At 45.1% G+C, this 576,716-nt stretch overlaps 1 protein-coding gene across 3 annotated transcripts; it reads left to right on the top strand.

The window, feature by feature from the left end:
- The first annotated feature begins 62,182 nt into the window (after nucleotides 1–62,182).
- Nucleotides 62,183–439,512, top strand: LOC146862804 (uncharacterized). Of its 3 annotated transcripts, none has more exons than XM_085643300.1 (13): nucleotides 62,183–62,318; nucleotides 94,055–94,157; nucleotides 143,896–144,055; nucleotides 155,564–155,678; nucleotides 163,358–163,434; nucleotides 185,830–185,929; nucleotides 217,446–217,545; nucleotides 240,981–241,069; nucleotides 248,982–249,060; nucleotides 357,245–357,343; nucleotides 424,037–424,146; nucleotides 424,352–424,432; nucleotides 438,649–439,512. In XM_085643300.1, exons 2-12 carry the CDS (start codon nucleotides 94,059–94,061, stop codon nucleotides 424,398–424,400), a joined length of 1,077 nt encoding a protein of 358 aa, XP_085499426.1. In that variant the 5' UTR covers nucleotides 62,183–62,318; nucleotides 94,055–94,058; the 3' UTR covers nucleotides 424,401–424,432; nucleotides 438,649–439,512. The 3 variants fall into 3 exon arrangements, with proteins under 3 accessions (XP_085499426.1, XP_085499428.1, XP_085499427.1); XM_085643302.1 differs by having other exon boundaries at nucleotides 62,237–62,318; nucleotides 424,352–424,428; nucleotides 438,649–438,970; XM_085643301.1 differs by lacking the exon at nucleotides 62,183–62,318 and adding an exon at nucleotides 75,643–75,694.
- The last annotated feature ends 137,204 nt before the right edge of the window (nucleotides 439,513–576,716 follow it).

Consider the following 576,716-nt stretch of genomic DNA (forward strand, 5'->3'; position numbering starts at 1 on the left):
CAAGATTCATCTATTGCTCCCTTGCCCCTAAAGGCAGTCATTCTGATTGATATTTATTACTGCAGATTCCTCACCTTTCCACTATTCCCAGGTGCAACACCGGACCTGAAAAACATAAAGAAGTCTGCCCCACTCCATTTTATGCTATGAGATTACTAAGGCTCAGCCAAGCAAGCAGACTAGAATGTAAACTCAAGCCTATCCCATAATGTCAATACCATGAGAGGCATGGGTTTTGCTTCACCAAAATGCTAGGGGTGGCGGAAGTGACCTCGCATACCCTTTGATCTTAATGACATCACTCAAAGTGGTGTTATATGGCATTTGATCCTGATTCTTTGCAGGAAGACGTAGCACATGTCCATAACATCACATCAACTGACTTTGCTGAAGTTCTATAACGACTGCATGATTAGTATAAAAGCATAACACAGACAAATGCATATTTTAATTTACATAGCACATATAGTATAGTGCTGACTTGATCTTTGAAACTTCTAGGACATAATACAAGCTTTGAATTTTAGTGAGCGAGCAAAAAAAATAAGCCTGACCTCTTCTAGTGGGTTTCTTCCCCTGAGAAAAAATTGAAAAGAATAGATTAAGATTGTGCATAGCAAAGCACGTTTTTCACATAAATGTGGGTAAATGCTATAGGCGCGGAAAGGGCACTTGTTAAATATTCAAATCCTTTCATTGTGTGCCAAGCCAATTAAACCTAACATTCCGCAGGAGTTGACCCTATGTTTTTGTGGTATGAGTACCACCATATGTCAATAATGCCTTTGTGCCAAGTCCAGCAATTTGTCGTGGTTGCACCCATGTACCATATAGTTCGGCTCCTTGTAGATTGCTCTCCAACTTCTTACCGTGTCCCAGCGCCAGGATGCCCGTAGAGTTAGTGTACTTTATAAATGTGAAATACGTACGCCCACTTTGTATCAAAATGAAACCAAAATCGTAATGGCAGGATTTTGCAATTTATCCCACTAATATACAATTAGTGACCCTTATGTCAAACATTACCTTAGTATGTCAGGGCCACGATTATGTCATGGTTGCCCCCTCCTACATGTCAGGTGTCCAACTTTATGCCAAGAATTACCTCCATTGTTCTAGTACCAACATTCTGCCACCAGTGTCTATATCAACGAAAAAGGTACACAGTTCCTTAACCCCTTCAGTGCCCGCCCCTTTCCCCGCCCTGTGCCGGCCGTTGAATTAGCGGGCGGGGTTTGTGACGAGCTGGACTCGTCATGGGCACAGCGCCACCGCGGCCCATGACGAGTCCAGCTCGTCACGGGCATTGAAGAGGTTAATTTGCAATGAAGAGATGAAGTGAATGTAGGGGATCAACCATCCACTAGCTACCAGAAGGTAACCAAGGGAAGACCAGGGGGGGGAATTCCCTTGGTGGAACTAGAGCTCTCACACACCCAGCAAGCTAGGTGTCATGCTTCATCATATGAGCAATGCCCCTCGTCAAGTCGGCACTGCAATTCTTGACGGGCTCCCGAAACCGGGGCTCTTTATCGGGGATCTTTTGTTCCTGCCGATAGGTGCATGGGGGTGAGGGGCCTAGTAGATGTAGCAAGGAGTGAATTAAAAAGGGTCAGTTAGTCCTAGTCGATATTTTATTCAGAAGGTAAACTACCCTGTTAAAAATGGTGTAGAGTGGCTAAGTGCTATTGATAATGTATCTAGACATGTAGCTCTACTCTAGGAGATCAACATGTCTATATGCCAAGATTTTCCTCAAGTATAGCAGTATTTTTCACAGGTGCCCTATATGCCAGGAAGTACCTCTAGTATGACCGTACCAGCTTCTAATCATTGGTGCCCTCTATGCCAAGAATTACCCCCAGTGTGCCAGTATTATGTCACAGGTATCTGTTATGCGAAGAAATGCTTCAAGTATGACGGTATTTAGTCCTGAGTATCTCTATAAGATAATCACCTTCAGTGTGCGAGGACCAAAGACAGACTTACAAGCATCACATCACAGGCTCGCACACATTCATTCTCTCACAGTCACTCACTCATTTGCCATATGGTTTCCACTAGGAACTGTGAGTTTGTTGAACAACATAAACGTTGGGATGGTGCCAGACTGATTCCATGCACCCCCTCAGGATATGTTGGCCTATAGACCTGCTAGCACACAGTGCCACCATAAGCACCCCTACAACCTGACAAGGCAATAAATGGTTTGGGCAACCTCCGAACATGACAACCCTGACTCCCCAGGGAACCGTGATAACAGATCTAGAATCTTTTCACTAAGTCACTCGTACGTACTTGGAGAGTTACACTCAAAATACACAAAGGGGCGTTTTCAATATTTATTGAAACATTGTGATTCTTGTATAAAGTATGTATGCTTCAATGTTTAATAGACAGAAGCAGACAAAAGTGATTAGCAATATAAGAACAGTGAAAAGAATGAACAGTTCCACCCTTGTGCTAAAACAGTGTATAAATGCTGGCATATAAGTACTGTGTATAGTGTACTACTATGCGTTCCCCAACCTAGTTGCCTAGGGCGGGTGCTCTGCCTAGAATCTCCTACTGAATGATCTAAATACCCATAACCTGAAGGCAAGGTACCTAGGTGCCAAGTTGAACATCCCTCCTCGCAGAGGGTAAACAAGAATCTGCTGTGCTGAGACGCTGACAATAATGATGTCCTTGCAATGACAGCAAATTGCGCCTCTAATTTGAGCACGAAAGAACGTGCGTATTTATAACAGCATCAATGCTTCTGTGTCGAGGCTTCAGCCAAGCTAACATTGTTTTGTCTCTGTAATAGCGCCGTCGTCATATGGACGAATAATAAGCAAGATTTGCACAGTGTGTGATTAGGGTATTGTGACACTGCAGCCCTCATTCTCCTGGACCTCTCCTGGGCTTTTGCCATGGTCTCAGAAGATATATAAAAAACCAAAGTTTGAGACCACAGTTAATTTGTTTCCGATGTGGATCGAGAAATCACATTGGAAACAATCCTTCTTGTCCAGCTATAGGGAAAAAGTGTGTAAAATGTCAGAAATGTGGGCATTTTCAAAATGTTTGTAACAAAAGATCAAACTCCACGCCTTACAACGCCAACAGCAACCCTGGTAAAATCAGAATTTCTAATGTTACTGTTGATTCTCCTGAACTCCAAGAGTGCACTTCTCAATTCTCCAATATTGTAGTCACTATTGATGTACCTGAGTATTCTGATAAGCCCATCAAAGGGCCATTTGTTGATATTTCTATTGATAACAAAATTATTTTAGTCATGGCAGATTCAGGTGCACCTGTCACCATCCTGGCGGATATTACATTCTATAAATTATGGCCTAATAACTTTTCCCTAATTCCTCCTGACATTAACCCAAAAGCATTTGGGGAACAAGATATTGACCTAGTGGGTTACTTCTGCGACACACTCGTATGTTTGGGTAGATCAATCAAAACAAAAATTTATGTAGCTGTCAAAGGCAGAGACATCATTGGTTGGAAGGACCTTGCACTATTAGGTATTATCTTACGTCCTGGCCAAGATCCTCCTATTGTATTAGGAGATTTACCATCTAACATACTATCCAACTGTAATCAAGTTCCGGTCATTGACCAGTTTGCACAACTGTTTCCTAATGTATTTAAAAATTCTGTTGGTACTGGCAAAGGAATTGAACACACAATTGTACTTAAAAAGAATGCTACTCCCATAGTCCATAAAGTAAGGCCCATTCCCATAAGTATCAGAGATGATTTGAAAACTCTCCTATCCACCTTACAAGCTGAAGGCATCATTGCTACACTAGATGCCTCTGAATGGATTTCTCCGGTAGTTTTACGGAAAAAAAGACCGGCGATCTTAGGCTATGTGTTGACCTTAGATCTCTTAACCAAAATATTCTTGTAGATTGCCACCCTTTACCACACATCCACGAAATGCTGGCCAACATTGGTAAATCCAAGTTTTTTCCACTATTGATTTGCATTTGGCATATCATCAGATTCAACTTTCACCAAATTCTCAACCACTCACTGCTTTTGTGACGCCATTTGGTGCATTCAAATACTTAAGATTACCGTTTGGCCTTGCATCAGATGCAAGTGTCTTCCAAAAACTTATGGACAATCTTTTTGGCGATCTTAATCAGGTGCAAGCATTTCAAGATGACATTTTAGTCCACACAGAAACTGAAGAAGAACACCTACTTATCCTAAAAAAAGTATTCACTATTTTACAAGACAAAGGTATGACCATCAAAGCTAATAAATGTAAACTATTAGTTCGCGAAGTTGAATACTTGGGCCACCTCATTTCTAACGAAGGCATCAGACCAAAATTTTGCAACACTGAAGCCATAGGCAATGCTCCCCCTCCTACTGACAAAGACGCTCTGCGTTCTTTCCTTGGCCTTTGCGAGTATTATGCTAGATTTGTGCCTGGCTAAGCACAAATAGTACAACCATTGAGTCTCTACTCAAGAAAGGTTGCAAATTCACATGGAATGACACACTTCAAGAATGCTTTAATGGAGTAAAGTTATTAGTCATAAATGCACCGGCACTACATCCTTTTGTCCCAAATACTAAGCCTTTCATGTGTGTGGATGCTAGCCAAAAAGGTCTCGGTGCAGTTTTTGGCCAGTGGGTTGATGGTAAAGAGAGTACTATTGCTTTTGCATCTCGTGCGTTCACGTCCACCGAATGTAACTATAGTACTATCGAACGGGAAGCACTTGCCATAGTATGGGCCGCCCAAAAATTTAAAACTTATATTTGGGGCATTCCTTGTGAAATCTTTACCAACCATAAACCATTAGTCTCCTTACTTTCTGGTAATGGGTTAGGAAAATCTTCTGCTAGATTAGTAAGACTCCTTTCCAAATTACAGGAGTACAATCTCACCATAAAATATATTCAGGGAGGAAAAAATGTACGAGCAGACTGTCTCTCTCGTATTCCCCTTCCTGATTCAAGCGAAGGCGAAAACAATTTTTCTGAGGATTGTGTTGTTGGTCTTATTGATGCCATTGCCACATGTTCTGACAAGATCTCACAAGATGAATGGACATCTGCTATGTCACTGGATGAATCACTGAAAAAAGTTGAAATTTACATTAAAACCAAATGGCCCAGTTCCAAAAACCTTGATAATGAACTTAAATCCTTTGCACAAATTAGCGAAGAACTCTCCTTTGATAATGGTGTCTGCCTCAGATATGGTCTTTTCATTCCTCCAACTGCTTTGCGAGACAAACTCATAAATTTTGCCCATGAAGGCCACCTAGGCATCTCTGCAACTTGCAAGAAACTTAGAAGCATCTATTGGTGGCCAAGTTTGGACAAACAAACTTATTCATAGAGAATTGCCCCACCTGTATTGTATCTGACAAACATTGGAGAATTAACAAAAAAACTTTATTTCCAGTACCATTTCCAGACCTTCCGTGGGATAAAATTGCCATAGATTTTTCAGGACCTTTCTCCTTACTTCCTTCACAAAAAAGATATTGCATTGTCGCTATTGATTACCACTCAAAGTGGATTTATTACTCTTTCGTAAATGCACAGAATTCTTCCACAGTCATATCGTTTTTACAAAACATTTTCAAAATCGAAGGCACTCCTAATTATGTTGTTACTGACAATGGCCAACATTTTTTGTCCAATCAAGTTACTGAGTTGTTAACAAGTAATGACATACAACATCTCAAGGTTGCCTTGTATTGCCCTTCTTCAAATGGATTGGTGGAAAGAGCGAACCGCTTCATAAAGGAAGGAGTTCAAACTGCTCGAGCTTCCAATATAGATGTAAGTGATTTTCTACAAAATAAGGTTTGGGCATATCTCAACACACCTCATTCCACCACTAACGTTACACCCTTTAAAGCCCTTAGAGGCAGAGAAGCTAAATCTGAATTGATATCGAAATGGTTCAATAATTTAGCAGCAGGTTCTGATTTGGAAAAGAGGAGGAATATGTTAACAGACCATCAAATGACAAAAGAAACTGTTATTAACAAACAGCTAGCACAAAAGAAATGTTATGATAGAAATTTTAAATCACATATTGAGTATAAACCCAATGGTTGGGTTCTTATCAAAAAACCGTTTAGAGTTTGTAAAGGTCAATCCAGATTTTCTTTACCTGTTCGAATAATTAAAGTTAGTAAACCATCAGTCCTATTAGAGAACAGAGGGTGGTGGAGCAAGAACAGTGTTGTCAAAATTTCTAAACCCCAGGTTCACAACTTCAACAAAGTGTATGCTAACAGAAATGAAGAAAATGATTCTGATTTCACTTTTGGTCCTGGTTTTGACATTTCCTCTTCTCATACAAATAACACCACTTCATGCACTGTTAATCCTTCTCCAAATTCCTCAGAAGTTGGTTCTCCAAACCATTTTCCTGTCAGTGATGGGAATGCACGTAATCATCGTGTTTGTAGACCACCCATCAAGTTGAGGGATTATATCTTATATTAATATTTTCCATTGATGCATATATTTAGATTTGTTTATTCAATTGTCTCATTTTATTCAAACGTTTGTTTTGTGATGGGGGGGGGTGTATGTAGTATACTTAGTGTATTTCATCATTCATAGTTAGTACTTGATTTACTTTTCACCTGTTCCTTTAATTGTGTACATTCTATTTGTAGAACTATAACGTCATGTTATTCTAAGTTCTGTATCCCATGACAGTTGTACTTTGACTCGACGCTTGTCAAGTCCTCTGCCGTGGGCTCCTTTCTTTTCTACCTAGAAATAAATCTCATCAAACTCATAACACCAGTTCGGACTCCGGATCATATTTATTGGTTCCTGCTTCCGGCCTACTACAGTGGCCTGTATGAGGAGCATTGCACAAGTGGTTTTCCAGGGTTACGCTGAGTAACCACAATAACCTCACACTGTAGGTGTGTCTCTACAAACAACTGTTCCAGAGGGGGTGCCAATACATTGCTGAACTAAATGTACATCTCCCTCCCCTGGCTTTGCATATTTTATTTAGTGCTATCAGTAGTATTGCAGGCTCTCTCCTTCAACTAATTTGTACGAGTATAAGTGCTGAGGCCTAAAGTTTTGCATAGAAGCACGTGCCGACAATTCTTAATGCCAGTGCTCTAATTGCCAAATGCTTCTCAGTCTTGATTCCACCTCATGCCTCTTTAATTCACCAGCTGACGCTCCCTGCCCTTTTCAGACTCTTGCAGGTTATTTTTTTCATCTCAGCTTTCTCTCTTTGTCAAGGGTTTTCCATATTTAGCTCCCTCCTACTCTACCTCTTGTGTGTTTTTCACCCTCTTGCTCTGAGTGAAAGTGTGATGAAGAAAAATAGGTGCCAGTCCCTAAAAATAATTGGCAGTGTGTCCAGCCTACAACCACCAGCTCAAATTAGGCACTGGCTCTCTCTCGTTCTGTTCAAACTTTGCAATAGAAGCTCTCTCTAAGTATTGAAGTAGGTCAGTTTGCATCACTGTAGTCCGGGATATGTGTATAGGTGGTGTAGTAACCAGTGAACATCTCTAGTTTTACAGCTTTTGTATGTACTACCGCCCCTGACTAATTTCTATCACCACTACTACGATATGTGTGTTCAACTTTGTTATTCTCAAATATGCCAGAGCTTTCCCATGCCTCTTGACTTCCCCATATTGTTGAGCTGCTAGGTATTTCCCCAGATATTGCACGTCTCTCTCCGCTGTCTTCAGGTATTTCACTTGCAGCTTTAGAAGCAGTTGCTGCTTCCCCGTATCTTTGATTCCTGCCATAATTGTGTTTTAAATACTGGGTCTAGCAGAACCTCTGCGGGAAGTCTCCACACCAAGTGACAAGGTTCAGCCAGGAGTGGGGCAAACTCTAACACCACAAGGAAAAGATCAGACCGCTCTCTGCTCGTGTGCAAGCATCGTTTGTGAGCAGCAAATCTATTCTAGAGGAAGCATTGTGCACAGTAGAATAGGAGGCATGTTTCCGGATCTCTCTGTTCCTCTGCCTCCATATAGTCACCAGCTCGTAGTGTTCTATAAAATTATTGTTTTTGGCACTGATGTGGGCGTTCTGCCATGTGAGATTGACTTGTCCAAGTGAGGCTCGAGGACAGTGGTAAATACTTCCTCTTTCAGTCCTACCCACACCACCTCCCCAAACTTGGGCAGGTATCTCCATTTTGAACAAAGTGTCCTGTTCAATTCTAAGAACATTTCAACTTTTATTTTGGAGACTACATTGGAATGCATGGTAGGTGCCAACAGCCCCCCTCCCCCCCCCCAGATACATTTTTCTATTTCGACGACCTCAAATTCTGATTCAATAATTATTAATCCCTCTGCAATAGTGCCTTACTTAAAGGTTCCATCACACCAGGGCAGCCAAAGGGGCCTACAACCATTGTGTGGGCACCTCACACACTGTTTTTCGGTGTCATACAGTTATGGCATGCGCTGCCTCTGGTAACAGTTGATCGTATTAGTCCAGGTCACTGCACGGCGATTCATCTCTACTTTGATTTCTTCCTCTGTCCAGTTGCTTGTTGCTGACTGCGTTTCTTCAGTTTATCTTTTGCGTATTTTAGTGCCATCTTCCAGGACATGTTGTTGAACATCATCTTTAACGTGTCCGAGGACATTTTTTTTTTACCAGCAAGATTTTATTGTTAGGGTTTTTAGTGATACAATGTACATGGTAGCAGTATTGATGTCAACATTTGCAATATCTGTACACAATAGTTTAGAATCTAAAAATGCCAAAACTTTGATGCCAACAATAAACAGCAGTGCAATAAATATATATATAAAGTCTAAAACATGCAGTTCTCAGCCACCCAAATCTAATGACTATGTAATTACATCCCAAGTTATCTCTCATCATCCTGTCATGCCACCAATTCCCTATTTGTTGGTACAGCCTGGACAGGTTCTAAATATAGTCCACAAAATTCCGCCCACCTCTTCCAAATCTTGGGGAGTTTCTGGGGGCACCCCCTCACCCTGAATATTGGAATCTCCAACCCCATACAGAAATTGAGTCCTCTCACTAGTGGCACGGGATGTGTCCTTCCACGCCCTGGCAATATCATGTTTCGCCAATGTAAGGCCAAGGAGATGGCGTTTGTATATGTTGCCCCTCATACCGTCAGTGATATGTAGCATAGCTAATCACGGTGAGCATGGAATGTCCCATCTTAACTGCTCCGAAAGGCATGTGACCACCTCCCGCCAGAACTTTGAGAGCGCCGTACATTGCCACACTGTATGTAGGAGAGTGCCCACCTCAATTTTGCAGCTTAAGCAATGAGGAGAATCAACCAGTGCAGCCTGCCAGAGCCTGTGTCTAGTGAAATAGACCATATGGAGGTATTTGAATTGTATGAGTCGTAAGCGTGCCACGACGGCCGCACCACGCGGGGACTCAAGCCCCTCGGTCCAGTCATCATCATCCAGTGGGCCTACATCTTTTTACCAGGCTTTGCGTGTTAAGTGTGGTGGGGCTATTGGTCACTAGTGTTCGGTAAATCTTGGTGATTTTGTGATCATCTAGTTCAGGTGGGCGGAATTGCATTGGGGGGATTTTGAAGTTGATATAGAAGGTGAGGCAAGGAGACCATCTTGAATGTGGCCGATCTGCTGAATAGGGAGAGTGGTAAGTGCGACCAAGAATGCGCCTGTTGCTTGATCTGTACCCATAGTGGAGCCAAATTCTTTTCCCATGAAATGGGTTGGGAGGCCGTCAGAAACACCCCAGGATATTTAAACACGTCTGGGTCCATCGCCACTTCACGTGTCCACTCACCAAATTGGCATCTACCGCGCAGTGGCCACAAATAGGACTTGCAAGAGTTCATATAGAGACCAGGAGTCTCGTCAAAGACCTGCATAATCCTAAGTAGTCTCTGACCTGTTCTGTTAGGGTGCATGAAAAACAACATGGCATCATCTGCATATAGTGCTATGTTGTCCGAGGCCTCACATGACCACTTAAAGCCATGGCCCTGTGCATCTACCCTCACCCAGGCAGCAAGCGACTCCATAGCCAGAGCGAAGAGGTAGGGAGAAAGGGGACAGCCCTGATGAGTACCTTGCCCGATAGTAAAGGCCTGTGAGGTCGAATCTGCTGCGCTGACGGACGCAGTAATGTCAGTGTAGAGAAGGTGGATATATATGAAAAGGCGGGGGCCAATGTTTAATCGACCCAGGAGTGCGAAGAGATGTGTCCAGCTAAGCGAGTCGAAGGGCCTGTCGATGTCTGCAAGGTAGAGCGCTGCTGGTCCCTCGAGACGGTCTACCATAGCAATGGTGTTATGGGCCCAACGGATATTACGTCTTGTAGCGCAGCCTGGCATAAAGCCAGCTTCATCAGAGTGTATCAAGTCTGTGATATGTGGTTCAATGCGGATGGGCATAGCCTTGGCCAGTAGTTTAGCCTCTAAATTAAGAAGAAATATGGAGTGATATGAGGTGTGGAGTTCAGGGGGTGGACCCGGCTTTAAAAATACAACTATTTCGGCATGTTGCCAACCCTGTGGAAAGCACCCTTTATCCACAGCAGCATTAAGTGCAGCTAAGTAGGAAGCAGACAGTAACGATTGGTACGTTTTGTGGAATTTGCACAGGAAGCCATGCGGACCTGGTGCTTTGCCCGATCGCAAGCCCGACAGAGCACTTTGAAGCTCTTCAATTGTTAGTGGAGCGTCTAGTTCCTCTTGCACCGAGTCAGTCAGGGCCTGTGAGGCAAATCATCCAAGAACTGGTGAATGGTAGCCTCCCGAACAACCTCCCTAGGAGCATAGAGGTCCGTGAAATAATTGGCGAAACTCACTGTGGTTTTTACTGGGTCCCTGAGTATCGCGCTGGTGGACCCCTGAATACAATGGGATGGCTATGGGACAAAGTGTCTGTTGGCAAAGGCGGTGAAGCAGGGCACTAGATTTTCTCCCCACTGATATATCCTACTACGAGTAGCTAGCCATGCCACCTTAGCCTCTTCCAACAATTCACCTGCATATAATTGTTGTGCAAGAAGCAATTGTCGGTGCATCGCACTTCCGTCATCCCCCTACTCCTGCGCTCAAGGTCTATAAGTTGGGCCTCTGTCTGTATCAGCTTTTTGCGGCGCTATCTACGCTGTGCTGTGCAGTACGCAATGTCTACTCCCCTGAGAGTTGGCTTCATAGCTTCCTAGAGAGTTTCGGGGGACTCTATCGTTCCTGTATTGCAAGAGAAGTTGTCTGAGATGGCTGTATAAATATGGAGTCCCGTATTGCTCATCCTGCTGGTGCCATGGCGAGAACCGTCATCGGAAAGGGGAGCGCTTAGAGTCTAATTGCAGCCTCAGCAACACGGGGAGTGGTTGGAGAGGCCTCTAGGCAGGATATCTGCTGTCTGAAGCCTGTGGAGATGGGTTGTGGATATGAAAATATAGTCCAGGCAGGAGAATGACTCATGGACATTGGAGAAATATGTGAATTCTGGATCCATTGGGTGGAGTCGCCTCCAAGTGTCCACCCATCCCATGAACCAGTGATTGTAGCTTCGACTCCCGCATTCCCACCAGCCACCCTGCACTGTGCCATCTATCACTATGGGGGACATATCACATTATTCCAGTCTCCCCCCTACGATCGTTAGACCCGAGGGGATTTCCATCAACAGTGTCGTCAGGCGCTCAACCAGGTTCCAAGCTAAAGGCGAGGGAGCATATACACTGCCCAGGATGACTTGCTCGCCGTATAGTGTGCCTGATACTATAATGTACCTGCCCAGGGGGTTTGACCACGTCTTGCCCTTTACAGAGGGGACTCCGCGGTGGACCAGGATTGCTACCCCGCGGGAACCCTGAGTACATCTGGAATGGAAAGTCTGGGTGTACCCAAACCGCACCAGGCAAGGCGTCTTATTGCCCAGCAAGTGGGTTTCTTGTAGAAGTAGGACATCTGCCTTATATCGTTTCGCCTGGTGCAGTATGGCCCCCCCATTTGATCCTATCTAGGAGGCCACGGACATTCCAGCTAACAACCTGAAGGTCCCTCCCTAGAGCATCTGTCATGACGGGTAGCGTGTTTGATGATGGGGTACCTGGATGTGAGATGCTGTATGGATGGCATAGTACAATAGGGATCTGCATTTATGATACAGGAAGATGGCACTGAAAAAAAAACATTAACTTGCCCTAAACCCTCCTCCTCTCCCTCCCACCCCAATACCTCATGAACATTGAAGCATCTGTTGTGGCATGGTGGGAGTCCCACCCCCAACGGGGGGTAGAATCTACTCCCTGCAAATGGGTCCCAGATGAACGTCCCTTGTACATAAAAACCTCACCTGAGTCAAGGCGGTATGAATACAGGAATAGCCCTACTTGTTATTGCCGTCAGGCATGTTATAGACAGTATGTGTCTCTGCAAGAGTTATTTAGGATGTTGTCTGCTCCGGCTGGCCTCCTGACGCCCGCATGTGGGACTTGCTACGGGGCTTGGAACGTCTCTTCGAGCTTGACCTACGGTGCTGCTTATCAGTGGCTTTGGAAAGATTGAGACTCGGGCCCCCAGATGAGGAGTCGGAGTCTATCCTTAGGGGAGTCGGAGGTTTGAGTTTTACAATTTCATCAGTCCAATTGAAAATCTCCTCTGGTATTTCTAAGAAGTGCATTTGCGATCGGTAGGTCACCATTAGACAGGCCGGGTAAAGCAGAGAGTATTGGATCTGCAGATCTCGCAGATGGGCCTTGGCATCCACAAAGGACTGTTGGCGCTGTTGGACCAGTCTAGTGTTGTCCGGGAAGATCATTTTGGGATGATAGGTGTACAAAGGGTCTCCTAGAGCCTGGCCTGCCGTAAGATAATATCTCTGTAGTTTAGAAGTCGAACAATAATTGGACTGGGACGGGCTCCTGGTGGTGGTTTCTGTAGAAGAGCTCAGTGGGGTCGTTCGATTATGAAACAGGTAGACAGTGAATTGCGTGAAATCCAGTCTGTCAACCATTTGGTAAGCAAGTCCTCCATATTACCCCCTTCGCATCCCTCAGGAAAGTCCATGAAGCGGAGGTTATTCCTGAGGGCCCGCCCCTCCGCATCCTCCACTCGTGTTGCCAGGCCCTCAGTGAGTGTCTCCAAGCTGGTTACTTTCTTTTGGAGAGTGTTCATTGTGTCCTCTACTGATGAAATACGAGTTTCCGATTCAGTGATGCGTTTCACAGCATTGCGGAGATCTTGCCTAAGTAACATAACGTCTGAACCAACTGCGCCAATCTTGGCCTCCAGCATCTCTGGATCGCGTGATAGCTGCTAATATGCTAATAATACGGAGCTGCTCCCTCAGCCGGATACCGGCAAACTCTGCAGGCTGCCACCCAGATGGTGCGGCACCCCGTGTGGGCGCGTGTGTACGAGTGCCAAGATTCATAAGCGCTAAGGGCCAGAAAACGCTACCACCATCGCCCCCCCCACCCAAGCCGTGTAGGGGAGAAAAGCACCCTGCTGGGCCTACAAGTGGCCTATTACCAGCGCATAGGGGGAAAAGCGAGAGAAGCAGAGCCTGCCACACAAGCATGCCTGGTGACAGTGAAAGTGAAGGGTCTGCATAACAAGCTTGGCTGGGGAGCTCACAGTGACTGCCTGGGAGAAAAAAAAACACAGCAAGGCAGGGGAGGGCCACAGTCCCCAGAGGACTCGTCAACCCTTGCCATCATCGTGTAAGGTACAGCCACACCCTTTGCCAGGCAGGGAGCTGTAAGTTGAGGCTGCCAGAGGGGCTGACAGACACTGGCACAGAATCACATCGCAGGACACAGCAGTGCTCGGGGGAACCAGGGAGTCACCAAGACAGACACCGAGTAAAGCACCGATCATGTCCACAATACCCCCCATAGAGCCCTTCACGGTGGAGGGGTCGCCCTCATCTCTTGCAGCCAAGTGGAAGGACTGGGTGGACCGGCTACTCATCTTTTTTGAGGCCACTAAAGTCCATAAGGACCAAAAACGGTCCATGCTACTACACCTCGGGGGCAAGGACATACACAACATTGCCAAGACACTGGTGGAGGCCACGCCCAAGAGTCACCACACACTGATAAATGCCCTCAATGGGCACTTCGAACCAATGGCCAACCAAGATTACGAAAGGTTCGTGTTCAGATAGGCGCGTCAACTCCCTGAGGAGTCGCTGGACACCTATCACGCCAGACTTAAAAATCTAGCGTCCACCTGCGTGTTCCTCGACGAAACGGAGGAGATTCGGGGGCAGGTAATCCAGGGTTGCGCGTCCGCCAAACTCCGCGAACGGATACTGGAGGAGTCCGGGAAGTCTCTCGCAGATATACTAATCCTGGGACGCACAAAGGAGCTGTCAAAGATACGGGCAGCACACATGGAAGCGGCCCTCCAGGTACCCAGGAAGTCCGAACCGGTGAACACGGTGACAACCAAACTCCCAACGAGGTGGGTCAAGAAAGGATCCGGCGCTTCGACCTCAGGACATCAGAAGACGTGCGGATACTGCGGTGGATCACCTCATCAGGCGGCCGAGTGCCCCTCCAGGGGCAAGAGATGCTCTGGTTATGGACGGTTCAACCACTTTGAGAAAGTCTGCAGGTCCAAGAGATACCGCAAGCCCCGACAACTGGTCAACACCCTGCCCGAAGGAGAGAGAGAGCCAAGCGATATGGACGATGATGAGGAGGAACAGCGAGTAGTACACAAGGTGCATATGATTGGTGCCGCGACCCGGAAAGCGCGACGCTTACCACAGTGCAGCATCAGTGTGGGCTCACAAGAAGTCATGGCAGTAGTTGACACTGGTGCCACCATCAATATCATGGCCTCTGCCCTTCATTGAACCATGAGTCCACTGCCAGCCCTACACTCCTCGACAATCACAGTATTTGCCTACGGTCAAGACACACCCTTGAAGATATGGGGACGATTTAGAACATCCATATCCCATGCTGCTCAGTCTATTACGACCAATGTCTATGTCACGGAAGACGGACAAGGCATGTTACTGGGGTGACGGGCCGCCGAAGATCTCGGTGTAGTAACATTCGCCTTCGGTGTACACCAGGAGTCCATCCAGCATCTCGTGACCGAGTTTGCAGAAGTCTTCAAAGGAATTGGTAGGATTAAGGGCAAAGGCGTCCATCTCCACATCAACCACACCGTTCAACCGGTGGCGCTGCGGCATCTGCGAATAGCCTTCCACCTTCGCCCCCTGGTAGAAGAAGAGCTCAAGAAATTGGAAGCGGAGGGCATAATCGAGAAGGTGACCGGTCCCACTCCATGGGTCTCCCCAATTGTCGTCACCTGCAAGCCCAAGCAGCCTGGCGCGGTGAGGATCTGCGTGGACATGAGGCTACCCAACGCCGCCATTAAGAGGGAGCGCCACATTACCCCTACAATAGACAACCTCATCGGGGAGATGGCCGGAGCCTGCTTTTTTTCCAAACAAGACTTGAGGTCCAGCTACCATCAACTGGTGCTAGATGAAGCATCCCGCAACATCACAACCTTTTCGACTCACCTCAGGCTCCGGAGGTACACCCGCATAAGCTTCGGTGTATCTAGTGCAGCTGAAGTATTCCAGACATTATACAGGAACTAATCGCAGACATCCCTGGCGTCATCAACGTCAGTGATGACATTATGATACATGCGAAGACCATCCCTGAACACAATGCTCGCCTCACTCAAGTACTTCGTCGACTGCGAGATGCGAGACTAACCCTTCACCGGGAAAGGTGTGAGTTCCTTAAGAGGAAACTACAATTCTTTGGCTATACTTTCTCCACCGAAGGAGTCAATCCAGACCCGGAAAAAGTCAGGGACATAAAAGAGGCTGTTGCTCCTACCAATGTCACCGAGGTTCACAGCTTCCTTGGTATGGTGAACTATTGCGGGAGGTTCATCCGAGATCTGGCAAACCTAACCCTACCCTTGAGGGAGCTCACCAAAGATGCTACCCCCTGGAAGTGGGGCCCCGACCAGGCCAAAGCCTTCAAAGAAATCAAAGAAGCACTTTCAGAGGCCACCGCGCTTGCTTTCCTTGATCCAAGAAAGCTAACCCTGGTCGCGGTGGATGCAAGCCTGATGGGACTAGGAGCAGTGCTGCTGCAAAGGCGACAGCCCAAAGAAGATTGGGCTGCGGTGGCGTTCGCCAGCCGGTCTCTCTCCGAAACGGATCAGCGGTACTCCCAAATAGAGAAAGAGGCCATCGCCATTCTTTGGGGGTGCCGTCACTTCCACCTCTACATCTATGGAAAACCCTTTGTGGTGGCGACAGACCACAAGCTGCTGGTAGCGCTGTTCTCTGGGACATCCACCAAACCACCGCCGCTAATCAAGAAGTGGATGTTGCAGCTCCAGAACTATAACTGCAAAGTGAAATATCAGCCAGGGTTGAAGAATCCTGCCGACTACTTGTCTCGACATCTCCGGGCAGCCATGGTCCAGGAGATGGAAGATGCAGCCGTCACGGAAGAGTATGTCCGGTGTGTTACAGCTCACTCCTGTCCCCTTTCTCTTTCCATGGAGAGCCTCAGGGATGCCACTAGCAAAGACGAGTGCCTACAGCGGGCCAAGGCGGCCATACAAAGTGGCAACTGGCACAAGGCCAAGGAAGAATGGAGAATACTGACAACTGAAGCACAGCGTGTGATGGACAGCCTATTCCATGTCAGGGACGAGCTCACCGAAGACGCCACGGAATGCTTGCTACGAGGTCACAGGCTGGTGATCCCGACGTCACTAATGGCGCAGGTTGTTCAGCTGGTACACATAGGACACCAAGGCATGATCAAGACCAAGTCGCCTCTCAGGACCAAAGTGTAGTTCCCACTGATGGACGAACTCGTGGAGGCTACTGTCCGGTCCTGTGGTCCTTGCCAAGTGATGGGGGAGCCACCAAGGCCCGCTCCGATCATCGTGGAGCCCAGACCAAAAGCCCCGTGGTCATGTGTTAGTCTGGACTTTGGTAGCCTCCCTAACGGCCGACACACCTTCGTGGCCATCGATGACCATTCTAAATACCCGGAGGTTGAAATCATATCCGCACCCAGTGCCACGGAGGTAATCCCAAAACTTGAAAAGATAATGGCTACCCACGGTCTCATACAAGAGTTGAGGACCGACAATGGACCTCCCTTCCAAGGGCAAGAACTTGCGGCGTATTTGAGCTCACTCGGCATCCATCACCGAAGAATCACGCCCCGGTGGCCGCAAGCGAATGGCGAAGTCGAGAGATTCATGCGGACCCTGAATAAAGTGATCAGAATCGCTCATGACAAGGGACAGTCCCTAGAGATAGCCATCTTCATGTTTTTGAGAAGCTATCGCCAAACGCCCCACACTACAATGGGTGTAGCCCCTGCACACCTTCTGATGGGCCGAGTGGTCACGGACTCCATTCCTCACCACCCCAAGTGGCAGCCGGAAACACCTGAAGATGACCTAATAGACATGAGACGCCGCAGAACCTACGTCCCCAAGTCTGTAACCGGCAGAGGGCAAAAGACCCCCAGTTCGCGAGAGGAGATGCGGTGTTGCTAAAAAATCGCATCACCAGTGGCAAGTTTCGGTTGCCATATGAAAAGGACCCATGGACAGTAGTCAGCGTTAAAGAAACCCGAATCACCGCAAATCGAGGAAGAGAGATGGTAACCCGCAGCACGTCCCATTTCAAGAAGTACCAGTCGGACAGGGCTATGCCTTCACCCCCTCGGTGTGAAGTTACTCCCAACATCGTCGCATCGGACGACGTCAACTCCAGTGGGGTGGCGGACACGCTTGCCCCCGAGAACGGTCGGGAGTCACTCGACTTTGGGATGTCCCAGTGTGGAAGCCCGGATGGTGCAGCGCTAGAGAGCAGAGGCAGTAGTCCGGAGGCCCGGCCTGCCGAAGCCACACCGGAAGCGAGAGTCCGGAACACCCCAGAGCCGAGGTTTGTCTCAGCATCAACTGCGGGAAAACCCTGCACCGTCCTGCCGACTGAAGGACTACCTCACGTAAGACTGTTCTTATTTTGTTAACTAGATCTCAAACTCACTGATTTGACAAGTTAAGAGTCCAGTAGGGGAAAACACCTACTAATGTTGTTTTGATGTTTGTTGGGGGGGAATGTTATGTTGAACCTGTGATGGAACAGGCGCAACACGTAAAGATCACGTGACGAAGGATTAATAAAAGGGTCGCATACGCACGTACGCCAGTATGGCGACGTCGAGGTGACCAGTAATACACCATTTGGCTCCCGTGTCGTAATTGCCCCCACAAGGCCCATTCCCGTGTAATACCCGAGTGTCCACCCCGGCCGTGTTCCCCCGGCCTGCGTGAGACACAACATCGTCCTCGGGAAGCTGTGACTGAGTGATCTCTGTTGCGAGCGGTCTCCGCTGCATTCCAGCGTTAGTCTGCCACTCTATAGCAACAAGGCGGCCCGCGGGATGCCACCACGACCATGATAATTAATGCTGTATAATGCTGTGTGGCATGTACCTCAGCTCTGCCCTACCGCTTCGAATGAGCCAGTCCTTGCGGTGTCGTCCGCTCCCGGATCCGACAACACCAGCCGACGCACTGTAGGTCAGAGGTCCCACACGTCTGGGACCACGCCACCGGCCAGCCCCCTGCTGAAGAGCTGCAGCCACCAGCAGGGACACAGGGCCCAAGTCGGTCGAACCACGGCCCAACACGGCTGCCGAAGCCCAGATGCAAGGCGCTGAATAGAGCAACCTTCGGTCCAATCGTCAGCACCCGCTCCAGGGCACAGATCTCCTCCGCCAGGGACCTCTCGACTGGCAAGTCTTCAATCGAAGATTATTAATCTGTACACTGCCCCGACAGCTCCCAGTGGTGCGGGTAAGAGACGGCCCCACCGCAGCCCGATACAGCTGCCGAGACTCAGATGAAGGGCTGCTCCGCACCCGACAGATGACCCAGGACTGAAAGAGCGCTAGATTAATGAATCGGAATACCGCAAGCAAACAACGAGCACAGTGTAGGGCTGATTGATGAGCTTATTACACTGCTTTTCTTTCCTTACGCGCGGAGCTCGGAGCACACTCTACTCTACAAGGGACAAAATGGCCAATGTCCCGAAGCGCTTCAGGCACGACACGGTTCATGTTAAAGCTGTGACCCACAAGTAAGACAATCTGCTTGCCTCCTCGAGCCCATGAGCGCTGGGCTAATATCAAAAATCCGGCTGGGCTTGTGTACAAGCGTAAACAGTGTCTCTGGGTTATTAATTCATGTAAATCCTCCCTACGCTCTGCCTAACTTTAAAATGGCACCCGCCCACGAAGCTGACCGAGGACTGAATGACCGTGAGCCGAGGAAACAGCCTGACTCAGCAGCTGGGAAAGTGGGTGTTTTGTGCGAGCAGATAAACCTCGCAGCAACGCAAACGGATTGTGTGCCGATGGCGAAGGGGCATACCGCCGAAATCCACTGGAACGGAGCCCGACTGTGTGAGCTCAAGATGGCAGCCGCCATAATCTTGCAGTGAGGCTGGTCGCAGGGCCGAGGGGCTGATGGGCAGACAGCCTCCAGCGCGAAAGGAGTAAGCGGGCGGAGCTGCACACATATCCCACGGACCGTTCCGTGGATCACCGGAACGTTTCCGGCTACATCGTCGCGAGATCGGCCTGGAGAGTGAGCAGGGGCCCTTGAAGACCGCGTTGGTGCTGCCGAGAAGCACGGAGGCTGACTAGAGCCGGCGTTACACTGCCGAAGCCCTCTGAGTGCTCCGTAGGGAGGCGGAGTGCAGTGAGTGGGGGCGCGGCCTGTCCTGAGCTTGCGGATGCGGAGGTGGGTGCAGGCCCAGGTGCAAGGCCACGGCCTACGAGCTGCTGATGGCGGGAGCGACGCACAAGGTCCTGCGGGCGTATATGGCAATACGACATATATAGTCAGAGGCAACCCAGAGCTCCTACTATCTTGGATTGCATGGTACACGGCGCTGTTGGGCGTCTTCCTGTGGCGCTTGGCTAGGAGCGTTGTTTTGCACGAAGGATGGCCTGAGGCTCGAAATTCAACGCTGATATTAAAGTCTGTAGTGGGCAATTGGATTGCGGCAGTGATGTTAGGAGGACTGGTGGTGATTTTTCTCCCTCAACACTGAAAACTCCGCTGGCTCTATAGCACACAACAGAGGTGGACTCTCTCCCAATAACTACCATTAGTCCTTTTCCAAACGCAGACAGAATCTGGGTATTGGTGACGGCACACGCTTAATAGTTTATAGATATTAAACTGTTTGTGACGACTGGACTCCCCTGCACTTGTTTTCTGCGTGGGGTGCTCTAGGACTGGTAACGAGCGTGTCCCCCTTCCACTGCTGATCTAAGTCTGCGCAGTTCGTTAAAATAAAACTGTGTTGGTATCAACCTCTCGACACCATCAAAATGGTTGAGTTCTAAGTAATCCTCTCAAATATCAACCACAGACTGGCATCCATTTTGTGCTTCCTCTTTCCACTATCAGAAATAGAAGAGGTATGCATGCATGACTTAGTGGGTTTGGAAACAGAAAGAGTCATGTTCTTTAAATCTATGGTGGCCATCCTGGATAGGGCAACCCGTTTTGTGCCTCCTCTTCCACTATAAGAAATAGAAGAGGTACACAAGCATATCAAAGTGGTCTTTGGAAATAGAAAGAGGAATTACCTATGGTCAATCTATAGCGGCCATCTTGGATAGGGCAACATTCCTCATTATTTCCTACTTGTGGAATGGTCTATGGAAACAGAATGAGGAATGGTCTATCCTCTTACTGTGGCGGCTAACTTGAATATGACAACTCGCCACATTCCACCTTACTGGAACAATCGAGATCTCCACTAATGACACTTGTGTATTGAGCACTGATTTCCCCTAAAATATTCAGATGCTGCTTCTCCCCTCTACCTTCCTGCCTGTTTTTAGCCTCGTTAGGTATCTCCTTTGGTCCTGATCTGACCTCACTCCTGTTGGTTTATTTTCACTCGATTTCCGGAATATGCGCCCCCCTCTTATTATACTTCTTTGCGCTATCGCTACCCTATTGGCCCCTTTTTCTACCCCCCACACCACACCATCACCTCATCTTCTTATCATGGCTTCCATTCGAATTAAGTCTGGAATTAACTGCTTCAAAGTAATTTATCCCCCTAATCTGTCCAATGCAGCAGCAAAAAAGTTCAAGCATAACACCATGGAACAATTTCCAGATTCCCTCTTTGTCGACCAATTCCATAATGGGCATCTAGGGAAGATCAAAAATGACTTCATTTTCTTCACTCACGACATCCCTTCCTGGTCCTCCAGCTTCTTCAATTCCTTCAACGTCTCCTCCTCCTCTTCTTTCACACATGGGAAGTGGTTAAAAATGTCTCCCTCCGCTTGCTTTAATGGCTCTCTCACCATTACACTTTATAATAATGGCACTGTCATGATCCAAGCTACAGACTCCTGTCTCTCTCTCTTTGACAACCTCTTCCACTCCCTTCGTCCCACCCCTGCGACTACAATCGCTCTCGATTCTTCTTCTTCTTCTTGCTTGTCTTCTTTCTCTCTTTCTCCCCCCATGACCCCCATACATTCCTTAAGACCGCTCTCCCGGGAGTCACAGGTCTACCCTTTATCTCTCCCTTCTCTTGCTCCCTCCCCTCCCATTCCGCCCCCTTCCCAACTTGATCCCCCCCTTACCTCGTCTGCCTTACCTCCCGCTTCCCCTCCACATCATGCATCTCCCCAATACTCCATTCCCATCTCCCGCCCCTTAACTCCCCTATTCCTACCCATTTCCCCCCTACTTAATCCACCTTTTTTACAACCTGATCTACCTATCAACTCGCCTTACCCTTCCCCTTTCTCCGCATCCCTTTCCGCTCTGCCCCTTCCCTCGTACCTTCATTTCTGATTTTTACGCCTCCCATCTCTCTACAACCTACACACCCTCCTATGCCTCACATCCCTGCCTCCCCTCTTTGTAATTCCACCCTCTTCCCTCCCTCTGACCTTACAGTCCTTCCTCCTCCTATGCTTCACAACCCTGTTTCCCCACTTGGTAATTCCGCCCTCTTCCCTCCCTTTGACCTCACAGTCCCTCACTCCTCCCACAACTACCATTTAGCTCAACCTCCCCAACTCTGCCTGGTGCCTGTGCCCCTACATTCACCTTTCATAGGCCATGGTACCTGCCCAGCACCCTCTCTCTTCTCCCCATTCCTCTGGCATCCAATTGACCTCCCTCCCTCCCCTCCCTGTACAGCCCCTTCTCCTCTCATCTTACTGTATCCCTGGCCTTCCATTAACCCCCCTCCTCTCCCCCTCCACCTCTCACGCTCCCTTTCTACTTCTCAATTTTCCCCTCCTACTTATGATCTCTATTCTTCACCTCTGCTCAACACCAGTAAATATATCACTGTAACTCCATCCACTCCTTTCTACCACCATCTCTCCCCACCTTCGACCCTTGCACCCCAACACTCTCCCCAGTCCCCCTCATCCCCCTGTCCTCCTTCGCCTACTTCATTCCCTCCCCCACCTTTTACCCTCGCACCCAAACACTCTCCCCAGTCCCCCATGTCCCCCTGTCCTTCTTCGCCTACTCCACTCCCTCCCTTAACCATTTAGCCACCCAACATTCTGTGCTCAGCCCACCTATCCCTGGAAACTAAACTTGATTCTCTCATCTCTTCCATTTCCCAGCTTGAAGCGTCCATCTCACTCTTAAGTGCTAAGATATCACCCTCCCCTAATAACCTCCCGAGGAGTTCCCTGCTCCCGCGCCCCAATAAAGCCAACCACAGTCTGTCCTCCACAGACATCACCAACTTACTGGCTAGCTGCAAGACTACCACCGTCAATCCCCCTCCACTCTCCTCTCCTAACAATTCTACTCAATTCTCCATTCAGACCATCTCTTCCGTCAGAACTTACCAGCCTCCCTCTCAAGGGACACCCTCATTCAAGAATTTAATCCCTATCCCCCTTATCAGCCCAAACACTCCCATCACCAAAACAGTTGCGTCAGAGCTACATTGTATGCTCCACAACTGCAGATCTGCAACCAAACACAAACTGGAAATCTCTGACACTATCACCCACCACAATCTCGACATGCTCTTTCTCACTGAGACCTGGTTTAATGACTCCTCTCACACTTTGTTTGATCTTCTGATACCTACCAACTACTCTATCCTCAGAAACGACAGAACAGACAAGATCGGGGGAGGTGTTGCAATTATCTTCAGAAACTCCCTTCAAATTAAAGCCTTTCCTACCATCTTCTTCTGCACATTCGAATGCCTATCCCTAGAACTTCAAGTTCATCACGGCTCACCCTTCAGGTTCCATGCCATCTATCACCCGCCCGGTAACTGCTCTTCCTTCATGGAGGAACTCACCGACTTCATTAGTGACCAATATTCACAAAGCGACAGGCAGATCTTCCTAGGTGACTTCAATCTCCACTGGGACTCCGTGGAAGACTCGGCTGCCAACAAGCTTGCAACCTTTCTCTGAGCTAACGATCTTGTCAAACACTGCTCAGAAATTACACATGCCAAAGGCTCAATTCTGGACCTTGTTATTTCTAAACCAGACCAGCTTACCATTGCTCCCCCTATCCTTGTAGACTGGTCAGACCATTTCCTAATTTCCTTCCGTTTTCACCTCTCGCACATTATAACTCTCGGCCAACCTAAAAGGGCATCTACCTGGTTCCGCAACACTAAAAACATTGATCTTGAGACGCTTGGTGCTTCTGCTATGCGTTCACTTCCTATTCTAGACCCTAACGCGGATGTCAATGATCTTACTCCCCATTGCCTCTCAATCCTTACAGTCGAAATCGACAATGTCGCTCCACTCCAAAGCAAAAGGAAAGACCCACCCCTTCAGCACCTTGGTTCAATAAAGCTCTCTATGACGAAAGGAAAAACCTTAGAACCTTGGAGAAACATTGGAGACAATATCCATCCACCTCCAATCTCTCTCTTTTACGCTCAGCAAGATCCAACTACCACAAGCACATCTTCCATGAAAAAGCATCACATTTCAGATCCCTCCTCGACTCAGCTAAAAACAGACCCAAAAAACTTTTCGACCTCATCAAAAACCCAAACTGTTCTCCCCAAACCATCAAACCTGAGGATGCTTCAAAGAAAGCAACTGATTTCGCTATATTCTTTGATGAAAAGGTCAAATCACTGGTGGATCAGGTCACCCACCCCACCCCCATTGAGGAGCGAAAATCCTTAGTCACTTGGCAGAACTTTGCCACCATCTCGGAAGATGACCTCCTCAAATGCATCCTCGAAACCAAACCCTCCAATCATTCTTCTGACCCCATACCTAGTGTCATCGCCATTGATTTCTATACCAATACTCTCTCTTATTGGACCAGGCTAGTTAATCTCTTCCTCAGTCAAGGATCCCTCCCAGCTGTCCTCAAAATAGGACAGGTTACCCCCTTCTAAAAAAAACCTCCGCAGATGCGAACAACCTCAATAACTTCCGCCCCATCACCAATCTCGCTTTTCTTTCAAAGATCACTGAAAAATGTGTTGCAAAACAACTTTCCCAACACATCATGGGCAATAATCTCCTTGACGTGTTCCAGTCTGGCTTTATTCAAAATTGCAGCACTGAAACAGCCCTGCTGTGAGTGATCGATGATGCGCTGCTTATACTCGATTCGGGGGAATCGTGCCTTCTGATTCTTCTTGACCTATCTGCAGCCTTTGACACTGTTAATCACAACACCCTCCTTAACACTCTTCAACAGAGAATGGGCGTGGAAGGCACCGTGCTTAAATGGTTTGCCTCATTCCTCTCGGACAGATCCCAAATGATCAAGATTGCGAACAGTCTCTCTGATTGGTCAAGGCGTTCCTCAAGGTCCATCCTTGCACCCACTCTGTTTAATCTCTATATGGAACCATTAGGGAACCTCCTAAGCAAATCTGGAATCCTTTACCATCTTTATGCAGATGACACCCAAATCTACCTCAAGGTGTCTTCCTCTCAAGATCTCTCACTACTCAACTCTCAACTCTATTCACAACTGGATGTTAGTTCACCAACTCATTCTCAATCCCTCCAAAACTGAATTCCTCCTCCTATCTACCTCTCTCTCCCCGCCTCCTGTTCAATCCTGGATGGATCAGCTGAATTTACTCAACAGTAAACCCATCATTGTCGACTGCGCTAAATCCCTAGGTGTCATACTTGACAAAAGACTCAACCTAATCTCATACATCAACTCCATTGCCAAGAACGCACGTTATCAGCTGCGTCTTCTGTGGGGGATTCGTCGGTTCTTCCCGGAGAAAGACCTAAAAACCTTGGTCCAATCACTAGTTCTCTCTAGACTGGATTATTGTAATTCTCTTCTGACTGGCCTTCCCAAATCTTACCTCTCCCCTCTTAAATCCGTCCTCCATTCAGCAGCTTGCTTCATTTCAGGATCCAAACGAAGTGACCACATCACTCCTATCCTGTCTTCTCTCCAATGGCTTCCCATCGAGGCTAGAGCTATTTACAAAATGGCTTGCCTCACCCACAAAGCCTTGCACTCTTCCTCCCCTCGCTATCTGGCGAATAAACTGAAATTGTCCGGAGGCTTGAGACCTTCTCGGAATGCGGAAAAGTTCTTGCTTGAGCCCCCCTCCTTCAAAAGGGAAAAATTGATGGCTCAATCGTTCTCAGGTAATGCGGTGAGAATCTGGAACTCGCTTCCTCCTTTGCTCCGTGCCACCACTTCCATCTGGATCTTCAAAGCCGACCTCAAATCTCTTCTTTTCCAAAGACACTTTCAGAACTAATTCCTTCATTCTCAGACCCCGCCAGGAAGTTCGTTAGTCATTGTAAATTTGTTATATTTATTTATTTTTTGTACATTCCTTGCTTGCTGTGGTTGATATTGTGTTCATCTTGCCTGCTGTGTTTGATTCTGTGTCCTGCTATTTTTGTACGTTCTATTTTGTAACATTTCTCTCATGTAAAGTAACTGGTTCTATTGTACAGCGCTCTGACACCTTCGGGTAAAGTCTGCGCTTTATAAAAATGCATGAATAAATAAATAAACGGCCGTCCACGGCCCGACCGGCCGCACCGCTCATCCACGGGCCGCACCTCTCTGCCGGCAGTACCCGACAGCACCTCGTCGTTCTAGGAGGCTTCAGAGATATTAACGTGGGACACCGCCATGGGCACTGCCAGTGGCGCGGGCCCAAGACCACCGCACCATGGCCTGATATGGCCATCGAGGGAGGCTCAGACGCGTGGGCTGGGCTGAGCAGCGGCAGCCTGTGCCTCCCGCCCAGTCAGTTGCACCACACGTTGGGTCGCACCTTTCCGCCAGCATTAGAAGGCCACACCACCTCTCTGCCGGGATGCGCCGCATCTCCTCCCAACGTCGCATTGCCCACACCGGCACGTCCTCCTCTCTAAGACCGGGGATCCCTAGGCATCAGCGTCGCCTTGCCGCAGGTCATTGCAAAAACCCCGCCGGCGATTTCAAGGGGATCCCATGTGACAGCAGAGCGATGCTAGGAGCTGTGTTGGGTCGGAAAAGCAAACTTAGCCGATGCAGCAGGATTATCAACAACTTTTTATGTGGCTATGGGAGCCTCCCTAAGTTGCATCCATCATGTTGGACCGCCAGGCCACCCATCACGTCCGAGTACAGTTTTGAATATTTCGCATCACTGTCCTGTAACATTTTCTTTACTGATGCAGGTATTTGCCTTGGTTTCTGCAGAAGAGCATGAAAGTCAGAATACGTTTCCATGCCTTGGTAGTATAGTTCTCCCTTCTCATGTGCCAAGCAGAATATGATGTCCCAGTCCGTGCAGTCTTGCACTATGGGCTTTGGGTGAGGGGCTCTGGGGGCGATCTATTTATAAGCAATTAATACACTCACTCAGCTATGATAACGTGTGAGAGATTGTTTTTGATATCATGGATGCCATAAATGATTTGAGTTTCCCCATGGCTGTGGATTCTACCACACCGATTATGCTGATGTTTTTGCACCAGGGCCTTGCGTCCAGGTCTTTGTTCTTTGAAATAATGATATCTAAAATGTTTCCCACTTTGTGTATTTTAACAGTGCGAGTTGCAGTGTTTCCTCGAGGTCTGCTGTGTCAGCTCTATTGGTATGTGCATCCATTCTCTTTTTTATCTGGTCCAGAGTTTTGGAGAGCATGTCTATATTTGTGTCAATAGTTGCTAATCTGCTGTTTATCTCCTTAAGCATGGTTTTCATGCCTGTAGCACTGTCATCGTGGTGGCTGGCAATGCCCTGCACCTCCGATATCCACCTGAGCCTTTTCTGATCATTTTTGGTAAAATGGTAGTTTAACCATTTTATTGTAACTGTGCTGGTATATTTGTTTCCTGAGGCATTACGATTCAAGCTCTACCTCTCCCCTCTTTTCACAATATAGTTTGCCTGTGTTAATACTGATATATTTCTCCAATTACTATTTATTGACTTCCTTTTCTAACTGGGAGTACATTCAATTGGACTCAAGCGAGCACGCAGTTGTATCCTCCGATTCTTTGCCTCTTTTTTCCCATTCATGTGATAATATAGAACTTGCTCATTACCCCGGACGGGTGTACATGTTGCTAATGCCGGGCTTCCAATTTGAAAAGTCTTTAGTAGCTATACATAGCTTACCTGTACTCTTTTATTGTCTCCTCTTGCCCAGAGTGTCAGTTTCTGTATTTGATGCCTGTGCTATGTTCCACCACATCTCCAATTTCCAGGGCTTTAGAAGATAGGTTCTCTGCCCACCTGTAATTTATGTTTTAATTCAAGGGGCTTCTCGGTCGAAGACTTCACGGCTTAGTTCAGCTGAGGGGCTGAGAAGACATCAGTGTCCAGGGTGACTCTGCGGTTTCTAACAACACTGCTGAGTATTGGTGTTTATTCCAGTTATGACCACTGTTGCAAGGAGAGCTCACACGAGGATCAGTTCCCATAGGTGTGTTTGAGGTGTTTATTTTGAGCTGGTTCCAGCACAACCAATTTTCATTTGTGAAGAGGCGAGGTCCAGCTATGCAATGACTGCTTTCCGATGATTTCTCCAACATTAGAATGATTTGAATGTCATTGGCATAGCTATGGCATATAAAGTATTTCATTTCATTCTGTGAAGGATTGGCAAAAGCGCTGAACAGAAAAGGTTATATTGGAAACCCCTTTGAGACACCTAATTGAACAGCATTGGTTGGAATGAGAAGCTGAACTCCAGCTGAAAGGAAGAAAGATCAACAAGAAAGATCAACACCAAGGCTTCACTGTTGATGGTCACATGGCCAATCGTGTGGCAAATCCTAGAGTGGTTTACAGTATCAAAATCTGAAACAACAGTATGATAAGAGTTTCAACTCCTTTTCCATCAACAATTTTTTAGGCCATCATTAACTGGATGAATGAAGATAGTTGCTAATAGAGTGTTATTGCAGTCCATTATCCCTATCCTTTTGAGATACGTCTGTGGTTCCTGAGTAAGGAGAATATAGACCTTGATTTCTGAGTAACGTTTTGGTGTAAGATTTATTAAACGTCATAGGGTAGATTCTGTGTTTGCAACAGCAATTGGTAGTTTTCCAAATTACAGATGTTCTAGTGATGGAATACAGGATCGCCATAAAGAGTCAAGGAAGGCAAGAGTCCTTGGAAGAGCCCTACTTGCTGTAAACTGTCTAGTGTTCAGTAAATTTAGCCACTGAGTATGGTGCGAAACATGATAAAATGGCAATAGTTGATCGTTGCTTTCCTGATTAAAGGCCTAAACTTCTTCACGTGTATAAAATAGTGCAGTTCGCCTGCAGTATTGAGTGTATTAACAGTTAGAGGTTTTAAGAGTAGTCTGATATTTCGTGACCTATTTAGCTGTTCTTAGTGTCCATCCTTAAGACTTGTAAGTGAGTTAAAAGCCCCTGTGGCCAATGGTTCTACAATAGACAATACTCTTACTGCCCCGGCAGTTCATTTGGACAGAAGAGTGGTAAATTATTCAGTTATTTGGTATATATCTTAACTACTGGCTTTGTAGAAAGATTGCTAGTGATATGAAGTTAAACGTTAAATGGAATTACATAATGGCCATACCAATGAAGTCATTATCTTTATTTCTGATCCACAAGGGTGGCCTCCCATCTTTGGATGGCCATATGTGGTGGTCTCGAGAGATACTGATCTAAGCGGAGAGCCGCATGGTCTTCCCTGCTGGTTCCAACCTGGTGCAGCATGTTGATGATTTGTTGGTTTCACCTGGTTCACCCAGACCTGTTCGAACATGATGCCATGTACTTGTCCGCCAAGTTAGCTACCCGGAGGCATAACGCCTCCAGAGAGAAATTGTAATTTTGAAACCTCATTTTAAATATTTGGGTCACAGCATCTCGGTGAGAGAGAAACATCTGTCTTCGGATCACATTAGGGTTGTTCATAAACTATCTGACATGTCACCGTTGGGGTAGCATAAGGGAGAGGGCTTTCCTTTGGGGTGTTGGTACAAGATTATGGTGATATAAAGAACCCGATTGCCTAATATTCCTCTATTTTTGAAGCTGTGGCAGCAGGTCTCCCTCGATGTTTGTGCTCGGCCGCTGTAGCTGGTCACCTTGTTGAAGTGTCTGAAAGCATTGTCTTGGATTAACACTCACTGTTGCTGCACTGTTAACCAGGAAAACACAACATCTTTCAATGCACAGGATTTCTCATTCTAAAAGGTTGTTGATCTCGGCCTCATGTTACTCTGGTTTAATGTCCTCCCTGTTTACCCCTTCCCTTAACGGTGAACTGTTCAGCTGCATGCTTCCCATGACCCTCCCCCCTTTACTAAACCCTGTGTTAGCTTCAATGATACTCCCCTACCTAATTGTAACAAGTGTGATATGTTGATGGTTCATGCTTCAGAAATAATGAGATAGCACTGGTTGCAGGTTATGCTGTCAGCAGCTAACTGGTAATTATTGCAAGCCAGTGTTTACTCAAGATATCTTCAGCCCAAGTAGCTGAATTAATTGCTTTTATATGTACATGTATCCTGGCTGTTCAGAAACTGTAAATTCCTTGACTTAATTCAGGTTCGTATTTGGGGTTGCCTGTTTATTTTGGACTTGTGGATGCAGTGAGGATTCCTCCTGCCTGCAGGAACCGTGGTCAAAAATGGTTCTTATGTCAACAGGTTGCTCAGTGTCCCTCAGGTGCCCCGTAAAGTAGCCGTAGTAAATTGTGCTGCCCACCAAAATCCTCAAGATCAAGTGTTGAAATGTAACACCTTTTCTGATAGTGCTGCTAAAATGCTGCTTTATTCCCTGACTCTGATGTGACTTTGTATGTATCTCAAAATGTTGAAACTCTCATGTCCACCAAACAAGCTCTCTCTGACCTTCAGAGCAGGCACCAGAATACAAGATGGTGATATTATCAAAGTACAGATGTCAAAAACATCTTATGATCAGCCTGAACAAACTCATTTCCCTCCTCCTCCAAGGAGGTACTGTGAGAAATTGGGTTGTTGATTGAGGGGGGTGAAACCCTACTCAAGCAACAGCCACAATCCTTGTCAGGGTGGACCACAAAAGTCACCAAATGTACCTGTGCCTAACCCTCTGGTAGCTTGGCACAAAACAGTTTGGCTTAATTTAGAGGAAATGTGTAAAATATGTATGCAGCACTTGAGCAGTAATAAATTAAAAACACTATACAAGAAAAATTACACACTAATATGGAAAAATAGAGTATAGTTTAATACATTATTTGACATAAACATGACAAAATCCATCCGTAATTGATTTTTAAAGTTTAATCGAAAATTAGCACCTAAACGATCAAATCGTCAACCGTGGACATCTAGCTGCACAAGACCAGGACAAAGTCGAAAGGTGATTGAACCTGGTCTCTATTTACCTTCAGACTTAGAAGAAATTTTGAAAGAAAATGTTTGAGAATATAAAGTTTAATTGGGCAAAATTTCTGGTGGTGTCCAAGGAGGAGGCATCCTCATCAGGGAGCCACTGGACAAGGTCACGGTGAAGATTTCTTTGTTCTGACTTTGTTTCTGTTTTGGAAGTCAAAGATCTCCAGCAGGACAAAGCTGCAGGCTGTACCCGAGGAGTGCTCCATGAGCCTGGCGACCCCTTCTGCGAGGAGCCACTGAACCGGATTTGCAGCTGCAGAGGTTCAGTGAAGTCCGACCTACCAGGGATACACCTTCAGCAGATAGGCAGGTAGGTCTAGGTATCCTTCTCAGAGCACTTTTGGACAGAAAAAAGTGCCAAGTTTTGGATTTGGGCTATCTGGACAACTTCCAATGGTCCAGGACTGCAGGGGAACCACTTGGAGGATCAGGATTGACTCAAGCCGGGTCCAGGTTTGAGTTCCAAATGGTTGGAGCCTTTTATGTCCTTAAGGCGCTGATGGAGTGGTCAGCCAACTACCCTTTGGAGTCACTCGGGAAGTCCTGGGTTGAAGCAGGAAAGCAGGTCTCAAACGGTGAGGCAGTCCTCTGAGGGCACAGAGTAGGCTTCATGCAGCAGGGCAGTCCTTTGAAGTACACAGTAGACGACAGACAGCAGGACAGTCCTCACAGAGTCCATCTGAAGATCCACAAGTGAACTGCAGAGTGGGCCTGAGGGTCCTATTTTTATGCCTAGTGCCAGCTTTGAAGTGGAAGAAACGTCTGGAGCCTTCCCCCTACAGAATGTCTGGAATTTCCTGCTTCCCTGCTTCGTCCCAGGATGTCTGAGGGCACATTAGGCTAGTGGAATTCTGTGCGAGTACACTGAGGCAGTAGCTTTGAAGTGCAAGTGGGTATGTGCACAGCTCCACCCACCCCCCCCCCCATTCTGCTTGGATGGCCCATCCTGCCAACACCCAATCCCTCTATTGTGTGGCTGTCTGGAAGGAATACATAAAGACCAACTGCCAACTACACAGAGCAACAGGCTGCAGGCACCAAATGCTTGGGACAAGAAAATGTCAACTTTCTAAAAGTGACATTTTCAGAACTGTGACTTAAAGTCCACCTTTACCATTAAATAGGATTTTAAATTGCAATTCCATAGACACCAAACATATTTCTACCTGCTCCCAAACAAAGTTTAGCACTTTCTAAATATAATAAAGTAACCTAATGTTATCCTATGAGAGCGGTAGGCCTCACAGTAGTGTAAAACTTAAATGTACATGCCCAATTTTTTAAATACAATGCACCCTGCCCCATAGGATGTTTAGGGTTTACTCTTGGAGTTACTTATATATTTTAAAAAGAAAGGTTTAGGATTGGCAAAAGGTTTATTTTGCCAAGTTGTATTGGCAGTTTAAAACTGCACACATGCTGCAATAGCAGACCTGAGGCATTGTAGGAAAGTAGGATCTGCCTTTATGGTTACCACCACTTTTTGCCTGGTGTTAAGCTGTTTTTGACTAGTCTGACTGGGATCCTGCTAATCAGGATCCCAGTCTCTCTGATTTCTCCCCTAAATTGTTATGTTCAGTACTTAGGTACATCCAAGATTCGATACTGGGGTACCCTTATCATATGTTACTATGGTACCCGGGCATAGGTACCCCTGAGGTCCCCCATTGGCTGAAGCATGTATTATGCCACCCATGGGAGACAATTCAAACTGCAACTACAGGCCTGCCATTGCATCCTGTGTAAGCTGGCGCTTGCACCACTTGCGAAAAATATAGGTTCCCTATATCTATGATCACTGCACTTAAAACCTGTAAGTCACACCTATAGCAGGCCCTTACAATCCTGAGGGTAGGGTGCTTGCTTCTAAGTGTGAGGGTGCCCCTACAGGAATAGGACACCCCTACAGCCTACTGAATCCATTCTACCGGGTTGTAAGTGAAGCAGCCATATACCATATAGAGGGGCACCGCCTAATTATGCGATGACCATCTCGAAAACGGCTGCAACGAATCCTATCATGTTTGCTATCAAACATGTTGGAATCATACCCCCACACCATAAACAGTGTGGGAGATATGATTCCCAGCACTGGAAGAGCCCTCCGTTAAGCTGTCCATGCTCCTGGTACCAGTCTTCTAGACCCGGACAGCACAACATGGCTGCTGCTGTCCAGAGATATGATTCTGCCCTCCTGCTGCTGAGCCAAGCTCGAGCTGGGGAAGGCAGATCAATCGGTATCCTGTCACAGGGACCACCTCTCACACAGGATTTAGTGTATTGGGGCCAGGTGGGTGCGCTTGCCAGCGCCACTCAGTCTGCATGAGGGGCACATTTGGTGCCTCCTTACATAGTCCAGTTCAAACCAGCTCTGGAAGTCATTGGCTCCCGCTCTGGCGTGGAACTATACAAAGGACATGGGAGTGACCTCCTCACTGTCCAGACTCTCCTCTGAGAGGGTCCCCTGAATTGTCCCAATCCTTTCCTAAGGGAACTTAATGGTCCCTAGATTTGTCGTGGAACATGATTCAATTCAGACACCACTTCAACTTCTACCGTCTGGGCACTCTGGACTTCGCTGGACTTTGTTTGGGCTCGACCTTAGCTCCCTTTCCGTCTGCTGCATTGTCTGTGACTGCGCACCATACAGGAACCTTCAAAGGCCTGTGGGCATCCAAGACACTTGAAGGAGTCACTTCCCTGCATCTGCAAGCACCGTAACTAAGCTGACCGGTCTGCTGATCCTGAGTTTCTACGGACTCCGAAAGGTTCGACAAGACAGGTGGTGGTTCTCCACAGCTCTCGATGCCTGCCCTGCCCTCTCACCAAGTTTGAGGCCAGTATCCCTCCTGGGAGCCGCATGACCGGACCCCTGTGCACCGCGTTGACTTGCTGTTGCAAAGGCTTGTTGGCTTCCTTCCACCAAGATCTTTGGATTCCAAGTAGCCCCAACCTCAAGCATCTTCAGTGACCAGAATCTTCATCCACACCACATTGCTTGCACCGTGGTCTGCATCTTTTGGTGACCTGCTCGAAGTCCTCCTGTGCCTCCAGCCGGTGGGTCCTGTTGAGGGTCACCTTTGTTTCTTTTGGGCTCCCCTGATTGCTCAGGGCCTGCCTTGACTCCCGTGCTTGTGGTTAGCCCCCTGGACCCTGCTGGTCCCGACCTTGCACCTTCTTCGATTTCCAAGTGATTTGCAGTTGCCAAGGCTTGTTGGTGCTTCCTACCTACACCGACCCTCAGCACTCGACATCCGATGTGGGACAGCTCGTGCATGACTCCTGGTCTTCCTCAGCATCGCCTTGTCCTCACAGCTGCAGAGTCATGGTCACCGTCAACTCTCCTGCAACACCTGACATCGGTGGGAATTCGTCTTCGAGGTCACCGGGTCACTCCTGTGTGACATAGACTCTGTCCCCTCTGCTTGCAGGTGGCTCTCAACTAGAATCCACCTTCGTATTCCACTGGACACTTTCTTCTTCTCCAGCAGTGGCACTTTCCTGAAGTCCCCCACTGGGTTCGACTGCGGTTTCCGACACCACTTCACAGCTATGCACCTGGCATCCCTGGTGTAGGTAACGTGGGTACTAGGGTATCCACAGGTGGGGTGGCTCTCCAACCTTCTATCATCCACAGGGTTTCTTCAGGGTCCACTGGGGAGGGTCCTTAATCTTTAAAATTGCAACCGCGACTTACACGTTGATTTGTACGGAGAACGCAGTCGTGTTCCTACACTGCACACGGTCTCCGTGGGGATCCTAGCCTCTCACCTTGGGTGGTTCCTTGGGTCCCCAACACTTCTACATTCTATAGACTATGTCTTGACCCTAGTTGTGGTTCTTATACCACTTCCTTAGTATATGGTTGGGTCCCCCCCTGGGGTCCACTGTGTATTTTGTGCTATTTACTTGATTTCTATGCAAAGTATTGTGTGCATTGTGTTAATCTCCGGATAGGAATTATCTAAACATGTTAGAGAGTATTATATAATAAATACATATTTTTATAAATACCTTGTGTGGTTCTTTACATTTAATCAATACATATAGGATTGCATTCTGGTAAAACAAGCTGCTTTACACTGCTTCTGGACTAAGCATAAAGGCTGCTCTCCACAGCTACCACCTAGAGAGTCTAAATCCTTTTAAATCACCGTAACGGTTGTCAGGACTGATTAAGGGTGCCCACAGGGTCAAGACTGATTTGCGTATGGCTGGGTCTAAACTGGGGTGGCATGGTGAGCTAAAGAACAATGGATTTAACCCAGATCTCTTGACTTGGGGTGAATGTATGATTTATTCAGCATTTCGTCCATCATTTGCTTGCGTAGCACTTTTAACCCTAAGTGGGATGAATAAGCCCAGACGTGGGTCCCTTGCCCACTGTGCCACTAGATTCAAGCTAGCCTGGCTGATGAAGGGTAATACCCAGAAACCGGTCCCAGGCTGCTTGTTTTCGGTCCAGGGAGGACTTGGCTTGGCAGTTCGGTCTGGACTGTTCCCATGAGGCACAGGGTCAAGACTGATTTGCAAATGGTTGGGTCTAAACTGGGGTGGCATGGTGAGCAAAAGAACAACGGATTAACCCAGATCTCTTTACTGGGAGTGATTGTACGATGTATTCAGCATTCTGTCCATCATTTGTTTGCGCAGCACTGTTCACCCTAAGTGGAATGGGTATGCCCAGACGTGGGTCCCCTGGTCACTGTGCCACTGGATTTAAGCTAGCCTGGCTGATGAAGGGTAATACCCAGAAACCGTTCCCAGGATGCTTGTGTTCGGTCCAGGGAGGACCTGGCTTGGCAGTTCGGTCTCGACTGTTCTCATGAGACACAGGGTCAAGACAGATTTGCATATGGCTGGGTCTAAACTGGGGTGGCATGGTGAGCAAAAGAATGATGGATTTAACCCAGATCTCTTGACTGGGGTTGAATGTATGATTTATTCAGCACTCCGTTATCATTTGTTTGACTAGCACTTTTCACCCTAAGTGGGATTGGTATGCCTAGATGTGATTCCCTTGCTCACTGTGCCACTGGATTCAAGCTAGCCTGGCTGGTGAAGAGTAATACCCAGAAACCGGTCCCAGGATGCTTGTTTCCGGTCCAGGGAGGACTTGGCTTGGCAGTTTGGTCTGGACTGTTCCCAGGAGGCACAGGGTCAAGACAGATTTGCATATGGCTGGGTCTAAACTGGGGTGGCATGGTAAGCAAAAGAATGATGGATTTAACCCAGATCTCTTGACTGAGGGGTTGAATATATGATTTATTCAGCATTCCGTTATCATTTGTTTGCCTAGCACTTTTCACCCTAAGTGGGATGGGTATGCCCAGACGTGGGTCCCCTGCTCACTGTGCCACTGGATTTAAGCTAGCCAGGCTGATGAAGGGTAATACCAAGAAACCAGTACAAGGATGATTGTTTCCGGTCCAGGGAGGACCTGGCTTGGCAGTTCGGTCTGGACTGTACCCATGAGGCACAGGGTCAAGACTGATTTGCATAAGACTGGGTCTAAACTGGGGTGGCATGGTGAGCAAAAGAATGATGGATTTAACCCAGATCTCTTGACTGGGAGTGATTGTACGATGTATTCAGCATTCTGTCTATCATTTGTTTGAGTAGCACTTTTCACCCTAAGTGGGATGGGTATGCCTAGACGTGATTCCCTTGCGTACTGTGCCACTGGATTCAAGCTAGCCTGGCTAATGAAGGGTAATACCCAGAAACCGGTCCCAGGATGCTTGTTCCCAGTCCAGGGAGGACCTGACTTGGCAGTTCGGTCTCGACTGTTCTCATGAGACACAGGGTCAAGACTGATTTGCATATGGCTGGGTCTAAACTGGGGTGGCATGGTGAGCAAAAGAACGATGGATTTAACCCACATCTCTTGACTGGGGTTGAATGTATGATTTATTCAGCATCCCGTCCATCATTTGTTTGCATAGCACTTTTCACCCTAAGTGGGATGGGTATTCCCAAACATGGATCCCTTATTCACTGTACCACTGGATTCAAGCTAGCCTGGCTGATGAAGGGTAATACCCAGAAACCGGTCCCAGGATGCTTGCTTCTGGTCCATGGAGGACCTGGCTTGGCAGTTCGGTCTGGACTGTTCCCATGAGGCACAGGGTCAAGACTGATTTGCATATGGCTGGGTCTAAACTGGGGTGGCATGGTGAGCAAAAGAACGATGGATTTAACTCAGATCTCTTGACTGGGTGTGAATGTATGATTTAGTCAGCATTCCGTCCATCATTTGTTTGCGCAGCACTTTTCACCCTAAGTGGGAAGGGTATGCCCATACGTGGGTCCCTTGCTCACTGTGCCACTGGATTCAAGCTAGCTTGGCTGATAAAGGGTAATACCCAGAAACCGTTCCAGGATGCTTGTTTTATGTCCAGGGAGGACCTGGCTTAGAAGTTCTGTCTGGACTGTTCCCATGAGGCACAGGGTCAAGACTGATTTGCATATGGCTGGGTCTAAACTGGGGTGGCACGGTGAGCAAAAGAACGATGGATTTAACCCAGATCTCTTGACTGGGAGTGATTGTATGATGCATTGCGTCTATCATTTGTTTGGGTAGCACTTTACACCCTAGGTGGGATGGGTATGCCCAGACGTGATTCCCTTGCTCACTGTGCCACTGGATTCAAGCTAGCCTGGCTGATGAAGGGTAATACCCAGAAACCGGTCCCAGGATGCTTGTTTTCGGTCCAGGGAGGACCTGGCTTGGCAGTTCGGTCTGGACTCTTCCCATGAGGCACAGGGTCAAGACTGATTTGCGTATGGCTGGGTCTAAACTGGGGTGACATGGTGAGCAAAAGAACGATGGATTTAACCCAGATCTCTTGACTGGTGTTTAATGTATGATTTATTCAGCATTCCGTCCATCATTTGTTAGCGTAGCACTTTTCACCCTAAGTGGGATGGGTATGACCAGATGTGGGTCCCTTGCTCACTGTGCCACTGGATTCAAGCTAGCCTGGCTGATGAAGGGTAATACCCAGAAACAGGTCCCAGGATGCTTGTTTTCGGTCCAGGGAGGACCTGGCATGGCAGTTCAGTCTGGACTGTTCCCATGAGGCACAGGGTCAAGACTGATTTGCATATGGCTGGGTCTAAACTGTGGTGGCATGGTGAGCAAAAGAACGATGGATTTAACCCAGATCTCTTGACTGTGGGTGAATGTATGATTTATTCAGCATTCCGTCCATCATTTGTTTGCATAGCACTTTTCACCCTAAGTGGGATGGGTATGCCCAGACGTGAGTTCCTTGCTCACTGTGCCTTTGGATTCAAGCTGGCCTCGATGATGAAAGGTAATACCCAGAAACCAGTCCCAGGATGCTTGGTTCCGGTCCAGGGAGGACCTGGCTTGGCAGTTTGGTCTGGACTGTTCCCATGAGGTACAGGCTCACAACTGATTTGCATATGGCTGGGTCTAAACTGGGGTGGCATGGTGAGCGAAAGAACGATGGATTTAACCCAGATCTCTTGACTGGGGGTGAATGTATGATTTATTCAGCATCCCGTCCAACATTTGTTTGCGTAGCACTTACATTAGCCTCTCTCAGTCATGTTTTAAGGGGCTGCATGAGTGGTTGGCGCAATAAGTGCTGCAAGCCAACTAGTAACATTCAATTTACTAGGTGTAAATATATGGTATCACACTTTACTAGGGACTTATAAGAAAATTAAATATGCCAATGAGGTGTAGCCCAATGTTACCATGTTTTAGGGAGTGAATACTTTGTGCACTTTACCACTGCGAACCTGTGCTAGAGTCTTAAAGCCAACAAAACCGAATTCAGCAAAACAGGAGGGAAGAAGGCAAAGCAAAGCCTACCCTAAGGCAGACAGGTCTTACAGGTACCCATCATTATAAGACAGCCTGCAGTGAGTCAACTACTCTGTACACACTTTGATATCCCTAGACTAAAAAGGACCTTACATGCGATATGCCATCAGCCAGATGGCTCCTAGTATTGTTTTGCATGTTTTCTGTTTGGGTGGAAACCTACCCTTGTGCCCAGGCTAATGCAATTACAGTGGCCAAATGACTACTAAGAAACGTTATCCCCCAGAAGAGCTCACTTGGTGCCACCTGCAATCCAGGGGTTATACAAACCTTTAGGTATCCTATAACTTATTCATTGTGCAGATCACCCTGAATCCTTAGGGAAGATTGAAAGATTTCTTGGGACTTGTAAAAAATAAAATGTCAAAAGTATGTGGTGTCTGAGCCCAAATAGCCCAATAGCCTGCCCTTGGTGCTGATGTTAGTCCGGGGCACCTCTAGCCAAATACTAAATTGAACGTATATAAGATCGCCACAGATAGACCCATGATTCTTTCCTCCACACCTCTGGTGTCTCTAGCTATACTTGATTTGCACCTGTCTGATGCGGATCTAGAATACTGCAAACAATTCATTTGCTGCCTCAATTAGTGCCAGCATTTTGGAAGTGGCAGAGCGCTTCACAAGTATCTTCCTTCCTTCCTTCCTTCCTTCCTTCCTTCCTTCCTTCCTTCCTTCCTTCCTTCCTTCCTTCCTTCCTTCCTTCCTTCCTTCCTTCCTTCCTTCCTTCCTTCCTTCCTTCCTTCCTTCCTTCCTTCCTTCCTTCCTTCCTTCCTTCCTTCCTTCCTTCCTTCCTTCCTTCCCCATCTACAACCAGGCAGCTGGGTACATATCATTATCTACCAGAGGAAGTTGTTGTTGCTCCAACAATTGTGGATAAGTCCATTCCAAGTCCTGCTCATCACCTATATTCCAGTTGAGTGTGACGGACTGCTCGCCTGGATCCATGTATCAAAACTGCAAGCAGACTACAGAGCTGAGAGACTCCAGGCTTGCTGACATGAGCACTTGCTGCTGCAAGCAGGCCCTACAAGGCTGCAGCTCCTGTTCACGGCTACAGCCTGCAAATAGTCCGAAGCCACCCAACTATGTCATCCTTTGGTGCGTCTTTATGGCCCTCTCCGCTGCAAGTTTGTTTATTCATTGTGCTGCAGCTCCAGGAGGGGAGGGCAGTGGACTGTAGGAAGTCAACTGCACAATGCCCATTTCCCCAAAAAACATTTGGTTGCAAAGACAATACTTTCCCTCTCGTCCTGGACCAGTACAGGCAGGCCCTCAACCTTTCTTCATGAGGGCTGTGTTACCTTGGGCACACTAACCCCGGCGCGGGCATGCTTCTAATGCTGATTCCTTTAGATTCAGAAGAACAATGCATTGATCAACACCTACATGGGTATGTTATCCCTCAATGTAATAGCTATACTACACGTTACCTTTAATGGCGCTCATGTACCCTTGCCCAGTCAACCAATACTGCCCCCTACTGTCTATTTGGGTCCACCTACTGATGGACTCATGTGCACAGTTTTGAATTGCAGTATTTCCACGGGGCTCGGTGTCTACAATGTGACTGCATCAATGTAAACTGCTCCCGTTCCTTTGCCAGTCTGTACTCAAGAGGAACTCCCGCAGACTCTCTGTCTGTCTGGTATACTGCTCACCGGAAGTGGTGTACTGATCAAACTGGGTAATACAGATACAATAATACCAGGGCAGCACGCAGGCATCATTACATTACTGTTCCTTTAAGAATCCTACTCTATATCCACGTCAGTCAGTGGAAAATGTTCCCCATAATTAGAATAATGATCTGCAATCGTCATTTACATAAAATTCAAAGTGAACTGAGTGTTCAAAAGAAGGCTCGTAGCACTGCTGAATTCAAGTAAGAACAATTAATTGAAAGAACTGAAAAAAAGTGGAATTAAAACATTAGCAGGATTTTTTACAGTATAATTTCTCTTGAACTCTATGATGTCTTCAGTTTGAGACACTCAATTCATCCTACTCTATTTTCCCATCATTAGCACACTCTGCATACATTATATGGAAATCTCTCCAAGTAAAGCAAAAAAAACGATTTTTTTCATGTCATTTGTTCCTTTGCTGGGAAACTTGAATTTCCAAGAAAATGTTAGTGACAGTACAAACACCAGCAGAAGTTAACAAGAACTCTCAAAGTTAAATTACGAAATTAGATCAGCTTGAGCGAGAAAGAAAGATTGAAAGGTGCATCGCAATTTACTGTTTGATACGCAGTAGATGAAGCAAACTAAAGTTTAATGAAGACAAGCACGAGGGGCCAGCAGTGGTTGCAGTCTCCGTGATTAAAGGGATGCTTGCCTTTATGCACCCCTGCACTAAGAGAGCTGCAGAGAATCTACGTTAAGGAGGGGTTCATGGATTTGTTTCTATGACCTGACATTCGATTTTCAGGGACCTTATTGACATTAACGAGGTATCAAAATAGAGATCAGGGATTTACAGACCGCCCTCTTTCTCATCTATTGCACACTCATTGGTGGTTGCTAGGCAGCCAGAATGCTTACAATTGCACTAAACACATTCCCATGGAATGAATGCATAACCAGCTAAGCAGACTAATCTACCCAGTATGCTTGTCAGGTGGAAGGTTGGCATTGGAAAATAGCCGATTTAAACTTCTCAAATCGCTCTCCTCTCCTGTTTTTAGCAATAATTAAAACAGACTTGGCTCAAAAGATCTTTGGTGTACATGATCAAAACATAGTTACAGGCTGAGCTAACACATACATTGTTCACTTGGGTCGTAGGACTAGAAAGGAAAGGAGAATATGAAAAGCGGACATTAATACATTAAAATAACTATCGCCAAACAGACATAAGCTATCATGATGACGGGATGGACAGAATAAATTGGTATCTAATTCATAACAGACTGGAGGCATGCGTGGCGGGGTGGCTAGCCAACAAAGGAGGGAGTCGTTTTTGTGCAGGCTCCTCGCTGACCGCCCTAATCCCCTGTATCTGCCCTGGCTGGGGTCCTTGCTTGACTCAAATTAACCCTGGGGACTTGAAGGGGGTTGAGGTGTTGGGGGGAGGGGGGAAGGAGTAGCTCTGCCTGTGATACTTAACACAGAATTTCTGCAGATCTACCTGCTAGCCTGGCCGTGACATAAAGAGCGGCGTTAGGACATGCTGGCGGCATGGCATTGAGGCCCAAGATGGCGGGAATTGTTGCCCAGGTGTGGGCTTCTGAACCATGAGAATCAAGCACAAAGCCTGAAGGGCTGGAAGGGTGGTGACTTACAAGATGGAAGGGGCTCCTGACTGCCAGACAGTAGTAACTGGAGCAGGCATGTGTGCCCAAGACGACTGGGAGAGGCTGCAGTGTCTCTAGGGGCGGCCCCGGGCGCCGTAGAGAGGCGATCAGAGCTCTCAGCAATGGCTTAAGCCAAGGTTCAGTCTCTCTGAAAGGAAGAAATATAATAAGGATGAGCCCCTGGGCAGCTGGGCCTGCAACCTGATTGACCGCATACAGTGTCTCGGTGTGGCCTTCGATTTGCCCGACAAAGAGGTCAGTGTTGCCAGGAGAACGATGTAGTCCTGCGATGTCCTAACAGGTGTGGCTCCAACCCTACTGAAGCGGCAGGCAGACGAGGACTGAAAGAGAGAGGTGAAGCAGAAACATACAAGTGGCCACCACCGAGGCAAAGATGACCTGCTTTTTCAGGGTTAGATGTGACCAACTGGTAGGTGCAGGATGCACTTGTGCCCCTTACTTTGCAGTGTTGCAGTTATGCACATTATCCCAGACTGTGGGATCTGATATGTGCAGCCTGTATCCCTGCAGAGTAAAGTATCTACCTGGCCTCAGAATGCCTGGAAATAGGTCCTTGGGCTGCTGCGAAATGGGCAATGTCATTGCAGAACGACTCCTCCATACCCACGGTAGATCTGATTCAGCTGAGGATAACTGCGATAGAATCTGGTGGGATCTGGGTAGGCTGCCGCTCACTACAAGAGAGGCGATTATAGTGCCGCTCCTGAAGAAGGGGGGGGACCCCCACCGCCCGGACGGCGTACCGGCCGCTTTCCATGCTCTCGGTTGACTATAAGATCCTTAGTAAGATTTTGGCCACGCGACTCCTAGGCTACATGCGCACCCTGGTCCACCCGGATCAATCGGGTTTCATTCCACCAGGAATACTGCATCGTGTATTCGGCGATTGGTGCGGATCATGGGGGAACGAGGGGAGGGCGCGTCGGAGGCCGTGGTGCTGTCGGTGGATATCGAGAAGGCTTTTGACAGTGTGGAGTGGCCGTACCTGTTCAGGGTGTTGAAGGGGTTTGGCTTGGGGGACGATTTTGTGCGCTGGACCAGCTTGTTATATGCCTCTGCCACAGCTAGGGTTCGTATGGGACGTACTATCTCGGCGGCTTGTCGGGTGGAGAGAGGCACTCGTCAGGGCTGCTCCCTATCCCCACTTTTGTTTGCGCTGGCGATCGAACCTCTTGCGGCGCATGCCCGACGGGGGCGGTTATTTGAGGGTGTTTCGCTGCGTGGGGAGGCCCATCACATATCCCTGTACGCGGATGATCTCCTGTTATATCTGGCTGATGCGGGGGATTCCCTGCAGGGCGCCAGAACTCTGCTCCGGGAATTTGGTACTTTGTCGGGGTTGCAGGTGAATTGGGCTAAGACCTGCCTGTTTCCTTTGTCCCTTGGGGTGCCGGCGCCCGTGACGTTGGGAGACCTGAGGTGGGAACCTGCCTGCCTGCCGTATCTGGGGGTCTGAATATTTCATGCTCCCGCCGATCTTTTCGAGGGAAATGTGGGAGGAGCGCTGAGGGGGCTCAAGGGTAGTATGGCTTTTTGGCGCACTCTCCCTCTCTCAGTAGCCGGGCGAGTAGCGCTGCTGAAGATGATTGCGCTGCCGCGATTGCTTTACTTTTTTCGTACTTTTCCGAAATGGATCCCGGCCTCCTTTTTTCAAGATGCTGCGGACTTTGATGACAGGGTTTATTTGGGGAACTGGCAGACGGCGGGTGGCTCTGGCCACGCTGACGAGACCACGAGGGGAGGGGGGCTGGCAGCCCCAGATTGTGAATGGTATTATTTGGCGGCGCAGCTCCAATGGCTTACACAGGCCGTGGCCCGTGAGTTTAGAGGTCCTGATGGCCCCCAGGGTAGGGTCATCCCTCGTCACGTGTTGTCCTTTATTGTGCTCCAGCAGCGGCTCGGGTTGGACCAGCTTACCCTCGAGGAGCGCACCCTCCGACTGTGCTGGATTCGCAGTCAGAGACGGGCAGGATTCGTGGTTCCATATGCCCCGGAAATTCCTCTGGGCATGTGCACGGCCCTCCCGCATGGTGGGGATTGGTCGGCGCTGGCTGGTTGGGAAGAATGTGGGGTTCATATGATCGGGGATTTATACAGGGAGGGCGTCTTGCTGCCTTTCCAGGATTTACAGGAGGCTTATGATTTACCGAGGGGGGATTACCTTTTGCACGCCGCCTTGGTGTCGGGGATTCAGAAGCACTGGAAGATGGGCCTATCGGACCCCATGACCTCTTTGGGGTGCCAATATGTCACTATGGCGGCGGGTACGTTCAGGGCCATCACTTGTCTCTATAGGCGTTTATCTACGGAGAAGCTTACGCCCCTAGATGCCTTGCGGGGTAAATGGGAGGGAGATCTTGGTAGGCCCATCCCTGAGACGACTTGGCCCCAGCTACTGCGACGGGCCTGGAAGGGTACACGTAACGCTAGATTTCAATTGGTTCAATTCTTCACTCTCCACAGGGCTTACTTAACTCCGGTAAAAATTTTGCGGTACTTTGGAGGTGCCGGGCGTCCATATGTTTTGGTCCTGTCGGGGATTGGGCTCTTACTGGACGGATGTGGTTGAGTGTCTGAATCGAGTGACTGAGCGCAAGCTGGACGTGGAGATGGGGACTTGCCTCCTGCTCTGGTTTCCGCATACTCCTCGTACTAAAATCACAAGCAAATTCTATGATCTGGGTTTGATAATGGCGAAGAGGGAGCTCACCATGCACTGGAAGGCACAGGCCGGGCCGAGCTTTTGGAGGCGGAAGGCGAGTTTCTTGTCTTGGGCGGGGAGCGAAGGGACGGTTCGGCTGCAGCTGGCCCGGCGGGCGGCTAATGATAAGGCGTTGGATGCGGCTAGGGCATGGGGAGCGTTAGTGGAGGGGCTCCGCGCTTTGGAGGAGCTGGATGGGGAGGACGGGGATCCTGCAGTCGTTGACCGGGGTTTGGGACCGGGGGCGGGGCCCTCTGGGACTGCGGGGCACACTGCATCGGATGAGGCCACTTAAGCGTATTTGGGAGGGGTCTGTGGCTGCACAAAGTATTGAGGTGCGCTTGGATGGTCAGGGCGGGAGCATGAAGTGTATATAGCAGGGGACATGGAGCCTCAGGTCCTTTGAGATCATTCCTGATGTCTTTTCCATAGGTTAGAGCTGGGCTGTGTCGGATCTCGGGGTGCTTAATGTCTCAATTTACAGGGGTTGGAGGCGGGCACACTGACAGAGGGGGGGAGGGGGTAGAGAGGGTGGTGGGGGGGGTTAGGGTAGCAAATGTTGACGATCTGGTTTCTCCTGACAAGTGCATTGTTGACTGGATCTTATATAGGATGCTATTGTATGCAACATTGGTTTATTGGTTCGATGATTGGAAAACCTCAATAAAATATTTTAACAAAAAAAAACTGCGATAGAATCTGGGGCTGCAACAGCCGAGTCCCCTGGAGCTCGTACGGAACACTGATGCACAATATTGTGATGACGATCCTCAACTTGCTGGAGGAGCTATAGTTGGAAGTACGACAACGTAGCACTGATGATTAAGGCAACTGTAGGCAAACTGTTAAAGAGCAGACTGACACCTGGAGGCTGCAGTAGCAAACAATGAAGTCCTCTGGGTACTGGTGATGTTGGTCAGGGAGATGAAACTGGCCAACATGTTTCTGCACCCAGAGGCAAACTGGGCAAGATCCTTGAATTCATCACTTCCACCTAGGAGGTGCTGGAGGCAAAAACTGGCACACTAGTGATTGACGTGGATCTAGTACATGATAACCAGTGAAATGTACTGGCCTGTGCCAAAAAAAGAAGTTCTGTGGGTGAAATAAGACTTGAGATGGCTGCTGTAGAGAAACAGGTACAAGACGGAGAGTGGTTCCTCGAATAGAGGGCGGAGGACTTTGAGGGCTGCTCTCATTGTGGTAGGCCTGGCTAAAGGGATTGAGGGCAATGACATGGTAACCTACCTGAAAAGATGTGGATGGCAGTGGTCCTTGCTCCTCAGGAACTCTAGGTTTTTTGCACTCAATGGGGGCTACAGAGCCCCACCTTGACGTCCACAGCGGGGCTTGCCTCCGCAGGTGATGGTAGCATACTTTCTACACTACTGAGACAGAGATATTGTCTTACAGAAAGCCAGATGGGATGGCTGAGAGTGGAGAACAATGCTGTCTTCTTTCTTCTGTGTTACACCGTGGCAGTACAGCAAAAGAGAGCATCTTTCTTAGAAGATAAAAAAGTGCCTACACGAGGCAAGATTATGCTACATGTTGCTGTTCCTTATGAAATTAAAAGTAGTGGCTGGAGACATATTTATTCACTGAATCTAAGGAGGCATGGGACAGGCAGGAAGTGTATGAACTGGGTAAAGAGTTTGACCAACGGATGACTTTCCAGGTTCTGAAGTGGCAGAGGAAAAGAAAATCTAGCTGTTACAATGTGAACTCCCTTTACATAGCCAAGCTACAGCCGAAACAGCAGTCATCAAGGCAGACAATGCTGTGTGCTCATTGTGACTCCCAGAATAGCAGATGATCTGTGACTGAGGTAAGGCTGGTGGTAGGTGGGGCCTCTCTACCTGGATGGGGAATCGGACATTTTTAGACTCCTGGAGAATTCCCGGCATGATTTACATATCCGGCTAGATTACATTTTATGTACTAGCTTACTCCATGCCTTTGTCTCCTTGTTGGTGTGAATCAGTAGTACAATGTCAGACCAAACCCAGCTGCTGTTGGGTTTAGTCCGGGGTAGGAAACGCAAGACTGTGCCCACCTGGAAGCTACAGAGCACCATACCCGAGAACCAGATTTTTAGGGAAAGGGGTGGTGCCATATGACACTACTTCTGGGAAAATGGGGACTTTCATTGGATCACTGGAATGGGAGGCTTTCAAGGCGGTTATCAAAGGGTGCTGTGTTAGGGAGACATCTGGAGTGAGGAAAGTCATGGAACATAATTTGACCACTTTCTATAAAATGCTGTATGATCTGGAGAGACTGGTGGTCCTTGAGCCACTCAATGAACTACTCTATTATCTGAAAGCGAAAAATATGCCACTCTAACCGAGAAGCCGAGATTCCTCGCCTGCACTCAATACACAAAAGAGAACACAGGCATAGGGTGATAGGGCTGGGCAGTTAGCTGAATAGCTGGCGATACCTAATGGCGTACTGATCACACAGGTGAGGACTGAGTGCTGTAATATACACATAGAAAGATATTGATTACGCTTTCTTAGGCTACTGTGTTAAATTGTACCAGGACATTGATATAGCAACACAGGATGAGATTGGCTTCTATTTAGATAGTGTGGTTCTGATAATAGGAGAATCTCAGGACAAACTTAACCACCAGTGATGTAATGTGAGGAGAAAGAGGCTCTGATTGACATTGCTAATGGGAACGCACCAGAATTAGATAGTTTGCTTGTGGATTGTTGTTTTATCTTTGTGGAGGTATTGGTGCTGGGCCTGATTAAAGTGTATACAGTTTCCCTGGATGTTGGTCACCTCTAAAACACAAACAGGGAAGATGTCATTGTTTTCTTACCTAAGCCACATCAAAATCCCTTGGACAATGTCTCCTACAGACCTCCATCCCTGTTAAATTACAAAACCCTTACTTAAATCCTAGCAAATAGACTATATCCTGTACTTCCTGCATTAGTACAGAGTTGGATTATCCCAGGGTGCAGTACTTCTTTGAATACATGACACCTCTTTATGGTGCTGGAGGAAGCTCCACAAAACCTTCCCAATCTAGGCTGGATTCCCATTCCCTCAACGTGGGTGTAGTGGGGCTGCCCAAAAGTTTAACTATGTCTCTTCTTGTGTCTGCAAGGACTATATTACAAAACAGTAATGCGTACCTCTCAAGCGTTTGCTCTTCCCAGATGCAGAGGGCGACTAATTGGGGTGTGAACTGTATTTGCACCTCTGTCACAATGGATAATCTGGCTCCTAGCCCTCTCCCAGTATCGCTGCACTGGCAAAAAGCCCCAGATGGTTAGCAGCAATGTGCCTCTCTGGCCACAACCTCTGAGGCAGAAGTCCAAGGCGCTACGCACCATTCTGCTCAGTTTCACCCGCATGTAGTATGCTCTGTGGAGTAGTTTAAGCTGGACCAATCAGAAACCCACCCTTATTGCAACTTCTCTCTGGTACCGAATGGCCTAGCTCCACGCATCATCTTCTAGGCTGCTCAAATCTTGTTCCCACTTATTTCGAAGTGTATCCAGTGGGGCGGGGGCTATGAATGAGCAGCGTTGTGTATATTGAGGATATATATTAAGTGTATGTGGGGGCTAAGATTACTCTAAATTCAAGGGGGTATTCCTCCTCTCAGTCCTCTAACAGGTTTTTATGTTTCATGAGAGTATGCTGCATCTGAAGGTATAGAAAGTATTGGCTTCCTGTCAGTTCGTATTACGTCTTCAGCTCGGAGAAAGGTATCATCTCTCCCTTCCTCCAGACATTCCCCACTGTCGTAATTCCTAATATGTCCCATTTTTTCTGTCCCTCAATCACCCTGAGGTTCTTTAGAGCTTCTGTCTCCCATAATGGTGTAGCCATTGTAATCTTCCCCCGCCAGCAAATGGCCCGTACAGCCCTCCAGGTCACCACCACCATGACCATCTGTGGTGGGAGTCCGCTTGTCCTCCACCCTCGGTACAAGCGTTACAGGGTCCAGTGCCCTTCTATCCGCCAGCAAGGAGGGTTCCCACTGGTACGAGAAGACCCATTCATTCACTACCACTAGTTGGGCTGCTCAGTAATATAACTTCAGGTTAGATAAGGCAATTCCCTCATCCCAGGGCTTTCTCGTCAGTGTAGCCAGGGCAATCCGTGTGGGCTCCGCCATCCCAAAGTAACTTTCTAGTGACTTCATCCATCTGGTGGAAAAGCTTGTCCATCACAGCATGGGGGATGTTCTGGAGGGCATAGACAAATTTGGGCATGTAAATAATTTTGTATAATGTTGCTGTGTCTAGTAGTGACAGTGGAAGGCTTCTCCAGTGACCTATATCATGCCTATAAGCAGCAAAGATTTTGCAAAGGTTTTCGCTGAAAAACAACTCCTGATTGGTTGTAATGTAGATCCCTAGGTAGAAAGATCCACGGGCGGGGCACCAGTCTGTCAGCAGGTATGACACCGATTTAGTCCAATTCATGCGCAATCCTGCATACATCCCAAAGATGTGCAAGATCTCCAGTATTTGCAGAAGGGATTGACAGAGGACCGCTAGTCAGGGCCCCACCACAGGGCACGGATCTGGGTATCCAACTAGCAAGCGGCTTCGGTGCCACCACAAATAATAGCGGGGATAGCGGGCATCCCTGCTTGGTGCCTCTCCCTATTATTATTTCCTTTGGCACCGTGCCATTCACTCTCACCCAGGCCACGGGATCTCGATAGAGCAATCTGACCCATCCTAGGAAAGAAGGTCCAAAGCCAATCTTCTTCAGGACCACCATAAAATAGGACCATTCCAAAGAATCAGATGCCTTTTTACGCATCTAACGATAAAAGCACTGCTAGTTTCCTGATCCCTTCCCTGCGGGACATGCATCCAAACAGATGTCTGATTATGTTGCGTTGCCCTATATGGCATGAATGCCGATTGATCAGCTGCCACCAATGATTCTACAACTTGCAGTTCACAAGGACCTGCACCAGCACTTTTGCTTCCACATTAAGCAAAGAGGTGGAAAGAAATGATGCGTAGTCTTCCTGTGACTTTCCCGACTTGCGCATAGGGATGATCAGCGCCTGTCGCAAATCTTGTGGCAATATCCCCTCTTGTCTTGCACTCCAGAAGATCTCCCCCTGATGGGGTAGCACCTGTGCCCAGAGACATTTGAAAACTCTGGGGGGAGGCCGTTAGGGCCCGGTGCCTTCCTACTTTTCAGGTGTAGCAGCGCATCAGGCGTTTCAGAGTCCGATATCTCAGTCTACAGACATTTTTCTTGAATTTCAGTCATCCGAGTACTATTTAACTTCTATACGTGTTTTTGCATTATTGTACACATAGTGCCTCAGAACTGCCAGCATGTCAGCCACATCAATGAGTCAACCTCCTCCCTTTTTATGTGAAAAAGGTGAACCGTTATTACCTCTTCCAGGGTGGTTGCCTCTGATTGAAGATGATGTTTTGGAGATGAGTAGCATGATTGAGTCTTATCAAAAGAAATACAAGGAGAGGTTTGACTTTAAGAAATCTGCTAAAGCCAAGACTTGGCGAGTGGGAGAGTGGGTACTCGTAAAGAAACCAAGGTGGGATAGGAAGGGTGTAACTGAGTTTATAGGTCCATTTGTCATTACCCCGGTAAGAAAGAACGTGGTGACTGTCCACAATGGTGGTATGTGGAGTATGTCCCGCCTAGTAAAATTTAGAGGTGACAAATCACTACATCCTGCTTGTTTTGATGTCATGTCTGGATCCGGTTTGTACAAGGGGGATTATTTTCTTGGCTCTCATGCACAGGGTTTTTCTTTGAGGCCCCGTCGCCCACCCAAATATTACAAAGATTATGTAATGTACTGACCTTTTGACAATGTTATTCTGTGCTTGTTCTTTTACTACCTCTTCCTTCTTGTTTTCTTCTTCTGTATTTTCAGTAAGGGGGGTGTGTTACAATGCTTTGTATGCTTTGTTATGGGACGTTCATTTGCTCGTGCCGGTGAGTTCTGTCTCAATGGCAGTGCCTCGTGTGAGGCAGTTGGAGACTGAAGAGCTGACAGGCCGGCAGCAGAAGTTGGTGGTAGATACAGACTGAGGATAAAGGCTTTTGAATCCAACCAGTGTCAGCCTCTTTAACAAATTCCCAGTGCCCAAAAGTGACCTAGGTGCCCCAGATTTTAAATATATTATTTGGAAACTCAGTTTCAATAGGCAGCCAGCTGGCTATATGGCGTAAATTTGCAGAAAACAGGAATGCCCTTGCAGAAGGTGCTCTCGCTAATCTGGTTATTGAAGACAAGCTTGTCACTGGAGTACCTACCTGTTGGACATGGCCCTTTTTGCAGCGTCTCCACCAGATTTTTGCCCTCTGTTGCTGAATTTGTTTTTGTTGTCATTAGGACTCTGTGCACTTTACCACTGCTAACCAGTGCTAAATTGCTTGTACGCTCTCCTTTAAACATGGTAAAATTGGCTTCCACCTAATTGGCACATTTCATCTAATTGTAAGCCCCTAGTAAATGGAACTACATGTAATCAGGGCCTGTAAATTAAATGATACTAGTGGGCCTACAGCACTCGTTGTGCCACCCACAGAAGTAACCTTTTAAAGCACATCTCAGCCCCTCCATTGCAGCCTGTAGTACCGTTTTACACTGCCATTTTGACCTGGCAAAATAAACCTTTTGCCAGGACCTAAATCAAATCATCCTTTTTTTATATACATATAAGACACAAAGTCACCCCTACAGGATCAGAGGGCAAGGTGCCTTGAATTTAAAAAGTAGGACATGTGGGATTAAATTTTACATGCCATAGCCAAGAAAAACTCCTAAAATCGTTTCTGTTGTAAGGCCTATCTCTCCCATTTATAAACACTGGGTTACCTTATCACATTCAATAAGTGCTAACATTTGATTGGGAGCAGATAGAGATATGGTGTTTACACTCATGTGAATTGTAATTTAAAATCCTCTTTAATGGTAAAGTTGGATTTTAAGTCACAATTCTGAAAACGTCACCTTTAGAAAGTGGGATTTGTTTTGTCCTAGCCAATTGTGCCTTCTGTCAGTCTTCTGGGTCACATGACTGTGAATGGGTCTGCTGTTGAGGGTTAGGTGTGGACAGGATAGTTGGGGTGGAGCTGTAAACAGCCCCACTTACATTTCAAAGGGCTTTGCCTCCAACAGACATAAAAGGAGCCTGACACTGGTTGTTTGTCACCCCAGACTACCTGGAGTCTTGAAAGGGGAAGGGACGTACTTTGCAGAAGCAGATGCGGGCGTAGTATAGAGAATCCCCCACATTAGAGGCTGCCACCAGGTATAAATATTGGACCTCCAGAGCCACTCATCATTACACTCCTGGACCTGTGGACATTGCAGAAGTAGGACTGCCTTGCTCCCCGGAGAACCGCCCTTCTGCTTGAGGCCTGCCCTGCTCCCCCAGAGGACTGCCTTTTTGCTACAGGTGGATGGCCCTGCTGCTTGAGGATTGCCTTGACCCCCCAGAAGGCTGCCTGCCGCTTGAGGTCTGCCCTGCTCTCTGAGAAAGAAGACTGGACCTACTCCCTTCATTCCTTGTGACTCCAAAGGTCAGTTGGCTCATCTCCTGTCTGAGCTACAGTGGCACAACAAGCTTTGGAGGCGTCCCTGCAATTGCCCAGCTGACTTGCTGCACTGGACGTGCCTGGCTGCGCACCTGGACCTACCTGAGAGATGCTGGTCTCTCCTGATCCACAAGAGGTGCCTCCCCAGGTACTGGACCCTTGGCTTGCAGAATTTGAGCTCCTCCTGTGAGGAAAGGTAAAATCCTGAGGTTTTGGACTGTTCTTGAGTGTGAATGGGCCATTCTCACTGAGACTCTGCCTCATGTGAAGACTGCCAACGTGAAACCCGGTGAACCCTACTCTTTGCGATACAGTGTCCACCAGTAAGAATCGGCACTGTGAGAGTTGCATATCGCGCTCCAGCAACCACTGTCTGCAACACTGACCGGCTCTTTGTGCTACATCGATGACAGCCTGCACTGTCCTGCCTGCTCTTTGTGCTACAGTGATAACCATCTGCAACACTCTCCCTGATTCTCACAGCATCCTCCACCACAATTGAAACTCTTGGAGCTGGACTTTGAGAAAGTAACTTTTTCTGTGGGAAGGATCAGGTTCCTGTATCCGGCATGCTCTCTATTGGGGTCAGCCTGAAGTTGTGACTTTCCACCCGTGTAGCACAACCAGATGACAGTGAGTGGCGCTTTGTGCTTTTAGGTGCTATATCTATGTAATTCTTTGAAATTGTGTATCTCTAGTTCTACCGATTGGATTTTTGTCGTCGTGAGAGGCTGGCCTGCTATATGATGTCCACTAATGTAAGTGGGCACCCTGCACCAGTCCAGATTGATTTAAGAGGTCTTAGACATCCTTAGAAAGCTCCCGAAGTGGTAGCTGTGGAGAGCAGCCTTCAGGCTTAGTCCAGAAGGAGTGTAAAGCAGCTTGTTTTACCAGAATGCAATCTTATAGTATAGATTAAGTGAAAAGAACCACACCAAGTATTTATAAGAATATGTATTTATTATATAATACTCTCTAGAATGTTCAAGTATCTCCAACTCGAAGATAAACACAATGCACACAATACTTTCACAAAGAAATATAGTAAATAGCACGAAATACACAGTGGCACCGGGGGGGGGGGGAGAGGGGGGAGGGGGAGTTGGACCAAACCGTATACTAAGAAAGTGGTATAAGAACCACGACTTGAGTCAGGTCAATATCGAGAGGACGTAGAATTTCTTTGGACCAACAGAACCACCCAAGGTAAGTAGACAGGGACTCTACGGAGAGCATGTGCAGTGTGGAAACATGACCGCGTGCTCTGTACAAGTCTATGTGTAAGTCGCAGTTGGATTTTTAAATATTAAGGAGCCTTCCCAGTGGACCCTGAAGAAACCCTGTGCAAATCAGAAGGTTGGAGAGCCACCCTACCCGTGGATACCTTAGAACCCACGTTACCTACACCAGGGAAGCTGGGTGCATACGTGTGAAGTGGTGTCGGAAACCGCAGCAGGGGCGTAACAAAGGCCCCTGCAGCCCCAGCGGTGCGGGGGGCCCCGATGTCCAGGGGGCCCCCTGAGCACATTGCAGACTGGCTCATAATATGACCTTCCACTAGGGACCCACCCACGTCCCACACATGACAAAATATCTTACAATTCCGCGCAAATGTCTCCGGGTCCGCGGCTGCGCCTGCGTGTTCTTCACCCTTAGGGTGGCACGCAATTGAAAGTGCGCGTCTGGTGAGGCGAGGCATCACTGAGGCCAGAGATGACCGAGAGGCAGGGGCGTAACAAAGGCCCCCGCGGTGCGGGAGCCCCCTGAGGACATTGCAGACTGGCTCAAAATATGAGCTTCCACTACGGACCCAACCACGTCCCACACATGACAAAATATCTTACAATTCCGTGCAGATGTCTCCGGGTCCGCGCCTGCGTGTTCTTCACCCTTAGGGTGGCGCGCAATTGAAAGTGCGCGTCTGGTGAGGCGAGGCATCACTGAGGCCAGAGATGGCCGAGAGGGACCACGTGGGCGCAGGCCATCATTTAATTATTTATAGCCTCTGGCTAGCCTTGCATTCTTGCCCTGTCTTGTGATGCCCGCAGGGATGCATCGTGGGGCGGGCGGGCGGGCGGCTGGGAATAAAAGTAAAAGTTCATATAGGCCCCAGTTCCGACCAGTCTGCTGAGTGGAGACGGAGACCGTGACGATTGCTCCAGTGCGAGGATGTGGCACCTATCCTGACTGCAACAGCGGTTTCTTTCAGCTCCTGCCTCCGGTAAAGCTTTATATTGTCCAGTCTAGGCTTTTTCCTCGGGCACTGTTCCCCTTTTCCGGTCTGTTAGCACGAGGAAGATTCCCTATGGTCGCCTTCAGAGCCATATCTAAATATCTATTTTATCCCTGAGACTCTTACTCTGATTGTTTACGCGGCTCAAGCTCTAGAAGTTAACTGTGGCTGGCAGCCCTTTGTCAATGAAACCTGATTAAAATCAATTAGGAGCCAATACGTTATTAATGACTACAAGTAGTGTTCACGTTGTTTGCAAGTATTTTAGTTTTACAAGCATCTTTTGCGGTCTTCCTTTCCTCCATAAATTTTCATACAACAATAAAAATGTCACCATATAGATCGGAATTTTGTCTAGTGGAAGTTTTGGCTGATTATTAAGTAGAGCAGAGAGTTAATATGCCAGCTGCAAAGTATGTGTTGAATGCAGATCAGGGAGAGCATATAAAGTAAATAGGTTAATGCTTTGTTCGAGACATCCTTTTGTTTACTTGCAGTGAGTGTTTAAGTTAAAATCCCAGTGAGCTATTAACTGTCATAGAAGAGCTGCATGCAAACTGCAAGGTATAGATTAGAGTGCTATGATTTCAACCCCCCCAGCCTTTCAGTATTAGAATATTGCAAAAAGGGTTCATTTTGGTAAAACGAAAAAATACGTTCTTATTATTAAAGAGAACCCCCTAACCACGGTGTTGCGTTTTAAATTCTGAGTCTGTGCTTCTCTAGACCAAGCACCCTTAAACTATACTGTCTATCAGTATGGATGACATGTGACTCTTACCCCTTGTAGTCCTCTATCCTATGTAACATTCCTATACACTGATTTGCACATTTTGGTTGATTGTCTCTGTGTAATATGTGTGTGATGTAGAGTGCTCTGGCACCCTACACTGGTATGAGTGGCGCTATAAACCTAATTAAATGCATCTCAGCAAAAGAGTGGTTATGGAGGCTTGAGGGGCACTGTTAAAGCGTGGTAGTGAGAGTGTCCGTGGCGGAGGTTGTCATTGTGGGTGTCAACAAACAAACAAACAAGCTGGCCCGGGATATAATAATATACGTACAGCTGACAGCAAGTGGAGTGCTATTCTGCAATGGCCAAAGATATACAACTAAATTGAATTATCTCCTATCTTGGTGACTCCACTGTTGATTAAGTGTTCGTACAATATTAGCAGGCTTGAGAGCAGCAATAAGCGCCCTGACTGGCTGTAACCTATGTGCTCCTCAGCCTCCTCAGCCTCACTCTCCTGAGCCTTGCCCGATGCCGAGTGTCCTTGCCCACTGACCGATCAGATTACACGGGCACTAGGTTAGTTCCCTTCCATTTCTGGTGCTTTTTTTTGCAGGTATGTTTTAAGATCTGAAACCTTGGCAGCTATGGGAGGTTGCATCTTGCGCACCGTCGCGTGGCTGCAATAAATCTAAATTTTTAATCATGATGATTGTCACAATCATCATGATTAAAAATTGTGATTTATTGCAGCCACGCGACGGTGCGCAAGCCGCAACCATAATCAAATTTGAGAGCATAATATAGGCCTCCAGTCTAGAAATAATGGGCGGCCGCGTAGTCACCAAAGAAACATACCTTACAGCATACATAAATCGAGGCCTGTGCATTGTGACAATTTCTGATGTTTCACCTGATTCACTGAAGCGATAGGATTACAAGAGGTAGCTCTACATCTTCCCTTACTTTTCTGAAAAAGGCCTTTCTCAATGATTTTTGCTTTTTCGCGCTCTGAAAAAACAGAACTTGTAAGGCTGGGATATGTTTAAAGCCTCGTACAACCTTGAAAGTTGGGAATGTTATGTGCACTTTCTTACACTTCCGACACCACTTGTGCCTAATGCATGCCTTTGGTGCCTAGGTGGGCTCTGCGATTGCAATCGCAATTGAAATGTCGCACATCAGCTATCTTAAAAACTTGACAGCAATGCCGCAGGTACGTGCGCACATTATTTCAAGCGCTTGTTGGCAAATGCAGCCAGCTTTCTGGCGGCCGTGCTTCTTTGTATTTTGGGGGTAATTTAAAACAGGTGGGTCTCTTCTGACAGTTTTGGTGTATTGTGGGGCAGTTTCTATGCCCTGCAGGTGTGCGTCTTCAAGGACGGCGTGGCTTGAAATTGGACCATTGGCCTCTGTGGAAGGGAAGAACACGCACAGTGCATGACCATCTACTATACATTGAGAGGCCATACCGTGCCATTCCATGACACTGTTCCCTTCCATTTCTGGTGCTTTGCACCATTTATGGTGTTTTAAGATCTTCAAGTTTCTTCTTGCTCAAATGAGTGTAATTTCTGATATTTATATGTTTTGATCGTCTTCATTGAATAATTTTGCTCTCAAGAAAATATCACTCATAGTAGTTGAAATATCACTCATAATTTCACTGAAATTATGAAAATGTCACATATGACAAGCTGAAACCTTGGCAGCTATGCCAGCAGCAGCCCCCGTGTTCCAGCCTCCAGGGGCCCCATCATCACTGTAGCACACCCAGGCAGCACTACACTCTCTCGCCGGCGTTGGTTGGACCAGTGAGTTGCTCATAACAGTCCTGCCTCATAAATTAAATGGTGCGTGCCACGTTCGGTGGGTGCAGGTGACCGGAGCTTCAAGGCCCAGCAGCAAGGGGGTTGAAGTCAACTGCCTTGAGGCCAGAGACTATTTGCATATTTACATACCTTTGTAAACTGGTTACCGAGGCTTAGTTTTTTCTGGATCCAGCACCCCCTGGGCCCCCACTCTGCCTATTCCTTACATTTGTATTTTACATTTACTGCCCTAGTGTGAGAATGCATTTCATGAAAAGGAATATAAAATAAGGTTGCCAAAAGAAAAATGCCAGCCATGTGTTGTTTAAAGAACCTGTAAAGACCTTGTCTTGACACTAAATAGGGTTATAAATAAAGTATGTATTGATTTGTAATGTGACTTTTCTGTCTTTGTTCACTTTAATTATCAGTCCTGGATCATTCAGGCAGCCCTGGAACACAATTAAAAGTGCTTTCCATTCATATTTGTTGTTCGAAGTATGAACAGATAAGTGCTGAAAATACGGTTTTAGGTGACTGCTTATTTTTGTCCCGTCTGGGACATCAAAATAATGAGCTGGCGACCCTAATCACAAGACCGGAAGTTTGTTGGAGGATCAGCACATGATTTATTTCCTCCACCCTCGAACCCTGATTAACGCCATAATAGCAATAATTTAACATTTATATCTGAAAACCCTACGCCACCCTAACTAACATGCTGAGTTACTTCAAGTGTCTTGGAATGCACCCTGCATTCAGACAACTCACTCCCCATTCTCGCCCCCTTCACTTTTACGCTCACCTGCACTCACAGCAATCACAATGCACTCACTGATCACCATGCACTCGCACCATTCACCCGCTCACCCTGCACTCATAGTGATCACTCTGCACTCTCAATGCACTTGCATTGTTCACCCTGTACCTCACCCTGCAGTCACACGAGCACACTACTCTCCCTGCACTCATGTCACACTTCACTCAGCTGTCCCCCTCACTGCTCAATCTGCAATCTCACTTAAACAAGCCCATCACTAACCATGATTCTTTAGTCCCACTTTGCACTTGCATCCTCACCCAAATTCATATGGTCACCTCACTCACCCTGCAGCCACTTCTCTTACCCTACTCTCACACTGTCGCATCACTAACGTGCACACATGGGCACTCCTACCACCCACAAAGCGCAAAGGGTTAATATGCCTGCTACAAAGAACGTGTACCATGCAGATCACAGAACTGAGTGTGAGTAAACTATGTGTAGCACTGTAAAAAAAATTAAATGTTTGTCAGAAAGGTGCTACAGAGAGATGAGGTGCATTGTTGGTGAGTAGTAGTGAGGGAATTCATTGAAAAGGAGGAGGGAGGGCGCGCCAAAAAGACTGTCAGATGCCCCTGTGGGAACTAACCAGTCAATGCACAGTGGACGACCATCCAAAGGAAATAAGGGTTCAAATTATACAAAGCTGTAGGAACAAAACATTAAGTGGCCTCATCCTACGGCAGCCCAACGTGACACTGGATGACATCATCATCTTAGCCTGGTCCCATGACCTTTCCACTGCCAGGGCCATAGAAATGGACATAGCCATCACGCAGCAGCCAGAAATGAGCTCATTGGTGAAGATAGAACATGCCGAAGCGGGTCGCTCAAAAAGCAGAGTGAACAAGTCCAGACAATTAGTCCCTCCTCTGTCTGAGTCCTGCTGTGGGTATTGCGGGTGAGAAGAACACCCCCTCAAGGAATGCCCAGCGCAAGGACAGACATGCTCGAAGTGTGGCACCCTAAATTACTTCGACACCGCATGCAGAGGTGGGCGCAGAGGCGCATGAGGGAGGTCAATACCATTGAAATCGGTAAGGCAACTGTCCCTGGAAGACCTAGAATCCCAGGGCGCCTCCAAGCAGCCGCGGCCATCACAGGTAAAAGCGCTGGGGTGGTGAGGCTGACTGGGGGCGGGGATTTTGAGAGATAACCACAAGGGAAAATTAAATAAATTATTAATTTTCCTTCATGGTCATCTCTCAACCCCCCCCACACCCCCAGCCAGCCCCACTGCTCTTACCTGCAGCAGCCACGGCTGCCTCCAAGATGTCACCTTGTCACCAATACCGATTAGAAGACTCGTCTCCAGACGAGGAGGAGTTAGCATTCCTGATCTTGTTTACAAACGATCTCAAACGGAACAGACAACCACAACCCACATGCAAAGTTGAGATCGCACGATCCAGCATCAAGGCCCTCATCAACACTGGGGCCTCTGTAAACGTAATGGGGACCCAGCAGTACCGGTGCCTCCAGTCACGACCACCTCTGTTCAGACAAATACCGAAATCTTTACATACGGAGGCCAGACACCTCTACCCCTAACAGGGCGGATGACCATGCAAATAAAAACAGAGGGCCAAGAGATCATGACCACATTCCATATCGTCGACAAGGATCAGACACCCTTGTTGAAAGCCAGACCGCAGAGTACCTAGGGTTGGTGGTTTTCGGACGCACCGTGAAAGCCTTCCATACGGAGGAGATCCTAAGCCAATTCCCGGATCTTTTCAAAGTACTTGGGTGTCTGAAAGCTCCTCCAATAAAACTATACATCAACAAGTCCATCAAGCTGATAGCCCTCCGGCACTGGGTTTTAGTACTGTTTCACTAAGACCACTTGTGGAGAAGGAACTCAACAAACTCGAAGAACAAGGAGTGATTGAAAATGTCTCTGGTCCGACACCCTGGGTGTTTACCATAGAGTTCGCCGAGAAGCTGAAACAACCAGCCAAGGTACAACTATGTACATACATGCATCTCCCCAATCAAACCATCAAGCGTGAGAGGCACATAACGCCAATGATGGGTGACTTCATTGCAGACCAAAATGGCTCAAGGTGGTTCTTCAAGTTGGACCTCAATGCCGGGTACCACCAACTGAAGCTGGTGGAGGAGAGTTGCTATATCACTACATTCTCAATGCACCTAGGGCTACACCGATATAAGAGGCTGAACTTTGGAATCTATTTAGCGGCGGAGATCTTCTAAGATGCGATCTGGAGCACCTTGTCCAGCTTTCAAGGTAGCATGAACATAAGCAACGAGATCCTGAGCCACTCAACGACTGCTGAAGAACATCACCAACACCTCCAAGCAGCTTTGAAAAGTTTAGCTAACCATGGAGTCACCCTCCATAGTGACAAGTAAGTGCTCCATCTTTCAGAACTCAATCAAGTTTTTTGGTTACGTCTTTAACCAAGAGGGGTTCCAGGTGGATCCCCGCAAGTCCCAATCCATCAAGCAAGCACCAGCTCCACCCACAGTGTCAGAAGTACGTAGCTTCCTGGGAATGGCCACATACTGTGGCCGGTTCATTCCGAACCTGCCGGCCGTTATCGAGCCTCTACGATCTCTCACCAAGAAAAATGCTCCCTGGAAGTTGGGCCACAGCGAAGAAGATGCTTCCCAGAACATAAAGGAAGCCCTGCCTAACAAAACAACAACGGCCTACTTCGACTCTAAGAGGCACACTGAACTGTTGGTTCACACCAGCCATGTGGGCCTGGGAACTGTGCTCACCCAAGATTTGGAACTGGGCTAGTGGGTACCACCCGCACTCATCAGCATAGCTCTCACACCAATGGAAGCTCGATACTCGCAAACAGAACGAGAGGCACTGGCCATCAAGTGGGTTTGTAGCCATTTCCATCTCTGCCTCAGTAGACGGCTGTTTCCCGTGGTTACCGATCACCAACCGCTTGTCCCCTTATTCTGCGGCACATCGCTACATCCTCCACTGCGGATTGAACATTGGCCCGTCCAGCTGCAACCTTGCCAGATGGAAGTAGTCTATCAACAAGGATCCAAGAACCCTGCCGATTTTCTCTCCCGTCCCCCACAGATGACAGAAATGACAGCACAGACACCACGAAGGAATATATGGAGAGTACGTGATGAATTGAGCGCCACAGCTGAAGGTCTAATATTACGAGGAGCACGCATCATAATCCCTGAAAGTCTCCAACTCCGAGTGACAACTCTTGCTCTTGGAGGCCACCAAGGGACCATTCGCATGAAGTCCTGGATGAGAGATAAAGACTGATTCCCCAGCCTGGAGCCAGCAGTAGATAATTTTGTAAAGCAGTGCCCATCATGCCTGCTCACAAGTCTCCCAGAAGCCCCAGCGAGGAAGCATTCAAAACCCCATGGTCCCAGATAAGCCTTGACTTTGGGAGCTTCCCAGATGGACGAATCACAGTCGTGACAGTTACTCTAAATACCCCATAGTCGAAGTGGTGGAGTCGATGGCCTTCACGAATATTGCTCCGGTTCTGGAAAAAACCTTTGCCCTGTTTGGCCGCACACAGGAAATAAAAACGGACAACGGACCACCATTCCAGGGGCCGAATTCAAGGATCTGCTCACAACCTTAGGCATATAGCACTGCTGCATCACTCCACAGTGGCCACAAGCCAAATGGGAGGTGGAGCGCTTTATGCGCACGCTGAACAAAGCATCAGTATCGCTGTTGCAGAAGGCTCCAACACGGAACTGAGCCTGCACCAATTTCTGCGAGAGTACTGAGGGACACCTCTCTGCACCACGCAGTGGTACCCCTGGTCCTTTAAGTTATATAGGGCTGCTCTACTCTTCCTTCATGGACGTTATTTAGGGGTCGCAGCTGTGACCCCTGGCTTGCCCCTTGCTACCACTGGCACTCCTTTTGCAAGCCCTGGCCGCAGAGGAGGCAAAATCAGTGCCTGGAACACAGAGGCAGCTCTTCCTAATTAATGGACGCTGGTTGAAGCTCCAATTGCCTGGTTTCTGTCAAATTTTGTATTTTACAAATAGTGAATAATATTATTCACTATTAGTGTAATAAAAAAAAGGATTTCATTAGCTGGAATATGACCCTATCTGGAAGCTAAAGTAAGTAAAAAATACTCTTAAATGCGTGTTGTATGCATGCTTGCGGGTGAGTGTGTTTATGTGTGACATCCGGAACCAAAAGAGTTACAAATGTTATGTCATTTCCTCTGCGCTTCGAGGGGCAGGCTCTAAAACTGCAGTCAACTCTCCTCTCACTTCCTGCAGCAGCTCCAGCGAGCAAACGAAAATGTCCTGGACAAGGTGGGGCTACCTGTGATTCAAGAGCCCCAGGGAGAAAGAAAACAAGGTCTGTGCCTCCTCCTGTTCAAATTATTTTCTGTGCACTTTGCTGCAGCAAGGTATTATTCCAGTTGCATGTTGGAAAAAAGCCTTCCCCCATAGTTCTGGGGTTCATATGGAAGTGGCTGCTGTGTACCTAATCAGGAAGGAAAAATATGTGTGGGTCTGTTTTCAAATTTCCAAAATTCTATTTATTGCTGATACTGCGAGCCCCTCCAAGATAACATTTCAGGTTGCTGTTTTATTTTAATTCGATGTATTGCTGCTTCTGTGCACCTACATTCCAGCGAGTAGCCTGCTTTAAATTAAGAATGCTTTGTTTATTCTTTGTCAAGTGCATGTTCATAGGGTCACATATACATTTTATGTGAGGCATTTTGCTTTTCTTCTATTATATGGGACGGGTGTTTTACTTCTGTTCCTGGTGGTTTTGTCTAAATTTCATTACCTCCCATTCATTTCAATGTTTTGTGATTTATTTGTCTCAAGCAAAACTGCAAGTCCCACAATACAAAGTTGCTAAACAACAAGACTTAGCGAACTACATACTTGTGAGATATTTCAACTTAGATGTTTAACAATTGTTTTCAATGCTCTTTATTATAGAAAGAGGAAATGAACAGATACAAAAGTTATTACAGTTCTATACCGGTCAGTTCAGCAGGTGCACAGTAGAGGATTGTACTGATATAGCTGATTGAGGACTGCAGCTGCACGTGAATATTTGTGTATTTGCATGATTTTAAATAGGACCAACGTTGAGCATTTTGGCTACTTCAGGCCACTTGGATACTCTGCACTTACACATAAATAATAGCAGAGTGTACAGAGTCGGCTGTTAATATAAACCTGGTCATGAAGATGCCTCTCAGCCAGGTCTGGCTACACTACCAACAGCACTTATCAGTCTGGAAATTATAGGCCCTTGGCACTGGCGTAACGAAAATTGAAGGGGCCTCCCTGCATGGTACAGAAAGGGGCCCCCTCCAGGCTCAATCAGGAGCTCTCTGGCCAGAGTGCAGTGCCGAGGGGGCCCCCTGGAGCTTGTGGACTACCTGCACCGCGGGGGCTGCGGGAGCCTGTGTTACGCCCCCGGCCCTTGGGGGTCCCCAGTGCTGTATCAAAGGAGCGACTATTACCTCAAACAAATGCAATTGTTTAATCTTCAAATTAAAAAAATGCTTAAAAGCCAGTGTTGGTTTTAATTGATGGAATACCTTGAACCTCCACATTTACAAAAATGTACTCTATTTGAGAGGTAATGTAATTGTACCAGCTCAGTTCTGCAACGCATGCTCTGCGTGACAGATAGACGATAATGTGCTATTCGGGACGGAAAAAATATATCTTGAAAAAGCATTTTCCGCCCTTTGAATTGGAAGCAGATCAGCAAATACCCAGACCCCTGCCCCATAAACCGCAGTGGAGACACACTTTGCTTTATACATTTTAATCAGTTCTACTGGTGGTCTCCTACCTAGTTTTTTAGCAAAGTTGGTCAGGGCATTTATTGATCTTAATAGCACTAGTTTTTTTGCTGAAACTGCTTGTGCCCAAGTATCGTTCTGGTCAAAGAGAATTCCGAGATACGAAAATCTCTAGTGACCCCGATCTTCGGACCTGCCAAAAACATGTCCTTAGGCTTCTTAATACCATGACCACACTGCATAATGAAAGTCTTCAAGGTATTCACTCTTAATCCAAGATCTTCCATGAAACTGGAAAAAGTATCTAAAATCCTCTGTAGGCCCACTAGTGTACGGGACATCAATACCGCATCATCTGCGTATAAAAGTGCTGGTATTGAACGTCCAGCTACTTGGGGAAAGTCTTGGTTATCTTTCAGGAGTGCCTCGCCCAGACCAATAATATAAAGATTAAAAAGAAAAGGGGCCAGGACACATCCTTGCCTGACCCCCCTCCTTATTGGAAACGGGGCAGAGCACTCGCCCTTTAAGCCATGACGTACACGAGCCTTCGCATCAGTATAAAAACACTTTAAAAAAATAATAATCTGAACATCAACCCCCATAGCTTCTAGTGTTGACCAGAGTTTACTGTGAATTACGCAGTCGAAGACTGCTGTGAGGTCCACAAACGCTAAGAACAGCTTTCCCTGCTTCGCCTGAGTGTATTTCCCTACTAAAATTGAGAGATTTAAGCTCTGCTCTACCGTCCCCATACCTACATGAAAAACATATTGTAAGTCGAACAAAACCGAATAGTCCTCAGCCTAGTCCTGGAGACGTTCTAGTAATATGCGCCCTACAATTTTTGTCATAGTATCCAATAAAGAGATAGGTCTATAACATCCTGGATCCTGCCGGTCCACCTTTTTAAAAATTGGAACTATAGTGGATTCCACCTAAGTAGATAAAAAAGGGGTATGGCAGCTAGCAGCAATTACCTGGACGATTATTGGGCCCCACAGGGAAATGTTTGACTTGTATAAATCTACAGGTACCCCGTCTGGGCCAGGAGCCTTACCACCCTGACTTGCAGAGAGTGCACGGTTCACCTCGTCCAAGGTAAACTGCAGATCTAAGTGGGGGAACGATGGAACCAAAATGTGTTCCTCTTCAACGTTACTACCCATCGTGTCAAAATTAATCTCGCCATTATATAATTTGGAAAAAGGTTTGATCCATTCTTCTTCAGTAATGGCAATTTCAATAGACGGTCCTCCTTCATTGGTCAAGAAAGGCGTTTTAACCGCCTTCCAGAACGCCGAGCCATCTTTATTTATAGATGCTTTATGTAGGGCCTCCCAGGCTGCATTCTTCAAAATAGTTTTCCTGTTTCTAATGGTTCGCTTATAGTCTATTCTAGCCCGCCTCACTATGTCCAGATTTCTCGGAATCTCGTGTAAAGCATTTTTTAGCTTATAATGTGCTAAGGTACACCCAGAGTTAAATCATCCTCGTGATTGACACTTATTGCATTTCCGTCTTAACAAAGATTCTCTTACTGCATTAGTTATCAACTTAAAAGAGGATAAAATAATGTCTGGGGCAACTGATTTACTCAGACATATCTTGAAGGCAGGATTGCATTTATCAACCACGGCCTTGGTAATTGCGTCTGGGTCTACCATTGACCAGCGCAAGGAGTATCCATTTGTTTTCCCAATGACTATATTTTTAAACAACTGGTTGTCTTTATCTGAACTTGTATGTTCACTTGGTGTCAGAAGAGTAGAGAGACAAAGAGGAAAGTGGTCACTCAGAGAGATGTCATCAATAGTGAATGAGTGAAGAGTATGCCCATAGCTATTCGATATTAGAATAAAATCTATTGTAGAGTATAATCTTCTGCCATTAAAAGTCCATGGCATAGTGTGAGAAGTTGGCCTGGCATATGCTGTCCACTAGTTATAGGGGACACCTTGCACCAGTCCAATTCGACTCTTAAGGTGATAGGTTAAAAGACAACCTTTAAAGAAAGCTATCCTAGTGGTAGCTGTGGAGAGCAGCCTTCAGGCTAAGTCTTGAAGGAGTGTTAAGCTTATTGTTTTACCATAGATAACCTCTTGAATAACCAAATGAAAGAGTATTCCACACAGGTATATATATAAAATATATGTATTTATTCTAAGAATAATCCCACTAGTCTCTTTATGAGGCTGGAGGCAAAGATACAATTCAAACAAGCATTGATAGTTACAATAAATAGCACTGGAATCATAGGGCCCCAGGGGGGGACCAAACCATATATTAAACAAGCATTGGCATAGCCAATAGGTCTCGCCTTTGGGACCTTCTAAGTGTTTAGCCATGCAACAGTTGCATAACTAAATACTTATAAGGTCCCAAAAGCGAGACCTATTGGCTATGCAAAGCGGCCGTGCGGCCGCGAAAGTAAAAGTGATCGCGATCACGATCAAACAACAAAGCGATAGTAATCGCGGTAAATCGCGGCGCGCGCGCCCGCGCACATTCACTGTAGCTCCAGGCTGGCCTGCTAGCACTTTTTGGAGCCCTCTCAATAAGTCTCGCCAGACCAGCGCATGCGCTGGGTCAGGCGAGACCTAAAAAGTGGTATAAGAACCACGACAATTCTACAGACAATGCCTAGGGCATTTAGGGCCGCTGGCCCCTTGTGAAACCACCCAAGGTAGTGAGGAAGGGGACCCACGGGCGACACGTGCAGTGTTATAAGCTACTGTCGGGATCTCTATTAAAGCCTATGGAGAATGTCGCGGTTGAAATTTACAAGTTTAAAAACATTTCGAGCAGGAGTTCAAGTTCAAGAGTTTAGAGTTAAACTTTTGAAGGGCCCACACCCAAGAGAGTACTGAGGTACCACTGTTATCTGCCCCAGGGAAGCCGGGTGCATACGTCGTTTTCGATGTCGGGTCGCGGGCTGATTTTCAATGGAAAAACATGAAGAACTGCTGCTAGCAAGAAGCGTCGTTGATGTCGTGAAGATTGAAGATGTAGATCTTGAAGAGAAGGACCTGAAAGCAGATGGGACAGAGTCTGGGTCACGGCACAGTGACCAGGGGGCTCAGCAGAAAGAGCCCTTCAATGTCGGGCGCTTCCAGGTGGAAGAGCTGTAGCTTGGATCGTCAGCCACGGGGTCCAGGAGGCGTCAAGAAAGGCCAGCTTCTGGAGGGCAACTGTCCCACGAAGGATGAGGGTCGCTGCAGTGTTAGTGTCCGGATTGGATCCACTAAGCCTTGAAAACCGCAACCCACGCAAGAATCACAAAACAGCTACTGGTGCAGACCCACAAGGTCTGAGCAAGGTCTCCAGCGAGGAGACTGAAGAGCAGGCCTGGAGCAACCGGGGGAACTCTTGGAAGTGAAGATTGACCTCCGCCAGGGCCCACCAGTCGAGAGACAAAGGACCGCAGGAGGCAGCAATTTGGCGTGCGTAAAGATGCGCCCACGGGTCGCCAGAGTGGGCTAGGGCATCGATCTTTGGCACAGATGATGCTGAAAGGTTGGCTCAATAATGGGCCAAAGCACAACTTCCCCACTCGTCGGGTTCGTGTGCTGTGCAAGAGGTGGACGGTGTCCTGGGGTATTGGGGATCTCGGCACCCACGGGGTCCACGGTGTTGAGCTTTGCTGTGCACACTCACTGGCCTCTGGGATGCTTGCAAACCCACCTCAAGGTAGGTAGGAGTCGTCGATGTCCGTAGGAGCAGCGAAGTTCCAACCGGGTCACTTGCAGTGTTTCAGGTGCCTGCCAAGCAGGGGGGTAACTCCTTTACCCCAAGGGAGATTTCTTCCTTTAGCTGTGCGGCAGCAAGTCGAAGTTCAAGCCTGTAAACTCCAAGAATAATCTGAGGCTCTGGGGACCCTGTATTCACCTTTATCCAAAGATTAGGGAGTGTCCAGATCAGAGCCCACCAATGAGAGTTCAGGCGGGAAAGGGTGGCTACACCCTCTCCCCTTTGTGTGGTTTCCCGCCTGGGCAGGGGACAGGATGCCCCTGAACTGGTTTGAGGCGGTGTATGCAGAAGTAGGCACTGGAGAAACCTACGTGCAAGTCTGAAAGACGTCCTATGGTGCACCCACCCAGTTCCAATCCACATAGTCTGTCTGGGGAGGTGGGAACACCTCCCTGCAACAGGATCCCTATTGTCCAGCTGCCGGGCTGGAGTTCTGCCCAGCAACAGGCAGCCAGAGTCGTGTGGGTGGCGGGTAGCATCCATTTTGTACTACGCGTGCACTTTTAAATTGGTGTCTAAATTCTGCCGCTTTTCCCATATCGCCCCTCTAGCAAGGGGGAATCATGCCCTCACTCCCATGGCTGGATTGGGGGTAGGATTCCTACATGTTTGACACCAAACACGATATAGTTCTGTGTAGCCATTCTCAAGTTATCACGCTATCGCGATTACTTATAATGCGGTTAAGAGTATATGGTATGGCTGCACTACAAACAACCCAGCAATAGTTTTACGAAGGTTGCAGAGGGGCCCTACTCAGGTAGGGGTTCCCCCTCACACATATCTCAGCACCCTGCCTTGTAGGATTAGCAAGGCCTGCCTTAGGGGTGACCTATGAGAATATATGTGTTGTATTAAGTGGGATACAGGATACCTATATCCCTGTAAGGGGTGCAAGCACCACCTTACCCAGACTACAGTAGTGGTCTGGTGGCATCAGTTTGTATGGCTGTCCCAGGGGTGGCACAATAAGTGCTGCAGCCCGTGGTAGGCCTCTGAGGGACCCATGCCCTGGGTACCTAGGGTACCATCTACAAGGGGCTGATAGGGTGTCCTCAGTATCCAATTGGGATGTACCTAGGGTATGCACATCAGTTTAGAGAAGAAGCAGATAGGCTGGGGTCCTGGATAGCAGGGCCACATCCTGGCTAGAGTCATAAAACAGTCAAAACATCAGCAAAAGGTTGGGGGCAACTATGCAGTCGATGCCACTCTCCTACACATAGGAATAGGCAATGGGCATAGGTCATTCACAAAACCCAGATCAAAGTTATAAATCAATTCATTAAACAACTCTCCCAACGCAGAGTGCCGAAAATTAGAATTACTTGTCCCTTCATCATTTAAGAGACCACATAAATGATCGCCTACATTGGGGCACAGTCAAAACCCCCTGCCAGCACTAACACAGTATCTTTGGACTAATTATTACTAGCAGACTTCAAATCCCTTGTACATTTTTTGACAGTGGCCGCAGCTTTATCTGGAGGAATGTTATTATAAAAATTAGCTAGAGCTATACAATGTTTCCCGCCGACATAAATAACAATCATTTGATAATAAGCTTCATTTACAGGCATTGTTATCTTTTTTACATTTAGACTACTTGATATGTACGTGCATAACCCACCCTTAGCCCTTCCGCTCACCCCATCTACAGCAGGCGTATCATAAGTCCTAAACCCGTTCAAATGATAAGCTTCCTTGGATCATGTTGCCTGGAAACATAGTATCTTAAATTGTAATATAAAATCCCACCACATTGAGTCATTCAACTTGGAATGTATGCCAGAGATATTCCATGAGACAATTTTACAAAATGCAGTGTTACTAGTAGGTACAGCATTAGTTATGGCTGCATTCCTAGGTGGCACCCCATCTATATTATTGCTTGCGTGTTCTATACTTAGAAGCGCTAGGGGTTCAGTTGGGGCATCTGAGTTCAAATTAGTAATGCTTGAACCTGCTTCCCTCAACTCCCTGAAAACAGGGGAGGGCAAGCAATTATCTCTCTCTATGTGAGTCAGGCCAGATTTACTGTACTGTAAACTAGCATGGTCACCCCTTTCGCCATGCAGGCCAAAATTAAGAGTGGGGTGGACAACAAACCTGTGGTCAGTCAGTCTATCTCTTCAAGTGGGTTCCGAATGTCGAACAGTTACTCACTGGGACCAAATATCTAGGCAGCCTACTCCCTGAATGATTCACCTCCACAGGTGAATACCAGCGAGGTCTAGGGGGTTGATAAAAAAAGCCTAGTGGTAATATATTTATGTCCTGAGCGTTGACAAACCGATGACTTCCCTTATCAAAGATTGTCTGCTCTAAAGGGTGAGCTAAAGGTTAATACTACACAGTCCCCCCCTAGAGTGTTTTCTGAGTTACCCACCCACCCTATTCTCCTGCCCATTTTGAATTCTGAAAAGAGAATATCGTTTATACCAGTCCTTGTGCTTAGAAAGTGCAACGACTTGCTCCTTAAAGCAGACCAGTGCTCAAAAGCATTATGTGGAAGAGATGGAACATTTGCCAGGACAACCGTGCAGGGGGTTGCTTCTGTTGGCAGGTGTAAATTAGCGAATTTACCATAAGTGGATTTCTGATGCTCTTGGATATTTGACCCTCTCCCTCCGTCCCCATATGTAGTGTTCTTTATAGTACCTAATGGGCCATCTGCTCCTTTGACACCTGGTTTGTTATAGTCAGCTCTACCTTGTGAGTGGCCTTGAGGATGTACTAGGGGAGGTGGATGCCCAGCCCGAGTGGGGGGATTAACAATACTCGGAGTAGTGCTAGTTAGAATAGTAGTTAAGTTTTGAACCTGCCCGTTGGTAAAGCTACTTCCAGCTTGATCGGCCCTATTATCCATCCCCCTGTTATGTATAGTATCTGATCCTATACTTTGACAAGAGGCCGAATGGGTTGTAAGTTTACTAGTAACAATTTCCTCCAGATTTGTTAATCTGTATTCCACCGAAATTATTTTGTGCAATATCGGGTCCAATAATACTGACACCAGAGTCTCTTGTCTGCCCCAATAGTCTTCCTCTTGTCCACAATCAGGTGTCCTCTCCATTATAGTGTGTGCAGCAGATGCGGGGGGCCCTTTATCAAGAGTCTATCGTTGTTAGAGGGTCTGGGCTTCCTCCCAGTTGGTTTCGGGCAAGATTTAGGCTGTTTCTGAGGTCCTCGACCCTTCCTTTTTAGGTCTCGCCTTTGCAGCGCGCATGCGCTGCATATGAGACCTTTAGCCGTCGTTCAGCTCTTTTTCGAAGAACATACTCGTGCTTGTGGTGGCATACACCTTGCGGGAGCGTGCAGGGGCGCGCCACAAGCACGAGTATGTGATTCGAAAAAGAGCAGACTGTGCGCGCGCACACACGCGAACGGCTGCTGCTTCTTAGCACGATCGCTTTTACTTTCGCGGCTGCGTCGCTTTCACGGCCGCGTGATCAATGCTTGTTCTTTATTGACATTGTTTAAACAGGCGCATGACTCCAATTAGTATTTGTTCTTCAGACTAAAATCTTTCCGAAGGGGCATACTTATTTGGAATTATTTCAGAATCATAAGGGGTAGTATTTTTACGGAACAGTATTTTTGGGACTTAAGCTCTCCTGAGGTTGTATTTCATAGTGATTTAATGACCATTACATTTCCAGTCACAACTCCACTTCATAAAGATGATCCTTTTATTACAAGATAGCAATCCATGGCAGACGCACAATGAGTTGACACTATCTTGCCATACATGATGCATATATTGGAAAGTCACAAATAAAGCTGAAGCGCCACATTTTATACTTATTTAAATTTAAACACTAATCTCAGAACCCGTGTTTTAAAATCTCAAAATCTCTTTGATTATCAATTAGAAGACAACATGTTAAACGTTGACTACTGCCAGATATAACGCACGGCGTCAACACATGAAAGGTTTAGAACATGTTGTAGTTAATAAGCTTTCGAAACTCAATCTCAGAGAGACGACGGAAGTGAACGCCTTCCAGTGCTGGCTATTCTGTCACTCGTAGGCATGCACAGAGGAGCATTCTGTTTACGACAGGCACGCGGTCGCTGTGTTTGCAGACAGAATCGGGAAGTCCATTTATAGCGCAGATATTTTTGGCGCTTGTACTGTCGAAACATGGAGTCATGGTGCATTCATGTGGGAATGGCCTGTGCTCCCCCACCAAGGTCAATTGCAATATAAAATTAGTTAATGGGCGACTTAAACGAACTTTTAATCATGCTATTCCAGGGGGTGTTTACCTACTCTCCAGAAGAGTATTTTAACTGGCTCGGTGCAGATTAGATTGTGGTAGCGTGTTAAAGCACACTGGAGGTTGAGACGCAGCAGACCCATGCTGCACTGATGTAAATAAAAATACAGGGACAATTCATATCCATATTCGACTGTTTTCATAAAGTTATTAAACACCATTGGTACATTGCTGAAGCAATGTTTTCTAAACGTTGTTTGACTTTATCAGCTTTTCTCCAGGCACTCTATGTTCTTGCTTTTATACAGAAATGCAAGCACGGCTGTCAATGGCACCATGTCTTTGAGGTCCTGGCTTTTAAGCAAACAGCTATGAGCATGCTGGGATTTGTAGGCTCAAACAAATAAAAGGAAAGTGAAACTAAAAGTTCCAACAAGGTTAGCGCTGGCGGCTAAAAACCTGGACTGTCTGATCAGAAGGCCGAACTTCGGAAATGGGTAAAAAGCTATGCTTAAGGGATAAATACATTTTTGGATAGTTGCCTTTTTCTGTAGAAATGTATAATTCTGTAGTTCACTGAAAACAACAAATGAGCAAAATATGTACTGCATGTTTGTTAATAAGCAAGATTGGGAAGTACATAAAAGAATTCTATACTTGCTTAATGTCATAACCTCTTTTTCAAACTCCGAGTTGTTACCAAGGAAGGGACCAAGGAATATGATTGTTGTTCAGTGGACTAATGCACCCAGTCCAGAAATCTGTATTTCCCCTCATGGTCACAGATTTGAGTCCCAGCAGGCCCACTCAGACTTTTATCCTTCTTGAGGTTGATTAATGAGTACCGTTGACTTGGGTAACAATAATCATCTGTTATTTCAATTCAGAGAGACCAAAGGGAGAATGTGTGCGTAATATTAACTATGGTCTTGTGGTCCCCCAGCTGGCATGGGCATACAAGAGCAGCTGTTTTTAGGTCTCGCCTGACCCAGCGCATGCGCTGGTCTGGCGAGACTTATTGAGAGGGCTCCAAAAAGTGCTACTAGGCCAGCCTAGAGCTACAGTGCATGTGCGCGGGCACGCGTGCCGCTTTTACCGCGATTACTTTCACTTTCGCGGCCGCTTTGATGTTTGATCGCAATCGCGATCACTTTCGCGGCAGCAAGGCCGCTTGGCATAGCCAATAGGTCTCGCTTTTGGGACCTTATAAGTATTTAGTTATGCAACTGTTGCATGGCTAAACACTTATAAGGTCCCAATGGCGAGACCTATTGGCTATGCCAATGTTTGTTACTTTTAAACTCAGCCCAAAATTACAAAAAGCAAGACCATTTTCTAACCGTTTCCTAGTCTCATTGCAATTTTGATCCTTTGTCCCATGATTGCCCAGTGAACAAACTAATATTTGCTTGCGAGTGTAGGTAAAGGGCAAGGAATGGAAACCACAGAAAGTAAACATGACAGCAAAAGGATTGTTTAATGCGTGTTCCTGCTGTTAGCTCGTCGTCACATAGCCAATAGGTCTCGCCTTTAGGACCTTATAAGTATTTAATTATGCAGCACAAGATCCTTGGTGCAACATCAACTGTTGCATGGCTAAACACTTAAAATGTCCCAAAGGCGAGACCTATTGGCTATGCCAATGTTTGTTTTTGCTTGGGGTTCATTGATAGTTCCAGGGCTCAATGTAGCTTTCCGGCCTCTAGTAATTACGTTAGAGCTAGCAGATCCACGTTCCAGGTCAAGGAATTTAGGGGAGACTATTTCTATCTCCGACTCTGAGTGATGTATCAGACTAATTCGAGGAGAGGACGTTTCATGTCATAAGCAGTTCAGCAGGGGCAGGTCTAGACTGTGAGGGCAAGGGCTCTAGGGATAGTCTGCATTCCATGAGTTTTATCTTGTGGATAAGTGCTGACTCTGCCCTCAGTAAAAAAGCATCATGTGTCCCTGCAACACCCTGTCCTACACCTAGTTTACGCTTACTCATGATAACAATACAAAAAAATACAAGAACGATAACAGGGAAAAACAAAACAAATAAGGAATAGTACTTCGCCACAAAGTTGTAGGTTGTCCCGGAAGCAACATTTTTAGGGGATTGGCCCAGCCCAGTCTCGTTCGGTCTAAGACGGGCACAGATGTGCCCGCCCTTGGCCCGGGCTTTGCACGGGTATTCCAGCGCGCGTCCGGTGCTGCGGGAACCCCGACGTTATTTTAAGCGCCTCCTGCCGCGTCTGGTGACCGGTGCAATGTGCGCGCCTCTAAGGCTGCCGGGAAATGGAGTCCGCTCCACTCGCGACTCCCAAGCAGCGGAGGAAACCGGATTCTGGCACTGGTGAGCACTGGTGGGTGGCAAGCAACAGCAGGTACGTCCAAAAAAGAGCTCCCTATGCTGCAGGCACCCTGACGTTGGCACCTCCTGGCACGTCTGGTGACCGGTGCAATGTGCGCGCCTCTAAGGCTGCTGGGAAATGGAGTCCACTCCACTCGCGACTCCCAAGCAGCGGAGGAAACCGGATTCTGGCACTGGTGAGCACTGGTGGGTGGCAAGCAACAGCAGGTACGTCCAAAAAAGAGCTTCCGTACTGCAGGAGCCCTGACGTTGGCCCCTCCTGGCACGTCTGGTGACCGGTGCAAAGTGCGCGCCTCTAAGGTTGCTGGGAAATGGAGTCCTCTCCACTCGCGACTCCCAATCAGCGGAGGAAACCGGATTCTGGCACTGGTGGGCATTGGTGGGCGGCAAGCAACAACAGGTACGTCCAAAAAAGAGCTCTTGCGCTGCAGGAGCCCTGACGTTGGCGCCTCCTGGCGCGTCGGTTGACCGGTACAATGTGCGCGCCTCTAAGGCTGCCGGGAAATGGAGTCCGCTCCACTCACGACTCCCAAGCAGCGGAGGAGTGTGGCACCGGTGGGCGGCAAGCAACAGCAGGTATGTCCAAAAGACAGCTCAGTATAATCAATGCCACATAATTACTATCCACATAATTCCCCAACACCCTTTGCCACATAATCCCATTACACAAATCCACTCCCCACTACACTATTCCACACCACACAATTCCACAACTAACAATTTCAATCCAACCCACCTATTTCAAGTGTGCAAGACATACATCGACTCTATAAATAGAAGTGAAATACATTGTCATTACCAACGCCAATAGCAAATGCTTATTTTTGGGGGGACGTGGGGTTCAAAAGTACCTCCTTGGTACTTCTTGGCACGAGGCCCCGCCCCCTTCAAGCCCCCGCCCCTCCTCACACTGTGAGATTGCTCTTCAAGTTGGCAGTTATGTTTGAGTGATAAAACATTTGTGATAGAAAATACATTGAAGTAAAGCTGTAAAGTTGTCCCTCCAAGTATTGTAATTTGTAAACGTGGCCTTTCACCTAGGAAAGAAAGTGTTGCCTTTATTGGTGAGGGGGCGGGGCTACGTCTGGCCTTTCACGCTATACTCTAGTATAAACTTTGCTCGGTATGTAATGCACTTAATTAACGCTTAAAGTGCAGAACATGTGGTTCTCAGTGTGTTTTTAGACAAGAAAACTACATCAGTCCAATATACTCCTTGCAATGAGTGCAGCAAGTCACATATTTCATAGAAATAAGCAGTTTTTCCAATGGCAAGGATATAATGGCCAAAACCACCGGTCATTGAAGTATGGTCATTATGAAAAACATTTTTATCAAATCGCTTAGCTAAAATCATTGTTGATACATGTTTCAATGTGCTAGGGTGTGCGAAAAAGAAACTAACTGAACTATGCGACGCAACAAAATAAAACCGAAAGAGATACAAAGCCGGTTTGATGCCTTTTGTGTGCGCTGATGATGCAGGCTGTGGATAGCTTCTTGAGTAACCCGGCGGCAGGTAGGACCTTGGAGACAAGCAGTGCAGGGCAGGTGTAGTGCGTGCTGTAGTTTACACCCTTAGCAACCAGCTAGCAGAACCGAAAACTGAAATAAATATTCCGGTTAGGTAATTCTGATTTTTTTTTTATTGCAAACATTAAATGTCATTCAGACTGAATTCCTGGATTTTAAGCAAGAAGCGCCTTTTCTGTGAAACATTAATTAGCACTTCTTCCCGTGAGAGATATCTTGCAGAGGGTGGGCCTCGTTATTTTACTGTGTACTATAGGTCTTCTCAGAACTATGATGGATAAGTGGGCGCGATATATTGAACGAAAACATTTGCATATTCGTATACACTATTTTAACATTAATTTCATGTGTTATTGCAGCAGCCATTATAATTGTCTTTGTTTTTACTATAAATTGGTTGTTTTTTTGTTGTTCCCAATGTTTTTACAGCGAGCATACGTGTAATCTAGCTTTCATAAATCAGGGTGATGCATAGTAAACACTGTGTGCCATGGCGTCGGTGACTGAATCCTTTCGAACAGAAACGCGGTGCCTGGCCGTACATTCGGGCATAGGTGGCCAAGTTGTAATATAGAAAACGGGCGCAGATCAGTAATGCAGTTATTAGGGGGGCAAGGAGAGCTCTGCCCCCCCCCCCTGGCTCTTTGTTGTTCCTTAGCCAGGTGCCCGGTTACATCAGGATGACTCACTGTGTTTTTAAAATGTTAATGCAGTCATTTCATTTGGCAAAGCAACTACACGTTCTGACACGTGGCATAGCGTGACTAATTTCGCAAATTAATTGCTAACATTTAAAACGTAAAATGCACACAATTCATGGTGCCAAAATTCCTTCGAAAGGCCCTTGTCAGGGTAAATATCCGGGGCACCAGAATGAAAGCGCGAGACTAGGTGTGCATGCATGGGACTGGGGCTCGGGCAGGTTTCTGTTCCAGCAGAAAGGAAGCTTTGGGACAGTCCATGCTATTCGTAGTGGGGGACATAAGTGATGGAAGACTCTTCAGGTGCAATCAATAGTGCAGCAGGAGCAGTGGCACCTGGACCTGGGATGCTAGAAGCCAAGTGCATCCAAAACCCGGATCTTTTACTATGGTGGGTGGAGGATATATTTTCCTTTTTTGCATCAGGGCCCATGACACCTTTGCTGTACCACGGAGCCTTTCCAAGGAGCAGTGCCAGGCAGACGTGCCCCCAGGAGGCACAGAGGAGCCATCACACTCACGCATGCAGACTTTTGATTCATTCTTTCAGTATTTATCTCCAGGGGCAGCTAACACTCAGCAGCAGGTTGTGGCCAGGGGGCCTGGCTCTATTCCACATGCTCTGTGGGTGGCCACCCATGCTGCACACCACTGGCAGCAGGGTGCACCATGGGTGGCCACAGGGCCTGGCCTCCAGATCCTGCTGTACTCCTTCAGGCAGCCACCTGGGCGGGCTTTAGGGCAGTGCGACTGGTGTGGCCCCAATGGGCGCTGACCTGGGGAGGGGGGCACTGCCCTGGGGGGGTGGGGAGGGGGCGGCGGGGAGGAGGCGCTGTGTTTAGCAATAACGTATGATTTAAAAACACCTGCGGCAGAGTTACTTGTACATCAAGTTTTCAGGCAGCATTAAAGATGTCAAGATAACTCATGTGATAATGTTCTTGCTTGAGAGAGACATCAGAGTTTTGTCTAGTGGCAGTCTTCACTTGCCATAAAGTCGCGCAGAGGGTTAATATGCCTGCTGCAGAGAGCTCTTTCCATGCAGATCACAGATCTGTGTTTTATGTGGATAGCTGAGTGGTAACAGATTTTGTCACAGAGATCCTTTTGTCAACGCAGTTCATAAGGTACAACCCTAATATAGAACAGTGACTGTAATCAAAGAGCTGCATGAAAATTCATTAAAGTAGGTTAGGACGTTATGTTTTTACCCCCAGTCTTTCATTATCTGTTCCTAATTTTGCTGAAAAGTGTTTGTTTGTGTAGATATACATTCTTATTAGTAAAGTCAGCCTTTACAAGTGCTTTAAAAGAAACGAAATGTATGTGAGATGTATGGAGAGATTAGGGGCACTTTCACTCGGTGGTCATGAGGGAATCCGAGGAGGAGGTCATGGGGGGCATCAAAAATGATTGTCACACCGGGCGCCAACAGCGCTAAAGCCGGCCCTGGTGGCCAACACAGCTGCACATGGCCTTTGCCTGTGTGCAATGCGATTGGCCACAGGGCCTGGCCTGTGGCTGGCCCTTGCACTCAACTCTTCACGGGCAGTCAAAACCTGCAGTTCACAGTCATCTGCACTGCGCTGCAGGTTGGTCATAGGGCCTGCCCTACAGCCATCCCCTGTGCTCAACTCTCCATGGGCTGTACACAGTGGGGGTTGGTCGCGGGACCTGGCCTCTGTAAAGTCAGTGAGCCCAACACTCCCTGGTTGGCCAGCCCCATGCTGCATATGGCTGTATGCAACAGGGTTGGCTGCAGGGCCTTGACTATGTAATGCATTGTGCCCAACTCTCATTGGCCAGCTAACACTCGCAGCACACAGCAATACATAATGAGGGATTGCTGCAGTGCCTAACCTCTAGCCAAGCCCAGCACCAAACCCTCTGCAGATGACCAATCCCTCTTGTGCATGGCCTTCTGCCGTCCCCTGCAGGTTTCACCATAGGGCCTTGACTCGGGCCAGCCCCTGCACCCAACTCTCTACAGTCAGCCAACTCCACTGTGCACGGTCTTCGGCTGTACGCAGGGGTGGTTGGCTGCAGGGTCTTGCCAAATCGCAGGTCCTGCACCCAACTCTCCTTGGGTGTCCTTCCCCTGCATGCGCAGAGTGATTGGTCACAGGACCTGGCCTCCGTGTCCTATCTCCTACGGTTCTCCCTCAGCTGAGCACAGCCTTCGAAGATGCACAGCTGGGCTAGGCCCTGCTGCCTCCCCACAGTGTGCTGCCAGTCCCCATGTATGGCTGTAAGAAAACAAAAAATGCCCTTTCTGTGAATCCCTGTACTATCCATAACGACACCAGTTATGCTAGATCTGTCAGCGGCCTTCGACATGGTCCATCATGATCTATTGATGGACCATCTGCCAACATGTGGGGTCCAGGGTAAGGCATGGAAGTTGTTGAAGTCCTTCCTAATGGACAGATCTCAAATTGTGGCACAGGAAGAATTCTGTTCCAAACCCTTCTCCCTGCCCTGCAGAGTACCATAGGGGTCCTTGCTCAGTCCGATACTTTTTAACGTATTTGTCTCTTCCTTAGCGTCCCTAATTTGTTCCTTTGCTTTCAACCTTACCTCCTACGAAGACGATACACAAATTGTGGTGGCTCTGCGTCCTGGACAGGAAGCAGGAATTGACATTCGGTTCCACGACTGAATGGAGGCCATTGGGAGGGGGATGTCTCAGAATTGCCTAAAACTCAACAAGACTGAGGTCATTCTATTTGGAAATGACCCTAATTTCTGGGACCCAAATTGGTGGCCAGACACTTTGGGCACTCTTCCCATACCTACCAGGAAGGTAAAGAACCTGGGAGTGATAGTTGACGATAGGCTCAACTGTGGTAACCAGATAAATGCTGTAGCGTCAATCACCTTCTATACACTCAAAATGATTAAGAAAATACTACACTTCTTGCCGGTAGACAGTAGGCGGACAGTTGTCACGACACTTATCATGTCTAGGTTAGATTACTGTAATGGTCTCTACCTAAACATTCAAGAACGCTTTATGAACAAGCTTCAACTGTTGTATAATGCAGCAGCTAGATTGCTCACCAACACATCAAATTTAAGCCTATTTCCAAGGAAATCAAAAAACTCCACTGGCTGCCTGTGAGGAAAAGGGTACGTTTTAAAGTTCTGTACACTGTGTACAAGGCACTGCAGGGCACTGGCCCAGACTACCTCAAGCAGCAGCTGCAGTGGTACCAGCCCAAAAGAATACTTCGCCCCTTGGGGGCAAAGTTGGTATCAGTACCGCCCCTAAAAAGAGTTTCATGGGGTGTGAGAAGCTTCATTGCTGGTGTCCCAAGGGCCTGGAATGATCTCCCCTTCCACTTGAGAAACTCCACCAATCTCCTAACATTCAGGAAATATCTGAAAACCTGGCTCTTTAACCTTTAATTGTGCCTCCACCTCAGTGCTCAGAGGAAAGCAGTTAGCGCCAGGACACCCTTGGGTAAACCTTCGCGCTTTAGAAATTCCCTTAACATTAACATTAACTGGTGCTGTTGCCACCAGTGAGAAATATATAATCACTGGAAAAAACGCAGTTAATAACTGAGTTGTATTTCTGGTTGAAACGCATACAACTGTTGAAATTAGTCAGTTATGGTTATGCACGCTCACAACACACGCCATAACTCACGGCTTCTGCCATGATGTTCTCACATTAACTCCTGTTGTGTTTCTGTGCCATTGGCAAATAGGTGTTTTATGCATCTTGAACACTATGAAGTATGACATAATGGCATACCATGGGTGCATTCATAACCTTAATTGGGGGGTAGTTTTTACATGTTTGAGCCAGAAACTTTACTCTGTTTTTAGCTGTTTTTTTCTCAGTGAATTTCATTTTATTTAGCAATGTACTTAATTTTCAACCCTGCTACGCACAGCCGTTAGACCTACATTTGTCCTAGATTGTCATGTCAGCGACAATTAAAAACCACATAGCTTTTAGCCTCGGGTTTCTGATTCCAACAGAATTTCTCTATGGCAATATCAGAACATATTAAGCAGTTGCATGTTAGGTATCCTCTCTCTCTCGCTCTGTGTCTATTTAGGCATAACTGGTAACTGTGTAATAATAATAATCCACATTTGTAAAGCGCGAACAATCACCCGTAAGGGTCTCTAGGCGCTGGGGGCCGTCGGGAAGATAAGCAAGCTATCGCCCAGAGTCACATGGTGCTGGGCTAATCTGCCGCCGGCGCCGGGGATCGAACCGTGATCCCCAGATTCCAGAGTCAGTCGCCCTGGCCGCCGCGCCACACCATATGGACCTGTCTTGCCATTAAGGGGTTCTGGTGACATATATGAACCAAAAGACCACAGGGCGAGTGTCAGGTTTGCTGATTAATACTCTGAAAGCAGTGCTAGCAGTTTCTCCATCACTGAAAGAAAGCAGGAATGCAGCGTTCACCATCCAGTTACCTGTCTTCAGGGAACCTGAATATTCAACTAATTGATGCTGTGCTATATATATCCCGGTTAAGCCTCATTATTGAATGTTTCCCAGTAGTTTCAAAGCTCGTATTTCACAGAAAAGGAGTCATAACTCTGATTTTTTCCTAGTAATTCACAGTTTTGAATTAATTTGCAAGATATTTAGCTTCCCTAATTAAATAAAACGTTAAATGGATGGTTAACATCATTTCATATCTCTTTCAATGCTGCTTAAAATTAGAAACAAATCACAATGACTGCGCTGCTCTCAGAGCTTTAATCCACACAGCCAATAATCTCCTCCTTGAGGCAAGAATGTACCTATGAATCCTGCCCTGTGTGAAAATAAACATAAGAGCAGAATCCCGTAAAAAGTTACATCCACTGACCTACACTACACTTTTTCTCATCTTCAGATGTGTAAATTCTATTCTATAGTGCCACACGTTTCTTAGAACAATGACAGACATATCTGCAGTCACAGGCAAGTAATGACTACTAAATAGATGACACTCAATGCTCCAAATCTTTCTAAAGAGTACGAAACTCAATTAATAGACCATGTAATTAAATAAGTATATAACAATTAACGTAATATAGTCCTATATTGCATTCTCTGAGTTCAGGTAAACGTTGTAAACAGCTCTGCCTTTTGCCTCGTGCGTTGTAAATGTCACCAGTACCTCTTGATGTCCCGTATTAAACAGTTACCTATTATGCATTCTATTTCTCCATATATAATTTTTACCTAATTTTATGGAGTAGTCACATGGTCAGGACTGGAGCTCCTGGGGACTCCTTTGTCCCTTCAGTCACCAAAACCTGCCTCCGCCACTCATGGAGATAATTTGTGAGGAATGAAACGTAAGCGTGACAGTGAAATACATGCATAACATTACAGATTGCATTGCAAAATGTACATTAAATGTGTATTTACATGTACTGTACAGTTGAAGCTTTCGTCACTGTTGTTTTTTTTTCCTGGTTTGAAAGCTGAATAAGATTGAACTCAGAGGATACCTTTTGATCCAAATGCATGCCGTCCGCATATGAGCAGTACGCTATGCCTAAATCATTCAATATTTTGCTGAGTGGCTTTGTGTATAGATTCAATAATGTGGGCACTATGAGGGAGTTTCCTTTGGGGGGGGGGGGGGGGGTCACAGTGAGACAGTACGAAAGAGGGAGCGTTTTATCCTTACTTTTTGAGAGTGGTCAGGTGACGAGGACTTGCAATTGAAAATTTGTCCTTCAATGTCTAAGCAATTCTGTGTCTAATAGACTTCGTGACATCCAAGAGTGCCAGTGAATGAAAACCCACGGACAAATCAAAGAAGCCAGAAGGCAGTATCCTTTACACGGGATTCAAAGGGCATTTTTAAAGATATCATGGAGGTCTCAGAACAGCTCCTTGGCCCAAAGCCAGGCTTGTAGTCTTCTAGAAGATCATCAATGAGTGATTTTTTTTAGTTGTGGTACCACAAATCTCTCAATGACGTTGCCCAATAAAGGTTGGTTTTGGGTTGATAATTCTTGTTGTTATCTGCCTGACTGGTGACTCTTATCAAGACGATCTTAACCTGACTAACTTTTATGCAATCATATAACTGAAACTGGCATAGAGAGGTGTCAAATATGTTGCTCTGGTAGTGACAGATGTGGCAGTTAAAATATTTATCATAAATGGCTGGAACTGAGTTGATGAAGCAGCTGCCTAGTTTACGGGCAGAGATATTCTGAATAATATCAGTTTGAGAAACAGAGTCGAAGCCCAACCTACAAGATAACGATTTTCTCCGGATGACTTATGAAGGGATGGGCTGATGGTGGTAGTTCTAGATCACTTTTTATTTTTCACATTTCTCCCTAAAGAACCTACAAGATAACGATTTTCTCCGGATGACTTATGAAGGGATGGGCTGATGGTGGTAGTTCTAGATCACTTTTTATTTTTCACATTTCTCCCTAAAGAACTTAACACATTCCTATATTGTGCGGGTAGATCAGAAAAAAATTAAGTGCTGTGGGGTTGGCAGCCTGATTGATGATGTTTAATAGTTTATTTGATTTGGCTATTAGCAAACTGTGTGCCAGATTTAGATCTTGTCGGAATTGTTACTCTGTTACGATGACGGACATCCTGTCCGCTGGAATTTAAATCCCATAGGATATCATGGGATTTGTGTCAGGCCTTTATCTTGAGTTGTAGAAAGGATGTTTGTTTTAGCATCAAGTGTTTGCTTGCATTATTTTTGCCTTTGTTTAGAGGTAGGTTTGGCATAGTGTGGGGTCAAGTTGTTCTCCTTCAAAAACCATGAAATTGAGTGACAGGATTGTTCAGATGTTACCCAAGTCAACCAAAATGCCATTGCTGTTGGAGTGAATTAGGTGGAAGTTAATCTGTTCCACTATTTTGATTGACTATTGGGGGGATTTGATTGCAAACATCAAGTATTGAAAGGTCCGTGCATGAAGATGATTGTACCTCCTGGTTTTCCTCTTGATCTACATGTATCATGAAGTAACCTTGGGAGCAGGAGCTCCAGAGCAGTGTGAAAAACTTCCTCAAAACAGTCTCTGAGAGAACCAATAGGTCTAGGTCAAGGGAATCCCTGAAATCACTTGGCTCTTATATGATGTGGCATTGATAATCTGCGATGAAGGAGGAGGCAATGCAGGAAGGAAGACTTGACTTTAGTGATATACTAGAAAATTCAATCAATCAATTAATCAGGTAATTGTAAAGCGTACAACTCACCCATGAGGGTCCCAAGGAACTGGGGGATAGGGGGTCAGCAGTTCCGTTCAGTCGGGAGCTCATTCCAGGTCTTGGCCGATTTAGGAGAAGGCTCTTCCCCCTGTTCTGGCTCTGCGGATGCGTGGGGTTTTGGTGAGGGTGAGGTTGGTGTATTAGAGGTTTCTTTTGGGTACGTGGAAGGCGATTCTCCCCTTGAGGTATTGGGGTCCGGTGTTGTGGAGGCATTTGTTGGCGTGTGTGAATATTTTGAAAGTGACTCTTCTCGATGGGGAGCCAGTGGAGGTTCCGTAGGTGTTGGCTGATGTGCTTGTGTCGAGGAATGCCGCGGATGAGTCTGGCTGCGGTGTTCTGTATCGTCTGGAGCTTGCCGAGTAGAGACTTGTTGATGCCAGCATAGAGGGCGTTTCCGTAGTCCAGTCTGCTGGTTATGAGTACGTGTGTGACTGTCTTCCTTGACTCAGGGGGGGATCCAATTGAAAGTCTTACGGCGTATGCGGAGGGTGTTGAAGCAGGTGGAAGCAACAGTGTTGACCTGTTGGTTCATTGAGAGGGAGGAGTCGAGTACGATGCTGAGGTTCCTGGCGTGGTCCGTGGGGGTTGGGGGCTGACGAGGGCGGTGTGCCACCAGGTGTTGTTCCATGCTAAAGGGGTAGTTCCGAGGACAAGGACTTCTCTCTTTTCTGAATTGAGTTTCAGGCAGTTGTTGCTCATTCTGGATGCGACGTCCTGCATTCCTTCCTGGAAGTTGAGTCTGGTGGTGGTGGGGTCCTTGGTGAGGGAGACGGGATGAGCTGGGTGTCGTCGGCGTAGGATACTATGCTAAGGCCGTGCTGTCTGATGATGGCCAGAAAAACAGTATCGGGTTTTGGCTAAATGGCAGCAAGGCTGTGCCACTAATATCAATAAACAAAACGGTGCCAATGCTGCACTCGACTCAACAAAAACTTTATCAAAGTGAATTGAATGAAACAATGCCACTAACAACTACTTTTTCAGTTGGATTTCATCCAGGAAAATTTTATCAAACAAGGAAGAAGTTTGACTGCATGCCCGGAGCTCCATGAGAGATCGAGTCCTCCTCTAGATTCTCGAGGCAAGTCTGCCCTGAGACCAACAAATTGAGCCCTTGTCCAAAAACACAAACCTTCACGAAAGATGTAATCATGCAACAAAAAGAATTCAAACTGCGCCACATTTAGTGGTCCCAAGTTGATTGCTTGTCTGCATTATCATGGGAGTACTTGAAAGCATTGAGTTGCAGCTATTATTGGTCCTGATGAGAATCCCCGCAAGAGGAGAGATTCGAAACGCGTAGACCTTTGCGCCTTAGGCCAATCCACTCTGAAAAATAGAAAATAGAGTCTAATCTTTTGAATTAGGATCTAATGGATGGCCGTTGATGGCAAATTTTTGTTTACTATTTGAATTAAGGTTTTTTCAATTGTAAATTTGATATTCACGCTGTGTAGATAGTGTTATTTATTTGTGAGTAGGTGATTTTTTATGTGGATGACTGTGGTTTTTGAGTGAGAGTGTGGAGTAAGTGTATGTTAAACCAAGTATGTGTAACAAGAGAGATGTATGTGACTTTCAGGTTTGTGTAAATATTTGTGACAAAGAAGTGAAGTAATGTGAAAAAAAAATTTCCTGGATTAAATCCAACTGAAAAAGTAGTTGTTAGTGGCATTGTTTCATTCAATTCACTTTGATAAAGTTTTTGTTGAGTCTGATGATGGCGGCAAGGGGGACCATGTAGATGTTGAAGAGGGTTGGGCTGAGCGACGATTCCTGGGGTACTCCACAGTTGATTTTTGTGGGTTTGGAGAGGAAAGGTGGCAGTCTGGTTCTTTGGCTTCTGCCGGTGAAGAACAAGCAGATCCAGTCGAGGGCGGTTCCTTGTATGCCGGAGTCGTGTAGTCTGGCGGCGAGTGTGCGGTGGGAGACGGTGTCGAATGCTGCTGACAGGTCGAGTAGGATCAGGGCTGCAATGTGGCCTTGGTTGAGGAAAATTGGCACTAGCTTGGACTGGACGAGGTTTTCGAGTTGAGCCACCCTTTGAAGCAGGCTCATTGATATCATTGAGGTACTGAGACAATACAAATATGCAAGCTCAACATGTTGAAAACTCAGACTGTTACGATGGGTGGGCAGTGCAGGAGTATTAGATCTGGCTGGTAAAGAGATGATGCAATATGTTTAGTGGGTGATAGGGGATTCAAAATATGCCTGAATCATGGTGGCGGGTGGGGAATTGATTAAGATATGACCATAGACAAACATTTTAAATTCATTTTTTTTTTTTTTTAATATTTTTATTGATAAATTTTTTCCCCACATTTTATTTCCCCCCCCCCCTCCCCCATTACATGGACAAGGCACAATAAGTTTCATAAGGCAGCCACATACTCAACTACATATTCAAAAGAAAAATGGAAAGTGAAATATTACAATATACATACTACATACAGATCCTATCATAATATATACGGATACAAATAATATATGTTAACATTCCATAATACATACATTCCTCAAAATACCTTATTCAGTTCCAGCCTTCCATTGAATCAAAGGACCCCAGATTTGTATACCCAGCTTTTTACCCTTTCTCCCTTTCCTAGAGTAAATAGCTGTTTTCAATTTTTGTATTGACAAAGTTTTTCCTAGCCATTGATGATACGTAGGAGGATTTGGATCTAACCAAGTTGAGGCCACAAGCAGTCTAAAAATCGACATTGCTACAAACAGAAAATATTTACAATTAATTTGTCCGTTGGGGGATATTCCCAACAAAATAGTTGCTGAGTCCAACTCTATTGTTGTGTCTAAGGCATTCCGGAAAAAATTCCCGATATCTTGTTTTATCTTATCTAAGTGTGGACAAGTAGAGAAAATATGTAACAAATTGGCCTCCATACTGCCACATCTAAAACACGAGATGCCCGACACAGCCCCCCATTGAGCAATTTTCCATGGCGTATAATACAGGTGATACAGGCTCTTGTAGTGCTGGGCCTGAAGAGACGCTGAGCATAGTAATTTACATCCCATCTCAAGTGATTCAGAGAAAATATCTCTTTCTCTAGCTATATCTAAATCTGAGGACCATTTAATTATCCATTTGTCAAGATCATCCTTTTTTAACTTTGTCATTTCTAAATAAAATCTTTTTATAGTACAGTCATTACCTTTTTGTATGAGATCCATCATTATACTCCTCCCAAAGCCTAGAGCTCCCCCTTTTTTATTTAATATACAACTCCTTATTTGAAGGTATTTAAAGAAATGATTTGTGTTTAACATATACTTGTTTTTCAAATCTATAAATTGTAAGATGCCCTTATCATCCCACATATCACCAATCATTCTTATACCTTGACTCTCCCATTCCTCATATACCATTCCTGAGAACACAGCCCTAGGTAATGAGGGATTATTTTTGAATCTAGTATATACACTATATTTCCCTATTCCAACTTTTTTGGAAAATCCTTTCCATATGCTGTAGGCCGCCATAATTATCTTGAAACGTGTTCTTTTAAAGTAACTTCCATCAGTAAATCTTAAAAAAATATTTTCAGCATTTGTACCCAGAGCTAAACCATATATAGCCAGCGAGCCTGTCTTATCCCATCCATCCATCTCAGCCCCCCCAATTAATCCAGCCATTCCTTGTATTGCTGCAGCCCAATAATATACCTTTAGATCCGGCAGTGACCACCCCCCTCTCTCCCTGGGAAGGGACATATACCTCAATGCCCTCCGGGTTTTACCTCTAGCCCAAATAAAACGATTTACCATACTTTCGCAAATTTTAAACCACTTATTTTCAATTAGAAGAGGGATTGCCCTAAAAAGATACAACAGTTTGGGTAAGATCAGCATTTTAATAATATTAACTCGCCCAACTAATGATAAATGTAAGTTCTCATAACGATCCAAATCTTTTCTTGCCTTTTCGATTACTGGGGCAATATTATTATCCACCAAACTATCTAAATTAGACATAATATTAATTCCGAGGTATTTCCCTGCCGGCACTACTCTTCTATCTTCACAAGGTGTAAAAGAGTTTTTAATAATCTGGGTTTTAGACGCGTTCAATGAGTACCCTGAGACTTGTCCAAATCTTAAGGCCTCGGCCTCTACAAATGTAGTTGCTTCCGTTGGGCAAGGTGTTATCACCGCAACGTCGTCAGCATAAGCTAATATCTTGCATGGCCCAAGAACTGTATTGACTGGGGTGATCTCTGGTGCTGATTCTATCTTCCGTATTAAGGGATCCATATAGATGGCAAATAGCAAGGGAGAGAAAGGACATCCCTGGCGAGTTCCTCTCTTGATTTTAAATTGACCAGTTATACCCCCGTTTATCCTTAATGCTGCACCTGGATCCATATATAGAGTCTGAATTGCTTTCAAATAGCCTCCTCTAATCCCAACTCTAGCTAGGGTCTGCCACAAATACTGCCAGGAGACCCGATCAAATGCTTTTTCCGCATCCAAAAGCATAACTGCCATCGGGTCTCCTGCTACTTCCGCCACATCAAATAAAGTTATAACTTTTCTAATATGGTGAGTTGTCCCTCTACCAGGAATAAACCCATGTTGGTTATCACTAACCAGGTTACTTATAATTCTTGCAAATCTTGCAGCCAGTGCCTTTGAATAAATTTTGGTGTCATTATTCATCAATGTTATTGGGCGGTACGACCCTGGTTCATTCGGGGGCTTTTCTTTTTTTAAAATTAATACTATATCTGCCCCGCTCCAGGATTTGGGAATGGATACCCCACTTTGTGCAGCTTGAAACATTTGAGTTAAATTATTACCTAAACATCCCCAGAAAGTTTTATAAAACTCGATCGGTAGCTGATCAGGTCCAGCAGCCTTCCCCGAGGGTAGAGCAGTCATTGCTTCTTTAATCTCAGTTTCGTCCAATACGGTCTCTAATTCCTCTGCATCTTCAGGGGATATAGTTTTTACCTCAATGTTCTGGAGATATTCATTTATTCTATCGATACTACTGGGATCTTTCTCATCATATAAAGATTGGTAAAACTTCCTAAAGACCTCCCGAATTTCTTCTGGATCTGAATGTAGTTGTCCCTTTTCATCCTTTATTTCCTTAATCGTCCCTGCCGCCGCTATCTGTCTGGTTCGTATAGCAAGGACTCGCCCTATTTTCTCACTAAACTCGTAACATCTCTCCCTTCTGATTGTATATTGCTTTGCGGCTCTATTAGCAAGTTCTTCCTCTGCCTCACTTTTCACCTTCAGTAATTCTATTACGAATTGTTCAGTCGGCTCTCCCCTTATTACACAGTTATTAAGTTGTTCTTCTGCCTCCAGTACTTTTCCCTCTTTCTCCTTATATCGCAGTCTTTCTGTTTTCCTCTTGAAGGCGCTATAACTACACGTTTCACCGCGTGCTCCTGCCTTAAAGGCATCCCATACTATGCCAACTGCAGCAGTTCCTCTATTATATTCAAAGAATTCAGTAATCCATTTAGACATATGTTTTATATAGTCATCATCTAAAAGCAATCCCCTTTCGAATGTCCACTCCCTTCTTATTGTTGTTCCCCCACTCTGCTTTATCGTTAGGATTAGGGGATTGTGGTCACTAAGTATCCGAGGAAGTCTATCAATTTCCACTATACTAATTAAATCATTGGAAACCAGGAAGTAATCCAGCCTGACGCATATCTGATGCGGTGCTGAATAATATGTATAACCGAGTTGTTTCGATCTGATTGACCCCCAGACATCTCGCAATGTATTATTTTCTAAAAGATCAGTAAGGGCCTTGTAGACCTTTTTTTTCCTCCCCTTATACTGTCTTATTGAGCCTGATCCTAGACCCTCCGCTCCGTCAATATTTAAGTCTCCACCTATAATAACTCGAGGGGCCCAGTCTGCCAACTCAGAATCCAAAAATTGCAGAATTTCTGGATCGTCCTGTGTAGAACCATATGCTGCAACTAATGTTGTCCACATCCCCCCTAATAGTACCTCAACCATCGCCCATCTCCCCCAATTATCTCTTAACTTTCTCCTTGTTACTACATTTTTATCCCTCGATAGAATCGCTACCCCTCTCTGTTTAACTCCTTGTTTAGAAGCAACTATTAATTGAAACCCCAGCTGATTAAGATATATCTCATGGGTACTCATTACATGTGTCTCCTGAAGAAACACAAAATCTACGTTCATTTGCCGTAGCCGTATTCCTATCTTCTGCCTTTTCGTTACATCATTTAGGCCGCATACATTCCATGTCACTAATCTAATAGACATTTTTCATTTTTTTTTTTTTCCCCAGCCAGTTCTCTTCAGACCCTATCTGCTTGCTTTTATTTAATGTTCTAGAAACGATATACAATACTAGGCTGGTAATTTCAATATTGTCTTCCACATCTTCAGTGTCACTACCCATATCATACAGTTGATACAAATTACTTTTGTCAAATCCTCTTAAGTGTCTTGTACCTTTGTGCCCTGTCCATTTCCCTGCCCATCCCCAACCCCACCCCAGACTGCCCACCCTCAGAGTCCCACCCCCCCTACAGGCAAATAGGTCCAACGGACCTATGTCTGGCCGACTTTTGCCTCCTGGATGTCAAACCCGTAAACCCCCCTAACTTTCCCTTCATCTTACTGTGCTCAGTGTATGTCCAACAAATACCACCCCTATTCGTACTCAACCTCTACCCCAATTCTTCTTATATTAATACCAATCTTTACTTATTGAAGCAGAAAAAGCTACAACTCAAGAAAACCATCCGATAAAGAGGAGTAAAACATCAAATAAATTTTTCATAGACCTTGAGCAAACAGTTTCCTCTATTATTTTAAATAAGTCCTCATATGTAGCTTTCGTCCCCAAAAATTACTTTACACAGTCTCTATTTTCCATATTATATTTATCTTCGTTTCTTTTGGGGAATATCCCTAAGAGCTACTGCATGATCATTATTCTCAACATTCTCCTTGTGCCTTGTTTTCCGTTGGTCTTGCAGAAAGTTAAGATATTCTTGTGCAAGTATCTCAGAGTAGAAAATTTTAAAGTTCCCATTTACTCCAATCTTCAAACGAGCGGGATACAGAAGGTAAGCCTCACAACCTATGTTTTGAAATGGGGTAATGAGCTGCCTCATCCTCCACCTTCTTTCCACAGTGGTGTGGCAAAAGTCAGGACGTGCAAAGAACTCTACGCCGTTGTATTTGCATTTAGCTTGGGGCTTTGCTTTGTTAATTATCTCTTCTCGCAGAAGAAAATTCCCCACGTATAGAAGTATTGCGCGAGGCTTACTCTGCGCTGCTTTCTGGATCAGAGGAAAACGATGCGCCCTTTGTATTTCATGGTCAAGATCCCATGTAGACAACTCTGGGAGGGCACCCTTTAATAAGTCAACAACATACCCCCGAACATCACTTCCTTCTTTCCCTTCCTGTATTCCAATCAGGCGAACATTGTTGCGTCTTTGTCTGTTCTCAAATTCCTCGAGTTTCCATAGCATGTCGGCCGTAGTCTTATCTTGTTCTTTTCTGTCATCCTTCACTTTGACCATATCATCTTCTAATTTCCCGGTTCTAGTCTCTACTTCAGAGACTCTCTCAGCCATCTCCTCATACAACCTGCTGACCTTACGCAAGGAGGATTGTATTTTCCTATTCGCCTGTTTAGCCCTGCGCTTTGCTTTTTGGCTCTCAATGCGAGCCTCACTCTGCATTTGTTTTAATGTTGTAAATAAGACTTCAAAATTAGACATACCACCATCCGCTCCACGGTCCGCAGAGTCCAGAGTTTCACCATTTACAAACTCATCTGCCGGTATTCCAGAATTCTCTGCCATCTTATCCAAATTTAGTTTTTTTACTACTGTTTTCATATTGCCTCTGTGTTCCTTTGACAATCTCTGTTGTCTAGATTTCCCTTTTCGTTTGCTTGACTTCCTTTTTTTGCTCTTAGTTTTAATTTTTTCCACAGATCTGATACTGCCCTCAGGATTTGTCTTTGATCTAGAAGAGACGTCTTTTTGCAATGTTTTTTTAACTGAATCCTTATATTCTTTATCAATAGGCTCTATCTCACTACTGATAGGAGTTGAGGAGTTTTCAGAGTCAGTCCCTGATACAGTCTCATTACTTCCCGTGTCAGTATTCACTGTTTCATCATCTGAACTCTCCGTCTCTGACTCCGTGTCTGTCGTTGATCCCAGACTTCCATTCATACTTTCCTCATCATCCGCCTCGTCATTACCAGTGAAAAAAACCTCATCACTGGGAGAGGCAGGAAGTGCATCAGGTAATTTGCGTGTGCTTGCATCCCTCTTATTAATTGAATCCAAGTTAATATCTTTATCAACCCTTAGCTCTGTTTCAATTAAGTTAGTTGCAGCCTCAGAATTACTTTTTTCCACAACAGTATCCTCCACCAGGCTTTGTTCTGCGCCTGGCCCTTTAACTCCAGATACCACTGGTGCCAAATGAGTTGTGGCTTTCTCCTTTAAGAGCTTGGGTCCGCCCACTTCCACAGCAGTAGAAAAGTCTCCGCCTTCTGCTGCCTCTGTAACTTCAGTTAGAGGCTGTACCTCGAGCATGCAGGTACCATCCCCATCTGCTCCTGCCTGTTCAAACGGTTCCCTCTCCACAGCAGGCTGCAACATCCTGCACAGGCTCACCAACGTGGGGACTCTCACTCCCTGTGGCAGATTCGACTGCAAAGTTGTTTGGTCAGTCGTTACTGGTGTTGCTGCGGGCAGAAAAGTCTCAACTATGGTCATCTGGCGGAGTGCAGTTTCCTTTCCAAGTACCTCCCCAGCGGTGAGTTTTTCTTCCTCTCTTCTACTTACAATAGCTGACACTGGGACAGTCACATTCTTTTTTTTCCCTCCTTCCTCTTTTTCACGTATTTTCTTTAATTTATTTTCCTTTGCCGCTTCTCGCCTTTGCTGCGCTTTAGATCGTGCTTTCCCTCTTAAATTAAGCGCTGGGGCCCCGAGGTTATCCATATCCTCCTCCACCTCAGAGTCACGGCTCCAATCGTCTCGGTCACGATTCTTCCTTGAGTAAAGTGCAGGTTTTGTAGCCATAGATTTTGAAGCAACTTTCCAATAGCGACTTCCAGGTAGGGGCGAATGGGAAATCAAAGCTGAACAGTGTTTGTGCAGATAATTCTGCAGAGCCCACTTTTTCTCTTGTGGAAAGTCACATATCAAAAAAAGCAAGCCAGTGAGTTCTCTCAGCATCGCTTTTTATCAGTATCGAGTGCTCTTTTCTCCCAGTAAGAAAGGCAAATTTTCCACAGCAGATTAGATTAAATCAATTTAGCTTGGTAGTAGATCAGTGAATCTGCAAATCTGTAAGTCTGCAATCTAAGCATATGAGCACGTAGTACACCTCATCTTCCCAGTCAGGAGGGTTACAGGGTGCGACCATCCACTACGGCGTCTCGGCGGCCATCTTGCCCCCTCCTGAACATTTTAAATTCAATGCAGGAAAAAAATCACAAAGATTTTGCGACTCTTCGACTAGGAAAAATGCACTTGAAAGCCTGGTTCACTTACTTCACTTCCCATGTGTCCAGCCTATTGTAATGTGACATAAGTATGTTATGATTCCTGTTGATAGATCTGTAGATTCTTGGTTATAGGTCAATGCCTGGTCCATACCAACAGGTGGAAAGTGCAAGTAGCATGCTATAGAGTCCTCAGACGGCCAGACTGTGTGCAGTCAAACGATCAGTGATATGGAGGGCTTGCAGAAAGAAACTCATCCACCTATCAGAAACAAGAACCTAGGCCCTGACGAAGTACGGTGTTTGGGATCTGCGTAGCTACAACCGAGGGAAAGACCAACATCGTCAGGGAGTTTAAATCCATCAGTGGTACTCTGGCCCAGTGACCTGGTCAACCGTGTCCTCAAATGCTTTAATTTACACAGTAACACTTCTGCCCTCTACCATGCATTTTATCATTGGAGTAATTCTTTCTGCAGAGGCAGAAACGCATAATTATATGTTGTGATGTTATTATATGTTAATTGTGATGTGATGACTCTAGTAAACATCTGAGCGAAAACTCTCTGATGCCAAAAGTACATTAAGATAATAGTGGAATACGGTGTGAGGCTCAAAGACAGGGAGTGTCTCAGAGAACATAGTGGTACAATTCTGCTGCATTGAGCAGCTCTTATACAGGGACGAACCACAGATGGGGAGCTTGTGACTGGATAGTGTTATGCACTGTAGTCTTCACGCTGCCTGAAATGGTGGCCATAAGCCATCATTGGATTCCCAGTGTAATCACAGTGGAACCCTTTACATTGTTAATATTCGCGCCAGTCTGATTTGCTATTTACTACCACCCGGTATTTATAGTGCGAAGACGCAGCAAAAGATTGAGATAGAGCGCTATGTAAAATCACGTTATTGTAACTTGTTTATTTTTGTAAAGTTCTATATGCTAGACTTGCGTGCTTCAATAATTAAATTGTGCTAAAAAGCTAATAATCTTATTGAATGCCATGTTTTTTTTAGCTAAATGGCGTACCAGGACAGAGGCCAGTGGTTGGAGAAACACCAAGCCCACATCCGAGCTGTCCGTCAGAAACTAGGTTTGACGACCCGTCCAAATGTGAAGGTAAGGAAGACAGAACAACTCTTCCCTTCCAAAGCACTCTTTCACTCCCGTTCTAGATGTTGGGCTTAAGAGCAGTGTTAAGTCTTAACAAAGAAGAAGAGATGTATCAGCACAGCTTTGCAAGTTACTAACCTGAACCTGCATCCCTAACAGGCCTTTAGAAGCTTCTACAACAGAATTAGTAATTGTACAACTGGGAAGGTCCCAGCTTCATGCTGGGTGCCTCCACTAACTGGAATAGGCTCCCCCTACACATTAAATCCTCCACGAATCTTTTAGAAAGGCTCTGAAAACATGGTTATTCAACTCTGCATAGTTACTCAGTTCATGACTAGTTCATTAATGCTCACAGTAGCCAGCGCCAAGACATCCACGGGTATTTGTATGCTCAACAAGTACATTTAACGTAACATAACATAAACTAGTTTTTCCAATTATATTACCCACAAACTTAAAAAATCCAAATGATAAGCCGTGATTTGGATATCATCAAGGATTTAAGTGGGCCGGGTCTCACCGGGTCTGAGCACCGGCAGTTTTTGTAAGGGGGCCTCGAAACGGGTCTCTATCGGGCTCTGTTTTGTGCCCTGGCACAGGCGGTCCGTTTTTATTTTTCCGGACTGCAGTGACAGCAGGCACATCGATGTACACATGGTGAGCGTTGTAGAGGAAGGGAAATCCTGTAATGAGTCGTTTTCTCTCTGGATTTCCCTTCTCTTTTTTTAAACTCAGGAGCAGCAACATTGTTGTGGTGTCACCAGGGCTTTAAGTGGAAGTTTTTTCAATATTATATACAAGCCATAGTAGCTGCTTATTTATCTTATGTAGGTAACAACCATTGGCAAAGCCAATAGTCCTGACTTGTTGTAGGTATGATGTGACTTGTATCATATATCTGGACGTAATGAGAGGAACAGCAAAATACAAGTCGGGCGGCACACTGTGCTAAACACAGATTTTTAGTTTACAAGTCTTTTTAAGCCACGCCCCTAATTACATTGACCACGCCCCTTTGAGAGAGCCCAGTTTTTTCATCCCACTTAAAGCCCTGGATATCATCAACAGATGCTGACAATTTAAACGAGTCTAGACAGCTGCATTTGCATTTGACTGTCTTTTTATGGTCTCCTGTATGTAATGAAATGGAAGGAGTAGGCAGTCTTTCTACAAACTGTATGAATACGTTGCAGTTGATAGGAAGGTGCGAGTACAATTTTCACCTCGTTTACTGATTTCTGGCACTTGACATGACCTGTGGAATCCATGCATAAATGCCATTCTTTTCTTCATAAAAAGTGTGATAGCTACAACCTTTTGAAAGACGTCAGTGTTTCCCAGGTCTTCCTGGCCACTGTATGAAAGATGGTAACGAACATGGATTTTTATGCACTGTCAACAAAATCCTTTAGTAGTACCAAAATACCCATTGCACCACAGGCCCAACATGAAGCCACTTTACACTTTGGCTCACAGCACTCCTCATACACATAAACAGGCTCTCCTTTAATGCCATTCCCCATCCACCGTCACCTCAATAATCCCTCCCTAGCAGCTCTCCCTCATCGAATAGATCCTCTGTTTTCAAGGCCGCAAACTGAAGCAGTCTATTGTAATCTCTTCCACTTATATCTTACTCCAGTTGATGTCTATCAAAGAAACATGGAATGACCCACTGCCGGCTTTCACGCTGGACGTGGTACTTTCATCCACATTCCTGGCACAGAATGCAAAAGAGGGGAGTTTTGCCACCTGCTAAAAAAATGCATTCAACCTTCTTGGCCCACCTATGGGTCCCCTATCTCTTCCCTTGGTTAAAGAATAGTCCCAATATTTCTCGATTCAGTGCCCACTTTCTCCTATGATTTATCCCCTCATGGAGACACCAGAATCATTTTTGAGGATCTCCACGTAATCACGGACTCTTCGGTCCCCATCCTAATGCCTATGCTGCCAAAACACATCAACATAACATAATTCTCTCATACACATGACTGACAACACCATTCCCAACATCTAGATCACTCAACAGAAACACAGACCCAAACCCATTCCATCAATCCCACCATACTTTGAACTGTTTCAGACTGACCTCGCTCCTTTCTTCAACTTCACCCCATAAGACCAGTTCCACAACAGCGACAAGCTCCCCCCAAACACTGTCACCCTTGAAACACCCTATGTCATCCCTAATCGACATTACCACAAAACATAAATTTGCATGGCGCTCCGTAGATGGTAGAAAAAATCTGCACCTTTACAAATGGGCTATCTGCATACTCCCAGCAGTCATAGATGCTCCTACATCATCACCATTCCAAAAACTCATGCTATCCGTGCAAAACTACCTCCAGCGACTAGTCCATGCTATCAACTTCTTGCTCTTGCCTGGCCTACCACCATTGCCCTTCCTGGATTCTCAGCATCTCTCTTCACTGAACACTTTTCTGTGAATACTCTATTATCACTGCTTACTGCCCCACGTTCCCCCTGACCACCACATTCCCCCATACGCCTCATTCCCATATTTATATCTACCAAACATACATTGTTCCATTTGATCGTTTTGTTGGGTAGGTGTCCACACAAATGGGGATGGGGCAGAAGATCCTTTGCACACTGGTCCCAAAGTTATCGAAAAGTCTGCCACTCAGAATAAGACTACTGGAAGACAAACTCACCTTTAGGAAAAAAACTCAAGGCCTTGTTGTTCCCCAGTAACCTGTTTATCAAGCATAGTCACACAGTCCAGCGCTCACCAGTGGGGGAAGCCCTCGGGTAGCCATGCCCTCTAAAAATCCCAAACATAAACAAAGAGCCTCAGATAAAACTGGTGCAGTCACCACTAATGCATCATCATGAAGAGTGCATGCACATCTGTCAGCAGGTGTGTCCATATAGCTAAGCATATAGATATGAGTATGTGTGTATATGGTGTGAGCACCATGGTACTGCTCTCAGCTCCAGTTATACACTGAATGTTGTAATTACTCTTTAATATGTGTAGACGGTTATAATTTCTGTACATATACCCAGTTCTATTAGCTATTAATCTTCAACCCTCTCTGCTCACACTACGATTGCTATGGTGAGGTACCAGCATATCACTGTCAGAATATCTTTTGTCATACATTTTTGTGTACTAAGTATAGTTTACAAAAATTGCTCCCCATTTAAGTTAATAATAGCAAATGTACATCCTTTGAGGCAATACCTTTCTAAATAACATTAAAGACACACTATTTATGTCACACACTATTTTTGTATGTGACGTTCTGAAATGCAATTGAATGCTATATATCAAGATATGCCTGACTCGCTCATATGCTCCTTTCCCTTTCTCTTTCAATCTTACTGACTCTATTCTCTTTTTGCTCCTTATATTATGACCAAACACAAACTATTTGCCTTTATTTCTCCGAACCCCATTTGTAGGTCTCGCCTGACCCAGCGCATGCGCTGGTCTGGCGAGACTTATTGAGAGGGCTCCAAAAAGTGCTACCAGGCCAGCTTAGAGCTACAGTGCATGTGCGCGGGCGCGCGTGCCGCGCTTTACCGCGATTACTTTCGCGGCCTCAAGGCCGCATTGATGTTTGATCGTGATCGCGATCACTTCCACTTTCGCGGCCGCACGGCTGCTTGTTTCTTTTTATCGATGTTAAGCTTTTATTACGGGTTACATATGTTTGCAAAAAAGTACATTACAAACTGGCAAAAGACTTACTGGGTTTGCTAATGTTTGGCATTTTTTTCCTGTTGCAGCGTTTGCAGAAGTGAACCCGTTTTACTTGATTAACATGCTTGAGTGAAATATGGCTTCCTTTGTTTTTGTTATGTGTATTTCAACATAATCTTTGCAACTTTCCCACGTTTTTGGAACCCTAAGTCGTGCAATATTATTGAAATGAGCAACTAACCCTGTCACAAAGCAACTAGCCCTGTCAGAAAACTCTTAATTGTTGGATTTTAGTCTGTATTTAGAACGAGTGGCTCAGTCTCAATTTTTGAAAGAGGCCTACTCAAGCACATCTTTTTCCATGGTCAAGTTGAGATAATATTCACTGGCTGCTTATAAGAATTGAAGTCCGGTGCATAAGTGTGCAGAGAGCACTTGTCACAGAAGGACTAATAGTGTATAGCCGGAGATGCGATCTGCTCTAAACTCTGCGCAGGTACGGAAGGAGCCACATGCTTGGAGGTTATTTTGACCTACACGGTGACATCAATATGCTTTTGATATTTTTGAACCCATGACTCTCAAATATTCACAGGGTCGTATGGTTAGCATGCATGGGTGAATCCTAACCTAAATATTGAACTGATTTTTGTAATCCTCTGTGCAAGATTTGCAGTGGTCCCACTGGATGCAGCCTCATTGTAAGTGGGATCATGTTTATTTTATGCATGATTAGCCCTGTTTACATCGGGTCATCGACGTGTGCGGATTGATAGCTGACTCGGCAGCTCTCATCGGTAATGTCTCCCTTTTCCTACCCCCTTCACTTCCTGTGCTTCTCTTGGTCAGGTTCTTGTTTCAGTGGCCCAGGTACCCATCTTGTTGTCCTGTTAGCATGAAATCCTCCCTCCAGCCACCCAACGCAAAAAACCCCCACTTTTTCGAGGTATCATTGAAAGCTGTTTACTTTAGAGTAGAGTCTTTCCTAGATTTGGTCTATGAATCTCGTTGGTTTTTTTGATTCACTTGGCTGATAGCCTTTAGAGAACAGTTGGTTCTTCTGGGCTTCCGGTCTCTGGATTGTAGGAACATCTGTTTTTTTCTGAAGTGTCTTCATCTGCTGGCATCTGGTTGTGCAAGTCTACTTGTGCAGAGATTTTTGGGTTAGTTGGCTGTTGACAGTGCTTAATCTGTGAAAGAGTTAGTGCAGCAGCCCACAGCTCTGCTCGGAAGCCCTCCGTGCCCCAAATACCAAGGCAGTCATCATCTTGATTACACCTCTTGCCTCTTTAATCCAAAATCAGACGCCCTCTGCCCCTTTAACTCTCTGTTGTAGATTCCTATTTTATTTCTTTGGGACAGTTTTTAATGTATTTCTCTTCCTCCTCCTTTCCTCTTTGTGCGTTTGTCTCTATTTGCTGGTCCTGAAAAATGAGTGCCAGTGAGCCTCACCGTCTCAAATTAAGCCCTGAATATTGCTATTTCTTGAAGTGAGACATGTTTCTGGTTATTTGCACCTCTTGGTTGCCAGTGGTTTCCATGGTTTCTTTCTGGATGGTTACCCATAGTAGCTAACTTCTGTATCTGGCATCCAATTCGCTCTTTTTTGCATAGCACCCACTCTTCTTCTTTAAAGTCTAATTCTTTAACATTTTGTTGTAAATCTGCATAGTTCTCCATCTTGCCTGGTGCTTGGAGAAATGTAGTTCCTTTTCATCCCTAGTTTGATTGCTTTCTTCAAATTTGTTTACTGTCTAGCTCAGTAATCGGGTGCACGTCATATGCAAGCATAGGTTTCGTGTGGCATTTGCCTGTGGTGCTATGAAAGATGTTCTTGTATGCCTTCAAGATAATGTATATTACTTGCTGAACAGGCACCTTGTCCAACTGTAATTGTTGTACAGTTTTCTTCACTTTCTATGTAAATTGTTACTCCATTCAATTTGCCTGGGACCATAGTGGCGTAATTGTTTGTTTGAAGTTGAGGTGTGTTGTAAAGTCATTTCCCTTGGAAAGTGTGCAGGGGGGGTGCATTGTCTGTTTTCTTTTTTTCGGGAATGCCCCATGTTGAAAATATTTCATCCAATGTCAGCATTAGGGTGGAAGCTCAGGTTTTTTACCAGCGGGAACCTCCATCTATGATGGTCATTATGCAATACCCTTACTGCATTGATCCACACAAATCTATTTCAAATTTTCAAAGAAATCCGTGGTAATGTTACTTGACTTTGGTGGCTTTTTCTGAGCACATCTTGTGGTGCACCCATTCCCTCAGGGCTGTCTTCCTGACTATGATGTCCTTGTGATTCTTGAGAGTCAGATTGTTGATTTGTTGACGCAAAATCTTTGACATACCTATTCTGCTTTGCTGAGGAGGATACCATAAGAGGACACTGTGATTGCTCATCACTTGTGCTTGAATGCTGCCACTTCCTTTAGATTTATTCCAGGAGCAGGTGTGTGACCTTCCATGTGTCTTCATCTGTGTTTGGTTACTCTTTCTTAAACCTCTCTGAATGTAGGGTCTATTAGGACTGCAATGAAATGTTAATGGAACATAAGGTTGCGACGCATGTTCCATTACAAAGTTCATTTACACCTCAGCAAGGGATTTACCTTGATCTTATTGCTTTGGGTGTGTTGGAACATGTTGTTTGCTGGCTTGTGTTCCTTGCCTGGCTTTTGCACAGTGAGATAGGTGTTTTCTTGTAACCGTATCACCATATCTTGATTATTGGGGGCATCTTGTCTTTGGGATTGCGGAACATCAAAAGTAGTGCTTGCTGATACGTCACACTCATGAATAGTTTTCCCTTAGATGAATAGATAAGTGTTTGCATGCCCATACAGCTGCTGGATTCTCTCTTTCAGGTTGTAAGTATGCTTTTTCACCGGTAAATTAAGTGTCTGCTGGCTTATGACACAATTGGACGTTGATCCTCTCGTTTCTGATGTAAAGCCAGAATGGTTTTGAGGTCTTCTGGGTAGAGGTCTACTATAACTTGTGTGCAGAGTTTTGGATTGAATTGCATCATGTTTTCAGCCCCAATGACTTGCCTTGGTCATTTGAAATGCCTGACAACACTCAGACATTTAGTCAAAGATTTTTCCTTGTTTCCTCAGTGGAGCGCTGAATCTTGGATAATCCTTAACCTATTGTGCACAGTATGTGATCATTACGAAAAAGGATCAAACTTCACTGATGTTGCTGGGAGCTTGTGTGTTGTCAGTGCTTTGATCTTTTGAGTTTCTGACCGCATGCCTTAGTCTAAGAAGAACTGTCCGTAGAGCGTCATATGATCCTAGTAAAACTTATGTTTGTCTATTTTAAAAGTGAAGTTTTCGTCCTCCAAAGCTATGAAGGTCCTTCTTTGGGCGTCGGCATGCTTATTGAGGGTAGCTCAGAATACCAAGATGTCATCGCTGTAGGTGAAAGCCTCTACAATAGGTCTGATTACCTTGTGAATTGCCTTTTGAAAATTTCAGTCACTGCTGCCCCTCCAAAGTAGATTGTTTTTACCAAACGGGCCCAAATGTGTACTAAAATGTGTGACGGGTCTGACTTTCAAGTTAATCATATTTTTAAAATGTAATTTTGAGACTATATGCACCATATAGCAGTGTTATATTGATGTCTACTTCTATATGTCACTCTCTTTCAATAGCCCAATTTAGTTGCCTCATATCAACACACGGGCCACTCTTTGATAACTGGGATCACATTTACACATCCACATATGCAGGGCTGATATCAGACTCGACACCTCCTCACCAGCAATTAATCTGCATCCTCTTTTCTGTCCCCTTTTCGTCCTGTGCTTGCCTTTCCCTGGAGCTGGAGGCCATTGTCCATCGCTCCGTCTCACCCTCCAGGTCCTGCTGCTCACCCTTATTGACCTCCTGTCACTGTCATGGCAACATTTTTATCTTTGTTCCTCTGCATGGTAAATGACACATGGACATAAGGTTTTCCGTACGTCCATTGCATAAACGCATCTAAATAACAAAAACCTTATAGTTTCCTGACTTATCAGCGAATGCGAAATTTTAATGGACATCAGACCCAACGGTTCCACCTTCCTTCTAGCAGCGTATGGCTGTATTGCAGAATCATACTTTCCTTGTTAGGTCGAGCCTGCAGGCAGCTCATGTGATAATCTATTCTTAAAGAGAACAAGCATTGAAAAATGCAATAGGTCTCGCCTTTGATAAAGTTAAAGCCATTTCCTTTGCTAATGGTATTGTGTACCAAAGCAAATGGCTTTAACTTAATGAAAGGCGAGACCTATTGCATTTTCAATGCTTGTTTTTCAGGTGATGTGAACCAGCCTCTGGGTGATAAGCAGTAGAGAAAACACAAAAATAAACTATATTAGAGAGAGCAGAGCAGGAATCTTTACAGAGCAGTGCAGACCTGACGCAGTTTATGGTTGTCACGTTCAGTTTATGGTAATGGAAACAGGACTGCAGCCTCTCCACCTGTCTCTGTAAAACCCATACAGTGTTGCATTCATCAGATCTCAAACTATGAAGAAAGTAAGTATAAGAGGAGTCTGGCCTATATAAAATGGATCCTGGCTTTACGTCTCGGGTAAGCAACAGTACCATATTGCTTCATAAAACTCACACTTGTGGTAGCTGTGCAAACCACCCAACCCACAGGCAACAACTTGGGGAGCCTCCCTCACAAAACAGAGCCGGGGAAATGAGCTACAGTGCAAGCTTCAGGCACAAAACAGATAAGCAAGCAGCAGTGCAAATCTCCTACACAAGACAGATACAACAAAGGCAGCTCTGCAGGCATCCCTTGCAAAATAGGTACAGTATGGGCAGCAGCGGACCAGGTCTATCTTACAACATATATACAGGCACAGGGTAATACTGTAGATATAAGTGCACTGCTGTCAAGTGGGACTGTCATCTATGAGAAATTTTGCCAACTGTGACTTTTCATCCAACAACATTTTAGTGGCTTTTAATCGAATTTTAATAACGGTAAAATCAAAACTGTGCATCCCAGAATGCCAATGTATTTAGATCAGAAAGCCTGGACTGGATGAGAGTGCCATGTTTGACTTATAGCAATGCAGCAGCTATGTGTTGGATGCAGCAATTTTGTGAAACATTCCAAGCTCCCACCAGAACTATAACTAAACAACATTTGTTTTAAACACAGTTAGTCACAATGGCATCAAGTGCTGGTCCTTTAGGATTTTGAACATGCATTTTTGAGCCATCTTTGGAGTTCTGAACTCCTTAAAAAGCAAGCTTTTAAGTGATCTCAGTACTGAAATGTGTGCACTGAAAGTAAACAAGCATGGGTAATGCATTGGTTTTGCCTATGTGATGAATAATAAACTGTTTTTATCAATCACCGTCCGGACGAAGTTAAGAGCTCCCTTACAGGTATGACAGGAGTGGAGAGGATGTGGTGCAGTAGCCAGAGCTGCTGACTCGAGAGCTAGGGATCCCAGTTTGAGCCTCGGCGGCGGAACATTTTGTGATTCAGGGAGAATCACTTAATCTCTCCCGGTGATAATATGCGCTATATAAATCTGCTGGAAGAGGAAAAAGCAGAAAGAGGCAAAACTTTATAAAAAATAGTTCTAGCAAAGCGGTTGTTAACAGTTTTTCGGCTATGGGAAACTGATAAGAGAAGCAGAGGAGGAACAAGCATTGGTAAATGTAGAAAAATATTCTACAGCCAATAGAAATGGAGGAAAAGTAAGTGGCAAGCATAGGAACCAATGAAAAGCCAGGAAAGAGATAAGTCCCTTTTAAGTTTCTATTAAAAACAATAGATTTCAGAAGCACAGCACAAGTGCTGTGCAGGCGAAACCAAAAAAGGATGCAATTAATGTGAGGTCATGTAGTCTTGAATTAAAAGATCAACCAGGTACCACAGGGATATCACGTTATGTTAGCTGGATTTGCGTCTTATCACCCCAGTAGGGTATCCAGAAGCTGGAGCAGGTTTATAGGTGTGGGTCCGCAGAAGTGGTGAGTGAGTCGGCTACGGGTAGTTAGTTAAAGAGCTAGGTCATCAGATTCTTGCAGGATTCAAAAAGAAAAGAGGAGGCCATATTGTGAAGAGGGCGGTCATTTCAGGCTTTGGGATGCGATGTGTGAGAAAGCTAGACCTCCTGTTCTGCTTTTGCTGATATGGTGGGGAGATCTGAGAGGGAGGCAGAGCGCAGGTGTCTGGTGGGTTGATGGAAGTGAAGGCGGTTATTACAGTATGCTGGTCCTATGTTGTGCACTGTACGCATGTGTGAGGAGTTTGAACTGGCAGCATTTGTGTATAGGCTGTCAGTGGAGTTCGCTAAGGTGTGGGCTGATGTGGGTGCGACGTCTAGGTTGAGTTTTGCTGCAGCATTGTGGATGCGGTGGAGGAGATGGTTAGGGATTCCGGCGTATCGTGTGTTGCCTTACTCTAGTCTGCTTGTGATTAGGGCTTGGGTGACGGTACAACTGGGGTATCTGGGAATCCATTTGAAGGTTTTTCAGAGCATGCAGAGTATGTGGAAGCAGGAGGAGCTGGCCCTGTTTACCTGTGCTGCCATGTTGAGTTTGTCGTGTAAGATGATACCATGATTTCTTGCATGGTTGGTTGGTGTGGGTGTGTGACCCAGCCCTGAAGGCCACCAGTTGGAGTCCCAGGGGAAGTTCCTGTTCCGAAGATCAGGCTGCAAGATCTGGATATACTGACTCCCAAGGTCCACAACAATATTCTGAATAATGAGTGCCAATTTAAATCAGATGGCTCCAGTAACAAGAGTTACAAGCCCTATTGGAATTACCAGATCTAAAATGAATCCTCAGGCTGGAAGTGATGTCACCATAGGTTATTATACATGGAATGATGAAAGGCTCATCTAGTAATCATCTACCAGAAGCAAATTGTAACAGCATATTACTTTAAAGAGCATGAAGCAGCAGGGGGTGCGGTTTGCACCGTCCACATCTTTGGTGCAAATTCAAGTACAAGCTGCACTCGAGTGGACGGACCTTGATCTCGAATTGAAGCTTAACATCAATAATTCAGCAGCATTTCAATGACAGTGAAACATATTTTGCCCCACAAGGATGGCAGAGTTTAATAACAGATTAGCAAAGTTAGAACCTCAAGTCATTCAAATGAGCCCTAAGTCAACAATCACCTTGTGAAAGTACAAAGACAAGATATTTAAAGATGGTCATATGCAAAAAGAATGAGATTGTAATGAACAATAAAACGTATTATTTCAACATAGAAGAACAACTCCCTACAGTTACCAAGAGGTAAAAGCCAATGAAAGCATTTCGTGATAGCATGTGTCTACGCTGTCTTTCCCAGGCATCGCACAAAGGAAGCTCAGAGGTGCACGGCCTTCAGAAGATGCCTCGTACTGGCTGGTACATTACGGTCAGACTGTCCTGGTCACAGGTGCATGAAACCAATTATTCAGTTACAGTGAAACTAACAATAATACACTTTCATGATTTTTTTAAAAAACAATTAGCCTATTCAGACCACTGTGGTTCAGCTCCTGGAACAAGAGGAACAGTGAGAGATTCTAAGTAGCAAAAAAGCACAATGTAAATGTTAGCATGCATTGTAAACTGCTGCCTGCATTAACTATGACTATCTTAACATGTATGTACTTTAACTAAGGTCAACTATAACGTGAGAATCACTAACTATGATCAACTTTACATAAAATCCCACTTTATATACGAAAAAGCTTTAAATGCATTAGTACATGTGTTAAGTAAAATCAGAAATAGTGACACCGCGTTGTCAGTGGTAATGGATTAGTTAAATCTCAGAGGTTGCAAAGCTGTCGATATGGCACCCCCTGCCCCTGCACTGTTTTGCATCCCCTACAAATTAATTATCCAATCTGCCTACTGTGCAGTAAAAACTAAAGCCAAAAACACTGAATTCTGCTGAGTCGCGCCATGCACTATGTGCCAGTTCTGGATTTTTATGCCAAAGCATGTAGCACTCTGGGACATATAATTTTACTTTTCTCATTGTAAGTATGAATTCAAAAATCTTAGACTGCAAAGTGCTGTTAGCTAAAAAGTCAGTAATGGCTGACGGTGCTACACATGACATGAGCCCGCTAGGCAGTGAGGAAAATCGTTTGTGGAAAAGCATCACATAATGCACCATTCTGAATGCAATATTACAACTTGTCGAGGTTTGCAGTGAAATGAGATCAGAAAGGTTTCTGGAATTCTGGGACAAATAGCAGTTTTATCTTAGCCTGCACACCACCTTTGCGCCTTTGTAAATCTGATAGTGGCAGGAATCCAGTGGCGTAACGAAACTTGAGGGGGCCCCCCTGCAAAGAATATGGAGGGGGCCCCCCACGCTCCGGATTCAGTCAGGAGCTCTCAGGTCAGGGGCCTGCTGCGCATGCACCTGTGGCGGTTGGTGGATCCTAAAAGTGGTGGAACGAAAAGCTGAGATCCAAGTTGAAGGAACAAGTGAGTACAGCAAGCACACCAAAGTGAAAGAGGAGTGTTTCGGGGTTGGCCTTCCCAAGTGGGCCCTTTAACCACTCAAATTTCAGCTTTAAATAAATTCAGTCATTTGTCTCCAAAACATCAGCTTGTCGGTTTATGAAAGCAGACACGTTTTGCTATTAAATACTAGCTTTGCATTCTTGAAAAACAATTTAAATTCCCTAAATCAAGAAGTTATCTTTTTTGTGAAAAAGTTCAATTATTGTCATGAACCACTGCAACACATGGATATATTCTACCTTGAATATCTATGTGTCATAGTTGCATGACATATGCGCCAATCTTATACCAAGAATTACCACCATTATGCCGAAGCTAGCATGAGGGCTGTGCACCACCCCGCAATCAGACAGGAATTACCACTATTATGCCAGGGCCCGCATTTTACCCGGTTTGGGCACCATTATACCATGGGTGAGCACATTGGGCCTATCTGTACCACCATTATGGCAGGGCCAACATTATGTCATGTAATGTTATTTTATTTATTAAGTACACAATCATGGAACATTGCTGGTGTTGAAATGGGGCAGCTCTGTAGAATCTCACTAGTGGCCGTGACAATCTCCCCTCTTTACCTAGTGATAGTTTTATCTACACAAAGGCATGTCGCAAGCACTACAGAAAAGAGAGAACAAGATATGAACGGCTTCCTTGTTTGTCTCCGACAGTTCACCCACTCTCATCACAGCCCTTCCCATAGTACACAAGGGCACCCATATGTCCCCTGTACCCTTCTACAGGTCAAATGCATATCAACCATCCTGGAATGGTTACTTATTTAGGAAAGTATGGGAAGACATTTTAGAGAATAAAAATAGCTTGACCTTTATGTGTGATGTGGGGTCTGTAATTGGTTATGGGGCACTTGTGTACAGTTCTCTGCAGGACAGCTGGTCTATGTCGTGCAACCTTATTTACGCCCTGTAGTATTTCATTGTCTCTTATTCACCACTGTCCACCTACTTTATATACACCCTGTAGTATTTCATTGTCTCTCATTCACCGCTGTGCACCTACTGTATTTACACCCTGTAATTCATTGTCTCTCATACAACGCTGTCCACCCACTGTATTTACACCCTGTATTTCATTGTCTCTCATACACCGCTCTCCACCCACTATATTTATACCCTGTAGCATTTCATTGTCTCTCATACATCACTGTCCACCCACTGTATTTACACCCTGTATTTCATTGTCTCTTATTCACAACTGTCCACCTACAGTATTTACACGCTTTAGTATTTCATTGGCTATTATTCACTACTGTCCACCTACTGTATTTACACTCATTCGTATTTCATTGTCTCTCATACACCACTGTCCACCTACTGTATTTACACCCTGTAGTATTTCAATGTCTCATACACCACTGTCCACCCACAGTATTTGTACCCTGTATTTCATTGTCTCTTATTCACCACTGTATATACACCCTTTAGTATTTCATTGTCTCTCATACACCACTGTCCACCTACTGTATTTACACCCTTTAGTATTTCATTCTCTTATTCACCGCTGTCCACCCACTGTATTTACACCCTTTCGTATTTCATTGTCTCTCATACACCACTGTCCACCTACTGTATTTACACCCTGTAGTATTTCATTGTCTCTTTTTTACCACTGTCCACCTACAGTATTTACACCCTGTATTTCATTGTCTCTCATACACCGCTGTCCACCCACTGTATTTGCACCCTGTAGTATTTCAATGAATTCTTCATGTCTTTCTTCTCTCAGCCACCATTAGCCATCTTGGAACAATGAAGTCATAATAAACTACAGCAAAAGAAACATACTTTGGCACAGCCAACAGTTCTGCAACCAACGTCAGACCTATTGGCTTTGCCAACGCTTATTAGATATGACATCTTACATGGATTCTCCCCTTCCGACCCACAATGTCCTTCCCTTTTGCTACACTCCAGTCCCATTTATTTCCCTGAATATATCTCTATTATTTTTGGCATTTCGTTGCTGTTCTGGGGGCTCATTCTATGCTTCATTAGACTTTAAGTACCAATTTATAACATGCTCTTTATTGAATTCTTCAATAAAAAATATTACCATTGTGAATAACAAGAAATAGAATTCATAGGAAAACAAACATAAAATAAAAAGTGCACAGTATGGGCGGAAACTGAATACCTAAAATGTATTTAGAAAAAGAAAATGAAGGTTCTGTGCTGTGGAAACTGGGAATGACTTTCCCCATCTCTATAGTACTCCGGAGGCCCCTAAAATGTGAGTTTTTCAGTTAAGCTGGAGTCAGTGGCGTAGCATGAGCCTCACGCGCCCTCATTTAAAGAGGTGAAAATGGCCTCCTGGCTCCTGGTTGGGTAGTGAAAGACAGCTATAGTCAGTGTGCCCCTCCCATTCCTAGGCCCCAATGCCACTGCACATGCTGCACCATTGGTACGTATGCCCATGGCCAGAGTCTAAAAGTGAATAAAGGGCTGATGATAAAGCGAGTCAATAATACTAGGCAGGTGCCTAGGGTGCCAGCACCAGACAGTGCCAAATTGACAGCAAAAGCATCAAATATTACCAATTCATTCCAAGGAGGGAGCAAACAAAATTTAAATAGAATTTTGCTGAAGGCTCCAGATAGTTTTGCACTTGGTCTCAAATGTCGCTCAAAAATGTGCAACAACCACAGACATGTTCTCCCTTCCTTTGCAACTGGGAAGACCACTGATACAAATGAAATGTGGCATAACAGCCAGAGATGCTGGCTTTGTAACTGGGGGATCATGCTCGAGTCTCGGCGTTGGTTCAACATCCTGTGATTCTGGGCAAATCACTTAATATCCCTGTGCTTAAAAAATAAGTGTGGCCTTGCGTAATGTAACTGGTGCTCATGTAAAGTGCTCCAATACCTTGGGGGTGAGCTTGCGCTATACTGAACTTTTAAAAAAAGTACTATCTGTCATTTTCTACATGTACATCCATTTTCAAACTTTCTTGAGACATTTTTTTTAATCTCTTCTGTGGAGACCTGGGAACGTTTCCATGTTCACTATCAGCATCAGGGACACTGCAGGCCACTGAGGAATCACTTTGTGCCATCAGTGGCGGCTCCCCCATTGGGGCGTGGGGGCGTCGGCTCACTGTTTTCTCACAGTGCGAGAAGGCAGAAACATAAATGGTAAAAACTACTATTTTATGTTTCTGCTTCTCACAGGGCGAGAAAGCAGAAAGAAGTGCCTGGTTGGGGGTGGGCAGTCGTGCTCGAGGGCAGGGGGGGAGTGGCTTGCCCACTGTTGTTAGTACTAACTGTTTGGTCGGCCCAGGGGCCGACCAAACAGTCAGTATGCACAACAGTGGGCAAGCCACTCCCCCCTGCCCTCGAGCAGGACCGCCCACTCTCCCTTTTTCTCTATTTATGCTGCATACATAGAGAAAATGGCCCGGGTAGGGCGCGCTCCGATGCGCCTCACCCGTTGTGGTTGGCGGAGGGGAGGGAGGGAGGCTGCCTGTCCTGATGAAAAGAGCAGAGCTGCTGGAATTCGAAAACGCAGGACGGCGGGAGCTGAGGTGGCGTGGGCTGGTACGTTTTTTTCTTTAATTAAACCCCTCCCCCAACGCTTCCCGCCCCGTGACGACCCCATTTCCACCCCCCTCCCCCCCACCCGCCCGTCATATGCCGGCCGTGACTGCCCAGATGTCTCTTTTGCATGTGTGGTAAATACGGACAACTGAATGCAAAAGGATCAGATTTAACTTAAAGCTCTTCCAACTGTACATGAAATAAACTCATAAAATGCCTCTCTGAGGAGCTCGCAAGGTGATGGTACATGTTAGAATTGGGGGTCTCTGGTTGGCACAGGTAAGTACTTGTGACAAGCAGGGACCCTCTCCTCTCGTCAGGGCAAGGGACTTACTCTTTAAAATAACCCCTGCTTACCCTCTAGGTTGCGTGGCGCGAGCAGACAAGGCTAATCTCAGAGCTTTATGGGTTAAGCATTTGTAAATACACACAGCAACTTAGTGACAACACCACACATGGACACCACACCAGGGTTTGTATAAAAATAAGGATTCTTTATATAAAAAGGCTTCGCACAAGACCCAAATAACGTTTTTTAAAAGGAGGCCACAATACTATCTTAGGAAAGAGCGTTCCTTGTTACAAAAATGCATATCCTTATGTCCCGTGCGCTTCGCGCTGACTGTGCGGTTCTTTTTGGGGAAGATCGTGTAAAAAAAAAGAGTTAGCTAAACGTTGCGGACTCGCGGGTCCGATGTGCACACAGTCAGGGGCGACTCTCACAGTACCTTTGAAGTTCATAGGGGTCGACGCGGATGATGCCGCAGGTGGTGTCCCAGGAGCGTGCGTTGGCTCTCCTCCGGTGCAGGCCCGGCTCGGGTAGATACCTCGGTTCGGGGCGTCTGGGCGGGGCTGCAGGGCGAAGCGGACGGTCCGGGTTGTAGCGGCTTCACTGTGTGACGCGAGATGCGCCTCGTGCCTTGGAGCGGGGATGCCAATCCGAACCCAGCGGCGCAGTACGGGGCGGCCGGTAAGCCTCAAGTGTATGAGCCGTACCCTTTGGTGCGCGGCTGCGGGTTCGGGTTCTGGAGTGCAGCGCCAGGGGAGCCGGTACGCTTTGGCGTACGGGGCGGATTCTCCTTGCGGGGCGTTCCGGTTCTTAACTGCCAGTGGCAGGGGTGGCGAGACGAGCAGTGCGTCTCGGGGGGGGGGTGCAGCGGGGTGTAGGCGGCCCGGCAGTGGACAGTGCGGGTTACGGCTCATACAGAGCGGAGCCACACGGTGTGGGGCGGCCACGGACACGGCTGCAGGGCAAACAGGGTTTCGAGTCGCACTTCGATCGCCGCTCCAGCGGCAGGGCAAGTTTTGAGGCAATGTCCAGCGGCTCTTGAGGCAGGAGGAGTCCAATATTTCTGGAACTCCGTTCAGGGGGCAAGCTCACCCACAAGCCCTTGGAGATTAGGTTGAAGCACAAGTTCTGCAATGTCTCTTTCAGTCTTTTCCACTCCTTTCTCAGCAAGGCACCCACTGCAGGCCAATCCCCCAGGTCAGGGACAGTACTCCTCCTTCAGCTTTCTCAGGTCCTTCTAGTCGGGCAGAGGTTCTTCGTGTTTCAAGCAGGATCTGATTTCTTAGGAGCAGGGCTCCTATCTTTATACTGCATTTCTTTTGTTCTTTGAGGCCAGGGGGCCTTTGCCTTGTTCAGTCCAGTTCTTGAGCACTTTGTTGTGGTGACTTTGGCTTGTCTTTGCAGTGTGCAGGGCAGAGACATCAGACGGTCCACACGAGGTGGAGCCAGCATTGTGGTGGCAGAGCACAGCCCTAGTCAGAGTCAAGGGGCACTCCTCCCACCCATCCTGGTGTAATCTTTCTATTCACCACCTGGCTGCCCAGACTGCCTCCTGGAATTCCCCAGCCCTGTCACTCACACAAACAAACCAGACAGCAGATAAACATCAGAGGCGGGCTGAAATGGTTAGGCAAGCAAATACCAACTTTCTAAAAGTGGTATTTGCAAACACAGAACATTAAAATAAACTTTGCTAAAAGATGTATCTTATTATTCTGAGTTCAGGCATATCAAACTCGAGTTTCTACCATGTTCCTTGAGTCTGCTAGGATTATAGAGTGTAATAATTCCAGCATCCCATTCTGGCCTATGAGAACAGGTAGCCTTACAATAGTGAAAAACGAAAATGGCTGTAATTCACTATTAGGACATGCCACACACACCAGGGCTTGTCCTACCCTACACTTACAATGCACCCTGCTCTTGGGCCTACCATAGGGGTGACTAATATGAAGTTAAGGGAAGGTTTAGGGACTGGCAAGGGGGTGCCCTTGCCCAGTCAGCATGACAGTACCAGACTGCACGCAGGTTCTGCAATGGCACACCTTAGACCCATTTTACAAGGCTGCTTCTGTGGGTGGCACAACCAGTGCTGCTGGCCCACTAGCAGCATTTGGATTTACAAGCCCTGGGCACTCCGGGTGCACTTTACTGGGGCCTGACAGTAAACCAAATAAGCCAATAATGGAATCCAATCAATGTATACACTTTATACAGGGAGCACTTGCACTGTGGCACTGATTGGCAGTGGCACAGTGCTCTGAGCAGCTAACACCAGCAAAACACATGAGGCAACAGCAACAAAAAGTGGAAGGGAGACCCACGCCAAGGTGCCAGGTCTAACAGTACACAATTGTAAAATCCTATGAGATGCTAACTTGGCCTTTTTGAAGCTGCTTCAACTTGCTATTGCAGGTTGCGTAGTGAAATGAATGTGCTTTACGTTGTAATCTCAGTGTTATCTTTTGGCTAACGATCTGAAGTACTGTAGGAGACGTAGTACTTTATAGCACTTCTTATAAATAAACAGGCTCTTACATTTGTGCTTAGTTAGCATGGACGATAAAAATTGAAGCTGTTATGTACTTATCATGTCTGCTCAAAATAACCAAAAACGGTTCTTTGGATAAAGCATTTTGTTGATTTATTTTGTATTTTCTGTGCTCGTTTGTTTTCCTCTTCAAATAGCTAAATGGTGTGTGACCTGCTATTATCTTCGAGGACAGAGGTCTCTCACTAGAGCAAATATTCCACTAGACCGACTGAATTTTTCATATGTAAAAGTGTACTGCTGGTGCAGTAACCTCTTAAGTGTTTTTGGAATGCTTTACAGATATGATTCTGGCTGGAAGGTGCGTTCTATGTCTTTCTTTTTTATTATGGGATAATACTGATGCTTTTAAACAGAATCCTTCGGCTCATTAACTGGTCTGGCAAAAATGTAAGAGCATTAAACAACAGCGGATAGTTTATCTTCTTGTTGACGGACTGAAAAGGTTGTTGCCTTAAACAAATAATTAAAAATTGCACATTTTAGAGCTTTTTTAAATATTCAAGATGCACGCTGAGTCAGCAAGGCAAGGGGATTGAAATTATGCCGAACGAAAAAAATGTGCCTTTGCTAACTAAATGTATTACCCATCCGCCAAACGGCATTGTCAAAGTTAATAAAACCTTCATGCAGTACTCCCCTCAGACGAGAGTGAGACTGTGTTTATCAAAGATTTACCCGCAGTACTGTAGTCAGACCAATTCGGTACACATTGTAGTAATACCTTAAACTTTACAGGTTGATCCGACCCTCTTGGCTTCAAACTTGTGACCTACAATTTTAAAAAAACGTGGTAGTAGGTGCATTAACCCAATTGGGTACGTTAATCAGTGCTTCTTTAAGTCACCATTAAGTGATATGAACTTCAAATCATCATTTGGAATTTGCGGAAACTACTATAGAATGCATAAATAAATCACTGTGCCCAGCAAGGGCGGCTCACTCGCCAGCTCCTATAAGTGGCAGAGGAATGTGAAGCAGGCCTCGCCTACAGCTAAAAGCTTGCCAATTCCTGTTTACGAGCACCCTTGCGAATCGGAATGCAGCATTTATTTATACTTCCGTCACAACAAACATGTTATCATAATGGCTGAATGATTGCAAGCTTGTCTTGTTAAACAAATATGGTTCATGACTGGAATGCAAATATATTGTTTCCGAGATGTTCCACTAAGCGCGTGCACGCTTATCAATAATTAAATAATAATATAATATTCTCCCAATGGCGGCTCCTTCTTAGGAGCGTCAAAGATTTATCGGGGGACAACCCCCCGAGCCCCTTGTAGGTGGTTCAGGCTCGCTCGCCGCAGTGAAGTACAACAATTGTTTTACGCCCCAGCACTTTCAAATGTCACCAGCCGCCACTGCGTGCCATCCAGGGAGACGCTCCAACTCAAACAAATGGGAGGCCAATTGCATTTCCAATGCTTGCTTACCTTCCAGTGCGTCCCAGCAGAGTCCTGTTCCTGGAGCTGCAAACCTTCTCCTGACCCTGTCAGCTCTGTGTTGCCTCCTCCCTTCTGGGAGGCTGTGCCTTGTGAGGAATGCTCTCTGGGGCCCCACCCCCATCCTTTTTCCAGCGGGCTCTGACTGAAGATACCGAGAGACGGCTACCTGGCTCTCTCACAAACATAGAACACTTTACAAACTGGTAACTCTGACATTTAAAAGAATCAATGACAGTTCACCAGCAGATCTCACACAAAGTCTCAAGCGTTATACCATTTCTGTGAATCTCTGATCCACCAACCTGAACCTCATTTACACCCCAAACCTTCCTGTGCAGTGTCCAGGTTGTGGTTATTTCACATACTAGGACCACTCCACTGGAACCCACGATTACTAGATGACAGTACTCACCCAAACTGACGTTGCCCATATGTTCTATATTTTATCCTGTACAGTATCTCTGCTAATAATGCTTACCGTAAACAAAAGTTAAAATATGTTGTTTAACAGATCAACATTTAACTGTAGTGGTAGCAGTGGGTCACTGATACAACAACATGGCCTACTTCGATGGTGCACAGCCATGTGCTGTTGAAATTCCAACTTTCTCCAGCAGATGGATATTTTATATCCTTACAATAAGGTATCTTAGCTTTATTACGTATAAGGCTCACAGGCGATGTATGAAGGATGTATGTTTCATACTTAACTGATTATTTTTAAACATCATTTCGAGCCTACTTCTACCAACAGTGGCTGGCAACATTACAATATGGTGGGGCGCGATGCCCAAAACACTCATCATATATGCCTGTAGCAGGGTCTGAATGGGGTCTCCGTCCTGGTGGTCTCCTCCTCGGCGCTACCTCGGGTGGCAAGGGAGTGACTTCTTCCCTTGTACAACCCGAAACCAACCTTGCAGCTCCAAGATCGGTTGGAACACAGGGCCCATTTTGAGGCTGGGAGCCTGCGGCTGCAATCCCTCGGCCGTTTCTCAGCTTTGGGATTGCAGGCTCTGAAGTGCGCTGGTCCTGCATTAATAGTGCAATTGCACTAATCAGCCCCACCTCCTGCCCTCTGCTGTAACAGCGCGAGCCTGGGACACATTAATAAAATGGTATTTATTACCATTTTATTAATGTGTGTGCCTGCTGCACTCGCAGCAGGTGGGGCGATGCTCCTCCACCATAACGGAGGAGCCGCCGCTGACTGCTACCCTCCTTCTATCATAGCTTCGACATGTGCAGTGCCCTTACACATTCTTTTCAATTGGGTTTTCCAAAGTATCAATATTTGAGTACTCTCACATATCAATCTCAGATTTTCAATAGCTAATTAGCTGTGTTTTGTTTTAAGTTTATATGTAAATATTTAGGGCCCGATTACGATCTTGGCAGATGGGATCCTCCATCACAAAGGTGACGGATATCCCGTCTGCCGTCTTACAAGTTCCAAAGGATATAATGGAACTTGTAGTAGGGTGGACAGGATATCCAACACGCTTGTGACAGAGTAGCCCATCCACCACGATAGTAATCAGGCCCCAAGTGAGTTCAGACTCCTGTCTAGAGACACATCATTACCATTGTTGCTCATACTGATTAACAATGCTCAAAAAGACCAGGCCTGCAGCCCGTTAAAAACAGGGACTTGGTGCCGCTGAAAACGTTGGGTTGAATTCACAATAGGCTGTGGCAGATCTGCACTTAGGGAACAAGTCACACATTTGGGAGGAACACGTGCACCACTGCCACCCCTAATGAATGTGCTGTAAGTGCTGGTGCTCCAGGTTCCTGAACATTCATTGGTTTTGAAACCTTGAATATTAAAATATATTTATTTATCGGTTTCACTATTTTTTATTTAATTTTACTTTATTTGCTATGGAGTTTTTTTTTTAAGTCCCTACCTCCATTTCATTTTCATGGGAAGGGTATTGCAATACCAGTGGTTGGCCATGTCTGGAACTGGATTTACTCCAAGTTTGGGCTGGAGTAATTTACTACTGTTTTGAGTCCCTTTTTCGCTGTTGTAACTTTAGAAGTACAGTTTGTTAGTAACAGTGGGCTTCTGTGAATGGATGCAGGTATTTCCCTAAACCCCATTATAATCCCCCCTAAATCTCTCCTTTCTTCTCCCTAAATCCCTCCCCTTTTTCCAGCTACCCCCTATTCCCGCCCATATGTTAGTGCTAAGTAGTAAACTTGCATGTGTGAGGATCTCCCTATAGAACTAGTAAGAGAGATGGAGATGGATATTTGCACTTAGGTTTGTGAACAACATTTTGTAGTTTGGTAGGACTGCTGTAGTACTAATTACCATACTACAAAATGCAGTTTCTGAATAGGCCCCTATTTTCTGGAGGAGCCTTACTATAGCAAAGAAACCTTGAATTTGTTAACATACAGGCACATGCATCAAAGCTTTTTGCAATCGCAAACGGTGCGAATCGCAAAAATCGGCCATTTGCGATCGCAAAATTAGCTTTTGTGATGCATGAAACCACTTGCCACTCGCAATTTAAAAAAATCGCAATTATTTATGATTTCTTAAATTGCGATTGCATTTAAGGAATCGCAAATTGCGATTCCTTAAATGCAATGCAAGATGCCTTTTAAAATAGCGATTTCGCTATTTGGGTCCGCTATTTACCACAAAATCATACCAGATGGTAAATAGCAGAAACTTTGAAAAATGCACTAAAGTGCTTTTTTCAAAGTTGTAGGTTACACGCACACATGCCCTTGGGACATGTGTGTGTGCAACATATGTGCACAGATCGATTTCAGGGGTGCAACAGGGTGTCCTTTTGACACCCTTGCACCCTTGCACCCTTGAAATTGCATGTTGGTACTCGCAAATTGCTCATGCAATTTCCCATTCGTTCCTATGGGTCTGTAGGCCCATAGGAATGAATGGGAGCCATTCCTTATTTGCGACTCACAATTTGCGAGTCGCAAATAAGGAATGTGTAGGAATCGCTATTTTTATAGCGATTCCTACGTGCATAGGCTTTTGCGAGTCCTTAATTAAGGATTTGCAAAATCCTACCTTGATGCATGTTCCTGATAGTCATTTGCAAAGTTCTTTGAAATTTCACAAGAATTTTAAGATGCCAGGAATAAACGTGCTGACCCATTGTTTACCTCTAAAATAATTTAATGCACAATATGAAGATGCACCAGGTTGATAAATTATATTGAACATAAACTTTACATAAACTGTTTGGATGACTTGCAGTTTTACACGGCGGCATGCCCAAGCACACATAACATATTCCTTTGTTCTAGAAATGTAATTTAACTTGCAAACTAAATCCACACGTTTACATAGAAGTGACAGCATTCCTTCAACCCAGAGAGGTATACACCACTAAAGTAACATCCCATTAAGAGTTTGGCACACTCACAATGACAGGTTCCTAATCATGTGGCAGAAAGCAAATGAAATGTATTTTATCATTAAGTGAATAAATAAAATGTGGGAAAAAATACAATCAGAGAAATCATCAAACAATATTGGTGTATACAATGAGTTAGTAACTCAGTAGTTCTTGCCATGTGTGGTTTCTCAATTAAGGCTCTGAGGCTGCACCCTGTTAAATTAATACACGTTTACCTAAAAAAATATTAGATAGTTTAATTCACTTGGAGATACAATCGTAGCTCTAAATAAATTGATTTATTTAAGTTTGGGCTGTCTGTCCCAGGCAACCTGCTCCACCTTGCTCTCAAGCAGGGGATAGAAGCCAGACAGTAAATCCACTTTCTGCGGTGTGATGCACAACGCGGGGCTTACCTTTCTAAAACCCTTTATTGCCGTTCTAATCTATTGTGGTATCCACTGTAGGCCAGTGATGCTGTTAGCATCACAGTTTTGAAACACAAAAGTACTCAGAGCCCCTGCATGGCCATTAATCAACATTTAGTTTGAACAAGAGCACAACAGAGGGGAGAGGAGTTGGCCTAACGGCTAGGGCGCTCGTCCTCGGACCTGGGGCACTGGGTTTGAGTCTCAGTAATGACGCTGAACATCCTGTGATTCTGGGCAAATCACTTAATCTCCCCGTGCCCCTAACAAAAAAATGAATGTGTGTCCTCATGTAACGTAACTGGTGCTATGTAAAGTGCTCTGATACCTGATTGGATTCGGGTCAAGATCGCGCTATATAAAACTCTGCAAAAAAAAAAAATCAATCTTGTGTGCTTGAGTATTTATCTAAAAAATGTTTCATACTTATTTGCCGTTCTCTTAGTATCAATCATATCCTTCTGGTACAATCTAAACATTAATATACATAAAAACAAAATAACATAAAACTTAATCAAAACAGGTCTCAATTCAAAATGACATAAAGTCATAGAAATTCAACAATGCTTTTTCCGCTGAACACTAGTGAGTTCTTCCCAGTAAGTCCAAAGTAACTCACACTAACAAATTGTCCTACCCCTTATGTAGACATGGGGTTATATAGCGAGTTTTGTGTTCCTACACTCAGCTTTAACCAAAAAGGAGAAGTCTAATAGTTCCTTTTTAAATGGAAAGATTCTTTTCAAAATGATAGTCAGTTGTTGTATACTTGAGGTGGTACTTCCAAGAGATCCCCATCAGACAATGCCAACGCGTTTCGACCTCATATAGTGTAGGGGTATGTAGTAACTCTTTTTAGGAGGTCATCTTCAGGTCTAAGGAAAAAGCTTGTTCAGTCAGAGCTGAACGGTATAGGTCTATGCGCCATAAGGAAGTCCGTCTCGTGGCTGCCTCAGTCTCAACAGTTGACCGGGGAAAAAAGATGGGGCTATTATAGTCATCCACCATACGTTGTTAGGAATGACCTAGACCCGCTTTCATCAAGGGACCCCGTAGCTCGCAATAAGCATCACAGTTTTGGGCGTCGTAGTCTGCATCCCTGCATACGGCCAGACATACGTCATTCACAGGCATAGATTCCACCCTTTACCATTCATCGCACGGTGGGACTGGATGCACATACCTGTGATTTAGCACATTGTCCTCGGTAATGGCAAGTGTTGTAATACTAATCTTGTGTTATGTATATTATGCTGAGATCCCTTTTTACTCTAACTTCCCCTACTGTGACACCCCAGGCCCTGGCTGCAGGTTTCTAGCTCCTTTAGAATTGGGGATGATGAATTTGCTCCCCTGTAAAATTGATCCAAAAGACAAGCAGGTTGTTTTTTCCTTGCAAAGTTGATCTAAATAACCTAGTCAAGCACAAAGGGAGAATCATGTGCTTATAGTAAAGACAGTTACATGTTGTATGGTGTGAAAACTGGCCCAATCTTCATGCCCTTCACATTAACGCCAACAATGAATGTTAAAAACGTTAAGGTGAAGCATGTCCTCTTTTATTTTACATGTTTTACTTAATCTTGCAATCCCCAAGAGTGTCAGCTATTTCATCATGTTGTGTCTCTGTATTTTTTTCATGCATATTATTACTCTTGTATAGTTCATACTTTGACTCATGCCAGGTGTTCATGAGGGGTTTGATTGAGAGTTCTGGCACTGAGGCTGATGGCAAAGCAAAGTGCCTGTCAATGGGTTGGTCTCTCTGCAGAACACACAGAACAATGTTCATATGTTCCAGGAGCAATTGAAATTCTGTATAAATGTGGGCGAAGGGGGATACGATAGTCACATGAGGTAAATTATTTTTCAGTGTACTCATGACAGGACGTTATCCCAAAAACCTGGTCAACTTACATCGTGGCAGCTGTGGCCCAAGAAGAGCCAAGGTGTCCCAGGCAGCTCAATCAGGACTAAGAACGTAAGGGTCCTGTTTGGTGGCCCCATCACTGGTTCGGGACTGCACGTCATACTCAGTGACTCTTTGAGGGCCTACTGTAATTTGTATGGGTGGGTTTCATGGGCGCTTGCTACCACTGCAGAGACCATCAACTGAGCCACAACGCCTTGCACAGGACTCTGGTAGTGTTGTGGCCTTTGTGGCTTAACACATCTCCAGTTGCGAAAATAGTATACCAGTACATGCACCATGCACCCCTGGCGATTCCAGGAACTTGATCATAGGCAAGTGCTGGCCCAAACAGAATGATAGGGAGCTATTCAGCTATGTAATAAGCAGATACTCTGCATGCACTGAGGTATGCACAGAGAATATCTGTTTACAGAATGCATGTGAAATCATTACCAGGCAGCATGTAACCTCACCCTTTCTGAACTCATCACCCTGTGACGACTTGGAAAAGAGTGTTGCTGCTCTGTAGTGATTGACAAGCAGCCCTGGAAAATAGAGGGCTGATGCCCCTCACACCCTAGGCCACTTGGAAAATTTGACGCTGCTTTGCGTCATAAGTGGGTGGTCTCTACAGACCCCCAAGAACTGCAGGCCAGAGCTGGCACTAGGTCAGCCCGTCTTAGCCTGCTTACATACTAAAAAGTAAATAGTATTTGACACATGCGCACTAATGCATGTGCCTGCCTGGAAGGTGCCTCGCTGCCTGACTCTCCTGTCAGCGGGAACAAGCCGCAAGAGGCAGCCAGGCACTCAGGGCAGCACCTGACGGCACAGGCTTTATTTATTAAATGTTATGTGGATATTAATTGAACTAAGCAATTACCATCCTCCTAACTTCGAAAACTGAGTTGGGGAGCCCCGACGCCTTCTTGATAAAAACGCTGCTGCTGACAGATTGCAGCCAGTTGCTGTGTGTGCTTCCCGAAGCCTGGTTAGAGCATTTATTCCCAAAGTCGATGCTGCATGCAGTGCAAGACAATGGCCAAGCACATCCTTGAAAGGGCCTGAAGATGCTGCACAGTACAATTTGCACATCACAGTAACTGTTGAACATATTAATGCAGTAAGATATGGGGCAGTTGTTAATGTGCCTAATATCTCAAGACTATACGTTCGCCACCAACCTTGCTTTCTCACTAAATCCATTTGCTGTAAAATGCACCATTAGCCAATCATTTTTTATTTTTTTCTCTGTAGGAAAACTCTCCCCTGCCCCCCCACACACATGCATGCCCCTCTCTCCAGGACCCAACATTTGTCCATTAAGTTTGCTCTCTTCACTTACTACATAAAAGTCATACCAACCTTCACGCCTCACCACTTTCAAATGTCACGAGCCACCACTGCTGCTCCCTTGTTTTGATCCTATTAAAAATAACTATAATGAATTCTCATCAGGATGGGGTTGTTCAGTGTACATCCACAATTATTTCTGCGATGATAATATTACCGCAATAATTGTTTAAAGTATGATCGGAATGATCATAATTTCTTAGCATTTCTCTTTACAGTACTCAATTAAACAAGAAGAATGTGCCTGCCCAAATCTGTAAATTTCCAATAAAATTGGCAATTTACTAATATAGGTGAGTGGACAATCATAATATGCCTCTGCATAATCTACACATTCACTTTGAATTATAAAAACAGATAGATACTTATGTCCACAATACCTGCCATATTTTTTCCATAGCATTTTTCTTTACGTACAAATTTTTTTTTTATGGCAACTGAACATTCAGAATGCCACACATATATAAATCAACAAAGTGCAATTTTTACTATATTACATCATCATGTAGGTGCCAAAAAACAGAATATTCGAGCCCAGTGTACTTCTATTTGTTTTTTAAACCTCTTAATTACAAATATCATCTTAATTCGGAACACAATCAATCACATTTGCGAAAAACAATGTAAAGCATATATTCGGTTTTTATTGTAGTCTGCTTTACTCCATCTTCCCCTGTTGTAACAGTGACAAAAAATGGCATCAATTATCAGCCAATTGCGCCAAAACACCAGAATGTGGCCAGGGCCAGACTGGGAACTCAAAGCAGCCCTGGCAATTTTGTTGGACCAGCCTCTGGGGTGGGGGGTGCAAATGTGAAGCACTGCTGCTTTTGTTACTCGGGGCCGATATTGCAGCACTGCTGCAAATCTGGCCCCAGTAACAAAAACGGGCCCCACCACTGCAAAACCGGCCCCCACCCTTCCAGCCTCCAGGGGAAACGCCCGATGCCCGCTATCGTCAGTCCGGCCCTGAATGTGGGAAATTTATATGTGGCACGTTTGAAAGAGCTAAAGATGGAAACTGAAGTGGACCGTAGCTATTTTAACTGTGATTGGCTTCCCATAGCCATGACGAAGAGCAGCCGTGATGCCATCCAAACAAGCACTTTACCTACTAAGAATGTGGAAGCTTTGAATCAGTTTAAGATGAATTTCGAGGAAATTCTGGGTGTCATGGACATGTGTGGAGGTTGTCTGGGTGTCATAGACATGTGTGAAGGATACAGACAAGCATGCGTTCAGACTATTAAGATGGTAGGCTCTGTAGCCCCTTTGTCTCTTCAAGTAGGCTACTGTTTGTGCTGGCCATAGAACGTTTGCAGAACGTTTCTTTATATTTTGTCTGTTTTCGAACCAGGTTCCCTATGACTTATCTGTGACGATTTTATAAAACTCAGCTGGGATACCATCTGTTCCCAGGCTCCTCCTGGCATGCATTGTTAGTATTACTCACTCTCATGTAACACAGTGTTGATGGTGTGAATCGCAGAACAGCAGCTTGTTCACCAAGCCTTTCAGCACATAATCATTGGGTGTTTTCCAAATTCACAAAGCCATTTGTGCTGTCATTTCCATGAATGAAATGTAAATATTTTTCTTATGCGTGATTTATTGCATCAGGGGCAGTGTACTTGTAATTCTTTTTATGTATTTATAAGAACTATGAACGTGTGGCCTCTTGTCCCCAAGATATTGCTACACTGAGGCATGGTGGTACTGAATGTTCTCTTTAGCTGCACACAACTGTGTTGAGTTTGACTAGATCAGTTTCATGCTGTTACCAGTTTACACCAATTGGAAATAATCCTAGATTGAGTTGATTTCATAAGATAGACGATTTGAAATCTCCTGCTGGTCGTACGGGATGTGATTAGAGGTGTTAGACCTCCATTAACTCGTTGAACTCTTGCCAGTGGTTGGCCAGCTGTGGACTTGTCGCCTGTATGCTGCAACACATTTCAGGCTCTCCTTTACTTGCAATACCTACTCAAGCCATTTGAACAATGCCCACCTCTCATGTTTCCAACCACTACTTCCTTATGTTTTCCGACTGGTAGGTACCTGGCTCGTGGATATATGTCTAGTTTTGTCAGCTTTATTTGATTTTTACTATGTACATGATCATATCCTCCACTTTTATGTCAACCGGATGCCGTTCTTATGTACTGTGCCCCATTGCACCACTAGCTGTATATACATCAATGCTACAAAATGGCTGATGCAAAATTGACGTATATTTGTTCAACTGGTGCCTCTGCTAATGATCATCTCAGACATTCTCTGTTGGCTTGTAGGCAATCCTTGTTCTCTCTAGGTTGACATACAGTCTGTGAAGAGTCAGAATGAGCCGCCTCTATTTAAGATTAGCCTTGTGAACTGACTTGCAAAGAAGAGGAAGAACTCTGTAATAAAGACATTTCTGTATTTGTCTTATTAATTCTGGAATAACGACTTGTATTTTACCTTCAATTAAACCAGCCATATCACAAAGAAACCTTTTGCAAGATTGGTTGAAGAAACATGTTTAAAGAGCTGCTTTGTGTCAGTCTGTAGATTGTGTGCTAGTCTGGAGATACAATAAGTAGGAACGCTTGGGTGTGATAGCACATTCACATCTGCATTAATTTCAAATCAATGTTGTATTAGAAAACCTGTCCTTGTAGCTATTGCCTGCTGAACGCAAAGTCCTGCAGAGCTGGTTACCAAACTATTCTGGGCATCAACAAGCCTTGGAAGTCAATGAAATCTACATACAGGCGTGGCATCTTGAAATATTAATGGTGCCAACCTCATATCACAATATTTTTCACCCAAAGCACAACTCTAGTTAAAGGGCAAACCACGTCTTTTCTTTTAAATTGAGCTGCCCAAACATTACTGACAAAAACTTTGGAAGAGTTAATGCTCCAGTCTTTAAAAATATGTTAAATACTTTCTTGACGGACAAGGTCATTGATAAGGCCAAAAAATGATTACTTTCTCTCCCGAGTTAGAGAGGATAAACATGGGAAATATATTGGAAAGTTACCAAAGATAAAGTTAAACTTTGATAATATTGTCATAGTATTCATATATTTTAGGTAAACCAGACCGTGACCCCAGGGCTGATGTAATGGTTTACTTTTACTCAAAAGCTTAAAGTAATTTATTTTTAAAATGTCCAGAACACATTTAATGAGCTTCACTCCCTTCTAACCACTTCTTTCTTTTTTACTCTAATGAGATGATCTGTTTTAGCTGAATGCATCTGCTATTCAGATAAGGATCCAAATACCAGGACCTCATATACTAGCGATTGCTTTGTTTTGCAGCCAACACATCTCAGTTTCTTGCTAATTAGACCCTTTTAATTGAGAATGTTGTAACACTGCTGGAGCTTGTTCAAGCCCCAATAGTCATCAAGTACCCAAGAGCTGAAAACATGCCATATTTTTCACGAATATTACTAGCTTTGCAGGTGATCCCCATGTAGGTTAACTGAATGTGGGTGCATGTAGTTAGCCTGAAATTCTGGCATAGCTACGCCCCTCATGGATCGGATCTTGGATAGTAACTGTAAAAAAGATATAAAATTGAAGGTAAGAAATGGGGCATCCTTGCATTGTTTCTCTCACATTTATAGAACTATCATCATCATGTTGCATGTTTGCAATGATGAAACTGAAACATCATTATAAGATGTCAGAACAGAAGCATCAAACTCCCTTTCCTTATTATATGCCCCTGAATACTCCATCAAACACACACAAGGCGATGGGAGGAATGCTTCCAATAAGTCTAACCAGTCGCAATTGCTTGGGGTAGCATTCCAACCCATCATTCTTTTGCCCACTCTGCCACCTTAGTTTGGGCTCAGCCGAATGCAAATCAATCTTAGCCCTTCTTCAATAGGAACAGTCCTTCCCCAACTTCCAGGCCAGGCCAGGCCAGGCCCACCCAGCACCAGAATGCAAGCATCCCAAGACCAGTTTCGCCCTGATTGAGGCTTGTCAGTCGGGTGTAACTTAGTTCCAGTGACACAGTGAGCACAGGACCCACTTGTGGGCAAACTGAAAGCTCCCCAGCACCCTATTAAATGCCATCCCTGTGTCCATCATAGTAACTGGTAAGGAGGTGGTTTCTGGCCTGATTGAAGTCACCGAGAGGCTCCCTCACAATAAGAGCCCCTGATTTCGGAGTGGTTTATTAACTAGTTCAATACACAACATAATGGAATACATTGATGGTTTTGTTTGGGATTTTTTGACCCAGGTCTTTTAAGATCACTTCTTGCCCTGTGAAATATTTGTATGACTCAAGGACTTTGGTACTCGTTAATGAGATAATATAGAATTGAACCGGTGCAGCAGGTATGAGAGTACCGTTTATTGTACATTTCTATAGCTTTCTGCAATTAAGGCTCGAGATCCTGTAGCCTATGGCTATTGATATGCTCCCAATCTCCATCTTTGTAATTTGTATTCTCACTGCGCCGCTGGGGTTAAAAGCAAACAGGTAACGCGCTTGCTGGTAGGCTGTTTCTGAACTGGCGAAAGCCATCTGAGTTGCTCAAAACCTTTACGTTTATTATTATTTTATAAAACTCAAGCCATAACAAAGCAAAGATGGGATACTAATCTTATTTTTGCTGAAAAATGCACACAATATTAAATACCAAATATAAAAATACATAATATGGTATAAAAGTACAATACATTCAACTGATCATTCATAGTGTGTGCCAGAACAGACAACTGCATAACCTACAGAGTTATCATTACCTTTATACAGGAAATGCATTGCACCCTTTCAAATAAAATGATTCACAAAAACACAAAATTTCATAAAAACGAACAGCTCAAGTGCACGTGCGCCAAGCATTTGAGTTTGTGTATATAATTATCGGCTAACTCCTAGGAATAGTGCCGGGAAGAATCTACTTTGCAGAAAGCCTCTCCTATAAATTGGTATTGGTAAGTGTGATAGATTTGATTGGGTGGATCCATACAAACGGTATTAAGAGCAGAAGTGCTTGTTTTTTATTTACTTTTATGGGTGACACGTTCACAACTTGTTGTTAGAGTGCTTGCCAGAGGAATTGTCTCACCGGTGACCATGGCCGAGGTGTAAGGGACATTCAAGAAGAGGTTCAACAAACCTTGCATATAAACACTGTAGGGCTCATCCAAAGCCCCAGGCACAATCCCAAATTGGGTGCAAACAATGTTTAGGGCCGATTTCCGATTCCAAATTGAGTGAAATTCGTGTTCATTCCAGTGGTGTTTCTATCTGATAATCTTCAACTCAGAATTGCGAAAATGCGTTATTGTAATCTGCGGCAAAATAGCGACTACCGTGTCCCATTCTGACCTTGAAAGCTCGAAATGGAGCACAGAACTCCTCTGGGGTGAAACAGAACCATATGGTTACATTATTTCTACTGGGTGCTTTTAGTGTCTAAAAATAATCAAACTCAAAATTAAGCCAAAATATTTAGTTAAAAATTGCACTATGCAGTTATAATAAAACGATGGAAGGGTTCATATAGAATGGCTAATATGGCAAATAGGTTCGTGGTTAGAGTTTGGACAAATGTTTCAGTGCCAAGGAAAATAAGCTTATCTCGTAGTTTGGGGTTAGTGGTAATTATTCCTTGAAATAGCGGTATCGCTACCTGGGAGCCGTAGTGTGTCTCGGTCACAGTCTCCATTCACAGCGAGAGCGACTCATGATGAGGAGGGCAAACCTCATCTGATCATAGTTTGACCTGTGGCACCATGTATGGGCAAAAGGATACCAAGAAAACACACTGGTTAGGGGGGCGCTAGAGGGCGCCAGACCGACATGGCCGCACTTCGGTGAGGCTCTCGTCAGCCGGGCACTTCAACTGTCCGTACAACCCATCCTGTACCCTGGAAACTAGAAGCTACTGAGCACGAGTGACCCTCAGAGGTGGACGCACATCTGTAGCAAGTTTGGCTCGAATTGGTGCGGTGACGGGGAAGATATCCGCCCTAGCAGGTCCCGCGGGAGGCGCTGTAAACTGCAGACGAGCAGAAGACGGCATGCGCATTCACGCGACGCCGGTGCTCAAGCGTGGTCGCTAGGCCGCGAGACGCGGCTCTGGCTGGAACGGGACTGGCGGAGGAGCTCAACTTCACCGGACTGCCTGCGGTGGTGCCGGGGGGCCTGGAGTACCGGCGAGACAGCGGAGGCGGCGGGCTGCAGATGTGACGTGACTCGAGGCTGAACCCTGCATAGCAGCCCCGCCACCCGAGGACCAGAGAGGTAGGCCTTAGCGCGTTGCGCAGCCCCGGCGAGCCCCTGAGTAAGCGGGGGACGGAAACGCCTCGCAGCCTGCAACCTACCTACGAACGGGGTGGGGCTACCTCCATCGCTGCTGTTGTGCGCCCGACACACAGGGGAGCTGCCAGACGAGGGGCCCTCGCTGGAGGAGGGTCTCGCGGACGCCTGCCGGCCTACCTGTGACCGCTGCAGGCCCGGGGAGAGGGGCACTGCTGTCCTGCTGAGAAGGGTCATCGGAGGGGTGGGAACGCTCCCCCTGGCTATTCACCCTACATTCACCGCGCTGGGAGGAAAGGAACGCGCAGAGCTGACGGGAGGGGACCCGCCCGAGGAGCTGTGTGGCTACTTGCCGCAGGACTGCTACTTACCGTGTAGTGAATACACAGTCAGGACTGCCACCGCGAATCCAATCTTGACCTTCAGGATCGATACTGCAACCAGTAATCTGTTGGAGGTGTCTCCCCCCCGCTCCTCCCCTGAGTGTACAGGTCCATCCGCGTCGCGAGGGACGAAGAGGAGTATCGCCGAGACGCGAATTGGACCGGCGGAATCGACGCACAACATACCTTACGCCTGTCTCTGACTATACTAGAGGGAGGGCTCCGCTCTGGTGTTCCTGAGTGGAGAGTTGAGTTGCCAGGTATACCATAATGGGGAAGACGGATAATAAACAATCCAAGCTCCCTTTTGAGTCCCAAAAGAAAAAAAGCCCGCACCCCACCGACGGGGGAGGGTGACTCGGAGGTGGGAGATGCTGAGGAGGTAGATTGGAAGGCGCTCCTCTTAAACATGCAAACAAGTCTTACCTCCATTGACTCAAAGATTGATAATATGTCCAGACGACTGGACTCTGTGGTGCACCGTCTCGACCAACAAGAGGAGCGAGTTAAGGAGACGGAGCAGCGGATCTCGGGGCTTGAGGATGGGGCGGCGGCCAATGCCAGCACTGTATAGCAGATGGAGCGGTTACTGAAGGTGATTGCCGACAAGAATGAGGACTTGGAAGCCCGATCGCGCCGAAATAACGTGCGCCTTCTTGGTCTGGCAGAATCCACCGCAGTGGGGAAAATGGAACTCTTCATAGAAAAATTGCTTTCTGACCTCTTTGTCGCGGAGGCCTTCTCCCCACACTTGGTGGTAGAGCGGGCTCACCGCTCCCTGGGCCCTCGCCCCATTCCTTGAGCCCCTCCGAGACCAATCATCATCCGTTTCCTGAATTATAGAGACCGTGATACTTTGCTTCGCCTGGCACGAGAGAAGCAGCCTGTTCAGTATGAAAACACCACGCTCTCTTTTTTCCCTGACTTCACACAGGCTGTACAGGAGGCACGCCGAAAATTTGGGGCAGTTAAGAAACGATTCATTCAAAATGATATCCGTTATTCCATGCTCTACCCGGCGCGCCTACGGGTGGTCCTCCATGGCAAGTCACACATATTCCAGAACCCATCTCAGGTGGAACTCTTCCTAAAAGACCATAAACGCTCTCACGAGTCTGCCCGAACACCTCCTGGGAGGGATGGCTCCCGCTCTCCCACCTCAGCTCTGGACTGACTGAAGGGGTATGGCTGATATTCTTGTTTATTATTACACTGTCACTGCATAGCAATGCTTAGCTTCTACCGCGCAGTGAGCCTCACTGTTTGTAATTTCCTTTGCTTAGTGCCCTGACCTCGAGTGGATGGACTGTAGATTAATAGGCCCGTTTGTTTCCAGGGTACAACTGTTGATGTTTAACTTGATCTTGCTCTGGCACGCCCTTCCCCCTCCCGCACAGCCTGCTGATACTGACCCAAGCGGGCGGCGGGTGAAAAAATCGGGGGAGTTGGGTTGGCGGGTCTGGACCCCTAGTGTCTCCCAATTGGGTATTCCCCAACAGGATTATGGTTTGGAATGTTGCGTTGATGTGGGATGGGGTGGATGCTCGGCATGATTGGGATGTCGTTGTGGGTGGGGGGGGGGTGATATTCAAGGGATTGTTGATATTTTGTTTGAACACAGCAGGGATAAGGTCACAGTGCACACGGCAGACTCGCTTTTTGAACCCTCCGCAATGCAATGGCTCCAGAGCAGGCAGGGATTTGCACAAACCAGGATATTTCGTTTCTATAGCTATAAATATGAGACGGGAAGTGCAGCTAGATAGCAGGGGTGGGGGGGTCTTCTGTCCGTCATTACCTGGAATGTTAGAGGCCTGGGGGACCCGAGGAAGAGGAGACAGATATTGGGGGCATTGGACAGGCTTAACGTAAATATAGCATTCTTGCAGGAGACCCATATGGATCCCCAACGCGAAGGCGGCTTTGCCGCCCGCTGGGCGACACATTCGGTCTTCGCAGCATACTCGTCTTATGCGAGAGACACTGCCATTTTGATAAAAAGGAATGTTCCCTATACTCCAATGGGAGACGCAGCGGACCGAGAGGGATGGTATTGCGTCACCTGGGGAAGGATGGGTGCCGACATCATCACCTTCGCATGCTCCTATGGCCCTAATTGTGATGACCCGAGTAGCTTCATTGCCCTCTGGAACAAGATCAGGGAGGTGGGATCAACACATCTCATATGGGGAGGGGACTTCAATGCGGTCCTCGACCCGGCCTTGGACAGGTCCAACCCTTCTACACACCATTACACCAACACCCATAGATACCTGCGAGACATTTGTGACAATCAGGAGATGGTAGATGCATGGCGGCACTTACACCCTACTAGTATGGAGGGGACGCATTGGAACTCGGCTTATGCCACCTGGGCTAGACTAGACTACATATTGGTGTCTCGGGGGCTGGCCCCCTCCATGGCTGCGGCACAACATGTGGGTCGCACGTTCTCTGATCACTCCCCGGTACTGACCAGGTTCCGCTTACCGGACATACTGGGGAGACCCCCATCCTGGCGCCTCCAACCCAACATACTACTTGATGAGCTATTCCGCTCTGAACTCCGTCAGGATATGGAAGAGTTTCTATCGCATAACAAGGGATCGGTAGAGCGGCTAGCCACACTGTGGGAGGCACTGAAGGTCACGGTACGTGGCATTTGCATATCTAAAGGCTCAGGCGTATTGCGGGCTTTACGCAATACCTTACATACATTGGAAAACACACTTCGAACACTAGAAACCCAGCCGGACTATAACACGGACTCCGCCGCCCAGGCGCGGTATCGAGAGGTGTTATCTGAGTATACTACCACCGCTGACAGGGAGGTAAAATTTCGAGGTAAACACTCCAGAGCTAGGGCCTATGGGGAGGGAGAGCGTCCCGGGAGCTTGCTGGCGGGAGTGATTCGCCCCCGACAAGGCTCCAATTTCGTGTTGGAGTTAGAGGGAGACGGAGGGGTGCCTTTACGAGATACATGGTCGATCTTAGACGCTTTTGTTGACCACTACTCCGCACTCTACTCTACTACCAGAGCGGGGGACCTAGATATGGGTGATTACCTGAGGGAACTCACCTTGGGGTGGCTTCCGGACAGATACAGAGAGTTTCTGGCAGAGCCCATAAGTCTAGACGAAATAAGGGATGCGATCAACCAGATGGCACCTGGGAAGGCTCCTGGGCTGGACGGGCTGCCCATGGACTTTTATAAGGCCTACGCAGATGTCCTGGTACCGGTGCTTCGAGAGGTCTACCTTGAGGCACACGAGTCCGGAATACTTCCCCCGTCCATGCAAGAAGCTCTAATCATTTCTCTACTAAAACCCGGTAAATCGCCCAAATGTTGTGATTCCTACCGTCCCCTATCCCTAATCAACTGTGATGCGAAAATTCTGACCAAGGTTTTGGCCAATCGCTTGCAGCTGCTGATGGGAGGGCTGGTGCTGTCGGATCAGGCGGGCTTCATCCCCGGCAGGGCTACCTCATACAACCTCCGCATGCTTTTCTCCATATTGCAAAATGTAGACCCTGACTTGCCGTTGGTGGCGGTGTTCTTAGACGCCACCAAGGCCTTTGATTCGTTAGAATGGGACTACCTCCTATGCATACTACGAAACATGGGGATGCCAATAGGCTTCACACAGTGGATAGGTATACTTTACCGTCAACCAGTTGCTCGCGTTGGGGTAAATGGTCGGATATCTGACGCCTTTGCCATATCCAGGGGCACGCGTCAGGGGTGCCCCTTATCTCCATTACTGTTCGCCATAGCGATGGAACCGCTAGCGGCCAGACTCCGACAGCACCACCGGGACAGGGCTCTACGTTGTCTACAGCGAGAGGTCCTTGTGTCCCTTTACGCGGATGACATAACGCTATACATACGTGATCCCATTACTAACCTCAACCCCATTCTGCGAGAATTCATTCGCTTTGCCGGCATGTCGGGTATCCATATTAACTGGGGAAAATCCACTATCTTTCCGCTCACGAAAGCGGCCCAGCCATTCCTCCTCGATTATCCACTGAGGTGGTGCACAGATGAGGTCCGCTATCTGGGCATATATCTCACTAGAGACCGGGACGAACTGATGCGGCTGAACTACGGCCGTGCCTTTGACCACATCCAAACTTGCGTGACCAGATGGATCACATTGCCACTCTCATTTGCAGGGCGCGCATCCCTCATTAAGATGGTGATCCTGCCTAAACTTCTATACCTCTTCCTAAATATCCCATACTACCCGGGCAAGTCCTTTTTTTAAATGTTGCGATCTGAGCTTATCCGACTGGTCTGGGGGGGAAAGCAGCCACGACTGCGCTGGGGTATTTTGACTCGCCCGTTCGCACAGGGCGGCTTTGATCTACCGGAGTTCGAACTTTACTATGATAGTGCCCAGGCACACTATGTACATTATTGGATTCGCCCCATGCCCTTTCTGCCTCAGGTGGCGGTGGAGCATTGGCTGGCGGACCCGATCCCGCTGGAAGGTGCTTTATTTAGTGAGCCTGTAACGCATACTGCGGAAGGTACAACAGTCTCTAGTACAGTCCTGGCGTGGCGTCGTATCGCAGGAAAAACTCACACGACCTTACCATACTCTCCGCTGCTCCCTTTGGCGTACCATCCCACGCTACCTCTTCTGCAGGAACAAATATTTAAAAACTTTATGATCAAACTCAACATTAAGACATGGGGAGACCTATATCATGATGGTCGTTTTAGGTCGCAGACGCACATGCTCGCTGACCTTACACCCACTCCCATGGATACATTTCTATATATAAGACTTCGTAGTGGGATTCGAGCGCTGACGGAAGAGTTTCCGGCCGAGCCGCCCACACTAGACCCTCTACATCAGCTGCTTAAAGCTGCAACTCCTGCACATGCGGTATCGAACCTATACCACTTACTACACGCCATACCGGAGCTGGGACATTGCGGGGCGCGCGCTGGCTGGGGGGGAGAGCTGGGTGAACCCATTACAGATGAAATCTGGGACTTTTGCTGTGCACAAACCGAACAAATCTCTTCCAGCAGCAGATTCAGGGTCATTCACTATAGGTTTCTACATAGACTCTATTGTACACCAGCCCGTATGCATAGGATAGGTCTTCGGGAGGACGACCTTTGCTGGCGATGCTATGCACCCGCGGCGGATTTCTTGCATGTAGCGTGGGGTTGCCGGGAGGTTGCCGAATATTGGGGTCAGGTATATTCGGGCATCTCGGAGATGATAAATATACCATTGTCACCATCTCCAGTGCAGGCACTACTGGGTTACACAAAAACTGTTAGAAAACCTGTCCGCAGATTCGCCACCATCGCTTTTCTTATGGCCAAGAGACTGATAACTTGCAGGTGGGGAAGGGGCAGAGCCCCGAAATTCAAAGACTGGATCAGAAGCATGGTGCAGTGTCAAGAAACGCTGCTCCAATACGCGGAGCTTTTGCCCGCAGCGGCTCGTCCAATGGACATATGGAGCCCCCTCACGACATACCTGTTATCACACCCCATATCATAACACATCATCGATAGCTATATTAGATAGATCCTATGGCACCAAGCCCACTGGACCCACCCTGCTTGGGCGGGAGCGCATAGAGAAGAGATCAAGTCGGTACCGATACACCACTGCATACATTTAAAGAATACTCACACTTCGGCGGCTGAGGGATACGGCTTCCATGATTCGGGGCAACCTTTCAGGGGACGGCAGGAGGGAGGTGATGGAGTGGATTCTTCCCCTGTGCTCCTATGGCATTGATTGATGACGGAATGACATGGGATATATTACACCACTGGGACATGTGATGAGATGAGGTTGCAACAGCTGTTTTTTGCCTGTGTACACTGTATACATGAGATATGTCACAATCATTACCTGCCAATTCCAAAATAGAATAACAGGACGGGAGTCCCTTTTTTGAGTTATCATCCTACTTATTGTTAACATTGCAACGCGGCCGGCCAGTGGAGGGTTGTGGACGAACCGCTGTGTACACCATTACCTTCCTCTATACCGTCATGCTGCCGGCCATACGTGGTTGTAGGCATAAGCTGTGTATTGTGACTAAATGCTGAATAAAGTTTTTTGGGGGGAAAAAAAAAAAAAGAAAACACACTGGTTTACCAAGGCCCTTCGCAAGCCAGGTAGCTATACCCCTATTTCAAGGACCAACTATCACTTCCTCTTAGCTAGATGTTTCATTATTGTCCGATTAAAATCATCCTCTGTATGTCTGGATTCTATGTAGTGGGCGGCCATTTTGGTTGTAGCCCTCCTACATCTCAGGCTTCTTCTATGTTCCCCTATTTAGAGTTTTACTTATCTTGATGGTCATACCAACATGACAAAGACCACAAAGGCATGTTGTCAAGTAAGCAATATGGTTTGTGTTACAACTGGTATGGTTAATCTTTATCCATTCCTTTTCTTCACCCAAGTGCAGTGTTTAGTTTTTTCTTGCATGTAGCACACACTACAATTTCCGCAAGGGATAGATCGTGTAACTTTGGGTAGGTTCTTCAGGGTGTGCGTGATATTGTCATCCTTTTTTTTTCTTTGTGGTCTTGCGTCTACCAGTACATCTTTCAAGTTTCTGCCTCTTTTGTGTGCGAAAAGAGGTTTCTTCAGGTTTAATCCTACACTTTTGAGGACTCTACCATTCTTATTTATGATCTTATTCTGGTTTGATATGATATTGTATGTCGTCAGACACTCTATTTGTTCCTTCTTTGTCTTTCAAGTAGTTGGTTCTAGGAGAGCGTCCCTGTTGTTATTGCACGCTTTCATCCATGTTTTTCATATGATGTGGTCAGGATAGTCATGCTCTCACAGTTTATTGCTCACCGCCTGTGTCTATGTTTTGAAGTCACCCAGATTGCTGCAGTTCCTTTGTAACCTCAGGAACTGCCCGTAGAGCTAATTCTCTTGTAGCAGGCATGGGTGGAAACTACTGAATTTAAGGATATTGTTCAACTGTGGGTGTATTATGTGTTTTTGTTTTCTAGAATCCCTCTCCATTGAAGATACTCACATCTAAAAAGTTCAAGGTTTCTCTGTCCATTGAATGTGTGAATTTCAGATATTCATACTGTTCGTTAAGCCAGTTGACAAAACTTTGTGCACCCCCTTCATTTCCATTCCAGATAGCTAGGACATCATTGATGCATTGTTTCCACAGTAATAGCTTGTGTCGGTATGGGTTGTCTTTTGATCTTACTACCATCCTCTCGAAGTGGTGCACACAGAAACATGGTGTGCTGTGGCCGAATGTGCTCCCCATCAAAGTCCCATGTACCTAAGTTTACAGGGACCCCTCGTACTCAAAGTACATTTGCATGAGTGCTAATTTTATGCATTCAAGGACAAAGTGTGGGGTTTATATTCCCATTCAGCAGAAAATAGCAATCTCTCAATAACTCGCAATGTCTCATCTTGAGGTAAGCTTGTATACAGACTCTCTGTCAAGGCTCATGAATAGGTTCTTTTTGGGATCAAATCAAATTCCCCATAACATACAAGTAAATCTTTAGGCTGTGCCTGTCTCAGTGTGTGTCCGTCTTCAGGTGTGCAGTCACCTGCCTGTCTAGTAGGGATCTTTTTTACCATTGGGCAAAGGAAGTGGTCACTAAACTTGCATCAAGGTTCCGGTGTGGAATATATAGCAGACACTATAGGTCTTCCTGGTGGTGACCTCATCTCCTTGTGGATTTTCGGAAGGGGGTAGAAATAAGGTGTCACAAAGTTATCAGTTTTCAGAAAATGTATTTCTAATTTTGAAATCTTTTGGCATATAAAAACTAGCTGAAACATGTCGACCTGATAATGTGTGGGAGAAATCATACACTCATACCACATCTAAAGTTGTTTTTAATATAGTTGAGGGTCCCTCAAATAAATGTAGCAACAATACCGAAAAAATAAAAACCAAAGACCTCCCCTTTCACCCTGCAGAGGTCAAGGGTTGATTGAGCCCATCAGGTAGTAGCAGGCAACTGGACAAGAATTCAAAGATAATGCAGGGTTGTGTGGGTGAGAGTTCTAGTAAAATAAAAGGGATTACCCTTTATGGATGAGTGGAAATAGGGATCACATATTTCATTGGAGGAACCAGTCTTACTTAAAAAACGTAGACATAGATGTCCACCACCTATGAGGTTAGAATGGGTAGTGGTTGTAAAACAATCATACTAGAGAGGAATCAAAGAGAATCTTAGAGAAGTACTGACAGAGAGTGACTTGGGTAGGAAAAGAAGTTATAAGCAAATTATAAAAATTACCCTGCGGTGAGCTTACTTTTTGCAGAGGCAGATTCCTTTTATCGTTTTATTTGCAGCAGGAGGGAATGGAGGTGAGAAGTGACAGTGATGTTAGATCCCAGTATTTGACTCTGCATGTGTGACTCTGTTCAGTGGGCATGTTTGCCTCAAGGAGAGGAAGTTTTTCAGCTGCCATCTGCAACATCTGGTAGACAATCCTATGCCCTAAAGGAACATGGTCACAGATGACTGAGGCAACCATATTCACACACTTGATTGCCAAGGAAGTCCCGAGATAGTCAGTATGCTGCCTCTGTGTAATAGATATGGGTGTCCCTAGGAAGCACCAAACTACAGATACTTGGGGTTTCCAAAATGCCGCCCGGTGTGAAGGACATGATAAAAACAACAAAGAGGCCAAATGTAATTAAACAACAGTCTGTGCCAAAAGCGCAGTAGTTGCTTTTGAATTTTTCTTAGCTATAGGGATATTTATTCATTCTACCGTTTTACTGTAAGACATCTGCACGCCTCTTGAAATTTGGGAGCTAGCTGCAAACTAACTTGGCCACTTTGTAGGTGAATAACCTCGCCGCTTCAACAACCTGGGAGGCTGAGTAAAAGATGTACATTAGTGGATACAAGGAACTGCTTCATTACCCCTATCAGTATAGGATAATCTCAACATCAATTTTCTGAATGGGCAACATCTTGTTTTTTAACATTGTTTGGGCTGTGTTATCCTCTTCTCCTTGCAAGTTGGCCAGACTTAGGTGTGGAGACACTGGGCCTAGACTCACCCATTCCTTCTGGTATCACTACCCTTAAATGTGGCCATTCTGAGTTGGAAATAACCCAGTAGACCTAGAAATACCTGGTGAAAATCCACATTTTGCAGATTCCAGGGACTTTTCCACTGCCATTCAGCACCTGCTCAGAGCAGGTGCCAGTTGGAGGGGGCAGGCAGGATATCCAACAAGAAAGGAATCGGTGCTCCTGCTAAGGTACGTTGTCGCCCCCCACCTGTTGCTGCAAGGGATGAGCAGGATACCGGTCTGGACCCACAGCCCCTCTCCTGCTGTGGTTTTAGCTGGTGCATTTCTGCACCTGGCTAAACTGGGTCCGGTGTTTAGGTGGCCCAGTATTTTCGGATGGTGAGCAGTATTCCTCCACCTGGACACTCTGCCACCGTCATAATCACGAGGGCCTCAGTGTTCTAAGGCACCCAATTCCTTCTCTGAAAAAAATTACTTTAGTGTTGCGTGGATGTTCAGACAGCAGCTTAAACTCAGCAGTAAGTCATATGCCGTGCCCCTTCCAACACCAGGAGAACATCAACAAGCTTTGAAAACTTGCAGATTCATTGCTTACCTTGGGAATTCTTTAGTGCAGAGGAGGCCAAACTGGATCCCAAGAAATGATGTTGAATATAAACTTCATGTAAACTGTTGGTGTGACTTGCAATTTTCAATATCTGTTGAGGAACAAAGTGTACTGGTAATGATTCCTTTTTAAGAAAAATGAAACATATATTTCTAATTTCTGGGCTGCAGAAGGACATATCAGTCAGAATCTGAGAGCAACACATTGTGGACAGATCTCTTCTGCTGACCCCATTGCAGCTCCCCCATATATATTCCTCCATTAATGCCCACATTCTGCTGGATCTCCGCAGAGAGTGGGGGAAGCAGTCGTCGAGTGACTGCCTGAACAGGGTGAAATTATGATTTTTTTTTTTTGGTTGATGTATTCGTATAATTATTTTATAGAGATTCATAGAAGACCTATGAAAGCGCGGTGAACAGTGTTGGCATTATTGTACGTTTCTAGTTGAAGAATTCATCTAAACTGAGTTCTTTTGGGTTTGGCTTTATGAAAGTTCTAGCGCATCATTTAAATATGCAAAACGTAGTAGAGGTAATAAGCAATGAAAGTTGTGCTGTGAGAAGTGTACTTGCCCTGTTTGAAACTGGATCAGCTGTTGAGTCAAGCTTCAGCGAGGGACCTCTGCTTCCTCCCTCTAGTAATTGAACGGCCTTCGCTGTTATTGGTTTGGTGCCAACAGAGGGGAAATCTAGATTTAACTAAAATGATTCAGGTCAGAGATCTGGATTTAACTAAAATGATTCAGGTCAGACAGTGCATTGGCCGAAAGAAACGCTGGCTTAGCATGCCTCTGTGGTCTTACATCTAGCATTAAACAGATTTATTGGAAAGTTATTTTGCGTTTGGAATATACACTTTCAAATGTACAAACTCAATAAAAATACTTACAAATGTTGCTCAGGGGACACCTTTGTATTCAGAATTTGTGGAACTGAAAAAATGTGCAGACCTTAAAGTACAAAAATACAATGTCAACTTGTCATGAAGAGGCTTTCTGTGCTTTCCCCAAAGCTAATGCAATAACAACAGTTGATGGACAGAATGCAGAACAAGGTCATACATTCACCCCAGTACAGAGATCTGGGCCTAAATCCATCTTTTTGCTCACCATGCCATTCCAGTTTGAACCCAGCCATATGCAAATCAGTCTTGACCCGTGCTCTCCATGTCACTGGAATCAAGCTATCCTGGCTGAAGAGGGGTGAAACCCCGAAACCGGTCCTAGGATGCTTGTTTCCAGTCCAGAAAGGATCTGGCTTGGCAGTTCGGGCTGGACTGTACCCATGAGGCACAGGGTCAAGACTGATTTGCATATGGCTGGGTTCAAACTGGAACGGCATGGTGAGCAAAAAACACGATGGATTTAGGCCCAGATCTCTGTACTGGGGTGAATGTATGACATTGTTCTGCATTCTGTCCATCAACTATTGTTTTTGCATTTGTCACCCCAAGTGGGAAGGGTATGCCCAGACGTGGGTCCTGTGCTCTCCATGTCACTGGAATCAAGCTATCCTTGCTGAAGAGGGATGAAACCCCAAAACTGGTCCTAGGATGCTTGGTTCCAGTCCAGGGAGGACCTGGCTTGGCAGTTCGGGCTGGACTGTACCTATGAGGCACAGGGTCAAGACTGATTTGCATATGGCTGGGTTCAAACTGGAACGGCATGGTGAGCAAAAAAACGATGGATTTAGGCCCAGATCTCTGTACTGGGGTGAATGTATGACATTGTTCTGCATTCTGTCCATCAACTGTTGTTTTTGCATTCCTCAAAGCGAAGACATGCCACATTGCAAGGAGGACGTGTATATATTTTTTTCACCATATATTCATATGCATAAGATACCTGGTGTCATGTGTGACACCTTCAGAGAATTCCGTTTTAGCAAACAGAACTTTGCATTCTTTGACTTGTTGTAAGAATAGGCTTAAAAATCCCATCAGGCAAAAGTCTGTTGGCCAAAACTCCCAGGACTGTCTGAAGGTGTTCGCATTACCTTGGATGCATCAACATGTTCTCTTTGCCTCCGGCCCCAACATCGCTACCGCCATCCCCGACAGATACAAAATCCAAAGAAAGGACTGCCCCAATGGCCCAGGAGGAGGACTCGCCATCGCACACAAAAGCTCTCTCCAACTCTGCACCTCCAGCACGAGTGACCCCTCTCCAACATAGATCACCTCCATTTCCAGATCCAAACTACCCCCAGAACCACGCTGCGCGGGACACTCGTCTATAGACCACCCGGGCCTCGCGCCTCTTCTGCCACCACCATTACCAACCTCGTCGCACCCCAAGCCATTGCCTCCACGGACTACATTCTCATTGGAGACCTAAACTACCCCCTCGACAACCGCAATGACCCCCGACTCCACCACTCTCCTAGACAACCGTGCCAACCTCGGACTAAAGCCACGACTGATGCCAACTCCGCAGCCAAAGAACTACAGCTCTGGATCTCCGGCTGCGCTGACAAGCTCACACCCCTCGTCCTCCCTGTCAATCAACGCCCCCTGAAGTTCGCCTGGTTCACCACCGATCTCCAAGAAGCCAGGCGCTCCTGCAGATTCCTCGAAAAACTCTGGCGGAACAGGAAAACCACCGAAGACCAGAACATCTACAGGAACGCCATGAACGAATACCACCAGCACAAAGGAGCCACCAAGAGGACCTTTATCAAGAACAAAATCCACTCCAACGCAAGTAACGCTAAAGAACTCTTCAACGTCATACAGCAGTTCACCAAACCCCACAGCGAAGCCACAGACGTCACTCCATCCCAGGACCTCTGCAACAAAATCAGCTCCTACTTCCACCTGAAAATCAAGGCCCTCTACGACAACTTCAGTGAACAGACCCTTGAAACCACCCCTCTCTCCACCACTGACAACCAGCTGACCATCAACACCTGGAAACCCGCCACCACTGAAGACAGCACCACGACCATGAAGAACACCCACTCAGGAGGCCTCACGGACCCCTGCCCACCGCACATCTACCGCAGAGCTGCTGCCGCCATAGCACCCGAACTAGGCCGGACCATCAACGCCTCCCTCAAATCCGACATCTTCCCTGACGACTGGAAGCAGACAGAGGCCAAGCCCCTCCTCAAGAAACCCTCGGCCGACCCGACGGACCTGAAAAACTACCGGCCCATCTCTCTCCTTCCCTTCGCAGCCAAAGTTACAGAGAGACTCATCAACGCCCAGCTGACAACCTTCATTGAAGAGAACGCCATCCTCGACTCCTCCCAGTCCGGATTTCGCAGCAACCACAGCACCGAGACCGCCCTCCTCGCCGCCACCGATGACATCCGCATGCTACTCGACCAGGGCCACACTGCAGCCCTCATCCTACTAGACCTCTCCGCAGCCTTCAACACTGTCTCATACCGCACTCTCGCAGCCAGACTCCATGACGCCGGTATACGAGAAATCGCCCTCGACTGCATCCGCTCCTTTCTCTCCGGTAGAAAGGATCAGACTCCCTCCCTTCCTCTCCGAACCTACAGAAATCAACTGTGGAGTATCCCAAGGATCATCGCTCAGCCCCAAACTTTTCAACATCTACATGGCCCCCCTCGCCACCATCGTCAGACAGCATGGTCTCAGCATAGTATCTTACGCCGATGACACCCAGCTCATCCTCTCTCTCACGCGAAACCCCGAAGACACCAGACTCAGCTTCCAAGAAGGTAAAAGACGTTGCAGCCTGGATGAGCAACAGCTGCCTAAAACTGAACTCGGAGAAGACAGAGGTCCTCGTCCTTGGACCCTCCTCCACAGTGTGGAACAGCTCCTGGTGGCCCCCTGCCCTCGTAAACCCACCCACCCTGACGGACCACGCCCGGAACCTCGGCATCAGCCTAGACTCCTCCCTCACCATGACCCGCCAGATCAACGCCGTCACCTCGACCTGCTTTAACTCCCGCTGCATCCTCCGCAAGACCTTCAAGTGGATCCCCCTGAATGCAGAAAGACCGTCACCAATGCACTCGTTACCAGCAGACTGGACTACGGTAACGCCCTCTATGCTAGAATCAACACAACCCTGCTACACAAGCTCCAAACTATCCAGAACACCGCAGCCAGACTCATCCTTGGAACCCCACAACACGAGCACATGACCCCGCACCCTACGAGACCTCCACTGGCTCCCCATCGAGAAGAGAGTAACATTCAAGCTACTCACCCACGCCTACAAATCCCTCCATGACATCGGACCCAAATAACTCAACGAAAGAGTCTCCTTCCACGTGCCCAAACGGAACCTCTTCTCCGCTGACCTCGCCCTGGCAGAGACCCCACACATCCACAGAACCAGAGCAGGCGGAAGAGCCTTCTTCTACGTCGTAGCAAAGACCTGGAATGAACTCCCAGTCAACATCAGACGCTCCCCCACTCTGCACACCTTCAGGAAAAGCCTCAAGACCTGGCTCTTCGACTAATCTGGAGCTGCACCCCCAGCACCTTGAGACCCTCACAAGTGAGTAGCGCGCTTTATAAACCCCTGATTAATTGAGTGATTGATTTGCTACGGGTCACATGTGCGCCATCATACGGTCCACTGAAGCGGATAACCCAGCTGCAGATGATTCTCTTAGATCGCAGCTCTACGTGCTTCGATGCCTAGATGTTTGTTGATGTTTGTAGATCTGTGTCGCTCATGTATCAATCTGTTGTCTGCCACCTCATGCTTACACTATACTAAAGCCAATACTTAGAGTAGAAAACACACTCCATACTTAATTCAGGCTCTGATATTAAATGATCGTTTGTGGCCTTATCACAGAAGCAATGTTGACAAACCGATACTCTGTTCAGAACAGAGATATTAGAGCTCTCATTAATCCCTGAAAACGAGACATGGGTCTCCATCTAGGTGGGCCACAGCTTGGAGATCTGCACTGGTTGAAGGTGGGCTCAAAAGGCGGATGGGAGTGTATGAACCTAAGATGTGTCGGCACTCAGGTTCACATCGATAAATAGAAGAAAGAACAGTAGATGGAAGGCCTGAGAGGATCTTAGTTTAGCACTTAAAGAATGGTCTACCAGAAGATCTGCCAGAAACACCATGTTTTGTCAAAATTAGAAACTTCTGATAGTCTGATGCATGGCTGAAACCTTTATTGAGGGCTATTAGTTACAGGATAGTCTGCATGATTTTGCTTCTGTTGGTTTACGGATTGCATCATCATGAGAAGGTATGATCGTCACACTCCGCTTTTGGGTAGAATTTGGCTCTGTATAAGCAAGTGCGTAACATGGTATATCAGCATTAGTAAATCTGCTTTATACAATAGCCTACAGAAAACACAACCCTGTAGAAAAGGTTGTCTTTAAGTCTCTGTTGAGCAAAGCAACGACTTGCTTATGTGAACTCATTCACTAAGGGAATTTCATTTTTTCTCTAAAGCTATATTATTGTAGCATTTGAATAAAACATAAGAATAATGCATGCACAGGTAATGTCCAAGAATTATTGTTATTGGCACTTATACAGAGTACAGTCTGCCGTTACTATGGCATGCCTACGAACCCCTACGCAAGAGTCATGAGAACATATGACTAGCGTGTGGATGCTTAGACTGAATCATTAAAGCAATAAAAACTACTACTACTAAAATAAACAGATTATATACTGGGACATGTGTGGAGAGGGGAGGTTATGGTGCAGTGTCTAGCTACCTGTTTCTATTATTCAGTGATTATAGTGATCCAGAAGCGCATGAGTAGAGACCTGGCCCATATTCTATGCTATAGTGAGCTGGCTGCTATGGCTTTCCCAGCAGATATCCTGCGATCATGTGTTGTATGTGATGGCCGGTGTCCTACTATCTGACGCCATCCCGCCCAGTCTCAGCAAAGATGGAGCTCCTGTAGATTTTAACAATAATTTCTGCATTTTCCATATTACTCTAAATCAACCTTGAGAATGAATCGTCATCTATGTATTCATAGAAGAGCATGTATTTACAGAGTTGAACATTCAATAGAGCCATGGCCATAATCCATCATAAACCACGAGTACATGACATGACTCTGAGTTAATGAAAGATGAAAGTATCATACATGTAGCTTGCATGAACATGGATTACAAATTCATATAGCAGCCAATCACTAAATGGAGCTATAACTTAAAGCCTTTAAAAACAAAACATAAACATAAAATAGTGAATAAAAAGATGATATATTTGAAAATTGGAGGTTGATGGTGTTTGAAACTATGCAGAACTTAACGTGTTGGTCGTGGCTGGTGAGATTCAGCATCCTGCATCATCGAGTCGTGTATATTTTATTGTATTTTCCCGTAGGTGCCACCTTCTCAGAATGTGCTCATAAATAGATCTTCAAAGGCAGCATTAATCGACTTATACCTGTATGGCAAGGAACTTCCAAAAGAAGTAGAGAAGCAAAGCGGCCAGTCTGGGGTGGAGTCATTGAGGCAGGGCTATGCTGAGATTCTGCGGATCAGTGAGTATGAGCTCTGACGATAACACTGTGAGGCCTAAGAAATGTACATTTGGTAGAGTTTTTGAGGAACAATATATGTCTGTTCAAACACTTGTGAGAAACATTTGCTAAACACATCACACGTTCCAATAATAAGAATCGGATGCTAACAAGCACTGGCAAAGCCAATAGGCTTGGCGTCGGCTGCCAACATTTGGCTTTGCCAATGTGTGTGAATGGTTTATACAAAACTGTACATAGGCGACTGCTTTTTGCATGTCAAGAGCGGCATGTCATCACTCGCAGAGAGGTAAGCCAGTAGCTGGAGTGGGCTGTACCGGTGTCCTAGCCTGTTGACTGTAGTGGGTGGAAGAGAAATATGAACTTAACCATAACAGACCAATGGATGAAAAGGGCTGCCTGGGAGCCCCTATAAGCAAGTTTATTATATTTGGAGCTTTAGCAAAATCAAAAGACTCAAAAAGGTTAGACATTTTGTATTACTTAATTGCATATTTCATCACGTGGGAGTTAAGTGCAGTGATGCTTCTTACATAAAACAGTCTCAAAAGTATGCACATTTAGAAAAAGCTCTCAGAATATGTGTACCTGCCATTCCAGCTTTTCTGTTCTTACTCTGCAAAGCCTCCACATGAGTACGGCAACAGTGTAACACACATTGATGAGCAGGACTGTTGTGATCAACTTTGTGATGTGGGCTAGTTTGAGTATTATGATAAAAGTGCAATTCACTGCCATTTGAGGTGTTATAATCAAATATAAAACATTTACAATAATAAATACCATCACATATTTAAAGCCATATTAAAATTCCATTTGAAATGTCTGCCATTGAATTAATTCTACTATTCTTAAGAATAGATTTGCTTTCTCAAACCCTCCAAGGCAGCACAATAAAAACCACATTGAAAAAAGTTTCCGAAAAACGCCGCTACGATAGCCGCTGCTGCAGCCAAGACTAGAGCAGCGAAGCAGCGAAGCAGGCTCTTCGTGACAAGGAGTTGGTTGCAAAGCGAGGCGGCACACGTTTGGAGGGCAGCGGCGATTTTACCGATCTCGACGCGGGAGTTGGAAAATCAGCAAAGGGCTCAAGACAACAGCCGAATACGCCTGTAGCTGGTCCATCTGTGATTGAACTGCTCCGAAAGACTCCCGCTCCAGTGTCTGCTCCGGTCCAGACCCCGGTCCCCCCATCACAGAAACCAGCAGCTCTTCCATCAACTGCGGATATCCTGAGAGCTATTCCAGGGTCTACAGTGACACCTAGTGGGCAAAGTCAGAATGGCATATCCGAGGATATGGAAATAATGAACACTAGTACAAATGCTTCTATAACTATAGGAGAGGACAGCTCTGTGATATGCAAGGAGCCTACAGTTGCATTGGCAGGAATACTAGACTCTAAGGCTGGGGCAGACCCTAATGCTGGAATACAAGGTATGGAGAATCTTTCCTTATGTGATACTCCTGTTTTTTCTACTGTCTCGTTAGCCTCTTCAACATTATTGATACAGACCACTTCAGCAGGCTTACTAGCGCCAGCACCGGTAACAGTACTTGAAGCTATACCAACGGTCCGTAAAACCCCAATGACTGTGGCTGTGCAGGAAGGGCAAACACCGCAATACCAGCCCATATGCAATGCTCTAGAGAGTGATCTGGGGACATCAGATCTTAGAGACACTTCAAAAAAACTGAGGGATTTGCTGGAGGTTCCTGATGGCAAGGAGAAAACCGATGGAGACGAGATAACCCCCGATCCTACCGACACCGACAGGGATCCCTCAGACTTCTACTCAATATCAGAAGGGATAGAAGATGCAAGATGGTCAGATGACTCTGAACTTGATATTGAAACTAACACTGGTTCCGAGACGGAAAGTGACCACGAGGTGAGAACGGCAGAATCCAGGGAAAATAAAAGAGCTACCATACGGAAGAAAAGGGCCCAGGGGTTGACTTGGGATTACTCCCCCTCTATTGCATTGGGGTCTCAAGAACATGCCACCGGCTCCCGACCGACACAACGGTGCTCTCCACATCAACAGGATGCTACGCTCTCCACGGTGATGGATACAGTCCTCCAGGCTATCGCCTCCCATCGAGAAGAAACATCAAGGGATGGACGCAAAGCACAATTATCTCTACATAAGGTTCAGGGTGTAGTGCGTAAATTGTCAAGATCAGTTAACACCTTCAACACCAGAATGACAGAAATGGAAGACCGTATAGTCATTAATGAGGCAGAGGCTACAGCCACACAGGAACAAGTTGAACTACATGAAGCAGAACTAAGTGACGTCAGATGGAAGCTCGAGGACATGGAAAATCGCCTACGACGTAACAACCTACGCGTCCTTGGAATACCTGAAAATATTGAAGGTACTGATATCCGAGCCTTCATCATCCAACTCTTTAAAGATACACTTCCTGAGCTCTCTTCATGGAACTGGGAGCTTGAGGTGCAACGGGTGCATAGAATTCCAATCACCTTGAAACCCACTAGGAAGCAAGGAAATTATCCACGAGCAGTCCTTGTATTTTTTGGAAACTTTCTTCTCCGACAAGCTATTTCAGATAGAGTCAGGCCAGAAGCTCGACGGACTAGGGCTTCCATCTCCTATTTTGTGAGACCGGATTTTTGCCACACTACGGTGGAAAGGAGGTGGCGCCTGCGACAACTTATCAAACCCTTTATGGAGAAGAAAGCACAAGTCTACCTTAACAACCCAGCCAAATTGAAAGTTCTATACAATGGCCAGATCAAATTTTTCACTTCTGAAATAAAAGCCAAAGAATTTTTAGACAGTCTCACTTAATGGCTTACTAGCGATAAAGCCAGTATAGATGACTCTTTAAGTGGTCATCGGTTGAGAAATAGAGAAAACAAAGAACTCGGATGCTGGATTTGAGACTTGAGAATAGTGAGAGGAGAATAGAGAGCGTATTGGACATTACTGAGATTTTATATAGATACATATCTACATTAGATCAATTCGTCTCTATATGCCTCTCTATATTTTCCTTATTATCTTTCTTTTTCTTCCTTTTTTTTTTTTTCTATGTTTTCTATGTTTATCTTCAGTCTAAGTCTGGTTTGGGAGCGTCTCTCCATCACTAAAGACTCTTATAGAGTCTAATTGCCTCACATTACGGGTGGGGGAGGGTGGGGGGTGGGTTGCAGGGGTCTGGAGGGAGTGGGAGGGGGAAGGGGGGGAGGGGGAGGGGGAGGAAGAAACGGGGGAAAAAAATGCAAAAATGAGCTTGATCTGTAGTATAAGAAACTTTAAAGGCTTTTTGGTTACTCTAATTTCTTTAAGTGATTGGAGTTCTATATTATTTATTTTGATTAATCAGAACTGGGAGAGGAATATCAATGTAAATATCGAATTTAAAGTTGGCTGGTGGTGGTGCAAATTATGTTACATAGATGGTACCGGTTCAATGGGGAATAGTTTTGAATGGGGAGAGTAAAATTGCGATGTTGGAACGTAGCGGGTCTCAATGATGGGAGAAAAAGGGCCCAACTTTTTCAATTGTTACGTCAGGATCCTGTCGACATCCTCTGTATTCAGGAGACCCACATAGCTGGATGTGATAAAAATTTATTAAAAATTCCTGGATTTAATTTGATAGCAGCAACATCTCAAACGTCTAAAATACGGGGAGTCGCTATCTTGGCAAGACCCGGTTTGGGGAGTCCTAGACGCTGACTTGTCGACAAACATGGCAGGTGGGTTGTGGTTCAACTAGAATCGGATATAACCATCTGTTCACTCTATGGCTCTAATTTGGATGACCCACAACTCTTTATCGAACTTGAATTAGAACTGGCTTCCTGGGCCGGCCCACTTATCCTGTGTGGGGATTTTAATATAAATATTGAAAAACTAGTAAACAATAGACTCCCACAGAATTATAGTGGCCGTAAACCCAAAGTCTACAGGGCAGTATCCCATCTGATGGATAGTCACGATTTAATGGATACTTGGGACATCTTGAAGCAGAATGATAACGGCTTCACCTATTATTCCTATCCCCACAACAAGTATGTTCGATTAGACTACATTATGACATCATTACATAAGACAGTCCTAATAGACATAATTAAATCCCCCAAAACCATCTCTGACCACAATGCACTTACGTTAATTTTTGAATTGGATAGTTTTAATAGACCTAATATCCAATGGTCATTTGACCGAAAGCTTCTTACTAACCCAGACTATATTAATCATATTACATCATATGCTCAATCTTTCTTTGATTGTAATCAATATAGAGCACCCAGATTCAGTGTATGGGACTGTTTTAAGGCAGCAATTAGAGGAGAGACTATAGCGTTTGTAGCTAACCGTAAGAAAACTCAAGATAGTATTAATAAACAACTTAACGCGGAACTCATTAACCTGGAAATAGTACATGCTAAACAAATTCAGCAAGGAATATCAACCTCTGATACACTGCAAAAATTATTGATTTTAAAAACAGAAATTAATAGCTCGCTAACTCAAAAAGCAGCGGAAATATATCAAGCCAATAGAGATAGAATTTATGAAGCAGGGGAAAAAGTAGGGAGGCAATTAGCTCTTAAAACTAGACAAAAACAAACATACAATAAAATAAAGAATATCGAATATGAGGGCCAACAGTACACCTCCCCTCAAGATATTGTAGATGTGTTTCGAAAATATTACCAAAAACTATACCAAAATGATAATGAACATCTATCTACAAGAGACACGAAAAATTTTCTCAGTGAGTGGTTACCGGAACCAGAGTGTAGTATCTTCATATAAGGTTTACTGTTCTCCTGTATATTGTAACTAGCTGCTCAGCCAGTGTGAGTGTTCCATGTGGAATGATGACCTGACTAGAATGTTGGTGTGTGAGAGAGACAGTTGAGAGGATGGGCTGAGCAGCTAGCAGGCTGCTCCTGGTGGGGCTATACTATGGACTTATCTATCTTAATAAATACACTTAAGTCATATCCTGGCTACGTCTGCTGTGTCACATCAACCTATGGAACCAGGTCACTTCATTTGGCGACGAGTTGGACTAAAGAAACCGTGCGTGTAACCTAAAAGACTGGTGTGTAACTAAACTGGTGTGACTTGAAGAAATGTTGGCGTAAAGAAAAGTACTCCTCATCTGGCGGATTCTCCTGGCACCGTGAGCCCCACCAGTGACCACAACACCGGTCGCCCAAACCTCTGTGTGCCAGGTGGAGTGAGGAGTGGAGCTGCAAGTGGTTCCTGAGTGCAGCACTGTATCTACTTCAAGGTGTTCTTTCCCAGCGTCTTTTGTGGATGTTTTCGCGACCAAGCAAGGTGTCTTATGATTATTGTTGGCACCTCTGACAGTCGTGAAGGAGATGTACCTGCTGGTCTGTGGAGGGCCAGTACAACTACTAACCTTAATGCTCCAGTATTCAAGGACAATGTACCTCTGCTAACAAGCCAATTGGTGACTACCATTGCTGTTTTGTTGTTTGGAGAGAGTGTCTCCATCGTGAGAAGTTCCCCTGTGGACTCACTAGTGAAATGGCTGTTCACCATCAGCTTCAACTAATGGATGACCTTTTGGGAAAATGTTCGGGGGCAAAAATCGGGCCCCGGTGTTAAAATATGGTGTTTTGGTGTGGCGATCTACACCAGGAAAGGAGCACATCGGTTCAGGGGCGTGGATTGGGCCCTCGTGTTCACTGTTTGTGTCCTCAAGAATGTGGTTCGTTTTGATGTGGAGATCACGGCAAGGATCGGGCTCATTGCTTCTTTGAGTGGTCCCGGGTGAGGACAAAGAGCGAGGAGGTGTGTGTTTCGGCGAATGGCTCAAGTGTGGAGACAACGTTACGTTATCGATTTCCTGTCTAAATTGTAAGGGATGCGGTATGCAAGCTGCCAAGTTTAAGCCAACGAGCGGAAAAAATGAAATGTGACCGTTTATTCTTTTTGTTGAACTGCCGTTTTGAGCCATCTGGATGAGGAGAATACATTCTGTCTAAATCATATGGGATGCGGTAATAGTACATTTTTTTTTTATGCTTTTAAAGTTTGTCAGGTATTCTCTCTACATAGCTGGCAATAGATTACGGTTGCGCTTCATTTTAAAAATTCAAATTGGCTCGCGGAACCTACCATGATCTATGTCGCGCGGAGCCCCACTTCAAGTTGCCATGACGTCTTTATCTCTTGTGGTGTTCGGAGCTGCATTTGAGTCTTTTGAAGCCGGTGCGTGCCGTTAGCCACCCGGCATGCGTCTCTTGTGCATCCCGCCATTTTGGAGGTGGCGGATTTAGGCATTGTACTTTGGAAATTTGTGTCTCCTTATATTGTTCTACAGGAACTTGCCAACCACGTTTTGTTTTCTAAATAAAGTTGACCGCGAGTTGAAAGTATCCAGCAACCTCGCGATGAGATGGCTTCTCATCAACCTGAATTTTCTAAGTTGACCGCGAGTTGAAATTTTCCAGCAACCTGCTGCCGAGTACTTTGTTCTTCATTCTTCAGTGGAAACGGTATTTTCTCGGAGGTACTTTCTGGTGGCAAGTCTACGAGGTACTTTCTAGCGGCAAGTCTCTTGGAACTATAGAATGCATGTTCCTGTCACATGTTTTCTGGAGCTCGTACAAAGTACTATTTTGTTCGTACAAAGTACTATTTTGTTCATCGCAATGCTTATTCTTTGTTATTATTGCGGTCACAGGCACACCTGTGACATTTTTGTTATAATATGCTCAGAGTGCGCATTTAATTGCTTTAACTGCATATGGTTTGTGTGTTTTTGTTGTCATTAGTCGACAACATTTGTGGTTCAGTGTTAGAGTCATTTCTTGATCTTTATGTGATCGGACTGATCATCTGTTATGGACACCGGGTGTGTATCTTGATAATATGTTATGCATTTGTTTTTCTTAAAGTCATTTTTCTGTTATTTTAGACGTGACTTTGGAGTTTGTTTATTAGCTACATTTTCACTCAGTGTATAGGGGGTACTAGTCCCACCCATGTAAGTAGTATTGGTTTTCAGTCCTAACTAAGTTTTTAGGGGGTGTTAGTCCTACCTGCGTTATGGGTGGTAGTCCCATACACTTTGTGTTTAGGGGGTGTCAGTCCCATCTGGGGGTGTTAGTCCCACCTAGTTTTTGGTTAATGGGTGTTAGTCCCATGTACTTAGTGTTTAGGGGGTGATAGTCCCACCTAGTGTTTAGGGGGTGTTAGTCCCACCTAGCTTGTGGTTAATGGGTGTTAGTCCCATTTACATTTCGTGGTTAGGGGGTGTTAGTCCCACCTAGGTTATTGGTATTGGGTGTTAGTCCCATATACTCAGAGTGAAGGGGGTCTTAGTCCCTCCTACGTTTAGTGATGGGTGAGATCCACCCATAGTATATTTGTTCCTGTATGTTTTTTTCAATGTCTAGAGTATTTGTAATTGTTCTCTATGTTGATTCTCTGTGTTTTCTTTCATGAGTATCTCGTGTGGGGTTTCCAATCTCCGTCTGGTAGTTTAACGTTTTTTTTGTGTCTCATTAAAGGAGGAGGTTGGGGATTGTGTGTGAATTTAATGTTTTCTTTAAATTCTTAATATAAGAGGAGGATGGTGATAGTTCATTCTTATTATTCATCCTTTTCTTATCCTTTTCTTTTCGTTTTATAGTCTGGTTCCCTTTTGTGGTATGTTTAATTCATCTTACCCTTGGGTTTTGGACTATTTATCTTTTGTTTATATTTTGTGTTTAGTTACTATCTACTTTTAGTGTTCTTTATTTATTGTCAATTGGAAAGAAGGGAGATATTGTAGTATCTTCATATAAGGTTTACTGTTCTCCTGTATATTGTAACTAGCTGCTCAGCCAGTGTGAGTGTTCCATGTGGAATGATGACCTGACTAGAATGTTGGTGTGTGAGAGAGACAGTTGAGAGGATGGGCTGAGAAGCTAGCAGGCTGCTCCTGGTGGGGCTATACTATGGACTTATCTATCTTAATAAATACACTTAAGTCATATCCTGGCTACGTCTGCTGTGTCACATCAACCTATGGAAGCTATCTAGAATACTCGATCGAGTAGGTAGAGAAGAACTGGAGAAAGAAATTACAACGGTAGAATTAGAGACTGCATTGTCGGACCTAGCTAATGGGAAGGCGGCTGGTCCTGACAAGATCCCCCTAGAGTTATATAAGGTGTTGGGCAAACAGATACTACCCTATTTATTAGACCTGTTTCTAGGGGTACAACATCACTCAGCTACACCAGAGTCTTGGAAACACACTAATATAGCGATATTCCCAAAACACGGGAAACCCCCCAGCTTCCATCTTCATATAGACCTATTTCACTCATAAACTCTGACTCAAAGCTATACTCCAAGATACTAGCAAACCGACTGAGGGAGGTCATCGAACATCTCGTATCCCCATGGCAACATAAAAAAAAAACAAAAGAAAGAAAAAAAAAAAAAAAAAAAAAATTCCCTTTCCACAACCACATACCCTAGAGATTCACCCTCTTAGATAAGCCAGTGAAAGCTCCCATTCTGTTTAAAATGGTATTTGACCAAGGAAACAGTATTTATCTTCAGCACGCTATTGGAGTCGAGGGCACCCCATGTGCTAAATTCTCCTTGTACTCTTGCATGAGGCCTTAGTTTCAAGCAATTGGGCACCATTTGGGTAATGCCACTCCCATACATGGGACCTTAGCAACTTCTGCAGCATATTTGGATTACAACTGCTCCCCTAGGATAGTCACTAAAGTATCATCCAGAGCCACTGATTAATATACCGAGAGATCATTGTCTACTGCAGAGCCAGATATCTATACTAGGCCTCCTGCTTCCTTCAATGCGTATCAAAGAATCGTAATAGTGTTGTCTATCGCACTGGTGCAGAGGCCAAGCACAAGGCAATCTCTAATCAAAATATCCTAAATGGAGTAGACTTGCATGACTTCAATGCTTTGCTTCACAGGTTACCTCCACATTATTCCAATCCCTGCAAACAACTAGTCAACAGTTAGATGCTGCATAAGCTAACCAGAGCCAAACGTCTTCCTATATTCTAACACCAGATTGCACATTTCTTGTTACATGTAGCATGGCCAATCACATTTGCAGTAGCATTCAGCTTTCTAGGCTCTACTATGAGTGACCTCTACAGTTAATTATCAGTCCATACCACAAGATAGCAATAACTGACCACTTTTTTCAAGTCAACATATATATTTATTACTTGGTTTTTAAAAGAAATGGCTTTTTAGAGTGGTTGCTGGGTAGTCTGTTGGCTTGCTGGTAAGCACAACGTGCATCTATTGAATGCTGCAGTCCTATTGGTGTCTGGTAAAGACGTTTGGTGTCCTCTGTGTATAACAGCACAAGGATGTTTTCATAGTCTCTGCAAGGCCACCACAGATAAACATTAACAAGCATTTGCAATGCAATAGGTCTCACATTTGCGAGAGTTTACACTATTGGCAATGTAAATGACAATGCCTTTTATTTATCTGTTTTGATAATTAACATACAAATTAAAGGCATTGTCATTTAGAATTAACTCAAACTCTTGTAAATGCGAGACCTATTTCATTTCAAAGAAGCGGCTACTATTGTCCCGGGCTGCTTAGAAAGTGAAAGCGCGCATGTCGCGCTGAATGTGGCAGAAAAGAATGTCGTGCCTGCAGTAGGAGAAACTCATTAATGAAAATGGTGCTTACAGAATAAATAAGACATACCATGTAACATCAGAAGTAAAAGGACCAGTCCTCATGGGAGGTTACAAATGAAGACAAGGCGGTACTAGGTAGCGACTAACAAGACTATTAGCAAATCAGAAGCCAGCATTTATGAAGGACAATGACACAAGCCAATGACAAATATGGGCAGAGAGTGGGCAGGGCTTCAAGTCTGTACCAGAATACAGCATGCCTCGCAGAACAGCGCATGCTCTGCCCAGGCTAGACCTAAAAAGTAACAGAGCCAAGGCCCACCCCTTGACCCCACAGTGACACCTCACCACTCAGGAAGTTAAGCAACTCGCTGATATTTTCATGATCTCACAAGTATCCATGTATTAGAGTTACACCCACTGATGTGAGATCCTGGGAACCCCCCCTAATCTCGCAACTTTGGCCTGTAGCATCCTCTTATCAGTAGGGTGAAATAGATTTTAAAATCTATGTACACAATTAGGAACATTTTTAAGCCATTGGGGTCAAGGCAGTTATGCAGAGTGGATGATCAGATATACATACTACGTTGCATAGGAGAAAGAAGGCCCTTAAATACTGCGAAATAGTATGCATGTATTAGGTTTGTAATTTGGCCATTAGGAACTTTTATTCATAATTGGCAACGGTCTGTAACTTTGTAACAGATTAACTAAAACTTCATTTTTGTGTTGCTCATGATTCTGCAGAGGTTTATTCTCTGTGGAGCTCCATGTTCTTAGCATGGTTTTTACATGGTTGCCAGCTCCAGCTAGCGTTGTGATTGTACCCATGTGTTCCTTTTTGTTGTCACAACAGCTTGCTTGCCCACGTAGTCATTCTTAAATCTGTAGAACTGATTTTCATGATTGATTGCATTTTGCTGTTTTAGCTTGTTGTCTTATGTCTTTTAATGGCATTTGTGTAATTGCTCACCCATTATGCTCTTTGATCTACAGCTGTTTTAATTGACTATGAACTGTATATGTATCACATTTTATTGTCTGTATTTTATTGTCTGTGTATCTGCAATAAACATGATATTACATTACTCAATCCAACACATTTTATTGGTAGCTTGTTCAGAAACCGAGAATTTGGCCAGCGTTTTCTGACAACTAAAATCTGTGCTGACCATGACAATGTGGGAGCAATCAGTTACTTTCAAGTGGGCATTATGGAAACGACATTCTATGCCATGTGGGATGCTGGGGAATCTCGCAATGTGTGACAAGTGGAAAATTGTGGAAGCTACAATGGGCAATTTGCTCAACACAGCCCATAGTTTAGTTGCCATCTGTAATGTAGGAATTGGAATACGTTGGGGAAAAGGAAGGTATTCGTAAAAATCTGAATAATGGTGCTGAATTATTTTAGGTGAGTAACACAAACAGAATAAAAAAAATTCTGGATATTGGGAAATAGCCAAGGGACCCACAATCATCTTTAACTTGATGGTGATATCCCAGCTAATGGAGCCAGCATAACCCTTTCTCCCTAAAATGTCTTGCTGGATACATTGGTGTCTAAGACTAGTTATAGTAATCTCTCAGCGCAGAAGAGAAAAAGTTTAGTGATCCGTAAGGTATACAACATTTTAATGCCACATAAAATATACAACACGAGATTATGTTGACAAAATCAGCAGCTTTTCATGCAAAAGTTCGAAGATTTTGATTAAATTGGGCTCACGTAGTAATAACATTGCATCTCTCATCCGTCAGACTTCACATCTTTGAAACATTATTTCGTATTGATTTACTAAACACATAATTTTACCTTTGGAATACAAATGTTTATATTTCAAGGCCACCAATCAAGCAGTGCTTCATCAACTCCCAAACAGCGATTGATTGATACCGTATTGGCCAGAAGAAGTATTGAGCGATTTGAAAAGAAAGAAATAGATGAAGAAGCCATCAGGTAACCATATGACAACTATGCCTTTATTAGATGCAAATTTAAAGTGAAATACAGTACTCTGTCCGGGAAAATGACCACGCTTGATTTATGTCTCACTATGAACACGCAATCATTACATTTCACTAAACTGCTCACCAATGTCCACTCTGTGAAGACGGTATACACGTTTGATACACTGATGTGTTAAAGTAGATGTAGCTACTACTTAGCCCCTTCTTCATACTTGCTACTTTTTTTTATGAAAGTAACTCATATTTTGTAACCTAAAAGAATTAACATCATGTACCAAATGATAGAATTTTGTATTCTGGATAAGTTCTCGTGCTTTGGCAAATTAAGTTGTCCAAATTCATAAAATCCAGAGTATGAGTTCATTTCTACTGGAAAAGTTGTAGACCATTTAGAGTCTATGTTGTTGTAGCAGGACTATGAAGCTCTTATGGCCTTATCTTTTCTCAGCATCTGTTTAGCTGTGAATACATGAAAGAAAAATGTAAAAGCAAACCAAGCTTGAGGCTAGATATAGTCTCTAGTGTTTTACCTCGTAGGGAAATATTAGTATGGGTGCCAGACATATGGGTTAATGAGGATGATGTGTAAGAAATCTCCTGAAAGGTCCATGCACAGATAATGAAATTCAGAATATAGGGACAGATCAAGGTGCGGTGAAGAAAAGACAGCGTGTACTTCTTTGCATAGACCTCATTGGAGATCTTGGAGATTGGGCCGGTGATGGCTGGGTCACAATGGCAGGGAGGGACTAGGCTCATACCAAGGTTAGACTTTGCTTCTGGGTCAATATAAGCAGAGTGAGAAGGAAGTCACCTTGCCCAGCATTGTCGTACTGAAAGATGCCTGCGTTTGCTTAGTCTGCATTTGGCCTTTGATATCTTTCACCTTTACTTCTTTTTTTTCCTTCTCCCATTCCACTTAAGGAGGTATCATTTAATCCCTGTTTTTGTTTGGCTGCTCCTACCTCTGTTTGCTCTTACACGGACATCAACCACTTCAACAACTGGATCAAGAACTGCGTGGACTCCCTTATGCTTCAAACCCAACAAGCATAGTTGATCAAACAAGTACACCAGCAGGTACACCGAAGACCTTTGAGATACCAAACAACACTGTAAACAGCTAGAAAGGAGATTGAGAGCCAGCCACAACACCACTCACAGAACTACCCACAAGATGCTTTCACCAGCAAATAAGAGACACAAACATAACTAGTGGGCTGCATCGAGGGAAGCTCCAACAGCTGCCAGGAGATTTTCTTGATCATCAAGGATTTCACCTTGCCCTCAGCCTCTGTCAACTTCACTGATTCCCAACAACTCTGTGACAACTGTCCAACTTCTCCCACAGCAAATCACAAACATCTACAGCAACTTCGTACACCAACCCAACCCACTGGTGTAACAAAACTTGAGGGGGGGCCCCTGCAAGGTTTGTAGAGGGCCCTCCTCCAGGCTCAATCAGGAGCTCTCCTGCCAGAGTATTGTGCTGAGGGGCCCCCCTGGAGCTTGGGGCCCTCCACACCACAGGGGCTGCAGAGCCTGTGTTACGCCACTGACCCAACCCCAGAGAACTCATTGCTAACTTACCCACCACCAACCCAGACAGCCACCTGACCAAATGGAGAACCCTCCCCAGAAACAAGACAGTGGCAGTCCTGCGGACCATCCATTCAGTGGTTGCCCAAGTACCAGGTTACCCTCTTGGGTGATTAGTTTGTTAAACAAATTGACATAACATAACAAGGTTGGTGTCACTTCTCCTGAATTCCGGGATATTTCGTGGTTACTCCATTTTCTGTCTTTGTTCTGGAGAAGCCAGTAAGTACACAAAGATGTATGTTACTCACCTTGTGGTTTTTTGCATATGATTTACCTTATATGTCTAATTCATTAGCATCACAGCACCTGCTGGTTTACCACACTTCTTTGGTCTTAACATTCTGTGTCATCGTTCCTTATTGTGTTCCTCTGCTCTGCAACCAGCCGTGATGTCCCCGATGTTGCCTATTCCACATCAGGCATTTTTATCTTCTTTCTTTCCCTACCTTGTCTCATCCCAACTAGATATAACCCAAGGAGTGTTTATCACTGTGTTATTAGGTGAAATTTGGGTGGACATTTAGGAGACTGATCTGATTTTACCACGATCTCTCGGATCCTTAGAATTTGATATGCCATGTTTTAGCAGGATGGACTCAGATGTGACTTTCTTACACGTCGTGCCAAAAAAAATCCCTAAAATACAACAGGATAAGGATATAGCATGACAGGACTAGGCCTTTCTGTCAACTAAACTTAATGACTTAATAACTTCCCTTCTTGTTGCTTTAGGGAATACTTCCACAGATCAGGTGCAGCTTCAATCAGCAAGCACCTCCTTTAAAGTTCTCTGGGAATCCTGCATGCTTTACGGCATTTGTTTCGTCTTGACCAGCACTTTGCCTCACAGTATCAATCCAAGGTGGAGTTTATTATCCTACCTTACTCAAGACACTTTAACATGGGCTTCACTGCTAATAAACAACCTTGATCCTGTACTCGCTCAATATAATATGTTCATGAAGATTGTTTTTATTTTTTGGTCTATGTCATGCTGCGCAGTGTGCACACAAAGGACTACTAGCCATGAGACAAGGAATGTGACATATTATCACATACATAAGTCCTTTCCAGGAATTAAGAAATGAAGCAGCTTGGACAGACCAAGCAGCTGCAGCAATTTCTTCATAACAATCTTGGACAGGAATTAAGACCCCATTTAATTGGTAGTTAATCACTCTGCATCTACTGAAGCATTGACATGTCTCACATTTAAATTAAAAACTCAGCAGAGACATTGATAATTGAATAACCATGGCATGATGATAATGGAACTCCACAACCTTTTCAAACTCAGTGCAATATCCAGTGTGCCTTGAAAAAGGAAGAAAAAGAGCAAACACTCTAAAGTGGTCTGTTTATACTGTGGAAGGCGGGATATGTTGTCAAACAGTGCCCTTACTTCCAAGAACCACTCAACCCCAAACCATGCACCTGTGTCGAGCGCCACTGAAAAACAAGTGCTTGCTAAGGATAAGACCCATTTTGAACTTGTTGTCAAACTGGCCCCTTCCGAGGGTCCATTAATGGTCATGGATATGCAGGATTGAGGAACAATGGATTGTTTATGGATCGTGATTTTCGTTCTGGAATCATAATTTCCCTACAGAAAAAACCAGGAAGAAGAGATATCTCTTTGACCCAAAAAATGTTATTTGTCAACTGCACCTGTGTTGATGGAACAACTGTTGGACACATTTAACGTGTCTCTTTTGACTTTGTAGGCACTCGTTCTGTTGCGATTATCTGGAACATGCCTGGCATGCAAGGCGTATTCCAAAGATCAACTAGCAGTTGTCCTCAATCCCATTGTCTCATCCTATTTTAAGAAAACATGTTTTCCCAGAGAAGGCTTGAGGACAGCTCACTTCCTTATGTGTCTCTCTAGGATGAAATCTGATTACTGCTCAATATATGGACTTTTCTGATCTTGTCAGCCCAAGGAAGAAGAAAGAGTATATCCACCCAGGAATTATGACTGCAACACAGTTGTCCCAGGAGCAAATATTCCACATGGTAACATATACCAGCTGACTATCAAGGAAGACAAAGTGCTTAGAGTATATATAAAGGAATGTGAATTAATTCAACCTGTGGAGGTGTTTCGCCAATTTATTTATACCCACATTGGTTTGCAGTTTTGATCCTTTCGTAGACTACAGAGAATTAAATGAAGTAACTATTAGAAACAGATATCCCAGTACACTGGTTTTGGCACTTAACCAAGTTAAAATATTGACTAAGGTATATCTGATGGAGCGTACAAATGACTACGCATATGCGAAGGATCTGAATGGAACACTGTTTTTAATATGTGGCATAGCCACTCTGAATACCTCGTGATGACATTAGAACTTTGTAATGCACAATCAGCCTTTCAACGTTTTATAAATTACTTCTGTAAGGGAAGTCTTGTACACACGTGATCATCTATTTGGATGGTAATTTAGTATTGTCTGAAATGGTACTGGAACACAGACAACATAAAGAAAGAAGATGTGGCCAAGCGGATAGAGCTGTTGACAACCATGTTCGAATCCTAGCTTTTGCTCAACATCATGTGATTCTGGGCAAATCACTTAATCTCCCTGTTCCTTTAAAGAATGTTTAACGTAATCTAGTTTGCCTGTAAAGCACTCTAATGCCCTCACACACTATATGAAATTGCAAAACAAAGAAATGTTTTACGTAATCTAGTTATCTTGTAAAGCACTCTAATGCTGGAGGGCCAAGGTCACACTGTATACAATTGCAAAAGAAAGAAATGTAAAATAAGTTCTAAGAAGGTTTTGTTTTCACTCTTAAATGTCAAACTAGGAAAGCGCAATTTTGAAATACAGCATCATATTGTTGGGATTTCAGTTTCCTCTTCATGAGTGCGGATGGATTCAGGAAATATTTCAGTTGGTATCAAATGGCACAACCTTCTTTGATAAAAGAAATCTAGAAGTTCCTTGGCTTTTGCGATATTTTACTTACATTTAATTTACACTCCTCACCTGTAGCCAGGAAGAACATCTTTAGCCTGGAGACAAAGAAGTGAAAAAACATGGTATGAATCTAGAGCAACTTCTTCAAATCCATCATAACCACCCCAATCCTTCTTCAGTTAAAAAAAGAGTTGAATATGTGCCACTGAAAAGAAAACTGCATCACAGTGCAGTAAGAGTCCACCAACCAGACACCGATCAAATCACCTGTTGACTCTACTTGTTGACCACATACAAACTGTATTCTAGCCTTTGACCCTGTACTGCCCTCCACTGTCTTTTTGGTTAGACTCACAATATACAAATACCACATGCATGCAAGCACACATAGGCCATGCCCAGCTGTGAAGGCTAATCGACCCCATATGAGAAGACTGGCTGGACTTCCCATTGTAGCTTCCCCAAGCTTCACCAGAACGTGACACAGCTGGCAGGCACCCATGATGGGAAGCTGGCTCTTTTCTTCGGTAGAAACCCTGCTGAGTAGTGGAGCATGATATGTGCCCAAGGAGAGTGGAGGTCAAATTTCCAGTGACACCATGCCCAGAGTGAGACATAAGCTGACACCGCAGTTCATGGATAAATGGGCGGCTTGCATACAATCGAAGGTGTTGTCTCGAAAAGCTTTGTTTGTCTGAGTGATGTACCCTTTTTCCAGGTGCAAAATTCCGTCATCTCAATAACTGAATTCAGCCATAACAAGTCCGGTACTAGGGATAATCTGGTTATATGACCCATTGCTTTCATGTTGCCAGAGGTTAGTCACTTCCTGTGCATTTAGGGTGCTTGGGTAAGCCTACTCTAGTCTTACCTCAGAACTCTTCTTCTTCTTACTTGCCTTGCACCGGCACGGCTGAAAGTAGCAGGCCTGCATGTACACCATGACACATTTTGGGAGCCACACTATATGCCCTGATTTAAATACCTGATGAGACGTTTCCTGTCACACCACTACATGGTAGGGCATCATCAAGGTGGAAATTAGAGAGAACCCAGGATGTACGAGTACAAATTGTTACTCACCTAGTGATTTCATATAGCCTTATAGCCCGCTGTAGCGGGACTTTAACCCCTTGCATGCTTCTGACGGAACCACTCCGTCATGAGCCACGGGCGCCGTGTGCTCATGACGGGATGGTTCCGTCATGCTGCGGCCTTGGCGGCCGCTCCGCCCACGCTGCGCTGTTTCCCCGCCTGTGCGGGCGATCAGCGCAAGTGGGTGGAGTCATGACGGAACCACGCCGTCATGAGCACAGCTCGCCCGTGACTCATGACGGCGTGGTTCCGTCATGAGCATGGCGGCGCCGCGCTCACCCCAAACCCCCCCAGCGCTGCGGCGGAATTCGCGCCGCAGCGAAGGGGTTAATGGCCGGTTTAGCCCAGCTACGGAGGGCTATAAAGTTATTAGAACATTCTGCCACTAGAGGGTAGAATGGTCTAACAAATAAAACAAAGGCCTCTCGGAGCCCGCCGTGGTTTTAATCCCCTCTGGTTCCGAGAGGCTTTTGTAAAACAACTTTGGAATGTTGCTTTTTGGGCTTTTATCGTCCTGTAGAAGCTTGGAGCACTCCATTGTATTCAATGGAGTGCTCCACATTCCAATGTCCTAATGTGCTTTTCATCCTGTGCCTCGTCCCTTCATAATGAACTTTCAAACACCCCCATCTCTCCATGTTAACAAGTGAGACCTGACACGGAGGGTGGACAGTGAGTTTGTCCAAAGCGCGCGTGGGAGGACTGCACATGCATACTTAGTCGATGACAGTTCTGATTCTGATTCATCAATTATGAATGGAATGAATCCATTGTTGCCTTGCTTATCGTTACTTTGCTAATAAATATATCCCATAATTTCACATACCTTTCAAATCCCTGGCCACTTCGTCCACCTTTACATTAGGCCCGGGCAACATTTAAATGAATGAATAGTTAAAAAACAGGATTCCCTTTGGCACTGTTCAATGTACTTCTTCAGGAACTAATAACACATTTACCATAATGTCAAGCATACAGTTACATACCAAAGCCAATCACATAAAATACATTTTTTTTTAAAATAACTCTACTCAAGGTGTGAAAGCACTTATGCACACGGTTTAATATAAAAATACACATCGTCTTTAAAGGCAAAATGTATTGTCTTATATAGTTTCCTTCCCAGAGGGTTTGTTTTTATATGAATTTTGCATCTATTGAGTTTGCTAGGAGTGTTTTTAACCTTTACATATTGTGATTCCTAAATTGATTCCACATTGTGGATACTGTATTTTTAATGTATTTTTCTATTTTGATGTAATGTGTATTTTTTATATTAAAACTTGTGCATAAGTGCTTTCACACCTTGAGTAGAGTTATTTAAAAAAAAATTACATTTTATTTTATGTGATGGCTTTGGTATGTAACTGTATGCTTGACATTAGGGTAAATGTGTTATTAGTTGTTGAAGAAGTACATTGAACAGTGCCAAAGGGAATCTTGTTTTTTAACTATTCGGTTAATTAGGTGCTCTGTCCATTTGGACTCATAGAGCCCCTCTCCTTGGTTTCAAAACATTTAAATGACGCCAGCGTTAATTCGTATTCCTGACATTATGCCACGTCGTTAGTTATACAACCCTTTGCTGCAAAATTAAAGTGCGGGAACAATCCGAACAATCAGTACACGTGCAACTGTTCTTTGCTGGAGTCGTGTTTTTCGCACAATTTTTTTTGCATAAAATGTGTTCTTATGTTAAACAGTGAAGGGGGCACACATTTCACGCTAAAATATAGCACTAAATGATGGATTTTTATTTGGCCCTAATATTGTATAATTTTCTTGAAATTTCCCTTAGTTATGGGAGAGCAGATTACCTAAATTTCGCACACCCCCTGCTTTAAATGACCTCGTCCAAGTAGGTTTTTATGATCTATTATTGCGTATGTATTCATCTGGGTATGTACCTTGGTTTGTCCAATTTATTTATGAAAACACATTTAAAATATTAACAATAACAGTTAGTGGAAGCATAATGAAACCTAGAAATACCGTCTTCAGTTGGTTGCTGGTGTTATTTAAATTGTTTTGTTTTCTCCAGAAAACTGAATGAAGAAAAAGAGGAGCTGAAGAAAGAGCTGGTCAAACTTCAATTACAGATGAAACACTTTACAAATGGTACATATACTTGACTTTAAATAAAATCATAAATGTCTGGATCATTCACATAAATAGCCTACGTGCAGACATGTAAACGGCATATAAACTAGCTATTTGCCGTGCCAGTGTCTTATAGCCCTGTACAGCAGACTGGAGTGACATGATGTAGAGAGGTGTACAGTGAAGTGGAGTGGTGTAGAGTGGAGTGGCGTGGACTGGCGTAGAGTAGAGTGGCGTTCGGTGCAATGGCGTAGAGTGGATTGGCGTAGAGTGGAGTATGGTAGACTACAGTGGAGTGGCATGGTGTGGAGTGTCGTGGAATGGAGTAGAGTAGCTTGGGGTAGAGTAGAGTGACATTGTGTGGGGTGGAGTATCATAGAGTGGCATTGCGATAAGTGGCATAGAGTGGTGTGGAGTGGCATAGAGTGGAGTGGCATAAAGTGGAGTGGCTTAGAATATAGTGGATAGGCATAGAATGCAGTGGAAAAGAGTGCAGTGGCGTAAAGTAGAGTGGTGCAGAGTGCAGTGAGGTAGAGTGGTGAAGTGGGGTATAGTGCACGGGGTAGAGTGCAGTAGAGGGCAGTGACGTAGAGTGGTCTACAGTGCAGTGCCCTAGAATAGTCTGGTGCAGAGTATAGGTTCGTAGAGTGCATGTGGCATAAAGTGCAGTGCAGAATAAAGTTCAGTGGTGTTGAGTAGAGTGGCGCAGTGGCATACAGTGGTGCAAAGAAGAGTAGAGTGGCATAGACTGCAGTGTCGTAGAGTACTGGGTAGGGGGAGTGGAAGGGAAAAAATCAATATGGAAGGGGGACAGGTGGGAGAGAATGGATTATACATGGATGGGAATATGGGAGACAGACTAAAAACACAAGCACTCATAGGGAGTGCTTGAACATAAAGAAAAAAGTAGCCCCAAAAATGGGAGAAGTGGATGGATCATGTACTTGGTCCATGCTCCAGAGAAGATCCAAATTCAATAAGAGGACATGATGCCTGCACGTCTTGCATGTTTAAAAACGATTTTTAAAAGGTATATATCATTCACATTCTGAGGAACATGTACATATATTAATGACTCTTTGGCTGTTCTTTTTTGCTAGTACTACTGTTTTTTTTTTTAATTATGGATATATTCAAAGAAAATATTTTAAATCTAAGGATTTTAATTAGGAAACAAGATAGTGTTCATTTTTATTAACCTCGGAATGTTGAGAGGCGATGCCAGACCCAGCAGTAGTTGAAGCAGCCGTACTGGCTGCCCTCATAGGAATTTTTCACAATATGTAGAATCACAAAATATGTTTTTACTGTGTTTGATACAACCCTTGATCGGTTTTCTCCTCTGTAAGAAAGAGAACAATATTCTTGTCATGCCAGGTTAAAAACATCAGAAATGTACCAATACCGCTTTAAGACTATGACAATCCTGACTGCTACTGAAACATATACATATCTACGGCCAGACGCCGCATAACATGTTAGCGGCCCTAGTTGCTTTCCAAGTCAGCCTTCTCTCTGTGCAAGACATTGAGGAAAAAGTTTCCAAAAATACATCAACTTTTCTCGTATATGTTGACTGGGCCATCAAACACTGGATAGCTCTTGTTGCAGCAATAATATAGATAAACAAAAGATTTGTCTAAATGAACAAGACTAGACCTAGTTTAGAGATTAGCATAGTGGGAGCTTTATGATAATTTGGCGGAGCTCCCACCCGGCCAAAATCACGCTTTCCTTTCCTCATTTACAGTAGGAGGAACTACTGCGTTACTGAAGGCAGAGCTTAACTGGCTCCTGTGTTGGAAATCCTTGACCTGGCTGTCCGTCCACCATTGCACCGCCTGGTCACAGTGGCAGTTTCCTCTCGCTATTTACGTAGGGGGAATCTGTGACTGTCATTTAGAACTTGCTGATTTTGCGCAGACAAACCACTCAGTGGCCCTAACATGCAGGAGGGAGACATCCTGCGTATCAGGAACACGGCATTTTTCTTTTTTTTTTAACAATCTCCCATGATAGCAAGCTATTTCAGAAAAACAAAAAGGAATGCTGAACGGGTCCATAAAACATGGCACCTGCTCAGCATTATGCTCTCCTTTCAGGCAATCTGCCACACCGGCAGATGCACTCAAGCCATCAAGATCTATGCCAGGAAATCCAGAATTTCTAATTATTGTGGGTGGTCCTCCATCAGGAGAGCAGTGTCCATGGCCTCTGTCGACTAGTGTGCTCCCTGCCACACTTAAAATTAGACCCTTGAATGAATGAATGAAGAGCTATGTATAAAGCATACTGCTGTTTCGGAAAGAAGCATCCCGGTGCTCTAACCAGAAGGCTAATGGATTATAAACTGGATCGAATTCCCTAAACAGATACATTTTCAGTCCAGATTTAAAAGTCTTCTTCTAATCAAGGTCTCGCAGAGCTTTTGGCAGAGAGTTCCATAATTTTGCTGCCAGAAATGAGAAAGATCGTCCACCTGATCTTTTCTTATGGATCCCTGGGATGAGACCACTTGATTGGAGGAGCAAATTGCTCTACCTGGAGCATACGTCCTGAATCTTCTCTGTAAGTATAAAGGTCCTTTTTGGTGTAATGCTCTGAAGATTAGCATAGCCTTGCATTTGAACCATTGATTGGAAGCCAATGCAGCTGCTTAAGGTTCGAACCAGAAGATTATCTTTTTGGGCAGTTCAGAATCAGGCGAGCTTCTGTGTAATGAACCAGCTGTAGCTGATTCAGGAGCCGCGTTGGGAGTCACAAGTACAGCACATTTGCATAGTCCAAACTAATTATAACCATGGCATGTAGCACCCTTTTCTGCATGTGCCCAGGAAGGAAACTCTGTGTCTCTTTTTAGCGATTTCAGCAATGTGAAACAAGTGGCTATGGTAGCCTTTATTTGAGAATTAAAGGAAAGATCATTGTCAAATTTTGGACTGAGATTTCATGCTTCAATTTTGAGAGTTGAAGGTTTCCTGAGATCTTTTGGCCACAAGAATCTGATGTCAAGGGAGGTGGGATCACCAAAAATCAAACTTTCAGATTTATCTGAATTCCACTACAAACAGCTGCATTTCATTGTTAGCAACCGTAGCCAGACAGGCGCAAACATTCTCCATGACCGAGTTGTCAATTTGCTGAAATAATAGTAACAGCTGGGTATCATCTAAATATGACATGAGGTTGAAGCCCCATTGTTCAACAGCCTTCCCCAGTGGTGCCATATAGATGATTAAATAAAGTATTTAATAAAGCATGGAGCCCTGAGGACCCCCATATCTCAGTTCCTTAAAACTGGAAGTAAAAGGTGTAAGGTAGACTGCGCTCTCCCTCTCTGATAAGAAAGACTCTAGCCAGCGATTTGCTGTGCTGGTTATCCTGGCCTCCATTAGTCGCTGTAATAGAGTCTCATGAGAGACTGTATCAAAAGCAGCAGAGAGATCCAAGAGCATGAACAGTACTTTTTCCCTAGTGTCTAAGTAAGTTTTGACAAACTCAGCCAATTCTAGAAGGGCAACCTCCACGCTGAAGGCTTGCCGAAAACCAGACTGAGGGGCCGGTTCAGATCCGGGTCGGAAAGCACTCCGACCGAGCCGGATCCGGGGTGTTTTCCGACCGAGCCGGACTCCTGCAGTCCGACCGAGCGAGTACGATGCGGTCATAGAAGTCAATGGGAGCCGGTCGTACGACGCGTACATGGGCTCCCATTGACTGAATGGGTACGTTGCGGTCAAGGGCACCCCCTACAGTGGGTACGCGTCGGTGCCATCCGCACCGTACATGCCTTTGTTGGGGAGACCCATGGGTCTCCCCCTGTGTCCGAGTCGTAAGGCTGCGGGCGACGGGGGGTCCGGCGCGGACACCCGAAATCCGACTCCGGGAGCTTTTGCCAACCGGACGCTCCGACTCGATCGGGCTGTCCGAATCGAGCATCCTACTAGCTCGGTTGTGAAACGTCTCCATTGCTCGCCACGGTTTGCTTGCGACCGAGTCGTATGGAACGGTTCGGAGCCGGAAACGATTCGGGCGGAGATTTTGCGCTTGTTCGCATTGTACTTCGATGTCCGGACCCATGTACGACTCGGACGGAAAATCAGCCTCCGAATTGGATCCGCTAATGCCGAACCCGATTCGTTGCCCTACCGACCGAGATCGGAATCGACCGCTGAGTGTAGTGCAGGATTTCGCTCTTTTCTGTGAATTGGGATGTCTGCTTTTTGACCAACTGCTCCAATATTTTTCCCCAGTTTTGGAAGAAGGGATATGGGTCTGTAGTTCCACACCAGCCCAGATTTGCATTGGTCTTTTTTATTACTGGGAGCACTAATACTTTTTTCCAAATCACTAGGAAGATGCCTTATTTCAAGGATATTTAAAACAGTTGATTTATCTGTTTGTTTTGGCAAGATACTGCAAATTTAAGAATTCTTGGGGGTAAGGTTCTAACGGGGGTGTGAACTGGCCGATAGAGTGGATGCTCCTGAATCCGTGCGGGGATCTCAATGAAAACCTGTTAATTCCTCTCTCTCTGCTTTCAGCGTCTCTCTATTGACAGGTAGGGGACAGAAGCAGCACTCTCTAAAACCAGATTAGAATAAATGTTAGCATATTTATCCTGGAAGTAATTAGAGAGGTTGTCGCATAGAGCCTGCGAGGCAGTCACGTTTTGTTTAGCTCCTTCTGTGGGGAGCAACAACTTGGCTATTTCAAATATTGTTTTAGTGTTATATCCTGCATTATTAATTTGCTTAGCAAAGGTGTCCGGTTGCGCTGTCTTTCTTTTTTTTGAAAAGCACTTAGAGCTGATTTGTAAATTAGCTTGTCGCTAGGCTCATACCTCTTTCTCCATTCTCTTTCGAAATGTTTGCACTGGCATTTTTCGTCATGTGGAAGTGGTGAGAACCATGTCGCAGACGGGAATTTCCATTTTGGCATATCCCTTTTTATAGGTGCCCATTCACCTGTGTAAGGAAGAAATGGAGTGCCTTATCTGCGTCATCTAGGTTGGACCCCAAAGAGATGTCAATTTATTTAAGAGAGTTAGTTAAATTGGTTTTGAAATGTTATGTTATGCTCGCCACTCCGTGACTGTTCTAGTTGCCGGTATAACTGGATCTGGCAGAGTCCACGAAAATGGGGCTAGGAAGTGATTTGACCACGTTACAGGGTAGGGGTTGGTGATTTGAAGCGCATAAGAGAGGCAAAAGTTAGCCCTTTTGGTGTGTGGACCGCTGACTCCTAGTGAGAGGTTCAAGTCAGCTATAGCAGAGACACCCCTTTACAGTTTGTGTCATCCATATGGACATTAAAGACCCCCAGGACTGTAAAATTAGCATATTGTAAGTTTAGTGGTGCGACCACCTTTGTCAACAGCTCCCCAAATTTATCCAAGTAGTCAGGGAGGGGATATATTAGTGAGCCTAAAAAAGAAAAGTTGTCAGGTATCTTTAGAGAGAAGGAGAGACCCTCCCAGACCCACAAGTTTTTTTTATTGTGGAGGCAAACTTAAAGTGATAAATAACCGCTACCACGCCACCAATTTGATATTCTCCATTTAAGATGTGAGTTGGAGTAACCTTCGTAGAAGGCAAGGACAATGTCAGGCACCAATTAATTACTCAGCCAAGTCTCAGTGACAAACATTACATCCGAGTATTCTTCTTCCAACGAACCCCATGTCTCCATTTTATGTTTGGGAAGTGATCTGGCGTTATATAGGCATGCCCTCAACAAGCAAACCTACTGATGCCTCTACACCTTAGTTGTTGTATAAAGGTCAGGTGTTGGCTGGGCAGCCAATTAGTTGGAGTGATGTTCAACAGGCATGTCTTACATGTTAGTGTTTTGTCATTTTCTCGCCCATTTAATGGGCTACTACAGCATATGTCAGTCTGCATGGAGATAAGTTCCTCTCTGCTGAAACAGTGTCCCACCTTGTCTTGGGAGGAGGAAAAAAGGGCATAGTGGCTGGCCTGGGTGTGATCTGGTTGCAGATGGGCTTGCCTTTGGAGAGCCTCGGAGGCAATTAAATTGGAGTGAGAGATGGGCATGACTCTCCCTTTTAAACAGCAACTAGAGCACTAAAGTAATATGACCCCTCTAAATGTGACCATGAACAAGGAGGAAAATGGCGACTGTGCCCCCTAATACATCCAGTTATCCAAAAGCAGACTTTCCCACACACATCAAATTCATGTTCACGTAAAACTCCAGTGTCAAAGTACATTTTCATTTAACGTCCCTGACATAGTTAAAATGTAAAGTGCATCAAACTTTTAAAAACAACTGTTGTTTGATGGCTTAGAATGTAAACAAACATTAAATAATTTTGTAGAGGAATGAATAAAAAACGATCACTGACACAATACTGTAAAAAAAAACAATATTGTGGTGCAAAAATATTGTATCAAAAATATTGATTTCAAAAATATAATTTCCCTATATATTTATAATGAGATGTACAAACATATCGAAAACAAAGTTTCACACTAATATCATTAAAAACATACAAAATATCGTTTTTTAATATATATATATATATTTTAAAATAAACACACATATACATTTAACCCTGTTATTCAAACTATATATTTTACATATGAGATTTCTTTAATTTACTACTATGTAAAGTATATATATATATATATATATATATATATATGTATATATTACCTACTGGCGGTCGCCAGTAGGTAGTTATAGTTAGGACCACGTTTCCATAGGAAAACCTCAACATTCTATTTTGAATAACTTTGGCGCCGGTTGACGAATCCTCGCGAATTTCTCAAAATAGGTGGGGCGCTACGCTCCGCTCCTACCCTGAAAGTCTCGGGGGGATCCGTCAAGCGGGGGCTGAGATAAAAGGGGGGTCCCAAAACGCGTTTTTCCCATGCATTTTTCCATAGGACCTTTAGAACGAGCTACAGCCCGAACGGCTGAACAGAATTACTCAAAATTTGGCAGAGAGGTAGTCCCTAGGTCAAGGAAGTGCCTTTTGTAGGTTTGGTGTAAATCTGTTCAGTAGATTCTGAGAAAATAGCCTTTAAATCAATATATATATCTGAGCCCGCTTACGGTACGCTTACCGTACGCTTACGGTAAGCGTACGGTGGCGTGCGCGAGTGCGATTCTGATTGGCTCTTAGATCTTAGTAAACATTCGAATCGGTCGAAACCAGGAAGCGGCGGCCGCCATTTTGTGTATTTCACTCTGAAAAAAAAGAGTGAAAACAAGGAAAGGGGGCAATGAGGAGAGTTACAGACCCCCTAACATTTGTAAGGGGGTCAAAGAAGGACAGAAAAGTACAAAAAAAACATTTATTGATTTTAAAAAAAATCACGGGGTACGCGTACGGTAAGCTTACGGTAAGCGTACGGTAAAAAAAATAAAAAAAAATAAATGAAAAGCAGATTTAAGAGTTTAGATATTAGGGAGCTCTAAAAAGAGCTGTTGTGTTTATGAAGTCATTTTTTTAGTGGTACCTACAAGTAAGTACCGATGCAGAGTCTAAGGTTCAAGAGGAAGACTCTGTTCCCTTCATCATTGAAGTGCACACCATCTCCTCTATAAATGTCTTGCATGTCATAACGCAAGTTGTTGTGGTAAATGGCACCCATACCATAGTCACGGAGGAAAGCAGAAACAGATTTGTTGACGTGCTTTCTTGCTTTGTCATCGCACCGCGTGCCCACCGTGCGTGCACGGCACTAACTGCGTAAAGTGGGCGCGCGGTGCGCGAAGCGCACCGCGTGCTCACTGTGCGCGCACGGTGCGCGAAGCGCACCGTGCGCACACGGAACGAACTGCGTTAAGTGGGCGCGCACGCCACGAATGGCATAAAGTAACTTAGCATTTAAAAAACCGTACAAATTCACTGAAAAAACCATAGGTTTCACACACGTTATAGTTAGGAATTAGCATTTAAAAAACCTTGCAAATTCACTGAAAAAACCATAGGTTTCACACATGTTATAGTTAGCTGGACATTTTACTGATAAAAAACCAATGAAATTCCCCCGTTATAGTTACTGTAGGCAACTATAACTCACGCGACCGTAATCCTCTGCTGATGACATATGTGTCTTTATGAAAAAAAAATATTTGTAATATATGTATAGCTAAAATTTAATGGAAGAAGACATGGGCAAATAAGTGTCTAAATACAGTATTAGCATCAGCAGAGGATTGCGGTCGCGTGAGTTATAGTTGCCTACAGTAACTATAACGGGGGAATTTCATTGGTTTTTTATCAGTAAAATGTCCAGCTAACTATAACATGTGTGAAACCTATGGTTTTTTCAGTGAATATATATATATATATACATATATATATTATCTACTGGCGGTCGCCAGTAGATAGTTTTAGTTAGGACCGTGTTTCCATAGGAAATCTCAAAATTCTATTTTGAATAACTTTGGCGCCGGTTGACGAATCCTCGCGAAATTTTCGAAACTAATGGGGCGCTCCGCTCAGCTCCTACTCTGAAAGTCTCGGGGTGATTCGTCAAGCGGGGGCCGAGAAAAAAGGGGGGGTCCCAAAACGCGTTTTGCCCATGCATTTTTCCATAGGACCTTTAGACACAGCTACAGCCCGAACGGCTGAACAGAATTACTTGAAATTTGGCAGAGAGGTAGCCATAAGGTCAAGGAAGTGCCTTTTGCAGGTCTGGTGTAAATCTGTTCAGTATTTCCTGAGAAAATAGCATTTAAAAGCATATCAATATCTATACGCGCGCAGGGTGCGCGCACTGTGCAAGCCCTGTGCGCGCACCCTTCCGTGCGCGAGCGTAATTCTGATTGGTTGTTACATGTCTGTAAACATTCGAATCGGTCAAAATCAGGAAGTGTCGGCCGCCATTTTGTTTGTTTTCAGTGCGATAGTGAAAAAGGAAGGTGGCGAACGTGAAAAGGGGGCAGGGTAGAGAGTTCCTGACCCCCTAGCCTTTGTCAGGGGGTCCCTGAAGGACCCCGAAGGCAGAATTTAAAAAAAAACAATTTTAAAAAAAAAAACGCGGGGAAATCCAAAAAAAAAAAATGTTTTTAATACGTAGTTTATTGTAAAATAAATATTAAAAAAAAATATTAATACATACATAACTTAGCATTTAAAAAACCGTACAAATTCACTGAAAAAACCATAGGTTTCACACACGTTATAGTTAGGAATTAGCATTTAGAAAACCTTGCAAATTCACTTAAAAAACCATAGGTTTCACACATGTTATAGTTAGGTGGATATTTCACTCGTAAAAAACCAAAGAAATTCCCCCGTTATAGTTAGTTCAGATAACTATAACTCGCGCGGCCGCCGCTCTATCACAAGGATGATGTCATAAGTGATGTCATGAGTGATGCCACTGACCATGTCATGAGTGATGTAATATGTGACGTCATCAGCAGTGGATTGCGGGCGCGCGAGTTATAGTTATCTGAACTAACTATAACGGGGGAATTTCATTGGTTTTTTACGAGTGAAATATCCACCTAACTATAACATGTGCGAAACCTATGGTTTTTTAAGTGAATTTGCAAGGTTTTCTAAATGCTAATTCCTAACTATAACGTGTGTGAAACCTATGGTTTTTTCAGTGAATATATATATATATATATATATATATATATATATATATATATATATATATATATATATCAATCCTGCCACTCCATTTCTTGAAAGCAGACACCAGAATCCAAAAAGGTATTATTTATTTAGGCGGAAGTAGACGCTGGACAATGCGTTTTGGTGGACACAGCCACCTTGATCACATAGTGCGGCCGCCATTTTAAGGCCCTTAAATGGTACTTGATACTACTCAGCTAGGAGTGGACACAGAAGACATATTGTGCATTACCAGCTGCATGCAGCGAATAATTTTAATTGAATAATATGCAAACACAATACACGATTGATTCAGCTGCTCATTGTGTGACCTGTAAAATAAACAAACACTCAAAAAATCAAAAAATAATATACGTGACGAAGTAATTTGCAGTGCAGAGTGTTACAATTGATCACTAGGCAAACCAATGCGGATGCAATCTAAGACACACTCTGCCTTCCTCAATGTTTGTAGAGAACACAGCATGCGGCATGACAAAAACGTATATAATATATATATATATATATATATATATATATATACACATATATATATATATTTTTTTTTTCTCACAAAGTGGTCAATGTTAGTGTGCTCTTACTGCCGGTGCATGCACCAGTGGTGGACCAAGCCTCCAAACAATCCAAAAAATGAAGCATCCGCATCTCACCGCGTATTTCTACCAGCTGGTCTTGCTGTCGTGGGAATAATAGAAATACTATTTGCACTCCAGTCTGTGCAACATAGAGAAAGTATTGGACCTCAGAGGGGTTACATTTACTTTTCCCACTCTAGTCTGTGCAACAATTGAGAAAGTGTTGGACTTCGGAGAGGTTAAAATTACTATTCTCCCTCCAGTCTTTGCAACAGTAGGGATAGCGTTAGAATTTTGAGGGGCAATATTTACTAAACCCACTCCACTCTTTGGAGCAGTAGGGGAAGCGTTGGACTTTGGAGGGGTAATATTTATTAATCCCACTCCAGTCTGTGCAGCAGTAGAGAAAGTGTTGGACTTCAGAGGGGTAATATCTACACTTCCCACTCCAGTCTGTGCAACAGTACGGAAAGTACTTTACTTCAATCACATTACGTATTTGAATAACTCTATTAATTTAGAACAAATATAAAACTGTTACTATTAACGTTATTAATTAGCCCACAAAAAAATATATATATAAAAAAAAAACTGTTAAACAATTTTCATGATTATTAAACAATTTAAAAATTATCAATTAAATTCTTTATTTATTATTCAGTTAACTTTCAACAATATACCCCCAGAAAACGAACAGACCACAATTAAAATATACCTAAAATAAATACGTATAACACAGTGTACATTGACAATCAATTAACTTATTTTACAATTAAGAATATTTTTTTAGTTATTACTTAATGTCTCACCCTATACCCCTACAAGCCTAGCAACCCCCAACTTAAATATTATTAAGAGAAATCAATATTACATAATGTACATAATTATCAGTTACATGATTAATAATTAGTTGATTATTACTTAATTAACTTCCCACCCTATTCCCCTACAAACCCAACAGCCTGCACCTAATATATAACAATTTTTTTTACACCATTTACATAACTAATAATCAATTAAATAATTAATAATTGTTAATTAAGTATTACTTAATTACCTTCCCAACCTATACCCCTAAAAACCTAGCAACCCACTACACTATAAATTACTATTAGCAATTAAATTAAAAATGATAAATCACTTACAATTACAAACTATATTTGCATAGATTAACAATTATACAAAAAATATTTACAACTCAATATTTTGTACAAATACCAATAAAAAGCAGACAACAGAGAAGTGCCCGACACTCACAATGATAAATGGTCTGGTCTAAATAAAAAAGGTGATAAAAAGGTGATAAACATGGCTATAATTATAATTTTTTTACCTATCCAGGTTTTTCTTCATTTCCACTAGAGACTGTAAACAAAAGTCTCATATATTACATAATCTCATATACAAGCACAGAAACAACAGAATTAATTTATATTTTGCCTTTTTGGTGCAGCTTCGTAAGGGTCCCTTTTGACTTTGGTTTGATCTGGTCCGGTCGCGGGCACTAGGCCCAGCCACACAAATGGCACAGTGTTTCTATTAGCACAAGTGGGGTAATGCTGGGTCTTTTGTGGATTCCTGCGGCTCCCAGAAGTTTCCATCACAGAAATGTAAGGAAAATGCATGATTTTAGGCAAAGCTTGAGGATTTCAGGGTATTGTGGGTAAGAAAACAACATGAGATTCTCATGAGAAACTACTTCAGCTGTCTACTTTTAAAAAAATGTGCAGGTTCGTTGGGTTTCCTTAAGTGCCGGCTGAGCTAGGGCTCAAAATCCGCAGCTACCCACTTAGCAAAAAAGGATCAGTTTTGAGTGGAAAAATGTAATATGTCCATGTTGCATTTTGGGCCATTTCCTGTCGCGGGCACTAGGCCTACACACTATAGTGAGGTACCATTTTTATCTGGAGACTTGGGGGAATGCTGGGTAGAAGGAAATTTGTGGGTCTCAGTAGATTCCGGAACTTGCCGTCACAGTCGTATGAGGAAAATGTTTTTATAGTCAAAGTTTGAGGTTTGCAAGGGATTTGGGGTAACAAAATGTGGTGAGAGCCATGGAAGTCACCCCATCCTAGATTCCCCTAGGTGTCTAGTTTTAAAAAATGTACAGATTTGATAAGTTTTCCTAGGTACCGGCTGAGTTGGTCGCACAATCCACAGCTGCCCACTTTGGCAAAAACAGGTCAGTTTTGAGTGGAAAAATGTGATGCATCCATGTTGTGTTTTGGCCCGTGTTAGATATTAGGGTCTCCAGTTGGCAGTGGCTCGTACCCTGTCCAAGTAGGGACCCTTATTCTAGTCAGGTTAGGGTGATTATAGAGATAAGATAACCACTGCTCAACCCCTTGGTAGCTTGGCACGAGCAGTCAGGCTTATCTCATAGTCAATGTGTAAAGCATTTGTTCATAAACACACAGTGAATACACTGCTAATGGACTCCACACCAGTTTAGAAAAATAACCAATATTTAGCTGAATGAAACAAGACCAAAACGACAAAAAATCCAACATACACAAGTAAAGATATCACTCTTACAAGGTTCAGAATAGGTCAGTTTTTCGAAAACTATGGATGCGTCACTTTTTAGTGCAAAGTACCTGGGATGTGTCAAAATCAAAGGACGAAAACAGGCGCAGGGGAGATGAGGCGCCGAAAACAAAGCGAAGCGGCAGTGAAACAGGTGCAGAGTTATTCTCTCAGCTGCGAGCAGGTGATACATTGAATCTTCAGCCGCACAGAAATGCTTGTGCCAGAGTCAGAGCGGGTGCCTTGGAGACATATTGCTCGGGACTTGGGTTGCGGCGATCCTGAAGCAGCACTACAGCCAATGCGTCTATTCTTTGACTGCAGTGATGCATTCGTTTTCAAACTGCATGGCAACTATGCAGTGGGAAAAACAGAGGCTCAAGACCAGTGCATGGATTTTCTTCTATTCTTGCACCAGAAGCTACCACCAAGGGCCCAGAACTGGAATTGAAACCACTTGGCAGGTCAGAACTCCCAGCTGAGGAGTTCAGGGGCTGCAGATGAAGTCTTTAATGGCCCTGAGACTTCTTAACAGGAGGCAAGCACACACAAGCCCTTGGAGAACCTTGGCAAGTGGGATGATGGAAACAAAGTCCAGTCCTTTCACTCTCCAAGACAGAAACAGCAAGCAGTAGGCCAGCATAACACAGCAACAAGCAGAGTGGCAGTTCCCCTCCTACAACTTCTCCAGCTCTTCTTCTTGGCAGAATCTCCTCTTAGTCCAGAAGTGTTCTGAAGTTATGGTGTCACCGCTGCAGTACTAATACAAGTTTCTGTCTTTGAAGTAGGCAGACTACAAAGGATAGTCTTTGTAGTGCACAAGACCCTGCCTTTCCCTGACCTTGCTCCAGACACACTACAGGGGGGTGGAGAAAGATTTGTGTGAAGACAGGCAAAGCCCTATTTAGGTGTCAGTGACAAATCCTCCCACCACTCTAGCTCAGGAAGACCCATCAGCCTGGTCATGGGCCATCAGGATATGCAGGGCACACCTCAGCTCCCTTTGTGTGACTGTCTAGAGTGAATGCACAAGCAGCCCAACTGTCACCCACCCTCAGATTTGGGTTCCACAGGGAGGCAAAGACACAGAATGGTAAAGGAAGAAAATGCCCCCTTTCTAAAAGTGGCATTTTCAGACAAGCAATCTAAAAATCAACTTCACAAAAACATGTTTTTTTTTTTTTTAAATTTGTTTATTGGTTTTTATTACAGCCACAAATACAAAAGTGGACAACATGTTCAGGGTACACAACATTTCAGTCGGGCAGTCATAGATGTACAGTACAATTAAGTAGGACTTTCTTATGCGACACGTCTATTTAGCTCCAGTTCAACAAAAACATGTATTTTTAAATTGTGAGTTCAGGGTCCCCAAACTCCACAAACTTGTAAGAGGTTACAAGGCTGTTCCAATGATAACCTATGGGAGAGCCAGACCTTGCAATAGTGACAAACAAAATAGCAGTAATTCACTATCAGGACATGTAAAATACACCAGCACATGTCCTACTTTTAAATACACTGCATCCTGCCTGCAAATGGGGCTGCCATGGGACTACCTTTGGGGTGGGTGTCTTACATGTAAGAAAAGGGAAGGTTTAGGTCTGGCAAGTTGGGGCACTGAAGTAAGTACACCGAAGGTAAGTTGAAGAAAGACTTTATTAAGTCAAAGGTAAACAGGCACTCTTAGCAGCTGGCAGTAAAGACATCTGTGAAGGCAGTCTGTCAACATTCCAAGGCTGCCTTCACTCCAACATTCTAAGCTGTACCAATAGCGGCTGAAGGGAGGGGGGGGACATGGGACCTACCAAGAGGCAAGTTATAACACATCTCCCCCCTTTAATATAGACAGTTCAATGCGACTGTAAAACTGATAATAAGAACCAGACCTAGAAGGAAAAAAGTGGTTAGACATATTCATAGATCACTCCCTACTGAAGTCCTTGAGCCACCCAGGGGGGTTGCGTTGTCTGAATCCCCTTCCCTCTTGGGTTCCCCTTGCTCTGGATCCTGTTCCCAGATTCCCATTGCGCCCCACCTGTACCGAGTCCTTCTGACTTGTGGCCACCCGATCCATGCTCCATTTCCGCCCATCCTCCATGATGACCACGTTTCTCATGACTTCCCTAATCTTTTCTGGAGCATAGAACTTGTCCTCCTTACTTCCCCTTGCCACTGGTTTGCGAATGTACACTTCCTGTCCTCGGCTGAAGGTTCTTTCTTTGGCGCCCCATTTGTTGTCATAGGAATTTTTGTACTTCCTTTGCCTTGCTTCAACCTTCCTTCTAAACTCCTCTTGATCGACTACCACAGGGTCCTTGGTCTTCAACCAATTAGGCGTTAATTTAGATCCTGCTTTCCTTCCTCTCAACAGTTCGAAAGGTGTGTGCCCTGTGGATAGACTAGGCGTCGTGTGGTATGACCAGAGCATGTCTCTCAATGCCGCTTCAATGTTCCTCCCAGACTTAACTGCTAGTTGGATACATTCCTTCAGCATACGGTTGACTCTTTCTACTTTGCCGTTGGCTCGGGGGCAGTACAATGGAGTGCGTATGTGCTTTATGGATAAGTCCCTTAGGAACTCTCCCATCTCCTCTGACACCAGTTGGACTCCGTTGTCTGTGATCAATGTTGAGGGTATGCCTTCCTTTGAAAAAGTGTCACTCAAAAACTCAACTATAGCCTTGGTGTTGATGCTGGTTACGAACTTGTGTGAGACCCAGTTGGAATAATAGTCAATGATTACTAACATGTACCATTGCTGCGGCCCCTTTGCCCTGATGGGGCCCGTGATGTCAAATCCCAACTGGTCCCATGGGGACTTTGGTACCTCCACCGGGCTAAGTGGAGATCTCCTGGTGTTCTTTGACTTGTCGCTGACTTCGCACGCGTAGCACTCCTTCACTCTCTCTTCCATGCTGGAATCCATACCTGGGAACCAATAATCTGATCTTAGTCTAGCCTTGCATAGACTTCTTCCCAGGTGACCTTCGTGGGTTAGGTCAATAATTTGCTTCCTTAACCCCTCCGGGGGAACTAGTCTGCCTGCTTTGAGGAGGTACTCTCCTTCGATTGACAGCTCATTCCGTACATTCCAATAGGGTCGTAAGCTCTCCGGCAAGCTTCCGCATTTGTTAGGCCACCCTCTGACGACCCATGTTTTGACTTCTCGGAGGGTATTGTCCTGTTCCATGTGACCATCCCACTGCTCTCTGGTCATAGCCGGGATTTTTATTTCTAAGACCCTCTCCCGGTCTTCTTCCTGTCCTTCCACTGGAGCTCTGGATAGGAAGTCTGCTACCTTGTTCTGTTGGCCCGGAACATACGTAGTTCTGAAATTGTAGCCTTGTAACCCCAGCACCCACTTAGCAATGCGGGGAGTGATGTTCTCCAACACTTTGTTACCGAACAGATTGACCAACGGCTTATGGTCGGTACATACTACGAATGGTAGACCCCAGACATAAAAGCTGAAATGTTTGATCGCCCAGTATACCGCCAGAGCCTCCTTCTCGATGGTGGAATAGTTGGATTCCGCCCCAGACAAGGTTCTTGATGCGAATGCCACAACTTTAACTGTATCATCCACTCTCTGTGACAGCATGGCCCCCACACCTTTGCCACTTGCATCAGTGGTGATTACGGTGTCCTTGTTTACATCAAAGTTTCCGATGTAAGGTGCCGACACAATAGCCTCTTTGATCTTCTCAAAGGCTAGCTCCTGATCTCTCTCCCACTGGAATGGCGTGTTTTTTTTTAACATTTCTCTGAGTGGATGGGCTATCATAGCAAAATTTTTTATGAATCTAGCCATGTACTCGGCTAAACCCAGAAAAGAAATCACCTCTTCCTTGCAAGATGGCATGGGCGCTTTTCTTACTGCCTCCACCAAGTCTATTTTGGGTTTTATCCCCTCCTCAGAGATGGTGTGCCCTAAATAATCCACTGTGGTAACACCTATTTTGCATTTACTCTCCTTGGTGGTAAAGCCCACCTCCCTTAAACATCTGAGTACCCTTTTCACATTTTCGTCATGTTCAGTGTCACTCGCCCCATAAATCAAAATATCGTCCTGAAAACACATGGACTTAGGACAATTTCTCAACACGTGCTGCATAGCCCTTTGAAACGCTGCTGCCGCTGACGCCAACCCAAAGGGCATTCTCATAAATTTAAAATTGCCAAATGGTGTAGTGAAAGCTGTCAAGGGTTGGGATTCAGGGTGCAGACGGATTTGATGGTATGCTGATGAGAGGTCGAGCACACTGAAGAATTTGGCTCCCTGTAGAGTACTTAACATTTCATGTATCCTTGGGAGAGGATGCCTGTCCACCACAATATTAGCGTTAAGCGCCCTCAAGTCTACACATAACCTAATACTTTTTCCACCTTCCTTGCTTGTAATGACAATGGGCGCCAACCATGCAGAACATTCTATCTCTTGTATGACTCCTTGTTTTAATAGCTTCTCCAATTCCATCCTTAATGGCTCTCTCATTAGCAGGGGAATGGACCGTGTTTTATGTACAATGGGTGTTGCACCTTCCTTGAGTTCAATTTTGTGCATGTAGTTTTTTAGTACCCCCAGATTCTCATTGAATACTTCTGGAAATTCTTTCACTAGATTGGACCCCATCCCCGGGGAGTCTATAAGAAGTACCTGCTCCTGGTTGTTCGGATCGAGTCTTATACCTAGTTCTTTCTGGTGTTTCCACCCTAACAGACATGATCCTTCTCTGGTAACATATACCTTCCCCACCGTATGCCTGTCTTTAAAGGATATTCTCATTCTCACCATCCCATCCAACTGTATGGGTACCCTATTGTACCCTGTGGGGGCTATGTCCGCTGTCTCTAAGTTGATGTTATGTTTCGCAAATTTCTCACTGAACACTTGCTTGTCTATTAAGGTGAACGGAGAACAAGAGTCTGCATACACCTTAAATGCCTCACCATCTAACTTTATTTCACAAGTGGGGTACTGTGTACTTTGTTCCTTACTTTCGTCTTCAATTTGACAAATAAAATTTTTCTCTTCCCCCCCTTCGTCTTCAGGGTGATCTACCATGTGAACCTTTGAGCTCCCCACATTACATATTTTAGCAAAGTGGCCCTTTCTGTTACATCTCCTGCAAGTGACGTTCCTTGCGGGGCATCGCCAATTGTTGGCCAGGTGATTGTGGTTCCCACACCTGAAACATCTAAGACCTTCCATCTTGTTGCTCACCCCTTCTCTGGACTTGCTTTCCAGTTTGCACACCGTTTCCCCCTCAGATGCCTCTTTAGATATAGCCTTATCTTTCCTTTCTTCTGACACTTTCATCTCTCTCATACATATGGCTGTATGTTCCAGACCCTTTGCTATGCTTATGGCTTCCTCCAGATCCGGGTTCCTTGTGAGCAGCTCCTCCTGCACTTTCTCTTCATTGGTGCACCTTACTAATTGGTCTCTGATCAGTGAATCCGTAAGCGTCCCAAACTCGCATGTAGCTGCCATACCTCTCAACACAGCAATTTATGAAGACACTTTCTCCTCTTTTCTTTGCACCCTTTTGAAAAATTTGTGTCTTTCTAGGACTACATTAATTTTCACTTTAAAATGTGCTTCTAACTTACGCAATGTGTATTCGTAAACATCAACACCTTCATCCTCATCTTGAATCTCGTCCTCCACTAATCTCCCAGTAATGTCCTCGAAAACTTTTCTTCCCTGTATTCCTAAATTATGTAATAGTATATGCTGTTTCCTAATGTTAGAGAAGTTCCCTCCACCTATGGCTATCAGGTATGATTTAAAAATCCCTTCCCACCTTCTCCAGGGGATATCTGGTTCCCCTAATTCATTTAAGAATGGTGGGGGTTGACTCATTCCTGCCCCCGCCATAGTCGGGTACAGTCTAACACAGAGGAAAACACTGGAATAATAGTGGAACTATTAAGTAAAGATGTAATGTCAACCAAAGTGTAAAGGTGTGTTGCAAAAAATCTAAAGATGGGGTTTTGCTGCTGGGAAATAGGCTCCTGGAACACTCAATAAAGGTGATACTCTCTTAAAACCACACAGAGAGTCTGCTACCCCAAAAGATCAGTCCTCTTTCTATCTTCACCATAGACTCCCAACAGTCCTTTCAAATGTTTCCTGTCCCTCCTCCAGCCTCCTGACGAGATCAGCGCTTCCTTCTGAGGTAAAAAAAAAAAAATACCAGCGCAGACTGCAATCGCTGAGGTGCCTGGACTGCTTCCCTCGCCGTGAAGTAAGCACCGCTTTACCGCTGCCTTAGGATACCTCAGTCGAGACGCGCCTCACATCAGCATACACCCGCTACTCACGGATCGTCTCCTGTGCGCCTCCAGCGTCGCGCGGGACTGGGATCTCCCCTGAGGTGTTCCGGAGACAGCCGCTGCACCGAACAGACTCTCCTCACGCCAACCAACAACAGCTGCCCACCGCAAGTCCTCTTCTTTCCACCTGGACCGCGCGTGACAGGAGCCAGCCCTGAGGCGTCACGACATCTCCCGGTACCGGTACACCGACAACAGCTGGTGGGTTCTCGCAGCCGCTGCCTCACCAGCCTCACACGTCCAGACAGCTCCCTGCTCACGCCGACCAACAGCAGCAGCTCGCCGTAAGTCCTCCTGGGCAGCGCGTGACAGGAACCGTACCTGAGGCGTCACGGCATCACCCGGTAAAGATACGCCAACCACAGCTAGTAAGATTCACACATCCGCTGCCACCAGCTTCACCAGACCAGACAGCTCCGCACGGGTCACTCTGGAGAGAAGCACTCCAGCCGTCAGGTAGTCGCTACTGCCAGAACAACTTTCCCGCTGTCCATGTGCCACAGAATGCGCCTCTGATGACGAGACTCACAAAAATTCAGGCTGCATTGTTCATAATCACAATAGCCTCTGATGAAGATTAGAATAAAGTCCCACTGCCGAAAGCTACAGTTTACGTTCGCGCTCCGTCATCCAGCTGTCATACGATGCTTCTCCTCTGATCTGCCAGCATGCCTTAATTCTCGCAGGGAAGAGTGCCACGCTGTCCCTGCCACAGCCCCAGTTCTCCTCGTCGCCAAGATGAAGTAAGTACACCGAAGGTAAGTTGAAGAAAGACTTTATTAAGTCAAAGGTAAACAGGCACTCTTAGCAGCTGGCAGTAAAGACATCTGTGAAGGCAGTCTGTCAACATTCCAAGGCTGCCTTCACTCCAACATTCTAAGCTGTACCAATAGCGGCTGAAGGGAGGGGGGGGACATGGGACCTACCAAGAGGCAAGTTATAACAGGCACTTTTCAGGTCGACATGGCAGGTTAAAACTTTACATATAGACACTGCAGTGGCAGGTCTGAGACATGGTTGTAAGGTTACTCATTTGGGTGGCACAATCAGTGCTGCAGGTCCACTAGTAGCATTTGAATTACAGGCCCTGGGCGCACACAGTGCACTTTACTATGGTCCTACCAGTAAATAAAAATATGCCAATCATGGATAAACCAATCACCATTACAATTAAGCATTTATCAGCAATGGTAAAGTGCCCATACTACTAAAACCAACAGAAACAGGTCAGAAAAAATAGGAGGAAGAAGGCAAAACGTTTGGGGATAACCCTGCAAAAAGGGACAGATCCAACAGCCCGTTTCCTGGCACGGGAACTAGGCTTCACCACACAAGTGAGGTACCATTTTTATCAGAAGACATGTGGGAGCATAGGCTAGTAGAACATTTGCTATTACCAATCACATTTCACTGTATTTGTGCCTTCCAAATGTAAGCCAGTGTGTAAGATAGAAGACCTTTTGAAAAATGCCCTCTATACCTTATGTTAGTATGAGTACCCACAAATTCAGAGTTGTACAAAAAACTACTGCTACTAAACTCCACATCTTATGCCCACTGTAAAAATACATAGGTTTCCTTGATACCCATGTTTTCCTCTACATATTTCCCCATATGAATTGGTCTATACTTGGTTAACAATGAAAACCCATGTTATGGTGCATCTCAGTTATTGCTCTGGGTGGCTTGAGTTGTTGGAGAACCTACAAATCCTATAGATCCTAGCAACAGTAGGGTCTATCGGGCATAATAGTATATTGCTTTTGTAAATCGGCCATCATGAAAAAAGTTACAGATGAACATTTGCTATTACCAATCACATTTCACTGTATTTGTGCCTTCCAAATGTAAGCCAGTGTGTAAGATAGAAGACCTTTTGAAAAATGCCCTCTATACCTTATGTTAGTATGAGTACCCACAAATTCAGAGTTGTACAAAAAACTACTGCTACTAAACTCCACATCTTATGCCCACTGTAAAAATACATAGGTTTCCTTGATACCCATGTTTTCCTCTACATATTTCCCCATATGAATTGGTCTATACTTGGTTAACAATGAAAACCCATGTGATGGTGCATCTCAGTTATTGCTCTGGGTGGCTTGAGTTGTTGGAGAACCTACAAATCCTATAGATCCTAGCAACAGTAGGGTCTATCGGGCATAATAGTATATTGCTTTTGTAAATCGGCCATCATGACAAAAAGTTACAGATGAAAACCTTCTCACAAATGGCCATTGTTTCCTACTCCTTTTCAATATTTCTTTTTTTCAACAGTTAGCTTCTTTTGGAAAACCTTGAGGGATCTACACATATGACACCTTGCTGAATTAGGAATTTTGTTGACTTTACAAACATTTATAATTTTCCTGGATCACGCATTGGTTTCTCACCAGTTTCCACCACTAACTGGAAGTAGGTTAAGAGAACACAAAATAGAAAAAATGGGCTTCACTTTGAAAAATGCCAAAACTATGGTAAACAATTTGGTTTTTATATTCAGCACTGCATGTTCCTGAAAGTTGGGAAGATGGTGACTATAGCACAGCAAACCATTTGTGAAGCTATTTTTAGGGAAAAAAACAAACACCTTTATCCAGATCAATTTTTTTCTCCCCCCCCCCCCAAAAACCTCAAAATTTAACTATGTGTTGCCTATTTTCTTGGTCCCCTTAAAGGCAATCCACAAACTTTGGGTACATTTATAAACTCCAGCATGTTGGAAAAAAAAGGTTGCAAATTTGGCTTGAATACCTTATGTTGAAAAAGGTTAAAGAGCCCTAAGTGAAAACTACCCCAAATAGCCCCAAAAGGCCTCAGCACTATGGGGGGGTTGTGGGGGGGGGGAGCTTACTTGTGGGGGGGTGGGATGAATGCCCAGCAGTTACGGGGTTAATAATATACTATTTTTGTTTCAAAGCACTTCTTTGTTTGCCGCCACAAATGCCAAGTTTATTTTAATAATTTTGCATTGACAATATTGATAATTTTACTGCCACTCCATTTCTTAGTGTTTTATTTGATCATCACTGATGAATGTCATGCCGTACATGTATAGCTATGAATCACCCTCAACAGGCAGTCCCCATTTTGGGCCAATTACTGTTTAGGGATGTATTTACTAGTTGTTGCTGGCAACAGCAGACGGCAATAGTTTTTACTTTCTCACCTATCATTGTTTGCACCGTTAGAGACAAATATTCATAAGTCTCTGTTTCATGCCAGTGCTAGGCCATCACATTTGTTTTGAGTTTACCTCCTTTCTGAACATACCTGTAAAGGAATATAGACAATGGTTCGTGCATTTATAACTATCCCCTTAACTAAAGTTTCCTGCTCTTGTTTCAGCTCCTCCCCAAGATGCAGGCAGTAAAACCCCTCTAGAAAGCCGCATAGCGTCTACAAAGGCTCATCTGCCTGCCTTGGAGTCCAGAGTCCAGCTTCTCAGGTTAGTTTACAAATCTTACTTTTTGGCTTCTGACACTTTAATAGCAGTAACTTAACATTAAAGGACATCACCATGTGCACAGAACATCGGCTGACCTTTAGTTGAAAGTATTCCTTTTAAGATTCTATTTGGCTGTGGAATCAGAGACGGAATGGAAACTTATTTTTCTCATTGAAGTGAAATTCCACTTTTAGCTCTGCATGTCAAACGTGTGCAGCGTTTCAAGCACACTGCATAAAGTATCTATCTGGGTCAAAAGTTTTAACTGTTTTCAGCATAGTTTCTAAAAATACCTTCAAACCATGGGAAGAGAAGGGAGGGTGGAGACCTGCTAGGCCTGAGCTCGGCCCATTGCAGTTTACAAGTCCAAGGCCAGTTACAGAGACAGGTTACCTGCCCCAGGGCCGGACAGGGCTTTTATTCCACCGGGCATTCCCCGATGGGCTGGACCCCGGTTTTAAGCCCAGAGTTGCTTCTGGGGCCTGTGTTGCCTTCCCAGCTCCCCAAGGTTGTCAGGGCCCTAAATCGGGTCCGCTATGTCTATGTCGGTCTTTCTTTTCATCTTGATGTCACTAAGAGGATTTAGGATCAGTAACGTAAATATATTTAGGCCTACATTTACAAAGATTTATAAAGATTTTGCGTTTGGGTTTGCATCTCTTTTCTTAAGTAGTCCCAACGCATAATCCTTTTTGGTATTTACGAAGCCACGCAAATGTTTATTTGCATGACTTTGTAAGAAAAAGTAATGCAACGCAGCTCATTGTGCTGTTTTGCGTTACTCTGCCTCAGGTAGGCGTTCCATGGGCATTCCCGTACATCCATCTAGGGATTTTGATGCAAAACCTTTTTTATGTAGGCCCAGATTTGCAAAGACTTTGCGTCTTGGTTGCATCACTTTTTTTTGCTGCAGCCCAACGCAAAATCCTTTTTGATATTTACAAAACAATGCAAATGTCAATTTGCATGACTTTGTAAGAAAAAGTAAAACAATGCAGCTTATTGTGCTGCTTTGCTGTATTTTGTCAGGAAGGCGTTCTATGGATTTTGTTTCAGCCATATTTCATAGAGTTGTCAACATGGTTTTGCACCAGAATGTAGCACCTGCCTGAGGCTGGTGTGATGAGGAAAAGTATCTTTATTTCACCCCTTTTTTTCCCTCTTTGCATGTATGCTGCACCCTGTAGTACACATACAGACCGGAAAAAGCCTCCAAGGATAGTATTTGTACAGGAATGTAGCCTTTTCTGAAAATTAACTATCCTGACTATAACGAAGACATCCTTGCACTGTGGCGCAAGGGTACCTGCATTGGTGCTACGCAGCCCAAAGAGTGTCAGCGCCTGGAGAGAGCAGAACTGCGCCATTTCTGTGAAGATATAGCACAGTTTTGCTCTCTTCAGGTGATGCAATGCAGTGCTGTAACTTTGTTTACTTCTCTGCATTGTGCCACTTCTTTGTAAATATGCTCCATAATGACCAGTTTACCAAAAAGGTAGCAAATCTGCGCACACAGAAATACTCCTTGAATGGATGCAACTTTACTCTTTTTTAGGTCGAGCATTCGAGACCTCTTGTATATACTTTAGTATATACTTATATGTGTATGTAGTTTGTGGGCTCTGGAGATCAGCCCTAGGACTTGTCTGCTTCCGCTTAGGGACTTTTTTTTCTGTTTAACTGCCTCTATTTAACTATCTTTAGGGACTTTCTTTTATTTTGATTTTTCTGGCAACTCCTCTATTTAACTTTCTTGATAGAAAACGGCCAGCAGAGGTCAGTAAAATACCAGAATCACTTTAGCATTCTCTAGATTCCAGTCCATAGAAAATGTCTTCCATGAGCACCTGTAGACAGTAATATTTTTTTCAAATCTTGTATTTTCAGTGATATGACCACCAAAGGCCCTGATTTTATATAAAAAACAGAGCTTTGGACTGTACCATTTCCCGCTGAAAGGCAATATTTCTCTCCATGTGTTCTCATACCTGGTGTGTCATGCAGTTAGGTGCTTATTTTCACTCCATGTTAAAGAACAGTAGATGTTTCAGCACCCAGGCTAGTGTGCTGCATAGCTAATACATATAAGGTCCCAAAGGGGAGACCGATTGCATTGCAAATGCTTGTTGGGATTTACAACACTTGATGGCAGTAGGCTTGGAAAGCTACGCCAGTGTCCGGTATTTTAACCGTTGGCAATCATACACCTAAAAGGTGATGGGACAAATTCTTGCAAATAGTCTAACCACTGGCAATCCCTCAGGGTAGCATTCCAAACTATTGTTTTTCACCCACTGTGCCACTCTAGATAGAGTGGCGTGGGCTTTACTGTCTTTACTCTGCCTGCCAAATCTCTGTACACTTGCAGGATCTGCAAAACCATTGGTTCCTGTCACTGTAAGAAATGTTTAACAGGCAGCTGTCAAATGCAAATCAATGTTACAAATCATGCAGTACATAATCACCTGCTGATTTGATATTTCCTTGAGGTTATTCAATGCTGATAATCACAACTGCAAAGGAGAAAGTTTAATTAGAGCCTCAATATACCTTAAACTAAATTCCTCATGACAAACAATGTGGACAACTAGCAGGCAGGGACAAATGTCTCAGACAAAAACGTTTTTCTTCAGTTTGTAATACAATTAGCAGTTGCATAACTCCGAATACCAGGACCATAGTTAGCAGCAGTAAAACATTGTGAAATATAAAAAGACTATCGGCTTGCCCCCCCCCATCAAAGGAATCAAGTTATAAAGTATGCCAAATGACTATGAGAAGTGCATGAATCTTGTGGTTATGTTAATGTGCCAGACTCCATTAGAGGTCAAACAGACTCCCATGTATGGAAAACTGTCCACAAATGATAATGTGTTGGAATTAAAATGAATTGGTCTCGGTTTTTTTTTCCGGTTTTTTTAATAATTCTTTTTATTGAAACAATCAAGGAAATGGTCATTACATACAAGAGATCATTACTAATATTTGTGTTACATTGTTGTCATCAGGCAGCAGCAGTGTCATACATTATGATAGTGGACAGTACTAAGATGTTCACATTCTACTTACATCAGGGCGTTAGTGGTTCGTCAAGGGAGGGGACACATGGGGGCTCACACACATTCCCACGATACACATTCCAGTTAGTCCAGAGCGCTATCCATTTTCGGGGACAGCCACGGGCTACATATACTGTTTTCGCCCTTATCATACACCAATCCAAGTCCTTTTTCCAGGCGTTGAGTGTCGGTGGTGTTGCCGCTCCCCAGAGGCGGGTGATATTTCACTTAGCTACCATCTGTCCAAGCATTGCCCAGGTTTTGCCCTTTGCGTTCAAGTCCGTGGGCTCCCAAATGTTCAGGAGACATCTTTTGACCTCAAGTCGAGTTTCCACCCCATACCATGCTCATACATTCATGAACTTTCCAGTAATTTTGGATTAGTGGACACTCCCAGAGTATGTGTAGAAAAGTCCCCTCCAGGCCACATTGCTTCTTACACATCCCATCTTCACTCCTGCCCATCAGCACCAATCTGTGTCCAGAGAGGTACACCCGATGAAGAATCTTTAACTGGATCAGCCTTAGTTTCTCTGAGATGGCAACTTCCTTAGGGGAGGAGAGTGCTTCCTGCCATTCCTCGTTGTCTATTTCTAGACCGTCCCTCCCCCATTTCTCCCTCAGTGTCAGTAGAGGATCAGGAGTGTGATATATAAGCTTTTTATATGTAAGGGATATACCTTTCTCTGACAGGTATCCGTCAAGTAGTCTATCCACGAGAGGAGAGGACTCCGGAAGTGATGAACCTGCTGGGATGTTGGCCTGAAGGGAGTGCCTGACTTGTGCATATGTAAAGTACTCCGAATCGGCCATCTCATGTGTTTGCTGTAGTGAGGCAAATGACACCACTCCGTGCGGTGTCCGGTCTCAAGTTTTGACTCTCGGCTCCACACACCATAATATGGGACTTAGAGTAGTTAATGCCCATATCAAGGGTCCACATGAAAGTGGAAAACGTCAATAATTGTTTTGTCAGACTCCTAGGTGTGTGAGTCAAAAAATAGCTGCATCAGCATACCGTTATGCTTGGAGCTGCTGCTGATGGATCTGCAGTACATCCTGTCCATTTTGAATCAGATGTTGGCTAAGAGCATTGGTATAAGATTGGTGATAATATAGAGCCCTGACAAACCCCTGTGGTGAATAAACGCCTCAGTGCACTATCCATTCTGTCCAAAAAGGATCCTGGTTGATAGATTCTGGTGGAAAAAGTGCAAACAATTACCAGTGCAACATCCAGCCCTAGTCAAGTACAAAGACCATAGCTTGGACCGGTTAATGCCATTAAATGTGCTAGATAGGTCCATGAAGGCTAAGTAGAGCAGGCCCTGCCTAACAACAACATATTTGCCTATGAGAAGTTGGAGATTCAAACACCGCATCACAGTGCCAAGATCCTACCTAAACCCATAATGACAAGAGCTCAGGATGTTTTGAGAATTGGTCCAGGATCTAATCCGGTCATAAATCTCTCTTCCCGAGACTTTGGCTGAAGAGTCCATAAGGGATGTCAGGCACCAACAGCGGTATTCAGACCAATCCCCCTTTTTGATTATTCGTATTGTCAAAGAGGAGGACCATTAAGGAGGTAGTGAAAGAGCATTCAAAGCTGACCTCAAGAAGATGGGTTACACCTGGAGTCAAAATTGAAGAAAAGCCCAGAACAGAGGTGGTTGGTGAGTCCTGGTTGATGGCCCATACCCCAGGAGGAGAAGTAGGTATAAGTGAGTAAATAATACTTAATAAGTCAGTTGGGACTCGATCCAGCCCCAGAGCTTTATTTGGGGGAGGTTCCAAGAAGGTTGTGTTCACTCATTCCAAATAAACCTATAAGCTGGCGTTCGAGACACACCCAACAAATTCATTCACTGGAAAATCAGTGGTGCCATTTGCATGGTGGACTCTTGGGAAATGCGATACCTAGCAGTCTGCAGTAACATGTGAGCCTAATGTTTTGTTGCTGTTGCCACTTCCGATACGGTTTACTATAGACCAAAATGATTTTGGATCTTTGAGTTTAGTAGCTACCACTAAGGCACAGAGATTACTAGCGCTGATCTCATTCTTTTCACTTGAAGAGCACATTTGTAACTAGCCCTACACCTCCTTACTGCTTCCACATTCCTGGGCCTAGTACCCAATACACATCTCATGTTGGATTTTCCAGAAAGCAAGCAGGGTCAAACCATCTTTGGGTCTATATAACTATGTCTAAAACAGATTTCGTATGCAACGTTCTTGCTTAAATGCATATTTCAATGAAAGAGCTAACCAATCATTTGGTGAGCTAATTCATTACCAATCTCTATAATAAGACAGCTCTCAAATCGTTCCTCATTAGATTTGTTAGAAAGGTTTGAGGTTTAGGAAGTTTCCAAGTCATATGTTGATGACTATTTTTGGTAGATAAAAAAATGGTAGAATCTGAGCAGGGTGGAATTTGTAAATCCAAAAAATTCAATGGACAGTGTAAGGGGTTATGATCACCAACAGACAAATTGACACTCACTACTGAGGACCAAGCTAATAAGGGATCTTGGCAAGAAAATATAAACTATAATGGTTCCACAACTTCTGCAGAAAAGATTGTCACAGTAGGGATTTTGGTTCATTGTGATTTATTGATATTAAGCAAATCCCTCTCCATGATATAATTCCCCAACCCACCACCTCTCAGATTAGAACATATTATGAATGAAGAAGGATTTGATAAAGACAGTCAGTCCTGTAATCTAGGTCCAAACTGCTGACATTTAAAACAGCATTATAATCCCCACATAAGACATGAATACACTTCAGTAAGCACCTATACTGAGTGGAGTTATTATCTACGATCTCGAGCAGTGTCTAAAAATTGGTAATATTTGAATAAGAAAAATGAAATGCACAAATATTGAAATTAATTTGTACAACACTTAATAGTTAGTGCCTGAATCACATGACTAGCCATGTTAACAGAAGTAACCATGGCATTAAGAGACAATCTCAGTCAAATGGATGAGCCCCCATTGGCTGTCCCTGAACTGGAGCGTTGGGCTGCAGTGGAATAGCAAAAAACATTCTGCATAGTATCTGATAATTCCTATGTCTCATTGTATGGGAGATCAGTCTTCTTTTTTTTATTGTCCCTTGCCACCAGGATATATCATGTAAATCCTGGCAGTGAGGGACAGTAAAAAGAAATGCCATCTGACAGTCCACTCTAAATAGAACAGACGGTCGGATGGCTTTTTTCTGAGGGCACCTACTCCGTTTGGCCTTCAAAGGAAGTTTTACATTGACAGAGTAAATTTTACTCCATCAGTGTAAAAAATACAGTCCGTCTGACTCAAGATCAGTTTATGTTATGCAGATCTATGTCAAATCCATGATGGTGTTAGCAATATTGGTGTGCGGTCCCAGTGGTCTGTGGATGAGGTTTTTGTCTTTCTTCACGAATGACACAATTGTCGCCTCCTTAAATGTTGCCGGTATGCGACCTCCCTCTTTAATGTTACTAAATAATTGTTTCAGAGGGGTCAGCAATTCTTTTAAGAATAGTTTATAAAATTCGATGGGAAATCCATCTGGCCCACATGCTTTTCCCCCGGCTGTTTCTTTTACAGAGGTTGATATTTCTGCTGTTTCGATCTCTGATTCTAGTTGGGAAACCCGACTCTCAGAAAGTTTGGGAATAGCGACTTCAGAAAAATAATTAAAAATCATATCGTCGCCTGTTAAATATTCCGTTGAGTAGATACTGTGGTAGTGTTCAACAAAAATCTGTGAGATCCTTTCCCTGTCAACTTCATCACCACCAGTCTGAGGATCTTGTATCTTTAGAATGATTGCTGACTCCTGTTTTTTCCTTGTTGCGTTTGCTAGCATTTTACCTGTTAACTGATTTTCTTCATATACCTTTTGCTGGTACATTTTAGAACTACAGATCTCTTCTAAAACGAAAAAATCCCGCAAGATGGTTTTTGCCTGTTCGAATTCGTTAGGACATTTCTGATCCCGAAGAATATGTTCTTTCTCGACTGTAGCCTGGGCTGCCGTATAGGCAATAATCTGACCACGAGCAGCAGCTTTGAACCCACCCCAGACAGAAAACATATTAGCGGTGTTGGAATTTAAGTTAAAAAATTCCAAGATCCATTCCCTGAAATCCTTTACCCAATCCTGATTTTGAAGGAGAGTACGGTCGAGCTGCCACCTCGGCCGCTCCCCTTTCCCACCATCTATTACAATCGTAAGTTCGATTCTAGCGTGATCAGAAAAAGGATTACACCCACTATCGATTTTGGAAATTTGAAGAGATCTTGATATAAGATAAAAATCGATTCGAGATGCAGTAGCAAAGCGATATGAATAGCAAGTGAATTTTGTGTCTTCCGGATTCCTAATTCGCCAAGGATCTACCAGTTGATATTCTTTTTTGAGGGCCTCCACCGCTCTTAAAGTATTTGGTTTTAATTGTTTTTTATTTTTATTTGATGTATCTTTCCTCAAGTTTTGTATAAAATTAAAGTCACCTCCTAGTATGTTCTGTCCTGGAATTCCCCTTAAAGACTCATGAATTTTGATCAAACTTTCAGTCTCGTCAGTAACAGACCGTAGTAATTAACAAGATTGAAAAATTTTCCCTGCAATTTAACCATTACCCATATCCATCTCCCCTGTGTATCTCTCTGAATTTGTAGGATTTCCCAGGGTATTTTCCTAGAAAGATATATTGCAACTCCCCTCTGAGCCAAACCAGCTGATGCGAAGAAAGCGTGGGAGAAAAATCTAGGTAAAAAAAGTTTAGGGGAATTTGATTTTAAGTGAGTCTCTTGAAAATATACTATTTGGGGGTCAAATGAAATTAACCATTTTATGAGAGCGCCATATTTTTGCTTATTTAACATTCCATTGGCATTGACTGATAAGATTTTGCAATTGCTAAAATTCATTTTGATTTCTCATTACAGATAAACTTAAATTTCTAATCATATAATTTCTATGTCGTTTAATCCTGCTCCTGCTCCTTTTCCTTTTTGCTCCAAATCCCCCCCTCCCTTCCTCCCCTTAGAATGTGGATACCCCCACCACGCCAACCACATTTCACCCTTCCCTCCTTTGTTCATGGGTGTCATGGTATTACACCCGGGTGACCCTTCTACCCCTATGACCCCCCCACCAGAAGCTCAAAACCGAGAAAAGAAAAGCAAACAAAGAAAACAGATTTAAACAGAGCCATCAAGCCGTTCTTTTTACCCTCTATTCTTGGCTCATCCTGCCTATTTCAACCTCTTCCCTTCTTTCCTTTATATTGAAAAGTGCTTCATCAAAATATTAACCCTGCGATATCTCCTTTAATAACGCCTGAGCCTCCTCCAGATCTGAAAACATAAAAAATTTGCCCTTTACTAGAACTCTAAGTTTGGATTGCTGAGCTATTGAGGCTTGGGCTCCATGAGATTTAAATAACTGGAGGAGTTTAACAAATTCCTTCCTTCTTCGTGCTGCTAAGGCAGTCATGTCTGCAAATATACGACATTTTGAGGTTGCATTGATAGAAAACTGTCTCTGCTGAATAGCTTTCGTCAAAATTTTCTCCTTGATTCGATAATCAGCAAAATTTAGCAGGATTGTTCGCGGCATAATAGAGTTCGGAAAAGGATGTGCAGGGACCCGATGAGCCCTGGTGATTGTAAGGTCCCCTTCAAATTCAGGAAGCACAGTCTGCTTAATGAATGTATTAACCCACTGTAGCGTCTGTGAATTTTCTATACCTTCCGGAACCCCCACTATTCTTAGATTTGATCTTCGTGAATGGCCCTCGATATCTTCCAGTCTATTTTCCAAGTGTTTCCTCTTTTTTGTCGCTTCCTTCGCCTCACACAAGACCGTATTGACTTGATCCTCCAGCACTGAGATCCGAGCCTCAGCCTCCTGAAGTTTGACAGGAAATCCAGACATTACCTCCTCGATCTTCCCCAGACGTGCATGTAGAGCCGCAATTTCCAGTTTCTGGGTTCTTTTAATTTCACGAACTTCATCTAATATTAAGTTCAGCATGTCCCTAACATCCAATTGATGGGTACTAGTGGTATCAATAAACTGATCCGCCTGATCGGGATAACTCTGCCTTTCAGCTGTGATGATAGTTGTTCCCCCGGTTATAGCTTCTCGCGGGGAGTTAGGCAGGGTTGCGTTCTGTAATACTGACTCCTGCTCTAGAAGATCGGCAACTGCCGGTGAGATATTAGATTCATGATTTTGATAGCTGGCCTGGCTATGATCTTGATCCTTTGTGCCTTCTGGGGCAGCTCGATGGACAGTATCCTTATTAATTCGAGTTCTTTCAGTGTTCGGGGAACCTTGGACAGCTGGGAGAGGTACTGGTTCGACTGGCCCAGTTTTAGATAAATCTAAGATTGACTCTACCAAGGGCGATGGAGGGATAATTTTTTTTTGAAAAATAGTGGAAACTGTTTGGCCCCACTCGAGTTAACCCTTGTGCAATCTGAATCCATATTATCTGCGTCGTTCCCTGTCTCCTCGGTTTCCGGGGATATGACAGGGGGTTGTTCTTCTTCAGAGCTATCCAGAGTGGTGTCAAGCCCTTGAGTGTTAATATTGATTTCTCGGATTCCCTTGGTGGCTAGTCGTGTACTTTCTTTGGCCAAGGCTCGGCGAGTTTTGGTTTTAGACCGTGCTGCTGTGTCGAGTTTTATGGCCGTGCCTCCTTGTTTCAGTGGTTTTCCCATATCTTAAGCACGCCTCTTTTATCTTTGTGGTTAATTACCTCAGAGCTTCTCAGTCCTCTGTTCTTCCTTAACCTTTTCCTCTCCCTTTCCCAGAAAAAAGACTCCTCTGCTGCTCTTCCCCCTTTATTTCTTCCTACCTCCTCCTCCTCCTCTAGGCACTGGACTCCTCAATGCCGCGCCGTAACGTTCTTTCCTCCTTCTCAGAACACCGCTACCCTCCCAGAACACCGTGCCGGCGGCAGCACAGGCAGCGATATTTCCGTCCACTCAACCTTTTGGGATCCCTCCAAAAAAGGTCAAAGCAATTGTTCACGTTAATTCACATTAAATCTGGAACAGTCTCGCCCCCGATACACCTACGTTGCTTCAGTACATAGCGTCGAGGGGGGTCTTTTTAAAGCAATAGGAAGAAACCTGCACAGTATCCTTCCCCTTGTACAATTCACAGGAAAGAGTGAACACGGTGCCTCCCCGGCTTGTTCACCCGCTTACCGAGACACCGGATACTGAATACTGGATTCCTCTTCGCCTCGTCAACATCCGCGTCAATATCCGCAGCGAAAATGAGACACCTGAGAGGCTGATGTCCACGGCGTCTCCCGAGTCAGTCTAATAATTCCGTCATCAGCATATCGGTTCGCTCACCGGACCCCTCTGCACCGCATCGTCCCATTCCGTCCTCTTTCTGAATTCCGCTATCCCTCTAATCCTCGGCACAGGCAGCAACAAAGGCGGCAGGATATCCCGCGACTCTCCTCCTTTCTCTCTCCTTCCCTAGCGCGAGCAGCCGCAGCGCGAGCAGCAAAACGCCGCTTCCACCATTCCGATGGGCGGGTCAACGGGGCAACGGTCACCTGTGACTACACGGAGGCGTGGTCCTCCATCAGTCCGTTCTTGTCATCTTGACCCTCTGGTCTGTGGATGAGAGTGCTGCTTATGGTGAAGTTGGCTGTTAGTGTAAGCTTGAATGATAGATAGTCCATGTTGGAGGATGACATGTCTGTGGATGTGGTGCAGCTTGATCGTATTCTTGTAGATGATGGTGATTTCATCTCCGTGCCTGTGAAGTCCATCTTGCCTGGCAATTTTGTAGCCAGTGGGGATGGCTGTGATAATGTCAGGTGCCGATGCAGAGTTCAGCAGGTTTTCAGTGAGGAAAAAGTAGTTCAGGAGCATTGTCATGCAGCTTGTCCCAGATCTCTGTGGCATGTTTGGTGAGTGAGTGGGTGCTGACTGCTGAGGAGCATACATGCGAGTGTATATTGTTGTGTGGGTGGTTGCAGGACTGTGTGAGCATCAGAGAGGGGGTGTTGTGTGCTGCTGGTGCGGTCAGTGTTGAGTCCACACTCACTCACTGACGTCCATGCATACCCATGTAAGCATGGATGTCATTTAGGGTTCATCAGGGGTCACAGTTGCGACCCCTGGCTTGCCCTTTGCAACCTCTAGAATTTCCTTTGCGACCTCTGGCCTCAGAAGTGGCAAATCCAGTGCCAGGAACACTGGGGCAGCTGGGGCTCCACTATCTTTATTTATTGTCAATTTTGTATTACACTTATAGTGAATCAATAAAATATATTATTAATTAATAATGTAATGAAAATGGAGTAAAATAAGCTGGAATATGCCCTTCCATGGCAGCTGAGGTAAGTACAAAATGCTTACAAATGTATGATGTGTACATGCTTGCGGGTGAGAGTGTGTTTGTGTGAGAGAGTGTATATGTATGAATTTGTGTGTATGTGTAAGTATGTGTGTATGAGTGAAAGTGGAGGTCAAAGGGTGCGTGATGTCACTTCCACCACCCCGTGGCATTTCGATGAATTGACGTCCATGTAGGCAAGTGCATAAAAACTTGCAGGAAGCTCAGCAGAAGGCCCCCACAGTGTTGTGTTATGTTTTGAGGCAGCAGCGCCTGGAGCAGTGCTCGGGTTGAGGGTGCAGAGGGTCACAGTATGGTAGTGGACCAGGGTTCCTGGCACTATGCGCTGGCTAGGCGAGGACAGGTGCAGATGGGTTTGCCTTCGGGTCGCCAGCGACCCCTCTGCTGTGCATCCACACTGTAGCAGCTATTAAGTAGGTCCTGGGAGGAGAGAAGAGGGATGTCACTTCCTGTGCAGATGGATGATGGTGGGCAAACCCTATGTTTGGCAGACAGGGTACTCGCCATTGCAAAAGAGTACCTGTCTGCCAAACTCTAAATCAGCCTCAGATGCCCATCTAATACACATCAGTACTGGCCCTGTTCCTCATGGGAATGGGCCATCACAAATCTTGTTCCCCTAACACATTGACCCTGTGGCCCACTGCTTTTTTAGTTGAGAAATCTACGATTCACTCCTCTCCCCGAATCTCACTGACTAAGCTTCGCCCCTACATTTTTTTCAGGGATGCTATTGGTTCCCCCGTCTGGCCCTGACCTGCTAATGTCCTCTGAGATGTGCTATGACGTCTGGGTATGTCAGATGCTGGTCCCTTTCTTGTGGTACTACAAAATTTGCGCTGTACCTCACTGATGAGGCATAACGATTGTAAAACTGGCCTGGAAGTACTTAAAGCTTGTATTCTCATTCAAAGGGGTTGTTAGTTCTGGCTCAACTATTTATATTGACGCAGGCTACATGAGGTTTGTCCATTACTGAAGTGGCAGAGTGAGCAAAAAAATAATGGACTGGGATGCAGTCAAGAATAATTAACAGTGGCTGAGATATATTTAAGCATTCCACACATCACTATTTTATTTTTCACAGGGAGCATAGGTGCAAGAGACCTGTGACTGGACATTTATATTTCGGCTGATTTCTCGTCTATAGGTCTGAGACAGGAAAAAATGCTGGAAGACTGAGAGGCGTTTAATAGAGTGTGAAAGAGACAATGGCCAAATGAATCAAGTGAGTGAGGAGATGTGAATTGCCTGAGGTGAACCATCTGTTGGCACTCCCTTGCTGCAATGATTGGGACATTTCTTTTCATAGAAACCGGCTGAACATCAGTATTAAGTGCATCTAGTTCTGCAGATTGTTTTTTTTGGTATTGGGACACTTTACATGAAACACATTTTTTACATACAATAGGCCATGTCAGAGAAACAGTGCAGTGATAGGCCATCACAGAGAAAGATTTTATCAGAGAGCATACCAGCGGAAGACCATGAGATTACAATTGAAAAAGACGATATTAAGATTGTTTGTGAAAGTGAAAAAGGTTAGTTTCTTCTTGATGCCAACAGATAGGAAATTTATGGTAATCGCAAGAGGTTTTAGGACTCAACTACAAACAACCATAGCTGTTTGTCAAGAGACCTGTTGTAGACAATACCAGTATTTACAGTAACCTTTGGTTCAGTCCACTGCTTATAATTGGTTGGCGTATATGTCAATGTCATTTGCTTGTTTCTTTATCTGTCCTCTTCTTGTGCTTATCCCTTCCCTGGAGCATTGCTACTTTGCCATCCTTTTGATTGATGACTTGTATGCTGAGAATTCTCATATTCAGGGAAATCTTTTCTTCTTTTGCTTTCAGTATTCCATGAGAGTGCATGTGTTTTCTTGCACACTCACCTGTGTGTTGCTTCCCCCTGATATCCCGCCACCCCATGCTCTCTATATTGGCCTCTCCCAAGCTTGTATGTTGTGTCCCCCACAGATTCCTGTCCTGCAGTTTTTTTGTTTTACATTAATTTTTTACATTTTATGGTCCTTTTTTTAATAGTCACCCCACCTAGCTTCTCCCCCTACCGCTCATCAGAGATTACTCTGCCTCACTGGTCTGACCACTGCCCTCTGCCCCTCCCCATCATGTCCATTTTAATTTTTTTTTATTTCATTATTTAAGGGTCTGGCAGCTGTAATTTGCTGCTGGGCATTACTTTCCTAAAATGCACTTTCGAGCATGTTTGATTCCTTTTTTTATTTACTGCTCAAAGATGGATAAATAAAAAATAAATAAAACATTGGCCGCTATGCTATTCGTGAGTATACATTATAAGTCTGCACCCCCACAGCATAATGGTGTTTATGTGCACATGCGTGATAAAACTTGCGCTTGCATGTCATCACATTTTTTAATTTTCATTTTTTGCCTATTGCTGCTAACCAGATTAGCTATACCCATTTCTTTTTTGTCAATAATAGATGGAATTGCAAACACATTGACAAAACTAATACATCGGCATTGGCAAAGCCAAAATGTAAGCCCTCTTGGCATTGCCATGTCTTGTGGTATTTTGGTGGCTTTTCAGATAGTGTTAAATTAGCTGCAATTTTGCTTCTAACGTAGGAAACAATATTGTAATAGTGGAATTCTTCCCAGTCACATTTACCTCTGAAGAGCAATAGTTTGGACTCCTCAAGAGCTGGAAAGGTAGTACGGGCGTGACTTCATATAGAGCGTGCAGCATTAAGTGAAGAGTTGGTCTGATCTTGAGTACAGCTGGACTTGCCAGATAAAACCGTGAGTTTGAACCTTTTTAGGTCTCGCCTGGCGTAGGCTGCACACATGCGCAGTCTCGCTGGCGAGATTTGATGATTTGGGGTATTTTGTGTAAAGGGCATTAAGCCCCACCCCTCTTGTCCATTGGCTGGCGTCACCGTTTTGCTAAACTGTGGCCAGCCATTGGAAAAGAGCTGGTTGTGACGTTTTCCTTCGTCTTTTTCTGCCGTCCCACTTGGACGACCTCGCCTGCTTTCCTTCTGAAGTAAAAGGTTTCTTATCTTTATGGGGCCAAACACATGGCCCCAAAAAGATAAGAAACCTTTTAGCAGGCAAGCCAAACGAAAACGTCATGACGAGCGCGTGTTATCTTTGCAACTGTGAAGTTGGCAGATGCTGAACGAAGTAGCTAATATTTACCCTGCGTGCTTTAAAGGTAAAATGGCGCATTGTTGTGACTTCCTCCATCATCAAGACTGTCCTACGTTGTGTGACTGATAACCGCTAGAGCTGCAGAAGGTGTCTATGGCTAGTCTGCAAGCGGACGGTTATACCTAAGAAACCAACACAAAAGATCAGGTATTGTTCAGTCCCAGGAGCGGGCGGTTTGCTGATTTGCACTGCCACAAGGCACGCTGTCCAGGGCATACTGTCGGCCTTTGTGGCTACTGTTTTAGTTGGTCTAGACTGATTCTTGGTCGGTCCGGTGCCCTCTTTGTATCCTCGTCTTGTATCCTCGTCTCTTTAGATGTTGGCACATGCAGCCTGTCCACTGTCGCACTCCCTTGGACACCCATGTGCCTGGCTATGGGTGGGTATGGTCGGGTCTGGGCATAACTTACCTGGCCCTCACTTTACTCCCTTGAAACATAAATATATGACTTTCGGAAGTGCCACCAACTGGCACTGGGCATACAGAAGCCAGCAGTGCCTGCCTTTGGCCACGTGAACCTTAGATTATCTGTGATTGGGTATGGGAACTGATAATAGGCACCAGAAGCCTGGGAGCTTCTCCTAACAGGCACGTGAAGCTGGACAGACAAACGGGGACTGTTTGCATTATGGGCAAGTAAAAACTCATAATACTTACTAACTTGCATGTGAAATAAAAATATCTATGACTGGACTTGTGGAGACGTGTAGCAGCGGTAAAATTAGCATTTTAGCTTGTGAAAGTGGGAATGTCCGTGTACAGGGGCTACAGAGACTGGGAATATATGCTTTATTTAAGGAATGTGTATCACCCCAGTTGCTCTGTAAGGGTGCATTTTGTGTATTATTATTGTCCCAGTGTTTTTAGATTGTACAAATTTATTGAATAGTTGTGTGTGTGAACTTCAGCGCAGTCTTTCAAAATCATATCACGTGTTTTGTCACAATTCAGTTGCCCTGTGTGCTTTAACGTGCTTTGCGCCATCAGCAAATGTTCTTCTAAAACTTCTAAACGGCAAACCCTTTCCTGTATGGAGACTTGAAATCCTATGACCTGTTAGATATTATTTATTTATTTTTTTTAAATATTTTTATTTGCATTTTCAACCAACATATGCACAGCCGACAAGTCACAGATAGTTAACCCGTTACCCCGGTATCTCCCCCACCCTCTACCCTCCATCCGCAGGAACGACCTCTTGAGCATCAAGTCCATGAGTTCTAACCATTTCTTACAGGTCATAGTTCTTCCATAATCTGTGATCCCCCAATAATCCTCCATAATGTGTTAGATATTATTATTCTTTCGCCTTTGTTACATATTTCCCGTAACATTGAGGGCTGACAACTTAAGAGGTAGGATACACACTGTTATTAAAATGGCTAGTTTGCGTGTGAGGAATGTGACTGGACATTTGCGCTTTACTGCCAGAATCTCAAAAGACCGTAATCAGCTTAATATTGCATTGCACTGGAGTGGTCCAGGCAGGGAGGTCCCTTTGTTATCAGTCAGACATTATTAGCACTATCTATTGATTTGGGCAGTTCAGTGAACGTTACGATTGTATAATACATTGTTAGCTTTTGTTGTTATTTTTTCGCATTGTACAGCGACAACCCCATTGTAGCACACTTATTTTTTATCTAGATGCTTTTTCATGCAGATTAGGGAATTCTGGTAATCAGTCTGGGGGAATCATTGTTTGATAGTGTCTGTTGATTCTTGATATTGGGGGTGGTTTTAAGAATTTTGACAGTATTTATTTTTTCCAAACGCTTTTGTGTCAGTTTGAAGTAAAGCAATCGTCATCTAAAAAGCTCTTCGCGGTGTTTTATGTGTATTGCTTGGTATGCCAAAGGGCTTTATAGTTTCATTTTGTTTTTCTGGGATACAATAAGGTTTATCGATTGCCATTTGTACTGCCAGAGAACAGTTCTAGTTATAAAAGTATCACATGGTAGGTTGGTATTCTATGATGCCGAGTTCTGTTTATGGTAATAGCGTGTTTTTGGGGTTTATTGGTGGTATGTGACAATGCCATTTTTTGGCTGCCAACGTCTTTGGAGTTTTATGCATGGCAGTGATAGACTTGTGTCTGGCGTGTGCTGTTTGATTATGCCAGTTTATAGATGCGGTTGGAACAATGGTATTTTTATGTTATGGTTTGCTGTGACAGCCTGTCGAATGACTGATAAAAGTCCAAATATTGGTTATTAGAGGTGTGTTGGTTGCATGTGGCATTGGCTGTTTGTTTAATATTTTATTTTATTTATAAATGCATCCAGGCGCTATATTGAATGTGGGTTGTGTCTTTTGGATGGTGAGATGTTGTCATTTGACCACCTGCAACACTTTCCATTGACTAATTGGCTAGAATTAAACTAGGGGTGTCTGATTTTGGGTATCTGTTGGTGCCTGGGAAACAGCCCATCAACTATAGAAGTGTTGATGGTCCGAGGCTTTGTCAAACCCGACGACAACAAAACATAACTGATGTTCCTCATTGGCTAGTGATGTCCAAGCCCCGTTCTGCAGTCATCCTCCACCTTGTTTAATGCAAGTCATCATGGCGAAGACCTGGGGGTGCCGCTCATTTTATACATTAACATGAAATGTAAAGCGCACATTAACCCCCAGAAGGGGTACCCTGGCGCTGACTGAAATAACACGTTTATTCAACTCCATGGTGTCGTTTTATCGACCGCAGAAGGATGAATGAATGAGTGGACTCACAAGGATTTGAATCTGTGACCATGCAGTTGAACACCGATTCCTGCAGTGGATGCATTAGTTCACAGCCAGCAGAGCCAACATTACATTCGAAGCCCTGATTGGACCATTGGCCAGCTCCTTGCATCGGTTTGTCTGATGCCTGGGTCCCTTCACCCCCCCCCTGAAGACACATTTCTGATAGTGGCTACACCGATAATTTGTGTCTTGACTGTGAAAGCGCTCTCTTTGTATTTTAAAATGCCATATGTTCCGACTGCTTATTTTGCAAGAACCTAGGCTGACAATGTTGATTACTTCCTTGCCTATTAGCCTGTAAGAAAGCTCCCACATACCTGAGCATTAAACGATTATGTATGTGTGTGTTACTGTGGGAAGGCAACGGAGCACTATACAGAGTCGCAGGCAAAGACAGAGTCAACGTGTGGTTTGGATGGCTAGCTCGTTTCCAAGAGCGGGAGTTGACTCTTCCTGCATTGTGATTTAATCTTCTTAAAGCGGTGCGTCTTCAGCTTTTTCCTAGATGGGAGAAGGGGTTGGGAAGTGCTGATGGACACGGGTATGTTCCAGATCCTGAGTGCTTACGTGGAGAAGGCGTGTTTTTCCCTTTTATATGGTCATATTCCTCCAGACCCTTGTTATGGTGTGCTGCAGCATGCAGGATACCTGTTACAGAGGCATTATTGATTCTCAGAGGCTGTGGAGCAGGGCATCGCAACTGTTCAGATGCGAGTACTAGGATTTGAACGGAAGTTCTGAAGTTGCATTTTGAGGTATGGTTTCACTTTCTTTAGTGGAGAGAGCTGGTTCCCGGCTGTCTTGGTTTTCTTGCCATTATGTTCCTTGAGGCTAAGGCTGAGATTGGGGTCCTGCGTGAATCCAACTGACTTGGGTAAATATTAGGGTTTAAATGTATCTAGGTTCATGAATCAGGTTTGGAGTAGTTCTCACTTTTGTTAATGGTGAACAATGGGAATTGTGCCTTGATGGGGTTGAGTTTCAGGCAGCTTCCGGACATCCAGGACTGGCCGAGGTGCAAACAGCGTTTGAGGCATTGGATGGGGCAGACTAGACTTTCACATATGGATGCCTTGTATGAAACTAAAGCACGAGGCCAGAGCCGATTCAGTTCACGAGTTTCCTCTATGCAAGTCCCAGCCACCCCTCTACCCTGACACGATTCTACTTGGATCATTTCTACAGCTCTGGTTCCTCCGAAGTCACTCTGTCTCCACCGCGGCGATCTTTTCCAGTCTCGCCTCTCTTCCATCTCACACCTCAGCCCTCCTAACCCACCGACCCTTCCACCCTCCTTTTCTCCCATGGGATCTCGTGTCTTTATTTTGGCAGGCTGCCCCACCTTCACCTCTGATTCAAAGAGCCCCCCCCTTTGTTTGTTTTGACTGCACTTTCAGCTTTTAAGTGTTGTGTGTGACACGGGTGCTAGCACAGAGCTGAGTGAGGTATGGGCATACAGCACAAGGCATGCAGCTTTATAGACGTTGGTGTCCTAATGAGCTGGGTGGTAGTGCTGCGCACAGTGGTAATGCTGCAGTGCGGAAGGCGGTGCTGTATGAAGCAACAGTTTTTTAGTCATTGCGGTGGGTTATGCTGGTGCAACAGTAATGCTGCGGGGAGCACATCCCAGTGAGGAGCAGTAATGCTGTTTTGAGAAGAGTGGATAGTGCAACAGTTCTTGTGCAGGGAGCATATTGTAGAGCTGGGAGTGCAGCGCCATGAGCACCGCTCATGTCTTTCGTAAGTACGGTGTGTAGTGCCATGTTGAGCCTTCATGCTGTAGTGCCCACGGTACATGCTGATGTACAGCACTGCAGCACAGTCAGTGAACACTGCAATGCCGGACGAGAGCCTCCCATATTATCAAGCAGTATGCTTTCTGGAGGGAGCCTTGTTGGGCAAACAGAAATCAAGATGATAATCAAATTAAGCTTGATCCAAGTCCAATACTGCCAAGGAGGTCTGTGATGAGAGGGCACAGCATGCAGCTTGCCCAAACAAGGTTTTGTAGTTCACTGCACACAGCCAGAACATGCCAGGATTGCATGGTAAGATCTCTGCCTATAGTAGAGAGTCTACTGTGAGATCACTGTCTGCCGGCAGAACATACTAAAATTGCAAATGTAAGGCCAAAACATGTCAGCACAAGATTCTGTAGTTAGGTTACTGTATGCACCCAGAACTTGAGAAGACTGTATGGTTGAGTCGCTGCATGCCGCAAGAATGTGTGAAGATCGCGCTGGCATGGTCAAACGATGCAGCCGACTCAAAAGAACTCAATGGTGTGGTTACTGGAATCAGTTAGATCATGCCAGTATTGCAGAGTGAGGTCCCTGCAAGCAGCTGTGACATGTTATGTCTGTAGAGGCGAAGTCCATGCACGCAAGCCGCCCACACTAGGATTGTATTGGTAGGTTATTGAATGCAGTCAGCCTACACAAGAAGTGGCTGGGGAGTTGGATGCAGAAGGACAGGTGAAGAATGCAGAGGTAAGGTCCATTTACGCAGCTAGAACATGCAAAGTTTGGAGAAGGATGTCCCTATATGCATCCAGGACGTGTGAAGGTGGCAGAGGTGAGGTTACAGCCACCCTTTGCACAGATTCTCTGATTCGGTATCCTCATGAAGTCAGAGTACAACGATGTTGCATGATGAGGTACTTATGCTGCCAGAACAAACGAGGCTTGATTAAATAAGGTTGTTGCATGTAGTCAAAATAATGGAAGGGCTGTGCTGTGACGTTGTTGGTGGATGTAAGCTGAACATGGATTGCTTTGTGGGTATGTCTGTGCTTGCCAGAAGCTGCCTGAACATGCAGTGACTTGCTGTTGGTGCTTGTAACCTAAACCTGCAATTGCTGATGGGTATTTAATGTGCCTGCAAGTACTCTGAACATGCTATGGTTTGTGGTGAAAGGCTGTTTGCTGCATTTAGATTGAACAAGCCAACACCAGGGAAGATGTGCTGATACATGTAAACCTAGGCTCAAATATGGTAAAGGACTGTGTAACGCCTGAAAACACATGCAACAACATGGATACCCGAGTGAAGTAATCCTCAAGCATTGCTTTGCATACTTCAAAGATTGAACATTGTAATACGCAGGCATACTGTTTATGGGCTCTGAAGAAGTTCCTTTGGATAAGGAACGAAACTTTTTGTCTGGCTTGTCTACCTTTTGAAATTGGCAAATATAGAAGTTAAACAAGCATTGAAAATGCAATAGGTCTCACCTTTGATTAAGTTAAAGCCATTTGCTTTGCTAATGGTATTGTATCGCAAAGCAAATGGCTTTAACTTAATTAAAGGCGGGACCTATTGCATTTTCAATGCTTGTTTGTTTTTAGCTTGGAGATTGTATTGGTGATTTAGCAGCTGTTATTCATTCAGCACGACTCAATGTGATCAAATGAGAGTGCCACGGCTAGGATTAGAATTCAGCTCTTCAAAGTGTCAACAATGGGTATTCATTATGAGACAGACAGATTTCGAGTAAAGGACTTAAAGAGTGGGTGGGACAGTAGAAGAAAATAAAGGAAAGAGGCCGTGCGAGAAAAAAAGAGGGGATGCCTAGAGAGAGAGAGAAAGACCGGCAGTACTCATTTTTATATAACATTTACTGACAGAATGGTACAGTTGTAAACGATTGGCAATAACAGGTCATACTGTTATCGGGTGACATTCATGTTATCAACAGTAGAAGGATGAATGGCTGAGTCTACACATGCATGATATAAATGTGTCACTTGTGAGTTACACACCTATTTGTACAGCAATAAGCAACTGAGTGTAAGACAAGCTAGAAAACGAGGATTACTGGGGAGGATTCGTAGAGGAGGGGGACAGAGCTTAGGTCGGCGGGAAAGAGAGGGAAAGTAAAAGAAGAAAAGAGTAGAGACTAGAAAAGCGAAAGAGGAATGAATGTGCAGATACAGAGAAGAGTCAGACACGCGAGACGGGCGCATGGCCACTCGAAAGAGCGACTCAGGAAAGGGGCAAGAGGAGGACACAGGAAGTATCACTGGGGAGATGTTATGGAGTCTGTCTAGGAGAGCTGGAGAAGAAAGAATTAGGACAAGCATGAAGATAAAAGCTGGAAGCGAGTAGGCGGTATGCTTTACACAGCTGATGGCTGCATGTTATGTCGACAAACATAATGGGAGTGCATGGCCGGGACCTAGGCGAGATAAATATTATATGTTGCTAGTGATGTTATTGATGATGTCATCTGTGACATCATGTGTGTGGTCACGAGAAGTGCATTGTGGTCAAGTTATGGTTGCATTGCTAGCCAGGACTGGTATCCTGAATGTAACCTGAAAGCTCTGAGCCTGATTATTTACGTTAGGCTGTTGTATAATAATAAAGTGCGACTTGACTTTTGCACTATAGTCCTAAATCTGTGAATGTATGTTTTTGACTACACGTGCTGCAAATAACATATTTCCCAGACTCACGTGTGCTTTCATTGGTATGGCATGAATGCATAATTGTCACAGGGTGAACATATGTTTAGTTTTATGAAACAAGGTTGTTGCGCGTGGGAGGCGGTGCGTGGGAGGTGGGTTGCAGGAAAGCATCTTGAGGCAAGGACTGAACATCAAAGAAACCGTGTAGCACACTACAGGGATCAGTGCAGCAAGTCGTATCGTCTCTCATTCTGCTCGAGTTGCCTTCTCCAAAACTCGCTTTTATGGTCCTTTGGTGAAAAATAGAAAGTGAAAAACGGAAAACAAATGATAGGCCAAAAACCGTTCACGTACTCTGCAATAAACTGAAATAATATTTTCGGTAGGCAGCACTTGTGTGATAAGAACTGATGGCTGGCGACCTGAACATGAGTGAGAAGGATTTTTAGAGATTTATTTCACAAATGTTGCTCATGAGATGGGGTCTAGTGCGAGGATATATAACCTAGTTTGGGAAGGGCTGGAATCATGTCATATGTTCTTGTTACCCCCTAAGTATGTAAAGGGGGCACCTTTAAATGATTTGTATATTAATGGCCCTTTGGTTAGTATCCTCAGCATGTGGTATGAAGCAAGTCCCCCTATACTTCATTGGCTATTTCTGGCTAGTGATCCATTTGCTGACTGTAAAAGCTTTGTAACTGCACCGCATTGTGAGGATGGCTAGTGGTTTCCTCTCCAGGTGCCACAGTGCCACATTCTGCCAAAGTGGAAGTGCCGAATACCTGCAAAAAAACACTGTATTAAGTAACATGCAAGTAATTGGAGATTTGTGTAATATACCTTGCCCGAGGGTGTCAGGTGGCGGTTTACATTAGTTTCCAAAGTTCTTCTTAACCTCTGAGCTGCAAGACAGAAACAGAAGCAGAAACTCATCAATAACAGAAAGAAATGTTCGTGGGGTCGAGGCCAAGGCCTGGGAAAAGAACCACACGTGGTTACAGAAAGACGAATGATAAAAATTGCAACAAAAATGTAAGTGAGAGTCAAATGGAATGTGTGAGAAAGAAGGAAAGAAAAGTGAAAGGAAAAAGAGCAGAAGGGAAAGAAGGTTCTAAGGAGTGAAACAAAACTGAAGTGTGAGAAGGAAAAATGGAAGGAGACGAAAGGAAGGGAGGAACGTTCTTTTGGGAAGCAATTCCCAGGGACCTTTCTTAAGAGGGTCCGGATCATAATAATAATAATCCACATTTGTAAAGCGTGAACAATCCCCCGTAAGGGTCTCTAGGCGCTGGGGGCCTTCGGGAAGATTAAGCAAGCTCTTGCTGAGAGTCACATGGTGCTGGGCTAATCTGCCTCCGGTGCCAGGGATTGAACCGTGATCCCCAAATTCTGGAGTCAGTCGCCCTGGCCGCGGCACCACATCTCTTCCTGTGAAGGATCATACACTTTGCTCACCACTAAGTGGCAGGAATATCATTCAAAGTAGAGGATATTTTCATTTTCTGGCTACTCCCTTGATTAGAGTTAGTAAATATTTTGGAGTTGGTCATAAGATTTGTTTTTTTTACTTAGTCATATGGGAAAATGTGGCTTATTGATGAGGATATTACGGGTGCCTGGTAAATACATATTTAAAGGCAGGACGGTCCCATTATATTATAATTGAAACTCTGTGTCCTCCACAATCCAATGCACCATGGTGGGTTGTTACAGCATGCTTGCTTTGCTGCAAACAGGGAGTCGAGACAGCATTGATGTGCAAGGGGGGTGGTTACTATGGCTACAGCCCTCTGAGGCAGCCTTGGCCCACTGCGGTGCGCTTTCTTTCAGACTAATGTAGCTTAGTATCGAGAAGACTATGCTCTGCCTCCCTATCATTTGCCCATACTCCCGCATCAACCGAAGCAGAAGTGGATGACGCTCCTTCTCCCACATCGCACCAAAGACCTGGAACTGCCTCGCCTCTTTTTTTCCCCGAAGTTTTATATAGCGCGAACTTGACCCAAAATCGGGTATCATAGCGTTTTACATGAGCATCGGTTGCATTACATGAGGGCACATTCATTTTTGTTAGGCACGGGGAGATTAGGTGATTTGCCCAGAATGTTAAGCGTCATTGCCAAGACTCGAATCCGGTTCTCCAGATTTGAGGTCGATCCCCCTAGATGTTAGGCTACATCCTCTCCCCTCGCACCTCGGACCATCACCTCACTTCCGGAATTCCGAATGACCCTCAGGACCTGGCTGTTCGAATAAGCCTCTGGGGCCTGCAAGCACCTGGATACCTTATCGGGTGATTCGCCGTGCTTTACAAATCCTGATTGATTGATTGATAGTAGAAGGCAAAGTTAGGCTCTAATCCCCAGGTATCATGAGTCATATGGCATTCATCCATAGTTAGGGTTGCTGCAGCTTAGGTATTTGATGCATTGGCAGAGCTGGATGTGGAGTAATGCTCTGGAACATGTAGGGTGTTACAGGGCCAAAATGGGAATAGGAGTGGCGTTGTAGTTGTGACCAATGTGCATTGGCAGAGTTATTTGTGAGCCCTAGGAGTTGAGGATTAAAGCAGTCAAAGCTTCTCATAGTGTCTGTTGGTGGCTTATAATTGCTTTCAGACCACATGCACATTCATTCGCCTCTCTGTCAAGTGTAGAGGACAACGCCATACCCTTCTATTAAGGTAATTTATGTCAGAGATATACTACCTATCTGCATTATATGTTTTCTTCATTTCCTAGGAGCATGCGCTTACCTTGTGTTTCTATCATTCTTTTCATATGACTCTTTTATAGTGCATACTGTTAACAGCCCCTCTATGCACCTGGGTGAGTTCAAGTTGGGTGAAAGTTCATACTAGGTCACGACGGAGGGAGCTGGAGCTGAGCTGAAGACTGTGCAAGTTTCTGACAGTGACTGTTGACGGGTCATAAAGTTGTTTCGATTGCATTCTCATTGGGGTAATTTGCTTTCCCGTGAACTTCCTTCAAAATTATGTGAAATTACACATAGTTACGTGAAATGCAAGTTGTAATAAATTGGTTTATTAGTTGGGGGGGAGGGGTGAAATCCCCACTCAAATATTAAACGCATTCCTCGTCAGAGTGAACCAAAAAAAGTCACTAAATTAACTTGTGCCTAACCCTCTGCTATCTTGGCACAAACGTAGTCAGGCTTAACTTATAGGCAATGTGTAAAGTATTTATAGAGCACAGAAACAGTAATAAAGTGAAAACGAAACTCTAGAAAATCCTACAGCAGTTTAGAAAAATAGAGTAAATGTAACAAATAAAACGGCACCAAAATGAATGAAATCCAGAGTTATGAATTTATAATTTTTAATGAAATCTAGTGGTTTGAAGATCAAAGCGGCAACCACGGGTATCTGGTCGCACATGATCGTGCCCAAGTCAAAATGTATGGCTGACCACGATGCAGCACGGGTCAGATGTCAGATACAAATGTGGATTGGGCTTGGTCTTGGCTTAAATTCAGACTTTTTCTTGAAAAAGTTCTCATGAAGGTTGATTCTCAGCGGGGCACAGCAGCAAGCTGTACCCAAGGATGAGTCATCGATGACGGGGAGTAGCTGAACAAGATCTCGGAGAAGCCATTGACGAAGGCAGGCGAAGCTGGATTTCTAGGCCAAGGAGGTCGTTGATGAGGTGCTTGTTGTCATCCAGCCTGGTGAAGATTTCTGCCTTTGGACTTAGAAGATTTTTCTGGAGCTGGGATTTACCCAGCAGGACGATGCTGTAGCCGGAAATGGCTCCATGAGACTGGATACCACTACCGGGAGGATCCGCTGAAGATGATTTTCTGCTGCGGAGAAGATAGTGGGAGCTAACGCAAAGTAAGGCCGACTGGTGATGCGCCTGTCAGGTAGGTCCCAGTCTTCTGTCTGTTCTGCAGGCAGTTTTCCTTGAAAAATGTCTTAGTCCCAGCTTTTTGGGTTAGGCAGGAGTAATACTACCACCAAAACCTGAGGGGTGCCATTTTGGGGGTTGGAACTCACTCCAGAAGAGGTCAGCAGCAGGGTTTGAGGCACTGGAGCTTGTTTTGTCCCTGTTGCTCATACAGGAGGTCTGCCAGCTAGCCCTTGGACTCACTCTAGTGGTCCTGGGATCAAGGAGCAGGTAAAATCTTCCTTCCTCAGGCAGATGGGCAGTCTTTCTAGCAGCAGGATAGCAGGGCAGTCCGTCCAACATCAGGGTATCAGAGCAGTCCTTCTTCTGAGTCCTCCACAGGTCCAGAAGTGATCTGAAGAGGAGTTCTGTGTCTCCAATAATTATACCTGGTGCCAGTCTTTGTGTGTGGGGTGACATCCTGCCCTAACCCCATATCTGGTTCTGGAAAGGGATTCCCTTCCCCTGTCAAGGCTCCAAAATGTCTGGGGTAACATTAGGCTGGTGTCAGGTTCCTCTGTGTGTGCTGAGGCAAAGCCCTTTGACGTGTAAGTGGAGCTGGGTACATCTCTGCCCCCAGCCATCCTGGCAGGATGGCCCATCCTGCCCACAGCTAGTCCCCTTTGTATCACTGTCTGGGAGGAATAAACAAACAGAATACTGGCAGATTGCAGATAGAGTGTGGAACACCTCATTGGCACCTGGCACGGTCCCAGAGCAATGGAAATATGCAAAATTGCTTCAGCTGCTTAACAGTGCGCACTGCGAATCCTAAGGTCCCAGCGAATTGCAGGCCCATCTCCCTTCTACTCGCTTTCTCAAAAGTGTTGGAACAGCTGTTCATTCACAACTTTCTCAATGTTTGAAGGAAAACAATCTTTTGCATCCAAGTCAATCTGGCTTCAGACCCCATTTTAGCACTGAGACGTCCCTGTTAGAGGTTGCAGAGCATATAAGGGGCACCCTAGACAATGGGGGGAAGGTCGTCTTGATCATGCCGTACTTATTGGCGGCCTTCGAAATTGTCCCCATCAGAGACTCCTTCATTGACTCCAAGCTATTGGGATCAAGGGCATAGCCCTGAAGTGGCTCACCTCCTTTCTGGATGGAAAAAGCCAAAAGGTTTGGTTGCCCGCTTTTTCTTCCAAAGGTCGTGAGCTAACGGTTGGAGTGCCTCAGGGCTCGGCACTCAGCCCTACTTTGTTCAATGTATACCTCAAACCCTTAGCTGTTTTTATCGGAGACTCTAGGAGCCCAGGGTTATCTCATATGCTGACAACATCCAGCATCTCTTCTCCTGTGGGAAGGGAGAACAGCTCACTGAGGAAGTCATCAAAAATTGTCTATCTAATGTGTTCCGTTGGTTGTCTATCAACCAATTAAAATGTAAGCCAGATAAAACCGAGATAGTGTTTTTTGACCCAGCAGCGCCAGATTTATGGAGGACCTTTTGGCCAAAGAAAGCCCCATTCCTGGCTCCCAACATTTCACCATAAAGAACATAGGAGTTTAGTTCGATAGTGCCCTCTAGTTCCCTCTCTTTTCAACCCCAGATCCAGGGACTGACTGGCTCCTGCTTCCAGCTGTTACGGTCCCTGAAAATATTCCTTCCTCTTCTGTCAGATGACACCAAGAGTACTGTGAGCCAAGCATTAATATACTCCAGGCTGAGCTATGGGAATGCTTTATACCTGGGTCTCCCAGAGTACCTTCTTGACAGACTTCAGGTGGTCAGAATTCAGCAGCCTAATCCTCCTCAATGTTCCCCCTAGTACACACATGTCCTTGCATTTGAAATCTCTGCACTGGCTTCCCATTAAAAAAAGGTTCTTTTTAAATCCCTGGTCTTGGTCCACAAAGCTCTTCATGCTTTAGGAGCCAGGTGTTTGAGAGAGAGGATGCATGACTATGTGCCTTCTAGAAACCTACGCGCCTCCTCCAAACGACTGGCTAAAGTTCCCAAAATTAGTCAGGCCCGATCGGGCAGCAGGTTTATTTCCTCTCTCTGGCTCGTCACATAAAAAAAACTCCCTCTGGAACTACGAACGGCAATGGAACTCTCCCCTCCCCTTTCACGAAAAAACTAAAAATGGTTCTTCCAGCAAGCATAATAGGACACCCATTGTTGTTGGCTTCCTGATTTACCACCAGGGCTCTCTTTTGAGTAGCTGTGCACTATATAAATCTTGCTAACATATGTCTCGCTACCACTATGGAAACGCCCTCTATGCCGGCATCAACAAGTCCCTACTCCGCAAACTCGAGACAATACAGAACACCGCCGCCAGACTCGTCCTCTGCATTCCCCGGCACGAACATACCAGCCAACACCTACGCAGACTCCACTGGCTCCCCGTGGAGAAAAGATTCACCTTCAAGGTCCTCACTCACGCCTACATACGCCTACACAACAATGGCCCCAAATACCTCAACAACAAAATCAACTTCCATGTACCCAAAAGAAACCTCCGATCTCCCAATCTCGCACTGTCCGAAACCCCGTGCATCCACAGAGCCAGAGCAGGCAGAAGATCCTTCTCCCACATCGCAGCCAAGGCCTAGAACGAGCTACCGCAGACATCAGATGCGCCCCTCCCTGAACACCTTCAGAAAGACCCTCAAGACCTGGCTTTTCGGCTAAACAATTACTGTGAATTGTTACATTCATGGTAAATGTTTTGTCACGAATGGAGAGTAATCATGGAAAATAGCGTAATGACCTAATTTCGTGAATTTTATTTAACAGGCGTGACATGTAATTCCTGAAATTACAAGAATTACAGCAGAATGATTTAAATTTCATCAAGGCCTAATCCTCTTCTAACCCAAGGCCTCTCTGAAGAGCACATAGACTTATTGTGACACATGTGGCCCTTTTTACTTATCATTTTATACGAAGGGGGTACACAGTTGTCAAAATACTGACACCACCACCACCAAGAAAATGCTGATTTACAGGCGAGGAGAGAGATTGAGTGTGTAGTTGAGTGTGTGTGTGTGAGAAAGAGAGCATGGTGAAGGGGCGACAGAAAAAAGAACAGCCAGAAAGAGAGTAAAAAGAGTGACAAAGAGGAAGATGGCTTGTTGGATAATGTAGATGGAGTTTGTCAGAAAAAACAAAGGAAACAAATGGTTTAAGTGAATAACAGAGTCAGAAACCGCAGAAAAAAGTGGGGTAAAGGAGAGGACAGGAGTGACTGAGACACTCCGAATACCATTGCCCCTTCTGCAGACCAAGTACTGTTCAATATACAGTCTAATATCTTCAAAATTGAAACCTTTTGAATTCTGATTACAAGAAATTCATTACTACTCAATGATCTGATAGTGTTACAAGCATTGGCAAAACCAATCAGTCTAGCTTGTTTAGATACATTAATCGAAAACTCACAGAGAGGCACTCAAATACTGGTAATTGCCTTGATTTACTCACTAGAAAGTGGGACTTGAAGTTTTGCGCTTTGTAAAGATAATGTCACTCAGACTGAAGCCATAGAAATGTCACACATAAGTAATCTGAAAGCTTGGCAGGTTTGCTGTGTAGCATAGAACCAGACTGTCAGGGTAGCTAGGTCACTGCAAATCAGACAACTGTGTTTAAATATAATTACTAGACACTATTAATGACTATTTGCAATGGTCAACAGCACATTAAGGGCCTTATTACGAATTTGGCAGTCCGACCGCCGGAGAACTGCATCCACCCCCACCAGTAGCCCACGGTGCTGGCGGTCCAAAGAATGCCATATTACGAGTACGAGTAGACCATGGTGCCGGCTGGGTGGCTGCAGATAGCTTGCGACGGTGGTGAATACTTTTTCCAAATATATTGATGCCTGTGTGTGTATTTCGACTGCATATGTGCATGATACATGTGGAAAAATACCATCTACACATTTCCAGGTTTCAGCCCATATGTTGGCAGTCCTGGCAACGGGCATATTGTACAAAAAGGACTTACCTGTAGATCACTTCCTGGAAGAACAAGATACGGGGGAGTTTGCATCCCAAATCCTTTGTCACCGCCACCTTGAAGCAGGCGGACAGCTTGTGTACTGCCCCATAGCGGCTGCCTATGGCGGTCTTGGCGGTTTAATCGCGGTCTTTGCAAAGGCGATCCCCCCAACTCATAATACAGCGGACAGACCTCCGAGCTTTCCATGCTCGGACCGCCACTGCCGATATGGCAGTCCACAGAACCACCAAAATTGTAATAAGGCCCTAAGTATTCCACCGCATTTTGGGATTTGTCCATTTAGTACACATATGTTGTATCAGTTAATAATCACAAGCAAAGGTGGTGATCTGGACAAAATGTTATCAAAGTAGCAACAAGAGCTGGGCTCTGAAATGATAGTAACAAACATTGTGCTATCAGTTGAATTCATGCACAAATTAACACTTGCCAGTTTGCAACTTTACCAGTATAAGACTTTCTTCATCCTATTTTTTACACTCACTAAATTAAATACATGAGACTGGACCAAGAACAAAGGCTGCCTTTATATGTCCTGGTCTGACTTACTTTCCCCAGCTGCTCAGCTCTAGCTAAATACTGACAGACTGGCATTTACTGTTCTCAAAACCATAGGCTGTATCACATAAAGTGAGCACTGCAAGTTTTACAATGACTTATGCAAAATATGATGATGTCTTGCTAGCTATTTGTAGTATTGAGCTACTCTTCTGTCTGATTCTAGACAGCCGTTCCACGCCACCCACTCTTCTACCTGATGCTAGACATCCATTCCACACCCTCTGCCTTTCTACAGCCATTCCACACCATCCACCTTTCTACCTGATACTAGACAGCAGTTCCACACCATCCACCTTTCCACCTCATGCTAGACAGGCATTTCACACCATCCGCCTTTCTACCTGATGTTAGACAGCCATTCCACACCATCCACCTTTCTGACTGATGTTAGACAGCAGTTCCATACCATCCATCTTTCCACCTGATGCAAGACAGGCATTTCACACCATCCGCCTTTCTACCTGATGCTAGACAGCAATTCCACTCATCTGCCGTTCTACCTGATGCTAGACAGCCATTCCATATCATCCACCTTTCTACCTGTTGCTAGACAGCCATTCCACACCATCCACTTTCTACCTCATGCTAGACAGCTGTTCCACACCATCCGCTTTCTACCTTATGCTAGACAGGCATTCCACACCATCCACTTTCTTACCTCATGCTAGATAGCTATTCCACACCATCCGCCTTTCTTCCTGATGCTAGACAGCCATTTCACACCATCCGCCTTTTACCTGATGCTAGACTGCCATTTCACACCGTCCGCCTCTCTACCTGATGCTAGACAGCCGTTCTACACCATCTGCCCTTCTACCTGATGCTAGACAGCCATTCCACACCAGCCACTATTCTACCTCATACTAGTCATTCAATACCATCCATTCTCCTACCTAATGCTAGAAATCAATGTTTCACTATCTACTCATCTGTCTGATGCTAAACGGGCAATCCACACCATCCGCTCTACTACTTGAACTTAGTTTGGATTTCCTATTCCAAAAAAATAGAGCTACAGAGTGTTGGCCATGCAGAGTACCAATGAGGAGATAGATATAGTACAACATCCCATTGCTATCCAAAGTCACCTGCCTACTGCTTTCTTTAACGTGTGATGTCCTCCTGAATGTGGAAAGGAACAGTCGTTCAGGTCAGTACTAAAGGTTCGAAAGCCCACGCACTCAATTTGTTTTTCTTCATGGTTTCTATGCCCAAGACAGGCCCTTATCTCATGATACTGTTTGTGTTGCCTCACAGGACGGAGCATTCCAAGAACGAAGAGGCGCGGCTGAGACCATACCTCAAGACGTCCATGTTGCCTGGAGCTCAGTCCCATCGGCCACAAGACGTTGAAATGGTGTGTGAGTTTAGATGGTTCCTTGCAAGCGTGCTGATACACTGTGCTTCTTGAGCACAAGCACATGCCAGTGCTAAGGTGATGAAGGCAAAGTTAAAACTCAGTATTGTGAATTTACCTCAACCTTTCAACTCAACTCTACGGCTTGCTTTGAAATGCATCTGGATTAGCATGCTGCTAGAGGCCAGATCAAGTACACTGCCTGGTCAGTGATATATTATGTACTCTGTGCTAGACTACACCCAGGTGTAATTTAGCAGCATAAAAACATTTCTTAGAGAATGTAATTTTACTGCATTCCATTAAATATTTGCATCATGTAGACACAAACATTGATTCTTACAAATACAAAACAGCAGGGCTGCCCAAAATGGAATAGAACAACATAGCAATCTACTACAAATACGTGATGTTGTGGTATTTAAACAGAGATTTGAATAGTGCTGTGCTGCCGTTGAGATTGGCTTTCAGCACTTCGGGTTCAGGCACTGTCACCCTCAGGTCGTGAGGATACCATCCGAGGCCGGGGTCTTTTTCTTTATTTTTTGACCGCGTTAATTTAGTACAATAAGTGTGTAGACACACAGCAGGCAGCATCTGCCGAAGTTACAATTAAATATACAGCTATTCCAACCAAGCACAGCTGGATGAACAATAATACTAGTAATAACCAAGGGGGAGAACGGAAAGGGAAACAGCGAGCGTCATGGGCGACATAGGGATGCACCTTACTATAACATGAGAGGTGAGTGGAAACCAGCCCTCCTCTGACCCCGGTGTCCCTGGAAAACAGGCGGTTTGAAACGAACACCAACCACACTGTTAATATCAGTATCAATATCAAGTCCACAATCCCGCAGGGGAGGGGGGTACCAGGGGTGAGGGATGTATCGGCAAAGAGGGGAGGCCGTAAGTCTTGTAAAGCTCGTAGGGGGGGGAGAGGCGGGGGGGGGGGGTAGTTAAGCTGCTTGTCTGGCCCCAAAGCGTGTCAACCTAAGGTTTCGTGTTATGCGAGGGAGGATTCCCAGATTTCGTCAAACTGTACCAGCCTGTCGTTTAATTTGCATACTCTCTTCTCGAGGAAGCCTCCTAGGGCATGTCTTTCAGCCGGGGTTGAACCAACGGAATTGGGGGCGGGTCCCGGGTGCCATGAGCGTAAAGTTCTGGCTTTAGCCGCTCCTAAGGCAGTAGCGAGCCAGCGGGAAAGGGACAGGAAATGCCAGGGAACTCTGCTGGGCCATGCACTAGTGCGATACTGGATATCAAGCTCCAGAGTGTGTGCAGCGTGGGACTCCCACAGGTGCACACCTGCCACCAGAAATCCTGTATCTTGTCGCATTCGCAAAGAATGTGAACAACGGCACATTACTGCGCGTTACATCGCCAGCAACAAGAGCGAGGGCTAGCAACAAGAGTGAGACCAGCACCAAGAGTGAGGGCAGCAACAAGTGTGAGACCAGCAACAAGAGCGAGGGCTAGCAACAAGAGTGAGACCAGCAACTAGAGTGAGATCAGCAACAAGAGCGAGGGCTAGCAACAAGAGTGAGATCAGCAACAAGATTGAGGGCTAGCAAGAAGAGTAAGACCAGCAACAAGAGTGAGGGCTAGCAAGAAGAGTAAGACCAGCAACAAGAGTGAGGGCTAGCAAGAAGAGTAAGACCAGCAACAAGAGTGAGATCAGCAACAAGAGCGAGGGCTAGCAACAAGAGTGAGATCAGCAACAAGAGTGAGGGCTAGCAAGAAGAGTAAGACCTGCAACAAGAGTGAGGGCTAGCAACAAGAGTGAGACCAGCACCAAGAGTGAGGGCAGCAACAAGTGTGAGACCAGCAACAAGAGTGAGGGCCAGCAACAAGAGTGAGGGCTAGCAAGAAGAGTGAGATCAGCAACAAGAGTGAGGGCAGCAACAAGAGTGAGACCAGCAACTAGAGTGAGATCAGCAACAAGAGCGAGGGCTAGCAACAAGAGTGAGACCAGCAACAAGAGTGAGGGCAGCAACAAGAGTGAGACCAGCAACAAGAGTGAGATCAGCAACAAGAGCGAGGGCTAGCAACAAGAGTGAGATCAGCAACAAGAGTGAGGGCTAGCAAGAAGAGTAAGACCTGCAACAAGAGTGAGGGCTAGCAACAATATTGAGGGCCAGCAACAAGAGTGAGGGCCAGCAACAAGACTGAGGGTTAGCAACAAGAGTTAGGGCTAGCAACAAGAGTGAGACCAGCAGGAATCAATCAATCAAAGCATTGAGGCCAGCAGCAAGAGTGAGGCCAGCAACAAGAGTGAGGCCGGCAACAAGAGTGAGGGCCAGCAACAAGAGTGAGGCCAGCAGTAAGAGTGAGGCCAGCAACAAGAGTGAGGGCCAGCAACAAAAGTGAGGGCCAGCAACAAGAGTGAGGCTAGCAACAAGAGTGAGGGCCAGCAATAAGAGTGAGGGCTAGCAAAAAGAGTGAGACCAGAAACAAGAGTGATACCAGCAACAAGAGCGAGGCCAGCAATAGGAGTGAGGGCTAGCAAGAAGAGTGAGACCAGCAACAAGAGTGAGACCAGCAACAAGAGTGAGGGCCATCAACAAAAGTGAGGGCCAGCAACAAAAGTGAGGCTAGCAACAAGAGTGAGGGCCAGCAACAAGAGTGAGGTTAGCAACAAGAGTGAGGTTAGCAACAAGAGTGAGGGCCGGCAACAAGAGTGAGGGCTGGCAACAAGAGTGAGACCAGCAACAAGAGTGAGACCATTAGCAAGAGTGAGACCGGCAGCAAGAGTGAGGTTAGCAACAAGAGTGAGGGCTAGCAACAAGAGTGAGGTGAGCAACAAGAGTGAGGACCAGCAACAAGAGTGAGACCAGCAAAGTGAGATCAGCAACAAGAGTGAGATCAGCAACAAGAGTGAGGGCTAGCAACAAGAGTGAGGTTAGCAACAAGAGTGAGGGCCGGCAACAAGAGTGAGGGCTGGCAACAAGAGTGAGACCAGCAACAAGAGTGAGACCATTAGCAAGAGTGAGACCGGCAGCAAGAGTGAGGTTAGCAACAAGAGTGAGGGCTAGCAACAAGAGTGAGGTGAGCAACAAGAGTGAGGACCAGCAACAAGAGTGAGACCAGCAACAAAAGTGAGATCAGCAACAAGAGTGAGATCAGCAACAAGAGTGAGGGCTAGCAAGAAGATTAAGACCTGCAACAAGAGTGAGGGCCAGCAACAAGAGTGAAGGCCAGCAGCAAGAGTGAAGGCCAGCAACTAGAGTGAGGGCTAGCAACAATATTGAGGGCCAGCAACAAGAGTGAGGGGCAGCAACAAGACTGAGGGTTAGCAACAAGAGTGAGGCCAGCAGCAAGAGTGAGGCCAGCAACAAGAGTGAGGGCCAGCAACAAAAGTGAGGGCCAGCAACAAAAGTGAGGGCCAGCAATAAGAGTGAGGGCTAGCAAAAAGAGTGAGACCAGAAACAAGCGTGAGGCCAGCAACACGAGTGAGGCAACCGTTCCGGAAACAAGTGCCACCTCTGCAGAACCTCGTAGTAACTGTATTTTTCCCTAGACTCCTTCATCACCCTGCTATAGTCTCCCAGAAGGAATTTCCAGGCGTAGTCTTGAACTTGTGTGTGAAGACGGTCTGTCCACCAATGTTTCAAAGCGTTTGAGGTGGGTAGATAGTAGAGCGGGTCTAACATTGTGGCTTATAGGTCAGCTATTGTCCTTTGAAGTTTTTCCATGTGTGAAGATAGTGGACGATTGGTGATTTAGGGAGTGGAGGAACTACGGTGCCTATCTGGGCTTTAAGTCTGTGTATCAACTGCTGCTAGACCACTATTGGTTGCTGGAGGTCTATAATCTCTTGTCGCTTTACTGTGGTGGCTGGCTTCTACGGGGAGTGGAGGGGGTCGCGTGTATGTAAAATATTATAATAAAATAAAATAAAACTTACCAAACTCGGTAACGTCCACGCTCTTATTATTATTATTATTATTATGTGTTCTTATATAGCGCTCAACTTACCCTTGGGCATCTTGGTGCTTGCCTTGGGAACCCATCCTGGTTTTTCCCTGTGAGATAACCCGTACTGGGCATCCCCAAGGTGAAAGCCAGGCATCCCGCCGCGGGGGGGCCGTTGTGGAGATTAAGCAAGCTATTGCCCAGAGTTGCAGCGTGGGACCCATGATTAGAATAGGCACTGAGGCGAGAATATCCAGTCCGCGGAATTTATAGCCCGAGACCCTGCCGCGACGGGAATCGAACCCTGGTCCCGGACCAGTGCTCTGCATCGAGGTCTGCCGCTCTAACCATTGAGCCACACTTCTCCTCTGGATCTCTTCTTTCGCTTACAGAGGAACCGGATGCTGGAACTTCCTTGGCCAATCCTGGTGCTGTTCTCACCAGCATGAGAACGGTGCTAGGATTGGTGGGAGCGGCCTCACTTGGCGCTCCACTGCGCTCTGGAGGGTTTGGCTTGCTCTAACCCAGCTGTCGTATGACAGCTGGGTTAGAATTGTTTGAAGGGTGTATATGTGGCTGGCCGTCGCAAGACAGCTGGCCTAAAAGACATGCTCACTTTAAGCAGTTGAATTCTAGCCCACCCTTCTCCCTGCTGCTGTCACTTAGCAGTGGCCCGCCCCGTCCTGACGTTCGGGACAAGGGATGAAAAATAAAATGGTAATTAATTACCATTTTATTTTTCATCTCTGGGGTTTTAGGGGGATTTTTGAGTGGGGCTATGCTCCCATGCTCAAACGGGGGGGTCACCCCTGTCTTTGAAGCTTTGAGCGTTTTCCATGAGTTCAATGTGATTTATGTTACATCTTTTACGTTGCGACCAGCTGATCTCAGGCCCCCCAATTTAGATAGCGGCTTTGTGCCATATAGGGGCCTTTAAATAGAAATGATCATGAAGGTGTCACAATTTGTGGGCACTATTCCAGGCATCAACAGAAGTAGTTATGATAGTGTTAGATAGTGCCGGATAGGACATGTAATAAGATATTAAGTCTGTGTGCATATTCAGGATCTGCCATTCGATACGGACCTACGTAGACTTCGACCTGTGTGTCCGCAGCATATAAATTGAGTGTGCCAACTGATGTGCCAGCCTGTACATCTCAATGTGTGGTAGGCGTAGACTGCCCTTTGATGTGGCTGCATACAGTTTGGATTTTGCTAGTCTAGATTTTTTGCTGCCCCATAAAAAGCAAAAGATTTCCTTCTTAATGGCCTTTTGTAGGAGTTTCTTGTATGGGAGATGTAGCATACCAAGTATTTAAACCTAAGCGCTATTTTTATTTTGATTATGTGGATTTTTCCCCCAGTGAGAGGTTTAGCCATGACCATTTTTGGGCAGCCATATGAAAGGCAGATCACCCACTGGTTTCTATGTAGTGGTGGGTGTTATTCAAGTGAAATGTATATCCCTAGTCAATTTATACAAAACGTTCTAAATCTCTAAATATCCATGCCTATCTAGTGCAAATTAATTCCAAGAAACTAAGTGTAATAATCAAAGTGGCAAATGGTTACATAAATTTAAAAACATATATTTATTAAACTATTAAAATACATTTGATGGTACAAATTAATCTATCATTCCTTATCTTGTGTATACAGTTATACATACATCAACATTTTTGTATATATTTTATAAAAACAATCACATATATAAAAACAAAATTTCTTTGTGGCAGACAAGGTAAATCTTTTCGATGCGCGTCTGACGCAAACTGCGTCTTCGTCAGGAAAAAAAGCCACACGTTGACCTAGAATATAAGATGAGAGTTACACTAAAGTTTATGAGTAGATTGACCTTCACCTTCACCCAAGTGAGCTTACTTGTTAGTAGAAGTGATTCAGAATTCCAGATTTGAATAAGGAAATAGGATAAGGAGGAAGAATAAAATTGTTTATATTAAATGATAGGGATATTAGATTTTTCATCTCATTTTACTATGAGTGATAGAGTGTTCTAAAGGGTGACCTTAACATTTTGATAATATAATTATTCTCCATTAACTCAATCATTATTGCTTACTTCATTTTTTTGCTTTCTTTGTACTTTAAGCAGAAATACATAAGTATTTTTCTTTCATGTATGCACCAGCATCTCTTATATAGTATCCAATGCTGTAAAGATATCAGAAAAGATGTTTTATTCAAGAAATTAGTTCCAATCTTACATACTATTCTTATCCTATATATATATTAAGGAGACTGAACCCGTATCGTTACTTACAATTATATCAAGAGATGATGTTGTTATATTCGTTTAATCTAGTTTCATACAGTGATTTATATCAAGAGTCTTCGTGATGTAATGTCCAAGTCTGTTATACTAAAATATAAAGCCAAACATTACATTGTTTGATTCTATTACGGGTAAGAGTATTGTTTATCGTCCTCGCATCTTATTATTTCATACATTGAATTTTTACCTGTATGTATATAATCAGTCCTTTAGTTTATAGATCCTTCGTAATGTAGCCGGTTTATAAAAGAGGGTTTTAAAATGATGATAGCCTATTTGGCATAGCTGCAAAAAAGGGCAACAGATATCAGTGCTTTATATCTCTACCTAAAATCTCAGCATCAAAACATTCTACTTACTTAACCTTTTAGTGTTTAGTCAAGTCTTATTATGTCTGGTAACTATGCCCAATCAATATAATTTCGTCGTTATATATGAATTACTGGCTCATTAAGTATTTTGAGACTGACAAAGTTCTCTATACTGGGGACTTAGTTTAACCGACTATGGACATGTCTGAAGAACTATTTTTAGTTCAGCATGAATTCCCAACTCATTTGTTATTCTGACATTTCTACTTTTCTTTATACTATAATGCTCTTATTTAAAATAAACATTCTGTTGGCTGTAATTTACCTTAATTATTTCCCATTGATATCGGTACCGACGGCGTCTCAGCATCCTGCCCGGTCGTTTCGAAATATTTTTAGAGGAGATCGGGCTTAAGCTTTTAAGGTTATTTAAATACTTTCAACCCGCGAGTGTTTTCTGTCCTGGTCCTGTATTGGATGTATTAAGTCACATGCCAGGGGTGTTAGCGTGACCTTCCTCTCAGCTAACGTGAAATGTCTATCACAGACCGTGATAGGACATATCTAGTCACGTGCTAGGAGCCTAGTGATGGGCTTTCTCCTCTCCTATTGCTAAATCTAATCACCTGCGACGGGCTTCAAAAAGAGCTATCTTAAACAGACGGTAATTGGATATTTCTGGCCACATACCTGGAGGCTCAAAGCGTGTCCCCTCCCACCAAAACACTGAAGCGTTCCGGCGAACCAGCGGCCACAATGTTTTGAGATTTCTCCTCAACCCAGAAACACTAGACTGCACACTCACTTCAATGTAGTGTCTACACTTCCTGTATTTGCAGTTTCTATGTCTAAAATTCTAGAGTTAATTTCTCACTTTCTATCTATTATTATAAGGAAAACTCTCAAATATAATTCCTATTATAGCATACACCATATCTCTGGAGATGTCAATATTTTTGTTTTTTACCCTTAGGGTATTTGTATATAATTCTATTAGTTAATAGTTTACTCCTTACTTTCCTATTTAATTAACAATGTTTATGTGAATCTATATATAAGGAATGTATTAATCCAGGTATATAAATGCCTATATCTTATATTTTTAGATCACGATTCTATTGTCTATACTCTCTATATATCAATAGGTCTAAATCGCATTCTCCCACGGTAAATCATTGTTAAGCCCACAGACTGCTGTATTAAGAGAGAATAAACCTCCCTTATTTTGCGGGTTCTAGTACTTTCATTCTCTCCTGCAAGTTAGATTTTTTCTAGTATTCTCCATTGCATTTCTTCTGGTTTGTGTTGTAACTCTAGATAATGTTTTGCTAGAGGTGCAGTGATTTTCGCTGTACGAATTGCTGAACGATGTTCTGTAAGTCTAGTATTGATTGCTCTTGAAGTCTCTCCTACATACCCTAAACCGCAAGGGCATACAATTAAATAGACGACATTCTGTGTCTTGCAATTCCACATCTGTTGTGCACGAATTGTGTAACCATTACATTTTAAGGTCTCTCCTTCCATGACAGAGTCACAGGATTTACATGCTAAGCATTTGAATGTTCCCTTTAAGGGTTGACTACCATCAATAGTTTTCTGAACAAAGGTATTCACCTTAGTGAAACGTGAATGTACTACAATATCTTTGATGGCTTGGCTTCACACTTCATCCAGTTTATCTTGTAGCCTGAAAAGGTTACAAAAGCCTCTATGCACTTCACCAGAGCCGTGAATGAGTTGTTGTGATGGGGAATGGTCACGAGAATGTCATGAGCGTAGTAAAACGCTTTGACTTCCCCGGCAGTAGTGTGCACTCCTTTCATTTGTTCATCTCGAAGAATCACAAGTGCTAGCAGTCCTAAGGCCAGAAGGAACAGCAGGGGTGATAGGGGGCAACACTGCCTAGTACGATAGAATCTGTTTCAGTAGTATCAGTATTGAGTGTGGGTATGGTGGCAGAGTACTGTAGTATTGTGTGCAAATTGCTGGAGGTCTTCACCAGTTATGGAGCATGTCATCTGAAGGATAGCAATATTTTTACAAATAGCTTATAGGTGAAAATAGCACAGATGAAACTACATGCCATCATTTCCAGTATATAATACAATACAAACACCATTTTGGGTAACTTTACTTCCAGTCCTACTGTGTAAAAAGCCTTGGATCCTCTTGCAGTTGTTTTCCAACTGATGCGCAGAAGGACCAATTGAAGCATGAACACACACACTGAATGTAGGTCAACAAAGAACTCCTGAGACATGAAAAGATATTTTAGACAGTTGTTAAGAACACCACCTATCAAAGCCATCTAACATGTATTAGCATATCTCATATCAGGCACATACCACTATAGCTACATACTAGTTTTTAATATCTCCTGGATCAGACTTCCTATGGTGGCCATACTCGGTCTCCAAGCATGCTACATAATTTAACATTTCATTTAACAAGCAAGAAACTTGCCAATTCCAGGATCCTCCCTCCATAAAAAGCAAAGACCTTCTGTACTCAAAACACCAAAAATACTCTCAATTTGCTATCTTCAAGATGTGCTCCAGAAATAAACAGATCCAGTCCCCACCATCTTCCCCTGGCTCGTCGGCCTTATAGCCACTCTGACGCCCCCCTAACGTAAACTACCATCTTCTGTTGGGGGATAGGCTCCCATTTTTTCCAGGAATTGAGAAGTGATCATGACCTATTGCTTGGTTGTCCACTGATCTACAAGTGCTGCACCGTACTGTTGGATGACATTTACTGGACCACCTTCCTTCCACCAAGATTTTCTCTCTTGCTCACACCTTGATTATTGAGACAGACGTTCTTGCCCTGCTGAAGAAAGGGGTCATAAAGGCCGTACCTCTATAAGGGAAGGGCATAGGACTCTACTCTGTTTACTACTTGACTCCAAGAAGAATGATGCTCTGAGACCCATTTTCGACCTCTGCCTTTTGAACCTGTAGAGCAAGATCCTGCTAGCTCATAATGCGGGGTATTGTCTGTCATCCCAGAAATTCCAGGACAACTACTTTCATTTTGCAATCCTTCTCATTCACAGTCATTACTTGGGGCTCACCATAGACTCACAAAACAGTTTCCTTGGCACCTGTTTTACCTGATAACCACACCATGTTTTCACAAAAGTATTTTCAGTAGTGGTGGCTTCACTATGGAGTTCAGAAGTCCCTACATTTCTGTACTTGGATGACTGGCTGGCGAAAGTTGAGTCTGTAGCTCTGTTCAAGGAGCATCTTCAGCACACCATGCTCTGCCTCCTCAGAGCTTTATGATATGTGCCAGAAATTTCTTGTTACTGCCACACAGTGCCTGCTCTTTATAGGGAATGTTGGACACAACCTGCATGAAGTCCAGACCACCACCTCAGAAGATTGTGGAGATGATTCCAATGTTGTTGCCTCAGTCTAAGATCCTTCTCTAGTATCTCATTCTCCTGCTGGGCCTAATGGTCCCAGGCATTCTATTGGTGCCACATGCCAGATGGCAGAAAAGAGTACTTCAGGAAACAGTGGCTTCGATACCAAGCAAACCTCTTGGCTTGGGTGTGACTCTTCTAGTGAGCCCTTACTGATCTGCACTGATAGATGTGTCCCTCTAACCTACAGATGACTTGCTCCTTCAGCACTGCACAGATGCAGGCTTCCATAGTCACAAGTGCTCTCTCGCTAGGTTGGGTTGCCCATCTGGGAAATATGATGCTGCGTCTGAGTAATGACTGCACATAAACATGCTGGAGTGGTAGGTGGCTATGGAGGCCTTCTTCCCCTTCAATCTCAGGGAGAGCAAATCAATCAGATTCTATCCATAAAAATCATAATGGTGTTGTTGGAAAGGTTACAGGGTGGTGGGGGTCATGGAACCTGTGAAGGCAGGCAATTGCCCAGTGGTGGCACACTTTGCAGACTCACCCTCAGTGTTAGTTCAGATGATCTGAGTCACCTCTCCTTGAAGAACCTTGAGTGGGAGTTACTCCCTGAAGTGATGGATATGATCTTCTCCAGATTTGTATGACGGTATATTGCTATGTTGGTACATGAATCTTTGCACCCCAGCACAGAACAAGAGGCATCTCAAGTTGTGTGTGGGAACATTTTCCTATGTATGGTTTCCTGGGGAATATCTTCCGGTTTAGTTGCATTTCCACTAATTCTACTTCTGTCAGAGGTCCTGCAGAAGTTATTGGAAGATCAAGCACAGCTAATTCTGATAGGCTCAGACAGAGTGAGGAGAATCTAGTAGGCCAATTTATTGGCAACAGACAGAGAGGTGAGAGCAACACAAAGAGCGCATGGTGATTTGGTTGGGGAAGCACACGAGGGAGAGAGCAACAAAACACGTGCACTTGCATAGAGTGCTTATAGAAAAAGAAAAATTAGGTTCCTGAATGTAAGAAGTGGAGGATACAAGTCATCCAATCAAAACGTTGATAAATAAGCTTTACTCTAAGAAGAGGAAGGAAAGCCATCAAATATGAAGCAAGCAAATGAGATTGACAAGAAACCTAACAAATGATACGCAATAAGCTCTTCTAAAGCCCACTGTAAATATTGGTTCTATTCACAATAGCTAAAAACGGTCTGTGGGCAAGACTTAAAAATATACATTACTGTTAACATATCAATCTGAAGGACCTTTTCTCACTTTGGATCATCTATTTACCAACCATCATACAGCATAAACATCAACAGCTGTTATATGACATTCCAACTACCTCAGTGTAAAAAAGTTTAAAAAGCAAGGCAGCTGACCTTTTCCATCTTTGGACCCAGGATCTGGAACAGTATACCCGCATCCATCAGGACCTATTGCTGCTCCAATTTAGGAAAGAGTTAAAGATGCACCTGTATAAAGAACACTACAGTGCAGTAAGATTTCACAAAACAGAACCTCCTTTATCACTCTTAGACTTTATGCTTGTCTTTGAAACTATACAGCGCTCAGCTGCCTTTTGACTCTGATCTTGCGGTAGAAATACCAAATATATGCATACCACATACGTACATGAGGCTTGGGGTTTCCATATGTAGTTCCGTGAAGGTGATACATGTTTTTGTTTGTGTGCTGAACGTTTTGATAGGTTGGCAGTTAAGTGACACCAACACTGGAGTGATGGGATCAAATATCTTTGTTCTGGAGATGAGTTGAGCAGCAGAGGGTAAGACTGCTTTTATGAATGCAAAATCGTTTTTGGGAGGTAGGTGAATATGAAATTACTGTACTCAGCCAACCATATTACCATGGCTTGGACTAGTTCTTCAAATCAGCTTTTGACAGGAAATTTTGATGTTCCCAACAATTTGGAGATGATGGTTGGCTCCTTTAGCAAGGGCAACTATGTGAAAGAACAGGTTGAGTTTTGAGTCTAGGGTAATGTTTAAGGACTTAGCGGAAGAGATGTGATGCCCATTTTGCTCCACTATTCTGTCTATTCGGGTGCAAGTTCACAGATTAGTTAGCAACAAGAAACTTGTTTAGTTTTAGCTTCATCCATTCATCCATTGCTTCATCCATAGCTTCGTAGTTCTATTGATTTATCCATTGCAGGCTGGTTTCCACCCAGCCCACAGTACAGAATCAGTGATACTTTCTGTCCTTGATGATCTACTATGGGAGTTGAATTCAGGATATATGTCCGCTACTTCTCCTAGATCCATCAGTCACCTTGATACTGTTGACCAAGTGATTCTGCAGAATCGTCTGAAGGGGACCGGTTTATCAGGTCAGGCTCTGGGTTAGAGATTCTCCTCCTTAGGAGGCCACACAGAGGAAGTGCAGTCTGGCCTGTTCTCTTCCTCTATGACTCATGTGTTCTGTGTTGTCCACCAGGACTCAGTATTATCCTCTGAAGTTGATTTGGAACTGGATGGACACTAACTCCTTGAAGGTAAACACTGATAAGACTGAGGTGACTATTTTCAATCAGAAGACTGATCTTTGGGCCAACACCAATTGGCCCTCTCCTGTCCCAGCGGCCTCTGCCGAGAGTCTGGGTGTCCTGGTAGATAATCAATGGTCCATGATTCCCCAGATCAAGGCAGTCATAGCAAAGTGCTTTGGACTTTTGAAATCAATTGGAAAAGTCACTCCTCTTTTGTCACCTGAGCCTTTGAAATTGACTATTGTGGCAGTAATTGTGTCCCACTTGGACTATGCAAACTCCCTTTATTGGATCTTCCTGCAACTTCTTTACACCACCTACAAATCATTCAAAATACAGCAATGAGGATAATCAGTAAAATGCGTAGATGTGGACATATTTCTCCTGCCTTATTGAAGTTTCTAAGAAGAGGAAGGAAAGCCATCAAATATGAAGCAAGCAAATGAGATTGACAAGAAGCCTAACAAATGATATGCAATAAGCTCTTCTAAAGCCCACTGTAAATATTGGTTCTATTCACAATAGTTCTTTGACAACAGACAGCTAAAAACGGTCTGTGGGCAAGACTTAAAAATATACATTACTGTTAACATATCAATCTGACGGACCTTTTCTCTCTTTGGATCATCTATTTCCCAACCATCATACAGCATAGACATCAACAGCTGTTATATGACATTCCATGTGGACATTTGTTGGAAGGGTATTCCAGATCTTTTTAGCATTGCCAGGGAAAGTATGTTTCATGGTACAACTTTTTGACATTTGGGAAGGCCAATTCATGCAGAAGCCTTGCCTTAGTTTTTTGCTCATCTTCATGCTTTAAGATAGTTTCTAAGCCAGCATTAGTTTCAGGGTTTCACAAGTAGCAGGGCAACTACCTCAGTGTAAAAAAGTTTAAAAAGCAAGGCAGCTGAACTTTTCCATCTTTGGACCCAGGATCTGCAACAGTATACCCGCATCCATCAGGACCTATTGCTGCTCCAATTTAGGAAAGAGTTAAAGATGCACCTGTATAAAGAACACTACAGTGCAGTAAGATTTCACAAAACAGAACCTCCTTTATCACTCTTAGACTTTATGCTTGTCTTTGAAACTATACAGCGCTCAGCTGCCTTTTGACTCTGATCTTGCGGTAGAAATACCAAATATATGCATACCACATGCGTACATGAGGCTTGGGGTTTCCATATGTAGTTCCGTGAAGGTGATACATGTTTTTGTTTGTGTGCTGAACGTTTTGATAGGTTGGCAGTTAAGTGACACCAACACTGGAGTGATGGGATCAAATATCTTTGTTCTGGAGATGAGTTGAGCAGCAGAGGGTAAGACTGCTTTTATGGATGTAAAATCGTTTTTGGGAGGTAGGTGAATATGAAATTACTGTACTCAGCCAACCATATTACCATGGCTTGGACTAGTTCTTCAAATCAGCTTTTGACAGGAAATTTTGATGTTCCTAATAATTTGGAGATGATGGTTGGCTCCTTTAGCAAGGGCAACTATGTGAGAGAACAAGTTGAGTTTTGAGTCTAGGGTAATGTTTAACGACTTAGCGGAAGAGATGACCTTTTGTGTGATGCCCATTTTGCTCCACTATTCTGTCTATTCGGGTGCAAGTTCACAGATTAGTTAGCAACAAGAAACTTGTTTAGTTTTAGCTTCATCCATTCATCCATTGCTTCATCCATAGCTTCGTAGTTCCATTGATTTATCCATTGCAGGCTGGTTTCCACCCAGCCCACAGTACAGAATCAGTGATGCTTTCTGCCCTTGATGATCTACTATGGAAGTTGAATTCAGGATATATGTCCGCTACTTCTCCTAGATCCATCAGTCACCTTGATACTGTTGATCAAGTGATTCTGCAGAATCGTCTGAAGGGGACCGGTTTATCAGGTCAGGGTCTGGGTTAGAGATTCTCCTCCTTAGGCGGCCACACAGAGGAAGTGCAGTCTGGCCTGTTCTCTTCCTCTATGACTCATGTGTTCTGTGTTGTCCACCAGGACTCAGTATTATCCTCTGAAGTTGATTTGGAACTAACTCCTTGAAGGTAAACACTGATAAGACTGAGGTGACTATTTTCAATCAGAAGACTGATCTTTGGGCCAACACCAATTGGCCCTCTCCTGTCCCAGCGGCCTCTGCCGAGAGTCTGGGTGTCCTGGTAGACAATCAATGGTCCATGATTCCCCAGATCAAGGCAGTCATAGCAAAGTGCTTTGGACTTTTGAAATCAATTGGAAAAGTCACTCCTCTTTTGTCACCTGAGCCTTTGAAATTGACTATTGTGGCAGTAATTGTGTCCCACTTGGACTATGCAAACTCCCTTTATTGGATCTTCCTGCAACTTCTTTACACCACCTACAAATCATTCAAAATAGAGCAATGAGGATAATCAGTAAAATGCGTAGATGTGCACATATTTCTCCTGGCTTATGGAAGTTTCTCTGGCTCCCAGTCAAACAGAGAACTGCTTTTAAAATGGATTGTATTTTTTGCAAATCTATTCATGACCAGGCTCAAGCCTATGTAGCAAACCTATGTAGCAAGCAGAATATGTTCCTAACCGAGCTCTCAGATTCTCTCTTGCCAACCAGTTGAGGATCCCTCAATTCAAGAGACAGATGACAGAGAGCAGTAGGCAGGAGTTTCTCTGTCCCGGCCCCCATCCTATGGAACTTTATTCCTTCCTCGGTCTGGCTGGAACATAACTCCCTGGAGTCCAGGAAGCTTTGGAAGGCCTGACTGTGGAAGCAAGCATTTAATTAGCCTGAGACCTCGCTCCTTTCCCTCCTGGTTGTCACAGCGCCAAGGAACCCCTTGGCTGTACGTGCGCTCTATAAGTTTCCCTAACATAACATCTTTGTCATGCAAGTCTGCATTTCAGATAGGTGTATGATTTCAGTCAGCGGGCTATGTGGGAAATCCATTTGTAAGTAAATCTTGGTATCAGTATATGGTTTACACAAGCATACTATTATTTTTATTATTTAAGAGTTTTATATAGTTCTAGCAAGACTCAGGGTATCAGAGCGCTTCACAGCTCACACACTCAGTTTACACAAAATAAAAGTAAAATCAGAACAGCTGATTTGAGTTCAGTCAAATCATTGTTGGGGCTCAGAAGGAGAAAAGTAGCTCGGGCGAGGTTTAAAGAGCGCATGGGATGAAGAGCCTGTCCATGTTGGGCAATTGATGATCCCCAAGTTGAGGTGTCTGTTGAGGAGGAGATCCTTTAGCTGTCTCTTAAAGCTCAAGAGAAGGAGGGGTTTGTCCTGATGTGTGTTGGTATGGAGTTCCAGCTTTTTGGTGCATTGCTCGAGAAAGAGCATGCCAGAGTTTCTTGTTTATTGACTTTGAGTGGAATGAGGAGTAGGGTGTTTGAGCTTCTTAGGTTTCTCATCTGACCTGCTTTTTTGAGTTTTGAGGCAAACTAGGCAAGTTTTTCCGTGTGGAGGGCTTTGTGAGTGAGAAGCTGCATCGGACTTCCATTGGGAGCCAAGCAGTTCTTTAAGGAGGGGGGCGATGTGGTCATAGTTTTTGAATCCTGTGACTATTCTGGCTGCTGCATTGAGAGTGGTTCTGAGGGGAGCAAGGTGGGTGTCAGCAGCTCCTGTTATGGTGGCATTCCCGTAGTCTAATCTAGACAGCACTAGAGCTTGCGTGGCGGACTTGTGCTCATTGAGTCGTAGGTAGGGTTTGATTTTGTTTAGCAGTTTCAGGTTGTAAAAAGCACTCTTCTCATTGTTCTTGATGTGATTTTTCAGGGACATTTTAGGGTCCAGTGTGATTCCTAGAGATTTGACGAAGCTAGCTAGGGTTAGATTGCAGTTAAGAGCGTCTATGGAGTTTATCCAATCTTGCATTTTGGATGACACTTCTGATTTTGATATGAGGAGAATTTTGGTCTTGTCTTGTTTGAGTTTTAGGTGGTTACGAGATATCCAGTGCTGGACTTCTTTGCGGGTGGAGTTTAGTCAGTGTATGTTTTCTAGTGAGGATATTTCCATGTATAGCTGGATGTTGTCTGCGTATAGATGGACGGGGATGTTTGTGTCATTGAGGATGATGGTGAGGGGTTCCATCTAGATATTAAAGAGAGTGGGCGAGAGGACAGAGACTTGCGGGACACCCCGGCTTATTGCCGTTGTCTCAGAGGTTTGGTTGCTTATTTTTATTTGTTGAGAGCTGTTTTGTAGGAAGGATGTGAACCAAAGTAGCACCACCCCCTCCACACCAATCTTTTTTTGGAGGGAGGCTAGAAGGAGTTTGTGGTTGACAGTGTCGAAGGTCGCTGATAAGTCAAGGAGAATGAGCAGGCAACAACGGTCTGTATCCAGGGATTTGTGAAAGTCATCTACTATGCTCAAAATAGCTGTTTCCGTGCTACATCCTTTCCTGAACCCAGATTGGTTAGAGTTGAGGAGATTGTTGTGTTCGATGTGTTTGTTGAGTTGTGAGAGAACCCATCGCTATAGAGTTTTGGCTAGGAAAGGGAGATTGGAAACATGGCGGAAGTTGTTTAGGTCATTTGGGTCTGCTTCCATTTTATTCTAGTAGAGGGGTGACTTGTCCGAGTGTTAGACGGTCCTGCATCACTCCAGTTGTCAGCAAGCTGTTTATAATTTTATTCCAAAGTGGGGTTATTGCATGGTTGAGTTTTGTGGCCAGGGAGGCTGGTAGGGCATCAACTAGGTGGGGGGAAGGTTTGGATGTAGCCAGCAGAGCCGATATGTCCCTCTCCGAAAGTGGGTAGAATACCTTCCAGTTACCATGAGCTGTGTGGGGCCTTTGGGGTCTGTTACATCCTTTGTCATCTAGAGGTGTAGTGGATAAAAGTGTGGACAGGGGGTGTGGGTTGTTAACTTTCTTCCTAGGAGGGGGGATCTCTTTAGAGGACTGGTTGGGATCGTCAAGGGAGAGCTCAATTTTCGTGATTTTATTGTTGAAGAACTTGGCGAATTTTTCACACCTTTCTGAGGGTTTTTTGGTGCTGGTTTGGCGGTTTGCTGTTTGATGTTGTTGAAGAGTTCTCTGGGGTGTTTTTTGCATTGTCAAGGGTGTTGTTGAAGAAGGAAGCTTTTTCGTTCGTGATGTGTTATTTATATTTTCTGCGTTCTCTCCTGAGCTAGTTCAGGTTGTTTGTGGAAGGATCCTTTCGTCCACATTACTGTTCACATATCTTGCTTTTTAAAGATAGATATCTCTTGAGTTCGTTAGACTAGGGCACATAGGTAATAAATGAACATTTGTTTTAGGATCAAATTGCTATATTCAACAGTGTTGACTGACTACTTGAGTTATTACATACACTTCTACTCATTTAAAACAACATTTTTAAAAACCCAGAACGATTTCTCAACCATAGCCATCATAGACATAACTTTGTGAATTTAGTTCCGGAATATGGCTTTTAAAAATCCTACCAAATTTAAATCATGGAAAAGCTAGATTGTTATTGGTCTAGCAAATCGATTTAATTTTCTGTCACAGAACAGCTTCCCAGTTTTTCTGAGGTTCATGTTGCATAATTGCATTTTATAGATAACACTTTATAGATACCTTGTCCTTGTCAAAAACCCATCCTTGCTTACATCCATTAAAAATGACAGTTAATAGACAATTGCCTGACACCTTTTCATAGATGAACGTTTATCTTTTTACCACTTTGTGATGTAGACTTTGGAAGGCTATGGCATGGCCCTGCAAAATGGCGAACATCACTTCATGAGGCTATTGAGCCAATTGTCCCATCCATCTGCCTAAAGTCCTGCCATTCACAATCTGGAAGTAGCAGCAACTATAGGTAGGACTGCTCTTTCTTTTCCGATACTGCAGAGCTAAAAGATTTAAATTGAGATATTGCTCCTGGAGTGTGTCGAAGTAACTCCTCAGCTGTGGCCTGAGACACGGCTGAGTGAAGAGGTCAAACGATGGGGGAGTTGCAGCGGCAACGAGAGTGCTGCACAGAACTATTGTGCCTCTCTGTTTGTGACTGAAGTGTGCCCTGTGGTGTCCTGAGGGGCAGAAACAGACCTAGTGTGACTCCCGGATCAAACACGAGGAGCCGGGCGGTGGCTGTGCAGGGCAGTCTGGCAAGGTCTTCTGATAGACCTAGGAGGGGCAGCCTTGAGACTTTATGCTAGGTCATTCAATGTGGGAAATGACAACAGGAGGTGTGCTTAGATGGGCCCTCTCCATCGACCCCCGTCCCTTTTCCTTCACACCGGCCTGCAACTTACCAACCAATGCCCGGTGAATGCAATCACCCAGGGTGGGCAAATTACAGAGTGACTGATCTTGTGCCCAAGCAGTGTGTTTCCACCCCCTTCTTCTGGACTTCACAGGCCAGTGGCTGCTTTCCCAGGACTGAAGGGGGCCCTCTGCACTCCCCTTGTGAGATCTGTACAAGGGTGGCTGTTCCTGTGGGTCAGTAAGCTCCACTGAAGATGTAGACCTGATGGTGATCGCTTTGTATGAGGCTTGTGTGGTCGGGGGTAGTTGCAGCTCTGCTTGAGGGACAAGATTGAGAAAGACTTATCTAATAACCCCAAATAAATTGATATAGTATACCGACTCTGACGTGCTACATGCATGGTGGGCATTAGGTGGTTTTCGACTTTGGCCCTTGACTTGTGATTGCTCTTGCTGCCTAGGTGGTCCAGGCAGCAGATCGGCAGGGGTATCTCCAGTCATTTGGAGGGACCCAATATCTGGGTGCTCAGTTAGACAGCGAAAGGGATGGCTTCTCGTTGACAGGACAGTGGAGAGATCAGACACACACCGATCAATCTTTTTTATTAGAGCCACAAGGCCTTCTAAGTCCCAGTCATGACTAAAGGCAAAAGCCAAGCAGCCCCCAGACCAGGAAAGCTTGATAAATCTACTAAACCACTTACCCACAGAACGCGCCAGACATTATCCTTCAAGCTTTTAATGCCACTAGATAGGTCCTTGTAGATCAGATTGGAATTGTGGGAAAGCCGTGGTGGTGCTATGCCAGGATATGCATAATATTTCTAATAGTCACAGAAGCCAAGTGATGTTTATTACAACTGGAGGACACGGTAAAGGGTCTCAAAATGCACATTTCAAAAACTAAAAGTCACTAATCACAAACTATGCTTCTGCATGGAAGACACGGAGGGACTAACCCTGTGCAATAATTTAAGACTGGTGGGTTTCCCAGAAGGAGCTAAAGGGGACAATCCAGTGGCGTTCCTTAGAAGTGTGCCTGAAAACATAATTATCAGACAATCAGCTGTCCTGCTGTTTGATTGAGTGAGCTCACCATGTGTTTGGACATCTGCCATCCACTGGAGCCATGCCCACACCATGATTGCAAGTTTCCCCAACTATAGGGATAGGGACTTGAACAGTTAGAGCATCAGCAGGAATGTTGTTTGTCTCCCACATGATCCTCATATTCCCAGATTATACTATATGAGTTCACCAGAAGAGGACCTTTTTTTAAAAATTATTTAAAAAAAATGTGCAGTCTAAACAAAAGAAAACATTATATTGGGCACCAGACGTGCACCCGCTGAACAACAAACTCAATAAGAAACAAGGCCCCCCATCCCAAAAGAGGAGGACCTTTGATCAGGTGAATCAGAAATTGCACTGGGAAGTTATGCATACTTATATTTCCAGCCAAACTGAAGGTTCAAATTTAATAACAAGACACACCTCCCTGAAAACCCAGATCAAGGAATGCCACACAAAACCCATAACATCATTATGCAGGCCTGAGTGCCTCTCAGGCTATCACGAGACCCAAGGATCGAGAACTTTGCAGCTGGCACAGACTTCTTCAGAAGTCTTTCCTACTGCCAGTGAATTCTCTAAACACAGATGCACTTGGTAGATACATCATGGTGACGGGAATGTTAGATGCGCCCTGTGGATGTTTAAAAGTGAGTATACTCCTCCCACCTTGCTGGAGCTCACACTCCATTCACTAACGCAATTGCTAGCATATTCACCGATAGGAATGATGATTATTGGTGGTGACTTTAATGCGTGATGGATGCACAACACAAGTTCTTCTGCAGCCTCCCATAAATTCACTCATCTTTCCAAGTATGCAAACCCTCTTGGGGAAACAGCCTAAACCATGCAGTCTAAACAACGCTTGGCTTAACAACGCAGGCGGAACCACAGACATCTAAACAACGCATATGACTTTAGCACACATATGCGTGGTTTAGACAGCTCTGGTTGTCAGTGCTCTAGACTCGAGCAGAGGGTCGGACTGGGCGGAGGGTTGGAGGTGAATTCCTGCCTGGACTCGGAACTTGGTGAGGGCTTGGTGAGTATGATTTTTTTTATTACTTCTGTCGGGGAACTTTTGTTAATTTTGATTTATACTTTCAATGGGGGGACAGTTTTAGTTCGGGGGATGGGGTGTTTTTTAGTTCTGGGGTGAAGGTTTTAGGGCTCAGGACAGTGGAGTTTGGGGTTGAGTTCTGGGGTGAAGGATTTAGGGCTCAGGAGCAGGGGGCCGTATCGATTTTAAGTCTAGGGGCCGGGTTTTAGGACTTAGGGCATGGAGGGGCTGGCGTATGTAGGACTGGGGTGTGCTTTTAGGATTCAGGGCGGGGGGGCTCGGGTGTTTTTAGGACTGGGGTTGTACTCAGGGCAGGTGGCTGGATTTTAGCACTTAAAGCGGGGGCTAGGGCAGAACCTTAACCACGCAATGCCTTTACCAAATATGTAATTACAACTAAATTTGTTGTAAATGCATGCGTGGTAAAGGCATGCGTGGTTAAGATGCAGTCATTGTTAAGACCGCGTTGTTCAACCATGCGTTGTTGTGGATTGTATAGTTGCAATATGCAACCACACTCTAGGCCTCACTGATGCATGGTGTAGATAGCATTTTACTGAACATCAATGCCCCCATTCCTTTCCCTCCCCACCCCTCTTTCCCATGACTACACTTCACTCATTGTCTACATTTTTGTCCCAGCCATGGTCATGTACGAGGTAAAAAATACCTGTATCCTAGCCAGGGATGTATCTGATCACTCACCCATAAAGTTAACACTACATCTTCGGCTGGAAGGTGTGAAAGGGATATGGCTTTTAAATGCTTGGTGGCTGATTCCTTTACTGACCATCTCAGAGATAAAGTCACTGAGTATTTTGACATAATACCAAATCAGTTCCATCCCCAACTGTGGTATGGGAAGCTTCCAAAACAGTAACAAGAAGCGAAGCGATGGCCTATATTAAGGGTAAGACTAGAGAAAACATAAGGAAGTAGTGAATTTGGAAGCCCATATTGCAGCTCTCAAGTGAAAGTTACTCATCACCTCTCTACCCTCCGTTCACTTGAATTGATTGTATCCACACTGAAGCAAAGGATACTAGACTCCAGCAGGGTGATTGTACTCTCAGAGTAGGGTTTATGAACTAGGTGACAAAGCATGGAAACAGCTATACTGGCTCTCCAATAAGTTACAGGCCAATATTATACGTCCTTTAGTACTGAATGAAGAAGGGCAAACAGTCACGACACCCAGGGACATCATGAACGCCTTTGCTACATATTATAAGGCACAATTTACTGTCAGAACCCCTACAGTCTCTGAAATAGAAAATTCCATTGCAGGAGATCTCCCGCACCGTGCACTAACATTGACCGATCTATTGAATTAGACCCCTCCCACCATATCAGATGAGGAAATACAGCACGTCATTACTGCCATGCCCTCTGGGGAACCCCAGGGACCAGCAGCTTCCCACTAGTGCTACATAAATAATAATCATCACCACTTATTAAGCACTTAAGGGAAATGTACAAAGAGGCCTATACATGCAATCCTTCCCCTATGATTTCCGTTCAGAGACTATTACAGTCATTCTTAAACCACACAAATCCTCTAATAAATGCTCCTCATATCACCCAATATCCCTTACAGTGGTGGGTCCTCTACTATGGCAGGGGAATGCCACCCCCCTGCCAGCCACAAAACCTGAAAAAACAATGATAAAATGGGTTTATTACCGTTTTATTTTCAAGGTTCTGAGGGCTGGGCGAGTCTTGGGGGGGCATGCAAGGGCAGTGGTGGGGGAAGTGGTTGCACTGTTGTCAGTGCACATGTCGATATGGCCGGCCCTCTTAGGCTGGCCAAATCGACATGCGCACTGAGCTCAACCCCAGCTTCGTTGCTGGGTTGGAGACAGTAAAGCACATGCTCCCAGTCTCTCTGGGAGCTCAAATTCCTAGCGCTCAGGCCAATTCTGACGCTGCTTTCAAACATGAGAGCAGCGTCACGATTGGCCACAGGGGAAGCTATGCTACAGCGAGGACACGGAAAAGAGTGTCGGGCGGCAGGCGGAAGGTACGTTTTTTTTTTTTAAATGTCCATTTGTTGTCCGTTTCCCCTCCCTCCCCCCACCTCCCTGTCGTCCATCGTCCCCCAACTCTCTCTGCCCCAACACCTCGCCCGCACACCAGCCACTACTGATCCCCTATTAACATTGTGCTCAAATGTCTCCTAAAATCCTGGCGACTAGACTTGTCAGAGTAATACGCACCCTTATACATCATGTCCAAAACAGCTTTATGTCTAATAGAAGCACAAGACGCTGTTTAAGATGGTTCAATACTATACTGGCTCGAATAAATGAAATCTATGATCAGAGTATTATAGCTTGTCATGAGTTGTAGCCGGTAGGATTTCTAGGTGAGTTGAAGATGCTTCCATACACACACAGCGATCTGCAGATCATGATTTAAAATACCTGTAATAGCCACTCAGCTTGCCATCCTTTTGAGGTCGGCAATTTGAGGACCACGATTTGAGTTATAAAAACACCTGTTATTTACAGTGCTTGGAAACTGCAGAAAAGAGGCACAAAGCGCTACCTAGCAACAAGTTATTATTTAGGTAGGACATCACCGAAGTAACTATCATTAGCATGATAAAGACACATTGGCAGTGTGTTTAACAAGGTGCACAAGAAACAAAGTTAATGCATTGTGTCTGTTCTTTTTGTGAAGGTCAGAGAGCTGCTCAGTGAAGTGGTAGAAGAAGTGATGGACGACTACTTGAAACGAGTTCCAGAAGGGATGGATCCGGACACTGCAGAGTATCCTTGGATGCCAAGTAACACTGTGAACAACTCTTGTAACTTGTCTATCTGTGTCGGTGAGGCCCAGCTGGCAGCGTAAGCCAGGTCTGCTTCATGCAAGTGTCTTCGGCTGACGGGCAGTGTTCCCAGCCTAAATCCTCTGCTCGTGTTTATTGCAATCACTGGAGCCTGTGAGGCATCAGTGCAGGCCCTGGGCTCACAGCTTCAAGTCATGTTTTAATTAGTGGACATGCACGGGGCAGATAACAGTAGGTTGAATTACTGCAGGGGTTTAGAGCCCAGGTGAATAGTTAATGACCTTTATTTTGGCTTGAAGGTTTCAGACTGTACTCACTGAGCCATGACTGGGCATGGGAAGACTCTGTGCTGTTCGGTTGCAGCAACAGATGGGAATTGGAGAGTGAAGTGTATATGTTGAAATAGATACTTTTCATTTCAGTGCAACAGGGGTGAAATTCTGGCAAATGACTTCTGCCTTAGCCTGTGATGATGCAGATTAATGTTATGGATGCTGTTGTGTGATTTGGGAACTCCTATGACATTCCATCCGCAATTGTTTCACTACCTGGTTTTCCCCCAAACTGCAGACCCTCAAAGCGACTGCAAGAAACTAGAGAGGCGTTGGCACTCTAGCAAGTGCCCCTCCGATCTTAGCTCATTCAGATCTGCCCTCAACAACTACCACCAACACCTTAGGGAGCAAGACCAAGTAGTTCTCCTGACCAGATGCCACCAAAAACTCGATTCACCCCTCCCAAGCTGTCTACGATACCGTGGCAGACTACTTCCACCAGAAGATCGCAGACATCTATAGCAACTTCGACCCCCAACCCACTGACCTCGAACACCCCGCACTTTTACCAGTGCCTCCAACACCCACCGAGTATCTGACTGGAAGCAGCTCTCAATCAAAGACATCACCATCATCATAAACTCAATCCACTCCGGCGCTCCCTCGAACCCCTGCCTGCAGCACATCTACAACCTGGGGAGAGAAGAAATCAAAATTAACCTCACAGAGATCCTCAACACTTCCATCACAACAGCAACCATCCCCGTCGCATGGAAACACACGGAGGTCAAGCCTCTCCTTGCAAAACCCTCTGACGACCCTAGAATTTTCAGGAACTATCGACCCATCTCGCTACTCCCCTTCCAGTCAAGGTCTCTGAGAAGGCCATCAACAACCAGCTCACAGAGTACCTCAAAGAGAACAACCTTCTCGATGCCTCCCAATTAGGCTTCTGGGCCCTGATCGCAGCTACGGACAACATCAGATGCCTCCTCGTCCAAAGGGAAATAGCAGCCCTCATCCTCCTTGACCTCTCGGTGGTCTTCGACACCATCTCCCTTCACACCCTCTTCACCAGACTCCACTACATGGGCATTCAGGGCAACTCTCTCAACTGGATCGTCTCCTTCCTCTCCGGCTGAACACAGAGAAACCACCTACAGCCTTTTTCCTCCGAACCCAAGAACATCATCTGCAGCCTCCCACAGCGCTCCTATCTCAGCCCCACCCTCTTCAGCACCTACATGACACCTCTAGCAGACATTCCCTGCACCCGAGAACTCAACATCATCTCATACGTCGACGACACGCAGCTCATCCTTTCCTTCACAGAAGACACCGACACCACCAGAACCAACTTCCAGAACACCTTTTCCGACGTCGCCAACTGGATGAAGGCCAACTGCCTAAGCTCAACTCGGAGAAAACAGAGGTAATCCTCTTCGAAAACAACCCCTCCCCCTGGGATGACTCCTAATGGCCCAACGCACTCGGTCCTGCCCCCTCCAACCACACACGCAACCTCAGAATCATCCTGAACAGCATGCTTCCACACCCTCCCGCATGCTCCGCAAGATCTTCCGATGGATTCCCATATCCACCAGGAAAACAGTCACCCATGCTGTCATCTCCAGCTGCCTCGAATATGGCAATGCACTCTACACTGGAACCACCACGCATCTACTCAGCCGTCTCCAGACCATCCAGAACACTGCAGCAAGCCTCATCCTCAACCTTCCCAAGAGAACCAGCACCACCTCCCACCACCGAGCGCTCCACTGGCTCCCCGTATAGAAAAGATGTCTCTTCAAGCTCCTGACTCACACCTACAAACCCCTCCACTACTCTGGGCTCACCTACATCAACAATCGCCTGAAGTTCCATTGTCCCACCAGGAAACTCTGCTCCGCCTCCCTTGCCTGGCCCACATCCCCCACTTCTACTGGAACCGCTACGGAGGTCGTTCCTTCTCCTACCTCACCGCAAAGTCCTGGAACGACCTCTCCCTTCACCTACGCACCTGCCCCTCACTTGAAGAATTCAGGAAGAGACTCAAGACGTGGCTCTTCGGCCAAGGATATAAGAACTTAGCGCCAAGAGACCTCCTGGGGTGACAAGTGCACGCTTTACAAAAACCCTTTGATTGACCTACCTGTATCACCAAGAGGCAATTTTTTGTATAGATGAATATATTTTAAAACATCAGGAAACAGTGCTCTAACCAGAGACTCCTCTTAAGCCCGATGACATCACTGTTGGTAACCTCACACATCTCTAATTGTTTTAAATGTAGTATTATTGATAAGAAAAGAAATACAGACAAGTACCTATTTAACATTTAGAGAGTTACTTAATTTTTAAAGGGCAATCAGTTAGTTAAATTAAAAGGGACTGCTTGACAGGTCACAAGGGCTTCAGGCTGTTCTATATTTGGAACAATTGCTACTTTTAACTTCCCCACGCCATCGTGAGGCCTTTGACCTATGTTTAACCCTAGTACGTTTCTCTCTGCTGCCTACTTTACCTGTCCACTGCCATAGATTGCTGCAGTAACTAAAAGTTTTTATTTTTTTGGTAAAGGCACTACCATTGTGTTCATTTCAAAACTATCTACAGTGAATTATAAACTCTGCATATTGACTCATCCTCATGTTCTTAGAAGCTAGTAAACTTAAATATGTTGTTCCTATTAGCCTGATTGATGCGTGATCTCAAAGTATTTGTTAGTGTTAGATTGGAGCTGTTGCTCTCCTATAGCTATTATCCCTATTATCAAATGTGTTGAACTGGAGTCCAACACGTTTTTTGGATGGTTGGATACTGTGCGCACTAACAGACACAAAAACACCAACATATGTGTGCGCATGTATTACTTTCTGTCTTTCTCATGCTCTCTGCTCATTAAAATGTGTGTGTGTATGTATGTATGTATATATATATATCTCACCATAAGCAAACAGTCCCGATTCAGCGCGCACATCTCACAGCAGGTGCCAGCCACACTCAAGTCTCTGTTCATTAGTTACGATTTATTCCGCACAATTTCAACCAACACCACCACCTATGCGTTTCGACCAAGAAATGGTCCTGTTCACGGTTTCGTGAGTCCATCCTCTATTACCACTAAATATAGTTCAGCCATATTAGCCCATTATGAGGCTTTATGGGACTTGTAGAACTAAGTTAACAAAGTTCACGTTATCAAGGTATTTTTGCCAATTTGATAATTCAAGGGATTTATATGTTTATAATCACATATAATTGATTCCACATTCTGTCTCTCAGTGAGTTTCTCATGATATATTTCTTCTCATGTTTTCAGACATTCAGCGATGGTTGTTTCTTGTTGCTTATATATTTCTGTTTTCATGGCATCGTGCCTCTCCTTCCAAGGCGTTGAGTTGGGGCATAATTATACGGTTTTGTGGTTGTTCGCACTGCTCAAAAATCTGTTTCGTTATGTTACTGAAATCACTTTTTTGGTTAGGTAGTCATCCAGTTGTCTGTCCTCGAGAGGGGAGGACTCAGGAGGGTCTTCTCCTTTTGGAATCACATTACCACAGGGCATGACGATTTTCAAATATCTATAGGCCTCTGTGGGCGCCAGTTAGTAGTCATTTTGCAGTTCTGCATATGGGAGGACTTCCCAGTTTCTCCATAAGTCACCCACCTGAGACAGGCCTATAAGGTCCCACTTGTCGAAGCCTCTCTGAAGTACTGAGTCGTGTAGAGTCCCACAAGGGGGTGGCCTGTGTAATTCTCCCCCCCAACCCATTGATGCTAGGGCTCTGTGCCACAAGGAGATAGTGATGGCTGTAGGGTTGAAAAGGGATGTGCGGTCCGCACCCCATAGATGGTTTGCAAGTAACCCCCAGGGTGAATGTTTCTCCTATCCATCCTGTAGGCCGGTTCATCCTCCGGGATGCCAGTGATTAACAATGATTAGCTGTGATACCCAATAATATTTTCTGTGTACCAGGGAAAGCTATTCCACCATCATATCAACCCTTCATCAATTTCGAGAGTCGAGGGTGACCCCGTCCCAGAGGAGTGCCAGGGCCACACTATCCATGGTCGGAAGTAAGACTGTGCTATTGGAAAGGGAGTGTTTCGAAATGTGTACAGAAATCGAGGGAGGGCCATCATTTTAAATAAAGCTGCTTTTCCCAGTAAGGAGAGAGGCAGGATCCTCCAGTGCTGCACATCCCTCTGCAAATGTGTAAGTGGGGCTCAAGGTGATTGGTGCACAACACATCGGCTTTCTCAACTATATGTATATATGTAGTTAGGCCAGAGGGGTAATCTTAATCTTGAAAAGACTAGGCAGTTGAGCAGAGCCTTTGGTGACTTCACACAATGTGGAAGTATTAGTTCATAGCATAACAAACAATTTATCTAGATGAATGTGACTACCAGCGAAGAAAGGAACCTTTACAGTCAATGCCATTGAACATCAGACTCGCCAGTCAAATTTTGAGGTCATTGGTGTTAAAAGCAGAAAGATGGAGCATGATTAAAGCCAAGACTTGACTATTATCCCTTGTAAGTTTCTCTTCCCTAAAGGTGAATAAAATGAGAGAGATTCTTCTGTTGTGGCTAAGCTATAGGGCCTGTTATAGAACATTGTGCTTCTCTATGGCAGAGCTTTATAGGTAGCTCTTTGGCAATGGGATTGTGGAGTGGGATCACAAAAGAAATCCTGCCTTGCCAATAACTTTGATAAAATAAATCTGTGCAGCTAATCTTATATGTATTTAGGGTACTTTCTTGAAGCACAAAGTACCCCGTTGGCACCTGTCAGGCCACAGCATATTGCTGACAGAAGGATTTTATAAAATATAAAGTGGGAGAAACCACACCTCTGTATTAATTGTGCATTGCTTTTTAAATTGACTTTATTTTTCTTGTATATCCTTGACTGTCTAAAACATTCTTGTATGTGTTATGGGCAAAATATAATCTATTGGGTCATTATGTGCGTAACAATGAAACACAGATTTTTAATAAAAACACACTTATCTGAACATCAAACGTGCACACACCCGCAAAACACAAAGAAATACATTTTTTAAAGCACTTTTTATATATGGACATGATTAACAGGACATTTCCCTGCTATTATACAATGGTAAATAAAAGTTGAGTTTATGTTAAAAAACAATGAGTTTGAGGGCTGTGTCAGGAGAGAGGATTCATTTATGTGGGGATGATAGGAGGCAACATTCTCCATAGGAAATCTGGGAAAAGGTGGCACCTTTTCCCCACCCCTAATCTAGGCACTAATGCTGCATTGCTGCCCGTATCTAAGAATGTTTACCTCATCTTTCGTGGCACCCTGCCATGCCTTTGCGGGATCCTCCACTCCTGCCTGAGCTGACAAAATCTGCTGAGCACGTGGACGTCATTTAGGGCGCGCCAGGGGTTGCAGCTGCAACCCCTAACTTGCCGCTTGCTAACCCTGGCACTGCTCTTGCAACCCCTGGCCTCAGAGGTGGCAAAATCAGTGCCTGGAACACAGGTGCAGCTCTTCCTAATGGATGGTTGTTGGAGCGCCATTTGCCTTGTTTCTGTCCAATTTTAATTATACAAATAGTGAATAATATTATTCACTATTGGTGTAATAAAGAATGGAGTACATTAGTTGGAAAGTTACCCAATCTGGATGCTAAGCTAAGGAAAAAATGCTGTTAAATATATTTTGTATGTACGCTTGCGGGTGAGAGTGTGTTTACGTGCACAAGAGTGTGTGAATGTTTTAGTATGTGTAAGCATGTGTGTGTAAGTCAAAGTAAAGGTCAAATGGCGTGCAATGTCACTTCCACTACCCCAGGCATTTTGGTGAATTGACAGACAAAGAAAAGATACAGGGTCGAACTGGCTCATAAGGCACTCTGGCAGCGCCCGAAGTGCTGGTCTGACAGGTCAGTGTGTGGGCCGACTTTTTTCTCTGGTAATACCACAAACGTTGCCTACAGCATGCACGAGTGCATTCAGTTGCACAGAACTTGCAAAACACATAAACAGCATGCTTAACAATTACAAAACTGCCCTGATTTTCATATGTGGGCCATTTGTTTTAACTATAGGATTCACTAATGAGGGCCACTTTTATTTTGGTGCCCAGGCCTATTTTCTGTGCCAGTCTGACTCTGTAATGATATAATTAAGCCAGGCAGCAACTGTATTTAAAAACAATTTTCAGTATATTTTCATTTGTATCTGTTTTTGTATTTGTATAAATGCAGCCTGGATGTGTGTTGGTTTAGATCAGACATTTTTATTGAGATGTATTCGGGGTCTTAAGAAAAAAAAAAAGAAACGGCAAAACGAAAAATGATCATATTTTTGTGCTCATATATTACAGTGAGTTTTGATTTAGAAACTTAAGCTTTAGGGGCACGTGTGACTGGTCAAGCGACCGTTTTGTCAAAGGGTTACTAACTGTCACCAATGATGAAAACAATTGATAGCTTTCCATCCTATATTCTAAACAATGTCTAAAGGCAATTTATAATATTTACTTTTGCAATTAAATTGGCATACGTGAAGACCCACAAAACAACTTGTGTGACATTTTGAGCAAGTGTAATTTTTTACTGACATATTCTGTCAATTATCTTTTAGAATATGTTTATTTATATTAGTTTTTCACACTGAAAAGTTTATTTTTTCAGCGCATATCTTATGCTGTTAATTATTAATTAGACGTATTTGGTAAAACACCAACCAAGTTCCAAGGAGAATGGGGTTTTGGGGGAGGCGGCAGACCAGCAGGAGGTCTGCCACCCCCGAGGAGTTTTGGGCCGGGGGTGCAGCCGTACCACGTGGGACATGCCGTGGGCTCCTTTTGGGCTCGTTGGGCTGGGGTTGGGCGGTTTTTGGGCTGGGAGGGTTTAAAGCCGACCATTTCGTGTCGCGAGCCACCGTTTTGGTGGTCATGATACGACAGCTGGCTGGGGGAGGCTTGTGGTGGGGTAAACATTTTTTCCCCCCCTTCCACCCCCTCATGTTTGTTTTATCCTCGTGTGGGGGGTGCTGGCAGGCGACTTTGGTTGGTTTGTGTAGCTTTTCGGTTGGCTTTTGGGGGAACAGGTGCATCCGGGGGGGGAACACGTGTATGGGGTTGTCGCTGGAACAGGTGCAGGTGTGGTGATATATGCTGCGGGGGCGTTTTTCCTAGTTAATTCGGTATAAGGTTGGATGGTTACAGTTATGAGAAGAACATAAGAAGTTATCTAGTTAGGAGGTGTAGAGAAGTTAGGAATGGCCAGTTGTTAATAAGTGTTGCAGGGGGGGGACATGTTAGGGGAGGGGTTGGGGGTAAGGTAGGAAGACTTTATTTAGTGAGGTTTAGTTTTGTACGGCACAGGCCAAGGAAATTTGGATGTAAGGTGCACCTGTTTCCAATAAAGCGGCCTTTTTCACACCAAGAAATGTGTCGTGGTATGTGCTGCCCCCCAGGTTAGGCCCAAGCTGAGCAATTTACAGACATTTATAATCCTATATTCTTTGCAGATATTTTAATGTCTGTAGATTTATAAACCCCAGTTTTAAGAAAATTAGAATGATGCAGTTTATACCCACTTGATAGATTTTCCTTAATTAATTTGCTTTCAGTCAGCTTCGTGAACAAAACAATGAGAAACTTTCGACTCATCACGCTGCGCAGCTCACTGGAGATGAGCTGATTTTGGAGGTCAGTGCTTCCCTCTGCTTGCACCTGTACGATGCACCTGGGCAGATCTGCTGAACTCGCTTATTGCATTTGTCTGTTATTAATGTGAAGTACGGCTATCGTAAAGCCCCGGATCTCAGTGGCAGCTCCCACATTGCGGCATGGGGGCGTTACCCCACTGCTTTCTCGCAGTGCGAGAAGGCAGAAACATAAATGGAAATAACTACCATTTTATGTTTCTGCCTTCTCGCACGGCGAGAAAGCAGAAGTGCCTGGTTGGGGGTGGGTGGTCCTGCTCGAGGGCAGGTGTGGAGTGGCTTGCCCACTGTTGTGCGTACTGACTGTTTGGTCGGCCCTGGTGCTGACCAAACAGTCAGTATGCACAACAGTGGGCAAGCCACTCTCGCCTTGCCCTCAAGCAGGATCACCCACTCTCCCTTTTTCTTTATGTAGGTTGCTGCATGCAGCAGCCTACATAGAGAAAATGGCCCGGGTGGGGCGCGCTCCGCTGCGCCTCACGAATCACAATGCTGCCATTGCAGTGTTGTGATTAGCGGAGGGGAGGGAGGGAGGCTGCCTTTCCTGGCTGATTACGCCGCAATGAAAGCTACCTGCGGGATTTGGAAAAGGCAGGACGGCAGGAGTCGGGAGTTGGACACATCCAGAAGCTGAGGTGGCAGTGGCGCAGGACGGTAAGTTAAGTTTTATTTTACTATATTTTTTTAATTAAACAAACCCCTCCCGTCTCCTCCCATCCCCAGCCGGGATGACCCCATTTCCACCCCCTCCTCCCCCACTCGCCCGTCATGTCAGCCACGACTTCTGGGAGGGACCACAGTGCAGCCGCCCTCGGCTCCTCCGACCCGGTGATCTTATCGCAGAATAAACAGCACAGTTAGTTATGAATTCACACAGACTCTGTCCTGCTTTGAGAGGTGCTGCACGCACGCCCTCGCACCAGGCCCTGGAGCTACATCCACCACCCTTGAGCCAGTTACCTTCCTTTCTCATGAGGACCTGCCCTTTGCACACACAGTGTACAGGTCAGCGGCAGGACACCTCCCGGGAGTGCAGCTGTACGACCCCCTGGACTCTCTTTGCAGAGCTCACCGCCGTCTATTCGAGGAGTGGGGCCGACGCTTGTGGCCTGGAGTCACCCCCCTCATAAATCAATTAAAATGTTAAAATACGAGGACAGCGGAACAGAGGTGGCGTGGACCCGTTCAGGTAAGTTTTATTTTTTTTATTTTTAAACCTGAACCCCCCTCCTGCGCAACCCCCCGGGCACCCCCCTTCGCGAGAATTGCACATTCCGTGACATCCCAGCCTTGCATAATGAATTTGCACACTTCATTCAGCCTGTGACGTATTTAAAATGTAGAATAAATTCTGCTGCTTAGAGCTGTGACATCATGCTAATATACAAGAAATCTGGCTTCGCACTGCAGCGACGTCATGCCACTGAATGAAGATTTAAGCTGTTCACTGCCCGGTCAAGCCAGTGGACGTGCGCTGTTGACTTTGCTCCCGTGATAAATAGATGTATTAGATTGAGTCCTTAGAGTGGTTCAGTTTGACTCTTTTTTTCATTCCTGAAATGTCAAAAGACTTTAAATAATACTCCTGAAATGGGGACTCTCCCCTGCTGACAGACTCTGCGCATTGACGAAGTCTCTCTTCTCACAAATGTAATTAACTTTGCTGTTGATCCGTACATGTTTTTTTCCATGAGATGGGTATCTAAGTTGCTTATTGCAGCACCATCAGTTAATTGGTTAGGCCTCCCTTTTCAGTCGCTTTGCACCTCGTTCCAAGAGGGTCAGTTATCCCGAATCTGGGGGCAGTGTAACAAGTTGTGCGCAAATGTCACCCTTTTTTCCTGCACATGCTTTTACAGGTAGTCCCTGGCAGAATTTGAGCAGGAAAAAACGTCACTTTCCTCAGTGCTGCAACTTGGATAACATGTGCAATATTAATGGGTTTTCCTACATTCCGAGGTGCAAAACCAGGCATGGAAGGAAATGGCTTCACTAAGTTAATACTGTCCCCAGCTGGGACGTTATTTAACGAGAGCAGTATTCACCTCTTCATATAATAGGCCATTGATAGTGATGCCCAGTGCTAAAATAATTAAATATGAATTATGTATTTCTAAGAAGTGAATTTGAAGTGCGTGATTAAGTAGTTGAAGCCTTGGTTGATGGAGGAATGCTGTGTCCGAAGTTTGTGTTCGCACTGGGGTGGGGGCCGCGGGGATGGTGGGGGGATGGTGGGCTAGGGTGTGGGGGGTTATGAGAACATACACAGCCCTGCTGCATCGGATACAAGGGCCTTGTGCCTGGATCCCACAAAGCCACCCCTGCACCTGCCATAGCCAGGAATAGTGCAGCATCACAGCACCCCTATTGAACAGGGTCAGTTTGGTGTTTTGAATTTGTGATACCCCCACCCCCCTCTCATAGACCAAATGTCTGCTGGAGTAATAATAATATTAAAAATGGACCGTGCTGTATTTTTTAATATTGACTGTGATGGATTTACAATACTGCTCATGGATAGGGTTTTCAGGAGTAAGTCTGCAGGTATAGCTCATGCACGTCTTGCACTACTGGCAGCTGTGAGAGGTCTTTCGGTAGAGGGTACAATGGGCTGGACATGGAGTATTAATTACCTGAGGCTGTTGACCAGAGCGCTATGTATCTGAAACCTTCCAGGTAACCAGTGGGAAGGTAGAAAATGTGACTTTATTCAGGCCATTTAGTAAAAGTGCATGCACTCTGCTAGTGAAATACGCAAAGACTGTCCTCTATAACTCATAAAGATTGGCAATTTCTTAAATGATAAATATTGCAATCGTATTGCTTTATTAAACTTTCTGCTTCCTCAAGTTTGCTTGAAAATGCACCATTTGTCCACTCTTTATTTCAAGATTTTCTCGGGGGGGGGGAACCCCCGAGGGCCCCTTAAGTTGTTCAAGCTCGCTCGCTACGCTCACTCGCCATAGTGCAGTACGGCAATCATTTTACGCTCATCGCTTTCAAATGTCACCAGACGCCACTGTGGTTCACAAACATTTAAAAATACATAAAAATCTTCACTTCACATCATACGACCAGTGAGATGTGTAAATGTACAAACACATCAAGAGCCCGAATAAAGAAGCCGAAGATTTACTCTGTAGCTTTCCTCCTGTATTGAGAGTGTTTAGAGTCAATTTACAGCTCTCATGAAGTTCACAAAAGATCCCACAACTCCCTCTGAGTGTTAGTAGTAGTCGGGAATTCCCAGGAGCTGGTGAGGAATCCTTGTGTGAAATCCATGGTACTCACATGTTAACATTTAGCATGTGCAATGGAACACGTTTTGCATTTTCACGTTCTTAAATGTAATACCATAGTGTTGCATTTGAGCATGCATATTTGTACTATTGAACCTTTTTCATCAGGAGAACAATGATATTCCTTGTGGAGAAACCTCTTTCGGCATACTTCCACCATGAATATACACTTACACTGCCCATGAATTGTGTAAATCTAGAACCTTCTGGATTGTCTATAAATAACCACAAATGTTGTTGTTTCCCGACTTTTGTAGGTATTCCTACTTCTACCAAGAAATACCAACTCCCCACCCATGTGGGGAGATTTTTACCATGTTGCATAGCAGAGCGAGCTGCTGAGCAACATGGCTTAAATGAAAAATAAATAAGGCTATGACGTGGTCAGAACTGGCCACGTCCTAGAGCTTTTTAATTTTTTTAATTTCTTTTACTTAAAGCCATATTGCATAGCAGGTCAACTGCTGTGCACCATGTAAACAAATATTGATAAAGCCATATTACTTTACCATATCAGTTTTACACCTGCTCACCAAGCTGAAACTTACAACAAAAACAAAATAATATTAACAATCACATAGTCGCAGCCTACTGCATTTACCAGTGCTTGTTGTACCTAGATGGCTGATGAATCCTGTGGAGCTGGCCGGTTAGTTGGTAGATAGATGAGACATGTTTGTGTAGTAACTTTAATATTTCGTATGTGCTCTGAGTGGTGCTTTGTTAAAGATCTTTCCTCTATCATGTCTTATCCAGAGGATAAGATATGAGAGAACTGCCATTATATCACTTTCCTGATAGAATAATTATCACAACCTTGAGTCCAAACCGAGTTTTAAATCTCTTGGTTTATGTTGCTTCCTTTAAAAAACCATAAATACAAAGTAAATACTGATTCAATATTGAGCCTTACACACACATGCTTTACTATAAGCTGGTAGGCTATTGAGCTGTATCAGTACTTAATTGTTAATGCATCTTTTTTTCTTTGCTGACCGAATGCAGCAGCTAAACTGATCAGTGAACCTGTACTTCGATTCAGTAATCCATTTACATATGATAATCGATAACCCACACAAGGCAATAATATGTATGTTCGTTCTTTGCCATGCAAATGGACAAACATGTGAACACATACATACACAAAAGAAAACTCTACGAACAGAAGATAAATGATCTTTCAGTTGGAAAGCAGTACTGTGTTAGAGCTCCACATTGCTCAGAATTGCCCATCTGTGAAATCAAATATGTGTGAGACACTTAGGGGTGAGACATGGTTCTAAATGTAGCTAATATAATAATTTGCTGATTGTTATTTATTCTTCGTTGACTCACACTGGCATGGAGTGAAAAAACATAATGAAACACTTTATAAGGTGATTCAATAAATGAACATCAATAATAAATAAAAATGACTAACGTGGATAAATAAATTACATACCTGTCACTATAGATCGTTGAGTCTTTTAGCTTATGCAGGTGGTTCACGCTCTGTCCTTTCTTCTTCTCCAGGAAGAGTGTACTAGGTCCAGAACTGCAGGAACCTTCAATAGGGCAGAAAGAGCCAGCTAAAGAATGAACATAAAATTTAATAACAGGCAAGGGCCATCCCAGCCGCTGTCAGAATTATTCTAATAAGGATATGTGGAATTGATGAGGGGCGGCCTCGATTTTCCAAGGCCCGCCTGCCTTAATAGGTGCAAGGTTCAGTGGTAAAACACGAAACCCACAGGGGGGTAACTTGTATAACAAGGATCCAAACCAGACGGTAATGAGATTTACTATTGTATGGGTAGTAGGGTGGGTGACTGCCTGTTCTCTGTTTACAAGTAGAACTCTGGTGGTGGGTGCGTTATAAATCACTGGTACCAACATTGGCAGGAAGTTTGGGCCATTGCCTGGGGAAAGACTGAGGTGGCGATCAGCGGGTTGAGCGCACACACTGAGAACAGCCCCTGATTGACCCCGTACGACTGGGGACTGTGCCTCAGATGATGTCACATCCTCGCTGATCTTTGCAGGTTAAGAGCATCTCCAAACACTGGGAATAGAAGGCAGATGACATGGATCATCGCGAAGGGCTAGCACTCTGTGCTTGAGACCACAACTTTTCCATTAAAAAAAAACGTGCAATAGAGTCTTCTTGGGTATCGCCTCGAAGATTTGGAACTCACTGCCTCCTGATGTCCGCTTGAATTTGTCGACCACCTCCTTAAAATATTACGTGAAAACACTTCTGATGAACATGTTTTTGCCGTAGGAATACATCTTTCGCTTATTGATTCTATACCTACCTGTTATTCATTTGCTGATGCTGACTACTACTTTTCTGACTTCCTTTGGTGGTAAAGTTTATTAATTTGTTTTATCCTAAGTGTCTGTTCCTCGCTCATATATGTGATTGGTTCTTGATCTCACATCAATATCCTACTTACTCCTTCATGCAAAGCGCTCTGATACCCACTAGAGTCTTGTCCGTGCTATATAGAACTTTATCAATAAAATAGAAATATTAGATCAGGCCCTAGGACAACATGCATAAACTGCCCGAACCAGAGACTGTTACTTTTCTACTCTGGACACCTTTGCCTGTATCTTAGCTTAACAAAGGAACATTACCTTTCCAGCTAAAAAATGAAAGACCTTCCTCCTTCCTAAATTGTGAAAAGTTGTGTTGTTTTGCAGTGCCTCCTTTCAGCATCAAGACATTACTTGCAGTAAATGTTTGCACAATTTGAAAGAGACACAACATAACAAGGTAATGTTGCTTAATTGCACAACTCTGCACAATTCTTAGCAGTGTGCTAACTTATGCAATGTTTTTTCTAGTGAATTCTGGCTACTTCCCACAGAAACTATGCAAACTACATCAAGGTTGCAAAGTTCCACGTGAGTTGTCCTGACATATTGAGTTGATCATGAGGAAAGGTAAAGCCAGGTATAAACTAGCATGCACAAGGCTCATGCTTGTAACCCGCGCCCGTTGGCATATGCGGGCTCTGCATTGGGACTTGAAGTTCCAGTGGGCACAGCAACAGGGGAATCTGTCCCAAACAGTCCTAATCATAGAGCGAACTGCAAAAGATATGCAGTGGTGGTTAACAAATTGCAGTTGGATCAGTGGCCGGCCCCTCTCCTTTCCCCAACTAGAGTTAACTGGAGTGATGCATCACTCTGGGGGTGGTGGGCCATCTGGGAGAGGTGGAGATCAGAGGACTCTGGTCTCTGGCGGAAACCAAGATCCACATCGATCTGTTGGCACTTCAGGCGATCCAGTTGTCATTGAAAGCCTTTCTTCCTTCAATTAGGGAAGGCAAGTACAGGTGTTAATGTACAACATCACCACCATGTGGCATTGCAACAAACAGGGCGGAACGGGGTCTTGGACCCTCTGTTGTGAGGCATTGCAGCTCTAGGCATGGCTAGAACACCAAAGGGGACCTACTCAGCTGTCGATACCTAGCAGATCAGATATGGCATCTCCATACGGAGGTGGTGCAAGGTTTCTTTCAAGATTGGGGAGATCCTTGGTTCTCTGCCGAGAAAGTGCAATATCAGCAGTTTTATATGCTCTAGTTTCCAAGGCAGCCCTCGCTCGGAGCTGCTTTTTATCTGGAGTGGAGCTCCGGCCTCTTGTATGCATTTCTGCCAATGAACCCCGGCGTGACCACCCCACCCTCCCCACACCCGCGAGTCATGCGAGCCGCGACTGAATACAGAATCTTCAGATGGATCCGAATCAACTCCAGAAGGACAGTCACGAAGGCCCTAGTCACCAGCCACCTCGACTATGGCAACGCTCTTTACGTCAGAATCCCCACCCTCCTCAAAAGACTCTGTCACATACAGAACAGCACAGCTAGACTCATCCTGGACCTCCCAGATGGACCCGCATCACCCCCCAACTCTGAAACGACCACTGGCTACCCATCCAGAAGAGATGCCAGTTCAAGAGCCTCACGCATGCATACAAGGCCCTACACAACCAAGGACCATCCTACATCAATCATCGACTGAACTTCAACATACCCACAATACACCTATGCTCTGGCTCTCTCGCCCGTGTACACCACCCCGCATCCTGCGCAGCATCGCACCAAGACCTGGAAGCCATCAACCTCTGTACAGCACCTTCCTGGTGTACTTCGGAAAGAAATTCAAGACCTTGCTCTTTGACAGAGACACAGCACCCAGATACCCCTAGGGGTGACTCTGCCGCACTATACAAATGCTGATTGATTGATTAAATGCCCTCGACCTAAGATCCAAACCTAACTTGATGCAGTTCAGAAAACTGCTGAAGACGAACTTAGTGAGACTTGCTATTAACTGAAATATGTGAACTGAAGTTTTACAACACGATTGCTAACCCATCTGATTAAACTTTAGCTTCCTCTAGTCCTTCTTCAAATGTTTGCTCTGGTACCCTGCTCAGTACTTTGAAGTGACCGAACAGTAACAGTCAGCACATTACAAAGCTCCTAAATAAATAATTAACCAAATTGTAATCAAGTTGCAAAACACAATGATCAATTCCCTTTATGAACTTGGGAAAATGTGTACCCCCTTTACCTCCATAAAGAACAGTGACTGAAGCCATTCAATATGCTTCCAAAGCTTGAGCAACCATTCTTTCGCTTCTGTTCGCTTATGCACAAAGTAATAGCATTACTTAACAAGTTTTTCCAACTATGGCTGACTATATTTTTCAGAGTTAAATTACTTTTCTTATTCTTTACTTGAATTAAATTATTGGCACTGCCCCTTAACATTTAATCTGAAATAATCCGTACTTAAATGCCTATAGACTTTATGCTTTGGTCAGATCAAAACAGACAGGGCTTGGCTGACTCTTTCTGAGAACCATTTAAAAACATTGTAGGACTGAAGGGCAGAAATCTGCTCCAAATTTAGGAGTAACTTTACCAGAGTAGATCTGCAACCAGGAGAGCCAGATGGAAAACGTTGAGTGCAGAAATGTGACACACACATGCTTTAGAAAATGTAACTCTTTTCTCCGGTAAACATTTTGGGGCAGATTTATGAGCCCCTTGCGCCACTTTTGCGTCACTTTTCCCATGTTAAAAGTGGCGCAAAAGTGGCGCAAGGGGCTCATAAATCTGCCCCTTTATTTGTAAAAAATCCCCTTTCCATATGCCTTCATTAACTATACAGTTATATAGTAAAGAGTGTATGTTTACCAGTACATGTATTATCCTACTGGGATTTTCTTTTTTTTTTAGTTTTTCGAGCAGAAACAAAAAAATTAGGGACATACACCTTGAATAATAAAAAAAAGTTTGGTTATGCATCACATCTTCCCATTACAGCCTTGAAAAAGCCCCAGGCTTGTATGCTGTAGGAAGGGGTTGTAGCGTGTGTTGGCTGCATCAGGATCAAAAGTGTATAACACCTTGGAAGTTTGTGTCACGATATATCACAGTGAGGCAACAAGAATTGAAATATTCATATTTGAGAAAGGTACAAATTGATATCCTGGACAACTGTACAAAGCATCACCAAGGCACTCTATCACTGATTATGGACAATAAATGTTCTTTCAACAATTATTATTCAAAAGGAAGATTTTCTTAGTGTAATATTCAATGTATATGTCCTCTTTACTTTTCTCCCTTCTCGAACACTAATAATCGTGTCTAAAAAAAAATCCATTTTAATAATACATATACTGGGAAATATACGCTCTATACTGTATAACAGACTACTGAGAATGAATGAATGTAACATATTTTTCCACAATTAATCCACAATTAATCACAATTAATCACTCATTGTTCCACCAAGGGCATTAGTGAGCAGGCTAAGAGTGGGTCAGGCCTGTTAAAAGGATTTGTTTTTGAACTATAGGGTGTTTCTCCCTATTCCTACTTTGGAAAGGTAGTTACTCCTGCCTTTAATAGAAGCAAATGTACAGAGTGAGAAACTATCTCCTAGACATGGCAAAAAACGTATGGATTTGTGCCTGTTCATCTTTCTTTTGCAATCGTAATAAACCAAAACTTGTCAATGCAGAGGCAATTCAGTCACTGTCATGCTGGCAACGTTTTTTTTATTTCTGTGTGCACCTTCGTATGTACAAATTGTAGACTTTCTTCACAAAATATTAACACCCAAGTTTAGATTTGGTACTCAAAGCCTTTTCTGACTCGAGCCCTAATTGTAGCCTGTATTTCTTAGCAATGGCCCAAGCAGTTTTCTAGCACACAATGCTGCCAAAGAGAATCTGTAACAAATTCAGCGATATGATCTTTTTTCATTTTGTGCCCAAAAGGCCTCCAATCTATGGGGACTTTATTCTGTTCCACAGGCAACACAGTCCACACATTCAGCAAGCTTTGGGATGAGTGATCACTCTCAACCACTTAATTAAAGTGGTCACCAAAGGCAAAGGGTAGCCCATCAAGTAGAAGGATTACTACACCACATACGAAGGAGGGGCAGGTTATACTGCAAGGTGCCTAAAGTTCTGTTCCTCCCGAATAACAAAAATTGCTGCTGCCTCTCCTATCAGCTTTTCTATCTGAAAATGAATGGGGTGGAATAGCACATGGTTGATCTTACTAAATGCATAATCAGTCTAACACATTACTCCTATCAATTCTGCATTAAAATAACAACTCAAGAGGGGAGGGATGACAGTGACACAATATGCAGTGGTGGTTGGTGACATTTGAAAGCAGTGTGGCGTAAAATTATTGCTGTACTGCACTATGGCAGCCTGAACAACTTAAGGGGTGTTCCCCCCCCCCCCCTGTCCCCCCCGAGAAAATCTTGAAATAAAGAGTGGACACATGGTGCATTTTCAAGCTAACTTGAGGAAGCAGGAAGGTTAATAAATCAATATGATTGCAATATTTATCATTTAAGAAATTTTTATGAGTTATAGAGGACAATCTTTGCGTATTTTACTAGCAGAGTGCCCACGCTTTTACTCAATGGCCTGAAGAAAGTCACATTTTCACCCTTCCCACTGGTTACCTGGAAGGTTTCAGATACATTTGCAAGCAAAACAACTTAGGAAGAATGATTAAAATAGAGTGGACCTAAAGAGCAAACAAAGAAATGTATACATGTACTAATAGGTACAAAAATATGATTTTCTTTATTTCATAACAATGTGTGTTTATAATAAAAGATTACATATCATCATTGCATATTTTCATATATCCCACATAAGTCAGAAGAGAAAAAATATATATATTGCCCATGTAGTTAGCAAATATTTAGACACATAATTTCAACTTTTTCAAAAAACCACATATGGGCAATGGTTCTAAACATGAAGTACGTATAAGTTCTAACTTCTATCTATGTTAGATCTGTAAGAAGCGATAAATTCATTTAGGCATGGCTCTGTAGATGTTGAATCCTACACACGTTTCGGCTAGAAGCCTTCATCAGGACGCCATGTATATATATATTTCATATGACCTAAACAAAATACATGTAAACACATATAAATATCAATGTTGCAAAGAGGTCCTATTTAAGAAGAATTTTATGTACATCCCTAAACTAGGGGGAGTTTTTTTTTAGCTAAATAGCCCATCATTGTAAGTAACAATTCTTACAACTTTATTAAAACAACATTAGTCCATCTATTACACAAATACTAGAAAAAAAGAAGAAAAATAAAGTAATTTATACATATGTATTGCTAAATGCCTTATAACCCTAAACCCGTGAAAGTGAAAGATAAGAAGTGCGTGATTTACCGCCACCAATCTAAACCTCCAAGCAGCATAACACATATGAGATGCACCTTTAAAGACTGGTTCAAAGTTGGACACTTTAACACATGGAAGATGTTAGCCGGGTGATAGTGTGTCAAAATTGACGCATAATAATAAGTGAATGGGAAGATACATTAGGCAAAAGAGTGGAAGTTGTATAAAGGAGTGTGAAATATGACCCCTAGAATAACCTGAATATTACCTGAGATGAGTATCAGGATGGAAGAGAGGATATATCAATGCGATAAATAGGTAAGTATTAAATCAAGCCCAGCATTGTGGTCTGGTCTGGGTAGGTTCTGATCCCTGTTGAGACAGAGCGGTGTATTACTGTCCTAACAATGTCAAGAAACATTTTATTGATTATGCAAAAAAATCCACTATAAGGATCTAATAGTGAAATATCAGGATGAAGTACCGTAGATGCATATTGTAATGACGTTATTAATCCATAGGTCCATGCGTATATATAAATGGACTAGGAAGATTATTAGTCTCACATGTATGTAAATTATAAAAATGGACAAAAGATGGAACTTATACACCTATGTGTCTACACTTTGAAGTGTAGATAAAGAAGAAGAATAATAAAGTCGATATGGAGGGTAAAATTGAATATACCTCGAATTGGGTCGAGCAGTGTGTTACCCTCGCCTTCCGGATGTAAAAAAAGCTATTTTGTAATAAGGTCACAATGGACTGAAGGGGAGAGAAATAAGACAATGTTGGCTAAAAATAGTTCAGCAAAAGTCTAAGCAAAGTATGTTAAGTGTGTGGAATAACCACTTACCCAGTAGTTTTAGCGTGAAAACCGGGGTATGGTAAGTGAGTGAGTAAGTGAGTACGTTAGCATCGGTTGGTGGCGGAGAATAATGATCTGCTACGATAAAGCCCAGGAATAAGGTATAACAGACTGCTATGCCTATACGATAGAAAGTAGCCACTAGTGCGGAGCATTTAGAGGCACGCCTGGTACTTACTTATACCGTCCGAATGTCTGCCGTCGAGCGAGGGGGAACCGAAGGGGATGAAAAGTTCGTCCGAATGTGAATATACCTCGTTGGGACCAGCGGTGAAAAGCCCAAAACACGGTGCTATTTATGCTATAAGGTCAAAGTTGGTAACTTGCCAGGTGTTCCGGATGCAATTGGAGTGATCCGGAAATGGAAACTAAGGGGATGGAGAGCGATGATGTACTCTCATACGAGAGAGAGAGCTAAATAGCGGCCATCTTGGAATAGTCAACCTGTACAAGTATATGTCAGTCTAAAGATGGTTGATTGTACTGAAGGAAGAACCTTAAGTGGACATAGAACATGATTGTATTAAAGCATCAGAGGGAAATATATTATCCATAGAATTATTTTTTCATATTTCCTCGAATGGAGTGTAGTGTGGATGATGGAATTCAGGAAAGGTATCAACCCCAACAGAATTCTAGATAAAGGGTGAAAAGTGTAACCGGGTGCGAGATCTGGAATTGCATGTGCTGGAATTGAATATTCTGGAAGAAACAGGTGTACATATGATGACCGGAAAAGTAAAGTCTCAGATCTAAAGTATGGTACGAACTGCTCTAAAGAAAGGGTGATCTGAAAGTTAATTGCAATTATGTTTTAGTGCCTGGTCCCATGGGATTTCACTGTTCATCCCATTTTGGTAGGTATTGAGTGAAAAAATCCAAAATACCTCTCGACATTTACGTATGTGTATACTGGAACTACCAGTATTCATGCGGATTTTCTCCAAGATCAGCCATCTTATTTCATCCTCATTATGTTGTGCTTCCATATAGTGTCGCATTAAAGGAGCTTGGATTTTCTGTGTGCGAATGGCTGACCTATGTTCAGTAAGTCGTGTGGCCATGGTACGTGCAGTTTCACCTACGTAACCTTTTTGACATGGGCACAGGAGTAGGTAGATGATGTTCGATGTTTTGCAATTAGTTAAGGTTTTAAGCTTTAGATTGATTTTATTAAAATTAAATGTGGGGGTTTTTATTGCAAATTGACAAGCTGCACAAGACAGGCATTTGAAATTACCAGTAGGTCTAGTATGACTAGTCAATGATGTCTGGATCATCTGCCTGGTGGTGATTGGCATCCGAGAGCGAACAATTAGATCTTTTAAATTCTTGTTTTTCCTATACGCATATAGGGGTTTAGGTATCGCATTTTCTTTAGATTTTGTAACATTAAGTATATGCCAGTTGGAAGTCACATTTTCTACCTTCCCACTGGTTACCTGGAAGGTTTCAGATACATAGCGCCCTGGTCAACAGCCTCAGGTAATTAATACTCCAAGGCCAGCCCATGGTACCCACTACCGAAAGACCCCTCACAGCTGCCAGTAGTGCAAGACATGCATGAGCTTTACCAGCAGACTTACTCCTGAAAACCCTATCCATGAGCAGTATTGTAAACCCATCACAGTCAATATTAAAAAATACAGACAGGTCCATTTTAATATTATTATTACTCCAGCAGACATTTGGTCTATGAGAGGGGGGTGGGGGTATCACAAATTCAAAACACCAGACTAACCCTGTTCAATAGGGGTGCTGTGATGCACTATTCCTGGCTATGGCAGGTGCAGGGGTGGCTTTGTGGGGTCCAGGCACGGGGTCCTTGTCTCCGATGCAGCAGGGCTGTGTATGTTCTCATAACCCCCCACACCCTGGCCCACCATCCCCCCACCCCAGTGCGACCACAAACTTCGGACACAGCATTCCTCCATCAACCAAGGCTTCAACTACTTAATCACGCACTTCAAATTCACTTCTTAGAAATACATAATTCATATTTAATTATTTTAGCACCGGGCATCACTATCACTGGCCTCTTATATGAAGAGGTAAATACCGCTCTCATTAAATAACGACCCTGCTGGGGGCAGTATTAACTTAGTGAAGCCATTTCCTTCCATGTCTGGTTCTGCACCTCGGAATGTAGGAAAACCCAGTAATATTGCACGTTATCTTGTTCCAAGTTGCAGCACTCAGGAAAGTGACGTTTTTTCCTGCTCAAATTCTGCCAGGGGCTACCTGTAAAAACATGTGCAGGAAAAAAGGGTGACATTTGCGCACAACTTGTTACACTGCCCCCAGATTCAGGATAACTGACCCTCTTGGAACGAGGTGCAAAGCAACTGAAAAGCGAGGCCTAACCAATTAACTGATGGTGCTGTAATAAGCAACTCAGAAACCCATCTTACGGAAAAAACATGTACAGATCAACAGCAAAGTTAATGACATTTGTGAGAACAGAGACTTCGTCAATGCGCAGAGTCTGTCAGCAGGGGAGTGGGGAGGGTCCCCATTTCAGGAGTATTATTTAAAGTCTTTTGGCATTTCAGGAATGAGAAAAGAGTCAAACTGAACCACTCTAAGGACACAATATAATACATCTGTTCGTCACGGGAGCAAAGTCAACAGCGCACGTCCACTGGCTTGACTGGGCAGTGAACAGCTTAATTCTTCATTCAGTGGCATGACGTCGCCGCAGTGCGAAGCCAGATTTCTTGTACATTAGCATGATGTCACAGCTCTAAGCAGCAGAACTTATTGTACATTTTGAATACGTCACAGGCTGAGTGAAGAGTGGAAATTCATTATGCAAGGCTGCGATGTCACGGAATGTGCAATTCTCGAGATGTGAGGTGGCGGGGGTTGCACGGGGGGGTTGCGTGGGGGAGGTTGGGTTTTAAAATAAAAAAAGAAAACTTACCTGCCCGGGTCCGTGCCACCTCTGTTCCGCTGTCCTCGTATTTTAACATTTTAATTGATTTATGAGGGGGGTGAGTCCAGGCTACGAGCGTTGGCCCCACTCCTCGAGTAGACGGCGGTGAGCTCTTGCAGAGAGTCCCTCACACCAGGGGCTCGTACAGCTGCACTCCTGGGAGGTGTCCTGCCGCTGAGCCAAACACCGTGTGTGCAGAGGGCAGGTCCTCATGAGAAAGGAAGGTAACTGGCCCAAGGGTGGTGGATGTAGCTCCAGGGCCTGGCGCTAGGGCGTGCATGCAGCACCTCTCAGAGCAGGGCAGAGTCTGTGTGAATTCATAACTAACTGTGCTGTTTATTCTGCGATAAGATCCATGGGCCGGAGAAGCGGAGGGCGGCTGCACTTTGGTCCCTCCCAGCAGTCGCGGCCGGCATGACGGGCGGGTGGGGGGAGATTGGGTGGAAATGGGGTCGTCCCAGGGGGATGGGGGGAGGCGGGAGGGGTTTGTTTAATTAAAAAAATATAATAAAATAAAACTTAACTTACCGTCCTGCGCCGCTGCCACCTCAGCTTCTGGATGGGTCCGACTCCCGTCTCCCGCCGTCCTGCCTTTTCCAATACCTGTAGACAGCTTTCATCATGACGTCATCAGCCAGGAAAGGCAGCCTCCCTCCCTCCCCTCCGCCAATCACAACACTGAAATGGCAGCGTTGTGATTCGTGAGGCGCAGCGGAGCGCGCCCCACCCGGGCCATTTTATCTATGTAGGCTGCTGCATGCAGCAGCCTACATAGAGAAAAAGGGAGAGTGGGCGGTCCTGCTCGAGGGCAGAGGGGGAGAGAGGCTTGCCCACTGTTGTGCATACTGACTGTTTGGTCGGCCCCAGGGACGACAAAGTCAATACGCACAACAGTGGGCAAGCCACTCCCCCCCCCTGCCCTCGAGCAGGACCGCCCACCCCCAACCAGGCACTTCTGCTTTCTTGCCGTGCGAGAAGGCAGAAACATTAAATGGTAGTTATTACCATTTATGTTTCTGCCTTCTCGCCCCAATGGGGGAGCCGCCACTGACAATATGGTTGTGATCTTTGAAAGTCTTTGATCAAAATCTCTGTTCTTCACTTATTTGTATGCCTCTGGGCATTGTGTGGCTGCCGCTGTCCAGTCACAGGTGTGGAAACATGAAAGGCCCATCACAGAAGTGAAATTAGAGAGGAATGGCTGCGGCAAGCCTCTTTGTTGACCGCCACGCTCCAGGGGCTGGGTAACTGAGATTCGCAGAGGTGACTGGAGTGGTGGGGGCAACCCCAGCAGCACAGCAGCAAGCGGTGGTGATCTGGGGGGAGCCAGCTGTGCGCAGAACTCTCGAAAGCATAGGGGAGTGATCAAGTGGAGAAGATCCAGTGTAAACGGTGTTTAAGTGCCTTTCAGGCAGCAACTTCGAATGGGGAAAACAGGAGTGGAAGGAGCTGCAGTAGTGCTTATTGTCCCTGTGATTGATTGCTCATGGTCGGAAGATACTGGGCCGACATGACCCGATTATTGCAGCACCCCTTGAAGTGCTGTCCTGTTATCGGCCCCACTTGGTTGTAGACCTTGGCACTGGAGGAGAAGGCATCAATCAGCAGAGGATATGTCAGAGCAGAGCACAATTGAATCACTTTTACCCAGAATATTGGAGCCACCATTACTAGAATGAGGAAGGGAATGAAAGATGTCTTTCTCCTCATAGGGCTTGTAAACCAAGAGAGAGTGAGACAGGTGCTGCTGAGTATTAAGATCTGGCAAATATACAAGGATAGAAATCAAAGCTTCAATCTATTGATGCCCTGCATTCAGACTTGCAAGGAAATTAGTGTAATTGAGGCAGCATTGAGGAGAAACTAGAATGCCTATTAGGCAGATTGATAGCAGTCAACAAATGTTGGAGTCTACTGGTCGCAAAGTACAAACCTTAGAGAATAAGGGATAGAATCAACCAGGGGACTGAAGGAGATGCCTATCTTCAGGCTCAATGCAGTAGATGCCATAGTGAAACTTGAAGAAAGTAATGAGGAACAGGATCACCTGAGAAGAAGTCCTCAGCTCAAGGTCTTGGAGTGCCAGGGCAGATTCCAGTAGATGCTCTCCCTGATAACGATAGAGGTGGGTGTTAGATGGTTTGCTTTTCTGCAAACGTGAAACTTATCCCGGGACAGTCAGGAAAGCGTTTAGACTTACTTTTGGGCTGCAGCAGTCCAGTAGTGTGGCTGTGGGCACAGTGTTGGTGGTAATTAAGTCTGAACAATGGAGGGACTGTGTCCTTTCTTCATAAATTGAAAAGAAACTATGAAGATGGTGGAGTGGTGATTACTGATTTTTCCAGATCTGCATCCCAAAGCCTTAGCTTGGAAACGTATTCTTCTAATAATCAAACTGAAACTAGAGCCAAGAGGCCCCACAGTATCAGTGGGCCATCCGGTCAAGCTCAGATTATAGCATGGCGGACAGCAATTTGTGTTTTCACAAACTAGCTCAGGAAGGGCTTTCTTTAAAAGTCTGGGTTCAGCTTTGGGGTTATATTATGAACTGGGGGCTTAGTGAATCATATGTAGATGAGGCAGAAAATAATTTCTGAGATGGCGTGGGCCCTAAAGGTGCTCCTCTAGGAAGTGAAGGTTTGTAAAAGAGCCCCTATTGTAATTGGAATTATACCCAGAGTTCCTGTGCTTTCTGTTTATCCCTTGGCTCCAGCTTTTATGGAGCCACTAACATATGGGACATACAGGACTGTGTTATACTAAGGACACACTGCCTCAGTCTGTGCCGCAGCACACCTTTAACAAAGTGCATTTTTTGTTTGTTTTTATTTAATGCGATTTTATATAACGCAAACTTTACCCAAAGGTGTCAGAGCGCTTTACAAAAGGACCGGTTACATTACATAAGGACTTCGGAGAACATGAGTTACATAAAAGATACAGACAGAACAACTCTAAAATCGCAAAAGAACAGTAGTCAGTACATATGCCTACTACAGATACTAGAGATTAGAGTTGCATACATACAAGTTGAAGATTCACTCAAGGAGAAGAAACTAACAGAAAAAACTCTAAAATTACATAAGAACGGTAATAAGTAAATACGCCTACTACAGATACTAGTGGTTAGAATGACATATATACAAGTTGCAAAACACTCAAGATTACATTTAAAAAGCGATTAGGGTTAGACAATTATATATTACAAATTTACAGAGCATGGCATTTACAAGAGTATCAGCGAGAAACACGTAAGAAAAGCAGATAGGGACAGGAAAGAGAGAGAGAGAGACAAAACGGAGATGGGATCAAAAGTATAAACAATAGTCACAAACAGGAAGCAGATCTGTGGAGAAGGAGGACGATTGATAGGTCGCCCAGCTGGAGACCAGTAGGGACGGAGGAACAGACCACGTTCGCAAGATGGCGGACCAAGGACAAGAGCGACAACAGGAGATGGTCCCAAAATGGCGGGGCGCACACGAGTCCCAGTCCAAAAGTTAGGTGGGCCAAGTCTGAAGAATGCATCTGGCATTGATCCCTGTTACAGTCAATCAGCGGCCCGTAGGGGAGTCCCAGACTCGCACCAGCCCCGGCGGGTCAGCACATTAGTGAAATGTAGAGTGGCAGTTTGAAGCAACTGCTCTGTCTTTCGTAGTGTAAGCGGCACACTGCCTGCACTTCAAAGAGGGACAGAGACCTCCCTGTAGGCCGTTGCAGGGCGGGTCTGCACATGCATGCAGGGTTACTGTGGGGATGGGGAGTGTTTTCATTTCACCCATTCTCCCCTTCAAGAGGGCTTTCCTAAGGGGGCGCACTGACTGTGCACGCAATGTGCCTCTTAAGAGCCTCTTTGCCTTTGCACTTGTTTCCATAATACTGTGCATGCACAGAAATCAAACAGTTTCTTTCATATGCATGGGGTGACACCCCTATACAAATGAGGGATCATCCCCTTAGGATCACACTGGTGCTATGTGTGCCCTAGCGGGATGTATATTGCCGAAGGTGCTGCACTACTGCCTGCAGCCCCTCGGGATTTTCACGAATAATATGCAGCAGGAAACACCTAGCACAGATCATGTTGATCAAAACCGCACTTTTTCACCTTGTGCCCTACTGCAAGAGATGAAATTCAGAATGGTGCAGTAATTTGCCACCAGGATAATGCTGCACACTCTGGTATCGCATATTGTGAATACGGTTGTCAGCGCAAACCCATGCAGTAAATTGCTTTCAGCGCGCTGGCAGGAGAGTCTCTACCAGAGTTTGGGGGTCCCTGCTGGACCCGTCTCTCTTAAGTAAGGAACGTGCAAAGGGCATGAAATAACCATTTCAGTAATGGACGACAGACAAAGTTCTCAGTTGTAAAATGTACTTAAATAAGCAAATTACAGAAATGCAAAAGCTGGGCCGTCAAATGGAATAGACAATAAGCAAACAAACCATCAAGAGTGCGGCAAAGAACTCAGTAAAGTCCTAATACAAATCCAGTATAGATTCGCCTTCTGAGAACAGGGAAAGGGCCTCCTCCTCGCCTGGAGAAGCCACGCTCTGATAGACTGTTTCAGACCAAAGCTTCATACATTTATTCCATTAGTACATGGTTCTTGTACTCATCAGCAATAGAAAACAGCCAGCCCAACAGCTGCAATGAAACACATTCGAGGATTTTCTTACTAATTCTAATACATGGAGCTCTAATGTTCACAACATGTGTTCTCCGCATATGAAATGACACGTAGTATGTTATTCGGTCTGGGACAGCTGCTCTGTCCTTGAGGAAGTATCTGGTAGCTGCATGGAAATGTTTTCTCAGCTAGTGAAGTCTACGAGTCTTTATTATAACACAGAATAAACAGTGGCTCAAATCACCTGTTAGAAAGCGGCGTCAGGAAGATGGGCGGAGAGGCCTAAGTTGTCCTAGGTTAAGGAAAAAATGAAATATTAAGCCCCAAGTACTGCATTGTCATATTTTAAGCACTCCAATTTCACACAATCTATCACATCAATTTTGCATGGAATACTTGGACTTTGGTGCTATAAAAGTACACGTATTAAACCCATGGTAAAGGTAACGTCATACTACACATACGAGATGATGCATCTCAACAGTCTGATGTGCAACAAAGATTTGCTTTACTGTCTAGAGGGTGTTCCAGGCTTCCTGACAGCACTGCATGCAAGGGTTGGGGTAAATCTGTGATGCTGCACATTTGTTCTAGTGAAATCTTTCCCACCGTTTGTGACAATTAGTGTGAATCGAAGGAGCACCATGCACCTTCTAATTTACTCCACAGCATATCTTTGTGAACTAAGCCCATGCGCTTTAAATAAAACAGTTGTGCTGAGCACTCAAGAAGCTTTTAAGTCCAGAGGAAACACAGACATCCCATGAGGCAACATGGGGCAGTGTTTGCCCTTTTCCCTGCTCAAAATTAGAATTGCAGGCCCACTTCTATGTTCATATTCCTAATATAGCCCTTCCTTTGTCAACAAACCGTAAATTCCACCCTAGTCTCTTAAGAGTAATGCCAAACCACATAAACAAAGCATGATCACACACCCATTAAGAGCAATTTGGTGGAGACATCTAGCAAACAAAACATGCAATAAAGTTTTATATACACAATTGAAATGGAGTATATTGTAAGCATCTTGCTCCACATTTAGAAAAGCCCATTGCAATATTTTTTTTTAATCCTCATTCGCTGCTAAGGTATCAAAAGGTTATGCTTCCGTTGCTATGCCGTTAGGACCGTTGCTATGAAATTAGCTAATGGATTTTATTTTTATACATTTACTGGATATTTTTTAGATAATCAGTTCTCTCAAACTTTAGCATATTTACTTAACTTTATTTAAAAATATATGAACAGTTTCCATTGGCCATGAAATAATAATACAATTGTTGCCTCGATACCACAGCATAACAGCAGAGTTGCTGCTATAACCTCTCCGTCTTCATTCATATTTGGGCAGCACTGTTAAAACCCATGCACATTTTTGTGCTTGGTTTAACAGTAGACAGTCACTGTTTGTACCAGAGCCGGACTGGCCGTACCGGTCATCAGGCGTTTCCCCAGGCGGCTGGAAGGGTGGAGGCTGGTTTTGTTAATAGGGGCCGGTTTTTTGGCGGTGTTGCAATATCAGCCACCAGTAACAAAAGTGCTTCACGCTTCCTGTGGTCCGACAAAATTGCCAGGGCTGCTTTGGGTTCCCAGTCCAGCCCTGGTTTGTATCGTTCAGTTTACCACCAGCTGCTGGTAAAACAAAGAACAAAAGTCATTAACAAGCTTTGTAAAGTCAATGGGTCTGTCTTTAATGTGCCAATGCATGTATACACAAGAATTCAAAGATGCGATTTTCATGTGTTACAAGCACAAATGCTGTTGTTCACATTCAAGCTCACTGCTTTGGCTCTGCCAATGCTGGGGCAAAAGTGGCCCCAAGGATTGTTTATTTTGTATAAGATGCGTGTAGGAGATATAGGACTGAATGTGACAAACAGCGTGATTGAGTATTTAAACGTAAAATAGCCCCTCTTGCATTCCATTGGAAGCACTTCTTGTAAGGCTGAATGATACACTAAACAGCCAATAGCCTGAGGTGAGAGAAAATAATCCTCTGGGCTCTCCCTCGACTTAAACTCTCTCGTAAATACGAGACCTAAGCACCCCATGGTGGGGTGCCCTTTGAAGTTAATGGCAGCCGCTTGCCGCCATTAAGGTGAAATGGGGTGCTGTTACAAAAAAAAAAGAAATCTGTTTGTCACATTGACAAAAAAATGTTTTTATTTTTTAAAGGTGCCCCATGCCAGTAGCTGCACCACTTTTAAACACTATTGATCTTAAGAAAGGGAAAAGATACCTTAAACACATCCTCCCAGCTGTAGAGCATTAGCTCCACCTGTGGAAGAGTGGATTTAAAATTCAAATTCATCTGGCAGTGGGAAAGATTATTATCTTGGGGTCCACCCCAACTTAAGGTGAGAACCCAGATGATAACCTAAAAATGAAAAGCATGCTGTGCGGAATGAGTTCGTGGTGGTCCCATCGTACTAGGACCACCACATATGAGATATGGGCAACAATGCATTTGAATAAAGGGCCACTCAAAACATTATGGGACGAGCTTCTACAGTGCAGTGAATATTATAGTATCAGCTCCCCTGCTGAGTCGGAAGAGCTGCAGTAAAGTTTGCCTGTTTTTCTTTCCTTTCTGCAGCTCCCCGCGTGTTTCCCTTTTTGGAATGGGCGCACAAAAAAGCATTTATTTGTCAAGTTGACAAAGAAACGCTTTTTTGTAAAAGTGCCCCATGATCACTGTCACGATAATGTCGGCCGCCTGTGTTCTTTATACAAGCCAGCCGTGTCTAAAGAAAGGGGCGGGCCGCCATTTTAAAATTAAAAAAAAGAAAGTGTTGAGACAGAGCTTGTCCTGCCTGCAACAACAGGTCAGAAAACCATTTAGCAAAATAGTGCTCGGAGGCTTAATTAAAGCATACAGAGTAACAACACGTAACGGGGTGTCGCCATGGAAGATTAGAAATTGAGACAAGGCGGTACCAAGGAGGGACTACTGAGCCTCTTGACCAACGAAAAGGCACAGTTTCCAAAGGACAATCACACAAGTCAATAACAAATATGGGTGGAGAGTGGGCAGAGCTTCAAGTCCCTACCACAATACAGCATGCCTTGCAGAGTGGCAGATGTGCTGCCGAGTCTCGACCTAGAAACATTTCAGTGTAGCAGGTGGCTTGTAACACCCTGGGCCTAATTCACAAAGGCAAACTTACACGTTTGTGTAAGTTTATGTCTGCTCCTCACAAAGTTATTTTACTAGCAGTATCTTTGTGACTGCAGAGTCTCCACACATAAAAATATTGGATTTTCCTATTTTTTTATGTGCGGTTCTCCACAGTTGTAAAGGTACTACTAGTACAATACCTTTGTGAATACCAATCAGTTGTAGACTTACACAAAAGTGTACGTTTACCTTTGTGAATCAGGCCCCCTGTGTTCACTCCCATCTGGCTTCCCGGCTCCCCCTCACCTCTCTCTCTCTCTCTCTCTCTCTCTCTCTCTCTCTCTCTCATGTTCCCTGTAACCTGCAGGATCCTTCAGGCTTCACCTTAAGTAGCATGAACTGGTACTGGATTCAGGCCAGGCAGCCATACCTAGCCAGGGGGTGGTGGTAGTTGGCCTCCAGTGGCACAGACTTCAGCTGTGGACTTAGATATTTTGCAGGGGCAGCATGTTGGGTTGCCCATCTCCATACCCCCTCTGACACCTGGGAAGTCCAAACTTTTCTTTCTGACCCCTACTCATCCTCCTGCATTCCCGGGGCCCCCTGAGCCGTCTCATTCTCAGTCACCACTACATGGACTATGCCCTTGGCAGCCTTGCTCTTCAGGTTACCGCTCCTTGGGCTCGGCATGTCATGGCCCTTGAGGCTGCAGTTCTAACTTTTGGTCTCATCAACATTTCTGCTTCTCCTTTCAGGCTCAGCACCCAAACAGCCTTGCTCTCATGCCCAGCATTTAGGCTCCTGTTGCCCTCCACCAACTTTCGGTTTCTACCTAACAGCAACCTTTTCACCGTCATCATATTCAACATTTAATAATGCATTGGTTAGACTGGTGTATGCCCCATAGGGAATGTCGGGAGAGCTGCACCATCCGGGAAGGACTCGGAGGCTCACAGCGTCTGTCCAGTGTCTCATTTGCTTATGCGCCTATACTGACTATCCGCTACTATTGATATTGTCTTTGTGATGCAGAAACATCAGAAGAAATAGCTCCATGACTTTGCCCAATGAGTACAGTAGTATGCTCATTTCTATGTTAAATAAAATAATCCCTGTTGTATCATGCCGCTTTTTCAGCTTTGTACTGCTGTACCATTACATTTGTGGTGACCATGTTAGGTAAATTAACACCTCTCACAAGCCAATAGGAGTGAAGTAAGCGCTCTTTTTCAATGCAAGCACACAAATCCTAGCCAATCAAATGTGATACTCAAAAAACAAGCATGTGGGCGGAGTCAAAGCCCCTTTCCCTGTAGTGTTCTTTGAAGCTTTTTCTAGTGATCACATGATGTCCGTCAGCCTTAAAGTCAAACCTAAAAATGGGCTACTAAACATTTGCACCATCTACCTCAATTTTGGTACTAACTCAAAGGCCCAATTATGATCTTAGCTAATATAATGTATGCAATAATTTCCAGACATTTATGCCCTATTTACTAGAGGATTGGTAATTTGGGTAATAACCCAAGTTTCTGCTAGACTGTATACTTTCTCCGGCAGGAAAATGCTGTTGGAGACCTCTCCTTCATTACAGGAGATGACATTGTGACATTGAACACCAAGCAGTTTAATCGTGCAAAAAGTCAGAGCCAACCCTACAGAATTGGGGATTGCCTTAGAGAGTTTTTAAGTGCAATTTAATGCTAAACTAATATCTGCAAAATAGTGGTAAGTATACTTGAAGAAAAAGCAAAAATATTTTGCTTGACCAGGGATGCCCACCTTTTTATTACTCATAAGCAGTGGTGGCTGGTGACTTTTATAAGTGGTGAGGCGTTACCCCTTGTCCTGAATTATGCAAAGGCTCAATTGAGGAGGTCAGACAGTTTCTGTATTTTAGAAAAATTGGGAAAATATAGAGTTAAGGATGCATTTTACAGTACATCTGCTATAGAAATTGGTTAACCGTATACTCACCTTCCTTTTTCTAATTTTCTTTTTATCACTATCCCTCCACCATCCTTCATAATCCAAATAACTAAATAACATGTCCACCGCTCAAATTATTTTCATATTTCACTATACAAATTCACCGCTAAGCCTTTATGGGTTACAGAGTAGCATGCTACTTGCAGAAAAAGCACTTTGATGCCTCGTCTGGGGTAGTAAGCGCTATATAAATGCAAACCTTTTCCCCACTTCTATCCCTCCACTATCCTTCTCAATCCAAATAACGAACTAACCTATCCACCACTCAAATTACTTTCACATGTCACTGTACTAATTCACCGCTAATCCTTTATGGGTTCTAGAGTAGCATGCTACTCGCAGAAAAAGCCGTTCAACGCCTCGTCAGGGATAGTAAGTGCTATATAAATACAAAAAATTTTCCCTCTATCCCTCCACTATTCATCTCAATCCAAATAACTAACTAACATATCCACCACTTAAATTACTTTCATATTTCACTATACTATTCACCACTAATCCTTTATGGTTCTGTAGTAGCGTGATACTCACACAAAAAGCGCTTCAACGCCTTGTCAGGGGTAGTAAGTGCTATATAAATGCAATTACAATACAATACAATACAATGTCTTGCTGGTTTGAGGCTAGTGTTTTTTGTTTTTTTACTTGCCCTGTGTTCCTGTAGGGAAGAAACGGAACAGATCAGTATTAAAAATAAATGCAGTTTAAAGCGTGTTACCATTAATTACTTCATACCATTACTTGACAGTAGCAGCCAGTCGTATTGTGAAGTGGTGGGGCGAGGGAGGGGGAACACAAACAAAAAAAAACTGAATTATAAATAAAGAAAATACAACTTACTTGCTTCGACCGCTGCCACCTTGCTCCCGATCCTCGCATCCCTTTCCAGGGACAGCTGCACACTGCTCGGCTCCCAGCTCCCAATCCCAGCGCTGCTCACATGCTTGGAATACTACTCCCAGAATGTAAGCAGTGCTGGAAATACTATTCCTAGTATGTGAGCAGTGCTGGGATTGGTCTGAGCTCCTCGGTTCACATTCAGACATAGACTGGGAGACCGTGTTGGTTTCTCCACCCAGCTGTAGAACACAGCTCGGGTGGAGAAAGGTTAAGTGCGCATGACGGTTTGGCCAGCTCGGGAGGGCTGGCCAAACCGTCATGCACACTTGGCAGTGCCCACCACTCCCCCCCCCCCGTCCCTGGTGCTGCAGCTGCATCATCAGTATGGGTGGCCACGCCCCTCCCTCGGCTCGCAGCCTGCAGGAAAAAAATAAAATGATGATAAAAATGTTTAATATCATTATATTTTTGTCCCTTGCCTCTGCTGGCTTACAGAAGGATGGGCCACGCTCCTCCGCCATAACGGAGAGGCCTCCCCTGATACTTGCTGTTATTACACCTAACACAAAATGAATTGTCAAATGTGCAAATAAAACACAACATGGAACGTGAACTCGTTTGTTGTAAAAATGTGAACTTGTTTACACAGCTCTTTCCAATCAATCAATCAATCAATCAATCAATCAATCAATCAATCAATCAATCAATCAGGGTACTTGTAAAGCGCGCTATCCCAAGGCACTGAGGGGTGGGGGGGTGGGTGCCTCTACTGCTCGAAGAGCCAGGTCTTGAGGAGTCTCCTGAAGGCGAGTAGGTCTTGGGTCTGTCGTAGGTGGGTTGGGAGGGTGTTCCAGGTTTTGGCGGCGAGGTAAGAGAAGGATCTGCCGCCAGCGGTCGTACATTGGATGTGGGGGACATCTGCGAGGGCGAGGTTGGCGGAGCGGAGCTGGCGGGTGGGGGTGTACAAGCTGAGTCTGCTGTTCAGGTAGGCTGGTCCGGCATTGTGGAGTGCTTTGTGTGCGTGGGTGAGGAGCTTGAAGGTGATCCTCTTGTCGATGGGGAGCCAGTGCAGGTCTCTCAGGACGGGGGTGATGTGGCTGCAGCGGGGGCGTTGATGATCAGTCGGGCGGAGGCGTTTTGGATGCGTTGTAGCCGCCGTTGGTGTTTGGCTGGGATTCCTGCGTAGAGTGCGTTGCCGTTGTCCAGTCTGCTGCTGACGAGGGCCTGTGTCACTGTTCTTCTTGTTTTGGTCGGGATCCATTGGTAGATCCGGCGGAGCATGCGTAGAGTGTTGTAGCAGGAGGAGGAGACGGCGTTGACTTGCTTGGACATGGAGAGGGAGGAGTCGAGGATGAATCCTAGGTTGCGTGCATGGTCGGTTGGTATCGGTGCTGTCCCCAGGGCGGTCGGCCACCAGGAGTCGTCCCAGGCTGAGGGGGTGGGTCCGAGGATGAGGACCTCCGTCTTGTCCGAGTTCAGTTTCAGACGGTTGCTCCTCATCCATCGTCGGAGATGGCCTTCATGCCCTCGTGAATGTTGGTTTTGGCGGTGTGTGGGTCCTTGGTGAGGGAGAGGATGGGCTGGGTGTCGTCGGCGTAGGAGATGATGTTGAGGTTATGGTGGCGGGCCACTTGTGCGAGGGGGGCCATGTAGATGTTGAACAGAAGCCTTGGTCAGCGACACAGGATCATCTTTTAGTGAAAGTGGTTTTTTTAATCGGTGTACACATTGGTCATCATTTTCTTACAATTTTAAATAGTACTAACTAAACCTGAACATATTTGAGCGCTTAACATGAGGACAATTGTATCATTATTTTAGGAACAAGGAGATTAAATGATTTGCCCGGAATCTCAGGATGTTGAGCCTCCCCCTGGCTCCCCAGTTCCAAAGCTAGCACACGCCATAACGCTTCAGAAATTGCTTTGACAGAGAAGCAGCTTCAAAGATGCAATAATGTGGAGAATGTTCTGATTTGATTTTGATGAGTAATGTTCTCAGTCGAATTGGGGATGGTGCCCATTTGGCACACTGCAGCCGTAAGTAATCGGCAATAGATACTAACAGCGGAGTGTTCGAAAAGTTCAATATTGCTGCTTCAAGCAACTGGGTGTAAACAGGTCAGACAAGTCTCATGGAAGTAAAAATTGAATGTTACTTTGTTGAGTTTCCCCATACAATCACAGAAACATTTGGTAAACAGATTACTCTCCAATCTGTGAACTAGGTGGTTTCCAATCAAAACAGATTTACGCTCCAATAAGATACCTGTTTGATGATAAATTCTCATCAACCCATATCTACACTAAATATTTTTTTTCTAGATTAGGCTATAAGAATGTTCATTTCTATTAGGGACACGGAGGTGAGAAGTATGCTTCTCTCTCTTTACTGCACAAAATCAACAGCAGCCAATTCAAAACTATACAAATGAAAGACTACATATCCCATGAACCTCTAGTCCACAATAAGTCACATGCTCCAATACCTGATAACCCAGTCCTTTAAGAGCAGGCACATGCATTTTAGAATCCTCTTTCTTTGCAATTGAAACAAATCTCCTGGAACGTCCTAGCAATGTCCAAACCAGGAAGTAAAAAATCCTCCAACCGTCTCAATTGGGGAGGCAGTGAAAGAACACCACCAAGGCAGTGTCCGAAACGAGGTAGTCTTCCCAATGACCAGAACTCCTGTTTAAGCTGTTTCTCGTGTGCATCAGTCGACCTCAAGAATATTTCTGGTAGTTTCCTGTGAACCAGAAAATTAAGGCATAACATCCATACCATGGAAGGAATTTATAGGCATAGGAACATCATAAAACACATAAGGATAAACATCAAATACAAAGCAGAAAACCCAGACTCCACAATGTTATAACAGAGGAAATATACTTAGACCATACATATATGTGTAATACACAAAAACATCTGGGTGGGATAATCCTCATCTCTGTGTCCCTAATAGAATTGAACATTCGTATTGCATAAGCCAGATTTTTTTTTATTCTATGTCCGGACCGGAGGCTCTGATTATGATTGTTCAAAGCTGTGCCATGATCACTGAGGCAACATCTACAATTGGCTTATGATAAAACGATTTGAAGGTTGACCCAGAGGACCAATTCGCTGCCTTCGAAATATCTTCTAAACGTGACCCCAAAGCAAAGGACTTGGAGTGCATAGCCCCACAGACTGAATGCACGACGAAAAGGGAAATGTCAATACCAGCCTCGTACAACAACCAACATATCCACCTTGCCAACATGGCAGTCGCCACAGGATTGAAAGACTTTTGCAAAGCAATGAGCACCTGTCCCCCCCCGGTCTATTCTAAACTCACTAGTGGCAGCCTTGTAAGCTTTAAGACATTGCACCACACACAATTTGTGTTAATAGGGAACGCCGGGTAAGACACTGTCTTAGTAATACACTTAGTTCATCTAGATATGGAAAATAAAACCCCATCAGAGGAGAAAACCCTGCCTGAGAGATCTAAGACACAGACATTAGATACTCTCTTACAAGATATTAAACAAAGTAGCACAGCAAGACTGGCGGACAGCTGCTTGCGATAAAGGTACTTATTTTCCAGCCATCTCTCTAAAAATCTTAAGACCACATTAACATCCCAAAGCGAAGAATACTTGGTCACTCAGCTGGGCCTGGAAGATACGCACTCTGGGCCGGAGCGGACGCAAAAAAGCTGACTGCCCCCTTCAATCTCTTCTTCCGTCCACTCTTTGCGTGTGACTCAGCAAGTAATAGAATGTATGCTAATCACTGTAACGCTTAAAAATAAAGCCCTACTGTGATTGACCATGTAGTACACCCACCGCAGTGCTGCCTTCTGAGCACGGGTCAGTGGAGACAGGCAAGTCTAAACTGCCATAAACACAACTGAAACGTGCATTGCTCTCATGCTGTTTTTAGTTGTAGAGGGCATGAGAGCAATGCAGGGATTGGTGTGAGCAGGTGAACGAGTCGCCCCAAAGGAGACTGGGGGAAGCTGTGCTGTGTTCCTCTGACTCCTTTTCAGTGTGGGATCATGAAGCATAAAATGCGCATGTCGGGCTGGTCAGAGAAAGAGACCTGTCCAACCTGACATGCCCACTTGGCTTAATACCTGCTGTCTGCCAATCAGCCAGACTGGCCACGCCCTGCCCTGACACCTGATTTGTAAGCAACACAACGTTGCTGTAAGTCAAAGTCTTTTCTAATTTATGGTAATGCATGTGTCGCTGATAGGGAAGTGGGGGCAAGCCCTTTGCACTGAAGAAGGAACCGCCCCTGCTTAGAAGGTAACATAGTGCAGGATGTCAGACTGTAAAACATACTCAGAGACTGACTTGTAATGCAAATTCGCATTGCAATAAAATCACTAATGCTTTTCAAATTCCATTATTAAAGAAAACTCTAGGTGCAGTTTTGCAAATCGAAATATTGGGATTACTGAGATTCTCAATAATCATAAATTACAAGCCTGTGGTTTTAGTTCTGGCATCAGCTAAGATATGTTTGTTTTTTCCCCAAAGAATCGTAAAAAAAATACATACCAGAGTGCACATCAGCGTAAAAAGTAGTCCCTTGAGTGCCAGAGACTAGTGGGCAAAGCTGTATTTTTTCCTAGAATTATTATTGTTTTAGGATTTTCCAAGGGCCACAATTTATCAGCAACTTCTATTGGACCCTTGCTACCGCTTGCAGTGTGCTGCATGCCACAAGGGCACTGTGGGTGCTTGTGTATGCAGCTGCACATTTGGCCATGTTTTAATAGTTTTCATGAAGTTGTATTACTTAAACGGTCAAAGATGGCTGCACGTGCATGGATATGCATAGGCATGCCTGTACTCACATGACATGCACATTTACATCAATTTACGTAAATGCTTGTATGTGTATATCCTGAAACTCTGGCTGCGTCTAACCCCCCTGGACTTATGCTGGATGACGCTGTTCTAATTTAAAGTGGTAACAAGATACCATCAGAACCCTAAAATGTTCTTGATGGTCCATGATGCAGAGTACTGCATGCGTTGGTTATATCAGGTAAAGAAAACATAAAAAGATTACACAGACTTTACATTAATTTACAATTCAGTTAATTGAAATTATGGAATTACTGTGAATTGTGGGACGTAGTTCACAGCTATGGTATAATTTCTGTGCATTATGGGTTTATGACCAATTACCTACATGGCAACAAGTCCTCTGTGCTGGTGGCAGCTCACTCAAGTGCAATTCATTTAGAGATGGGCATCTGATGACAGTAGGGTGGCCACCACTTCATAGGACACTTTGTGTGTGGCCTGTAGAAGGTGGAACCATGAATTCCAAGTGCATGTTTGGAATTCATTCTATTTATTTATTTATTTGAAGGTTTTATATAGCACGAACAAGACCCTTACGGGTATCAGAGTGCTTTACATGTCAAATATTTGAAACAAGTATAAGTCTAGTGAAGTACAAATATAGGTGATTCAGATATACGGTGCTCAATAATACATACTAGTAATTAAAATAACAGTCATAAGTAAGTAGTTCACGTGAATTTCGCCATGAGAATTGCTTTCACTTCTTTTTTGAAGGAGGCAGTGGAAGGGTTCAGCCTTGTTTCTGTGGGCAAAGCATTCCAGATCCTGGGAGCCATTCCCGAGAAGGTCCGGTTGTAAGTCTTTTTCTTGGCAAATCGTTGTGGTTTCAGTAGAAGATTCTTGGCGCTCCTGGATGCTCCGTTACCAGCGAACAGTACCAGTTTCTGAGCTAGGTAGCTCGGAGAGTTGTGGTGTAAGGCCTTGTGCGTCATACATGCGATTTTCAGATGATTTCTTGCTTCAAACGGTATCCAGTTGAGTGCTTTAAATTCTGGAGAGATGTGCGATGTTCTTTTTGAACCTGTGATGAGTCTTGCAGCTGAATTGATAGTGGCTCTTAACGGGGCTGTCGTCGATCTGGGGAGGCCGCAGAGAGTTACAGACCCATATTCCACCCTTGGGATTACTAGGGCTTGAACTGCTTGTTTGAAGTCGTTTGCTGGCAGAAAGGATTTCTGTTTTCGCAGGGGGTTCATATGGAAATTTGCTCCTTTTGTGAAGGTGCTGATATGCTTCTGCATCTTTGGGTTTCTGTCCAGTGTCACACCTAACGATTTCGCTGATTCGACAATGAGAGGTTGCCCTTTGAGTGCTGTTAGGTACTTCATCCAGTCAAGGATGGTGGATGATTTGTTGGGGGGGGGCGATTAAGAGGAACTCTGTTTTGAGGGAGTTTATTTTCAAATGGTTTGAGTTTTTTGTAGTGTTGTGTTGAGAGCTTTGATGTCCTCAAGTGAATGGATCTTGATGTAGAGTTGGGTGTCGTCTGCATACATGGATCTTGGAGAGACTTGGAGAGACTGAGAAGTTCGGTGAGTGGTTCCATGAAAAGGTTGAAAAGTGTGGGTGATAGGGAAGAGCCTTGCTGCACTCCTAACGTGACTGGAACGGGGTTGGACAAGGATTGATTGACCTTGAAACTTTTGAGATCTATTTTGTAGGAAAGAGGTAAACCAGGTAAGCACAGATCCAGATAATCCCATTCTGTGTTTCTATACCCCCCTCCTGCAAACCAGGACCCTAGACTCCAACAGGGCTTTGAGTATTCTAGTAGAATTGCTTATATAATCCAGAACCGGAGTTCAAATTCCTCTGTCACCTGCTGGAATAAGCCTTGACTGCTCACTAAGACTATTATTGAAGAGTAACCAAAATATGTGGGTAGACACCATTAGACATTTGTCTGTTAGGGAAGTTTTAGCCAGGAACTTAACATCTAGTTCTGCTTTTAACACTTTGCCAAAATATTATAGTAAACAATGTCTTAAAAATATGAACAACCTAATTGCAATCTCCTTTGTGACGATAAGCTGCGCAATGGCACGCGGGTAGCTGGGCGGGGGGGGGGGGTCACACGGGGAACAATGGTAAATTAAAAAAAAAATACACATACCTTGTCGCTCGGTCCCACTTCTCCGCTCCTGCTCTCCTCTGTCTCGGACACCAGGAAACACAGCCAGGCTTCCCAGACCAATCACAACGCAATTTTTTGCAAAGCTGCCATAGCAGGAGGACAAAATAAAATGATAATAACATTACATTATTATTTTCTTTTTCCCTTTTTTGACTGACTCAAGGCAGTAGGGCGACGCTCCTCCGCCTTAGCGGAGGAGCCGTCACTGTTTACATTTTAAAAGCAGTCCTTCAAACCATGGCTGCTTTTCAATGGACCTCAGGCTTCAGCAGTGCATGCATGCAAGTGCAGAAAGGGTCGCTGGGCTCTAATCTGCGATCATGCCCTATTAGATACTGGGAATTAAAGGTAGTTTCAATCCCCCTTCCCTATTATGTACTTGGGCCTTATAGGAGAGGTCATGCCAATCATAGGGGTACCCTAACCCATAGTGTACCCTAGGGAATGTAGGTGTCTTCACTGTATTCTAAGTGTCCTTTTTAGCATAGCACTGGCCCTGGGCCTGGTTAGGCAGAGCCCAGGGTCAGTCAGAGTCAGTTACCACCAGTACCATTCAGCAAAAAAGTTGGGAGCGCCCAGGGCAACGGATGACTTTGCAACAATTCCTGAGTAATGTTTAAGGGGTGTGTGGAGTTGTATAGAGTTCTATTTGTAAACGTTACTTTTTTCAAAACTTTGCAAGGTTGACAATTGGTTTGTTAAATCCTTCTAAAAACCCAGTTTTGTTGCAAAATTATTTTGCACAAAAATTTCAAAACATTCTTCGTACTCAAAAATGCTACTGTAAATTCCACCTACAGACAATGTTGTAAACTTTGCACAGTTGTCGGGAAGAACAATTAGCAAATTTTTGCACGATGCTAAACCATGCAGGATAGTAAAATTGTTGCCATTGTAAGCAATATAGATTTGGAAAATTTTGCGGAGAATTTAATCAGTTGCCCTATATATATAACAAGATACGGGCTATATCTACCTCCTTTGAAGGCCATGCTGCCTTGCTGTGTGTGCTTGCATTATACAATATGAGGCTGGCATTGAAGTAATTTCTAAGCCTGCCTTTAGTTCCCAGTCCAGCCCTACTCCTACCTTTCACCTATATTGCCAGTCATGACAGAGGCAGAGTCTAGGAGTCATTCTGTGGCTGGTTGTGTTGCCTACTAACAGCTGTTTGCCCCATGAGCTCTAGCTTTTCACCTTTCTCCTATATCTCCATCCTGGGCGGACAGATGGATTCTGTGATTTTGTTTAGTATTGCAGAATCAGGTAGAGATGATGTTTTGAGCCTTATGGCCTGGTCTTTTTGCAGTAATTTGGCTCCACCAGTAGGTGACGCCCTGTGGCTGCTACCTTACCTCACCTAATAAAGCACAGTCTTCCTTCCCATCCCAAGGGATCAGCAAGGTGTGCATCATGGTAATATTTTACAAACACTGTACTCCTTTAACCAAATACATAATTATTGTTTTAACGTCTATGAGGAGTGCACTCCCTTTGCCATGGCAGCCAGGGATCAGTGTTTAAAAGCAGAAGAAATGACCAAAAGTCATTCAAAATGGATGTGTTCTGTAGTTACTACATAATGTGCTAGCATAAGATTTAAAACGTATGAACCACCCTCTGCTGATTAATACATGCGGGCCCTGAGTATGCAATGTACAGGCCAGGAACGCTAGCTGCACAGGTGTCAGCACAATAAAACACATTTCAATTATTTCACAACATTCCACATGTCTCTTTTTGTACAGCATGAGCTACATCATTGCTAGGATTTGAAGCATGATGAAAAGATGCAAGTAAGGTTGGGGAAAGATGAAAATGAGGACTAAGGGGTACAATTCGGTGTGTGGGATAGTCTCTTTGGGTCTTCTAATGAACCTGGAGCGGGAGAATGCAAAGAAGCTGGTTGTGGTCAGACCAAAGGGGAGTGCGGGCAGGGTGTCTGTGCGATTTCCTTTAAGTGCATGGAGAAGGGGCATCATTTTTTTCTTTTTATGCTGGTCTGGACCAGGAGCCCGATGACTGTAATTAGAAAGACATGGATCAGGAGCCCTATGAGTGTAATTAGAAGGGTATGGATCTGGGGCACGATGAGTGTAATTAGAAGGGCATGGATCAGGAGCCCTATGAGTGTAATTAGAAGGACATGGATCAGGAGCCCTATTAGTGTAATTAGAAGGGCATGGATCTGGGGCACGATGAGTTTCCTTAGAATGGCATGGATCGGGAGCAAGATGAGCATCCTTAGAAAGGCAGTGAGTGCTAATCTTACTTCTCATGCTTCATTAGGCCAAGCAGCCACATTTTGAACTTATGAGAGGTGGTCTTGGAATTCTAGAAGGCCAGAATTTAGCGTGCTTCATTTAGAGTACATAGCAGTCACCTATAAAGTTGAATTTAGATTACTGTGCAGGTAGGGGATTCAGGCAGCATATTAACCACAGACCAGTGTAAGTGAGGTTGTGTTAATAGAACAACAGTCATTACAACTAAAGGTTCCTTCATACTAATACAAAAAAACTTCCTAATGTTCCAACAACCTGTAAACCACCCTGTAATCAAAACATTCCCAACAAACACTCAGCCGGATTAGGTTGGTTAGGTGCTGTAAACCGTCCTACAGTGATGTCAAAGGTGTGCTATGACGGCTCACCAGAAGAGGTTGTCCTGCATGCTAACACCAGTTTTATCCCCTTCCAAACACTACCCTAGACGTAAACCACCAGTGTCCCTGCTGCTCAATGGAATGCACAACCCACTGGAAAAGACCAGGGGAGCTTGTTACTTTGGGAGTGTCTTTATATAGCTTTATGGGTTCCCTTTGAAACCCTTGTCCTTACAGACTGGATCCATAGTAATTATGCATTCTTTGTTCATACAGAAAGGCTTTAGAGTAGGTGCTCACATTATTTCAGATTTCACTAAGTCAAACACATGCTGTTGCCTATCTGACCATGTAAATTGCACATTCCTCCGTGTCAGCTCTCTAAGACGCTCCATTTTTGTCAGAACACACACAGAATGTGAGCTACACAAAATCAACACATTTCCCAGGAGGCCTCCTGTCACAACTACTAATTTTGATCCTTGAAGCCACACTTTAAACCAGTTCCTTCTCATGAACATCATCCCACCATTACATGCTTTCTCCAACTCTACACCTCCACCTCTACACTTAGCCACCCTCCTAAAATTCCATACTTTCTCACCTTGAGTGAACACACTGTTCCTGTTGACCTTAACCACTTTAATAGATTTATCAAATTTAGGCTCACTTTTGGACAAAATTCCTGGTTTGCGTATCCTGACCCAGTCTCCAAAACTAAAATCAGTAACTTTAGTGTTCCAGTTGGTATCATGAGCATGTTTGATTTTTTCCTGCTTCTCTTCCACCCTCAACACTACCTCTTCCCTCACATTTTCCTCAACCTTATCTGTCTACTTCCTCTTGAACCACCAGGGACACAGCTTCAAAACAGGATCTCTCCCTTTAAGGAGTTTAAATGGACTAACTTCTGTGGTTTTATGGTGTGTGATTCGGTATGACCACAGCTTCTGTCTGAGTTTGTCCTTCCACTCTCTCCCATAATCATGTGCCCACAAAATACTCTCCTTCAACACCCGGTTGAACCCTAGCGACTACATTCCCGAGCTACGCACCGTAGATGATGAGATAGTGGTAGGCCAAAAAGCAGTCCAAGAGGAAATGACTTCCTTCTACACGTCTCTCAACCGTGCCCAACTGGACGCTGTGGCTCCAGATGTGGAGGAATTCTTTGATACTCTGCAGCTGATATGACTGGAGGCAGGCAACAGGGCCTATCTTGAGGATCCCTTCACAGTGAGGAGATCATTGGAGCTATCTGGGCTCTACCAGCGGGGGAAACCCCGGGCCTAGATGGCCTCCCTGCTGCTTTCTATAAAGAGTATGCCAGTCTTCTGGCCCCGTTTCTAATAGATATGTATCACTACTCTGTAGAGCATGGAATGCTCCCCTGTCGCTCCGAGAAGCCCTTATCATCACAATCCTTAAACACGATAAAGGATCCACTTAGGTGCAAGTCGTACTGTCCACTTTACATGATTAATGTGGACAATAAGATCCTGGCCAAGCTGATCGCGGTGCGTCTCCTGCCACTGCTCCCTATGGTGCTACGTACGGATCAGTGTAGGTTTGTCCCTGGTAGATCCACTGCTCATAACCTTTGAACCCTCTTTGCCACAATGCGAGAGGTGGACCCACAGCTGCAGGCAGCTGCTATTCTCCTCGATGCCACCAAGGCGTTCGACTCACTTGAATGGCCATATTTATTCGCTCTGCTCAGACGCATAGGCCTTAGCCCCAAATTCATCAATCTAATAATTTTACTTTACACGCTCCCCATGGCTAGCATAAGGGTCAACGGCTTGATAACGGCCCCATTCCCGATCTCCCACAGCACCCGACAGGGATGCCCCCGTCACCCCTACTATTTGCCGTGGCAATGGAGCCATTAGCGGCTAGGCTGCGTCAGCACCATGCCTATAGAGGACTGGCGTACAACCCACGGGTAATTTTGGTCTTGCTGTACGCGGACGACGTTACGTTATACGTCATGCACCCAAGTACCAGCCTTGCCCCACTGATCAGAGAGTTCATTCGTTTTGGCACACTCGCGGGGATAGTAATAAACTGGACCAAATTAGTGATATTCCTGCTCACGGAGGCCACTTCACAGGCACATTCAGAGTTCCCCCTACAGTGGACACGGGACCAGGTGAAATACTTGGGCATTTGGATTAGCCGCGACCCCGAGGAGCTGTGGCGTTCTATTTAGGGCAAGTTCATTGACTGGCTAGAACAGTGTTTAAAAAGCTGGGTAACATTGCCCCTCTCTATGACCGGGTGGGTGGCCATCGCCAAGATGGTTGTATTACCCAAGCTCCTTTATCTATTCACAAACATCCCAGTCCCTCTCACTTATAGTTTTAGGAAGCGGCTACGCTCTGACATGATTACACTGGCATGGGCGAGCAAACAGCCCAGAGTGGCGTGGGAGATGCTTACTCTCCTATTTGAGCAAGGAGTAATCAGGGCACCTGATTTCAATCTGTACTACTGGTGCGCCCAGGCACAATTTGCATATCAATGGATATTCCCAAAGCAGTTTATGCCGCATATTGCACCAGAACAATATCAGGTGTCCCCGCTGCCTCTCCCAGCGGCTATATATCAGACAAGGCCCGAACTCGCACTAAGATAAACATGGTGGGATGCACGGTAAGGCCCTGGCACAGCATGCGCTAGAGGATGTGTCAAGATGTCATGTACGCCTAGGCTTTCCTGTTTTCTATTTTTGGTAAATTCTGGTGTTTTTTTTTCAGTGTTTTCAAGTGATTTCAATACTTTAAAAAAATAGTGGTTATCAGTGGTTACACATTTTCACGCCATTAAAAACAAAAGAAACAGTGTTTTTCCGGTGTTTATGGAACTTTTTGCTTTTAATATTGCTTGCTTTCGGCACTGATAGAGCATGGTATATAGACAGTGTATGTACGTGTATATGAGGTCCAAATATATTTTTACAAATCAAACTTATCGTAATACACCATACAATACTTCTTCAGTGAGTCTTTGGTCATGCACGCTCGGTCTCTCCTTCCCATGTAAACTTTTATCTGTGAAAAGCCCCTCTCAACATTGGCACTTGAGATGGGCAATGCAAAATAGCCAGTACACAATATTCTAACTCTGGCCACTGACATAGTTTTCTATGTGTATACTGGTGCACCTGAAGATTGCGATTCTCTGCAACAGGTTCTGCAACATGTGCGTTGAACTGGGCACATATGCCCTCAGAGTTATTAAAGCACTCAAAAATGAAGTAGCATTTTTGAAACTCAAGAGAAAATGTCCCTTTACGGAAGGGATCTATAACGTGCGCAGAGTATCACAGTGAGGCTTCATTGACTTCAAATGCCATGGTTGTTGAAGGGCTATTTCTCATACATTGTAAAATAAAAGTTCCTGAATTGTTCCTCTACGTTTCTTTGCTTACCAAGTGGCAAGCACTCTAACATGGAACATGTTGCAGTTCCAAAGTTATAAAAGTGTCGCCCAGCCTGCTCTCAAGGAGATGTGTCACGTCTACACCAATTATGCTGAACACATGATAGACAAGGGTGTTTTCAAACTCTAGTTGTTTTATTATGTCGATAACAGCAGTCATGCTTTCCTGTAAAAATCTAAGAATGCAGTAGAGTTTACTTTTTTCCAAATCACTATCAATATGTGACCAAAGATCCTCACATTTCATGCCTTTGGCATCATCACTCAGCAATAAACTGCTGTAAACGGTTGCCACATGGATAATATAGCATTCATAACCTCTAGGATTGAGAACCACCAGCTAAGTGGCACAGTTGGGATGACTCTTTCTTTGCTGCCACACAAAGCCCAAAATTTGAAATATTTGTGTTTTAGTTTCTTCGCATAAGGAAACAGTACACCAGAATAGACTAAAAAGTCAATAGCATTCTTCATTAACTCTGAAGATTGTAAAGATCCTTTCAGCATACCATCTAACAAGTGGCAAGGATCTTTTACAGGGTAGCACTTCAGCTCAGGTATCGCTTTTGACCGGTCATCACACAACTTTTTCATATACATAGCTGAATCACTGCAAATACAAACAATTTCACTCCAATCTTTGTTGAACTTGGTAAGAACTTTTTGCAGCAGCATTCCAAGTGACACTGCGTTCCATGTTTTCCAAAAGTCTAGTGTTATGTTTTCATCAGTATCCCAGATGCTTGGTGACTGCACTCTTTTCACATATACCTGCTTTGAATGTTTAAAGCCTGGGGTGTTTTGCAATTCACCTACTGTCAATACTGACTCACTAGAAAATGGGGCTGATTTATCAAGGGTTTTTACCCATTCTCTGTGGGTAAATGTGATGCTACATATTGGAAAAGATTCTTTTGAAACCTACATTTTTCCTATCAATTAAAGACTCAAACATAGTCAAAAAATCTAATATGTTTTTGATATTTCCTGATTTTCTACAGTTTATAAAATAATTAAACAACACCTAAAACAGGCTTCTAACCCCTGTATCTTTAGACTAAGGACCATAAAACTGAAAAAAAGCAAAAGGAAGAAGAAACAATATTTTTGTGACATCCCTAAACAACAAAAACCAAGCAGAATAATATTAGCCCAGTCTTTATTACTGCTACCTTAGATAACAAAGTTAAATTGTATTGGCCCCTTCGGGAAGAAATAAAATGTATTCTTTCACTCTTTTCTTTGAATGGCATTTAGTTTGTGGTTGTTCAGATTTGTTTCCGTGTTTATATGTTTACACTGGTGAGGGCTATTTCCCTTCCGGTGGGGTTTTATCAGTTATTATAGGTTTAAACCTAAAACCGGACGGCCTATGTACGCCCCACTGGTCCCCCTGATAAAGCACCCGGAACAGCCATTTCTGGCGGAGGCGGGCCCATGTGCCAAACTGCAAACCATTAAGCTCACGAAAATGGGAGATGTGTTCCCGGAGGGCACCTTCATAACTCTACACTAGATTAGGGAGGGACAAGAACTAACCGAGCTTGAACAAATGACATACTACCAGCTGCGAGCTGCGATGCATGCTTATCTCCCCTCATTCCCAGACGCACCACCCACATTTGTTTCTGAAGAACCCATCCCCACGCAAGCTAATAACGTACCTTTACACAGACATGCAAAATACAGCACCAGTGTGCACCCCGCAGGCCTGACAGGAGTGGGAGACAGCGCTAAGCACACCAATCACGCAAGAGCAGTGGAAGTACTGATGTTCTCAGGCGCAAGCCCTCTCTCCGAATTATAGATTGTGCCTCATACACTTCAACATCTTGCATCACACCTACAGGACACTCGCTTGGCTCTGGAGACTGGGCCTAATCTCGGAGGCACGCTGCCAGAGGGACAGGGCACCTGACGCAACTTTCCTACACAACATGGGAATACCCCTTGGTTGACCGTTACTGGGCTACTGTATTTGACGCGATAGATGAAATGACGGGCACATCCATAGATAGATCCCCACTGACGGCGCTGCTTGGCTACGTGAAGAACACCCCGGCTGAGGTGAGAAGACTCACTGTCATGCTACTGTTGCTCGCTAAAAGGCACATTGCGATGACATGGGGTAGGACGCGTGCACCCAAAAGGGAGGCATGGCTCAGAGACACGGCGTTCTGTCAGGAACAGTTGTCTGTAACTAGGATCTAATCGCTGCCCAATCCTGACCCAAAGATGTTTGGGGTCCCCTGCAGCTCTACCTGAGAACACACCGACCAGACGAGGCGCCTTCCCACATCCAGACAACAGAATGGCAAGACGAGATACTAGATACATTAGCTGCGGAAGCCACGAGACAACCAATTTTAGATCAACAAGCCCGGCAGATCAACATGACCGATTTCCCTTCCCTCTTTTCCCCTCTGACTTCCCCCCCTCCCGCCCAGTCGTTTGTTGAGCGGTAAGCTCCGCTGAGCGTTAAATGTTGTAAGCTAAAGACACCAAAAGTGATCTGGGGATTGCAAAGGACTGTATGCTACAGTAATCTTGCGGGTCGTCACAACATACGAAATGTGCGGAACTTTTAAGAGATAAACCAAATAAGTTTGTAAACAGAACAGAGTGAAATAAGCACAATGTGATCCTGTTCTAGCATATCCCAATGTAATAGCTGTAAAGATGTGAAAACTTGGTTAAAGAGAATTAAAACAAAAAATAAACACACAGTTGAACGTTTCCTCTTGACCATTCCCATCAGGTTCATACAATGCGATAGTGATGTGACGAATGTTGCAAAATGTAAGAAAACTACTAATTTCTTGTGACTTTAATTGCACATCATTGTCCGTGATACGAACCTAAGGATAACCTTCCCTTGCAAAGAGTTCTTTGAAGAATTCAATCACTGAAACGTTTGTAACAAGAGACACAACCTTGACCTCTGGCTACTTCAAGTGGTAATCCACCACCACCATAGCAAACCTACAGTCATGGGGCAAAAAATTGAAATGACCAGAGATCTCAAAACCTATTTTCTGCCAATGAAAATCAGGCCACTCAACGGGACACAAAGGAGCTGGCACCAATTTGAGCATCTTTTCACTGTTGGCACATACTCCGCATTCTCGCACTGCTCTGTCCACAAGTCTATCTAAACCTGGCCAACAAAAAATAGCCCTGATAAACCTTTTCATAGACAACATTCCTAAATGTCCTTCATGATCTATCAGCAAAATGCGATCACACAAACCAACATGTGGTATGCACTTCCCACTTTTGAACAAGATTTTTCTTTCAGCTCCTCATATACTCTCCAATAGGGATACAACTCTAACCAGAATCTCCCACCTCTAAGGCCAACCTTCTCTGATGCACAAAAACACTTTCTTCAACAACAGATCCTCTTCTACAGCAACTTTTCACATATTCTCATCAACACCCACAAAATCCTTGGACATGACATCAGCAACACTGGCAACAATCTCTGGGGCATATTCTCAAGGATCTATCGCCAAGTTATCGGCACAGGCAAAGTCACGATAAATGTATTGCCCCATTCACAAGCTGGTGCTAACAGCCGATATCACCAGTTTACCTGCGATAGCAAGCGCAAAAAACATCGCCACAGATGACTCCGGCAACTAACGCTAATGAGATGCAGAGTAGGCATTCCCGTGCCAAAAGCCGCCACAACACCACTCCGCAACATTCTCAACGATCAACCAGATCGGCAATAAGAAGACAAAACATGAGATAAGGCACGTTAGCTGCAGGTTTTTAATACCTGCTCTTACCTGTGTAAAGTCGGACGACAACCGGCACCAGACAAGGGAGCACAGCCCAGAGCCACACATGAAGAACAACAGATGCCCTGGAGCAACTGAACATGCAGCCCGGAGCCCCAATAAGGCAACATCACCCACCGCCACCACCCCCAGGACCCCACAACCCCCCCCCCCCGGCCCTACCCTGGGCACCCCCCACCCCCTCCTTTGGACAAAGATATTGCACATCAACTCTACAAAATCCTGAACCAAACAATTTGCATGAAGTCGCACAATCACAACACCTAACATACATGTGTGGACAGAAAAAGGAGAATCATACATTCATCTTAGAATATCCAAATAATTCATTTATTACAGAATAAACCCAAAACAACAATTCTGAAGAGTCATGGCGGGTCTTCTCAGGACATTGTGTATATCACAGCCTGCAAGACAAAAATCTAGATAAGAAGGTGTGTCATGCGCTCATCAAAGTACAGAGAGTGAGAGAGCAATAGAGAGATAGAGATAGAGTTGGAGAGAAAGAGAGAGAGAGAGAGAGGGAGAGTGAGAGTGAGAGAAAGAGAGGGAGAGGGAAAGAGGGAGAGAGAGAGTGAGAGAGAAAGAGAAGAGAGAGAGGGAGAGGGAGAGAGAGAATGAGAGAAAAAGAGAGGGAGAGAGTGAGAGAGAGAGAAAGAGAGAAAGAGGGAGAGGGAGGGAGAGTGCCAACACTGCGGACCCAGGCCTCACTGCTCACCTGCTGCCACCGGTGTGTGTCCAACCACTACAAAAGGGGAACCCCTAAACGGATAAAGGTAAAGCAGCAGGGGATACATCAAGAATCAACAAGAAGAGGTCTGCTATACCTGTGTGATTTAACAAGACACAATAAAGTCAATTTCTAAGGTGAACCACTCTTGCTGGACCAAACATGCAAATAGTGACACAAATCAGGTTACCACATTTTTATTATTTTAATTATTTTCAAAATGATTAGAGACAACTCATGAATGTATGAATCATATATTAACAAACACTCAACTGGCAGAGGATATTGAGATCCTATAGGTCAATAATTCCCATGGACAATCAGAGACACAAATCATTCAAACATTCTAACTCTCACTAGACTCATACAAACCATGAAAACACACTACGCATACATCCTAAAATCTGGAAAGTAATAATTCAGAGGCCCAAAGTAACTGGCATATTTGATTTGTATCCCTGTCAGTGATGAAGATGAATATCCTATTGATAATAATAAATGACCAAAAAAGAAAAAAAGGGAAAGACAAAAATTGTCCTTTGATTTGACATATATAGAGATAAGACACAAAATTTCAATAAATCTATAAAGTTAACATTAATATAATATCACACTAAGGAACAAATTAGTTCAAAACGCCGACGCGCGTTTCGGTGTGACACCCCCTTTCCTGGGGTAGCACCTTCTTCAGGGCGTAAAATTATCCGTGTCTGATGTCCATGGGGCCTGTTGTGTGATAAACAGAAATAAGACAAAATACTAGTTCATTTTGTGTGTCCAACCACGTACCGGTATACACTGCAGTCCCCTAGGTCCCCCATCTGAAACAGTTGCCAGAGACATGAATGGCAGAGTCCATACAGTTGCACATGCCATCATCGCTTGCCCGCCCTTGCGCATACAGGCTGCTGCACCCCAGCCCCTTCCGCCACCCAGCGGTGATGGCCCGCCCCTGCGCAACAAGGCCTCACTGCTCACCTTCCACCACCTGCCTGTCTCCATGAGGGCCCCCCACATGCCAGTGCAAGCTCCAAGCCAGGGGTCTGCGACCATGGCACCCTCCACATCATGGAGCCCCGCACCGCGGGCCACCAGGTCACACACTTGATTCTGGGTCTTGATTTCGGAATGGCAGAGATCACATCAGTGCAAGCGGGCTCATCCCAGGATGCCCACCCGCTCAGCTCTTGAGGTGCCATTAACTCTGTGAACCGCGAGGCAACGCCACATGGCGGTAGGCCCGCACTGCCCGCTCGCTCAGGCCTTCACTGCGGTCCAGCAGGGCTAACACTAATCCTTACCATTCCGGACCACCTGGACGGCGCATCAACGCAGGCTGCACACCCGCTCAGCACTTTAGGTGCACCTACCCCAGTGCCTGTGCCTGCCGCAGTGTATCTGGTGCGACCAGGTCTGTGCGCCGCAAGCGATGGACCGTTTATGATTAAGTCTAGTGGTGCGGATGCCATCATGTCACCCCCGGCACTGGGCAATGTGAGGTGGCAGGGCCCTAGGCCCTCATGCATAAATGATAACCACATGGTGACACCCAGTTAAAGAGTGGAAATGGCGTCCAGCACGGTCGCCAGGCCCTTTTTATTGGCAGGGTCACATGTCCTGTGATGGCTGTGCTGGATGGGTGAGGTGTGGGTGTAAACCAGCCGTGAGGGAGTGGCTGTGGCATGCTGGCGACTAGACCTGTGAGCAGAAGATCCCTACAGGGAAGACCTGGGGCATGTAGCATTGTCGTCCCCCCTGTGAGTGTAAGCGGAGTGGGCTGGCTTGTCGTATGCCAGTCCAGTGTAAGGGTGTGAACAATGACCCTGGGGCTTGGGCGTGGTTCCGTCCTGGGCTGGACAAGGAAGTAACTACTGCGTGTGTCTCCGTTCTAGTGTCAGCGCCACCTGGACCGCAATCGGCAATGTGTCACCCTGTGACCCAAGTCCCACAACATGAGCAACATGGACGTAAGGGGGAATCACTGACCCTACATTCATCCATACTTCCACACTTGAAAGATCATAGACATGACACATCTGTGTGAATATGAATGTTCATTCCACATTCAGTGGAGTTTTGAAGATGGAGCAGTACAGGGCCATGCAAACCCCACTTTACATTGTCGGCCTGTGGAGGGCCAGCCAGAGTCCTTCAGGGAATGACAGGTACATCAGAAGAGGAGGAGTTCAGTCCGCAGTCTGATAGCTATGTCATTGGTGACCAGACAGAATATGGCAGTCCATGTCGAGGTCCAAGGTGAGTGTCACAGAGTGCATCGGGGGACAGTGGAAGGTGATGATGCAGAGGGCAGAACCAAGCAAACAGGCCATAGGGTGGAGATGGATGCTACTGTGTCCTTCTGACCACGGAGGCAGATTCATCCGCATCTTTGTCCTCTGCTGTTGTATGTGCCACACACGTGGGTTTTGGTGTTCTGTCTTCAGCACTGTGTGGCAGTGACACCTCAGGGGCCGGAGATGGAATGTCTGCCGCACTGTGTGGCACTGACACATCAGGGGCCGGAGATGTGGATGGAGTGGTAGCAGCAGCATGCATCAGCACCAGGCCTTGTGGCAGCAATGCCATGAGGATGGTCTTTAGGGCATTGAGGGACCCTGCTACCTCTCGCTGGTGTGCAGCCGTGGCAGCCACTCTTTTCGCCCACGTCCGCTCCATGTTCTCCATGAGCCTCCGCATGAGTCCCAACTCCTGGGCGAGATTGCTGGAGCCACTCTGACTAGACATTCGTTCTTTTCTCAGAGATGTCAGCCATGGTTCGTTGGAGAGCATGGAGCAGACTGTGGGTGTCCGTTAGGGACTGTGAGTGGTCCCTGATGGGATTTAGACACCCACGTATGGCCTCTAGTTTGGCTGCCATGCGGTCGAACCTCACCTGCACCTGTTCAGCTAGCTTCTCCTGGCACCCCAACACACGGCGTTGGAAGGCCATGTGTTCGTCGTGGGGGTCCTGGGAGGCAGCCGTGGTGGTGGGTGCTGCCTGCTGTGTGTTCTGTGCAGGGGGTGGGTTCTCCTCGTAGCAGCTTGGCTGCCCTGCTCCTAGAAGTGGGCTGTGGAGGCTCTCCACGAGCTGTTGGAGGGCGTCAGAGTCGAAGGTGTGGTGGTCGTCTTAATCATCAGAGAAGAGAGGTTCGGCCTGCTCTGCAGGATGTGTTGGATTTCCCCCTGCAATGTGAAGGGGAGATGCAGTTTAACATTCTGTTCGCATGTATGTTGACACATTGTACATGTTTGCATTCAGACTGCATGACAAAGTACATTGTGAGTGTTTGGGGGAGCGACTATTTGATGGGGGACAGTGGGCATTTCAACAACATCATGAATGTGTGTTTGTACTTGTACATTGTCGACACATTTCCCTGCAATGCTATATGTGATTGGCCAGTTTCTACACACAAGCGGCACCAGTTGTGTCCTCTGTTCTGTTGTGGACGTGTTGTGGTTTGTACCACATCGTTGTCAATGTTGATGTGCTCTGCATGTAATGTGAGTATGCCGCATGTTGGGGGAGTTGCCCCTGCAGCTCTGATTTAGCTGCCCCTTATCCCTTACATGCGGTGTGCCTCTGACCTATGTGCTTATACAGTGCTGAGATGTTGCATACTCGGGTGCATTGGTCTCTTGGTGGGAGTTGGCGGTCTGGGGCATGGTTTGTCCACAGATGTGCTATGCTTACTTGTGCATGTGTGACAATGTGCCCATCTCCCCCGTCCCCTCAGTCCCTGGTCGTTACTCACCCTGTTGCTGTTGTGTCCGGTCATGTTGAGCAGTGTCCGGGCCCCCAACTCTTGCCACCGTCTCCCCACTGATGACTGTGGACACCATTTCCTCCATCTCGTCCAGCTCCTCCTGTGGCGCTGGACTCCCACCACCAGTCTGCATTGCTGCCTTCTGGTTGTTTGCGAGTCTCTGCTTGGTTTTGCGCTTCACGTTATTCCAGCGCCTCTTGACCTCTTCCATTGTCCTCTTTAGCACTCCGACTGCATTCACCTTGTCCACGATGGTCTGCCATATTCCATTTGTAGTTGCCAGTGACACAGTGGAGGTGACGAACAGTAGTTGATGGCGTTCATTTGACGCGTTATCGTCGGTCTATCGCATGGTACCGCCGTGTTGAGAATACCACATTTACACGGAGTTATTTTCCCGCGATAGACTGTGATGTGAAGAGTTGCGTTAAGCTAATTTTACGATGGTTATCACACGGTCTTGAGAATATCCCCCTCTGTGTCTCCTTCCTTACTTTCCTCCATACCATCCAATGGAAGCCTTGACAAACAATCTGTGGTAAAATGTTTCCTCCCAGGTACATGTTCCACTTTGTAGTTATACTCTTAAAGCCTTGACATCAACCTAGCAATATGCGGCAGTCTCGCGGTGATGAGGAACATGGCGGCAGGCTGAACACCGGTCGTAGCGGCTCCGGGAGACTGTCTGATGGTTGGAAAATGCCGATGAACGAAGCGGGACAACAAGCGGCTGGAGTAGGCACTCTGAAGCGGGAAGATTCGGATGGAGACGGCGCAGTGACAGAGAAGGTTTTATTTATTAATTACCGCCTTCTATTTCCTTTTCCCCCTCGAGGTATATCTATGAACTACGCGGCCTAGGTACGGCAGAGGTGGCGGCACTAGGACCTGCTCTTTGGCACGTATGATTGGGAAAGAAGGGACGGAGAATGAAAACCCAGATGTATGCCGGAGGAGCTGGTGGTTTCGCTCACGTCTAGCCCTTGTCCTACTGCAGCTCTGTGGGCCAGTCTGTGAGAGAGTCTCTCGTCTCCCTTGGGGTAATGCGGCACCAGTGCAAGTTCAGGCGGTAAGCTGCCGTGGTGGAGGGATAGCGCCAAAGCGCGAGTTTATGGAGCAGGATATAGGTGTTCCTACCCCGGCTAACCCCACAGATGGTCAATACCGCGAGTTACATCAAGAACGTGTTACGAAGCAGAGGCAGAGGCCAATTATGGGGCCAATTGAGAGACCCCCCCTCCCAGATAGCTCACGTTCTATTTCGACCCCTACACCAGCTATTGCACCGGCAGTAAAAGTATTAAGCTGGAAACAAGGGCAACAGCTGGTTACATCACTTTTTCCACTAGGGAGACAAAGGAATAGATACCAACTTCGTTCACAGGAGCTGAAAGCTGGGGGAGAGTTAGATCCTGTTGAAAGAGAACGGCCCATGCCATTAACCTCCTGTAAGGGGAGGAAAAAAGCAGGAAATATAAAAAAAGCTAAGGTGCCTAAAACTGTGCAATTGCCCCTCAAGAAAGATTCGCCCTCACTCAAAACTTATTTCTGAATAATGGAGCAGGCTGCCGGTCACGACATACAGGCAGAGTCCAATCTTATTACACAAAGAATACAGAGTAAGGAGACCTCCGCACTCCCCTTGGAGAATCAATTTGCCCCTCTGGCAGGTCTAGCAGGTCTGTCTGATACCGGGAGTGGGATACTATCAGTACTGACTGAGGAGACCGAGGGGGTGGTTAAAGGTTCAGGTTCAGATCCCGAGGCTAGCCAGTCCCACGTACCCCTAACAAAGGTAGTCCCCTTACTGGTTGTTACTCAGGAAAAGCATTCAGTGCAAGGCGAAGGCCTGGACCCGGCTCGGGATCAGGGTCAGGGGAGCCCAAGGGAATTAGAGAGTTTGGACGTGGACAGGCTGGGTTCCCTCTTTCAGTCCTTAAGGGGAGATGTGATGACTAAATTTGAGATCTCGGAGGGTAACCAAAGGGCGATTCATGACAGGTTCGACCTATTGGAATCTAAATTAGATGATGTTATCACCCGGACCAGTAAACTGGAACTGGAAGTGGTAGCCTTAACTAAATCTGTCCAGGGGAACTCAAAAGATATTGAAACTCTGAAAATACAGAATAGATCTTTGGCTTCGGACGTGGAGAGGCTGGAAACCCAAGCTCGAAGAAACAACTTGAGAATTTTAAAAATACCAGAGGGAGCGGAGCTGGAGGACATTAAGGGGTTTGTCTGTAATCTGCTAAGAGACGGTGTTTTAAAAGACCGTCCAGATATTGACTTGGAGGCCGAAATTCAACGGGTACATAGAGACCCCTTCAAGTTACACACAGACAGAAAGGCGCCAAGGAAAATTTTGGTGAATTTTCAGACTTTTAATATCAAAGAATTAATCTTGGGGAGAAGTCTCTCTAAATCGGACCTTCACTATCGGGCAATCCCATATCTCATTAGATCTGATATAGGAGGAAGAACAGCCCAGAGGCAGTGGGAGCTAGGTACCAGAATGCCAGAATTAAGATCATTTGGAGCCCAAGTACAAATGAAATTCCCAGCTCTTCTAAAGATCATGTGGAACAATAAAATGTACAACTGTAACCAGACCACGGATGTGGATGATCTTTTAATTTTGATGAGACAGAAGTGACAGGGTAGGGGGAAATTAAACCCGGTAAACAAGGAATTAGAGGGGGGTGAGGCATGGATTACAGGCCATACTGGGACATCTAGGGGTGCGTGGGTCATGGAGCCTATGTAACTAATAGGAAAAGGGGGGAAAAGAAAGGAACAGTAAAAGCAAATAAATAAATAAATAAATAAATAACTCTAAAATAAAAACTTAAACCCTAATCTGTCACGTAGCACTTTTACACTTATTCACTAAATTTTCTTATAGTTGGAGCAATAATAAAATATCCCGCTGATGTATGTAGACTCAAAGGCAGCTCTCCCGGAGTCCTAAAGGCGGTTTTCATCGTCAGGTATGTCGGGGGGTTCCTTAGGGGAGGGATAGGGGTAGGGTGTTGGGTAGTGGGTGAAAAAGCAAAAAAAATAGTCCTCATATATAGGAAAAATCACAAGCCCAGGATGAGAGAAAACGCAGAGTATGGTCATGAGTAGGTCAATAAGTATTAAAACCCTCTCCTGGAATGTGAATGGAATGGGTGAAAAGAGGAAACAATCTAGGGTCTGTGAATTTTTAAGAAACACCGATGCCCACCATATGTTAATACAAGAGACACACCTTGAGTTGAATGTATGTAAGCCACTCTTTGAGAAACTGGGGTGGGTGCAGGAGATAGTGTGTTCCAGACAGAAGGAGGCGACTAGGGGGGTTGCGATAATTGTTAGGGCAATTAGGGGGATAAGGCTGATAAAGACTGAAACAGATCAAACTGGTAGATGGATTGTGGCAGCCCTTTCCATTTATAGCATCCACTACATATGTGCAGTATATTACGGCCCAAATGACGACAATCCTGGTCCTCTATTGAAATTGATAGCAGGTCTACTAGTGACCCCAGGTCCCGTGATCTTGGGGGGGGGATTTTAATCTTATTTTTGATTTTAATTTGGATAGGACCTCAAAGGCTAAATACCATGCCCCTACTAAATCACAACGCAACGAAGCCAGTAAGTGTGGTCACAGCGCAGCACCTACCTGGTACTCGGGGCACCTGCCAACAGTTCCTGCACCCTTGTGGACGCCTGGTTCCCCCGCCGCCTCTCGCCACCCGAGGCCGCCGCAGGGTCGAACCACAGGCCCCAGCATTCTCCTTTGCCCCGCCCACTTCCGCCGGACTACGCGCCCGGAGGCGCTACATATTCCGAGGCTCCCTCGGTGGAGCGGGGGTCAACGCAACGAAGCCAGTAAGTGTGGTCACAGCGCAGCACCTACCTGGTACTCGGGGCACCTGCCAACAGTTCCTGCACCCTTGTGGACGCCTGGTTCCCCCGCCGCCTCTCGCCACCCGAGGCCGCCGCAGGGTCGAACCACAGGCCCCAGCATTCTCCTTTGCCCCGCCCACTTCCGCCGGACTACGCGCCCGGAGGCGCTACATATTCCGAGGCTCCCTCGGTGGAGCGGGGGTCAACGCAACGAAGCCAGTAAGTGTGGTCACAGCGCAGCACCTACCTGGTACTCGGGGCACCTGCCAACAGTTCCTGCACCCTTGTGGACGCCTGGTTCCCCCGCCGCCTCTCGCCACCCGAGGCCGCCGCAGGATCGAACCACAGGCCCCAGCATTCTCCTTTGCCCCGCCCACTTCCGCCGGACTACGCGCCCGAAGGCGCTACATATTCCGAGGCTCCCTCCGCGTCGCGGGACGCGCGCGGGCGGCGCCGGGAGAAGCCCGGGACAAGGGCGGGACCGTCTGTGGCCGTCCGGGGCCGGAAGAGGCCGGGCTGGGCTCACCCCCTAAATTGTTGGTATCTCCATAACCGGCCCCATACAGGTACTGTTGTTGATCCTTGTGATTTCCTGCATATTATAGAGGTTGTGGACTGTGATCGTCAGTAGCGGACTAATCTCTGCGGCAACTTTCTCTGAATGTAAGCACGATAGAGTGCGGGTTATTCTGCGCTATTCTTCGGACTGTTGAACTTGTCTCAGGGCTTTCTTGTGATTCTAGGTATAGCCCTGTCCAGTAATAGTTATGCCAACTCGCTCCGGGAAAAGTCTGAGGGGGAACGAGGGGGGTATGGTGGGCACCATGGATCAATTTATTACGCGTGTGGCCAATGTCATTGACAAGGAAATCAGTATGGCTGAACGCCGGCTATCCCAAAGTCCGTTTACTGATAGGCGCTCATCGATTGGCCAGCTAGCCCAAATATCCTCCCCGGACCGAACTTCGCTGCCCAACGCCCCCCACTCCTTAGATCACCCTCGAGTTGCGGCCTTGAGGGCCAACATCGAGGGCCTCGAAAGCCTGACGGCCACGACACTCAACACCCAAAATCAAGTGGCTCCCATCCCAGCAGTAACTAAGTTAGGCACTCTCTCCTCCTCCCCACATGTGGTTGATTCCACCATTTCCCTAACTTTGCCTTCTATGGCGGACACTGGGGTTCAGGCTGAAATCCATCCGGCCACTACTAAGAGTGCAAGATCCGCTACCCCCCGGATAACCAGACTGTTAAAGAATCGTAAGAACAAGAGGCGGGTAGGCGTTAGGAGGGGTGATCTCAATAAAGTAGTGGAAGGAGCACTTAGATCGCTTCAGGAAGAAAATAATCTTGAGGGGCCTGCTGCTATTGTGTCCAAAAGTTCTGCTGCGGATAGTGCAGCGACTTTCCCCCTAGATTCCCTCCCCACTAAAAAAATGGAGGATATAATAAAATCCTTACTCCTTCCAGTACTTGACAGAATTAAAGGGCTAACTGAGCGTGTGGATAAGTTGGAACAGACAACTTTAGACAACTTTTTTTCCCCTAAAATCTTTCATAAAAATGCAGTTAAAGACGAGGGAAGAAGGACTTAGGGGGGGCATGACGGCAACACGCTGTCAACAGCTCTATATAGCTCAGCAACCTCCACCGACAGGATACCAGTTGGGTTGGAAACACCTAACTGTAACCTGTACCCTACTGTGTTAGTGGAGGATACTGCCAGTCATCCAGTTCGCACCTCACACAAGCACGTGGCTAAATCTAAGACTCCCAAGGTTCCAAGCCATATCTCAGGCAACAAGATGACACGCCCCTTAGTCCCGGTTGGCTCAGGCGACGAAAACTTATTTAGCAAGTCTACCCCGCCAGCAGCTCGTAGTATAAATGAGACCCCATCCGCTAGTTCAACTGGAATTGCAAAGGCAAACACAGTGGAGCCTGATGAGGCCCCTTCCTTAATGCGGGTCCCCAATATAAATCTGCCTCCTGATTGCCAGCCCTATGTGGTTGTGCTGACTGGTGTACCGGTCCTCAGCCCGGGCAAGAGTGAGCCCTATACTGACTTGTTTAACAAGACTCTATTCTGGCTCAAAGAGAATAGACCCCTGCCCGAGTCATGGGAGGGCCGGATAATCCATGTAAGCAGAGTGGGTTGGATTGGAAGTAGGAAAAAATCCACCAAAGGGGATTGCATTATAGTGAACTTTGAAGATCCAAAGGTTGCCAGCTACATATGTAGGGGCTCTAGGAAGGGAAATAGCTCAGTAAGCAGTGTGGGCTCAATCGATACCCGTGATCTCAGTTATTTTAATCCTCCTAACCCGCTCGTGAGACAAAGTGGACCCCACACGAGGGAGAGCTGGGACAGCTACCCTTCCCGTGGTAACACTTCTAAATTCAGCTTATTCAACATAAACTTCAGCCAGCCACAGGTTTTTCCTTGGCAAGGCTATTGACACACAACTTGCCCTAGACATGAGTGCCACATTGAAGCACCCGGTGAATTAGCCATCGGTAACTCTCCCATAAGAGACCAATTGGGGAGTCCCTCCACTTGTATTCTCCCGTCTCTACCGATCCCGTGCGGACACTTTCAGGCTACACATGATTCTACTAGGGATTCGCCCACTAAGAGCCTCTTGACTACTTATGACGTGGCTCCACTTGTTGGTGATGTAAACAATATTACTAACTCTATTCTCACTACAAGTGCATTAGCCCTAAGTCAGGGAAAGGACCCAACTGCGCCTTTGAAGGTAGCCAGCTGGAATATTGCCGGTTTAGCAAGAAACTTAGCCATCCCTGATTGGAATGCATTTATTGAAACCTTTGGGATTTGCCTGTTCCAGGAAACTTGGTGCCTGGAACCACAGCACAAGCTGGGCTTTACTACCTATTTTGTTCCAGCTGTTCGACCCAAGGAAGGCAAGGGGCGCCCTTCCGGTGGGCTTTTAATTTGGGTAAGCATTTCCCTGCGGTGTTCTATTAAATGCATTGCCACTATTTCCCCGGATCTACAGAGACTCTCACTTCGAGGCCCGTGTGGAGGGCCGGAACTTGAAATACTTAATATTTATGTTAGAGGCTCTAGGGGTGGAGGATCTATTCTCTCTCCAACCGGCATTGATGAGGAACTTAAAAACTGTGGCTCAAACTCCCTTGTCCTATTAGCGGGGGATTTTAACTGCACTTTCAAACCTCTTGCAGCGGAGGATGTGCTGGGTTATAGAGATGATGATGCAAGAAGAGGCATTCCGCCCCTGTCAATTGCTCCAATCAAAAGATGGTCTCAAAATGCTATAGACCTCAATGCGCTCTGTCTGGAATACGGACTGAGAGCTACCAATGGCAGATCTAAGTCTGACCAAAAGGGGGCACATACATTCAACAGAATAGGCCATTCCTCCAGGATCGACTACATTATGTTGAACTTTTGCCTGTAGTCTTTCTTGGTGGATATGGAGGTCCGCCCGTCTATAGACAGTGATCACAACCCCTTACTCTTGTCTTTGTCCCCCTTGTGGAAGGGCAGCCCTTCTACCCCAATTCCTCATGTGTGGAAATTATCACACGAAGTATGTCCTTCTAACTGCGGCAGGCGCCTGAAATGGAAGACCTTTATTGGCAATGAGGCCAAGATGTGGGAGGCACAATCCATAATGGCTAATATCTCATCGCGCCTAGACTCCCCCTCCATCAGTGCACCAGAGGTATCTGCAGTTTTGTACAAACCACAAAGGCTATAGGTGAGTTATTTATAGCCAAGAATGCGGGCTAAGAGAGATTCAAGGAAGGGCCCCCCCGGGTGGTTCTCAGATTCTTGTCGAGCGGCCAAAAGGGAACTATTAAAAGCAGTAAAAGCTAAGAATAGAACCCTAGTATGTGCAGCCAGGGGCAAATACAAGAGGGCACTAATAAAAGCAAAGGCAAATTGGGAAGACCAGTTTTGGCGCGACCTCAAAGCCGCAAGCACAAGGAAGGATGCAAAGGGTTTTTGGGAACTTTTGAGATCCAGGGAGAAACCTGCGGACACAATGATTACGTGTAATGTACCAGAGAGTGCATGGGTTGACCACTTCACTAAACTTTATTCAATGGCTCAGGAAGCGGGGGTTAGCTTGAGTGTTCGACACCCTTATGACTCTGCCCAATTTAAGGATGAGCTTCTGTTTACACCCAAGGAAGTGGAGGGGGCAATAAATAATCTGGTCCCCAACAAAGCAGCAGGTCTGGACGGCATTCCCGGAGACCTGTTACGCGCCAATCCAGAACATTGGGGAAAACTCATCTCTGCCCTATTAAATTCTAATTTTGAAGGGGCAATTTTTCCGACTTCATGGAAGGGTGCTGAGGTCGTCCCTATTTTTAAGAAAGGCTGTCGGAACGACCCAGCTAATTACCGTCCAATAAGTCTTTTAGATACCTCACAAAAGGTGGCTGGAAAGGTAGTTCTAACCAGGATATTGCAGTGGGTGGAGGATAAGGGCATTCTCTCTGACTTTCAGGCAGGGTTTAGATCAGGCACGGGGACAATAGAGCAATCCTTTCGACTAATGATGCTCTACTGGAAGGTTGTTCTTTTGGCCAAGGGCAGTCTATACCTTGCCTTTATAGACTTGCGGACTGCCTTCGACCTAGTTCCCCGTAGCCAACTCTGGAGAGTGCTAGACGAACTGGGTATCCCACCCTATCTGTTAAACCTGTTAATAAATCTTCACGCGGACAACTTTGCACAGGATCAGGTGGGGTAGCCAGGGGCAAAAAACAGCATGCATCCCTGTAAATAGAGGGGTACGCCAGGGATGCGTTCTTGCTCCTACCTTGTTCTCCTTATATGTTAATGGAGTGGTGGAGCACCTGCTCCAACACCCAGCAGATGCACCATCCCTGGCTGGCAGAAGAATACCTACCCTTCTATTTGCAGATGACACCCTCCTGATCTCAAAATCCCCGGCAGGTTTGCAGAGTCTATTAACTAACTTTAAGTCTTTCTGTGATGCGAGAGGGTTAGTTATTAACACTGCAAAGACCAAGTATTTGGTCCTCAATCCCCCTAAAAAACTGGCTAAACCACCGACCTTAGATTCTGTCGCTCTGGAGAGAGTCTCAGAGTTCGATTACCTGGGTGTCCGACTCTGTGACTCTATGAGCTGGAATTGCCACCTTCAAAAGATGTTGTTGACCCACAAGAGGGTGGTGGGTGCCTTGCTCAAGGAACACCGCGCTTCATCCATAAAACCCATCGCTGCTGTTCTGGACATTTACAGGGCAAGGGCTGTTAGCGCTGCTCTATATGGGGCCGAACTTTGGGGAGTTCAAAAGGTAGATCTTCTTTCCCGTTCGGAAAATAAATTCCTTAAAGATCTAATGGGGCTCCCCTATAGCACCCCAACCCTCCCCTTGTTTCTAGATACGGGAATTCGCCCACTGAGCGATCAAGCAAAGCTTCGCCCTCTCCTCCTATGGGCAAGAATATGGAGAATACCAGAATTATCCAGCTACGCAGACGGCCTAATCGACGTGCTGGGTTCATTAGCCTGGGCCAAGATTCCTTGGCTGAGGGAAGTCAAGCGTCTTCTCTTCAACCTTGGCCGCGGCGAAAACTGGACCAATAGAACTGCTCCTCCTAAGTTAGAGTTGAAAAAGATCTATTGGGCCTGGGTAGCTGGTACTAGAAATAGTGATGCCAAATTGTGTAGGACATCCATGGACTTTCTCCTGATTAAGGAAGTGTATTTCTGTGAACCCTACCTGGACATTATTTCAAACCGCAAAGATAGGGCTTTGTACTTCCAATTCAGAGTAGGTTTACTCCCCGTTGGTGATCTGACATCTAGGTGGAAGGTTCCAACGCAGACAACTTCCTCCTGCCCCTTCTGTGAAAATAGGCTTGAGTCTGTACCCCACCTATTGTTTGAATGCCCGGCTTATGCAGCCCCCCGGAGTAGATGGCTCAAGCCTCTTTGCAGAGAACTTGGAACCAGGCTCCACACAGAGGCCATGCGAATATTAAAAAATGACCCACGGCCCCTTTTTGCCTGTGGGTTAGCCAAGTTCCTAGGTTGGGCTTGGCGCATTAGATCAACTAGGCTTTCCTATCTTGTTTAATTTGTTTTTTATCCAAATATTTTGGCTTTTACTTAAATTATTGACACCAGTAGCTGTTCTGAAATGTTTGGCTATCTTTTAATGCACTGATGTCTTTTAATATTTTAATGTGTACCTTGTGCATGTATGCTTTTAAGATATATTTATATCGAAATAAAGCCTTCTTGACTGACTGACTAAATCACTTTCTGTCCTGGGATCTAAGATGAAAGACTTTAATTTGTTGGATGTTTGGAGGGCTAAATTTGGTCCTACTAGGGCGTTCACATTTTATAGTAAGAAATATGAACACTACTCGAGAATAGATTACTTCCTGGTAGACCAACATTTGCTCACGGACATAACCTCTCTTTCCCATATCCCAGTAGGGATATCAGATCATGCGGTTGTTGAAATGGTTTTTTCATTAAGTTCTAGACTTCCGGATACTAGATGGACACTAGAGAGGACACTGCTTTTAGAGGATCGAGTAAAGGTAGAAGTGAGGGAAAAAACAATCGAATTCCTAAATATCAATATTGGCTCCTCCACCATTCAGACTGTGTGGGAATCGTATAAGGATTTTTTACGAGGCGTGTTGAGTTCTTTAATGGCTCACAATAGAAAGATTATAAAAAAAAAAAAGCAGGATGATTTGAAAGCAATTATTGAAAAAGACTTTAAATTACAAGTGGCCATTGTCTCAGATAGAGAGAAGATTTCTGAATTGGAAAAGGAGCTTTTCGAACTACAACTATCTCTTAAAGTCAGTGACGAAAAGAACATTAGGAAAAAATGGGAAACCAGTAAGCTGAAGAATTTTGAGTATGGGGAGAAATGTGGGGGCCTTCTCGCTTGGAAAGCTAGAGAGGAAAGATCTAGGAACAATATTAAAGTTTTAACACAAAGGGAGACAGGTATATCAATTATGGAGGATGGGGACATTAGGGAGGAAGCGAGAGGGTTCATGCAAGGCCTATATACGGAAGATGAGAGTGTTGAGATAGAGGAAGCTCAGTCTTGGTTAAGTCAGAGAAATGTACCCCAAATCTCAGAAATAGACAGGAAGTATTTAGAGAGTGAGATCATGGAAGGGGAAATAATAGCTCAACTTAAGAGAATAAAGCGGGGGAAGCGGCGTGCCCAGACGGGTTACCAAGCGAAGTATATACTGATTATTCAGAGCAATTGGTACCTGTGCTTACTTTACTTTTTAACCATTTATTGATTCACGGCCACAGCATCCCCCCTACCTGGGCTGAAGCTACGATTACTCTTATCGCAAAACCCAATAAGGACCCAAAAAAAATCGAGTCCTATAGGCCCATATCTCTTTTGAATTCAGATCTGAAACTTTACTCGGGGATCCTGGCAACTAGGCTTGCCAAAATTATAAAATCTATAATCCACCCGGATCAAAGAGGGTTCATCCCGGGGAGGCAGCTGAATGAGCTGACCTTCCAGGCGATTGGAGTCATAGATTATGCTGAAGACAGAGGGCTGCCGTTAGCTTTAATTGCAATAGACGCGGCCAAGGCCTTTGACCAGGTAAACTGGAAATATCTGTGGGCCACTATGGCTGGGTTTGGGTTTCCTCCAATTTTTATAGAGGGAATTACATCTTTATATCAGGGTCCTAGAGCCAAAGTCTTGGTTAATAACGGCCTGTCCGATTGGTTCCAAATATCTTGCGGCACGAGACAGGGCTGCCCCCTATGCCCCCTTTTGTTTGACATTTATATTGAGCCTTTTGTTTGTTGTATTAGGGCTGATCATGTAATTCAACCTTTTAAAATAGCAGACCTAGAGCTTAAGGCCGCTCTGCATGCAGACGACCTTCTTTTATATACCTCCAATCACGCGGACGCCATACCTAGGCTGTTTCATCTAGCTGAGGAATTTGGAAGGCTTTCGGGATATCAAATAAATAGGGAGAAGACCGAAATAATGGGTTGGAATAATACTGCGCCTATACAAAATGTAAAATATAAAATGAGGTACTTGGGAATGAATTTAACCCATGAACTGAAAATTATATCGAAAATTAGTTGGCAGACAGTAGCAAAAGAAATTACAAAAACATTAACAAGATGGGGTAGTCTGCCATTAAATATCTACGGACGAGTTAACCTCATTAAAATGTCTATACTCCCCAAATTAACGTTTCTGTTTAACTCCATCCCCCTATCATTTCCACAGAAAGAGATTAAGAGCCTTCAAGGTAAGATCGGCTCCTTTATCTGGGCATGTAAATCTCCCAGGATAGCCTGGAAAAAGCTAAGGAGGGGGTTAAAAATCGGGGGTCTAGCCTTACCAGACCTACTCATGTATTGTCATGCCTTTCATTTTAAAAATTTTAGATTATTGACCAATAAATTGGACTCAACTTCGCAGGGCCGCCTATTCCAGGCATTGCTCCACGATTTACCACAGGGACAGGAGTTTTTTTTATTCAAATTCGGCGACCAGAAATTTTATTAAAAAGTCCGCTTGAAGATCCTGCAGGCTGCCCTTAGGAACTGGGTATATGTCCGGAGAGCTCTGGGAATCTCATATTACCATACTAATGCCCCAGTTTGGGACTCCCAGGGCACTCCGGAGTGCCTTCAGGACCAGCTGTCCCAGCCTCTAAAAACAGCTGGCGTGAGGAGATGAGGAGATCTCTGGGGCAATTCGGGCCTCATGGATTGGGATTCCTTAGTGTCACTGACCTAATGGATCTTTAACGAGATTTAAGTTTTACCAACTCTCCGCCTGGTGGTCAAGACAGATGTTACAGCGAGAGAGGGACCTTGAGATCCTTGAGTCTGTCTGCAGGGGAGTAGGGTGGAAACGAGAAGTTTCATTTTGGTATAGGGCTTTAATGGGGGCAACAGAAATGTTAAACTGTGAGCTGCCGAGTCTTTGGGGTAATTTGATATCAGATAGTCCCGAAGCAATTAGTAAGATCTGGACAGATTCTTTCTCTTTGTCCCAGAGCCTAATAAAACCAGCCAATCTAAGGAGAAACCATCTGTACACGGTCTATCGGGTGTACTGGACCCCTGCTAAACTGTCCAGGGTCACACTTGAAAGTTATTGTTGCCCACGCTCTAAACTCCTGGCAGCCGACGATATACATATATTCTTAGAATGTCCAAAGATTCTTGAATACTGGAAGGAGATCGTGGACTTCCTGGGGAAGGTTTTAACAACCACTATTACATGCTTTCCGAGGTTAGTTTTTTTGGGCTTACCACCTGGCTACAACGTTAATAACTATTCCTCACAATTCATATTCTATGTGATGGTTATAGCAAGGAGAGAGATCTGTAAAGAATGGAAGTCAGCGGCCCCCCCCCAGGTTTACTGATTGTTTACGAAACATCATAGAAGTCAGTAAGATGGACATGGCGTGCCAAGTAGAGAATACAGACAATGTGTGGTCGGAATTGGTGGCCTGGTTGTCGATATAATGGTCCGATGATTATGCCAGAGGTTTGTGTCGGTCCTGTCCTCCCCAGGTCCGAGGTATTCCATCATAGGACAGGGGAGTGGGACAAGGAAACAGCCTACCTCTGGGTGACCCCTGACTGCTACACATTGAGTCCAGTGTGGTATCAACTTGACAATGTGAAAGGCACACGGGGTTCCCATCTAGAGTATATACTGGTGGCATATATGAGGACAAAAAAAAACAAACTAGCAATATGCACAGTGGCACAACTTCCCCCATCAGGAGATAAGACTCCCACCAACGGTTTGTGATCAGTCCTAAGAGTAAAACGTGAGCCCCACAGGTAAATACGGAAGGGCTCTACTGCCCACACACATGCTAGAAACTCCCTTTCAATCACCGCATATTTTCTTCCTGCCTCAATAAGGGTGCGTGAAGCAAATGCCACATTCCATTTTTTACCCCTGGGGACAGAGGAAGTTGACTGCCTGGACTGAAGGCTGGTACTATCTCTCTCTAATAAATCTTTTTGAACTTTCTCCTGGATTGGTGGATTTAGCACAGAGCTCTTCTCACTTCCCCCCGAAGCACCCCATTCATTGAGAAGAAAGATGACCTGTTGGTCATAGCACTGACTGCGGGTGGTTTTATGGATTTTATAGATAAATCACTTCCATGTCGCAAATCAAAATATTTTACAATTAAAAGAATATGCAAGCCGAGATAAAAATTCAACATATAGTAAAATCTAATAACCCTGAGAAGAACTATGGAAAATATAACACTGCGAAAAACTAGAAGGCAGAACTCCAAGGGTCTCAAAGCATATCTCCCCACTACCTTACACATAAGGAAGTATAACAAAAGAAGTGAGTACTGGCCTTGCAGAGATTGCAAGGCCAAAATGTTAAAGATAAGCTCATGCCTAGAACGGATTTCAGATCTGCTAAGTGTGAAGTAAGAAAAGTATCTCATCATTGGAGAAGCCTTGTACATCTTCTTTGCAGATCGCTTGGCCACATAAAATAACATGCGTTTGCATAGTCTGAATCTGTCAACACCAAAGGTCAAGAATCACACTCAGCAGAATCTCTAAATAAACATCTATAAATATTGTTGGGGACAGAGCTCTCTAGTGTCTCCAGCGGCTTGCATTGTAAAATCATGTCTAAGAGTCCATTCTTTATTCAGTTAACCAATCAGAAAAGATTACAATCAGTAATAAAGCAATCATATTATCAAGAAAATATATATGAAAATTAGAGCAATAAAAACATATCAACAAATATTGGGATAAGTGTATATCTGATTCAAATAAAAGTTAACTGTCTGCTAATCCTTCAGGATTGTTTTAAAAAAAGATATTACAGCAAAACATGTATCCACATCTTGTAATTGCTGCGGAAGTATTTAGGCGGTTCTGCAGTGCCTAAAACTGAATTTCTTCAGCAATGGCATAGCCTAGCTTCTTTATAAAATTTCAAAATAACACATAATGTATTTATTTATGTACATTTATTTGCCTTTATTTGAAATTCAATTACACAGGCAGAGAAGATGATCTCTTGACCATTTGCCCATTTCAGAAAAGCAAACTGGAAATGTATTGAGTTTAGCCGAAGCGAGTCAACATAAACCTGTGTTGAGAGTTGGTGACAGCAAATACAATTGCATACCCATTAAGGTTAAAAGCAGAGAGTGAGCAAAATTGGTAACTTTGCTTGTTTCCAGCCGAAACCGCTTCTCTCTGCACAATCCAAGAACATAATTCTAATATTATTCTTGGGAATAGTACAAGGAGAACCAGGATTGCTAAAAAAAATTCAGATTTATTCAACCTCACACGCACATTTGGCCGTCGAATATAAAGGGTGTAGAATTTAAAGGGCGTGATCAAAAGATAAGCATTCCCAAAGCACTGGCATATTAAATGAGTTTCCGTATTAGACCATACAGCATGCCATAGCAGGAGGGGACATAAGCTGATAAAATCTTCCAAATAATTTAAACTCATTTCCTGGTGATCTATCTAGTTTGAGCAACTGAGCAGTACTGCCAATTTATTTTATTTTTTTGAGTTTTGTATAGCACAAACTAGACTCGAAGGTATCTGGGTGCTTTACATGAGCACCAGTTGCATTGCAGATGGACATATTCAGTTTTGTTAGGCATGGGAGATTAAGTGATTTGCTCAGAATCACAGGATGTTTCAACATGTCCCTGCCGAGACTCGAACCCTGTTCCCCTTCTTCGAGGTCGACGCTCTAGCCGTTAGGCCACATCCAACTCTTTCTTCAGGAAACAATTTTTAGATTTTTGAAGCTTTCCACACTCAACATACCCCCACACCCCCACTCCACACTCATTTAGATTTGTAAAGCACAGACCTCTCTTTCAGGGGCTTTTGTCCCAATATATTCACAAATCTAAAAATAGACTTGATGCAACTGTCAAAATGTCGTTTCCTAAAGGCTTTCTGATATTCCCAATTCCCATCCATGTCAAACTCCATACCAAGGTAAGAGAAGGTGCAAACTTTCACTATCTTAGTACCCAAAATTGCAGGAGGACAAGTCGTTGTACATCTAGGGCCACAAATCACGGAGAAGGTTTTATTCAAATTAGCTTTTAGACAAACTCATCTATGTAAGTATCAAGGGCATCACTGTTTAAGCCATTTGCCATCCAAAACATCAATAGTGCTTTATCTGCATAAAGTAGGATGGGACTAGAGCAATTACTTGCTTGAGGCAAGTCTTGTCCTTTTTGGATCAAGTAGGAATCTAAGCCATCAATATTCAAATTAAATAGGGAGGATGCTAACATGCATCTCTGGCTGACATCCCTTCTTATCTTAAATGATTTAGAATATTCACAATTTGGGCCAAATGTCACCCTAGATGACACATTAGAATATAGTTGTTGCAAAAAAATGACTATTTCCGCTTCCACCCCCTGTCTGAACATCGTCGAACAGAGATTAGGGCTGGACACACAATCAAAGAAAATGAATAAATCCATGAAAGCCAGTGTGCCTTGTTTGGTCCTGGTATATTTGCCAATTAAAAGATGCAGATTTAGGGATTGTTCCACTGCGCCCCGTCCTTTCCTAAAACCGAATTGGAATTCTGCCAAAACGTTATTCTCCTCCACTCAGTTTTTCAGTCTGGCAAGTAACATGCACCTTACGACCTTCACTATAGAGTCTAGGAGTGATATTGGGCAGTAAGATTTTGGGCCATCTCACTCTCCATTTTTAAAATTAGGCACGATTGTCAATCTGACCAAGCACTTCGAGGAGTAGTCTTGACCACAAAATTGAGAACATTTGTTAATAGGGGTGCCTAGAGTTTTATACTATGTTTATACATATCATGTAGAACTTCATCAGGACCAGGGACCCTGCCACCACGGCTCTTTTTTAGGGGGCGAAAGAACCTCTTCAAACTCAAAGATTAACAAATGGTTACGTCCTTGTTAATTAAATCCTAATTTATATATATATATACCGTTTCAGCAGGCCTGGTTTAAAAATAAATATCTTCGCAGTGCATAAACTATCTATAAGCAGTAATATTAGCCTCTAATGTGGGGGCCTAGGCCTCCTTAAAATAGGGCATGTTGTCCACCCTCCAAGGAGCACCAGTGCCTGCCCTCTTGCCAAGACCAGTGTACTCTGTGAGGAAGAGAAGAGTGTTGGAGGGAGCGAGGTTCAGAGGGGAGGAGCCCTGTCAAGTGGACTCCCTATGTGAGGAAACAGCTGTTACACCGATCAGATTGATGCCCATGTGCTGGACTGTGTCTGCGACTCCCGTATGACAGGAGAGGGCTGCCGTGAAGACAGCAGTGGTAAGGCCTGCCATGAGAAGGGCTGAGGCCTTGTGGAATGTGGAAGAGAACAATGGTTCGGGATGGCCTGAGAAGGTCCGATGAAATGAAAAACCCTTTGGAGGGCGAATGATTTGGTATAGGTTCAAAGACTCATATGGGAGAGTAATACTTAATATAGAGAAACAGGGGACAGGAGAGGTCAATGTATGACACTTATTTATTGAACATAGATTGAATTCAAGTGCTCACATATTTAGTGACAAGAAAGCGTGACATGCAGGTGAGGGTGGACTCTTTAAAAAGGAACATCGCATTGGCAACAATAGAGAACCATTTTTTCTTAGTAAAATCATTACAAAAAAGGTTCAAGTTGCATAGGGTCGACGACGTTTCGAACTCAGTTATTTGAGTTCATCTTCAGGACAAAATGTGAGCATATGAACTCTAAATGTGAAAAAATGCAGAAAAAATAAATAAATAAACAAGTATAAAACATAAATTAGTCCCTGAACTGTAACAAGCATCACAAGCAATTAATGTGCGGTACACAGTGTTCTCCAAAGCGTGATGCAGATTCATTTAGATGAAAAATTGGTAACCTGGCAGAGTCAATCATAGTGATGGAACTGAGCAGTCTAGTGCCCGGAAGGAATGCGCAATTACAAGATTAGGATGCAAGAGACTCGGGGCTCACAGTGACGAGGTAATTTATAGCGCTAGTGGCGGAAGGTAGGAGCAGCAGTGCGCGCGCATGAACTATATCACTTACTGAGCATATGAGAGGTTAAGTGACGGGGTAGTCGTCAGTTAAAACGGTGCTCGTCGCGGCAGTGAACGTCTCGATGTGAATCAACCGCCTAGGAAAACGGAGTGATTTTGGGTTAAAAGAGGACATAGCGCGGTGTGATTTAAACGAGAGTACCGGGTGGTGCCGGGGTTGGGAGGACACTTACTGAAGTTACACACTAAGTCCAAGCCTTCTCAATGAATGGAGGCGGGGTGTCAGTGCCGAAAAGTTTTCAATCAGGTATCGGAAGAAGTCAGTTGCCTGAGGAAAAAGGATTACCGTCAATAGGACGTAGTCCGGTGTGTGTACACGGGAATACGGGGTGGTGCCAAAATAAGGCGAAAGCACTTACTCAAGTGAAGAGAGTAGTCCAGCCTGCTCAGCGAATGGAGGCGGGGTTCCGGTGCCGAGAAATTAATCTGTAATGGAGGTGGGGATTGGAGGTTACCTTCAGGCGGATATTAAGGCCGCGAGAGAGGGGGGGAAAAGGGGTGTAAACGCAAGAGTACTTACTCAATACATGCGGCACTCGGAGCAGTCAATGGGGGTCATGGAGAGTGGAGCGAGTCCTGGGTGCGTGCAGCTACGCGCAGCGACTGGCCGTGAAGTGGGAGGGGGAGGGTATTTAAGGAACAGGGTTGCTCCTGGTTACGTGAAGCGTCTGCAGCTGCGCGAGTCGCATCGCGCGAGGGCCCAGCATGGAGAGTAGGCTCAGAGGATGCCTGTATACGACTAATAAAACGGCAGCATGTAAGGGTGTGCTCGATTATTAATTACTAAGACAGAACATGATTCCAGAACGTTGGGCAAACAGTGTTGAGACTTCCTAAGTCTGGGGTCAGTGCAGAAGAACCAAGGGGATATTAGTAGGGTCAACAACTAAAGTGCAGCAACAGTATAGTAGACATGCAGCGTAGGGGTTCTAAAAATTGCACGCTTAGTCTTCATTCAACTGTATACATAATACAATTAGAAACAAAAACGGTTGCTTGACAGATAAAAGGACTATACGTTGTCTCAGGGTAAGCAAGAAAATTAGACTAGTGTTTCAAGAATTAATGGCACATGTGAACACAGAAGGTGGTTACAGAATGGTTCTGTATTCGTCCAGAGTGTTAAGTCCTTGTTCGATGGAGCGGCATTTAAAAATCCATTTGCATTCCATGCGGTTAAGGATTTGCTGTTGATTTCCTCCTCTGTGGTTGTGGTGTAGACTGTCAATCACTTGCCATGTGAAATCAGTTTCAGAGTGTCCTTTGGCCAGAAAATGTTCCACCAGTGGTGCCGTTTGTATTTTGCAGCGGATCCTGCTCCTATGCTGAGAGATCCTGGTCTTGATTTTTTGCGTGGTTTGTCCGATATAGAGCAGTTGGCAGGGACATTTAATACAGTAGACCACATTTTGTGAATTGCAATTAGAGAAAAATTGTAAAGTGTGTTTGGTGCCATTATATTCAAAGGACTGGGTGTTACAGGTGGAATCACACGACAAACAGTTGTTACATTTATAGTGGCCTTGTAGAGGAGGGAGGCCAAGGAAAGAATGAAGAGTATTGTCCTTGTGCATTGGTTTCTGAGCTCTAACTAGGTGGTCCTTAATATTACGTCCTCTTTTGAAGGCAAAGAGTGGGGTGCCTGTATTGAGTTCCAATGGGCCTAGTACTGACCAGTGTTTCTTTATCATTTTGGTAAGTTTGTTGCTAACTGGGCAGAAGGTAGTGACGCATGTGATCTTGTTGAGGGCTGCCTTTTCTTTGGGTTGCAGCAGGAATTCACGATGTGAATACCATGCTCGTTTCATTGAGCGCTTTACTAGACGTCTAGGGTAGCCCCGGTTGGTGAGTTTCTTACATAGGATTTCAGCCTCTTGGAAGAAATCCTCTTTGAACCTGCAGTTTCTGCGAATACGGAGGAATTGACCGTAGGGTAGGCCATCTCTCAGAGCCCTGGGATGACAGCTATCGTATTGTAAGAGGGTGTTACGCTCTGTTGGTTTTCTAAAGAGGGTAGTGTAGAGTTCACCCTCGGAGTTTTTGACCGTGACGTCTAGGTAGTCAATTTTGTTGTTGTTAAAATTGTAGGTGAATTTTAGATCCGGCTGGATGTTATTGAGCCAAGCACTGAATAGTTAGAGTTCAGTTTCAGTGCCAGACCAAATCATGAAAACGTCATCTATGTATCTTCGCCAGACGCGAATTTTGTTAAAGAAGGGGTCGTTAATATTGAGAATGAACTTATTTTCAATGTCGTCAACAAAAAGTATGGCAAAATTAGGGGCAAAAATGGCCCCCATTGAAGTGCCTTTACATTGCCTGTAGTACTGGTCTTCAAACATAAAATAGTTTCTGGTAAGTGCTATTTCCAGGAGTGAGATGATAAATTCTGTTGGGACCTGATGTGGTGCTGGGCGTAGATTGAGATGTTTTTTGATAACTTCTATGCCTTTGTCTTGGGGAATATTGGTGTACAGTGACTCGATGTCCAGAGTGACAAGGAGTTCAGATTGGGGGTCAAAGGGCTGGGATTCAATTAGATTGATAAAGTGAGTGGTGTCCTTAACGTAAGTGGTGGTGTCTTGTACCATATTCTTTATAAAAAAGTCAATGTAGCTCCCTAAGGGTTCTAGAATGGATCCGCACCCAGAAAGGATGGGTCTGCCTGGTGGAGTTTCCAGATTCTTATGGATCTTGGGAAGAGTATATAGGACAGGAGTCCTAGGGTTTTTGTTATTTAGAAAGGAAAATTTGTGTTTGCTGATGTAGCCTTCTTCTAGAGTCGTTTTGGTAACCGTGAGGATGAGATCACTGATGTCTTGAAGGGGATTGCGCATAAGGCGTTCATAATGTGACGTGTTCCTGAGTTGGCGTTGGATTTCATTGTCGTAGGCGGTTTTGTCCTGTAGGACGATACCGCCTCCCTTGTCACAGGGTTTTATGACCACATCATCGAGGTTTTTTAGAGCGTTGAGACTGTGTCTTTCTTCAAGGCTAACATTAAAGGGAGTGAACCTGTAGTTGGTTTTTATGTTGTTGAAGTCTTTAAGTACGAGATGTTCAAAGGCAATAACTTCCGGGGGCATCGAACCACTAGGTGGATTGAATGTGGATTTGGGTCGCAGTCCTGTGATATCATTTTTAGTGATTGTCTCTTTATCTTGGAAGAATACATTAAGTCTTACTTTCCGAAAGAATTGAAGAATTTCGGTGTGGATGTCAAACCAGTTAGGTTTTTCCGTGATGACAAAGGAAAGACCTCTACTAAGTAGGGCAATGTCAGTCGAGGCCAGTTGATGTTTGGAAAGGTTAAAAATAGGCATTTGGTCCATGTTGGATGAGGGAGGTGAGAGGGGGGAAGGGGTTAGTATTGGTACCCCCATTGGTAGAATTTCCTGCGTGTTTGTCGCTCCCCTGGGGGGAGGTTGTACCTGGGCCTCCCTCTGCCCCGTCCTCTGCCTCTTGGTCTCTCCCCTGTGAATGTTTGGCCTCTCTCTAAAAAATTGGGATTGTATGTAGAGGAGCTAGTGCCTTCCCCGGGGTCAGAGTTGTCGGATTCTAGAGAGGAGGTTGAGAACGTGACCGGCTGCCTGTTTCTGAATCTACCCCAAGTGCCTGTTGGGTACCTCTGTTGATCTTGGTTGTTTTGAGTAAAGAAGTCTTCTCTGAGGTAAGGGTAGGTTTGTTCTTTGTTGTAATTCCTTATGTCCTTTGTCACTTTAGTTGACTTTTTATGGTGTTCAAAGTTTTGGAAGTCAACAATGGTTCGTTCTAATTTTTCTAGGGCTGATTTGGCATCTGCTAGGCTGTCTAGTTCCAAGATTGCCTTTTCTAGTTCTCGGATTTCTAGTAGTTCTTTTCTGCTGTGTTCTAATGCAGTGTCAATACCTAGCACCATCCAGTGGCGGGAACACGTAGTGCCAATGTGGGCGAAACCGTTTTTAAATTTTGGGTCTTGTAGGAAAATTGCAGGGATATTACGTACTTGCAAACCTACTGGAATGATGTCGGCTTTCAGATATTCCGTAAGCATACGGGCGTGTAATTCAGTACGTATGTGTTTCTTTTTTAGTCTTTCTAGACTAGTAAGTTTCTCACTTGCTACATTAGAAGGAGTATTGTTAGCTGGTATCGGTGTATGGAAAAGTGAAGGACCATTAATCAATCTTCCTATATATTCCTCGGTATAGGTTGGGATAGTGGGTGTAGACATAGTCTGATAACGAGGTAGGGCTTCTGGCTGGCCTGTAAGTTAGGGTGATGTACATAGATCAAAAGAAGGGAATAGAATAATTTCTTTATAGTATATCTTAATATAGCCACTAAAGAGTGGAACCCTTGCAGTGAAGCCACTGCACGTACAAGTGTTTTAAAGGACAAGGGTACCCCTTATGCGAACCTGGGGTGATATAATGTGGAAGAGAACAATGGTTCGGGATGGCCTGAGAAGGTCCGATGAAATGAAAAACCCTTTGGAGGGCGAATGATTTGGTATAGGTTCAAAGACTCATATGGGAGAGTAATACTTAATATAGAGAAACAGGGGACAGGAGAGGTCAATGTATGACACTTATTTATTGAACATAGATTGAATTCAAGTGCTCACATATTTAGTGACAAGAAAGCGTGACATGCAGGTGAGGGTGGACTCTTTAAAAAGGAACATCGCATTGGCAACAATAGAGAACCATTTTTTCTTAGTAAAATCAGTACAAAAAAGGTTCAAGTTGCATAGGGTCGACGACGTTTCGAACTCAGTTATTTGAGTTCATCTTCAGGACAAAATGTGAGCATATGAACTCTAAATGTGAAAAAATGCAGAAAAAATAAATAAATAAACAAGTATAAAACATAAATTAGTCCCTGAACTGTAACAAGCATCACAAGCAATTAATGTGCGGTACACAGTGTTCTCCAAAGCGTGATGCAGATTCATTTAGATGAAAAATTGGTAACCTGGCAGAGTCAATCATAGTGATGGAACTGAGCAGTCTAGTGCCCGGAAGGAATGCGCAATTACAAGATTAGGATGCAAGAGACTCGGGGCTCACAGTGACGAGGTAATTTATAGCGCTAGTGGCGGAAGGTAGGAGCAGCAGTGCGCGCGCATGAACTATATCACTTACTGAGCATATGAGAGGTTAAGTGACGGGGTAGTCGTCAGTTAAAACGGTGCTCGTCGCGGCAGTGAACGTCTCGATGTGAATCAACCGCCTAGGAAAACGGAGTGATTTTGGGTTAAAAGAGGACATAGCGCGGTGTGATTTAAACGAGAGTACCAGGTGGTGCCGGGGTTGGGAGGACACTTACTGAAGTTACACACTAAGTCCAAGCCTTCTCAATGAATGGAGGCGGGGTGTCAGTGCCGAAAAGTTTTCAATCAGGTATCGGAAGAGGTCAGTTGCCTGAGGAAAAAGGATTACCGTCAATAGGACGTAGTCCGGTGTGTGTACACGGGAATACGGGGTGGTGCCAAAATAAGGCGAAAGCACTTACTCAAGTGAAGAGAGTAGTCCAGCCTGCTCAGCGAATGGAGGCGGGGTTCCGGTGCCGAGAAATTAATCTGTAATGGAGGTGGGGATTGGAGGTTACCTTCAGGCGGATATTAAGGCCGCGAGAGAGGGGGGGAAAAGGGGTGTAAACGCAAGAGTACTTACTCAATACATGCGGCACTCGGAGCAGTCAATGGGGGTCATGGAGAGTGGAGCGAGTCCTGGGTGCGTGCAGCTACGCGCAGCGACTGGCCGTGAAGTGGGAGGGGGAGGGTATTTAAGGAACAGGGTTGCTCCTGGTTACGTGAAGCGTCTGCAGCTGCGCGAGTCGCATCGCGCGAGGGCCCAGCATGGAGAGTAGGCTCAGAGGATGCCTGTATACGACTAATAAAACGGCAGCATGTAAGGGTGTGCTCGATTATTAATTACTAAGACAGACCATGATTCCAGAACGTTGGGCAAACAGTGTTGAGACTTCCTAAGTCTGGGGTCAGTGCAGAAGAACCAAGGGGATATTAGTAGGGTCAACAACTAAAGTGCAGCAACAGTGTAGTAGACATGCAGCGTAGGGGTTCTAAAAATTGCACGCTTAGTCTCCATTCAACTGTATACATAATACAATTAGAAACAAAAACGGTTGCTTGACAGATAAAAGGACTATACGTTGTCTCAGGGTAAGCAAGAAAATTAGACTAGTGTTTCAAGAATTAATGGCACATGTGAACACAGAAGGTGGTTACAGAATGGTTCTGTATTCGTCCAGAGTGTTAAGTCCTTGTTCGATGGAGCGGCATTTAAAAATCCATTTGCATTCCATGCGGTTAAGGATTTGCTGTTGATTTCCTCCTCTGTGGTTGTGGTGTAGACTGTCAATCACTTGCCATGTGAAATCAGTTTCAGAGTGTCCTTTGGCCAGAAAATGTTCCACCAGTGGTGCCGTTTGTATTTTGCAGCGGATCCTGCTCCTATGCTGAGAGATCCTGGTCTTGATTTTTTGCGTGGTTTGTCCGATATAGAGCAGTTGGCAGGGACATTTAATACAGTAGACCACATTTTGTGAATTGCAATTAGAGAAAAATTGTAAAGTGTGTTTGGTGCCATTATATTCAAAGGACTGGGTGTTACAGGTGGAATCACACGACAAACAGTTGTTACATTTATAGTGGCCTTGTAGAGGAGGGAGGCCAAGGAAAGAATGAAGAGTATTGTCCTTGTGCATTGGTTTCTGAGCTCTAACTAGGTGGTCCTTAATATTACGTCCTCTTTTGAAGGCAAAGAGTGGGGTGCCTGTATTGAGTTCCAATGGGCCTAGTACTGACCAGTGTTTCTTTATCATTTTGGTAAGTTTGTTGCTAACTGGGCAGAAGGTAGTGACGCATGTGATCTTGTTGAGGGCTGCCTTTTCTTTGGGTTGCAGCAGGAATTCACGATGTGAATACCATGCTCGTTTCATTGAGCGCTTTACTAGACGTCTAGGGTAGCCCCGGTTGGTGAGTTTCTTACATAGGATTTCAGCCTCTTGGAAGAAATCCTCTTTGAACCTGCAGTTTCTGCGAATACGGAGGAATTGACCGTAGGGTAGGCCATCTCTCAGAGCCCTGGGATGACAGCTATCGTATTGTAAGAGGGTGTTACGCTCTTTTGGTTTTCTAAAGAGGGTAGTGTAGAGTTCACCCTCGCAGTTTTTGACCGTGACGTCTAGGTAGTCAATTTTGTTGTTGTTAAAATTGTAGGTGAATTTTAGATCCGGCTGGATGTTATTGAGCCAAGCACTGAATAGTTGGAGTTCAGTTTCAGTGCCAGACCAAATCATGAAAACGTCATCTATGTATCTTCGCCAGACGCGAATTTTGTTAAAGAAGGGGTCGTTGATATTGAGGATGAACTTATTTTCAATGTCGTCAACAAAAAGTATGGCAAAATTAGGGGCAAAAATGGCCCCCATTGAAGTGCCTTTACATTGCCTGTAGTACTGGTCTTCAAACATAAAATAGTTTCTGGTAAGTGCTATTTCCAGGAGTGAGATGATAAATTCTGTTGGGACCTGATGTGGTGCTGGGCGTAGATTGAGATGTTTTTTGATAACTTCTATGCCTTTGTCTTGGGGAATATTGGTGTACAGTGACTCGATGTCCAGAGTGACAAGGAGTTCAGATTGGGGGTCAAAGGGCTGGGATTCAATTAGATTGATAAAGTGAGTGGTGTCCTTAACGTAAGTGGTGGTGTCTTGTACCATATTCTTTATAAAAAAGTCAATGTAGCTCCCTAAGGGTTCTAGAATGGATCCGCACCCAGAAAGGATGGGTCTGCCTGGTGGAGTTTCCAGATTCTTATGGATCTTGGGAAGAGTATATAGGACAGGAGTCCTAGGGTTTTTGTTATTTAGAAAGGAAAATTCATGTTTGCTGATGTAGCCTTCTTCTAGAGCCGTTTTGGTAACCGTGAGGATGAGATCACTGATGTCTTGAAGGGGATTGCGCATAAGGCGTTCATAATGTGACGTGTTCCTGAGTTGGCGTTGGATTTCATTGTCGTAGGCGGTTTTGTCCTGTAGGACGATACCGCCTCCCTTGTCACAGGGTTTTATGACCACATCATCGAGGTTTTTTAGAGCGTTGAGACTGTGTCTTTCTTCAAGGCTAACATTAAAGGGAGTGAACCTGTAGTTGGTTTTTATGTTGTTGAAATCTCCGAGTGCCGCATGTATTGAGTAAGTACTCTTGCGTTTACACCCCTTTTCCCCCCCTCTCTCGCGGCCTTAATATCCGCCTGAAGGTAACCTCCAATCCCCACCTCCATTACAGATTAATTTCTCGGCACCGGAACCCCGCCTCCATTCGCTGAGCAGGCTGGACTACTCTCTTCACTTGAGTAAGTGCTTTCGCCTTATTTTGGCACCACCCCGTATTCCCGTGTACACACACCGGACTACGTCCTATTGACGGTAATCCTTTTTCCTCAGGCAACTGACCTCTTCCGATACCTGATTGAAAACTTTTCGGCACTGACACCCCGCCTCCATTCATTGAGAAGGCTTGGACTTAGTGTGTAACTTCAGTAAGTGTCCTCCCAACCCCGGCACCACCCGGTACTCTCGTTTAAATCACACCGCGCTATGTCCTCTTTTAACCCAAAATCACTCCGTTTTCCTAGGCGGTTGATTCACATCGAGACGTTCACTGCCGCAACGAGCACCGTTTTAACTGACGACTACCCCGTCACTTAACCTCTCATATGCTCAGTAAGTGATATAGTTCATGCGCGCGCACTGCTGCTCCTACCTTCCGCCACTAGCGCTATAAATTACCTCGTCACTGTGAGCCCCGAGTCTCTTGCATCCTAATCTTGTAATTGCGCATTCCTTCCGGGCACTAGACTGCTCAGTTCCATCACTATGATTGACTCTGCCAGGTTACCAATTTTTCATCTAAATGAATCTGCATCACGCTTTGGAGAACACTGTGTACCGCACATTAATTGCTTGTGATGCCTGTTACAGTTCAGGGACTAATTTATGTTTTATACTTGTTTATTTATTTATTTTTTCTGCATTTTTTCACATTTAGAGTTCATATGCTCACATTTTGTCCTGAAGATGAACTCAAATAACTGAGTTCGAAACGTCGTCGACCCTATGCAACTTGAACCTTTTTTGTACTGATTTTACTAAGAAAAAATGGTTCTCTATTGTTGCCAATGCGATGTTCCTTTTTAAAGAGTCCACCCTCACCTGCATGTCACGCTTTCTTGTCACTAAATATGTGAGCACTTGAATTCAATCTATGTTCAATAAATAAGTGTCATACTTTGACCTCTCCTGTCCCCTGTTTCTCTATATTAAGTATTACTCTCCCATATGAGTCTTTGAACCTATACCAAATCATTCGCCCTCCAAAGGGTTTTTCATTTCATCGGACCTTCTCAGGCCATCCCGAACCATTGTTCTCTTCCACATTATATCACCCCAGGTTCGCATAAGGGGTACCCTTGTCCTTTAAAAGACAGAGGCCTTGTGGAAAGCAGTGCAGCAACTCCGTATGCCAGGAGGGACTGCCATTGAGAACTGCACTGTGTTGACTCTGCCAGAGCCTGAGGACAGTGAGCGGTAGTGGCCCTGTGTGTTGGAGAAGGTTACTGGAAGCACCAAGAACTGCAATTCTTGTACTCCATTGGAGAAGTGAGGACGCCATGGGAGCACCGTCACCCAGGCATAGGATCCAGAACAGAATCGTCTTAGCTACCCCCCCTTCAGGAGCAGCAAACACTTACCCGCAGGAGAAGCTGTAGGAACATTGATAGCTGCAGGAGCACGATCGCGAGGGAGAGAGCCCGCTCCCAATGAGTGCAGCCGCTGAGTCCATGCGCAGTTGACATATTCTCTGCTCCATGGCTAGTAATCACGGTCTCATTCAACCTCCACCTTTCTTACCTAAAGAAGGTAAACCAGATATTAAATGGCCAGAATGGCTTCTCATTTTTGAAAACTATTTAGCGGCCATTGATGCTGAGGGTTATACCCTTTCCAGGAAAATGGCTATGTTGTTCAATCATTTAGGATTTGCTGGTCAATATTTTTTTCACAATCTTCCTCGTTCTCCAGCTCCAACCTCTGAAGACTCCTCTTCAAATGTTTACTTGGAAGCAAAGGAATGTATGAGGAAACAATATCCTGACATGTCAAATGTTTTATTAGAAAGATTCAACTTTGCTATGTGCAAACAATCCTCCGATGAATCCGTAGAGGACTATGTTGCTTCTCTCAGAGTTCTAGATGAAAAGTGCCAATTTGATGCTAACATTGACACTCATATTAGAGGCCAGTTTGTTTTTTACTCTTCTTCTAAAAAAAATCGAGAACGTGTACTCGCTTTTCATAATCTAGCTCTTACTCAAGTATTGGATAATGCCATGAGCGTAGAAAGGTCCATTGTCACCTCCAAAGTTTTATCCAGCCACTCTGCTCCCTCTTCTTCTTCTGTCAATGTTGTGTCTGACGATGATGTTGTTTGTGCCGTTAGCAACAAACAAATCTATGACAAAACTAATTGTAGGGGCCAACCTCCTCACAAACAGCATGTTTGTTTTTGCTGTGGTTCTAAGAACCACATTGGAAACAATCCAACATGTCCTTCTATTGGTAAGAAGTGCAATTGTTGCAACAAGTTCAGCCACTTCCAAAGTGTATGTAGAGGTGGTGTATTAAAGATGCTGTGGGTTCTGTAAAGGGGTTTGAGCACTGCATCAAACTTAAGAGTGGTGCTGTCCCTGTTGTCCACAAAGTGAGATCTGTTCCCCTTAGTAGTAGGGATGACCTCAAACTTTTGTTGAATAAACTCAAATAAGAGGGTATCATTGCACCCTTTGATGCCTCAGAATGGGTTTCTCCGGTTGTTTTGGCCAAAAAGAAGACTGGGCATCTCAGATTATGTGTTGATTTGAGATCTCTCAAATGCAACATCCTTGTGAATTGCCATCCTCTTCCGCACATCCAGGAGATGGTGGCCAATATTGGTAATGCCAAGTTCTTCTCCACCATTGACCTACATTAGGCATATCACCAGATTCAACTCTCTGAAGAATCACAATCTCTTACCACGTTTGTAACTCCATTTGGTGCTTTTAAATATCTCAGACTTCCATTTGGACTTGCATCAGTGTCTTTCAAAAGCTCATGGACACGTTATTTGGTGATGTGCTGCATGTCCAGGTGTTTCAAGATGACATTCTTGTCTTTACTGAGACCAAAGATGAACATATTCAAATTTTACGTAAAGTTCTTAATGTACTTAAATCCACTGGCATGACTGTCAAACCGAACAAGTGCAGACTTTTGGTTAATAAGGTTGAGTATTTGGGACATCTCTTCTCTGCAGAAGGACTCAAGGCTAAATTGTGTAATATTGAGGCCATTAAAAATGCCCCTGCAGGGCATGGTCAAGATGGCGGCTAGGTAGGACGCTGTTCCCTGAGCTCCCGCCTGCCGTCAGCCCAGAACTGCGTTTTACTGTGTTCCCAACGGGCACAGAGACCCATCAACCACTGCACCCTGGCCTGGGGACACCGGGGTAGCCAACTGATTCTTTCTGGAGCTGGTGTGCCACTCTGCAACGCCGACTACTGAGATGGGAGGCGCCGAGAGATATCGTGGCCGCATGGTGCGAGAGACCCGCGACTCGGTGAGTCTCCCGGGGCTAGCATCAGGAGCGCTTGGCCCGTGCCCGACGGACAACGGAGGTGAGCACTGTGTGACGCTTGATAGCCGAAATTGCCTCGCAGGGGTGAGGCGAACAGGTGGGCCCCCTGGTCTCACTCCGGCCTAAGTTACAAGACCCGCCTGGTGCCAGCAGCAGTCCCAGGCCGAGATTACGGTGTGCCGACCGGGGCAGCACTTTACTACGGCCGCATTGCGGGGACGGCCTTGATTGTCGGGCCCCCGCCCTCTCAGCGCCACTGAAGACCGCGGGCTCGGTGATTATCCGCACGAGGAGGCCCACAGCACCCACGATGCCTAGCAATGGGCCCATAGCGGCAGAGCGGCACAGCAACCTTTGTGCGCCCTGGAAGTCCACTGCATTTGAGGGACGGGGCCACTGCAACCCTGCGAGGGAGGAACACTGCAGTGTAGGGTGTGAGCGCGGCCAACATTAGTGGGTGGCCACTGAGGGTGGGACGGGGTGGCCTGCGGAAGCGGGCCAGCTAGGCCTGGGTGCAGCTTGCAGGCGTACCGCACTCCTGCCGCTTGCTCCCCCGTTTCCTTTTTCCATCCGCCCAGAGTTTGTTCCCATGATAGAAGCCGACCCACCACCGCCCAATGCCTCCCACGGGTCCTCTAAGTAAGCAGGTATGGGGGCCTTGGGTGAATGCAGAGGAGTGTGGTGGCGACTAGACACAGCTGAAGTGGCAGGACCCGGGGGCAAAGCGGGTCCTGGACACAGCCCCCCTTGGTTTTTGCCCTACAGGGTCACTTTGAGCAGACCTCCCAGGCCGACTCCGATATAGCCAAGCAAAGGGTGATGCGCAGCATTTTGGCAATACAGTGGGCACCACGGATCCGGCAGCTGGGGGTGCTGACTTAAGCTTGCGCCCTACCTGCGAGGACAGCCCTCATCGAGAATTGCCGCTAGTTACCATTGGGCCGATCAAGACCTAGGCTGGCAACTTAAAGAGCGGAGTGAGTGGAGAACGCAGCACGATCCGCAGACAGGGGCAAGTCCCCTATGTCACAGAGGCCACAGCTACGCTAGGGGCCTGCTACGCTAGGCGCTCGGCGCTCGCACCCCAGGGATGGTAGAATCACTATCCATACACGTGGCCACCTGGAGTCCCTAGTTGCTTGGCGCTAGCTACGACCCGATCCACGTGCTGCACAGCGGCACGGGTGGAAGCAAGATTATGTCCTCCATGCGAGGGAAAAAGGACAAAACCCTGAAGGAACTCTTTGCACGTCCACAAAGTAGTGGCACGATGGACCACCCTGGCACGTGAGAAGCGGCCCACGCAAAGCAGATGGATCCGGGGAGGAACCCGTGACAAGAGCAAAACGTGATCTCACGTCCGAAATTAAAGGTATAAGGAGGGATGTGGAGAGGATCGGTGAACGAGTAGCCGCACTGGAGGATAGGGGAGACGGTAGAGATATGGAATTAACAACACTGCAGCAGGAAGTGCTGCGTCTCCAGGATCTCCTTGGGCTACCCGTTCCATCTTATCTTCCGCCTTAACGGCAAAATACTCCAGTTACCAGTTACGCTCATTCACAGAAGCCAGTCAGCTGCTAGGGGTCGAACTCCCCCAAGATGATGAAGAGCGTTAAAACCCTGCCCCCGGAAGCAACGACCCACCCTCGGGCTGGAACAGACAAGGCTGCAGGCGACGAATGAAGCGACCGGACCGGGAGGAGATCACGAAAGGCCAACAGGCTGTTCTGGAGTCCCTGCCGGATGCTCTAGCGAAGACGAAGTATTAATGAGACAGATTGGGGATGTTTCATCCCACTTTCTTACATTGCATTTGGGGTGGGCAATGGGCGGGAGAGGGGAGACAGTACTTGGCCACACAATGGATCCCATAGTGAACTCTTGCTGGTCATACTTTGATGACTGACTCCTCTCCCGATTATTGTTATTCAGGTACAGAAATGTTTTGATTGTTCATTCAGGAAATTTTTTGTTTCATTTGGGCGTCCGAGTTAATAGGCACACGTCAACCTGCTTTCCCATGGGCAAAGGCACAAGACAGGGGTACCCTCTTTCCCCTCTGCTCTTTGCGCTGTACATGGAGCTCATGGCCCAAAGAGTTAGGAAACACACCCAGATTACCGGGATTAAATTTGGAGGAGACACCCACACTATCAGCTTGCATGCAGATGACGTCTTGGTTACACTCTCTGAGCCAGCTTCAGCCTTGGGGGACTTCCTGTCGGAGTTAAACTCCTTCGCGAATGCCTTGGGGTTCAAAGTCAACGTTGAGAAGTCAGTTGCACTCAATCTTTCCTTGTCTCCTCAAACGCTGACGAGCCTACAAACCCAGCACCCCATTCAATGGTCAGAAGACACTGTCCCATATTTAGGTATCCTACTAGCTCCCACACTGCAGTCAATAGCCTCAATCAATTATGCTGTGCTACATACACAGGTCCGCACGGATTTGAGACGATGGAAACACTCCCCTATATCCTGGCAAGGCAGAGTGGCTGCCATTAAAATGACTAAATTGCCCAAAATACTATATCTATTCCAGACACTCCCACTGAAACCTCCGTCCGGGTGGATCAGGTGGGTTCAGACAGAACTCTCTTACTTCATCTGGCTGGCCGCAAACCCCGACTGAAGAGAACCATTAGTACACTACCACCTGAGTAGGGCGGATTGGATATCCCCGATCTTCAGCTCTATTACCATGCAGCACAGCTACGCCACTTTGTTGAGCGGAGCCGTACAAATTTGGAGAACCACTGGCTGTAGCGGGCACATCCTTGCAGAAGATCCCCTTCCTTAGGAGTTCCCATAGGCCCCCTAATCTCTATGCATCTTGTATAATGCATACAACTCTAGAAGCTTGGGACCAGACTAACACCAAATATAAATTGACTACCTTTCCCTCCCCCTCACCCCACTCTTGGATAATCCTGATTTTGATCTGGGGATGGGTGAGACTGCTTTCATACATTGGCGCCCCACAGAATGCCGTGCCCTAAGGCATCTTTTGGAGATTGAGGGTGTCCTCTCTTTCATGCAGGTCAGGGCAAATTATAGAGTCCCTGAATCGGAGAGGCTTCAGTACTTACAGGTCCGTCACTGGGTGCTCCTCCCGCACTTTAGACCACATTCACAACACCACCTCACCTCCTATGAAAAATGGCTTATAACGTGCACTTCGGACAAGTAGTTAATCACCGATCTCTATAAAATGCTACTCTCCCGACACACACATACATACAATGCAGGTTGCGCACACTGGGAATGAGATCTTGGTCAAGCACTTAGCCACAAAGAGTGGGAGGGAGTGTATTACAGGGCACGACATACGACAAGCAACGTGGGATTGACCGAAACACTGATGAAGTTGGCCACCTACTGGTACTATATGCCAGTATGCATCCACAAGACAGATCCCCATCAGAGCGCTGAATGCTGGCAGGGGTGTGGCAAAGCGGGGAACTTTGGTACACCTTCTATGGGACAGCGAACACATACAACCATACTGGTCCCAGATCTTAGATGAGGTAGACAAGCATTTAGACACCCGAATACCGAGATTCCCAGTTAACATACTCTTGGGCCTTCCAAACCCTTTAACGTACCCGCTCAAATCCAAAAGAGGCCACCAGATAGCGATAGCTTTAGGTTCAGCAACTCAAAACATTCTGATCCATTGGCGAACCTCTCAAACCCCCACCTTTTTAGGTTGGTTGCAGCGCTTGTGGCACGTTTTGGGGATGGAGAAGCTGACCCTTACACTAGCAGGGTAGGGCTCGGCTTTTGGGGACCTTTGGCAACCATTTCTGCCCCTTCTTGCCTCACAGTTCCGTGAACTAACCTGCCCAAGGTATTTACGCCTATTGCATATATTTGGCAGTGATGGTTTTTGTATTTTGACAAATCTCAATAAAAAGATTTAAACCTAAAAATACCCCTGTGCTTATTGATAAAGATACTTTACGTTTCTTCTTGGCCTTTGCGAATACTATGCCAGATTTGTCCAAGGTTACTCTCTTGCTGTGCAAACTTTGAGAGATTTACTGAAAAAAGGTGTGAAATTTGACTACATGTCTACAGTGTTTGAGAAGCTCAAATCTTTTGTTATCAATGCCCCTGCTTTACGCTCGTTTGATCCTTCTGGTGAATCTTTCATCACCGTTGCTGTTAGTCTTAAAGGAGTAGGAGCTGTTTTTGGGCAGGGGTAGATGGGCAAGAGAATACCATTGCTTTTGCTTCTAGATCTATTTCTGAAGCTGAGTGACACTATAGCACCATTGAGAAGGAGGCCCTGGGTATTGTTTGGGCGGTGCAGTAGTTCAAACCCTACATTTGGGGGAAGAAATTTGATATTTTTACTGATAGCAAACCTTTGTTGTTTCACTTAGCTGGTAATGGTTTGGGTAAAGCTTCTGCTCGCCTGGTCAGGCTTCTTTCCAAATTACAAGAATACGATCTAGATGTCAAGTATATCCAAGGTGGAAGGAATGTCCATGCTGACTGTTTATCTCGTATTCCTTTATCTTGTAGTTTCAGTGCTTTAGACGACCTTGATGATGACTGTGTTGTTGGTGCCATTGATATAGTATCTGTGAGTGGTGGTAAATTTTCACATGAAGATTGGGTCCTAGCCATGGAAAAGGATGAAGTTCTGAAGAAAGTGGAGTTTTTTGTTAGAAACTCGTGGCCCACTAGTAAAACCTTATCAAGTGAGTTGAGATCTGTTGCACAAGTCAGTGAGGAGCTCTCTTTGTCCCAAGTGTGTTGTCTCAGATAAACACTGGAAACTCAACAAAGAAATCTGTGTTTCCGGTTCCTTTTCCTGAGATGCCTTGGGAGAAAATTGCTCTTGACTTTTCTGGGCCTTTCAATCTTCTTCCATCTCGGATGAGATACTTGTTAGTGGGTTTAGGCTTTTATTCTAAATGGTTATATTACTCTTTTGTTGAAGTGGCTAACTCCGCTTCTGTCATTTCTTTTTTAGAGAACATTTTCAAAGTTGAAGGAGCACCTTGTTCCATTGTTACGGACAATGGTGTTTCTTTGGTCTCTAAGCAAACGACTGATTTCTTGGATAAATTTGATATTAAACACTACCAAGTTGCCTTATACAGTCCTTCTACTAATGGATTAGTTGAGAGGGCTAATCGCATTCTTAAGGAAGGTATTCAGACTAATGTTGCAGCTGATGTTCATGTTGCTGATTTCTTGCAAGAGAACGCTTGGCCTTATCTCACTTCACCTCATTCCACTACTGGAATCACTCCTTCCAAAGCTCTCAGAGGTAGGGAAGCACGATAAAAATTGATCCCTGAATGGTTTTCTAATCTTTATGCTGGATCCTCTTTGATTGGTAAGAGGTTTGTGAGTGATGATCGTGATGTCATTAGAGGTAGAGTTTAGAGGTAGAGTTTTGTCCAAACAAATCACGCAAAACAAATTATATGACAGCAACTCTAGAGTCAAACTAGAGGACTTTTCAGTTAATGATTGGGTTCTCATTAAGAAACATTTCAAAGTTTCCAAAGGTCAATCCACCTTTTCTCTTCCTGTACGTGTAATGAGGGTTAGTAAACCTTCTGTTCTGTTGGATGGGAGGGGATGGTGGAATAAGGATCGCGTGGTGAAACTCACAAATTCAACAAGTTGAGATTTTTAAACAAGTTTATGATGATAGAGATGAAAACAATGAATATTCTTCAGCTTTTGATATTCAGCCTGGCATCGCATTTGGGTCTTCTGTGCTGAAAATGATCCCATTGTTCCTGTTGCACATGTTGTTGGTGGCTCTTTCTCTACACCAAATTCTCAAGTTGGTGTTGAGGGACGGCTTTCTCGCAGTTATCGCACCATCAGGCTGCCATCTACATTGATGGATTATGTTCTTGACTAATTGTTTGTTTGTTTTTGTGGGGTAAGGGAGGTGTTGTGGTATGTAATTTATTTATTGCTTCTGTATCTTTAATACTTTCAGAACACTTTATGTCTCAGGGTTCTGGTTCCGTGAGTCAGTGGCGTAACACAGGCCCCCGCAGCCCCCGCGGTGCGGGGGGGCCCCAAGCTCCAGGGGGCCCCCTGAGCACAGCACCCTGACTGCAGAGCTACTGATTGAGAACAGAGGGGGCCCTCCACGTGCCTTGCAGGGGGGCCCCCGCAAGTTTCGTTACGCCAGGGCCGTGAGTCAGTTACTCTCCGCTCGTCAGCCTGCTTCCTGAGTTGCGGTGGGTTCCTGCCTATATACCTGTCTTTCTTCAATAAAGGACTTTAGGGCATTAAACAGTCTTGATCAGTTCTTACAGCATAGCCCCGTATCACTAAGAGTTAGTAAAAAAGTTTAAAGTTAGAGCACTTCCTATCTTTAGTTATTGACTGGAGCACATTAACTTGCAGAGTTAATTGCTTCCAGTTGCTGTGCTAGTTTATGTGAGACAGAAAGGGAATATAACTCTATCTTTAGCAATAAATGCATCCATGAAACAAAGAACTGTACATGGAGTACTTGTTATAGCTGTCAAGTGCCTTGCAGTCTTGTGTTTCCTTTTCTAAACAGAAGCTTGTCAACCTTGGCATTGAAAGGCCTGTTTGTTTAAAAGCCAAAAGCGGATAAACCAGATACACCTCTAAATATAGACCACATAGTGCATTCTCTATGGTTCCCTTTGATCCAGGTAAGATCGTTTTGTATTGATTTATAATACAGCGTACTAATTTAGTCATAAAAGACAAGAATGGACAACACAATTCCTTGGAAGAGGTTCTCCTAATGATATAGAATTTTAGAAAAGGCTTAGGATGAATTATTGCTAAAAGAACTCTGTGAGAACGGATGTGTTAATTAATGACAAAATATACTGTCTTCTTTCTTGTCTCTCTAATGTGTCTGTTGCAGTATTATGTGTCCAAACTGAGGAGGGTATTGTGTATTGTATATGAAGTGAGTTCTGTATGAATTGTGCTTTATGATATTAGACAGTTATATGTCTATTTTTAATTGTATTAGAATGTGTTTTTAATAAATTTAATGTATAACATTTTTATATACGGAATAAAGTGTTTGTTCTGATTTTTTAAAGTTGAGGTCTATGTCCTAACAAATGGGCTCAGATATCAGGGTGTAAAAGAACTGAACTTAATTGTCAAACTTATTATTTGTGCCAAGGGACAACAAATTTTATCTACCTTTTAGTAGTACCCTAATCCCCTGGTTGTAAAGGGGTCTCTCTCTTTATCTAACACAGAGTATAAGTGTGACGGTAAAAACAGGAGAAAATATTCTTCAGTATCTAAACTGGGAAACAGGGAAATTTAAGGATGAACTCTCAGCGTCTCCAACTTGAAAAAACTGCAATATATCGCAACCCACCTTGCCTTTGTATGACGTTTTCCTAAACTTACAAAAATGGTAGCAAAGATGATGCAGTTCTCCGAGTGTGTGTGTATTACAAAAGCCCCACATATAATATTTATTACTTTAATAGGGCACACCACAAACGGATTTGTCACTTGGCGCATGGTAACTTGTAGATATAGGGAGTTGCATTAGGTTTAAATATGGTTATTACATTTCCACCAGCAGCATAACATAGCATATACAATTAATTCATTCCACCTCTTTATCTAAGCATGGAGTAGTGAATGCTCTGCAAATGTCCTAAAAATGGAAGTGGGGCAAAAGTGCAAATGTACCTGTAGTGAAGTGCCACAAATTGACCCATTGTGAATGTCTGGGAAACACTTCAAAGTGTTTGGCCAGGCCCATTTATAAGCATGGACTCTGGAAAAAATGCATCTATCAAAGCCAAGATGGGTGAAGGGGTTATTGAGAGCGTTAGAGCAACTTGGCTACAATTTTCTTTATCCAGGGGCGGTTCAGAAAGGGAATCTAAAACACACGCCCTTAAAAGGTCTCCTTCGCATAGATGCAGTTATATGAACATTCCCAGTAGTGTGCCTAGAAAGCAGCTTTCCAAGCGTGCTACTTATGCATTCATGTAGTGGTACAAACTGCTCAGAAGTGATGTTTAAAAGGGAGCTTTATTGGAGCAGAGCAACTGCCCTGGACCACTCCTCAGAATGCAGAATGTGCATCAATGAACAAGGCCAATTACATTCATTGAATACATCAGGTTAGTCTGGCTGCTGTCCACACACACTAGCTATAATGGAACACGTAATCCACATTCTGATATAACACTCTATGTTCTAACTACTACAATTCATAGGGCGCGTTTTGGTGTTGGCACATCCCCAGTGCAGAACTGTGCATTTGGTACAATGTGCTGATGGGAAAGACGGCCCTAGGTACAATTTCCCATTTCCTTTCCACCTCTAACAAGTTTAGGGGTTTTGTGTTCCCCTTTCCACACGGGAAGGGGATTTACTCCAGGTCTTCGCGAGTTCAAACCTTGAACCCTTTTTCAGGGTGGGAAAGAGTCAGAGAGGAGTTTGCGAATACCTCCAAACTCACAAGGCAGGCCACGTTTTGATCCTTCGCTTCCCTCCTGTTGCGTGGGACTTCTGGGAAATTGTATTAAGCCATAATGGCAATAAAAAGATGTACATCTTCTGGGCCATCTTTTGAAAATGTTTAGTGTGCCTCATTGCTGCCGCAAGTCTGCTTTACGAGAGCAAATGGCTTTGTGATTCTCAACAGTGATAACTCTTGCCAGTGTATGCATTTGTGGTTGGACGGGTAAAATTATACCACACCTGATGTTTTTTGATTATCTCGGTTCCTGGTTCTCTTGCTTCTTCTATTTCCCTGCAGTGGGTTGAATGCAAAACTGCATCTTGTTTCAGCAGTGGCTGCCATACAGGGTACCAATATGTTCTGTAGTAGAGGAAACTAGATCATGCTCTGCTTTCCATCCCTCCTCCTGGGGCTGCATGGTCCACTCTCATTAAAGAGCACCAGGGAACCTCTGACCCAGGCTGTCTAGTGGAAGCTTAGCATCCAAGTGTGCCAGGTCATTCCCAACTTTGAAATTGTCACCATTAATAGGATTTGTTGTGTGACAATGAACGCTCTAAAGGGCCTGCGGCAGGGTGACAGCGAAGAACTAGAATAGGTGACAATGTGCTTGCCTGCCTCGATTATTATGATTTTCTTTAATGCTATGCTAGAGTGTGGGGATGGAGGTTACATTTATGAAGCGGGGGTGTCGCTATAGTGGTTGCATTAGTCATTTCTGAATTGGAGAGACCATCTAACTCCTGTTTAGCTTGACTGCAGTTGTCACCGCTGTAATGATGGATTTTTCAAGCCACTGTAGTTTGAGAGGAGATGTTCCTTCTCTGGCACGGTTTGTTCTATTCTGTGACTTATTGACAGAGCCTCGCGCTGGCATCTGCCTAGGAAAGAAGACTTCAAGTGCCTATGATAAAGCTGATAGCTGAAGCTGAGACCTGAAGGTGTCCTTCTTGATGGTAAGGGAGTATCTTGCAGCTGTCTCTTTTCTCGCCGCAGCCATGTGCGAATGTGTTGTTTGTGGTAGCAGACTCCAATACAAAATCAAAAGATTTGAGCTCTAATAGGGCTAAAATTTAAATAAATGGTCTGGAATAATTATGATAATAAATACATTTAGCAAGTGCTACGGTTTTTATATTTACAGTAGCAAATACTACCGACACCTAAATTAAGAGTGCTCAATTTATCGATCTCAGAAAGATGAAGGACTAAGTCAGCCCCGTCGAACTTTGAAGTAATGACCGGGCTGGACGTTTGTATTTGGATGACGTCGTATATGTGATCATGAGACTGTTCAGCCGCTGCTCCGCATGTCGAACTCATTTAAAGCTAGTTCTCATTAGGTTTAATTATTTTTATTTTCAAAAAATTTTCTGTAAGCACCACGGGGCATATCAACAAGGGCTTTATCTCTGCTTTTTTGGCTTTAAAAGCCAAAAAAGGAGAGATAAAACTAGCGCCCTATCAACAACAGGGTGCTAACATGCAAATTTGCATGTTAGCACCCTTTTACTCTACGCTTCCCCTTGCATCTCTAATGAGATGCAAAGGGGGCGTTCCAGAGTAAAATAATAGGAAAATTGTCGCTAAGCGACATTTCTCCTATTATCAAGAAAGTCGCTAACCCTGTTAGAGACAAAAAAAGCAGCGCTAACTGCGGTTAACGCTGCTTTTTTACGTCTGGTATTTTTCAGACTTAGCCATGATATCCTATGGAAGGAGGATATCATGGCTAAGTTTGCCTGTCCCTATCAACAAGGTAACGTGAGATTATCGCTGGGTTTCCAGCGATAATCTCACGTTAGCCTGTTAGCGTGAGGATTTTTATCGCTATTGAGATAAGCGTTGCTAATAGCACGCTATCTCAGCGATAATAATTCACGCTAGCCGGCGATAATTATCCTAGCGCTAAGTGCGCTTAGAGATAATTATCGCCGGTTGTTGTTGATATGCCCCCACATGCTTTGCATAAACTGACGGAGCGCTGAAGGGAGGGTAGGAAAATGAGACAGGGCCCATATCAAAGGTCCATAATAATCCCTTTGGTATAATGTGGACTGTAAAGCCCTAGACTTTGAGTCGAACAAATGGAGATGCTTCAGTGCCTGTGCAATTTCTGAACTTATAAGTGGTCTCAACAACAGGGTGCTAACATGCAAATTTGCATGTTAGCACCCTTTTACTCTACGCTTCCCCTTGCATCTCTAATGAGATGCAAAGGGGGCGTTCCAGAGTAAAATAATAGGAGAAATGTCGCTAAGCGACATTTCTCCTATTATCAAGAAAGTCGCTAACCCTGTTAGAGACAAAAAAAGCAGCGCTAACTGCGGTTAACGCTGCTTTTTTACGTCTGGTATTTTTAAGACTTAGCCATGATATCCTATGGAAGGAGGATATCATGGCTAAGTTTGCCTGTCCCTATCAACAAGGTAACGTGAGATTATCGCTGGGTTTCCAGCGATAATCTCACGTTAGCCTGTTAGCGTGAGGATTTTTATCGCTATTGAGATAAGCGTTGCTAATAGCACGCTATCTCAGCGATAAAAATTCACGCTAGCCGGCGATAATTATCCTAGCGCTAAGTGCGCTTAGAGATAATTATCGCCGGTTGTTGTTGATATGCCCCCACATGCTTTGCATAAACTGACGGAGCGCTGAAGGGAGGGTAGGAAAATGAGACAGGGCCCATATCAAGGGTCCATAATAATCCCTTTGGTATAATGTGGACTGTAAAGCCCTAGACTTTGAGTCGAACAAATGGAGATGCTTCAGTGCCTGTGCAATTTCTGAACTTATAAGTGGTCTGTAATGTTCTGAGGAGGGCGGTTGGCAACTGTGTCGTTGAGGAGGTTATTTACACTGCCAAATACAAAACGGAGGAGGTGGGACTTAAAGAGTGTTCTATTGTGTCTAGCCAAGGGTGTGTAGAGTGTGCCGCTAAAAGATTTGTATCTGGATGGGCAGATGTCCAAGTGGCATAAGTGATCGACTGGAAGTGATTGAATCATGTTTCGGTAGGGTTGCTACTCCTTGGCTATGTTGCCAAGATGGAGGCCATGTTGACTTTTGAACCAGGAATAAGGTCTCAGACGTCTGATTAAGAGTTGGTCTTCAGTCCCAGGTAAGGGTGTCTTGTAATTCCACTGCCTAATTTAAGAGAGGAGCGCAAAAACAACAATTGATGGACAGAATGCAGAACAATGTCATACAGTCACCCCAGTACAGAGATCTGGGCCTAAATCCATCGTTTTTTTGCTCACCATGCCATTCCAGTTTGAACCCAGCCATATGCAAATCAGTCTTGACCCTGTGCCTCATGGGAACAGTCCAGTCCGAACTGCCAAGCCAGGTCCTCCCTGGACTGGAAACAAGCATCCTAGGACCGGTTTCGGGGTTTCACCCCTCTTCAGCCAGGATAGCTTGATTCCAGTGGCATGGAGAGCACGGGACTCACGTCTGAGCATACCCGTCCCACTCGGGGTGACAAATGCAAAAACAACAATTGATGGACAGAATGCAGAACAATGTCATACATTCACCCCAGTACAGAGATCTGGGCCTAAATCCATCGTTTTTTGCTCACCATGCCATTCCAGTTTGAACCCAGCCATATGCAAATCAGTCTTGAACCTGTGCCTCATGGGAACAGTCCAGTCCGAACTGCCAAGCCAGGTCCTCCCTGGACTGGAAACAAGCATCCTAGGACCGGTTTCGGGATTTCACCCCTCTTCAGCCAGGATAGCTTGATTCCAGTGGCATGGAGAGCACGGGACTCACGTCTGAGCATACCCGTCCCACTCGGGGTGACAAATGCAAAAACAACAATTGATGGACAGAATGCAGAACAATGTCATACATTCACCCCAGTACAGAGATCTGGGCCTAAATCCATCGTTTTTTTGCTCACCATGCCATTCCAGTTTGAACCCAGCCATATGCAAATCAGTCTTGACCCTGTGCCTCATGGGAACAGTCCAGTCCGAACTGCCAAGCCAGGTCCTCCCTGGACTGGAAACAAGCATCCTAGGACCGGTTTCGGGGTTTCACCCCTCTTCAGCCAGGATAGCTTGATTCCAGTGGCATGGAGAGCAAGGGACTCACGTCTGAGCATACCCGTCCCACTCGGGGTGACAAATGCAAAAACAACAATTGATGGACAGAATGCAGAACAATGTCATACATTCACCCCAGTACAGAGATCTGGGCCTAAATCCATCGTTTTTTTGCTCACCATGCCATTCCAGTTTGAACCCAGCCATATGCAAATCAGTCTTGACCCTGTGCCTCATGGGAACAGTCCAGTCCGAACTGCCAAGCCAGGTCCTCCCTGGACTGGAAACAAGCATCCTAGGACCGGTTTCGGGATTTCACCCCTCTTCAGCCAGGATAGCTTGATTCCAGTGGCATGGAGAGCACGGGACTCACGTCTGAGCATACCCGTCCCACTCGGGGTGACAAATGCAAAAACAACAATTGATGGACAGAATGCAGAACAATGTCATACATTCACCCCAGTACAGAGATCTGGGCCTAAATCCATCGTTTTTTTGCTCACCATGCCATTCCAGTTTGAACCCAGCCATATGCAAATCAGTCTTGACCCTGTGCCTCATGGGAACAGTCCAGTCCGAACTGCCAAGCCAGGTCCTCCCTGGACTGGAAACAAGCATCCTAGGACCGGTTTCGGGGTTTCACCCCTCTTAAGCCAGGATAGCTTGATTCCAGTGGCATGGAGAGCACGGGACTCACGTCTGAGCATACCCGTCCCACTCGGGGGGACAAATGCAAAAACAACAATTGATGGACAGAATGCAGAACAATGTCATACATTCACCCCAGTACAGAGATCTGGGCCTAAATCCATCGTTTTTTTGCTCACCATGCCATTCCAGTTTGAACCCAGCCATATGCAAATCAGTCTTGACCCTGTGCCTCATGGGAACAGTCCAGTCCGAACTGCCAAGCCAGGTCCTCCCTGGACTGGAAACAAGCATCCTAGGACCGGTTTCGGGATTTCACCCCTCTTCAGCCAGGATAGCTTGATTCCAGTGGCATGGAGAGCACGGGACTCACGTCTGAGCATACCCGTCCCACTCGGGGTGACAAATGCAAAAACAACAATTGATGGACAGAATGCAGAACAATGTCATACATTCACCCCAGTACAGAGATCTGGGCCTAAATCCATCGTTTTTTTGCTCACCATGCCATTCCAGTTTGAACCCAGCCATATGCAAATCAGTCTTGACCCTGTGCCTCATGGGAACAGTCCAGTCCGAACTGCCAAGCCAGGTCCTCCCTGGACTGGAAACAAGCATCCTAGGACCGGTTTCGGAGTTTCACCCCTCTTCAGCCAGGATAGCTTGATTCCAGTGGCATGGAGAGCACAGGACTCACGTCTGAGCATGCCCGTCCCACTCGGGGTGACAAATGCAAAAACAACAATTGATGGACAGAATGCAGAACAATGTCATACATTCACCCCAGTACAGAGATCTGGGCCTAAATCCATCGTTTTTTTGCTCACCATGCCATTCCAGTTTGAACCCAGCCATATGCAAATCAGTCTTGACCCTGTGCCTCATGGGAACAGTCCAGTCCGAACTGCCAAGCCAGGTCCTCCCTGGACTGGAAACAAGCATCCTAGGACCGGTTTCGGGGTTTCACCCCTCTTCAGCCAGGATAGCTTGATTCCAGTGGCATGGAGAGCACGGGACTCACGTCTGAGCATACCCGTCCCACTCGGGGGGACAAATGCAAAAACAACAATTGATGGACAGAATGCAGAACAATGTCATACATTCACCCCAGTACAGAGATCTGGGCCTAAATCCATCGTTTTTTTGCTCACCATGCCATTCCAGTTTGAACCCAGCCATATGCAAATCAGTCTTGACCTTGTGCCTCATGGGAACAGTCCAGTCCGAACTGCCAAGCCAGGTCCTCCCTGGACTGGAAACAAGCATCCTAGGACCGGTTTCGGGGTTTCACCCCTCTTCAGCCAGGATAGCTTGATTCCAGTGGCACGGAGAGCACGGGACTCACGTCTGAGCATGCCCGTCCCACTCGGGGTGACAAATGCAAAAACAACAATTGATGGACAGAATGCAGAACAATGTCATACATTCACCCCAGTACAGAGATCTGGGCCTAAATCCATCATTTTTTTGCTCACCATGCCATTCCAGTTTGAACCCAGCCATATGCAAATCAGTCTTGACCCTGTGCCTCATGGGAACAGTCCAGTCCGAACTGCCAAGCCAGGTCCTCCCTGGACTGGAAACAAGCATCCTAGGACCGGTTTCGGGGTTTCACCCCTCTTCAGCCAGGATAGCTTGATTCCAGTGGCATGGAGAGCACGGGACTCACGTCTGAGCATTCCCGTCCCACTCGGGGTGACAAATGCAAAAACAACAATTGATGGACAGAATGCAGAACAATGTCATACATTCACCCCAGTACAGAGATCTGGGCCTAAATTCATCGTTTTTTTGCTCACCATGCCATTCCAGTTTGAACCCAGCCATATGCAAATCAGTCTTGACCCTGTGCCTCATGGGAACAGTCCAGTCCGAACTGCCAAGCCAGGTCCTCCCTGGACTGGAAACAAGCATCCTGGCTGATGACGGCTGATAGCCAGAAACCGGTCCTAGGATGCTTGATTCCGCTCCAGGGAAGACATGGCTTGGCGGGTTCGGGCTGGACTGTTCCCATGAGGCACAGGGTCAAGACTGATTTGCATATGGCCATGTCTAAACTGGGGTGGTGTAGTGGGCAAAAGAACAATGGATTTAACCCAGATCTCTTGACTGGGGGAGAATGTATGCATTGTCAGCATTCCGTCCATCATTTGTTTGTTGTAATAATTTAAGAGAGGAGCCATGTCTTTTTTTGATTACCCTGCATACAAGGCAGTGCAGTACTCCAGTTGAGACACAACTAGAGAGAGCACAAGGACAGTTGTGTTTATGTGCGGGATACAATGTGTAGCACTATTAGACAAAGCTCGAAGGCTGCAAGCCTTCTGGGCAAACTGTGGACTCCCCATTGAATCATCCAAAGTGAATAGCAAAGGGTATATATCAACAGGGACAATGAATTGTGATCCCTATCTTCAAAAGATATTGTGCTTTGTCCAGTCTTGGGCATTTATTAAGTTATCTGCTGACAATTTCTAGATCATTCATCTAGCTTGTGACTTGAAGTAGATACGGGTGTCACAAGCATGCAGCTGATGGTTGAGTTTGAAGTCTTTCAAGATGATAGTCATGTGGTTCCCTATATACATTGAAGGTTTTTCATTAGAGGCTTGCTCCTCGAGGGGGCATCAGAGATGATTTTGATAGTGTCTGACCATAAGGTTCCTAGTATGATCTACTCCGGATTCAGTGAGGATGGATGATTCCAGAGGAGGAACCACGGTTTAATATGGTTGCCCAGGAGATAAGTTATCAGTCAACATCCTGAAGTTCAGTGATCAAGGAGGAAAAGGGGCTCATATTATAGTCTCAGGAATGGGTTTTTTATTTACCTCATTGATGGAAGCCCTGGTTATCCATATCCTTTATAATGCTTTGAAGGTAAATGTTAGCGGGGTTATCGGTCCCTCGGTCCCATTATTGAGTTGACCTAGGATAAAAACCCTGTTCAATAGCGTGAGATTGTCTTGGGCAAGACAGACGATTTCCCTTAGGAGTGATCAAAGGCTTTGTTATGGAGCAGTGGTGGGCCAAGATACTATTGAAGCATTGTGTCACTTGGATGATGGATTTCATTAGGAGATGTCAAAGGAAACATAAGATGTGCCTGCATTTTCTTGCATGTGCTAGAATCATGATGCTTGAAGTGCACATGCCCCCCCTATATGCCTTATATTAGCTCCCATTTCTATTTAGGAGCTGACCAGGTGTCTTGTGGAGAAGGTTGTATTTCACGTCTAAGTGATGACAACGAGCTAGGCGTTAAATCCTCAAGCAGTTCATGACAATGGGTGGTGTTTTTGTTGTGGCATTCTTGGGGTTGAGGAGTGTTCCACTGCCAGAGGTTTCCAGCAAGAGGGACTGTTTGAACACATTTCTTGACATTCCATGAAGCTAAATTGCTTTTCTTTTCTGGAAAGAGATTTAGAAACATTGCCGGGGACCGACAGTGCAATCACCAGAGGATTAAATGAAGCAGACATTTTCCTTGTCCCTGGTGGCTTTCCGTTGGTGGGCTCCACGGTGGTTCTGTTGAGACATAGGTACAGTTTCCTGGATCTGTTGTAGCAAGATTCCCTGGACAAAAAGAAAGAACAGAAAAATAATGTTGGCAGCATTCATACCCCAACTTTTAAATGCCATTCTTACATTTAAACATATGTCTCTGAACAGTTATTGGTAACCCTAATGTGAGAAGCACCAGTAATATTTGTGAAGGCTTTTACTGCAATTTACTCAGCATCATGTTTCTTAAGGGAGTTGCTTGCAATGGCTCTGCCCAAAGCCTCTTTAATTCACTTTACAGTGGGAGACCAGTCGGCAGCTCCCATGGACCCTACACATTATGAACAGTTGCCACCACCTCAGAGAGTGAGCTGGAAGGGGCTACCCCCTTAAGACTACTAAGTGGGCAGTTCAGTGGAGGGTCTAATCTCAGAGTTCAGCAAAATGATGACCCCGAAACTCACTGATCTGCCATTTGAGGGGTCCTTAGAGATAAGGGGCCTCACAAAATATTGTCAAATAGCATAATACCGGGGGAACACCAAGGACAAAGGAAAAAAGGTGCAGTTGATAGAGCTTTGCAGTGTACCTGGAACTTTCATTCCTAGGACTAGAGTGAGCAAGAGGAGGATGAAAAGGTAATGTTCAGATCACTTAGTAGTAATCATTATGGTATCAAGTAATCTCTGGCATTACAAAATGTCTTAGAGCACTTCTGAAATGTCGAGATCGGGTTCGTCTGAGGAGGCATAGTTAGAGTTTGGGTAACCGCTCAGGTCCAGTGATGTTTCTCTTGCCACTTAAAATCCCATACAATGAGAAACAAATACAGACATGAATCTATCTGACCTAATTCTAGCAGGATCTCATAAATAAACCCTGTAATGAGGGATCAACAACTAAGTAAAATGAAGATTACTGCTAAGTAATCCTGGCCTTAAACTGAAGCACCCCTAAAGGGGCATGCGTATATTTTCCCCAGGATGGTACACTTGCAAGCTAAAGGCCTGTGGCTGTTGGAAACCTTCAAAGTAGTTTGACCATGTCCAAGCTCTCCTTAGACGTCTGTGGTCCCGCCCGCCCCATTATGATACGACTGCTGTGCAGGTGGTCGTAAAATGCCTTTTTTCTACTGCAGATTCTGCTGCAGCCCAGAAAAGGGCTGCAGCACAAGTCACACTAAATAAAGGCACTTTTTAAACATCCCTACATCCTTTTTTTTAACTCCAATGCTCTGGCTCAAATATGACCTGAGGGAGTAAGGTTTCTAGCATGATGGACGCTATGGACCTGATTAAGAGTCAGGCGGAGCGGTATCCAGGTGTGAGATTGCGCTGCCTGTTCATGAATGGCCTGGCATTCCAACACCCAAGTTTCCTGCTTGTGGGAATATCAGACCCCATTTAATCGGCCAGAAATTGTTGCTAGAAAAATTGCATCAATTTTTGGCTGCAGCCAGTGGCGGCTGGTGACATTTGAAAGTGGTAGGGCGTAAAAGTTTGCAATGAGAGCCCAGTGAGCCCGACTGTCATAAGGGGGGTTCAGAAGGGTTCTGCCCCAAGAAAATTTTAAACAAAGAGTGGGCAAGTGGTGCATTTTCAAGTATACTTGAGAAAGAAGGTTAAAAAGCACTTGTGAAAATGTAGTTATGACATCAGTTAAGAGATTTCAGGAAACTTCAAGTGATTCCATCAATTAAAGCTAATACCGGCTTCTATGACCTATTCACAGATTGACCAGTTGCGCACATTTAAATTTCTTTCTGGGAAGCAGGCACACTTGCAAGAAGGCTTGTTTAGGTGTCTACCCCACCTTCAGTTTCACATGTGACTTACACTTCAGCTGAAGCATTTCAGCTGTCAGGACGGTTGTCTTTTCATGTCGTGCCCTTCAGATCCCCCATTTGACCCCTGGATCACACAACGTGACAACAAGGCTCGGCCTCGGAGTCAGAAAAAATGAGAATCAAGTCTGGCCATAGCACAGGTCATGAGGTGTGGGTCTCTATCTGGTCTTGTCTCTCCTTCGTTTGCACCCTTGTGCAAACAACGTTTGGCAGCCGTTCGGCGTATGAAGATGGGAGAGTGCAGACGAGACTGCTGCACTTTATGTCCTAACTCACTTTCAGTCTGTACAAAATATCACGGTATCAAGCAAAAGTAGTAACACCAACTGTGCGACCAAAATGTCCATCTAGATTGCACAGAAGACACAGAGTATCGCGCATACAGAGGTACTTTGCTTGACTTTTCATGATTCATATCGTGGTATCACCATTATTTTCAAGAAGCCATCCATACCTTTAGCAGCCCGCTCAGAGCAATAGATAAACTTTCAAAGGGTAACTCATGTCAGATAAACAAATACCGACAGCCGTTCTTGCATTTGGTCAACAGTGTGCCATATTTCAATTCGATAAAATTCTAAATGATGGCATTAAATCAAGCTGAAGAGCACAAAAGGCATTTTGTTGGGCTCCTTTTTTTTTTAGAAGCATAGCAAAAAAAAGTGAACTTTGGAATTTGATTGTGTTCCCTCATGCATAGCATTTCTACACAAATTCTGTTACCCACCATCAATGTGCTTACATGCACACAAATCTGTGACCCAGGCGCTACTCACCTCATACAGCTGGTACATTACTCAGCATCTCTACCTGACCAGCATTGACGGTGTTGCGTGCAGCGCAGGTTTACCCTTTGAAAATGAATGCTCTTTATCAGAAAGACGTGGCTCCCATTCTGACGTCAATGAAAGACCACACAGAAGGGGATCTGTATTTGAAGTTATTACGGCTCTATCAATCTACCTTTCTAGCAATTTTGCGCATTTACAACACCATTTCCCAATGAGTGCTTCCCCCTCTGTCCTCTGACAAGAAACTTAAAATATAATGACAGGCCCCCCACCCGCACAAAAGATGAGCCAAGCTCAACCAGCGCCCTTAATGATGAAGGAGCCGCCCTTCGTTTTGTTTATGATGAAAGGAATCATTACATTTGCCGCTCAGTAACACACAGATAAATACTGGCTTCTGCTCATCTCCAAGCTTTCTCCACGACAGACATAACATGCCCAATTTATAATACCATTAAATTAATAAATAATGGACTTTGTCTGACGGTGGGAGAATTATTGCTGGTGCATAAATGAGGGAATAAGTTCCTCTGTTAACGATTGCAGCACTGTTCCACCCGTGCATACCCCCTCCACTTTCACGGCCAACATAAATGTGTTTTTTCACTCAGCCTATGGGCATTCCTTACCTTTACATCAAAATTCGGGCAAAACTTCACCTCCCAGTGATACAGCTCGACTCAATATTTTTAGATGAATACAGAGATATTTTAATAACCACAGTGATATCCCTGGGAACCTAAACTGAGCAGGCACACAACCCACTTTAATGACCAGCCTCCTGCCCTCTTTATTACTGGATTAAACTTGCCAAAAGTCAAAATGCAACACACTTTGAAATCCTCCAAACATTAGGCATACCAGTGACAACACTCTCACGCAACTAAGCAAAGAGAATATCTCAAAAAACATACCACCAGGACTTGTTTGAACTCGTCAGCACACACACTTCCGCTGCATACCATCTTAGAGGGCAATATGGCACTGAGTACTTTACTTTTATTGGTCCTCCTTTTTTAGCCTAACAGGATGTCCTTTAAACTCATTTTTCTGCTCTCTTTAATGTAGTTGTACAACTCATGCTGCACGTAATTTATACCTTTTCAGATCCTGCGTTTCAGTTTTGTCTTTGAAATGGCGTCAGAGCGTCCCTGGTAGGCGTTGTGACACCAATCCAAACACTGCTCTTGCTGTTACACAGTATTGATTCGGAAAATTCACTACTCATTAGGAGACCGGGGGTTGCGGCTCTGATCAACTCCTGCCCCTGGTGGAGAGAAGCCTCTACTGAGCATGTCAAGCTGGCTGGAGACAGGTAGCAGGCCAACCCGGCAAGCGCACTTTGGGCATAGGTGCCGTGTGCTCGCTCGCTCCACTAACTATTAGTGTGTGCTGTCTATTAAAATAGAAACCCCACCCAATTCAAACCAGGCACATGAAGGTGAATGCATGCAAAGTGTTTTTGAAATAAAAGTTAATTTACATATTCACATAAAAGGGGGTCCAAAATACGAGAGGGGCAATGCCCCAATGCTAAAAGGCAGGAACCACCCCTGTAAAGCTTTCCAAACATTAAAAACTTTATACTAAGTTCAAAACTCAAGAAGCAGCATACAGCAAGTCGGGTCATTGCTGAATGTAGACTGCGTTAGTGAGTGAGAGAGCACACACCAAAGTCGAGTTTAGGCAAAATTTACTTTTTTAAAGCAGTCCTGCCACACAAGGCTGCTTTTAAACTGACCTCAGGCTTCAGCCGGGCACGCATGCAAGTGCAGAAAAGGCTGCTGGCCTCTAAACTGCCATGCCCTATTATGTATTAGGGTCTGATAGGTAGTTTCAATCCCCCTGCCCTATTATGTACTAAGGTCTGATAGGGTAGATAATGCCAATCACAGGGGTACCCCAACCTAGTGTATGTAGGTGTTTTCACTGTATTCTAAGTGTCTCTTTCAGCACAGCACAGCACAGTACCTGGTTAGGCAGAGCCCAGGGTCAGTCAGAGTCAGTTACCACCAGTACCTGTCAGCAAATCGTTGGGGGGTACCCAGGGCACAGGATGACTTTGCAACATAGCCCCCCCCAAACGAAAGGTGATGGGTTACTAACCTACACCCTGGTAGTCCTCATCAGCTGAGTGGAAAACCTGGAAAGTCCATCCACATTTGCACGGGCAACCCCAGGTCTGTGTTTCTCTGTAAAGTCTATTCCCTGTAGGGAAATGGACCACCTTAACAGCTTGGGATTCTCCCCTCCCATCTGCATGAGCCATCTGAGAGGCCTGTGGTCAGTTTGAACACGAAAGTCAGTTCCAAACAAATATGGTCTCTTTTTCAGGGACCAAACCACAGAAAAAGCCTCTCTCTCAATGGCACTCCACCTCTGCTCTCTGGGAAGAAGTCACCTGCTAATAAAGGCAACTGGCTGATCAAGGCCCTCTTCATTTAGCTGTGACAACACTGCCCCAATCCCTTGTTTTGAAGCATCTGTCTGAACCACAAATTCTTTTGTGTAGTCAGGGGCCAGCAACGCTTGTGCTGAACACATAGCAACTTTCAGAGTGTCAAAAGCCTTCTCACACCCTGGGGTCCAATACACCTTTTTGGGCCTCTTCTTAGAAGTGAGTTCAGTTAGGGGCCCCACAATGGTCCCCTAATTTTGAACAAACCTTCTACTCTGTCAGTCCAGAGAATGCCCTGATCTTAGTCTGGGTAACAGGAGCTGCCCAATCCAAAATAGTTTGGATTTTAGCTTGGAAAGGCTGTACATGGCCCCCACCTAACAGGTGGCCCAGGTACACCACAGAACTCTGCCCTATTTGACACTTACTTGCCTTAATAGCCAGGCCTGCCTGCTGCATGGACTGAAGCACTTTCCTTAGGTAGCTTAAGAGATCCCCACAGGTAGAACTATATAAGGCTATATCATCCAGGTAAGATGCACTGAACTGTTCCAACCCAGACTAGACCCTGTTCACCAACCTTTGGAAGGTGGCAGGTGCATTTTTGAAGCCAAAGGGCATTACCTTGAACTGATAATGTCCCTCTGGTGTGGAGAATGCTGACCTCTCCTTTGCTCCATCAGTGAGTGCAATCTGCCAGTAACCTGAAGTCAAATCAAAAGTACACAGGTACTTAGCAGCCCCTAACCTGTCAATGAGCTCATCAGCTCTAGGTATAGGGTGAACATCAGTCTTGGTGACTGCATTCAATCCTCTGTAGTCCACACAGAACCTTAACTCCTTGGGTCCCCCCCTGAGGATTAGGTTTAGGTACCAGTACAACTGGACTCTCAGACGGTTCAATTACCCCCTATTCTAGCATCTTAGCAATCTCAGCTTTAATGCTGGCTCCGACAGGGTCAGACAACCCGTACAGTTTATTTTTGATGGGTAGGCTGTCACCAGTGTCAATGTGGTGCACACACCACTCAGTGATGCCTGGGGTCAAAGAGAACAGGCCAGCAAACTGCTCCAGCACTTGCTTACAGTCTCTGTGCGGCTGGTCTGTCAACTTGGGAGAGAGTACCACTCCCTCCACTGACCCATCTTGCACATTAGTGGAGAGGAGGTCATGCACTGGCTCAGTTTCCTCCTCCACTCCCTCAACAGTGACCAGTAACATGAGCATATCTGCCCTGTCATGGTGGGGTTTCAATATATTCACATGCAGGACCCTAAGAGGGTTCCTCGGGGTGCCAAGGTCAACCAAATAGGTAACCTCACCCATCTTTTCTAAAATTGGATAGGGCCCACTCCCCTTGTCATGGAGAACCCAGGGAGCCACAGGCTCCAACTCCCACACCAATTGTCCTGGAGTATACTTCTGAACATACCAGTGCTTCATGATCTCTTGGCTGGCCTCCAGTTTCCTGTTTGCCTTGTACATGTACTCTGCTATTCCAGATCTCAGGCCTAACACATAGTCAAGCACATTGTCCTTTGCTTCTTTAAGAGGCTTCTCTAAAGACTCGCTCAGCAGGCTCAATGGCCCCCTCACACGGTGTCCAAACACCAACTCAAAGGGACTGAAACCAGACCCTTTCTGTGGCACCTCCCTGTAGGCAAACAGTAAGTATGAGAACATCCCATCTCCTCCTGAGTTTCTCTGACAACCTATTTATCATGCCCTTCAGGGTTTTGTTGAATCTCTCAACAAGATCATTTGCTTGTGGGTGACAGGAGGTGATGAACTTGTAGTGGACACCACACTCATGCCACTAGCAGTCAGATAGCTAGACAGGAAGTTTGTGCCCCTATCTGATACCACCACTTTTGGAAAACCGACTCAGGTGAACACACCAAGCAGTGCCCTAGCCACTGCAGGAGCATCAATGGTTCTAAGAGGGATTGCTTCAGGGTGCCTAGTGACATGGTCCACTACCACTAAGATATACCTATTCCCTGATGCAGTAGGTGGGTCCAGGGGACCAACAATGTCCATCCCCACCCTTTCAAAATGAACCGAACCACTAACAGTGGTATTAGGGGAGCCTTTGTCTTGCCCCTTGCCTTGCCACTGGCCTGACAGGTGACACAGGTGCTGCAAAACTCCTTTACCTTTTCAGACATATGAGGCCAGTAGAAATGGTTCACCAACCGGTTCCATGTCTTTGTCTGTCCCAATTGTCCTGCCAATGGTATACCATGACCCAAAGTCAAGATGAACTCTCTGTACCTCTGGGGCACCAACAACCTCCTGGTGCCCCCCTCTTCGAGGTTTCTGGCCTCAGTATAAAGCAGTCCATCTTCCCAGTAGAGTTTGTGAAACCCACTGTCATCCCCCTCCTCTTGCTTAGAGGCAATCCACCTCAAACTCTCAAGGGTGGGACAGTCTCTCTGTCCCTTACTTAACTCCTCTCTGGAAGGTCCACCTGCTCTTGTCAGTTCTGCCAAATCTGACAGCTCTGGTAGGGATGGAGTCCCTCACTCAGAGGCCAGATATTCCCCATTAGGGTTAGATTCTTCCTGCACCTCTGAAGTTCCCTGGGCTGGCTCACCAGGCCCAGTACCCTTGTCTTTGGATGCTTGGCCCTTTGTTCCAGGGTCCAAGTGTCCGGCCCCTCCCTTCTGGCTAGTCTGTGACCTAGTTACAGCACATACCCACTCAGGGAGCTCCAATAATTTCCTATGGAGTCCTCTCTCCACCTCTGACCACTGAGAGGCTTCAAGATCATTTCCCAGTAAACACTGGACTGGGAGCTCTTTGACACAGCTCCCGTCATAGAGCCTGTCACACCTCCCGATTCCAAATCCACCACGGCCATAGGATGGAGGTTGGCAGTGCTGTCTGCATACGTCACCTGGTGAAACTCACCAGGTAGCAACCTCCCTGGAGGCATCAGCTCACCCAGGACCATAGTTAGACTAGCTCATGTGTCTCTGATAACCTCACCCTCAGTCCCATTCACTTTAGGCCTCCGCCTGTACTTGTCCATGTTTGGAGGTAAGGCAGCAAGGGTTGCAATATTCATCCCACCCAGGGACACTAAGGTTGCTTCCACCACCTGACTACCCCTCTCTGGGGCACCACTCTCCACCAATACACTTACAGTGACAATCCTTGTGGATGGCCCCTTAGGGGGGAGCATCTTGGCACAGACAGCATCTCCCTGCTTGTGCCCTTACTGGTTACAGTCAAAGCACTTACCCACCTTTGAGGGATCAAAGAACATACCATTCTTTCCCTGATACCCCTTCCCTTTGAATTTGGGTTGGCTCGGCCCCCCCCCCCCCACTCCTTGTGCCGGTGCTTGTGGGTTTTCTGGAGGACTGCTTCTGGTTTTGACCTTCTTTCCCTTTGGCTTTGATCTGGGGTGGGACCTGTCTTCCTTTCTTCTAGTCACCCCCCCGATGCTGAATGGAAAACCGGGTTCTCACGCACTTATCAGCTGCTTCTCCTAGCCCTCTGGGGTCTGTCAGCTTAGAGTTCACTAGATACTGGCGTAAATTCTCTTCTGCACAATGAGTCAAAATATGTTCTTTCAAAAACAAAATATACAATCCCTCATATGTGTCAACAGTGTTACCAACAATCCAGCCTTCCAGTGCAGTCACCGAAACGTCCACAAAGTCTACCTAAGACATTGAGCTCAATTTCTGGGTGCCTCAAAACATCACCCTGTACTGCTCTGGAGTCAGACCGAATCTCTTAACTAATCCTGACTTCATCTGCAGGTATGATTCTGCATCCTCTCCCTTCAGGGTCAGAAGCCTATCCCTCCCAGCTACTGGAATCAACTCCCACAGGAGTGCACCCCAATACTTAAGAGTGGACCCTACTCATTCTAAGGGCCCTCCCAAAAGCTGCTAGCCACTTGTCAATATCATCCCCCTCAGTGTACTTGGGTACTATACCCTTGGGAAGTTTGTGATCAAGACCACCGCCCCTGGACATTTCAAAATCTTCATAATTTTCACTGCCACCATTTCTGTTCAACGCCTCCTCCCTCTCCCATCTCTTCCAGGTTCCTCTGCTCCAAAGCTATCAAAGCTAATTGAGCCTTAAGCTGTCTCTCTGCAAGGGACAGTGGTGATTCCTGAGTAAGGGACCCTTCCCTTCTCCCCCTCCCAACATCTGGAATCATTTGGCTAACACTAGAAAAAAGGGAAGAGGCATCATCTTCACCCCCCTCTGGGGTGAGGTTTGGGGGAGCACCCTCCATTCCCCCTGGAATCTCCTCAGCGGCCCCAGCCCAGGCTTCTAGGGACTTAAGCAATGATGCCTTCTAAATCTTGTTGGAAGCAAGCAGCTCCCTAAGCCTACACTGTACCCTAAGATCACCCACCGCGAACTGGGACAGTTTAGCCAGGTCCAGCTCCATGGTTCCCTAGTTTTGGGTCACAACAACTAGGCACACAGACTTAGAACAATTTGGAAAAATCAAAATAATGGGTTAAAAACAGTTGTAGTCCAAATTCCAAAAATCAAACTCAAAAGTTTTGTTCTAAGGCAATTCAGCAGATTTTTTAAATCTTAATTCACTTTACTGAAAAGTGTACTCTTTAAACGCAAGTCCTCATCCACACAGCTGAGCACCAAATGTTGGAAAGTGAATTATTGGTAGGGGCAAATGTAGGTCTGCCGCTAGCAGTAAGGCCACTAACACAGTATAGGGCTTTAGAATAGGTCTTAGAAAATTATTCATATGCTTAACCCTTGGTAATGCGGCTGCGAGCAGGCAGGTTTAACTTCAAAGACAGGTATGTAAAGCATTTAAAAACACCAATTCAGTAAATAATTAAGACACAACACAAAATAAAAATCCAACACCAATTTATAAAAATAGGAAATATTTTTATCTTTTAAGTGACACCAAAACAAAAAATAACACTGTAGGGAACCATATATTCGAATTCTTAAAGATTAGTCAGTTTTTAGTGCTTGGAAACCAACAGTGCCCCTTTTGGTCATATTGTTGCCTATAACAGGGACACATTCACCTTTAGCAATTGTTCTGGAATATCTCACCAGTCTTGTGCAGCCCCCTCCAGCAGGCTGGTTCCTGTTAGAACTCCTTCCTGAAGTTCTTCTTGTGGGTTTCAAAGTATCCAACACACAATCCAAGGTTCTGGAATCTCCAAGAGGGTCCTTGAAAGTGAGACTTCAATTCCCACAATCCACTTGAACAAAACCCTTACAAATCCACTTGTCGTACTCCAGGCTGGGGATTCTTGTGGTGATGTTGCAGGTGAGCTCTGTTAACCTGTTGCTTGCAGGGAGTCCACTCTTTAGTCCATTTACAACAAAGTATTCCACAGGCTGTAGTTGCAGATGGTGCAGAAGGTGCAGTCCTCAGAGTGCAGGCCTTTGGAAATGCACATCAAACGTCCAGCATGGCCATTCTTGCTTCCTTAAGTTTCAAGCAGCAGATCTTAGAGGCTCTGCCCTTCTCAGATAGTTATTTCAAGTTCTCTTCGTCAAGCAGGAGTTCACTACTGACCAATGAGGACAGGGTAACTCCCCAAAGGTATGACCACATACTGTAGAGTGTGGCACTATTTTGTCCCAGAGTGCACCAAATCTTCAAAATTCATAATGGTTGATTTTCCAGCAGGGAGAGAAGAGCTGGCTAAACACACCCCTAGGATGGCTAATCTCCATAGTCTCTCCCTTGCATATGCTCAGTCCTTCCTTAAGCCTAGCTCTGGCTTGGGGTCAAAAGAGTAGAGTTGTAAATGACACTGAGGCCTTCCCTTTCCCTTGAAGACCATGGTTTACGACTCCTCTCCCTGCTCTGGCATTCCTGCCCTCCCAGCAGAGCTGGTTAACCCCAGGGGCTCTTTATTACCTCTTCAAGGCAGCCTGGCTAATCCACTTAACTCTGACCAATCAGGACAGACCACTGGAAGGCTGAATCTGGACCTACAAACAAAAATGTCTTATAACTTCTTGTCTGTACATTTTAGGAGAAAGCCAACAATATCATATTGTTGGATTTATTACTGCCATTCTAGGAAGTCTTTGAATGGAAGTTCTATCATTCTCCTATCAGGAGTTATTAGTTAATAACTTTTTACAACTTCTTGCCATGTTAACCTATGTGGCATGGGATTTGCAATGGGAAAAATGACTTGGGCCATTTTTCCAGCACCCGGGCTTATAAAGACATACTTTATAAGTACTCCTCCTATATCTATAGGACCCCCACCCCATGGAACACCTATGGGAGACTATAGTGGTTCTGCATCTGTAGAAATATTGCAAATCCTCCCCCGAAGGTGCTCCTAGCATGAAAGTCGATTTCGCACAGCACTTTACCACAATGTGGGGAGTGAAATGTGAATTTTTACTTAACCCAGGGCATATAAAACCCATTTTATAAGGATCCACCTTATAAATACCTGCCCCCACCCCTGGGACACCTTGGGGAGACCTTGGGGGTTCCTATTATGCCAAAGCATTGTAGGTTATCCATGTTTAAGTGCCCAAAACACCAAAGTCGAGTTTGGGCACAATTTACTTTTTAAAAGCAGTCCTGCCACACAAGGCTGCTTTTAAAGTGACTCAGGCTTCAGCAGTGCACACATGCAAGTGCAGAAAAGGCTGCTGGCCTCTAAACTGCTATGCCCTATTATGCACTAGGGTCTGATAGGTAGTTTCAATCCCCCTGCCCTAATATGTACTAGTGTCTGATAGGGTAGGTCATGCCAATCACAGGGTTACCGCAACCTATAGTGTACCCTGGTGTATGTAGATGTTTTCACTGTATTCTAAGTGTCTCTTTCACCATAGCACTGGCTCTGGGCCTGGTTAGGCAGAGCCCAGGGTCAGTCAGAGTCAGTTACCACCAGTACCAGTCAGCAAAAAGTTGGGGGGTGCCCAGGTCACATAATGACTTTGCCGAGTCCAAACAAGTCTTGGTGGTATTTATTTTGAGATAGTCTCTTTCCTTAGTTGCGAGAGTGTGTTGTCACAGCCGTGCTTAATGTTTAGAGGATTGCAAAGTGTGTTGCATTTTGGCTTTTGGACAGTTTAATCCAGTAATAAATAGAGGTGGGAGGCCGGTCGATAGAGTGTGTTGTGTGCCTGCTCCCTTCTGGTTCCCGGAGATATGGCTGTGGTTATTAAAATATCTGTGTTCATCTAAAAATGATGAGTCGAGCTGTATCACTGGGAGATCAAGTTTTTCCCGAATTTTGATCTAAAGGTAAGGAATCACCATAAGTTGAGTGAGAAAAACACATTTATGTTGGCCGTGAAAGTGGAGGGGGTATGCATGGGTGGAACAGTGCTGCAATCGTTAACAAAGGAACTTATTGTCTCATTTCTGCACCAGCAATAATTCTCCCGCCGTCAGACAAAGCCCGTTATTTATTAATTTAATGGTATTATAAATGGGGCATGTTATGTCTGTCGTGAAGAAAGCTTGAAGATCAGCAGGAACTATTATTCATCTGTATGTTACTGTGCGGCAAATGCAATGATTATTTTAATCAAAAACAGAACGAAGGGCTGCTCCTTCATCATTAAGGGCGCTGGCTGATCATGGCTCATCTATTGTGAGGGTGTGGGGGCCTGTCATTATATTTTAAGATTCTTGTCAGAGGACCAAGGTTTTATGTCATCAAGAGGGGGACACCCTCATTGGGAAAACATGTTGTAAATGCACAAAATCGCTAGAAAGGTAGATTGATAGAGCCGTACTAACTTCAAATATAATCAAGGTAGTTGACTAGAGCATTAACTAGCTGAAGAATGGCCATACAGAAAAGGGCATTCTAAAGGTACCGTGATGGATATGGAAATGCATGGCCTTGCCTAATTAGTTCTTGTGCAAGAAAACCCTATCACAGAATGAAATGAATCACATCCGCAGAGCCATATAAATTTCAAGCCTCTACCATAATACATGTGACAAAAATGTTGTTGTTGAGAAATGCTGTGCATGAAGGAACACATGCAAAGGCCAGAGTTCGCTTTTTTTATTTACGCTTCCTTAAAAAAAATAGCAGCTCATCAAAATGCATTCTGGCTCTTCAGCTTGATTTAATGCCATTATTTTGCATTTTATCGAATTTAAATATGGCACGATGTTGACCAGATGCAAACATATCCATCGGTATTTGTTTATCTGACTTGAGATACCCGTTGAAAGTTTAACTATTGATCTGAGCGGGCTGCTAAAGTTAGGGATGGCTTCTTGTAAATAATGGTGATACCACGATATGAATCATGAAAAGTCAAGCAAAGTACCTCTGTATGCGCGATACTCTGTGCCTTCTTTACAATCTAAATGGACATTTTGGTCGCAATGTTGGTGTTACTACTTTTGCTTCATACCATGATATTTTGTGCAGGACAAATGCGAGTAAGGACTCTGTGAGCAATAAACGCAGCAGTTTCGTCTCCCCCTCTCCCCGAACGTCTGCCAAACGTTTGCACAAGGGTCGAACGAAGGAGAGACGAGACCAGATGGAGACACACCTCGTGACCTGTGCTCAGCCCCAGCCCATGCAGCAAAGAGCAGTGGGGCGGTGGGGCCCAGTGGGGGGGGATTTCGCCGGACGACCACGTGGGGAAAATTAAATAAATAATTAATTTTCCCTCGTCATCGTCTGTAGAAATCCCCCCCCCCTCAGAGCCCCACCGCCTCACTGCTCTCACCTGTACAGGCCGCGGCTGCCAGTGCTGTGACCATGATTTAGTTGCATTTGTCCTCACTCCAAAGCTGAGCCTCGCTGTCATGTTGTGTGATCCAGTGGTCCAATGGGAGGGGAGGATCTGAAGGGCACAACATGAAAAGACAACCGTCCTGAAAGTTTAAATGCTTCAGTTGAAGTGTAAGACACAAGTCTCCTGGTCTGTGAAAAGCAGGGTGGGGTAGACAGCTAAACAAGCCTTCTTGCCAGTGTGCCTGCTTCCCAGAAACAAATGTAAATGTGCGCAACTGCTCAATCAGGAAATGTAAAGGGTTCTTAGAAGCCGGTATTGGCTTTTATTGTGGAATCACTTGAAGCTTCCTGAAATCTCTTTATTGATGCCATAACTAAATTTTCACAAGTGGTTTATTAACCTTGCTTTCTCAAATATGCTTGAAAATGCATCCCTTGCCCACTCTTTTTTCCCAAATTTTCTCAGGGGGAGAACGTGCCCTTTTTGGCAGTCAGGCTCGCTCGCTGTGCTCACTCCCCACTGGGAACTCATTGCAAACTTTTACGCCTCACCACTTTCAAATGTCACCAGTCGCCACTGAAACTTTATGAATGTGACAGTGAGTAATAAATTGCTGTGCTTCCTGCATAGCTCATACTGCATACAGAATATCCTACAAGCAGGGCCACTGGACTTATATGGTTGAAAAAGATCAAATTATGTGGCAGGGTTGACTAAATTATGCAGCAAGAAGAGGCATATTATGCAGAGAAATGCGGCACACTTTGCAATAGTATTATTTCCTTATTTTTATGTTTTACCTAGGTTAACACTGTTTGGCCAAATGTTTCACTTCATTAGTACCAGTTTAACACCCAAATACACAATAATCCACAAAAGGGGACCACTCAATTTATGCAAAAGGGCCTTTAACTGCGTGGCTGTACGTGTCGCTATGCTTTGAATAACTTTTGATAATTTCAGCCCAAAACAATATTTTTGGTCAAAATCGGCAGATTAAGCAGCAGATGATGGATTATGTGATAAATGCATCAAATCCATTGTTATGTGGAAAACAGTGCAGAAAAAATACATAATTCCTGTGGTCCTGCCTATAGGTATTTTTGATAGCTGAGGGACCTGAGGCAGACGCAAATAGTTATATACCCCTGGAAAAGCAGTTTGAATCAAGTGACGATGCAGGGATTCGGCCCTTCTGTGCCGCTTTATTTGGGGCGCCTCTGGGGGCTTCCTAAGAGCAAATACATATGATGTCGCCAGCGCCTCACTGACAATCTTCTCATTTTTATGCGTTGTAGACTACACTGGAGATGGCAACGCAGGCAGCAGAGGAAGTTCTCATTGTGAAAAGGATGAGCATCGCTTTAGGATTTGACTTAATCTTCAATACAGTGCAGGTAAGAAATACATTATGTCATTTTTAAAGGATTCATGTTTTGCTTTGCCAAAGGTGGAACTAATTACTTGAAATCTTTTGATAAATCCTTGGGAAGTGACCTTAACAATGGCCTGGGAAACAAAAGCAGCCTTCGAATAAGTATGTACATCAGCCCCACCCTGACTCGAGTGAGCACCGCGAACAGACCTGGCCCTGTCTCAAAGGGTCATTCGGTTTTACGCCCAGAGGTATCCCTTAAAACATGGTGCCAAATAATGCTCTATAGAGCACCATTCTCCACATGTTTTGGGTAAAAAGCTGCCAGTTGTGATGTTGAGTTTATTGCATTTTCCAGTAATTCCGGGTCTCTCACAATATCTCATTGAAATATTTTTTTTCCCCAGCAATTCCTGTATGTGCAGTTGGGGGCTTGATGTAAGAGCCTAACGCCCTTTTTGTTGTCCGATGGCAAAAAAAATATCACCAGATTGAAATCCTGAGCCTGATTCAATCTCTTCTCTGTCACTGCTCATGTGCCAGGAAATAGGCCATAAACCTTTCATTGCAGCAAAAAAAATTCCCTTAGACTTTGTACTATGATAAATGATACCTTAGACCTTGTACTATGATAAATGATACCTTGTACTATGATAAATAAATGATAAATGTGTTGACTTATTTAGCGCAGCTTATCACAGGGTATCTAGACTGGGAGATTAAGTGATTTGCCCAGAATCACAAAATGTTGAGCCGATGCCGAATCTCGAACACTGATCCCCAACTCCTGAGTCGGCGGCTCTGGCCGCTGTGCCACATTTTCTCCCTAGTCCAGGATGCTGTCTTCCTGCGCTAGTGTACCTGGAATATGTGTGGTCGTGAAGTGCTCCATTGCACTACTTACTAGTCATGTTCGAGCTCTGCCTGGGGTCTAGATGTGCCTGCCATGGGTGGTGACTGATGCTCGACTGAGCCATTGCTGCTCATTATTTGAGGATGCTTAGTGCTGTGCCAAGGGACTAACATGATCATAGAGCGGTAGCCCAGGGTGCTGTGATTGCTGCTGGTTACTTATTACAGGCAGGGTCCCGGTCTTTCAGAGCGGTAGCCCAGGGTGCTGATTGCTGCTGGTTACTTATTTCAGGCAGGTTCCCACTCATACAGAGTGGTAGCTCAGGGTGCTGTGATTGCTGCTGGTTACTTGTTTGACTTGACATCTTTGGCATGGTTTCCCCAGACTTTTTGCCTCTACCGCCTGTATTTTTTATGCTGTGCTGGATTTCGTTTTTGCTGGCTTAGATGCTTTGGGCACTTTGCCACTGCTGTTCAGTGTGAAAGTGCAAGTGCTCCCTGTGTAAATTACGATTACAATCGGTTCTCCCTGTTTGGCACATTTGATTTACTGGTAAGTACCTAGTAAAGTGCACTAAAGTGTGCCAGGGCCTGTAAAGAAAATACTTCTATTGCACCTGCAGCACTGATTGTGCCACCCACATGAGTAGCCCTGAAAAGATATCTCAGACCTGCCACTGCTATGTTGGTGCGCAGTTTGTTAACTGCCATGTCGACTTGGCATGTGCACCCACTTACCAGTCCCTAACCTTCCCTTTTCCTACATGTAAGACACCCCTATGGTAGGTTCAAGGTATCCCCTTGGGCAGGGTGCAGTGTATGTGAAAGGTAGGACATGTACTGGTGTGTGTGACATGTCCTAATAGTGAAATACTGCCAATTTCGTTTTTCACTATTGAAAGGCTATCTTGCACCATAGGATAGACTGGGAAATGCTTTGTAACATCTTACAAGGATAACTTCCCATTGGGACAAGACAGAGAAATAAGGTTTAGGCTCTCTGAACTCAGAATTTAATAGCACATATTGTAGTAAATATGGTTTTAAAATTGTATGTTTGAAAATGCTACTTTTAGAAAGTAGGCTTTTTCTTGTTTAACCATTCTGTGTGCCTCTGCCTGTTTGTGTATTGACTGTCTGGTTTGGGAGTGACAGGGACTCGGGGTGTGCATTCACTTTAGCCAGCCACTGGGGGGTTGAGGTCTGCCTGGCCCTTCCTGGATGGCTCAGAGCTGAGCTGAATGTGGCTTGGCTGCATATACAGTAGTGGGAGAAGATTTCCTTGCGCCTGAATAGGGCCTGTCTCCCTTGCACAATGCTGCCTCCACCTCCTGTGGTCAAACTGCACCAGTGAGGACAGAACTGGTTTGGAATGGGCTCAGAGACCATTGCACAAAGAGAACAAAGACATTTTGGGGTATCCGTTTTAGACCTAAAACCCCTGAACTTTAGACTACTTCTGGAATTAAGAGGAACTTTTGCCAAGGAGAAGATCTGGAGGAGGAGTACTGCCCCTTTGCTCTGTGCTGTCTGGGGTTGGCCTACAGTAGCTGTTTCTGCCAAGGAAAGGACAAGGACTTTGCTGTGTGCTGTGTCCCCCTGCTTGAGGAAGATCTCCAAGGGCTTGAGTAGAGTTTGCCTCTTGTTCTGAAGTCTCAGGGACACAAAGGCTTCACCCCCAGCTCCCCTGAACTTCCTTGCTGGGAGTTCTGACCTGCCAAGAGGTGCCTGTGACTGTGTTGGGTCTCCGGAGGTTGTTCCTGCTGTTTGGAGCTGGAAAAGCAAAGCAACTACAAGAAAATCAGCGCATTGCTCATTTTTGCGGCTGTTTTTCTAACGCAGCACTGCCTTGCGATAAGAATCTCCATGCATCGCGTCACCGCTGTGGAAACCAACACAGCACCTGTCGCCACTGCTAGAACCGACACATCGAGGGATCGCAGCAGAAGAAACCGACGCAGAACCACTCGATACCACCGCATCTATCACTGACGCATCAAGGATTTCCACACATTGTACCTGTGCGGCAAGTCTTCCCGACGGATCACCCACGGACCAGAACCATCTCGAAATCGACGCATCACTTCCCCCTACAATCTGGATTCGAAGCATCACTTCTTCTGCTTGCAGAAGAACTGTCACATTGCCTCCCCATGGTCTCAGGAACTGACGCATCTCTTTGTTTTCGGTGCTTCTCATCTCTGCGGCTGGTTGGCCTTGTGAATTTTGACGCAACTACAAGTACTTTGAGAGAAATCACGCATCCAGTTTTCTATAGGCCAAGTTATTTGAAACCTTTTTAAAGTCATATTCTTATTACATGTATGTTGGATTTTTGTCGTTTTGGTCTTGTTGAATTTAGATAAAGATACTTTATTTTTCTAAACTGGTGTGTTGTCCAATTGTGGTGTTATCACTGTATTACTGTGTGTTTTGAGTACAAATACTTTACATACTGCCTTTGGGATAAGTCTGTCTGCTCGTGCCAAGCTACCCAGGGGGTGAGCAGGGGTTACCTAAACTGTGTATCCCAGTGGCGGCTGGTGACATGTGAAAGTGGTAGATGTAAAGTTATCGTGGTACTGCACTGAGGTGAGCGAGCCCGAACAGCCTACCGGGGTTTTAAAAAAAAAAAGAGTGGATAAATGGAGCATTTTCAAGCAAATTTTAGGAAGCAGGAAGGTTGATAGAGCACTTGCGAAAGTGTTATGACATCAATAGTAGAGATTGCATATGATAATGACATAGGTAGCCGCTTGTTCAGTATAATCAGAAAACTTCACTTTACAACCCCCAAAAACACAACGCACTGACTCACCTGTAAGCACTGTATTTTCCTTTACAATTGTCTTCTCAATATTTTGGCAACTGTGTACCTCCTTCACACACTTGCACAGAATCACAATCGCAACTTAAATATGTGACCTTTGCTTTGATTGTTCAGCAGAGAGGCCAGGGGTTGGATGGCCAAGTTTTCTGAACACCTTTTTGACCCACTGACAGGCAATGTGTGAAATTGACGCAGCCTTCAGCCTTTGCTCTAAAGCTCTCAATGGTGGCCCGGTAAAAATGCCTGAACGCAACTCAGTTCAAAGTATGCACTGTACAAGAAATATGCTACACAAGAAAATACAGAAATACAGCATCCTGGAAATAGTGGGCACTCTTAAGGAATGCAAGATTAAGTAAAACATGTGAAGTATAAACAAAAACTATAACACTGACATGGAATACCTTAATGTTTTATACATTCATTGTTCAGAAATCAGTAATTTCCCAGTTGTGGATGGGTGGATTGGTGGATGCATGCATGCAGGTATGTATGTATGTATGTATGTATGGATAATTGGTGATGTGGATGGATGGGTGGGGGAGAGAATACATGTGTTTGAGGAGGATGGATGGATGAATGGGCAAATATGCTGATGGGTGAATGAATGGATGTGTAGGCTATGGGTCGATGGATGAGGTTGTGGTGCGAATAGAGGGATGCAGTAAGGAAGGGGTGGATGAATTGGCTTGAAGATTAAAGAAACTGCCACTGCGGGCATAATTATGCAGCACACGCTGCAGGATGACGCAATACGTAGTCCTGTTCATTCATAGCACACAGGGAGGATTATCAGTCGAAGCAGTGACAATTCCTTCTGCTGCAACCGCCCCTTAACTTGAGAAATTAAACCAGTGAAGCACACAGCAGAAAGTGCCATTAATTCTAGGAAGCAGGTGGGAGAAGGGAGAGCCCTACTTAAGATCATTACAGAGACTGTCCGAGAGATTTGGGGCTCTTGCTCAGCAGCTCAAAGCACCGTTCTAAGAAAAGGAGCGCTTGCTCACCAGCTCAAAACACTGTTCTTAGAAAATAACAAGAAATCTGTTCACTCAAGCAGCACACATGGATGACGATGAAGCCAGTATGAGCTGCCATGAAGGAGGCAGACTGAGCACTTTCCGCAGCACCAACAATGCGCATAGTGCCAATATCGGCAACAGTTATCACAGACCCACAACCGCCTTTCGGTTAACGGGGCGCTGTCGTTCTTCCAGGGGACACGCTAAAACATCTCTGGGTATCCTGGCTTAGCACCCCGCGGTGCTGCTGCATGATGTACCCCTTGGTATGTGCAGACCCTGGATCGCCCTGTAACTCCTCCTGCAACACAAAGTAAAATTGTTAGAAAAACCTGCCCCCCCCCCCTTTGTCCCTCAGACGCCGGGTAAGCGGAGGGGCGGGCAAGGCGAACGAGCGGACAAGAGGACGAGGAGGGGGCGGAGACAGTATATGTACCCCTGTCTCCTCCCCGCCCTCGCCGGAAACAGCTATCTGTTGGGGTCTCCCCCGGACTAGCCCAGGGACTCGACCTCCCACCCCTGTGCCTTCCTGTGGCACTAAGGCGGCCGCCCTCCAAGGGGCGGGCCGCTGCGCAACCCCCCCCCGGGCAGCCTTACATAGTTCCTAAAGCCACGCACACCAGCCTGACACCTGCGTAGATGTGTGCTTTCCTTTTTACACTGTGACCGGGGAAAAGATGGCGTTTTGTAGCACTGTCCCGCCCATAAACCAAAGCCCCCCATCCTCCCACAGAAGCCGTGCTCTTGTGCCTAGGCATGCAGGCAGCACTGGTGAGTGCTGGGGGCAGGTTTTAATTCGACAAGGTGGTCACGGTAAGACACCCATGTACCCTGAACAGAGCCCCATGTGAAACAACAAACTATACACGACATCTGAGGCGTACACGTACCAACACTAGGAACAGGCATTTGACGTTTGTTTTCATTTAACAGAGTGGCTAGGAAGAAGCATGGGTTGTTTTGTAACCCTCGTCAGCTGAAAAATGAGTGAGTACACGGTCTATCTCACACCTACTTAAATCATTTTGCCCAGGAACCTAGCCACACATGCCAGCTGCCCCATGCTATGTGCCAGTTCAGTTGATTGTCTGCTTTATACAAATGCTGACTGAAATCCACTCACACCCGAAGAGAGGTCGGGAAAGGCATTCACAGATTAAGCCACGCTTATAAACTTCCACTAAACTGCCAACTTCCCTTCCCTAACGCGGACCCCCGAACTCCTCCCTAACAAGCCCATCGCACCCCTTCCTCTCTTTTCAGCCCGCGCTCTCACCTCTCCGACCGGCACTGTGGAGTGAACTAACTTGCTAACAGCAGAACAAACATTCACACACTATTTCGAGCGCAGGTGAATTAAAAGTTATTAAAATGTGTCTACACAGCACTGTCAGGGCTAGAGTCACATTACTAGAGTTAAGTGGTCGCCCTCGGATGTTGAATACTTTAAATATCCATTTAAAGAGGTGACAATGTTGTCCAGAGAGAGTAAGGCTCGGAGAGAGTCACACAAAGCCACATGCAAACATGTTCACACAGCAGATGGCAACCCGTACAGACGTAAATGCAGGTACATGAAACAGCACAAAAGGCCATGAAAGCGCACGGCACACAAATGTAAACACTAGCAGTCAAGCATAAATTGGACTCCTACACTCGGACAGTAGAAATCAGACAGAGACATAAAAGCACAGAAAGGAGTCAAACAAATACATGCACCATAAGCGGTGCCAAGTCAGACAAGGACATCCTAATGTAAACACACTCGAACGCGGAAATAAGTGACAACCAGGCATGTAATTGCAACAGCATCACACACCGAACACTGCAGGTAATGGGGATAAGGATCTCTCAATAATTTATTGCGGCTTTCAGAAGAAACTCTTGGAATGTGATATGACCCCGATGACCTTCACACCGTTTCTGGGAAGCTAAACTTTCCTTTCCGAAAATCCAGTCACCGTAGAGCAGAACAGTGACAGACACCATTTTGGGGGGTGGGTAAGGACGGGGGGGGGGGGGGGGTGGTGGGGGGTTGTTGCGTGGGGGTGGGGGCCGGGCAATTAAATAAAAAATAAAAATTACCTGACAGCCGGTCCGCGCCACCTCTGCTCCCCTCGGCGCCTTCACGAACGGCACTGGAGTGGCAACCCCTCTCAGTCAAGACTGGTGCTGCTCCAGCGGCGCCAGGATTGGCTTAGAGCAGGGTTACTCACCGCCTGCCTGCCCATTAAGAGACCGAGGGTTGAGCCTTTGATCAACCCTTGCTCACCTAATGGGCATGCGCCAGCCAGAGCAGACACTAGTGCGCATGACTGGGCACGGCAGAAAAATTTGCTGACCTTCACCAGTCATGTGCACTTGTGCTACTGCCTGCTGCCCCTGGTCTGACAATGCATGTCAGTCAACATGACGCCGGACCGCCCACCCCCTTCGGACTCTGAAGGGGATGGACGGTCGGACGTCATGCTGACTGACATGATTGTCAGTTCTCCCTCGGCATCTTTGAACTTAAGTAAAGTGAGTCAGTTTACTTAAGTTCAGAGATGCCGCGGGAGCTGAGGGCGCAGGCGGGGGGCAACGCCCCAACGTCCCCTATGGGCGCACCGCCCATGGTGTATCCTCCTTACCCTGACTAGAAGCAAGGGTCCTTATTTGGACAAAGGTACCTACCTCTGCCAACTAGAGACCCCATTTCTAACATTACTTATTTCAGGCAGGGTCCAGGTCTTACAGAGCGGTAGCTCAGGGTGCTGTGATTACTCCTGGCTACCTATTACCGGCAGGGCCGAGGTCTTACAGAGCGGTAGCTCAGGGTGCTGTGATTACTCCTGGCTACCTATTACCGGCAGGGCCTGTAAGATTGTGTGCAGTCTAGTAGCTAGGGGGGCGGAGTATCCGGGTGGAGGGGAAGAGGAGGAGCAACGGTTGAGGCGGGCAGTTAGAGTAGGGACGGGGAATAAGGAAGACGCAGAGAATAAAGCTCCTTCCAAGATATTACTGTGTCGGTCGTCATTCGGGGGTACACGACACGACAGCTGGCGACGAGGGTGGGATGAGCGGCATGCTCTCCCCTGAACCCCGAAGAGAAACGTGGTCTGTCCCTGGGCAAGGTGCGGAGGTAGCCGCGGGCGTGCTGTCCGCCTCAAAGTCCAGCGATCCCTGAAAGCGCTCCGCGACGTCCCAGTCGCGCTGAACCCCGTGGTGAGGAGCGCCGGAGAGGAAAGTCGAAGGTAGCGCTGTTCGCGCCAAAGTCCGGACTCGCGCCGGATCAAGTGCCCTGAGAGAGCGGAGGAGTCGTGGGCGAGAGTGAGACCCTAACCCCTACCGCGCGGACTAGAGCACCAGCGTCGGCGAAAGGTGAAAGAGTGATTCGCCGTGAGCAATTAAAACCCGCCCCCCCTCCCAGCGCGAGGTCGGAAACACGTGCGTGCCAGGAGGAGCTGGGGCCATAATGCGCACTTACCCTGATATTGTCGAGGTCCTGTGGAGCTGGTGAGTGAGGCCTTCGATGCAGCGCGGATCATGTGGGGAGGATTGTGAGAAGCAGCTAAACCTCGTGTCAAGCCTCGTGTGTGATGTCGGTCCGGCGGCCATCTTTGAATCAGGCAGCTACAGGAGGACACTCCCTTTGAATTGAGTAAGCGGCCATTTTAAAGTCAGGCACCCAAGAGTCATCAGTGAAAGTCAACAAGCTCAGGCAAAGGCAAGAAAGGAAATAAACAAGCCCAGGCAAAGGCAAGGAAGAAATAAACAAGCCCAGGCAAGGGCAAGAAAGAAAATAAACAAGCCCAGGCAAAGGCAAGAAAGAAAATAAACAAGCCCAGGCTAAGGCAAGGAAGAAAATAAATAAAGGTGAAGACAAATAAACAACACATATAAGGACCATCAGGACCATCCATACTAGAAAAGGTCAACAAACAAGCACGAGCAAACACAGGAAGGGAGCGCAGTAAGCCACGCCATACAAAAGCAAATCGCGATGTCAAACCACGGATCGCGCGCACGTCAGGAAGTAAAACCCATTGTGATGGTTCTGTCACACTTGCGCCCTCCAGAGCCCCTGGCGCTCGTGGTTGGGGGAAGCATGGGGCCCCGATGGGAGGAATGGATCGAAGATTTTGAAGATTACATCAAAGGATCCAAGGTAATCGGTGATGAAGATCAACTAATTGCGCTCCGCAATCTTGTAGGGAAAGACATCAGCAAAATGATCAAGGAGATTCCGGCTGCAGATGCAGGGAGGTATGCCAAGGTACGAGAAGCGTTAGACAAGAAATTTCTACACAAGAAAAATGTAGACTACGAGAGATACGTGTTCCAGCGGGCGCATCAGGAAAAGGACGAGATGATGAGTGCATACATAACCCGGCTACGCCGGTTAGCCCGCCACTGCAATTTTGAAGCGTTTTCAACAGACGATGCCATCCGGTTGCGCGTCATCGATGGTTGTCAGTCTGAGACACTCCGGAGAAAACTGCTGAAGAAAAGCCACAATCTTGATGAAATCGAGGAAATGACGAGGGTGCACGATCAGGCCGAGGAGCAAGCCAAGAACATGGAAGCAGGACGTACTGAACGCAGAGAGCAAGTCTGTCAAGTGCAAGCTAGTCGCCCCCGCCGAGGTTCCAGAGAGCGTGGGCGGCACTCCCGGCCATTGTCGCGTCACCGTCATTCTGGACACCGTCGGCCTGAATCGAGGAGGAGAGGCAAACGCCATGAACACGCGAGAAAGGCGCACGTGAGAAAGTGCTACAGGTGCGGGTATGATTTCCCACATACAGGTGCGTGTCCAGCTATGGGACAGCAGTGCCGCAAGTGTGGGCGGAGCAACCATTTCGAGGTCATGTGCGGAGAGTATTGCCGGGAGAAGGAAAAGAGCACACACGGGACGCCGCGAGGGATCACCCGCCGGCACCACGCGCGAGCGGTGCATGATCGCCCAAAGTCCTCGTCATGATCTTCCCACTCCAGCAGAGAGTCGCAGACATCGCGATGGTCGAGGTGGTCACCATCCCGAGACTCCAGATCAGCATCAGATGAACGGGAATACTCGGTTGAATATGCGAATATGATTGCCGACCCGGATCAACTTAAGAAGTATCCCCGACTGGACATCAGCGTCGGTGAACATAATACAAAATTTGTGATGGACAGTGGTGCGTCACTGAACTACATTCCGGTTACGGAGTACAAAAAAATGAACCCTCTTCCTCGTCTGAGTCCGGCATATGTCCGGGTCTACACCTGGATGTCCAGGAAGCCACTTCCTTGCCTCGGGAAGTTCTCAACGACGCTGAGACACAAAGCGATGTCAGTTCCCGCTGTGATCCACGTCATAGAAGGACCGGAGGCGAACTGTCTTCTTAGTCTGCCGACAGCCGAACGACTGCGACTGGTAGAAATTCTTTATCGAGTCAGCAATGACATTGACATTGTCCACAAGTTCCCAAAACTGTTCCTGGGACTTGGCAAAATGAATAGGTGTCAGATCCGTCTACACATTAATGACCAAGTCCAGCCGGTCGCCCAACATCCTCGGAAGGTGCCGTTCCATCTCCAGCAGGCTGTGGAAGATGAACTACAGGACTTGTTAGCGGCTGACATTATCGAACGAACGGAACGTCCCACACCATGGGTGTCACCAGTGGAAATCGTTCCAAAGAAAGGGACTCCTGGAAAGGTTCGGTTGTGTGTGGACATGCGGATGCCTAACACCGCCATTGAAAGGGAGCGTCACCCAGGACCCCAATTGAGCGACATGATAGCCGCACTGAATGGTGCTCGAGTGTTCTCCAAGCTGGACCTCAACAAAGGGTACCATCAGTTAGAACTTCATGAGAGCTCTCGTTACATCACAACATTTGCAACGCACCTGGGGTTGTATCGATATAAAAGACTGAATTTCGGCATTTCTTCAGCCGCCGAAATATTTCAGGAGGCCATTCGCCAGACCATCCACCACATCCCCTACACACTGAACTACAGTGACGACATCTTAGTGTATGGGGCAAATGTCCAGGACCATGACACCGCCCTTGACCGAGTCTGCCATGCCCTCCTGGAAGCGAACTTAACGCTCAACAAAGATAAATGTGAGTTTCATCAGTCGAAGCTAAAGTTCTTTGGGCACGTCTTCTCGGGGGCCGTGATGAAGCCCGACCCCGATAAAGTGAGCAAGTTAAATGACACCAAGAGCCCACGAGACGTCAGTGACGTGCGGTCTTTTCTGGGAATGGCGAGCTACTGCTCGAGGTACATCAAAGACTATGCCACCCTTAGCCACCCGCTCCGAACACTGACCAAGCAAGGACAGCCATTTGAGTGGACTCATGAGTGCGAGCAGGCCTTTCAGGAGATCAAACAAGCAGTGGGAGCTGCTGAGAGTCTGGCGTACTTTAGCCCTGACCGCAAGACAGAAATAATGGTGGATGCAAGCCCTGTCGGCCTAGGTGCCATTCTAGCTCAATACGACAACGACACGGATCACAGGCACATAGTGGCTCATGCCAGCCGAAGTCTCTCCGACACGGAAAAGGCGTACTCACAACCCGAAAAGGAGAGTCTGGCGGTAGTGTGGGCCTGTGAACACTTCCATGTGTTCATATATGGAAAACACTTCACCATGGTGACGGATCACCAAGCGCTCGTCACCATCTTTGGGAATCCGCGCTCCAAAATGCCACCTCGCATCGAACGCTGGGGACTGCGCCTGCAAGAGTATACGTACACCATTGTACATAAGCCAGGAAAATCAGCCAACCCGGCTGACTACATGTCGCGACACCCCAGGACATCCCCTTCCTCCAGACCGTCTGTCGCAGAGATATATATCCACTTCGTAGTGGATCAAGCGCGACCACCCGCTTTTCCCCTGGAGGTCATTCAACAAGCCACCTTGCATGATGAGATGTTACAGAGGGTGATACGCAGGGTACAGACACACCGATGGCGGCACGAAGAGCCCAATGAGGGGAGTGATCCGACGACGCGTCAAGAACTGCAGGCCTTCAAAAACGTGAGTGAAGAGTTGTCTGTCACCGCAGAGGGTCTGCTACTAAGAGATCACCGGATTGTCATTCCCAGTCAACTGCGACAAGGGGTTATCAACCTGGCTCACGAAAGTCATCGGGGCGTAGTTGCGACAAAAAGGGCTCTCAGAGAGCGTGTCTGGTTCCCGCTTCTTGATAGAATGGTGGAACTCACTCTGAAGGATTGTCCGCAGTGTCAAGTGGTAGGGCACGGTGATCCTCCAGCCCCACTTCAGATGACACCGCTACCACCTGGAGTATGGCACGAATTAGCCATGGATTTTTACGGTCCAATGCAATCAGGCAAATATGTTCTCGTGGTGATAGACGAATACTCACGATTTCCCATTGCCAAATTTGTGTCATCCACCAGCGCCGCCGCCACCATTGCGGTGTTGGACGAAGTCTTTGCAGCCTGGGGTGTGCCTAAGGAATTGAAAACAGACAATGGTCCACCTTTCAATGGACAAGAATTCCGTGACTTTGCAAAATTAATGAATGTCCGGCATCGGCGAATAACGCCCCTATGGCCGCAAGCCAATGGCACAGTTGAAAGGTTTATGGCCACCCTAAAGAAGACATTCCAGCAAGCTACGCTCGATAAACGAGACTTGCAAACGGCTCTCAATGAAGTGCTTCGAGCATATCGAACAACACCCCATGCTACCACGGGCAAATGTCCGGCTACACTCATGCTGGGACGCCCCATTCGGACACGGATACCCACCTGGGAGGGAGCCCTACGACCAGTGTCTCCAGGTCGTATCCACCAAGAAGTAACAGTCGTTGATAGAGCTGGCAAGGAGAGCATGAAAGTATATGCTGACCGGAGAAGGCGAGCCAGGTCTCTCTCCTTTCATGAAGGGGACTGTGTTGTGGTTAGGCAAGAACAAAGCAGAAAGACGGACTGTCGGTTCAGAGCGGAGCCCCTGACAGTCACTCGACAAAAGGGCACCATGCTGACAGCGGAGTCGGAAAACAGGCGCATCACTCGAAATGTGTCTCACTTCCAAAAATGCAGTCCCGCCATGCAAGAAACACTCGCATTGGGGCCCACGACGTCCGGAACCGAGCGCTGTGAAGAACGTGATGAGGGTCCCCCAAATTGGGAATGGGATGCTGGAGGCAGCTCTGGAACTGTGGCTGAAGGCCGGTCTCTCAGGCCCCGACAAACCATCCAATGGCCTAAACGGCTAATAGAAGAAATATAAATCTGTGTCACATGTTTTGTTAACAAAGGGGGAGATGTAAGATTGTGTGCAGTCTAGTAGCTAGAGGGGCGGAGTATCCGGGTGGAGGGGAAGAGGAGGAGCAACGGTTGAGGCGGGCAGTTAGAGTAGGGACGGGGAATAAGGAAGATGCAGAGAATAAAGCTCCTTCCAAGATATTACTGTGTCGGTCGTCATTGGGGGGTACACGACACGACAGGGCCGAGGTCTTACAGAGCGGCAGCTCAGGGTGCTGTGATTACTCCTGGCTACCTATTACAGACAGGGTCGAGGTGTTACAGAGCGGTAGCTCAGGGTGCTGTGATTGCTGCTGGATACCTATTACAAAAATAACAGTTGATGGATGGAATGTAGAACAATGTCATACATTCACCCCAGTACAGAGATCTGGGCCTAAATCCATCGTTTTTTTGCTCACCATGCCGTTCCAGTTTGAACCCAGCCATATGCAAATCAGTCTTGACCCTGTGCCTCATGGGAACAGTCCAGACCGAACTGCCAAGCCAGGTCCTCCCTGGACTGGAAACAAGCATCCTAGGACCGGTTTCTGGCATTTCAGCCGTCTTCAGCCAGGCTTGCTTGATTTTCAGTGGCATGGAGAGCAAGGGACCCACGTCTGGGCATACCCTTTCCACTCGGGGTGACAAATGCAAAAATAACAGTTGATGGATGGAATGTAGAACAATGTCATACATTCACCCCAGTACAGAGATCTGGGCCTAAATCCATCGTTTTTTTGCTCACCATGCCGTTCCAGTTTGAACCCAGCCATATGCAAATCAGTCTTGACCCTGTGCCTCATGGGAACAGTCCAGACCGAACTGCCAAGCCAGGTCCTCCCTGGACTGGAAACAAGCATCCTAGGACCGGTTTCTGGCATTTCAGCCGTCTTCAGCCAGGCTTGCTTGATTTTCAGTGGCATGGAGAGCAAGGGACCCACGTCTGGGCATACCCTTTCCACTCGGGGTGACAAATGCAAAAATAACAGTTGATGGATGGAATGTAGAACAATGTCATACATTCACCCCAGTACAGAGATCTGGGCCTAAATCCATCGTTTTTTTGCTCACCATGCCGTTCCAGTTCCGGGTGGTGTAGTGGGCAAAAGAATGATGGATTTAACCCAGATCTCTTGACTGGGGGAGAATGTCTGCATTGTCAGCATTCCGTCCATCAATTGTTTGTTGTAACGCTTTTCGCCCTAAGTGGGATGGGTATTCCCAGACGTGGGACCCGTGCTCACTACGCCACTGGTGTCAAGCTATCCTGGCTGATGACGGCTGATAGCCAGAAACCGGTCCTAGGATGCTTGATTCCGGTCCAGTGAAGACATGGCTTGGCAGTTCGGGCTGGACTGTTCCCATGAGGCACAGGGTCAAGACTGATTTGCATATGGCCATGTCTAAACTGGGGTGGTGTAGTGGGCAAAAGAATGATGGATTTAACCCAGATCTCTTGACTGGGGGAGAATGTCTGCATTGTCAGCATTCCGTCCATCAATTGTTTGTTGTAACGCTTTTCGCCCTAAGTGGGATGGGTATTCCCAGACGTGGGACCCGTGCTCACTACGCCACTGGTGTCAAGCTATCCTGGCTGATGACGGCTGATAGCCAGAAACCGGTCCTAGGATGCTTGATTCCGGTCCAGTGAAGACATGGCTTGGCAGTTCGGGCTGGACTGTTCCCATGAGGCACAGGGTCAAGACTGATTTGCATATGGCCATGTCTAAACTGGGGTGGTGTAGTGGGCAAAAGAATGATGGATTTAACCCAGATCTCTTGACTGGGGGAGAATGTCTGCATTGTCAGCATTCCGTCCATCAATTGTTTGTTGTAACGCTTTTCGCCCTAAGTGGGATGGGTATTCCCAGACGTGGGACCCGTGCTCACTACGCCACTGGTGTCAAGCTATCCTGGCTGATGACGGCTGATAGCCAGAAACCGGTCCTAGGATGCTTGATTCCGGTCCAGTGAAGACATGGCTTGGCAGTTCGGGCTGGACTGTTCCCATGAGGCACAGGGTCAAGACTGATTTGCATATGGCCATGTCTAAACTGGGGTGGTGTAGTGGGCAAAAGAATGATGGATTTAACCCAGATCTCTTGACTGGGGGAGAATGTCTGCATTGTCAGCATTCCGTCCATCAATTGTTTGTTGTAACGCTTTTCGCCCTAAGTGGGATGGGTATTCCCAGACGTGGGACCCGTGCTCACTACGCCACTGGTGTCAAGCTATCCTGGCTGATGACGGCTGATAGCCAGAAACCGGTCCTAGGATGCTTGATTCCGGTCCAGTGAAGACATGGCTTGGCAGTTCGGGCTGGACTGTTCCCATGAGGCACAGGGTCAAGACTGATTTGCATATGGCCATGTCTAAACTGGGGTGGTGTAGTGGGCAAAAGAATGATGGATTTAACCCAGATCTCTTGACTGGGGGAGAATGTCTGCATTGTCAGCATTCCGTCCATCAATTGTTTGTTGTAACGCTTTTCGCCCTAAGTGGGATGGGTATTCCCAGACGTGGGACCCGTGCTCACTACGCCACTGGTGTCAAGCTATCCTGGCTGATGACGGCTGATAGCCAGAAACCGGTCCTAGGATGCTTGATTCCGGTCCAGTGAAGACATGGCTTGGCAGTTCGGGCTGGACTGTTCCCATGAGGCACAGGGTCAAGACTGATTTGCATATGGCCATGTCTAAACTGGGGTGGTGTAGTGGGCAAAAGAATGATGGATTTAACCCAGATCTCTTGACTGGGGGAGAATGTCTGCATTGTCAGCATTCCGTCCATCAATTGTTTGTTGTAACGCTTTTCGCCCTAAGTGGGATGGGTATTCCCAGACGTGGGACCCGTGCTCACTACGCCACTGGTGTCAAGCTATCCTGGCTGATGACGGCTGATAGCCAGAAACCGGTCCTAGGATGCTTGATTCCGGTCCAGTGAAGACATGGCTTGGCAGTTCGGGCTGGACTGTTCCCATGAGGCACAGGGTCAAGACTGATTTGCATATGGCCATGTCTAAACTGGGGTGGTGTAGTGGGCAAAAGAATGATGGATTTAACCCAGATCTCTTGACTGGGGGAGAATGTCTGCATTGTCAGCATTCCGTCCATCAATTGTTTGTTGTAACGGATACCTATTACAGGCAGGGTCCCGGTCTTACATTGTGGTAGCTCAGGGTACTGTGATTACTGCTGGATACCTATTAGAGGAAGGGTCGAGGTCTTACAGAGTGGTAGCTCAGGGTGCTGTGCTCGCTGCTAGTTACTTATTACAGCCAAGTTCCCGCTCTTACAGAGCAGTAGCTCTGGCTGCTGATTCCTGCTGGCTACTTATTAGAGGCAGGGTCCCACTCTTACAGAGCGGTACCTCAGAGTGCTGTGATTGCTGCTGGCTACTTATTAGAGGCAGGGTCCCGCTCTTACAGAGCGGTACCTCAGAGTGCTGTGATTGCTGCTGGTTACTTATTAGAGGCAGGGTCCCGCTCTTACAGAGCGGTACCTCAGAGTGCTGTGATTGCTGCTGGTTACTTATTAGAGGCAGGGTCCCGCTCTTACAGAGCGGTACCTCAGAGTGCTGTGATTGCTGCTGGCTACTTATTAGAGGCAGGGTCCCGCTCTTACAGAGCGGTACCTCAGAGTGCTGTGATTGCTGCTGGTTACTTATTAGAGGCAGGGTCCCCCTCAGAGTGCTGTGATTCCTGCTGGCTACTTATTAGAGGCAGGGTCCCGCTCTTACAGAGCGGTACCTCAGAGTGCTGTGATTGCTGCTGGTTACTTATTAGAGGCAGGGTCCCGCTCTTACAGAGCGGTACCTCAGAGTGCTGTGATTGCTGCTGGTTACTTATTAGAGGCAGGGTCCCACTCTTACAGAGCGGTACCTCAGAGTGCTGTGATTGCTGCTGGTTACTTATTAGAGGCAGGGTCCCACTCTTACAGAGCGGTACCTCAGAGTGCTGTGATTGCTGCTGGTTACTTATTAGAGGCAGGGTCCCGTTCTTACAGGCACAAGCCTTGGATAAGACATTAGAGATAGCTAACAGGTTACAAATGCTTCCATGGGGATCAATATTCACTGCAACCCAATTTCCAATCATTATCATTTTTGCACTATATAGTTTTACCAGTAAAACTGCATGTCTATTCACATTTAGTGGCCATTACAACTGAAAATGTGCTGTTTGTAAATGACAGTGCGCTAACTCACCAGTGCTCCAAAATGCACCACCAGCTACATACCACACCCTTACCACTCTCCTACTGATTGGGCTTGGCACATTTGCTGTACTGTTTTTTTTGTAAAACGCTTGAATTTTTCACAATCCCTTTGACCTCAGTGATATAGCATTAATGATAGTACCCCCACTCTAAAAATTGTTCCAGTACCCCTGCCACTGCATCAATTTTGGGGACATGATAATGGTGTTTTACACAATAGCTGGCATTCTGACGAGCCAGGTATGTTACTTGAATGTCAATTATATGCAAGTAAATGAAATCAACACCCTGCAGTCTCTTTCCTTCCTGTCATGTTATAAAAGCTACTTCTGATGTTGAGCCTATTCATAATGGTAAATTGGTTCATAAATGTAATTTACAAGCTTACAACAGAATTTACCTGTTTAAATCCTGCCAGAAATGTACACGGAATCCAGGCAGGCCCATTTATATGTGTTGAGATCTCAGCCACAAATGCAAAGTTCTCAACACCCATAGATCTCAACCAAGGTTTGGGAAAGTGGGTGTTACAAGGTCTGGTTAGCCTTGAAAGTTTGTGAATGGCCACAAACATTATTGTTTGTAGGCATCCACAAACTTCTGAAAAATTCAGATTTTTACTCTAGCTGTGGGTTGTTGTAGAGCCTTTTGCATGATGGGAAGGGTATTGGTCACCCTCAGCTACGGTGGGGCTGTAGGTGAAGGGTCTCAATGGGGAATACTATTTTACCCACTGGGTTGAGGGGAGTGTGTGTTTTCCAATCCTATTTACCCTCTTTGGAGTTCTCCACTATGGAAAACTTAACAGAGCAGAAATAGGATCCCACTGGGAATGACACATGACCTTCCCAGGCATACCATGAAAACTGACTCCTGGTGCAGCTCTCCTGACATATTCCTGTGGATGTTTGAGAAAGTATATTTGTGCACAGGTGAAAGTACTCTCTACAAGGACAGATTTACCACTTTCTACTTTGTGAATGGGGCCTTGTAGGGCATATACCAAAGAAAGTAGTGAAAGTACACTCAAATTTTGGTTTCTACATCTAATTGTAGTTTTACTACTTTTTAGAATGCATGAACTCTAACTGGAATTGACATTGAAAGATTTTCCCTGTGGAGAAACTCTTTTCCTTCAGCCCCACCTCATTTCGGGGTGACCCATTACACTTCCCACCCTGAAAAGGGATTTTTGCCAGCAATTGGCTGGAGTATATCTTCGCCTCTTATCAGGCATGAGAGGGGAATGCGAAGAATTTGTGAATACCCACGCATGTAATAGTTCATGGGTGTTCATAAGCTTTCTAGGCTAGTCATGCCTTTGAACGCTCTCAATCCCACCTCTTGAGAGGATTTACAGGTGCGACAAGGCCCTACTTGTTTGGGATTCATTTCTGTGTTCAGACTGACCACAGACCTCTCAGTTAGCTAATACAGATGAAGAGAGAGAACCCCAAATAGTTGAGGTGGTCCCTTTCCGTACAGGATATGGACTTCACAGTGGAACACAGATCTGTCACTGACCACGTCAATGCATCTGACCCTTCCAGGTTTTTCCACTTTGATGACAACTGCTGGGAGATTGGATAGTAGTTCCTCACCTTTGATCTAGGGGAGGAGGGGCGTGTTGCATAGTCACCCCCAGTTTTTCATTTTTTTAGACTCGTCTCCTGGAAATTTTGGACTCTTACAGTTCCTGATTGCCTTACTCCAAATTGTCCTAAAATTCTAATGCGTCAGGATAAATCCAACATGGCCAATGTCTAGAGACACACTAAACTTGGGCTCTGAGAGATGAGGGTGTGTAGGGGAGAAAAGTGACATGCTTCATCATCAGAGCTCCCCATCACCAGCAAATAGTGATGCTGGTGCGCTCCCTATGAACTGTTTTTAGACTGCACCAACCAGACTGAAAAAGCTGTGGGGTTCTGAAAGCCCTATTTTGGGCTTACCCAAAAGTTAGTGGACATACAGCCCACCTATTGCCTACCATTGGTTGCCTTTATTGTCACTCTCATTTGTCTGCTTATTTGATTGCTTGCCTTCCTCTTCTTGTGCTCTTGAAATCATGGGAGCTGTAAGCTGGTGTGAAAGGATGTTTATATTCAGGTGCGGCGGTTCAAGCAAGAGCGGTGGGGTGGGCATGGGGGTTAAGACGGCATACTATGGAATAGGGAAAATAAAATAAAAACATAAATAAAACCACTTGCCTTGCGCTCGCTGCATGGCCCAGTCGGTGATGCGGCGACCGTAAGGTAAGTGGCTTTATTTATTTTTTTATTTTATTTTCCCTATTCCGTCGTATGTCAACTCCCTGCCCCACCCCACCACTCTTACCTGTTTATATTGCTGATGAGTGATGGATATCCTTGTCCCAACATCTAAAGCATTAAAGAATTGCCATACATATTGGTATATCTTAGTTTGTGTTTATTATCAATCAGTATGGATATCTCATAGTATGTTACTGGCAGCTGCGTCAGGGTCCATCTATTCATATGTGTTGTCAGGCATGTCCAAAGAAAAGGAGAGTCACGCCTATTGCCAAAACGGACAGGGTAGTTTAGAGCTAAGGGGCGGATTACGATCTCACAAGGAAGGCCTCCAGACGTGTTCCGGAACAGGCAAATCTGATTCGCAGCCTATGTTTCTGACCGAGTTGTCCCCCGTTCCAAACGACCAAGTGCAATGCGAAGATTTCGTCGACGTTGACCGAATCGTTTCCGAACCAGATCCTGTCCGTCCGACTCGTTCTGAGCTGAATTGTGGCGCGCAATGGAGCCGGATTCCGATTGAGCGAGTACGATGCACGATTCAAACAGCCAGCTGTATCAACTCGGTTTCAGCGAGACAAAACGGCTGTCAGAATCGGACTTCAGGGAGCCATAGCAGGCCCCCCTTCACCCAGAGCCAGTCGCGAGAGAGTGCGCATGGGTCTCCCCGATCCAAGCATGCACAGTGTGGCGGGCAACATGGGGTGCCTGCCACAGGGTGTACGTTTTTCGTCACCCACTCCTTTTTTTTAAACTTTTTATTTTTTTATTTAAATTTGTTTATTGGTGAGCATCACATTCATGGATACAGAAAAGGACAACAATTTTGACTTGCATACATATAATAAATGGACAATCAGTAGACAAAGATATATATTACATCACATTTGCACTTATGTACTTCTATGCATGTCCAGTTCCACAATTGGAGACACCACTGGATCTCCTCGATAGTTATTCCAAAGCGACCACTTCCGATCCCACTTTTTCGGGCACCCCCTTGCTAAAAAGACTCCCGTTTCTGCCAGCATGCATCTATCCAGCTCTCTCTCCCATGTGTGGACTCGTGGTATGAGCACTCCCCCCATCCTCTCGCTATCTCCTGTTTAACTAACGTGTATCCTAGCGTCGTGAATTGCTTTTCCACTTCCGTGAGGTCGGTCGCCTCCCAGATATTCAACAATCCCAATTGTGGCGTTAATACAATCTCTTTATGTAGGGCCGCCTGCATGCGTTCCGAGGCCTCTTCCCATAAAGTACGAATCTTCGCTCAGCTCCAGAGAGTGTGGTAAAATGTGGCCTGCTGGCCACATCCCCGCAGGCATAGGTCATCAACTCTGGACCCTATTTTCGCTAGTGTCTGCCCTGTCATGTATGAGCGGTGTAGTATCCTCAATTGGATCAACCTAAACTTAAGTGTAATGACCGCCTCCCGAGGGGACATAAGGGCCTCCTGCCAGTCCTCGTCACAAATCAATCCCAAATCACCCTGCCACCGCTCCCTGAGTCTTGGAAAGTTATCCGGGAGATTATTGCATAGTTTCTTATATGTGAGAGAGATATTGCCTTTGAATTTAGGGGCCCATCTCGCAGCCTAACCTCGAGTGGTGAAGATTCTGGTATGTCCGCAAAGGACGAGAAGGCCGCCATCAGAGCATGCCGGATTTGCAGGTATCTATATGTTTCTCCCCGAGCCAGGTGATACTGCTTCTGGAGGACCCCAAATGTAAGTATAGCTCCCTTTCTGACTAGGTATTTTACTGCCGAGATACCTATAAGCTCCCACTTATCAAACCCGGGCTGGTAACACAGCATGCCCAATTTCTGCGTACACCAAAGTGGCGTTGCCTTAGTGAGGATGCCAGCCCAGCCAAGGCGAGAAAGCACTGTTTGCCAGATCTCTAACGTGTGTAGGGTGGGCCCTAAGAATCGCCCCTTATTTTTCTTATCGCTTGTGTACAGGACCCCGAAGTAGCCGGATCGATCAGTTTGGTATCGGTCAAGAGCATATGCAGGGTCATCCGGAGTACGGTATATCCAATGATTAACAGTTACTAACTGTGCTGCCCAATAATAGAGTTGCCGGTCGGGAAGCGCAATGCCTCCATCGTACCAACTTTTAGTTAGCTTCTTTAGTGCCACCCTTGGGGCCCTCCCATCCCACAACAGCGTACGGACCTCTCTCTCTCCACTGCCTTGAAATACGAGTCTGGAACTTTATATGGGCAGTTATGAAGGATATAAAGGAAGCAAGGGAGGGCCAGCATCTTAAAGCGCGCAGCTCTTCCCAGCAACGAAAGTGGAAGGGATCTCCAATGTTGCACATCCGCTCGCAATTTAGCCAGCGGGGGGGGGGCAAGTTAGAGCTGTAAAAGAGGTTCGGGTCGGACGTGACAAAAATACCCAAGTACTGAAACCCATCCCCGCCACCACTATAGCGCATCCTGCTGGAAGCCTAGGAACCGTGCCCTGTAGCATAAACAATACGGACTTGTGCCAATTGATCGCATACCCAGAGTATTTACCAAAATTTGTAAAGATGTCAAGCACCACCGATATAGATCGGTATGGGGAAGCCAGGTACAGCAGTATATCGTTCGCATAAAGTGATATTCGATCTTCCACGCCATCCGCCCACCTCATCCCTCGGACCATAACATCTCTGCATATCCAAGCCGCTAGGGGCTCTAGTAACAGAGAAAATATCAACGGGATAGAGGGCACCCTTGTCTAGTACCTCTTCGGAGCCTAAATATCCGGGACGTATGACCGTTTACCCTCACTTGTCCCAAGACATCTGTGTATAACAGTCGAACCCAGGCTATAAACTTGGGAACCAGACCCATCCTTTTCAGGACTTCAAACATGTATGGCCATTCTATGGAATACCCACTCCTTTTTTGCTATGAGAGCCTGTGTACGGGTCAAATTCAAATTCAAATATCTTTATTCGATTGTATACTTGACAATCATAAAAGTACATTTCATAAGCATGCAGTCATAAACACATTTCATAGATATACAGATAAAAGCAAACCATCCGATTCATTTATGAGACAAAATAAGTTACAGAATTATTGTAGAGCCAGAGCAACAGGCAGAATAAACAGTTTAAGAATATAAATAATTATCCAAAATTAAAAAGATTAAAAAGTACAATGATAGTAGCAGCATAGTTAACCCTCCATACTTTTCCTGAAAATAATAGATAGTTTCAGGAAACTGCATACGAATAGAGTGCAGTCAGGGTTCAGGAGTTGAAGATAATAAAGAGCTGGTTTGATCTGTATAAGATTTAAATCTTTTAAGCAAGGCTTTAAATATAATTTCCGCGGTACTGTATAATAAGGACAAATAAATAAAAAGTGCGCCAAATCTTGCGGAGACTTCCCGTCGCAGCCGCAAGTAGGTAACACTTGACCTCGATGGGCCCCTCCCGGGATCGCCAACAGGAGGTGAAATAAGTCGAAACGGAACCGTGTCAATAAATAGCGATCATAGCCAGACATAGGCCATGATAGATATGGTTCCATTTACAGACATGTTTTAAGTAGGGCATGTTTCCTAACACTGTCTTTCAACAGTTCACCCTCCTCCCGAGCAAGATACCTAGTTGACATGAATGTTTTTTTCACAAAAATAACATCAGCTTTGGTTATGGAATTTGGGGTTAGGAACAGGTCTAGCCGTCCCATTTCAGTGAGACGGTCGTTAATGTACCTCAACCACGGGACCTTGAACCTACCATCCCAGGTTAAAGCTTCTTTTAATATGTCATGAGTGAGAGGTATATCCTTGTTTAGCCAAGAGTTCAACCAACATAATAGGGGATTTGCTGCCAATCTGTCACTAAGAAAAGGTACACCTAACTCCTCGTGTACCGAGAAGTTTCCGGATCCCCTTGGCAGCCTCAAAACCTTCTTTAAAAAATTGTTTTCTGCGACCTCCAAGTCTCGCGTCTGACTGTAGCCCCAAAGCTCACTGCCATAACAGGCAGTGGCAACGCTCTTGGCTTGATATAGTTTGAGCAAGGCAGCCACCGGGCTATTGCCCATTTTTCTTGCAAAGCCAAGTATGGCTGCATTGACGCGTGTTACTTCGCCCTTCTTTTTAACAACAGCTGGGCCCCAAGTTAGTTGGTCATCAAGGAGGACCCCAAGGTATGAGAAGGTTTTAGAGTTTGGAATTTTTTCCCCATTTATGATAAAAGAATTTTACTTTCGCGACCCTTGGCCTATTTTCATAACGTAGGACTTTGAGTTATTAATGCTTAAGCCTCGAGACTTCATAAAATCATAAAATGAGTTTAGGAGTATCTGGAGGCCAATTGCTGTCCTTGAAATAAGGACAGCATCATCCGCATAGAGCAGAACTGGGACGCCTTTTCGGCCGACGTAGGGGTTATCCGCACCTGTTCTAATCAAGTAATCCTCCAACTCATTGATATACAGGTTGAACAGGAACGGTGCTAGAATACATCCTTGGCGGACACCCCGATTAATTCTAATGTCACCTGTTACTTTCAGGTCTTGAGTGTATCGGACATTAGCTCTAGTATCTGAGTGCAAGTCAGCCAATACGTGAATTAAATTCTGTTCAACGCCCATCCTAAGCATGATGTCCCACAGTTTACCTCTATCCACGCAGTCAAAAGCAGACGATAGGTCCATAAAAGAAATATGAATGGTTCCCTGCCGGGCCAAGGTGTATTTGCCTACGAGTCAGTACACAGGCATCCCATACTGCATCGTACTGGTTCAGTCGGACTTGCACATCGCGATTCGCTAGGAAAGCCCTCCGGATCAGAGTTGTATGGAGGGCTTTCCTAGCAAGATCGGAATCGGCCCCTAAAACACAAACAAATTCCCTTTTGTGCACCCTCAAACAATGGGACCCAACTTTTGTTTATCTAGACCAAATGGGAATGCACTAAACGGGGATTAATACAAAGTACAAACCAATCTACGTGGTCTATCTCTAAAAGGTGTTGACTAACCTGATGTTTTAGCATACTAAATTGTCTTATAAAATGATATATAGTAATTTGTATCTCCTTGTCTTCTCAAATATTTGCGTGACTTGTACATTTTGTCCTGAGGAAGGTGGTGTGAACCATCTCGATCTCCACCAAAACTCAGTGTCGGCAGATTATTTTTATTTTCATGTTTATTTTTAACTCATTTATAAATTTGTGTGGTTATGAATTTTAGGAATTATAAATCGATTACAGAATGATGGACCGGTTAAAGTTCTTTTTTGCCCATGGATGTGGTTTTACATATCGAGACTAAGACTACATATGAATGTTTGTTCTGAAAATAAAAGAAAATTATTTTTGAGGATATAAAGTTTGACAGAGACTATTTATACACGAAGATGAGTTTGTACATTGTATTAATTACCATTTAGTGTGTTTCCATTTGATCTAGATAAGCAAAGGTGGGTCCAATTGTTTGAGGGTGAATAAAAAGGAATTTCGTTTTTGTCAGGCATGTCCCCTGTACTGTCCTGTTCCACTGCCCGTGAGCCCGACTGTATGTATCTGACTTCCTGGTTTTTAATTTCAGCCCTGGTTTCCCACTAATCTAGCATGCTCATGGTGGCCTAGGCATGTCACTTGACATGAGTAGGGTCCTGGACCTGTCCTGTGACCTGGTGGAGGGCACAAATCCTGCTCTCATTGATAGTGGACTACAGTCCCTGTCACAAGTTTAGCATAGTACGCTGTGGCTGCCTACCATGTTTTGTGAATCCAGAGTTGTGACCAGACCTTTTCGTGTGTGTCACTAGGGTGAAGGCCTACTAGCCCGCCCAGGTAAGTGTTGCTTCTATATGCTTATCTAAGTCCTAATGCTAACTTTCCAACTGTATGTTATGCATGTTTGTGTATGTAGCCTGTGTTGGACATGTATGGTGTGTGTGACTGAACCAGATAGTGGAGGCCTGTGGAATCCATTTGGATACCTCTGATCTGGCCTTGTACACAAGATGGAAGTGAGGTTGTTTTTCTAGACAGTGAAAGTGTATTGCTGATATTCCTTAAACTGAATGGAGATGACCAAGCCATTGAAATTAGGGAAAAGGAGGCAAGGCTTCTTTAGAAATTCAGTTAGGGATATTGCTGAGCACGTAGTTGCTGATTAATCTGTATGAACTGCTTTTTTGGTGGATGGTAGGTTTCAAGGGTTGTGCTACAGACTTTGTCCTGCAAGGTGAATGGGGCCCTTTATGTGAGGCCCAGACTTTTATCTTTCTCTGATTACACTTTAAGTTGGCTGATGACAGTCAAATGCAGAAACCTCACAACTCTTTGTGCCTCTATTGTGGGTGGTCTAGGCTGAAGACTACCCTTGCTTAGAAAAGCATCACTCTACACAGAGGCTGTGTCCAGAGAGTAGCCTGGAAAGAACACTTGAATGGAAAAACACCCTAAACTATTTCTGGAATTAAAGACAGTGGATACACATGCTCTGTCTGCTTTTGGTGTATAAATGTAGGACCCAAATTCTTGTTCCACTTCAAAGTCCTCCATAGTCAAGCCAGAGAAAGCTACTCAGGCTGCAAAGCGAGCTTCCCAGAGATAAGAAGACCCCTTAAAGGAAAGACTGTATGTCTGTCCTGAAGTGCCTAGAAGCTAGCCTCTAGCCTACCAACTGAGAGGGGAAGGAGCCTCCCAACCCTAAAGAAAAAGTGACTGTCCGGGAGGAGCGAGGTGCTCCTGTGGATCCCCGGTGATGCTTGAGCTTCCAAAAGAAAAAGACTGTAGAAAGCAATGTGCATATGCAGCTGCATTTGGGTATACAGCCTCTTGGGAAGAGGTTCATGGCAGGAACCACTATGACTCTTCTTGTGATCACCAAACCCTGTGTGGGCTGTGATGTGGATCCGAATCACCTGCACGTGGTTGTATTTCCCAAAAGAAGAAGATGGATCTGTATTGAGCAGAAGACCAGCCTGTGCATGACCATGTGGTCTAGAAGGAGATCTACCTGTACGTGGCTGCATTGCCAGAAAGACCTGGCCAGTGCATGGCCACAGCACATCAAGGAGAACGGCTTGTGCCAGTAAACTTCAGTCCCAGATTACCTGTCCCAACAGAGCCACCTGTCCTAAACTCATATCTGCTGTTGGGATCGCTGTCTCTGCCTGCTCTTCTACCAAATGTGATCAACGGAGGCATAGAGAAGCAGGACCAGTGAAGCTGGTCACTGAGGAGACCAAAGGGAGGGACAAAGAAATAACTTTGTAATGATGTTACATTACAAATCATTCTCATCATTCTCGCAGGACACGCAAAACAAGTAAACTTGATTAGAATCTAAATTTACAAGAAATTTATGAGCGGGTCTAATGTCTTGTGGCTCTGCCTACACAGTAGACTTCGACCAGGCTGAAGACTACTGTTGTAAATAAAAGAAAGTCCATTCCAAGTTGTATGGTAGTCATTCCAAGTATTTATTTAAGTATAGAAGACATGTAGAGGAGAACCCCACCAGGAGCAGCCTCCCTGCTGCTCAGCCCTACTCCAACTGACTCTCTGTCACACACACAACATTATATCATGCACTCTGTCACCAACATCCCACAAAGGCAGGTATAACACATCTCCCTTTGTTGACAATAATAAAAACAACAGCAATGAAATTTACATAAATTGAGATATACAATACAAAGCCAATAATATAGTACAAAGCTAAAAGTAATGCAAATGTATAATAAAAGGAAAAGGTAGAGAGAATAAAAGAACGAAACGGGAAGAAGTGAGAGAATAAAAGAATGAAACAGGAAGAAGTGAAAGCATACGCACACCAGCCATCCGTCACACACCACTTCTCCCTATGTTATAAACAAAAACAAAAAAAAACAAACTCCTAAAATTCAAGCCGTAGCAACAAACAAACTATCACACCAAGAAAGACTCAATCAAACCCAAACAACCACACAAGAAGACTGGCCAGGCCAACAAGGTGTAAGAGGGTCAAGCTATAAGGCTCAACAGTAAACTCCCAAGAAGCAAGAATTTAAACAGTAGTAACACAAAAGGACATCTTCGCCTGAACGGAAGTTTGGGTTGTGAGGTGTGGCTTAGGGGTTTACCACAGTGAAACATAGGAAATCACATAAACCCTGTATGAGTAACACCAATGCGAACATTGAGAAGTAATATTACGTAAGTAATTAACATCATGTAATAATGTTTAGTACTATAACTGTAGAATAAGACAAAATGCGGGTCCGGACCGCAATGGGTGGTAGTAACTTACCAATCCATAACCACGTAGGTGTGGGAAGAAACTTTAAAATCATAACCACGTAAATGTGAGAAGCACAAGTACTGTGTAGTATAACTCAACGGTAACATCACCATGTAAATTAAAGAACACATAACCGCAATTGTGACCTGCGGGAGAAAACGTAGAAGTAAAGACAGCAAATGTATACATTAAGTACTAGGCATATGAAAACATGTCATGTAAGGGAAAAAGTAAGCAAGTAGAAAACGTGCAACCTAAAAAAAAGCTTCAAAAAGCATAGTAGGTAAGTAATTCAGCAGTACAATATCGTAAAAACTTGAGGTAAGTAAAACTTTCAGCAGAATAGTAATGTATAACTTAAGGTATGTAAACATTTGTATATAGTAATAACGAATAATGGTCAGTGACATTTTACACTAAACTTGGTTGAAAAAAAAAAACGTGTGCCAGCATAGAAATCAATGTAACCATATCAGAAGAATTATGCATAAAATACGGTGTAAGGAAAGCATCCTGTTTGAAAACTTGTAACTTAGAAATTGCATTAAAAATCGAGTTTACAGTAAGTAAAATAAATTGTAAATGAAAAGTTCCAGTAAGTTTTGAAGTCAGTCAGGAAATAAGTAAAAGTGGCAAAATTTACTTAATATCAGCAAATAAATCAGGCAGTAAGGCAAAAGTACTTTGGGGGTGAGGAGTTTCTTTAAATAAGATATAACGTGAGGACCTTGCAGTAGATGTGCTGTAAAGGTACTATAAACTCCGGTAAACAGTTGTGAAGAAAGTTCGTGGGTGGCACAGATGACGATGCAGATTGAAAAGTCTGGCAACACTAAATTTCGAGACCTCAACAAATTCAAAATGTTTTACAGCGCGACGAGGAATGCATGTTTGCGCTAAGGCATATTTTAATAACAAGTACTGATGACCTTAGGAAGACGAGTAGAAAATGGTGCCTCGTTTAACACGTCGCTGCAGAGTGGCTTACAGCACGCCGGTGCACTAAAACACGCAAATGCAGGAGCCAGGAAGAAAAAAAACGTAACAGAGGGCACGTGGAGCAGCTTCCAAGAAGGTTGGAATGCACGCGCTGAGGAAAGCTCGTGCCGGTTTTTGAATGAAGGTGTGGCAGATTTTTAGCGAAGAGAGAGATGACGTCTCAAAAATGAATTAAGTATAATGGACATTTAAATTCACTGTAACATTGGAGTAAAAGCGAGGAATAATAATAAAACTTAAAGAGAGCGTGGGAGTGCTCGACATATTATTCTCACTTAATGCTGATTTTGTTGCAGGGATTCTGCTTTTGCACAGAACTATGCGCAGGAGACCAGGACCTCAGAGAATTGTGGTGTACCAGAAAACTCCCCTCAGAACCCAGAACCCCTTATCCGACTAGCTTAGTATCCCATTCGTTAACCTAGATCTAGCTAGGTGGTCCCAATGTATAGACAAACCAGAACAAGCGACTTAGATATTTCTCAGGAGTGGTGGGAATCCGAAATACCTGTTCGTATCTATTTGTTAGTCCACAACATAATAATACAGACACGGTAAAGTTTGAAGAGTTTATTTTAAAAACCTCGCGTCCTAAGATGCAGTACTTTGGCTAACACTAGCAGACTAACAGTACAGATCAGAACCATAAGCATTATTACAATACCATACAAAATGAAAGGAGCAATCATACTAGTAATGACAGTGGTATACAGCCACACTCCTTTCACTAGAATCTAATACATTATTATTATTAGACTATTAGAAGGTCTCTTAGGCTAACAGGGAGGGACCCCATACCGTATAGATCAGCTTAGTAGAATCACATCAAAGGATCAGCTCTCGCATGCATCAGCTCTTCTGTTCGAATGAAATGTAAAACCAAACTGTTCTGCAATATTAAAGATGCTTGTCCTTCAGATATTGGCAGCTATATGCATGATATGTCTAACAAGTGGTACGATCAATCTAAACACAACACTCTGTACCTTCTAGTGACCCAGACGCGTTCTTTGCATGATGTACAGACCAAGGGCACATTTCACGGTTAAGAATGTGAAACAACAGTTTGTTATCCTGTAAGGCAAAGTCAAGTCAGCATTTCTAAAATGAATAACACATAACAACAGTGTTGTGTGCAGCGCAGCAGAAACGACAAGCTTGCTTGCTAACCATGATCGCGTTTATGCTAACTTAGTGTTGTAAATAGGGCGTGGCTTAATCCATCTCACACCCCCCCATGATCGGAGCACTCACCAATAGGGATACACTTATCAAGAACGCAGAGTTCAAGTGATTCAGAACGGAACCAAGGGCATGAACTATAAGTCCATATAAGGTGAGTGTAAAGTCCGAGAATAAAAAAAATAAAAATTTGTTTAAAAAAATGAAAATTGACGTGTTAAAAAATAAGCAACACTTTCGTAGATAATTAACAAAACCTGGATGCACCCTGGAGTGACAATGTCAATCAGTCAATCCATGAAGGTATATGCACCGTAAGTTGCAACTGCTTCCAATAGGAAATCATTGGAGCGTTCCGCAAAAGTATCTGCCATCCAATTTAGCAAGGGAAAGGAACACACGTGTTCATCAAGTATCGGAGCATCCAGCACCATGATAAGACAACTGTCAGTCTCCTCGACATAACTCCTTTCAAGGAATTCAATAGCTGCCTCTCCGATATCCCAGTTTCCAAGGACTCCGTGTGCAGCACCCAAAGCCATAAACCCGACACCAGAACAATCAAATTCATGAGCCACTAAGGGACACATTAGTTCATCAAAATCCGGGTCAGGTGACGCCAAGTTTGACAGGCACAAGTCCAGAGCCCATTGGAAGGGACAATCTAGGCAATGAAAAACAGGTTGCACAGACGTAAAAAAGGGAAACCGGAAAGACAATCCATACTTGACGCTTAATACCGCCAGTGTCAAGGTGCCATAGAAATCAAGCATCCGGCTACGAAGATGGAGCAAGCGCAGCATTCTGTCTTGCAACTCCCAGTGTGCAGCCATAGCGAAGTGCGCAAAGTAACAAAAGGATCCCAGCCACCAAAGCGAGGAGCAAGGGGAACCCTCCGAAGACACTCGAAAAAATGGAATGTAAAAATGCGGGGATCACACCAAAAACAGCCTGGAAAGATGTCACAAGGCCCGAGCCCACAATTTTAAAAAAATGAACAAGGCCAGTCGTAGACGAAGCATTAAAGATAGTTTGAATCAAGGTTCCAAAATGGAGGGGGAGGTCAGTATTTAAAAGTGCTTGTACCTCAGTGCGTGTGTTCGCTACATTAAGAAGAAATGTTTCACGGGACGAAGTCAACGCAACCTCTTTTTTAGACAAAAGAGCCCTTATTCTGCTCATCCTATTGAACTCTGCGTTCAAGGTTGGAATCGCTGGCCAGATGGATATATCGAGTCGGCCTTGCGGGGCTGGGAAAAGGACGTTATTACAGCAAACTACTTTTTGCGAAACAGTGACTATGTAAGGAATACCCACTAGCATCCCACAGCAAGCTTCACTATTTAAAAGCAAATAACTACCGTTGGCAAGCAGCTTAAAAGAAGACGTTATAACTGGCACTGGAATCCCCTTTAGGACACAAGCTAAATTAGGAGCGTGTATATTGCAAGCACCATGTAATTGTATATGTCTACAAACCACAGAGTGATCAGGAGCGGAAGTGCATTCTTCACCTTTTAAGTAAACTTCCTTGCCATTCCTTACGCATCTGTAAGTGAACGGAAGTGACCAAACTTCGTGCAGGAACGCATCACCAAGTTGTTCATATCTGCCAATGGCATAATGCTTCATGCACGAAGTAAATTTGAACAAACTAAAAGGTAAAGTGACTAATCCGTGTACAAGCCACACGGCTGAATTCAATTCAGCTACAGAAAAAGGTAAAGGTTCTAATTTTTCAATGTGCAGCAATGCATAAGTTGCATCTTTCATGGACATGAACTGCTGTTTTTCCGTCAAATTAAAAGGAAGGATCAATGAAGAAATATTCATGTAATCCCAAGGGACTTTCCCTGCCTTTAACGTTTGCAATGTCCATGCAAACTGCATAATTGAACGCAACTGATTTTGACCATGATACAACACAGATACATCATCCTGCACAATGTCTACGACAGAAGAAACAATATTATCTAATGTATAAATTCTAGAAGACAATGTATTAATACTATTATCTATCACAGCCAATACTTTTTCCATATTGGCCTGGTCAATAGCACGTAATCTAGAAGCAGCCTCAATTTGCGACAATTTCCAAATTTCATTGTAAATAGCATAAGCCCATCGTTTAGATCTACCATTTACAGGACCCTTAATGAAATCATTCAAATCTATTTTTTCATTTAAGCGTGACAAATGAAGCTTAACTGAAGTTAACGTGGAATGTTGCAGCCATGACTGACATAACTTACCTACAGATTAGGTAGTCACCGTGTGTGAAGATGTGAAACGAGGGTCAACCCTAAGTTGTGTATACCCCAGAGCCAAATCCAGAAACCGACGTTGACAGGAATCTGAGCTTGTTTGCCATACCAACCAACCCTCAGGATTCAATGTTGAAATATTGAAGGTGCCATTGGAAACAAGGGACTGCAACATAGTAAGGGACAGATCTGAGTGATTTTCCCAACCAGGATAAGCACCCAGATCAGGGATCGAGGGGGAATTTAATTTTTTAGATAAAGCCAATCCAAAACAGGTGGTCTGAAAAATAGACGAATTTAAAAATAAGATATGGTTTGGGATAAGACAGGCACGATGCAAAGCTTCTGTTCCTTGTACCTGCCACGGTCTAGTTCCCCAAACCGATTTAAGATCGATAGCATCTTTCCATACGTCATAACCTCCAATAGCCAATTCATCCATAAAGGATTTGGAATATAATAATTTTGTGTGAGTCAGTCTGACCTTAGAAGTGGGTTCCACCGCCATCTTAAAATAAAAAGAATCAGGGTTAGACACACTAAAATCTGAAAAGTATGTGAATTTTTTCAATAAAGTGTCAGAGCTACCAGGCATAGGGACAGGACAATGTTCCCATTGAGTAAAATTAACAAAATTTCGAAAAGTATTTGCTCTGTGTAAGAAATGTGTGCCATAATGTTGAAAACAAAATTGTTCATCGTAGTTTGCAGTATTTAAATACAGATCTTCAGCATCAAATGCAGCATAATATTTTAAATCAGAAAACAGTGCTTCTATTGCTTGTACATCCCAATCATCTGAGCGGATGTTGTGTTTAACTACATCACCCATAGAAACACGAAAAACAGTTGGCACATTAATAACTTCGGTGGGACCATGAATTTGAAAGTTCACTGCATCCCATGCAATCCCATCACGTACAGGCCAGGCGGTGATGTTCACAAACGTCTGGTCTCTTTTCATGATGTGTGATGAGGAATGGGGGGCCAAAGTTCCATCAATTAATTGAATTGTAGAACGCTCATTCAGGTAGTGTCCATTGATAAGTCTAAAAAACACTACCACAAAGCCAATTGTCATGAATAAAAAAATACAAATCAGCACCAACCAGATGTAAGTCCATGGTGCAACCAAAAAATGTCTCTTGAACCAGGCAAAAAATATAGAAATTTTGGAAGGGACAGTGGAAGTCAATGATTCAGTTTCAAAGGAGGAATGTGACTGGGTAAGTGTCGTTGTATTTAATAAGGGCAAAGCGACTTCTGTAGGATAAGCATACTCAGGATCAGCGGGCAAACCACCAGCGGTAGGTGGCGGATCTGTAACTGTGATCATCTCAATGGAAACCTGAGGCACGATGATAGAGGGTGGCACCACAACAGAGTTTCTCAGCATCGAAGGGCAGGAAACTGAAGGTGTCATACTGTGTAGCTTGACATTTTCAATTGAAATGTACCTGTTTTCCATGCGACCAGGAAGTGGGGGTAAAACAACTGTACGTGTACCCAATACTCCAAGCACCGGGACTGGTGCACGATAAGAGGGGCCAAACTCCTTCTTGTTCTCCACCTTCTCACGGACCAAGTCACCAACTCGAGGCAGCCAGCCGGCTACCGGAATCAGGAGCGCTTCTTCAGATGTAGAGGGCACGTGTTCCTTTGCTAGAGTGTCTCTTGCTTCTTGTAGATTCTGCAATACAGCACAGTGGTCATCTAGGTCAAAAGGCGCGGCAGCCGCCGCAATGTCTAGACCGTCAAGGTCCGGAACAAACATTCTCACTCCAAAGGGCATCATGTACGGGGTCAGCCCACCCAGAGACCTTCTAGAGAGGTTATTAAGTGCACGTTGGACGTCATACAAGTGGGCAAGCCAGTTCCGGCCTGTACCTAACACCTTGGCTGTCAACGATTGCTTTAGGTCATGGTTCATCCGTTCCACAACACTATTGCCCTCAGGCCGGTATGGAGACGAAAATTTGACTTGGACCCCCAAACTTCTCATTGCTTCTTTGTACGCCTTAGAGGCGAACGCCGGGCCCTGATCAGAGTGAAGGGTACCACACGCAAAACTCCCTATAAAGACACGCAATGCTTTGATGACAGTCCTGGCATCAGCACTCCTTTGTGGCCACACCCAGAGAAAACGTGTGCACGAATCCACTGCAACCAAGATGTACTTTTACGCAGCATCAGAGGTAAAAGGACCGCAGTGATCTAAATAAACACACGCAAGTGGTTGATTAGATATATGCAGCTGCGTTGGAGGTGGACGCGCAACAGAAGAAGGTTTAATCTGCTGGCAAATGTCACAACCAAGTACATAAGCCCGCGCTTGTTTATACAAACCGTACCACCAGTAACGTTGCTGTAAAAGAGACACAGTTGCTGACACTCCAGCGTGCGCAGACGCAACACCTTCGTGGGCAGCTGTTATCAAATTTGGTCTGCAGTCCGCGTTGGGAATCAATCTGTCACCAACGTCGTTAATCCTCACTAACGGGACGTTATCAGGACTTAAGTGATAATGGTATCGAGAAGGGAAACCTCTAGGGAAGTTTGTCCCTGTCTCAGAAGCAGCAATAGCTGCTAAGATGTCAGCATCTATCTTAGATTTTGATCTTGTAACTGCTGCTACTAAGTATGTTGCCACTGCTGTTTTAGCTGCCTCGTCAGCCAAACTGTTACCGACAGCATGGACACCAACTCGTTGGTGACCAAGAGTGTGAATTACATTCACAAGTGGCAGACTCCCTTTAAGTTCTGCCACTCGAGCCCAAAGCGTTTTATGCTTCACTGTGCTACCTTTGGAATCACGAAAACCATTCATAAGCCAAAAAAGCAAATTGTCGTTGTAAGATTGAACACAATAGTAAGAATCACTCACTATAAGAGTAGTGACCCTGTGATCAGCAAACTCAAGTGCAAGCACTAGAGCACGAAGCTCCGCCAACTGCGCGGTACAATCACCCAATGACTGCGTATGCACTGCATCAGATTGGAATTCTCCATTTACGAAAGTACCTACTACAATTGCGCAAGCTGCTGAATAAGCGCGCCTTGATCCAGTCGCGGGTTGCGCGGACCCGTCAGTGTATATGACACAATGGTATTCCTTGATGGGGCGCATTGACAGAGGAGCAGGATGAACGAATTCATACTCCAAACTCTCTTGAGTCTGCAACGCTGCGTCACAGATGTATTCGACGTCAGGCGAAGCTAAGGAGGTCGCCCATTGTATCCACCATGGATGCAAAGCCTTAGAATTCGGTACACTAGCCTTAGTGACTGCTTCGAGAGCAGGAAACGGTGTTACCACCAGCATGCGCTTTCCCTGTGACAGCGCTCGTTCTTTCAGGATCGCCATCTGAACTGCTGTTAAGACTTTTTCAACAGTGGAAAATCGCAGCTCAGCCGAAGTGTACAGATGAGATTTGTAAGCAATGGGGACTGTGTCGCCCTCATTGAACGTTAAGTACGTGAAACCCTCCGCGCCTGGAACAATTCTAATGACCAGGTTGGTGTGGTTGTCACGAGTCTTTAGGTATTTAGCTGTAAGAAGATCAGTTTGCAAAGTATACAATGCCAGTGAGTGTTCTGGCAACCAGCAAGATCTGGTAAAAGTTGGTTGTATCAAGGCATAAAGCGTCTTGATACGCTGGGCATAATCAGGAATGTAGGATCGACCGAAATTCAGAAAACCCAGCAAGGATTGTAGTTTTTTCAGTGTCGTGGGGATATGAAGGTTTGCGCATTTCTCAAGGAATTGCGGTGCCAAGCCTCGACCTTCATTATTCAGTTCGTACCCCAAGAACAACACTGTAAATTCAGCAATGTGTGACTTCTTAAAGTTAAACTTGTAACCGAAGTCCGCAAACATAGTCACTATGTTATCCACACGAGCAAGGTGTGGAAGCAACTCGTCGTCAGTCAGATAGATGTCATCAACATACGAATATGCTTCCGGGTCTACCATCTCCAAGAGAGAGACCACGCGAGCGGCAAAAACTCCAGGGCTGTTTTTATAGCCCATCGGGAGCCTTTTGAACAATTTTTGTTTGCCACCCGAGGTAAAAGCTGTCCACTCATAACTAAGAGGGGCCAGGTTATGGCAATAAAAGCCATTTGATAAGTCGAGCGTAGTTTTGAAACGTTTTCTCACAAGACTATCTACGAGAGCCGAACTATGAGTATTTTGTACCGCACACGTCCGGCAATGCGAGTTTAAATGCCGGTAATCCAAAACTAGGCGGTACGACCCGTCAGGCATCGTTACAGTGAATAAAGGATTATTCATGGGTGACACACATGTCTCAATCACTCCTTGATATTCCAATTGTTCAAGGATGGACGCGACGTGTGGTCTTGCCTCGTGACTGGGAGAACATTTATCCCAGCCAACCTGATTACGATATAACGCAGGCGCAAGCACCTGAGCCCACTCCCCGGCTAACCTAGTAGACTCCTCCGTGGGCACTGCGTGCCCAAAGAAAGGAAGTATAACTTCCTCTCCCCTTGGGGCGTCCAAAATGAAAGCCGGAGGCCAATCTTTCTCCGCCAAAAGAATATCATATGTGGTGGTAAGATTATCCGAAAAAACCACTTTAATTTTGCGTTGTATGTCACCCTCAATATTAAGGACTATTTCAAATAATCTTTCCGGGGGGGCTACGTGAGTATCAGCAGTTTCAACTGTCACATAAATGTCAGTTGCTGTCGCCTCCAGAAATGGACGCAATGCTTCCCGCACTACTGTAACCTCCGCTGCGCTGTCTAGCAGCGTTAGTGCCCATGTCAGGTTCCGAAGCTGTGTCCTGACCATCTGAGGCATATCTCGCTGAGATAGCAGCAACTTTCTTTTTCTGAAACGGTGGACGTGGTCTGGCAGCGTCTTCCTGCTTGCCTTTACCGTCAGTCTGGCGGGGCTGGTCTCGACCTTGAGTGCCCCGTCCTCTCCCACGCTCTCCACCACCAGTGTGCGAAGTCGATGATTCCTGTGAAGAACGAGGAGAGCGTTGTTCAGAAACCTGAAATCTATCAGGTGACTTAATATGAGTACGATCACGCAAATCATAAGTGCGTTCACTATACGACTGAACGGGTGAGGCAGGACGAGAAACCTGTTTCTGTTGCTGCTTCTCTTGTTTTTTGGCTCGCCAACTTTGTTTAGGAAAGTTGGGCTTTTCGTCCTTTGTAGACGAACTCACCTTAGTTTGCTGCACTACATCAGGAATTTTGATGGTGGGTTTCACACCTAAGGCACTACGTCCAACCATCCTATAGGCTTTCGCAATAATTTTGGCGAACTCCCTTGGCTTATCGGCATCAGCCACATGCTCCAGCATATTACCAACTTGGAACTGCATGGCATCTCCTTTGAGGTTGCCCATTACCATGGAACAAACCACATTGAAACTGTCGACAAGCCGTAATCCCAACTCAATAGCTGCCTCCGCACCATGACTTTCTTGGACTTTCTTGATGACGGAGGGTAGTACAGCCATAGACGGAGTGCCGTAGCACTTCGAATATGTCGCAGCAAAGACCTTGCCCCAATTGTCACAATCAACAAGTTCAGGGACCAGGTCCTTCGGCAAAGTAATGGTGAGTATCCTGTGTTTATCCACAGGTGTAGTGTTTGGAAACACGGCTTCTAATTGATCAAATTTTTCCGCAAGCAAGTAAGGAAATTCATCCTTACTGAGGGGGCGCTTGCCGACAACCGCATTAACCATAACAGGGCTAATCAACACCGCGTGATGGTGATCCGTCCCGTGTCCAGCAACCGCAGGTGCTCCCACCTGAACTGTGCGTGACACATACTGCACTAAAGCCCTATGGACCGTAATCAGGGCTGTGTGTAGCGTTCGTAAATCACCCACTCCCACCGTTAGGTAGCGTGGGTGTAGAGTATATCCGGCCAGTACCGGCCAAGTGGCCCCTGCAATTGACAACGGGCCCATTCTCGCCGATACGACCTCATTGGGGAGGGCACCATTAAACCAAATTGTATGCTGCCAGGCAGAAATAGGAATTTCTAGTGTCCTATATGGGGCATACACCGCAGGCACAGGCGTGGCTGTATATTCGTGGAACAAATTATCGTCCGTATCCACCTCCGCAAAGGTCACCCAAGAGTAAAACAACTCATAAGGGTTGGTGGTATCAGCACTCACCACAAAGACCACGGCCATCCCGTCATCAGGTACCCCATACGCCCTCAAATGAGTGCGCAGAGGAACCCTACTATGAGCGGGAATATTAACCGCCATAAGGACACCCTAAAAAGTAACAACGATATTTACAGTAGCACTTGGGCTCAAAAATTATAACCTTTTTAATTTTCAAGCTTGATTGAACCTTTAGTCTAAACCTAGGTAGGTTATACCGTCACTCTAGTTTTCCGGAAACGAGAGTGAGGGTAGTCGTGGACTAAACTCAAGTACTACTAAAGCGTCTCAGATCATAAGACCAAACGTTAGGTGCGCCATGTTGCAGGGATTCTGCTTTTGCACAGAACTATGCGCAGGAGACCAGGACCTCAGAGAATTGTGGTGTACCAGAAAACTCCCCTCAGAACCCAGAACCCCTTATCCGACTAGCTTAGTATCCCATTCGTTAACCTAGATCTAGCTAGGTGGTCCCATTGTATAGACAAACCAGAACAAGCGACTTAGATATTTCTCAGGAGTGGTGGGAATCCGAAATACCTGTTCGTATCTATTTGTTAGTCCACAACATAATAATACAGACACGGTAAAGTTTGAAGAGTTTATTTTATAAACCTCGCGTCCTAAGATGCAGTACTTTGGCTAACACTAGCAGACTAACAGTACAGATCAGAACCATAAGCATTATTACAATACCATACAAAATGAAAGGAGCAATCATACTAATAATGACAGTGGTATACAGCCACACTCCTTTCACTAGAATCTAATACATTATTATTATTAGACTATTAGAAGGTCTCTTAGGCTAACAGGGGGGGACCCCATACCGTATAGATCAGCTTAATAGAATCACATCAAAGGATCAGCTCTCGCATGCATCAGCTCTTCTGTTCGAATGAAATGTAAAACCAAACTGTTCTGCAATATTAAAGACGCTTGTCCTTCAGATATTGGCAGCTGTATGCATGATATGTCTAACAAGTGGTACGATCAATCTAAACACAACACTCTGTACCTTCTAGTGACCCAGACGCGTTCTTTGCATGATGTACAGACCAAGGGCACATTTCACGGTTAAGAATGTGAAACAACAGTTTGTTATCCTGTAAGGCAAAGTCAAGTCAGCATTTCCAAAATGAATAACACATAACAACAGTGTCGTGTGCAGCGCAGCAGAAACGACAAGCTTGCTTGCTAACCATGATCGCGTTTATGCTAACTTAGTGTTGTAAATAGGGCGTGGCTTAATCCATCTCACAATTTCCGTTAGGTAAACACATGGCGCATTGCCAACGTCTCTAAACTCCTCAGAAAACGGTAGAGACACTCAAGTTTGGCAGCGCAAAACCTGCAGAGGGTCACACATCGGGGCTTCATGAAAGTCACGATTTGGCATGTGGTGGCAAACACATCCCATGGTATAAAAGTGAAACACACGGTAGACTCCAACACAATAACAGAGGAAGTTGCATCACGTTCACGTGTAGTATAAGTAAAAGGAGGACCACACTCAAAATCCAAGGCAGCTGAGCAAGTAGGCAGTAGTACACACCGGCCGGCAGTGATACAGGTGGAAGGGCACCAAAACAATGTATTGGACGCACAGGAGTAGGTAGGATAAAATTCACAGCTTTCAACATAGTAGTAGAAGAAGGCAGAAGACAGTCCATCTTTTGAATGCAAGCAGTAAATGAAAGCAGGTAGGAAAGTACTTCTGGGAAACTGCATGATGGGGTAGCAACTGTCCCAAAATCGCAGGAATTGGACGCTACTCCATGGAGCTTGGAAGGGAGGAAAGTAATGTTGAACACTGGCACTTACTTGTAGGGCGACCGGTGGATTGGTCACTGGTGGGGTTCTTAGTGCCAGTTGAACAGGTACCTTGAACTTTCCCTTGAGTTCGTTTTTCTTCTTATTTCTTTTCATTTTGAAGTGGCACGCGTAGATTTTCATTTCTTAAATCGTCGCCAAGATGTTGTAAATAAAAGAAAGTCCATTCCAAGTTGTATGGTAGTCATTCCAAGTATTTATTTAAGTATAGAAGACATGTAGAGGAGAAACCCACCAGGAGCAGCCTCCCTGCTGCTCAGCCCTACTCCAACTGACTGTCACACACACAACATTCTATCAGGCACTCTGTCACCAACATTTCACAAAGGCTGAACAGCAGGTATAACAACCACCTAATGCAAAACGGCCTGAATTAGTCTACAGGTGGGTTATAATTGGTCAATTCTGTTTTTTAGGTCTCCTTCTTTATCTAATTCTCTTAGCGATGGGCAAACCCTTGTGGATATCGTTCTTTAAATAATAGCGAGACATTTTTAATAAGAACCAATGCTTGTGGGAAAACGTTCATGATCATCTTGACTCAAAGCGTGCCACATTCTGGTTGTACAAACGCTAGAAGGTCAGTAGAAACTACAGAATTAAAAATTAAAAATAGTGATCAGCAGAAAAAACTTCTTAAAGTAAGCAAATTATAAAAAATAAAAAATAAATTGCCTATGGAGCTTCAAAGCCCCAACATTTAGACAGCTCACTCAGTTATTTGCATTAAAAAATGGCAGCGTGAGTTACTGGTAATGGCATTCTTTAGCTAGAGTACAAATCCCTGTGACTGCGCATCGGTGCTTTAACCGGAACGAGCTCTCTGTTGTCAGAATGCTGAAACAGACACGTCACCCAAACGGGAGTATTGTTGAATTACGTGCTTCGCCATGTTTCATACACATAGGATTTAATTTGATGTCCGCGCAGCAGCAGCAGCTCCGGCATCTCTGGCTGTTTCCCGGAGAGCAAGAATACATTTGCATGTTTTGCCGTCAATTCTTCCCCGAAAGCCTATTTTCTCGGGTCCAAATGAGTTTCTCGGTATTTCTAAAGTATTCCGCGCGCAGTTTGACCATCAGACAATTATAAAGATCGTTGTTTTGGTATCTCAACAAAGGTGCGCGCGCCTGTGAATGCGGTGTTTACAGAGTCCGTCTAGCTCAGGGTTCTCTCACAAACATATGCCCAGGGGGCGCAAAGTACGGTCTGTGGTGTGACCGAGGGCTGTACTGATACGAGCAGGGTGGTGATGGGGGGTATGAGTGGGTCAGGGATTGTGTAAGAAGGTCTAAAAATTGTTAAATAAACAGGCAAGCCTTTATTTCCAGGTTTGTAAATGCCTGCTCGTTTATTTAAAAGAAAACAATCTGAATACTAGTGCTCCTCAACTAAACCGCAGCTCGTGCACCAGGGGAGAGGGGCGCATGTAAAGGTCAAGAGGGCAAGCGGCCCCGGCTGTACTTTGAGTATCACTGGTCTAGCTAAACGGATCCACTTTCACCCCCGCGTGGACGTGTTCTTGTCTGGGCATACATTGCTCGGTTTGCTCTCATTTCCCAATATTTCACCCACTGGTCGTAAACCCAGCTCTTCAGAAGTATTTGTACATGGTAAATTGTATTTATATAGCGCTTACTACCCCTGACAAGGCTTTGAAGCGCTTACAGCAAGTACAACGCTACTCCAGAACCCAAGATTAGAGTTCAATAGCTACTAGAATAGTAATAGATGCGCTTTTGTTCTTTGCTTCCTTTGTGGATTGGTTGGGTTAAATTTGTGCTCTTGACTTCTTGTGTGTTTGGTAATTCCGCTCAGGGCCCTCTCTGTGCCTCCGAATCCTGTGCCTAGCCCCCCTTGTTGAGGGACAAATCAGTGAGCGCTGGTGCGCAGCATTCCCACCTGCAGGACACAGATTCCCTTTCAGTGACCGGCACCCACTGAATGGCTCCTTCTTCTTGGCGGCCATGTTCATAATATGCCCCAGTACACCCAAGAGAGTGGACTGCCACAGCTGCGGCAAGGGGCCGTTTTTATACCCAGGCGTATTATTAAAATAGTTTTTCTGCTTTAGTGTGCACATGTGAACTTCTAGTTATACATAGGAGGTCTGTTTGTTGTTCTCTGCACTCAGCAATATGATATCCAATGATACTAAATATTTTGCGGTTTCATTGGCAGTAAGTTAATTAAAATATTTTTTTCATTCTTTTGACAGCGAAAACAATCACTCAGTGGGCAAACTAGCCAAGACCACTTAATTGCTCAGAGCAACGATTTGAAGACTGCATATGTATTAATATTAAACCTTTTACAGGTGGCTGCTCTTATGCTTCTATTTAAATGTATTTCCTGTAAAATATCCCTGTGCCACCATCATTGATAAGAGAAACAAGCATTGGCATAGCCAATAGGTCTCGCCTTTGGGACCTTATGTGTTTAGCCATGCAACAGTTGCATAACTAAATACTTATAAGATCCCAAAAGCGAGACATATTGGCGGCCGCGAAAGTGATCGGGATCGCGATCAAACATCAAAGCGGTGAAAGTGAAAGTAAATCGCGGTAAAGCGCAGCGCGCGCGCCCGCGCACATGCACTGTAGCTCTAGGCTGGCCTGATAGCACTTTTTGGAGCCCTGTCAATAAGTCTCGCCAGACCAGCGCATGCGCTGGGTCAGGCGAGACCTAAAAAACTATCTGATATAGAATTTCTATAGCTGATAGTTTGAATGGTCATCATTGTTATTAGTAGTAATAACTTTATTGCATAGAATAAAGAAAACTTTATTTTAGAATAATAAGTCACAAGGAAAGAGAAACGAGTAATTAAGAAGGAGAACATCAAATAAAACCTATCTTATCTTGAGAAAATTTAAATATTTAAGTCAGTTCATTTGAGAGACACAAATAGGTAAGATAAAAAATCTTAACAAGTTGTCCAAGAAAACAGTTGCAGAAAAGCAGTGTTTAATACCTGATCAATAGTTCTCATATCCACAACGAATGACGATCTAAGAAATTTCCTTCTTATGTCCAAAAAACAATGCTTAGTTGTGGTTGGTTCTTGGGAAGGGGATGTAAGAAAAACCAGACGAGATGCAGGAGACCGAGGAAGCTTCATTTCAGAGGAGATGATTGGATGGACATTGCCAGATCCGATGGTACTATGGACCAGTATTGCCTGGATTGCAGCAAGGCAATGCTAAGCGTGTGTGCAGAAGAGCAATAAGATAAATGAAGGTATACTGAATGCTATCCCCCGAAAGGAACGGGCACCAAACAAACCCCCACCAGACAGACTCTTCTTGAAAGAACCCCAAGTGATCCTTCCTCTAGTAACCACTGAGCACAACTTCAAACAACCAAGTGATTCTCAAGTAACCCTAAAACAGTGTGAAACAAGCCATGTACTGTGAAAATATGAAGCACAGATGAGAGTGCTTCAATATCCCTCAGGTATTACTCCTGTCACCCCAGCACAACCCAAACTATCCAAAAGTCCCCCTAATGCAAAACAGTATAAACCGAATACCATAAGAAACAACAAGGCTTACCCAACTGAGTCTTACAAACGGAAAAAGGAATACACCTCAGAAAATGCATAGCCCCAATATACCTCTGTTCTCCACCGCAGCAGTGCAAAACAAGGCGCACACTTTACACAAACAATTATTTCATATAAATCCATTACTAGCCGATGACAGTTCTAAAGACTGAGGGACATGCTATAAGCAGTGCCTGTGTGTGGACCCCATGATTAATTTTCTAGCAATATAAAACATTTAGAAAATCTTTCTCAAATCATTTCATCATCACCAGATGATGTGTTTCTCTGAGCAGATGTGACTCTCACATCCTACAGTCCAACATTACAACATCTTATCCTGTCTTATGCGGATTGTAAAGCTCATAGCTACCCACAAACTTCCCAGCGCTAGGTGAGTAAGCAAACACCTTACAGTCTTTCCAAAGATGTAAGGGGATTTATTAGAATAGAGCCGGTTTTGAGAAGGTTTCTAAATTTGAGTTCATTGGGCTCTGTTCTTTGGGCAATTGGCATAGAATTCCAGAGTTCGGGGGACAGGTGGGAAAAGGATCTTGCACCCCATTTGCCCTTCTGAATAGGTGGGACACTAAGGAGACCAGTAATAGAGGATATTAGACTCCTATTCGGGGTGTAGGGAGTGAGAAGAGTCCTGATCATACTAGGACCCCTGCGATTAATTGCCTTATTAGCCAAACAGAGGGCTTTGAATTTTATTCTCTTCTCCACTGGGATTCAATGCAAGGAAGCCAAGGCATTTTTGGCTCAGGAACATTTTGGCAGCTTAAAGATTGTGCTGACCACAGCATTTTGCACCACTTAAAGTCTTTTTATGAAAGATTTGGGGGAACCCAGGTACAAGGAGTTCCCGTGGTCCATCATGACAAGATAAGTGCCTGGACCACTATTCTTCTAGAGAGAGTGGGTATAAAATCCAGTATTTTACGCAGGGTTCTCAACATACCCAAGCACAAAAAAGGCAGTTTTTTTTTGCTTGTGCTTCCATTGAGAGTGTGCTATCCAACCATATTCCTAAACCTTTTATAGGAGACGACATAGCAGGTCGGGAATGCAGACTGTTCGTAAAGTCTAGCGTTGTCAATAGAGAGATATTGTCCCCCTCTATCATCAAATCTGTTTTGTCTCTGTTCAATGTCAGTGAGCAACCTGCCATCCATTGGGCCACTTTCCTTAGGCTGGGATCCAGCTGATGCTGAGTACCCTTTTTTGGGGCGAGGGAGACAACCACCTGTGTGTCATCCACATAAGTTACAATCAACACTCCTAATTCCTTAACATTGGAGGCCAAGGGTCGAAGATAAATATTGAAGAACTTGGGGCTCAGTACGGATCCTTGCGGAACCCTGCACTTCAAGGGGAGCACCTCCAAGTAACACAGGAATTCCCAAATCTGGAAAGATTCTTCTTTTAAAATTGATGAAAGCCATTTTAGGGCACCATTCTTTACACCTATTTCCCTCAACCTGAGTAGCAGGATGTCATGATTGGCCGTGTCAAACGCTGCAATCAGGTGCCAGCTATTGAGGCTACATCAGAAATGTGAGGCGCCATTCAAAATAATTATATAGATTGTAGATAATGTAGCTGACATTTTCAAAAAGTTTTGCTTCAGAAATTTTAAGTTTGTCAACTCGCAGTTGTTGTAGGCCGATACTCTTGTATTAATGTGAATCAGAGCCAGGTTGATGTGATATTTTTATGGATTCAATGGTCAATCCAAAATCACCGCCTACGTCCTACTCAAAAGAGATACTTTCAGTAGGTTAACACCCTCCCATTCTTGTTTCTGCTCTATGAAACCTACATTGATTTTATAGTTACTTCTTTCTGATATTGATTGTTTGCTGTTGTGCTCCTGTTGTCCATTTAAGTGCATTTTGATCCAGCTATTTCCCAAGTGCAGTCTTGGATCAGCCTAAAGTTTTGTCCATTGCCATCAAGTCCCTTGAAACAACATGAGCAAATGCATAAGCCTTCAAGAAGAATATCTGAGGGTCCTCCTGAAAGTAGGATGCAAAATTAAGTGCTTTGGAATTATTATTTAAAAAAGAAACAATGTTTTACCTGTCTTGTTACATTTCTACCCTTTGGGCTGTTTATTCTCTACGACATAAATCTGTGGGGCTCTCGCTAATAGTGGTGCCTCTCGGCCAGTCTATCAGATGGACATTTTGTGAATGATAGTAGGCCACAATATTTATGCCAGACAATATTATTGTTGTTGATATTCTAAAATAAATCCTTTAGGATGCTCAGACAGTTGTACATTATTTTTAAGTTAACACAAGGAGATGATGGACGGAGCACTGAAACTTTGCTGACACTCACCCCAAGTCACAGATCTGGGTTGAATCCATCATCGTTCTTTAGCTCACTTCGCCACCCCAGTTCAGACACAACTATATGCAAATCAGTCTTGACCCTGAGCCTCATGGGAACAGTCCAGCCCAAACTGCCGAGCCAGGTCTTCCCTGGACCGGAAACATGCATCCTGGGACCGGTTTCGGACTAACCCAGACGTGGGTCCAGTGCTCTCCATGCCACTGGAGTCAAGCTATCCTGGCTGATGGGGGTGAAACTCCGAAACCGGTCCTAGGATGCTTGTTTCCAGTCCAGGGAGGACCTGGCCTGGCAGTTCAGGTTGGACTGCTCCCATTGGGTGCATGGTCAAAACTGATTTGAATAGGGCTGGGTTCAAACTGGAATGGAATGGAGAGCAAACAAAACGATGGATTTAGGCCCAGATTTCTGTACTGGGGTGAATGTATGATGCTCTGCATTCTGTCTATTGATTATTCTTTTTGCATTTGAGACCCCGAGTGGGATCGGTATGCCCAGACGTAGGTCCCGTTCTTTCCCTGCCACTGGAGTCAAGCTATCCTGGCTGATGAGGGGTGAAACCCAGAAACCGATCCTGGGATGCTTGTTTCCAGTTCAGGGAGGACCTGGCCTGGCAGTTCAGGCTGGACTGTTCCCATTGGGGGCAGGGTCAAGACTGATTTGCATATGGCTGGGTTCTAAGTAGAATGGCATGTGGAGCAAAAAAGCGATGAATTTAGGCCCTGATCTCTGTACAGGGGAAAATGTATGACATTGATCTGCACTCCGTCCATCAATTGTTCATTTTGCATTATTTTTAGTTGCCATCAAGCCCACCTTCAAAGAGCAGGGGGTTACCCACCACGAAGTACCAACATACTGTTTATTTAACTTTTATCCAAATCTTCCTGCCTATACTAGCATGGTTAGAAATACTTGACTGGTGTTGTTTAGCTTGTATTTGATGACTGTAGGTAGACGATTCGAGAAATTGTGACTCTCTGGACACCTGCCTTCAGTTAATGTCTTTCCTCTCTGCTCTTTTGACTGGCTTCTCAGGACAGTCATAACCTGTCTGTTACAACCTATGTAGCTAAGCAACTATTAATGTTCACACTGGGGATCTGGGATAGGTCCAACCAGGAACGTTTTAATCCCTTTTAATCTTGAAAACTCACAAAGAAGTATGTCTGGTATCTTGACAAAAAAACAGGTATGTAAACAAGTGAATGTGTGATGGAACTGATTGGGAAGGGATCCTTCTAGGACAAGAACCCTCACTCACCGAGGGTGACATGCTTTAACATGGGGTTTCCTCCTCACATCCGGTCTGCAAGGTCCATGGTTTGGGCCACGCCTCCCCAGGTGGGAAGGAGCTGAGGTGTTTTGTGATGAGTGATGGTTTTGGGGTAAGTGAGGGACAGAGTGCAAAAAAAGGAATATACAGTGTTAATTAAAGCTACCTCCAGGGTGCTTAATTAACTTTATTCTGTGGCCCACTGAGGACAGGGTTAAAAAGAGGACCGGTGTTAGGAAAAAATATATACCCCTTTCAATGGTCAGTGTCAACATGTTTCTGCCTGCTGTGGTCCCCAAAAGTGGTTCCAGGGCGTTCATCAGGACCGAAAATTATACGAGCCAACTAGAACGGCCTGACAGGCGATGGCCCATATATATTCGGGGTCTGCCTTGTTCTAATTTAATGGAAAGTGTTGTCCACCCTCAGGCCACTGGGTACATCCAGAAACACCCAACTTTGTTTGTCAGTACTGTTTGAAAAGGGCGTGTTTCCCTGCGAGGGCAACTATTACCAGAAAACCTGATCAGCAGCTAGATTTAATACAGTCCCTTGATTTACCAAGTTCATTCTCAAAAGAGTTGCTTCTCCTGTTCCTTCACTCTCTCTCATAAATCAACAAGACTGAGCTGATTCAATTGTGCCCATGCTCAGTTTTAGGCAAAGGGTGTCACACACACTGTTATCCTGAATACATCAACAGCATTTACAGTCTGGGAAGCCGAACAGACCCCCTGATTTTGATAACCATTTCCTGCTTGCTGGGAAGATGGTGTGCTGGCCACATTTTGGCTATGAAACTTCAGTGCTTAATTTGCAGGTAGTGGACATCAGCTCTCATATCTGGATATCAAGACTTATTTTTTATCACCAGACTTTGACCCAGAGCATGAAAGAGAAAGGAATATAATGGAAAAAGTTGGAGGAAGAAGAATATACAGAACACTGCTGCCCATTTGATCTATAATCTTCCTTCCAGATCTCCCTCTTTTCCTACTCTGAGGTCTATACATGGTGTGCCAGTCCACAAACATGCTATATTTGAACTCCTTTGTCATGTCCATAGGGCTCTTTATTCATCTAGTTAGTCACATCGTCACAGCGGAGTGTCGTTCTATACACCATCCAGGATCCTCAGATCAGCCAAGCAGACAGCAATCCCCACCCCTCATATTCATCAGGCCATAGCTGGAGGTCGTTCCTTTGCCTACCTTGCTGCCCATCATTGGAATACTCTTCCTCTGAAATTGCGTCTTACATCTAGCTTGCCTACACTCAGGGAATTACTCAAAACTTGCCTTTTAAATACTGTTATGTTGACTTGGATCTCTCCACTTCACAATCTTTCATAGACATCTGACCTTTTGTGCCAGGATATCCCTTTGGAGCGAGTGGCTGTATTTCAAATCATATTAACATCACATAAATAAAGTAATATCTCCATGGTTTGCAATACTTGAGTCCCCAAATGTTAATACTTAGTGAAAACTGATTTATTAACCCCTTCACTGTGGCGCGAATTCCGCCGCAGCGCTGGAGGGGTTTGGGGGGGTCGACGGCGCTGCTGTGCTCTTGACGGAACCACGCCATCATGAGTCACGGGTGAGCTGTGCTCATGACGGCGTGCTTCCGTCATGACTCCACCCACTGCGCTAATCGCCCGCACAGGCGGGGAATTAGCGCCGCGTGGGAGGAGCGGCCGCCAACGGCCACAGCATGACGGAACCACTCCGTCATGAGCACAGCGCACCCGTGGCTCATGACGGAGTGGTTCCGTCATGAGCGGGGAAGGGGTTAAGTAACAAATGTTGCTGGCTGACTGATGCACGATATTGGAAATGTTCTGTGGGATACAATGGATAAGTGATTATTTCCTGTCTAACAAACTCGTCTCCCGCGGAAAGGTGTCACGGTATATAACTGTTTAGCGTTGACTGAGAAATAAATATTGAAGAAACAGCTTCCATTATATACACTGTGTTTTGATGAAATATTAGGATTTGATTGAGTAAGTCGACGTAGATTGTGTGTGAAACTCTCTAATTGGGGTTTACCAAGGGACCTATTACTGATTTACATTCTGAATCATGATTGGGATCTAATATGGGAAACTCTGGGTGTCTAAACAGAAATTGTAACCAGCATTTATCGAAGCAAGGGCTTCCTATCTTTATGTGGTGTTTGTGCCCTCTGTATTGCTCTATACTGAAAGGATAATATGTTGACAGTGAATTCAAAGAAAATGGAAGTTGTGTTATTCTCTAAAATATATCAAAATGAATGCTGAACCAGTATATGTTCCAGACAAAGTCTCAGAACAAGAATCTCTTGATGTGTGGTTTCACTGTCATTCGAACTGAAATTTTAGGTTGATTCACTTAAAAGTAAAACTCTAATCGTAGGATGGGTTTAAGAAACTGCATTGCTGCCCATGGCTCACCATGCATATTAGTTCTAAAAAAGGACACCAAAGGCAAAAATTCCTCTTTAAGTAAAATATATTGTTTGAGTCCTTGAGCCCTTGCTTCGATAAATACAGGTTACTGGTTACAATTTCTGTTTAGACACCCAGAGTTCTGTATGGTTTGTAAACATGAGAATAAATAGTCTGCTCTGGCTACATAAAGGCCATTCCCATACTCCAGGCAATTGGTGATGAGTACTGTTGGACCTGTCCCTTTCTGCAGGTTCACCCCCAAGCCTTTTCCTTTTTCCCCTCCACGTTTTGCTGAATTTGTTTTTGTTGCTGTTAGAACTATGTGCACATTGCCACTGCTAACCAGTGCTGAAGTGTTGTGCTCACTCCCCTAAACATGGTTTGATTGGAATATACCTAATGGGCATATTTAGTTTACTTATAAGTCTCTGGTAGAGTGGTATACCAAGGACATATAAAATAAAATGCTATCAGTGGACATGCAGTATTTATTGTGCCACCCACTTAAGTGGTCCTCTAAAGGATGCCCCTGGCCTGCCATTGCAGCCTGAGTGCAGCACTGCCATGTAGACTTGGCATTTAAACCCCCTTGCCAAGCCTCAAACTCCCCTTGTATTATATATTTCACCCCTAATGTAGGCCCTAGGTTGACCAGAGGACAGGGTGCTGTGTAATTAAAAGGTTGGACATGTACTGAAAAACTCTTAAATTCATTTTTCGCTACTGTGAGCCCTACCCCTCCCATATGATAACATTGGGGATTTCAAATTACATTTAATGAGCTGTATTCCTAATTAGAAGCAGGAAGATATGTCATGTTTGGTGCCTATGAAATTGTAATTATAAACACTCTTTTAATGTTAAAGGCAAAATGTTCATTACAATTTTGAAAATGCCAATTTAAGAGAGTTGACAATTTCCTGTCCCACATGACTCAGTGTAGCTGATAGTTAGACTTTGGAAATTCCTCCCAGGCAGTCACACAATAGAGGTATTAGGTGTGCCTCAATGTGCCATCAGTGGGGGGGTGAAACTGAGCACAGTCCCACTTACATCTGAATAGCCTGTACTCTGCCTTCACACAAAGGGCCTAACAAATCTGCATTGTAATTACAGCCAGCTATGAGCCAGGAAATTCCATGCCCTTCAAATAACCTTTCCAGAAGCTTCTCCCACCTTCCAGGCGAAGGGCCCCAGGGTATAAAAATAGGACCTTCAGACCAACTATATAATTCACTAAACTAGACCTGCGAAAGGACTCTCAGAGGACTATCTGCTGCTGTGACCTCCTGTGCCCTCAGCAAGACTGCTGATGTACCTGGAAGGATCGCTTTGCTGCCTGGAGCTCGCTTTGCTGCCTGGACCCTGCCTTGAACCCTCAGAGGCCAGCCCTGCTGCTTAGCTCTGCATCTTCCCCTGCACACAAGACTACCCGAAGTGACTCCATGGGCTAGTTTGCTGGCCTCCAGTCCTAGCCACAGGGACATAAAATACCCTCACTATCTTGAACCCGCACCTGAACCCAGCCTGAGTGAGACCTGAACCCCCCCCCCGCCCTCCCCCCAAGAGGTACCCCACCATTACTGGACCCTTCATTGTGGTACTACAGGTGCCCAGATGACCAAAATCCCAAACTGAGGACTTAGTCAATTTTGGCCCAAAATCACTCTGAGATACAGGAGGAGTCCAGGACCAACCTGCTTGCTTATCCTCCAGAGGTTCATCGCTGATCGGATTGACTTCACGGTTTCTCCCGCTGCGTTCTTTTCTGCAGCAGCAAATCCGTTTCAGCAGTACTTTGCCAAAGGGGTGTCCCACCTCGTGGAACTGTCTTCAGTTACAGCCCTCTGCCTCATCCCCATGGACATTTTTCGACTTTCATTTCGGCGACTAAGTCTAAACGTAGAAATCTTCACTGCTGCTTTGTCCCAAGGCCATCCGACGACGACGCTTCCTCCTCGAACACCTCCTGTAACCTTGCCCCACTGGACTTTACATCCTCAAACACAATTTCTCAGAATTTCTTCTAAGGTAAGCTGTGACCAGTCCCAATCCACTTTTTGTATCCGTACCTTGCTCCAGCGCGGTCTTCCTTAACTTTCGACTTTGACCCGGTCTCATGCAACTAAATGTCTGTGATTGGCACTTTAATCTATTAGGCACTAATTTTGACAAAAATGTTTAAAAATTCATAGCTCTGGTTCGATTTATTGGATTTTTGTGTCAAATAGTTTATTAAAATGTAGTGTATTTTTCTAAATTGGTTTTGAATTATTCCTGTTTTCTGTTTTCACTATATTACTGTTTTTGTGCTGCATAAATACATTGCCGCTAAGTGAAGCTTGACTGCTTTTTGTGCCAAGCTACCCAGGGTTAATCATAGGTTAATTTAGTGACTTTTTGTGTTTTACCCTGCAGGGGATTCTGGCTGTTGCTTGACTAGGGCTCACACTTCAGTCAACCAACAGCACAATTTCTCACAAATAACTGAACAAAGATTTTGTGACACTGTATCAGTAGCCAATTAAAGATCCTCTAAGCAAGTACAAAATCGAATTAAAGGTGCCAAATACAGAAGTGATCTGTTCTTTCACTGAAAGAGTATTATCAGCTATGATTCCCAAGTTCCTTACTGCTTTCTTTTGAATAGGGGCAGGACCGAATGTACTGGGCCACCAGCTATCTCTGAAAATGGAAGAGATGTTCCTGAAAACAATGACCTCTGTCCTATCCCCATTCAGTTTTAAACATGGTGTTTTATCCATGTAGCTACATTGGACAAGCAGTCCACAAGATCTCATCTTGTCGCTTGAGCTTTGAACGCAATCAATATAATTAATGGTGTTCTGTCCACATTTCACTACAATGTCAAAGCCGCTGGCTCTTTCAATGGCCACCAGAGGGGCCATGTCGATATTTAGGAACATCGGCCTGAGTGACGAGCACTGGAGGACACCACATGTAGTAGATGCGAGCCGGGATTTGAACAGACGAAGATTGATTGACTGGGGTCTTCCTGATAGGAAAGAATAAAAGCTACTTGAAGGCTTTTGAAAATAGGCCAATCTGATGCAGCTGTTTAATCAAGATGGCATGTGATACAGTGAGAAAGGCTGCTGAGAGGTCAAAAAGGATAAAGACAGCAGATTTGGCCTTATACAAAGTCGACCCGCTATTGTCTATCATGGCTAGTAGGGTGCTTTCAGTATTATGTGTCGACCTGAATTCGGATTGAGAGGAATTTAATAGATTATTACTTTCTAGCTAGGATGATAACTGTAAACTAATGCGTTTTTCAAAGATTTTGGCTGGAAATGGGGTAATATTTTGCCATAACTAGAGGATCTGTCAGTATTTTTCAGCAAGGGGATAAAACGTGCAAGCTTCCATGCACATGGAAATGCCTCATAGCAAAGAGACATATTAAAAAGATCAATTGGATGGGAGCTGATTAGTATCGCGTTAGATGTGAAATTATAACAAAGGTCTCAAGAAAGCATGAACTGATAGCATCCATAGCTTCCTCTATTGTGGATGCGATCAAGGTTACAAAACAAATGAACCAGAAATATACCTGATGTTGAGTGAGGCTTTTCCACCTCCAAGAGAAGAAAATCAGGAGTAGGTTGTGGGGCGAAGTTAGAATACATCTTATTATTGTTTTCTTTAGAATATGTAGATCGATGGGAACAAAATGAAAAAAATTGACAGGGATGGACTGCCCACATGCAGAAGTGCAGTCGAGTTCCTCCACAATTTTCAAGATTTGAAAAATGTCCCTTGTGGAATGCTTAATCTTCTCAATTCTCTGAGAAAAATGATCAGGACAAGCTAGGCACAACCTTTTTTGATAGCCATTAAGGCTGAGCTTGTAAATTGCTTTGTCTGTTTGAATGACTCGCTGTTCCAGACGTTTGCACTGATGTTTACGCATTTTTAATGCAAGAGTGTACCATTTATAGCTTCTGTATTCAATTCAAATCTGCAGTGGTACTATTATGTCAACTACCTCCACGATGGCTGCCCTAAACTCAGTAACAGCCACATTGGTGGTGTTATTATTATTTATTATGGGCATCTGAACATTTTCGGATAAATTATTTTCTATTGATTCTCTCCCATCTTCTGCATTTGGGCCAGGATCAAATATAGGCAAACACGGTATTGTGCTGATCAGCCCATAGGAGGGGTGCCAGCAAATTTTCTGAAATTGATTTTCATATTAGAAAATAGTAGGTCCAGAATGTGGTACCTATGACTATTTGCAGTGGATTGATGGCCTGCATATCATCCTTAACTTTTGTGTTTGTGGCTTCGTCTGATCTGCAGAGTGAAAATTGAGGTCTCTAAGCACAAGAAAATGGTCAAACGTGATAGCATATAGAACCAGGGTTTCCACTAACAGCACTATAATTGTTCATAGTTTTTAGGCGGTCTATATATTAGAGCTCCTCCTACTGAGGTGGATGTGCGCTAAGAAATCAGAAAAACGAGGATCTCAAAATGATCAGTTTGACCAGAATCTACCAGCATACATCAGTGTTTCTCATTAAGAATTATAGCAACACCGCCGTCCAATCTCATCCTCCCGGTCCACTTTTATAATTTACTTTAAAGTGTACAAATTGTCCAATTATGAGGCTTCCCAGAAACAGGGAAATAATCAATTAGTGACTCCAGTGTTTTGTTTTGTTTTTATTTAGCTCCAGTGTGGCAACTTGAGGATAAGAATGTTCTCCTGAAGCCTGCACTTGTTAGCAAGGGGCTAAATATACAAGTAAGAAATGTAGGAACTGTGACTCAGTACAGTTTAGAACCTCAAAAATCATCTCACAAGTGGCAAGCAAGCCACACAGATTAATAATACAGTCTGACATTGTTGCCTGATGCAGAAGTGCACTTTAATAAGGTTGTACTCTGGTTTGCTCTTGAAAAGTATGAAATAGGGCTTCCTTTCTGCTAATTCTAATTGATGCCAACTAACAATGTGCTTCCAATTATATGTGTTTCTGAAAGGCTGGTGTTCCTTTCAGTTATTATGTAGCTACAAGACCATATTTGAGGTCTCAGCTGGAGGTCTTCTGCTTTCTTGGAAATATGTTGAACATTTATAATATCTGGCACACAAGAACATTGCAAAAGTAGAAAACCTCTGGCTATATTGTATATAGGACTCACCTTTCCACTCTGCTTTGCGTAACATCCTTAAATAAGTGCGGCGGGCACAGACTGGCACAGTATGTCCTGTTACAATGGTGCATTAATGAAAGGTGGACCAGCTCTTTGAAGCTGTCGGTTCGCCTTCCACTACTCTCTTGTTCAAAGGGAGATAAGGATTACTTTCCCAATGAGGGTATAGTGAGTGACTGTACCCACATGCAGGGAAATAGCTGGGAGGTCCCTCGTCCCCTCTATCCCCTATTCAAAAGGAAAGGGGTGACTTCTTGAGACACACTGATTGTGAGATAGTTTTGGGTTGAGCTAAATAAGGGCACACTTCAATGGTTCCATTTTCTTTATACTCGCAACTATAATATATCAACACACTGGCCCTCCAGAATGAACCACACAGTTGTGAATTTTACCTCATGTTTCACTCAGTAAATCTAGTGACAGGTGCCCCAGTATCTTAGTACAAATTATTTTCATTGAAAGACCAATCTGGTAAAACAAAACATTCTAATAAGTGAGTGGCGTACACGGCCCCTTGTAGAAAAAGTAGACAAGACAATCTTTTATCTTCAATACTAAAATAGTTCAGGAGGGGTTTACAAAAGCACACATATGCATACGTTCAGTATGCCTCAGCTTGGACCCAGGTATGGGTTCATGAAACCCTCTCTCCCCTCTTTCCCATCAAGTGAGTACTCGTCACAGGTGCCTTTTGACCCCTTTAGTATTCACCCTTCCGGTTGAGCCACTGGTGGAGTGGGTGAGATGGAACACCGAAATTTGGGATTCCGTGAGAGCAAAGCTTCGAGTACTGCCTCACTGCATATAGATTACTTGCTTCTCTCCATACATAGATCAGAATGGAACTGACTAATTCTTAATCTTCATGTGACTGGGGAGGCATCAGGCTTATTAGGAGAAGTCTACATGTATCCAAGTTCGGGATGGTGGGGGAAGATCCCTTCAATTCTTGCACACAACTGTGTATTGCTCCTGATCATATCAGGGGCGTAACACAGGCCCCCGCGGTGTGGAGGACCTCCAGCGGGCCCTCTCAGCACAACACTTCGGCTGGAGAGCCCCTGATCGAGTCTGGATGAGGGCCCCCCTCAAGTTTCCTTACGCCATTGGATTATATTGAATGCTTAGGCCTGTTCAACTCAATGGGCCCCCAGGCATGCTGGGACCTAAACATAGCTCCACATGCAGACTGGGTGCAGAAAGAAATGCAGACCTGGGGCGCGCTTTTACGCTCCATGATGGACCAAGCAGCTATCGTTAAGATGACCTCACGCCCTAGGCTGCTATTTACACTACAAAACTGTCACTATGAGATCCTGTCCACATTGCAGGCCCACATCCATAATTTTTGGTGTGGCATATATTAGTCTCTCGGATTAGGCAGCCCAGCTAAACAATAGTCATGATTGGCTTTTTGAAGCCACGGACAACACTGCCAGTAGAGTTGAAATCAATCTTATTGTGGGCTCAGAAGAACTGAGAGTGGTCTTTAGCTTGGCGACTCCTCATAAACATCCCTTGGTCACTAGATGTTCAATGGAATGTTGGAGCCAGACTTGGAAGTGGGTAAAAGGGGAGCTCACCCTGGAAACCAAGAGATGGCAAGGAACATGGCTCAAACACACGGCAAGAATTTAGGGTTTACGGCCATTGGATCTAATTAGGATTGTGAAACTTCGAGACATGGAAAGGGAGTCACATGAAATCATTTGTATCAGCAGCACACAAAATGGAGTTAGGCGCGCTTCCTGACTTTATTCCACTGGAGTCCAATCTGCTCATGGATTCTTGGGCAGAATGGGGACTATCTAAGTCTATAGATCCTTGTGCTGAACCCCCATGATCCCATGCAAGACTTTAGGATTTGGAGGGTGCACAACTTGGGAACCTTGGAAGAGGAGTGGTGGACTGAGGTCAAGATGACCTCTGGCACCCTAGCAATATCATCATGCCTACACCTAATTCAATTTAAATATTTCCATAGGGTTCAATATATTACATAGAGGGTGAGGAAGGTGGGTAAATATCCCAGCCTGAACTGTGCCCCAGTAGGCACTTTTATACCTATGGTTTAGGATTCCTAATGCTTTTTGAATATTGGTCGTAGATCCACTGCATCTTGGGCCCAGGAGCTTGCGGATATTGGTGGAGGTCAGGCAGAGCCCTCCCCAAGTAAATGAGTGGCACGAGGGGGGTTGAACTACAGTGAAGGGGCAGAGGAGCGGGTGTACATGGCCAGAGGATGCTCAAAGAAGCACCGTACATTCTGGGGACCATGGAGGAAGCACTTTCAGGGTGAAGAAACTGTCCACATATGAACATGTGCATGTGGGGCTATGGGAGTATTTTAGAGTGGTCACAAGTGTTATGTACCCATTGAATTAAGTGAAAGCTATATCACTGTCTGCCAATGTTCATGGTCTATCTTTTTGTTTTATGATGAATAAAAAGATGTATACAAAACAAAAAAGTGTCCTGGTTTTAGCTGTAAAGGTTGCAACTCCTTCAGGTTCAGAGCCTTAAAGACGTACGACTGTCTCTTGGGGGATAGTTTATTCAGTGAATTGAGAAATGAGGGTCACTTGCTTCATGCAATCTGTAAAAACATGAATATTGAAACATACTTTTGATTAGTGTTTATGTGTTTGGTGACTGCACTTCTGTGCTATAATATGCCTCAAGTGCTCCCAGGCTTTGGTCATTATGCAATGAGCAAAAATTAATAAACGAAAAAGTACATATGAATTCAGCAGCTCACAATCTTCTTAGAAAGTTCATTCAAATCATTCAAGCCCTGTGACCTCATTTGTTGGATGATGGTAAAGGGACGTCTACCAAAGAAGGCGGATATTCCACCGCCCTGCCCTTTGTTTGCTTGCCTCATCCAGAGAGCAGATACATGCGGTGCTTCCAGTGGCAGTGCCTCTGTGGGCTCCTCCATCGCAAGCACCTTTTGGATGGAAGACACTAGTGGAAATAATCTTGGAGAGGCCGCCCAATTTAGGGCAGCCCCTCTCATGACATTTCCACAGACATCCTTTTTAAACCTTGACAGCCTCAGCCAGAAAAAGTCATGAAAAGTCGCCCTCCATGTGTATCTTATTAAAAAAATAATTTCACAGTGGTTCCCCTCTTTAGTTGTTCTGCCTCTATTCAGTATTCATCCTGCATCTTTTTCAGAATTCATCATGTCTCAAAATTCGAATTGGTTGATTATGTTAATCAGGTACCACATCAGACAAACTGTGAAAGTCCTTCTTCACTGTTTGCATACTGGCAGATTAAACTTGTGTGGTCAGGAGCAGTGGCGTCACTAGGGTTGGTGTCACCCCGTGCGGGTAACTCATGGTGTCACCCCCTCACGACTTACCGCATGGACCTCCTCCGCTCCGAGTCCGCTAGCCTACAAGCCCTAGATTAGATTATATCTACTTGCAAACAGTCACCAGTATACAACGGATCAATTCTGTGTGTATACAGAGCATGTGGAGAGTTATTTGAAAGTAAGAGCGATGTCTGGATGTAAGTGCAAACCCTCAAATTCCAACAGGCCATGTTTTAACACAAGTACTTACTTCCAGGCCCGATTATCCACTTTTCGACCATCCCGCTCCTGTGTACCTTATCTCACAGCTGACCTTCGGGCCCCAGCCCCATATCAGCCCCATCCAGCTCTACTTTCATTATTCCCGTAAAAAACATTAGCAAAATCACCTTCAAACTTAAAACATTAAATATAGCAGTAAATATAATTAGCACGCACTTTAAAATATGTTCCACAGTTGCCCTAATGACCTGATTGCTAATTAAATAAAAACAGAAAGGCAATGACAGGGCCGGTTTTATCGCTAGTATGTAATTCCGTCTACAAGGAATGTCACATGAGCCAATGAGGATTACAAGATGTAGGAATCACATGGCATCCATACTGGTGGGCAGTAAATTTAAAGAGGGTTTGGGCTGGGGAAGCACAAACTCAGGATTTAAAGCATACCGTAATGGTTGGGGCTTGGCTTTACTAATAAAAATGTATATCGGCCCAAACTCTTTTTAGCAACATTAAAATAATGAAAGATTGGGGAATTTCCAAATTTATAGTAACACCAAAAAGGGAAGTTCTAACTATACCATTCATGTTTGTCTGCAGGTCTTTGATGACAGTTCATAGCCACTGTCCTATGTTAGGATTGTAACTTTTGAACTGCAAGTAACACAAGAATCTCTGTGACAAAGGCAGTAACCCACTGAGCTATCCAAATAAAATACAGTTTATCTGTATTTCAAAACTACCAACAGGCAAAGGACTGCTCTCCAGCAGGATCATTAATCACCAGTTCTCTGGACATGTTTTATTGTTGCCTTGCATCCATGGCCATGATAATGATGTGCCTTGCTGGGCCTGTGCAGAATTTTAAAATAAAAACAAACAGTAATGAGGTCCCTAATTATCCCCTTCCATTCATCTTTAAGACTTTCATGTATACATCCATCTATCCATCGTTTCATACTTTCATGAATCCTTTCACCATTCCATCTATCCACCCTTTCATTATTAGTTTTCCATCCATCCATCCTTTCGCTCACACTTCCAAACATTCATACATCCTATTACCCATCCATTCGTCAATCCATTCTTCTTCATCCATCCACCAATTCACCCTCCTTTTATCAGTCCAGCAGTCCATCCTTCCACACCTCCATCCAGGCGGCCATCCATCCAGACTTCTATCGTTCCAGCCACTTTCTTTCTCACACTCATGCAAATATTGTTTTGTCCTTACATCCATCAGCCCATTTGCCCATGCATTCATCCTTTTATCCTTTTTACCCTTCCCTCTTGTCACAGTTCCTTCCTTATTTTCATATGCCCTTCATTTCCCTCTTCTCCCACCCATCTCCCTCTCCCTCCATCTTGCTTTCTTTCCCTTTCATTTCCTCTTAATTTCTTTGTTGTAATTCGTTTTCCTTGCTTGACCTCTGTTATCGGTGTCCCGTGTGTTTTTAGTGCTTTTGTCGGCGGGGGGAGGGGACCCGGGCATTAGAGAAGAGGAAGCGCGTGCGCACTGCAGAATTTGAGTGTGCCACAGCACCACTACCAAGAAATAGGATGTGATAAATGCAAAGTGTGTATAGGAACACCACGATAGAGTGTAGTCTCGGATTCTGCTTACTTAGCAACAGAAGTCACATGAGCAAGAGCTTGAGCTATTGCCATTGTAAATGACAATGCCTTTTATTTGTGTGTTTTAAAAACCTGCAAGCGGTGCGTAAATACGCAGTTTGTACTTCTAGTTCTTGCTCACCAGAAGCAAGGCTGGCAGTAACTGCACCTGTTACTGTCAGCCGCTTCTGGTGAGCAAGTACTAGAAGTGCAAACTGCGTGCTTACGCACCGCTTGCAGGTTTTTAAAACAAGAGTAATTCCAACTAGGAGTCTCTTTTTGTACAATGCTAAGACTATCTGCCAACAAAAGATCAAAACATTACCCACAATTAATCCCACATAACACCAATATAAAGTACCACATTCAATAATATGCATAACACCATTCAAGCTTCGTGCCAATTACTGTATGTCAAAGGGGCTATCCAGTGCAACTTTCAGAAGCAGCATTATATCAGATGAGCGTCACCATAAAATGCAGTGTGGCGTAAGACAACCTCTTTATTATTACGGTTCAATGTCAATATACAACATCACCATGAGGGGTTCACAATAAGCTAAAAAAAAATGTACGGCATTGATCAAAAATAGGTAATGCGTTCTTTCATATCTCTATCCGCTATCCACACAAGGCCCTCGGCTTTTCTTGTAAAATGCTTTTCCTTTCACCCTCCCGCGTAATACAACCTTTCACAAAAAACTTTGATTTCCAACTTCATAGTTTTTCATACTGTATCATACTTTAACAACAATGCCAATGATGAACAGAGTTGTGTAATCAACGCAGTTAACCAACAATTCAGGGAAGAACGGGGCACATGATTTAGTTACCGAGGGAGGCTCGATAACAATCAGCATGTGAGTGCATCCACGAGCTAATGGTTAAACTATAAGTTTGTGCAGATTCTAGTAGTTGGAAACAGTGACTTATGAGAGTTGTATCCTTTGACGACTAAAACAGGCGTCCCTCCGTCAGTATTTATGGGGTGAGCAATTAGCACCCAGGGTTGCGTTCAACCTACAAGGCGCACCTATTTAAAAAAACATTTAGTGGATTATTTCACTAACTTTCTCCATAATTCTGCATCCCAAAGACAGAGCCGCCTCACTTCTTGCGCACTGTTTTACTCCAGAGAAGCCAAGTTTAATCTGTGAGTCGAACTGGGGCGAGGGGGGTAAGATCAGGTCCTGTGGGTGGTGCGTTCCCGTCAGTTGGTGAGGCACGCAAGGGTGGGTCAGCAGGCTGTCAGTGATGCCAACACTCGGGGGCCCGCGGCCGTTGCCCGTTAGCCTCAAAAACCAGACTCCACGCTGCTCTCCTTGCAGTTGGAATAAAATTAAATTATAGTGGCGCTGTGGCAGTGTCAGTGGCGACCTGAGACCTCCTGGGACTCCCCTTGACTTCCACTGCAAAAGTACTGAAAAAACGGTCTTACGTGTATGGTTTTGTTATGAGTTTTGTGCATTTATTTCACAAGAAATTCTGTTTAAAGAATATGAGATAGGGTTTTAACAGTATTAATACAACTAAACAAGACAAGCCTTAGAATAATTCTGGCCGGCGCGCTCTATGAGACGTTGCAGCTATACCGATCCACCTGACTGCACATGCTGTAGTTTGAATGAGTGATTATTAACCGTCACGTTTTTCGTGCGTTTTTCGAGTGCGCTCATTTTTTGAGGGCTTTTACAACTGTATTGAAGAGATATATACACACCAAAACTGTTATTGCCTACCCTGAAGTGGCTTTACTGGTGTTAGTCGTGAGTATCCCCCATAGCTCTTGTCCCACCTGTGTTTCTAGAGGTTGGCTGTCCTTTGATGATATGACCCTTTTGATAAGGCAAGATTGGAACCTATCTCCCATATCCTTACAGTTGCTTGTGACTTTTGGGCAAGCTCGATGTTGATGTTTTCCCCATTTTGAGACACCTCCTAAGTCAAAAGGAAGATTGCCCTTGAGTCCTCACCTTCGCTCCTCGTCCCTCCTCGTGATGCCAAGACAGTCATGCGCACTTGGGGCCCAATGCTGCGGGATTCGGAATTTCGGATTCCTCCAACAACGCCGCCCGACTGCACCCCTCTAGTGACGACGTGACGTCACTGCCGAGGCGCGCAGACGCGTCGGAGGAGGAGACAGTGCGCGCTGCGCACAGTCACCTCCTGCTGAAGATTAGGTTGCGTGCGTCTTTGCGTTTCGGTTTCTGAAGTTGGACTGCTCAGTTTCAATAAAATGTTGCACGGACGGTTGCAGTGCACCACACCACACCGACCGGACCGGACCTTTGGTGTCACCCCCCGTGAGGGTGTCACCCGGTGCGGTCCGCACCCCCCGCACCCCCCTAGTGACGCCACTGGTCAGGAGCTGAACCTCGTCTTGGAATACCTTCAAGCATGCATAACTACCTGGCAATGATTTACATAACATGGAACAATTGGCTTTTCAGTTAGGGAAATGCATGAAAATAATGCTCCAAATGTTCGAAGAATGGATTTGGTAGGAATGGTCACAAATTGCACATTAACTGAATCCATTCTGTTTTTGTGAACAGACCAATGTACTAAGAGGTCGGTGCACAAAAACCTGATTCTTAGTGGTTCACAATTTGACCTATCTCATGAATATTCATGAAGTAGGTCGCAAATTGTGACCCACTATGAATAGCAGCCATAAAAGGGATGGTGAGCTGCTGTGGTTCGCAGACATCCATTTCTGTTATTGCTTTCAAATGAAGCAATTTTTTTTCTAAATGCTTCACATTTTTCTTAAAGGAAAACGGGATGAATTAGAAAAAAAAAAAAACTGACATTTTCTAAAACTATGCAATTGTCCCTTTGACTACTGCTGTATCGTAAAAAATATTTTTTCATCGTTCTCAAAAGGGAAGGGGCCCCCTGAGAACTCCTTCCCATTTGTGAATGGCTTACCACTACATATTTGTAGTCAGTAAAATAATGTTTTGTGACACGATTTCAGTTGCAAACATTAATGCATGAAACTGCTACGTGGTCGCTTGCAGTATACAAACCGCACAGCCACGTTGGCATGCATATACCATGCAAAGAGTAGACGTGATTCAAGTACAAGCTTCAGATATTCACCCACATTTCAGGCAGTACGCCCTTCGTCAGGGGTAGCTGTAGTAAAAAAGACACACCATCAGCTTTCTTGAATCATTTGTCTGGGTTGACTTTACAGAACTTCTGCAATGGATTGGGTGCACCTGGAACAGATCAAGGGTGGGATAAGGAGGAGTCCTGTTCATGTACTAGCGGGAATACGAGTGGGAGGGATCACGATGTGAATGGCGGCGCTGAGACTCTGGACGAAATCGTATTAACTTATTGTGAAGTAAGTGCCCATTTGGACAGTTATAGAAGTTGAATGGGGGTGTTTTCAGTTAAGTTTATGCGGGCCCGAAATGAGAGTTTTTGGGCATGTTTGAATGGTCACACCGAATGTATTGTTTATTATTGTAAAACTATTCAAGAACGCTGATGGTTTGTCTTTTTTACTGCAGCTACCCCTGATGAAGGGCGTAATGCCTGAAATGCAGTGGGTGAATATCTGAATTGTTACTAAGGACATAAGTGGATTCTAATGTGTTTTAATAAAAGGTCTGGATGGGCATTTATTTAGCATCTGAAGCTTGGAATCTTATTGCCTCCATCATGAACTTAGAATCATGTTGAATAAACTTGGGATTGATATTGATTACTGTGGATTATGAGGATGTACTTGAATCGCGTCTTTGGAGGCTATATGCATGCCAGCGTGGCTGTGCGGTTTGTATACTGCACGCGACGGCGTAGCAGTTTCATATCGGAATTTCCATGACTGTGTCTGGGGACTGAGCACAGATCCAACCTGCACGCCAGAAATAATGCCTTGAGCGAGTCAAGAATCTGTGAGAAGTGGATAATCATGGGTGTGCACCCTATAATTTTTCAGAAACATTCATGCATGCCATTTTGATTTGGTATTTGAAAATGATGCTCTAATCACCCCCCTTCCGACTACTGAATTCGTATTTGGTCGCAAACCCAAATTGCTGTTCAGTAACATGTGACACAAAATTACGATTTGAATTTTAAGCACTCAAAAGACCTTTTTGCAGGTGCAAACGGCCCGATTCTGAAATATTTTATAGGGCTACAGTATTTCTTCCAGATACCATGACATTTCTCTGTATATTTGTTGATTTGCAATCATCAAAATGTGTCATTTATGATGCATTAATTACTATGAGTTATGCCTTGTCTTTTATACACTTTGAGTCTTACGAAGATAATCAGTGTAATGATGATGAATGATTGTCGATTAGGTTACACTATATTAGTATAATTCCTGAGTGTGATAAATTGTAATCATTCACTCACTGTTGGAATAAATGTATTTATTTTTCACTATAACATACCCTTGTTTGCCTATACTAGGTCTTTTAATCTTTAGGAGATATTTTCTCACTCTTCATGGGGTTTTTATGTGTGCTACCTGTGGATCATTTTTGGGGATCAGTTATTTTATCATCAGCCCCTGTTGTAGCTTACATTAGGTTTACAAGCAGTGATGAAACAAGAGAAAAGAGTTTTACTACCTTAGGTGCCAAAGAAATCATTAATTGCAGATGGATGCATCAAAGCCACACTCACCTGGATATAGATAAACCTATGTTCGAATAAATATTTCAATCTGATTAAAACAAAAACTTGGACTACAGTGTGGCAGTGCATTCCCAGATCAGGATTCTGGATCAAATCCAGAAAACGATGAGCTGTGTGTGTCAGGCCACTGCTAAACTCTCCAAAACAGACAGAGAACCTTTTGGCCGTGATACATTTATTTCAACATGAAGGGTGCATTCCCGGTTGTGATAATGTTCTTGTGGGGGGATGCGGTTTGTTTTGGAGGGCCAAATTCAAGAAGCAGTGACAAGTACGTTAAACAAATTATATAGTTGATAGCGACTGTCCTGAAATCTGTGCCAAAATAGATCGTCGCATCCCCCCACTACCACCTCACTGCACTGTGTATCTATATCACCACTGAGCACTACTATCTCACCATTATGTATCACTGTATGAACTTTGAAGTGCAAAAATTCTGCAATGTATTTTTGTTGTATGTAATTTGGTTCGCATAACGAATGCTACCAAGTCTGATACATAAATTAATGAAAAACCCTTTTTCTGTGTTCTTGTTCCTTCCCCCATTTGCTTAAGAAATGTTCTGGCTTTCAGAAATGTATCATATGTTATGCTGAAGTAACTACGGCTAACCGCAATACGCATTGTTTCTACCCAAGGGAACCATTGTTCTTTATATATCAAATACCCAGGTTCCTAGGGACACAGGGTCACCCCATTTTGTTAATATATAGGAACACAGGGGCAGCTCGTCGGTATGGACCCCGGTTGGGTCCACTTTCCTTCTTTTTCTGCCATTTTTTTTATTACACTAATAGTGAATAATATGATATTATTCACTATTAGTGTGATAAAAAAAATCGAGTACAATTAGCTGGAATGTGACTCCCGCTGTCAGCAGAGGTGAGCAAAAACTATTTTATATGTATAGTGTGCGCCTGCTTGCAGAGAGTGTCTGTGTGAGACAGTGTGTGTTAGTTTGTTTGTGTACCCATGTGTGTGTGAGTGAAAGTAAACATCAAATTACCTGTTAATGTGTATGGGTAGGTATGTGTGTGAGTGAGTAAAAGTAAACGTCAAATGGCGTGTGATGTCACTTCCGCTACTTCTGGTATTCGGTGAATTGACCGCCATTACATGACCCCTGTCACATGGTGAGCTGTGCAGCCGTCATACCAGGCAAGATGATGATTTGGATGAGAGTGGCACAGAAGACCGAAGGCCGTAGACCGCTTTGGACACTTCCGTTGACTGGCACATGCAAACCAAATCAGACCCCTGCTAGTGGCGCTGGCGACGTGGAGGACAGAAGGAATGTTAGAGAGGACTGTACCTGGCACTTCTGTAAACTGTCTTATGATAGGTCTTCCAGAACATTCTTTTGAATGAGCACCATGTGGCCAGTCTTCTTTGAGTGCACATTTCAGTACTTGTTTCCTTACCTGTCTAATGTCATTAATGTGATTGCTGCAAAATGACAGGTATTAGAGTCTACACACCATTGCATCTGTATAAAAATAGCACATTAACCTTTAATAATGTAGGTCACTTGCTAAGCCAAAAGTTTGAACCACACAGAATACATTAAAATTCCAACTATGGAGTTCCACCTTTTCCGTTAGTTAATTGTTGGCAAATCAGTCGTTGAGTAGTTAATTAGCCTACATTCTGCTTGAACTACAATTGTTTAAGAAACGTGGAATTCAGTGATACATGGGACATGTGATCAGCATTTTATATTGTCACGTTACTATTCAGTCAAATAAATACACATTTTAAATTACATATGCAGATATTTCAAAACTTTTTTTTTCTTCAATTGTAAATAGCACAAAATGGGAATCAAAATATTCTAGTTATGAAAAGCGACTTATTTTGTAAAAAGCTTTGATAACAAAGGTTCTGTTGTAAAATAAATATTGCCTTTTCTGTTTGATTAGAAAGGGAGGAGGTCGGTTACATCGAGTGAGCAACCTGAAGACACCCTCCCATCCGAAGAAGAGATCACAGGGATTTTACTTCAACAGATCAAGGATCGAGAAGTTCACAGGTACACCAGACTCTTACAGAGAGCTGAGACAGGGCAGTAAAAAGACAACGACTACAGCAGACTTGGGAATTACAACACTGCAGGAAAGCCTGCTATTATTGCTTTCAACATTGCCTGAGTTTGTAGATATTTTAATGTTAAGTGTAATATATATTTTACTTACTGTTTATATTTAATTAACACTGTTTTCTTGTGTAACTTTCAGAAAAGATGTGTGGAAACATATATTGAAGAAGCGCCCAAGCAGTAAATGATGCAGACGCATTGAAGTTTGGAAGTTGGGTTGGTATGTTTTCATGCATATCTGTTTTAATGCATGTGGAAGCAATATCCGGGCCAGCTTTAGCGTTGGTGGCGCACAGTGTGACAAAGTTTGTTGGCACCTCCCCATCCATGGTGGAGGTGGTGACCACCTCCACCATGGATTCCCTCACCACCACCTTTTAGCAGGGCCCCTCAACAGTGGCGATCTGTGCAGGTGAGCGTGGTGAAGCGAAGGGGTGGAGCAGGGGCGGGGCAGGTGTGGGTGGGTGGAAGTGACATACGACGGGATAAGGAATATAAAATAAATAAATAAATACAACCACTTACCTTGTGCTCGACATAAGTCAGGATGACTGGCAATGCACCTTCAGCGAATTGGCTGGCTGGTTGGTCCCATTCTACTGTCTGTTCTTCTGGCACTTTTTGGTGAAAATAGTTTTAATTCCCAACATTTATGGTTAGGCAGGAGCAACACCTCTAACACCACTACCAAGGGCACAGAACCTTGGTGGCACTACTTGGGGGGTTAGATGTCACTCCATTAGAGGCCAGGTGCAGAGTTCAAGTTCTCTGGAGCTTGTTATGTCCCTGTAGCTCACATAGAAGGCCAACCAAAGCCCTTGGAGTCACTCTGGTGGGCCTGGTTCAAGCAGCAAGCAGGCCTCAAGCAGCAGGATAGTCTTCTGGGAAAAAGGACAGTCCTCTTGTAGCAGCAGCAGGGCAATCCTCTGGTAGCAGCAGGGCAGTCCTTGGGGGAACAAGGCAAGCTTCAAGAGGCAGGGCAGTCCTCTGGGGGTCTGGTCAGATTATTTCTGAAGTTTTCTGCAGGCCCAGTAGTGCTAGGTCCAAGAGTTGTTCTGAGGGTCCAATATTTATACTCAGTGTCAGCCATTGAAGTGGGGGAATCCTCTAGGCTATCCCACATCTGGTTCTGGAAAGTTCCTACCTTTCCCTGCCAATGCTTCAAGACGTCAGGGTGGACAAAGGACTAGAGCCAGGTTATTTTGTGAGTGTGCTGGAGGCAGCCCTAAGAAGTATAAGTGGGGCAGGGAGCAGCTCTGCCCCCAGCCAGCCTGGCAGGATTACCAATCCTGTCAACACCTAGCTCCCTTTTGTCTCACTGTCTGGGAGAGAGGAATACGCAAAGCCCTATAGCTAAGCTAATCACAGTCATGTGACCCAGGACTTTTGCAGCAGGCACCGAATGGTTAGGACAAGAAAATGTCAACCTTCTAATAGTGGCATTTTCAGAATTGTGACTTAAAATCTGACTTGCCATTAATTACAATTCTTTTGAGTCTAGACTTGGTATTTAAATCTGTCGCCAATAAAAGGTTAGCACTTATTAAATATAATTATGTATGTAGGAGGTTTTCAATACCAGGACATGAAAAACATATGTCCTACTTTTCAAATACAATGTGTCCTGTCCGATGGGCTGTTTCGGGCCTACCTTAGGGGTGGCATATGTATTAAAAAGGAAGGGTTAGTCCTGGCAAAGTATTTATTTTTGCTAGGTTAAATTTGGCAGTTTAAAGTTGCACTACATGCAGCAATGGCTTGCCTGAGACATGTTTTATAGTACTACTTTAGTAGGTGGCACAATGAGTGCTGCAGGCCCACTAGTAGCCTTTAACTTACAGGCCCTAGGGTACATGTAGTAATATATGCAAGGGACTTACAAGTTAATTAAATGTGCCAATCAGGTGCAGCCCAATTCTACCACGTTTTAGGGAGAGAGCACAAGCACTATAGCACTGGTTAGTCCCAATGCCAATAAAACAATTTCAGAAAACAGGAGGGGTGAAGGCAAAAGGTTTGGGGGAAGATCGCACCAAAGATGTTGGGTCTAACAATCACCATACTTCAGTGTACATGAGTCGGAGCAATGGGGCCAATTCACATAAGCATTTACGAGAGTTGGAAATAGTACCATAGAACTATTCTGTTATGTGCTCTTACATGCCTGTGTGAAACGGCCCCAAAATGCCCCACTCCCTGTTATTAAAAGTGCAAAAAGGGTAGAGTACTTTTTATTTGGAAGAATAACGCATATAGCATCCAGCTCCATTATCTCAGCAACTTTTTCACCACTTCTCCTGAAGGAAGCATGTCCTTCAATAAGTTTTAACACATCAGCCATCATCACCATGTAGACAAAAGTGCCCTATTCACCAAGGTAAATTTACACGTGTAGGTTTCCTCATGTTAAAATGTACTCTTACACCTTTGTGTTAATGTATGCTTTTTTGTTATTCAATATTTCTGAGTGTAGATTTATCCCAAGTATAGACTTGCATATCTCCACCCCATAAACCCAGGCATTGGAGCCCTAAGAGACTGAATTTACAAGTGTAAAGTTACTACTAGTAACTTTTCACTCATAGCCAGAAATCCCCAACACGTGGGTGGAGATCTCCCTATGGTATAGTATAAGAAAAAATATTTTACAAAAATAAAAAATGCTTATGTTGTTGGGTGAAGCTTGGACATCTTGAAACGAGGCTTGCTGCCTGTCCAAACAACAAATTGTTAAAGCTTTGAGATCTATTTTATTAACGGACTCCTATAGCTGTGAGTATTGTACCTATTGTGATTGAGAGGGCCTCACATTTCTCCCAGTTAATTTTATTTCCTGAAAAGGAGGAGAAGGTAAGGTCCGTTGGTGAGGATTCTGGGTTAGCGAATGTCACTAAAATGTCATTGAGTTGAACAGGGCTCTGTGTTACCCTGCTGGTGTGGTTATCCCTACAATGCATGGGTTCTTGCAGATAGGTGTTGCTAAAGGTTCAAGTGCTATGATAAAAAACAATGGGGTGAGGGGACAGCCCTGTCTAGTGCCTCTATGTATTGCAAATTCTGGGAAAATATGTCTGCTACATGTGAACCATTTCACTTTCGTCATATAAATATGTGGTTTTCCTAGCCCCATTTATTCAAAAATTCTGAAAAGGTACTCCCACTCCACCAAAAGCCTTTTTCTGCATCCAGTGGGACCACTATACTGTCAGTCATATCAACTTCTGTTTGCCTAGGGACATGAACAAGCAATCTCAAGTGGGACGTAGAGGAGCGTTGCGGGGCAGAGCTCACTTGGATTCCTTTGTATCAAAAATAGTTGTACCTGCCATAGCCGATTAGCCAATACTTTTACAAAAAAGTTCTGTATCAACATTGGTAAGGGATATTGTCCTATATTTGGAGCAATTCACTGTGTCATTACCAGGTTTAAGAAGGAGGTATAACCTAGCACCAATTAGATTCTGTTAAAGGAGCCATACCATCAGTGAATTCCCCAAATAGTTTATAGAGAACGGGCGTCATGAGGCCTTTGTGTAGTTTATAAAATTCTGAGGGTTATCCATCAACTTTTTATTTTGGGTAGTTGGCAAAAACTTTGCTGATTTAGTCTTCTGCAATGTTTTGTTCGAGCTCAAGGGTCTTGGCAGATGATAGGACTGCGGCCGGGAGGGAAAATGTAAAAAAATATATAGGTAGGCCCTGCCTGTTAAAAATGGCTATGCCACCTTTGCGAAAAATGTATTCCTTACCCACTCAGCCCCATCTAAGTTTTTGACTCTCTTGAGTTGTAATAGTGAGATCCCTGGAGTAGGGTGGGATCGGGTTAATATTCGTGGAGGTAGTTGAGTACTTTCTTCTGTTTTATAAAGTGGGTGAGGCATTAACATTAAGTGATACCACTATGAGAGTGCTGTTGAAATGCATATGAGTGCTAGGGCTGTGTGATATAAGTCTACTACCTTGTACAAGAAAATTGTTCTACCATTGGATGTCAGGTAATGTCAACAGTTGGACATGACATGGAGTATGTTTGCTTATTTGAAGGTCTAGCATGAATTGGTAAGACACAGTACTGGTATTAACAACATTACTATAGTATCTAATGTGGGTGTAGTCCATATATTTTACAGAAATACATGAATTGAGAATTTATCCAACAGGGACATCCAAGAAACGAATATTGCTCAAAGGAAGGCGTAAGATCTGTGGTCTGAGAAGTTATTAATCACCCAGGGTAGCATCTACTTTTAGCGGGCTGGACATGACTAGTCATAGGACCGTCCTTCGTTAATGTGAGACAGGTAAACTACAGGCCATTATTCAAATAGTTTAATAATGGGAGATGGTTGGGAGGGGGCAGCAAGTCCTGTGTTTCCAATTTAGAGGCCCTTAATCCTGAAACGATTGGTTAAAGTGTCTTAGCAAAAATGTATGACCTACATCATCTCCTTCCTCGCTCCTTTAAAGGTCTGCAGTGGGAGTTACACACCTCCCAAGTTACTCCAGGGAAGACATTTCAAGTCCAGGGAAGTGTTCCACACAAACATCGTGGCAACCATTTATGGTCTCAATGCCAAGAATTGTTTACGTTTTTGTTCAGTGTCTTGGGGAAAGTCTTGAGAGACTGAGATTCAATGTTCGCCATATGTAAAAGAACCTCAGATTTTTGCCTCTGCTATTATCATGTATGTATGGTGATATTGGAGGAAGCTGGTGATTACTTGGTGCGGACCCTCTCTATTATTCTGCCATCGGAATCACAGTCTATGTACTTGTTGCAGTTCTGGTGGGGATTTTAAAATGTAGATTTGTAAGTGCAGGTATCAAATGGGTGAGGAATGATATCATGTCCCTGCTTTCTAATTGCTCAGGGATTCTGGAAATGGGAAACTTATCCTGTCAATTCCCATCTTTCAATTCAGTGATTATCATGTGCATGAACCAATGATCTTGTTCCCGGGTAATCGAGGGAGCAACCTTCCTTTTCACCAGTATGAGTCTCTTTTCCACCTCCTGCAGACAAGCTTGGAACAAGGCAATGTCTGATGTGACGTAGAGAATATCAGCTGATGTCTTCTTGGTATTGTCTTCTATTTTGACCAGGGACATGTGTAGTGCCGCTACTTCACTTAGGATGGTGACACGAAGCGTGTCTTGAGGTATTGTGCTTTGTTCTGGAGTAAGTTAAGGGAATTTGCAGGTGACTGACTCTGTAAATAGGAGCTGTCATGCTGACTTGGATGTATTGTGTGTTATGGGGTCTGAGGCTCCATCTTCTGCTGACTTGTAGTGCCGTCCAAGCCGTCGCCAAATAGCTTGCTTTTATTGGTGCAGATATCAGTATAATGTTCAAACTTCAAAGAGATGAAGGTCTTAGTTAAGGATAGGACCCTAGCTTCCCCAAATTCATGTTCCAGGTATCTATGGGATCTGGACAATACCCATGAGATAAAGCAACTTTTTACAGCAGAACTATGTACTTAGGAGGGTTCCCAAGGTACCAGCTGAAGGGGTTCCGGCTTTTCACAAAGTCTTCTAATGAGCAGGTTGTCTTAAGTTTGCCTAAGAATGGGCGTGGCCGAGCCGAGCCGCAAGATGGCCGCCGAGTAACGGGGCTCCGCCGGCCGAACACACAATCCGGACACCAATCCGCCTAAAGCCTTCGTATCTGAGCAATAAATCTGCGGCGGGGAGTGCCTACGCGCTGCGGCTCCGGAGGAAGCCATCGCGACTGAAATCGGCGGCGGCGATCGGACGCTGTGACCTTCGCTGCATCGGCGGCCTGCGCCCGTCTCCCTGGGCGGCCAGAGGAAGTACTCAAGTCCCCGGTTGCGGGCCTGTGACCCGGCGCGCGGAGCTACGCAGCCCAGAAGAAGCGCAGGAGCGGGACTGGCCCGCCGTGTGTGGCGAGGTCGCTGAAGCGGACCATCCGACTGACCGTCAGCCTGCAGGCAAGCACTAGCGGAGGTGAGGCGGGTGGTGAAGTGCGCTGCGTGCTGCTGAGGCCCTGAGAGTGAGGAAGAGCGCCCTGGCGCACTGTGCTCGCTGCCATACACGCCACCATGGGGAGGAATGACTGCTGGGCCCTGGAGGAGTGCACCGATCTGCATATATATAGCACCTGACTGCGTGCCTGCAACTGTGAATATCCTGGGGAGCAGAAGATTGAGGACAGGTGTTACAGCGCGGTGACTGCGGTGCCAGATTGGAGTGCCCTGCCCAGAGTGTCTATCCTGATACTGCGCTGCCGCTGTGCCTACAGCTAGGGCGAGGACGCCGCCAAAGGCCTACGGATAGTGCGTGCTGGTGAATCGCTGGGCTTGACTGGCTTGCACGAGATTCTCTTCACGGCGGGGGGCTGTGGGGGCGGCCCGCGCCGGGCGAGAACTCGGACACGTGCCAGCCACACCGATCTGAGCGAGGGCGACACACAGAAGTGGCCAATAGGTGCCCCCCCCACCCCCCCCAGTGCCCCCCCCCGAGGTGTCTCCCCGGAACCATCATGGGGAAGTCGGATGCCAAGCAGCAGAAGCTGCACTTTGAACGACGCACTGACCGGAGTGCTGAGAGGACACGAATGTTTCAGACAGTGGTCCCTGAAACACAGATGGAGCCCACGCCAGAGGACGACGTCAGGAGTATGTTTCGTGACCTCAAGGGCTGCCTCAAAGAAATAGACACTAAATTGGACTCCATGGCACAGCGTATCGACGGCATGTCCCACAGAGTTGATCAACACGAGGAGCGACTGGCGGCAGCGGAGACGCGGATTGCGGAATGTGAGGAAGGACAAAGCGACACTCGAGAACAACTGTTGCGCATGGACAAGGTCCTGGAAGTAATACGTGGGCGCAACGAGGATTTGGAAGCCCGCTCCCGCAGAAATAACATACGCATTATTGGGATTGCGGAATCCACCAATATTGGCAATATGGAGCACTTCGTGGAAGGTATGTTTCGTGAATTGTTTGGGACGGACCTGTCGGCCATGTTCCTGGTCGAACGCGCGCATCGTACGCTGGGCCCGCGCCCAGTGCCGGGAGCGCCACCTCGCCCGATTCTGGCCCGAGTTCTGAATTACAGAGACAGAGATACGATCTTGAGGTTATCCCGTGAAAAAGGCGAATTAACCTTCCAAAACATGGCTATCTCCTTATACCCTGACTTTACGCAAGCTGTGCAGTCTGCACGGCGCGAGTTCCTGCCGGCCAAAAAGATCTTCCAAAAAGTGGGGACCAAGTATGCCATGCTGTACCCTGCCAAGCTGAGGGTTCAGATCAAGGGGAAGCCGGTGATCTTCACGGAGGCGAAGGAGGCGCTAAAATTTGCACGACAGACAGAACGATCGCATCGGGAACTGCGCGATTGCCGGGGGACCCCCCCGTCTGGCCAGCTAAGTGACATTGAATAGTCAAGCGTGCAGATACGAGGACTATGGCCATTCGCAGTGCTGTTTGCCGCCCTGCGGATTCTAAGTTCAGCATACGCCATTTTCATTCCCAGTGTTGGCCTGAGGCCTGGAGTTGGCAATGGACGCGGACCTGGGCTGACGGGGATGGCTGGCCGTGGGGCGGACTCTGATATCGCTTTGTGGTCGTGTACCAATGTTGTGATGGATGCTACGCGGGGCATGTCCTGCTGACCCTAGCCTGATTGTGAAATGTAGAAGGCGGAAATGTTCGGCCACCCTGTCACTTACAGACGGGGGAGTGTGCCGGTGACCCCACGCCCTCAACGGGATGATTCCCATGCTACTGTCACAGGAAAGTTTTTGTTGGGTTTGTTTGAGGGGGGGTTCTGAATCTCAACCTGATTGGGGGGTTGGAGTGGGAGGAGGGGGGGTATATTTTTTGTTGGTTTGTGTTGATGTACTGCAGCATTCGCTTCCACAACTTATTGATAGAGCGGCGTTGTTCCCTGCCATGCCCACATTGCTATTGGGTGCTAGACATGGTACGCTAAGAATCTCACCGCACGCCCCACCTCTTGTACCGCGAATAGACACACCGCTGCGTAGGACACATGCAAATACACATCTCTGACCGCGCTGCGCTGCCTGACATGGAACATTCGCGGTCTAAATGACCACCGCAAGATCCGACTGACTCATGCACACTTGGCCAGACACCATATAGACATCTGTTTCCTACAGGAGACCCACCTAATGCAGGGAGCCGGGGAGAAGCTTAGGCATACCAGATGGGGCGAGGTACACACTTCCGGCTATTCTAGCTATTGCTGGGGAGTGGCCATTTTGATTCGGAGGGGCCTGCCCTGGCAGACACTGAAGGTGCACGCCGACTCCGAGGGGAGATACATAATACTGTTGGGGAAATTATTTCACCTGCAGGTCATACTCATCAATACTTATGGCCCCAACTCCGACGACCCAGGTTTCTTCCGGCAAGTGTGGCTTAAGGCGCAATCCATGGGCGTAGGGGCGTATATTTGGGGCGGAGATTTTAATGTGGTCCTTTCGTTGGAGCTAGATAGAGAAGGGGCTGCTCGCACACATCACCCACATGCGGCGGGCACTCTCCGAGGTCTTATGGAAGACTACAATTTGCTAGACTCGTGGCGGATACTGCACCCCGCGTCGCGAGAGGGAACTTGCTTCACCCCACACAGGAAGGCCTGGTCCAGACTGGATTTTTGGCTGTTGACCCCGTATATACATGCCTGGGTAGCGGAAGTTTCTCACAGAGCGCGCACCCTCTCCGACCACTCCCCGGTTGAGCTGCTGTTGCGAGTCCCCCAGCCGTATGTTACTCCCTTCGCCTGGAGATTGCCGCCGCAGGCATTGTTAGATCAGGTATTTCGTGAAGAAATACATCAGCACATCCTCGACTATTTCGATCTTAACACAAACTCGGTATCATCGGTGGGCACCCTGTGGGACGCCTTCAAGGTGGTTATAAGAGGCCACTGCATTGCGGGACAAGCCAGAGTGCTGAAGGCCATACGAAACACGCTTAGGGGGCTGGAGGATCGACTGCATGCTCTGGAGGTGCAGTACTGCTCTGACCCCTCGGCGGCAACGCTGGCGGATACGCGCACTACCCTTACGGCATACCAGACTGAGGCGAATAGGGAACTCAAATTCCTAACTAAACATGTGTCGGCCCGCCGCTATGGTGAGGGAGATCGCCCGGGCAAAACGCTCGCCAATCTGTTGCGTTCGCAAAGGACTTCCTCTTACATCCCATCAGTCGAGACGCCGCACGGTCATCCTGTCTACACTCCTCCAGAAATCCTGGACACATTTCGGACGTTCTATAAAGACTTGTACCGATCAAGGGGAGGTCCTCCACTGGAGGACTTGTCTGAATACCTGGACACGGTGCAGCTGATCTGGTTCACTGCGCACCAAAAGGGATATTTCGATCGACCCTTTGAAGTGGACGATGTAAAGGACGCAATAGGCTCCTTGGCAGCCGGAAAGGCACCAGGACCGGATGGCCTGCCGGCGCAGTTTTATAAGGAATACGCTGAACTCCTGGCCCCCAGGCTGTTGGCCGTCTATGCGGAGTCTGTGGAGGCGGGCATGCTCCCAGCGTCAATGAGAGAGGCCATCGTAATCGCACTTTTAAAGCCGGATAAAGATGCCCAGAAATGCGACTCATATAGGCCACTATCCTTAATCAACACTGATGCGAAAATCTTCGCCAAAATGCTCGCGACGCGACTACAGCCAGTACTGCCCCTCATGATACGCCCAGATCAATCGGGATTTGTGCCGGGCCGCTCCACGTCTCATAACCTTCGAACTCTCTTTGGGGTGTTGCACTATTTGGCCCCACACGTAAAGGCCGCAGTGGTGCTACTGGACGCCACGAAAGCGTTCGACTCTCTGGAGTGGGGACTCCTGTTTCCTTTACTTCAGCGCCTGGGATTGACTGAGGCCTTTATTCGTTATATTAGATTACTCTACACTACCATCACTGCCCGAGTACGAGTGAACGGGCTTATATCCGAGCCCTTTGCCATTAGCAGGGGTACTAGACAGGGCTGCCCCCTGTCGCCCCTGCTGTTTGCGATTGCCACCGAACCATTGGCGTCCCGTATTAGGCATTGGGTTCTCTTCCCGGGCTCTGACCGTTTCTATGTACGCGGACGACATAACACTATATGTGGTCGATCCTCATGAAAATCTCTCCCCCATGACAGGAGAGTTGATGAACTATGGCCGGCTGTCCGGGGTGACTATAAACTGGGAGAAGTCGGTCATTTTGCCCCTGACGACTGAGACGTCCCGCTTCACTCCGGACTGCCCGTTGAAATGGGCGACTGGCCCCGTGCGATATCTGGGGATATGGATTAGTACGGACATGCAGGAATTGTGGACAGAAAACTATGGACGTGCCCTTACGTGGATAGAGGAAAAGGTTGGCCGCTGGAAACACTTGCCCCTTTCGCTGGCAGGGCGCATAGCGGTGGCAAAAATGGTGTTCCTACCCAAGCTACTGTATCTATTCGTTAACATCCCGATGCCTCTGACTGCGCATTTCCTGAACCAAGCGCGTTCGCGGATGATAGAATTGGCGTGGGGTGGCGGGCAGCCGAGAGTGGCCTGGGAGACCCTCACTCTCCCGTAGAGGCAAGGTGGTCTGGCAGCACTGGATTTCACGCTATATGCTTACTGCGCACAGGCACAGTTCTTGCACTACTGGGTGCACCCTACGCCCTTCCAGCCACATGTGGCCATAGAGATGGATAGGGCTGCCCCACTGCCGCTCAGCACGGCCCTATACGCACCGCACAAGAGGATATGCACAGACATTGATACTGTACACGTGCTTAAATGGGCCTGGGATGGGCTGCGTCGGCGAGCTAAGTTGGACCATCTCTATGCCGGATCGGTGCCACTGCGCGGGAACCCTATGTGGCCCCCGCTGCAGCACATGAAAACTGGGGAACGCGCGGCATCACGCGGCCTTCGGACGGGGGGGGACCTCTTCCCGGGCGACACTTTCATCACGCTGGAACAATTGTGCGGTGCAGAGGCACCAACGATGCTTGATACACTGCTCTATTATCAGCTGCGACATACATGTCAGAAGCTATTTCCTACATTTCCCGCGCCGCCGCCGGACTTGCTGGCCTTAGAGAATGTGCTCAAGGTGGAGTCGGGGCGTAAACTTGTGTCCCGATTGTACAGCTGCATGCAAAGCACTTGTCCGGTTGTGGTTCCGGCGGCGCGCTGCATGTGGGATACGGAATTGGGCACCGAACTCACTGATGACCACTGGGATATGTGCTGTAGACTGCTTGAGACCCTTTCCCCTAATTATCGTCTCCGACTGATACATTTTAAATACATACACATGATCTACCGCACGCCTAGTCGGCTACATCGCATGGGCTTGCGGGATGCAGACAACTGCTGGCGCTGTGACGCACGCGGAGCTACGTTTTTACATATGGCATGGGAATGTCCCACATTGGCCTCATTCTGGGTAAGGGTGATGGAGCTGGTGAATGCAATTACCGACCTACAGATCCCCTGCACTCCACAGACTACATTACTAGGGATTTTACACATGGTCAAGCCTAAACACCGTAAACTGCCGGCCATGCTAATCCTGCTCGCCAAACGACAGGTTGCGATGCACTGGGGAGCTGTCACATCGCCTTACATTAGGGAGTGGATTAAAAGCGTGGTGCACTGCCAGACGCAACTCGCACTATACGGGGAGCTCTTACCAGCGCGCTCGCGGCCGAAGGACATATGGGAACCATTCACACACTGGTTGACTCACACTACGGTTCAAGCGATATGAAACAGTGCTTCTTATTGATGGGAGCCAGAGGGGGCCGACGATCAGTTACATACTGAGGTGCTGAGGTCATCGACTGTGCTGTGGGAACAATGCGGGCTGGGTGTGGGCGGGGGTGGGAGGACCGTGCGGGACTTACTGTGAAATGACGAGTTGGCACCCTGGTGTGATATTGATACTGTTGTTTTGGTGGGGAGCTGTGCTGTCAATCTCATTTTATACTTACACTGCAGTGAGTTGTGTTTGTCTTGTTGTTGAAAATGCAAATAAAAAGAATTTAAAAAAAAAAAAAAAAAAAATTTGCCTAAGAATGAAAGACAATCCATAAGGAGGAGAACTAGTATGGCAGTTTTTTGGGGATGGGCGTATATTTACAGTATCTGAGCTCTTTGGCAAAAGAAATGGATTGATGGCCCGATCCCTAAATCTCTGATAAATGGAGCAGGATTGGACTTTTTTTAGGACAGACAACCAACCCAAGATGTCCCCTGCGGCCCTCTTTCAAATTTAGTGTCTCTGTGCTGCTAGTTTGAGCATTGCTGTGAGGCGTTTCTCTTCCTTCTTCCTTGGCATCAGAGTGGTGGTGCTGGGTTGTGAGCACAACCACACTCTTGAAACAGTGTGCAGTTCCACCAACTCTTTTGTGAGGCGCCCATGCGCTATTGACTTCCATGTCACCCTCTGATGGCCATTGCGGACCTGCCCCGCTTAGATGCTGGCCCATGCTGCAGAGTGGAGGCGTTCTCCTGCTGACATTCATCCTTGAGACTCTCTTCTGACTCTAGGCCCCCTGTTCCTGGTCTCTGCTGGGTGAGCAGTGGTCTGTCAGGCTATTGCTGTGCCTACATTGAGGTCCTGTGAGGTGAGCCAGGCGGAGCTATGTTCTTGTGCCATCATCTTCCAGGTGCCTGTCTCTACTGCTGAGGCTTCCTGTTTCAAAACATTTGCTTTATGGAGCATCTCTTATTACTCCTGTATAATGCAGCCAATGCATCTCTTTTCAGCAACATTATTTTTGGCTCTCTAATGGATATATTTTGTAGCATTCCTACATCTTAAACTGTGTGGATTTGGGAAGAATTTAAATCAAATGTTCAGTCTTCAATCTAAGTGAGGCTATCATTTCCTTATCAAACAATAGTTTTCTCTGTAGAGTCACCTATTTTCTCTTGTATCTTATTTTCCATTTCTGAACCCTAATGGACAGCTGCATGGGTCGACATACGTACTGGGACATGTTCAACACATTCTATACTTTCAGGCATTTATTTTTGGCTTAGAATCAAATCACGAATAATTGCCATAGTTCAATGTGTAAAAATAGAACCTTTTTCTAATTTACATGCTTTGGCCTCCATCAATTAGAATCTTTAACAATAATGACACCACCAAAAGCATTGCGCCACTTTATACATTCTATTGTAACTATATATGGAAGATGTATATCTACCTGCAAAATGTTACAATGACTGATGTAGTATATTCAGGTATATCTCATTCATACAATGATAGAGGGATTCACTTCACCTCCGGAAAAAAGGTGATTCTGATTTTGGAATAGGTTTAGTAAACAGTTGGCGGGTATCAATTGATAATTTTGGTAAATACTGGAGGCTGTCCCAAAGCGAGAGATAAGAGCCTTATTAGCATGGCTACCCTTTCGTTGACATACAGAATGGATCAAATGCAGGATAATCCTTTCACCTTTTTCAATGGTGGAAGACTTGGATGTAGGAGTCGTAAAATAAGATGAAGAGGAAAGGGTAATGAGGAAAAAGAGAAAGTCACATACGTCAATTCACAGAGCCTCTAACTGAAATAAGGAACATAGAAAATAAGGGACGAGATTAGAACAACAAGATGATAAACTATCCTGCATATTAACAACATAAAATATATACCTGAACTCTTAGAATGGTGTCAAAACCAATTCGGGCTATGATTAATACCTGGAGAATAATTAAAGACATTAACAGAACATGATAAACTTATATAGAGCTTGGGGTTCAAACAGCAAGACATAATGATATATTTTTATGAATATTCTAGAATAATCAATTCATAGATCAGATGCAAACATGTTTATCATCGGATTATTGAAAGACAGCATCCAGAAAACTCATGCTGAAATACACTTGCATAGGGAGATGCAGATAAAACAGCTAACTCGAAAGAAACAAAGGCAGGTTTCGGTTAATTTTCTAAGCTAGTCAGGTTGGAAGATTCTCTCATAGAGCATGAGACAAAAAAACAATTGAAGGATTTTGAAAAAAATTTTAAGTCAAATATTTGCACGATTTAGGAAAGGGAATGGGTGAAATCCCCCTAAAAATAGGAGCCACACACCAGATCAAATTTGCAGTGTTTAAAAAATATAAAAATGTGGCATATATTTTAAATATATGTACCTTGTCTATGTTGACTGCATAATATGGTGCCTGTAACTTCTTTTCGGGTATATCGATGATTGCAATCTCTTACACTTTGAGGTTTTGTACTTTCATTTAAGGATAGCTTAATGCTGGGAGAGATTAAACGTGTGGGGGTGTCTCTACTCTGGAGTGTGAAACAAAAGGGCACTGGTGTTGCCTCTATGTGAAGAAATTGTTCAATGGCGGTGATCGTTCATGTATTGGTTTGTTTGTGTTTTTCATTTCAGGTGTAATAGTCAACAGGCCACCCTGCCGCCGCTTCACAGCACATCACTTTGAGATACTAGAATCCCACAGAAATGCAACGTGATATTCACGTCAGGAAAACACGGACCCTCGCGGAACCCTGGATGGTGTTTGTTTCTCTTATCTCCGCAAACTCCAGGCCTGCAGAGGAAAGCAGTGCACCTCTCGTATTTCCCTCTCATCCCCTTGCAGGCTTTGTTAAGTATATGTTTGGGAGCGTTGCATTGCATCACGATGTCCTGCCTTGTGTTTGCTTCGTCATGTTCTGAGACTCTGTCAGTATCCAATAAAATGTAAGAATGGAGTATTGGGGTTTTAAAAATGCTGACATAAAGCGAACTTAGGGGCTTATTTACAAGCCCCTTGCGCCGCCCGTGCGTCACTTTTAACATGGGAAAAAGTGACGTACGGGCGGCGCAAGGGGCTTGTAAATAAGCCCCTTAGTGTGAACTGCACAACAGGGTTTATGCGGGCATATGAGTAGCGAGTAACTCATCACGATGACCTCAAAGGCACTGCCCATTTGCATAAATTCATTGAAAGTGAGCGCAGAAGAAAGGCAGCCGGGCGCACCGCTCTCTTTGGAGGAGAAGCCTCTTTATCTCATGGCTGCAGAAGGATTTTCCGGGTAGTTAATTCTGCCGTTTGTGCCAAACACGCCACTTAAATATCTAGATCCCCTTTTAGAAATGTTGCCACCTGTGTCCATCTCCACATTTCCACCCCGCACAACCATTCCAATGCAAGCTCCCCCAACAGCAAGTCGCTGCTACCCTCTCCTAACACGATTGTGTTACTGTGTTGTAATAGGCCGTTATGACCTAATATGCATTATTTGTATGATCAAACAGACTGTGGATAATTGTTCTTTTTTACATCTTTGCAAAGACTGGTTATCTCCTCTTTTTTGTTTACATATTTATTTGCGATTTTTTGTATAGCACCATTAGTTTATGTGGGAGAGGTATTCACTGAAAAGGGGAGTGCATTGGTTTTGAGAAGCTGCTTTTACTCTCGGTCAGATGTTACTTTTCTTTACCTTTCCCTTTAGTGACTTTTCCACATCTTCATCTACTTTGTTTATGATATGTTCATATGCTTTTTTGGGAATCGGGTTGGGTTTATACAACAACCAATGTACAACACTTAAGAAATGCCTGCCATGTGTGCAAAAAACTCAGTTGATGTCCTTCTGGGTTGAGAACAAGAAGAGATGGAGTGGAGGCAGGATTTTCACTGTAGGGATTTTAGTGCACTTGTTTTAGCTATAGTTGCGGATAGTACATTTACTTTATCTGCATAAGCTTGTTGTCAGACCTGCACAGTTGTATCGTACTTTTTTTATTGCCACCATTATTGATGGATATTTTTCATGGCCTAACATTTTAGGAGAGGGCTTATGTCAACCTGCATTAGAGTCAGCCAAGACTATGGCATAGTTAAAACATAGAGCGATCTGGATCCGCAGGATTAGGCAAATTTTAGCTTCCTGCAGGGATACCAGTAACAACAAGTGTAGTGGAGAAATGGATATGCACTTTCGTTCTATAGCACATGGACACCAATCACATTTATGTCTTTTACAATAAGCATTTTGTACTGTGAGGATTTGGTCAAAATGCTTGCATGCAAATGGCAATTGCTAAACCTCCAATGTGATGTGAGGATATACTGGAGTGTAAGAAATGAATGAATTGTTGAAGGAGTGAAAATCCACTTTAAATACTAATCACAATCCTTATCAGGGTGAACCACAAATGTTAACACATTAAAACTGTGCTTAACCATCTTAACAAAGCAATCAGGCCTTTTTAATTATATTTTATTGAATGTTAAAACACATAACAAACATTGTATTGTCCTTATACAGCTCAGTAATACAACCTTGTACGATGATCCATAACGCATTATTTCATCTCATGCAATGGATGAGCTAACTAGCTGTTCATTATCCTGCAGGGTAAACTGGGGGCATTGCTTTACCTCTCTTCAGCACACATACCCAGCTGTGGACCACTTACATTAAGTACATTACTATACAGACAGTAATAAAAAAAAATCACTTTCTCAAACTGCACAGTCTCTAGTCCCTTAAGATACATGCGCAATGTGCACGTTGACCGGTCAGGCTTAACTTAGAGGCAGTGTGTAAAGTATTTTTGCAGAACTCAAACAGTAATAAAGTGAAAACACAACACAAGAAAAATCCAAAACCTATTTTAAAAAATAGAGAATATTTTAATAAATAATACAAGACACAAAACAACAAAAATCCAATTGGTGGAACTGGAGAAACTTTTATGGAGAAAAAGTGTCATCGATGAGTCTTCGGTGGGGTAAGCAGGATCCGAAGTTCGGTTTGACAACGGCAGGCTGCTGAAGGATGGAGTCCTGGTGCAGTCATCGACGAGGTGGGAAATCTCGGAGCAGGCAAAGTAAGTGACCAGAATACTGTTGGTGACTTTTCTGGAAGTCGAATCTCCTTCAGTAAGGTAAACCAGCAAGCTGAGGCTGACCAGCAAATCGACGTTGGTGGCTGGGGCTTCAACGCTGTTCCAGGTCTTCGATTGTTCTCCAGGCAGAAAGGTAGCAAAAAGTTTCCAAGTTCCTATTGTTACAGTTTGGGGATAGGAAGAGAACACTTTAACACCATCAGGGGTCTGGGACCTAGGGGGCACCACTTGTGGGTTAGGACTCACTCCAACAGAAGCCAGCAGCAAGGCAGCCCCACTTGGTACTGATCAGCTGGGCAGTTAAATGGAAAGGCCTCTGGAATCTTGTTTTGTCCCTGTAGCTCAAAAGAAGATCAGCCAACTGACACTTGGAGTCCCTTCTGGGGGTCTGGGTTCAAGGTAAGCACGTCCAGTCTTCCTTCAGGATACAGACAGCAGTACAATACTTCCTCCGAGCCTTCAGAGCCCCGGGAAATGTTGCTGAGAGGTTCTGGGGATGCCCCTTTTATGCCGGGTCTCAGCCTGTGGATGGAGGACAATCCTTTGTCTACACCCCAAACTAGTCCTTCCCTCCCACTGGGTTTGGGGCTAGGCTGGCTGAAGAAACAAAGGTCAGGCAGGCACAGGTGTGTGCTGCAAGTGACAAGACAGGCATCCTTTGAAGTCAGGAGGGGCCTGGGTACAGGCCCCAGGCTATATCCTTTAAAGCTCAGGGAAGATCTGGGTACAGGCTCCAGGCATCCTGCTCAGGATCTGGCATCCTGCTCAGGAGAGGAAGACACCTCCCACACCCAAGGCCCTGTATCCATTCTCTGGGAGCAATACACATAACATTCCAGGAGAGCCATCAGGGGCCAGATGACACTCAACACTGGCAGTAAAGCCTTTCAGGTTTAGTCAGGAAAATAATAGCTTTCTAAAGTGTCATTTCCAAAATAATAATATAAAATCCAACGTTACAATTAAATTAGATTTTGAATTACTATTAAAATAAGCCTTTAAAATTTGTTTCTAGCTGCTAAAAAATGGAATTTAGCCTTATTAAATACAGTAGGGCAAATCAGTGTTGGTTGTGGGTGGCCGGTCTTGTCACAGTGAAAAATGAATTTGGAGATTTAGTACTGCCAGGACACATAAAACATTAAATATGCATGACCCTATGGGCCTTCAAGGCTTATCTTAAGGGTGACATATTAGTATTAAAAAGGAAGGGGTAGCTCCTGGAAAAAGTTTTTCTTTTTGCCAGGTTGAAATTGCAGTTTTCAACAGCACACTGATATTTCAATGGCAGAACTGAGACATGTTTTACAGCGGTACGTTAGTGGGTGACACAATGAGTGCTGCATTCCACTGGTAGTATTTCATTTAGAAGTGCTGGGTACATGTAGTTCCATATACCAGGGAGCGCACAGAGTTCTAAGCCCAACAAAAACCAATCCAACGAAATAAGGCAATAACTCTGGCGCAACTTTGTTGAAAGGGCACATTTCCAACATTGAGAAGGAGGGGTATGGGACCTCTCTGCATCCTTCAGCACGGCTGATCATGAGTTGTGAGTTCATTTTGATCAAATTGTCAACCATTGTTAAAGCAAGGGGCAAGAATCTCAACTGCTATAGATGATTACTGAAAAATAGGAAACAGTGGTTGAAGCTGCACACGATGTGGCCACTGTCACGAGTAGAGTGCATGAGAGTACCAAAAGGTTTGTAAGCAGGGGCGGCTCCTCGGCTAAGGTGGAGAAACGTCACCTCACTGGTCTTAGAGCAGTCAAAATAAAACGATAATAACGTAGTTATTATCGTTTTATTTTTTGCATTTCCGGGGCTTGGTTAGGGCGGGGCTAGGGACACAATGGGAGGATTGATTTGCACACTCCAAGTGCACCTGACTGCTTGGCTGGCCGTCTTGGCCCAGCCGAACAGTCATGCGCACATGTTCCCCACCAGGCTGCATTACACAGCCTGGTGGGGAAAATGCACATGCCCACAGTCTCTGTCTGAGCGCCGAACCGAGGAGCTCAGAGTAATCACAACGCTGCAGCGTTGTGATTGGCTTAGGGGAGCCTGGGTGCTTCCTGGTTCCAGGACTGCAGAGAAGCTGAGGAGGGACGCGGCCGGCGGAAGAGGTAAGTGATATATATATATTTGTATTTATTTTGTTTCCCGCCCATCCACCCTCATTCCCTGCCAGCCACTACTGCTGGTAAGTAATGTTCACTGCCAGGTGAATTTGATCTAAGCATAGTTATCAAAATGTGTGGTGTTCCAGAATGATTACTTTTCCACCAGAACTATTTAACTTTTATACGACCCCACTCAATCAAGGTTCACAGTTATGACCCCAACCTGCAGCAGTGTTCCACACATGTCCAGTTGTATTTTTCTCCAACTAATGTGCAGGATAAGTCATGAGACGGACTCTTTGCTTTGTTCAGACTGATTCTTGATGAAGAGCGCCCTGCTGAGGCTGAGGCCATTATCTTGGGAGTTCAACACACACCCATAGAGCCTGGTGACCCTCTGCTCATTCTTGGGGAAGGGAGCACTCCTCAGCAGGAAGGGACAAGCATGGGATTATGCAAGACTAGGCCCTGCTGTTGGCCTCTCTGATCAACGAAACGATGAGAAACTATTTCTTCCTATAGGGAAATGAGGCAGATTCTCCCATATATAGCAAAAGATCCTCGCGCAATAAGTAACTGTGCTTGCAGCGATTGATCCCTAGACTGTCTCAGTGGGATGCACAGAGGCTTATCAATAGAATACCGATGGTTCAGGTGTTGGGCTCAGCTCAGCCAAAGAAGCACACGCCTGCGCTGGCTGCCAGGTATGGAATGTATTAGCCTCAAAAGACGACTTCTAGTATTTCAACGTCTGAACGGTGTTACTCGAGTATCTTGTTAACGTATTAAATGCCAAACCTCTAAATGAGACCTTCTTTCAAAAAAGGAACCTCCTACCAGGTCCAAGTACAACAGCGGCCAGGAACAAAGGAAGAATGTTGGCGTTTGGGCAGCAGGAACGTTGATTCAAATACTCACTTATTCCAGGCGGCCGCATCTCTGGCTATTTCCAGAAATTAATTAATCTACCCCTTTAGACTAAGGCTGATCCCCTTCCCTGTACTGACGAGCAGCGCCAAAAACAATTCTTTTTGTAGAGGCGCTATATAAATGTAATCACTCGCTGAAAGGTGTTGTTAGTTGCAGTAGTGGAGCTGAGAGACATGGCTGCTCAGTCTCGGCTGCCTGTGGAGAGGTGTCCATGAAGTCTGGAGCGTGAGTTCATAAAGTCACCAGCTCTCGGAAGCATGCAGCGAAGCTCCATGGCCGTTGGCTCGTTTCAGTTTCAGGTTCTGATAACATTTATAACAGGAGACTGTTCATCTTTGGAGACTTGCCGTTCTTTTGCATTCCGTCCCCTCTTCTTTTATCCCTGCTATTCATTTGTTTCCGGGCTCTGTTTGATAGGAGCCGCTGGCAGTGCACAGAAATACTTTCCCATCCAACTCCAAATGATTCTGAATTATTAATAAAAAATAAAAAAACAATGTCCCGCGCCTCCATTGTCCAGGCCTGGTGATGTATTTTTGCAAGCCACCAGACAGGTTGTCACAATGACTTCGGAGTTACTTGTACGACAGAGTACGTCGCTAGTTCTGCTATCAGTAAGTTTTGAAAACATAAATGATAAATGTAGTTCAAAATATGACCGTTTTCGTGACGTTATAGCGGGTGAAAGGATTCGTTTGGGCTGAGCGGACATTAAAAGATTGCTCCATTCATTCTTGCCGTCAGCCGTCTCAAGTGAATCTTCAAACGCGCATTTTTATTTTTATTTGAAATTTTCTGTAAAATTGATGGAGATAGGAGTTCTCTGGGTCTACTGTTGATGCCATAGGCTCGCCCATGTGCCACTCATGATTGCCGCTAATCCACCCGCTGCTTCCAGAGCCAGCAAGACGTGCCCGGCGGCTTCATCATCCTAGAGAGGGTAGGGGCACAGGGTATGAAAGCCTGGCCAGGTACCACCTACCCTGGCTGCTGAGACACAAGACTTTACGTTTCTCTAGAGTAAGAATTGCAAGCCCGCAGGCTTGCCATGTATCACGCATCAGGCGTGACTAACGCATTTCAGTGTGGTGTTCCGCATCACCGTACTGAAATGCATTGTCACGCATTTTAATGCCACTGTCTCACTCTGCTATACCAGCGCTGAAACTGGCTACGCCGGCTGCTAGCGCGCATTCTGGCGCCTGTGACACCTGTGCACCGGCTCTGCTGCTCCCCGCAGACTTGCCGGCCCTGGCAATGCCACCAGCAGGCTCGTAAACAGTTAATGATGATCTTGTGTATAGCATGCTGCCTGCTACAATTTATCGTACTATCCTGCTCAGTGCTGGCTGCATTGAAATTCCTGCCCTTGGCGCGGCTGTCACTGAGTCACTACTCACTACCAGGCCTGACGTCACCCGACCCTCCTGGCCAAGGCAGTCAGTCCTGTGCCCAATACCAGACCCGGCGGGCTTCAGACTGATGTGGCATGCCGAGCGAGTCTGGACCTCACCCAGCTGACTGTGTGGCCTGTGCTGCAGCTGGCTGTCATGCCACCCACACGAGTCCCTGGATCTGACCGGTGCCGGAGAAGTCATGGCGGCTGGCCCATTCATACCGTGGCTTGCTCTGAGTGCCTGTCACTCATTGACAGGTATTTATTATTCTTCTAGGATAATATTTTTAATTCAGAGCATCGTAACACTGGCTGCTGAGCTTGTTAGCTACAGCTGAGCCTGCTCACTGACTGCGCTGGATGGGCTGCAGGCCGCAGGCTGGGCTGTACTTTTACCGTATTAGTCTTGACTCATTAATGGCGTCCAACTGAAGACCAGCCGAAACACACAAGGGAGTAAAGGGGAATCTGGAAGCCGGGGGCAACAACCAGTGGAACAAGCATTTGCAATGCAATACGTCTCGCATTTGTGATTGTTAGAGCTATTGACGTCGTAAATGACAACGTCTTTTACCTATGCGTTTTTTATATGGAGTGGATGTATGTGTCTAGGTTGTTTTGGCTTGCTCACTTAGATATGTAATTGATGGTGGAAGAGCAATCTAAATGCATTTGGCATGGGCTGGGGAGGGGGAGGAGGGCTTTGTGTTTAGGTGCTGTCGGTATGATCAGCGTTGTGCAAGGACATAGCTGAATACAGCATGCCTTGCAAAGGTGTTGCGTCAGATATTAGATGAAGGGGGCGTGGCTTGGATGCCGAAGCGAAATGGCGGACCCGGTGTAGGCTCCGCAGCGACGTGGGACTTCTACCCTTTACAGAGCCTCGTGCGGACGTTGTTCCTGTCTTTGGAAGGCGGGCATGGTTGGGTGACGATGCGGTGAGTCTTAGTACCGCTTCTAAATCGTCATTTCACTGCAAACGACCTCATACGCTGCGGCGGTGTTTTCACCTCAGTGACTCGCGGGCGCCCGCCATTTTGTATCGCGGCACCCGCGTTTTCCTTTCGCCGACCGCTGCATCAAGTCTGTTATGGCCAAACCTCGCCTACCGTCTCCAAGATAATACAATGGGGGCATCATATGTTCTAAGTGCTCACCCCAGTTTCTTTTTGGTATGTCACCTGGTTTAATGTACCAATGCCAAGTTTCGCATGTGATCTGTTGGAGGCAAAGATCATTTCAGTGCGTTCTCCTGCATAAGTTGATGATATGGCAGCCCATATTAGAAAGTACCTAATTGCAAAGACTTTTTCTTAACCACTAACATTACTCAGCGCTTCTCACATTTTTATGTCATGACAAAGTCTTTTTTCTGCCAGTGCATCGATTTATGTCCGGATTCTATATTGCATTTTCTTCACCTGGAACTGCATTTTTCCTTCAATATATGCCTGCTGAGATGTTTTTTGCTATGTTCTTTTGGAGGATTTGACGTAATTGTTGTTCAATTATTTTTTCATTCTACTATGTGACGCTTGGTGAGTTCTATAACAATATACGTATTTTATTAATATACGAAATATTCTCATTATATTTTTGCGACAAATTTTATCCAACGCTGAGCATTCTTTGTCACAATGGCTAGTGATACCCATGCGGTTCGTTCTTCCTCCTCCGGTACAAAACCAAAAAGACATAAAAATGATCCACCGTCTCCTATTCTCTCCTCACAAAACCCAGTCCTGGACTCCATACTAGATGAGGTACGTGGTCTTCAACCCTTTATGTCCACGACTAACGAAAAGTTAAAACAAATTGAGGAGAGATGGATTGCCATGGAGGGAAAGGTTGTGGAACTTGAACAGCGTGTAAGTGACTTACAAGACATCACCTCTAAGATCCCAACACTGGAACAAGAAATCCATAAGTTAAAAATCCACACAGAGGATCTTGAAAATCGCAATCGTAGAAACAATCTGCGCCTTTATGGTCTTCCGGAGAATGTTGAGGTTCCTGACATGGGGGCTTTTCTGCAGAAATTCCTTCCAGAACTGCTCGATCTTCAACCATCGTCGAGCCCCCTCAATATACAGAGAGCTCACCGTTTGGGGCGTCCTCCTCCTAGTGTCACCAAACCACGTGGAATCATAATGCTTTTCTTGGAATTCACAGAACTTATGCAAGTCTTGAAGGCTGTAAGACTTAAACGCCGTCTTATCTGGTCAGGCCATAATATCTTCATATCTCAGGATATTTCCAATGCAACAAATGCTCGGCGCAAGGAATTTCTTGCTCTACGTCCTCAGATGAGACAACTTAACATTCAATATGGAATTCTTCATCCATGCCTTTGTAAAATTACACATGATGGTCGGTCACGTTCCTTTGATGATCCGGATAAACTTAAACTTTTTCTTCATGGTCTCTCCTCCCAGGGCATGGATACAAATGTTTGACTTTTTTCTTATATTTTAGGATTGCTAATTGGATTATATAATGTTTTGCCTGTTTGATATCCTCTGATTATCTGTTTTTTATTGTATTCATGAGGTTCTCATTTATCTTTTGTAGCTATTACTGTGGTCCGTGTCCTTTGGTGTCACTATGCTCCTTTTTTCTCGGTCTTCCTTCTCTTTACAGATCTGGATGCTAATCCTTGATCTGTTTGCTTGCTTCTTTTCTCTGTTTCTTTCCTTTCTCTTCTTTTTCTTTCTTTCCCCTCTTTACTGTTTCTTTTTATGTTTAGTCCTATTTTTTGGTATATGTTTTTCCTCTAATGTAGCTTTCTCACTATCACATATTAAACGATGTCTTTCTTTTCTTTTTTCTGTTGATTATGTAGTTGCGTATTCCTGTTTCCTCATGTTCCCCCTAATCCAACACCATGGTTAATGTGGTTTCGTTGAATGTACGTGGTCTTGGTCACCCTGTCAAGCGTCAAAAGGTATTGTCTCATTTAGCTAGACTTAATGCTCAAGTTGCTTTCTTACAAGAAACACACTGTAATGATGTTGAATCTCTCAAGCTCAAACGCCAATGGGTCAATCAAATAGTTTTTTCTCCCGCTACTGAGCATCATGGTGGTGTTGCTATATTATTTCAGAAATCTACCAATGCTCAAATATTATCGTCAGAATGTGATTCTAATGGTCGTTGGGTGCTGGTTGATGCTATCATCAATAAAGTGCAACTTACCTTTTTTAATACTTATGGTCCTGTTAAACCGAATCCGGATTTTTGGCATTCTATAAAAACAAAATTAGTATCTATACCCAGTGCTAATGTGGTGCTTGGTGGTGATTTCAACAATTGGTTAGATCCTTTTTCGGACAGAAAATCCAATTGTAAGTTTAAACCAGATAAAACCCACAAATCATTCCAATCTGCCATGTCTTCCCGCCTTTTGTTTGACGTATGGAAAACATGTAACCCAGATGTCACAGAATTTACTTTTTTTTCTCCTGTGCACCATACAAGGTCTCGTATTGACTATATTTTAATCTCCAAGTCACTTCTACCATGCCTCCATTCCTCGGAAATTGGCTCTATTTTTTTTTCTGACCATGCCCCTGTTTCCACCTCTATTGACTTATCCACCACTATTTGCAAGCAAGGACGCTGGCGTTTTAATACTCACCTTCTATCAGATCGTATTTTTATTTCAGAAGCAACTTCTTTTATTAATGAATTTTTTGTTCATAACAATGCTTCAGATACCTCAATTCACAATAATTGGGATGCGTTTAAAGCATCATTTCGAGCCTTTACAATTGCCTATTCCTCTAAGAAAAAAAAGCTAATGAGTGCTAAATATAAAGAAACCCTATTGCTAATCAAAACTTTGGAACATAAATACTTTTCATCCAAATCCTCCGCTTCACTCCAAGAGTTGATTAAAGCTAATTCTACCCTAAACAAAATTGCCACTATTGATGCATGTAACATCCTTCTTAAGGTTAAATCAAAATACCATGGAGGTTAAAACAAAGCAGGGAAAATGTTAGCGAATTACTTAAAAATTAAATCTGAACGTAAAAATATTGGCCCTATCCGTTCAGAACTGAACAATCAACTCCTCTCCTCCGATTCTGATATTGTTAATACTTTTCAATCGTATTATAACCTCCTATACACAGAAACTACTAATCCCTCTGTGGAAGATTTTGTATCTTTCTTTCAAACTATTCCTAAACCTAAAGTTCTCCCTGATTTTTTTTCTTCACTTGAAGAGGATATTTCCCTTCAAGAAATTATCAATGCTCTCAAATCCTTGAAAAAATCTAAGGCTCCCGGTCCTGATGGCTTCCCAGTAGAATTATTTTTAGCCTTTTCTTCAATTTTTGCCCCTAAATTATTAGAACTTTTTAATTCATTTTTATCCAAATCTAAAGCCTGTGGCTCTTTTTTAGAGGCCCTTATTATTGTTATCCCTAAACCTGATAAAGACCCCTCCTTTTGTAAAAATTTTCTCCCCATTTCATTAATTAATTATGATTGTAAAATGTATGCGAAAATTTTAGCTACCCGCTTGGAGAAAGTTATTCCTTTACTTATTAACCCAGATCAAGCTGGTTTTGTCAAAGGACGTTTAGCTTCTGATAATGCTAGAATGTTTTCCAACATTCTCGCTCTTAGCAAAAAATATCCCTCTCCCTTAGCCGCATTATCCTTGGATGCAGAAAAAGCTTTTGATCAAATAAATTGGGATTCACACTCTACAATGGTTTGGATTTGGTCCAAAATTTATTTCATTTATCAAATTATTATATACAGATCCAAAAGCATGTGTCTTTGTTAATGGTCTCTTTTCCTCGTATTTCTGTTTGCAAAGAGGTACTCGTCAGGGTTGCCCTCTATCCCCATTACTTTTTTTGTTGTGTTTGGAAACCTTTCTTCGAATTAGAAATAATCACCTGATTACTGGTTTTACATTGCAATCCCACCACATTAAACTTTCTGCCTATGCAGATGATATTCTTATTTACATGTCTAACCCTATTTCTTCTCTACCCCCCTTTTTGAATGAAATCTCATTGTTCTCTAGTGTTTCTGGCTACAAATTAAATTTCTTCAAGACTGAGATTTTACCTTTAAACTCCTCATGTTATCGTCATATGTTTGATTCTACTAATTTTACGTGGTGTCCTAAAAAAATTAGATATTTAGGAACATGGTTTTCCTCTAATATCTGTGATACTTTAGCCCATAATTTTACTGCTCTAAAACTTAAAATTACTAATTTGTTGACCTCTTGGTCTCCTTTATTTTTATCTTGGTGGGGCAGGTTAGATACAATTAAAATGATGATTGTCCCTCAGGTTCTGTTTATATTATCAATGTTGCCATTCAAAATTCCCAATTATTATTTTACGCAGATAAATTCTATATGTTCTAAGTTTTTATGGAATAATAAACATGCACGCATTTCCTTATCCAAATTAATTCGTCCCAAAACAGAGGGGGGGTTCGATTTCCTGATTTTCGACTATACCATACTGCTTTTTTAACTCGTCAATTTTTTGTTATGTCCAAAGATTATCAGGATTTACCTAAACCTCCTTGGGTTACTGTTGAATGTTCATTATTAAATGAATTTTCCTTACAGGATGTTGTATTCATGACCAATTGTACTTTCATTTCTAAATATCCAATTTTGAAATATTCTCACTACCTTTTGCATACACTCTTTTTTAAGTATTTTGACGCTTATCAGTCTTTTTTAGCCTCCTCATTATGGTATAATAAATACATCAAATTTCGTTATAAGTCTTTTTACTACAAACATTGGAGAGAAAAGGGTCTTTTTTATGTCCATCAGATGATTGTTAACAATGAGATTTTGCCTTTCCTCCAGTTGCAACAGAACTTTAATCTGCCCGATTCATATATTCGACAATATAACACTTTAGTCCCATCTCTCCAGAGATGTTTACAAAAGTTCATATCTCAGCCAATTCCCACTTCCTTCACACCTGTCACACCCTTATACCAAGTACCTAATGATACCATTCCAAGTGCCTCATTCATTTATAAGTCTTTATCTTTACCCCATGGCACACAAACTAAGTCTAATGTTGAGATGGAATGGGAACAGGATTTATCTCTAATACTGTCTATTTCTCAATGGGATAAATTATGGCAAAAACTCTTTAAGTCTTCCAAGGCTGCAAATATCACACAATCCCTCTATTTTATTTATAATAGAATTGTTCTCACTCCCCTTCTTATTCATAAATTTAACAATTCAGTCTCTCCTTCTTGTTCGTCATGTCTTAATGCTGATGGTTCTTTATTACATTTACTTTATTACTTCCCTAAGGTTCATGTTTTTTGGAAAACCATTTGGTCAAAATGTCTATTGATTTTTTCTTATAATATTCAATTTAATATTCAAAATGTATTCTTAGGTACTCTGTCTCTAGATTTTGAACATTCTCCTTCCAAATCAATGTTATTTGACTTATTTATTGCTGTTGCTTTTAAAGTTATATTATCCTGCTGGAAAGACAATTCTAAGCTATCTTTTCTATTTTGGTGGAATTTAATATGTGATGAACATAGAATTGCTTCTATATCTCATGCCTCTGTCCATCTGCAGATTAAATCTGATTTACTATGGCTACCGTTCACAAATTATCTGTCATCAAATTCTCCTTCTTTATAACTTTTCCTTTTCTATCTAATGCTTTTTCCTTTCTTTTTTCTTTCTTTTTTCTTCCTATTCTCCTTTTTCTCTAATTCTTTCCCTTCTTCTCTTTTTTCTTTTATAATAACATTTTTTAATGTAGCTTATTCACCCATTTTTTCACAGATATACAGTGTTCTCTTTTCTAGTTCATAGTTCAGATTGTATATAGTTTACTCTGACTGTTATTCTAATCTTCTGTAATCTTATGTTCACATATTTCCAAATATATTTGTTTTACAAATGTTTTTTATTATATAACTATATACTTATATCCTCATCTGAATGGTATTATCGTTTTTGTATTTCTGTGTTCTCTATTCTCAATAAAAATTATTTAACTAAAAAAAAAGATATTAGATGAAAAGAAACAAAACTCAAATGCTTGTCATAAAGACATTTATGCCAGGAAACACAAACAGTTCCTTGGGCTGGGCCAAAATAGGTCCATGAACTTTTCTACAACACTTACGCTCCCACACATTTATAAGATTTACAGAGGGGGCTAGTTGGGAGGCAAACATCCATGAGCTGGCACTGTTCGCACCTAAAAGAATCTCAAAGATAAAAGCAAACAACGCCACTTTGCCAAGACCTTTACAGCTGCCACTCTAGCTCACGTCGGAAAGGAATTACTTACTGTACAATGGCTTAGTTACCTTACGCTTTTTTTATGCAAAGGGTAAAGCCCAAGACCACAACTCTGGTACAAAATCCTTAACCAAGATTCCGTCCTGGTGCATTGACCAGCTGCAAAATGACACACTCTATTGCTATTGCTTTAGTGGAAATCTCCCCGTCAAGTCCGGTGTTTGGGAAAACATTACTTTTATTTGCGGTCGCTTTAAAGCTTCATTTCACATTGATCACGCAAAAAGTATTGAAAACATGTGTTTGCTTTTCTTAATTAGCAGTAAATGCCTTTTAGTCATAGATCTTTATAAAAACCAGGAACTGACTCTCTAAAGTGTCTTAACGTAGAAGTCAAACGTCCAGATCACGGGTTGCGGCCTGATAAAAGTGTGAACTCACAAAACACCCTGTCAACGCCATGAATGTGATGATTATAACGCGCTGTTATCAGTTGGTTGCACTGTACTGCAAAAAGAAAACAGGACAAATCAAGCTGCCAGACACAATACTGTTCAAAAAAGCTGCACAAAAGCAATAGCATTTTGTACACCCCTTTGTACAACAAGCATTTCAACTTACTGATAGAGGTGTAATCTGACTCCGAACGTGACTGCTTCCAACTGCTAGTTGCTATGGAGATAGCTTCTTTGGTTCTGATTGTACAGGGAAGGGGGTTGAGGGGTTTGTTGTTGGAGAAAAAGGCGTGCAGCCACCATTGGCTGCTCTCCAAGGACAAACGAGTGGTGCGCGTGCTCGTGAGATGCGGGAGCTGCTGGTGTGCGCGCGCGGTTGCGAGCAGCAGCATATGTTTCCAATTACCGCGCCCGTGTCTGGGCACGATAATTGGAAACATATGCTGCTGCTGCACGTAACAGTCACCAATAAGCCACGGGTGGAGCAATGCGCCGGCCTTTGGCCAATTGCATGCTGTCTTTGTAAAAAAGGCGCACGCAATGGCCAATAGCGTGGCCCAAAAGGAAAAGCACATGCTCGTGCGTGTGCAATTCCTAAACCCGCTACAAGAGGTCTCTCGCTGCACAAGACCTAAAAATGATAAGCCTTTTTCTGCGCACCGTCATTGAAACGGCCTGTTGCAGGAGGTACAAGGCCAAGAAAATCACAAGCAGGCCTCCCAGGCCGGCGCTTCAGACCCCTTTCACCACACTGTAACTGCAGCCCGTGGCCCCCCACCCAGCCGCCCCCGGCCAAAAACACTTTCTGTCTCCGCCTGGCTGCAGTGACTCGGGAAGCACATCTGCTGCACACTGCACTTGGAGCTCACTTGAGGTGTGGTGGGTGCTTCATTTAAATAACATGAGGTTAAAACTAACTGTTAGTGGAGCTGAATTCTTTGTGTGCACAGAAGTTTTTATGCAACTAATGCAAATGTCAAGATAGCTCTTGTGAATGATGGAGTGCTGGGGCAAGATCAGTTTTTATTGAGTGACACTTTTCCCAAAAGAATATGAATCACGCATATTCTTAAAACTCTATTTTATGAGGATTAGCTGTGAGTTACTGCTTTTTACTTGGTTTGTGCCCTTCCGTTTCTAGTGGTTTGCAGCAGTTTTAAGATCTTCTTAGAGTTTCTTGTTGCTCAAATGGGTGTAATTTCTGATATTTATGTTTCCCTCAAGGTCATTGCTTGATTTTGCTCCCGAGAAAGGTTCAGTCATAGTCGTTGAATGTCACTCATATTTACAGTGAAATCATGAGAATGTCACACATAAGCAATCTGAAACCTTGGCATCTATGCAAGTGTTGGCCTGAGAGGCACAACTGTGTTGCTTTTGTTTTTTGAATTTGGCAAAAGTCATGAGATGGTGTCACTTCCTGTGTTGATGGATGATGTGGTGGATTATTTATTGTAGTAATCAACTGGCAAAATATTATTAAATCAAGCCCTTGCAAAAATGCTTGGCCACGTGCACCCTGCTTAAATAGGTGAAACCTTGTAACGAAGGTACAAACCAATGTGCAAACAAGGGGACCATGTCAAAAAAGTTTGTCAATAGATGTGTTTGATCTACATAATAGGCACATGTTTTTATCTGTCAAACCATAAAAATTGCATCTTGCCCCTTAATGATGTATCCAGTTTGCTAACGGTGACAGGACTGAGCTGCAAACTAAAGCTGTCCTGGACCATATCCCACTACTAGCCCCACACTGTATCAAGCTTAAGAAATTCGTTTCACTTCTGCCTCAAGATCTGCCACTGTAGCAGGGTGCATTATTCATATACAATGGCAAATTAATTCTGTGCGATTTGTTGATATCCTGCCTCGGACGTGGTCGGTCTTCTATTCAGTTAAACTCAGTTTTAAACTGAAATCCAACAGGACCCAGGAGTAATATTGACACACAGCTTCTCTGTTGAAATAACCATGGAGCCAACTAGAACAAGCTCAGCTCTTACCTCCACCGGAAAATCAAGGCCCTTTACAACAACTTCAGCAAGCAAATTCCAGAAACCACCCTTCCCTCCTGCGATGACAGTTGGCCCACCATCACCACCTGGAGCCCGGTCATCACCAAAGATGCCACCTTGACCATGAAGAGCACTCACTCAGGAGCCTCCACGGACCCCTGCCCTCCGCACATCTTCCAACGAGCCGCTGCTGCCATAGCGCCCCAGCTACGACGCACCATCAATGCCACCTTCGACTCCAGCACTTTCCCAGATGACTGGAAATGTACAGAAGTCAAGCCCCTTCTCATGAAACCCTCGGCAGAACTATCGACCCATCTTTCTCCTTCCCCTCGCAGCCAAAGTCACCGAGAAGATCATCTATGCCCAGCTGACAAACTTCATTGAAGAGAACTCCATCCTCGACCCCTCCCAATCCGGATTCTGCAGCAACCACAGCACCAAGACCACCCTCCTCACTGCCACAGACGACATCCGCACGCTCCTTGACCAAGGCCACACCGCAGCCCTCATCTTACTCGACCTCTCCGCAGCTTTCGACACCGTCTTCCACCGTACCCTCGCAGCCAGACTCCACGACGCCAGAATACAGGGAACCGCCCTCGACTGGCTCCGCTCCTTCCTCGCCGGCAGAACCCAAAGGATCAGACTCCCGCCTTTCCTCTCCGAACTCAGAAAGATCAACTGCGGAATACCACAAGGATCATTGCTCAGTCCCATGCTCTTCAACATCTACATTGCCCCCCTCGCCGCCATCGTCAGACAGCATGTATTCAGCATTGTATCCTACGTCGACAACACCCAGCTCATCCTTTTCCTCACGAAGGACCCCAAAACCACCAGACTCAGCTTCCAGGAAGGAATGAAAGACGTCGCAGCTTGGATGAGCAGAAGCTATCTGAAACTCAACTCGGAGAAGACAGAAGTCCTTGTCCTTGGACCCACCCCCTCAGCTTGGGACAACACCTGGTGGTCCACTGCCCTCGGCACCCCCTCACCACCACAGACCACGCCCAGAACCTCGGCATCATACTTAACTCCTCCCCCACCATGACCCGACAGATTAACGCTGTTGCCTCCACTTGCTTCAACACCCTCCGCATACACCGCAAGACCTTCAAGTGTATCCCCCTCAAAGCCAGAAAGACCATCACCCACGCACTCATAACAAGCACAGAAACACCCTCTACTCTGGAATCAACAAATCTCTGCTGCACAAACTCCAGACCATCCAGAACACCGCGGCCAGACTCGTCCTTGGCATCCCACGACATGAGCACATCACCCAACACCTGCAAGACCTCCACTGGCTCCCTGTCGAGAAGAGAGTAATCTTCAAGCTACTCACTCACGCCTACAAATCCCTCCACAACATTGGACCCAAATACCTCAATGAAAGAGTCTCCATCCACGTACCAAAAAGGAACCTCCGCCCCGCCGACCTCACCCTAGCAGAAACCCAGAGCATCCGCAGAACCAGAGCGGGTGGTAGAGCCTTCTCCTACATCGCTGCCAAGCCTGGATTGAGCTCCTAGTCAACATCAGACCCTCCCCTACTCTGCACACCTTCAGGAAGAGCCTCAAGACCTGGATCTTCAGCTGAACCAGAGCTGCACCCACCCCCATCTCCATCCCAGCGCCTTGAAACCCTCACGGGTGAGTAGCGCGCTTTAAACCCCCTGATTGATTGAACTATTGTGAGAAGTTGGCCTGGTATATGCTGTCCACTAATTAAAGTGGGCACCTCGCACCAGTCGAAACAACCCTTATGGTGATTTAAGAGGTCAACGATAACCTTAGAAAGCTATCCTAATGGTAGCTGTGGAAAGCAGCCTTCAGGCTTAGTCTTGAAGGAATGTTAAGCAGCTTGTTTTACCAGAATGCAACCATAATGTATTGGTTAAATTAAAGGAGAACCACACAGTAGTTATAAAAATATGTATTTATTATTATAACACACCTTAAATACCTCACAGTATCTGCTACATGCAGATAAACACAAAGCACACAATACTGTAGCACAGTGTTTCCCAAACTGGGGTCCGAGGACCCCCAGGGGTCCGTGGCACATTCCCAGGGGGTCCTCAGCCAGCAATTTTAAAAGCACTGCAAAGTTCTTTGTGAAATTAGCAGTTTTCGAGCAACTATAAAAGTGTCAAGAAAATGCCAGTGATTAATGTACCTGCTGGAGAGAGATGAGAGTTTTGTCCGGTGGCAGCTTTGACTTATCTAATGTGACACAGAGAGTTAATATGCCTACTGCAAAGAACGCTTACAATGCATTTAAAAAAACAGCATTTTATGTGCATAGGTCAATGGGTTACTGATTTTGTCACAGAGATTCTTTAGTCACTGTGCAATTCATAAGGGACAATCGTAATCTAGCAGTGTCCTATAAACTGTCATCAAAGAGCTGCTTGCAAACTGCATGGTAAAAATTAGCAACATATGTTTATTCCCAGTCTATCATTATCCTGATGCTGCTATGTTCCCACTTCCTGCACATGAACAATTTTGTAATGCCGTTTTGTCACTTCTATGTGTGCTGCCTAATGCAGCACACATGGAAGTTACAAAACATCATTTTTATTAAAGATTGTTTATGTGCAGGAAGGGTCACCTTCCTGAACATAAACAATCAAAGGTGTTTTGCTTTTTCCGTTGGAAAAAGCAAAAACGAGGAGAAATAAGGCATTTCTCCTCGTTTCCCAAAGTTAAGACCAGGTTTTTCATGGTCTTAATTTGGGTGCTGTCTCCTATTTAAGCTGACCTTGTAAATAGAGAGCAGCGTCAAAATCAATGGGTGTTGGAGTGAAACGCCCACTGCAACTCCCACTGCCCACCTTTTTCACGCTAAGCATTGTGTGATAGGGGGCCTTATTTACGAGGCAGCATTAAGCCACAATAAGTGGCTTAACGCTGCCTTGTAAATAAGGCGAAGCCCCTATTGCCACAGGAACATCGATAAAAGTGACGTTCCCATGGCGATAGGGACTTGTAAATATGCCCCGGAAATCCTTAGTAATTCGAGTATTTGTTTTGTGTGTACACATGTTTTTTTTTTTTTTTAACTGTTTTAATGTTTGAAATTTAAATCCTACAAATTGATTGGGGGTCCCCGGCTTTCAGTGGTGACTCAATGGGGGTCCTCAGGAGTCAAAAGTTTGGGAACCACTGCTGTAGCATACAAACAAACGTAAGTAGCACTAATACACAGTGGGCTCCACGGGGAGACCAAACCATATACTAAGATAGTGGTATAAGAACCACGACACAAGTCAAGACAGTGTCTAGAGGTTGTGGAATCACTGAGACCCCAAGGAACCACCCAAGGTAAGTAAGTAGGGACCCCACGGAGACGGGTGCAGTGTGAGAACACGACCGCGTGCTATGTACAATTCAATGGGAGAGTCGCAGTTGCAGTTTTAGTGTTTAAGTACCCTTCCCAGTGGATTACGAGGAAACCCCATTGGAACATAGAAGGTTGGAGAGCCACCCCAGCTGTTGATACCAAAGTACCAGAGTTACCTATCCAGGGAAGCCGGGTGCATAGGGTCGAAGTGACGTCGGAAACCGCAGTCGTTCTCAATCGGAGTCTTCAAAGAAATGCCACTGCTGGAAGGAAGAAAAGTGTCCGGTGGAACCCACAAGTGGATTCTTGAAGGAAGGAACCTGAAAGCAGAGGGGACAGAGTCTGGGTCACTCAAGAGTGACCACGAGCTCGGTAGACGAATGCCCACCGATGTCGGGTGCTTCAGGTGTGAAGAAGGAGACCTTGACTCTGCAGCCATTGGGACCAGGAGATGTCAAAGATGACCAGGAGCCTGATATAAGCTGTCCCACAAAGCATGTTGAGTGCTAAGGGGTCGGTGTCCAGTGGGAGCACCAACAAGCCTTGGCAGGGGCAATCCATGAAGAAGGTCAAGGAAGGTCACGGTCTGGCCCAGCAAGGACCAGGAGACTCGCCACAGCAAGGGGAGTCAGGGCAGGCCTGGAGCAACCAGAGGAGCCCAAGAAAATCAGTGTTGTCCCTCAAATGGACCCACAGGCCAAAGGCACAGGAGTCACGCGGGGACCTCTAGCAGTTTCACAAAACAACAGCTTGCAGGGCACAGAGTGTGAGGAGGCCAAAGTCTTTGTATGAAATGTGCACAGAGGTTGGGGTTATCAACAGCCCATTACACTTAGTTGGGGAATGCCAAAAAGCATATGCAATTGCAAAAGTACGTGGTGCACAGGGGTTCGGGTTATGCAGTCCTCACAAGGGATACTGGTCTTAAACTCAGTGAGAGGACAGCTCAACCTCAAGGAACTTAGGAACCCACCTCCTGTGTTGCTGGAGCCTTCGGAGTCCGCAGGAGCTCAGGATCACCAGACCGGTCAGTTGCATTACGGTGCCAGTGAATGCAGAGGAGTGGCTCCTTCACCCCAAGGGAGATACTGCGGATGTCCTGATGCTCCACAGGTCCTGCATGGAGCCTGTATGGTGCACGGGCACAGACAATGCTTTGGATGGAGAGAGGGACGAAGTCAGGCCCAGCCGAAGCCCAGCAAAGTCCAGAGTGTCCAGACGGTCAAAGTTCAGTGGCTTCCTGTTCAGATTCTTGCCCTTGTCGAATCTAGGGTCCTACAGCCAGGTAAGCCCTTTTGTACCCACAGGAGAGGGTTGGACAGATTCAGGGGACCCTCCCAGGGGAGGGTCAGGACAAAGTGGAGGATACTCTGCTGCCCTTTGTCCAGTTTCGGGCCAGAGCAGGAGCCAATGGCTCCCAGGACTGATTTGAAGTGGACTATGCACAGGGACACCAAGTGTGCCCCAGATGCAGACTTTCAGGCACTTTGGAAGTGAACCCACCCAGCCCCACTACACTAATTCCTGTCTAGGAGGTGGTCACACCTCCCTGTGACAGGATGTCTATTGTCCTGCCTTGGCTCAGCAGCAGGAGGGCAGAAATGTGTCTCTGGTCGGCACCAACCATTTTGTACTGCCGGGGTCGAGAAGACTGGTACCGGAGAGACCAGTGACCCCACAAAGCTTGCTTCAGAAGGATGGAATCATACCTTCCACAATGGTTACCAGTGTGGAGGTATGATTCCAAGGTGTTTGATTCCAAACACAACATGTTTTGTTTCAGCCATTTTCGAGATAGCATTTACCGCGAGGATGTTATGCACCTCTACCTATATGTCTGGCTGTGTCACAGACAACCTGGGAAAATGTCCTCCGAAGACTGCAGAGGGGCTGTCCTCATGCAGGGGCACCCTCTCATGTAAAACCCAGCACCCTGCCTTCAGGATTGTCAAGGCCTGCTATAGGGGTGACTTATAAGTTTTAAGTGTAGTGACCTATAGATATAGGAAACCTATATCTAAAGTAAGTGGTGAAAGCACCAGCTTACACAGCTGCAATGGCAGGCCTGTAGTTCCATTTTGCATGGCCTCTCATGGGTGGCATAATACATGCTTCAGCCCATGGGAGGCCTCTGGGGTACCTATGCCCTGGGTAAATGTGTATCATATACTAGGGACTGACAAGGGTATCCCAGTTTCCAATCTGGATTGTACCTAAGTACATGCATAACATTTTAAGGAGAAAGCGGATAGACTGGGGTCCTGATTAGCAGGATCCCAGTCAGACTAGTCAAAAGCAGTGTAACATCAAGCAAAAAGTGGGGGTAACCATAAGAAGCAGATCCTACTTTACTACAACTATCCATCCCCAAGCTGGCTAATAAGTTGAATGAGGCAGATAGGCCTCAACATCGTGACTCTAGGGGAGATGGGTACAACAGCTACTCCCAGTGGATAGAGACTGTGTCAGGTGCCGTACTGCCGGTAAGGAAGATCAGCATGAAGAAGATTAGACCCTCTGCTCCTTGGCATACTCCTGCCTTGATTATAGCGAAATGGGGATGTAGAAAATTGAAAGTGATCTGGCATCGAGACTATTCCTTGCAAGCCAGATTAAAACTAAAGCACACTCTGTTGAATTACAAAAGAGTTGTAGTCTCAGCAAAAGCAGAATATTTTTAAAATAAACTCGTAGCCGTAGAGAATTCTTCAAAGGAAATCTTTAATATTGTTGGGTCCCTGGCGACCCCTAAATGTGCTGTGCCAGTCATTCCACATTCTCAAAATCCACCCGATAAACTCTCCAACTATTTTGAAGAAAAAATTTACATCATTTGGAATTTGCTGGGACATTCGAATCAGAGCATTAAGCCTTACATGGAAATTTGCCTAGAATCCCTGGTTTTGCCCCCTGACATTTTAATCCCAGATTTCAACTCTGGATGAGGCTCATACTGCTCCTTGACTGGATCCTTTTGATTGTCTGACACTAGAACAGCTTACATCTATTGCTAGCTCTATTAAGTCGGATTCCCCATTGGATCTTATTCCCCCAGCATTTTGGAAGATGGCTAAATCAGCACTTTCACAACCTTTGTAGGACGTCTGTAATGTTTCTCTTTGTAATGCCATTGAGGAGAAAAAGAGAACTTACTGTGTCTCTATTGAAACACCCAAATGCAGATCAAGCCATTCTTTCAGACTTTCAACCCTATATTACTTTTACCATTTGCAGTCAAACTTTTGGAGAAGAATGTAAGCCATATGCTCTCTAGTTTTCTAGAATATCTCACTGTTGAACCCGCACAGTCTGTTTTTTGTTCAGCCCATCACAACGGCACTGTGTTCGGTCCTTGAAGACCTGAAGATGTTGGTGGACAAGGCAAATCGAGCTGCCTTGATTCTCCTCAATATATCTGCTGCATTCGGCACAGTGTCACATTCTGTCCTTTTAACCAGATTTGCAGAGACCGGGATTGAAGTCATGGCACCAATGGTGTAAATCCTATTCCCATTTATAGGATAGACATCAAGTAGTCTACCTCTCTCCTTATGTGTCGGCTTTCAAACCATTGCGCCAAGGGTTGCCACAGGGGTCTCTTTAAGTCTGATCTAATTTAACATCTATATCTGTACATTGGCTATATTAGTTAGGTCTTTTGGAGTCACCTGTGTGAATTATGCAGATAACACTCATTTGATCATTGCCTTGAACAGGACAAGGTCGGCTCCTCTGGCGATGTTGCATCATTGCATGACCATAGATGCTTTCTGGCTGTGACTCAATGCCTTGAAGATTAACTCTGACAAAACAGTAGTGCTCTGGATTTCCTACACCTCCTCTGCCAGAATTTTCCCACCTTCCGTCTGGCCTACCTCCTGGTTTGAACCTCCAAAGCCTTCTGAACAGCAAAAAGCCTAGGTTTCTTCCTGGCGGACAATTTGTCCCTAAGCAAGCTAACCATCTAACCTCCTCTTGTTTACTTCCGTTGAGGGCGTAAAGGAAAATTGTCCCTCTTCTCCCCTCACAAGCTTGTCGCATTGTGGTCCAGGTTACTTTTCTTAATTACTTTGACAACTGTGGCTCCCTTTTTTTAGTGTCCCTTCTGTTGTGATGAATAAGCTTCAATTAATACAAAACGCAGCGCTTAAATTAGCTCTAGGATTGCCCAGGCAGTCCTTTGCATCTATTGCCCTTGATATGCTACTCTGGCTTCCAGTGGCAAAATGGACTACATTTAGATCCCTCTGTGTCTTGCATAGAGCCATTTACAATTCTGGACCACTTGCACTGCACTCCCAGGATGCCTTGCTTCTCTCTATGCCCAGATTTAACTGGGCTCGGACTGGGGGTAGGTCTTTTTCATTGGCGTATTCCAAACTGTAGATTTATTTGCCTATAACGCTGCACAAATTGTCAGTACTTCTGCACTTCAGAAAGGCCTTGAAGACCTCGTTGTGTGGAGGTTAAATATGTCATCACCAACGCAGACGTTTTGGGATATAACTACCTTCACTAAATCCTTGCTAAGTCTTTCAGTGCCAGGACAGCTGCATAGGTAATCGCATGTGCAATAAATTCCATAACATAACCTAACGTACCTACCTACCAGAAATACCAGTAGGATGCTATGTTATGTTATGTTATGTTTTGTTAATAACGGATGTATGACGTTACAACGCATGCTTTTACACCGCATGCCGTTACAACGCATTTTTTACACCGCAAGATCTGTTACAACGCCAGCCTTTACAACGCATGCTTTTACAACGACGTACACTAGATGGAGTGCTGACATTAGAAATGTATAATTTACTATTCTAACTCCAGTCCACGTTGCAGTAGGGAAGGTGTTTGGATAGTAAAACTACACTATTTCTAATGTTAGCACGCCATCTAGTGCATTTCGTTGTAATGGCATGCGTTGTAATGGCATGCGTTGTAACAGATTTCGCGTTGTAATAGTTTCGTTGTAATGGTAGTGCGGTGTAAAAGTTGCGTTGTAAAGGTTGTTCACCGTTAATAACACTTATATACGCAAATACAACTGGTCTCTTGGAGCTTACCTGAGGGCTGCAATAACATGTTGCAGCCAAACTTGTTTAAAGAGAAGAGTTTTCAGACTTTTCCGAAAGGGAAGGAAGGTGGTTTCTTTCCTCAGACTATCCGGCAATCCATTTCAAATCTGAGGAATCAAGATTGAAAAAGAATGGCTGCCCAAGGTTGCTTTACTAAAGCATGGACAGGTCAGCAAATTTGCCTCAAAGGAACGTAGGCAGCACCTGGGCACATAGTGCCTCAGACATTCCTTAATGTAAACTGGCACAGTACCATACAGTGTCTTTTGTACAATACACAAGCCCTTAAACATGACCCACTGTTTAGCTGCCAACCAGTTAATTTGTTGCAACAGCGGCGTGGCATGCATCCATATCGGCAGTTTAAGCAGCAATCTTGCTGCATCATTCATAGTCCCCCGGAGCTTGCCCAATAGCTTATTGGGATGGGCAATATACAAGGCATTCCCATAATGCAGACGTGACAATATCATTGCTGCCACCACTGTCCGCATAGTTGAAAATAAAAGAATTGAAAGGTATATCAAGAGACCTCTGCAAATCCCACATACTGCCCCCCCTGCTTAGACATTGACTGACTACTGTTCAGCTTAAAGCCAAGGCTGTTTACTGCTGGTGCAGTGCATGGCGGGGATCCTAACTTCAGTGGTCAAAAACTGTCCATCCAGAGGCCCCTGAATGGTGATTGCCAGCACTTCAGTCTCGTCTGGCTTGATCTTCAGAGAGTTGGCTGTCATCCAGTCCACAGTAAACAGCAAGATATTCTGATCGTTCAACGGTGACTGCGTAGAGCTCTCATTCCGCAAAACCAGGTGAGAATCATCCGCATAGTTAAACAATTGACAGTGGATCTGCTGCTCCCTCAGGTGAGAGTTTAGGGTAGTCCTGGAAAAGCCCCCTTCTGTGGTGAGCTTAGCAGACCTTCTTTGTGGTCTGCCTAACATTCAGGAGTATTATTCCTCCACAGCAGCGATTAGACGATGTACCTACAAGGAAATTGTTTGCGATTCTGTTAAGGATGGGTGAGTTGAGGATTCGTCTGTGCCGCCAGCAGACAACCATAACAAGACTGAATTGTCCTTAGGTGCTCACTGTGACCATTAGCTGGAAGTATGCACGGCTGCATTGTCTTTGGATATTCACAGTAAGCATTAGCTTTGTCCTGGGTGCGCACTTTAGCTATTATCTGCAAATATGCAAACTGCAAAGTCCCAGCATTCCTGCTGCAAGCATTAACATGTTGTCCCTTGCCGCAGCTAGAATGGTTTAAACCTTTGTGATTAGTTCTTCTTCAACAAAGATCTCCAAGAAAAGCAGGAGTGCACTTATAAGGTATCGGAATGTGTAGTGCCAAGCTGGCAGAGTGCTTCTTCCTAAGTATTTGGCACCTAGTCACATGTTTTACTTCTAGGAAGTCTAAAATAGAAGCAGGAGAGGTCAATGTACCACATAAGATGGAGGTGCTAAGCCAGCTCCGATAAAATTATGGAAAAGCAAAAGATGACTTCATGCTTTGGAACAGACTGCAGCTGACATGATCAAGTAAACACTCCTATAACCCAATCATCCTTCTTTTGAGATCAAGGATGGCATAAGTGATGTTGCATTGCTTATTATAGTGCTCTAACGTAATGTGCAAAATACTTTCTTCACCTCGATGAGCCCTTGTGTTCTTTTGTCTGTCATTATTTAAACAAACTGCTCTGAACAGATTCTTCGAGTATGTGTGCAGTGATGTACCACATTCAGAGGCGTAGCTAGAGCTTGTGGCGCCCGGGGCTATCCCTCAGATTGCCGCCCCTGGGGGGGCGGGGTTGCTGGGGAAAAAGGACGACAAGCACTTGAAAGAGGACCGAGAGACACGTAGTATCGCCGCTAATAGTTACCTCGATCATGCAAGCTACGTGTATATACATGACACGGTCCAAGGCTACACAGTTGAATACACCGGTGACTGGCAGTACAAAAGAGAACACACAGACTGCATGATCTATCTGGGGACTCAGAAAAACCGCATGTGACATCCATCAGAGAGCTGCGAGAACAATTACCTGGTAATTCCCTCAGCACAATGCAAACATGCACATACATGACACTGTTCAGGGATCCATCATCTACAGCTGACATTAAATGACCATTCATCATGGTCCCCCCATTAAAGCAGTGCACTTTGTGATCTGCATGGTACATGTTCTTTGCAGCAGGCACATTAACCCTCTGTGCTACCTTTCCAGGAGTCAACCCTTCCACTAGACAAAACTAGGATCTCTGTAGGAAGTACAGTAATCACCGAAGTTATCATGACATTTTTATTGTTTCTGAAAATTGCTGGAGGCCAGGAAGGAGGCAGCAAGTTTTTTTAAAACCATAATATACTTGCAAACACTACGCACCCACCTGAAATAGGTACCCAGTGCGGTCACACCGTTTGCACCGCTCTAACCTGCTCAAGGTTCATGTGACCTCAGTGACTGAGTCACAGTGACTGGATAACTATTGCTCTAGGGTGTGCTGCTTCGTAGGCCTGCCTGCAAGACTGGAGATGAACTTCAGTATGGATTGTGGTGGACAGGCCTTCAAGGTTAATTCACAATTAACACCACTAGGGTACACCTGCTTGTGCTAAGACATCAAGCCTTCTAAGGTCTAGTGGGGCCTTGTAAGGTCTAGCATGGGACTATGCTCCCTCAGTAGAGTGGTCTGGTGGACTGGTCATGAAGGCTGAACCCAGTTCCCCAGTTTCAAATTCGAAAGCTCTGGCCATAGTGCCATATCCTCTCCCCCACTGAACACCATACTGCCCCACTGAGAGAAACTCGCACTGCCTTCACCTATAACCTAATTGTGCCCGCTATAAACACTTGGATGTGGTTCAATTCAAATTATGCACTTGATAAGAGTAATATGCTGCCTAAAAAAAAAAAAGTAAAAGCAAACACTCACAGGGAATGCAAGCTTAATAAAGCATGTGAAATGTAAGCAGAAACAACATGGTTACCTTAACGATCTCTCACTCACTATTCAGAAATCAGCGAGTGGTTTTACCTGAAAAGTTAAGGACATGACTACAGGGCCCTGAAGGGAACCGTTTCAATGTCCATAAGCTTATATCCTTAATAAACGTAAGCAGTATGGTTTAAAAAGACCACATCCATAAACTGAGCCATGGTACATATTTTGTTTTCCAATCCACCCATCAACCAGATATTGCAGTCCCTACGGGAATGGTGCACTTCCCCACCTGGGGACAACAATGCTGTTCAAAGAAAGACGAGAAAACAAAAGTAGCGCTTCACTGCAAAGTCTGTAAAGTGAGGCTGATGTGTTTGGATGTGAATAAAACCAATCTGGCCACTTTGCAACCACTCTGTCTTGCTTTATTTAGTTATGTATTTATTTTTCATATTGAAAACCTTCTATTTCTCTCCATCCCGCTGCACTTTGGAATAGAAAAATGTCAGAAAAAGGGCATTTCCCGCAAGAGTGTTTTTCTTTTTTGGATCCATTTCACAGGGAAGCAACTAAATGAAAGAAGGAAAGATAGGTTGTGAACCGTTTCTTCAAGTTACGGTTTTCAGTAAGTGAGGAGCAAGACAGAAAGAGAGGGAATAATAGGAGGAGAGGGGGGGACAGCTGCCAGCACAGAAAAGAAGAGGACATTGCCCGAGTCCGATTCCTTCTCTGCCCGTCCCCGAACATCCACGAAAGCAAGCCGAGCCGTATCTGAATGCCTTTGTCCCCCCCCCCCCCGAAATAGTGCAGACTGGGGCGGACCGCCCCTACCGCCCTCCCTAGCTACGCCACTGACCACACTCAAGTGCCTGGAGAGTGAGTGTTGTAGGTATGGCAGCTTTTCACTCGGGTGACCACACATGCCCATCAAGGCTGCATGGGTACCCTCTGGCAGGCAAAGGATTAGCATAACTGGCTCCTCCAATGATACTTGGATGTCCTCAGTGCCATTTTGGGTCCATATTGCACTCTAGTATATTCAAGAATCTAGATTTTAATATATGTACACCAACATTGATGATGATTGTGAATTGCACTCACGGCCGCAGTGGGAACCCAAGCAGCCCTGGCAATCTGCTTGGACCAGCCCCTGGGGGGAGCACTGCCTGGCCCCGGGAGGCTGGAAGCGCTTGCCTGCTACTTTCATTACTGGGGGGCGATATTACAGCACTGCTTCAAAACTGGCCCCCCAGTAACAAACCCAGCCCCCACCAGTGCAAAACCTGCCCCCACCCTGCCAGCTTCCCGGGGAAACGCCCGATGCCCGCTACGGCCCTGATTGCACTTTGGCACCGGACGCTTTTCCCCGCGTCCCTTCTGAGACGCAGGAGCTTTAACGAGAAATGAACTTATTAAAATGACAGGTGCCGATCACATACCATGAGCACTGCACGTGCTGTTTGGAGCATGGCCTTTGGCATAGGTCCGTAGGACATAAAGTGAGCATCAGAAGTGCTGATCTAAGGTGTTGACGTTATATTTATTTATACTTATTTAAAGATTGGTAACACGCACAGCTACCCCCATGGGTTTCCCGGTGCAGATCAGGTCATCTTAGATAAAGTGCCTATGCAGGGCCTGGGACGGTTTTGTCTTCTGGAACATATAAGGGCACTTGCCCCCAAGGAGATTAGATATCACATATATCTGCATCGTCAATTAAGTAAGCCTTCTTCAGACCAGTGGAAGCTAGAAACCATGAAAGTGTATAGAGTAATTAAAGTGCAATACAGAGGGAAGAAATAAGGGTTAGTCGTTGCTCATTATAAATCTTGTATGAGGGATTCCCATGAGGCTCAATCAAACGCAGCAGGAGGTCTGACTTAAAGTCAAGCCTCAGACAAAATATTCTAAATTCAAAGCAAGCGACAGACTGACAAGGATCCGCTCTCCAAGAGTCAGGGCGGACCAGACCGGCTCCCCACCAAAGTGGACTCCTTTTATAATAAAAAGCACAGCAAATGTCACATAGTATACATAAAATGAATGGACGGTTGCAGGGCTCACACAATCACTATACAGCAACATGTAACAATATCGAATGAAATAAAAAAACTAGTCAATCCTTACTTGGCTTAATTTCAACAGTTGTGACAATACAAATCTAGTTACACACAAAACAATGGGGGCTCGTGATGAATAGGTTTACAGTTGCACAGGCAGGACATACCTTAAACCGACACATTTAAAAGGGAAGCTTCCTACAGACTCCCTCTGTCAACATAGAGCTTTTTATTAATGTACATTCAGCTATAAGATATGAAAATGCACAGAAAAACAATATGGAGTCAGATTTAGTTTGGCCAAGTACGTAAAACCCAGTTTTATAAAGTGTGCTGTTTTAATTTTGCATGCAAAATGTTCATGTTGTCAAAGCAAAAAATATTTATTAATCAGAAATAACTTCTTCAAAGTCAAGATCGATTACATTGTTGAGATGGTTCATATCCTGTAAAAGTGATGAGCTAGTATGGTGATGTGTTATCTCTTCCGGAAATTCCCTTTTACATATTGTCGTCACATATTATCACCACAAAAATCCACATTTATGATACAGTGGAAAAATATATTTGCACCAAGCACTGTGCTATTTACCTCAAAAGACATTTTATAGAGGTGGCCAAAACATGTCTGTGAACTAAGCCATAGTTGAGACTGATTGGGTACACAAAAAGCTGTAGAATTGTAGTGGAAATGCGTTATCATCTTTGGCAGTGTTAAACGGCTATTTTTCACCACAATGTGCTGCTTTTAGTTGAGAAAATGTCACCATTTATTGAACTCTGTAAAGGATTTCCATAACACAGCAGAAAACAAAAGCTCACAAAACATGTCAGGACACAACAGAACCAAACAAAAACAAACAAAACACAACAATAGTACAATGACAACAACGATATTACAGCATAATAACAGCACACCAACACATCACAACACATTAAAAGAATATAATAAACGCCACAACAATGCAAACGTAGAAAGGCGGACCACTTTAAAAAACACAGATTGCATTAAAAAACGATACAACACAAGAATAAAACAATAAAAGCATATACCACAGTGATGGACCACAACACAACATAATACAAAGACACTCTGACAACATCACAATACAGCTCCCAGCACAACACCCCAATACATCAACACACCAAAAGACAACAAATTGCAATAGCACACCATGGCGAGGAGACACAAAACTAATGAGGTGCTGTTTTGTTGTTATATTGTGTTGTTGTACCGTTTGGTTGGTAAGTTGTTTCTGTGTTGTTTTGATGCATTCTGTTGCTATGCTGTTATTTTAGGCTGTTGTGGTTGGTGTGCAGTGTTCATTTGTTGCATTCTGTTGGTGTGCTGTATTGTGCATTTGTTGTCATTTTTGTTGTTATATTGTTGTTTGTGTTGTGTTGTTGTAATGTTGTGTTGTGTTAATATGTGTGTATGGATGTATGTATGTGGTATTTCTGTAGCCTGAACCTAGCCAAAAGACAGCGGAGCACTGAACAAGGTCAAAGACATGCATAAAGTCAGCCAAATGATAGGGGAGGTAGCTGTTTTGAAGATGACTAATGCATTGTGATGTAGTGTACTCCAAAGAGGTGCGCCTTCAACTCTCTCCTAAATTGGAGCAGTGTTGGGGTGATCCTGATGAATTTAGAAATGTTGTTCCTGATCCTGGGTGCATATATAAAAAAGTCCTGCTGCCTTGTTTCTTCGTTTTGGCACTTCTTAGTTTACAGTCTGATGGTATCCTAGCAGCGGGTGTGCCTGAGAACCAGCATAGAAGATGGGCTTGTCTGCAAGATAAGCAGGGGTGCTGATCATGATGGCTTTGTAATTGATGAAGCTAGTTTTAAGATAGTGCAGGCTGGCAAGCGGAGCCAATGTAGTTCCTTAAGGATGGGGGTGATGTGGTTATATTTCTTTAGGCCCTGGATGAGATCTGTTAAGAGGGCTTGAACAGCAGTTCTGAAGTTGTTTTCTGGAAGAATCATTTTCACTTTCTTCAGAAGAGAGAGATGTTACCAGGCCATTTTCGCTTTTTTGGCAATGAGTTACTTGAGAGTGTAGCTGATACGCATGGTGGATCCAAGTTACTAGGGATTTGGTGAAAGTTGAGTTTCGGAAACATCAAAGTTAATTATTTCCAGCAAGGTTTGTAATGTTTGTTTTTCTTGACAAATAATAGGAATTCTGTCTTAGTTGGGTTGAGTGTCAGGTAGGCGCTGGGTATTGAGGTCTGGATGATGTGCAGGCAGTGAATGAGGCATTGGATGTCTGAAGCAGAGGATACTTTTATGTAGAGTTGTGTATCATCAGCTTACTGGTGAATCTTGATGTTGTTATGTATGAGTAGAGCAAAAAAGAAACAAAGTACCTCGCTGGAACCACTTGCAAAAGTAACTTTATATATAGATCAAGACACTTAGGTGCATACTCTCAAGAACGTGTGATAACCATCGCAAAAGTTACTTAACGCAACCTCCAACATCGCAGTCTATCGCGGGAAATTTACGCCGTGCTAACCAAGCATTCACAAAACTGTGGTACCATGTGATAGTCACCAGATAAAGCGCCAAATGTCCGCGTTAAAATCAATGCCACGCCGCAAAAATGCGAAACACGAACGCCTAAAAAGCTGCCATGAGGCCAAGCGCGATACAAAAAGCTGCGAAAACCAGCCACAGGCCTTCAAAGCCCACGTGTCTGGCGGGAAAATGCACTATAAAAGCAGAACAAGAAAAACACACCAGAAACAATCTAAAGTGCGCAGCACCATGGATGCCCCCTGACCTAGCGCAGAGGCCAACGCGAACCCCACAACCCCCACAGACCCCCAGCAAGGAACAACGGGGACGGGGACGGCCGAGGAGAAGAGGTAGAGGAAGACTGGGTGCAGTCCGCAGCAAAACCAGATCAGCGTCATGGAGGTGACAGAACACTACTATCAACTGACCCACAAGTAGACCACCTGGAATGCAGTTGGAGTGCCGAGGAGGCCAATCGAGGAGGCCAAGAGGCGCTGGCATGATGTGACATCCTAAATCAGGCACAAACCCGCTGCAAACAGGAAGTCTGCAACGGCGACAGGAGGTGGAAGTCCTGCGCCACAGGAGGAGCTGGAGGAAACCTAGGCCACAGTCATCAGTGTGGAGACGGTGCAAGGAGTTGGGAGTACGGACACAGCTCGAGAGGACCAGACACAACATCAACAGGGTGAGTAACGACCAAGGACTGGGGGGACGGGGGGAGATGGGCACATTGGCACACATGCACAACGAGGTGTAGCACACTGCACACGCACAATTATCCTGGATCATGTCCCTGATCCCCTTGGCACACTGCAGCACACACACATAGCAAGAACAGCACACCCACATTGACGACAACGTGGTACACTGCGCAAAGCCGACACTGCAGAACAGAGGACACAACTGGCTCTGCACACGCACAGAAACATGCCTACTACACCTGACAAAGCAGGAAACTGTGAAATGGAAAAGTACGCGTACAACCTCACATCCGTCATGTGGTCCAAATGTATACTGTCCCGCAGCAGTACTCAGCACCTCCCAAACAGTCACAATGTACATTGTCATACAGTCTGCATGTAAACCAGAACAATGCGCCAACATACATGTCAACACAATGTCAACATGCATCTCCCCTTCACATTGCAGAGGGGCACACAACACTTCCATCAGAGCACAGAAGACAACACATCTGTGATGCCGGAGAGGACCACCACACCTTCGACACTGACACCCTACAACAGCCCATGGACATCCCACGCAACCCACCACCAGGACCCGGGCAGCCAAGCTACTTAGAGGAGAACACAGAGCCTGCAACAGACCACACAGCAGGAAGCACCCACAAGCACAGCTGGCTCACAGCACTTCACCCACTCACCCATGGCACCCAAATGCCATGTGTCAGTACGCCAAAAGGAGGTGGCCGAACAGGTGTGGGTGGGGTCTGAACCCATAGAAGGAAAAGTAGATCACATACGTTGGTGTCTATTACCCTTCAGGGAACACCTACACCCAACAAAGGAGACCCACACTGCCATAGACACATGCAGATGCACATTTCCAGTACAGAACCACGCCCAGGGTCACGCAAATAGCAGTCACACACCCACTTTGTCTCTGTGTACGACGGCCCAGGCCACTCCCCTTACGAATTGAGTGGGTGACGACAAAGCTACATGTCCAAGCTCTAACCCGCTGCCTGCGGTGACATGTCTGCGTCCGCTGTACACAGCACAATGCAATGTCGTAGGGCCCAGGGCCCTCATGCATACAACAAGACCACAGGAACACACGCAGATATCATGTTGAACTGGCTACGGACACGTGCGCCTGGGACCTTTATAGTCAGGGCCACATGTACAGTGACGCCTGTGCTGGATGTGTGTGGGGTGAGTGTAAGCCAGCACGCACGGAATGCTTGATGCTGGCACCACTTGAACAGTGTACACCAGTGCAATGAAAACTGAAAACACCTGCATAACAGAGTCAACTGCTGAGCAACATGGAGGGAGCCGGAGAAAGTCCAGAGGACACCCAACATGCAAACAGAAATGTCCGTGAGTTGCAGTGCACTGAGGTTGGGGCACTAGAGATGAGCGCGCTCATGTAAAGAAAAAGTCTCGGATTGTGTCCCTTCAAGATATTCCTGATGCAGATGCAGTGGGGTGTGTTAGACCTGCATCATCTTCCTCATCAACATCCCAGGTCTCCCACACTGCTTGAGATGACATTGCTGCACAACCTCTCCACAGCACAAAACTCAATCGGTAACGGACGATGGCTTGCGGTGCACTGAGTTAGTGGCACCTGGAGGGCTGAGCAGGGTATTAGGCCGATGATGGCATCCACGACAGGTGTGAGCAACTCCGTAAGTCTGTCAGGACCACCGTTTTGACTCTGGTAGATGGCGGTTGGAGGTGGTCCTTGCGGTGGTGGCGTGTGCTTCCTGCGGTGATGCGACGTCCGGGCTGGTAAGGACTCGATTTGATGTGTGAGCCCTAGTTGAGTCTGGAGGCAGCGGACAGCACAGGGCCACAGACACATGGCATTGATGACCCCAAGGCCTTCGCCTCAGAGGCCATCCACTATCTCAGAAGAAGGGATCCCAGGACCTGACCAGCACAGAGTTAGTGGCCCCGGATGCACAACGGCCGGCACAGGCACCCTGCCACGGGACGTTGACTTACGGTGCACTGAGGTAGGGACTGGCACAATGAGCGGGTCCTCATCAATGTCGAATGTGAATGTGGCGGAGGCTTGCGGGGGACAGAGGAAGGTGTCCTCCAGGGCATGATGCGGAAGGTCTGATGTTATCCGGAAGCAGCAAATGGTGGAGTGGAAAGCGACAGCATAATTTTCACCACCAATTTGGTATCAGTTACATGAGTATGAAAACTATCCCCTAGTCCATAGGCTCAGACGCCACCATTGTACGACCAGAGAGTGTCCATGTCTTTCGGGGAACAGACTCAGTGGCACCGGGGTTCAGAGGGGATGCAGTCTGCGATGATGCCGGTACACTGATATGAACTCCGCCATCGCTAAATCAAGACTCTGTGACCTACTGGACCGCAGTGTAGGCTGGAGGCAGCGGTCAGCAGTAGCCCACAGCCACGTGTCGTTGGCTCGCGTTGCACAGAGTTAGTGACACAAGGGCAGTTGTCGGTAGTGTCCGATCACCTCCGTACGATGATCCTATTCCCTCCGGACTGCAATGTGTCATCCTCTTACGCCTCTCCTTGCGTGCAATGATATGTATTCGGCCTCTGAATGATCGATGTTCAGTTCCAAATCTTTGACCTACTTGTGCACAGCGTAGGCCGAGGGCAGTAGTCCACTTGGGCCCACAGACACGTGTGGTTGTAATGCTATGCACAGACTTGTTGGCACCACATCGAAGGGAGTATAGTGGCATAACCTCTGCCTTAAATAATGTTCACTGCCATGGTGTAATCAAGACTCAGTTCCAAATGTGTGACCTACTTGTCCGTAGTGTAGGCTGAAGGCAGTCGTCAGCAGGGGACAACAGACATGTGTCGTAAGAATGCCATGCGCAGAGTTGGTGGCACCACATCGAAGGAAGTACACTGATATAAAATCTGCAATGAACATATGTACTCTGCATCGTGTAATCAAGACTCAGTTCCAAATGTGTGATCTACTTGACCGTAGTGTAGGCCGGAGGCAGCAGTAGAGTACGTCAACGAGAAAGGAGTAAAGCGGGCCTGTGTCGTGGAGGCCGTGATGGTCTGAGGAGGCTTGGAGCTTGCGCAGGCACTTTGTGGGCCCTCCGTGACACACGCCGGTGTTGGCAGGTGATCAGTGTGGCCTGGCTGCGCAGGGTAGGGCCTGACGGGTTCGGGCCCAGCGGGTCGGGGTACGGCAGTTGCACAGGATCACAGGCAACTCCGCTCAGGAGGACAGCGTCGACCTCGTGGCGGGGTGAGAGGCGCCACCCTGGCAGAGACGTTGGGCATTCTGGAAGAGGACCATGCCCAGGGCTACGTGCTTTTTATTCACACCCGTACGCTTGCCTGGCGTACGCCGGGCCATCCCTCTCCGCTCACGCTTACGGGGGGGACGTAACAGGGAACATTTCCGCAAACTCACCCACTGGCTGGGGTGACATGGTTGCGTCCACTGTCCAGTACACTCCATACACCAGCGGTTTATGTCGCCATGGATAAGGGTGTGTTATGTATACGGCCGTCTGTCCAGCACATCACCTCCACTCTTGGTATTGAGTACTTTCCCAATCATGGTTCTCCTGCCTCCTTCAGACATGCCTGGTTCCCACCTCTCCCCACATTCCGCTATTGTGTGACTGAGATGCCATGCTGTTGATGGCTCATGTTCACAGCTTGCCCAGGTTACCATTGTAAGTTGTTCTGTCGTTTCTGGTGGGTGGGCATGTTGTATGTGATTTTGTGACGTGTGCATTGCCAGAGTTGTGAGTTGCATGGTTGTGGAGTTGAGGTGTGTGGGGAGTTCATTTGGTACTTGGCAACGGGCAGTGCATTCTCATTGGTGCCATCCTGGAAGTGGTGGTTTATGATGGACTGTCGGAGGATGATGCAATCATGCAAACTGGCTGGGTATTAGGCGACGACGTTGCTGGAGATTCCACGGTATTCGGATGTTGCCTGCACATTGATGTGAGACGTGTGCTTTCTGTTGCGGTGATTGTGTGTTGTGTCACCAGGGGTTACAAGTAGGACATGTGTGCTGTGGATTGCCTCCAACACGTGCGTGCATCCAGTATGGTCCTTCCTTGGTCTCCAGCGGATCCTGTGCATTGTGGTGGACGTATAGATACTGGGGTACCAGGCTGATGATGGCATCCAGGACAGGTGTGAGGGACTTGGATGCGGCTGGCTGTGAGACTACTCCGACTCTGGCGGGTGTTGGTTGGGGGTACCAGAGTCCAACAGGTGCAGCACAGCCAGCAGCTTGGTGTGGGGTGGGATGTTGGTTGTCCTCTGTGCGGGTGCCATCGGCCTGTTGGGCGATGATGGTCAGGATGTGTAGGAAGATTGTCCTTTTTAGCCTGTGGTGGGCAATGACGTCCCCAGGTGTTGTGTCTGTGAGGTTGGTGCGTTTTCAGCAGGTCGCTGTCTTTGTCTGCGCTGCCTCTATGTTGGCCCGGGCGGGGTGTGGGGGGTTGGAGGGGGTCCTGGGGGTGGTGGCGGTGGGTGTTGTTGCCCTATTGGGGCTCCGTGCTGCATGTTCAGTTGCCCAGGTGCATCTGTTGTTCTTCATGTTTGGCTCTGGGCTGTGCTAACTTGTCTGTTGCCGGTTGTTGTCCGACTTTGCACCAGGTCAGAGCAGGTGTTAATTTCCTGCTGCTAACGCGCCTTATCGCATGTTTTGTGATATTATCGATGATGTGGCTGGTCGTTGAGAATGTTGAGGTGTGGTGTTGTTGTGGCTTTTTGCTCGGGAACGCCTACTCTGCATCTTATTAGCGATAGTTGCCGGGGTCATCTGTGGTGATGTTTTTTGCAGATGCTATCGCCAAAAAACTGGTGCTATGGGCTGTTAGCATCAGCTTGTGAATTGGGTGATGAATTTATCGTGACTTTGGCTTAGCTTAAGTGCCGTTAACTCGGAGATAGCTTCTTGAGAATATGGCACTGTATTTCATGATCACACTGGTTATTTCTGCTTCATTCAATCCATTTCAAATCATTTAAACTGGTGGGCACTCACCATAAATGCGGCCTGCTGCTGGTAACTCCGAACAGATGCTCTTCTCCCTGCCAATCCTGTGGGTGACAAGGGACAGGAAGGAAAGGGAGGTACTGCCTCCCTTGTGCCACATGAATCCAACCAATCCTGGAACTGCCTTGTAGCTCCAGGATTACTTGGAGCAGGCTAACCCAACACTCATTTTGAGGCTGGAGGCCTCTGCCTGCAATCCCGCAGCTGTGTTACAGTGCTGGGATTACTGGCTCCGAAGTGCTGCGCATGTCAGATTGGCAGGCTGTAGGCAGCCCGCCAATCTGACATGCGTACTTGAACACCTAAAACGTCATCCTGCAATCTACAGGAATCTACCCCACCTCCACCATCAACTCACCTCGGCTGGCGGTACACAGAATAATAAAATGGTAATGGCCATTTTATTATTCTGTGTTTAATGCTGCGCTCGCAGCAAGTGGGGCAACGCTCTTCTGCCCAAGAAGAGAAACCGCCCCTGCATTTAAAACAAAGGATCTGAAAGCCTGTATACAACACTGCCCATTAGTGGCAAAATATAAATCTGCATGAAACGTCTCATCGTACTTTGCTCAAGGTCACCTCCTCTAAGAAGGGGATGGATTTTTTTTTTAACACACTTTATTGATGACTTTGACATTTCGTACAATGCAATAAATATCCTACAGAGGCAGTCTTTTGTTTTTGTAGGAATTTACAGCATACATGTTACATGCACATTCTGTATGTTTCACTCTATGTGATATATAAAACAAACGGCAATGATCTCCAATGACATCGTTGGTACTAATACGTCGGTAAGGAGGGGATGGATAACTGACAAAACTGTCCATTTTAAATAATTTTCAGTGTGGCGATGCGAAAGCAAATGGTTGACAAGTGCTGCTGATGTAACTTTGTGCCAAATACGTGATTTATGTTGAATTATTCTCTGTTGCACTTCTTGTTTTGTCTTTTCCACATACAATTTTCCACAGAGACATACAATCCCATAAACAACATCCCACGTTTTAACACACCTGTTGTCGAATTAAATGAGATGTCAGAACTTCATAACTTATGAGAACTCTTCCTTCCCGCCCATCCTTTTTTTGAAAAGCTGAAAATTGTTCAAATATTTTTTTTTTAAATCCCAGTTTTCTTTTCCATATTTTCCACGTTGTTTTGAAAACCCTAAATTTCTTCTTTTTTTCGAACAATCCCGACTTTCCTTTGTTGGAAATCTATTTTGTTTTGAATCAACGGCTGGCGGCGCACCCTGCACTACAACTCCCATCATTCCCTTCCAATGATGTTACTATGTTAACTAGCCGTGTTGAATTCCGGCCAACTGAAGAGATGCTGCAGACGCCATGGACGTGTGACCGCAATTGTAACATGGAGAATGACTTTTGAGAACAACTGATAAACATATGAATATCCCTCTGCCTAATGAGAGAAATGGTGTGCTCCACGACTAGACACCACCTCTGTGAGAGGTGGAAAAATGACAAATTAATCATTTTTATACACAACCCTCACACACTCTAATAGTGACATGCTTCATCATCGGGTTAACCCTGACCCCTAGAAGTCAGGGTGGGCTCAACGATTTTCCAGGGAGCTCTTTGTATATTGGTGTGTCTGGGGGAAGTTCCATGTAAATAAAAATTCCTCATCCACTCCCAAGGTATCCTTTTATTAGCGCGGTGGATGGAAAATTACTAAAATAAACTATAGAAGGAGCAACAAGGCTACAATGGTCCTATGACCCTTATGTTGCCAATATGTTTATGCCCGCCATTGATGGCCGTAAAAGGTACAGGGCATTAGTCAGGGCAGGCTTGTTTTGCTAATGCTACCCTGGTGATGTCTCTGTAATCAGAAAATTATTGTGGCAAGCACTAAATATTTTCAGCATTCACAGGCAGTGAATACTTTGCTGGTCCAATGGTGCCCTGGCAGTGGGTATTTTCAGACCCCTCAAGGGCAGTGGGAGGTTGGCCCTATAGTCAAATCTTCTTCAAGGGTCCCTACCGTCTGTCTACATACTTTGATCCGCTTGTGCCCGGCTTTTGAGAACAACCGCGAAATGAGCACAACCTCGTAAGAGCATTACCGCACTCTCTTACCCATGTCAATTTCTGCTCTGACAGCGATCTGAAAAGTCCATATATGTGATTTCCTTCAACTTTGGGTACTGCATAGTACAGCCCCACCAGCCTAACTAAAACTAAAATGCTCCCACCGTGCTTCTTGTGGATTAATCAAGCCGTAATCTGAGTCAATTGGATTAACACTAAGGTATCATTTTCTTGTGCGTTGTGCAAACTAATTATAAAAGGAACTCAACAATTATTAAGATTATGTAATATTGTACTTTTTAATTTCTAACTCTAGATAAAAAACATTTCTTATTATAATGGACTGAAGATAATCATCATATTTTGCATGATTCACTGGGGTGGCACTTGCTTTTACAACCCTTTTTTCCACCTTTTTTCCTCACACATTTGTATACATTTTTAATAAATCTTACAATATAAATAAAAAATTTTGTTACCCAACAGTTTATCCAGTTCTATTTCCTGAGGAAGTGGGACTGAACAAGAGAGAGGAGCAGATTCCAAAAAAGCGGGATTCTCCCAGAAAAAGGAACTTTCACAGCCCCTGGTTTGATAAAAAAGGATAGAGTTTGGACCTTAAGTTATTGGACTATGGGCATTATCCATATTATGTTTCTGTAACAAACAGAACTGTACTCAGTGGTCTTTCATGATATTGCGATTTGTTTTATCGAACTAAGCACTACAACCACACAGTGGTGTTGGAACTGCACAGTTTAGCATGTTGTCTGTTTGTGCTCAATAGGGTTATGTAGATTTATGTTTTGCCATTAATGGATCATGTTGTGTACGAACTTTCAGTTTCCTTGTTTTAAATGATATTAAATGAATTGAACGAAACAGGTATAACCAGTGTGATCATGAAATAAAGTGTCTTGATCTATATATAAAGTTACTTTTGCCGGTGGTTCAGCCAAGGTACTTCTGGTCCAACCTTGCTTGAATATAAGGACCCAATCCCTCTTGTTTAATTGTTATCTGTGAGTAGAATACCAAGTGGCTTTATGTACAGGTGGGAGATGACAGACAATAGTATTGAACCCTGGGGGGCTCCTAAGTAAGGTGATAGGGATCTTTTATGATCTGGAAATGCTCATGTGAACAAACTGGTGTCATTTGGAAAGGTAGAAGGAAAACCAGTAAATGATATTGCGAGTGAATCCAATGTAATGCTCCTGGGGGAGTAAGAAGATGGAATGGTTGACTGAGTCCAAGGCAGCAGAGAGGTCCAGCAATATCAAGAGGGAGGAGTCATCTTCCTTTGAAGTCAGGAGGTAATTGTCTGTGATGTGTAAGGTAGCGGTTTCCGTGCTACAGTGTGATCTGAAGTCTGACTTATAGTCATGCAGGAGATTGTTAGCATTAATGTGATAGACTCCTATTTCAATGGTGTGTCTCTGCTGTACTGCAACCCCAGCCCATCTACATCATTATGCAAATTCTTCTCAAATATCACCACTGTGACAAATCCACTTTCCAGCAAGCACCGCAAAAGACGTGCAATAGTAGTGCTGAACTAATATGTTGTTTCTTTCATTTCACATACTCCCAGCAAGCCCTCTCTCTTAATGAATGCCAGGATAGTTAAGGTGCTGGCACTGCCTCTTGCATCTCCCAGGCACAGCTGTTTGGCTGTAGGGGCTGAGCTGTAATCATCACGGCCCCTTTCACTCCGCAGTGCTTTGACACTTCCATGAAGTGACCTACAACTTTATTTCCTTAGCAGTAAAGGCAGGGTTGATTAAAGCATGGATCCATCCTTCATAGAGTAATCTAAAACTTAATACTGAAAGGTCCAAGTGCTGGTGGAAATTGTGTATGAGTTGACATCTTAGGGCGAAGCAAGTCTTGGCTCCCATGCAAATTGAGCCTGCACTGAACATAACGGCTAAATTTGCGCAATATATTCACCCAGCTGACGGCAAAGGGCAATGTAGGGCACTCTTTTGCCCACAGAATGTTTAATACAGTTGCTTCCTACTGGGTCAATGTAACATTCACCCAAACAAGTTGTCCTAGTGGCATTACCACATCAATGTAAAAATGACTTGATTCAAATCAATAAGCTTTGGTAGAGGACTGACCAGCATCAAAGCCTAAAGTAATCATAAAAACCCAAGCCTGTAGTATTGTATTGAATTGTATTGTATTGTAAGTGCATTTATATAGCGCTTACTACCCCTGACGATGCGGATTAGAGCAGTTACAAGAATATGCTTTTGTGTTCTTTCCTGTCAGGTTTAAATTGCTGAGTCTTTCTGGTGGGCATTTGAAACTGAATTTGTGGCCTTTACCATCTTTACCACAGAGTTGCTCATATCTATCATAATTTTCAGTAACAGACTAGGAGCATCTTTGTGAAACAGAGCAGGAAGCCCTCAGTGGCAGGTACTTTTTTAGTCTTAAACAGCTTCATTGTGTTTGTGCTCATGCAGTTCGGGCTTTTAGTCTGGCTCCCTACCATTGTTGTGCAGTAATAATTGGGTGATTGTTTTCTAAGCTGATTCTCACAACCTCCTCAATATATATTTATCACAGATCTTAGCACTTAATAATGGGGTGTTGGGATGTAAAGTTCCCCTGAACTGCTCTGAAGAGAGTGGTAGCCTACCCTTTGGTATTTTCTTGTCCCTGTCAGCTTTCATTTGAGCTCCAGTGAGCCCAATAATCATGCATGCCAGCTGACAGTTCTGCCTGTTTAATGGACTGAGACACCTAAGCTGCGCTCTGAGGTCAAATGAGCTCACAGGGTTCATCCAACTTTGAGAGAGTGGCTATGGCCCTCTTTTCCTGTGTTTTGAGTGCCTGGCAGCTTGACCTACTGTGAAGGGGACGCCTTTTATCTGTCTCCTTCACAACAGTCTTTTACTTTAACACATTTTGGTTATGTATGAATAGTAGTCTGTACATGGTGCATATACAGTGGTTAAGTGTGAGAATGGTGTGCATGAGTGCTAGAGTGCATCGTGAAATCTATTTGGGTTCCATGTGTGTGGCTTTGTGCAAGGCTGCCCAGGTCACTGCTGGCCTAGGGTCCTACCCTTTGTGCATTCCTTTCCTGCTGACCCCTTTTGAAATGCTAAAGGTCCTGTGAGTAGGATTATCAGGACCCCTTGCCTTTGTAGCTCACTGCAGTACCTCTGTTGGAGTTCTCCCAGCTTCTCACACTCGTCTGCCTTATCTGCATCTGCAAGAGATGTATGTGGTCTGTTGCCTGGCATCCAATAAACCTTTCACCTGAGTACTGGGGACCAGCCCAGGAATGGCTTTTGTTGTCCATGACCCTGGCAAGAGCTGTTAATACAGTCTTTGATTGGAGGAGCTCCCCAAGAATTTGAACATTGTAGGTGACCTGAGTGGTCAGCTCTGATCACAAATACTGGTATCCCTGATTAGCACATTATTTCAGGATTTCTCTACATTTCAAGGTGGAGCTGCACAGAATTGTAGAAGAGAGACTTCCTATCTATGGAAAGAGCTTGGCTAATTGCGGTCCTTTACACCAAGCTGGGAATAAGCTTAGGACCGAACAACTCAGACGAGCTGCTGTGTTACCTGGTGCCAGGACGTTTATTGTCTGTGGACAGAAGAGGATGTGCTGTATCTTATCAAGAAGAGGGCTTGCCTGCCATTAGGCCATGACAAGGGAGTTCACATGGGACTTTGCCCCTTCCAGAGCCTATGGTCCTACCCACGTACCTGCTTAAGAATATTGCCTAATGTATTCATTCATCATCAGTTCTGGCCCCAGAGAAGAGTGGTCACCATAACATGCTGTTAGCAGTGAGCTTACTGGGTCCTTGGCACCTCCATACTGCTGTGAAAACTGGTTATAACCCGGTTGAAGATCACCTCTGCACCCACTCCGGCCTGGGCACTCAGAGAGTTAACCGAATAACTGTGCAGGATCGCCCTGAGTCCGGAGCCGTTGGCCGCCCCTGCCACCACAACATTCATACTGCAACTGACAATTATGTAGAAATGGAGCCTTTGAAATATCTGTTCCCTTTGAAGGGATTTTGTTGAATGTCCTCAGTACTATCTGTAGTGCCTGATTGGCAGCATTTGGGATAGTGAATTGCTATTATGGCCAGACACAGGACATTGGATGTGGCCCCCATCTCCCTTTAGTGACCATTTCAGTTTTCCAGTATTGGGCAAACTCTTCTGATCATTTTGGGTAGGTTGTGGGCATTGATTGGGCCTCAGAGGGTTTTGTACCAGGTGCATCAAGACCTTGTGAGTCTCTTGATCTTTTGAACATTAGCACAAATCTCCAAAGTGCAAACAGAGATACATTCAGCATTTGAAGTGTAGCAGCCAAACTGATGGCCATTTGAACTGTATTAAGTGGAGGACTTAGATTGTGTGTTATGCTTTAGATTGGTGGGTCTTATGCATACAAACACATTGTGCAAACTGTCCCCATTGAAGTAAATGATCAAAAATCTGTGAGAATTATTTTTATTCTTGTGAAGTTGGCAATTAATTGTGAACACTTTCATAGACCAACATTTGACATAGACTCCAATGTTAACGAAAAATGGCCAGTGGCACTATAATAACACTTGGGGATCAGAGCTCTGATTAAAAATGAAGGGTTTCTCGTTTTCTTTGTGTGTCTTTAGTTTGTGTAGTGGTCAGTGTGTATGAAAGTCAACCTCTGGCCAGCTATTCAGTCAATAAATAGTTTTTTGCATTTGCTGTTTTCTGAGTCTCTAAATCTACATCATCTCTTTGTGCGAGGTTAGGACTGTTAAACCTTGTTACCACTGAGAGTCAAGTGCTGAAGTTCCCCTTCAGCACTTGACTCTCAATGGTCAAGTAGTTGATAATTCATTTTCGTGGCTAATAGTACTGTAACCCAATAAACCCGTGGTCAATGATCCCAACTTTTACAGCCAGAGCCCAATAACCTCTGAATGATCTATGATCACAGGAACCAGGTCTCACATAGGATATGTGAGCTCATAAGGCTCATGTAATTTATTTAAAAGTTTCAGCTTCTACATGCAATTCATACTAGATATGATACATCCTTCATTTTATGTGCACAACAAATGTATCTTTTTGTAAGTATATAAAATCAATAAATATTAAATATTTCGAGACTTAAACTACACAGATGTAGATAACTAATGGTAATTTAATGAAAAACCTGTGCAAGCAAGTACATTGCTGCTGCTAGCTATACCAAATTGTGTATTCCTAAATAAATACATCCATGTATAATATTCTCTTTGTGTACACTAAAAAAGTGGTTCTCAAACTTTTGACTTCTGGGGACCCCCCCTTAATCATTACTGGCCCCTGCGTTCATTTAAATACTTACTAGACGCCACGAACAGCACTTACCTGCTTGGAGACTGCCTCTCGCCGTCCTGCTGCCAGTGCCGCTCCTGCTGCCCCTGGGTGCCTTCTTGCAGCGTGTCTCCCCCGCCGCCGCTATTTCCTTTCGCGGCTGAGAGCGGTGGGAGACTACAGCCCCCAGAGTCCTTTGCGGGCTCTGACGCGAATACACGCGCCCGGAGGCTTAAAAGCCGGTCGCTCCTTCCAGAGAGCGGGAAACTAGACGCCACAAACAGCACTTACCTGCTTGGAGACTGCCTCTCGCCGTCCTGCTGCCAGTGCCGCTCCTGCTGCCCCTGGGTGCCTTCTTGCAGCGTGTCTCCCCCGCCGCCGCTATTTCCTTTCGCGGCTGAGAGCGGGGGGAGACTACAGCCCCCAGAGTCCTTTGCGGGCTCTGACGCGAATACACGCGCCCGGAGGCTTAAAAGCCGGTCGCTCCTTCCAGAGAGCGGGAAACTAGACGCCACGAACAGCACTTACCTGCTTGGAGACTGCCTCTCGCCGTCCTGCTGCCAGTGCCGCTCCTGCTGCCCCTGGGTGCCTTCTTGCAGCGTGTCTCCCCCGCCGCCGCTATTTCCTTTCGCGGCTGAGAGCGGGGGGAGACTACAGCCCCCAGAGTCCTTTGCGGGCTCTGACGCGAATACACGCGCCCGGAGGCTTAAAAGCCGGTCGCTCCTTCCAGAGAGCGGGAAACTAGACGCCACGAACAGCACTTACCTGCTTGGAGACTGCCTCTCGCCGTCCTGCTGCCAGTGCCGCTCCTGCTGCCCCTGGGTGCCTTCTTGCAGCGTGTCTCCCCCGCCGCCGCTATTTCCTTTCGCGGCTGAGAGCGGGGGGAGACTACAGCCCCCAGAGTCCTTTGCGGGCTCTGACGCGAATACACGCGCCCGGAGGCTTAAAAGCCGGTCGCTCCTCCCGCATCGCGGGACGCGCGCGGGCGGCGCCGGGAGAAGCCCGGGACAAGGGCGGGACCGTCTGAGGCCGTCCGAGGTCGAGCGAGGACGGGACGGGCCACACCATTGCCGTCTGTGACACTGAGCTACCTCTTTTGGGACTGCCACAAAACAGGTACTGTTACTGATGATCACATCTATTGTTTAGAGTTACCACTTCCAGATTTATTTGCAGATAGCCGCCATATATGGATACAATGTCCAAAGCAAGGAACTCTACAATGACTAATACTATGGACAATTATTTGGTCCAGATTGTCAGTAAAATTAACAACGATAGGAGGACTTCATTGGGGTTAACATGTTCTCCTAGCTCTCCACCACTGATTCCTTTGTCTGGTTTACCGTTGGTTTCTCCTTTACAGGCAACAAGTAGCATGTCCCTTGATCTAATGAGTGTAGATAGTGACATACCTGATTCTTGTCTGCCTTTAGCTCCTAAGTCGCCACTAGAAATTGTATTAGATATAGATGAGGCGGCTACAGGAGCTGACTTGCAGTCGCCCGCTCTTCCCTTGAGAAGTAGGCTAGTTAGAGCATGCAGAAAGTCCCAGTTTAAAAGTAATGGGTCTCGTACAGGGAGGAAAAGGGCTACTATTGTGAACAAAAGTATTAGCAAAGAAGATGCATCAGGGTCAGTCTCCAACATAAATCCTGATACTGAGCTCTCTGAAAAGATCAGAGACATGATCGATATTAAAATAGGAGGTATTATAACCCCATTGGTAGCCAAAATTGACCATCTTATGGCAGAGATAGCTAGGTTGAACGCCATAATAAACAGACCTGTGGATGAAGTCGCTAGAACTATACCTATATCCCCAAATGTACGTATCTTAAATGGGGTACCTCCGAATGGAGGGCAAAGAATAATAGGAAATGTGATAGCGAACATCCCAATCCAGCCACCTGGAACTAATAAAAATCTCCCGAAGGCAAGCATAGATACCCCTAAGGCACTAACAGTGGCAAACAACCAATTTCAATGTATTTCCCAGGCAGAACCTCTTACATTGGTTCTTGCCAATGTTCCTGCTTTGACTACTGACAAATCGGAAACTACATCTTCTCTGATCAGTAAATCTTTGTATTGGCTGGTGAATAACATGAAGATGTCTCCTTGGGGTAAGCAGAAACTAGCCAGGGAAATTATCATGGCAAGAAGGGTCCAATGGCTAGGGCATCACCCGAAAAAATTTAAAGGGGATTGTGTGGTTTTAAATTTTTCCAATCCTGATGTCCTCCCAGATATCTTGGCCAATATAAACCCCCCGCAACGAAGACAAGGTGTCATCATCCCGTTAACCCTCAAATATTTTTATTATAAGAGAAACCGAGGCAATCACAAAGGATTACCAAGATCAGGGTGGACACCATCTCCAAGTAAAGGGGGTAGGAGCGTCTCCACCAGCAATTGGAACATTAGCCTGGAGAATAGGTTTGAGGTGTTGTCAGGCTTAAATGATTGCGATTGACTCAAAGATAGAACTAATGGGGTGAATACGGATATAGGGTTGGCCGTAGCTGGGGCAGACCCCATTTCTTTTGCTAGCTTTAGAGTTACTGAGACATTAGGGAATTATCAAAGAATTCAGACTGATGTCATTGACCCATTGGGGTCTAATTCCTTAAATAATCTTGGTGGGATGTGTTTAGCATTCGATCCATTGGAAAGTGTTTTACCAGCTAATCTAAGTGTTACTATTGATTGTCTGGGTAAGACAACAGGTGAGATACAGGATCCACTGACCAATAATTTACTTGATTCCCTAGCATTTGATTCATTGGTAAATGTCGCATCAGATATCTTAAGTCCCACTAGTGATTGCCAGGACAGGGAAACTGGTGAGACCATAGGACCATTGATCAAACACTCTTTCTATCCTCCTGCAACCGATCCAGGGCTGTCTATTTTATCCTGGAATATTGCAGGTATAAATAACAAGCTGCATTCTGGTGTATGGAGTAGTTTTGTGGATCAATTCGATATTATTTTATTCCAAGAATCTTGGTCTGTGGCCCCAGTTTTTCGCCCTGGATTCCTTAGCTTTTGTATACCTGCCACTAAAAAAGCCAAAGGCCGACCACTTGGTGGTTTGATAATATGGGTACGTCAGTCACTATGTTGTAAAATCACCCAACTCAATCTCCCATCGCTAGATATTTAGGGGCTCATTTATGAGCCCCTGCGTCACTTTTGCGCCGCCGGTGCGCCACTTTTTGTGACGCACCAGTGGCAGAAAACATGCGCCATGTTGCGCCATATTTACAAAGTGACGCATCTAGGTAGATGCGTCACTTTGTAAACCCCTGCGCCACATTATACCTGCGCCAGGTATAATGTATGCAAGGGGGGCGTTTTGACGCAACAAAGGGTCGTAGAAGTGACGCAGTGAAATCTACGAGATTTCACTGCGCCACTTCTAGTGTGCAAATGCGTCAATTTCTTGCGCCTGCCTCACAGCAGGCGTAAGACTGACGCAGGCCCTTTCACATGGGGCTTGCCCCATGTGAAAGGACACATTGCTGGAGTTGCGTCACTTTTGTGACACACTCCAGCGATGCGTCACTTTTGCGCCTACAGATACGTCAGAAATACTGACGTCTCTGTGACTCCTTGCGACATGATGCGTCATACTGTAAATATGACGCATCACTGGAGTCGCAGGGAGGGCGCAGTGAAAAGTGGCGCATCACTGTTTTCACGCAGTGATGCGTCACTTTTCATAAATGAGGCCCTTTGTCTTTAATCCTACATTGGCCCAACAATAAGAGTATGGCTGTTTTTAATATCTATGCTCGAGGGATGGTTGGGGGTACTTCGTCAGATGTGATAAATGTCTTGGACCATCAGCTTGCAGTGCTCCCCCCTGAAATGATAAAAATTGTTGGAGGAGACTTTAATACAACCTTTGAGCCTCTTGGTCCGGAGGACCAATTCCTTGCTATTGAAGAGGACAATAGGTGGGGTATTCCCCAGTTGGACCTTCCCCCAGTCAAGAGATGGTCCGCTGCAGCCATTCAACTCAAAGCCCTTTGTTTAGAAAGAGGGCTTAGAGCTGCTAATGGGCGCACTAAATCAGACCGGCAGGGTGCAAGCACATTTGATAACGGAAGGTCTGCTAGTCGAATTGATTACTTCCTGGTGGATATTAGAGTTTGGAGTAGTCTGAATGACATGTCCGTAATCACACGGGATGAAAGTGATCATAATCCCTTGTGTCTAGAGTTACATCTATCAAATACCCCTAGAGAATCTAAAACTGAGGGGGGGAAAGTAACTCTGGATATCGTCACATCAAACAATATGCGACATGTCAAATGGGATAGATTCATCGAGAAGGTGGAAATCTTGGATGACCTCAAGAAAACTATCATTTGTGAGGTGGCCAATTTAGGCCCTAAATCAACTAACTCCGACTTCCATCTAGTTATGCTCGAGGCCCATAACATCTTTTTCACTAAACTGCAAGGGTTTTTTATGAAACCCCCTAGTAGTGGGAAAACCATCAAGGGTTGTCCACCTGAAGAGGGATGGTTTAACAAATCCTGTAAAATAGCTCGTAAGAACTTGAGTGTTGCTCTGAGATCAGGAGTAGCGGAAGATGTGAGATCAGCCAGGAAGCTCTATAGGCAAGTTCAGGTAACAGCTAAGAAGGACTGGGATGAGAACCAGTGGCAGGATTTGAAACACGCATGCTTGGCTAAAGACCAAAAACGATTTTGGGCCACATTAAAGTGGGGCAGAGGCGGCTCTGCATCCTCCCCACAAAACCACGTGGCAAAAAACCAATGGGTTGATTTTTTCAAACCGCAGTATGCTTCTGTCCCATCCGCAGAAGAGCAACCACTTCCTCCCACTGTTTATTTCCAAACACAGGTGTTTTCAATTAAAGAGGTTAACCTAGCTTTGGATAGTATAACAGCGGGTCGTGCACCTGGAATGGATGGGATACCTGCGGATGTGTTTTTAACTGATAGATTATCTTGGTGCCAATACTTTCAATGGCTAGCCAACTCAGTGGCCATGGGTGCTCCCATTCCTTCTTCATGGAAAGGGGCAGAAATAATCCCGGTTCATAAAAAGGGTGACAAATCTCTCCCAAGTAATTATAGACCTATTAGTCTTATAGACTCAGCACAAAAACTAATAGGTCGGCTGGTACAAAATAAACTCCAATCTTGGGTTGAGGATAATAACATCTTGTCACCATATCAAGCCGGGTTTAGACCTTGCACTAGCTCTATTGACCAAGTTTTTTACTTCCTAGCTCTTTACTGGAGGAACGTGAAGTTGTCCAAAGGGACCCTTTATGCAGTCTTTATTGATCTGCGATCAGCCTTCGACCTGGTGCCCCGCTCTAAACTTTGGAAGGTTCTCGCCCAAGCAGGTATGGCCCCGGAATTACTAACCTTACTCGTCCGCCTACATCAGAACAATTATGCACAAATTAGATGGGGAAGCCAGGGGGAGGTGACGGACCCATTTCCTGTTGAACGTGGTGTTCGGCAGGGATGCGTCCTGGCACCGACATTGTTTTCTTTATACATAAATGGGATAGTCGATTACCTTGGCAGTTCCCCTACTGATGCTCCTATTCTGGCAGGATCCAGAGTGCCTGTTCTCATGTTCGCGGACGATACGTTGTTGGTTTCACGAACCCCAAGCGGATTGCAGAAAGCGTTAAACATATTCGCTGAATTTTGTCAGGATCGGGGTCTCGAGATAAATACCTCTAAAACTAAATTCATGTGTCTAAACCAACGACAAAATTTTAGAGGAGTAATAAAATATAATGGTATTCCATTGGAGCAGGTTGAGGCTTTTAAATATTTAGGAATATCGCTTCAGCATAATATGAAATGGTCAAATCATATTGACATGACCGTTTTAAAATTCCACCAGCTTGCAGGTGCAATTATTTCCAAGCATAGATCTTCATTGACTAAGCCAATTAGGCCTGCTTTGGAAATCTATAATATGAAAGTTATTAGTGCATCGCTGTATGGTTCGGAGCTATGGGGGTTTGCAAATCTAAGTGGCTTACGGCTGGCTGAAAATAAGTTCCTACGCAGCCTAACAGGTGTTCCCCAAAGCACCCCAATGATCCCATTAAAATACGATCTAGGGAGGAAAAAAATTGAGGATCTGGCACAATTACGTCCACTTCTGTATTGGCGGCGGATCATGACAACGCCGGAACTTGAACATTATGCTAGTGCCCTGAAGGACATAATTAGGGCTGATTGTTTTCATTCCATCACTTGGCTTAAAGAAATTAAGAACTTGCTTACAAAACTGGAGCTAGGGCATTTATGGAATGTTATAAACAGTTCAAGTATTCCATCAAAGTCAATCCTCAAGAAATTGTATTGGGATATGACCCTGACATCTGCCTCTCGTGCTGGCCAAGGCTCTAACTTGACTGGCCGCTTCTTTGATATTAAATTTTTACCATCCTGCGAGGCATATTGGGATATCATAGAGAGGCCCATGGACAGGAAACTGTATTTCCAGTTCAGAATCGGGTCTCTCCCTGTAAAAGCTTTTACCCACAAATGGTCAATCTCCAAGGATGATAAATGTCACCACTGTCTAGACTTGATTGAGGATGCTGGTCATTTGTTGTTTGTGTGTCCGCTATACACTGCCCCCCGCCATAGATGGATAAAGCCAGTATGCCTAAATTTGGGAACACGTAGCTACAAGGAAGCTTTAAGAATTTTAGAATCTGATTGCACCCCCTGTTTGGTAATCGCTGTTGCTAAATTTTTGGGGTGGGCTTGGATATTACGCTTTCGTGCTTTGAAATCCACTGAAGCTGATCAAGGAGTGTTTTGCCACCAAGAAATGTCTATTAATTTTATATAACGTTTGATCTTTTAAGATCTTTTAACTATTGATGATGTTTTTATCTGATCTTATCCGCCAGCATAATGATTTAATGTATTTTTAAGCTATTTTACCTTAGTATTTATGGAATTGTTAGGATGTATTTGATTTTATGACATGCTGTCGAATAAAGCTTTTGAAACTTGAAATACTTACTGCTGTATAGAGCTTGTACCAACTTAATTGCGTTCTCGAGCTCTAGACAAAATTCTGCATGCATGCATCCACATGCAATGCATGTGGATAGTTATAAGCAGTAAGCTTTCATTATCTTTATTTGGGTTATTCTTCAGGTCTTTTTTCGGTTTCTCGCTGTAATTGAATACATACAGGACGGGGCTTCTTTGGTTCACATATGCTGTATTTGACTAAGAACAGGTATCCATTTTAACAAATAGTTTCATTATATGAATGGCAATATTCTGTCAGATATATTCCTTTTTTTCGAAACATCTTTCCCAGCATTTGAGAGAGGAGAACTCAACTCATCGAACAGCATAAAATGTAACCCATTATTCACTTCTATACGTTTGCAAAGAGTTCTTCCATATATTATATTATGTTTTGCCTAGTTCTGATACTTTCTTTTCTAGGTTTTTACTCTTTCATACTTTGAGTTTCCATATGCTGGAGACATGATAGTTCATGGCCTTTAATTACAGTGTTGAACATGTCCTGTGTAAGTCTAGATATTATTTAATGTGTATCCTTGTAGGCTTTATTAATAAAAAGATAAAGAATCTCTACCCTCGGGGGGGCATGGCCTGCTCAGCTGCGAAATGGCCGCCATCTGAGCGAGCTCCGCCGGCTGGAACAATATCCTTCCAAAATCCTGCACTCTCGGACCAGATGAGCCCGCCCGGACCCACTGCGGAGCTAGCGCGAGATATGCTGCACTGGTTGGTAAAATTTTGGGGACGTAGAGCGTCGGGGAAAGGCAATATCGTCCGCCGTAGCCTTGGTGGCGAAGAGACCGGACGCCTTCCCGATACGTGTGGGGTGCCGTGAAAATCGAGCCGGGGCGCCCGCGCCGCCGGAGGCTCTGCTGCTGGCGAGACCATCCTGCACCCACGACTTGGTGCGGGCCGGACTGGGTGATCTTATGGAGCCCGTGCGCCACTGCTGACGTGGCTGCCGATGTCCCGCTAGCCTGCTGAAGTGGCCGACGGAGTCGCTTGGAGGGCCGATCAGGGCCCGGCGTGGCTGAGAGGTGAGGGCCGCACTGCCAGATCGCCTGGGGGTGCTCCTGATGCGGAGCGGCGATAGAGAGGACACGGACCTGGTGCTGCTGCATTACTATGTGATGCTGTTCCAGTAGCGCTGCTGCACATACGAGGGGGCATTGAGATACCGCTATTCTCTTGAGCGCAGCGGATGAATTCTGTGGGAGCGCCCTGTTCGGCGGAACGAAGGAGGTGAGCTGCCGGATTGTATTGAAGTACCTGATGGGAAGTCGGATGGAGATTGGTGAGGAGCGCGAGCCTGCTATGTGTTAAGCAAGTGCTGAGCTGTGTTGCTGTGCTGCCGGTCCCCCCGTGTGTGGCGTGTGCACATATCACGCTGGCATGGGTGGATTGTGAACCGCTTATTTGCACGACTTCTGGCGCCATGCCGCTGGAGGCACCATCATTGGGCAGGAGAGGAATCCAGCCTGGCCTTTCAATATAGTGGATGGGACCCGGATGTGCTCCCCTAAGCACTGTCTGCTGAACTGCTGAGGAGCCTGCACCGGATTGCTCGAGGCGCGAAAGCCGATAGGGTGGATTTGAGGCCTGGCCCGCCTAAGGCGCAGTGGCTGTCGCGCGCTTGTAGTTAGAGGGAGACTACTGGCCCAATCCCGCCGCACCGCTGGGCGAACGTCTTACCTACCCTGCGCACCTGACCCACCCGACGGACCACTGAGGCTGTTTGGCGGAGTGAAGGAAGGTGAGATCTCTCTGAGAGGCGGTGGCTTTCCTTTATCTTGCGGCTCGGAGGGGTGACCTGAAGCTGTCGAGATGGGGAAACACGACGCAAAGCAGCCGAAACTCACCTTTGATCATAAACGAGCGACGAGGCATGCGGAATCCGAAGCTGAGACACTGACAGAGAGCTGGCGCGAACACGTCGCAGAAGATCAAGGGGAGTATTTGAGGACCCTCATGCTGGAGATGAGGTCTAGTCTCCGCAACATTGATGCTAAACTGGACACCCTCACATCGCAACTTGATTCTGTTAAGTCGCAGGCAGCCACGCATTAGTCGCGACTGGACTCGCTGGACAATCGTACCACGGACTTCGACGAGTTTCAGGTTGAAACTAAGGAGCAACTCCTACATATGGATAAACTGCTGGGAGTTATTAGAGCGAAGAACGATGACTTGGAAGCCAGATCGCGACGCAACAACCTCCGAGTTACCGGGATTCCAGAGACAACCGCTATATCCAAAATGGAGACCTACATTGCGGTCTTACTTCATGAACTATTCGACCCGCACCTCTCTGCGGTCTTTGTGGTGGAAAGGGCGCATAGATCATTGGGCCAGAAACCGCCGGTTGGAGCGCCGCCGCGGCGTATCATTGCAAAGCTTCTAAACTACCAAGATAGAGATATTATCCTCAGGCTCGCTAGAGAGAAGGGCAAGGTCACACATCAGGGAAACACCATCTCTTTCTTTCCGGACTTTACTCCAGCTGTACAGGCGGCGAGGAGGGAGTTCCTACCGGCCAAGAGACTTCTCCTTCAAGCGCAAGTCCCCTATTCACTGCTGTATCCGGCGAAGCTAAAGGTGGCATTCGAGGGCACCACACATTTCTTCACGGATGCCAAGTCGGCGTTGAAGTTTGCTAAGCACGTGGGTGGACGGAGGCCCAAAAGGCAAACTGAGGGTGCGGAGGCAGCAGAAGGACATTTGAGTGACAATGACTAACAAGGGTATCGTATTACTGTATATTGCCTCAGTGGCTCCGCCACTTGGGGAACTTATGCCTCCTTCTTTAATAGGTCTTAGCCACGCTGACGTCTACTTGTCTTTGTTAGTGTGGTCTTGGGCGGGCCGTGCTGTCCGCAGATCTTCTGGCCACCCTGTTTTACATGGGGTAGACGCTGGCACAGTCACATCCCCATGGGAAGGTTCCCGGATTTGTTGTATGCTTTTTGTTCTGGGATGGGTAATCCACAACCTGATTGGGGGGTTGGAGTGGGTGGTGGGAGGGCAGTTGGGGTTCCGTTTTGGTATTCATTGCCAGTATTAATGCAATCTGCTATGTGGTCGCTGTCATATTTAGGAAAAGTGGAGGCTGGTTGGCCTATTGCTTTGATATAGACATGACACACAAATCCACTAATGTTTTAAACTGCTTAACATGGAATGTTCGGGGTCTGAATGTCTGCAGGAAGGCTAGATTAGTGCATGCTTACTTAGCCCGCCACAACATTGATATATGCCTCCTTCAGGAAACGCATCTGGGTGCCCCCCCGTCTCCCCAACTTCGCCATGCCAGATGGTGTCACGTATACTCTGCCATGTATTCCAACTATGCTCGGGGTGTAGCTGTATTGATTAAGCGAGGGTTGGATTGGAAGGAAGAGTTGGCACAAAGAGATCCAGAGGGAAGATATGTATTAGTTCGGGGGCTCTTATGTGGCATATCAGTGACCATCTTGGCTGTTTACGGCCCAAATGTGGACTCCCCTGAGTTCTTTCACAGGGTTTGGGCGATGGTGAGGGCCGCTGGGTGTAATACCATCCTCTGGGGGGGTGACTTTAATGCTGTTCTGGATGATACACTTGATAGACAGGGTGCTGCCCGTAGCTTGCACCCACTGGCTGGCGCTGCCCTGAGGGCGATTATTGCAGAGGAGGGGTTGGTTGATGTGTGGAGGGACAGGCATGGTGGGCTGAGGGAGGGCATCTGTATCTCTGATCACCGCTGTGCATGGTCCCGCTTGGACTATTGGTTACTATCTCGTGATGTGGCTCTGTGGGCGGCGGGAGCTGAGCATATGCCACGCTCTCTGTCTGACCATGCGCCGTGTCTGCTGCGGCTATCGTTGCCTGGTCTGCCTCCGCGCGGTTTCTCTTGGCGTCTCCCACCACATGCCTTGCTTGACGAGGCATTTAAAGAAGAGATTAGGGGGGACATTACCGAGTACTTCGCGCTGAACACAGGATCGGTGGATACTGAATCCTCCCTTTGGGAAGCATTCAAAGTGGTTATTCGGGGCCAATGCATCGCCCACCAGGCCGTGGTGCTGAGAGCGATACGAGGCACGCTTGCGTCCGTAGAAGCGAGCATAAACGATCTTGAAAAAAGTTTTTATGAAACAAGCACCCCAGACACCATGGGTCTCCTAAAGGCTAAGCTATTAGACTATGCTGAGGAGGCACAACACAAAGTTAAGTTTTTGGGCAAATATGCCGAGGCCAGGAGGTATGGGGAAGGGGATAGACCAGGTCGTACGCTGGCAAATATGATAAGACCTTCCAGATCCATGACATACATTCACGAACTACGCTTGAAATCGGGCGCCACGATTAGGGGACAAGATGGCATCCTGAATGCCTTCTCGGGCTTTTACTCTGGCCTGTATACTGCCACTCAGGAGGCAAGTCCGGAAGGGAAGGAATCATTCTTAGAGTCCATAGCGCTGGTCTGGTTTAAAAACGCCCATAGGGAATATATGGACCTCCCGATAACTGCGGAAGATGTGGCCCAAGTAATCAAGAGTTTGCCTCTAGATAAAGCTCCTGGCCCGGATGGTCTGACTATTGCCTTTTATAAGGCATACACTGAGGAACTAGCTCCCCGTCTGTTGGCAGTCTATGAGGAGGCGTTGGAGGCGGGGATACTACCTGCAACAATGCGTGAAGCACTGATAATTACATTGCTAAAACCAGACAAGCCGGTGGAGGAGATGGACTCCTACAGGCCTCTCTCTTTAATAAATGTGGATGTGAAAATACTTGCCAAATTGCTTGCCAACAGAATACAACCAATGCTACCCCTGATAGCTCTCCCGGACCAGTCGGGGTTTATTCCGGGGCGTTCCACTTCCCACAATCACCGTACGATTTTTTCTACCCTACACTATTTACATCCAGACGTGCATGCCGCGGTGGTATTTTTAGATGCTACCAAAGCCTTTGACACTCTTGGATGGCCATATTTATTTGCAATACTGAGTCGAATAGGTTTTAGCCCACTACTAATTAAAAAGATCCGCCTGTTATACAGTATGCCAAGCGCCAGGGTCAGGGTGAACGGAATGGTTTCTGACCCGTTCCCGATCTCGCGTGGTACGCGACAGGGGTGCCCGCTGTCCCCGCTGCTGTTCGCCATAGCGGTGGAACCTCTAGCGGCCCGCATTAGACAGCACCACACGGCGAGGGGCATAGGGTTCAGCTCCAGAAGTTTGCTGATATCACTATATGCGGATGATGTGACACTTTATCTTATAAACCCGGAGGAAAACCTTGACATAGTCCTACGTGAATTTATCCGATTTGAAGGTTTGGCTGGGATCTCGGTGAACTGGTCCAAGTCGGTGGTCTTTCTGTTGACGGAGAGTACCCCGAGGGTACTTTCAGAATACCCCCTAAGGTGGGAAACCGAAGCTGTTAAATATCTAGGAATTTGGTTGAGTCGTGTCCCTCAGGAAATTTGGAATCTGAACTACGGAAGGGCTGTTGCGTGGCTAGAGGAGAAGGTGAAGATATGGGTGAGGTTACCTATGTCCCTTACAGGCAGGATCGCGCTGGTTAAAATGGTTATATTGCCTAAATTTTTATATTTATTTGCGAATATCCCGGTTCCCTTGACATCGCAATTTTTTGCAACGCTACGTTCACACCTGCTCACGCTGTTATGGGCTGGCGGCCAGGCACGGGCATCCTGGGATATGCTGACCCTGCCTTTAACCTCTTCTGTGCCCATGACGAGATAGTCTTGTCATGGAGCACGGTCGCGCTGTGCCCATGACGAGACTATCTCGTCATGAAACCCACCTGCGTGGGAAACGCCCGGCACAGGAGGGGGAAAGGGCGTGGCACCGAAGGGGTTAAAACAGGGGGGGTTGGGGGCTCCAGACATGCGCTTATACGCCCTTTGTGCACAAGCCCAATTTTTGCACTTTTGGGTGCATCCGACTTACTTCCAACCTCATGTAGCTGTCGAGCAGGACATTGTGGCGCCAGTCCCGCTAAAAGTGGCCATTTGTGTGAAGGTGCGCCGCCCTCCGGGAGATGTAGACTCTGCTGAGATGCTGCGCTGGGTCTGGGAGGAACTGCGATGAAGAGCAGACGTGCCGCATTTATATGCCCCGTCTCTGTCCCTGACGCGAAACCCGCTGTTGCCCTGCATCGGGGACGGAATTGGCCCGCTTTTAATGCGGAGGATGCACCTCCATACGTTCGCAGACCTATTTACAGATAATAATTTTATGCAGCCACCGGTGGCGGCGGAGGGGCGGACGGTGCACTTCTCCGAATTATTTGTATATCACAGGCTGCGGGCGGCCTGCCGCGCGCTGAGTGAGAGTTTTCCGGCGGGCCCCCCGGTCTTCCCAGCGTTGGAGGGCCTGGTGAGTTCCCCGTCACCCCGGAGATTGGTCACTCGACTGTACAAATCGATGCAAAACACGGCGCCGGTGGTGCGACCGCAATCCCTTCAACGCTGGAATGAGGAGCTCGGCCCTCCACTATCAGAAGAACAGTGGGCCTTTTGCTGTGGACAGCTAGCGGAGCTCTCTCCAAATTATAAACTACGGCTAATACATTTTAAGTATTTACATAGATTGTATAGGACGCCGATTACTCTACATAGGATGGGAATCAGGGAGGATGCTGGATGTTGGCGATGCGGTGGTGAGCCTGCCTCTTTCTTGCACATGGCCTGGTCCTGCCCCAGCCTTGTAGAATTTTGGTCCCAGGTTTTTACACTGGTTAATCAGATTGTAGGGCGCTCTGATGCCCCATCTTCTGAATTGGGGATACTGGGCTATGTGAAGAACACTCCACCTAAATCATGCAACCTACATGCTTTACTTCTTCTCTTTGCTAAAAGGCAGGTGGCGCTATACTGGGGTAGAAGCCGGGTGCCATCGGTGAAGGGATGGTTGGCGGACGTGACTTATGGCCATGCGCAATTGAACACATTTTGGAAATTGATGCCACCGACCTCCCGTCCGTGGGACATCTGGGAACCATTTGTGCAGTGGGCTCAAGCGCGGAGAGGTATGGATGGAGAGGGGAATGTCTCGGACGTGTGAGACTGAGAATGTAGAGATTTGTGATTTGTCGGTATGTGGGAGGGAATGGTTATTGTGTCTGATTAATGACAGATGGGGGAGGGCATTTGCGGACACTTTTTGATACCATCATTCCTGTTGTACCTGAATGACCCAGTCATACTTACACATGTTAATAAGTAGGCATATCAGCCGATCTGGCCCCGAGCATAAACCGGGGGATGTATTATGTGTGTGTCTCTAACTGTGCCAGAAAGTCCCACTGCTAATGATGTATGCACACGGATGACATGTCAAGCACCACAATTGTAAATCGGCTGTAACATTAACTGGCTTGTTTTGTTGGTTATGTTATGTAACTTTATGATAATATCAATAAAAATTTTATAAAAAAAAAAAAAAAAGGAATCTCTACACACTCGAGCTTTGGTCACTGCACCAACTGAAGTCTTAACCTTAATTGGTACATCATCTGAAATTGTTATGCAACCAATATTCATTGTGCGATGCGCTTGAGTTGACAATGTATTAGTCTGTGAGGTAGACTTGATATGCATGTGAATATTAAGAGACAATGTTTGCCTCCAATTGGCTCAATATATCTTCTACTTTCTTGATTGACAGTGCATTTATTATGCCATTTGAAGTAGAAGGAATTCAAACGATCCTTGATGAAAATCTATCATAAGATACGTTTTTGGCCAGAATTTTTTTTGTTTGTCTATTCACTTCTCTGCTCAACAAACTCATAAAGCAGACTAGTGATATATGCACTAACTAGTCCTGGCTGTTCTCATGTATAATGAATCATTAGCTAAAAGGAAATTTGATTCATTTGTGAAAATCATCATACTCCGCTTTTCAATGTCTGTTCCTTTTTTATTTCATCTTATGGTAAAACCATATAACATCAAGGCTTTGTTTTTGTGGCTATTCCTATACTTGCTTCCACTTAAAACATATGTAAATGATGATTCAGATGATTGGCAAACATTTAAACATGATAAATGTTCCTGTTACTCATTTGTCTTCAGAACCGTAATCTGTGTCGCTCATATATGTTACTTGGTTGTCACCTCAGATCGTCATAGTCTTGAGATTGATGGCCTCATAACTGTTCATAAGCCTCAATTGCAGCATACATTTTCTTACTGAAAATGTGATTCCCGGTACCTGACCACCCTCTAGGATGAATTATTGCCTAATTATTATCTATTATTAACTGGTAACAATCTTGTTTCTTTTACACAACCTTGTCTTAGTTTCCACATTTCAATCCATGTCAGTTCTTGATACCTCTGTCATAGATGTTAATGTTAATGTTATTGACATTCCTAAAGCGCAAACTGTTACCCGGAGGTGTCCTGGCGCTGCATGAAGTCCTGCCTGGGTCAGGAAGGCGAGAATGGGGATGTGGATTATTTCACTTGTTTAATCATGCAAAATGTCCTAATAACATTGTTATGAAATACTTCTTTGAGATAGTTTGTTCAATGCTATTGCTGCATTCTAATAATGTATTTAAATCAACTTTAATGTAATTTATGGAAATTATAATCTGGTGCTAAAACACAATTTCACAGAGTAGAGTGCACTGATGTTTTTACCGCTCCTTTCATACCACTGGCCCCTTCAGGCTAATTGTTCGCTATCTAGCTCCCGCTAAATCAAATCATAAATAAGGAAAAATCAGCACAGTCAATTACAATAGTAAAGAATTGCACAAGCTAGAGAAGGTTTGCTGTGACTTGTGCTTCAATTCAATTTAATTCCAGTTTTATTCAGAAGGTTTTCCACCCATAAAAGTAACATACAGATCATAGTTGGCATTCCATTCAATTTAAAATCACAATTTAAATATTATCAACAGGTTATAACTACAACTAGCATCGGGCTATAATAAAGTACATTGGCATGTGCCTTCGCAGTATATCAGGTGAGCCTACAGGATTGACATGTTTCATTTTCCAGGTAATTGAGTGGCAAAATATGCATAGCTCAACGTCATTTATCAAAGTAGTAAGGTGCTACGTGCCCTAACTGCATATTTTAAGAATGAACCTACGTGTAGACATGTTTCATAGTCAGACAGAAGGATGCCACACGAAAACATAGCTCTATACTGCCTGATGTCACTATATTTTCTTTTAAAAAGTGGAATTAGGAATAAAAATTTACAAAACAGTAAAACATGTAACATAGTTTGACCTGACTTGTCAAACGGACAGGGGGTTGTAGCAAGGTTTGGTTGATAACCAAGTGGGAAGCACAGTAGATATTTAGCAGAGTCCGCACAGAACATAAATAGCAAGGAGCGCACCCATCTCCCGCAGGGCTGCTCTAAATAAACAGGAGGCGGGGTCAAGGCACACAAGGACAAGTAGGCAGTAATCAATGGTTTCTCTTCCATGTTTTTTAGGCATTTTTCCTGCGCTAATTCATAAAAGACTGTGGCTACTTCCTTTTTAGTAACAGTAGAACATAAATCTTTCTCTATAAAAGCCTTATGCATACCAATTTTTCCCAATTCTGATTTAATGTATGTCAACCATGGAATTCGGAGGCCATTATCCCAGGAGAGGCAGTCATTCTTGTGAGTACGGCTTTCTCATTAGTCCATATAGATATCCAAAATAGTAAAGGCCTCATTCTAATAAAATCATTTATATACGATAAATTTAGCTCATTGTGGCAGATAATATTTGGAGATGAAATTGGTTCTCCTAGGAGTCGCCTGCAGAACCTATTTTCTTCATTTTGTATGGTTTCACAGTTCGCAGCCCCCCAGATTTAAGAACCGTAAGTCGCAATGGGAACACATTGGGGCAGATTTATAACGGACTTGCGCCACTTTTACGCCGCCGTTGCGTCACTTTTGTGACGCAGCGGCGGCGTAAACCCTGCGCCATGTTGCGCCCCATTTACAACGTGACGCATCTAGGGAGATGCGTCACGTTGTAAAGCTTGCGCCACATGTGGGCGTACCTGCACAGGGGGTGGCGTTCCGGCGCGCCTCCGAAAAGTGGCTGAGTGAAATCTACAAGATTTCACTCAGTCACTTTTCCGGCCATGCTGCGTCAAATCCAAATCCAGGCGTAAGGATTGACGCAGCATTGTAACTATAGGGCACCCCCGAGGCTTGCTGGAGCTGCGTCGTGCTTGCGACGCAACTCCAGCAATGCGCCAACCTTCCGCATTCAGATGCGTCACGCATCTGTTTATCCTTGCGCCACGATGCGCTGCATTGTAAATGCGGCGCATCTATTGTGGCGCAAGGGTAAACTTTCGTGACGCATCTTCCCTGGCGCATCCATGCTGATTTGCAGGGATGCGCCAGGGAACATAAATCTGCCCCATTGAGATTTATAAATTTGCATCATAGCTTTCAGTCCCCCTCCACCACGAGTTTTGGGGAGGGAAACTAGTGAACCAATTGCCTTTGAAAATTGTGTTCTGCGATGTGCAATATTAGGAGGCCATGCCCCCGAAGCAGAGAACATGACACCCAGGTAGGGAAACGTCTTTACACTGGTTAGGGAGTTTTCACCTATTTGTATGCTAGACAGTTGAATACAGTGTGGACCACATGCCATAATGTGTGATTTAGTAAAATTGGCTCCAATGTCAAGGTTAGACATAAAATCTGTATACGCAGATACTAAGAGGTGCAGTGCATTGGGGGTTTGGGCCATTAACACAGCGTCGTCTGCATATAAAAATGTGGATAGAGGGTTCGCCTTAACAGATGGGACGTCGCTAGTTATCCGAGCTAAGGTCGGGTAAAAAGCATTAATGTACAATATAAACAAAAGCGGAGCAAGCACCAATAATCTTGTTATGAAACACTTCTTTGAGATAGTTTGTTCAATACTATTGCTGCATTCTAATAATGTGTTTAAATCAACTTTAATGTAATTTATGGAAATTATAATCTGGTGCTAAAACACAATTTTACAGAGTAGAGTGCACTGATATTTGATGGCTCCTCTTCCTGTATGAACGTTTGCCTTTCATACCACTGGCTCCTTCAGGCTAATTGTTAATTATCTCGCTCCCAATAAATCAAATTATAAATAAGGCAAAATCAGCACATTCAATTAAAATAGGAACAAATTGCACAAGCCAGTGGAGGAGGTTTGCTGTGACTTGTGCTTCAATATAACAGTGTTTAAACATGAAAGTAACAAACAAAATTCATAAGATACTTCGGGCCATATTCTCAAGGAGCTATCGCCGAGTTAAAGGCACTTTAGCTCTGCCAAACTCGCAATAAATTTATCACTCCATTCACAAGCTGGTGCTAACAGCCCATAGCACCAGTTTACCTGCGATAGCAGCCGCAAAAAACATCGCCATAGATGACCCCGGCAACTATAGCTAATGAGATACAGAGTAGGCGTTCCCGTGCAAAAAGCTGCGACAACACCACTCCACAACATTCTCAATGACCAGCCACATAGGCGAAAAGACCACGAAACATGCGATAAGGCGCTTTAGCAGCAGAAAATTAACACCTGCTCTGACCTGGTGCAAAGTCGGACGGCAGCCTGCAACAGAAAAGGGAGCCCAGCCCAGAGCCACACCTGAAGAACAACAGATGCCATGGAGCCACTGAACATGCGTGCCGGACACCCAAGAGGGACACAACACGCACCGCCACCACCCCAGGACCACCCCTCCCCGGCATCCCCACCCCCTCCGGCCAAAGACATGCCACATCAACTACACGGAATCATGTACCAAATAATCCGCCTTATGTCGCACAATCACATCTGGTGACATGCATGTGTCGTCACAAAAATTAGCATCACACATTCACCTTCGACGAAGCAACAAATTAAAATTTATAAAAAATAAACACAGAACAGAAATGAAGACACATGGCGGCTCCCCTCGGGACATTCCATAGGTCACAGCCTGCAAGACAACAATCATGATGAGAAGGTGTGTCCTGCGCACATCAAGGAACAGAGAGAGAGAGTGAAGGAGAAGAGAGAAAGAGAGGGAGAGAGAGCTAGACGGACAGAGAGGGGGAGAGAGAGATAGAGGGACAGAGATGGGAGAGAGAGATTGACGGACAGAGAAGGGGAGAGGGAGATAGATGGACAGAGAGGGGGAGAGAGAGATAGAGAAAAGAAGAGAGGGACAGGGATAGAGAGTGCCGACACTGCGCACCCAGGCCACACTGCACACCTGCTGCCACCGGTGTGTCTCCAAGCACGTGCCGGTATGTAGTGCAGCTCACCAGGACCCACATCTGAGACAGACCCGTCATCTGTAACAGAGTCCAGATACATGAATGGCACAGTACATACAAGTTCACACAACATCCTCGCCTGTCCGCCCCTGTGCACTCTGGCAGATGCACCCCAGCCCCTCCCACCGCCCAGTGGCACATGCCTGCCCCTGCGCACCCAGGCAGTTGCACCCCAGCCCCTCCCGCCACCCAGCGGTGCATGCCCGCCCCTGCGTACCCAGGCAGCTGCACCCCAGCCCCTCCCGCTTCCCAGCGGTGCATGCCTGCCCCAGCGCACCCAGGCCTCACTCCTCACCGTCCGCCCTTGGCGTGTAGCAATGAGGGCTCACCACGTGCCGTTGCAAGCCACAAGCCCGGGGCCCGCGGACATGGCACCCTCCACATCAAGCAGCCCCACTCTGCAGTCCACCAGGTCTCACTTTTGGTGCTGGGTCTTGATTTCGCCATGGCAGAGGACATACCAGTACACCCGGCCTCATCGCAAGCTGCACATCCGCTCAGCCCTTGAGGTGCCACTAACTCTGTGACCCGCGAGGCCACGCCATGTGGCGGTAGGCCCCCGATATCCACTGGCTCAGGCCTACACTGCGGTCCAGCAGGGCAAACAAAACCTGAGCAGTCCGGACCGCATCATCGGGGCATCATCGCAGGCTGCACACCCACTCAGCACTTAAGGTGCCCCTACCTCAGTGCACCGAAAGTCACTGTCCCGTGGCGGTGTGCCTTTGCCGGCCGCAATGTATCCGGTGCCACCAAGTCCTTGCCTCGCAAGTCATGGACCCTCTATGATTGGATCACGCGGTGCGGACGCCATCATGTCACCTCCGGGCCTGCGGAATTTGATGTTGCAGGCCCCTGGGCCCCCATGCCTACATGCACACCACACGGATACACCCCAAGAGAGTTGGAAATGGCGTCTAGCACGCGCGCCCGGCCCTTTTTATTGGCAGGGTCACATGTGCTGTGATGCGTGTGCTGGATGGGTGTGAGTGTACACCAGCCATGAGGGAGTTGCTGTGGCATGTTGACAACTAGACCTGTGAGCAGTAGATCCCTACAGGGAAGACCTGGGACATGTAGCGTTGTCGTCGTCCCATGTGAACGTAAGTGGAGTGGGCTGGCCTGGCATATGCCAGGCCAGCGTAAGGGTTTGAGCAATGACCCCGGGGTTCTGGGCGTTGTTCCATACGGGGCTGGACAAGGAAGTAACAAATGCGTGTGTCGCTGTGGTTGCGTCGGCGCCACCTGGACAACATTCGGCAATGTGTCACCCTGTGACCCAAGTCCAACGACATGAGCCACATGGAATTAAGAGGAATTCACTGACCCTACTTTCATCCATACTACCACACTTGAAAGACCATAGACACAACACATGTGTGTGATTCGGAATGTTTAATGCACATTCAGTGGAGTGTTGCATCTGGAGCAGTACAAGGCCAGGCAAACCCCACTTTCAAATGTTGGCCCGTGGAGAGCCAGCCAGAGTCCTTCAGGGAATGACAAGTCCAAAGGAAGAGTTCAGTCCGCAGTCTGATAGCTGTGTCATTGGCGATCATACAGAAAATGGCAGTCCATTGCGAGGTCCAAGGTGAGTGTCGCAGAGTGTATCAGGGGACAGTGGAAGGTGATGATGCAGAGGGCAGAATCAAGCTGAAACCGGCCATGTGGCGGAGATAAATGCTACAGTTTTCTACATACCAGGAAGGCGGTTTCATCCGCATCTTCGTCCTCTGCTGTGTCATGTGCCTCACATGTGGGTGGTGCTGGCCTTTCTCCAGCACTGTGTGGCAGTGACACCTCAGGGGCTGGAGGTGGATTGTATGCCGCACTGTGTGGCACTGACACTTCAGCGGGCGGAGATGTGGATGTAGTGGTAGCAGCAGCATGCATCAGCACCAGGCCTTGTGGCAGTAATGCCGTAATGATGGTTTTGAGGTCATTGTGGAACCCAGCTACCTCTCACTGGTGTGCAGCCATGGCAGCCACTCTTTCTGCATTGGCCTGCTCCATGTTCTCCATGAGCCTCCGCATGAGTCCGAGCTCGCTGGATCCACTCTGACTAGACAGTCGTTCATGTCCCAGTCAGGACTCTGGCGATGTCAGCCATGGTTCGTTGAAGTGCACGGAGCGGACTGTGGGTGTCTGTTAGGGACTGTGAGTGGTCCCTGATGGGACTTAGACACCCACGTATGGCGTCTAGTTTGTCTGCCATGCGGTCAAAGCCCACCCGCACCTGTTCAGCCAGCTGTTTCTGGCATCCCAACACACGGCGTTGGAAGGCCATGTGTTCTTCGTGGGGGTCCTGGGAGGCAGCCGCGGTGGTGGGTGCTGCCTGCTGTGTGGTCTGTGCAGGGGGTGAGGTGTCCCCGTTGCAGCCGGGCTGTCCTGCTCCTGGAGGTGGGCTGCGGAGACTGTCAATGAACTCTCGGAGGGCGTCAGAGTCGAAGCTGTGGTGGTCCTCTTCATCATCAGAGAAGAGAGGTTCGGGCTGCTCTGCAGGAGGTGTTGACTGTCCCTCTGCAATGTGAAGGGGAGATGCAATGTGTTCACATGTGTGCTGTCGGATTGTACATGTTCACATACAGACTGCATGACTGTGTACATCGTGGCTGTTTTGGAGGGGCTGCCTATTTGCTACGGGACAGTGGACATTTTGACAACATCACGGATGTGTGTTTGAAATTGTGTATTGACTACTCACATTTCCCTGCAATGCCACTTGTGATTGGCCAGTGTCTCCAGCCAGTGGGCGCCAGTTGTGTCCTGTGTTCTGTTGTGGACGTGTTGGGGTTTGTGCCAGTTTGTTGTCAGTGTTGATGTGCTCTGCATGTTATGTGTGTGTGCTCCATTGGCGGGGGTGGCCCCTGCTGCTCTGTTTTACTGCCTCTTATCCCTTTCATGCGGTTTGCCTTTGACTTCTGTGCTTGTACAGTGCTGACATGTAGCATACTTGGGTACATTGTTTTCTTGGTGGGAGTTGGGGTCTGGGGCATGGTTTGTCCGCAGAAGTGCTCAGCTCAATTGTGCATGTGTGCCATCTCCCCCCGTCCCCCCAGTCCCTGGTCGTTATTCACCCTGGTGCTGTTGTGTCCGGTCCTGTTGAGCAGTGTCCAGTCCCCCTACTCCTGCCACCGTCTCCCCACTGATGACTGTGGACACCATTTCCTCCATGTCGTCCAGCTCCTCCTGTGGTGCAGGACTCCCACCTCCAGTCTGCATTGCTGCCTTCCGGTTGTTGGGGAGTTTCAGCTTGGTTTTTCTCTTGACATCATTCCAGTGCCTCTTGACCTCGTCCATTGTCCTCTTCAGCACTCTGACTGCATTCACCATGTCCATGATGGACTGCCATAGTCAATTTATTGTTGTCAATGACACAGTGGAGGTGACGAACAGTAGTTGATGGTGTACGACCACCTCCGTTATCAGGATCCTGTTTTCCTGCAGACTGGAGCGCTTCTTCCTAGTCTTCTTCTCCTTGCCCTTCCCTGACCCCGAGTTCCCTGGCAGGTACTCCGGGGGGCTTGTGGGGTTCTGGTTCTCCTCTGTACAGGCTCTGTCAACATCCATTGTGCTTGGCTGTTGTTTGGCATTTGTTTGTCAGTTTTTTTTCTACTTTTATGGTGATTATTCCCGCTTGACGCGTGTGAATTGCAGGCCTGTAGATGGGTTTTGCTGATTTTTGTATCGCGATTGGTCTCATCGCAGCTTTTTTTGCGTTTGCGTTTTGCATTTTTGCGGCGTGGCGTTGATTTAATCGCGGTCAGTTGACGCGTTATCTGGTGACAATCGCATGGTACCGCCGTGTTGTGAATACCTGGTTAACATGGCGTAAATTTCCCGCGATGGACTGCGATGTTGAGGGTAGCGTTAAGTAACTTTTGCTATGGTTATAACACGTTCTTTAGAATATACCCCTTATTGTTATACTCCAATCTTGTCAACACCCATTCTCTACCACACTGCTTTTTAAGTAGTGTTCCTCCTATTTGTATTCTTCACGTGATATGTTGTCTATTTGAAAGAAAGGAGGCAATACAATTGCAAGCTGGTCCTACATAGGCCTGGGCAAAATGTATCAACTATGGAGTAATTGGCAGGATTTTGGCAATTTCATGTAATAAAATGTATGTGAAATTACAGAAATGTTTGCTAGTATGTCATATTTTAACCCTAGTGGACCATTTGGGTAATTTTTGAGTGTGAAACTACAAGTCCAAATGCGAGAGGCAGTGTTTTGAATGCGAGAGACAATTCCTTTAACATTGGTGGTGAACAAAGATGTCAGATAGATTTTTTTACCCGAGTGGACTACAAATACAGACGCGAGTAACTGCAAATGAACTAAAAATTACATTTCGAGTAGAATTTGTTTTTACCCAAACAAACGCTTAAGCTAATTGTTTTGCGTGCAAGATGCATTTTGCCTAATTATGTATAAATTCACCTATTTTTGTGGTAATTTCCTGTAAGTATGCTACAGCAAATCCAGCTAGTTTCACACACCCCTAGCTCTACAATCCTGACTTCAGGCAGTGTACTCAGCAGAATAGAATAAGACACTATTTCAAAGGTTGCAGAGAGATCTAGGAGGAATAAAGCAGCCCACCCTCCTAGATGAAGGTGCATGCTAAGGTTGTCCACTGTAACAATTACAACACTTGCTTGAACTGCATCTAGCATAGCGTTTGTCAATAGCTGCTGAGAAATGTGGGCACTAGTTTCTGTGATTTTTTAAATAAAAACATAAAGGGAAATTGTTAAGATAACTTATTAAATGAGGAAGAATCAGCTGTTTCTACAATAATGGAGTCACAATAACTTTCTCCCATGAATCAGGACAGTGGTGCTAGCTAGATTGAATGGAAATTGGCCAACAGTAGATGTGGCCAATTTGATCTTCTTAGGACAAGGGTCTAAAGGAGAACCTGAATGATGAGATGATATTTTAGAAGTAACAAAATCTTCTGATACTGGAGTGGCGTTCCGCTACTCCTTCCACCCAGGATAAGCTCCCTAGCGTGGTTGGTCACAGGGCAAAGAAACAGAGGCTAAAATAGCTCTGAGAACCATGAAGAAAGGAAAGACAAGCATTGGCATAGCCAATAGGTCTCGCCTTTGGGGCCTTATAATTGTTTAGACAGAGCTATTGGCTTTGTTAACGTTTTTAATATGTGTTGTAGAGCATTGTGAATGTTGTGCAGCATGTTTAAAAGTTATGTTATAATTAAAAAAGTGGTGTAACCGTTTTTGTCACCTCCTATATAAACTAGAAAACATTATATACAACTGAAGTACCCTAATAAAAACCAGAATTAACACCAAAAATGTGTTCTAGTTTTTTTGTTTTTTGTCTTTCATTTATGTTTTAAAATCAACAACAAAAAAAAGGCATTGTTATTTGCAATGTCAATAGCTCAAAGTTGCGTAAATGCGAGACCTATTTCATGGCAAATGCTTGTTCTTTAAGTGATCTGGCAAACGACAGCGCCTGCAATGTCTCAGGCAAGACCTAAAAAGGTGCTACAGTCAGGATGCTAAGGTCTTGACTTGGTTTAGCATGTAGAGTGGTTGCAATGCAGTGTTAAACAAAGGGCTAAGGATAGAAACTCAAGCCAGTAGCAAGGATATCTGTGAGAAGCTGGCAGCAGAGGAGCTTGCAGGTGTAGTGATGAGACCCGGATGAATGCGCTGGGGCCATTCCTGAGTGACAAACATATGCCCCAACTGAGTTGATTTTAGGTGGGAAGGGTAATATCACGGTACATCCTGGGAGTGTACACAGGTTGTTGTGTGGAATGCACAACTCACAGAGGAAGAGTATCACTGGTTGTAGCGATCATGTAAGCCAGTAAATGCAAACTCAAAACAATCCTAGGTAGCAGCAAGGTATCATGTTAATAATGCTCGTGCTACACCATTATGTAAATTATAAGAATTTATGGGTAGCAAGCAGGGTCTACGGTAAATCGATTCAGAGGTATCACACATACGGATAAACAGTAAACGTAATAGGGAGCAGCATGTGCAGAGTAACACAGAGGCAGCGACTAAACACACTCAAAGCAATGCATAAGTAGCAGCCCAAAACAAAATAGAGCCGCCTGGAGCAGCATAAAGAGGTATCAAATTAAGAGTTCACATGCGGCACCTGATCAAAGTAGAACTTTTCCCAGGTGGCAATGAAGTGCTGTTTAAAGGACATGACGCCCCTGGGTCTGTAGGGGGCTCAGGGCAGCTGTGGGATGGACGGGGGGGGGTTACACGGGCTGTAGATGAGCCCTGAAAGGGGGGGGGAGACAACGGAGCACAGAAGCTAAGGGAGGGCTCGGGTTGCAGGAGAGGCCAGCAGAGGGGCTCAGGGAAATAGACCACAATACCAGCAGGGGGGGGATTGGGACGACCTAAGAAAGGATTTCAAAGCAGCACTGAGGCTAGGTGGGTCCGTGGACCGCTCGGAGGGTGCCTCGGCTCAGCATCATGTGATTCTGGGCAAATCACTTAATATCCTCGTGCCTACCACAAATTACCGTGTCCTTGTGTAACGTAACTGGTAATCATGTAAAGCGCTCCAATGCCTTCGGGTCGAGTTTGCACTATATAAATTTGTGTAGTGTTTCCAAATAGGACACCAAGTAGTAAAAATCTGCAACAAAAAAAGGGGCACTGAGGCAGTATGGAGGGACAGGGAGGTTGGACCGTTGAGCTGCCGGTTCATACTGTATTACTGGAACAAGAGGAATCCCAAGGCTGCAGCGAACTCGGAGCACTACTGAAGTTGTTGGAGAGGAGGGACAGGGGGGAGAGGAGGCACAGGGGGAGGAGGAGAGAGAAGCTGAAAGATGAGCAGATACTCACCAGAACCGATGGCCGCAAAGTTTGTTTTCCACTGTGCCCAAAGTGTCCGAATCAACCGAAGGGAAACAGTTATGGACATACAAAGGGACTTCATTATCAAGTGAAAGTGATTATTCCAAGATGGCGGCGAGCTCAGCTGAAACTAATTGTTGAAGGTGTGGACTTGGAGGAGATTGTAAAAGGTAAGAAATGCTACATTCACAAGGAGAAGAGAAGCCTCGCAGAGCATCGCATGCGCGCTGGCTCAGGCGAGACGTAAAAAGAGCAGGCAAACGCAAACAGCTCTTTTCAAGCACTCATGCTTGTGCTGACATCCATAAGAGTGAGCAGCGGTGCGCAGGCCATTTGTTTTCAATTAGCACGTGCGCCGCTGCTCGCTCCTGCAAGGTGGATGCCAGCACAAGCATGAGTGCTTAAAAGGAGCTGACCAATTTCTAAAGGTCATTTCCTAGAGCAGCGCATGCGCGCTGCCTAGGCGAGACCTAAAAAACGACCTAAAGCGACAAAAGGGCAAAAGCACTTTGAATTGAAATATTAACTTAAAATAAGCGCATGGGCAGTGGTGCAAGGCTTGCCAAATAGGTGCAAGGAAGTAAAAAAGAGGAAATCCAAAGAAAGTGGTTTGAGCAAGCGTGACACTTTAGCTTTGTAGGTCAGCCTTAGATTATGCTTACTATTAGTTTCTTTCCAGCCACGCTGGCAGCATCCTGAAATAGTGTTTGGCATGTGCTGCCCAGGCATTTCCAAAACTCCTTATGAAAAGAAAGAGAACTGGAGTTTGCCTATTCCAACCATCTAGTGTAAGCCCCTTGCACAGTTGGTTATAATAGAAAGAAATACAAGGTAAGAATCATAAACAAATGAATGAAAAACAAACTAAAACAACAAACGCTTGATGGAGGAGGATACAGGTAATACACACATTTATATTGACAACATTTATGTTGATTCCTGAATATATTTATATACCTTGGTAACACATGGGGGCATATTTACAATAAAGTGGCGGAGTGCAGGTTTGTTCCAAAACACCTAACACTGCGCTCCATCACTTTAGAAACACAGGAATGCACCATATTTACAATAATATGGTGCACTCCTGCATGTCTCCCTGCGCTGGGGCTAAATTCAGCTGCCTAGCGCTAACGTAGGCACCCTTGCACAATTGTGCAAGGGTGCCTACGTTGAGGGAATGATTGTTCATAAACAATGCAAAGTTGGCGATTTGAAACGTCTATGTGCTGCATTGTGCAGCACACATGGAAGCTGCAAATTGTCATTTTTTTAAATGATTGTTTATGTGCAGGAAGGCACACCTTCCTGAACATAAACAATCATTCATGGTAATTTGTTGTTTCAATGTGTGCTGCAAAATGCAGCACACATAGAAACAGCAAAAACGAGGGAAAATAAAACATTTTTCTTCATTCCCCATGTTAAGACTACGTTTTCCCTGGTCTTAATTTTGGCGCTGCCTCCTATTTACACCACCCTTGTAAATAGCGGGCAGCGTAAAAATCAGTGGGTGTTGCGGCAGAACACCACATATTGCCCACTCCTTTCATGCTAAGTATAGCATGAAAGGGTGCCTTATTTACAAGGCGGCGTTAAGCCACGGTGAGTGGCTTAACGCCGCCTTGTAAATAAGGTGAAGCCCATATGGACACAGAAACAACATGAAAAGTTATGTTCCTGTGGCGATAGGGGCTTGTAAATATGCTCCCAGGTCTTTCAATTCACGCATACCATATGCCCCTATGCTCTGAAAATATCTCTCTCTGCGGCTTACTTTGTGGCAGTGGGTTCTTAACCCCGGCAACACTGTGGCACTGGCATGATTGCAATATGTCCACCCTAGAGACCTATTTATGGATGGCCATATCTACACGTTTGATCAACGCCTGGGCAATTCTTATTATACAAGCAACTTCAGCGGACATGCAATACTCTATGGGGAATCACCTGAGATGAACCACCCACATATGCCATAGTCCAGTGGTTCCCAAACTTTTGACTCCTGAGGACCCCCTTTGAGTCACCACTGGAAGCCGGGGACCCCCAAGCAATTTGTAGGATTTAAATTTCAAACATTAAAACAGTAATTTGAAAAAAATAAACACGTGTGCACACAAAACAAATACTCAAATTACTAAGGATTTTAGGGGCATATTTACAAGTTTCTATTGCCATGGGAACATCACTTTTTGCGATGTTCCTGTAGCAATAGGGGCTTATCCTTATTTACAAGGCAGCGTTAAGCCACTTATTGTGGCTTAACGCTGCCTTGTAAATAAGGCCCCCTTTCGTGCAATGCTTAGCGTGAAAAAGGTGGGCAGTGGGCGTTTCACTCCAACAACCATTGATTTTGACGCTGCCCTCTATTTACAAGGTCAGCTTAACCCCTTCGCTGCGGCGCGAATTCCGCCGCAGCGCTGGGGGGGTTTGGGGGGTTTGCGGCACCGCTATGCTCATGACGGAACCACGCCGTCATGAGTCACGGGCGAGCTGTGCTCATGATGGCGTGGTTCCGTCATGACTCCACCCACTTGCGCTAATCGCCCGCACAGGCGGGGAATTAGCGCCGCGTGGGCGGAGCAGCCGCCAACGGCCGCAGCATGACGGAACCACTCCGTCATGAGCACACGGCGCCCGTGGCTCATGACTGAGTGGTTCCATCAAGGGCATGCAAGGGGTTAAATAGGAGACAGCACCAAAATTAAGACCATGAAAAACCTGGTCTTAACTTTGCAAAATGAGGAGAAATGCCTTATTTCTCCTCGTTTTTGCTTTTTCCGTTGGAAAAAGCAAAACACCTTTGATTGTTTATGTTCAGGAAGGTGGCCCTTCCTGCACATAAACAATCTTTAATAAAAATTACGTTTTGTAACTTCCATGTGTGCTGCGTTAGGCAGCACACATAGAAGTGACGAAACGGCATTACAAAATTGTTCATGTGCAGGAAGTGGGAACATAGCAGCATCAGGATAATGATAGACAGGGAATAAACATATGTTGCTAACTTTTACCATGCAGTTTACAAGCAGCTCTTTGATGACAGTTTATAGGACACTGTGCTAGATTACAATAGTCCCTTATGAATTGCACAGTGACAAAAGAATCTCTGTGACAAAATCAGTAACCCACTGACCAATGCACATAAAATACTGTTTTTTTAAATGCATTGTACACATTCTTTGCAGTAGGCATATTAACCCTCTGTGTCGCATAGGATAAGTCAAGGCTGCCACTGGACAAAACAGTCATCTCTCTCCAGCAGGTAAATTAATCACTGGCATTTTCTTGACACGTTTATAGTTGCTCGAAAAACTGCTAATTTTACAAGGAACTTTGCAGTGCTTTTAGAACTGCTGCCTGGGGACCCCCTGGGAATGAGCCACGGACCCCTGGGGGTCCTCGGACCCCAGTTTGGGAAACACTGCCATAGTCCAAAAACTATTTGTGATGGGCTCAGGTTGTCACCTCATCACCTGGTTATACAAAGTCCTGTGAGAGAATACCCTCCCCTCACTCATGCAATTGCGTGATACCTGGGCGGAAGATATAGGAAGAAGATTACATGACACTGAAGGGTGTTTAGCCCTGGAATACCCCCCACTATTGACTAGAAATGCCTGCTTCAAAAGTATTCAATTTTCTATCCTTTATAGGGCTTATCTCACCCCGGCTAGATTGAATCATATATATTTGACAGCACACCTCTCCTTCCCTCGTTGCCAGTTGGAAGTGGCTGACCTATGCCACGTTCTATGCCACGTTGGTCAATGAATCGCTATTGGCGATCTGTACTAATGACTACAGGTGACATTATGCACTGGAAAGGACAGGACCCTTGGAAGGCCGTGGCTCTTGGGATTTACAAGCTCTCTATGCGAAACAGTGTGTTGGCCCAACTTGCGGACTTAGCACACCTTTTGGCTAAGAGCACAATCACCTTACAATGGTGCACACGATCTTCCCCACCACTGTATCCTGGCGACACGTCATAGTCCGCTGGAACGAGGCTGAAATTACAGCACTTCACATAGAAGAATCTAGTGGCCTCCGCAAACACCTAATTTTTATGGAATGTGATGCTATGCTGACCCAGCTTCAAGACCTCATTTGGGACAACATCTCCCACCATAGACCACAGTAAGAAACCCCCAACCATCCAGCCCAATGCTTGCCCAACAAACACAACCTAGCATAACCTCCACCCCTATATTGAGGGCACTGATTTATCACCCAACAATCACAGACTATAAACCCCCTTCCCCAGTTAGATCTGGCTTTCCAGTCATCCAGCCTGCCACTGCAGACACACAGAGTAGTTTGAAACTGCTAACTCGACTATGCCATTTAAACAAATGGTAAAGTTCAAACATCTGTTTTTAATCATACATAAGTCACCCCTACAGCTAGTTTGAGTCCTAAGTTGCATATTAAAAAGTAGAACATATATTTTTATATACCCTAACAGTAAAAACCCAAATTGATGTTTTTACTGTAGGAAAGCTAGTAGCCCCATTGGCAAGTACAGGGTTACACGCTGACCACTCAGCTGTGCTGACCCCTGAAAGGGACTACTAAAGTTGTTACTTCATCAAATTAATCATCACATTAAACCTGACTTGATACCCAAATCCAATGTAACGTAACTTTACCTAAAGGCAGCTTTTAGAATGTTGCCACCCTGTTGCCCAGGTTTTCCAGTGGCCATTTGCAGATGCTAGCCAGAACACAGCCTCTACCCTCCTGGGGAGAAGTGTGAAGGACTCACAGGAGCGAAGACAATAGAGACCTGCCATTGAAGAGGTGTCACCTCTCCATGGCTACACTGGGTGTGAAACTAAAAGGCGAGCATCAAAGGGGAATCTGCCTTTGAAGGGCAAATGGTGGACACACACAAGAGGGGTTGCTCTTTTGTTAAGGTAGGCAAGTTGGCATCCGCGACAGAGAGGTGTGAGCAGTTGCCAAATCTTTTTTTCTGTGAGTGTGTAGCCCTCAGATAGCCACTCTTCTAGGGTGGGCTAACAAGCTCCACAAACCAAGAGATGGGTTCTGCCATCTTGGGAGTGGGCAGAATAGCACACTCTGGGATAGCTTGACGCCACACTTCACAGGAAGTCTTCAGCAGGTGAGAAAGGTCCTAGTAGCCCATTGGGTAGTAACTGCCAAATCCCCAGAGGGCACCTTCTGGGAATAAATATGGCATACCTGGCACTCAAACCTCAGATCACATCTGGATTGCAGAGAGGACTGAATAAGGACTGCCCTGTTGTTCCCTGGACCTGACAAGGGAGGCTGCACCAGCTCCTGGACTGCACCTCCTAGCCCTTGGGTTAGCAAAGAGAGGACTGTTCCTCTGGTGCCTCACTCATGGAAAAGTCGTTCAGGAGCCCCAGACAGAAAAAGTGAACTCCAAGAGTTAGTTGGCTGACTTCCTGTTACAGACCCAGGGTCACAAACGCTGGAGTATCCTGTTCTGGCCAGTCAGTAGCCACAATCGCTTGATTGCAACTGACCACTGTGGTTGACCAGGTCCTGATTTTTTTTTTTTTGAAAAACCTTTATTGTGCACAGTTGCATCATCCTACAATGTACATTCACCATCCAAGGTGTCAAAGCAGTTAGACAATAAACCCATGCTTCCAGACAGTAGGACACAGCCATTCAGCCGGCAACCCGGGGGTCCGGCGGCGTTGTGCAGATTGGCATTGTTACAGGAGTTAGGTGAGTACTTTGTGAAACGGTAGGTCTATGTTGCCTTTTGGTGTTTTGTTGTGGTGGTCCCTATGCGTGTTATCAGCGACGATGGATGGCGCTGAATTCCAGCCCACACCGCGGCTATCCCGGGCGCCACCCAGGCCCCTATCTGGAGTTGTGTAGGATAACGTGGTTGGCCCCAAGTGTAAAGGCCTCCGGCCAGCTCAGTGTCAGTATCGCGCTCGCGATGCGGTTCGGAGCGCGGCAAGGATGTGTCGGTATAGCTCACTAAGACATAAGTGCTAACGTGTAAATCCGGCGAATCCAGTCTACAGCTTCACAATTCGAGGCCGTGAGTGAGCTATGTGGCGTGCGTCTGTCCCTCCAGCGCTTCACCCCTCAAGCAGCTGATTGTCGGGGTGCATCTGGTGTTCTATACAGCGTGCCCCGGGCAAGATCTTTCCGCATTCCCTCTGGGCGTACCCGTCCCTGGTAGGGTGTGTGTGTGTCATCATTGCTTCGCTGCCAGTGAGCGGGGCGCGCTAGGTATGGTAGTGCTTCGGGGACGCCCGACGGCGCATCCACCGTCTGTCACCTGTGATTAGGTAGGAATCTGGTCAGGGAGCTTAACCAGTAAGCAAACTGCTCCCTGTGTGTATGTGGCGGTAAGGGGAGTCGAGGTTAGGGTCATAAACTTAAACTGGATCGAGGGGAAGGGGGGGGAGGAGATCATCTTGCGTTTGAGCGGGAGTGTTAGCAGCTGTCGAGTGGGGCACAGCGGGACTGCGCGGCGCGCGTGGAAAGCAGCAGGCCGGGGGAGGGAGGGGAGGGGGCTGCCAGGCAGGCTGGGATCCCAAAGCGCCGGCACCCGCACTCATTTTCTCAACGCATAGGGTGCTCCGCTTTGCCAGAGAGGGAGCGGCAGAGTGGGGTGGAGCGGTCATGCCCTCCCGCCTGGGCCCTCAGCCAGGCACTATGCGCTTTGTTTCAGATTGTGGCAGTAGCGTTCACTGGTTGTGCGCCATAGCTGCACGGCAGTCAATCCCCAGCAGCAGTCCCAGTTAGGGCGGAAGTAGGGGCCATCAGGGGCAAGCAGAGGGGGCGGGAACTAGCTCCGTCGCATCAAGTTATCCCCCGGTCCTGGCAGGCCATCTGAAACGCTTTGAGGAGATCGTCCCAAAGCTGGACTATGGGGAACTTCCGAAGTCCCGCAGTTTCTTCACGAAGAAGCGTCGCGCTCTCCGCTTGTGCCCAATGAACGAAGGAGGCTGTCCAGTGTCTGATGTGTGGGGGGGCCGTGGCCTTCCAGTGTTTAGTGAGCAAGCGTTTGGCCGTTATAAGACCCATGTCCCAGAAGCGTGCCTGCACTTTGTTATCCTTCGTACGGTGGTTGACCAGGTCCTGATGATCAAAAGTAACACCCGAATGTAGTGAACCTGGGAGAGTTGTCGGAGTGCAGTTTGGTCTCCCAAGACAGACCCTAGCCTTCATTACAGTGGCCACTGGTTTTGCTGTGCCTGGAGACCAGTAGTCCAGTGGCAGCTGGATATTTACTAGACCTAAAGGGCATTGTGGTTAAAGTCTCCCCACCTGGACCATGGACCATAGACCGAGGAGTAGCCCCAAGAAGAACCCCGTCTACCGCGCAGCATCCTCAGCATCTTCAGCATCCTGTATCCCTTCAGGACCACTCCATTAATGTCTTAGGTGGTTCACACTTAAAGCATGGAACTGTGATCGACAGGGGAACATGGCGGCCGTCGGTTAGCAGCGGTCGCGAGCTCTCCTACGCCGGTGGAGTGAATGACTTTTTAGGAAGAGTTCTGACGGATCCCTCAGCGTGAATAAAAAGCCGGGGTTTTTGGGTCCCGCTCTTTGTTTTGGCTTTGTGTTTTTGGGGGGCGTTTTCAGCTTCTATTCCGCGATTCCCCAGGTTGCTTGGAGAGAAAGTGCTGCTGGTGGGACGCTGGTAGGAGTGTGGGCGGAGGCAGCAGCGAGGCTCAGTCGGAGCTGTCGCGCTGCCGCCAGGATCGGTTTCCCACAGAGAGGCACCGGCAAACCTCGCGTCTCTGTTATTACGACCGACGGAAAGAGTAAATTGAAACCTGGCCTCTCAAATCTGCAGGAGCAAGGTCATGCTGCTGCTAGAACACCCCTAATGACCCCAGTAAGAAGGAGGGAGCGGGACTTATCGGATGACTGTGGTGAATTTGGAAATGGGGTAGAGATCTTCAGGCATAAAGTAACAAATACAGCTAGTAGGGAAAAAAAGGAAAGTAGAGGGAGGGCAAACTCCACAGTAAGAAATACGAGCGTAGTGAACAGGTACACCTTAAGGAGCAGAGAGGATTGGGGCAAGCAGGAGCTGGTCGCCCTAATACTGGCAGCACTATACCTAGAGTACAGGTGGTTTCTCCATCCACGCAAGCCGCTCAACTTGTAGATAAGTTATCTGCATCAAACCTGAGTGAAGAGCCTGCAGGAAAATCTGGGCATAAACCAAAAATACAAACAAAGAGAAAGCCGGAAAATATTAAAATCACCCCCTCGCTAAGTTCTTGTTTTAAGGTACAAGTGCAGGATCCCCTGCGCAGGGATCCCCTATCACAGTAGGTCACCTTTCTGGTTCGAAACAATTCCTCAAGAATATAACATCCTGGCAAGGGGAAGGAGGTATGGCAACCGGCACCAAGAAATCAATGGCAAACCAGATTCTTTTTTTTTTTTTTCTCTTTTTTTTATTGCTTTTTTTTTTTTTAATTGCAACCTTTAAGAATTACATTCAAAGTTCATTCCAGTTTTAGACTTAAAGATTAAACTTAAACATTGGTCACATGAAAAATTAAATGTACAGTATCTAGAGATTTAAAGAAGTAATCCATCAGAGATAAATAAACATAATTAAACATACTTCAATTATACAGATCTAATATTATTACTCCAAGTCTCGATCGGTTTCCAGATCATATTACCTAGGGCTCTCGCCGTTTTGCCTTTACAGGCAAAAATCGCCTTCTCCTGGTTATACAAACCCAACAACCTAGCAAACCAAACCTGGAAATTGGGGGGGTCTATATCCTTCCAGCGGGCTGTTAAAATTATCCTATAGACCGCCGTCCCCAAAAAAAGACATATTTCCTCCTCCTTAGTATGTCCCAGTGTATTATCATAACCCAACATATACAGGGTGGGGGATTCGGCTACTGAGTGCCCAAACACATCCCGCCAAAAACAAGCTATCATATCTCTCAGATCTGTAAGTTTGTCACACTCATAGAGCATGTGGAGTAGATGTGCCCCAGTTTTACCACATCTCGGACATTCTGAGGTTGCTCTTTTCCCCCAGGAGTAAAGCTTAGATGGTGTGAAACAAAGATCATATATAGTCTTGTACAACTGAGCTTTCAAATTAGATGTCACAAAGATCTTCATTGAAAGGGTTAAGGACATATCAATGTCCACGTTGGGATTGTTCAGTTTGCTTGACCATCTCGCTTCCGTGTTTTCCAAATCATCCCGATGGCTTTCAATTAGGATTCCATATACAGTACCAATCCTAATTGTAGATTTGGCCATGCACTCAAATAGGGGGATATTATCCAGAAGAAAATTAGCACTTTTTATAATTAAAATCGTATTTATCTGAATAAATTTAAATATACTATTATCGGGGATGGAGAATTTACTTTGCAGTGCTTGAAATCTATTGGTGTTGCCAGGTAATAAGAAATCCCCTATCGTTAATACTCCCAGATAATCCCATCTTCTAGATATGCTATCATATACTTGTGCTGGTAACACTGTAGAATGCCACAATGACGTATACTTATTGTATTTAGGTATATTTAGATGTCTCGTAGTTTTCCTCCAGATTCCCCAAGCACTTGTTATGATCTTGAACTTGACTTTCTTATAGTACGAGGGTTCCAACTGCTTTACCAGGAGTCCATTAGCCTTATCTCCAATAACCAACTCATAAATTGAGGGTATGTACTTATCCCCTATTTCTTTTTCAGGTATTTTAACAAAGAGTAATATGGTCATCTGTTGGAGCAAGGTAGCCCACAAATAAAATCCCAAGTTAGGAATTGATAAGCCCCCTCTCATAACTGGTAAAGAGAGATACGGAATAGATCTCCTTATTTTTCCATAGCCCCAGGCGAATTTAGCCATCTGGGATTCCAGGGCCTTAATATTTTATCATCCACTAATCGCACGAAATAAATATAAGACCCTGGGTAGAATATTCATTTTAAGGAAATTCCCTCTCCCAATAATTGAGAGATATAGACCATCTACCCTTTTCAAATCGTTCTTAATCTTTTGGAGAAGAGGATCATAATTTATTTTAATAATTTCCTCTATTTTGGGAGATATCCGAACTCCTAGGTATACTGCGCTATCAACCCTTCTTGAATCCACAAATTGGGTATTCTGAGTGCAAATGACTATCGTTTTATCTCTATTTAGAGAATATCCAGAAAACCGACCAAAGACATGGGTAATCTGTTAAATTATCGATATAGCCTCGGTGGGATGAGTTGTTATTACCGCGACGTCATCGGCATAAGCTAAAATTTTGGTATCGAAGGGGCCTATTGTAACCGTTCTGATTACCTCTGTATTTAAGAGTGTTATAATTAGAGGGTTTATATAAAGGGCGAAGAGAATCGGAGAGCATGGGCAGCCCTGACGAGTCCCTCGAGATATATCAAAGTGCCCAGACTCAAGACCCATTACCAGAACCCTTGCCTTGGGTGTATAGTACATAGCTTTGATAGATTTCATGAGACGGGGACCGATTTTATTTAGCTCTAGCACCGCCCATAAAAACTCCCACGAAACCCTATCGAAAGCTTTCTCGGCGTCCAGGAGGATCATCGACATCCGGCCCCCCGTGACACCTACGGCATCAAACAAAGCAATAGCACGGCGGATATGATCCGTAGTGCCCCTGCCCGGAATGAAGCCGTGCTGCCACGGGGAGACCAGGCGCTCGACGACCCCCCTGAGGCGGTTAGCTAAAATCTTAGAGTACAGCTTCGAATCGGTGTTTATAAGAGAGATTGGGCAGTACGATGCAGCTAGATTGGGAGGCTTGTCTTTTTTTGGAAAAATAACTATATTTGTTTCCGTCCATGATCTAGGAGGGATGCCACGGACCTGAATGGCTATAAATAGATCGAGAAGTAACGGTGTTATAATATTACCCAGAATTTTATATAGCTCCAAAGGTATTTTATCTGGGCCTGCGGCCTTGCCTGGAGCAAGCTCTGTAAGGGCCATTTGTACCTCCGACTGAGTTATATCCCTTTCTAGATCTTGTCTAGTAGCACTCTCTATTCCTAGATTGCCCTCCTGCTCAGTTGCCCACCTAGCGAGTTTGTCTTTAATTATTACAGCATCCAACATATCCTCATTTTGATATAATTTCTGACAGTATTTTTTAAAGACCTCTAAGATAGTCTTAGGTGTTGTATGTTCTTGGCCATCTGCCTTAATACTAGTAATTAAACTCAAAGATTGTTTTTGACGAGTGCGGAGAGCCAATTGCTTACCGACCTTCTCGCCCGCCTCGTAGATCTTATTACGATGAGATTGGTAGGTCTCAGCAGCTCTCTGAGACAGCCTGCTGTTAATCTCCATTTTGAGAATCGTCATCTCTCTAAGAATCGGCCCCCCATCTCCACCTTGCGTTATTATAGCGGTGTGCTTCTCCTCTATTGCGGCTAGTTCTTGAAGTTGTAATTCGTTAACTCTAGCAAGCTCCTTCCTCTTTCTGACCACGTAGCTTATTGTTTACCCACGGATTGAGGCTTTAAAATAATCCCAAACCATATCTCGCGAAGCGCTGTAGCGATTACAGTCGATAAATCCTTGTGCCCATGCCTTGATGTATTCTACATATTCATTATTAACTAATAATTTTCTATCGAAGGACCAGCTTGACCGAGGTCTGGAAATATTGTTAATACTCATTGTGAGCACTAAGGGATTGTGGTCCGAGATAATCTTGGGGAGTTTTTTTATATGTGTCTCATTAACACGGTTACTTGTCATCCAGATGTAATCAATGCAAACATATTTCTTATGTGGGTGTGAGAAGTACGTATATCCCGGATCTTGATGATGCTTCATATCCCATACATCCGCCAAGCTTAGACTTTCCTTAAGTTGTAGAATGGCTCTGTATACCTTTGGTTTATATCCAACATATTTAAATTGATCATGGTTGCATATTAGCCCTTTTTGAGTCAGAGAGATGTTAAAATCCCCGCAAAATATTAACGTATGGGGCCAGGATGCTAACTCCAGTTCTAAATCGGTAAAGAAAGAGGGATCATCCTGATTGGGTGCATAGATAGAACATAGAGTAATACCTATTTTAAGCTGAACAATCACCCACCTACCCATAGGATCAGCTGCCTTACGTATAGGCTGCCTAAAAAAGATTTTGCCAAAATAGCTACGCCTCTTGTTCTAGTAGTATGGCTTGTACTTGCCAATAAATCAAAACCCAGGACCCTCAATACATTTCTTTCTGTCCATGGGATGTGTGTCTCTTGCAGACATAGTATATCGAATGTATTTTGGGTAATCAACCCACACATTTGATCCCTTTTCCCCCTATCATTGAGCCCCGCTATGTTCCAGGAACATAGTTTTAGCCTAGCCATTTTCTAATACATTTATTATCCAATCAGATTTTACCTTGTGACCAAACTTAACGATATTCTCATGAGTTCCATTTCTACTTCTGTTTTTATTTCTACATCTACGGTTGCCGTTTTTATATGCTTTCCTCCCCCTCCCCCCTCCCCCATCCCACCCCTTTCCCCATCCCCTTACCCTCCCTGCCCTAAACCACCCCGCCCCCCGCCCCAGCTTCCCACATAAAGGGCAATTAGACTCCATAAGAGTCTATAGTGATGGACGTGTAGTGCATGGCCGGTGCTCGCAAATGAAACTATACACCTCCTTGCCTTAATATCTTTAGCATTTTATTCCCCCCCCTTTTTTTTTTTTAAAAGTACCTCAAACCTTACCACATCCCAAGATTTTTTTTTTTCGAGATACCACAGAGGAAAGAGATATGAGGGATCTCAAAGGTTTCAAAAATGCCCAGATTCTATCAATATATGTGGGCAAGAAACTCATCCCTAAAGGCTATCCAGATAATCCTTAGCCTTAATCTCCGAGGTGAAGAATTTTGTCTGATCACCCTTGATCACTTTCAGACACGCCGGGTTATTCAGAAATGCCTGAAACTTTTTATCCTGAAACGGTCTGATGAGCTGGCGGAGACGCCACCTCCGCTCAACCGTTGCATGACAGAAGTCAGGACGTACAAAATATGTTATGTGACCACTAGTTTTTTTAGCCTCGGGTCTCGCTTTTTCCCAGACTGCCTGTCTCAGAAGAAAGTTACCAAAGTATACCAATATTGCCCTTGGATATGCTCCGGGTTTGGGCGTATTTCTCAAAGTGAGGGGTACCCGATGTGCGCGCTGCACCTCAATATCCCATTTCCAGACTGACAATTCGGGGAGGGAGTCCTGAAATAATTTAACCATGAAGGAGCGAACATCCCCCCCTTCCGCTACTTCAGGAACTCCCAAAACTTGTAGGTTGCTTCGCCGTAGGCGATTTTCCATGTCCTCGAACTTCCACATCATGTCCGAAAGTTCTTTGTCGTGCGCATCAGTCTTTTCACGATTTAGAGCTGTTTCTGTTTCATTCACCAGTAATCTTGACTCCATCTCAGTCATTCGATCATTAAAGGAGCCAATTTTCCTTGAAAGTTTACGGACCACACCCTGCACTTTGCGTAGCTCTGCTTGAGCCTTACGGCCATCATGGGATGTCTCTTCCCTGTGAGCGGCTATAGCTAGCAAAACAGTTTCTAACGTTGGTGCTATTGTGTCTTGGGAGGTTCCTGGCTCCTGATATTGATCAGGGCCGGGAGTATGCCCATGTGGCTGTATAGGAGTAACCACTGGGAGAAGATTATTAGTTGGTGTGTAGTCCCAAGTCAGGTCTATTGAGTCACGATGGCTTTTTCTATGTTTGAGCGTCATTTTCGGAGTGGTTCTAACTCTATTGGCTTTAATCTCCTCATCGCTAGATTCACTCAGATGGGATGCAGTATCAGTTGACCACCCCAGCTCATCTGAAAAAGAATAGAAATCACTAGGATCTTTATCCTTGTCTCTATCTTTATCCTTATCGGTATCTTCCTCACTCGGATTCTCAGAACCGAATTGTGCAGATTCGAGTCCATCCGGTATAGATGCTAAAGCCTGGACTAATTGCGGACCTCCTAGGCTATTTGCTTGAATAGAAAGAGCTAATTGTAGGTGTCTGGTCGAAGAAACATCGCTCCCAGGGTCAGAGGTGAGTGTTAGAGGGAGGTTACTATCATTTTTTCCCTTTAATTCAGTCTTTAATTCAGTCTGAGCACTTAACTGTGCCTCATATCTGGCTCCATCAGCTAAATCTTTGGGGTCGTCCCCTCTTGGGGGGGAGATCCCTCCTCTCACCGTGTGTACCTGAGTCTGCCTGTCAGCTGGGGAATTGCCTTCCACATCGGTTCCGGTTTCCACTTCTGATTCTGCAGTGACTCGAGTAGCGCCCGCTGACAGAGCCTCAGACGCGTTCCTAGTACTAGGCTGGCTCCGCCTGCCCCGACCCGGAAGAGGTCACGCCGGGGTCCCGCAGAGGAGCTCCATCACCGAGGGGGCAGTCAGGCCGCTCTTCTGGGCGGCACCACTAGCACTCGAAGCTTTGGATGAAATCCTCTCTGCTACCCCCACCGCAGATGTATCTGTTGCATCTCGGGTGGCCAGCCTCGTAGCTCTCGCCTCTCTTGCCTTCAAAGACACCGCAGCAGCCGTGTTCTTAGAAGCATTCTTCGGAGCCATCCTGCCGCCCTGCTGAGCCTCTGCAACACTCCGGTAAATTTGATAGCACTTCTTATGCGTTTGGTTTTGGTTAATGCTGCACAAATACCGGATTACAGAAAGGCCGATCACCGTGGCCAACGCTGAGACTCGGCACGTAACCAGTGTTCCGTTTTTCTCGGAGAACTCCTCCTGCAGCATTATAGCTTCATGTACTGCATAAACTGCAACTGCTTAGCTCAGTTTCTTCCCCCTAATCATAACAATAACCTTAGATTTCCATTCTCCGCGTAACAGCCTTTAGTCAAAGATCTGTGAGCACCGGTCAGACCGCACTACACTACGGTCTCAGGCAGGCCGCCATCTTGCCCCCTGTACTACCGCATCGGCGAACCAGATTCTATTAGAAAATAGATTTGACCCTGTAGTGGAAATGGATGAAAATTCGGCATTGATCCCAGATGACAAAGGTCCTACCGCTAAACAAAGCTATATGGTTACCTTGCCTTCTTCAGAACCTCAACAGCAGGTCTTTTTGGGCGACCCTTTTAGGGCCATGGCCCAATCTAGTCCCCTTGGTCTGGAAAATACAATGTCGTTATTGCTAACTGAAGTAAGGGAGAGATTCGCCACTTCTGAAATTAACCAACAGAAAGTACAAGGGCATTGTGAAGCCATGGAAGAGAAAATCAACAGTTTGGTAGACAGAGTAGGGGCTATGGAAACCGGGTATAAGGAGGTCTCTAGGAATGTGGACATTAATCAAGAAGAGATTCTGAAACTGAAAAAAAGCGAACAAGAGCTAGAGATAAATTAGAAGCCCTTGAAAACAATGCAAAGAGGAATAATATAAGAATCTTAAATGTTCCAGAGGGACTTGAAGGAGGGGATATCAAGGCCTTTGTAATCTCTCTTCTAAAAGAGCACAACATGGATCTCGATCAAACCACGTTAGAGTGGGATATTAAAAGAGTCCACCGAGACCCTTTCGTGCTCCGTGCAGGCAGGAAAACAGCAAGAAGGATTCTTGTGAACTTCAAAACCTATTCATTAAAAGAAACCATCCTCACTGGAGCATTAAAGGCTGGAACACACAAGAAAACGACTGGGCTTATCGCATAAGGTCTGACATCTCCCGTACCATTTTGGATAGGCAATGGGAGCTTGGTAAATTTAACCAGGAATTAAGAGATCTAGGTGCTACTGTAAACATCCGATTCCCAGCATCCCTGAGGGTTTTGTGAAATAATAAGATGCATAATTTTAGGGATCCAAATGAGGTAAACGTTTTTATAGAGCAGATTAAGGCACAAGAGTATAACAGTTACTTAGATTCAACCACCAGGATGTAGGAGAGCTCATATGAGGTGTTCACTATACCTCTAGTTGTTAGGGAGGGTTCCCCAGGGAGGGTGAGAAGGGTCACGGGTAAAAAATGTAAGTTTGGGGAAACACAAAAAATAGATGCACAAAGGGTGGGGGAGCATGTGGGAGAAAATAAAAAGGAAGGTCCTCTGATGTCACTTTTTGTTATTTCCTTGGTGCTGTGGATGCCTTTTCTTCACGAGGGGCTGAGTCACCCAGATTATTGTTGGAATTCCATTCCATCTTATAGCAGGTCCACACAACCCTAGACATCTAAAAATCTTATTGTGGAATGTCAATGGGCTGAGAGTGGTACCAAGAAGGAGGAAGATACTGGAGTATTTGAAGCTGTGTGACTCAGAAGTTATTCCTATTCAAGAATCCCACCTTTTGAAAGAAGAATGGTCGGAAATTCTAAAAAGTCAAACATGGATAGAGCATTGCATGTGTACCACGCAATTACTTACAGCAAAAGGAGTCGCAATCCTGTTTATAAAATCCACCTAATGTATCCTAGGCGAAACCCTGGTAGATCCATCAGGTAGATGGGCAATTGTTAAGGCAATGATCCAGGGTATATGGCTCATTTTGTTGGTTACTATGGTCCAAACCTGGACGACCCCATCCCCTTACGTATCTTATTTTTACATTTAATTGAGCTAAATGAAACCATCATCATGGGGGGTGATTTTAATGTAGTTCTTGACATAGCCCAGGACACAACCTCTAAGAGGGGAGCTGTTAATGTTCCTAACATGAGAGCAGCCCTCAAGAATATAATCCAATATTTGGACCTTGTAGATATCTGGACGCTTAAGGGCTTAAAAAAGGTGACAGTCGGGTAAATACACTTTTCACAATAAAAAACACGGTCATTGAGCTTGGATAGACTTTTCTTGATAGCCGCTGCCATCAGTAACCATATTAAAAGTATCTCCCATATTCCGGAGCATTTATCCAACCATTCAGCAGTTTCACTTTAATTTTTGATCAAAGACAAGGCACCGGAACAGCGCTGGACTTTGAATCGATCGTTACTTTTAAATACTTCATGAATTGAAAAAGTCAACGAATTAGTTATTTTTGTTTAATCTCGACTCAGCTCCTTTAAATAAGGTACGGGACACATATAAAGCCCATCTTAGAGGCATGTTAGTCAGTGTCAACACATCACATAGCAAAAAGGTCAAGAATGAGATACAATCTTTAGAAGATTCAATTAAAACATTCAAGAAAATATAGGGCATACCTTAAATCCATCTAACAAATAACGTCTAGAAACAGAACTAGCAAAAGCAAAGGCCATTTTAGCTGATTACTTGGAAGTTAAGGTAAAACAAAAATGGAAAGCAAGTAAACTTGCTAACTATGAATACGGGAAAGGATGTGGCAAATTTCTGACCTGGAAGGTTAAAGCTAACCAGGCCAGAAATTATATTAAAGAACTAAAATGCCAATCCACTGGTAACATCATCTCCGAGGATGGGGCGATCGAACACTCATTTGTCCCATTTTTTCAAGACTTATATACAGAAGATATAGACTCGAATAAGGACCAAATAACCGCATTTCTTTGTGATTTGGATCTTCTATCCCTCAGCGAAAAAATTAGAGATGAACTATCCGCCCCCTTCACATAAGAAGAAGTTTATAGCGTAATAAAAAGGATAAGACTGCAGGGCCTGATGCCCTACCAAATGAAATTTGTTGTCATCTGAAAGAAGAGTTGGCTCCTATGTTGCTTAAACTTTTTAACTCAGTTTAGATTTTAAACCAAGCGCTTCCTCCTTCTTGGCACCTAGCCACTATAATTATTTTTCTTAAGCCCAATAAAAACCCAAGGGCTTGTGAATCGTATAGGCAGATCTCCCTTCTCAATAGTGATTATAAACTGTATACACAGATACTTACTGAAAGGTTAGATCGGATGGTAGGCCTACTAATTCATAGTGATCAGAAGGGTTTTATGAAGGGGAGGCATCTACACAATTTGACCCACGAGCTAATTGGCACAATAGATTTAGCAACAGAATATGGTAGACCCCTAACAGTGATGACATGCGACGCTGCTAAAGCGCTTGATAGGGTCAGTTGGCCCTTTCTTCAAGAAGTGATCCAGCGTTTTAATTTGGGGCATACCTTTGTCTCAGCAATCAAGGCTCATCCGCCTGAATATTAGTAAATGGCAATTTATCTAAACCAGTCAAAATTGGAAGGGGTATTAGACAGGGATGTCCTCTTTCTCCCTTGTTATTTAATTTGTACATTGAGCCACTTGCTATCAAATTAAGGACATGCAGGAACATTATACCATTCTCCTGCAACGGGTGGGAGAAGAAAATTGGGCTTTACGCTGATGATTTTATGATGTTTACGGGCCATTTACACTTGTCAATTGCAACTATATGGGGAACTCTAGAGAGTTTTGGTAAAGTTTCTGGTTATACTGTCAACCATTTGAAGACTGAGATCATACAATGGAACACAAACTACCAGAGTGACTTAGTCAGACAAAACATCAGCTATTTAGGGATTGAAGTGGTCCAGAAGCTGGAGACATTTGCAAAAGTGAACCTCGACAAGGTTACTGACAAAGTCAAGAAACAAATACAGCAGTGGGAATCTTTACCTCTATCTTTTTTAGGCAAGTTTAACCTTTTAAAAATGTCCATCCTACCTAAATATACCTTCTTATTTAATTCAATCCCCTTAAAATTTAAGAAAGATTGAATAAAGAAAGTACAAGGACTCTTTTCCAGTTTTATCTGGGGGTATAAAAACCTAGAATAGCCTGGCAGGAGTTCAGGGAGAAAAAGGAAAATGGGGGTATAGCAAGTCCGGACCTTCTTCAATATCAAGGAGCTTTTCATATAAAAATCTTCAGGCAATTGCTAAAAGACGCGCCCAACCTTTCACCTCTTTTTCGAGCACTTACACTTGGCCCTCCAGACTTATTTAGTTTTTTTCTTTTCAAATTTGGAGACCCCAATTTTTTTTTAAAAGGTGAGACTAAAGATACTTCAGGTGGCATGTAAAGTATGGTCCCAAATCACGGTTGTATTACAGATCCCGTATTACAACTACTACGCCCCTATCTGGAGATCACCTGGAACACCAACTTGTTTACAAGACTCTCGCAGCTCCAATAAAAGAAAAAGAAATCCTCAGATGCTCTGTGTCCAACTTTAAGTACTATCAATTATCAAGTTGGGTCAAGACAATAAGAAAAGGGGGAAGGGGAAATAAGTTTTGTGAATCTAAAATAGTCTTATGCCTATTGGGTCAAAAGGAAATTTCTACATGGTACTGGATGATGATACAGCCTCTAGATGTCCCACACACCTGGTTTAAAGCGACTTGGAGGAAGGAACTGCCGGAATACGATCTTGATGCATTATGGCAAGTATCTTTATCTCTCTTATGATATAGTGTCAAGTCTGCACCTCTAAGAAAAAAACACTTATTTACCAGTCACAAGGCATATTGGACCCCCTGAAGGCTCGCAAAAATGGGTTCGCAAGAAGTGAGGAAGTGTCCAAAGTGTGGTGAAATAAACGCAGATGAAGCACATATGTTCTGGCGGTGTCCTTCCATCCAAGTCTTCTGGCAGAAAGTGGGTGCGACGTTGTCAGCTGTTGTGGAGCAAGAAATCAAGGTGAGTCTTACATATGTTATTTTTGGGGTATTCCCAGATGAGGAGTCTATAAACACTTTGTCTAAACCATATAAAGCACTTATCTTTACCTTAATTCTTTTGGCGCGCAGAGAGTTGTGCATTAAATGGATTTTACCTATCTCTCCTTTTGAATGTGAGTGGCTCAACTCGATACATAGAATAGCAATAATGGATAGGGCAACCTATAACACGGAAAGAACAATGTTTTGGAGCTTGTGGGATAATTGGTGCAAGACAGCACTCCCCTAAACAAGATATTTTCTTATTTTTTTGACTTTCTCTTTTCTTTTTCTCTTTTTATTTTCTTCTAGGCATATTATTTTGGTATATAATCAGTCCAATGATTAATAATCAGAATCAGAATCACAGGTTATTTGGGATTAACCAGGAGAGATTAAGTCGGATTGGCAGTCCTGGTGAGGTAACTCCGGTGAGGTGAGGTAAATCTGTAATTACCTGCTGACTAGGAGTAAAAGGAAAGATGGCTAGGTCCGAAGAACCCTAGATGTAACATATCCCCTCCTTATTGGAGAGATTGGGCGACTCCCCACATCGCTTGCTTGAGAATAAGCCAACATTTTCCTTTATCTTTATACACTGATGTGACAAATGAGGACAATTAAAAAAAAAAAAAAAAAATGGAACTGGATTTGAGAATGCTTTGGTGACATGGTAACTGTTCTACCACTCCTTATTGCCCCCTCCGATCTTCCACATGTCAGAGTTGCCCAAAGCGGGCCAGAGTAGCCAAACACAACTCTTTAAATGTTTTACAAAGTTTTCAAACTTTGCGGTTACCAGTGCTTGTTTGCATTTTCAAGTGAAAAGCTGGGATTTACAATTTATTCAACAATTCTTCTCTTCGGACCCCTCCAGTGGATTTTGTTCATTTTGTTGTCTAAAAATTCATAAAAATAATATCAATTACTATAAATTTATGCTGGATTTCTTTCAGGTTTGCATGAATTTTTTTCTTATTGCGTTGTTTTGGTAATTATAAATGCTTTATACTTATTCCTTTGTTTAAGCCAACTCTGGCATATTTATCCAAGACAAAACAAGCATAAATCATTAAAATAGCAAAGTGTAAATGCAAATTTATATGTTAAAATTAGACCCTGTCCGCTTTGTGAAGGGCATTTAAAGCAGTAGCAAGTGACTCGAGAGGAACATCTAGTAATACCCTGTGGTAGTGCAGGTTTCGGAAGACTTCAGGCAGATGAATCTGACTCAAGAGGGACATCTAGAAACCACTTGAAGTACTTTAGGCTGTTGCATCTAATTCTCGAGGGAAATCTCGTAATTACTTGAGGCACTGCAGCTTTGTGAAAACTGCTAGCAGTTTGCTTTGTCTCAAGAGATGTCAACATCCAGTAACATCCTGAGATACTGGAGCTTTGTGAAAGGCATTTCTAGCAGTTGCTTTTGACTCAACTCATCTTATAATGTCTTGAGGGACTGCAGTCTTGATAAAGACTTCAAACTGCTGCTTCTGACTAGACAGGGACATCTAGTAATTACTTGCGGTACTGTAGCTATGCAAAGGGCCAGGCCTAATGCCTCGCTCCAGCTTCATCACGGTGAGAGTTGGAGCCATTGCAGAAGATGACTGCCCGGTGACACCACCACTCACTCGCAGTAAGTGATTATGTGGGTCAGTTTCTTATTACCTTCTCAATCTGACATCTGATTTCACCTAAAATAAGAAAATAAAACACAAATCATTATATGGAGATTATAATCTCCTCCATATTGTATGTGTAGTTGTCTTGTCATATACAACAGCAAGTCTTGTGCCCCTGTGGGCGGTGCCAGTATTTGACAAGATGGCTCAACAATGTAGGTGCTCTTGATGACATACGTGTAATACTCTCCCAACAGGGCAGATGTAGTGTTTTATCCTCAAGAGTCATATAAACTGAGCACCATTATCCTGGGATTTAGTAACATTAGTTGTTACTATGAGTAGAAGTAGCAACAAACTAGCCCCGCGAAGGCCCTGATCTCGCCCATCTGAGGAACAGGCTACAAAGGAACGAGACCAGGGGGTGGCGGAGGGCTCTCTCCGCGGTGTTAACAGATTTCAGGTCCTGGAACCTGACACAGATCAAGAATCAGTGCTAGAACCCCCCAACTAGGTGGCTTCTGATGGTGGTTCTACAATTGCACACGTTAGAGCCTCTTCAAAGAGAGATCCCAGAACTGTGACTCTTTCCCTGCAGGTGAGTGAAACTTACTGTGCCTTTGCTGGGTGGGGTGGGTGAGGGTGGGGAGTCTTGATTGTCCCTTGCTGCTCATGTTTACCTCAATGGGGACCCTTGGATATTCAAACTCCGTATTTGGACCCGAGAAGGTCAGCGCATTGTTGGATTTTCTAACGTACACCTCTTGGTTCGACCCTCAGAGACTTCCGCAAGGACTTACGAGCACTAAGGACATGTCTTAGTTACTTAATGCTTTGTTAGGGACATTGTGGCACGATGCTTGTTAGTGTCCAAGCCAAGGGTGTGGGAGTTCTTGTTGTGTTTCAGCCTTTCTTTTTTGTTAGGACAGACCATGGTGGCACTGGGAGGACCATTGCTGCTGGGGTGGACATGTTGTGGGGGCGCACTGACAGTCCCTGGCCCTGGGAAACACCATGAAACATACGGCTACACATACAATGTACTGACTTGAAATATTTGAGGCATGGCAACCCCAATAATGTTAGGGTTGAGATACGCGCTACAACCTTAGTTCATAAATGTTGCTTCCAATCTGTTGGTCTTTATGTGTGCTCCAGGGCTGGCGTCTTCATTCAGACGTCGATATGACCAATTAATGTGAAGCACTTCCCATATGGGTTGTGTCCCCCTTGGGCACTACCGTTATGCAGTGTTTTTATCGATTTCTTTCTTGAAATAAACAAGCTTCGATGTCAATTATTTGTATTTTATTCTTCATACATTTTTATTTATCCTTCTTTTGTTTATTAACTCATAGTATAAGGACTATTGTTTATCCAATGCATTTCGGGTTATTCAAAAACCCTTCATCAGGGATTAGTCCTAGGATAAATGTTAAATAATATCATGAGGAATGGTGATTCATTCTGTTTCAACTAAAACTAAGTCTTAGCGTCATGCATGCATGCAAAATAAAGCTTGAATTGTTCAAACCGTTGTCCCATGTGGTCATTTTTAATGATAAAGCTCTATGCCAGGTTTAAAGTGAAGCTTTCCGGTTGAAGGTATTTAGTAACGTGACAGTGATAAACGTTAGTGATCGGTATTGACAAGAAACGCATTTAAGCATTCGTGACTGAAGTTCGTGGTTGTATAGCAAAAGTCGTACTGAATTAGAATGGGGTGAATAGTGCCGGGAAACAAAATTTAAACTAGAGGTTTAAAGTAAAATTTCAAGTGATTAAAGGTGTTTGGTAACGTGAACATGACGAACTTTTGTGATCGTTATTGAAAAAGACTCGTTTGGGCATTCGTAAGTGAAGTTCGAAAAGAGTGGTTGTGCTCGTGTAACAGTAGAAAAAATTGAAAAAATTGAGACAAGCGGGGTGAAACGTGTTGCGACAAGATTTAATCTAAAGTGATTACAAAGGTGAACAAAGATAAAACGATATTATTGCTCGTACCTTTCTTGGTTACGATCGTTTGATGTGCCGCTTGGCCGGTATTTTAGTTGCTGTACCAGCGTTTCAAGTGATGTTAATATCAGCGCGGTGTGAATCAGTGCTCGTGCCTCTCCCGGTTGCAATCGTTTGGTGTGCCGCTTAACCAATCTTTGGTTGCTATATAAACGTTTCACGTGGTGTTAGTATCGACGCGGTGTGGATGAAAGATAAAAATAGGACTGTGGATTGATCCAAAAATAAAAAAGGGACAGGGTGTGTAAAACCAAGATGGCCATTTTGTAATGGGTTTTTGCTTAGAAATAGCTATTGGAACATATTTAGACCATGTGAAAATACTCCAGAAAAAATAATCAATTAAATCATAAATAACATGACAGTTCAATGCGTTCATTCATCCCGAATGGGTGAATGCTGTCCAATCTTTTGATCCAGTAGTTCTCGCGTTGAAGTAAATGTTTTCTGTGATCACGACCTTCTTTTGGTGTTACCACTTCAAGGATTAAGAATTTAAGTTGACTGATGTGGTGATTGTTTGATGTGAAATGGTTAGCCACTGTTGACTTGATGTTCTTTGTACGGATGTTTGATTTGTGTTCATTGATTCAGATTTTTGTTTTTCTCTCTGTTTTTCCCACGTAGACTATGCCACATGGGCATTTCAATAGATATACCACGTTCATCGTGTCACATGTGGCTGTGACATTGAGTTTAATGTTATAACCCTTTCTTGGGTGTGTTATGTTGGTTCCAGGAATAATATTGTGGCAATTGTTGCAAACTTTGCACGCAATAGTTCCTTTGTATGTTTGTGTGTCTTTAATCATCTTGGGGCATATGCATCAACCAAACGAATACCGATTCCTTAATAGCGAAAAATAAGGAATCGCCATTAAGGAATCGGTAATTGGCATGCATCAACAGATTCGGTGAAATTTAGCGATTCCTTAAAAATCGCTAAATTCACCGATTCCTTAATAGCGGGGCACGCAAACGGCCTCACTAGCAAATAGCGAGTTCGGTAATACCGAATTGGCTAATAGCGAGTTCGGTAATACCGAGTCAGCTATTACCGAATCGGTAATAGCGAAATCGCAAATTGCCGCGTCGCTCCGGGAACGTGCAGATGACATCACCAACCAGGAAATACTGCTGCCCCACCCACATAGCCTCGACAGAGGAGCAGACAGGAGCTGGGAAGAAGGACAGGCTGTGCAGAGTGAGGCCACACCGATTCTGCCATTCACATCAGACATCCATCATGTGGCAGGAAGTGCCATCCAGCGCAGAATCTGCACGCAAGCGCAAGAAGAAGTTTTCGGACAGGGAGCTGGAGTACCTCATCGAGGGAGTGTCCAGCAAACACGACCGCCTCTTTGGCAAGCTGTCCCTCAAGGTGCCTGAGACAGAGAAGCGGCGCATCTGGCAGCGCATCCGTGAGAGGGTCAATGCGGTTGGCGTCACTAACCGCAGCATCGACGACCTTAAAAAACGGTGGTATGACCTGCGGAAGCGCGCCAAAGAGAGGATTGCTGAGAGGCTCCGGGAGGCAAGAAGGACTGGAGGCGGCACATCTACTGCACCATCCAACACAGCCCTGGAGGACCTTGTGGAAGGGACGATAGAGCGGGAAGCCGTCGTGGGGGTGACCCAGATGGACACGTCCGGCGCAGCCACAAGTGCCCAAGGTAAGATGCATGCCTGTGCCACACCCAGCATAGCGTAAATCCATACCAATGCCCCCAGCCCAATCTCACTGTGTCTGCAGCTCTGGCACAGACAGCTCCACACATGACACTACTGCATCTTGGGAGTTGTAGTCTAGTCAGCCCAGTGTGCATGTACAGGCGTAAATCCTATGAGCATACACCACATAATTTGTACATGGCTGGAGACTGTTCATTTGTTGGACCACAGAGGGACATTAATGGGTACAACACTATGTAGGTGTAACCATCCCACTAATCATGCACTGTTTCACACACAGATGCATCACCTGGGGACTCTGACGACAGCGACCAGCTGATCATTTCGGAGACACCCGTGGAGTCAGACCAGGAGACAGCGCAGGATGCGCACGCATCGCCAACACCTGCCACCCCACCAGCACCACCTCCACCAGCGCCACAATCAACGGCACCAGCACCAGTGCCACAAGCTAAGGCACCAGCACCTGCGCCACTAGCCAAGGCACCAGCAACAGCGCCACAAGCAACGGCACCAGTAAAACAGCCTGCAGCTAGTACAGCCACAATACCGCAGAGGCACAGGCACCAAGTTGCGCCCTTGCAGGAGATGGTAACACCCCCCCCGCAATTGGCACCCAGGCAGCGCACATCCACACCACCTGCTGCACCACCTGGAGGCTCAAGACACGCACGGCGTCACAGGGCCCGTCGCAGTTCCGTCTCCTCAGCAGACCAGGATGTCCCAACAACCTCTGCAATCGAGGAGAGGATGCTGCGTACACAGAGCCTGCAGGGACGACATGTGGCTAGCATTAGCTGCAATATCGTGCGCCTTGCGAGGGAGATGCGCGCCATGACTGCAGCAGTCACCGACATGGGCTCCGCGGTCAGGGACATGGGCACGGCGGTCAGGGACCAGACCACTGCGGTTGCTGATGGCAATGCTCAGCTCAGGGAGGAGGTACGTGAGCTCACCCGTGCCATCAGGGAGGGCCATGAGTCCCAGAGGAGGAGTAACCGGCAGCTAATGTTGCGTTCCGCCGCCGCTACCAAGGCCATACAACGGCACAGCAACAGCACCGCTGTGTTGGCACGCCGCACAGTCTCCCTGCAGGTGGACCTTGGGCACTTCTGCGGGGATGTGGCTAAGTCACTGGGACACATCACCACTGCTGTGGAACAACTTCAGAGCAGCACATGCAGTGCTGCAGCATTGGGAGGGGATGACACAAGTGAGGCTGCCTCCAGTGTCAGCAGCGTGTCACTGGCAGAGGCCAGCACCAGGCGCCGCAGTTCGCGTGCCTCCACGGGGACAGGCCGTGGTGAGGCATTGGATGCACCTGAGCGGAGGCTTGGTGTACGTGGCAAGCGCCACTAGACAGTTGGACATGCTGCAGGACCATGGTGGGGCAACCATGGCCATCCAATTATTGTGTTTGCACAGGCCTGACTTTAAGGCACCTTTTATTTACATGTATGCAATCGGAGCATGATTTACAATGCTAGTTCTGTTGCACAATCCTCAGTGCTACTGTGCATTAAACAGTTGCACCCAAAACCAACTTGTAATGTCTCATTTTACCCAGGGTCAAAAATGATTTTGCATTATGTATGTCCGCCTCCTATGGCCCTCTGCTGTGTTTGGGATGTGTGCCTGTCGTCGTTGGGCGGGTGGTTGGTCAGCCTGGTGGTCGTCATCCCTGTCCACCTCCATGGGTATCCCCCTTCTGGTGGCAATGTTGTGCAGCATTGCACATACAGCAATTATCCGACAGCATGTTTCTGGTTGGTATAGCATGGCGCCGCCAGTCTTGTGGAGGATACGGAAGCGGCTCTTGAGAATCCCAAAAGTCCGCTCTATCACATTCCTCGTGCTGATGTGTGCAGCGTTGTAGCGATGTTCCTGCGGGGTTGCTGGATTTAGGTATGGGGTGAGTATGTATTCCCGCAGGGCGTAAGCACTGTCACCTAGAAGATAGAAGCATAGACTTAGCATTGGTGATGTACATACATGTGTGGTGTTGGTGTGGGGAAGCGTATTTCTACGTACCTAGCAGGAGTCCCTCTCCAAATTCTCCATTGATTAGTCGCCTGTGCATTCCACTGTTGCGGAAGATGTATGAGTCGTGTGTGCTCCCTGGGAATTGTGCCACTAGGTCCGTTATGATGTTGTTGGCATCGCACACAACCTGCACGTTGATCGAGTGGTATGACTTGCGGTTCCGGAATAGGTACTCATTTGCTGACGGAGGACATATGGGGATATGCGTGCAGTCGATGCATCCAATCACATGTGGAAATTGTGCCACCTGGTAGAAAGCCTGTTTGGTGCGGTCCAACTGCTGTGGGGTTGTGGGGAAGCTGATGTGTGTGTGGAGCATTGTCAGCATGGCATCTAGGAATTTCTTGAAGAAGCGTGACAGTGCGCTTTGCGAAACACCTCCGGCCACCGCAATTACCCCCTGGAAACTCCCTGAGGCCAGTAGGTGCAGGCTGCATAGGACCTGAACGTGCGCAGGGATAGCATTTGTCCGGTGTGTCTGGTGCTGCAGTAATGGTTCCAGGTCTGCAATCAGGCGCATGATCATAGCGCGATTGAGGCGATACTTCTGGTACACCTCGTCCTCATTCTGGCCGAGCAAGGTTATGCGCAGTCTGAAAACTCGCTCCTGGACCCTTCTCCTGCGCTGTCCTGCTGCATTGATCCGCATCCTCCTTGCAAGCACGTAGAGGGCAGCCATTTTGTGGGAGCCAACAGGGTCTCCTGGGCCACATTTAAGGGTTTAGTGATTGCCTCAATCATTTGCACATGTTGGAAGAATTTAGCCTCATCTTTTTTTTTTTTTTGTAACTTTACCTCCAGGTTTTGATTCCCCTTATTTAGCTCTTGCAAAATAGCGATTTTTGGGATTTTCGTTATTAGCGAGTTTTGTTGCATTGGGGTGCGATTCGTTATTTGCTATTGGCACTTTCCGGGAGCTAATAGTGATTTCGGTAATTGCTAATTCGGTATATAGCGATTCGGTAAATTAGCGTTTTGGGTATTAGCTATTCGGTATGTTCGAGGTTATTTATTTTGCGATTCGTTATTTGCTCGGGTTTTGGGTTGATGCATTGGGATTGGGTATTTTTCACGCAATACCGGGAGCTATTAACGATTCGGTATTTTACCGACTGGATTTTGGCTTGATGCATAAGGGTGCTTGTGTTTTAACATTTCACCCAAGTTCTTACTCCTGGTATATGCGAAGATTTGTGTGTGTTTAAAGAGATTTTTGAAATCCGGTTCAATTGTTAACATTGACCAATGGCGTTTGATAATCCATTTTACAATGGAGCTGGCCATGGAAAATTTAGACACCATCGTGATGCGATTTTCTTTGGTGGTTGTTGTTTTTGATAATAGTTGTCTGTTTTTTTGTGAGCTTCTTTTTTCTGCGTCTTCAAGCACTTTTTTGGGGTATCCTCTTTGTTGAAAGCGTTCCTTTATTTCATTTAATCTGACAGTTGATGTTTGTGGGTCAGATACAATTCGTTTGACCCGTAACATTTGTGAATAAGGTAAATGCCGTTTTAATGATTCCTGATGGAAACTTGCATGATGTAATGTATTGTTTCGGTCCGTTGGTTTCCTGTAAATGTCTGTTGTAAAGACATGATTGGTCAATTTTATTAGTACATCCAAGAATGTGATTTGTTGTTTTTGTACATCATGTGTGAATTCTATTCTGTTGCCAATAAGATTCAGGTTGTTTAAGGCTTCAATTAATGTGGTTTCAGAGCCATTCCATAGTATGAAAATGTCGTCAATGTACCTCAGGAACAGTTTGCAATTTTTCTGCCATGGATTCGTATTTAGAATATGGTCATGGACAAATTCGCACAAGACCATATCCTAAATAAGAATCCATGGCAGAAAAATTGCAAACTGTTCCTGAGGTACATTGACGACATTTTCATACTATGGAATGGCTCTGAAACCACATTAATTGAAGCCTTCAACAACCTGAATCTTATTGACAACAGAATACAATTCACACATGATGTACAAAAACAACAAATCACATTCTTGGATGTACTAATAAAATTGACCAATAATGTCTTTACAACAGACATTTACAGGAAACCAACGGACCGAAACAATACATTACATCATGCAAGTTTCCATCAGGAATCATTAAAACGGCATTTACCTTATTCACAAATGTTACGGGTCAAACAAATTGTATCTGACCCACAAACATTAACTGTCAGATTAAATGAAATAAAGGAACGCTTTCAACAAAGAGGATACCCCAAAAAAGTGCTTGAAGACGCAGAAAAAAGAAGCTCACAAAAAAACAGACAACAACTATTATCAAAAACAACAACCACCAAAGAAAATCGCATCACGATGGTGTCTAAATTTTCCACGGCCAGCTCCATTGTAAAATGGATTATCAAACGCCATTGGTCAATGTTAACAATTGAACCGGATTTCAAAAATCTCTTTAAAGACACACCAATCTTCGCATATACCAGGAGTAAGAACTTGGGTGAAATGTTAAAACACAAGATGATTAAAGACACACAAACATACAAAGGAACTATTGCGTGCAAAAATTGCAACAATTGCCACAATATTATTCCTGGAACCAACATAACACACCCAAGAAAGGGTTATAACATTAAACTCAATGTCACAGCCACGTATGACACGATGAACGTGGTATATCTATTGAAATGCCCATGTGGCATAGTCTACGTGGGAAAAACAGAGAGAAAAATAAAAATCAGAATCAATGAACACAAATCAAACATCTGTACAAAGAACATCAAGTCAACAGTGGCTAACCATTTCACATCAAACAATCACCACATCAGTCAACTTAAATTCTTAATCCTTGAAGTGGTAACACCAAAAGAAGGTCGTGATCACAGAAAACATTTACTTCAACGCGAGAACTACTGGATCAAAAGATTGGACAGCATTCACACGTTCGGGATGAATGAACGCATTGAACTGTCATGTTATTTATGATTAAATAGATTATTTTTTCTGGAGTATTTTCACATGGTCTAAATATGTTCCAATAGCTATTTCTAAGCAAAAACCCATTACAAAATGGCCACCTTGGTTTTACACACCCTGTCCCTTTTTTATTTTTGGATCAATCCACAGTCCTATTTTTATCTTTCATCTACACCGCGTCGATACTAACACCACGTGAAACGTTTATATAGCAACCAAAGATTGGTTAAGCGGCACACCAAACGATTGCAACCGGGAGAGGCACGAGCACTGATTCACACCGCGCTGATATTAACATCACTTGAAACGCTGGTACAGCAACTAAAATACCGGCCAAGCGACACATCAAACGATCGTAACCAAGAAAGGTACGAGCAATAATATCGTTTTATCTTTGTTCACCTTTATAATCACTTTAGATTAAATCTTGTCGCAACACGCTTCACCCCACTTGTCTCAATTTTTTCTATTTTTTCTACTGTTACACGAGCACAACCACTCTTTTCGAACTTCACTTACGAATGCCCAAACGAGTCTTTTTCAATAACGATCACAAACGTTCGTCATTTTCACGTTACCAAACACCTTTAATCACTTGAAATTTTACTTTAAACCTCTAGTTTAAATTTTGTTTCCCGGCACTATTCACCCCGTTCTAATTCAGTACGACTTTTGCTATACAACCACGAACTTCAGTCACGAATGCTTAAATGCGTTTCTTGTCAATACCGATCACTAACGTTTATCACTGTCACGTTACTAAATACCTTCAACCGGAAAGCTTCACTTTAAACCTGGCAAAGAGCTTTATCATTAAAAATGACCACATGGGACAACGGTTTGAACAATTCAAGCTTTATTTTGCATGCATGCATGACGCTAAGGCTTAGTTTTAGTTGAAACAGAATGAATCACCATTCCTCATGATATTATTTAACATTTATCCTAGGACTAATCCCTGATGAAGGGTTTTTGAATAACCCGAAATGCATTGGATAAACAATAGTCCTTATACCATGAGTTAACAAACAAAAGAAGGATAAATAACAATGTATGAAGAATAAAATACAAATAATTGACATCGAAGCTTGTTTATTTCAAGAAAGAAATCGATAAAAACACTGCATAACGGTAGTGCCCAAGGGGGACACAACCCATATGGGAAGTGCTTCACATTAATTAACCCCAATAATGTGACATAAAATATATGCGTACCCTAGGCGTGGAAACATTCGCATTGCTTGTCTACAGGAGACGCACCTCACTGCCGTAGATCTGGATAAGGTGTCCAGGCGCTGGAGTGGGCAGGTGTTTGGCACTGGGTTTTCCATGTATACCAGAGGGGTTCTGATTTGGATCGCTCCGAGGGTCCCATATGTGCAGAGTAGGGCGGTGATAGATCCTGATGTCCGCTATGTACTATTAGATGATGCACTGGATGGGCGACCTTTATTGGTGATCTCATTGTATGAATCCAATACGCTTCGGAGCGAGTTCCTGCACACACTTTCACGGGCCCTGCTCTTAGACCCCGAGGCACCTGGTATCTGGGAAGGGTATGTCTACTACCATGGATTGATTGGTATCCACCCCCCCGCGGGAACCAGGACCTCCAGGTGCCAGACTTTCAACAATGGATTTCAATGACACAGCGCCACGATGTCTGGTGGATGGGGTATCATGGGGAAGCAGAATATTGATACCATGCCCCGGGCCACGAGGTACACACTAGACTGGACTACATCCTCTGTAATGTGGAGTTTTGGCCTCGGGTGCTCAGTTCTGAGTACTTAGGCCGGACAATATATGATCACAGTCCCCTCAAGGTGGCCTTTTGATGGGGAGAGGCCAGGGCCCCGATACCAATTTGGCGGTTGCATACAGAGGCCCTCCTCGACGCAACCTATACGGACACCATCAGCAAACAGTTGCTTTACTATTTTGACGAAAATGAGGGATCTGTAGGATCCAAAGGAAGAGAATGGTATGCAATGAAGGTGGTCATGAGGGGGCATTGTATCAAGACCATGTGGGGAGAAAGTGCCTCCCTCCTCCCTAGTGTATTGGCACTGGAGGTGTGCCTGCAAGCAACCGAATTGGAGTTGGTGATGGTAGTTAGACACGTCTATGCGAGCTTCGGGCCAATATTGGGGGGAGGCACGCTCCTGTAGCAATACTGATTACAAGGCTTGACTGGCTCACCAGCATGCGGACAGTGACAAGCTGGGTCATACTCTGGCATGGCTAATGCACTCCGAAGTTCTGATGACCATCATTGGGGAAATCCATACTCCCACAGGCGACATTGTGAATATACAGGCGGCCATAAATGAGATGTTTGTCCAGTATTACGAGGTGCTTTTGTTCACCCCCCCAGGAACCCTCCCTGGATCACCTCTGGAACAATATCTGTGGGGCCACCCTTCCCTGTATGACCCCATTACAATTCCAGGAGCTGGATCACCCCTTACATCTCGAGGAAATACAGCTACGTCAGATGGCCGAAAACAAGGTGCCAGGAACTAACGGGTTCCCGGTGGAATATTATGCTATGTTTAGAGCTACCCTTGCCCCCAAGTTGCTTGCGGTACAAATGGGGGTGGTGATGAACGGAGCATCAGAACCAATCAAACACTCACACCCAGTCAACAGATCTGGGTTTGATCCACTACCGTTCTTTAGCCCACTCTGCCACCCCAGTTCAGACATGGCCATATGCAAATCAGTCTGACCCTGTGCCTCATGGGAACAGTCCAGCCCGAACTGCCAAGCCATGCCTTCCCTGGACCGGAAACAAGCTTCCTAGGACCGGTTTCTGGCATTTCAGCCGTCTTCAGCCAGGCTTGCTTGAATCCAGTGGCAAAGTGAGCAAGGGACTCAACGTCTGAGCATACCCTGCCAACTTATGGCGAACAAAGCGGTACAAAAGGGGGTGGTGATGGATGGAGCATCAGAACCAATCAAACACTCACACCCAGTCAACAGATCTGGGTTTGATCCACCACCGTTCTTTAGCCCACTCTGCCACCCCAGTTGCTTGCAGTATACCAAGAGCAAAAAGAACAGATGATGGACGGAATGCTGAGTTAATCAAACATTCACACCCAATCATAGATCTGGGTCAAATCCATTGTATTAATGCATGCCACGCCATTCCAGTTTAGACCAAGCCATATGCAATCCAGTCTTGACTCTGTTCCCCATGGGAACAGTCCAGCCTAAACTGCCAGGCCACGTCCTCCCTGGACCCGAAACAAGCATCCTGAGACCGGTTTCGGGATAACACCCCTCATCAGCCAGGCTAGCTTGAATCTGGTGTTGTAGCGAGCACGGGACCCATGTCTGGGCATACTCTCACCACTTAAGGCGACAAATGCAAAAAGAACAGATGATGGACGGAATGCTGAGTTAATCAAACATTAACTCCTAGTCACAAATCTGGGTTAAATCCACTGTTTTTTTGCATGCCACACCATTCCAGTTTAGACCTAGCCATAGGCAAATCAATCTTGGCCCTGTTCCCCACGGGAACAGTCCAGCCCGAACTGCCAGGCCAGGTCCTCCCTGGACCAGAATCAAGCACTTTGGAGAAATTACAGGCCTCCATGTTAACTAGGGGAGTCCTGTATTTTCCCCTTACGTAGAGAGGAATGTGCAGATATGAAGGAACCGGAGATCGACTGCCTACCCTAGCACCTCGAAACATTAGATACCTTGATTAAAATGTGTATCACACTGACAAGGATGTCCTAGATGGTACTTGTGGCAGAACCCTAACTCCACTTCGTCAATCCATGGGCTTCAGGACGTGCCTGCCCTTGTCAACCATTGTCTGGGCTTCTATAGCAAAAATGATATTCCTACCGCGGCTCCTATATTGTTTTGTGGCGGTACCGGTAGTCCAGACTAAGGCGTTCTTTGGAGATCTGCAAGGGTTAATCTCTGATTTAATATCGGATGGGGCTCGTAAGCGAGCATCCATTTGGAAACTCCAGCGCCGCCGCTGGAGGGTGGCTTGGGAGTGCCTGACTTGAGCTTTCTTTCATGTCACCACAGCTACAATGGCCCATGCGCTGGTTGGTGGGTGAAGCAATGAGATTAGAGTGATCCGGGAAGAGCTGGAGGAGACTGGAATCTTGGACTTCCTGTTTGACGCCTGGGGGCTCACCCAGAGGAATGAGCAGATTAGCATGTGCAGCTAAACTCTGCTGGAATAGATACATTCAATCCCAGTGCTGGTTGGCACATTACACTCCACAGTTACCGCCTTAGAGAATGCCTAGGATGAGACCCTGTAGGGGGCACACGATCTGACACCGTGGTGAGAATTGGGGGTGTCCTGCATTGGTGACTTATACAAATGATGGTGACCTGCTCTCCTTCCAGGAATAGCAGGACGTATATGGTCTAGGAGTAGACCTATTCCTGGCTTATAATGCGCTCACCCTGCGGATCAAGATTACCTGGGCAGTGGGACATGGGGTACCAAATTTGCACCATGGGCTACAGTGCATTCTGACACATGACTTGGGTTGTAAGGCAATCACAGTGCTATACACAGCTTTACAGGCTGCTGACACGGAGCACACATCACGTAGCAAGCCCCATTGGGAAGAATGCTTAGGGGCAGTACTGACAACCAAACAATGGGGGATGACGCTAGAACAGGTGAAGCGCAGCTTCCGTAATGTCCGTCTAAAGTTTACCCAGTTCAATGACCTGCACCACACTTATCTCACACTGCACCGACTCCGCAAGATGTTCCCGGATGCGTCCCTGCTGTGGCCACCAAGATGCAACTTCTTTACTCATGGTATGGGAATGTCCAACGCTGGTGCAAATATGGATACAGGTTATGGAACCTATCTCGGCAGTAGGTGATGTGCAATTGCTGTCCGACCCCTTACTCTGTTTGTTGGGAATAATCAAGCAAACCAAATAGCTCCAAGCAATACATGAAACTAGTCGACCTAGCTATGGCCCTCTTCAAGCGCTTGATAGCAAGCTCCGGGTGGGGGGTGAGGGGTTGCTACACTCTGGGACACATATGTGCTCAAACTGCATGACAAGTTGGGCAATCATGCAGAGCTGCTGATCTAGTTTAAGGCTCTGAGATTGTCCCTGGAAGTGAAGGTGAAGTCCTGAAAGGATTCCCAGGGGCGCCCTGAGCACATGGACTCCCCACCCTTAAGAGAAGCAGGCGCCACTACTGGCCAGCCGGTCGGAGGGTGCTTCACCCTCATCCTAATATACACAGTTGCCCCTGTCGTTCCCATTCTCTATCTTTTTCTCCTGTTTTTATTTTGCTCACACTATTGTGCCTCTGATGACACCCCTTGGGTCCAAGTTTGTTTATTTACAGTTTAGGTTGTAACCACTACATATTGTATTTATTGTTTCCTTGTATAGGGCATCACTCTGGGGAATATGTTGACCTTGCTCACCTCATCTGTTAAGGCACTGAAATGATAGGTCAACATGTGCACTAATTGCATCTCCATACTGCTCAATGTTATATTGTTGCATTAATGGATTCATTGTTATCCTGTGTGCTGGTATATTTACTGATACAAAATGGTGCTCTGTTTATTTTTGTGGCATAACAAAAAGTACTAGTTGGTAACATGCTCAAATGTTGGTCTCTAACTTAATGGGAATTTCAAAGACTGACCACTATTCTCTGCATAAAAACTGTTTGTATTGTAAAATTCATGTAGGACTTCTTATCCCACTGAAGCGCAACAAAGAGCATTATTAGATGGGTAGCACCCATGGGGGAAATGCATTAGTTGTTATGAACATATGTGTGAAGTTTTTTTTGTGTTGTGTGTGAGCGGCCAGAGAGGTGCTTGAGAAGTAGCATCTGCTATTGTGATGGAGGAGAAAGCGCAAGAGGTAGACGCGCAAATTATAAATGTAGTTAGGTGATAGTTCACACTGAGCATCCTGTGCTAAGGATTTCTAATTTTTTTAAATTGTATTTCAATTAATTTCCCGTGCTAATTGCAGCAGTTTTGTTGTTCGCTCTGTACAGTCTTGTGAGTCCAAGAGGAAGGGACAAACAAATGGAGGATGAAAGCAGGAAAAGAGGCAGAGAACTACCTGGATGGTCCGTTACAATTGTCCTTTATGTGAGTAAGAGGTGTCTAAGATTCCTTGAGGACAGTATGGTGGGCAAGACCTCAAGAGCTGGACTTTTTTTTAGCGTTCTCCAGAGTTCCAGCTTTATGCGCTGCAGATCTCGTCAGCTATTGGTTGCTTCTACATTTTGTTACTGAGTTGTTTAAAGTGACTCGCCATAGGAGCCCTTAAGATACAGCGTGTCCCAAAAGGAGCCCTGGTTAACTATGGATGTTTCATCCGCCCGCCAGGCTCTAAACGTGTTATGGACCCTGCGCTGAGTACTGTCAGCAGCACAGTGTAGCTATAGTTGCGTGACAGTTTAGTGTCATAGGGTTGTCCTGCTAGCACTGATTACAATCGGCCCTGGGGGATGTAAATTAGGGAAACGCACTACTCCAAAGCAGGCCTGCAACACTAGAAGCATTTGTCACGAAACTTAAGTTTATGACTCAATTATAATAATCTTTGCAACAAGTTGTGTTGCAATTTTTTACACAATATTGTATACAGAGGTCAGAGAGGTGTCTCGGATTGTCACGTGATTGTGCATTCAAACGCAACCTGCTAATATGCTGCTGGCGGCGTTCTTTACCAAAAATGTGACAATGAAACAAATGGAAGTAAAGTTCAAACCATGTTATCCTTCTCCGAAAACTGGAAGGAATTTGAGCAGTAAAATGTTTTCTTCACAATGGCTCCTGCGGTCTTGTCCTGCCCTTCAGTTTTAATTTGCCTTGGCCTGGCACTTTACTGAGGTTCCCTGTGGCAGCAGATTTTAGGCTTCCTCGAATAACACACAGTAAACTCTGTTGGATGCGTCTGGCCTCTCTTTTCCAAGAACAATTCTTGGCGAGGTGAGTTCTTGTGCGCTTACGTCCTCTTTTGTTACACACGAGCCCCTGTGCTGTTTGTCTGCTCTTCAGCCCTACTGCTGTGGCCTCGTTAGTGTAAGTGCTGCAGGACCCGCTCTCTAACTCTTGCCAACCCTCTGTGTTTTGTGAACTCCGCCTGGAGCGCGCCTCATTTATTGCCCTAGCCCTGCACGGGGGATCTGGATTGTGACTCGCTTTACAGCCCCCCTGGAGTGGGAATAGCACGGGAAACTTTTCAAGCAAATAAGAATGCATCATTTGTTTCTTAAATAAGAGGAGCTTAAGCTACTTTGTCAAATTGGGTCCAATGTAGATTATTAAAGTATATATATATATATGACCTACTGGCGATCGCCAGTAGGTAGATATAGTTAGGACCTATTTTCCATAGGAAATCCGCAACATTCCATTTTAGAATAACTATTTAACCTCTTCGCTGCGGCGCAAATTCCGCCGCAGCGCTACCACAGTGCTGACATTCCAATCGCGGGCGTGGTCATGACGTCTCCCGGCCGTCGTCCGCACACGCCCATCGTGACTCATGACGGCCGGGAGACGTCATGAGCATAGAAGAGGATATATATATATATATATGTTTATCATGATCATGTTCTTACATGGCTGCGTTATATTGATGATGTTTTTATTGTTTGGAAAGGGGACCAACAAAGTGCAATTGAATTTGTCAAAAATATTAATACTAATCAAGAAAATCTAAAATTTACGTCTAATATCAATACACAACAAGTAGATTTTTTAGATGTAAAAATGTACATACATGAAGGGCAAATAGCCACTACTTTGCACAGAAAAAGCACTGCTGGGAATTCTACTCTACACGCCAGCAGTGCTCACCCGAGACATGTCATCAATAACATCCCATTTGGAGAGCTTCTAAGACTCAAACGTATTTGCAGCACGGAGGAGGATTTGTCATATTGCACTACTCAGGCACTCAATAGGTTTAAAGCCAGAGGCTACAAAGATACCATTCTAAAACAGGCAATGACAAAAATAAAAACTAAACCTAGAGAGGCATTACTAGATACTAATCCCTCATGTACACAAGCAATAGACTCAGAAGCTAAGGGTATGGAAGGTACTCCTAGATTTGTGACTACTTTCAACCGTCAAGAAAGGAAAATCAGATCCATCTTGACACAAAGCTGGCCAATACTTTTGACGGATGGGGTTCTGGCCCCCAGGTTACCTACAGGTCCTACCATCACCTATAGAAAGGGACATTCTATGAGGGCCCAAATTACGAAAAGCTTTCCGGAATTGAGCAAAGACTTAATGTGGTTGCAGCCCCGGCCGGGGTTTGTCAAATGTTCCAGCTGCAGGGCCTGTAAGTTTGGAACAAATACCACGCAATATGCTACCCCTTTCAGCCCTGACATGATTAAAATTAGGGGTACTTACAACTGCAAGACAGAATATGCAGTTTATGTGCTGACATGCACCTGCGGCTTAAAATACGTTGGCAGTACCAAGCTGCAGGTCCATGTCAGAATTCTCCAGCATCTTCGAGCTATCGTTAACAACGACAGTTCATACCCTGTGGCTAGGCATTTTAAAGCAGTCCACAACAATAATTTACAATGTCTCAGCTATTACGTGATTGCAGCAATTCCTAAATTGCAGAGAGGTGGAGACAGGGACAAAATGTTAAGAAAGCTGGAGTCGAAATTGATTTTAGAATTGGACAGTAAGTTCCCTAATGGGTTGAATGCTACGGAGGACTTGTATCATTTTTTATAAAACGATATTTATCTATCAATTACAGATGGGAAACCAATGGCAGCACTTAGACATGAAGCTGCTTCCCTGCGACATTGACAATTTTTTTATTTCATTTTTATTATTTAGTATTGATACAATATATATGAGTGTTTCACCTTTGGGTCAAAAAATGTTTTTCTTTTTTCGTTTTTTTATTCTTTCACATTAATTATATTTCAAAGCGATTTAGACATGGTAATTAAGATATGGTCCAGTAATTTCAGATTCAATATATTTTTTATGTTGGGATCAACATTCATAAATAGGATCTCTTATTTTGAAGGCAGACACAGGATTTAAGAGCACTTATGCCTTATATTTTACATCAATTGTTTGAAAAGGATCGTATTTGATAACGTGACAAATTGTATTCATTGTTTGCGTTATTTGCACATATACTTTGCAAATTGATTATATAAAATGTACTCACATTACTATAGCAAAATTTGCACAGCGTAATTTGCACATATTGCAATTTGCTCTATTTTGCACATATTTATTTGCATAGTTTGCACAATATCTCGCATTGGTTTTGCACATGTGTCTTGGGTCAATGAATGGCCTCTGCATTTGTTTACTTTATCAAGTGAGCATTTTAGAAAAGTATTTGCATTTATGCTTTGTATTTTTCTGCTAAACATTTGTTTTGCTGACAGTCATGTGCATTATCAGATCCTTACATCGATGTTCCAAAATAATTCGCTTTTTAAATAAGAAGAAAGACTGAACCATCATGTCATACAATATATTTAGGCACTTAGTAGTTTGTCTATGTCTATTACCCCACGTGGTGCACACAAAGCAGATTTAAAAAAATGGCAAATCTGGCACTGACTATCTGTGAGCAAGGGCAACCGCCCGAAACGCGTCAGATTTTGTGCATCTGTGGAAATATGGATTTTTCTGATCAGTTATGTCCCCTATCTTGGACCCCAACGGTTTCATGTATGAATCACAAGTACATGTATGTCCCCTCCAGTTCCAGTTTATGAAGACGCAAACACATGTGCGTCCACCGTCAACATGTCCTCTGTCAGATCCGCCATGAATAGGCCGGATATTCCATTCCTAAGTATGAAAGGCCACCGGCTTTATATGGTTCACTTATGCCATTTTACAGTCCAGGCAAGTAGGCCCTGATTCTGTCATCAAACTCTTCTTGCCTTCTGCCTCTGAAAACTCCAGTCTGAGCCTGCATCTGTGACCATGAACTTTGTCTCATTCTCTGCGCGGCTCACGAAGCCTGACATCAGCCTATTCTCTGCCAAGAACTGTATTTCACCTTCGAATTATCTGCTTCACTCCTTAGCCGATGCATTCCTGTCTAGTAGTTTAAGTAAACATTCTTCCAGCTACCGAGCAAAAGGCCCGGCTTCTCTGTCTTTATGCAAGTAATTCATAGCCCTGTTACCATGGAATATTCCTACCCCCTCGCATTTAGTGTAGACACTTAGACGCTTGTACACGCACTCACAGTCAGTATAGAATAGATTTTGTTCGAGAGTCCTTCTTTTGTGGATAACATAGTTCTTTAAACATAGGATGTTAGATATGATTTGGGATTAGGTTGACTTGACCCCCCAGACTTTTTGTCTCCACATGTAGAGCTAAATGTCAAGTCCCCTTCACCCCCTAGTTGCACGTCAATCACACGTCATGCTGCTGCGCACGCATCTATGCCAAGTATTATCTTATAGATCCACCTATATATGACATCATAACCAATTATGTTCCTTTTTACTCCTTATTACACCCATTTTCGGTTACGCATATGAATCGTCATTTTCCTTATCAATTGTTACGCCTACTGCATTCGCTTCATTGTAATGTATGTACTATAAAAGTCATTTCTTGTCAATAAAGTATGTACTTCACTTCCTGAACCTCCGTGGTGATGGAACTTGGAGCAACCGATTATAATCGACCATTGGAATAAAGCCCATTCCGAACCTCTAATACCACGGATTCTGCCTCTTATTTTTCTGAGCTATTTTATTATGTTTCTGTATCAAATTAAGTCCCGGTAATGAATTTTATTTACCACATGAATGGCGCCCGAACAGGGACACTTTCTCATCTCACGCGCCGGCGGTGAGTTGCAGGCCCGGTCTCCTGCCACAGCTGGACGGACAATAACGCGTACCAGCAGGATTTCCTGTATCTCCCTCCAGTCAAGCGGGGGCGACTGAGGCTGCGATCAACACCCAGACGAGGCGGTGAGAAGTGCGAAGTATCCCGACCAGAGCCTAGCTGAGAGAGCAAGATCCGAGGTATACAGAGGCCCACCAGTTCGAAGTCGAGTCCAGTTTCCGACGAGTCGAGTCGAGTCCAGTCCGGTCCAAGTTCAGTTGCCGAGGCCTTCCGTTTCCGAAGCTACCCGGTGAGTACCATTACTGGGGAGGCATCTCCGACGTGCACATAGGTTGTGCCGGTCAAGACGGGTTTGGGTACACAAATCCGGTCTGCACTGTTTTAGCAGTGTATATGTACTGTTTAGCAGTATATCAAGTATTCCGAAGTATCTAGTTATTGTCAAGAATTATGCTTGGTGATTAGTTATGCAGACGATCATCATTGTTGGTTATTTTAAAGGTTGAAAAATGTTTAATGTTTAATGTTTAATGTGTTAAACGTCCTGCATATTGTGGTATGAATGGTTGTTCATTATTGTGCTTTTGTATTAAGTTTGTTCAAAATCAAGTATCAGATCAGTTCTCAATATGCCGCTCTTTTCGAAACTAAGACAGATCACTACAAGAAAAGGGGTACTCGAAGAAGCCGTTCCTATTCCTCCTAGGGACACTCCAGGGTACTTCATGTATCACAAACATGGCTTAGACGCTATATTATTTCTTGATTTATGGGTAGACTACACCAAGGAATTACCAGAAAGTCAGAGGTGGCCCGCAGCGGGGACCTGGGATGCAGAGTGCATCATGAAAGTCGAGGAAGAGTTATGGAAAAGGAAAGTCAGACAGTCACAGAAAGACGCCGTTGAGTTATGGCGTAAAGAATCTCATAGACGCACAGAAAAAGCACTCCGACAGGAAGAAAAGAATAAAGAGAGTTCAAATAAAGCTCGAGAAAATTTATTAATTGAAGAAGGTATCCGAGTGAAATCAGAACAAGTAGACAGACAAAGAAATGCCCTTATGAATGGTATGTATCCCCTTCTGGCCGAAGGATTACCTAAAGCTACTCCAGAAATACCGAAAGACTTGCCACCCCCATTATTCCCAATAAAGGTACATCCTAAGGGGCATCCTAGAACCGCAGAAGATGTTTTTCTTTCCTCATATTTAGATGACGCAGCTCCCGAGTATGCTAATTCCGCCCCACACAGACCGCCTACCAGGGAAGTTCAACGCCAAGATCCAGTACCCATATCCCTACAGCAATAGATCGAGTCACAAGTTCCGGCAAGCACATCTGTTTCTGCATCTGTTCCTACAGCTACTTCTATAGCTGTGTCCACACCTATAGTTGCTGTGTCACGTTCAACGAATCCTTTCACACCTGACACCCCAGATGGGGCTACGGGAGGTGCTAGCAAAATTTTTTCTACGCCACCCAGAATAAATAAACTTACTTTTCAAGAGTCAGCACATTCACGTACCCCCAAACTCATAAATGCCCGTACGCTTAAGGAACTTCTTGTAGATTGTAGATATGACCCTGTGCCCGGCAAAGAGGACGAAATGACCCTGGCATCATTGCGTATCAGACGAGCCGCAGTATATTTAGGGAAGTTACCAGGAATGACTGCGCATCTAGATAAAATATATCATTTTGTCCAAACAGGGCGAGATCCAGAATGTATTAACAGAGCTATGGAATACCAGAAAGTGGAGATACAGGGGGAACTGTTACGTTTCCTCATAAATTGTGTGATCAGAAATCAAGACCGACCGGGGGTAGACCCGGAAGCAATGCAAATTCTTACCAGATGGAGCCAGAATATATCAGAAGGTAGACATGATAAGAAAAATTGTATAATAGCCATGTGCCGAAAGATCCGTAAAGAAATAGAACGCCTACACGAAGAAAGATTAGCGGTAGACGAGTTCGAACAAAGCGAGGAGGAAGGGTCAGGACTGCCCGCGGGACAGTCAGACACCATAGCCTATGTAGGTAGAGGAAGATCTTGTAATAGCAATAGATGTCTTACTGACCCGATACGTCCGATATGTCCAGATAATAACAGGAATTTCCAAATACCTATAATTAACATCAGGTCTAACGAGCATTCGTTCCAAACCGCCGACAAACTACTCCGAGAACGAAGGGGTTATCATTTTCTCGATTCTATGGATGAACAAGATTTAGCTAGGGCAGCTGTCCATTGGGTGGACAGTCCCAGAAAATATAGTGATGATACAGTAGCACGCACATTTTTGAATCTCACCCCAGATGAACAGCGGTTAGCTGGGATTTATATGATTCAACAACTCATTATACTATATCAGAGTCAGCATTCGGACCCTGGTCCCTTACCTGACATATTGACTGAATTGCTCATGAACAGATGGAGAGGTTCAGGTACTAAATTAATTAAAGAAATTCTAGAATCAAGAAAGCAGTATATTCTTTTTGTATGTTCAGACCGTGTCTCATTGCCCATCAAGGAAAGAACCACGTATTACATGGATAGACAGAATCCCTTACGAGAAGTGCACCCAATAAAGGGCGAGGACAATGAGTTTAAGCGCGTATTTGTATATACGCCCATATCGAAAATAGAATTGTTAGAAATGAAGAAAGTGGTACCCAGTCATGACAAAGATCCAGCGGGTTTTCACCGAGAAATTAAAGACATGTTACTCATGGGAGAGTATACCTATCCCGACATTATGACAATATTAAAGGTATTGATGCCTGCTGGTATTTATGAGAAACTCAAGGAAAAAGAGTGGGAGGTAGGAGACCAAAAGATAGAATGGTCAGTATTAGAAGCGGAAGAAAAGGCCCGAACTGCAGGAGCAGGACTTGGGGATAAAACTAAAGCACTACCAGGTTTATTAGTACAGGTACTGCCACGTTTATTAACTACGAAAAAGGAAGATTGGGGTACAATTTCAGCCTGTAAGCAGAAGCAAGATGAAGACACTAGTGATTACTATGCCCGATTTGAAAAATGTTTTGGTATAAATAGTGGCCTAAAAGCAAGTAGCGAATCATACCCACATCTGTTTGTAACAAAATTAGTAGAAAATGCCCTGCCCCAAGTAAAGAACAGAGTATTAAAATTCGAGAGTACCTGGCAAGGTAACACTCCATCACAAATGTTACAAATGTTACAGTACCATCACAATAGAATTAGAGAGGAACAAGAACATGAACACAGACGCATGAAAGACACGAAAATGAAAATGCTAGTTTCTCAGACAGTTCCAGCTGAAGGACATAAAAAGGGTATGACACATTCCGGTGATTCAGCAGGACCTGTAAAAGGGACATGTAATTATTGTAAAAAACCAGGTCATTACGTACACGATTGTCCAGTTTTGAAACATAATATCACCATAGGTAAAACACAAGAAAGACCACGGCCACCTAGACAGGATCAGAATGAACAAGGAGCTCCGCAGCATGCACAGTCCATGCCAGCCTCACAACAGTCTATACAGTTTGTGCCAGCTGCACCAGCGCTGCCTGCTGCTGCCACACAAACCACGACACGACAACTGTACCAGACCGCACAGTACGACTATCCTGATTATCAACGATACGCATGAACTAGCCTAGAGAGGGAAGTTGACTTACCCCTTATCGAGATTCCTGTAGATCAAGAAGGACCTTATGTACATAGTGAATTATTAGGCCAAGATAGAAAATTTTTACTCGATACAGGGGCAAGTCGAACAACCATAAAACGTAGTGAAGTTCCAGGGGCACCCCTCTCAGGCTCTCAGAATATTTCCCTTGGTTTTTCAGGAAAACCTATTGTTAATGAAGTGTCACAGCCTCTTCCACTTACGATAGGACCTCTGACCCGAACTACAGATTTATTGCTTACTAAATCATGTCCAGAAAACTTGCTAGGAATAAAAACACTGAAAGCTCTAGGAGCCATAATATGTTGTTCTCCGGAAGGAGTAAGATTGTTTTTACGTGATTTTAAAGGGCACTATGTATCTAGAGACATGGATCCCCGACTGCAGACTTTACCTACACATCTATGGGCACAAGGCCCTACTGATGTTGGATGCATGAATATTACACCATATCGAGTCACATTAAAGGCAGGAGTGGTGCTACCACGAATGCGACAATACAAGTTACCACCAGATGCTGTAGTGGCTTTACTACAAATCATTGACGAGCTCATTGCCCAAGGAGTGGTTGTGGAAACAGACTCCAATGTATGTAATTCACCGATAATTCCGATTCTAAAACGAACAGATCCAAAGACCCCGCCAGTATATCGATTGGTTATTGATCTGCGCGAGTTAAACAAATGCATTGTGCCACAATTTCCTGTGGTCCCAGATATCTCGTCATTACTGACAGCTATTGATTCCGAAGCAACATTCTTTACTGTAATTGATCTCAAGAATGCCTTTTTCAGCGTCCCAATAGATCCGGAAAGCCAATATTTGTTCGGATTTAGTTTAAATGGGCGTAGCTTTAAATTCTCACGCGCACCTCAAGGATTTACAGAAAGCCCCAGCATCTATAGCCAAGCACTGAAACGAGAACTCGACAGTATCCGCATGCCAGTTAACACTGCTCTGCTTCAATATGTCGATGATCTACTGATCACCGCGAGAAGCGAACCCGAATGTGAGAAAGCATCACTGACAGTTTTACAATATTTAGCCGAAAAGGGTCACAAGGTGTCCCCTTCTAAGCTGCAATTCTGTGTCCAGCGAGTTATTTATCTTGGACACTCGCTGTCCAAGGAGGGAAGGCAGCTTACACCCGACCGCATTCAGTTAATAGCTAACATGCCAATACCCAAGACACAAAAGGAGGTGCGGGCTTTCATAGGCCTCACGTCATATTGCAGGCAGTGGATCCCTCAGTACGCATTCCTAGCAAAACCACTCATTCAGTTGACAACACAGGAGGCAGCCACATCGACTGTTCTCCCTTGGACTCAGGAACATACACAAGCTTTTGAAAGCCTAAAGAAAGCTTTATGCCAAGCACCTGTTTTAGCAACGCCATGTTACAGAAAACAGTTTACACTCTTTGTTACAGAACGCGAAGGTACTGCCTTGTCAGTACTCACACAAGAACAAGCGGGAGCACACAAACCATGTGCTTATTTTTCTAGTACATTAGACCCCGTAGCTCAGGCTTTGCCTGCATGCCTAAAATCAGTAGCAGCGACAGCTTTAGCAATAAGACAGAGCGACGCCATAGTGTTAGGACATCCATTGACAGTTCAAGTACCACACGCAGTAGAGGTTCTTGTAAATAGAACGCAAACACAACACTTGACTATTGCGCGACTTACAGGGTACGAACTTACATTGTTTCAGCCACATATAGAAATCAGACGCTGTAACACATTAAATCCTGCCACACTTTTGCCAGTAACTGGAACAGACCCACTAGCCCATGACTGTATTGAAGTTATTACAATAACGACGAAACCTAGACAAGACTTAACCGATGTTCCATTGTCAGACCCAGACCTGACATTGTATGTAGATGGTTCATGTATGAGAACGAATACAGGAGAGTTAGTGGCTGCTTACGCAGTCACAACAGATACTGAAGTCATTGAAACTAATCGTATAAATACTTTGTCAGCTCAAGCCGCAGAGCTTATCGCTCTGACACAAGCCTGTATTCAAGCCACAAATAAAAAAGTCAACATATACACTGATTCACGTTATGCATACGGAGTTGTACATGACTTCGGCGTGCTGTGGCGAGAGAGAGGTTATTTAACTTCCCACGGTGCCCACATTCAGCACGGACCCCTCATTCATGCCTTATTAGATGCAATACATCTACCCACTGCAATATCAATCATGAAATGCAAGGCTCATACGAAGGTTACTGATATCATTTCCCAAGGCAATGATCTAGCCGACAGAACAGCTAAACAGACTACTCAAACTCAAACCTCCGACATGACAAAGACAATAGTCCCGATGCCGACACATTGTATGACAGTTAAAGATCCTACTCTTGACGTAATTGACATACAGACACATGCTACACCAGACGAAATAAAGAAATGGACTGAATTAGGAGGGATCCAAACGGACCAAGGATGGATGATGAAGGAAAAGTCTGTGTGGTTCCTTCCTGATTCAATGGTCCAAGTTATAATTAATACTATACATAGTCCAGCACACCTCGGAGAAAAAGCTATGCTAGACAGCATTCAACACATTTGGTTCAATAAACATTTGCGAGCAGCAGCCAAACAAAAGGTCCGTACCTGTATGATCTGTTGCCAGTTCAACCCAGGAAAAAGCGTTCCTGTAGAACAGGGTGGATTTCATCCTCCTAACCACCCTTTTGAAGTACTCCAGATGGATTATATCCAGATGGAACGATGTCGAGGATTCAAATATGTTCTCGTAGTTGTCTGCGCTCTGTCCCGTTGGACGGAGGCATACCCGGTTTCAGATTACACTGCCCCGACTACTGCCAAACAGTTGGTTCGAGAATTCTTCCCACGATACGGTTTACCACGTGTTGTTCACTCAGATAACGGCCAGCCGTTCTCATCCGAACTAATGAAACATGTTTCACTTCTGTTAGGATATCAGTGGAAATTCCACTGTGTCCGACAACCCGAGGCAGCAGCTCTCGTAGAAAGACATAATCAGATACTGAAAATCAGATTGTCCAAAATATGCAGAGAGAAAGGTGTCGACTGGATAGTAGCGTTACCAGTTGCACTCTTTTACATGAGAATGGTAGCACACTCTCGAACAGGGCTATCCCCGTATGAGGTGATCTTCGGCAGACCACCAAATATGTGGGGGACGCCTATACCACGCAAAATAACTGATATTGACTGTAATATGCTGACAGATTACTTGGCTTCCTTGATGTCTGCACTACAATCTTGTCGTTCACAGGTAGCTGCAGCCTTTCCCGACAACACAGAGGTGAAACCCCATGACGTAGTTCCGGGGGACCTTGTGCTTGTGAGAAATTTCGACCGAAAGACTCAGCTGGAGCCCAGGTGGAAGACACCCCAGTTGGTCCTGCTGACCACAAGGACAGCCGTGAAGATTGAAGGCAGAAAAGGATGGATTCATTCAAGTCATATCAAGAAATTTCATGGACTTCCTGCAGATGTAAATAGCCCACCTCGTGTGTCTTCACCAATTGACTCAAAACTACCTTTGGCTGAGGCCGACAGTAAGGAACTCTATAAACTAAAACTAAGGCCTAGACCGTCGGACGATTTGATTGTTTAAGTCCTCTCCTAGGTGAAGCGGTTGAATCTGTCTCCGACATGTATCCCCTAGACCTGAATCATGGAAAACCACGAAAAATGTTGAAACGACAGGCGTATTGTAAATCACTGCGTAGCCATTGCATAGTGACATTATTAATCTTGTTTTTCTTAAGTCTTTTAATAATTACTGCAAGTATATTGTGGCACATATATTACCCTATTGCCAGAAATGTTTACAATGTTACTGCTGAACATTCTTTTAGTGACTTACCCCCGCATGAATTGTCTTATAGACTTGCGCTGCGCAATAACACTTTCATTAGTATGTTACATCATTCCCATCAGACTAGTAATGCAACTAATTGTTGGGTGTGTGGCCGGCTCCCTCCCTATCAGAATTATGAAGGAGTCCTGCCTTTCTTTCCACATCCGTTTACACATAATGGCTCCTGTGGAGCATGGTTTAGTTTAATCAATTCCATAGACTCAGACACAGCCGTTTACCAAGACCATTGGGTATGGGGAAATCTGAACCTAGTTTTATTCAAAGTCTGTTACCCTGACAAGGAGGGTCGCCCCAAAGGAACAGGAACGGATCTAGAAAATGAAGTATATGGATTAGGTAACTTTACACCTAATCTCATGATTCTAAATGTCAAATCCGAAGTTGAACTAGTTTTACCCACCATGTCAGTATTCCCAGCGAAGGGTGAATTGTGTGTAAGAAAAGTTGGTTCCATACATATGGGCCATAGTAAATGCACTACTATAGTAGAATTCAGTGATCAAGGCAAATCTTCATTTAGAGCTTCTCGCCACTCCTACTTTATATGTGGTCAGACTGCATATATGCGTCTACCTCTAGATTGGGATGGTACCTGCTACATTGCATTCCTTTTGCCACCTGTTTTCCTAGCTCCTCCTGATTATTATAGAAATATTCATTTAGTACACAACAGAGAGCGGAGAGATCTCCCAATTGTCGATTATACTGAGACGGCATGGGACAAGTATGTCGATTATAATAAAGGCATCTTTCCCTATATAGGTACTGTTACTAATAGTAAGCTGATACGTAGATTAACTAGAACCCTTGAAGCAGTAGTGAATGAAACTATATCCGCTTTAGGCAATTTAACAGAAGAGCAGTCTGCTATGCGGATTGTTGTGCTTCAAAATCGTCTTGTCCTTGACGTCATCCTGGCTGATAGGGGCGGAGCTTGTAGGGTCATCGAATCAAGCTGCTGCGTATTCATACCAGAAAATTCGCCATCTGTATATAAAGCCATAACTCGCCTTCATAAGATTGTAAGCCAGATACACCAGAACCCAGGCACTTGGACTTGGTCCGGTTGGTTTTGGAGTGTGATATCAGCCTGGGGATGGAGAGTTCTATCCTTCCTAGGTATTGGCCTTCTCATACTATTCAGTTGCTGTCTATGTCTACAATGTGGACCAGCGATCTGTGGTCTGTGTGCCACATCGTGTATTCCACCAACAAGATTTCATTCGTCACGGAAGAAGAAAGAAGAACAAATGATGTTATATGAACAGATCAATGGATTGATGAAGATTGATATCTCTTAACGGGCAAGTAGGGGACAAGGAGGGAATGTGGAAATATGGATTTTTCTGATCAGTTATGTCCCCTATCTTGGACCCCAACGGTTTCATGTATGAATCACAAGTACATGTATGTCCCCTCCAGTTCCAGTTTATGAAGACGCAAACACATGTGCGTCCACCGTCAACATGTCCTCTGTCAGATCCGCCATGAATAGGCCGGATATTCCATTCCTAAGTATGAAAGGCCACCGGCTTTATATGGTTCACTTATGCCATTTTACAGTCCAGGCAAGTAGGCCCTGATTCTGTCATCAAACTCTTCTTGCCTTCTGCCTCTGAAAACTCCAGTCTGAGCCTGCATCTGTGACCATGAACTTTGTCTCATTCTCTGCGCGGCTCACGAAGCCTGACATCAGCCTATTCTCTGCCAAGAACTGTATTTCACCTTCGAATTATCTGCTTCACTCCTTAGCCGATGCATTCCTGTCTAGTAGTTTAAGTAAACATTCTTCCAGCTACCGAGCAAAAGGCCCGGCTTCTCTGTCTTTATGCAAGTAATTCATAGCCCTGTTACCATGGAATATTCCTACCCCCTCGCATTTAGTGTAGACACTTAGACGCTTGTACACGCACTCACAGTCAGTATAGAATAGATTTTGTTCAAGAGTCCTTCTTTTGTGGATAACATAGTTCTTTAAACATAGGATGTTAGATATGATTTGGGATTAGGTTGACTTGACCCCCCAGACTTTTTGTCTCCACATGTAGAGCTAAATGTCAAGTCCCCTTCACCCCCTAGTTGCACGTCAATCACACGTCATGCTGCTGCGCACGCATCTATGCCAAGTATTATCTTATAGATCCACCTATATATGACATCATAACCAATTATGTTCCTTTTTACTCCTTATTACACCCATTTTCGGTTACGCATATGAATCGTCATTTTCCTTATCAATTGTTACGCCTACTGCATTCGCTTCATTGTAATGTATGTACTATAAAAGTCATTTCTTGTCAATAAAGTATGTACTTCACTTCCTGAACCTCCGTGGTGATGGAACTTGGAGCAACCGATTATAATCGACCATTGGAATAAAGCCCATTCCGAACCTCTAATACCACGGATTCTGCCTCTTATTTTTCTGAGCTATTTTATTATGTTTCTGTATCAAATTAAGTCCCGGTAATGAATTTTATTTACCACACATCTCTTTTAAATAAATAACATCTTGCCTTATTCCTGGGATTCGTGGTGTCTCTGTTCGCCGAGAAGGAGGTACAGCGTCATCGTGGTTGTTGCATTGGTAATACAGACGGTGGTTACGTCCGTGACAAATCCACTCCCCTGAAGTTGGCCGCCGCGTTTCGAGTTTCCACAAGAAGTTTCAGCGGTGGCCCCTGAACGCAGCCTGAGTAAACGCCCGCAGCGGAGGGAGGAAGTGGCGTGCACTATACATCGGCATGACAACGGTTCCTGTCTGCGGTGAGTGAAACGGCTTACGCCGTCAGTGGGGAGGACTATACGGCACCAGCGGGATTTCCCCAACACATGGGCATATCTCCGCCTTCAAATTTTCATATTAACACCAACTGAGTTTGCACCAATCATGTCAGCCGAGGCACTTCGTGACAGGGAGGCAGCCGCAGATGCTCTGTTTTCTAATCTTCCAACAGTTATTAACAAAGGGGCATCAGCATCGACAACACATGACAGCACTGCCATCACGAATGAAAGTCAAATTAAAAGTCTACTCAAACGCTTGGAGAAATGCATGCGCTCCGAAGTCACCAAATGGTGGGAGCACAAATCATTGTCTAAGTATATTGAGGATCGGCGAGTACCGAGGGGGCTACGCATTTTACTAGCCCCAAGTTATGAAAACCCTAATCCGGAAATGTTGAAGGAATGGGGACAAAGTAATCTGGCAGCATCAACCAATTTGGTAAAAATCTTAGTTAAATATGCGGAAGTTGACAGACTGGCTCTGGTCAAGCAGATTGACGAAATAAATGAAATGCTTTGCAAATTTGAACCAAATGATTCTATCACCAAATCCAAAAAAGAAATACAGGAACGGTTGGTGAAACAAGAGGACAAGATCAAAGCGCGCAAAGTATATAAATTTGCTCGAGACAAGGAGGACTATGAGCAGGGCCGTATCTATACTTTTGCGCGCAAATTTGACAACATCAAAAAATCCAAATTAAACCAATCAACAACCGTAGTGTCTGCTCACAAGGAGGCAACGGCAAGCGCCAACATTCAATCTGCCATTGTGGATAGTGACATTGATTCCATAACGAGCATGATATCTTCGGATGAAGGCAGTACTAGCAGCCTAGCAACAGATGATAGGTCCAAAATATTGGACCTTGGTGAAGAAATAGATTTTTTAGTGTACGACCGTATGCAAACCCTGAGACCACACAATCAAAAGAAAAAAGAGCAAGAATCAACAAAAGACGGAGAGAACGTCGCAAAAAGCGCAAATTCCTACGGAAAAACAAAAAGGCAATATTGGCGCAAAAATCAATAAAAGATAATACTATAGTAAATCTTTCGTCCATCACCCTTTCCGAGGCTGAAAAACAGCTTCTCAGTCTCGGTCTGTCTTTTTGTCCTGTCAGTGATTTCGACTACACACGTACACGTGTAGATGTCTTTTGTTACATTCGCAAACTGAAACTACAAAAATGTTTCAGTATTAAAGAATGTCTCAAAGAACGAGAACAAATTACGAGCAAACAGCCTAACACAGAACTAACAGCAGCAGATGCAAGATTATTTCTCACCATGCATCAACTTCAAAGCGATATAGTTGAACCCGTGGAGGCCGCATCAACGCAACAAGAACTCAATGCCGCCACAATCTTACAAACAGGAGCGCATACCACCCCTTTTAAGCCAAAGTCCACCTTCATGCCTAATATGCCAAGGGACGCTATAGATACCTTCCATGAAGTGATTGTGGAGGATCTGAAAAAATTGCACTACAAAATCAAACACAGGAGACGATATAAAAGTGAACATGAAAAAGAATATGCAGCATTAATTAAACGACTGAGCAATGACCATCATATTATTGTCACCACTTATGATAAGGGGGGAAATATCGTCATTTGGCCTCAGGAGGAATATATTGCAGAGGCACACAAACAGCTCAGTGATCCCCTATGCTATGCTAAGACTACACACAGGGAATGCAATGCAGCTAAAGACAATATCAAAAAAATTCTTTTCAGATGGAAGAGAGAAGGAATGATATTGGCTGAAGAATTCCAGTTCCTACATGTTGAAAATCCTGTGTTACCGAGGTTGTATTTAATCCCCAAAGTGCACAAAAATATATCACCTGTCCCTGGACGGCCCATCATATCGGCCATGGAAGGAGTTGCAGAACATATTACCCAATATATTGATTATTTTTTACAGGACATAGTTACTGGTTTGCCCACTTATATCAAAGACACTGGGGACTTTTTGAAAAAGATTAAAAACTTAGTTTGGACTCCGGATTTGATATTCATTACCTTGGAGATTGAATCCCTTTATACCAGTATAGAACACCATATGGGATTGAAGGCATTGGAGTATTTTCTAAGCAGGAGACCAATACAATGTTATGGTCATAACAAAATGCTCATAGAATTAGTAACCTGGTGTCTTGATAATAACTATTTTTTATTTGGCAAAGACTTGTACCTACAAAAGAGAGGTGTTGCGATGGGGGCCTGCTTTTCTCCCAGCTACGCGTGTCTTCACGTAGACTGGTGGAAGGAGCAGGTCCTCAAGCACACACACAGTTCTGTTTATCATGATCATGTTCTTACATGGCTGCGTTATATTGATGACGTTTTATTGTTTGGAAAGGGGACCAACAAAGTGCAATTGAATTTGTCAAAAATATTAATACTAATCAAGAAAATCTAAAATTTACGTCTAATATCAATACACAACAAGTAGATTTTTTAGATGTAAAAATTTACATACATGAAGGGCAAATAGCCACTACTTTGCACAGAAAAAGCACTGCTGGGAATTCTACTCTACACGCCAGCAGTGCTCACCCGAGACATGTCATCAATAACATCCCATTTGGAGAGCTTCTAAGACTCAAACGTATTTGCAGCACGGAGGAGGATTTGTCATATTGCACTACTCAGGCACTCAATAGGTTTAAAGCCAGAGGCTACAAAGATACCATTCTAAAACAGGCAATGACAAAAATAAAAACTAAACCTAGAGAGGCATTACTAGATACTAATCCCTCATGTACACAAGCAATAGACTCAGAAGCTAAGGGTATGGAAGGTACTCCTAGATTTGTGACTACTTTCAACCGTCAAGAAAGGAAAATCAGATCCATCTTGACACAAAGCTGGCCAATACTTTTGACGGATGGGGTTCTGGCCCCCAGGTTACCTACAGGTCCTACCATCACCTATAGAAAGGGACCTTCTATGAGGGCCCAAATTATGAAAAGCTTTCTGGAATTGAGCAAAGACTTAATGTGGTTGCAGCCCCGGCCGGGGTTTGTCAAATGTTCCAGCTGCAGGGCCTGTAAGTTTGGAACAAATACCACGCAATATGCTACCCCTTTCAGCCCTGACATGATTAAAATTAGGGGTACTTACAACTGCAAGACAGAATATGCAGTTTATGTGCTGACATGCACCTGCGGCTTAAAATACGTTGGCAGTACCAAGCTGCAGGTCCATGTCAGAATTCTCCAGCATCTTCGAGCTATCGTTAACAACGACAGTTCATACCCTGTGGCTAGGCATTTTAAAGCAGTCCACAACAATAATTTACAATGTCTCAGCTATTACGTGATTGCAGCAATTCCTAAATTGCAGAGAGGTGGAGACAGGGACAAAATGTTAAGAAAGCTGGAGTCGAAATTGATTTTAGAATTGGACAGTAAGTTCCCTAATGGGTTGAATACTACGGAGGACTTGTATCATTTTTTATAAAACGATATTTATCTATCAATTACAGATGGGAAACCAATGGCAGCACTTAGACATGAAGCTGCTTCCCTGCGACATTGACAATTTTTTTATTTCATTTTTATTATTTAGTATTGATACAATATATATCAGTGTTTCACCTTTGGGTCAAAAAATGTTTTTCTTTTTTTTATTCTTTCACATTAATTATATTTCAAAGCGATTTAGACATGGTAATTAAGATATGGTCCAGTCATTTCAGATTCAATATATTTTTTATGTTGGGATCAACATTCATAAATAGGATCTCTTATTTTGAAGGCAGGCACAGGATTTAAGAGCATTTATGCCTTATATTTTACATCAATTGTTTGAAAAAGGATCGTATTTGATAATGTGACAAATTTTATTCATTGTTTGCGTTATTTGTACATATACTTTGCAAATTGATTATATAAAATGTACTCACTTTACTATAGCAAAATTTGCACAGCGTAATTTGCACATATTGCAATTTGCTCTATTTTGCACATATTTATTTGCATAGTTTGCACAATATCTTGCATTGGTTTTGCACATGTGTCTTGGGTCAATGAATGGCCTCTGCATTTGTTTACTTTATCAAGTGAGCATTTTAGAAAAGTATTTGCATTTATGCTTTGTATTTTTCTGCTAAACATTTGTTTTGCTGACAGTCATGTGCACTATCAGATCCTTACATCGATGTTCCAAAATAATTCGCTTTTTAAATAAGAAGAAAGACTGAACCATCATGTCATACAATATATTTAGGCACTTAGTAGTTTGTCTATGTCTATTACCCCACGTGGTGCACACAAAGCAGATTTTAAAAAATTGCAAATCCGGCACTGACTATCTGTGAGCAAGGGCAACCGCCCGACACGCGTCAGATTTTGTGCATCTCTTTTAAATAAATAACATCTTGCCTTATTCCTGGGATTCGCGGTGTCTCTGTTCGCCGAGAAGGAGGTACAGCGTCATCGTGGTTGTTGCATATATATATATATATATATTATCTACTGGCGGTTGCCAGTAGATGGTTATAGTTAGTTCCATAGGAAATCCGCAACATTCTATTTGGAATAACTTTGGCGCCGGTTGACGAATCCTCGCAAACTTTCAAAATAGGTGAAGCGCTCCGCTCCGCTCCTACCCTGAAAGTCTCGGCGGGTATTCGTCATGTGAGGGCTGAGAAAAAAGGGGGGTCCCAAAACGCGTTTTCCCCATGCAATTTTCCGTAGGGACCTTTAGTCCAAAGTACAGCCCGAACAGGTGAACAGAATTACTTGAAATTTGGCAGAGAGGTAGTCCTCAACTCAGGGATGTGCCTTTTGCATATATGGAGTCAATCTGTTCAGTAGTTCCTGAGAAAATTGCAGTTAAAAGCACATACATATCTATAGCCGCGCACCGTGCGCGCACCGTGCGAGCACCGCGCGCGCACCGTGCGAGCACCCTAACGTGCGCGAGCGTAATTCTGATTGGTGGTTACATGTTAGTCAACGTTCGAATCGGTCGAAATCAGGAAGTGTCGGTGGCCATTTTGTTTGTTTTCAGTGCGAGAGTGAAAAAGGAAGGTGGCGAACATGAAAAGGGGGCAGGGTAGAGAGTTCCTGACCCCCTAGCCTTTGTCAGGGGGTCTCTGAAGGACCCCGAAGGCAGAAAAAAACATTTTTTTTTTTTTTTAAATCGCGGCGCGCATTGTGAAAAACCAAAAAAAAAATTATAAATTTTAACATCTTTTTTTTAATACGAAGTTTATTGTAAAATAAATATATATAAAAAAAAATAATACATGCATAACTTAGCATTTAAAAAAACGTACAAATTCACTGAAAAAACCATAGGTTTCACACACGGTATAGTTAGGAATTAGCATTTAAAAAACCTTGCAAATTCACTTAAAAAACCATAGGTTTCACACATGTCATAGTTAGGTGGATATTTCTCTCGTAAAAAACCAATGAAATTCCCCCGTTATAGTTAGTTCAGATAACTATAACTCGCGCGGCCGCCACTCTATCACAAGGATGATGTCATCAGTGATGTCATGAGTGATGCCACTGAGCATGTCATGAGTGATGTAATATGTGACGTCATCAGCAGTGAATTGCGGTCGCGCGAGTTATAGTTATCTGAACTAACTATAACGGGGGAATTTCATTGGTTTTTTACGAGAGAAATATCCACCTAACTATAACATGTGTGAAACCTATGGTTTTTTAAGTGACTATATATATATATATATATATAGATATATATATACATACATACATACATATGTATGTATATATTACCAGTAGGTAGTTATAGTTAGGACATTGTTTCTATTCAAAAAGGTTTTATTCTTTTCCCAATAACTTTGGCACCGGTTGACGAATCTTCGCCAAAACTAGTGGCCCGCTCCGGTCAGCTCCTATCTTGAGAGTTTCGGGGTGATTCATCAAGCGGGGGCCGAGAAAAAAGGGGGGTCCCAAAACACGTTTTCCCAATGTTAATTTCCATAGGAAACTTTAGACAAAGCTACAGTCCGAACTGCGAACGGAATTACACCAAATTTGGCAAAAAGGTAGCCCTTGGTTCAGAAAGAGACCTTTTTGTTAAATGGTGTAAATCCGTGCAGTAGTTCCTGAGAAATTAGAAAAATAAAACATTTCGATATCCCGGACACGAGCTTCACTCTGATTGACTGCCAACACTCCAAACCAGGAAGTGTTGGCAGCTGTCTTGTGACTCGTTAAAACCGAGTCACAAGAAAACAGTAAAACTAAGGTTAGAAAATAAGAATAGGGGGCCGGGTAGAAACATCCTGACTCCCTAGGCATGCTCAGGGGCTCCCAAAAAAGATTTTTCTTTAAACCGCAGGCTTCGCGCTTCATTATTATTGAGCCCCCGGGTGGGCCAGATACCGGGGGCATGCGTAAAAGTAATAGTGGGAGCCCGCGGGGGCCCCCGCAGCCCTGGGGACCGCCACCTACCCGGGGCTTTATTTATGTTTTGCGGGGGGCACGCAGCACCCCATGCAGCCCCAGGGACCACCACCTCCCCGGGGCTCTCCTTTATTAAAAGAAAACCTGTGTGGGGGGCTCAAGCCCCGGGGACTGCCACCTCCCCGGGGCTTTATTCATGTTTGCGGGGAGCACGCAGCCCTCCTGCAGCTCCGGGAACCACCACCTCCCTGAGGCTGTGGTTTAAAAAAAAAAACCTATGTGTGGGGTCTCCCCATGGCTTTGCACACATTGGGAGGGGGGCCGCGTGGCCCCCCTCCTGGAGCCCTTCATGGCCCTGGGGACCGCCACCCCCCCGCCGGCTCCTGCAATGTCCTGGGGTGCCCACCCCCGGGACATTGCCGTTTGCTATGGCAGGGTTGGAGCACGGCTCCCACCCTGCCATAGCAAACCCTGCTTTGCTTCATTGAAGCGAGGGCAGGAAAACTTGCTCTCGCTTCAATGAAGCAAAGCACAATTGCTGTTCCACAAGAGGTGCTCTATGTCAGCATGCTGGCTCCCGCAGGAGGCGGGGAGCCGGCTGGGACCATGGGGGCATTGGTGCTCCCCCTACGGTCCCCAATGGAGAGGCCATTCCCGAGGCCCGAAGTGGCCTGGGAGGAGGGCCATGCGGCCTCCCTCCCTAAGGAGAAAAGAAAACGGCAGGCCGGCCCCGGGGGATGGGGTCCCCAGGACCATAATTGGCCTTTGGAGGGTGGCCACGCGGTCCCCCTCCGCATAACTTTTTAAAAAAACAAGGCTGCCAGGCCCCGGGGGATGGGTTCCCTGTGGCCAAAAGTGGGCCAGGGAAGGGGGGCCACGCAGCCCCCCCTCCCAATTTTTGTTTTAAAAAAGGAACCGGCAAATCGCCGGCGGCCCCGCCCCCTCCCTGCACCATTGTGCAAACGCACCACGTGGTGCGTTTTAAGGTGGGGAATTAGTTCTCCTTGAATCCTGAGAGTCCCTGGGGGCTATCTAGCCCACCATGTACCTCCAGTAAGCATCACACGGCTGCATTGCAGAGAGGTGGTACAAGGACAGGCCCCTTTTTACACCTCTCTGCAACGCAGCACTGTGGCGCTTACTGGAGGTACCTGGTGGGCTAGTTGGCCCCCAGGGACCCTCAGGATTCAAGGGGGCTTAATCCCTTAACTTAAAACATGCCACGTGGCCCATGTGCACACTAGCACACATCAGGCCCCGCCCCCTCCCTGCACCACTGTGCAAGCGCGCCCCCTGGTGCGTTTTAAGTTGGGGGATTAATTCCCCTTCAATCCTGAGGGTCCCCAGGGGCCAACTAGCCCACCAGGTACCTCCAGTAAGCGCCACAGAGCTACATTGCAGAGAGGTGTTCTGAGGTTATGCCCCTTTTTACACCACTCTGCAAACACGGCTTCTGGTGCACTACTGGTGGGCGATGAGGTCCTCTTGAGTCCTAAGGACCTCAGGACACAAGTGGACTTCATCGTCCGGGCAGCAGTGCGCCAGAAGCCGCATTTGCAGCGTGGAGTAAAAAGGGGCGTGGCCTAGGAACACCTCTCTGCAACGCAGCTCTGTTGCGCTTACTGGAGGTACCTGGTGGGCTACTTGGCCAACAGGGACCTTTAGGATTCAAGGGGACTTAATAGAGATGTTATAGTTAGAAATTAGCATTTATTAAACCTTAGAAATTAACTAAAAAAAACATAGGATTGTGCCACATTAAAATTAGAAATTTTCGTTTAAAATAACATTGAAATTCACTGAAAAAACCATAGGTTTCAGGGACGTTATAGTTAGAAATTAGCATTAAAAAACCATTGAAATTCACTGAAAAAAACAGGTTTCAGGCACGTTATAGTTAGAAATTAGCATTTAAAAACCTTAGAAATTCACTGAAAGAACCATAGGTTTCAGGGACGTTATAGTTAGTTGGACATTTCACTGTTACAAAACCATAGAAATTCCGCCATTATAGTTAGTTCAGCTAACTATAACTCACGCCCCCGCAATGAATATATATATATATTCTTGGATTCCCTCTCCTCCTTCGGTTTTTCGGCGAAAGTCACGGCACCACAGCAGTGTAGGTTTCGAATTTCATTTATTTAAACACCATTGTGCAATTGTGCAAAAATTAGGACGGCCTACGCGTTTCGGCTACCATTAGCCTTCTACTGGACCGTAGAGTCCCCAACGTCTAGACAGTATATAAAGTGCTATGTGCTATTGTCCTTGTTTGTGTTTACTGTTGTTATAACACTAGACTGTTAACCTCAACACAGTAACATGGTGCAAGTCTGTCGCCATTTGTCCTCTTTCACTGTAAAGTACATTCAAAGAATATAAAGTGCTAGTGCAATATATCCACCTGAAGTATTTGAAACGCCATTTTCACATTCTATAATATGCATCCAATTGATAATCAAGGTACTAGTGCAAAAAGTTACAAAAATTTAAATTTCTTGAAAAAACTTTTTATTTGACATCCTTTTTCCCCATGGCTCCATTTTAGTTATTTTTGGTGTGTCAATCATGCAACTTTGTCAACTTCAGTTATTGTAAAGTACAATAAAAAAACAGTGCATTTTGATATATATATATATATATATATATATATATATATTACCTACTGGCGATAGCCAGTAGGTAGTTATAGTTAGGACCACGTTTCCATAGGAAAACCTCAACATTCTATTTTGAATAACTTTGGCGCCGGTCGACGAATCCTCGCGAATTTCTCAAAATAGGTGGGGCGCTACGCTCCGCTCCTACCCTGAAAGTCTCGGGGGGATTCGTCAAGCGGGGGCTGAGATAAAAGGGGGTCCCAAAACGCGTTTTTCCCATGCATTTTTCCATAGGACCTTTAGAACGAGCTACAGCCCGAATGGCTGAACAGAATTACTCAAAATTTGGCAGAGAGGTAGTCCCTAGGTCAAGGAAGTGCCTTTTGTAGGTTTGGTGTAAATCTGTTCAGTAGATTCTGAGAAAATAGCCTTTAAATCAATATATATATCTGAGCCAGCTTACGGTACGCTTACCGTACGCTTACGGTAAGCGTACGGTGGCGTGCGCGAGCGCGATTCTGATTGGCTCTTAGATCTTAGTAAACATTCGAATCGGCCGAAACCAGGAAGCGGCGGCCGCCATTTTGTCTCTCGCACTGAGAGAGATTTTTAAAATCGGAAGCCCAAAAACATGTAAAGGGGCTGTTTTGACAACTCCCTCCCACATAGTCATGTGGAGGGAGTCCCCAAACATCCCCCAAGTGCAAAAACGATTTTATTTTTTTTTCGGCAATTTCGCGGGGTACGCTTACCGTACGCTTACGGTAAGCGTACGGTAAAAAAATAAAAATAAAAAAAACACTATCCACACTTACCCCACCCCCTGTGCTTTTGGTGGCCGAAGGCCACCAAATGTGCTGGGCTTATTACAATGGAAAAAAACACTATCCACACTTACCCCACCCCCTGTGCTTTTGGTGGCCGTAGGCCACCAAATGTACAGGGCTTATTATAAGGGAAAAAAACTTAGCATTTAAAAAACCGTACTAATTCACTGAAAAAACCATAGGTTTCACACACGTTATAGTTAGGAATTAGCATTTAAAAAACCTTGCAAATTCACTGAAAAAACCATAGGTTTCACACATGTTATAGTTAGTGGAAATTTTACTGATAAAAAACCAATGAAATTGCCCCGTTATAGTTAGCGCAGGCAACTATAACTCACGCGACCGCAATCCTCTGCTGATGACATATGTGTCTTTATGAAAAAAAAATATTTGTAATATATGTATAGCTAAAAATGTATGGAAGAAGACATGGGCAAATAAGTGTCTAAATACAGTATTAGCATCAGCAGAGGATTGTGGTCGCGTGAGTTATAGTTGCCTGCGCTAACTATAACGGGGCAATTTCATTGGTTTTTTATCAGTAAAATTTCCACTAACTATAACATGTGTGAAACCTATGGTTTTTTCAGTGAATATATATATATATATATATATATATATATATATATATATATATATATTATATATAGCGCAGACCTGTGTTTTATGGTTCTTTTCTGATTCATGGCTCCACCACAGACTGCTGACCAAGAGCTTCTGATCTTCTAAAGTCATTCAGCATGTTACAGATGTTCCTAAACAAAGAGCCGCATCTGGCGATGGCTGTAGCATTGGCCACAATGGCCTTCGGTTGGCGTTCAAGACATGTCAAGGAATATTTCAAGGAAGAAACAAATGGGAGATCCAGCCATCTGGTAGCAGCAGGGCAGTCCTTTTAGGCACAAAGCAGGCCTAAGCAGTACAAGGCAGTCCTTCTGGGGGTCTGGTGGGTCCAAAAGTGAACTGAAGAGCTGGTCTGAGGCTCCAATACTTTATGCAATCCTTTGAATGAGAAGCTTCTAGACTATCCCCCTATCTGGTTCTGAAAAAGTTCCTTCCTTCACCTGCCCAGGCTCCAAGTGGTCTAGAGTTACAAAAGTCTGGTGTCAAGTTCCTTTGTGAGTGTGCTGTAGGCACTCCTCTGAAATGTAAATTGGGTAGGAAACAGTTCTGCCCCACCTATCATCCCGTCAACATCTAGTCTCTCTTTGTTTTGCTGTCCAGGAAGAATACACATAGACAAACTTCAAACTTTTCACAGTCATGTGTTCCAGAACACAGACTGGAGGCACTAAATGGTTACGACAAGAAAAGGGCAACTTTCTAAAAGTGGCATTTTCAGAATTGCGACATAAAATCTGACTTTACATTTCAAGAGAATTTTAAATGACAATTCATTTGAAGCCAAAACATGATATCCCTACATGTTCTCAATCATATGTTAGCGCCTATTAAATGTAATAAGGTAACCCAATGTTATCCTATGGGAAAAGTAGGCCTCACACTAGTGAAACACGAATTCGAGACTTTTTCACTACCGGGACATGTAAAATTTAAAACCACATGCCCTACCTTTTAAATACAATGCACCGTACCCTAGGAGCTGTTTAGGGCCTACATTAGGGGTGACTTATATGTATTAAAAAGGGAGTTTTAGACCTGGCTAAAGGTTCATTTTGGCAAGTCGAACTGGCAGGTTAACACTGCACTCAGTCTGCAATAGAAGGCCTGAGACTTGTTTTGAAGGGCTACTAAAGTGGGTGGCACAATACGTGCTGCAGGCCCACTGGTAGCATTTAATTTACAGTCCCTAAATGTAGTACCACTTTACTAAGGACTTATAAGTAAATTAAATGTGCCAATTGGGTGTAAGCCAACATTACCATGTTTGAAGGAGCGAGCAGCAGCACTTTAGTACTGACTAGCAGTGGTAAAGTGCATTGAGTCATAATGCCAGCAAAAACGAATTTCAGAAAACAGGAGGGGTAAAAGCAAAAAGTATTTGTGACCTTGCAGAGAGGGCCAAGTCCAACAGCTTTTTGTGTCCCAGAAGATTAGCAGGAGGGCAGCCAATTGAACCTTCAATCAATCAGCATTTGTCAATCAAGTGGACCCTTGGAGTCCACTTCTTTGTCCTAGAGAGTGAGAGCAGGTCCAGGATTTCAGTGTTCTTCACAGGTCTCATTAACAGGTGCAGTCCCACTGTTTTCTACAGGGCGAGCAGTGTTCTGAAGAGGGTTCCCCGAGCTGTCACAGGTATGGCTAGCTCTGGCCAGTGGGTGGAGGTGAATCGATAGGTAAAAAGTTCCCAGGGGTAACCATACCAACTGTTGCAACAGTGGCTGTGTGCCCTAATGCAGACCATCGCACAGTGAGCCTTTCTGCCCAAAGCCAATATAGCAGAGCCTTTCCTTCCCTGTGCAAAGCTCCCATACCCACCCAGAGGTGTGACCAGGGAAATGAGCAACACCTCCACTGTGGTCCTTAAAAAACAGTTCTGGGGGCAGCTCTGGGATTGGAGCATGGCTGATTAGAGGGACAAAGGAGGACCAGACACCCAGGTGTTAGATACATCTGCCTGTGATGGAGAGGCCCCTTTGAAGTTAATTGAGTTCATGGGCACTGCCCAGATAGACATTATGTCAGCGAAACAGAATGCCTCCCCACACCAAAGGCATTTGTCTCAGCTCTGGGAGCCAACTCACACTTCATTTAAGGAGCTATTCAGCTCCTGGGTGACAGTTGGAAGCCTAGTATGGGTTAGGTTATTCCTCATATGTCAAGATTTATATCTCCCACTTTTTAAAGTGTTACACTTATATTAAAATTGTGTGGGTGAGCGAAAATTAGTTTTTACTGGCTCCTTCCTACCAGAAGATAGATTAAAACAGGATGGTCAAGCACATTCAATATACCCTTTTTATTGTCATAAGATCGGGCAAAAGCAATGGAGTAAAACAAGTTACCCCTTGGGCAGAAACAGTACAAACATACCTCATTTAGAAGACAAGTGCAGGTAACCTTGAATACTGTCATTGGTAAGGTTATGTTTGCACATAATTACAGGAGTTGTTTACCTAGTGCTACACAAGCCATATAGACCACTTCCCTTCCCTGTATAGGACTTCTGTATTCGGCTCAACAGCCTTCGCTGGCAGCTAATAGACTTTAGATTAGACCCTGTGAGCACTTTAAGTACAGAAAATATATTTAAACAAATCTCACCTCATCAAAGAGGAAGGGAAAGACTTCCACAAACTGAATTGTGGTAAATATATTCCTTATTGCACTAGCAGCCAGTGTAGCTCCATTAAATGTATTCCTGCGGTAGAGTGCCCACCTGCCTGCTAATTAATGGGCAGTCTGTAAATTGAGACTAATGTCCACTGTTTTGTGTAGCTGTACACTATGTTGTGTGTGTTGGTGCACTACCTCATTTGTGGGAATACATTATGCAGTGGTTGATTGAGGTTTATTGTTCAGTGTGCCTCTTGTTATAGCTGAATGTGCCGTGGGTGTCAGTGCACTGTTCCATGAGGGGTAGTGCCCTGTGTTATATGTGGTGGTGAACTATGCATTTGGTGGGGGTACTCTATGCAGTGGCTAATGGAACAATGTCCAACGCATATGGTGGTGCACTGTTTGACACATCTCAGGTATGAGGAGTGATGATTGTATGTGTCGGTGTTTTCAAAGTTTTGTCTGTGCTCCTTTTCTAGCTGTCACTAATTGTTCTTGCATCATTCTTAGGAAACATGTTGTATTCTACACTTGCACAAAGGGGCTTGGACACATTTCCACACACACTATCTCCCTAATATGTGCTGTAACCACTTACTCTACATTTCTCTCCCTCTCTGCCTCTGGACTATTACTACATCTGTGCTGGAAATCTACGTTTATCAGCAGAGCACTGCTTCTGGTACTGTCATTCACGGCAAAGGGCAGAATTGTGTGGTAACTGTCCCTCTTGTCAGATGTCAAATTTCGCAAATATTTGCTAGTTCTTAACATGTAAATAAGTTGAGTTACATTGGATGCTCAAAACTGCTGTGTTTTATACTAAGTAGAGAACATAAATTTACTTTGATTTGTACTTGTGTTGGCTGTCTATTTACTGGTATAATATTTTTGCATGACACAGATTTGTGCATAAAATTAACCCTTTGTCCTGAATTTTGACCCTTAGTCCTAAATTTTAACTGTTCCTGCCCATAATTTGCCTCTGTGGTAGTGATCACCCTATGGTTGAGTGGGTGGAGATTGTAGCAATCATATTTATCCAAATGCATTTAGGCTCAAAGGTAGAGTTGAATGGCAATGGAAAATCCTCTGCTGTCTATATGAAGGGTTACATTTGAATGATTGACTCCATCAGTTGTATTTCCTTCACCACACTAGGCCTATGGTAGATGACATTTCTCTAGTGGACTCCCATCTGGATTTTTCATGTACTCGAGAAATCCAATGTAATTTAATTTCTACTCACTCTAAATCAGATACTTTGTGCTTCACCCAAAGGTCAAGATTTTTTAGTCATACATGACTAGAAAGGAGCGGATGCACTTCCAAAACTACCATCAAATAGGATGTACCGTGTATGCTGGATTAAATTTCCCAGCCTTTTCTTTCAGAAAGCATGTCAAGTCACTCTACAAATTGGTCCAATCTATCGCTTTTGAACAGCCCAAGATCCCTTTCCACATACAAATCGCAACTGAAGTAATACTGACGAAGACCAGCGGTAATTAATCAAAAGGCCGGAGGTCTTATCCACTGGAATTTTCTTACCATGAACTAATGCCTGACCTTTACAGGATTTTGTCCATGGCCAACTATTTATGGCCAATATATTAACCATCTGTGGGTTGTTTCCAAAGATTGAGGGGAATGGTTTAAAACATCTCAGTATTCCAAATCAAATACATGAAGCCTGTTATAGAATGTTTTGGACACGATTTAGGGTGGCCAGCACAGACCCACAGACACTAAAGGACAACAATGGTGCTCTGGAGCCTTCTTCTCAGACCTTTG

Source organism: Triturus cristatus, chromosome 2_2 (assembly GCF_964204655.1).
Source record: "Triturus cristatus chromosome 2_2, aTriCri1.1, whole genome shotgun sequence".
Taxonomy (NCBI): domain Eukaryota; kingdom Metazoa; phylum Chordata; class Amphibia; order Caudata; family Salamandridae; genus Triturus; species Triturus cristatus.

Excerpts from the sequence above, each read along its gene's own strand:
- LOC146862804 (XM_085643300.1), top strand. The coding sequence starts at position 94,059 with ATGGCGTACCAGGACAGAGGCCAGTGGTTGGAGAAACACCAAGCCCAC. Across the intron at positions 185,930-217,445 it reads TCCAGAGTCCAGCTTCTCAG|GACGGAGCATTCCAAGAACG; the intron begins GTTAGTTTACAA and ends GTTGCCTCACAG. Across the intron at positions 249,061-357,244 it reads GAGATGAGCTGATTTTGGAG|ACTACACTGGAGATGGCAAC; the intron begins GTCAGTGCTTCC and ends TATGCGTTGTAG.